This window comes from Martes martes (genome assembly GCF_963455335.1).
Source record: "Martes martes genome assembly, chromosome: 8".
In the NCBI taxonomy this organism is placed as follows: Eukaryota; Metazoa; Chordata; class Mammalia; order Carnivora; family Mustelidae; genus Martes; species Martes martes.
The window spans coordinates 56,366,915-56,943,630 of NC_137895.1; the positions used below are offsets into that span (position 1 = coordinate 56,366,915).

Sequence of the window (576,716 nt, forward strand, 5' to 3'; positions counted from 1 at the left end):
CACATTGGTTGATTTGCAGATGTTGAACCAAACTTGCAGCCCAGGAATAAGTCTCATTTGGTTGTGGTGAATAATCCTTTCAAGATACCATTGGATCCTATTGGCTAGTATTTTGGTGAGAATTTTTGCATCCATGTTCATCAAGGATATTGGTCTGTAATTCTCCTTCTTGATGAGGTCTTTGCCTGGTTTTGGGATCAAGGTAATGCTGGCCTCGTAAAATGAATTTAGAAGTTTTCCTTCCATTTATATTTTTTGGAACAGTTTTAGGAGAATAGGTATTAATTCTTTTTTAAATTCTTTTTTTTTTTTTGGTAGAATTCACCTGGGAAGCTATCTGGCCTTGGGCTCTTGTTTGTTGGGAGTTTTTTGATGACTGCTTCAATCTCCTTACTGGTTATGGGTCTGTTCAGGTTTCCTATTTCTTCCTGGTTCAGTTTTGGTAGTTTATATGTCTCTAGGAATGCATCCATTTCTTCCAGACTGTCAAATTTGCTGGTGTATAGTTGCTCATAATATGTTCTTATAATTATTTGTATTTCTTTGGTATTGGTTGTGATCTCTCCTCTTTCATTCATGATTTTATTTATTTGTGTCCTTTCTCTTTTCTTTTTGATAAGTTTGGCCAGGGATTTATCAATCTTATTCTTTCAAAGAACCAGCTCCTAATTTTGTTGATTTGCTCTGCTGTTCTTTTGGTTTCTATTTCATTGATTTCTGCTCTGATCTTTATTATTTCTCTTCTCTTTCTGGGTTTAGGCTTTCTTTGATGTTCTTTCTCCAGCTCCTTTAGGTGTAGGGTTAGGTTGTGTAATTGAGAACTTTCTTGTTTCTTGAGAAAAGCTTGCATTGCTATATACCTTCCTCTCAGGACAGCCTTTGCTGTGTCCCAAAGATTTTGAACAAGTGTGTTTTCATTTTCCTTTGTTTCCATGAATTTTTTTTTTTCAATTCTTCTTTAATTTCCTGGTTGACCCATTCATTCTTTAGTAGGATGCTCTTTGGCCTCCATGTATTTGAGTTCTTTCCAACTTTCCTCTTGTGGTTGAGTTCTAGTTTCAAAGCATTGTGGTCTGAAAATATGCAGGGAATGATCCTAATCTCTTGGTGCTGGTTGAGACCTGATTTGTGACCCAGGATATGATCTATTCTGGAGAATATTCCATGTGTACTAGAGAAGAATGTGTATTCTGTTGCTTTGGGATGGAATGTTCTGAATATATCTGTGATGTCCATCTGATCCAGTGTGTCATTTAAAGTCTTTATTTCCTTGCTGATCTTTTGCTTAGATGATCTGTCCATTTCAGAGAGGGAGGTGTTAAAGTCCCCTACAATTATTGAATTATTGTCAATGTGTTTCTTTGATTTTGTTATTAATTGGTTTATATAATTGGCTGTTCCTATGTTAGAGACATAGATATTTAAAATTGTTAGTTTTTGGACACCCTTTAAGTATGATATATTGTCCTTCCTCATCTGTTATTATAGTCTTTGGCTTAAAATCTAATTTATCTGATATAAGGACTGCCACCCCAGCTTTCTTTTGATGTCCATTAGCGTGATAAATTGTTTTCCACTCCCTCACTTTAAATCTGGAGGTGTCTTTGGGTCTAAAATGGGTTTCTTAAAGGCAGAATATTGGTGTTTTGTTTTTTTTTAATCCATTCTGATACCCTATGTCTTTTGACTGGGACATTGAGTCCATTTACATTCAGGATAACTATTGAAAGATATGAATTTAATGCCATTGAATTGCCTGTAAGGTGATTGTAACTGTATATTGTCTCTGTTCCTTTCTGGTCTGTTACTCTCAGGCTCTCTCTTTGCTTAGAGGACCCCTTTCAGTATTTCCTGTGGGGCTCATTTGGTGTTTGAAAATTCTTTTTTTTTTTTAAATTTTATTTATTTTTTTATTTTTTTAAAATTTTTTATTTCTTTTCAGCATAACAGTATTCATTGTTTTTTCACCACACCCAGTGCTCCATGCAATCTGTGCCCTCCCTAATACCCACCACCTGGTTCCCCCATCCTCCCACCCCCCGCCCCTTCAAAACCCTCAGGTTGTTTTTCAGAGTCCATAGTCTCTCATGGTTCACCTCCCCTTCCAATTTCCCTCAACTCCCTTCTCTCCATCTACCCTTGTCCTCCATATTATTTGTTATGCTCCACAAAGAAGTGAAACGATATGATTCTTGACTCTCTCTGCTTGACTTATTTCACTCAGCATAATCTCTTCCAGTCCTGTCCATGTTGCTACAAAAGTTGGGTATTCATCCTTTGTGATGGAGGCATAATACTCCATAGTGTATATGGACCACATCTTCCTTATCCATTCATCCGTTGAAGGGCATCTTGGTTCTTTCCACAGTTTGGCGACCGTCGCTATTGCTGCTATAAACATTGGGGTACAGATAGCCCTTCTTTTCACTATATCTGTATCTTTGGGGTAAATACACAGTAATGCAATTGCAGGGTCATAGGGAAGCTCTATTTTTAACTTCTTGAGGAATCTCCACACTGTTCTCCAAAGTGGCTGCACCAACTTGCATTCCTACCAACAGTGTAAGAGGGTTCCCCTTTCTCCACATCCTCTCCAACACACGTTGTTTCCTGTCTTGCTAATTTTGGCCATTCTAACTGGTGTAAGGTGGTATCTCAATGTGGTTTCTTTTAGTTTCTGTTTGTCCTGGAAGATTTTTATCTCTCCTTTTATTTTCAATGACAGCCTATAATATTCTTGACTACATATTTTTGCCATTGAGTTCTCTGAATATATCATGGCAGTCCTTTCTGGCCTGCCAGGTGTCTGTGGATAGGTCTGCTGCCAACCTAATATTTCTACCATTGTGTGTTACAGACCTCTTGTCCTGAGCCGCTTTCAGGATTTTCTTTTTGTCACTGAGACTTGTAAGTTTTACTATTAGATGATGGGGCGTTGACCTATTTTTATTGATTTTGAGGTGGGTTCTCTGTGCCCCCTGGATTTTGATGCTTGTTCCCTTCACCAAATTATGGAAATTCTTGCTATAATTTGCCCCAATATACCTTCTGTCCCCCTCTCTCTTTCTTCTTCTTCTGGGATTTCAATTATTCTAATTTTCTTTTGTCTTATGGTATCACTTATCTCTCAAATTCTCCCCTCATGGTCCAGTAGTTGTTTATCTATCTTTTTCTTAGCTCTTTATTCTCCATCATTTGGTCTTCTATATCACTGATTCTCTCTTCTGCCTCATTTATCCTAGCAGTAAGGGCCTCCATTTTTTATTGCACCTCGTTAATAGCTTTTTTGATTTCAACTTGGTTAGTTTTTAGTTCTTTTATTTCCCCAGAAAGGGATTTTATTTCTCCAGAAAGGGATTCTCTCATATCTTCCATGCTTTTTTTTGAGTCCAGCTAGCATCTTGATAATCATCATTCTGAACTCTAGTTCTGACTTCTTACTAATGTCTGTATTGATTAGGTCCCTAGCCAATGGTACTGCCTCTTATTCTTTTTTTTTTTTTTAAGTTTTTCTGCCTTGTTATTTTATCCAGATAAGAATAGATGAATAAGAGAACAAAATACTAAAAGGGTAGCAATGACCCCAGAAAAATATACACTAACCAAATCAGAAGAGACCCAAAACCAGGAAGAGAAGAAAGGAGGGGAAAAATACACACACACTCACACGCACATACATACATACATACATACACAGCCAACATTTGATTTTGGGTGTATTTTGGTCTGTTAGAAGAATCTGCCTGCCAAAAATTTATAGAAAGGAAAACATATATATACAAAAAATAAGGGTAAACACGATGAAAGGATGGAATATGACTGTAAAGATGAAAATCAAAAAAGATTCTAAAAAAGGCATTGACAAGATAAGAAGTTGGTTGAAAAAAGAAAAAAAAAGAGGAAAGAATGTGATCAGGCTGGAGATTAGAACAAAGCCATGCTCTAGATTTAGGGTATATTTTGATCTGTTAGAAGAAACTGTATTCCAAAATCTTAAAGAAAGAAAAACCTATATGTATACAAAAAAATAAGGTTAAATACAATGAAGGGATAGACTATGACTATGACAATGAAAATTAAAGAGGATTTTTTAAAAAGGTATTGATAAGATAAAAGAGTTAAAAATGGTTAAAATAGGAAAGAGGAAAAGTTAAAGAACTAGAATAATAAGAAAATAAAATTTAAGAAACTTAACTTTGAAAGACCACTTTGGAAAATAGTGTGGAGATTCTTCAAGAAGTTAAAAATAGAGCTACCCTATGACCCTGCAATTGCACTACTGTGTATTTGCCCCGAAGATACAGATGTAGTGAAAAGAAGGGCCATCTGTACCCCAATATACATAGCAGCAATGGCCACAGTCACCAAACTGTGGAAAGAACCAAGATGTCCTTCAAAGGATGAATGGATAAAGAAGATATGATTCATATATACTATGGAGTATTATGCCTCCATCTGAAAGGAGGAATATCCAACTTTTGTATCAACATGGACGGGAGTGGAAGAGATTACGCTGAGTGAAATAAGTCAAGCAGAGAGAGTCAATTATCCTATGGTTTCACTTACTTGTGGAACATAAGGATTAACATGGAGGACATTGGGAGATGGAGAGGAGAAGTGAGTTGGGGGAAATTGGAAGGCGAGATACTGTGAACTCTGAGAAACAAACTGAGGGTTTTGGAGGGGAGGGAGTTGGGAGGTTGGGTGAGCCTGGTGGTGGGTATTATGGAGGGCATGTATTGCATGGAACAATGAAAAGAAATTTTTAAAAAAATTTAAAAAAAAAGAATCATGGGAAAAAGCCATGAATTCTATATGTTGCTTTCCCTTAACTCTGGAGATCCACAGTTCTCATTGATCAGTGAATTCAGTCTTGGCTGGATGCTTTTTCTGATCTTCTGGGAGAGGAACCTGTTGCCGTGATTCTCAAATGTCCTTGCCTGAGGCGGAATTGCACCGCCCTTGCCAGGGGCCAGGCTGAGCAATCTGCCCAGGTTGCCCTCTGGAGCTTTTGTTCCCTGAGCGCTTTCCGTAGAGCACTGGAGGATGGGAATGAAGATGGCGGCCTCCCAATCTCCAGCCTGGAGGAGCCGAGAGCTCGGGGCCCCATTCTTCAGTGCGCCCTTGGAGTAAAAGTACTCAATCACTCCTGTCTCCCTGGTCACCGGCCACACTCCGAGCTCACCCAGTCTGTGACCGAGTGTTTCTGTCTCTGGAGTACAGCCCTGTTTGGAGTCTCCAAACCCAGCAGATTCCTGCACCACTCCTGCGCCACTCCTCCAAATGCAGGGAGGTGAGTCTCCCTGGTTCTGCCATTTGTGGGTTCCCTGCTCAAAGAGTAGTGACCCAACTGTGCCTGAATCACGGTTTAAGGTAACCCACGAGCTGAGAACCCCTCCTTGGCTCTGTCTCTGCAGCGGCTTCCCTGCTTTGATACCTGGGAGCTCTGTTGCACTCAGGCACCCCCGGTCTTTCTGTGACCCTTGGGGTCCTGAGGCCACATTTTCCCTGAGATGGCTCAAACCCCTCCCCCCCCCCCGCCCCAGGTTATCCTCTGGAGTGACACCCCTCAGTGGAGAAGACTTCTAATAGTTCTGATTTTGTGCTCTGCTGCTCTACTGCTTGCCAGGAGCCAGGCCCTCCCCCTGCCGTTTCTCTTCCCGTATATCACCTGGGATTCACTTCTCCGCTCGTCCTACCTTCCAGAAGGTGGTCACTCTCCTGTTCCTACAATTGCTGCTCCTCTTCTCTTTGATTGCCTGTTGAGTTTGTAGGCGTTCAGAATGGTTGATAACTATCTAGTTGAACTCCTGGGACCCGAAGGTATTTTGTCTCATTCTCCACCACCATCTTGCTCCTCCCTGACAGTGGAATTTTAAAAGGATGGATGGTGGCATGTAGAATGGATTGGATCAGGGATGGTAGTATGTAGAATGAATGCGGGCAGAGATTGTCATTAGAAGGTAATTGAAGTCATCTAGGTGAGAAGTATCAGGGCGGAAGGTCGACTAGACAATAGGATGCAAGGATGGATTCTGTGGGTTTGGTCTGTGGCCGATGAGGCTGGGGCTTGAAGGGTGGGAGAATAGTACTCCTTTCAACAGGCTATGGCTCCCGTGGAACCTAAATTACAAAGCTCAAAAGTCATTGCTTCTCCCTTATGCAGCAAGAAAATTACTTAATCCCAGGAATGTGCTAGTTATAGGCACTGTTGGTATGGTGAGCAGTGAATAGACAGAAGAACTTGCATAGAGCTGGCTCTCTAGTGGGGAGCAGAGAGGAGGCAGACATCAAAAAAATAAATACATTGGTGTTAAGTACCATAAAGAGGATTAGAATAAAGTGGAATGGTAGAGTAACTTGATGGCCTGAGGATATGGCATTTAACTTGGGACCTTAAGGATAGGAAGGAGCCAGCCCTGTGAGAATTGCTGGAAAAGCATCTCAGGCAGAGAAAACAACAAGTACAAAGGTTGTCATGACCTTGAAAAACCTGAGAAAACAAAAAGAGCTGGCACAAGAAGAGTGTAAGAGCTGGGGACAAGTGTTCTCAGATGAGGTTGGAGGGAAAGGCAGAGGCCAGGTCAGTGAGGGATCAGTTAGTCAGTCTACCGAGTTAGTTGATTTGCTAGTTCAAGTGTAGTGATACGGGAACAATTGGAGGAGTTTTTAAAAGGGAGGTAACATGATCTGATTTGTGTATTTAAAAATCATGCTCTGTAGAGAATAAACTGTAGGCAGGGTGAAAATGCCAAGGATTACCTTGGCTTATATTAGGGCAGGAGCAGTAGAGATGGAGGTGATGGGTTGATTTGCAATATATTCTAATGATGGAGTGGACAGGATTGGATGATTTAGATGTAGTGGTGAAGGGTAGAGAGAAACCAAAAATACTTGACAGATTTTTCGGCATGAGCAACTACATGCTATTTATTGAGGTCAGCAACTTTCAAGCAGTGGCAGGTGAGGGGGTAGGTAATCTGAAGTTTTCTGTCCATCATGCTAGGGTTAAGATAATTATTAAACTTTCAAATGAAGTAGCCAAATAAATAAATATAAATATTCCATATAGGCAGCTAAGTTGGGGAAAAAATTTCAAGATAGCAGTAAAGTTTAGGATAAAGTGGATATGCAGTGTAGATAATGCCATGAGATGGGGTGAAGCCACCTAGGAAGAGTATACATATAGAACAGAGAAGGGGGCCTGGGGCCAAGAGCTTGGACATAAGGATAATTTGAATTGAACACAAGAGGAAGAGTCAGCATAGCTGTCTGTAAGGAAGTGACTAGTGAAGAAGGAAAGGAATACGAAGAGAGTAAGGTATCATGGAGGCCAAACAAGAACATGTTTTCCAAATGGAGAAGATCATCAACTGTGTGGCATGCTGAGGAGAGAAATACAGAAACAGAAGCAACATGGGAGTCATGGAAACTTAGGTCAAATATAGTCTCAGTGGAGTAGTAGGATTGGAAGCCTGATAGGAGGGCTGAAGAAAGACTATGAGGACAGGAAATGGAGAAAGCGACCTTAAGAACCTCTTTCAAGAAGTTTTGCTCTATAGATGAGGAGTGCAATGAGAGTCGTTGATGAGGTGTAGTGCTTGAGAGGAAATTGTGCTTTATCTCAAAGTTAAGTGATACCAGAGCAGGTCTGTGTACAAAACAGTATGATTCAGTGGAGAGGAAAGATTAATGAATGCAGGAGAGAGGGGAAAGTGTCGCAGGGCTGAAGTCCTTGAAAGTGAGAGGAGATAGGTTCAGAGCAGGAGAGAAGTGGTGGTTCCAGAGAAGAGCAGGAAGGGAAGGTGAAGGGCAATGGTACTGATACCGGAAAGGTAGTAGACTTGGGGAAAGCGAGATAGAATTGCTGTCCAATTGCTTTTTTGTCCAAATAAAGTGTGAGGGAAGGTCACTAATTAAGAATGAATAGGAAGAGAGCTAAGGATATAGGGTCTTTAAGAAGAGAGGAGAACCATAATTATAGTAATTATTTCCATCAAACTTGTATGTGCCAGGCAGCACACAAATGCTTTGCTCATTAGCTCATTTAATTCTCCTAAAAATCCTATACGGTGGCTTCATTATTACCCTCATTGTATAGATGAGGAAACTGAGGCACACCGAGATTAACATAGTAAGTGACAAAACAATCGTGTGCACTAGTTCTACAGACAAGTATAAAACAGTAATTTGGGGGAATGTATAAGTAGCAATACTGTGGAAGGATATAAGATTACTCATTATCAGTGTTGATGCCAATTGAAATGTGTGCTCATGAATTAAGGTGAAACAGCACAATATGCTGCTTGTCTGTCTGTCTGTTTGTTTGTTTGTTTTAAAGAGATCACCAGTTAGGGAGCAGGCACGGAGTAGGCAACAGTTTGGTTTAACCAGGCTTAGGCTTTGCCTGGCAAGTTGCCAGGAGAGGGAAGAGGCCAAAGGAGTTAATGGTGTCTGCGGGGGAATGACTGTGAAGGTGTAGGACGGAGATGTGTGAGAGTCGTAGAGAGTGGGAGAAGTGGCAGGTTCAGTGGATGGGAAGACTACTCTAGGTCAAAGCCTTGCTGCAGTAGCAGTGGAAGAGAAGTTCAGCTGGGAGCATGGGACAAGGTGCTTGGATGCTGGAAAAAAGAAATCCTGAAGAAGATGCACATATTGGTGACCGCAAGGTCAAAGGCAGCAAATCCTATTTTCCCTCTGTTTCCATTCTTCTCTCCTATAGTCCTCCTGTTGACTCCAGACTCCTTCTGCAAATTAGCATTTCAACCTCCCTTCTCCATACCTTTGATCATGTCCTTTTCCTGGCCTGGGATATTTTTCTTTCTGTTTCTCTCATTTAAATAATATTCATTTTCAAAAAGAACCTTTCTTATTACTCCCCTCTTCCTCTACCCTGATGTCTTTAGCCAGGATTTTCTTCTTCATTCTCTTGAGGCACTATTTAGACCATCAATATAGTATCTAGTATATATTCCCTTTCAGTGAGGCATTTGTTCTCATGCATTTGCTTCTGCACTAGGTTTTAAGTGCTCAAGGACCAGAACTCCACAATTTGGTATTCTTGTCCACAGTTGGCCTTGTGACTTCTTTTGAGTAGGAGTAGTATGAATATAGAATCTAATCTCTGAAGTACAGGAACTATGTAGTAGATGCTCAATAAATGTCTGTTCAATTGAATTAATGACTCAACACATTAGGAACATCATTTTCTATTTCTCATATTGGATTTGTGCTCCTGTGTATCTATGAGCCAGTGTTCTGCAAATCCTTTCTCTCTTCTGTATGAGATTAATAGTTCAAACCTAGTCTAGTTCTTCATCGTAGATCATAATAATGATAATACCATTAAAATCCATATACTTCTCACTCTGTGATAAGCGCTATTCTAAGTACTTGTTTTACATGTTTTAAACACACTTAATACTCATAATAATGCTAAGAAGTGCAGGTTATTAGTCGCATTCTATAGAAGAGAAAACCAACATTTAGAGAGGTTAAGCAATTGTCCAATGTCACCCAGTGGGTTGACAACAAAGCTCATTACCAGTAATATTCAGGAAAGTTCACCCTCTTAACCAGTATTTTCTAACTTTCTGATGGTGACCCACAGGAAGAAATATTACAGTAGGACCTATCTCACACACACACACAGACGTGCACACACATGTGTGCACCCACTCACATGCACACACACACGCACCTGAAATAAAAGTTTCACATATTAATACTGATCTTTCATTCCACTGTGAAGAATGTTCTTTGGTCTTTTCTGTTTGATTTTGTTCCGTTTGAGTTCATTAAAAAGGCTAGACAGAACTCCTTAAACTGATTTCACAACTTACTACTGGGTTGAGACACAGGCTGAGGAACGGTGCCCTAAACCGATGTGTTTCGCTGATGGTCCTTGACTGGAATAGATGAATGACTCAGTCCTTCAGTTCTTCGCGACCACTGGCCCAAGGTTCATTTCTTTACAAATGAAAGTATGGTAACAGGCATACACGGGAAATGACATGTGCTGAAGCTGGTGTTTAATTACACAGTGCTGAGCATAAGTTAAATGATATATTCCCTTCTGAGGTTTACAAGTAACCCAGCTACAGCATTGCTGGAGGATTAGTTAAGACAATTTTAATTGAAAAAGAAATATAATTAAGTTTAGAGAACTCAACTGTCTCTGAGCCAAATCGTTCTCCTATCTAAGGATCTTTTCTCATTCCTATCACACTGACTAAGCAACTTCTGGGTAACCAGAGCCCTGAATCCAGTTTTCCTCAGTCATTCCTTCTCTTAGTTACTGACTCAACCAACTCATTTATCTGGAAAAGATTCATTAAATGAAAAACTAAGCAGTGTGCTGAGTTTTCATGATGGGCCCTGTTAACGCAAAGATGTCTGGTCCCGGCCTGCGTTTTAGAATTCGGTGTCACAGTGCCAGAAAGAAGTGTCGCAGCCACCGTGGGAGGATAATGGGAGGCCCTTAATTGTGCCTGAAGTGAAAGACATCAGGGAAGATCTCAACAGAGGAGATGGTGTAGGGACCCTTGGCCGGAGTCTTGCCGAGTAATAAGGATGTGATGTGGTGGGAGGAGCCGGGGAAGATGAGGGTGAGGTGGAGAGAAAGGGGAGAATGTCCCAAGGAGTAGAAGGCATCCGTGAAGGAAAGATCACGGCGTCTTTAATAAAATGCACCTCGGTGGAGTGGCCGGTGCTTGCCAGAAGTTGACAGGACACGAGGCTGGAAAGTGGGCAGGGTTTGACGATGACGTGTCCATGGGATACAAGGAGTTTAGACTCCATCTTGTAGGTGACAGGGAGTTCAAATTAATGAATGTTTGGCTCTTGAACGACACAGCACAGCGTTTGGAAGAGACAGCAGGGATGCTGTGTGGGAGTGGTGGGGAAACCGGAAGCTTCCCATTCGTAACCGGTAGCTTCCGGGGCTACACCGGAAGAAGGGTGAAGATGAGGGGCTGGCTTGAGGGCCTCGAGCCAGTCCAGTGGGCAGAAGTGGTTGACTATTCGGTGAGGGCAATCGTACCTGGATGTGCTTTGGGCCGCCAGCGGATGGTAGTGCCATCTGCTAAGGTAGGGGCTGCAGGAGAAGGAACAGGTATGGAGGAGGGACTAGTGAGTGCTACTGTAGAGAGGGCACATTTGAAGCCAGCAAGAGACCTCCGGGCATAGCATGTAACAGACAGGCAGAAATATTATCCTGGCGCTTGGACGTTGGTTTGCTCACAGCCATAGATTTGGAAACGATGGGTTGGGGTTGGCAATATAAGGATTAGGTGTAAGTGAGTGTGTGTGTGCAGTAAAAATCAGGGGGCTAAAGGCAGAGCCTCCCAATATTTAAGAGGTGGGCTGTAGAGAAGAAACAGTTTAAAAAAAAATTCCTGAAACCTGCCGGGGAGGTGGGAGGACAGTTTCAAGGGATGGCCATTACTTAACACTACCAAGGAAAGGGACTTTGAACAAGTAATTTTCCATGGTCGCATAACACAGAGGAGGCCAGGAAGGTGTTCATTGGCTTCTTCAGAGCAAGTTCAGGGGTGAGGGGGTAGGGAGGTGAGGAGGAAGTCAGGTGGCAAGAAAGGGCAGCCCAGCATTGCAGCAGTAGGAAAGGAAGCAGGGACGGCATAGCACTGTGATTAAGGGGGATGCTCCAATGGTAGATTCATCTACTCAGCTAATATTGATTGAACATCCACTCTGGGGCATTTGTCTAATCCTGGGGATATATCAGTAAACAAGAAAAAGATGAAAATCCTTTTTCATAAAACTTATATTCTCAGATGACATGAGTTTGAACCCTCATTCTGACACTCCTTGCTTATGTGGCCTTAGTAGGTTATGTCATCTTTTTTTTACCAGTCCGTAGAATGGGTATGATGAGAGGACTGGGTACTGCTGAGAAGAATAACATGAGCTGCCTGGTCCAGTGAATGGCATCTAGTTCTCTCTCTCTCTCTTCTAGTTATCTCTCAATAAACAGGGTATGGTTGCTTTTTCCAGAGACTTGTCTGTGATGGGAATTAAACAAGATTGTGGCTGAAAGTGGACCCAGAAATGGAGGAGGACATTTCTTAGTACAAGAGAGGCCTGGATTGTTTATGTACCCGGGAGAAGAGTGAGCTGAGTTGTGAAGAAAGATAATTTGTGGCCTGAGAATCTGGAGGAGAGTACAAGGCCATGTGCTGCCATCCACACCCGATTTGGCATACCACCCAGAGGCTCAGTGAAGGGAAGTAAAATGACCCAGACTTTCGAGTGAATGACCTTGCCCGTGAACTCCTGGGGTCCTTTATTTCTCATGGTCTTGCAGTGTTTCTGGATTCTGAGCTGCTTTGCCCACACCTGGAATCAGCCCCCAGTGTGCTGTTGGCACACTCCGCAGGAAGCTGCCCCGTTACCAGGGCGACCATTCACCCAGAGTTCCAGCATGCTGTTTTTCATATCAACTTGGAATTTCAGAGCTTGGTACATTGTGAGGTTTCTTCCCCTTCCAGATTCAAGAGCAGTGAGGGTTGTAGGAGCCCACGAGCTGTGGAGTCAGATGGACCTCACAGCTGTCACCAAAGCTGTGTAGCCATGGAAAACAGGGTTCCTTACCCTTAGCCAACTTTCTTTCCTTCCATGGAAGGCACGAGACCAATAATACCTACCGCACAGTGTTCCTGCCTGATTCAGCCTGAAAATGGAAAATACCTGACCCGCTGCCTGGGGTCAGATGGGGGTCAGGTAGACCCCTCAGAAAGTGCTCACAACATACTTGGTTTTCTCTTCTCAGTTAGCCCTGAAATGTACAATCACGTCATAACAATAGAAATGATCAACACAAAGACCGGAAGAAGATGACACGGTTGTTTGCTTAACAATTTCTTCCCTATAGAACAGAAATCATCGTAGCTACGCCCTGACCTCAGCATGGCGAGGACCAGCTGACACAAGTAGGTGGCGGCACACCTTCCTGCTTTGTCCAGTTATTGCTACTATAAAGGCAAACAGGAAAATGCCCAGGGCTGCTGAGAAACCTCAGTATTGAGGCAGTTGGAGCAGTGAGGTGGGAAACCGAGGTGCGTTCTCTGTTGAAGGCTGGATAAGAAAGTTACATCTAGGGGCACCTGGGTGGCTCAGTGGGTTAAAGCCTCTGCCTTCGGCTCAGGTCATGATCTCAGGGTCCTGGGATCGAGCCCCGCATCGGGCTCTCTGCTTGGCAGGGAGCCTGCTTCCCTCTCTCTCTCTCTGCCTGCCTCTCTGCCTGGTTGTGATCTCTCTCTCTGTGTCAAATAAATAAAATCTTTAAAAAAAAAAAAAAAAGAAAGAAAGTTAAATCTAAAGAACAGCATGTCACTTCAGTAGCAAGCAGGGCTGTCTGCAGACCAGCCAGCATTTCCGAGAAGGCTGATTTAGAGACCCTACACACACTGACCCCAAGACAAGAGCGATCCTCAGCTTGGTTCTCCCAGAACTTCTGAGGCAGCGATGTATGGTTGTAGCAAAACCATTAGCATGAAGGAGGGTGGGAATAAAGACACATCCAGACAAGTCAAAGGTTAAAGAAACAAGGGCAGGGCAGGCCACTTGGGATACCTTCCCTCATACTATAAAGAGGGAACACAAGAGTTAGCGCCTGGCAGATGTCGACACGACGTCCTGCAGCACATGTCCCAACAGCCCAGGGTTGCTGGGGGGGCCATGCCTCCTCTGTCGGACCCAGCTGCTCCAGGCTCTCTCGAGTGAATGGGTGTGCTCACTGCCCCTAGCTGGGCTGCCCGGCTTTCTGCCACTCCCTTTGGGTTTTCTGTTCCTATCTGATTTCTGTTTGCCTCCCCTGCACCTGGGAATCAGTCACAGGGACAGGATGCTGAAATGCCATAGCCACAGAAAGCTAGGCAGCCATCCAAATGCTATGTTAGCAATACAATTAACTGGTAAATGAGGACTTTTTTCAGAGAAAATGGGCCTCTTATTATATTATTTAGCCAGAGCTGGTATGCCTTCCACTGAGTGAGACCCAGGGAAAAGGACCCGGGGTTTGATCCCTCTAAGCCCTGGGCACTGCTAATATTGCTTCAATCTGCCATGATGGTAAGCCTGGCTTAGAAGTCAGTGAAGGTAGAAGAGAAAAAGAGACAGTAGTGCATATACTGTTCCTTCTTTCCACCCCTCTCACCCAGCTGTTTCCCCAACACACCACACATACTCCATATACTGAGACTTTGCATTGGCCATTTCTACTGCAGAAAATGCTCTTCCCTGTGTTCTTCGGGGAATGACCCTGGAATCTTCGGGGATCCTAGTGGGCTAGCTCCCACTCCGATCACATGGAACTTTCTCAGGGAGGCCTCCCTGGCCCCTTCCCCCGGACTCTCTCCCCCTTTCTCTGTTTCACTTTTCCTCACAGCATGAATCCCCATCCTGTGTCCTAGCTCTCTCACCTGTTTGCGGATCACCTCAAAGGGATTTTTGTCAGGTCTGATCATTGCTATATGTTCAGTAACAAGCATTTACCTGGCATTGAGTGGATGCTCAAATTTATTTGTTGAGAAAAGGAGCAGATGAAAGGGAAACTAAAAATGTAAAGAAAGGCAAAGTTGTGTCTTCTTGCCCCAATCTCTCCATTTCCTTTAACTAGCATTGTTTCAACTTGGCCTCTGCCCTAAGCCCCTGCTCACACCTCTGAGGGTAAAGAAGCTTAGCCATGGTGGTCTCTCTCATGGAACCTGCTGATCTAGTGTGATGTTGAGACAAGGTAGAAAAAATGGGCATGCGAGTGACATGGCATCACGTCAAGAAAAGAAGGGATCATCATCACGGAAAGAAGAGGTCACATTTGTTGGGGTGACTGGAAAAGGCTTCAAGGAGGAAGTGATGTCTGAGGGAGCATTTTATGGGGTGGAAGAGGTAAGATATTGTGATTTATAAGAAGAAACATGTATTTGGTCTTTATCTCCATACCTGGCATAGAGCTTCAGAAGCTCTTGGAATTTCCTAAGGAATAAGAGACGCAAAGGTGTATTTTGTTATTCACAACAAGCTCCTTTCAACTACACCCAAGACCCAGGATAACCACAGAGTGGGGGCCGGCTGCCAGAGGAAGCAACCCTGTGACTGGAGGGTTGTACCCTTCAGATCCACGTTACCCAGCCCCCTCCCCCCCATCTCTGGGAAGAGGAGAGGGGCCAGAGATGGACTTAATCCATCATGGCCAATAATTTAATCAGTTATGCCTCTACAATGAAGCCTCCATGAAAGCTGGAAGCAGTGGTGGGTGGAGATCTTCTGGGTTGGTGGACACATGGAGGTACCGCTGGGCAAGTGGAACTCGTGGAGAGGGTACAGGAGCTCTGCAGCCCTTCCCACAGCTTGCCCTATGCATCTCTTCCATCGGGCTGTTTCGAGTTTCATAATAAACTGGTAATAAAGTAGGTAAAATGTTGAGTTCTGTGAGCCGTTCTTGCAAAGTAATCAAACCCAAAGAAATGTCCTAGGATCCGCCGGTTCAGAGACGGCCAGTTAGAAGCACGGGTAACAACCTGGATTTGTTATTGGCGTGGCAGGGGCACTCTCATGGGACTGAGCCCCTAGCCTGTGGGATCTGATGCTCTATCCAGGTACATAGTGTCAGAACGCAGCTGAATTCTAGAACACACAGCTGGTGCTGCAAAATCGCTTGGCAAATGACGACCCACACATCTGGTCCCAGAAGTGTTCAGGGACACCTGTGTGGCTCAGTCAGTTAATCTGGGTGGCTCAGTCAGTTAAGTGTCCGCCTCCAAGTCAGGTCATGATCCCAGGGTCCTGGGATGGAGCCCTGCATTGCACTCCCTGTGTTTCTCCCTTTCTCTCTGCCCCTGCTTATGCTCATTCTCTCCTTCTCGATCAAATAAGTAAATAAAATCTTAACAAAAAAAAGAAAGAAAGAAAAAGAAGCGTTTGGTCTTGTGGTAGAGGAGAAATATAGGAGTGTTTTTCCTAAATGGGGGGTATGAATAGGACTCTGTGCCTGAAAGTGTGACCGAGGAACAGCAGATAAATCGAGTGGGCTTCGGCTCTGACTGTGTAAGGAAACACTAGACAAGTAGGCTAGGAAATGAGGCCAGACCATAATGTCAGGGAAAGCGCTCACATTTCATGTGCAGGGAGTAGGGAGCCATGGATGACTTAGGGTAGGAAATGGCCAGGGTTTTGTGACTTTGTAAGGTCAACTGAGCAGATTTGAAGGAGGGTAGGGTGAGGAGGTCTGAGGGGAGAAGATCCCTCAGGATACCATTGCCAGTGTCCTGGTGACATCAGAGGGCCTGACCAGAGGCGGGGCGGGGGCATTTAAATGTTTTTCACAAGCAGATCTGACAGGACTTGGCACCTGATTCATGTCGGGTAGGGACCCAAGGAGAGTCAAAGACGATGCAGGCTTTGAGCCTGGATGCACCGGAGAATGGAAAGGCAATCTAAGGAGTGAGGCCTCACGGTGCAAAGGGGGTACATTGTTGTCAGGGAGCCTGTTTGCAAGCTCCAGTCAGTTTCCCGGATATAAGTCCTCCCAGTTTGCCCATTCTCTCTGGGATCTTGCAGAACACCTAGTATGTAGAGCTACACAGACTGGGCTACGCAGTAAGGTGCTGGGCAGCAGAACATTCCAAGTCAAAAGACCTCATCACTGTTCCTGAATTGGGTCGCCTTGGACAAGTCCTCAAATCACTGAATGCCTCAGTTTCTCCTTTCTTTGAAACTTGAATAAGGCTGCTTTTCATCTGCCCACGTGCAGCATCAACATCTGAAGACAAAAACGTTTGTTATGTGCATTGAACCCCTGGCCTAAAAGAGACTGTGGTAGAAACAGCTAGTCTGTCCACACAAAAGCTTGTTATGTTAAAAGCCTTAGTAATGGTCTGCTGTGCTATTCATAAGGTGAGGCAGGCGGTGGGGGCGGGTGGTGGGGGGGATATCTCAGAATAAGGCTAAATTCCAGCCAATGGAATCCCACTCTCCCTATGGACGGTGCCCTGGCAGCCTTCTGTTTCCTTTGTGCACAGCTCCCCTTTGCCGTTGGCCCTCAGTGGCTCCGCTCTGTTCCTGTGCAGATGGCTCACCCCCACCAGGCTCCACCAGGGAAGGCTTGCATTTGTAAGAGGACAGAAAGGGCAGGAAGTGGGTCTGTGAGATGCAGGAGGTAAAGCTCTGGGACGCCGGGACACTGCAGGAGCCCGAGCAAGGCTAAGTTATTATTTTTCCTTTCTCAACCATCCAAATATGAAGCTACCTATGACATCTAAACTGTGAAGGCTAACTTAGCGTCTGCGCTGGACCCATTGGCTTTGGGTATTTGGGGAAAGAACAGGGACTATTATGGGTTGAATGCCACCAGCCAGGACCCAGATCCACGTGATAGGAGGCCTTCTATGGAGGCTCATGGGACAGTGCCTGTTATCTTCCCATGTGATGCAGATTAGAGCTTTTTGCTCTGTGCCTCGGAGATGGCAAAAGTCTAGGAACATCTCATGAACTGTAGCCTGAAAACCAGAGCTCTGATTTAACTGACAGAGTGGCTGAGGAAGTTCCCACAGATTGAAGGGAGCATGGGTCCAGACTGCAGGGGGAGATGCGGGTGTTAGAGGTGCTCATGGTCTTTCCAGAAGCATCCACATGGTTGAGATGCATCCAGGCCCAGGATATGGCCCTCTGTTTTTATAAGACAACAGTCCCAGGGCAAGAAGTTGGTGGAGAGAACTGGGTTGGCCTCCTGGAAGGCTCATAGGGGCAAGACAGCGTGCACTAACTTGGAAAGCATTCCCTTAAGGTCACGGTGCCTGACTGATCCTGCCACTCAGAAAACTAGGAAGGGAGAGAAAGGTTTGAATTAAAAATAGAAACCCTATCCATGTCTGACATTCACCTTCACGTGGAAAAGAAGAGGAGGATTTGACTTTCCATGTTTTTGTTTTGTTTTGTTACTGGGAAGGGCAACTTAACCCCAGGGAAGGGTGTAAATCTGGGTCTGTATTTGGTTTTATGCTACCCTCCCTTCTGCCAGTCCTCACAAAACCGTGTAGTGAAGCATTCAATACCCTTTCCAAACTCTTCTTGAGAGAGTCTCTTCCCAAGTGGGTTGTTGCTTTTGCCTTTCTCCACCCCTCAGCTGTTTTTTACAATCAGTCCTTTGAATCCTGCTTCTCTGATGTTGACCCTGGAAGGAGAAAGGCATGGTGGCTCTGAGCCCACAGGAGGGATGGTGCTGGGAGACACAAGGACCTTCATCTTCAGACAATTAGGTGCCGAGTACTTGGCGCCCTTGACAGTGTGGCACGAGAGCATCTCAATGGCCAAGGCTGGGTTTGGGGAGGGTGAGAGGAATTCCTCCGGCGGCCCGGTGGCAGCCCAGAATTTCCCTCATCTGTCTTTCCTGCTAGATAGGGACAGCCGTGCAGAATGATCGGGGAGAGAGGGGATAGCCACCCTACAGAATCTCCAGGATGGGCGGAAAGATTGTAGAGCCTGAAGTACCCAGGGTATAGGAAGGCAGTGCCTCCGCAAGCACCCGGCATGTCTTCCTGCCTGTAAGGAAGACGTCTGTACTTGTTGACTGAACAGGATGGCGAGAGAGCGACGTGGCAACCAGGGGCTCCAGAGCCGGCTCAGCGGGTGGGGAATCAGATTGCACACCGGCAGAAATGGGGCCAAAATGCAGCCCTCGCTTTGGAAGTTCCTCAGGTGCACCTGTGCAATGAGATAGCACCATCCTGACGCCATGGTGTAAGAGGAGCCAAAGCACATGCCGTGGGCCCATACGAGTCAATTCTCAGTGGTAAATGTTTAGAAAGGACCTGCCAAGTTGTTTCCTTCATGTGAAGTTTTTGTTATCGTGACTAAATCAGAGTCATAAGGAAGGCTGTGCATCTGTCTCTGTATTTGGTTCCATTTTACCTTCCCTTCTGTCACAATAGTCTCGTCGCCTTATGTTACGTTTTTCTTAACATAAATTTCTGCGATGATCCGTGCCAATCATCGCGAAGGTAGCACAGTGCCATGGAGAGAGTGCAGGGCTTGGACAACCTGGGATCCTAGTATTTACTCACTTAGTGACCTTGGACAAGTCACGTACCCCCAGTGCTCTCCTGTATAATAGGACAATACTACTATCTGCCTCCCTACTTGTAGGGAGCGGTGCAAGCCTTGAAACGACCGCTGCATGGAAGTACTTTCTCTGCCCGAGTCACTTACCTCTTTCTGTCCTCCTCTCCACTCCTCTCAATCCCCCAGTTCCAGAGTTCTCTATACTATTACATATGAGTCTATCTATTTCTCACTTTGGTTCAGGTATGGTGTTCATACTCTATTGTGGAAGGATTCTCCAAAATGAGTTGTCTGGGAGAGAACCCCTTCTCTGAAATGAATGTATTCATTGCGGACTCAAAGGCTGGTCTATGTGGGGTCAAATGCAGGGGCACCAGCAGCATCCTGCCTGGAAGTTAATCCCCATGTTCGTTGGGGCCATGGGTGACTTTTCAAGACTCCACCCAATTAAGTGCAAACACAGGAGTTCCTTGAGGGCAGGGCTTTTTTTCTGTTTTGCGAGCTCCTGTATCTTTAACTCCCAGAACAATGTCGGCCACAGAGAATACACTGAGTAAATAGTTGGATGAATGAATGAAAATAAGTAGAAGTAGCGGAAGCTCTGCTCCTCCCCTAGCACTTCACATAAGACTCTGCCCAGGAATCTTCATCACAGTCCCCACCCCATTTCTGTAATCAGCGTTAACTTGGAGCAGACCAGCTTTACCAAAATTTGCCAGTAAGTTTACCCTAAAAAAAAGAGACTCAGACAAAATAATTAAGGCTTCGTCATCTCTCCCTGCACCCACATGATCACCAGAACAAATATAACACATAAAAAGGTATAAGCATCTACTTACATAAATTATATTATTACTAAATAAGTTACATAGAAAATTCACTATAAATTATATGTTATGTAATTAATCTTATGTAAATATAATAATCTCTATAAGGTTGTCAGGAAGTGTGTCTCCTAATTATATGCAGTTTGCAAATTAATTAACTTGAATGCTCCTACCATTGTGCTATAGCAATGAAAACAAAGCAGAAGTCCAGCATTAACCGTCAGAACAAATAAGTCTAGCTCAGGGGGTCTTTTCTTAACTAAAATCGTCAGTTGAGACGGATCTCCATATTCCTACCACACTCATGAGATCTGTTTCCTGAAACATGACATCTGTTTTTGTATAACGCAGACATGCTTATCCAGACTTCACAGGGGAGCTTGTGCAAAGCTTTTTTCCATCCTCACTTTGTGATCTGTCAGCTGGGCTATGACAAGAGGGATTGGCGCTGCAAACAAGTTTTTCGGGCAACCCGATATGGTCATCAGGGTTCAGTAAGGAAACGGAAACCACAGCAATAAACCGAATAGGGAAAATTTAACTGGAAACATTGTTTGTGGAGGAATTGTTTACTGGAAAGGTGAAAGACAGCTCTGCAGAAAAGGTCTTCTACTTGTCACGAGGGAAGAGTACCCAAGAAAGGGACTTCACACATGAGAGATTTGCAAGGTTGAGAGTCAGCTGCTGTGGTGAGAACATGGCTGCTGCAGGAGCCCAAGCTGGCTGACTGGGAAGAAACTGGCTGGAGGGAGTTCTAGAATCCTGGGAACTGGCCACCGGTGTGGGACAAATTAAGGGGCCAGCTGCCCAAGCAGAGGCTGACCCACCAGCTTCCCCGTGCCCCTCTGGCGCCCTCTATTGGCAGAGCCTAGCATCAAGTGGCGGGCAAAGGAAAAAGGAAGCTTGCAGAGATGAACTCTAGTAATACAAAGCAGGACAAGCAAGAGTGTGTGGGGAACTCCGGGGCCTGACTTAATAACTGACACATCCCCAAAGGACAGATGGGGCAAAAACCATTTCTGGGTTTTCTATATTCTGGCCACGAGTCCTTTTTGCGTTCTGGGCCTCCGAAGTTTTGTTCCAGCCTCTCCCTTAGCTGGTGGTCCTGATTTTATTTTATGGCGTTATAGGAAATGACTTGTTCCTGATCTTGGCTCCATATTAGCATCATCCAATGAGCTTTTACAAAATATCGAGGATTTAGCAAATATATCTTGAAAGTCTCCTCAGGTAACTCTAAAATGCAGCCAGAGTCGAAAACCTCTGGCTAGGCATGGCAAGAAGGCAGGCTACCACAAAAATGACATGCCTTAGGGACAGCCTGGGCCTTTAAAGGCTCTACAGTGGAAACATTCTGGGGTAAGAGGTATCTGTTCACCTGTGCAACTCCAGGTGAGTTAAATAACCTCATTAACCCCCAATTCCCTTCTCTGTAAAATGGGAGACGGAGAGGGAAATATGATTTGTCCCCAGCATTGCCACAAAGAACAAATGAAATGATATATGAGAAATATTTAGCACAGGGCTGGTAATTATTAAGTATTCAATAGACAATATCTATAGTGGCAGAGGTGATGGGTATTTTCACTTGCAAGGATCATTTGTCTATGCTTTTCTCTGACGGCTACCGACTGTGACACTTTGGACAAAACAGAGTGTTACAGGGTCCAAAGGGACAAGATTTGCCAAGATTGATGCCTAAGAAAGTATGAGTAACTAATTGTTGGGTATCAGGAACAGGCAAGTGAATACCAAGCCATAACTAGAAACAATAAGATGGTGTTCCCTTCATCCAGAGTACTCTGTAGTTTCCAGAATCGCTTTTCGTTTATTGTTTGCTCCTTTCAGTAGCTCTGCAAGGCTGTTTGACTTCATGGTTAGAGTGGGGTGTCTGGGATCAGCTTTGCTGGTATTGAACTGCTGATCTTTTACTTAATAGTGTTGGTAGAAATTCTAGGCTCAAGAGGGAGCCACTCCTGTGTGGGATGCCACATCTGAAATCTAAAACTCATAAAACTTTGCGTCCCCATAAATGCTCTGCTTGACCAGGAACACAGCATATCCAATCAGTCAATCCCCAGACACCAAGCCAACCCTGGGCTCTGTACTTACCCATTATTCTTTATCCTGTACAAGACTCCTGTCTTCTGCCCATTTTGCAGGTCTCTAGACCCTTGGGACCAGAGACTGCCCAATGCATGAAGTGTTAAGTGAAGTTTGTATCACTTACATTGTCTTCTTTAATCATTTTAAATGATAGCTGTGTGGTTTTGGGTAAGTTGATGGATTTCTCAATAATATTTGTGAAATGCTTACATGAGTTCATGAATGAATAGGCCTGGAAGATAATACGTGCACATCAAATGATAGTTTGTTTTAGGTGTAACTCGAAGGAAAAATCCTCCCTCTCCTCTGATGTCTGAAGAGTTTCTTGGATAGGAGAAAACTTATAATGCCTTGTGCTTTGGAATTAGGAAAAGATATACCCAAATATTAAATTTAATCTCAAAAAAAAAAAGCAAAAGAGAGAGCGAGAGAGAAGAACTTGACATTCAAAGCTTTTGTGGGTATGTGTTCTTAAATGATATATGGTCTTAAATGGCCTACATATGTAGTGGACCACTTTATTAGTCATTGGTGGGGGTTTGGCACATAGAGGGAGAGCAGGAGGAAATATGAAACATTGTCACTGTTTTGCTCTGAAACAAGACATGCGATTTCCATGATGGAAACACAATTTTGTTGAGTATGCTGCAGCAATTAGGAGAAGGGTTCGTAATCGAATGTGTGTCAAGGAGAGGTGGTGGGGAAGGGGGAGAATGCTGCAGACTGAACTAGCTTTTAAGGTATGACAAGTAATGAGAAATGATAGGAATTGTGCTAAACTCAAGAGCTAATACTATCTAGAGACATTCAAGTTTCAATATTCAAAAATCTGTACCAGTAAAAATAATCATTTCCTGCTGGAATCAGTTGGCAGGGTTCCCAGTTTTGACCTTTATTTTAGACTCAGTTATCTGTGGGATGATACTTGCCACCTACTCTGCTGGGTGGCACCTTAAAGAAGCTTGGATTTGGAAGACTGAAACCCACCTTTGGTTGTCCTGATGAAGCCCCCTGGGATGTCAGACAGGTTGAATTATTCAGATTATGGGAATGTTCTTGGGGGGATTACAATACCCTAGGAATTGCCTGGCAGATGGGAGGAGGTTAATCCCTAGGCAAAGAACATCAGTTAGGATAACTTTCCCTGAGAGGAATGGAGAGTCAGAACTCAAGTTATGAAAGGCTGAAAAAAGAGGTGTGTTCTTAGAAGGTCATAGATCATTATAATTGTGGAGTAAATCCAGGAATTAAGGAATATTCATAATCTCTTATGATAGGTGTACATTTTTGTTTTTCCTCCTATGATCATGGGAATAGTCATATTTAATGTTCATTGAAAATTTATATGTAGAATTTCCTCTAGATAGACTAACTTTATAGTATATCTATATTTAGCCAAGTATTGTGATGGTATGCCACACTGAAGAAGTGGATTGTGACAGTAAATTGAACATTTCCTATATTCATTCTGCAAGTCAGGAAAGAGGTCCAGGAGTTCCAGAGGGTGAACGTCTGTGGAGTGGTGGTCTTTAATGAGATTGAAAATGACCACAGACAACAGATGCAGCATTGAGTTGAATGAGAAGTAAATACGAAACCTCCTTTTTCAAAAATACGCTGGCAATGGCAGTGGTTCTTCTTGTGGCTGCATATTAAAATCATCTGAAGGATGGTTTTAAAATGCCCAGTGCCCAAGTTGTACCCCAGAATAATTGAACAGAATCTTGGGAGGATGAGACCCAGGCATTAACATCTTAAAAGCATCCAGATTACTCCAATATACAACTAAAACCAAGAACTACAGTTGTAGGCAAACTTTGTCAGGGGAAAGGCAGGCAGGTTGACATCTGGGCTTAGAGTTAAAAAAAACTTAAGTCTATCAAAGTTGAAAAATCTGTTAAAGACCACAGATGAACACTTTGACATATGATTTTTGACAGGCTCCAAGACTGTATCAGAACTACCTTTCTGGTGGTCTTTCCCATTCTCTTGGTCATTCTAGAATCCTGCAAGAAGTTGCTTCCTGGGAATAACTTATATATTTTTTTTTATTAAGATTTTTTTTTTTAAATTTATTTGACAGAGATTACAAGTAGGCAGAGAGGCAGGCAGAGAGAGAGAGGAGGAAGCAGGCTCCCTGCTGAGCAGAAAGCCCGATGTGGGGCTCGATCCCAGGACCCTGGGATCATGACCTGAGCCGAAGGCAGAGGCTTTAACCCACTGAGCCACCCAGGCGCCCCTAACTTATATTTTTTAAATGACCATTTGGGGTTTATAAAAGGATGAGAACAGAAATATTTAAATCAGGTGGTCAGGGTATATATTTGAGTGACAAATGCAGAGAATGGCAATCCTGGAGCAGCCTGGGAAGCTCATCTTTCAGGGACAGTTAGTTGGCTGAGAGGGACATGACTGGGTGCCCCCTCAGCCTATCGTTAGACTCTGCTTGTTGATACAGTTCCACTGTAATGGAACTCAGGGTGGCATAGGGTTGGGAAGAGCACAGGTGCTCTGAGCTAACTAATCTGAGAGCCCCAGGTGTTGGGTGAGGCAGGTAGTATAAAGAACGGACACCTGCTACAGTCTCGAGTATTTCTACAGGGTGACCTGGTCAGTTGAGTCTATCTTTTTTGTTTTGTTGAGATGCTGTTGTCATTATCAAAGCTTGAACTATGTCCTTACTGGGGGTTCCCACCAGAATTCAGATACCTACTCTTAAGTTTCCCTTATTTAAAACTAGAGCCAAGATTTGAGTAGAAGTCCTGTTTCTCACAACTTTTTAAAAGAACAAGTATCAGGTTTTTAAATTGAACCTACTGTGCAACTTCTAGATTTTTATTAAAGCAATTCTATGGCCCAAGGACAATGTGGGCTTTAAAGAAATATTTTCATAACTGAAGAGAATTACTATGTCTGAGAATTTGGGCTTTAAGTTAATGTTTGTCTACTTTCAGGTATGTTCAGAAAAAAGGGGAACTTTTTTTTTTTTCCAGTAGAGAGGAAAATACAGGAGGAACCCTCTCAAAGAATCCCTCTGAGAAAATAACTCCAAAAAGATAATACATCCTCTTGGAATATGCCCTGAACTAGGGACTAGAAGTTCTGGCTTCCAGCTAGGACTTTGCCACACATATAGTTCATTGTGGCTCCTTAGCTATAAGATGGGGTTCTCTGTATAGTCCTTCCCAGTACTAGGATTACAGGAGGAGCCCATGACTCTTCTTAAAGTGATGTTGGAATGTGCTTTATGGGTTACATTTGAAATGTTACATGTATCTATGCTATTTTCTTTTATTATCAGAAATATCATTTAACTTGAATAATTTAGAAATCAAGGTATAGTAAGAGAAATCATCCAATACCCATATATATAGTCAGTAACAGATTTGGGACTAGAGAAGAAAAGAAGGCAATTCAGGTAAGAGTATTAACCAAAAGGACAGGTCGGAAAGCCAGACCAAGTCTTTGTTTTTTGTCTTTGCTGTGGGAAGAGCTGAGTCATCTTGTGAATAGATCCATATTGCTCTGTCCATCTGGAAGATGTATGTGACTAGCGAGTTCTTTTAAATGCACTGCACATTGGTTAAAATGAGGTCCAATTTGCTTTCTTGATACTTCTAATCAATGGAAGAAGAATGCATTAAAGAGTAAGACAATTACCAATTTATAGGAAATACAGAGGGTGGAAGAACATGTTAATCATTACCATAGGGATGCCACCAGCAAAAACCAGCTGTGGGAACCTCTATAGTATAAGACTCCATTTGTTTAACAAATACATTTCAAACTGAAAAAAGAGAGTTGAAGGGTGAACCTATAGATTTAAAATAAATTTGAGGAATAGCAACCAATTCTTTGGACCTTATTTAGCTTACAATGAAAATAAAAACAGCTATAAAACAGTATTAAATTTGAGACAATTAGAAATTTGGACAGTAATTAATTTTTTGCTATCAAGGAATTGTTGCTGAAATTTGATGTCATAATGATATTTAGGTTACTCTAGAGTCCTTAATTTTTAGGGATACATAGTGAAATATTCACAGATTAAATTAATACAATTATGGAACTTACTTCAAAATAATTTAGATGGGGAAAGGGATAGGATATGATTGTAAGAAGACTGATATAACTTGGTAATTTTTGAAGCTGGGCAATGGACCCAGGGAGTTCATTATACCATTCTGTCTAGTTTCGAATATGTTTAAAATTTTCCATGCTGAAAAGACAAAGAAAAGTAGATGAGAGTTATAATGGAGTAAAGAATCTTACAGAAACGAAAAAATGGCTTTAAGATCATAATCATTTAATCTCCCCCAACCCCTTACCAAGAGACCAAATTATCAGCTTGCAGAAACAGATTCCTAACTCAACCAGAGTCATGAGTCCAGACTACCACTGACATCCAGAAACTGACTGGGAAAGAGATTTTTCCCAAGCAACATCTTGTTATAATACACTTATCTAAGCCACAGTAAAGAAGGCACAAAGACCACCCCCCTCCAAAAAAAAAAAAACAAAAAAAAAACAATTCTAGATTTTTTTTACCCTGATAATTTGTGGTAGGTTTCTTTATTTTTTGAATATAAAGTGACAGAAATAATTTGCCATTAGAAAAGAGAAAGAATCTTTGACTATTTACAGCTTTTATACATCACAAAGTTTTTCTTGTTTTTATGTTGTGTCTTTTTCTAAATTCATTTTAATTTTTGTTCCTGCATCATTTGAACAAGTCCAAACTGGAAATCTATACAGCTCACAAAAAAGCCCTCCACCCAAAAGACCCCCCACCCCCACCCAACCCCAATGAGAAACAAGATAAATCAAAAGAATGAAATCAACTTATTTCTTTTTTTTTTTAAGGTAAGTCATTTGCTTATATATATACTTGTAATTATTTTTTTTCAAGTTCAAACACCAAAATCCAAGAGAGAAAGGAAAAAATAAAAAGACCCAGTCATCCACCCCCTCCCCCCACTCCAGAATCTCAATTGATCCCTGCACGTCCAAAATAAGAAATATATATTTACAGAAAACAAAACAAAACAAACAAACAAAAAAAGAACTTGGAGGTGGATGGGCTGGGGATCTGAGAGTCAAGAGGAAGGAGAGCCGGCCCCAGGGTGGGCGGGGGGGGATCTGGGCCTCACAGAGTCAAGGCAAGCCTGAGTCTTCTGTGTTTTCCCTGGGGAGCCTACTACACTGGGAAAATTATGAATGTTTCCCCTCTGCCGAGTGACCTTGGGAGGGGGGGCGGCTCTGAGTTTGCAACCCAACCCTACAGTGGATTTGTATTTTGTGGTTTCCATCATCATCACCCCCTCACACTCAAATACATTTGTGCACGCACACACTCACGGGCACACACGCGCCAGTCATTGTGGCTTAGAGTAATTATGACACTGATCAAGCACTGGCTCCTGTCAAGTGGAAGAAAAGAGATTTGCCCTCAGGGACAAGAGCTCATTGCCCTATTCTGTCCCTTCTCTGATCTCCACCAGAACATGCTGCCTAGCTCCCTGAAATGTTTCCACAAGCATCAAGTCTACTCTGAAGTATTACGCTGGGATGGTCATTGGGTAACAAAGCTCCTATGAAGATTTGCCCCTCACTTCCTGCAAATTCCCTTAACAAACAGGCGCACCCCATTAACCACGTGTGGCAGGCAATCTGAACTAGGGGAAATCGGAGGCAGAGGTAATGGAAGCCATGCTGTTTTCTGCTTACCTTTGAAAGGCTGCAGGCCCAGAGGTCTGAAAGCAAAGAGAAGGCATGGCAAGATGATCCCTGGCTAGTTTGACTTACTTCCTTCTTCCCTCCTAAATGGGGTCTACTAGTCTTCAGTGCATAAAGCACAGGATAACCCCTTGAGCTGGTTGCAATAGCCTTCCAACACAAGAACCAAGACATGGCATTTGACAAGCCGGGATGAACACAATTTAGTCTTTTGAGGAAAATGCGAGGCAGGAACGTGACTAAGTACACTGAGTGGTCCCTTTCCTGATGGTCAGAGATTGTTGAACAGCTTCAGTATCTTTTCAAATTGTGAGAGGTCCCCCCCTCCTCCTCCAAAGGGCATAGGAAATGAAACAGAATCAGCACACCATCTGTGTCAGAAGTATGTGGAATGTTCCTGGGGATAGACTCTAGGTTGCTCTTGCTCAATATCCAAAACCCAACACAGTGGATTTTTATTCCTGAAAAAATTTTATTTCATGAAATTTCTGATTTCTTCAGGCCATCCCTATAAGCCTTGTCCCCTTCATGCAGCCCCACTTAAATCCTTTTCCTAATTCTCTCTTGCTCTTCCAAACTTTTCTTCCAAATCTTTAAAAGACTTTTGATCATCTCCTATGCTACTGTGCCCCTGTTCCTCTCTAACAAAAGAAAATACTAAATGAAAATGATCAGCCAGAGAACACTTTCATTTAGCAAAACTGAGGAAAGCTGCTTTCCAATCCTTTTACTTTGATTTTTTCTTTTTTAAGATAAATGAGGAGAAAGGTGAACAAAGAATTCTGATTCCCTTAAGGAAACTAACTTAGTTGGGAGCCTTGAAAATATGAAGGACATGATTTACTGTGAAAATGTGCTCTGGAATTTCCAGGGCAAATAGTCAAAATGTGGCCTCAACCCATGATCCCATTTGCTGACATCTATAAAAATAGGCTATGGCCCACCAAAGAGGGCAATAGAGATTTTAGTCGAAGTTTAAAAAAAAAAACACCCAAATATCAGGATTTGAACAAGAGGCACCAAAACTCCATGCTGCTGGCAAGACTCTACCTCCAGCACTTATAACCTCACCATCTCAGTCTGACAAAGAGACCATCAGGACTGATCCAAAATGCCTTTAAATCTTGCTTGGGATAGTCACCATGAGAAGTCAGAATAGCTCTCACCACTTAGACTTTCATTACCAGATGACCAGGCATCTCCCATCTGAGCTCATTTCCCATCCTTGATGAGCTCTCCAAATCCTTCCATGAGTCAGTGGTTCATCATTGGCCACAACCCTGACAACTGCTTTCTCCTTGTTCTCACAGAAACTTGGCTTTCCTCGAAGACCTTGTATCCCTCTCAGGGGGTAGGCATTTCTTCTCCCACATTCCTCATGCCACTGGGCCTAGAGGTGGAAGGGGCACCTTCCTTATTTCTCATTGCCATGTCTGGACCACCATCCCTCTCTGTTCCTTAAAAATAAAAAGAAAACAAAACAACAAACGAGCTTTGAGGTACACCAGACTACACTAGCTGCTTCCCTTACTTGAAGCAGCTGTTTAAATATTCTTGGATCACCGCATTCCAGTCACTATCTGTAGTACCATTCCAGTCATAATCTGTGTTGCCTTCCAGAGCCACATAAACCGTTATTCCCACATCCTGGCCTCTCAGTTCCTCCGCCTCTGCTCCTTCAATAACCTTTGTCTCCACCTACCATCAGCTCACAACCCCACACCAGACCCAGACTGTGTCTCTACCAATAACCACGACCTCTCTGTAGTGGAAGCCTCAGGCACCCACTCTGACTCAGCTCCTAATTTCCAGATTAGTCTTTCTGGAACACGATTCAGTCATTTGGTGACTCTAGGCTGCATCTCGGTCCTCGTCCCTGACTACATGTCCTTATTCCTGATTGCCTAAAACCCCTCACTTTTCTCCTCACCTAGCTTAGCTTCCATGGCCAATCATAATCACTGCTTCACAGTTGCCCTTAACTGTGCCTCTTGCTCCCTTCATTGCACTTACCTCGTTAAACCCCAGACCCACTTAAATCCAACTCTCCACCCTATCTAAGCTGGATGTAGCCGAAGAAAATCTCTTAAGTTGCTTCTAAACTCATGATTTTAAGAACCTCAAGGGAGTCCTTCGGGCCACCTAGCAAGTCTACATTTTTTTTGTTGTTCTTCTTCTGCTAGATGAGCTACATAAGTCATTCATGCCTTCCCCTCTTCCAAACTCTCCAACTCTTGCTCCTGATACTCACTCTTAGCTGATGAACCTCCTTTGTATTACACTAAAAAGTTACCAATCAGAAAAGACGTACTCCCACCATCACATTTACCAACCCGCTTCCATTTGGGCCCAAATTCAGTCTCGCCCTCCTATTACCGTAACAGCCTGGTTAGGTTCCTAAAGCCATTCCCTCCACTTGTGCCCTGGATCCCGTCCCCTCTCACACCATCAAAGACATCACTCCAGCAATGAGCTTTTCCCCTTAAGCAGCAATTTCCCCCTTCTACAGGGTCATTCTGGTCAGCATAAAACAGGCTGTTATTTCTCACATCTTAAAAAAAAAATAATAAAAAAAAAATCCTTCCTTGGACCTCATACCCTTTAACACCTACTGCCATTTCTGTGTTCCCTTTACTCCTAAAAGAGATGTTAATTCATCTTGTCACTACTTCCTTTCCTCCCACTGTCTCATGAGTGCACTGCCCTCATGCCTGTGTTCCCACCAGTCCACTGATAACATCTCTTTCTCAGCTTATCAATGGATAAATGATCTTATTCAATTCATTGATTTACCCCTTGCTGGTCCTTCCAGTGCTGCTCCCTCCTCATCTCTGGGGGCTCTGGTCCAGGGACTCTCTTCTGTCTACTCATTCCCTGGATTCAGTTTCATGGCTTCAAATACCATTTAAATGCCCATGAATTCCAAATTTATATCTTCAGGCTCTACTTCTTCCCTAAACCCAGGACTCATATATGCAATAGCCTGACCAGCCTAATCTGCTCTGGTGTCTCTCAGACATCTTAAACTTACTATAAGGCTCTCTTCCCCAACCTGCTTTATCTATAGGATTTCCATTTTATTGGTGGCGACTCCAAACTTCCAGTAGCTGAGACCAAAACTTCTAGGGTCACTTTAGATTCTTTTTCTTACTTAATATCTAATACATCAGCAAATCCTTCAAAACACTTCCAGAACCCAACCATTTTTTACCACCTCTGCTAACACGATGGCCCAAGCCACTATCATCTTTCACGTGGATTAATGCAATAGCTTCTTGACTTGGCTTGCTGTTTCTCCTATTGCCTACACTCTCATTGTATATTCTCAACATAGCAGTCACAATGCTTCTTTTAAAATGGAAGTCAGGTCATATCACTCTCTACTCAGAACCTTCTAGAGACTTCTCTTCTTGCTCCTGGTAAAAGCCCTTAACATTGGCCTACAAGGCCTGTGGGCCAATGCCACCTCTCTGACCTCATCTCCCACATTCTCCTTATTCATTGGCATCCTGGCTCTTCCTGAAGAATGTTAAACATGTGGTTTGACCTCAGGATCTCTGCAATTGCTTTTTCTTTGCCTGAAAAAACCCTTCATACAGAAAGCCCCAAGGCTTACTCCCATTTGAGCCATTGCTCAAATGTTACCTATTCATAGAAACTTTCCTGTCCACCCTACAAAACACATAGCAGCCCACACCTTTCATATCATCCCCTACCCCCACCCCACCCATTCTGCCTTGTTTTTCTCCTTGACACTTTGAAGTATCTGAAATTTATTTATTGTCTATTTCCTCTCATAAATACATAAGATTTACAAGGGCATAGACTTCATGCTGTTCTATTTCATATCCCAGGTATGAGCTTCTCATTCAATAAATAGCAGTGTGTGAATAAGCCATCTTTCTAAAACATGCTCCTACACTGGAGGCCAAATCTCCCAAAAAGAAGGGTTTTAGTTAAAAAAAAAATCTGAATATTTACTTTAAACTTTAATCAAGTTCCTAAATTACAGGGTAGAGTTTACATTCTGATTTGAGAACTGTCCTTGGATTTTTTCCTTTTCTTTAATGATGAAGAAAAGAAATGACCCTGAGTCTCAATCAATGGCTCTCTGTCCCTCTCCTTCTGTTGCCTAATTCCTAAATCCAGTGTAGGTACAGTAGAATTTATTGAGATTCTGAGTATTTGGGAAGATTATCTAACATTTTAGCATTTCTGGTTTGCACAGAGCATATGATCTACTGCCCTTTAGTAATATTTGATAGCTTAAAAGATCATGTCTGAGTCAGTAAATTCCATGTTAATATGTGTAAGACTCAGGATTAAATCAATCTATAAAACGCCTATTTGTAATCTAATCTACCAATTTCCTTCCTGAAGTAAATAGTAATCAGATTAGAAACCTGGTGTTTTCACTGGGGAAGAGAAGAAATAATTTTATTTAAAAGATTTTCTCTCTCAGAGGTGACCTAACATTGTGATCCAAAATCATTCCAAAATTGAAGAAAAGGTTCAGCTAACTCTATTCCCCTGATATATTTTGTTCTTCACAGTGCCCTTTGGCTTCCCAATTTAAGTAAATGTAATCATAATGGGTCTAAGGCTTTTCTACTCAGAATATTCTTGACTGGAGAATGGAAATCGCTTGAGAGGAGCTGCCCTAAAGGTCTGTAGATGAATTTTTGAAGAGTTAAGGTGCAATGCTTATCAATGTCTTCCTGGAAAGAAGCCTATGCCTCTTTCTAAACTCATTTTGTCGCCATTTTTCTGAACAATCAACAGCAGCAAAGCTTCTCCTTCTGCCAGAGCTCATAGGGAACAGCAAACAAATCATTTATGGAATAGCCCAGAGCACCTGGATGTTGGTGTCATCATCTTTTCACCCCCAAATCATTCTACCCTAATTTCTCCCTTCATTGCCTTTAAACTTTTCTCAGCTCAGTGAGGGGCACTTTCCAGAATAAAGCTTTTTGTCTACTTGTCACTGAATCTATTTCCTATTTCACCTTCTCTCTTTCATTCCAAAGGAGACAAGACACGATATTAATGCTTAAAAAATAATGTACAACAACTCATTGGGCAAAATACTTAGAAACTCTGTGGTCTCAGGGTAGTGTTATATCACCAGCACACTCTGACTGAAATCCAAGCATCCCCCATCACATGGGACCTGTGCTTTGAAACAATAAGAAAGAGAGGAGAAGTAACAACCACAAATGCCTCTGTGCACACGACAGGCACCTCAGTCAAAGCCCTGGTGCGCATTCTCACAAAGATTGCTTAATATTCCAGAGCACACCCTTCTCCACTAGTAGAACTGCAGGCTGTCACTGGAGGGCACACACTTTCCCAGCACTTGACCTTGAATTGAAGCACCTGGTAATAAGGCCTTTCTTATTTGCTTATCATTGTCCTTTTTCTTTTTCTTTTTACCTTCTCCATCTCCTTAAGTTAAAAAATAATGAGAAAATCATGAGAAATTACCAAGATTTTCTTTAACAATCTAATAACTTAGATAATAATGCAGCTTAAGGAACACATCTCTCCTTCATAGGAGTGGAGAGGAGGGAAACTAAAATCATGACAAGGAATCAGGAGAGCTGCCAAGAAGACTTAGAGGCAAGGAAGAGTTTCCAGTAAGGAACCTGGAAGGTTCAATGCTAAAACCTACTTTGCAATTGCTAAAAACATAGGTATTTCAGTCTATTTCCTATTACAACTATTATTCTCTTTGTTCAGTGCCAACCACTAAAATTTGTTTTGGAATCATGGCTGCCAGGAAAGGAAAGAGGATATAAAGTGCCTCAAAGAAGAGGTTGCTCCGGGGGGAGAGAAGAGAACCCCCCGCCCCAAATGGTCAGGATTAAATGAAATATGCTGATTCTATTTGTTCTTCATGAACTTCCATAGCAAACTTTGCCAGTAGGTTGTGTAATTGACGATGACCAAGTAGATTTCCCTCTGATACGACAAAGAAAATGAAAAGGAAACAAAGGATATCAGAAAACAATGGTAACTGCCCCAGAAGATAGCAGTTTTGTTCTTGGTCTCATTTATCTCTCTGTCTACCAGGCCTTACCCAAAGAAGGTTATACAGATTATTCCTTCATCTCAGACACAGAAAGCAAGAGGCCAAGGAGAGGTGTGAGCTGTCCAGGTGCCAATGACCAAATGGACAAGCCTGGTTTGGGAAGAAATCAAAGCCACCATATCAGAGGAATTAAATCCTGCTCCTTGTCTCAGGGAGAAAGAGTTTAAAAAATAGAGTCTCCTGTGGAGGTCACTGCTCTGCAGGGATTCCTCGGCTCTGAAATTGACTTTACCTTGGTCTGCCTTTCCATAAAACACTGAGCATCCAGGACCGCTAAAATCTACCCCAAATGGGAAAGTACCCTCATTTTATGTAGACTGTCATCTTAGCAGCTTCAGTCTTGTGCAGACATGGATTTTGTCAAACTTTTCCTTCATAATGCTAACTGAGCTATCCTTTCAAGGTCATGCTTGAGGTTGTCTTCCTCCTTTCTATTTAATCTTAATACTAAGCACAAGATGCTCAGTTGAATAATTCTGTTATTTTATATGCTTTTAGGGTCCTCATGAATCCTCTTCTCTCTCCCCCTTCCACAAAAGGATATAGCTGTAGTATAACAGGGAATGGTCACCTCAAGGGATGAGGAAGCTCCAAAAGTTCATGGCTCCTGGCCCCATTACTTATCAATGACAAACATCATGATCCACGTATCCCTAACGGCACTCATGTGAAGGATGAAGTCACCATGGAATCTCTTGGTTTACTATGATACCATCACAATGTCATGTGGCTCATTGGGAAGCAAAAAGTAGAGAAGACATTTATAATTGGCTTCATTCTAAACTTTGAGCTTAAGGGGAGTTCTAGTACCCTCTTCTGCATCATCCGACTACATTAAAGCTTACCTCCTCTCTATGCCCATGTTCTTTCCTAAAACTAGGTTCCTGGGAATGACTACACTGTGCAATCAATGATACAGAAGATTCCCCACTCACTCATTTAAGGACTTTACCACCTTCCTACTTCCTGTCCTGTCTTTCCTCTAGGGACAAGATGATCTGATGAAATTAAAAAAAAATTTTTTTTTCTACATTAAGCTAAGACACTTAGAGCTCTTTTATTGCTCTTGGTATAAACAGAATGTCCTCCATACATGAACTAAAATCTGTTCTGTGGCAGGATTAAACTAAAGACACTATCCTCTTTGGAAAGATTGATTACTTCCTGAGCTCGATGCCATTCATCTGTGAACAGGTGGATTTCAGGAGAAGGTGGTTGCAGGATCCCCAGGCTCTGGGTGCTTAAATAATTCACCATTATAATCTTGGGGCAAGATCAAAGTTTCATAAAAATTCTGAGGAGAACTTTATTAGTTTTTATAATGCTCAAGTCTCCCCTCCTCATGTTTTAGGCAAGCAATAATGATTATGGATCTAGTGGCTATAAAGCCTTCCTTCTGGATGCATTGTATACGCGATCTTCCTTAAACTTCTACTTTTGTTTCCAGAACAAATGCATGCCTTAATATTGGAATCAGGCTTGCTGTGTTTAAACTTGACTAAATTATAGGGGTACCCAGAAGAAGAGTCTGGGAGGCTCTCCCCTGAGGTTCTCTGCTCACTGTGGGCTGACCAAAGCTTCTGATACCTTCAGAGCATCTCGATTTCCTTGTACGCATTCCTGAAAATTCCCTTCCCCATATTAACACTCTGCAAGAAAGCCTCTGCCTCAGTTTTCCTTAAGTTTTTTATTTATGTGGGTTACATGCTACATAAAATTTTTTAATAAAAAATTATTCATAGTCTTACCCTACAAAATTAAAAAAATGTTTATGTCATTTGGCCTTCAACGATTCATTACAGAAACTTTTCTACCACTCTCTGATTTTCAAGGTTCCTGTCTTATTCTTAACTCTTCTGACTCGTCTCTGTAGAGTCATGAGGACTCTGTGCATTGTGTGTGTGTGTGCGTGTGTGTGTGTGTGTGTGTGTGTGTGTGTGCGTGTTTATGGGTCTACAAAGAAGACAAAATTCCATGGGACAGGTTTGGATAAATCAGCTGCCTGGCTTTAGTGATTTTTGCCCACTAGAGAAAAATGATGTGTTAGATGATTAACAAGGGGTGAGGATGGACAATTCAGGTAGCATTACTGAGTGAGCTAGGATGAGGGTTGGAAATTCAGACAAGCTTTTGTCCTGCCAAGAATTTCCTAAATAACCTTAGTTTTGGCTAGTCATCAAATTTTGCTGTGCTTCAACTTTTTCATCTGTTAAATTAAAAGGTGATCATATTTCCATGCCAAAGGAGGCCATCTGGAGAAATGGTTATGGTAGATTATCCCATACTCACATACCGAGGACTTTGATTTACACAGGCTAAATGTGGTGATAGACTAAAGGGACTGCTGGTGACCCTAGAAATGCTATTCTCCAAGGAGGGGTAGCAGGCTGTAAAGTGCCATAGCTCAGGGCCTTTCTACATAAGAATGAAGTGAAGAATGCTCAAGGAACAACTCCTCAAATTTCTATATGCTCCATGTCTTGTGCCTACGACCAAGAAATAACCAAGGTAATTGCCCTGATCTGTGGAAGTGCCCACGAACCTCAGGAGCAGTCTAGTAATAATGGCATCTCTGCTCTGGGATCCAAGGTCCCCAGTATGCACAGCAGGTTCCGTCCTCAGTCACTGAAATACAGAGGGGCTGATGCTGCTAGGTTATTGGACTCTGGCTTGGATTCATTAAATACTATGCACATGTTCAAGCTCTGTGCACTCTTGACTTCTCATCTGCACATAGTGTGCAGTGTGTGTGATTCAGGACATAGACTACCTCCAGATCCCCAGACTGAGAAAGAGCAATAAGAAAAGGCAAGAGATGGTACATGGATGAGGGGAAACAAAGCTATAAGTGCCCAATTACATTTTCATCAAAGAAAGGGTATTTTTACTATTTTATATTTTCTCAGTAAGAAATCTACCTGGAGGCTACTCTAGGCTCCTTGCTTCCTACTGACATGAAGTCTTGAACTTTTGCCTGCTTCTGACCCTGGAAGAGGAAAAATTCTTGAATCTTTCAAGACCAGTATTACCATTCCTGTCCCCAATGGGGATAGATTTCTCCAGTCCTGTTCATGGTGTTGTCAAGAATAGATGTTGGCACATATGAATATGTATGTATCTGAGTGATAGGACTGTCTGTCCTTGCTGGGGTGGGGGGAGGGCTGGCTTCTGTTTCTCCATCTTTCCAGCATCAATGGGATCCATCAACAGGACATCAGAGTTCCATGCAAATTCCACAGGGTAAGATAGGGACAGGAAACAGGACAACTAGGTTATTCCACCTCAAATAAAATTCTCCTTTCACGTAAAGCCTAGACACTCTGTCAAATCTTGAGTAGTCAGTGATCCACAGGCTAAGCAGAACAAAAGAAAAAACACTAGCTTGATAAGGTAGAATATGTCCATCCAGCTCTAAATGAGCACTTTCTTCTACCAGGAACGTGTCCCTGTTTCTCCATAAGGTGACTGAAATTGGCAATTTCGAATCCATTAGGAGTGTATGTATTGGGGAGGTGTACAAGAATAAAAGAGCTCATGGCAAAGAGATCAAATTAGGTCCAGTTGTGCTGTCTGAGTGAATATGAGGGAGCAATGTGTGAGCTATTGAGAGCACAACTCAGGCAGAGGCAGCATTATGGCCCAGACTGTGGTTTTCAGATGGTTCTTATTGCAGCCAGAGGGAATATTAAATAGCCCTTAATTTCAAAAGAAGATGATCAATTATAATTAATGTGATAAATAAAATGTGACAGTGACATTGGGAGTTAACTACACAGAGGATTTTTTTGAATATGACTGAGGTTTCAGGCAGGCGTGTGTGTGTGTGTGTGTGTGTGTGTGTGTGTGTGTGTGTGTGTGTTTTAATGTCCCCTTTGAAAATAGGTAATATCCTTAGCCAAGGAGAAAAGGCAGTTCAGCACATTTCACCTTCCTGTGGCCACATCCCCTGAAGCTGAATTCCTGTCAGATCTCAGACATGAGTCTCTTAATGCAAGCAGGACAGACAGAAGATGGCCTGGTGGCTTAGAGTCTGTGAGGCAGGGTGGTGTGATGGGAATTCCTTCCTCTCTGCCCAGGAGCCTGTGGGACACTGTGTCCTGACACAGTGTCCTGAGGGACACTGGCTCAGGGCTGATGCATGGCCTGACCCCCTTTGGACAGGCAGGACTTCATAGATGTGTTTGGTTCCAGATCCCTCACTCATCACGGGTTAGGCACAGTTACGGCTGAAGGCAAGGTGTGATATGTTTCTTGCTTTCCTAGCGGTGCTCTGGACAGTTGTCCCCTTCCCTGCTATTTTTGGCATTGGAGCAAACAACCTCCAGTCTATACCTGAGCACAAAGGTGGTCCTCAGAAAGTGTTTTTTAATTTTCTTAAAATTATTTCCTTTTCTGCTACATCTCAGATTACAGGTGAAAATAGAAATCAGTTAGGTGTACTTCTATCCTCAGTCCAATTATCCCCTGGGAATAAGCTAAGTTTGAGTGAGCTTTCACTCCAAGGAACTAAAGGAACAGACATCTGGAAGGTCATCAGCATTGGGTCTTGCCCTTTTTCTGAAGCTATCATCAAAACGAGTAACCAAGTCTCAGGATCCAAGAGACTCAGGTACAGGCTCCTAGCTTTGTGACATGAAGGGAAACTCCATGGCAGACTTCCTAACTTTTTTCTTCCTCTTATTCTGCCTTAATGTTTCAGGTATTTACAGGAAAAAAATTGATGAATACCTCATGAAAAAAAAAAACCTTATGGATATATTACGACTTCCTAGATTTATTTTCATTCCATTGGTCCAAAAATGAATTATGAATGTCCTTCATAAGGATGGTGCCTTCCTACCCTCCCACTAGCTATTATCAGACTCTGATTCATTGGTGTGTGTGTGCTTCATCATCTAAAAAAGTTATACACAGGCACACACACAATGAGCTGGATTTTGCTCTAAAATATTAACTGCCCCATTCCCAGGAGCAGGACTGTCTATACCTGATAGGACTTTGAAGAAGAAAAATTCTCCTTCTAGACTTACATTTTAATTTTTGTTAGGGTGCCTCCCAAGTTGTCCCATTCTGTCCCATCTTGCCAATCATATTTCCTCTACCTCCCTCCTGTCTCAATGAAGAATGGACTTTGTTCGCTTTTTTGAAGAAGAGACTTGTCACAGCCTGTAACTTATTTGAGCTCAGTTCTGTATAGTACGCTTTAAATTAGCACACAGTGGCAGAAGATGGCCTCCCAAAGGAGAATAATTCATGATCAATGACATAATGAGATTTATAGACGAAGCTGGCCAGGAGAAGGGAACATTATCAGGTACCAGAGCGGCTTAAGTAAAAGGACAGTGCCAGCGCCAAGAGTTTCCTCAGGGGGACAAACAGGGACTGACACTGACTAGAAGGAACAGGGCAGACTGCTTAGTGGAGTAACATGGAGACACAAGTTGCTGGGCAGGGTTCTAGGGATAAAGGGACAGGAGAGCCATAAACTCAGAGGTGATGTTGTCAAGTCTAAGGTAATGAATCCCTTCGCATTTAGAGAAAAAGGAGTGCTTCAGAGACTAGAATTCTGAGTCAGCTCATCCAAATCCTAACCTACTTTCATTTGCAATATGGATCAGAAATGGAGTGCTTGATAAATTTCAACTTTTGACTTCGCCTGTCGGGGGGAAACAGTCCCGTAGACAAAGCCTCAGCTATGGTGAGAATCCAGAGAGCCCAGAAAAGAGGAGATAGCATCAAGACAAGGTTGTGAGCAGCACAGAGAGTTTCTTGAGTCTGGCTGAGCATAGATACAGGTGCAGAAAGTACCAAGTGTAGAGCATGATATACCAGTCCTACTGAAGCACCATTCAGGGCTCATTTGAATATGTGATTAGTGAGCCTGAACTGTGACAAGGTCCTTCTGGGGCTGCAAGTCATCGCCACCCCACACCGCCCCCCCCCCGCCCCCGCAAAAGAAAGGGGGATAAAAGGCTACAGACTGCATCAAAGCCAGATCAATCCCAGCATAGGTCAGGTTGTTACACTCAGTCCAGGAGTGAAGGGTCTGGAGACAAGCTCTACTGAAAGCATCTGAAAAGTGTGGAAACCTAACATTTGATCAATATCCTCCATGATCTCTCCCTCTGACACATACTTGGTTCGTGTACATGTAGTATTCCAAGTACTACTAACTATAAAACAGTCACAGAGTAACTTGACAGAACAAAGCTTCAAAGAATCCAAATTCCCACTGGAAATAATAATTACCATGAAAATATATATGTTCAGCATATTGCTGTGATATGGGTAGGTGCAGAAATACAGAGATAGATATGGAGGGACTCATCCTTGGGTTTTACTGCAGATTCAAGTATCCTCTGGGCAGAATAAAGTGACTTTTTTTCCATTTTAATTTATAATATCAAATATGTACAAGTGCCTTCTCTATACGAGATGCACCGATAGGCGCTACAAGAGATAAAAAAGATGAATACATGTATGGCTCCTGACCACCACAGGGAGTTTATAATCTGGTAGGTGAGATGTGATACATAAATAATCATAAAATAGAGGGGTCTGTGATAGCTACCACTAGAAAGACCTAATTAAAGTGCTATGGACATTCACAAAAGGCATAGTTATAGGTTTTTTTTTTTTTTAGGATGAAGGAAGGTGGACATGGTGGTCCATTTGTTCTGTTCTTGAAGACCTGTATAGAGGGAGATGGATATTATAGAAGAATGGAGATGGGAGAGATGGAGGAGAGAAATCTGGGCTAAGGAAGCAGTTGAAGGAAAGACCCATGGGAAAACAAGGTGGTAAGGAAAGGTAAGACACAAATGTATGATTCAGCTTGTCCTGCTGCATGGGCTTACACAGGCAAATAACAAGAAGGTATTCTTGCTGCTGAGCTGTGGCAAGTATAGCCCACTGGATTTTTTTTTTTTTTAAGTTGGAGAATGACATTTAATTTTTATTTAGGAAGTGAATACTGACAGGAGGAGAAAATTTTTGGAACCATGCTTAAAGATATTGATATCATTTAGCCTAGAGGGAAGGGCTTGAATGAAATGGGGAGACTGGGAAATCTTAGGGGTAAGAATTTACAGGCTTTCCAGAGGATTAGATGCACAGGATGAGGGAGACAGAGGTGGCGAAGTCATTGGAAGGCTTTAGTTTGGTGACAGAAGGAATGGTGGTACCTTTAACCAGAAGGGGGAATTTGGTAATCGTGTTGGTTTGCAGGGATTGTCTCAGTATTTGACTCAAAATGAAATCGTCCAGGAGGTGACTGGAAGTAGGTGCATTAAGCTGAAGCAAAAAGGAGAGGCTAGGTGTAAAGATTTGGAATTTATCCCCAGAGAGTTGTCAAGTGGTAGAAGACAAAAATATTGCTACAGAAGCATGGAGATAAGGACAAGAGGGTCAAGCTCAGAACACTATGGCAAGTCAATGCTGAGGGGATAGGAGGAAGAACAGAACCAGCAAGAGAACACAGAGAGAGAACCAGAGGGCTAGGATTAGAACCAGAATGTGCTGCTTCCCAGTGGTAAATTTAGGTTCGCCTTCATGAAGCCGAAGAGGAGGGAGAAGAAAGGGCTATTGGATTTTGTAACAAGAAGCTCATTGGAAAGCTGCCACAGAGTGATTTCAGTAGAGCGACCAAGGGTCAGCCCATGTTTAAAGGTTAAGCCATGAGTATTAGGTGACGAAGTGAAGATAGGCTACCCTTTGGGGAAGTGTCGGAAGTGAAAAGATAAACAGAGGACGGGAATTCAACAGTCTAATTGGACTGAGAGATTTGCTTTTAGAGACTGTGTAGGATTTGTTCTTAGGGATGGGAGATGTGCTGTCAGAAGTGGTGGTAGGCAGGTGTGTGAGAGAGGAAGGATGTACAAAGGAAGTACTGCTGGCTGGAGTGGACCTAGAACAGGTCAGAGGGTAGGCAGCAGAGCACAGAGATGAGGGACACTGAGCTAGGAGAGAGGGTGGAAAAGATGAATGAAGGACAGCAGGGATTTAGAGGTAGAGAGGTTATAGGAGAACCCAAAAAACCTGCTCTTAGCAATACAGTAGGAAAGTCTGCCTATTGGAAGAAAACAGATGAAAGTGAAAGGAACGTGGAAAGCAAGTTTAACAGCCACTCGAAAACATGAAGTGGACGTAACATTGGAGAAATAAAAAGATGTCTAAGCTGGATAGGGTTCAGGTAAGACTAAATGGATTGAATCTGTGCTCTTAGCATTGGTAGAAGACTCTCTGTTCTTGGAGGTGGAATGGATGACGGCAGGATGGGATGCAGAGTTAGAAAAGCAACTTCAGGGGGATGAGGGGGCTCAGTCGGTTAAGCATCTGACTTGGTTTTGGCTCAGGTCATGATCTCCAGATCGTGAGATCAAGCCCTATATCAGGCTCCATGCTCTATGTCGAGTCTGCTTGTCCCTCTCCTTCTGCTCCTACCCTAGCTCATGCGCGTGCTCTCTTTCTCTCAAATAAATAAATAAATATCTAAAAAAAAAAAAAGGCAATTAGTTGTGTTGAGAAGGCAAGAGGAAGAAGGGAGTGCTGCTGAGCGTATTGCTGATATGGGTGAAGAGAGAACAAGACCAAAGAGGCGAGTAACTGCAGTCAGAGTAGCCGATGGACCAGAACAGCAGAGAGAGCATAGAGGAAAGGAGATAAGATACAGAAAGTGCAAGGTTGTGGCCAGAGAGGGAATTTCAGAGCTTCAGACCCAGGAGGTGGCATGATTCCTCTCCCCCGCTAAAAAGGAGAGAGGTCCAGGCCTGGCTATGATGGGGAGAGCCGAATCTCTCCAATGTTTTTTAAAACAAACAATGGGTAATACCTTTTACTCACACCCTGAAATCAGAAAAAATTAAAACTTGCATGTATAAATATATTAATTTATGCATATCTATTACTACAAACATAATACATACATTTAAATATTTGAGCTTTTTGCACTCATATATTGCATGGGAGTATAATATACTCCATTTGAAAATCTTTTATATTCTTTACAGTACCAGCCCAGGGGCATAGTATGTGCTCAACAGACACTGGCTTAATTGAACCAACGTACTTAATTAGAGCTCTTATTTTTGACTCCTGCATAGTACTGGTATCTGCTTCACCCCCTAGATCATAATGCTATTAAAATAATTAAAAACAAAGAGAGTTCAGGTTTGAAGCGTGGAAACAAAATCTTGAAAAATAACATTTTTAAATTGGGCTTTAGTGTTGTGCTTTTACCCTTAATCCTGGTGCTGAATTCTATTTGTTTCCTTTGCCAAGATACAGATTCTACACACCAGAGTCCCAAGGCTATGGGGAATTCTACTCATTCACTCTGCTTGCCACCTTCAGTTCTCATCAGGAGCCCTCATCCTTGCAATCACACCAGCAATTATGTTTAAAACACAAAATAGTGCCAGCAGCTCATTGTGATGAGCTCTGAAATGGATGCAAATGGACATTCTGGCAGAGAAATGGGGATGATTTCTAACTTTTCCCACTTAATCCCAGTACTGCTGTCCCAACTCATCACTCTTTGGATAAAATTATTTTTCCTTGCTTCAATATCATAAATTAGAGTCTCCAAACTTCACTAATGTCTCTGAGGCATGGAAATAGCATTGACTTCCCTTTAAGGTTTTTTTTTTTTTTTTTTTTTAATGGGGGAAGAGTTCTTTGTATTGAGAATAGATAGCCCTAGATACTTAAAGTGATAGAATCCACAGGGCTCCCTCGTGGCTGAGTCAAGGTGGTTGGAATGGGATGGAGGTGGGATGTGTTCAGAGAGCCCATGATTTTATGCAATGTTGGAACCCTCAAACTAGAATGGAATCCTAGATCTAGGTCAGCATTAGAAGTTTTCAGACCGATGAATCTACATCTTAGTCGTGTCCCAAAAATCTGGTAGGTGTAAGAAAGAACTGCCCACTGGTTAAGTAGCACCTGGTAGTACGGGAGCTCCTTAACAGTTAGTGTATGTTGAGATCACTGGGCACCCCCTACAGAAGTGGGGACACACAGAACATAGAACAATGGCTAAATTGGAAGATTAAGTGAACTGGGATAGAGAACAGAGAAGTACAGTACCTTTTTATTATCATAACATTGATTCAGTTTGATCTTTCTAGCTGCCTACTCAGTTACCTATAAGGGAGAAGAAGCTCCAGTCTTCTATTTCCTACAGAAAGAAAGAGTCCTAATTCTTAACCCGCCCTATAAGGCATTGAATTTAGAAACTCACAAACTACACACTCATGTGACTGCTTATTAAAAATAATTCCTACCTAGAAGCCCTATCCCTGCATCCCATGAACCTTAAATAAAAGCATGTAGAGGGTGAGATGGTCTAAATGTCTTTATACTCTGGGGCCTGCATTCTTCACTCCCTTCTCTGTTACACTCAGTGTTCTTTGCTTTCTCCCTCTTCCGTATCATGACTATCTTCTCCTGTATTATTCTTCCCAGGAAAAGAAATGAGAATCTTAATGTAAACTAGGTGTTTAAATGTATAAATCCCTAATATGGCTTAATATGTCACCTTTCCTGGGATTATTTTCATCTAGATGACAGATGAGCAGCTCAGTGCTAGAGGAAAAAATGCATGTAGGAAGCCAGTAGTTGAAGTGAGGCAGGAAATGAAAAGGAAAAGGTCCTTTTAGGACCTCTGAAGTCACACCATGGATCATATACCATTTGTAAGGCCAGACCCATTCCAGTGTAACTGTCCACCTTTAGCTGCTCGTCATCCATGATCAGTTCCTTAGACAGAAAGAAGAACCTCTGACACTCAGGTGAAGAATGTAAACGCCCACCAAAGTGTCTGGCAGTCTACTGAGCACACATTTCTTATATGGCTTTGGGCTCAGAGAGCATAGGAGTTATGGCCACAAGAGCTGGAAATGCCCAACGCATTCATCGATAGCACTGCAGCTGCATCACATACACACACACGTGAACACTTCCTAACACACCAGACAGACACAAGCAACGACAGGGCTTTCGTACAAAGATGGGGATTAAAAGAATAAAGTGAGTTCTGGAATAGCATTTTTCCAAAGGCTATTGCCCAAACAATCTGGTTATTCTGTCCCTAAATCTCGGACTAACTAAAAGCCAAACAAAAAGCAAAAACAAAGAAACCCTAGTTCTTAAGTGAGATGTGCAGGTGACCAGCACGCTGCAGTTTTGGTAGTAGTTTCTTCACCTCCCGTGTGGAGAATTCCACCTTGGGCAACTCCCCATGGCCACAGAAGACTGGGCAGATGATAGTCACTTAATTGTATAGAAGACTCCTATTTTATCACATTACACATGCGTTTTGGCACTACTGACACCACCAACACTTAATGAAATCATTTGGGATTTTTTTCCCCCCCAATCACAACATGGCTGTCGCCAGTACGGGGGAATCGACATCAAGAATGTTTCCCACGTTCTGGCTGAAGATACACAGCGACATACTTTGAAATCACGAGATCCACTGCACATGCATCACTCTGAAGGGTGTGCACATTCTTGACTCAGGCAAATTCAAGGGGAACATCCTCTGAGGTTGGCGGAAACGCTGAGATTTAAACATTGCCACTGTAAGGATACAGGATCACACCCACCAACCCACTTCCTGGTGGAAGGGAATGATAGAGGACACCAAAGATAGAAAGCATGGATTCTAAAGAAAATTGGAACCGGTGCTCTCGAGGGTGTCTGTGGAATCTCAGAGTTTTGGATAGATCGGGTCTTTGTGCAGACCAATCTGTGGAGTAGAAGGGGCTTACTGCTGAATTCAACCTCATGCATTTTACTGGCTTGTTATTTTGGAATGAAGTAACATCTACAACTTGACAAGGCTTGGCCGTCCTTTCTATAAGTTTTCTTGAGCAGGCCACAAGTACCTTATTTGGTCCCAATTCAAAAATCCAGCTGAAGAGGAATGACCAAGGGGCCAAGGAAAAGGTTGAGAAAAATGAAATTATCCAGCTGACAGCTTTTGACGATGGGAGGATAGGACAAAATAGGATGTAACATCTTGCGTAAATGGATTTGGGCATTTCACCCCATGGTAGATTGAGAGAGGCTGCCACCCTTCACAAAACAAATGATCCAGTGAAAGAAACTCTGCTTGTCTGGTTAATCCAAGGTCAGGTATGGATCCCTGGCTCGAGGCAAATAGCACCTTCCTGAGCGCAGAAATGAGGACAGGGCAAAATAAAGTCACTACTGGCACGGTCCCTCAAGTACCCACCCTTCTACCTCTAAAACCAACTTCTGCAACCTTTCCAAGAGAATCATCTGGCCACTGAGTTTTGAGCAGATCTGGTCATCTTTTCTAGAAAAGCATGCACATGTGTAAGACATATATTCAGGGCGACCTCCCTGTAACCAGATATCACATGCTTCCAAGAGTAGACTTAGTGGGAATTTTCTGGGTGTGCTTGCAGTGCTGATCCCTAAGGAGTGAGGGAGGGAGTCAGGAGGGGGCCAGTACTCAGGGACTAGGAAGAAAGGGCAGGTTTGAGAAGGTTGTTCGACATCACAAGGGGGTATTTGGGAGATTTCTCAGGACTGAGCTTCCTGAAACCTCTCAGCCACATCAAGGCTGAGGGTTAATTTGACCTCAATTCTGATTTAAGCCCTTTTGGGAATCTTTCCTATCCATTTTCCCTGTGCTGACATGGAAAATATGGTGCCCCCAGCTTGGCTTTGCGTGGAATGTGGTAAGCTGGGGTCTACCTAGAAGATAGGAGTGGGACCTGGGTTTCGCTTAGAGCCAAACCGGACCCAGTGCCAAGCCCAGGCGGACGGGCATGAGCACTTCTCATGGACCAAGAAGATTGGTGAGGTGGGGAGGCATGGACAACAAATTATTTTTCCCTGGCTTTTTCACCACAGTGGCCTCCATCCACATACACTTGTCCCCAGACACCCTGAAGCAAAAGCCATACAAAACAATTCCCCCGATGGAAAATGAAAACCCATAGCAAAACACTTTCCCCCCCTCTTCATTCCCAACCCACCCCACTCCCTCCAGCCCACCACCCTGGATACTCACAAGAGAACACTTTATCTATACAAAATTAATTAGAAAACAAAATATTTACATATGAAATAAACACCATCTTGATTTCTGTCACCAGTGGAGACCGACAGAGCCCCCTTTGTTCTAGATTGCTGTTCGCTAGGTTTAGTTGGTTTGGTTTTTTATTTGAAAGGGGTGAGGTAAGAGGAAGAGTGAGGGGAGGAGCCCCTGACCCCTGGACAGAGTCAGGGCGAAGCAATGTTTGTATGGCCCTTCTCCTTCTTCCTCCTGGAGACGCCTCACGCCCTCTGTCCTCTCTCTCAAAGTCTTTTCCTTGAATCTAAGGTAAAGCACTCCACGCTCCTCTCTCCAAATCTGTGAGAGGTTCAGCCCCTTGCCCCCAGGTTCGTTTTAGAAAGGAAACATAGCTTTACAAGGCCTTCAGTTGGCTTTAAAATGAAAGATACTGAGGTAAAAATCAAGGAGGAGGGCAGGGGACAGCAGTCAAGGGTGGGGGATGAGGAAGGGTAGTGAGTCAGGGCAAACAGGAAGGCAAAGAGCAGCCCTGGAGGGGGTGACTTGAAGAGACATGGCAGCTTCCTTCCAGAGGAGGTTGAGCACCTTTCTGGTTTATGTGTCCTGTGTGCAACATGGAGATCCTGCAGTCAAGCTTCCAAACAGACCCGGGGCTCTTGGGCTGCCACCCTGGGTAAGGGGAGGAAGGCAGGACAGTGGAGCTGACCCGCAGAACACCCCCTCCCCAAGTTTCAGGACCGGCAGTGACAGATATTCATTTCCCTTCGCAAGTGTCCGACTTAGTGAAGGGGGCATTGCATCTTCCAGTACCCTCATCCCTGGAGTTTTCTCTATAGAGAGAGAGATATATATATAAATACACATATTTATATATATATTTTTATTCTCGAAATGGTACACCTGGGAGGGAAAGGAGGTGCAGCAGGAAGGTGGAAGGGCTTCTACTGAGAGTGTCCACATTGGGCTCAAGGTCACATTCTCAGGGAGCCAGACCCAGTGGGGTAGTGAGGGAGTCCCTTCCCCTGCACCCTCTCCACTTCCAAATCTCTCCCCTTCCCTCCACGTCTCCTGAGCTGTACTCACGGAGCAAGCTCATTCCCCTCAGCTGTCTGTCTGTTCCCTGTCAGTTGTGACCAGTTCTGTGGCACAAGCTCTCCTCGCTCCAGGTTAAGTAAGAAGGGATCAAAGCATTGAAAACATCCCCCTCTCTCACTTACCCTACCACACACAGCTCCCCTATTCTTCCAGCCTGACCTAGCTCCTCCCCAAACCTGGGCCAGCTGAAGGTGTAAAAAGCTCAGTAAAGCTTTAGAGGATCTTTTGCTCTCGAGTGTGGGCCAAAGGATCACGGCTGCTTCTATTTCCCTGTTGCCTTCCTGGGAGATTCTCCGTCAAAGCAGGTTGAACCACAGAGCAGTTACTCTTGCACCTTGCTCTTGGAGGACGGTTCATCCCCTTTTTGTCTGGACCGCATCATCTTCTCGGTCAAGAACTTCCATCCTCCTCGTTCAGGAAGGGCGAAGGGGAGAGACAGCCAACACTTGGGTAACATACGACCATCTCTGTTTGTATATAAGCCAAACCGAGCAACTGTTTGGGAACGTTGGAAGAAACGGCATCATGAGTCAAGGTCACCTTGTCTACACGTACAGGCCCCTGAATGCGTGGCTGTGTAGACCACAGGCATGTACAAATGTACAGGGACACTCGTGCACATGCAGTCTGTCCTCTCTTGCCTCGAATGCACCAAGGAGCACAGCTCTGATGTTCTGTCCGTCATCCACCCGTGACCTTTCTGTCCCAGTTCACCACCAATGGGTCTCAAGGAATTGAAATGAACTTTTTTTTTTTTTTTTTGGCTTATATATAAACACGCATGGCCTCCTGCCCTCTGCATGGCACGCGAGCCCCAAACAGATGTCACAGAAGTGGCAAGAATTTAGCAAAAGCCTCTTTGCCTTCACAGACAGTAGGCTAAATGGTCCCATTGGGATGCTTTCACTTTCTCACCTACACCTATAGATCCGTTTGGGAAGAGCTATCCTGTGCTCACGCGGCCTCCTTTTGTTTCTCCCGCTTCGCTCCGAGCAGGTGGCAAATAGTCCTTCTGTGCTGGGAGGAAGCCTTCGCGCAGACCCTTCTTCTCTCCACTCTGCCCTCCCGGTGCTGTGCTGAGCAAGCCCACCATACTCTTTCCCACGACCAGGAGCGACAGACAGGTGGGGAAGGAGGAGAGAGCCGGAAAGGGAGGAGAGACGGTGCTGGTCACCGGGGTTGCCCTCAGAAGGAATCAGAACTCCAGGATTCCATAAATAAAGGAAAACAAGAAAGGAGCAAATGGGAACCAAGTTCACCCCCGTCACCCTCCGTGACATGCGCACCACACGCCCACAGCCCCACCCTCCCATACCCACCTTCAACCCTCTCTCTTCCCTCACTCAGACATCAGACTCAATACTAGAAAGTTTCTCATAAACATGCCCATTGCTGGAGCCGTTGAAAGCCCTGGGGTTTTTGTTGTTAGGCACACAGGGGTTGGACTGGTTCCCTATACAGATGTCTTTCTGGAAACGGCCTGGCACAGCCCCGTGAAGGGCCGAGACCACCGGCTTGTTGGTGACAAGGGCGCGGAAGTCTGGCCTGGCTTTCGGCGCCCCCGCCCCCGTGGGCTGCCTGAAGAAGTAGGATTTGCTGCCGTGGAGCAAGCACTGGTCGTCCCCGAAAGTGGGGATGAAAGGGTTCTGCGTGACCCGGTCAGGGTAGAGCGACTTGCTGAGCATGTAGCCGCCGCCGGGGTTGTTGTGGTGGTGGTGTCCGGCGGCGGGCACTGAGGACTTGTTGTTGGCAAAGGTGCTCTCGCCGGCTGGCATCTCGAACATGTGGGCGTAGGGACTGCCGTCCAGGAAGCGGCCCTTGTCTTTCAGGCTCACGCTGCGCGGGGCCAAGGCGGCTTCTTCCTTCTGCAGGTCCACGAACGTGTCGTACGAGTGCTGCCGGCGCAGTTTGTTCCGGGTCTTCTTCTGGGCCTTGGAGTTGGTCGGGCTCTGGGGGTACTTGGCGCTGGGGGCGTTGGATGGCACCGCCACGGGGGCGGCTGGCTGGTCCAGCTCCTGCAGGGAGTTGTCCTCACTGATGTCGTACAGATTCCCTGCTTTCTTGCAAGCCTCGCACCGGATGCACGCCTGCCGGCCCGAGTTCTGCCCGCTCACCGTCGTGGGGTAGTTGTGCAGCTTGGAGGGGCAGCTGCGGCAGAAGTTGCCCCCGGAGCGGTCCTCCCAGTCCACGTTGGTCAGGTTCTTCTCCCAGGGAGCCGGGACCCCGCCAACCACGCCGTGTTTGTCGCCCGCCCCGTGCTTGAGGTGAGACCTGTTGGTGCAGGGACCGCCTCCGCTGACAGAGTCACGCTTGAAGTCGTCGCTCTGCTCCTTGTAGATATCCGTCAGGTCCACGTGCTCCCAGTGTGGGGAGTTCTCCTTGGTGCGGAACTGGTCCAGGTAGAAGTCCCGGAGCCCTTCCTTGTCCCTGAAGTAGCGCTTGTGGTCAGGGGAGCGGGGGGGCCGGCGGCGGTAGGCCAGCTCGATCTCGTCGAACTCCCGGCGGGACTTGGCCGAGGCGGGCCGCTTCTTCAGGCTGTCCTTGTATTGCTGCTTACGCCTCTTGGCGGCGTTGCCCTCGATGTTTCCGTAGGTGACCGTGTGGGTGGAGATGTCGGACACGTCTGAGCGGATCAGGTCATCGTGGCCGCTGTAGCGGTCGCTCTTGAATGAGAATTTGCCGTACAGGTCACTCAGCTGGCTGTGTTTGGAGGAGGGGAGGCCAATGTCCAGGGGCTTCTTGCTGATGGACCGTGGCTGCGTGGTGAAGGGCGGGTTGTCACAGTCGTAGAGCCCGTCAATGGAGCTGGCGCTGCCGATGCTGTGGGGCCGGTGGTGGTGGTGATAGTGGTCTTGGTACACATTGCTGTCCTTCAGCTGCAGGTTGCCGAAAGTTCTCTCTACCTCGCTGATATAGTCGCTGAAGAGGTTCTCCTCGCACGGCGGGTTGTTGTAGGACTTGCAGTCAGAATGTGTGAAGCTACGGCGGTGCTCGGAGATGTCGTAGACGGACGACTCGCGCCGGATGAAGTCCAGGGCACTCTGGGGGGAGCCGTTCACGCCGGACAGGTTGGCCATGTTCTTGGCCGTGCGGAGCAGGCGCAGGATGTTGGAGTGTGTGTTGTTCATGGTCGCGGTGGGGGAGTTCATCACGGACTGGCGCTCCTCGATCGCCACTCCATGGATGCAGCTGTAGATACCCTGGAGCGGGAAGAGGGGGAGATGGGTCGGGTCTCCGTGGACAACGCTCACCCCCCGCCCCACTACCATCTGTCTCGCTGGAGAAGAAAAGTCAGGGAGAGCATGAAACCGTCTTAGGATACTCATAGGCTGACAGGGCTAGAAGCTCGCCCAAGCTGTCATCTGAATTGAGCGAGTTTCCTATCATGAGCTGAGCTTCGTGGCCTGGCTCTCCGAGAGGGGACACGGCCACTCCAGGTGACTTGAGAAAATAGACTGGAATCAGAAGACATGACATTCTACACTGCCACCCCGCCATTGACTTGCATTGATTTTCCTTTCTAGGCCTAAGTTTCTGCATCTTAAAAATGAGGTCGTGATAGCAACAGACGGCAAAAATTACCATCAGCTGCCTGGAAATCGACAGCCATGTGCCATGGGCATCGGGGCTGTTCTGTCCTGGCTGGCCACCCCAGCTGCCTGTACAGCACAGGGGAGCTCAGAGCTCACAAAAGCCACTCTTTTCTAGCTCTGACAAATATTGAGTGCCTTTTAGGGTTTGGGTCACCAAAGAATGGCTGAGGGGTTCTCTTCTTGAGCCAAGCATGAACCAAATTCACAGAGAGTCAGAGAGCCCTGGGGTCAAAGAAGGATTTTTCTCCCGCTGTGCCCTACACTGTGGGAGGGCAGAACTGGGACAGATATCAAGTCCTGAATAGGAATAAATAATTCCCTTGTTCTCCTGAGCTCCTGGTTTCCTTCTAATACTTTCTCACTCCCTTAATCTTATCATACATAATTAATATTGTGACAAATTAGTATTGATTGAGAACTCCCTGGTGCAGCTCTGTGTACGAGGCCTTGAGGAACACCGTCCAGGAGAGGTAATGGGTTGGGGTCAAGTCCCAAGTCAAGCTAAGCTGCTAATGTCTTGCTCTCTGCCTTGACAAGCGGACACACTTGGAACTTTTCTCCCTGGCAAGGGAAATATATGACGGGGAGGTCATTTGAATTGGGTCTTTGAAACAAAGGGGATTGATCTGGAAGGGAAGTTGCCCTGGTAGATGGGGAGGAGAGCAGAGAAGATCAGAACAGAGAACTGCAGCTAAGTGGGTAAGAAGAGAGATTTAGGTGAGGTGAGCCTTGCCGTCCCAGAGGGCAGTAGTGAGACCCGAGACCTTCAAGGTGAAGTTACTCTCCTTGCTTTCTAACCCTTTTTGATTACAGCCAAGGGAAAGTACTGAGTTTTTCCTCTACAAAGGCCTTAATTGTGCTGTAGGCCTATGAATGGGATTTCTATTACAGGCCACCAACTCCCACTGCTTCTGCCAGCACCCTATCTGGGACCTTAGAAAGGACCGCACCGTGGAGCAATGTGGCTAAGGGACCACACGTCCTTCTTCCTGCTTACTTACTGAATGGCTTGAATCAGCTCACAGCCAGAGAGGAAACTGTTCTCTATCACTAAAATACTATGGGAAATGATGAAAAGATAGAACAACTTAATGAGAAATTCATTCCCTTACATAACTCCATTAGGGCCGAAGTTAGTTATATTTGAAATCTAACCTCTATTCTAAAAGGATATCTGAGGTCACATCTCATGAATGAATCCCATAACCTTATTGACGAAATTAAAAGAGGCCTGCTTCCCCCCCCCGCCCCCGCCTCCCCGTGATCCTCTGTTCATATTTAAAACTGAATTCCGGATCCTCGCTTTGGACTTGAAACTTAGAAAAGACCTAAGTAAAGAACACCTTAAGAGTTATACTCGTGTTCCAATTAAGGAAGTTTCTGGAATGTAAATTTCTCATGGATCAGTACTTACTTCTGAAGGTTCTGTAAAGCTCTTTAACCCCCTACAACTCACACGTGGTTAAAACAGCATGAATAGTGGAACTACCAATAATATATCTTTGTATGTCAGAATAAGAGAGATATATTACATTTCACTATTTGAGTAGAGACGTGATTTTTTAAAAAAAGACTAAATGATTAATACATCCCATACGGAATTAACTAATGGTGATGGAAGGCATTTGGTAGAAGGCCAAATTTTTCATTTTGATTGATCTGTCAGTTCTTATTGGGAACCAAACGCCCAAACCCCACACACAAAGCTGCTCCTTGAAGGAAAAATAATATCACCTGTTTTTTTGTTTTGTTTTGTTTTTGAGCCACCTGAAATTTTATCACCCAACCCCTAGGGGAAACGTACATGATGTAGTTTCTGACGTTAGCTGCACAAGGTTGGAGTTAGTGCTCGCCCGGGTCTCCCTGCTTCGCACAGTGCTAGACTAAGCCGTCCTTCCCAAGCTCCCAGCACCTCCATCAAAACACTTACTCTGCTGATGGAGAAGACCATGCCAGGCTTGCCAGAACAGACACCCATAAAGCAGTGCCGGAACTGCCAATAGAATAGGTGTTCGCAGATGAAGGTGATGAGACTGAGAGCCATGGCTGCCCCCAACATGTAGAAGACGCCTGCCATGTTGTCAATGTCCAGCTGGCTGCTCATGACCTCATTCTTTTCGTTGTGGCAAATGCCAGTGAGCCAGAGAGCTTCCAGCTCCTCCATCTCCCCTGGACACATGGCAGAAAGGAAAACAAAAGAGAAGACAGAAGAGCAGAGAAAGGGGACAAGAAGGGGTATTGGGGAAGAAAGAGAAAAACATGAGAGAGAAGGAGACACGGAGAAAGAAAATTAATAAAGTTCTCAGCAATTTTATTAATATCACTATATATTAACTCATCCATGTATTCGAAAAAGTATTCAGTGACAGCTCAGTGTGGGTACTGCAGTGACACAAAGATATGAGGCATTACCCCTGCTCTCCATTATCTATCCAGTGGCAACTGGTACATAAATAATTAATATGACTAGCAATATGCAGGTAACAGGGGTTCAAATTCAGGAGACTAATTTTGTGGATGGGGTGGCCAGTGGGTTTTCATGAGGAAGGTAGGACTTCAGAGGGACAGAACGAATGGGTGAATTTTAATTTAACTTGCATGAAAAGGCACTCCAAGTGGCAGAAATGGCATGATCAATGGGAAAACACAAGGTTTGTTTGGGAAAGACATGCAGAACAGCTCAGCCAGAGTGAAAGGAGGCAAAGGAACCTGAACAAAAAAGGTTGAAGCAAGATTGCTGAGGGCTTGAGTATCAGACTAAGTAAGCATTTGTATTTTATTTTTAAGATAGTAAGAAATAACTTTAATTAAACACGAGATTCAGAAAATTGCTCTTGAAAATATGCAAATCAGATGGGGCTGGGGCTGGGGCAGGAGGGACCTAAAGAGATAAGCAGGGAGACTGTCTGTCTCCCCAAGGACCCTCACACGTACTGATCTCTTGTTGCAGAGGGAAACAGAAATGTTAAGACCGAAGGGGAGGAAGCTTGAATCAAACGAGACCACCGAATTCAGACCTGCCTCCTTGTAACACCACTTAGAGAAGCTTTGATTAATTCGATTCATGCCGGGGACAATAACCTTTATCCACTTCACTGGATACAAGGAATTAGTAAGGCAGAAACCTTAGACAAAAGGAAAATGAAGGAATCCATGTGCCCTAGAATACAACCAATTTTAGGCAAACAAAATTCTGAAAATCTCATGAAGCAAACCGCCTGTTTTAATAATTCCAGTTTGGCTAAAAATTTGAACTTTGCGTAAACTGACTAGAGCTTTGGCAACTTCTCCCAGCCATCTCTAGTGCCGCCCTTCCTCACTGACAGAGGCTCTGTTAATGCCTTTGTGTGAGAGCTACATGAGAATTACAGAAGCCCTCGTACCAACATAGCCTGTTAGCACTCCAGCTAGAACTCCCTCATCTTTTCAGTGTTAACCAAATCACTTTTCACTCATTGCTTTGATCAAACCATGATTTTCCTAACTAGTGGAACAACCAACTTCACCTGGATCTGAAAATCCAGCTGTGTTCTTCTGCCTCTCATCTCATCCCTAACAGCGAAGGTTCTATAGATATAATTTAGAGAACCGCCCGGCTGATGGCCTGTGTGGCCAAGCAGAGTCAGGCTGTTCCTTCATAACTGGATTTGCTTCTGGGAGGCTAACAGGAAGGTACTCCAGCCAACAAAGTGAAGAGGGTAGCGGAAGACACGAGTATAACGAAAGTACCACCTTACACCAGTTAGAATGGCCAAAATTAGCAAGACAGGAAACAACGTGTGTTGGAGAGGATGTGGAGAAAGGGGAACCCTCTTACACTGTTGGTGGAATGCAAGTCGGTGCAGCCACTTTGGAAAACAGTGTGGAGATTCCTTAAGAAATTAAAAATAGAGCTTCCCTATGATCCTGCAATTGCACTACTGGGTATTTGCCCCAAAGATACAGATGGAGTGAGAAGAAGGGCCATCTGTACCCCAATGTTTATACCAGCAATGGCCACGGTCGCCAAACTGTGGAAAGAACCAAGATGTCCTTCAATGGACTAATAGATAAGGAAGATGTGGTCCATATACACTATGGAGTATTATGCCTCCATCAGAAAGGATGAATACCCAACTTTTGCATCAACATGGATGGGCCTGGAAGAGATTATGCTGAGTGAAATAAGTCAAGCAGAGAGAGTCAATTATCATATGGTTTCACCTATTTGTGGAACATAAGAAATAACATGGAGGACATGGGGAGATGGAGAGGAGAAGGGAGTTGAGGGAAATTGGACAGGGAGATGAACCATGAGAGACTATGGACTCTGAGAAATAATCTGAGGGTTTTGAAGGGGCGGGGGGTGGGAAGTTGGGCCAGCCTGGTGGTGGGTATTGTGGAGGGCACAGATTGCATGGAGCACTGGGTGTGGTGCATAAACAATGTACTTTTCTAGTACACTGAAAAGTAATTAAAAAAATAAAAAATTTTTTAAAAAAGAAAGTGGAGATGAGATTTTTTTCCAAAGCAAGCTGGCTGCTCAGTCTCCTCCTAAGATGACACTGGGGAGGACCTTATGAGTGTTGGCCTCAGAGGACCCTGTCCCCAATTCCTGCTTCTTCTAGATGAAAGAGCAAGATGGGAGAGAGGGACGGATGGGTAGATGGCCACAGGTATATTTCTGTGCCATTTCTCTGGACCCAGAAAAAGCAGAGACCTTTTTGAAGGCCTATCCACTGCTCTGGCACATGTGTCTATACTAGCTTCTCTTACTTTATCCCTAAAGTTTAATCATACCCCATGATCCTGACACATATCTCCTTGACCAACTACTCTAATCCTTTCTCCTAAATTTCACCCAGTTATAGGTTGAATTGTGTCCCTGTCCAACACCTCCCCTCCTCATGCCAAATTCCTCTGTTGGAAGTCCTCATCTCCAATCCCTTGAAATGTGACTTTATTTGGAAATGAGGTAACTGCAGACAGAATTAGTTAAGAGGAGGTCATCCTGGAGTAGGATGGGCCCCTAATCCAATATAATTGGCATCCTTAAAAATGGCATCAATCAGGCATACACAGGTAGAGACAGGCAGCAGGCACGTAGGGAAAATGCTATGCAGACATGAAGGCAGAGATGGGGTGATGTGTCTGCAAGTGCAGGAATGCTCACAGTTGCCAGCAAACCACCATGAGCTGGGGGAGAGGCATGGAACAGGTTCTCCCTTGAGGCCCTCAGAAGGAACCAATGCTGACGCTTAGACTTCTGCCTCTAGAACGGTGAGCCAAATTTCTATCACCGAAGTCACTCAGCTGTAGTACTTTGTTTGGCAGTCTTAGGATACTCATACCTATCCCCCACGTTACTTTTCTGGAAAGGCTGGGGTTACAGGAGTGGAGAAGAAAGAAGGGTTGGTGTTTTGGACTGGCTATCAGAAGAGCCGCCATCTTTGACTCACCATCTCCGAACAGCTGCAGAATGGCAAGGTCCACCTGGCGCTTCCAGCCAGAATCTTTCTGGATGGCAATGCCATAACCAGTGGAAGCAAAGACCTTCCCACTGCCGATGGTCACCAGCTTGCAGCCTTCATCTCTGCCGGCCATGTAGTTCAGCACTGCTGCATCGTAGATGAAGGCATCCAGTTTCCTGTGCAAAACAGAAGCAAACAAACAATCCGGTGGAGGAATTCTAGTACAAAACTACCTATGGGGCCATTAATATGAAGCAGTAGGGTTCCAGCAAGCGATGGGGAGAACCCATTCAAAGTAAGGCTTGAGTTGGGACTCAGCCAGAATCTAAAGCCTAAATCCCAGGCCGTTCTTTATGTGATTTCAGGTTGAAAGGAGGAGTTCTTTCCCTCCCACTGGGAATGATGAGAATGTAAGTTGGGCCTGAAGCCAACTCATAAGCTGTGTCTGAAAGCAGAAGGAGTAAAAAGGAATCAATAAAAATAATAACCGAAATAATGAAAAGTAACCATCACGATGGTAACAACAAATAGCATGGGTTAGATTTATATAACATTTTTCATTTCTCAGTTCATTACAGTCCAGAGTGGGGATAAGTGTAGGTGTATATGTTTCAATAGCTGTGCAATGCTATTTTTGTGGTCAGAAAGGTTTCAATATTCTGTTTTGCAGCACAAGGAAAGAAATGAGTATTCTGGGTGGTAGCAGCACAGGCTTGTTAAGAGCAAATGTGCGCAACTACAGGAGAACCCAACGTATAGAAGCATCCAGACCTCTCAAGTTCCGAAACATCTAGGAATCTCATTTTATATAGTGTACTTTCCAAGGAAGGAATATGCAAGGGAAGGGAGTATGACTAGGGGTAATGGCAAGAAGGCCTGGACCAATATTTCAAGCCAACATTTAAACACATCAAACGTAGAGAAAGAAATTCAGATACAGCCATATAGGTAGGTAACATAGAGAGGTCTGCAAGAAAGAAAAGCATGCGTCCTCCCTTTCACATTTACAAGGTAAGTTAGCTTTATCCCTCCTTGAGGAAAAATAAGCCCTTTCTGGTATGATAAGATACAAAACCTTTTCCAAAAAGCCCATAAGTACCGATAGAAAAGTGGCACACCAAAAAAACCCCCCAAAACTCTAATATGATTGACAACTGTGGATATACCAGGGGCCAGACGACATACCACGGTGGTCCCATGCCCAAGCTCAAATCCCGTCTCCCAATACCTCCTGTGATTTTATGGTGATAAGACAGAGTCTAACAGTATTTAAGTAAACAGGCATCTGGGTGCCTTTTCCAGAACTGGAGCCACTGGGAGGTCCAAGTGTGGCTAGTCATCATACAACACAGGAAATGAGTTACAAGACCCCTTTACCCCTAAGTCCCAACATCTATGATGCTCAGTTATCTTATTCCACAGCTGTGGCTTCCAGAGGCCAAATGAATAAAGGGACCAAATGAATAAATGAATAAAGGCTGGGATTATGCAAGCCCACATATCTGCAGTTTGTGAGCTCCTCTTAACAAACAAATACTTTCTAGAGTATAAAGCTGGATCAAAGAACACCAACAAAAACTGGAACTGGAGATCAGTCAACACATTCTCACTGCTTGTTGTCTAAAAACCTTCACCCTTTTCTTCTTTCACTTCTCCCTTACCCACAAGACCCCAGAATCATCATTTTCACCTTCTGGTCAACAGCTCTTTATTTCATGTGTAATACATGAACCTTAGCCTTGACTCGTCCCTTCTACTTTTATGGCCATTTCATTCCTGTTTCATGGTTACATTAAGGCAAGTAGAATATAATTTGTAAAACAAAAATACATAGAGGTGTATGATAGCATAGGAATCTTTGTGTACTGGCCTGAATTATATTGTCAAATTCAACTTGGAAATCCACAGAAAGCAAATGCAGTCTTCTTTGGTTTAACTTTGGCACCCAAGCACAATATACCTAATTCAGTGTACATTTAATAAATGTGAGAAACACATCAAAGACTCTGAGCTTGGAAGCAGTTCTTACCCTGTTTTCAGGGAGAGCAATGCATCATCTACACCCCTCTGGTTGAACTTTCCCATGTAGGCATGCATTTCTGCGTAGTTATTGCGAATATTCCTCTCTGTGCTGCCATTGGGCACAGTCCCAAAGCGAAAAGGGGGTGAGAAGTCATTAGGTCTCTGGAACTGGAGAGAGAGAAAGAGAGTGAGAGGGAGAGGGAGAGAGAGAGAGAGAGAAAGAAAGAAAATGCTTCAGAAAATGTGAGGAGATATTAAGTTAGCATTCGTGGATTTATAGGGAAGGGACCCGGCTATAGTTCACCAAATACATCCGCCCTCACTCAGGAACAGCAGATGCTAACTGAAAGAGGACTCCAACTTGATTTAATACATATCATTGAGGGCTTTCTAGTAGACCAACCCTGGATTTAATATATAACCTTTGCGTGTTCCATTTACGCATACTGCTCAATACCAGTGATGATGGGAGTATGGAGCTTAACTGCAGTGGGTTAGTCACCTTTATACCTGGAAACTGTGTAAAACATGTTTCCAGGCCTCTTCAGTTAAGGGCCTGAATACACTGTCATTGCAACATTTGAAGCTATAGGACTTCAGTGGGATGAGCTACAATGTACTCCCGAAAATAATTTGTTGGGTATCAAATATGTTTTGCTAAGAAATTTTCTCTTGACCTCCCTTGATGCATTAAAAGCCCATTATTTATTCTACAAGAGTTATAGAATAAATTGTAAAATCAAAAACAATTTTAATTATGTTACTTCCCTTAAGAACTGGGAGTGGATCTCCAGTGCCCAGCAGAACAAAGTGAAATCTCTTAGATTTTTCACCCCTATGACATCAAGCTTTATTTCTGGTATTGCCCTGCAATGAGTAAGTCTGTACATTGCTTCCTGAACAAATAATTTATTCATTTGCATCTTCATGGCCTCAAATAGTCTGTCCCTTCAGCACGAACTCACTTTTCTCTTGAGGCCAATTCATGTCCTTCATCTCAAAAAGTAACTCAAAGCAGTTTCTTCTGAGTTCTTTCCTTCTGAGTTCTTTCTTCCATCAAGTCTACCCAAAAGGACTTGATGTTTTTAGTTTCTATCACACTACAAATGCAATTACGCACTAAATGAGCTGGCTAGATTCTGAGAGCCAGTCTCTGATACAGTCATTAAGAGTTTGAGCTTAGACTGAGAAAGATGTAAGTCGAACATCAGCTCCATCACTTACTACTGTGCGACCCTGGGCAAATAACATGAACTCTCTGTGCATCATTTCCTCATTTGCAAGAGGAAGACAATAATGTCTATTTTTCAAGGCTGTTATGTGGATTAAAGGATATAATGTCTAAGAAGTGCCTGCCATAGCACCTTGCACGCCGTGAGTCCGCACTACAGACTCTTCCTATTATTTTAAACTCATGCTTGTATTGCACATTCCCCAGTAAGCTTCCCTCTCCAACCCTCCCATTCTGTTAATACAGCTGTGATCAGACAGATCAGAGTAACGCTGCCATACCTTGGCATAGGAAAGACAATGGAGACATGTAAAGTCCTCTTGGTTTCAATACTATACCATTGACTTTGGAGATGTATTTTAAACTCTAACCTGCAAACTTAAGAGTACTCTGGTCCTCTGGACTTGTGTGGGATTATAGACATTCTCCTTTCACTTTTCCTTGACCTGAAAAGCTCAGGAGCATCTCAGAATATGGGGATTCGTAAACCACAAAATGTCACAGCACCAGGAACCACAAATGCCATCTTCAGGGCTCAGAGCTGGCCATAGTCAAAAGCAGAGTCATGCAGTAGTGTTAGGCGATCTGTGATGCATCAAAGACCACTACTTTCCTGACTCAAAGGCTCCCAGTCTGACTTACCACAGTGCTTTTTTCCATTAAGAGTTTTTGCTTAATTGGTCTTGAAAGGGCTGTGATTTTTAAGTGAATTAAAGAGTCACAAAGAATTTTAGAGTTGGAATAAGTCACTCAAGGTTAACTAGTCCAAGCCTCTCATTTCACAGATGAAGACTGAGGCAAAGAGGACAAGTAATTTGCTCAATGTCACGTAGTGGTAGTAATGGCTAACATTCTCTGGGATCAATTGGCTTAATTAATAGTATTCCTTACTGTGCCCAGCAGATAGCAAGTTTAAGTAAACAGAAATATGCTTTATTGGAAGGGACAGAATGCTATGCCTATCGCTGTCAATTATAACACTGCACTTGTTTGAAAAAAGGCATTCCCCAAATCAAAAGCAGAGTACGTACTCCAGCAGGCAGCAGTACGAATAAATGGACCCCCTTTAACCAGTGATTCCCCACTTCACTAGGGCAGTGACAACCAATGTTCACAATGATCAAGATATTCTAGGGCCCAGAGTATTTTCTGAAACATCAGTGAAAGTTGAAATCATGTCCAGTTCTAGTCCAGTAAAAATTATTATATTTCTACTTTTTTAAAAATTGGCAATCCACATAAGGTATATGCAACAATTTTGATTAACCAAATGGATCGGATGCCCTGAGTGCCTCACTTCCTGAAGAAGCTAGATTATGGAAAGTTTCCGGACTCCTATTTCATAACTTCAAGTTTTAAGTTATCTTCAGATTTCCAGATGCTGTTTTATAACTATGTCCTTGAATAAATAAAAACTAAAGAAATGATCAAGGACCTAAAATAGCCAACAAGATGATTTCGCAAAAAAAGGCAAAAAGTTGAAGGTCTTAGAAGACCTGACTTTTAGACTTGTCATAAAATGATAGTGATTGTGAAGGTGTGACATGAGCATAGAGAGAATAAGGAGTTTCATCAGAAGACAGTAGAGTGCCCATCCATACACCAACAAATATGGCGCAAAGGCAGATAAAGTGGAGATGGGAGTGTCTTCAACAAATGGTGCTGGAACAATTAGATATCCATATGCAAAAAAACACAAAAAACAAAAAAAAACTTCATTTCATACCTGACGAGATACAGAGAAATTAACACAAAGTGAATCAGACACCTAAATATGAACAATAATATTTCTAGGAGAAAATATGGGGAAAAGTCTTTGTAACTCCGAGTTACACTAAGATTTCTACATATGACACCAAAAACACAATCCACCAAAAGAAAGGAAAAAAAAAATTAGACTTCATCAAAATTAAGAACTCTTCAAAAGACAGTTAAGATCATGAAGAGACAAGCCACTAGTGGAGAGAAAATATTTGAAAATCGATTAAAGCTATTAAAAATCTAAAGGAAGTAAATGAAAACAGAGCAGGGCTCTGACTGAAAGCATCTTCCAGAAGTTAAGAATCAGAGGAACCAGCCAGCACTGAAAGAATGGGAAAGCGTAGTCTTGGAAAGGACTGGTCTTGGAGGCAGATAATTTGTGTTTGGCTTCTAGCTCTTTCTCTGACCAGCTGTGTGAACATGGGCAAGTTACTTATATTTACAGAGCCCCATTTTTCTGGAAGCATTATTTTTGATCAATAATGAGATAATAAATAGGAAACCACTCAACCCAATATCTGGCATGTGGTGGATTCTAAAATTTATTAACTGCTTCTGTGAGGGCGAAACTTTAATATCTAAAATTATCTTATGTTAGCCAGTGTTTCCTAAAACTCTTGTTCTCTAATTTGTTCCTTAAACTAGGCCAGCTCTGGCGACCAGGAATGTGAGTGTGCTGCCCTAGAATTAACCAATGCAGTAACAGGAGTGAGCTTGGCTTTTTCTTTGAAACTTCTTGTCCTAGCTTGTGAGGTTTAAATAAAACTCAGTTTTTTTTTTATTTTTTTTAAACTGTCATGGGAACTTGAACTTGACTAAAATTCATGACCACTGAGAACTGCATGTTCAGTGAGGCCTGTAGGGAAGAAGGAGACAATGATCTTCCAAATACCTCGATGCTTCCACTAAATGCCATGTAATAAAACGTACTCCAAGCTGTGAGGCATTATAGAGCACTTGTTTAACCTGAATGGTAATCAATGCTCTCTGGGACTTGGGGAGGGAGTAATATTTTGGACTGTCAAGAACCAAGCATCTTAAAATCCACAGAACAGGGAGGGAGGACCCCAAGAAACAATTAAAAAAAAAAAATTAAAAACCCAAATACGGAGAAGGGAGTTGAGGGAAATTGGAAGGGGAGGTGAACCATGAGAGACTATGGACTCTGAAAAACAACCTGAGGGTTTTGAAGGGGTGGGGGGTGGGAGGTTGGGGGAACCAGGTGGTGGGTATTAAGGAGGGCACAGATTGCATGGAGCACTGGGTGTGCAAAAACAATGAATACTGTTACGCTGAAAAGAAATAAAAAATTTTAAAATAAAAAAAAAACAACCCAAATACACTAAGGAGAGCGGTATTGGACTAAAACATTCTATCTGATTTTACGGTAGTGACCTTTAACACAGTATTCCTCATGGAATGTAATGAGTAATGTAACATGTAATGGCCACCTTTGGCCATTACAGGGCTTCCTTGAACATGGAAACTTTTTCCAGAGTTCTGCCGATTAGAATTATAACAGATTTAGACAGAGAAATAAAAGTGCAGAAAGGAACCTTAAGGATCAGCCGCACTCCACAGGTGAGGAAACTGAAGCCCCGAAGAGACCAAGTAAGTTGTCCAAGGCCACATGGCGAAGCAGGAGGACAAGCTGAGGCTTGATCTCTGGGAGCTGAGCCTTCCCACTGCCGGCTCCGTTGCTGGCTGACTAGCCCTACGACTGTGTGCTGGGATGGAAGACGCTCACTCGAAGTGGGGCCCCAGGGGAGGGTATCCTTCCCTTTCTGGCACATCAAGTGCTGACTCACACTCACCCCGTGGAATCAACACATGGCTTCCAGCAATTACTGTGGGCATGCACTTGCACAAGGGCAAAACCAGGCTGAATGTACTGAGAACTGTCATCCTACTTGATCCTCCTGGACAGAGGCAGGGAAACAGAGTTCAGCCCCCTTAGCTGTTCAGACCATTGTCTCAGCCCCCATCTTAATAACCTCCAAGTGAATTAGTCTTGGCAGCCGTGCCAGGACAAAGGTGCTAGAAGGCCAGGAGTAAAGGCCCCTGCCCTCTCCCAAAGACGAAGGGACTGGAGGGTCCTGGGGCTGCCATGGCTGCCGCCTTCCCAACAGAGACCCTCTCATAGAGCCTGTTGCAGAGAGAAGGGGAAAGGTATGCGGGGATCTGCTCCATTTCGTTTTACTTATTAAATAAATATACAAACTTATTTTCATGTGTATAAGGCATTATTGATTCACTCATAGTCTTACCTGTATCCAACACCTATGTATTTGCTGGTAATAACTCACATTATCTCCTTTAACTGTAATAATTAAAATGCATCAATTCATTTGGTAAATATTTGCCGAGCATCTGTTAGTGGAGAGGGCTGTATTAAGAACTATGGATACACAGATGAAAAAAGAAAATCCAGCTCTGTTTTCAAAAGATTTAACTATTAGAGAGTCAGAGATGTAAACATTCATTCATTTTTTTTCATTCATTCCTTTATTCACCCCTTTATTCTTTCATTCATGCAGATATTCAGCAAGGATTTGCCGGCATCTGCCATGTGCACCTGTTCTTCCGGGTGCTGGGGACACGGTATGAAGAAGAAGATGCTGCTTTTAGAGAGTGCACATCGAAAGGAGGGAGGCAAATGATAAGCATCCCCTCTTTAAATGTAGTGGAATTCTAGACAACCACCAATTCTTTGTTACTTCTCCCACCGAGGGGTGAGGTCTATGTTCCCTGTCCTCCATTCCGGCCTGGCCTTGGCAACTTGCTTGGCCAGCAGAATGTGCAGAAGTAACCTTCTGGGACTTCTGAGGCTAGGTCATAAGAAGCTTTGCAATTTCCACCTGGGCCTCCTGGAACCTCCCTTCCAGGGAAGCAGTCCACTGTGCAGAAAGTCCAGGAGCACTGAGGCCACCGTACTGGAGCCATCACAGTCACATGCAGGGTCCCAGCCTAGCCCTGGCTTCCAATGACTCCAGTCAGGGTACCAGGTAGGAGACGAAAGCCATCATGGACCCTGCAGCCCAGCCCAGCTGCCCAATGACTACCGCAGTCACCTCACTTGATGCCACATGAGGTGGAAGAATCAGCAGGTCGAGCCCTGCCCAAATATATGACCCTGACTCTCCCTCACCCCCGATCAAATGGTCAAATGCCATGGAATGGTTCTTGCTTCAAGCCACTGGGTGCTGGGGTAGCTTGCTGTGTAGCAAAAGATAACTGGAACACAGACGATGTCATGGAGTGCAAATGAAGGGCTAGGAAGGAGCCGAAACAGCTGTCAGATAGGAAAGAGTGACAGGCAGAAGAACAAGTTCTGACTGGCTGTCCTGCCCAGGCCCTTCGGAGCAGCTGGCATCTGAGTGAAGACCCACGTGATGTGAAGGAAGGAGGCGTCCGAGGACTGAGGGGGAGCGTGGAGCGGTGCCAGGGAACAGCAAACACAAAGGCCTGACCAGGGGATGAGCTCGGTGTGGGGAGGGGGGCAGTGAAGCATGTGAGACATGCTGGGGCACAGGCGTGCCTACCCAGCAGTCCGGAAGCTGCAGCGTGGGGGTCAAGGCTGGAAGAGAGAGCCTTCCCCTTCAACGAGAGGGGCAAAGGGGTTTCTAGATAGTGACAAATATGCCAAGACATAGGGCAGTGAGAGGGTCTGGGCATGACTGGAGATCACGCATGCTTTGTCACTGTCAGAGCCCAACACAGCTGACAACAGTGACAGAACCTGGATCACAAAGGGACTTGAATTCTGTGCAAAGTAGTTTAGAGTTCATGCTCTAGGAGATAAGAAAGAGCAGAGCCTCTGGAGTCAAACTGTCTGCATTCAAATCCTGGCTCAGCTGCTGGAGCGCTGTGTGACCTGGAGAATCTTGCTTAACTTCTCTGTGCCCCAGTTTCCACATTTGTACAGTGGGGCTAATAGCAGAGCCCACCTCATCAGGCTTCTCAGTAGTCAAGCAGTTAATCTGGGCGCAATGTTGCATGGTGCCTGGCACGTGATCAAGACACCATACTGTTACTGCTATCATTATTGTTGGCTTCCACTGTTGTCAGAAGCAATTGAAGGACTCCGGCGGTGTGTCAAGAGTTTTTGTGTTAGAAAGAGCCTAGAGGTGTAAGCATGAAGGAAAAGTTGGAGGACAGAGATAGAGAGGGGCAGAACAGGATTTGAGCCCCCCAGATTGTCTACACACTAGGGGAAGCAAGGAGGAACAGAAGCATCTCTAGACAATGGCCCTCCCACCCAAGAATATGAAAAATGGCAGGTGCACACGAGATAAAACACAAGACCGCACAGGCATGGACAGCGCCACCAGAATTCCAAAAGAGAAAGGCTGCAACCAGCCTGGAGGGCTTCATGGAGGAGGCTGGATTTAAGCCAGCAGGCAGGATGGGCTGGATTTGGAAGCGTAGAGATGGGAAGTTAACTTCCATTTACACTGCAAAAATCCCTCTGCTTTCAGACCCGTCCCCCAACACTGCTTAGCTTCCACGGTAAGTGAGGAAACATTCTTAGAGAAGTCTTTGAGGACGTGACGCCAGGAGAAAGAGCAGGTTCTGCAAACAAAACAAAAAGCCTCCTAAATGTTGACCGTGCGCAGGCCGTTGTGCTGAGCACCAGACAAAGCCCAGCGAGGTTAATTAGAATTAGAAGTTGTGAATGATGGCAGCTCTACTAAAGTGGAGAAGGTGGCAAGGAAATGCCTTCTGGGGTAGTTGGCTGCCCTGAAAAATGGTCCTTGTCATTCAGTGGGAGTCTGGTCAGCATGCACAGATTAGGGCAAACCGGGAGCTTGACCTTGCGGGGAACAGACCCCGTATGTCCTATAGGGTCCTGTAGGGTCCATCCACATGGGACATGGAATCTGGGGGTTTTTCCTTGAAAGCCTGGCAATCCTGCACATAAATATTCATCCCATTCTGCCCGCTTTACATTTGACTCACAAAAAGGATCAATGCCCAAATGCCACTCAGCCTTCCGAGGCACCTGCGGGAAAAGGTGGGAAGACTTCAGATACAAGGGTGGCGTTTGGCCCATGTTACTAATTATGAGGCTGTGGCAGAACATCAGAATCCTGAAGGGACCACTTTTTTTTTTTCTTTACCTACCCAGCACCCCCTATTATCATTCTCATTACCATGCCTACCCTGTTTCACCACTTTTCTTAGTACTGACTTTTACTATTTTTGTGAAATTTGTTATTCTATTCATTCATTCATTTTAAAATTGTGGTAAAAGTGTTAATAACATTAAATTTAGTGCAAGATTTGGTCTCATTTTATTTTGTTGAAGATTTTATCTCTTATAGAGAGGGACAGAGAGCGTGAGCAGAGGGAGGGGCAGAGGGAGAGGGAGAGAATCTCAAGCAGACTCAGCGCTGATTGTGGAGCCCGACACAGGGCTCCATCTTACGATCCATGAGGTCATGACTTGAGCCAAAATCCTAGCCAAAATGACCTAACGACTGAGTCCCCCAGGCACCCCTTTTCATTGTATCTGTAAGTGCCCAGGATGGTGGCATGAAGCACATTCACACTTTGGTGCAAACGTTACCCCACCCACCTCCAGGGTGTTTGTCTCCCCCAACTGGAGCAACGTACCTGTGAAACACTACACCCTTGTTAGTCCTATGAATTGTAACCATATACAGAATCTTGCAACCACAAGCACAATCAGGATGCAGAACAATTCCATTCTCCGCACCCCCCAAAATTCCCTCCTGCTGCTCCTTTACGCTCTCCTCCCCTGCTTTAACCTCTGGTGACCACCGATCTCTTGTCTATTTCCATAAATGGTGTTTTTTCCAGGATGTCATCTAAATGGAATCATACAGGACGTAACCTTCTGAGATGGGTTTTTGTCCTTCTAATAATGCCATTGAGATGCAACCATGCGGTTGCGTGTATCTGTAGGTCATTCCTTTTTATTGCTGAGTGGAACTGCATTGTATGGATGTGTCAGCTTGTTTATCCACTTACCCATGTAAGGACATTTAGGCTACTCTCCGTTTGGGGTAATTACAAAAAGAGCAGCTGTAACATTCATGTGCAGGTTTCTGTGTGAACATAAATTTTCATTTCTCTAAGGTAAACACCCAGGAGTGGGAGTACTGAGTCACATCTGCATCCCCTGCTCAAAGGGCAACACTTTTTGTGTCTTTTCTCTCTTCTGTTATTTTTTTTAATTAAAAAAATTATTTCATTTATTTTTTAGAGAGGGAGAGGAGTGGGGAAGGGCAGAGGAAGAGGGAGAATCTTAAGCTCCAAAGACTGAAGTTCAAATCTCCATCACTTATTAACTGAGTTAATAAACAACTTGATAAACAAGCCAATTAATTTTGAAACTGAATTTCAACTATATTCTAAGAGGTGAAATAAGGCATATCATCTCATTATAAAACCTCTATTTCAAAAGTGGGGCGTCAGGACCCTCCCTGTGGAACAAGCTTGCTACGGATACAGTGATGGATTAGAACATTCTAGATTCCTCACTTTCATGAAAGTTATAATCTGGGGTGGAGGTGGGAGGAAAAAACAATTATTCTACATTTCATCATAAGTTATTCATTGGAGAGAACAGTGTTCAAATTCACTCAGACTAAGTGACTGAATTGCAGTTAACGATAACATTATAGAACATAGTTAGAAGACACAGGAATATAATAGAAGAGCTGAAAGTAATTCACTTCTCTTCCCGGGCCCTTGAAGAACCCGACACCATTCTGTGACTGCCAGAAAAGGAGTTAGCATATAGCGAGCACTGAAGACCCGAGTCATTTCTGTTCTCTTTCCTCTTATCACTAATATTAGCCCTGTTAATATTAGGACTGCTTGTCCATAGCAGCAAACACACGGAAGTCTGTAGATGAAGAAATCCACAGTTGGATGGGAGAAGCCTGGTAAGTATGTCTTCCTAACTCTGGAGGCTGTGCTGCTAGGGAAGGAGCCCCTCACCTCTCTGGGCTCAGCGTGGAGCTGAGGTGGGAGGAGGGGCGGGGGAAGGGAGGGAACAGAATGCTTCTGCAGTCACTGCCTTCTTGCAGTGTCCCCAGAAGAGCATCCAGAACATAAAACACACCAGCTCTTCAGATTCCTGGAATCTGGTTATTAGTATTCCTTCCAGTACCTCTTTGGCATTTTACAAAATTCGGATATAGGAACCTTAATAAGTATTTCCTAAAATACGTCATAAAATCAGATGACAGCGTTAAAGTTTGTGTGAGCTATCGGAGGTCTGGCCCTGAGCTAGAAGATCTGAGCAGACGAGTTTACTTCAATATTAGCTTTGCCATGTCATGCCTGTACTCTGAAGTCTTAAGTGTTTGGCAAAGTCTAGAGTCTGACCATAAAATATGATCAACACACATTGAGTGGCTATAACCCATGTGTAAGTCACTGGGCTCTGAAATGAATATCTGAAATGAAATGAGGCCACAGATACAATCCCTTCGTTACCGTGCATTTGGAAATTAAAATGGTAGTGTAATGAGAGAAGTAGCTAACCCTTCCACAACAACATACGTACAACTGACATACAGTCATTCACTCATCTCTCCATCAACCCTACAAGGTATATTGTTACCCCCATTTAACAGACAAGGAAACTGATGCCCAGAGAGGTAAGTAATTTGAATAAGGCTACACAGCTAGAAACGAGTGGAGCAAGGATTCAAACCCAGGGTCCTCAAAGAACCATAAAACACCTCCCAGAGTTCTATGCACAGAAAACAGATGTTCAGCTAATGCGTGTAGGGTAGAGGAATCCAACGATGAGGTGAGTGTGCCAAGTTCCAAATGAGATGTAAGGCAAGTCACGGCTCTGCGGGTTTGGAGGGAGCAGAGATCATCATGAGCGCTGGGTTAGGAGGCCAATGACAGGAGGGAGGGATGGAGCTCTTCCAGACTGGCCAAGGCTTCTACTGAGTGGGGAGGGCACTCGGAGCAAGAGGCGTGGTATGAGCCAAGGTGTGGAGGGACCCGAGCGCTGTGACTTCCCTGAAGTTGGAAAGGATGTCCGTACATGGGAACGTTGGAACACTGAGCTGGCACACAGCCAGAAGCTACACCTCAGAGCACCCTGAAGGGTCAGGCTTGGAAGGACGCCAGGTGTATACCATGGTGCATAGGTGACATTATGGAGTCACAGCAACATGGCTTGAAAAGCAGAGAGGCTGGGGCAGGGACATTTACTGGAAAATGACTAAGGGTCTGAACAAGTTTCAGGGGCAATATAATTAATGGGAGGAACACATGACAAAGCCATCAGATGGCAGCTCTGACAGGATGCCCGTCTGTATACTCAGGAGGATGAAGGAGGGAAAGTGGTAGGGTCAGCATCACCTCACCCCTCATCTGTCACCTCCCTCTTTCCCCTGTCCCTTAGTAGCCACACTGGCCTTCTAGCTCTTCCAGGAATGTGCCAGGCAAGCTCCTGCCTTCTCATGCTCTTCTCTCTGCTCGGAAAGCCCCAGATATCCATTACTCCCCCTCGCTGACTTCAGATCAGACTTGATGGTCTTCTCACCGAGCGAGCCCTTCTCCGGCCACAACATTAGAATTTCAACTCCCCTGCTGGCACTCACTATCTCCCTTCTCTGCTCTGCATTAGCAGGTAAACACCTGATATTGTCAATAACTGTTCTTTATATTTATTTTCTTCTTCCTCCTTTCAGAATGCAAGCGATGTGAGGGAGAGGATTTTGTCTGTGGTGATCTTTGCTGTATCACTAGTGCCTCAAAACATCCCTGGTATTTAGAATCTCTTGATGTGAATGAATGAATGACTAAAGGAATGAATGATCTATGGAACCACTTGTTATAGACAAAAAAAACATTCAACATATACTCCTTCCCAGCGAACGCATCCCCGTCCAACTTGAAGTTGAACATCAGGATTTCTGAGAGCTGGTTCTCTCCTCACCTATCTGGTGACTAAGGAGTTAATCCTCATGCTAGCTGAGGACATCTTTCCTGGCACCTTCTCCATCTTCCCTTCAAAAAATATGTCAGATCTGAGATCCCACAAGAGCTTGTCAAATTTAGGACTTGACAATGCATATGAGTATTTCTTTGGCACCAAAAATGTGACAGAATTGGAGATGATTATGGTAACACGCAGACGAAGTGGAACAGAGGTGTGAGGACTATGGCATTTGATTTTGGTCCCTAAGTCAGCCTGTGTGTGACAGGTGGCCTCGGCTGTGCTCGCTCGACCTACCCATAGGGGACACTTAACAAAGGGGTGTCCTGGCCATCCAATCCACCTCTCAGACCAGCCTGGGAGAGTGCACGGAATGCTGCAGATATTTTATAAAAGCTGTGGGTGCTAGCAGAGAGAAGTGGCCTTTAAAGATTTTAAGGAAAGGGTACAGATGGATTCACCATGGAAACTGGGATTCGGGAGCCTCATGAGCAGCCCTAGCAGCTCCTACAAAGTTTGGGGGAGAATACTGAAGGTTACCATTAGGATCTCCACCCGCAAGATACCCTGATGAATTCTGGGGTGCTCCCGTTGTTAGCATGATAACCCGAGGTTCCTAACATGAAGCTGGGGTTGGGGATAGGACTGCCAATGGACCGTGCCAGGCGGGGCCTAGGGCAAGTGAGGATCCAGGGAGAGGCACGTCACGAGGGACAGGCACACCTCTGCTTTCCTGGCAAATCAATCAGATCAGTCAATTCCACACCGAGAAATGGAAATGCCAGCAGGAGCACACACGGTTACATTGTGACCCATTTACAGCACAGCAGAACTTCTTGCCTTGGTCAATAAAGTCAGCCCTGTGCTGGGGGCACTCTGGCTTATAGAATGTCAGGGCTGGGAGGGAGGTTTAGTGACCCCACAGTGCCTACTGCATGCCTTACTGGGCTTCACAGAGGACCCTCTCAGGGGAGGGTTCTGAAAAGTCCTTTGGTAAAGAAACTTACTTAACCCTGACACAGAATTTTCCCAAACCGATTTTGCCATGGATTTTTGGTGGTTTTTTTTTTTTTTTTTTTTTTTTTAAAAGAAGACCCAGTGTGTTTCCCAGAACACTCAGTAAGCTGTGAAACACGGTTTGGGAAATGCCTACTGAGTGATTTCCTCACTGTACATACTTATCCTTTGCTAACCTGATCTCATTTGAAGAGAGAGATGGTAGTTATCTTGCAAGAGTAAAGTTTATACCATGAATGATGCAGGTCTAAGTCTGATGGCACTAAAAGGAGAAGACAACATTGTTGATAAAATTATAATCTGCTAGTGGCATTTGCAGAAAAGAAGCCCTTGCAAATTTCTAAATAACAGTAAACTCTGTTAGGAAATTCTAAAGTGTCTTACAGGCCAAAAAGGGAATGAAGTTAGTAAAATGCCTCAACAGAGTTTGAGTATTTATAGCTTTTTATGAACTACTGAAGACCGAATAGCCATTCCCAGCTCCTGTCCCCTCTGCACGCCCCCACCACCTTACCACACATGAACTGAGAGCCCACTGGGCCCCGTCCAGCCAAGGCAGGCCCCAGCCCGTAAAGGATAATGGGAGTTCAACGTGCCTAAGTCATCCTTAATGGTCCTCCAATGACAACGGTAACACAATTATTCTAAGGCGATGGTTACAAAAGTAAAAGATCAATAGCCATATGGGTAGAGGAATGAAATTTAATTTTGCCAACTGACTGAGGGTTAAGCCAAACAGTCCTTTTACTTCCAACCCTTTTGATGAAAATCATTCTGAACTACATTAATTCACATTCCTCTTTGGGGTTACTCTCCATGCAGACATATTCTGTGAGCTCATAGCCACCAGCTCCGTATCACGGTACCGGGATATAGAGGCTATGCAGGGATTTAGACACAGAAGATCATAGATGGTTTAAGAGGTTACGTTTAACATGTATTGCTTCCAGGAAAATCTTAGACACTGTTTCTCCTTTTAATAATACCTATTTATTTAAGCTTGTTTTGTTATCATTTATCTCTCTTCCTCTATGAAAGTGGAGAGTGGCCCCACTGCAATATGTCAGGGTTGGCCACTTCTTGTTAGAGGAGTCATGGGAGAGTGGAAACGACCAGGGGACAGCTGGCTGATTGAGAAGGCGAAGTCTTACCACTCAAAGAACTGCATACAACTGGCACGAACACGGATGGGCCACTGTAGTCCTCTCATGCAGGAGGAAGGGAGTAATCAGGGCTTCGAAGAAATCAAATATCTAGCCAAGTAAGTCCTGAAATCACTTTGTAATTTAAGATCTGACAAACCACAATAGCAGTTGGGTGGGAGACACCCTTCACTCACTACTCTTCTCCAATACTGCTTCCTCAATTGGGATGATTTAATAGTAGAAACCACAAGATGAGCAAATTCTATCTGCTACTATAAATGTCAAATATTTCTGATCTACATTACCTACCCCCAAACCATTAGTTACAAAGCTACCTTCCACTGTTTCTCAAATCCAAATGACTAAGAAAGGAAGAAAAGTATTGGCTTATACCACGAACACTCAATGAATTAGATAACTATCTTAGGCATTGATTGGCTAAAGGATTAATCTGTTCAACAAATAGTTGAGCACCTCTATTTGCAAGGTTCTGCATAGTTATGGTGGATATGCTGGTGAACAGAGACAAAAATTGTTGTCCTCATGGAGGTTACAGTATAGCAGGGAGAGACAAATATGATAAATATGGTAAATGTTATTAGTACGTTACATACCATCTAACATATAATTCTATGAATGTAAAAAAAAAAAAAGATAGAAAGCCTGAGAGAGAAATAATCTTGTTTTAGAACCTCTTCCAGATTTTAGATCAGATGCATATCTGAAGGCCCACCTATAGGATATCTTGAGCTTAGACTGCCTTTTAGGGATACAGTGTCACTGTTACCCTGAGAACTCTTGCTTCTAACAACAAACCACCTGTAAGTGCCTTCCTCTTTGAATCTAGTCTCCCCAGCTTGGTCCATGCGCATCTTCAGAGGAACACTTCAAGCTGGCATCAGATAAATATGTTAAAATATACTTCTCCACTTAAAATATAACCCAAGGTGAATTTCATTCCAGGCTTGGTGAAGAGACTTTTGGTAGAATGAGCAAATGGGTTGAAGAGATGGGATTACCGGCAGGATAGCCTGCCTATGAACTGCAATAGCTTATTTGGGAAAATAATCTAGATGAATCTATTCCACACTTAAATTTTTTAAATCCTGAGTGGATCTCGTCAAAGGAAATATGCACTAACGGAGACACTGTCTCAGCCACCCAGTAGGATCTATTCCAGTGTTCCCTTACTGAGCTCCCTTACTGAGCTTACTGATTCATTTAAGACACCAGGCCACTGGGTCCTTTGAATGGTTCCAAGGACACGTGTCATGTTCCTTTGGTCAATGGTTTACAGAGAAGCTAGCCTATTTTAAAATTATTCTATAAATTCCAAACCAGGAGCCAATTAACAGAATGGGAGAAAGTCTCTAGTCAATGCCAAAGTAGCTATAAAGAAATAGGTTTTTCTTTATCAAAAAAGAGAACCCTGGGACTAGGCGGATGGGATACTTGGTAAAAGGGGGGACACGATCAGCTTGAGTTGGGCATGTGGGGTAACTTACTCAACAGGAAAGGTCTCATTTTCCTTAGTTAAGTTCAGTGATGGGATAGAAAACTTGCTCTTTAAATCTGCTATGACACTCAATTGGATTGGATGGCTGGCCATTTGGGAAACAGAATTAAACCTCAAAACAATAAGTCTGGCATAATGAAAGAGGATATTAAAAAGATGAAGTTCAATTAGGAAACATACAAAGTAACTCTAACAGGATGTAAAACCAGAGTGCCCTCAAGTGTGAAGTGACAGGAATGGGCTTCGTCAAAAGCATGGTGAAAAAAGATTGCAGAGCCCTAGTGGACCACAAGCTGCATGAGTCGACAATTGGTGCTGCTATTTAAATAGGGATCAGGTAATAGGAATTGTGGCAGGTGGGAAGGAAGTCAGGTCCCTGATACACCACTGGGAAGGCTCTACAGTCATTGTGTGCTCTTTTCTGTAACTCACAACAGAAATTTGAGAAGGTTAAGAAAGTGAGTGAAGGACAAGAGTGCAAATTTTAAGGTAAAAGCCTAAAAGATTGGGTTTATTTAATCTTGAAAAGAGCACCCAAGGAAATTCCACTATACTTACCATCTGTTTTAAGAACTGTTTCAGTGTCTGCCTTGCTCACTGGACTATGAGACATGGGCAGTCTCAACATGTTTCTAATACCTCACATGTAGAGTTTCCACAAAATTTTGGGACATACTTATACTAAAATCATACTTGCCACTTATCAGAGTTTCAAAGTTAACTGGGTGCCCTGTATTTGTATTCGCTAAATCTGGCAATCCTACCCATAGAGTCATGGATAGCCATTCCCATAAACACTTGCTGAATTAATTGCTATCATGTACTAGGTATTACGCTAAGTGCAGAGAATAGAAAAACTGAAATAAAAAGCCAGACAGATGGTACAAACAGTCCTTTGTCAATCCAAAGAACTGTGGAAAGTATCAGGATTCTGGTAGGAGGCAGAATCCTGGTTGAACAAGGGGCTTACCAAGGGGCAGGGGGATTTTGGAGAGACCCTCTGAGATGCAGAAGCACAACTACTGGTCTTTCTTTTTCCAGGGCCTCTAGGCTTTAGCCCTGAGCAGAACTGCAGCCGCTAGGACTCCTGAGATAGACTGTGTGATTGGACTCTGAGCTCAGGGCTGACAAAAAGGTTAGCAGGAGCATGCCTGCACAGAGCTGTTCAGACCTGCCTTTATTTACCCTGTTCCAGTAAGACATGTACGGTCTGTCTCTTGAATAAATAAAGGTCAGGCAGTGAGACTGGAAAGCAAAGAGACTGATTATAGAACACTGATGTTCTGGTTGCGTTGTACACGTATGCAGGGTCAGGGGCACCAACGCAGTACATGTTAAGTGTGAATTGGCTGGTAAAGACCCAAAAGAGTTTGAGGGACAAAAGGGTTGGGAACCAAGAAGAGGAGCTTTAGGGACTGAAACCGTTGGGTCTCGGCTCTCCCAAACCCGCATCGAATCTATAATTCTGAGAATTTTCCAAATGGCAAAAGGGTCATCAGGGAGAATCAGTATTTCTGATTTCCATTACCAAATAAACTAGTCAACGTGGGTAATGATGGTAAAGTCAAGAATGTTACAAACCCCGTGGTTTCACCGATAATTGCCAAAGATACTAAGGCCCTTTTCCAAGTCTCCAAGAGAGCCTGGGGTGGGAGTAGTTGGATGTGCTTCTCCTGAAAGTCAGAAAGGACAGATGATTCTCTGCCAATACAGACCACATGAGGAGGGAAGGCTTTAAGAGAAACCCAGTTTTATAATCTGTCCACTCCTGTAAGAAACAGTTTGGGGTGGGGCCCGGTAGTCAAAGGAGATTCTTCTGAAAGTAACTGTTTTCTATCCCAGTGATGGGTGACAGACAGAGATCAGAAACACGCACTGAGTTCTTACTCTGCACCCAAAAGGATGCTAAGAAAGACCTAGAAGGCTGGCTGAAAGAGGTACAAGGCCCCTCCAGCCCATGGCAGATACCCTTTTCCAGGCAGCCTTGGATCCAGAGCTGTTTTCTGGGAATCTAAGCCCACAGGAGTGACTTGTCCATTCTGCCCTGCCTGTCCAGGGAAGAAACACCTATTTCAGCCTGTCCAGCCCTGACATTATCAGCCCCTCACTGACGCCCCCGCCCTGAGTCTCACTGAAATAGGCAAGTGCAGGGAGCCAGGAGGGTCGAGGGGGGCCACACAGTGGGCTTTAGAGTAGATCAGCAGCAGACTGTCTGTGGCTGTCAAGGCCATATATTAAATCATCTACTGGAAATAGCATGAGCTTTGTGAGATGGTTTAGGCCCAAACCCGGGGTCTGCCTTAGGATTTGAGTCCTAATGTTGACTGAGGGATTAGTATGTATGGGACACTGTTCTGAGCACTCTCCAGGTGTTCTAAGTTGTTACTAGAATAACAGTTCTAATGTAGGCAACATTTTTATCCCTATTTTATAAGTGGGAACCTGAAGCACTAAAGGGGTCTGGAAGCCCAGTCATATCCCACAGTTTGTAGAGGCTGAATCTTACTTTTCTCTTCTCTAAAGCAGAGACAGCATCTGCCTAAAAGGTTTGGGAGGATAAGGAAACGAGGCAGAGCATGTAAAGCTTCTAGCCCGGGGAACGCTACTCATGGTCACTAATGACTGGTCCATTCTCTGAGGCTGGAGCTACAGACGTGGCTTTACACGGTGACTATCACGGACGAGGGCCATGGCTGCTAACACTGCAAAGGAACACATCATACAAAGGTCAAGTTGTTTTTGGCTTCAGAAATGCAATTTTTAATAGGCTGGCTCCAACCTGTGAACATGTTGTCCCCACCGTTCATTTATAAATCAGCTGTTCAGAAACAGAAATAGATTTCCCCAGAGAAACAATACTGTAGATGGTTAGCTCACGAATGACCATTTAATCCATAAGAGGACAGACTTTTAGGGTTCATGTTACTAGCTTGTGTTCTGGGAACATTCATGCACTTAACACACTTCTAAGATGTAGCAGGCACCATCCCGGGAGCTGAAGAGAGATATGGGAAGTAGTGTCTGTTGCCTCAAGGAGCTTAGAGTGCTTCGAAGGAAAGAGTCATCTGATCACTGATTTCAGTGGATGGTAACAGACATGGCCACTGGCTGTTGTAGGAGGAAGGAGTCTAGCCTACCCGATCTGGGGACGCTGCAGGGGCAGGAGATGGGTGATGAAGCATTTGAAGAAAGGAGAAGTTATTTCCCTTGCTTGGGGCTCAGGGCTGGCCCTTGCACTATACTTTGTATGCTCAAACCCAACTTCCTGGGCCTGGCGCTTTCCTCAGCTCTCCTCCAAGCCGTCTAAAACCTGACAGTCCCTATCCTCCTACCTGACCCATGTCCACAGAATTAAAACCCTGGCTTTTTGCAGACCAAACAGATCACATCTAGGTGTTAAGGGGAAGACGATATAAAAAAAAGTCTCCCCGATCTGTGATTAAACCATCACTCAACATCCCGAAGGTATCTGCATTTTAAGAAGCAGAGAGTTTAAAACTCTTTTGTTTTTGCTATAAATGTGGAAACTAGGAGTATAAGCACATGAAACCATTTTGAAAAAAGTAGTGGTTGCACAGACCATTTGGCCCAGCTCGTGGACGGCCTTGGGAGCCATCTTTCTTTCAGGGATTCCGACTCCTTCACTGAATCACACATCCTTAGATGCTGTAAGGATGTCGTGTTGGGTTTTTATGTGTACACAACAGCTCACCTGCACTGCTGGGACCGCCAAAGGAGAGAGGACTAGTGGCAGAATGGCCACTTGTCTGGGTCATTGGGAACCTGGAGGGCCTCATCCTAGAACACGGGTATACTGAACAATGTGTGATTTCACGGTACTTGGAACCGAAAACTGAAATCACCCTAGGAAGACTCTTCCTGGGAGCTGGAAAGCCGCCCAGCTTCCCAGCACCAAACTCCTCCTAGCCCCACTCCACGTCACTGAGACCACAGCAGCCAAGCAGAGTGCCCCGCCCTGCTGCACGTGGTGTCTGGCTCTCCCAGCCCCGGCAGAGAGGACCAGAGTGACAATGACATAATTTTGTTAAAAGCCTCTCTTCCACGACTTGGGGTTGAGGGGCGAGACTGTCATTCCAATTCAAGAGATTCTGAAGTGCAGAGGCAAGGCAACCAGTGAGGCAGCTATTACAGAAGTTGCCCCATTAGCAGGGAATCAAAGATCTCTTTCTCCACACTCAGTAGCTCTGGAATGAACGACTGGCTGAACAGCTAGCCCTTTTCCCAGTAAATTAATCTCATCATGAGAGATCTCAGTGTCTGTTGATTTCTTCCTGTGTGTGTGGATGTGGACGGTTTTTGCATATTGGTGTGGTGGATCACACTTGACCTTAACCACAGGCATTCTGAGCACTGGGATATTGGGGGACACACCTGACCTCATGCTTCCAGATGCCTGCTGTGTCTTGGGAAACGTATTTATGGTTGTCAGACCATAGGGGCGATGAAGGAATCAAGGTGCTCTGTCTATACTACGTGGACTCCAAATCACCCCAAACCGTGTCAGACCTAGCAGTGACCCTCCTCATGGGGGCTTGAGCTGCAGCGGGGGCGTGGGCGCTCTGGAAGCTGGGGCTGACTTTGACTCGGCCCCATCTCCACCAGAAGCTTTCCCAGCCTTCTCCCGTCAGCATCATAGGATGAGAACAACTCCTCTGACGGCAGCCTCTTCTCATTAGCAACCTGGAACCACTGCTGTGCTGAAGGCTGCATTGTTCTTCCACGTTTGAATATCAATTTGCATAATGAAGCAGGTGAGAGCGCCTCTTGCCCGTTCAGGCAGCCCTGATTGGCAGAGAGAGAGGGATTTGTACATAATTGGCCGCAATTAATTTGACGTGCTTTTATAAGGAGAAAAGGAAAAAGCAGAAAATTGCTCAGTGCTCCAAGTCAGAGCTACATCTGCGCCCTCTGTGGGGGTGTGTGCGTGCGTGTGTTTGCAGCGATGGGTAGGTGTGTCACATACAGGCCTGTGAGTGGTAACCTTGTGTGTTCAAATGCATTTTTTTTTCCCTGGGAGCAAAAAAAAGGCTCCTTCCCCCCAAGGTTCCCATGCCCGGGAGGGCCGCGGCTGCAGCATCCTTCATAACGCAATGCTGTTAGCCATCTTGTTCAATTTGTCGTTGAGGCCACTAGGAGACATCATTAGACATCCTAGCATTCTTTCTTTAGTACCAGGATGACACCCAGCTCCACATCTCTTTTGTACTCAATCCAAAAAAGGCTGAGTCCCAGCTGTCTCGGGTCTGTTGGCAATCAGTTCTTGCAAGAAACGGAACAGGCGTGCACCTTGCTCGGATCACACAGTGGTGCTAGCGATAAGCTGAGAGGCGTGGGAGCAAGCTTTCAGGAATTAAGCATTTAACAGTTTTAATATCAAGGTGGTTTACAGACTTGAGCTACTCATGGTCTCCTTGCAATGGGGACTTCAGAAACAGCCAATACCATGATGACGACGGAGGGATACAATGGGGTACGTTTCCCTCCTCTCCAATTCTTTCCTCCCTGCCTTCCTGCCCTTTCCTCTAAGAGAAAGTTTCCTGAGAGTGGGATCTTTTCCTTTCTAGGTGGATTAAGTAAGTACATGGGTTCCTTCCCGGGAGAGAGAAAACTCAGCCCCCAGTGACTTTCTGGGTCTAATTCATTCATGCAGTCAACCCTCATTAAGTCAGTGGCTTTTAGACGTGCAAGGGACTATGAATTCAGAAACAAAGACAACAGAGCCCAGATTCGAGTGAACAGAGTCTCTTCTAAGTTCCTGCACACTAACCGCTGGGGAGACAGTGGTCTATCCGCTCTCTGTGGGGGTCCACCATCACCCCCCAACCTGGAGAAGCTGAGGAGGCAGGCCAGGCAGGATCCCCATGAGAGGGGGCTTGACTGGATTCTGATGCCTCAGGCCAACACCTCTAGGAGCGCACGGAGAGGACACACGGCTATGTTGGGGCGGTAAAATGGGGCAGCTGCAGGTTTCGGGGGCAGCACTCCCCAGATCAAATCCTGACACCCTCACTTGCTAGTTATGTGACTTCGTTGAAACTGCTTGACCCTTACAGAACTCTCCTCTTCATCTGGAAAATGGTGTCACTAATCTTTACCTTCAAGGGTGGCTATGAGGACTAAAAGTAGCCACAGATGTAATAGCAGACATCTAGCACCTGCCCATTACATAGTTCAACACATGTTCAGTAAGAAGGGCAGAGAGGATCGGGCAGATTTGGCCCCAGGAATCCCAGTGAAAGCCCAAGCGAAGGCAGCCATTACAGATCCCGTATTCGAGCTGTTTACCCCCATTCTGGGCAGAGGAGAAAGGCAGCGGAGACAGGAAAGGCCCCGGAGGCAGGAGAGCCCTCACCTGAGGGGCTCATAGTGATCTAACACTGACGGTCTCTACGCTCAGCCAGCGTTCAAAGAAGACTCTTCCCCATGTCAGACAAGTTCATGGGTCCTTCAGAGATTCTCTCAAAGGGAGAACACTGGTCTGCCACTCCCAGAAGGCACCTGGTTGCTTACATGGGTCCCTCCGGCTTCTCTGTCAAATGATGCCCTTCCCGTGTATTTCTGTTTTGGCTGCCCCATCCTGAGCAGGGGATCTCTAAAAATACCCGCCTGCACTCCTGGCCCAGCCTGACTCCCTCCTGCCCTGATCTGACTAGAGGAACCAAGGGCCACACACCAGGTGAAGGGCTGGAGCCAAGACCTGTCACCCTGTCCTCTCAGGTACAGGCCAACGTCAGCCCTTCTCCGTTCTAATTACGGGGGGTGAATGCCAAGTTCTCCGAACAATCTCTGCAAAGCCCCCCTAGGAGGTTTGAGGGGAGTGGGAGAAAAGGGGGGATGCCGGAGCCCTAATAACTTCCCCCAAAGCAGTTTACTCTCATGACCCTTCTCGTACTTGTGCTTTCCTGGCTGCCTCATGGCAGGTCCTGTTAGGTGGGCGCTTACAAACCTGTACTTCAACTTCCACCTGCATGGAGAGAGGCCCATTTATCTGAAAAGGTTCCCCAAGTGGCTCTGATATTCATACTCTGCTTTCTGCCACCCCCTCCCAGGCAGCCACTTCTCCTGCGTCCCCACAACAGAAAGATCTAGTCGAACGGACTGACCATCTCATTGTTTAAGTGAGGACCCGAGACTCCGTTCTTCCCCCACCTGACTCCCTCCCCAAAGTCCAAGCTGTGTGCACCCTGAGGGAGCTTCCTGCCGCCTTATTTTCTTCTCTCCACTAGGGCAGCTCTCAGGATCCTATTGGCGGAGGTAACACCCTTGATACTCTGAATCAAAGCCCCCCAGACAAGACTGGGTGAAATACCAGAGGAGATACAGGCCTTGGGTGGTCTCCCCATGGCTCACTGAGAGCCCTGCTGGAGAGGAAAACCCAGCGTTGAACTGTGAACAACATGGTTGGACTTCCCCAGCCTCTGGAGCCCTCAGGCCTCCGCCGGCTCGAGCATATACCCTGCTGTGCAGAAAGCTTCCAAAAACAGAACAGGCCTCACACAGTCCACTGGGCCCCTCGTCCAGTCTTGCCGTCATTAGGACAAGGAGGGGGGCACTGGAAGGGCAAAAGGTTAAAACATCCATAGAGCCCAGAGCCTGCACAGGCCACAGTGTTCACCGTGGATACAACCGTGGCATCTCTAAAACCGAATTCATTTTAGGCCTGATGCCTTTGGCCACATATAACTTTTCACAGCTATATTATTTGTCTCCAAGGACTTGAACTTAGTTGCCCAGCATGAAACACTAATGCTTAATAAATCCTCAACCCACAAGCTAAGATTTAGTGAGCATAAAAAAGTTTAGCCACCTTATACTGAAATATTTATTTTTAGTTTTTGTTTTTAATGAGAGAAAAAAAGATGTTGAGGACCTCTCTTGTTTTCCTTTGATGTAAGTCAGTTTCAGAATGAGGGACCTGCCTTCCGTAGCCAGCTAAAGGGAATAGTTGTCTTTTCTTAGGACCAGAGACTCAGCTGGAAGTAGAAGCCATCATCCCTGGGGGTCCCAGAGCCTCTAGCTCTCCCCAGCCCGAGACAGCCTGACAGAGAGAAGCCTGAGGCGGAAGCCAGGAAGATAAATGTACGATCTGACCAGCTCAAAGACATGCTCAAGCTTCTCCCACTCCCAGAGCACCTAAAACTTAAGGACAACATGCCACGCTGTATGCTCTGATTTCTCTCAACTGAAATCATTTGTTTCCTATTGCTGGCTTTTAGGTGGGGCCCAGTTCAACTCAATGGAGGTGGGGAAATTATGAATTCATACTCATGCTATTGTATTTAATTGCCTTTTAAAAAATGTTATGGCTCCAGGAAGGCTTCTATTCCTCTTATGTATTACCTAGGGACGCCTTTCTAAGAAGAGTTATACAGAGCCAAAGATTAGTTCTGATTTTTCTTTTCTTTTCTTCCTTCCCTTCTGCCTTTATTTCTATTTCTTTCCTTCTTCCTTCATCCCTGCCTTCATTTCATTTTCTTGTTTTGATTCATTTTACAGAATGATGGTTCTAATATCAACAGAATGAGATGAAACTTTCTTCTTTTTCCGTATAAGAAAGACAACCTTCCTCAGATCCATATTGTAAAGCTTATGTTCTGTGCACAGGCGAAACTGTGTTCCTAACGTAGCTCTGTGTCAAGTTCCTAGCTATCCAGATCGTTATCTTATTGTTTGTATGTATTCTTAGAGGATGGCTATACAGTTGACCTTTGAACAATACAGGTTTGAACTGCCCAGGTCCACTTAAATGAGGATTTTTTTGATCCAGTATAGTATTATAAATGCATTTTCTCTTCCTTATGATTTTTTTTCTTTTCCTTTCTTTTTTTTTTTTTTTTTTTTTTTTTTTTTGAGAGAGAGTGAGAGAGAGCGAGCGAGCTTGAGTGGAGGGGGTAGGGGCATAGTGGGAGGAAGAGAAATTCTCAAGCACACTTCCCGCTGAGCTTGGAGTCTGATTCGAAGCTTGATCCCAGGACCCTGAGGTCATGACCTAAGCCAAAGTCAAGGGCCAGAAGCTCAGCCCACTGAGCCACCCAGGCGCTCCCACCTTCCTTATGATTTTCTTAATAATATTTTTTCCTCTAGCTTTATTATAAGAATGCAGTTAATAATACCTATAAATATACAAAATATGTATTAATTGACTATTTATGTAAATAGTAAGGCTTCCAGTCAACAGTAGGTTATTAGCAGTTCAGTTTCTGGGGAGTCAAAACTTACACTCAGATTTTTTTGCTGTGCAGGGAACTGGCACCCCTACCCCTACGCTATTTAAAGGACAACTGTGTGTGCACGTATATGTATGTATACACACATGTACCTACATGAGCGTGCACACACATAGGTGTGCACACACATGCATGTATACATATACACATACGAACACACATGTACATATATGAGTGTGCATTCCTGTGTCACAAATAATCTAACAAGGAAGATCGGTTCATCCACACAAAGAGAGGACATCTGTTCACCTTTATTGAGAAAGATGTCCCCAGTACCTTAGGAGCACATAAAGTCCCTTCCAGTTCCGGGATTTGAACAATGCAACACAATCCGGAATATGAGAGGGGTGCCTTAATAATACTGTCCATAGAAAAGAGTTGTGGAAATGATAGAGCACACAAAAACCTGTCCTCAATCCCCTTTGACAATGACATTATATGAAGAGGTCTAGGAGAAGGTTGCGTGGGAAGTACACACACGCGTACCACGCTCCGTGCTGCGAGGAACTCATGCGCATCGGCCCCAAGCGCAGAGCGAACAGGAGCCCTCAAGGACACTTGGGTTTTTGACTATTTCCCTAAAAATTCAGCAGCGTGCAGAAGACTTCTGTGGTGTGGAAAACATGTCTGCAAATCTTCAGCATAACAGCGATCAATTCTTCGAAGTGAAGGAGATTCGTGAGAAGAGGGGCTGGACTGGATCCTGCTGTAAGAAACAGCCACTTTGGAAGGATGGGGTGAGATGAGTAGGAGAAACCCCGAAGTCTAACATCTGTGGGGAGCTCAGAGAGCAGGTCAGAGGAGAGTCGCAAAGGCCCGTATCTGTTTCCGGGGGCTGCCATAGCCAACTACCAAGGACATGGTGGCTTCAAACAACCCTAAGTTATTATCACACAGTTCTGGAGGCCGAGGTCTGAAATCCAAGTGCCAGTGCTGTGTTCCCTCCAGAGGCTCTAGGAGACAGTCTGTTCCTTGCCTCTTTCAGCTTCCAGATGGTTCTTGTGGTTGCAACATTCCAATCTCTGCTTCTGCCTTCTCCTGATCTTTTCTGAGTCAAATCTCTGCCTTTCTCTTATAAGGACGCTTGTCATTGGATATAGCATCAACCTGGGTAGTCCAGGATGACCTTATCTTGAGATCCTTAACTTAATCACATCTGCAAAGACCTTTCTTTTCCAAATAAAGGTAACACTCACAGGATCCAGGAGTTAGGACATGAACGTATCTTTTTTTTTGAGGGGGGGTGCATTCAACCTACGATAAACCCCAACAGTACAGAAGAGGTCAGGGGTGAGGAATCCTGTGTAGGGAGCCATGGAATGTCAGGAAGGGTCACTCAAGGAGAGAACGACACAGTGAAGCCTGATGCTGTGCATGGGTACACAGAAAGGAGAGAAAGGAGACTCTGGGCCTCCCCTTGGGAGCCCAGTAGCCAGTGCCAAGACATCTGCATCCTGGGACCGGGAGGGTGACCACTGCAAAGTCCCACCAGATGCCTCAGTCAAGGTGTCCAGGCTAGTCAAAAATGAACTCAGGAATCAGGAGAGGGCAAAAGTAGTCCCATTCTCAAATAACACTAACAAAGTGGTGAGAGTCGACCCTGAGCAACGCCACTGGGGCTGGGGAAGCCCCAGTCATTGTTCTGGGGGCACCTGGATGTAGGCCAGCCTGCAAGGAATGAGGGAGGACTCTGTGCTTGAGGTAGTGGCCCACATGTAATGTCAGATTGGTTCTGGTAATTGACAGACAAAATGTGCAGGTGTTCCTTCCCCTCTGCACGTGTGCCCTGTGCCCTGTGTTCTCCCAGGCTTGGGGGAGTTTTCTTTTCTTATCACTTCCTCCAGAATTGCTCTCGACCAGCTGCTACAAGAGGACCAGTTGCTTGACAGCTCCACAGGACTCCCACGTAAGAAATCGCACCCTAGTTTGCTCAGCTACCTGAAGGTCCAGTCCAGGCGCCCATTTCTAGCTCCCTGGCTCATTAGTCATGCCTGCCACTTTCCCTAGTAAGCTATTTTTGGCTCAGTATTCCGTGATCTGACCAAGAAGGTCTGCGCCAGGACCAAGGCATGGCGGATCAAGCTTGAGGTCAGCTGTCTCTCACTGGCTTTCTGCCTAAAATGAATAGGACAAGGAAGACACCTCTGTACAGGGGAAAGAACAGGGCCCATTTCCTCCCATGCTCAAATGCCATCCAGTCATTACATATCAGTGTACTATGGTGTGTATATGCTTCTCACCAGGCTGGTTCTCTTCCAGAATGCATACAGACTTGTTCGCATGGTGATTTAAAAGTCCTACAAGGTCTCTATTCCAAAAGGATGCGTATGAGGGGACTTCAAGATGCTATGGGACTTCACATAGAATAATCAGTATCTAGAAAAGCCATGAGTCCTCATTTAGCTGTTAGAAGGTTGTCCTGATAGTACCTTCGATGTACAGGCAAAGGGGATTGCCCTCATTAATTAGACGGGTACCTTTCGGACGTTTTAAAGTTAATAAAAATTCCTACAGTTCCTTGAGGAAAAGAGCCACAAAATACACTGTGGGTGTGTAGGACACGGGGGTAGGGATGTGTGAAGCAAGAGGCTGCCAAACACCTGGGGAACCCAATGGTCAGACATCAGCCACTGTTTCCTTCACTCCATGACTCCAGCACCTCTCCCTCTCTCCCCTGCTGCCGCCCCTCTCTCACCATCATCCCACAGTGGCTTAAAGCTCAGGGTCACGACATGTTCAGGCTAAAGTCAATGTGTGGACCATCAGCCTGTACAAGTACTAGAAATCACCGTCCTTCTCTTTTTAAAGGAATTCCTTTTTTAAAGGAATTTAAAGACTTCCTTCTTTAAAGGAAGTCTGAAAAACTTCTTAAAGAAAGTGCAAATGAGGGACACCTGGGTGACTCAGTCGGTTAGGCATCTGCCTTCTGCTCAGGTCCTGATCCCAGAGTCCCAAGATCAAGCCCTGCACCAAGGGTCCTTGCTCAGCAGGGAGTCTGCTTCTTCCTCTGCCCCTTTACCCTGCTCATGCTCTCTCTCAAATAAATAAAATCATTTTTTTTAAAGAAAAAGAAAATGTTAAAATACTATCAATTCATCAGATATCTGCTTTTTGGGAGAGGAAAAGGATCTAACTTGCTATGCTTTGACAAGGTAGATGGGAGGATAGGAAGAAAGAAGATGAATGAAAACCAAGCCCTGGGACCTGAACAGGCTGGCACAGGGCTTACGGGCTGGAGGCAGCAAGCACATAAGAAGGAAAACGACTTAACCCTTCCCAGGTTCAGTTTCCTCATCAACAAATGAAAACATTCATAGCACCATTACATAAGATTGTCTGTGTAATTCAGCTGGCCTTATGCCCGGCTTGCACAAGCTGAAAAAACGTGAGCAGAGCTATCATTGTTGAAGTTATATTAATAATAATGGGGATTGTTATTATCCTTATCCGTAGTAATGGTAGTCCTGGTAGGGGTAGTGTATGGCGACCTCAGGGTTAAGTGAAACTGACAGAGAAATCATTAAATGAGAGATTCAAAAATTCACTGAAAAGTGGGGGCAGGGGCGTCGATACCAATCTTTCCTGACATCATAACTTTGTCTGGGATGAGTTACAAGGGAGATGTCCTGATGAAGTGGTCTAAGAGCCAAACACACAGGGACGCAAACCTTTAGCTCTGTCACTTGAGACCGTGGGACTTTAGGGAAGTCCGGAAACTTCCCAGACTCTCGGGGTCTTCGTTTGTAAAATGGGAATAGTCATACCTACAAGCAGAGGACACATAAAATAGATGTAATGTGCATGACGTACATAGTAGGGCCCAGCAAATATGGCTGGACCTTCCTTCACCTGGTGGCCAAGCTCTTTCCCCTCCTTTCCATGGTTGGCAGACTACAAACTGAGAAATCCGTCTGGGTAGGGGAGACACAGGGGAATGAGCATAGGGCATTCTCTGTTAGGAGTAGAAAGATGTCACCAGCTTCCTTACACTCTGTTCCCACTGGGGGAACTGATGGACTGTACAGTAGGGCTGCTAAATGTTAGAACGTGCACCCATATTTAGTTACAGCATGTAGTGGAATAATTCCCAACTCACTGATGTAATGTGCTACTGCAAGATGGAAGCCATCCAGTGAAAGGGAGCCCCAAAATAGGTTTTCACAGAAATTTAACTCTGAACGTTCTGATTCTGTACCTTCACAAGTGAGATCTGGAAAACACTTTTCTGCCATCAAGTTGAAGACAATTTCCTAAAGATATATAAACTTAATGGCTATAAATACATTCCCATCATCACTCCAAGATATCTACCACTTGATCTCAGTTGTATGGAAGATAAGCCATCCGTGATAGTCAAAACAAGTTTAAGAACTCTTTTCCATTTTAAATGTTATTTTCCTTGATAAAAATATAATTCCATTGAAAAAAAGTCTTCAAAATCACCTCATTTCTATTCTCAATGTTGCTGTCTTGACGACTTCCTTCTTTACCTATTCTTTTTCTAAATTCACAGAATACACTTGCTGTCATGCAGAGTCAGCCCCAAGACTTTGTTTTCTTAAGGTGTTGCGAAGGGAAACTAGTATCAATTTTGACATTTTAAGTGCACTTTCAGAAAACCCTCTTTCTGATTTGTATTAGCATTCCTGACACTGATGTACGTTATATGTCATTAGTTACTTAAATGTTTGCTATAATTATGTAAATTATGTTGACACTGTCTGGTAGGATGCTTACGCTTTACGATTTTGTCATCTGCAAAGTTCTAAAATGTATTGGATAACCATTTTCAAGTATTTTCAAATTAGGCAGCTGTTAAAGGGTTCTTGCTCTCCTGTTGCTTTCTTTGGCTATAATGCTTAGCCCTCACCCCACAGACATTTTTTTTTAAGATTTTATTTATTCATTTGAGAGGGAGAGAGAGAAAGAGAGAGATAGAGAGACAGAAAGAGAGCATGAGCAGGGGAGAGAGGCAGAGGCAGAGGGAGAAGCAGGTTCCCTGCTGAGCTGGGAGCCCGATATGGGGCTCAATCCCAGGATACTGGGATCAGGACCTAAGCTGAAGACTTAACCATCTGAGCCACCCAGGTGCCCCCTCCCCACAGACTTAAAAAACAAACAAACAGGATAACCAGATTATGATCATGGTCCAGTGGAGCTCATGGTCAGACAGGGGAGATCCAGTCAGGTCCAGGTGTCCAGATTATGACAGAACAATGTGGAAGACAGGTGTTATTAATGTAGGGATGAAAGAATGCCGGGTCACAGGAGAGGATGACTCACTGTCCGGATGAGCCAAGGAAGGCTCCACAAATGAAGGGACCTCTACTCTGGGCCTTGAGAGTTCCACAGGAGTTTGGTGAGTGAAGCAGTCAGGAGAAGGACATCCAGGCAGATGCACAGACAGACAGGCATGACCCGGAAGGACGAGAAGTCAAGAAGCCTGGGATGTAGGCAGCAAGAGCGTAAGCCCTGGCCGACCACACTCAATGGGAATCACACATGAAGGCCCTCAGAGGTACATCAGGAAAAAGTCCTTATTCTCTATGCAATGGAGCCGCTGAAGTTCTCTAAGCAAAGAACGGATGGGATCTAACTTTTCAGAACGTAACCAATGTGGTGTGGAGGACAGACAGGTGCACAACCTCTCTGTGTAAGCTGCCTCGAACGATATATCCTTTCGAAACCACAAAAGGGAAAACAATCTCCTTGCATCTTACTTAGGCTGATCTCAAATAGAAGATCGTAGAGTTGTCGACCGGTGGCTCATGAATGTATGGGGGAGATAAATACAGTGTCCTAAGCAACCCTCAGAGATATCTGAAGAAAACAAAATGATAAATATGGTGGATCCCTCACTTAGTAGCCCAGAGCTCCAAGAAGGACCATGTTCCACGGCACCTCTGCCATATTACGGATGGCATGGCAATATGGTCCTGCCATATTGCATCTGGGGATGTGATCCACCAAACCTCTGCAGAGCCTGATGTGAGGACATGGTCTGCCATACCTCTGACAAATCCAAGTGTGAGGACATCGTCTACTGCCACATCCCTGTTTTAGGACGGTCACAGCCCACCTCACCAACGCCACATTCAAGTGTAGAGCCCTGAGGAGGTAGTTGTTCTTAACCCCACTACTGCCCAGGCTAGAGAAACAGGCACAAAAATTGGTGTTAAGAGGGGTGAAGGAAGGTATCTCATTCAACTTTTCTGAGCCAGCATCATAATGATGAAAGATGTTGACAAAGGAACAAAGAAAAATGTTTAAAATGAATTAAGTAATAAATGCAGGAATATATGAATACATGAATAATAAATCATACGTTAGAAGAGAGAAGTAAATAAAAACCTAAAAATAAGGGAGAAGGAAATACAAAGGGAGGCATTATTTAAAAGAAAAAAAAAGTAGAAAATAAAGGAAGATGAATTGGAAAAAGAGGTAACACAAAAAGGTAAACACAGTGAATGATCCAAATATGTACACATAGTTGTTTTTTTTTTCATTCCCTTAAAAGCTTGTTTACCTTCCTCACATGCTTTTGAGTGTTCTTGGCGAGTAGAGATGACTACATGGAGAAATCAGAACCTGGCCCTCAAAAAGATTAGCTCTTCCTTCTTACTCTTCTCAAACCATTTGTTAAGGGTTTAAAGATTTATTTGGGGGGAGACCTACCCCACGTTAGAAATCATTAACTATCTGACCTATGTGTTCTAAACACACATCTGTCCATACCTCATAGCTTCAACCTGGGGAGAGGGATGGGAAATCACATTTTCTAAATCTGAAGGAAACAAAGGGTAGGAAATTTGTTGAGTGGAAGTTTCCAGAATGATGTGGGGCATCCATGAGTTCGACTGGACACCCCATGGAGGTAGTTCCTCTCACTCCTCTTGGACCATCACGGTTTCAGGAGACAGATCACCCACAGAACCGTGATGCTTCCAGCAGACCCAGAGAGTATGGTATTTAGGACAGGTTTGGCACATTCTTGTCCAGAAATATGCAAACCAGTGGACACTTTCCTTCGTCTCACAACTACACAGCTCACCAGGGAGGCCTGCAGTTGGTATGGGGGCTACCTATTCATCAGCACCACACAGGGAAATCATCAAGTTAAATAACAGTCAGTTCTCTTTGGGAACACTGTGAACTACTCTCCTGCTCAGCCCTAGGGACACACGAGCATGCCGATGAACAAACAGAGAGCCCACAGCCAAATACCACTGGGAGGAAAATGAAGGCCACAATGGGCCAGAGCCCTCAGTGTGGGTGCAGAGGGCGGTCCCCAAATAACACCCCAAATGGGCAGCCCTGTGCTGACAGGCCACCCAAGCACATTCAGCAGGAGGTACCCCATTCTCAGGAAACAGCTAGCACGCCAAGCCCCTTATTTGCAGCCCGGGGCATACTGGGCCAACCTTTCACAAATCAGAAAGTGAATGTGAAGTACTATTATTTTGGTAGGGACACTGATGTTTGCTCCCAGGTCCCAATTTAAGGAGACATAAGAAAGAACTGCCGGTTCTAAAGATGGAGAAAATTAACAGGTACATGAGAACTTCGAGTATGGCTCAGAATGGGACTGAGGGAACGATGGGAGGTTTCAAACGGTCCTCTTACCTTTTTGTCACTCAGGCCAGAAACCTGGTCCACATACTCCTCTTGGATCATGAAGGCAGCTAAGTTGGCAGTGTAGCTGGCCAGGAAGATGACAGCAAAGAAGGCCCACACCGACACCATGATCTTGGAGGTGGTCCCCTTTGGGTTCTGCACGGGTACGGAGTTGTTAAACACCAGACCCCAGAGTAACCAAATAGCTTTGCCGATGGTAAAAGATGGGCCACCTGGCTCTGTCATGGTGAAAAGACAAGGATAGGAAGTTATCACAGAGTCACGGGCTCTAGTTAAACAGAGATACCAGCTCTGCGTAGACAAATACAGGTGGTAAGTTCCCGCTCAGAGCAGGAAACCCTCTGACTAAGACGCGGGCATTTTTAAGTTGAGAGTCTGTGCCTCTCTTCTGGGAGCACTCCCCTCCCTGGAGGAGGCAGCTTCCTACTCCTATGTAGATGAGACCCTCAAGACCACACAAAAACTGAATGACAAAGGCAGCAACCCCACTACTGCCACACTCGCATCCTCACTACTGTTGTTCCTAAAATTTCTATTTGTATCGACCAAGAAAGGACATCAACTTCAAAAAAGGTCAACAAGAATTGTGTGGAATGTTCTAGCTTCGTCATGGACCTGCTACAATTTTATTCACACGGATGCCAGATGGCTTGGAATGTCCTTTATCCTTAATTTTTCTTTGGCTTCTAGCACTTAGCACCAAATGTTTCCAGGACAACCTTGACCCCACTCCAAGGCCAATGCATCCCAACTGGGTTTCTGATCATGACAGTTTCTGTGTATGAGAATATCAGGACGCCCAGGGACGATGTCACAGACCCCTGGCTTGGCCACGGCATTGGAGGGCAGAAAGGCAGACCGTCTCTGACCTTCCTCCACCCAAACTTGACATCCACAGTGCCAAGGCTTCTGCCCAGACTTGTGGCCTCGCTGCTTTCCATGTCTGGTAATGGCAAAATCTTGCCTGATGTCTGGTTCCACCGCGGAAACAAACATCTGCACGCACAGTTTCACCGCACATTAGCGCAGGTCTTACGATGCGATCTGTGATCTTGAGAGCATCTGCTCTGACAAGTAAATCAGTGACTACACACGTCAAGCCTCGTTTCTAACTGTGCGCACACATCTGTGCATGGGGACCTGACTTCATGGAGCAGATGTGTAACTCCAAAGTTGTTCATAAATCAAAGTTCTATACACTGTAAAATGCCCCGGAGGCTTGATATTTAAAGCGGTCCCATGCTGAAATCCTTCCTGAAGACAGGTGCCCCTTGGTAAGTAAGTAACTGAAGCCCTGGCTTTGGATTTTGTGGCTGGATGATCTTTTGCCTCCTTGATTTTCTTCAAGGTGAAAGGACAGCACACCCTCACTTCCATTCTTGACACTGTCAACCTATGTATGTACTTAGGGGTTTCTCAGATGTTTCGCTTGTGACTAATCATACCCCTCAGGATGGGGGGGAGCTCATGGCTTCCGGAAGACTCTTCAGCACAGGCACAAACCCTTTGACCGCACCATATAGTGAAGACATTCAAACTTCCAGGCTAGAATGAGTGAGCCGAAGAAGAAGGTAGGTGCACACCTGGAAATGTCCCCGTGCGGCAGGGATTCAGAGCCTGGACTATGAGAAGGACTAGGGGAGTTCTGACACAACACTGCTGCCTAGCCCCGCAACCCCGGAGATTCTTATTAAACTGTGGTGGGTGGTTACTCTAATTGTGACCAAGGTAGAAAACCACTACTCTGACACATAGCAGTGGTCCAAGACCCAGCCGGAATTAGTGAGTCAGAATGTTAGAAAATGGGGCCCAAGCACCTTTGTCTTCTAAGTGCCCCAAAGATCATTCTTTGTGCAGCTGGGGTTAAAAAGGGCTTCCCTCCCAGAGGCCTGATTGCAGAAGAAAGCTCATTCTGGATGGGAGAAGATTCCGGAAAAAAGTGTAGTAGTTCCTAACTGTGGGATTCTCAAAAAGTTTCGGATGAGTTATTTACGGGGATCCCAAGTTCCCCCTTCAGGAATCTAGTAAATGTTTTGTGAAGTCTCGTAAATGGCTTGAACACAGGGGCAGCCCTCGTATCTCTGGACCCGCTGAGCCAGAAAACTGGACTGCCCCCAAAGATAGGGATGGGCGAGAAGTGCTATCTGCTGGCCATTTAATTTCCACCCCCTCCCCCCCACAATGTCTATGTTTTCTGGCAGAGGTAGATGAGCCAGGGTCACAGGTTTGGAGACCCTGCATCTTAGAGGTGGAGAACTCCTTCACCACAGCTACCCAGCATCTATCTCAGGAGCCTAATTTCCTTTAGTCCTAATATATGGCTATATCTACCTAGTTAGTCCATCTGTTCAGACAGGCTGCTCACAGCCTAAGGTTATCAAAATAGTTTCCTCTGACACATTTATGCTACACGAATCTACGGCCAGCTTTCCTCTCGTTTACCCCAGGGGTAGAACTGGGCTCACCGGGTGAGGCTTCTGCCAGCAAGGGACATACAGATCCAGACTAACCTCTTAATTGGGGGGACCTCTAATGAGCTGTCAAGCTGTTGACATAGAAGCCTGTGGGTTCATTTCCAGAAATGGGGAAGTCAGGGAGCAGGCAGACACCAAATGAGTAGAGAGACTCGGAATGGAGAACGAGAGACACCCGCGCAGAAATGCGACAGTCGTAGGCGACCTTACCTCTGCCATCAGCGAGGCACCTGTTATAACCCACAGGGCTGAAGTACTCGAAGACAAAGACAGCCACGGCTGAGACGATGAGCAGCATGACGAACATCATCACCCATACGTCAGCACTGAATGGCTCTGGGGAAGGGAAAAAAAAAAATCAGTGCTCAGAATTAACACAGGGAACAAGCAGATTCTGATTAATCTGCATACTCATTTGCTCAGGCAACACGTATTTCATGGGGGGAAACAAACCACAGGTGTGTTGCGTCTTTCCTGAGAGTCAGGGCCTGGGTCGGGGAGGAGTGATGGGCTGTGTCTGAGTGTCTCCATTGCCCTGATGGGCAGGTCAAGGTCTATTTTCTTTCAAACACATGAGGAGGAGAGCTTCTTGCCTATGAACTTTTTGACAGAGTTTCTGCTATTGCCAGGAAATGTGTATCTGCAAGAAGCATTAGAGTGGGGTACGTGAATCAGAGGGGACTGGGTCTTGGTTGATGCCGTCCCCTAGATGGCCACACCAGAGGATGGAGGCCTGGAGAAGCTTTCATCAATGCTTCCAAACCTGGCATGCCAATCCATTCTCCACAGACGGAGTCGCCATTTCAGGCTTGACTGGATTCAGTAATCACCACACCCAATGAGTAACCTTTTGCCCCCTTGCCTCACCTCTCCTAAACTTCCTAGCCTACATTTACCTTTCAATCCACTTGAATGTGGTGTATATGAGGTATCATATCATAAAAAAAAAAATCCATCCACCTTGACAGTCAGTATCTGTAACAGTGGGAAAGTGGCCCATGACCAGGGAACATGGCTTGGCTGTAATTAACAAAACAACTATAAGCTGTTCCCTCACACCAAGCGAAAGGGTTGACGGGATAAGACCAGGCAAGACAGCAAGAATGTTCTCCATGTGTTTCTTTAATTTCTTGAATCATCCCTGCTGAATCCCTTCCACAGATCTCAATCTCTCTGGCTTGGAGGTATCTAGAAATTGAACAGTGCCTTCCAAGAGCCACCTCTCCGAAGGCCTACAAAAAGGGACAATTGCTATTCTTTCCCATGGTATGATGTTCCCTCAATTGTGTCTCAAAATAGTTCTGGCCTTTTGAGCTGTCACATCACATTGTAAACTCATAACTATGTGAATTAACATACTGTTTCTTCCATTTCCCAAATCGTTAATAAAGATGAATTTGAGAAAGGGGAGAAGTTGGCTGGAAATTAGAATCTGTTTTCTTTACCTGAAACCTACTTTACTTTTTTTTGCACTTTGAATGGAATGATAAAAACCTGGTCACTTAACAATTTAAAAAGGACCCTGATAAGGTCCATAATCCACCGTGAAATGCAAAAGCTTTCAGCGGCAGCTCGAGATGCGAGGGCAGCAAGTTTAACTCAAAGTCTCTATACGGTGGAGCAGGGAAGCCCCCTGCCCCTCGGTTCTCACTGATTGCCATCCTACCCTGACTTCACTGCTGTCTAAGATTAGGGAACAATGAGTAAAAGCATCCTCTCCAGGCTTCCTTTTCCCCCCATGGAGCCCAGGGCAACTTTCTGCCCACAGAATACAAAAACATTTGTATTGGTTCTTAGGATTTAAGTACTTTGACCATATGTTTGATACAATCCTTTTAATGGCCCTTTCATTATGGTATTACCATATCTATTTCCCTGGAGTCAAGGTCCTTTCCAAGTTCATACTCAGAAAGTGGCAGGGCCAGTTTATAATCTGAGGTCTTCTGGGGCAAAATTTGTACTTCCTCATTGTATTCTATCCCTTCCTCTTCTCTGCCCATCACACCAGTGCCTGATTTGGGAGCTGCCCTCCGAAATGCCCCTGTGAGAACTGGAATGCAGGCTCTGCAGGAAGTCACATCTGGGCCTTAATCCTGGATCTGCCAGCTGTGAACTGACAGGTCATTGGGAAATTGCTTAACGGGTTTAAGATTCTGTTTCCTGAGCCATACAATGGGTATAAAAATATTACCAGTGAGTATCAATGAGATAATGTAACAACAGGATGTACAGTGAGTGATGCCTGGAACACCACCTAATAGGTGTTCAGATGTTCAATAAATGTTGGCTTCTTTGACCCCTGCAAAAACTGCTTCTCCTCTAAACACACACACACACACACACACACACACACACACGCACGCACCCCCTGCTATGTCACTGTAGGGCTATGCTGATATATCCCTGGCTCTTCCAGTTCAGAAGCTGAGGTGAGTGCTGCACTGATGGGGTAGAATTAGAATGTAGTTTCATCTGTATCTCTTAATGTTCCAATTATCCTTGCAAAGGAAAAAAGCAAATGAAATACATAAAGCTGCTATAAGGATTGATGCACATAGCGTGTGTGCTATCTAATAACACGTCACATAAAACTGGCAGGGCCAGAACCGCCTCACTGTAAGGAGGCGAGCTGAGAAACCAGAGCAATTTATGGGAACATCCTATGGGACCTATAACTCCACTTTATAGTACCTTAATTAAAAACTTCCCCCTTCCCCTGCCCACTGGATAGAGCTTCAAGAAATATCAGTCAAGGTCTATTTCAATATCCTCATCATAAAAAAAAAAAAAAAGTTGCTGTCCTTCAGGGAGTCTGTGACTTGTCCAAAGGCTTACGGCTTGTTTATGGCCAAGCCAGACCTCCTGTCTCCTAGCCCAATGTCCTGTACTCAAGGTGACATTTTATTTTCCAACCCTGTGCTCTCATGGCCCCTGCAAAAAATATGGGGTATGAGCTCACAGAGGAGCTCATCTAATTGAAATCTTGGCCTTATTTCACCGGGTCTTATATCACATCTAAAGCTTTCAACACAAAATTGATGCTGGAGAGTAGAGAAGTACAGAAAGGCACGAGGAAGGACAGGGTTGAGTGAAAGCAAACGTCGGATCTGTTGTATCTGGCAAAGCTCAGAAAAACCAGGTAAAACCAGAAAACCTCTTTTGGGAGCATGGAACTCAATTCTTGACGATCATTTAAAAGGTATTTCAATGATAACAAGAATTAGAAATTATTAAAGCAGGAAGTAGCCTCAGAGATTAGCTGGTTGAAATGGCTTCTTCTATAGGTGAGGGAAACTGAGGCCCAGGATGGAGCACATCGGCTCAGGGTCAGGTGATGAGTGAGCGGCAGGAATGGGACTAGAGGAGGAGCCCTGACTGCCAGCCCAGCACTGTTTTCTTACGGGGTCTTACGCTGTCCCACTGGTTTTGGGTGTCTTCGGTTTTCATGTTGGAGAATAACTGATTTTGAAAGTCCCCCAAATTAAGCTCCCCTAGCAAACCACCTCCTGGCTGAAAGAGCCTGGTCATGTGTTCCTCCCCTGAATGTCGGTCTGCTTCACGTGGGCCAGTGTGCCACTTACCTAAGAAGGCAGAAGGTGAGACAGTCCCATTGCTGCGTGACACCATGACACTGATGCCGGTCTCTATGAAGGGCACAGAGAAGTCGACCACCTCAGATCGCTCCTCATTGATGGTGAGCGATCCCACCGCCATGTAGGCCCTCTTCATGACCACCTGGGACAAAGGCACAATGCTCCAATTAGGAAGGCAAGGGGCCACCACAAGGAAAACAGAGCCCAGCAGGGGTTTCCTTAGTAGAGCGGGAACAGGAAGTCTATTTACTATTTTCTCTTTTCTCAAATGTATAAAGGAGCATTTTTTTACACAGACGTGAAACATAATAAATGAAAAGCGGAAATGGCTCTGACATTCTGGACACTTACCTCTCCAATCATACCATTCCAGGTTCCATTGATCTTCTTCCCGTGCTTGCCATTGGTAACCAGGTAGAGATCATAAGTGAACTTCACAGATTTAGAAATTTTCTTAAGGATGTCAATACAGAATCCCTTGCAACACTTCTTGATGTAACCTGGCTCCTCGTCTGTTTTATTCCTAACCAATGCAAGACACAAAAAAACAAAACAAGGCAGATATTATCCTTTACCATTAAAACTCCAACCCAAAAGCAGGTCTTCCCTTCACTGCTGAGCACAATGTGTATCATCCCTGAGTGAGGAAATAAGTAAGACCATAGAACTGCAGTTCCTTCATTAGCTCATCACACTGAACTGTGTTTTATCACAATTTTTAGTGCTCCTTTGAAGTATAATGTACCTCAGGAATGTGCACATACCCTCAGGTTACAGCTGGATAAATTTGCACACTCTGAACGTGCCCATTTAACCAGCGCCAAATCGAGACAGAAAAATTACCCTTTTATTTTCTCTTCCAGGCATTTCCCACCCTCACCAAAGAGAACGGTTATCTGACTTCTAATGGGATCGCAGCTTATTTTTACCTATTTCCAAAAATGTTTCTAAATCTCAAAATTTCAGGGCACAATGGCTCAAGGAAACATGGTTCAACACCAATGCAAATTTAAATTGCTCTAAATTGGACATTCCGGTTGTTGAGACCAGGCAAGGACAGAGCTATGTGAGCATAGTTCACAGTAAGGCTCTCAGGTCATGATCTGGACAGAACCACGGGGCCGCTCAGCAATTCAGTGCCCAGCAGTAACTGAAAATTCAACATGGTGCCCAATTAATTCAATGCCTCAGGGCCCCACCCAGGCAGGTGCTGACAGCTCTTATTAGATCTGCCTATCCACACCACCCAAAGAACTGGGGAAGGGGCCATACTCAGAGACTATGCGTTTTTGGCAGGGGACTGTGTTCCTCATGCAGGTTCCACTCAGAGGGTCCACGCTCTCCACAATGACAAAGGGGGCTTCCTCTAGGGTTACAATGCTCAGATGGTCATCCTCCTGTTCTTCTGTCTCAGGACACATTCGGGGCCACACGTAGTACTTCATCTGCAGGGACTTGTCTTTCCACTTGCCCACCTGCACAGGGGTAAACAAGAGACTCAGAAACCACTGGCAAGAGACCTTAGAAGCCCCTCCTGGCATTACCCAGGTAAACAGACACAGGCATCGTACATAATAGAGGGGAAATTCTTTCGTTTAACCTGTATGCTCAAAAGGAGTCTACCATGTCCGTATGTAAGAAATGGAATATATTCATTTGCTCACTCACTTACCAAACATTGGTAAGAGGATCTACCACGTGCTGGGCACCCTGCAAAACCTTGGGGCTCAATGAGGCATCCTTCCACACTTCCATCAAGCTCACATTGAGTCAAGGAGTCAGAAATATAAACAAATGTTTACAGCGATAGATGGTAAGTGCTAACACGAAAGCCCGTACAAGTGCTGGGAGGGTGCCAAAGTTTCCTGCCTTGTGTGACCGCCGGTTTTTTCCCACTTAACTGTAACAAGGAGCATGATAGTGAGAGCAGCAAATAGCTCTGGAAAGGTCAACAGAATGACTGGAGCAAATGAGCCAGAAGGATGTGTTTTGGCTTGTAACAGAGGTCCAGTGGGAAGCCATTGTGGAGAACTGGGTAGATCTGAATTGGAAGAAAATGAGAAGTCAGGGTTAAAGGAGGCTGATGCCACTTAGCTGGGGAAGAAAGCGTGGTTGGGTGGTGGTGAATGCCATGGCTCAGTGCAGATATGCATCTGCTGGCTTGGGTGGGAGCCCCAGGATGAATCACATAGGTCTTTCTGGGCACACAGGCTGCATACCCCAACTTCAGGAAGCACCATTCAAACATGCTCCAGTGTGAGAAGTGGATGTCCCCTGGAATCATTCACGTGGTAGCCCTGTGGCCAATCACCAGGAGAAATGTGTGGCTTCCATTATCTTTTTGAAGAGCCATTCATTCCTGTTGTTGTAATAGAATCTGCAGGACTTTGTTGGTGGGTTCTTGTTCTCAGTCTGCCCTGGAGTTTACACCTTTTCATTTTCTATAACCAAACATCTTCAATTACCCCAGGAATTATGTACTGTAAACTCCTGCATTTTTCCAATCTATAATTTCCTCCACATAACAAAGCAAATTAGCAGTGAAAGTGAGGCCCCAGGACTACAAAACTACTTAATTATTAAGTACATAAATCAATAAGGAGCAACAAATGGGCAGCACTTCATAAGTTTTCAAGCAAATTGGCTTAGATTTCCACATTCTTACAAAATCCAAACTCCTTCCTTTGTGTCTGGGGTTCTCCCGAGTAACTCCTTAGGTGTGGTTTGTACCTCCCTCCCACCTGCCTAGTAGACACCTATTAGGTCTGTACAGCCACAGCCCTTGTTTTACTGTATCACTGTACCATGGACAGTGGCTTGGTGTCCTGGACCGACTTGTTGGGCATTAACCTTGGTGCTAGTTTTCTTCCAAGTGTATAAGCCATATTTTACTTTTGTGTTCAGATTTAGGCACTGAACCAAATGTTTGCTTTCCTTTTTGTGTATCATCTTCTCCGAACCGAAGGTCCTATTTTGGTGCAAGTCTGTTTTTCTTCATATTGCTAAGAGTACTTATTTCCCAAGCAGAATTATCCAAATAGCTTCCCAGCCATATGGGGATATTTATGTCTTCAGCTAGCGGTTAGAAGGGAGGCAGGACTTGGGGGAAGGGAGACCCCCACCCTGGGGACCCATGATGTTGGGTCACCTCCAACTCGCCCTATTTATCCCAGTGGCCAAACTGGTATCATTTTCTGTATGTTCGAGGATGGGGAAAGGTTGGGAATCCCTCATGTACCTCTTTTTATTTATTTATTTTTTCAGTCTTATCATCTTCTCTCAATAGTCCCTATGGGTCTTTTCTTTTAAATCCAAATCTGTTCTCTTCTAGCTTTACTGCTGTTAGTCTAGTCCAGGGGTGCAGCAGCCCACTGTGGGATGACTGCAGGCAACTTTGAACTTCACACAGCGTCCCCACCCCCCGGAGCGCGCTGTGGACACTGCTGACAGATGGCTCTTCCTAAAACATCACTTGGTTATATAATCGCTATTTAAGAATTCCGACAGCCTCTCACTGCCCTCGGGATGTGTCCAAACTTCTCACCTAGATGGTCGAGGGGTATGCATGCAGCTTAATCTACCTTGACAGTGTTAACATCACTATTTTGAAATATGAACCTTTTGTTCATAGTGGAAAAGGAGATTATTGACATTGAGAGCTAATATAGGTTAATCAGGAACAGGTTTCAACAAGCCAGCAGCATTTCCTTTTCTAATGGACTGACTCTCTCTGTAAGACAAAAATGCTGCAGACATAGCATTCTGGCCAAGCTTCTCACGACACCCTTGTGAACAACATGGAACATGGTATCGATTATTGTATACTTTGATAGATTTGAGAAGAGTTTAAAATATTTACCCCAAAAAGAAAAAACAAAGATTGTTTAATGAATCAGTGCCAGCTAGGAAAGAGGTCTTTAACTGACAGGTCCAGAGACTCTGTTCTTACAAGTGGCCTGCATTGAGTTTCCTAAAACCAAACAGAAGCAACGCTTACAAAACCGCACATAGCACAAGGCTAAATGGGATGGATGACCTGCGGCACTGCAGAATCAAGGTTGGGAGTGATATGAATTAATTGGAATGGGCTAAACCAAATGGGATGAAATTTAGTAATATTTATACATGACATCGAGCACTTAGATTTTTTCTGAAAAGCAAATGCACAGTATTTAAAAGGAGACACGTCAACTAACAGCGTCTTATAAAAGCTATTGCAAAAACAAATGGTATGTTTATGGCTGTACAGTGTCTAGCACGTGGGGTGAGGGAAGGGCACAGATGATCCCATTCTGCCACTCATCCATCATACCACAGCTGGGAAACTAGCTGTTGATCCTATAATTCTATGATCAAATGATTGCTATTTACTAGATCATTCTCCTTCATCCAGCAATAACCGGCATACAGAGGCCCCACTAGCATACCTTTTCTCAGCTTCCCAGTGAGCCAGCCGTGTCATTCCTTGCTTCACTTTAGTTCAATTCAACCTAGAGCAGCTGCATGCCAATTCTGTCCCAGGCACTGGGCTATGTTACACATAACAATACCAGGTAGCATTTAGCAAGGGATTAGGATACAGTAGGCACTGAACATTCTAAAAATCTCATTAATCATTGCAGCCAGCTTGTGAGATGGGGACTATTATTTAATGTCTCATTTCACAGCTGAGAACAGAGGGGTTTGGTGACTTACCCAAACCGTCATGGTGAGTGAGTGCAATGGCAGGATTTGAAGCAGAACGCTCTGGCTCCCGACCTTGGGCTGTACCCACTACCTGCACTGCTGCTCTGACCTTGAAGGAGTAAAGCACAATCCCTGTCCTCTGAGGACAGTCTAGGGGTAAAGACACTATCTCTTGATAAGAAGATCAAATTAGGCTTTGGTAATTACCTAACAAGAGGTATAAATAAAGTACTCTGGGATTCAGAATAGAAGTGATTATTTCTGAAAGGGCTGGGGAAAAGCTTGGTGAAGATCCTTATCTTTGAGCGGGGCCTGAAATGTGGTAGAGCATGAGGTGAAGAGTAGTCTATCCACCCAGGCAGTAGCAAGAGCAAAGGATCAAAGTCCTACAGTTGTTCCAAAGAGAGACCAAGGACAGCCCTTCATAGCTGAAAGGTATGATGTTGGGGAGAATCGGCCTAGCTCACTTCTCCTCCTCCTTAAAGATCTGTTCATTCTAGTTGGGCAATCTTCATTTTCTAGAAAGCTAGCTGGATAGCACTCATCCCTTCCCAACACCTTGGTCAATGGTGTCACACCGGTAGCTTGCAATTAACTGGGGCTAATTTGAAATTGGCGAACTCCGAAATTCAGGGCTTCTCTTGCCCATCCCCCAGTTATTAAACATTTGCCAGCCCACACATGGCCCGGAGTTATCAAATCATTCATTATCTCATGCCACTCACTACTGCAGTTAGTGACTTTAATTTTTCAGGTGTCTTGTCTCCCACCCTAAATTCTGAATGTAACCCTAAGTATTTTTGTGACCATGGACAATTGTTTAAAACTCTGAGTCTCAGTGCTGTATTGGTAGAATAAGGGAATGATTTCTAAGGTGCCTTGTATAAAACCTCAGGATCCCAGAATCTTTTTAGGACGGAGGTTCCCTACCACACTTTCACCTGATTAGAATCCAGTGTAAAGTGTTTTACGTGATTATTTCCTCAAGGGAGGGAAGTGTCGGGTTTGTTTATACAAAAAGATGAGCTTGTCTTCAAGTAATGATTCTTTTTCATTGTTTCTTCAAGGATGACTGCCGTGAAGAAGAGAAGTTCACAAATTCCCCAGGACTGAAAGGAGAAACAGTTTTGGGAGGAAAAAAGGAAAAGAAAAAGAGCCCTCCGCCATAAATATCAGATTCACGATGCCAATACACAGTGCTCATGCGAAAGACCATGTTTAATCACCTCAAATGAGCTACCTCAAGGCAAGGAGCAAGCATTTAGAAACAAGTGTACAACTAAGTATAAGAGGAACTTTTTGTGTGGAAAAATAAGTATGTCTCAACAACTTGTTTAAAAGGGAGGAAGTATGGTGGAGATATTATAGATGGGAGGGTTTGTTCAGAGTGATGAAGAACGGCAAGAGGACAAAGAGAAGCCTGAGACACTAAAAGGGAAACTTCTAAATGCTTTCCTAGAATATCCGGACTGGTGTGAGTTTGTAATACCGGAAATGCAGATATTTCACAGAAAATACAGTGAGAAAAGCTGAATGAAGAATTTATAGCTGAAGTTAAAATATGATCAGAAAAAGAAAAACGTTGAGGAAATAACGAAGAAAACGTCTATAAAGTGCTCTGAATTCCTCAGAGATAAGCACTAAACAAACATCATTACCAGGCGTACATTTACCAACAACATCTGTCTATAAAAAAGGCATTTCTCCATACTAACATTTAAAAAGAGCTCTTGAGGACTGAAATCATCTTTCTCAAGAGACCAAAAAAAAAAAAAAAAAAATCTCTGATGAGTTTCCTCAGAAAAACATGGAGTCATTTTTAGGGGTTCTGGTTTGGTACGCTTGGTACAAGCTGAACACCTGTTCAGCTGGGAATTTCTCCTCAAAAGGAAGTCTACCTCACAAACCTGCCACATATTATTCCATAGCCTCCGCTCAGGAAAATTCCAGAGAACTGATCTGTGGTGATTTTAGACTTCAAAGTCTTCCTTTTTGCTAACGGATTTCCTCCATTACCACTAGTGAAACTGGTACCCATTAGCACCCTGAGAAGGCCACACGTAAAAAAGGCAGCCACAGGGACCGTGTTCCTGCTGAAAGTCCCTGAGTTTGTCCCTTTGGTGAGTGTGTCATCATGGAGAAGGGAGTGGGGCCTGGGCAGGGCACGGCTGCTGTGAAGGCTGCCGTAGTCCTTGCACAGATAGCAAAGACATTAGTCTCCCCGGGCTGCCTCTCTCATCTGCACAGAAAGTAATTTTTTAAGATCCTAGAACACTTAAGATCCTAGAGCACTTATGAGAGCCTCTTTAGGTGTCAAAGGTTGTTTTTCAAAAATCAAAGTGTTTTTGTTTCTTGTTTGAGATGGCATCTGGCTCTAACACTCAACACTTGTTTATTGTATGCATTCTGCTGACTTTAAAAATGCAAAATCTTAAAAATTTTTACATATTTTTAAAAAGATTTGTTTAATTGACAGAGGGAGTGAGAGAGCACAAGCAGGGGAGGAGCAGAGGGAGAGGGAGAAGCAAACTCCCGGCCAACCCATTGGGCTCTATCCCAGGTCCTCGAGATCATGACCTGAGCCGGAGGCAGATGCTTAACCAACTGACCCACCCAGGTGTCCTAATACAAAATTTAAAACTACATGTGATTTCCTTGACCAAGCTAAAAGAACAGGCACAGCACCTGCCAAGCAGCCTGAACACACATCCCACTCTGTCCCAAAGCCACGGCAGGCCTGAGACTCCTAGCAGAGCAGAAGTCCGAGGTTAAGAAGGCACTCCCATTTCTCTTCCCTAAAGCCACTCATTTTAGCACTGAGGACTTCTAAAGGTTGAGTGTCTGCTAGTATCCTATTTTGCTCAATCTTTATTCCTCCATATCCGCCCCTCCTCCCCATCCCTGGGAACCGGGTGGACATTTTGATGTATGGCCATCCATTCTCTATATTATACAAAATACATACACATATATATGAAAAGGGGGACATGTGTGTGTGCATGTGTGTGTTTTCCAAAATCATATCATAATATACACTTGTCTCTGCAACTTGCTTTTTCCACTTCATTATACATTATGGGCTTACTCCCAGTTAGCACTAACTCCCTTAAACAGCTGCAAGGTATCCTTAGTAATGGACATGTCCCAATGCATTTAGGTGTGCCCCTATTAGTAAATATTTAGGATATTTCCTAAAAATAAATGTAACCAAAATACATAATACATATGTTGATATTTCCAAAGCATTCATGCTCATTGACGTGAACAAGCAAAATAAAAGGATATTTATGCTTTTAAATGTTCTTGATGTTACTGGAATACCTTCCCAAAGGTGTGTAGGGACTGAACTTCCTATCAGCAAAGAACACAAGTGCTCATTGCACATGTTCTCTCTGGCACTAGATTTTTAACACTATTAACGTCTGCCAATCGAAGGAAAGAAAAACGGCATCTAATTGCTTGAATTTTCATCTCCTTAGCTCGCAGTGAGTGAGAGCACCTCTGCACATCTGTTAGCATTTAGGTTTTCCTCTTTTATCCTCTAGTCTTATCCTTCATGCATTTTCCGTTGAGCTGTTTGTCTTTCTTATCTATTTGTAGGGAGATCCTGGTGCAGCAGGATAGTAATCCCGTATCTGTCAGACATGCTTGAAATATGGTCCTCCCTCTGAGATTTGTCTTCTGTTTTTGCTATATTTTTTTTATGCACAGAATTTTACCTTTACCTTTCTTTCTTTCATAGGCTCATGTCTCTTTACAGGAACATTTGGTTTTCCTACTTTAAAGAACAAAAGATCAACCCCACTCTCATGTGTTCCTCGCTCCTCCCTTTTGCACGGAGCTTGTCCTCTACTGTCTGATGGACATGTAGCTTTGCCTCCGTGTTGTTCAGTCTTCCCTCTGTCAGTCCTCCCATCCCTCTCAAATGCTCTGCCTCCTTCTCAGCCCTTCTCAGGCCTCCTCACTTCCAAGATGCTGAGTTTGCTCGCCTTGCTCCAGGAAAAAGCTCTGTTTGATCTTCCGGAATACTTTCGTCAGTCAACCACTCCCTCTTGCTGTGATATTAAAATGCTAGCTGGAGTTTGATATACAAATCCCTGTGTCTGAATATGCCTTTAAGCCCTTTAGGGCAAAGACTGTCCCTTGTCCTGGCTTGAGCAAGTGTGTTCTTAGTAAATCACTGAGTGATGTCACCAGGGGAAAAAAAACACGGTAGCCTCCAAAGGCTCCACCAGGTTGAATTCTGGTGTTCTTCCCCAAAAAGGCCTTTGGAGGCAAAGGCTGCCACACACACTGCTTCTCTTCATTCTGTCTCTCTCCAGCATCCTGATTATAGAGTGGCCCTGGACTGACTTAGTTCTCGTGTGCACTGTTGTAAGTATAATGGCGAAATCCGGAGCACTGAGAACCTAACAAGGCCACCAGCACAGCGTGAGGCCCCTTCTCCCAATCATCTGCATACCCAGTGATATCTAGGTTTAGAACGCCAGCATCTGAAAAATGCATTAGCAAGTAATTTCCATATTCAAATTTGATCCATGACCACCTGGGCCTATTACGGCTCCTCTGGGGCTCAGGAAGCTGGGGACTGGCAGCCTGGGGACACACGGGCCACGGGGAGGTCCAGCCGGCCACTCTCACCTGGCCCTGGTGTGGGTCTCCCAGGGAGACGGAGCCAGCAGTTGTCACCCCAGGCCTCGGCTGCTCTCCCTAATGCCCGGGGCTCCGTGGGGACTGTGCATTCCTCTCACCCCGTGCCACCAGCCATCGCCCTTGGACAGATCTTTGTTCTCGACTCATTCTGCCCTCCGTGTCTCCTGCTCTGGAGAGCAGAGGAAGGGGGAAATGGCGAGCTAGAGTAAAAGGGGGTACTACAGCTGGAAGCCTCTGAGTTCCCGGGGAGCAGAGGACAGTTGTGGGCATTTCAGATAACTCCATGAACAGATGTGATGAGAAACCTGGCCTAGCGAAAGAGAAAGAAGGATGAGGCCCGTGATCGAGAATGAAGTCGGCGATAATACTGGAATCACTGCAGCTCTTCAGGGCCAGACCTTGGGCCAGGAACCTCAGAGGGAGTCGTGGCATTCCTTGGTCACTAATTCCCCAGAAGGGGGAATGTTGTGATGCCCATAATACAGACAAAACACAGACTCACTGAGGGTCCAGAGTCTTATCCCGGACCTCTTTGACTCTAGAAGTCCACGTTTCTTTCAGTCTGCCCTGTTGTCAAGAGTATATTCGAGACCTCTTTATTCCTCACCTTACTGTGATCTGAGCGGGAGGAGGCGGCTTCAACCCCATAGCCTCCCACCCCCACCCCAGCCTCCCAGAAACTGTGAATGATGGTTGTGTCTACAGGCTCTGTGGCAAGTCCGCAGTGTGGGCCTGACAGGACGGTAGCAGGTGGCAGTGGGAGGCACAGCACTGACAGGCTGTGTGACCTCTGGTGAGTTACTTCATCTCTCTGGGCCTGGTACCTCTCAGCTTTGAGCAAGTATTTGCCAATTTCCTCTTCCTTCTCCCCCTCTTCATTATCACTATTACTCCTACGACTGAAACATGGGTACAACTCTTTAACATGCTTAACTTCCTCCCAGAAACAAGTTTTTGTTTTTGTTTGGGTTTTTTTTTTTCTTTTTTTTGCTTGCAAGTGGCAATGGGGAAATACTGAACAAACTCCAACTTCTCAAACTTTAACTCAATTCATTACAACGTGTCAGGATAAACTCCGTGCAATTCTTTTGGTTTTGTGTGCTATTTTCATACAAATAAAAACAGAAACCACAAGGATTAAAAATGCTGTGACCCCTCTAGATTTAGCAAAGGCCTTGAATCCAAAGAGTCCCAAAGAGCCAGGTGTTCCCTCTTCATAAACCCTGCCCTGGGATGAGATGAAGATTTTAGAAAGGGCATTCATTCTTCTAGATCAGAGCATTTTGTTCATAGCTTGCTACAGAGGCTCAAATAGACTGAAAGGTTCAGCACATTGTCCTGAAGTGTTTGAAATCTCCCAAGCCGCTGCTCCCCTGTCCTCGGACATGAACCTCAGAGCCCCATCTGGGGACTTACGAGGGCTTAGTCACTGAGAGTTGAGCTCCACCATCTCCCGTAAGCTCCCTGTTCCCCAAAAAGGCCCTCCTCTGAAGCTCCCAAACGGAGCCCTGCGCCATCCTCTAGGACACAAGGGAGGCAGGTAGGGACGTGCAGGTCAAGTTTCAGCAGTACCCAGGCTCATCCTGCTTCCCCTGAGTCAACTCCCTCCTACATCGCCGGGCTCTGGATGTGTGCGCAACATGCTCAGAACATGGGCTCGCCCCAGAACACAGCTCAGCCAGGCTGCTGACTGCTGGATGTGGGTGGACGCCCCAGGTGCTGCTAGCATCTGCTTTTGGGGCCCGGACCACAGGCTCCAGTCATGAACACTGCTCATCATCAGGTTGGCTTCTTCTTACTCTCCTCCTTTATCCTCAAATGAGAAGCTGTGAGGGGAAAGGGAGGTGCGTAATGTCTGACCATTCCAAATGCGACTTCCTGAATTTGAGCACTGGCTTCACAAGTATTTGTGTATATACGTAATAGACGCAACGCATGCATGTGTGAATGTATTAATGTATTGATTAGTCCATTCATTCATTCACTCCACTACCTCATTCTATTTTGTCATATTAGTTGAGTACATAGGCTTTGAAGTCCGAAAGGCCTAATTTGAGTCCTGACTTGGTTTGTGTGTGACTCTGGACAAGTTACCTAACTTTTTACTTTTTACTTATTTATTTTTAAAAATCATTATTATTTTTTATTATGTTATGTTAGTCACCATGCAATCCATCATTAGTTTTTGATGTAGTGTCCCAAGATTCATTGTTTACATATAACAACACCCAGTGCTCCCTGAAATCCATGCCCTTCTTAATACCCATCACTGGGCCAACTCCCTGCCCCCCTCCAAACCCCTCAGTTTGTTTTGCAGAGTCCACACTCTCTCATGATTCGTCTCCCCCTTCAATTTCACCTCCTTCATTTTTCCCTTCCTTCTCCTAAGAGCCGAGATGCCCTTCAATAGATGAATGGATATAGAAGATGTGGTCCATATACACAATGGAATATTACGCAGCCATCAGAAAGGACAAATACCCAAATTTTGCATCAACATGGATGGGACTGGAGGAGATTACGCTGAGTGAAATAAGTCAAGCAGAGAAAGTCAATTATCATATGGTTTGACCTAACCTTTTAAACTCTGTGTACTGGATGCCTGCTGCTCTACCCACCTGCCACCTTCCGCCCGACTCTTTGTGCTCACTCTCTCCCCTGACCTCTTTTCTTAGTTCAGTCTCTCCTCCTTTTGTGCACTCTTTCTTCCGACTGCATGGTCCTGTGGAAGCCGTCATGTGACCGTCCATCCTGAGGGCAGGGGACCTGACTGCTGGGTGAAATCCCTGGGATTTGTAATCTTAGGACCAAAAGGAGTGCCAAGTCAGTGTCACCCCAGTAGCATAAGCTAGGATACAAAAAATTCAGATGCAGTGGGCAGGCATGTTTGGTACCCTAAGAAAAAACCTGGTTTTTATGGAGAGAGAGAAGAATGAAGCCAGCGGCCAGAGAAAAGTACATACAACTGGGCAAGAGTAAGATATCTGAGAGCATCGGAGTCCTGGCTTATAGCTACTCTAGAGGTCCCACCACAGTTCTGTTGTGGGTTCTGGTGAGACAGCCTGGTATCATTGTAATAAATTTGCCTTTTGCTTAAGCTAGTTCAAGTTGGGTGTCTATTCTTTATAATCAAAGCAAGTCCTCATCACACATTGTTTATCTCATCTATAAAAGGCCATAGAGAATAACTCTAACTATCTCCATGGGATTTTGATAAAAGTCAAATAAAGTAATGTACATACACTGCTTCGTGGAATGCCTGGAACACGGTGAGCCCCAAGGAAATGCCAGCAGTTGCGGTGCTCATGGTGGTGTCTATCATTAGCTTTTTGTGAACATCTCAGGAGCCACGAAGTGGGCTGGCTCGCCAGTTTGCCATTCCTGAGCAACTGCTCCCCTGCCTGGGGCCAAAGGAAGGAGAAGCAGGAGGCCTGCACTCAAGCTCAGAGCTCTGGATTTAAGCAGGGCCAATGAGCGAGAGTTTCTCTTGTCAAGTCTGACAGTGGCTTGTGACTGCATTTCCCGCCTGGCCCCCTGACCCCCAGGCCTCGAGGGGTGACTTGGACAGTCACGGGGTCTCAGTATCAGCCAATTTGGCATCTCCTTCCAACTGGCCTACATGCCAAACCTCATGGCTAAACCTCCCATGCCCTCTATCTCCCTTTTTATTCTCCATGCACCCCTTCCACAAACCCTCTTCAGCATTAGAAACCTAAGCAGAAGGTTTCTGTAAGATTCCTGTCTTGGGGCTTCCCCTGCCAAAGCAAGTGCTAGAAGTAAGATGTGAACCCAGGCGGTCTGATGTCAGAACCTTGGCTTATCCCCACTACTATGTATTGCCTCCAGTATTATTTAAGATGCATAAGAACAGGATCAGGCATGGAGTAATAATGATGCTCAGCAAATGGTACTGACTCAGAATAGCTCATCCGTCCTGCTCTCCATAGGCACACCTCGGGTCTGCCACAGCATTAAAGGCCCTAGGAATGCACAGCAGCTGGAGGATAAAATGCACGGAGTGGAAGCGGTGCCACCGCCCAGAAGGCACTGACTTCTCATGGGAGACCCCTGGGAGCCAGCGATGATTATACTGCTCTTCAAACACTTCTTACTGGACGGATCCCAGCTTGCTCGGCCCTTTGCCTCCTGGTAAGTTTCATCACATCCTCCCTCATGATCCTCCTCTGAATTTCAAATGTGTTTAAGATGTTTAAAGAAAAGGTTATTTGAAAACACACAGGAATCTATCATTGATCTTGGACACGCTGGGCCAGCGCACCTCCGAAGTACATCGCGGGATGCTGAGGAAAATGATGCAAGTAGTTTCACATTCAGTAAAGCAACCCAACAAGGAAAACTGGGTTCTCGTGCAAAATATCCAGAGCTAGAAAAGGTGGCTGGAACTGGACCAGGACCTCATCAGGTGAGAGTGTAGTGAGCTGTTTTTAGTACAGCAGGGTGTTAGTGTGCAAGGGCTGAAAAGAAAGTTAACAGGAGGGATTGTGGAAAAGGAACATATTGTGTAAGTATAATGACAATGTTTTCCAGACCACAAATCTGAATGTAAACTCTGATAATTATGAATGTGTTTTCAGGGACAATGAAGCAGCATAGTTGAGAGTGTGATCATCCAGGAAATCCACGACATAAGGCTGTGAATATATATGAAAAGAAACAAGGCATGAACGTTGAAAAGACACATAAAAATCACCGAGGCGATGAAGGAGCACAAATAGGAGAGGTCAAAGTCATTGAAAATACATTATAATTTTAAAAGACTAGATGACAGAGAAAAGAAAAAAAAAATCATGAAAGATAGGCTTCTAAGAAGATACCCTGTGGAATTCATAGAATGGCTTCCTCATACCTCACCGAGGCCAGGCCTAGAGGACTAACTCCCTAGCGATACCACTCCTTCTAAGATTGTCCCGGCTCCATCACCCTCCTGAGGCAGAATCATCCAACTTTGTGGACACGCCTACCTGCCAAGTATGTGCAAAACAGTCTTTCTGGAATATTCTGGACTATGCTATCCAAAGTCACTCCTTTTCTCCATGAAATGCCTTTCTCCAGCTTTGGAAGCTAGAAATGGCAGGAAAGGATCTCACACTAGCTTCCATTCTCATTCTACCTCTTGCCTGGATTCCGACCTTACGCCTGACTGGTTTCCCCACCCTCAGTCTTATCGTGTCCAGTCCATCCTCTACCAGGCCCCCACCATGACCTGTTGATCCTTCGGATCTGACCCCATCCTTACCCTTTTCAAAGACTGTCAGTGCCTCCTCCTTCATCTACAGAATGATTTCTACCCTCCCTGGATGAGTATATAGTTATTCTCCATGCTTTCCCCTCCTCTCCCCTTCTCTTTCTTTCCCTCCCTTCCTCTCTTCCTCTCTCTCTTCTTTCTGGCCTTTCTGCTTTCTTTTTAACTTATCTCTTCAGGGTTCCTAGCCTTAACCTTGATCTGATAATAATACACTATGCTGTTTCATATCAGAATGGATTCACCCTTCCTGGAATTCTCTATTTAAATCTTATTCTGAATGACACCACTCAACATTTAGGATTCAACGTAGGTAGTATCTACTCCAAGAAGCCTTTCCTCACCATGCCCCGAAGGCTGGGTTGAGGGGTTAGGCAGCCTTGTTTTGTTCTCTCCAAATACCCTGTATATATCTAAATCACCAAACCTGCTATAACACACATATTTGGTGGCTTATGTGTCTGGCCTCCTCTAGTAGACTATAGTTTCTCAATGGCAGGAAATGAACGTTATTATTATCTTTATTATTACTATATCTGCAATGCCTAGCATGAGGAACAGTACCACAGTGTGCACTGAGTAAATGTTAGTTGAACGAATGAGTGAGTGGGATTTTAAAAGGAGAACCTGTTCTTGGTAGCTAATAATAAATGATGGTGGTTCTGCTAATAATACTAGCTAATATTTACTGAGCATTCACTATGTATCAGGGACTATGCTAAAAGCAAGACACATGCATTATTGATTTAGCTCTCAGGATAGTCTCATAAGGTAGATATTATTTTTATAGCCATTCACATTAGGTCATTATATTAGTGGTACCCACAATGAGTCCTATATCCCAATATCCATACTTGCATATTCCCCTCTCTCATTGGCTCTAGATTTGGCCTTGTGACTTGCTTTGACCCACAGAATTGCAAAATATGTGATATATACAGATACTTGATGAGTGACAGTACAATGGGCCTTGCCTTCTTGGAATGTTGCTGGTAACTCTGAAGAAACTTGAGCCAGCCTCCTTGAGGATTGGCAAACATGCAGAATGGCCCTGGCTGACAGCCAATAGCAACAGCTAGATATGGGAGTGAGGCCATTTTGGATTATCCAGGTCAACCCAGCAGATGAGTGGTGCCATGTGAGACGAACCCAAGAACCACTCAGCTCATCCCCAACTCAAACTGCTGCCTCAAAGAATAGTGAGTAATACAATGGTAGTTGTTTTGAGCCACTAAGTTTTGGGGTGGTTCTTCCACAGCAGAGGTTAACTGAAATACATCCACCTTGGAAAAGGCTACACATATCAGGCAAAATTGAAGTTAGAAACAAGATGATGACAGAGGTAAAATTAAAAGACAAAATGGCACCAAGTTCTTTAGAGTTCTTTAATATAAGTAAGTACCTTGCTGATGTAAAAATATTTCTTAATTTTAATACTGTTGGAAGAGTGCTGAACACAGAGGTGAGTTTCGAGCCCAGCCCTACTATTGCTGAGAAGTCCTGTGACTGTGACACATCACCAAGCCTCTGGGAATCTGAGTTTCTTTGTCAGCAAAGTCGGGAGATAAGTACATTCTATTAATTTCACAGGGCTGGTGAGAGAATCAAATGTCCATCAAACTGCCCAAATGGAGATATTAATGCTATTGGAATTAGTTAATAACTTTGGATCACAACAATTACTAACAGCTCCTCCACAAACCAGCAAAAGCTGGTGGGACAGAGGAAGATGATAAGGAATGGGGAATTCAGAAGTTAAACTGTCCATATCCTTCCATGTACTGAATAATGTTTCTGTAGTAGGTATTTCAACACCTCTAGTATTGGTGCTATCTCATCATTTTCCTTATACAGTGCTCTTGAGATACCTTGTGTAACACTTTTTTCCCCCCAGTGTTTAAAATCCAGAGTCACACCCTCTCTTAAAGGTCAGAAGAATACCTGATCTCAAAGCAAACCCACTGGCCAGGAGCGTGAGGAATTGGGTCAGACTCTGCCTCCCACAAGCTATGGGACGTTGTCTCTTAACCCTGCTGAGTCTGATTCTCTGTTAAATATGAGAAATGATGAATACCCAACTCTTGTATCAACATGGACAGGACTAGAGGAGATTATGCTGAGTGAAATAAGTCAAGCAGAAAAAGTCAATTACCATATGGTTTCACCTATTTGTGGAACACAAGGAATAGCATGGAGGACATTAGGAGAAGGAAGGGAAAAATAAAGACAGAGAAATCGGAGTGGAGAGGAACCATGAGACACTATGGACTCCGGGAAACAAACTGAGGGTTTCAGAGGAGAGGGGACTGAGGGGATGGGTTGGCCTGGTGATGAGTATTAAGGAGGGCATGGACTGCATGGAGCACTAGGTGTTACATGTAAACAATGAATCACAGAACACTACATCAAAAACTAATGATGGACTGTATGGTGACTAACATAATACAATAAAGAAAATAAGTAAAAATAAATAAAATGTATGAAAGTGTATGTATTCTGGAATACCAAATATAAATATCTGGAATAAAAGATACCTGAATTTAAAAAAAAAGAAGAAGAAATGGCTGAGTTGGATAGAAATCCTTATCTGCCTCCCTCCAAAGCCTGGGATTCTTCCATAGTGCTGGGCAGCCTCCAAATGGAACCTTCTCAGTCTGCAGGAGAGCAAAATTATTGGCCAGGTAGTTTACCATTAAATGGGGTCACCAGCTTGTGGCTAAAGAAACAGATGATGAAAAAAGTGCTGGGGGAGAAAATGCCTGTTTACAAACACAGCTTAATTAATTAGTCAACTCAGATGAGGCAGAAGAGGCGGGTTTCCAGATGCTTGACATGGGGAATTAATTAGCAGAAAGGCACCAGGCTTGGACTCCTGTCCAGAGCACATAGTGGATTTAAATGACTAAATTGCCTCAGTGTCCCTCACCTCAACTAAACTGTCCCTCAACTTAACTAAAGCCATTTGATTGGGAATGAACAACAACAACAGCAACCACCACAAAGAAAACAAAACAAAGCACCTCATTGAGAATGACAACCAAACTGGAAAGGGGCCACCAACTAAAGCTACAAGTGAGGTCCAGAAAAGAAAGTCATCTCAGTGTTTCCAGTTCAATGTCACTAAGGGTCAGAATAAAATGAAAGTGAAGTAAAGTCACATCCCACTGGCACTTGGAAATTCCACATCTGTACCTAAATAAAATGGGAAACAAACCTGTAGCCCTTGAACTCCTGCTAGGCAAAGCCACTACCTTCATGTCCGCCATCTTGGTGGCTGCCAAACAAGTGTATCTGGGAAAAGCTGAAGTACCAGGCCACTACCTCCAAGTTCTATGTCATTTTGCTTATGGAAAGGGTAAAAGGTTACTTAGGAAAGAGAACTCCTTTCATCCAAGTAACTTGTTGTAAATAGAAACTAGGTGTGAAATCTGTAGAAATCACAACAAAATGGGGTTGGGTCAGCCCAGGAGAATAAACAATGGGGAGTTAACATTCAATGAAAGGTGTACTGAACTCTGTGTGACTTTACAAATCAAAGTCACTTTTTAGGAATGGTTCCCTTCCCTTCTCTGCTTCTACAGTTCACATTTCCTGGAGTTCTAAAAGGGCTCCTCATTTGTTGTTTATATTTTCATCAGTGAATTTCCATGTATTTTTCAGTTGTTTGGGACTTGTCCTCTGCCTAATTAAGCAGAGGAAGTTAATGAGGTATGAAGTGACTTTGTGCCCCACAGTAAACAGAACATCACGCACATAAAGAGAAGTAAGTGACAGGTCGGGGCAAAGAGACAGGTGAGGCTTGAGGTTTGGGGGCCTGGGCAGAGGGTGGGGGGGGGCAGACAACCATGATGGGATTCCACAGGAGGGGGGCATAAATGCAGACTCTTGGATCTGGAGGTGATCTAGAGAGAATTGATAGGTTTCAACCAGGCTCTATATTAGAGTCACCTGTAAAGCTATTAAAGTGTGTATTCCTGGGGGCTCTGGTGTGGCTCAGTGGGCTGAGCGTCAGACTCTTGGTTTCAGTTCAGGTCACGATCTCAGGGCTGTGCCCATGTCAGGCTCTGTGCTCAGTGTGGAGTCAACTTAAAGATGCTCTCCCTCTGTCCCGTCCCACATTCGCACATGTGTCCTCTCGTTTTCTCGTAAATAAATGCCAACTCCTGAACTCTGTCCCCAGGCCAGTTCTACTAGAATCTCTAAGCAGGATGAAATAGTAAATTTAAATAAAGGAGACAACAGCCTTATTTAAAAACTCCCCAGGTGATTCTAATGGGCCACAGGATTGAGAGCCACTCCTCTCCGATGACCCCTTCATTTTACTAATGGGAGAAGTGAGGGAACACATCTGGAGAGGCAAAAGAGACGGTGTGGGTCAATGGTGTTAGGTGACAGTGCCAGGAGTTGTCCCGACCAGCTTTCCTCTGCTCACAGCTTCATTTACAGCTTTAATCTCGCTTTATGGGAAAGGGAGCTGTCCCTGCTGGGCTCCTTCTCCTCGTCAGGGTGTCACACTTGGGCATGTGTGTGTGAGGCTGAAGGTGGTGAGACTAGCGGTTCAAAGTTGGTCCCCAGACCAGCAGCATCAGCATTACTCGGGAACATGTCAGGAAGGCAAATTCTTAGGCTTCTCTCCAGACCGACTGAATCAGCAGCTGTGGGCGTGGAACCCAAGAATCTGGGTTTTAAGCAGCCCGATGCATGCTGAAGTTTGTGAACCTCTGGTTAGGACTCTCATTTTCCAAGGGATCTTGAGAGGCAGGGTGCAGAGTGGAGGTCATGATAGCAGGAAATTCATGAGGACCCTGGGCCCTGCAACTGAGGTGGAAGGCTGGCAGGGTTTTCTCTGGATTAATCAAGGACCGCAGGATAAAATGTATCACCATATACGGCGAGGATTTTAATATTTACCCTGTGTCACCTGCCTGACTACAGCTAGCTGGTGAAAAGAAAATGCCTTTTGTTCCCTCAAAGAGATCTGATGCCAAACTGATCTGAAAAATTTCCGTTTTTGCCTATGACAGGGGTTTATTCAATACCCTGCCTTGTTTCAACTGCAATATTCCTATTTTCAACTCCTGATTATGTCTCACAATAGAGAATAAGAGAGAAGAATTTAATAGTAAAAAGATAATCAATGTTTTATCTGCTGGAAGAATCTATTCACAACTCATAGCCCCGTCAGTGGCAGGAGCACCCACTCCCAAACCAACCCCATCCCGTTTCTTATTCTTTCTTGGCTCAGGGCCCTTCTCAGCACCTACCGCACAGCTGTTGATATGAGGAATGTGCCAAAATGATGGAAGAGCTAGGTCATAGCTGATAATCCACTTATGGATAATAAAAAATGTGTGTCACACTTGGCTGACCGTGTCAGTTCTGAGCTGCTCTACATACATAAGAGATCCTTCAAACCCAAGACAGATTCCAAAGCAAAATGAAAAACCCATACGATCTGGCCATGTTCTGACTCATGTTTTAATTCACCCTAGAATAACAGGTCAAAATAAACTCTCTGACCAATAACTAGTTATTGATCATGTGTCCTATGCCAGGCTCTATGTGAGAAACTGCAGGGGGGTACAGAAGATAATGACACAGATTCTGTTTTCAAGGAGCTTCTAATCAAATGGGGAACAAAAAATGTACATATTAAAAAACAACTTATAATGTCCCGTATATCAGCTATGGTTGGCTAACTGGTATACCAAATAGCTTATGAAAAGGATTATAACACATTATAATGGATTATAACTAGTTCACATCAGTGTACTGAGGTTGGCACAAGGCAGCCTCCTGCATGCAGTTATTTGGGGACCCAGGCCAGCAGAGACTCTGGCATCTTCAACATGAAGCTTTCAGGCCCCCATGGAGGGGTCTCCATCTCAGCTAGCCAGAGACAAAAGGAGCAGAAATGAGCTTATGTGGGAGGATCTTATGGGGCAAGCCTGGAATGACACCCATCACTTCTGCTCGTGTTGCACTGGCTAGGCATCAGTCACATGGCCATGCCTAACTAAAAGAAGCTGAGACATAGAATCCAGCTGTATAGCCAGAAACAAGAGCAAACAAAATTTATTTGGTAAATAGCTACAGTCTCCACCATGTTAGGCATGATTGGGGAGGGTTGTGAGCCGGGGGTGGGGGGCCTTGTTTCATTGTTTCCCACTATTATGTGTTACTTTTGTAATTTCTGAAGATTCCATACTCATGACACTCCCCTTGATTTTTCCTAGAGTTCAATGGAATACTGTACATGACAGTCCACTCCAGGAAGGAGTGTTACTGGGAAGCTATGGCAAAATTCAGCAGAAGAGGGGTAGCAACTTTCAAATGATGTTACCTTGACCTCTTTCTGTGCCTCCTTTTAGCCAAAAACTCTCTGCTTACTGCCAATGCATGAAAACCACCTCAGTGTTGGCACTTCGAGCAAGTGATGGATTGCATTCAGGTCCCTGGGCCAAGAGAGGATCCAATAAGGCAGGACACCAACTGTTTTACTCAGCAAGAATGTTTGTTCTGGGGCCTGATGGGATGTCGATGCTAAAAGGAAGTCTTAAAACATAGAATGTAGAGGAGTATGGGGGAAATCTCTTCACAATGAGAATGGGATGGTCAAACAGTCAGGATACTAAACAAGGATTGGACAAGAGGAGACAGGTATTTGCCTTATTCCCCTGATATCTATAAAGAAAGGAAATCGATAGGCCCTCTTTAAGAGCTCCTTCTGGGTGAAGAAGATTACCTACCTATTTCTCTCCCTCACTACCCTGCTAGCACTTTCCCAGAGAACCTTTAGTTCAGAGCCCTGAGAGGAGCAGTGGAGGATAGAAAAGCAGCATACATCTGGGCTTCCACTTCCCCTCCTTGGTCTCACTGTTTCCTACAAAGATATGTTTCTAATTGGAATCAACAGACACAACAGCAGACAGAAGTAGGAATCAAAAGGTTGAGTGTGAGCACAGAAGATTTAGCAAATATGCCCTGAATATTTACCCTGAGAGCAAATATGCCCTCGGTGCCCTGAATCTAGCCATTTATTTGCTTTAAGGAAGACATTATGATTCATTTAGGCAATTAGCAGCTGTGAGGAAATGTGTCTGTATTTGAGTTCCTGCACATTACCCTGCACGTTTTACACCTCTGGCATTTTATGATGGAATCATGAGCCCAAGAAGAACTTTCATGTACTGATACTTAAAATGCAAATATACGTTTTTGTTCTTTAATTCATTAATTCATGCATTCAACAAATATTATTATACACCTATCAGGAAAGAGGCAATCATCTGGGTGCTAGGGATTGAGGTGAACATTCCAGTCCCTGCCCTCCAGAAGTTTACCTTGTAGGGAGGGAGAAAGACAATAAGCAGATCTATAATAAAATGGCAGCTAGAGAGAACTGCTAGTAAGAAAATAAAGCATGAAAAAGAGGATGGTGTGTGATGTGATTCAGGCAACGTGGTCAGGGAAGTCTTCTATACAGAGGTGACAGGTAGGCAGAGACTTGAACAAAGCGAGAGTCACATGACTTCAGATGAATCTTCCTCCTTCAGATGAAGGAGGAAGATTTCAGGCAGAAAAGTCCATGAGGGCAAAGATCTCGTGATGGGATGTTCCTTGGAGTATGTTAGAAATAGCAAGTCAGCCAGTTCAGCTGGAGATGGGGACCCAGAGTAAGGGTGGCAGGAAAGGAGTCTGGCAGGGTTGGGAGGAGACAGCCCACATAGGGAGGCTTTGGATCATCAGTGTTTGATGGAAACCCATTGCAGGGTTTTGAACAAGTAACTGGTATGAACAGTTATGTTCTAAAAGGACCCCTTTGTCTGAGACCTAGAGAACTGACTATGGGAGGCAAGAGTAGATGCAGAAGGCAAGTAAGGAGATGAGGGTGACTCTGACTGTGGTGGTGGCAACAGAGGAAGTATGAATTGGTTAGTTTCAAGTTATGTTTATAAGGCGGAGACAACCAGATTATTGGCGAATTGGGTATTAGGTGGAGATAAAGAGAGGAATCCAAAATGACTCTGAGGTTTTGGGTCTCAGCAATGGGTGATATGGTCTACAGGGACCCTATGAGGAACAGTGATTAGGCTGAGGCCAGGATGGACACGGATGCCACACAGCCTGAGAATGACATGGATCTACTGCTTACAAGCCCTATGACTTCAGGCAAATTGTCTCTGTATGTCGGTTTCATCTTCTGTAAGATGGGGATGTTAATAATACCCACCTCGTAGGGTTGTTATGTAGACAAAATAAGTTAAGGCACTTAAGGCACTCAGAACAGGGTCTGGGGTTGAGAAAGCTCTCAGTAAATACTGGCTAAAGTGAATATGGAGGGCAGGACGTAGACATGCAGAGAATATCAAGAGTTTGATTTGGGACAGGGGCAACTGAGTCACTGGTCAGAGGTCCCGGCAGAAACGTCAATAGGGTAAGCACAAGAGTCTGCATCCAGATGAGAGTTCCAGACTGGAGATACATTTGAAAGACATTCACATGCAGAAGACTTTGCAGGTCAAGGGACTGGAGAGTATAATCTTGCCTTCATCCAGGAAACATAGGTGATAGAGAAGCAATGATTATATTCTGGAAGCTAACAGAAAAAGGGAGGGTGGTAGAGTAATGTACAAGAGGAGGAGCTAACTTAGACTTGGGGGACAGGCAAGATTTCCCTGAGCAAGTGAGGTTGACGTTGAACCCAGAGGTAGAACTCCCATTCATAATTATGCTCACAGCTCTCTTTGTATATTTTTAGTCATAACACTCATGGCCTACACCAAGTAGCTTAAAAAACAAAAGTACAGAAAAGGACAATGAGAAAATCAGCTGTGTACCTATATACATTTCCTTAAGAAAAACATCAACTGGTCTTCCTAACCGAGATGTTCGGTCTTCAGTAAAGTGTTGGCATCTACCAGAGAATGGAAATGTCAGAATTTCCATACATTTTGCATTTGTTGCAAGAAATAGTTCATGGCTTAGTCAGCATTTTCTCAAAATGAGAACAATAATCACGACACAGGGCTTTACCTAAGCTAACAAATCATTATCCCTTATGACCTATGTGTAAACAGGACCCGGATGAAAAGGTTTGCTAGTTTTCTTCCCTGCTCAGGACATTAGGCCCTTAATACCTACATAGAAGCTATATATACAAAGAAGCCTTCACAAATAGTCCACCAAACATTCCCACACTCTTTTCCCTTTCCCTTCCACCTTGTGTACCAAATAAGCAAAATTCCTTCTGCACCAGTAAATTGTTTCACTAACTCCAACCGAGTTCTGTTAAGAGTCTAGGCCAAAATGATGTCACCGGGCTGTAAATAAGTGTGCAGGTCTGTCTGGCAAAGGGGATTTAAAAGACATGAGATTAGATTTCCCACTGAAGTGGAAAGAAAGGTTTCTACTCTTCAGAAAGACCTGCTGTCATCTTTCTGCTGTCCCAGATGGTGAAAGTTATGCACTCCTTGACCTGAGCCAAAGCCGATATAAGAGAAAACAGACAAGCAAGACCTGCTCAAAGAAACTGAGCAAGAGCCCATCTGCGATGACTTTAAGTACACAAGATATGACAAGGACATCTTTCCTGACCCTATTTTCTACACGGCGGTTTACAAGGTAACTTAAAAAAGTCTTAAGAGACTAGTCCAAGGTGTCCCACAATTCCTAGAAATGGCAATAACACATTTAAAGGACTCGGAACTTGTTGGGTTTTTTTTTTTTTTTTTTGCTTTGTTTTGTTTGTTTGTTTTTGCAAGTAGTAAACCAAGGCCAAGGTATGTCCATATGCAAAAGTAAGTACTACATGCTGAATGAATGGGGATGGACATGCATTCACCGGCAAAAGGAGGATATCGGCAGAGGCTATCACAGGGCACTGATCGCTGAAAATAATATTTGGGAAAGGCCATGCTTTCTAAACAGAGTCAGAGCTGGGGTTTGTGGTTTTCAGCCTGCCGCACCTCGCTTCCCCATCAAAAGCACGAGAAAGAATCTTTTTAACTTGTGAGTTAAACATACCTCCCGAGTGTAGGAGTCCCTCTCCACTTATGGGAGGGCACTTGAGCTCTCATTTCAAAATGGTTTGGTCTTAAAAATGCAAGAACCAGAGCACAGATGTCAGCCTTTAACAGTGAAGAACCACTTGGCAAATGGGGGTGGAGGGAGTGTCTAGTAAGTAATGTTACCCAGAGAATGTGTACTCATGGTGACTCCAGTACAGCAAGCCTCATCCTGCCCCTCTCTATGGTAATGGAATGGACCTGAATTTTCTAGACATAGGACATAACCCGTCCTCTTACCCCAATTAACCTAATTCTGGCTCCCCTATATAGGAGAGTCCAGGATGAAGATAAGCCCCTCTCTTCATCTTTGTTGTACCCCTGGGAAAAGAAAAGGAAACAAAAGATGACATTTATGGAATACCTCCCATCTCCCAAGCCCTGAAGTAGGTAGGTGTATATATTGTGTGTGGCACACACACACACACACACACACACTGAGGTTAAGTTATATTTTCTCCCTTTTATTTTATTTTATTTTTTTTAATTTTTTATTTATTTTCAGCGTAACAGTATTCATTGTTTTTTCACCACACCCAGTGCTCCATGCAATCTGTGCCCTCCCTAATACCCACCACCTGGTTCATTCCTGAACTTCATCAAATCTATCTATGAAAAACCCATAGCAAATATCATCCTCAATGGGAAAAAGCTTGCAGCCTTCCCATTGAGATCAGGAACACGACAAGGATGCCCACTCTCACCACTCTTGTTCAACATAGTATTAGAAGTCCTAGCAACAGCAATCAGACAACAAAGAGAAATAAAAGGTATCCAAATTGGCAAGGAAGAAGTCAAACTCTCTCTCTTCGCAGATGACATGATTCTTTATATGGAAAACCCGAAAGACTCCACCTCCAAACTACTAGAACTCATACAGCAATTCAGTAATGTAGCAGGATACAAAGTCAATGTCCAGAAATCAGTGGCTTTCTTATTTTCTCCCTTTTATTAAGAAGGGAACTGATATTCAAGCAAATTGAGTACCTTGCCCAAAGTCACCAGCCAATACATTTCAGTGCCAAGGAGGTAAACCCAGTTGTTTCCCACAAAGCCACATTTTTTCCAGAGGTCTGGTTCTGAGCATCCCCATCCTACTAAAGGCCCCAGTAAAATTTCAGGAACAGTGCTGCCGGATTTACATACTGTGGCAACCAGTCAGAGCAGACCCTAGTTTCTGACGTGCCTTGGACAGATCATAAAAATAAAAAGATTCTGCAGGGGTAAATGTAGTAAAAGCTGTCACAGTGTTCACAGACACTGAGGTCTGCTCTAAAACCAGATAAATTCTGCAGTTCTTAGCAGTCACAATGTTGATAGCTTTTTCATACCTGAAGACTGTTAATGGGTCACTTCAACGTCCCATTTCCTTTAAAGTTTCCACACGTGTTCCACTTACTGCCCTTTTAATCATCCTCCTGTTTTCCACCAAGTTCTCTTTTAACTCCTATAAATTCCGCAGTTTTCAATAGGACCCAGTCCTCCAGGAAGACTGGAAAAGCACAGTGTGTCTTGGGAGAAGAATGTCTCCATCAACACTCAGAATGCTCTTATCAGAAGACTACTGTCCTCTTCACTTCCCTACAGACATTCACTTCCTGTCTCTTGTCTGTTTCTATCACTGCGCCTTCTTTCTTTTCCTCTTCTCCTTTGTCTAGTCCTTCTCTCTTCATTTTTCATTCTCCCTTTCACTGCTTGACTCTCCCATGCTCTTTTCCTTCACATTCTTCATCTCATCCTTCACCCTCTCTTCCCCCATTTTTATAGTCAGTTCAGTTAAATTGAAAACCAAAAAACCAAAAACAACAGATGCTGGAGTCACACAAAACCCAAGTCAAAGGCTACTTCTTCTACTTAGCACACCCTTGGATGAATAACCACCCTGCCCCTTCCTTCTGTCTTCCTACCTGTAACATGCAGATATCAAATGCATGTATCGTAAATGACAGACTGTGTGTAAATCCAGTTCAGGCCTCTGAATGCGAATAGGACATTTAAAAATTGTAGGCAAAACCCCTATTTCTGTCCTGTCTCCTGTCCCACTGTTGTTAATCCAACCTTCTCTCCCACAATCCCACCTTCTCTCTGTTCCTCCCCATAGCTGTTGCCCCTGGTTATTGCTCATCACTCCAGCTCATTCCCCTTCACTATGTGATGGGTTCTCTTTGGCTGACTTCTCCTGATGGTCTATGTTCCTCTAGTCTGAGTCCACTTTCAAGTGGAAATAATTAGACACTATAGAATGCTGCATGTAGACAAAATGTTCAGGCATCTCAGTGACATGCTGCTTTTAAGGAATGATAGTAACAACAACATTAAACACTCCTGAACCATTATTAATAATGACCAAAATTAACAGGACAGGAAACAACAAGTGTTGGAGAGGATGTGGAGAAAGGGGAACGCTCTTACACTGTTAGTGGGAATGCAGTTGGGGCAGCCACTTTGGAAAATAGTGTGGAGATTCCCCAAAAAATAAAAAAATAGAGCTACCCTATGACCCTGCAATTGCACTACTGAGTATTTACTCCAAAGATACAGATGTAGTGAAAAGAAGGGCCATATGCACCCCAATGTTCCTAACATCAATGTCCACAATAGCCAAACTATGGAAAGAGCCAAGATGCCCTTCAACAGACGAATGGATAAAGAAGATGTGGTCCATATATACAATGGAATATTACTCAGCCATCAGAAAAGATGAATACCCAACTTTTGCATCAGCAAGAATGGGACTATGGGACATTATGCAGAGTGAAATAAGTCAAGCAGAGAAAGTCAATTATCATACAGTTTCACTTACTTGTGGAACATAAGGAATAGCATGGAGGGTACTAGGAGAAGGAAGGGAAAAATGAAGGGGGGAAGTCAGAGGGGGAGATGAACCATGAGAGACTGTGGACTCGGAGAAACAAACTGAGGGTTTTGGAGCGGAGGGGAGTGGGGGGTGGGTGAGCCTGGTGGCGGGTATTAAGGAGGGCACATATTGCATGGAGCACTGGGTGTGATACATATACAATGAATCTTGGAACACTGAAAAAATAATAAAGAAATAGAATAAGGAGCTCAGAGCCAAGGAATGGCCAGGTTGCCCTGTACCTCCAGGAATGAAATGTATGAAAAGAAGGGCCACCTGTACCCCAATGTTTATAGCAGCAATGGCCATGGTCGCCAAACTGTGGAAAGAACCAAGATGCCCTTCAACGGACAAATGGATAAGGAAGATGTGGTCCATACACACTATGGAGTATTATGCCTCCATCACAAAGGATGAATACCCAACTTTTGTAGCAACATGGACAGGACTGGAAGAGATTATGCTGAGTGAAATAAGTCAAGCAGAGAGAGTCAATTATCATCTGGTTTCACTTATTTGTGGAGCATAACAAATAACATGGAGGACAAGGGGAGATGGAGAGGAGAAGGAGGTTGAGGGAAATTGGAAGGGGAGGTGAACCATGAGAGACTACGGACTCTGAAAAACAACCTGAGGGTTTTGAAGGGGCGGGGGGTGGGAGGTTGGGGGAACCAGGTGGTGGGTATTAGGGAGGGCACGGATTGCATGGAGCACTAGGTGTGGTGCAAAAATAATGAATATTGTTACGCTGAAAAGAAATAAAAAATTAAAAAAAAAAAGAAATGTATGACTGAGAAGGAGCCTACCCACTTAGTAGGTTGAATAGGTAACGACCATACTCATTACCTACCTGAGAGCCAGGAGATAAGAGTTGTTCTTTTCCTCGGAAGTTTTTAAGATTTGGGACCAATATTAACCACGAGTTCTTATACCAGGTTACTTTCCAATGGACATAATTCTATCGTAAGAGGCAGCACTTAGGAGGTAAACTTTCCACCCAAACTTCAGAACCATAGTTCTCCTTTCCATAAAATGGGGGACCCCAAACACACACACTTGATGGGCATCCTAGTCACCCCACCACATAACCCTCATGTCTTTTGGGAGTCCTTAGCCTGACCTGGCCATTTCCATGTCTCAGGCTTTTTTTGCCTTTATTTTGAATTCCCGGCTTCCTTTTGCCCTTGTCTTTACTGAGTTGCATCCTGTTAGTTTCTGATTACTTGTCCAATTTGTTGAGGTCATTTCCAATTCTAATCGCATCCCCCAAGGCTTTTAGCCTCCACTTTAAATTCAGTCTCATCTGTGAACTTAATGAGTGTGCTGTTGCCGCATCCAAGTCACTGATGACAATCTTAACTAGAAGTGGATCCAGGACTGAGCCCTGTGCGACACCACATTTATGTGTTTACTTGTCAAAAGAAATGTATGTGCATGGGCTTTAAGGAGTTCAGTTTAGAAAACAGAAGCCTTCCTCTTCAGAATCTGGGATCACTCAGGTACAATTTGTGACATTTCTGGCAATTCAAGGCTGGAGCTCCACGCCAGTGAAATGAAATTAACCAAAGTCACCGCTCAAAATGTAACTTTCTTTCTTTAAAACAACAACAACAACAACAACAACAAAACCTCATTGTTTTGAACATAAAAGTCACTACCTATTTTCGCCATTCTTCCCTGGGAATCATTCATATGCATGCACACTCTGCCCTCCTGAGGGAGGAGCTGGACAGGGAGAGCAAGGCCTTGGCTTTTTGTTCCATATCTGCCATTCGGCAGATGACCTTGGGTGGACCACCCAACCTTGCAGCCTGGACCCTATCCTCATCGGTAAATGAGGGGCTCCAATCAGATGACCGCAAATGTGTGTTCCAGATCTGAGAGGCTGGGACTCTCTCTTGATTAAGGGCCTAATTATTCTCAGTGGCATATTACTATACACATTCTTTGCTTTCCCATGACATTCATATATAACTTTGAACACATTTAAGAAGGGTTAGACTAACTCTGTGAATAGTCTAGGATTTGCTAAAATCCATATTTATTTGCTTCTATATTCCTTCTTTATATAGTTCCAAATACTTGAATGCTAGCTATGTGTGAGATGCTCTGATGCTTGTCAATTTCCTCGTGAATATTCTAACAACCAATATTCTACTTCAGATTTCTCACTTGAAAAAGGAGGAAACTGAGCTTCATGATTGTGTGGAGTCACAGAGCTTGCTTGTGGGTTTGTAGGACTTGAACTTAGGTTCCTGGCCATGGAGTTCTATACCTTTTCTATATGTCATGCTCCCCTGGCCTCTTGACTTAGTGTTCATTCAGTATAGTATATACTATGAAAGAAATATTATCAATTATATCACCAATCAACTAAAATTCCTCAATGCACTATGTAAGGGTATCTGTTTTTCAATGGTGAATGATAATTAACTCTACTCCTGGAGACAAAAGTCAATTTTCTTACACTGGGGATATGTAAATAATTCTCTTTAAGAACAATATAAAGCTATTTTCTAAATATACTTGGCCCTAAGTCTGGAAAAAAACAATAATTTTTTAAAAAGTCAGCCTGGAGGGAGAGGTTCTGCCCCTCGCCTTGAAGAAGCAGTCATGCTGTCAACTGCCTACGGAGAAGGGCGACATGGCCAGGAGCTCCATGTGGCTTCTAAAAGCTGAATGCAGCCTCTAGCCAATACTCGGTAAGAACTTCAGTTGAAGAGCCACAAGCAAGTGAACTCTGCCAACAAAACAGAATAAGCTTGGAAGCAGAGTAGTCCTCACTCGAGCTTCCAGATGAGAACACAGCATGGCTAGCCCTTTGACTGCAGTGTTCGAAGACCCTGAGTAGAAAACTTAAAGACATGCCTGGCCTCCTAACCCCCCAAAACTGAGATAATAAGTGTGCTGTTAAAGTCACCAGGTTTGTGGAAACAGCAACAGGAAACCAATATAATTGTTATCTCTATTTCATGCAGTAGGAAAACAATTTTGGAGAACTTAGGCCTGTGAGCTTTTGAGAACGTCAGTAACTTTGTTCAAGTTTACATAACCAGTAAGCAACAGAACTCATATTTAAACTCAAGTTTCCCTAAAGCTCAGGGGTCAAATGCTTCTCGATACATCATGTTGCCTTTCATTGCTTTTCTTTTCATTGAGTGGCATTACGACTGATGGGATATTAACACATACAGGGTTATAATGTGACTTCTTGCAGTTATAAATCAATAATGTACATGGTCTTGAAGTTACAAATTAAATAACTGAAATATTTATTCCTTTCCCTGTGCACCCCTCCTGGCCATCATGTTTAGGAATGTTTCCCACTCTTCACTTCTGAGAGAGAGAAGAGGAGACAAAAGAGGTAGAGTAGGATGGAGGGGGTTGCCTTACTAGTATTGGAGAGAGGTTCTCATCCACTCAAAGAGGGGATTAAAGGAATGTCTTCCAAAAAAGAACTGTTCCAACTAGAATAAAGCTCTGAGGGTCACAGTAATGAGCCTCCCACCAGGAATACTCCAGAGGCAGGAGCCTAGAGCTATGAATAAGGTTTCATACTTTGGGTTAATGCTGGGTAACAATGAAACCTGCAGCTTTGCTTCAATACAATTGGTTTGGGTTGGATGAAAGAATGCTAGCAGAGGGCTGACTGAGCTTGACAAGTCAAGGAGCACTGGTTCAGATATCTTAGGGGCTGTTTGTTTGATGTAGATCATAAAGGCTGAAATTTCATTGGTGAGGCTTGGCTGGGCCTGTCTGCTGTTGGGCAGACTTGGACTGTATTTTTTACATGCCTTGGTTAAATTACTGGAACAGTAGTAAAATAGGTGTATCAAAATTTTGACATGCCAAAATTACACGGGAGCATATAGGGAGTAGGATAAACCTTAGCTCTATCTAGCCCATCGTAATGCTCAATTTCTAAAGCACAGCATCAGAAAGAGCTCAACAAACAGTTGAGAACCTATACCATGCCAGGCCCAGGGCCAAGTGCTATGAGGAAAGAAGGGATGAGACAGAAACAGTTCTCACTCTCCCAGAGTCTATAATCTGGTAAGATAGAGGAGCATGCACATCAATAACTAAACAACCTTCTAGACACTTGGAATTTGCCATCTTTAGAGCAAGCAATGGTGAAAGGCACAGCCTGCCCCAGATTTAATGCAGTCAATTAGATGACATTAAGTCATGAAAGACCAGGCGGCAGGTGTGAAAGACCTAAGGGGACAGACTGTCATTTGCTATAAGGATTTCTAGAATTTCAAATTCCCTCCCACTGTCACAAAGAAAACAACTTGTCCTTTGATGAAAGAACTTATTGCAGTTACCTCCTATGATAAAAGGGAGGGTCTAGTCGAAAAGGGGTATGACATCAATGAATATTTCTGGACTTTATCACCTTCACCTTCCAAGTAAAAGGCATGCACAGGCAATGTGGAATGAGGACTTTAGAATATGCCTAACAAATCCCTGCCCTGGAGGATCTTGTGATCTAGTTAAGGAAAACTAAATTACATGCTAAACTGAATACCTAAGAGGCATAACAGATACAGAAGCCTCATTGTTGAATCTCCTTGAGAGTCCAGTATCTTCTTTCGCTTGTTAGGAGATTGGTTTTACCATTTTTGCATTGTGTGGTTGACATCAGAATGGAGAGTAGAAACAGAGAGAGGGATGAGAAGACGAGCACAACAGACAAAAATACTAGCTTTAATTAAATACTGGTTTGAACTTGGGCTCTGCTACTAATTTATATTGTATGAGGATGGGCATATTACCTACTATCTTTGAGCTTGCTTTCCTCATTTGGAGAGCCTGTTACTAACTTTGCCAGAGGGTTATTGAACAGGCAAGATAATATATGCATAGCTTGGTAGCATGATAGTTCACTGAGAGTAGACACTCAAAAGTTATTATTTTTTTTTTTTTTGAAGGAAGGAATTATGGCAGGCAGACAGGCAGAGAAGACAGAAAACAGAAGGAGGAGCACTGGCTTTTTCTCAATTGGCTAATTTTCCTTGATTATTTTAAGGCTTTCCCCTTCTGGGATTTATCTACCTTCCTCTTTCACTATAGAGGCTCTTTTAGTGAGAGGCCAGCTGGTGCTGAGGACTGATTGCTCATGATTCCTTGGAGAGTTCCAGAGGATTATAGGTACTTAGTGACAAAAAGCCATGGTAAAATATGTTTGGAGAAATGCTACAGCAAAATTAAACAATTTTCTTTATTACAGGAACTTTAAAGCCTATATTTTTCCCATGCGCATTTTAATTTTTCAAGATGATGATATATAGTGGACAACCTCTCCCAAGTGAACTTAATAGGAAAGTTTTTCATAGTGGATCATGTGAGGCTAGGGTTCCATGGACTACCCATCAGAAATACTGACATAGATCAAGAGAGCACAATGACTGTATGGGGAAGAGATAGAACTGTCTGGTGGGGAAAAGTCCCCAAAAGAGGTGGTTGGAAAAATAATCCTGAACAACCCCATCTTCCCCATCAACCAAGCAGAACTAATCATTCAAAGCTCTAGCTCTCTCTTTTCTCATTTGAAAAATGAGGGGCTGGAGAAGCATATCTTAAAGTCCTCTTTTAGCTCTAACAGTTTAATATTTCCATGTGGATGTGAACTACATGATTAGGCCCTCAAAAATTATACACATTATTTACAATGCCCTTCTTAGATAACCGGCAATTCACTTCAATGAAGCCTTCACCGAGCACCCACCACCACATGCCATGCTCCGTGAGAGAAGCTCTAACTCTGGTTCTCTCAACGGAATGTTAATGCAAGGACTCTCCTTATGAACAAAGTGGAAATGAAAAGAAATCACTTTGGCCTGGCATTCAAGGCCCTCCAAAGTCTAGCTATTTGTAGTCTTCATCTCTCAGTAATCCCACGCCAACCTCATGCGCTCACTCCTTCCCACTGCTTTGTGTGGAAGGTCCCCTCCTGTTCCATCACTCTGCTTGTCTTCCCATCACACTGTCCCTGTGCTTTTTCTCCTTCTTTCACAGTGTTACCTTGCCTGCAAACCCGTCCTTCCTCTTCTGTCAACATAAATTCTGTTCTTCCTTCAAATCATAAGAAGTCTCCCTTGACCCCAGAGGAGGGACTCTCTCTCTCACACACACACTTAAAATTCAACAGAACTTAATGTGTGCACTCTTATGAAGATGACAGAAGATCCCCTTTACAGGCATGTTGACTTGTCTTCCCAACAAAATCTTAAGGGTTGGAGATTCCATTCTTTCCTCTGGAGTTCCGAACAAGGAAATACATCCCATTGCCATCAGTTGGCAAAGAGAAAAAAAGTCCTGCTTCATTCAGTTCAGTAACTTCCAATCCATCCCCTCTGTGCCTCAAGTGTGCTTCAGTCCCCTTTCTCAATGAGGTCTTCTTTGGCTATTTACCTAAAATTATAACACCCTCCCTGCTATATTTCATACTTCCTTCCTTGCTTTATCTCTTTGGGCATTTATCTCTATCGGTCATACTGTATAATTTACTTAGTTTCAATGTTTTCTGTTTCTCCAGTTAGAATGAATACTGTATAAAAGCAGAGATTTTTGTCTTTTTTTTTTTTTTAACTGAATCTTAGTGTTAGAATACTACATAACTGCCTGGTGCACAGTAGATGCGCTCTCTCTCTCTCTCTCTATATATATATATATATATATATAGTTAATGAATAAATGAATGCAGGAAATGTCATTTAATGTAACAGGCTTAACATGGTCTCTTATGCTCCGCTCTTTTGTCTCCTAGATCTTTCCATTAGAAGCCATGCATATAATGGTAGCTCAGTGAATATCAGCTGATTGGCGTGGGCTGGTATTGATTTTACTGGCCTTACAAGAAACTCTGGGACTAAATTAGAGGCCAGTATAAAGTTTATCTGTTTCACTGGGCTTCAGGGCCCAGTGATGATTTTTCTCACTCAGCCTAACTCTGACATTAGATCCTTAGTATGTACTCTTCCCCTTCCTCCTCTCCTAACCAAGCTTAGAAACATTCTGCCTTGAAAACTGTTTCGGAGTCCTAGTAGATAGAAACCAGTCCACTGGCCTATGCAAAATATCTACAAGCTCTGGACAGACTCACACTGCTCCATGCCTTGGTATTTGTGGGATCCTGAAAAAGTGACCAACTTCCTGCAGATCTCGGTTTTCTCGTCTGTAAGACCGGGATAATATTTAGCTGGAAGGAAGTTGTGAGATTAAATAAGCATTTAGGATCTTATCTATTCTTTCAGTTAACATGTACTGAGCCTTCACTATGTTCTAGGCTGCATTATGCACTAAGGATATAGAGATCAAAGACTCCACTTCTGCTCTTCAGAAACCTGTGGTCTGGAGAGAAGAGATATTTACAAATAAGTGAGTACAGTACAGTGTGTAAGTGTAGGGATGAAGTCTGCGTCAGTTCATTCAAGAACGCACATGTGGGGCACCTGGGTGGCTCAGTGGGTTAAGCCTCTGCCATCGGCACAGGTCATGATCTCAGGGTCCAGGATTGAGCCCCACATCCAGCTCTCTGATCAGCAGGGAACCTGCTTCCCCCTCTCTCTCTGCCTGCCTCTCTGCCCACTTGTGATCTCTGTCTCTCAAATAAATAAATGAAATCTTAAAAAAAAAAAGAGAGAATGCTTATGTTCAGCTTTCCAATCATGCCTGCAGAGAGTTCAGGAAAAGCTTGCCAATGGAGGCAACAAATGAACTGAGCTTTGAAGATTCATTACGAGTTAGCCAAGTGGAAAAGGTCGGAGGCAGAAGAGGAAAAGCCCACCTTCCTCGATAAAGGGAAAAGCACGTGTGGGCAGATGAGAGTATGGTGCACTCAAAGAACTGCCATCAGTTTCTTATGGATAGAACTTTGGGTTTAAGTTGAGTAATCACATAAAATGAAAATGAAGCGGTCTGCAGGAGTCTGGAGCCAGAAAGTGAAAGTTAAAGCTTCCCAGCGTGGCTTTTTGAGTTTTTATCTTGATGTCACCAGAGAGCTATTGCTGAGTTTTAGTCAGGAAACCCACATGAATAATTTTATGTTTTAGAAGGATCCTTCTGACAGTGTGTGAAGGATACATTAGAATAGGACCAGATCAGAGTCAGGGAAAGAGGCAATTGTAGTGATTCACGCAATAAATGACAAAGGCAATAAGGGAAGAAATGAAGAAAAGCAGGTAGATAGGGGACAGATAGATAAGAAAGAGGAATCACCTAGGATTCCCAGGTTTCTGCCTTGGATAATTGGGGGGATTGTGGCACCAAGGTTAATATTAGAAGAGAAGCACACTGGAAAGAGAGGAACAAGATGGGGAACTTAGTTTTGAGTTTGGTGAACCTAGGGTCTCTGTGGGACATAAAAGTAAAGGTTTTAAGAATGTGGTTGAAGGCTCAGGAGAAAAATCTGGGTGTAGGATTTGGAAGTCATCGCTTTTAGGGATGGGTTGAGAGAGGTCTGTGAGAAGACGAAAGGACCAAAAGTGGAGCCCCAGGGGACCCCAACAAACAAGGGTAGGCAAGGGAAGAGTGAGGATGAAAGGCGAGGAAGGAAAACCTGTGAGGGAAGGAGAGAAACCAGAGAGGAAACCATAAGAAGGGAAGGGTGGGGGGTGGTAGTCAGCAGTGTCAATTACCAAAGACAGGTCAGAAGGGTAGTAGGTCCACTTATTGGACTGAGTGCTAGGAAGTCTCAGTGGTATTAGGAAGGACAATTACAATAGAAGCACACAGTACAGTGTTAGCCCAATAGACAACTTCCATTCTGTTCATCAGGTATACACAGGGGGAACTCACAACACCGTGACTTTATATGAACCACGTGAAATAAGTTTGCCTCAAATTTGTTTTAATTTTATTTTTAAACTTCTAGCAATTTTATTTCACTATGGTAAGAACACTTACCATGATATCTACCCTTTTAATAATTTTTTATGTGCACAGTATAGTACTGTTGACTACAGGCAGAAGGTTGAACAGCAGACCTGTAGTGCTTATGATCCAGCATAATGGACATTTTATGCCCATTGATTAGCAACTCCCATTTCCTCCTACCCCTACTCCACTCTATGATTCTATGAATTTGACTATTTTATATACCTCATATAAAAGGAATCTGCAATGTCTGTCTCTCTGTGATTGGCTCATTTCACTTACCACATAGCTTCAAGGTTCATCCATATCTTCAAATACTGCAGAATTTCCTTCCTTTTTTAACACTGAATAATATTCCACAGTTTCAAATAAGTATGTCACCATCCACTTTCAGTAGGCATATTTTGCCTGTAGTCATTGATTGGTCACATTAATGGTTCCTCTTTCCTCTCTCCTGCAGTAGAGACCTATGGTTCCTATATGGCTACACTATGTGGAACTATATGTTAAGCCAGATGCTGAGCAGAATATATGATTTTTGTCAAGAACCATCACAAAAACTCTGTTCCCAACTTCCTGCACTTCCCCTAACTTTCAAAAGTAAAAAAAGAGCTGTACCCATGCTTCCAGTACTTTCCCTCTGTGACCCAAAAGCAGAGGGATGGCACAGCCAATGAGGGCTGAGAGTGGCTCACAGGAACCCTGGGTTAAAAGGCATGAGAGGAGAGGTAGAGGTTATTTCTGATATCACCATGATAAGAGACGTAATGAGAAGCCTACTGCAGGGCTTGCTAGAAAGAAAAAGGGAAGAGGTGGCAAGGGAAAAGAAAAGCTTCCCTCGTGTTCTTGCGAAGAAGCTGCAGGGAAAAATCTGAAGATGTGGGCAAGTTGGGAAGCAGGACGCTGGAGAACAGGAGCTCTCATCTGCAGGGAACTCCTCCCATTTTCATGTTTGTGTATGAAAGACCAAAGCGAGAATCTGGATGGGAAGTCCATCTCAAGACACCTGCAGCTGATGGGCTGTATCTTGCAGTGTCTGCATAAACCATCAGGTAGGAGCCCTGCAGGGCAACGCAGCACAGAGGTGTACCAGGTGTTCTCGGCATCGGCCCTCCCAACCGCTCGTTACCCGGGAGTCCCCTGGCCCTGTTGCGGACACTCGTATCATTTTTGGCAAGTTGTGGTGCCTGAGTGCTGACTCTATTCTCTCTTGTAACTGGAAGTGCTGAGAGCTCTGGGGTCCAGTTCTGGCCATTCTGCTGGTGAGTGTTGCTCTTCTGGCCTGATACTGGCCAGATAATGAAGGTCCAGGCATCCCTGCCCACCCATTATAATAGCATTGACAATGCAATAAAGCTAGACTGCCCTCCAGGTCTACAGAGCACAGTCTGAGGCCCTAGAACAGCTCCTAGCAGGTGCCTGGGTGGCTCAGTGGGTTAAGCATCTGCCTTCGGCTCAGGTCATGGTCTCAGGGTCCTGGGACTGAGCCCTGCATCAGGCTCCCTGCTCAGCAGGGAGCCTGGCTTCTCCCTCTCTCACTCCCCACTCTTGAGCTCTTTGTCAAATAAATAAATAAAATCTTTTAAAAAAATAGCTCTTAGGTTGAGGATGACATTCTGTCCCAACTTCTGGCTACCCCTCCACTCCAAAGGTCTACAAACAAGAGAAACAGAGGCTCCCAGCTGTCCAAGAGGAGAGGAACAACAAGAAACAACATTTCAATGGGAAGAAACAGAACGGAATACGCCAGGCTTCCACAGCTTTCTCCTTCTGAGTCGGACAAAAAAAGCCAGCGATTACCTAAGCCGGGGCAGTTGTTTTACTTGCATAGTTGTACTAAGCTTTTGAGAAAACTGGGGAGGCTAGAAATGAGTGAGGTGCTAGTTGCATATCATCTTGGGGGAATCACCATTCAGACAAGAAAAACCATCAAGCGCGAGACATTCAGGGTAGTGAAAAGCCACGTAACTTGCATGGCTCTGTGTACCACGAATCCTGTGGGCCAAAACGTCACGTCTTTTCCCAGGCTTGTTCTGCTAACCTGGCTCTGCCCAGAAGAGAACCACGCTGCCAGACCAAAACCAGTGCTAATCATACTCAAGCCATGCCTGAGGCTAAAAAGCACAAATGCTGGATACCTTTGGCAACCACAGAGCAAGAGGCTTGAATTTTAGAGCAGTAAGAATTGATGGGGAAGGGACACAGGCATCAGGACACTTAGAAGTTAGTGTGCACTGACCCATACTGGACCCCTAACAGAATGTGAATGGGACCATATTTTTTCCTATGCTACATTCAGTGGTACGTGGTGTTTGGTACAGCCTCTGGAGTCTAACTGCATGGTCCAAATCCTAGGGCCTCCACCCACTAGCTGTGTGACCTCCAGAAAGCCGCTAAACCTCTCTGGGCCTTCATGATTTTTTTGGTGTTTTTTTCATCATAAATACCGATTCCATAGGGATGATGTGAGGATTAATGAATTAATAAGTAACCTGCTTAGCACAGTGCCTAGTTTATAAATACAGATGTAATACAGAAGGGTTAGCTATTACTAATAGTTTACTGCCCGTCAGTCAGGGTGCCTTGCACTTGAGAGAATCTTCTTTAGAAGGGATGGCACCCATTAGAATTTTGACTTGCTCAATCTTTTGACTCCTTTCCCTTCATTTCCCTGGCTTCCTGCCCTGGCTGGAGTCTACACTGTTCCTTGTTTTCTACCTTCTCCTGTAATGCCTTCCCTTTTCCTCACGGTCTCTGGCTTTTTCCACCTACATGTCAATCTTCTCATCTCGCTCAAACTCTTTTCTTGGGGGACAGCATTCATCACACTGCTGGCACGGATTAAAAATCTGTTGAATGAACAGTAACCTAAAGCATAAACATGCAATTTGGTCCCAGAATAAAATGATGACTTTAAAATATCAAAAGGAAAAAAGAAAGTACTACCCTACCCTATAAATTATTTCAAATTTTAAAGAAAAGGATCAGAAAGAGAGAGAGAGAGAGAGAGAAAGAGAGAGAGGTCGTTACTTATAAAACAATATCGAGAAACACAGAATTTAAAAAAAAGAAAAGAAGAAGAGGTAGAGCCTGCTTTCCGGTGGGGCTGGGAACTCTGGCGGTCTGTGTGTGCAGCTGGGACACAGGACAGGTAGGTGGCTCTGCTTGACTCTTAGCACCAATGTCTCTTTCGTGAAGGAGACACAGACGGTTCTGCATAAGGCAAAGATGGTCAAAGGCTATTCCCTGATTGCCTGCCAGCAAAGTTCCAAAGAAGGCTGCTCTAGCTTATAACTATTGCAGATTACTACAAAGGCAAGAGAAGCAGGAAAAATTCAGCCTCCCTTCTTAGTCCCCTTCCCAGAAGGTAGATGTTAATAAAGCTCATGATGCTGAAGGACTGGCTGCCCAAGGTAGGGAATGAAGTTTAAAAATAAAAAATTTCTTATAATCAATGAACAAACAGTTGTCACTGAACATATGTCATAGTCAGAGAACCGTAGGAAATCTAAATACGAGCTTGAAACCAGATTGTCTGAACTAAAAGGGACCTGAGGGATTTAACACGACCCTCTTGTTTCACAGATGTGGGAAGAGAAGCCAGAAACATTAAGTGACTTGCCCAAGGTCACCCACTAATTGGTGGCAGAGCCAAGACTTCATAGGCCGAAGGAAATGGATGCCACCTGTTTCTGGGATACTAGGGCCGAGTCAAGCAGTAGACACTGGCTTGAGTCATGTGGCAGTGGGGAGAGAAAGAGCGGAGGAAGAAATCGGGGATGGGGATTGGGAACATCCATGCCAAACAACTGGTTACAAGGATTCAGTGAAACTTGAGTCCAGGATTAAAAAACTAATTCAAAGAACAAATAGAGCAACAAAACCCACCAGGCAAACCACTTGCTGTCCTGGAGCGAGTAGTTATTAAATGGTATCCTGGGGAACTGGGGATGTTCCAAGAATCTGCTCGAAAGGGCCAAATGGCTTTTTCATGTTCTAAAAACTGCCCGAGCTCTCCTTTGTGAAGAAGGGCCCAGGTGCTCATCTATTATTGAGCATGTTTAAAAAGGCATTTAGGGAAAAGCACCAAGAGACAGATTTGCAACTCCAACGTCAGTCCCAGGAGGGCTGTGCTTGCTTAGAGAAGCAGGGTTCATGTTCAGCAATAAGGGAAGGGCCAACACAGGTAGGTGTTCTGGCATTCTCCGAAACACCTGTTGGTGTTCTCTCCTCCAGCAGTTCACCAGGAAGTGAGTGATTTGGGGCAAACACCAACAATGAAGGGATCTCGCTACTGTCAACACACTCGGACCAATGAGCCATGGCCATGATTTTGCTCCTTGTGTGTGGGGGGTGGGGGCACAAAGAGATGCAGGGATTTTGTCACATGTGTACAGCGTTTCTAAAGAATGGAATAATATACAGCACTAAAAATTACATGATAAACAGATAAACATAAATAGATAATAGATAAATGGATAAATACTCAATGACATAGTTTATATCATATTTTTAGGTTTTTAATAATATTTGACACACTATTCACAAAACATCTTTAACAAGGTAGATTACAAAACAGGATATATATTATTATCCCAATTTTATAAAAATATGCACTTATATTTCTTTTTTTTTTTTTAAAGGGAGGAAGGGGCAGTGGGAAAGGGTGAGTAGGAATCTTAAGCAGGCTCCACACCCTGTGCAGAGTCTGATGCAGAGCTCGATCTCATGACCTTGAGATCATGACTTGAGCTGAAATCTAGAGTTGGACACTTAACTGACTGAGGCACCCAGGCACCCCGTATGCACTTATAGTTCTAAAGCACATTTATAATATATAAGAACATAGAAGAAAAAAGACCAGGCTGATCGAAACCAAAAGGTAAACAGAAATTATCTTTGGATGGTAGAATTCGAGGTGAACTTTCCTTTCTTTTCCAGGCTTTTCTCTATTTTTATTAGGTTTTCCTTAATGAACAATTATTATACTTTTGGAATAAGACACAAATAAACACTGTTGCCTAAAAGAGAGGTTATCACTCAAGATGGAACAGGATTCCTCCCATTCTGAAAAAGAAATTCCAGCTTTGAGTACAACAGGTTTATATCCACAGTATCAGGTATTTTCCTCCTTTAATCTTTAAGTGGCCAATGATTCATTTGGAGAATAAAAATATGAATGGGGAGGGAGGAGGGTAAGGAGAGGGTGGTGGGGTTATGGACATTGGGGAGGGTATGTGCTATGGTGAATGCTGTGAAGTGTGTAAACCTGGCAATTCACAGACCTGAACCCCTGGGGCTAATAATACATTATATGGTTATAAAAAAATAAAAAAAAATTAAAAAATACGGATGGGGATCATTGGGGGTTATCTTCATGGCTGCCTCTACAATCATATTCTTCCTTGTATTATACCCACGTAGCTTTCTTAAGAGGGTACATTTCAGGAGAACAGGGCATCTTGTTTACCTTTCTCTCCTTTTAGCATCTGGCACAGGGTCCTTCATAGAGAAGCCCTTCAGTATGTTTGTTGAATTGAACTGAATCTGCCTGAAAAAAGAAGTGAGGATTCTAAATACAGGAAGGAAAAGCAATACCTTCTTCCAGGGACTTTGAGCTTCTGATCTCACAAGGAAAGCAGAAATGCCAATGGAGATCAAAGAGGAACAGTTTATCCGAAATTTGCAGAGTAGGAGAAAATGCTATACACTGACTGTAGTTCTTTGGATACTAGAAAGTTCCATCTGGAGACAGAGTGTCTCTAACTTTGGGGCTGGGGTAGGGAAATCTGCAGAGTCTCCAAGATAGAAAGAGACCAAGTACTCCCCTTATATCCATAGGCAGCAGGCACACGTAAAGATACATGTGTTACTACTTCTATGATTAACGCTCTTTGCCTTCTATTCTGAATGCTCAAAATCTCATCTGAGTGGGGACCTTCTGCTGGGACCATTTCAACCTCTTTTCTTGATTCTGCTTTTTTTGTTTGTTTTTCCTTTGTTTCCCTACTTCCGTTTCTTCAGAAGAGCATCTCTAAAGCCCCCTTGTTCTCTCACTACACTCAGACTCCATCGCTCTTTCATCTGTCAGTTTTCTGTTCCTATGTTAAGATGCGACATTTGTCCCCTCTTTCATTTCTAATTTCAGTTTTTCCTATCCCACATTTCTTTCATTTGCCGACCCCGTTCCTTCATTTTCCTGGTCTCCTGGCTGAGTCTTTCCTCTGCCTGAACCCTTCACCTCTCTGCCAGGAAATGCCCTTGGGTCATTCAAATTCCTCTTGAAAGCTCACCCCTATGAAGCCTTTCCAGGATGTCTGTCCAGTTAGGATTACCTGTTACTTTGCCAGGAAAAAAAAAAAAAAGCCAGATTCACAAACTTTATATGCCTAAAACTTTTTAAGGCATCAACAGTTTGTATTTCTGTATTTCATTGATCACCAGAAATCCCTTTAGATAGGTAATGTCTTTTTCCTTCTACAATAATTTGGAAAATCAGTGCAATATAGAACTGTATTTGCCCTGGACACAGATGCCTTTTTAAAGACTGTACTCGGAATTCTCAGCTGCCCCCTAGAGACTCCGAGGTGAACTGCAGTAAGCTATCAAAAGACCCTGTCTGCTCCATAAATACCTGGTTCCTTAAACCTGAATGTACCCATTCTCAAGGAAGACATTCTAGATCTTAAGGAAGGACTGAATCTTTTCTGAATTCACTTCAGTTCTGTGAGTTTCAAACTTCTATAAGAACTAGGGAGATCATTAATAAAAGGGAGAAGACATTGGCTGGAGGCAGGGTGGGGGCGGGGAGTGGGAGAGGGGAGTGACTGTATTGAACTGGAGAGCGTGCATTCCATCCAAAGAAGGTTACATCTCTTGGGTCCAGCAGAATGTGAGCCCGGTGTTGCCACTCCCCCAATTTCTTAAGGAAATCCAGAGATCTGGAGTTCTAAGGGGAAATCTCTAAATTCTTGAATGCCAAAAACCAATTTAATCTTAAATACACCTCTCTTGAGCCACACAGAACATGTCTATGATCCCAAAGCAGTCTGTGGACTGCAGTTTATCACCTTTCCTAAACATCCTCACTAAGGCCTCCTGTAGTGTCACATCATGACCTCCAGGGTCATATGGAGACAATGGAGAAAGTCATTACCACAACAGCTGCAAAAACAGTGTCCTGCTCACCTGCTTCTGGTTAAGGTAGGCAACTTACTAAGCAGTGGGGCCTAATGCATCTTGATTCTTTGGAAAAATCAGTCAATACTGGGATGTTTATAGCCTAATGTGTCAAGTTCCAAATTCTCTGAAACCTAGGGAAAAAATGGAAGATTAAATACTATCCACATTTCCCCCGCAGCTCAGAGGTGGGTCTATAGTCTCAACACAGTAACAATATAAAGTTTAAGCAAAGGTCTTATAAATACACTGTGAAAAGTTTTTACTTTATATTGTCAGTTCATTTCAAACAACAGCCACTGGACATATTCCTTATGAATGAAACTGGCAACTTACTTAAAATAATAAAGCCATTTCCAAAATTCCCTCTGGGGGATGATGTCATGTGGCTGAGAGCCAAGGCACGCTATCTCTCACGGCCCTAATAGCACCTTGGTGCCCTCTGAAATCCCATTTATTTACTTCTTGATGTGTTCATTGTCTGACCTTCCTTAACAAGACATAAACTCCCTGAGGGCAGGGAACCTGTTGGTCTTATTACTGTTTACCCTGCACCCAGAACCGTGCCTGGCATTTGGCAGTGGTTCTGGAGAAATCTGCTGAATGAATAAACCCAGACTACCAGCCTAGTAGCGGGGACTTTCTGTAGCCCCTACCCCAGGGGATGGGTAATTCCGAATCTCTTGGAGTGAGTGGGACAGGCCTTAACTCTTTCTTGCCAGGCTTCTGGGTCTGTCCTCCACTTTATGGAAGGACAGAGACTCAGTTTTATTTCACAGTTAATGGCTGGAAAATAAAATGAGAACGGAGGACAGTGACAGAGTGGCCATCTTAAATATCCATTAAACAAATACTTCTCTTGTCCTTGTGAAAAGGAATTGTCTGTGATAAACTATCCCTGCATTTTCTAGGTCAAAATTCAGATCATCGGGCCTCGCTTTTGGAGCTTCTGGGGTACAGCCGGAGGATGTGCATTTCGGATAAGGTACTAGGCTTGCCAAAGCTACTGGTCCAGGCACCACACTGAGGACCAGTGGGGCAAACTGTGGAACACTATTCGGACATCAATTGCTAACTATCGTCCCCTTTATATTCGACCCTGACTAGGACTGTCTTTTGACATAAACCACTTTCCTTTATGGAAGGAATTCCTTTAATGGTTGTGGGCCAATCTCCTCACCACACAACAGGGAGGCCATGAAGAGGAGCCTGGCGGTTCTTTATCACCAACCACAAAGTGGCGGTTTATTACAATGAAACAAAATCCAAGGAGATCAAATGGCACAAGACACACTACAAGGTTTCAGAAACTGTCATTATTGTTTAATGTGTTTTGGTTGTTATTCAAAGGCTACCCGCAACCCACAAATATGATAAATCTAATAAAGGAGGTTTTTAGTTCCCTGATGCCTGGTTGATGGGCCAGCATGGACTGCCATGCTAAGTCATGGACTTTGCCACTATTTTAAGATTCAATGTTTTAAAAATCCTTGTGTAGGGCGCCTGGGTGGCTCAGTCGGTTAAGTATCTGCCTTTGGCTTGGGTCATGATCCCAGGGTCCTCGGATCAAGTCCCATGTCAGGTTCCTGGCTCAGTGGGGAGTCTGCTTCAACCTGTGTTCCTCCCCCCACAACTTGTGTGCACTCTCTCTCCCAAAAAGATAAAATCTTTAAAAAAAAATCCTTGTGCAAAAAGTTTAACAAAGGAGGAAAGCTTGCTCATTACGAATTTATCACTGAGCATGTCAAGAAGTCTGTTATTTCCCAGTGCCTTTCTTTCAGTGACTAAGCTCAAAATTCAGCTTCATTCTCTGTGTACGCCATTGTTGTTTCTCTTCCCTTTCTTGTTGTCTAGAACCCAATTTCAGTTGTGTTATCATCGGTTTACAATACGTTCAGCAAAGCAACTGAACATCTGCAAAGCACTTGATACAAACCAGATACTGTACTAAGAATCTGACATGAATTAAAATTTACTTGATCCTCACGGCTATTCTTCCCATTTTATAGATGAAATTGAGGAAAAGAAAGGTGGAACAACATTTATTTATGCTTCTGTAGACAAACCACTGTGCTATGCAGAGTGAGCTATGATGCCTCTTGGCCTTTAAACTACGCCTGAAAGGACACGTTTAATAGTCCAAGGTTAAGGGGAGAGCATAAGCAAAGGCACATAGGCATAAAAGTACAAGAGGTGTTGGGGAAGGGCTAGTGGTAATTATGTTGGCGTGGAGACTAAATGCAGGGAGGTAAAGGGCAAAGAAGATGGGAAGGTGGGTCAGTCTTGAATGCTGTGACCTGTGGGCTGGGGTAGAGAATACACTTTGTCCTGTGGAACCATTTCCCAAATTTCCCTCATTCAATCACCACTGTAGCAATTTTGTCCACATCTGTGTATCACCTACGCTGTTTTTAATATATGCAAAAGTCTTCCTTTTAAAAATGCATTTAAAAATTTCATATTACTGTAACTGTAAGACAAGTGTCACTTGCTAAAGACAGAACTATAAACATAAATAGATGATTATTTAAATAAAAAATACTCCTCCCTCTTAAATTAACTCATGTACTGCAGTGAGACCCACAACTGCATTTGGGGACACATTTAAGCAGCTGTGATGAATCACAGAAGATGAGTGTTCTTATTCATTGAATTTGGCTTTTTGTCTTTCATCTATATATATGAAAGATATATATATTTAATGAAAGATATATGTAATCTTAATGAACCTTCCTCTTGTTTTACATGAGATCCCCAAACTCCTCTCTCTTAGTGAGTTGAGTTCATAAAATATTTGGTTGATTGTGTTTTATGTAAAGCTAAGTTAAAATTTCATGTCAGTCTCCTAAGATTTAAGGGCTGTTTTGTAGGTCAGCTATTTTAAATTCCCCTTGGTGTTTCACCATTTCTCTACACCTCCAGCTGCTGTCTGATCAAGGGGGCTGCATGGCCCCAGCACCGCCAGCATGGCGGCTGCCTTTTAGAAGAGCCTGGCATGCAGAAGATAACGGTTTCCTAGAAAATCCCCTCGATGAGATCAGGACCTGGACAGCTGTTTCTGTAGGTGGCTGTGCCTTTATTAGTGAAAGATACGTGTTTGTCCTCACAGTTTTGAGGAGATAGGTTCTTGCTCTCCACTGAAAAGAGGATATGTGTGTGTGTGTGTGTGTGTGTGTGTGTGTGTGTGTGTGTAATAGGCAGTGAGGAGGTACAGGGATACAGAAATGCAGAAAAGCTTTTTTTTGTGTGTTATTGTTCTTTTCTTTCTTGCCCCTGTCCTCCCCTCTCTCTCTTCCTTCTTCCTTTTTGTTGATCTCAGGAAAATGTTACTATGAAATAGCCAGTCACAGTCCGGGCTAACGGCTACTACTCCCCTGTCTCAAGCGTTTCCATGGTGTGATTTGTCCTCTGGTCTACACAACTGTTCCCACTAATGTTGCTACACTTTGGTCCTATCAGTCTAGTTGTATTCTTCTAGCCTTTGCCTGTTAAGGCACAATGTATACGGGACGTAAGTGGAGCTGGATATAAATGTCTACACCCAGCTCTGGCCCTCATCTGTGTGCCTTTGGGCAAATCATGTGACCTGAGTCTCAGTTTAACTATCTGTACAAGCATATGCCAAAGGTTTAATAGGAATCAAAATGAGATCATATACACTAAAGTTCCTAATAAACCACCTTGCTAATAAAGTGTTCTATCAATGTCAGGTGCCTCAATGGCCAAGCCTCAATTCTAGGCTAGACTGTTCTAGAATTGCACATCTTTCCCTTCTCCTAGAGGGAAAATAAAGGTCTTGTTTGTTTTACTATTCTATAAAGAGAATGCTGAGTTGGCTTAACTACCAACCAGAAATTCTACTTGCGAGGTACTATTCTGTTCCTTTGCCAGCAAGTTCCTTTCCCTAGAGGATGAATGAAGAAAAATCGTACATAATACAGGAATAGCCAAAGACAATGATTTTAGAAGATATCCTACACCAAACTCTTGAAATAGAAAAATGCGAAAGGCTATCTAGAGCAGTTTGGCATAAACATAGAATGTCGTGTCCCCTGGAAAATATAGCAAAGGGGAATGGTTTTCCTCTACTAGATGCCCATCAGTCTCTTTATTTGCCTCCCCAAGATCACACTTTTCCTCTCGCCTTTCCCCTAGCACAGATTTGCTTTAAGTTTAAACCTTTAGAACATTTAACTGACAGAGCCAAGTCCTAGAATACCTGTTAAACCAGCAGTGGGCAGCCATTATGACAGCGGAGAACACCTGGATTATACCGGATGAGAACTTCCAAGCCATCTCAAACCCTCCCTCTCTCCTCCCAACCCTCTGTCTCTATGTAGATATAGAATAGATCTATGAATACATACAGATAGATGGACATGCATACATGTACATATAACCAAATGTTCCCCATACAATGAACCAAGTGTTCGCCAAATTATGAATAGAGACAATTCTAATAGAGAAAATAATAAAATCGGTCCAAATGATTGGAGTTCAGTGGCTATTGTGAGAGATTTGTATCCAGGCTTTTTGTTAATAGCTTTCATTCTTAAAGACCATTTATTTTCTTCATTGGCCAATACTTCCTTTCAAAGCTTTGTATTGCAGGCCGATTGGCAGAGTTAACATGCCAAGGTCAGAGCTTTTCTCCCTGTGTACATGGATTCTGTTTACCCTGCTCCAGGCCAGCTCTCATAAATAAGTATTACAGAGAGTGAGGTTGTGTACGAACTAGTACAAATCCATCATCACTGCAGAAAAAACCCAAAGCAGATGATCTTGTCATGCTAGGTCAATAGAGCTTGTTTGTATATGAAGGACATCCAGATATTATAGTTTTAATGTCAGACTTCAGATCTCAGCTCAAGTCGACATGCCATGAATGTATGCAGAAAGTGTACGTAAAAGTATAAAAAGAATAGCACCCTATTATAGAGGCCTGGACAATGTGGCAGGCTCATCAGCCTATAGATCACATGAGTTAGCCAAGGGCTGCACCCACAGGTGCAAGAAGGGGACTGAGCTCCCTTCCTCCTCGTCTCTTGTGCCATGGAGAACAAAATACCTCAAGAAGGGTTGACACACCAAGCATGAGGCCTACAAGTTCCTTGGGAAAATGGGTCTGAATTTTCCAAGCCTCCAACTCTCGAGACAATGATCCCAATGATGAAAACTCTAGACAGATAACTACATGGCCAACCCCATTCTCTGTTTGTTCCAACTATTAAACGTAAGAAATATTCTTATCAGCAAAGTTAGAGGGCAACACACTCAACCAGAAGATCAAAAGGGGGGAAAAAAACCCTCAGAAGACCCTGCAGACCAGGAATCACAAAGGAGAACCTTCCATTCCAACTACATATATGTCCGTTGGCTGTTAGTGAATTAATATTACCCAAGCAATTCTCAGCTTAAGGACTCTGATTTTTAGCATTTAGGGACATTAGATAACAGGAAAAGTGGTCAAACTTGTTACTCTGAAAAACAGTCTTATGGCATCAAAGTTGGACCATCAAAAACTCTGTAATTACTTTCATGAGTATTAGTCTTTATTTAATACACAAACATCTGGTCATGAAGGACCAGTCTAAAGATAAAGGATACATTCTCATGATGGGATATTAGACAGCCATCAAGTTTCATGCTTTGGATAATATCAACAAAATAGAAAAACATCCACAATATTATAGTAAGAGAAGAAAGTAGATTATAGGCTGCTCATAATTTGTCTTCTCAGGGCACCTGGGTGCCTCAGTGGGTTAAGCCTCTGCTTTTGGCTCAGGTCATGATCTCAGGGTCCTAGGATCGAGCCCCACATTGGGCTCTCTGCTCAGCAGGGAGCCTGCTTCCCCCTCTCTCTCTGTCTACCCCTCTGCCTACTTGTGACATCTCTCTGTCAAAAAAATAAATAAAATCTTAAAGAAAAAATTTGTACTCTCAATTCTACTGTATTTCCCTGTGTTACACACACACAACATACACAGAAAAGAGCATCAGTAAGAAGTGGAAGAAATGTAAATACTAAGTCTCTGTATGTATATAGGGAAATTTTACCTTATCTCCCCAAATGTCTTTAATAGACATCAATGACCTTTACGATAAGAAAATCCTACATGTTTTTGACCTGCATATAAACACAAGAGTCTTCTAACCTGTATACCACTGTCTCTTCTTCAATACCACTAGTGGAAGAAGTATTATAACCTGGAAATTAAAAAGAGAGTTCAGAGGATTCAAGAGCCAACCACTGATAACTGTCATGAAATGAGAATCTCCATAAAACTTAAACAAGATGGATGAAAGCCACCTTTTACTTTGGGGGATGCTTTCCTCTTTACTGTGTTTTGTTACACCAGAGCTTCACTCTCCACGTTCAAGTCTGTTTTTCCTCTTCCATCAGCACGTATAGGTTTCAAAACTAAAGTCAACCAAGGTTATCTTGTTCTTTCATCCCTTTCGTTCAGCGGCTGACGACCAACATGAAGACAACTAGCCTTTCTGAAATGACACTTCTGAAGTCTCTTCCCTCAATACATCCTGCTCTTCTCTTCAAATTTATTTTAGATTCGATGCTGTGGACCAAGTGTAATAACAGCAGTGTTGAGACACTGGGGGTTAAGGGTGTACTTTCTCCTCCCAGGGCCTGGTCCCCAGTGGAATCTTTCTGGAACCCCAGGAAAGGGGTTAATGAACAGGGTGTTTCATGGCTCTGGGAGCTCAGGGAATAAGAGGGGAACACTTGGATAGGAGAGGCTGTGATAACCACAACTCAGAAAGACAGCCAAAACCATGTCATCCAGCCACTCTGTTTGTAAGCCACGGTCATGAATAAGTAGGAGCAGAGTCTCTACTAACCAAGAAACATGAAACATCCACTCAACTATTGGACCATGTCAAAGAGTAAGATTGAAACACCACCGGGGCACCTGGGTGGCTCAGTGGGTTAAAGCCTCTGCCTTCGGCTCAGGTCATGATCCCAGGGTCCTGGGATCGAGCCCCGCATCGGGCTCTCTGCTCAGCACGGAGCCTGCTTCCCCCTCTCTCTGCCTGCCTCTCTGCCTACTTGTGATCTCTCTGTCAAATAAATAAATAAAATCTTAAAAAAAAAAGATTGAAACACCACCTTAAGTTATAGACATTTTAAGTGTCACAGTAAGCACCTCTCCCCTTGCAATACTTTTTTTTTTTTTTAAAGATTTTACTTATTTGAGAGATAGATAGAGCATGAGAAGGGGAGAGGGAGAGGGAGAAGCAAGCTTCCCTACCGAGCAGGGAGCCTGATGCAGGACTCCATCCCAGGACCCTGGGATCATGACCTGAGCTGAAGTCAGACGCTTCACCAACTGAGCCACCCAGGCTCCCCTCTCGTTGAAATACTTTTGTAGGTATATATAATGGTAAATTTTATCTTATCCCCCTCCAAGTGTTTTTAGTAAGCAAAATGTCTACAATGAGTCTTTTAATAAATTATCTTTATAAGAAAATCATAAATGTTGTTTCTCCTTTTCCTCCCCAGCCACTAGGAAAGCTACAACACTAATTTGGTGGGGGCAATGTTTGGTTCATGGTTGGTGCTCAATAAATTCTTTGTGGAAAGGAAGGGCAGGAAAGCACAGGGAAGAAGGGGGAGAGAGGGAGGGAGGGAGGGAGGAAGAATGGAAGGAAAAATTAAAGCCACATACTTCGTGCACGGTTGTTTGGGCTGGGCTGTATACTGCAGAGCAAGGAGGACATATCCCATTTTTAGGACTTCCGAAGTCATCCCCTGGTGGTGGTAACAGTTCCACTACTCAAAACTTCTCTCTATTAAGAAGTCCTCCTTATAGCTAACATAAATCCTCTCTGCTTGATCTTAAGCCCACTTATCTGATTCTGTCTCAGAGGAGAAAGTGAACAGCTGATCTCAACACTTGGTATACTAAGTCTTCATACATTTAAAGAGAGTAAGTCATCACTTCGTTGCCTTTTCTTCTTCCCCTTAACAAACCCAATTCCCATAGCCTTCCTCCACGGATCCTGTTTTCTAATCCCTTAATCCAATGATGCACATTAGTTCTCAGTTCCAAGTTGCTAAAAATAGCATGTTGTCCAATGGCAGTATCAGGAGACCCAGAACAAACACCCCCAACATGAGAAGCTTCTGTTTCACCTCCTTGGACAACCTCTGTGGAGTCTGAAGAGAGCTCGGATTACTCCCTGGCCCCTCCTCCAAGGGTGTGAGGTGGAACACAGTTTGTACAGGTGTGTTCAGGCTGTCACAGAGTATTTACTCGGTAATGTCTCACACTGGGCTGCGCATAGACACACCACGGATAACTGAACAGACGGGTTCCTACTCATGAGCAGTCTGTCAGTTTGGACGTGAGTGACTGAGTATGTGTGTGTCTGTGTGTGTGTTTGTGTGTGTATATGCGTCTGTGTCTGTGTGTCTGTGTATATGTGTATATATGTTTGTGTCTCTGTGTCTTGTGTGTGTATATGTGTATCTGTGTGTGTCTGTGTGTGGTGTGTCTGCGTGTATGTGTGTGCGTTTATGTGTGTCTCTGTGTTTATGTGTGTGTGCGTGTGTGTGCACACGTGCACGCGTGCCCGGGAGGAGATGGAGTGGCTGTTTATTTTATCAGTTAACAGCTTTCAAGCAGCACCTGCTGCAGTAGCAATCAACCTCTGTCGTATCATCACCAAACGTATCATTCTGGAATACGACCCCGTCACCCTCAGGTGCTCGCATCACAGAGTACCCCCAGCCTGGAGATGCCGCTGTCTCCTGGCTACGAGGCGTTGGAGGCATAGAGCATCTCATAACCTGCCTCCTGCATCCCAGGCTCCAGATGCTGGGAGGGCATTTGGTCTTATTAAGTTGTTGCTATTGCCACTCTTGGGGACCTTCCTTCTACCAGTTTAGTACCCTTCCTCTCTCCCCCCGATCGATCCATTAATTCATAAATACTGTTATAGGCCCAGCAGCGGGTGCTAAGTACTTCTATTCCTAGCCCTTCTTTCAGGGGTAGAGGGAGTTGTAATATTTCAGCAGTGCAAGCCGTGGATGATAACTGGGATCTGGGGAGCCAAAAAATGACCAGATAAAGTGAGACTGTTTTAATCTACATAAAGAAGGGCATTTCCCAATAGGTGGAGGCAGAGAAGAGGAAGTGGGCTTAAAAAATCCGCCTCCTATCCTTGGGGAAAGGCAAGCAGAGAGGCAACCCATACATACCCTCCTGCGATTCGGACCCGGACAGTCCCTCCAAAGACTGTTTACCTCTTACAGTCTGAAAATGCACCATCATCATTTCTTGAAGTCATTACTCAGAACACACCCCCACTGCATTTCATTTTTATTATCCCCATTTTAGGAACGATTAAATGGAAGCAGAGAGCAGTAGCAATGAAGCAAATCATGAGAGGCTCTGATAAAGACAGAAGCCTGAATGCTCGTTGGAACTGCTTCTCCCAGCCAGACTATTTTTAATGCAAGTCGATGCAGCTGTCCCCCACTTAGAGACAAGACTTACAAATGAACCCACTCTGCACACATTTTTTCACCATCCCCTGCCCTTTCCAACTCCCCCATGCTACCCCTGCACACATGTATGTGTGCACTCCCTGTGAAACGGTCTTTTCCGCGTCCCTACATACCAAAGAGATTACTCAGCTTTCTGTGAATGTGATTCTGATCCAAAGAGCTCTCCGCTAGGCTAGCCCCCGCCCCATGCCTCCTTAGTAGCTACTTACATAGGATACCATTAAGAGTTCATAAGAGCAAGAGCTGTTTATTTTTTTAAAGGAGGTTGAGTAAATATATACAATTTTTATATGCTTTAAGTGTTTTCAGAGAAAATACATAAGACCCCAGAAACAATGATTTCTCGGGGGAGGGGCATGGGGGAACCAAGGATCTCAGATAAGAGGATGTTCTTTTCACTGGATCCCCTTCTGTACCATTTGATTTAGAACTGAGCGCAATGTTATCTCGGTGAAGGAGGAGGGCACCGACCGACATTTGTTGAATACTGACTATGTTTCAGTCACTATTAACTGGCGTTTTACTATAAAATCTTCTTTGATCTTTATAACAGCATAAAACCCTATTTTACAAAAGGGAAATAGAGTCAGGTGGTATGGTCACCTGGTTTATGCAGCTGATAAATGGCAATGGGGGACATTCAACTCAGCTTTTTTTTTTTTTTAATCATTTAAATTCCATCAGCCAATGTGTAGTACCTGATTAGTTTCATCTTGGCTCTTTCTGATTTCCAGAACCATGCTCAGTCCCAGATTATGCTGCATGGACTTCAAGTCTTTCAGAGGGAGCCAGATTTATAAGACAACGGCCGTGAGACTACTTTTTAAAGCCTGACAGAATATAGCGATGGCCCATCACATGGTTGACACCAGCATCTGAGGGAGTCTTCCTCAGCCCGAGGCTTCTGGTCGAAAGCCGCTGAGGCTTGCCACTCCTGGGAAGTTGGGCCTCGCTAAAATGGCCCCCCACCCTGTACCCCAAAGCTGCGCTGCTCACACCCACCGAGGGGCCTGCCCCTGCTCTCACGTGCTCTTCAGTAAACCAATCTGTCTACCTGGGAGACTTTCAGGCAGAAGTGAACTAACACCCCTAAGCATATGGGTTCTTCACTTATTTAATAGTTATCCTCTGAGTGGTCGCTCTGGGCCAGGCGCTCTTCATAAGTGTTAGGATTACAGGGGTGAACAAGGTCCTTGCTTCCAGGAAGCATCTGTCCCGGTGTGAAGAGATGGGCAATAAACAATCAGGCAAACAGACAAAACATCAGGTAGAAAATACACTGAAGAAAATTAAAATCAGCTGTTCTGAGTGACTGAGTGGCAACATTAGCTCGAGTCATCAAGGAAGGCCTTCTTAGGAGATGGTATTTATCTAAATGACAAGAGTGACAAATATTCCTGGGAGCTACTGTTCTTAGAAACAAACTCAGGTTCCTTTCATATGCTTCAGCTTACACCCCAACTCCATTCCAAGCCCTTACTTATTTACAATGTAGAATTTGCAATCCCAGAAGCTAGAGCCAGAGAGGACTCTAGAAGTCTTCTTAATCTCATGCCATGATTTTAGATGTGAGAAAAGAAAGATCCAGAGAGGTGAAAAGAGCAGGTCACCTAGCTAGTTAGGGGCATGACCAGAAGCTGTGGGTCCTGTCTTTTAGCCCTCATTTCCTCCACAAATCCAGATTCCTTCTCCATTGATTTTCCCAGTGTCCATCTCCTCACTGAAGACTCTTTGCCCTGTGTCTACCTCTATGGAGTCCACAGCCACTAAATCTTCCCTGACTACATGGAACCTTCTAGAATGGCATCAGAAATCCTGAGAACACAGAGCATCCTGGGGGCCAGGATAATGGGGAAAAAAACTTCCCACGTATACTTCCCAAAGCATAATTTCAGCATATCCCAGATATGTTCTAGGTCTGTGCCTGGTTCCTGCCACCCTTCCTGCCCACATGTGAGCCCTAACAAGGGGTTCCACACTGGGGAGCCTCCTGGCTCTGCAAACTCAATGAACAGTAAAGACCCCCTCCTCTCTTTAGCAATGTTTCCTGATTTAACCAAGTCGGCATGAAAATTTTCTCTGATCCCACTGCCTCCCAAAAGCCCTTGTAAAAAGATTAACCACAGAATTTCTTTAAATAACAAGCTCCCCTAGTAAGTTTAAAGTATGATCTATGAAAACTCTATCTACATAAAGATTTTATCTCTCCTCTGCCCCAAAAAAAGAGGTATTGCATCAAGGGCAATAGCATAAACTTGGATTCTTAATGATAGATTTTAGACTCTTGTATTATGCAATGGTTCTCATTCATCTAACACATACTTACTGAATTGCTCTATGCAATACGCTTGTCAAGTTGCTGGGAGGACACAGCGATATAAACACACAGCCTCTGCCGTCTGGAAGCACACACACACGCAACTCTAACACCGACAGATGTGACAGTGCTACAACAGAGGTAGGAACAAAAGCTACAGGGGACAAGGGAATGTGAGAGATTATATCTCAGTCAAAGATCAGAGAAGACAATAATATTTTAATTGGGTTTCAAAGGATGGTTATGATTTATATAATTGGACAACCCATTCCAGAAAAAGGAAACGTCATGCCATGCTGTAGGAAGCAAGATATACAGAGAGAGCCCAGTGTAGCTTGATGGTGACACAAGAAATAGCAAGGGAGAGAAGATAGACCTTGAAAGGTAGATCAGAGTCCTAAGTGCAAGAAAAAAGCCTGGACCTGATGCATAAACCACAGAAACTCCAAGCAAGTTTTGGGCAGAGATGGAACGTAATCAGAGTTGTGCCTTAGGACACTCATTCTAGTAGCCATGTCCGGGACTGATCTGAATGGATAAAGGTTGGCATCAAGGACAGGGTGGCCCATTTAAAAAATTATCACATGGTTCCTGGCTCATATAAGGAGGAATAAATTCAAGGGCTACTGTAAAGGTAGAATTTTTAAGAAGGGAAGGGATCCATATCCCGGGGAGGTGTGTCTAGTTTTGTAAAGTGGGGGCTGGTCACAGGCCTCAGATTCTAGCCTAGAGGAGTCAGCATGAGTGACAGGAAGTGGTGTCTCTTTACGGAAGGACAGGTGTGAGATGCCCCACACTTGAGGCAGTCGTCATGAGTCTACCGCATCAAAGCTACCCCAGCTGGACATCTCTGATCCACGTATGAAGCCTCAGTTAGTAATAACCCTTCTCCTGGAGACACACAGAAGTACCTGTTTTACATGAGGTCCCAGAACACTTCTTAAATTATTATGTCTCTATAGCAGCAGTGAAAGCGGCTTGATTGGGTTGAAGAGCGGGAGCCCAGGGGAAAGCACTTCTGAACAAATGATAACTCAGCAGAGGGAGCGCAACGTTAATCAAGAACGCAAGGGATGTTCTCCACCTTGTAGCTGTGCCCTGAGGTAAGGAACTACAGGACAGATGGAGTTCTTTCAACTTGAAGAATAAGGCCCCAGGTTTCCACTACGTGAGCCACACGTGCTGTTTCCCAGGTGAGCATTCACACAACTACCTGTCCAGGGCTCTCTTGACGAGATGGTGAATTTCAGGAAATTTATCCCTGGTCTCTTTTCCTGACTATTCCTTCTAGAAATATATAGTCTGGTCCCCATTCCAGTCAGAACCATGCTGACATCCTGACGTTTGTTCTCAGCCAACTGACCCACAGAGTCTATAGAAATTGCCTTAAATCAGTGTTTCCCAGCATGTTTTACAGAACAGGAATTTCATGAACAAAAGGGTCTCAGAGTAAAACAAATTTGGGAAATACCAGATTAAGTAAAATTAAAGATGGTTCTTTGCTATTGATAGGACTCCTCTGAACTTTCTAAAGTTGACATGTTTTGGGAAGCTCCCAGAATGAGAAACCAGGGGGTAGCATCCCCAACCTTATTTATCCATAGAACCATTTCTCAGGAAAGCACCTCAAAGAACAAATGACCTGAAGAACATACAAAAGAAACACCAAAGACATTACTCTCGGGAACTTCTATATTTAAGTAGGAATCAGGGATAACAATAAAAGCAAATACCTATTAAGTGCTTACTATGTGCCAGGCACCTTTCTAAGTCGTTTATGTATATTAACGTATTTAATCCTCATAACAACCCTGTGATCTTGGTACTACTGTTTTTTTTTAAGATTTCTAATTTTTATTTATTTATTTGGCAGAGAGAGAAAGAGAGAGAGTGCACAAGCAGGCAGAGCAGCAGGCAGAGGCAGAGAGAGAAGCAGGCATCCCGCTGAGCAAGGAGCCCGACGTGGGACTCGATCCCAGCACCCTGGGATCATGACCTGAGCCGAAGGCACCACTTAACCGACTGAGCCACCCAGGCATCCTGGTACTATTGTTCTTTAATCCCATTTTTTTTAAAAGATTTATTTATTTGACAGACAGAGATCACAATCAGGCAGAGAGGCAGGCAGAGAGAGAGGGGGAAGCAGGCTCCCCGCCGAGCAGAGAGCCCCGATGTGGGGCTCGATCCCAGGACCCCGAGACCACGACCCGAGCCGAAAGCAGAGGCCCAACCCACTGAACCACTCAGGCACCCCCTTTAATCCCATTTTATAGATGAGGAAACTCGAGGCAGAGTAGTTAAGAGATTTGCCCAAGGTCCTAAGTAGACAAATTTGTGAGTAGAGGAGCTAGATATTGAGCCTAGGTAGTCCAGCACCCACAGAAATTAATTTCCAATTGGTAGAGTTTCAGACACTGGGATCAGCTGGCAGTGGGAGAGATCCCGAAAGGAGCCTTGCACGGCAAGCCTGTAATCACAGTAAATTCAAACCTGCGTGCTTGTAAATTAGGTTTCATCGACTTCCCCAGGATACTATGTAGGATACAACTTCTGAATCGTATCACTGATTTGACTTCTTCACCAAATTATGTTATATTATACACGTATACTCTCTTCCATTAGGACAAAGTCATGATTCAGACAGCACCATAACCAATAAAAATGGTAATGCATAAAGAAAGTAGTCTCTTGATTAACTAAAGGAGCAAGAAAATAAAGATGCAAGTTTGAGAAATGGCTTCTCCTATGTTCTCCAAAATACTGCCCTCTTACTTCCCAGCTCAGAAACCAAAACCAAGGTTTGGTTTGATTTTCCTTGAACGTGTTGCAAAATCTTATAGCCCTATCCCATCTACTTTGCTCGAGAATTGCCAAAAGACATGTCCTACCCTCTCCCACTTCCTCTCCTTGTTCAGAAGGATTATCACCAGTTTTGGGTGCATCTGGTAGCCGTCTTCACTGAAGGACAGATTTCTTCCCTCAAAGGTGACATTGATCAGATACCTGTAAAGACAGAATAAAAGAAAAGGTTACTGGTATGAAGAAGGTACGCCAGCAACAAGATAGTTAGGAAGACAGAGAGAAAGGTAAATGGAGACAGACACATAGATATACAAATATCACTGAGAAACCTGGTATCCCTCCAGCTCCCATTTGGTTATGCACAGAGTTCCAAGCTTTCACATAATAGGAATAATAGGAAAAGATAAAAAGAAACCTACTTGATTAGGTCTGTAAGGCTCGAATGAGATAACTTACCATGAGGCCTGGTCCATAGTCAACCCTCCTTAACCGATAACAATTATTCACTTCTAGAAGGACTCCATTAAAGGGTGAAGGTTGTAGAAGAAAAGAAAGTGGGAATGTACCAAGAAAATGTTCTTCTAAGAAAGGTGGCATATTGAGCACTAGGTCTCTCTGCCTCCCAGAGATATGCACATATTTTTGAACTCTTATTAAGATGCAGCCCAGCCCATATTTCTAAGAGCTGTGAGATGAGTCCAGCAGTCAGGGTTGCACTGGTTGCACAAGGTGTATCTGGAAACCAGAGCTATTGCATTTGTGTAGAGTGAACAGAAAATACCAGGGGTTTGTGGGGAGAGAGGGGAGGTATTTCAGAAAGTATTCCAGGCACAGGCACATAAATGATCAGGAACTCCGGAAGTAACTAGAGTCAGACCAATGAAATGGTCTTCCTCCTCACACCTGCACCTACAGCTCACCCCATTCCCCTGTTGGCTGCTCTGATTTGAGGAAGAGTTCCCTTGCTAGGAATTCCCACAGGCGTGCTCATTACAACCACATTAGTGCAACTGTGGGGATGGTAATTAATGTCCCTTTACCATAATGGCCCAAGGAGTCAATAGCGATTAGCCCAGTTTTCACATGACGTGCTACTCTAGAGCCTTGGGCCTGACGCTGCTATGAGACATGTCTCTGCTGAGAAGCAAAAGAGATATTCTGTAATTGCCACAAGGTTTCCAAGGGGCTTCAGACTTGTCATGACAACAGTTCCTAACACACTGAAGGGAAGAAGAATGCATCAGAAGGCAGCCGAAATGTTCCCCTTCTAAGTCTTCTCATTCAGTGAAATTGTGAGACTTTTCATTCATCCAGGTAACCTTTGGTTAAGCAACAAGGATTCTAAGATGCATATCCTTCAGGCAATTTTAAAGATGACTAGATAGCACGAACCAAACCCTCATGGACCACCTTCTTACTTCTAGAGCCGCCTGGGCTTTCTCAGCCTGTCATTCTCTGGTCTTACGGCCTTCACGAATGCAATCAAGAACACCGAGGACCTCAAAAGAAGAGAGATACTCAGACTCTCAGAATTGAAAGAGACCTTCCTGATCAACTAGTTCACCACTTGTTACAGCTTATGCTTTCCCTCTACAGCGTAAGATTGGCTCTCTTAGCTCTTCTTGCTATCACAGCACCTCCCACCTCAACGTACCTATCTCACTGTTGGGCAAAGGCTTTTGGTTTTGTTCTTACTTCAAGTTGAAATTTGCTCCCCTGGAACCCCTAGATCCTGGTCTCCTCCTTAGATATTATACAGTCTTAGTCTAATCCTTCTTCCACACGAAAGCTCTTCAAGTATTCAAAGATATTTATCATGGCTACCGTATACATTTTAATCTTTGAAGAAAACTTAAGCTCATTTAGTTCTAGAATTTTGCCTTGAGAGGTAAACCAAAGCACAGAGAAGTCAAATTAAATTTGCCCAATGTCCCACAGCTAACTGGGAACAGAGATAACATGTTAAGCCACATTCCCAGTCCCATGATCTCTTCACCACCCCACCCTGATGGTCATATGCCACATCAGGTTTAACGTTTCCTGTTCCTTAGTGTAGTTATCACATGCCATGACTTCAAGTCCCCTCCTCTTATCCCCTGGCTGCTCTTTCTGGACACCTCTCATTGGTAAAAGGGTAGCACTCCTAATTCAACTCGATGTTCCACGTAGCATCTTCCCCGTTCTCTGCACTGCCCCTCATTTCTTAGCTCCACGCCGCTTGCTCAAGCCCATCACCAGTTGGAAAATAATACTCAGGTCTCCTGTAGTTTATAGTCTCAACACTCCAGGCAAAGCCGTAAATAATTTGTTCCAAGAAAGAATTACAAAGACACAAAACAAAATATTTTAAACTAATAAACCAGAATTTAAGCACCCAATGTAATTAACTTGGAAAGTATGTTCTTATTACAATAATACTGCATTGCTTCGAATAATTTCTGGAACTCTTCACAGAGAAGGTTAATGAGACATGCAAACAAATTTTAGTTCTCTCTCTCTCTCTCTCTCTCTCTCTCTTTTTTTTTGGGGGGGGGGAGGAAGAGGAGGAGGAGAAAGGAAGGAAAGGGAAGAGAGGAAGGGAAAGAGAGAGAAATAAGTCACCTGGCTTAAGTACCTTCCTTTTTACTGGAAATGGTTCAGAATAATTCTGACTTTACCTGAATTAAGATATGGGATTTTTTTAGTGTCTATTTCAAAAGCAATTATAAGAGAAGTTCCAAAAATAATTTAAGTAATAAGTGGCATGAATGGTGTCTCACGATGACTTCTTTGAAGCGGACAGCATCGAATCGGGTGTACAAGTTTTAAAATTCAAACTTTCAGAAAATAAACCACACTTATGGGCAAGGTAGCTGCTCTACAGTTAAATTTTCCTAGTTACTCCTTTCTGATTTTTCTTTTAAACTCTTTCTGGGATGTCCTTTCTCTTCCAACTCTACAGGATCATTTTATTCTACCTAGGCCCTTCTCACAAAGTTTACACTTACCAAATATTGATAAATTTTATGACAACAAAAAAATATTCTTTTCTAAAGTATACTTTAACCACTCATATCCTTCAGCAGAATACAGATTACTCATTCACATTGTGTTTTTTAGCAGTGAGGACCTTGCAAATACTCACCTGCCCTGAACAAGGATGCCCTTTGAATAGCAGAACAAGGCAATCCATTCACTACTAACAAAACAGTGAAAAAGATAACTGGACTGTGGTCACTTCTAGGTGTGGGACTTCGGCACTTGAACCTCGATTTTTCCTCTTTAAAATGGAAACACCACTCTACCCTCCAGTTTATCAGGTAAGCCTGAAGTGCTCATCAAATGAAATAATGGATAGGAAGACCACAGAAAATAGGATACAAATATAAGGTTATATAAGAGGAAAAATTCAGAAAAAGAATATATTAGCATGATTTGAATATCTAAAGTAAGAAACCTGCCTCATTTTGGACCTCACCGAGTGAAAGTATGATAACTACATTTTAACGAGACCCAATTACCAATGGAATACACTGGAGGAGTGGAGACTGCATTCCACATAGGGAGGAAAAACTAGGTCAAATGGTCATAGTAGCCAATTTAACTTTCCACAGGCCTGAAAATATCCAACTACCTCTGGATCTGGCTGCACTTTGCCAATTCTGAACATTAATTAAAACCTCAAAGCTTCCATGTGTAAATCCTTGGTAAAAGATTAAACTATAATTAGGAGATGCCACAGCTCTTCTGTTTTTCTCTAAACATGCCATCCTCAAGTATACAGTCAGAAAGCCTAGCTCAAGTGGCAGCCAAATTGAGAAGCTCTTCCTAGAAGACTCGAGACTCCTGGAAGCCCCAGCAAGGCTTGGTATATAAATATACATATATTGTTTAATTAGTCTCTAGGATGTAGACAGACCCATAAGAAACCTTACTGTGTCTCATCAAGTTCTAATATTACACAGAATCCCAAATTGTTAGAACCAGAAGAAAATTTAGAAGCTATCCATCGGGAACTCGCAGTTTAGAAAGGGGCCAACAGGCTCCAAGATGCTACCCTCTTTTCCAAGGTGACCTGCCTATTCAGGCCTGGAGTTTAAGTCTTCTGGTTTCCAGTTTGGCCTTCTTTTCCTGATTATCACCAAGGGAAGTGAAAACAGTTTTGCAAGCCCCAGATGTGCATTTTAGCATTCTCATGTCACGTGTCATGCCCTGGACCCCGCAGATCCCCAACACAGACTGCGTAAGATAAAATGCATCTCATTTCCTGCTTGACTCCTCATTGAGAAAGAGCCTCGGAACCCCGATGGGCTCCGAGCCAATACATTTGCTTTACATGGCCAAAGTCATAGTCCAGTGGGTTTAATGAGGTCAAGCTGAAGTAAGAAAGCCCTTGCGCCTCTTTGACTTTGACCATGCCTCTCAGAGCTCATCCACTGCACCGCAGTGGTACCTAAAGCAATGATTTAGCAGTATGTCCTGTGGGGGAGGCATCCCAAAGAGCTCTGCCTGAATCTTCCCAGCGAACCAAGAGCCTCGGCACTGCAATACTCATTCTGCCCTCCAGATTTTTACAAGGCACTGGATTTCTTAATTAGTATCTGTTAACACGGTAGTAAGAAAGATAAGTCTCTCATTTCATCCAATTCTTTCATTGCTAGATGAAGCAGATGAAGTCCAGAGGATTCATGGCTTTTACCAAGATCAGATGACAGGGCTGGAAACAGGATGCAGGTATCCTCACCCTGGGTCCAGCACACTTCCCGCTCACACTGCCACATCCCAGAAACAGTGGCTTTTTTCCTACTCTCAGTTTCTATCCTCTAGATGTTAAGAGCAAAGCAATAAAGGAAAAACAATTTCAGACAGAAGACCGGAATCCTTGACCCCTTGTTTGCAATTTCTAACTCCAAAATTTTGTAACTCTATAACTGAGTTACAAAGTTTTGACTCACCTGCGAAGGCCTTCAAGTCCCTCATCCATAAAATGGGCTGGTTTGTACCACCAGACACACCTGACGAGGGGAGCACAGGGATGTTCCTCTGATGTGCTCTCTAGTTCGTCTGTGGTTGTTATATTACAACACTCCATTAGCCGGATAGCAAAACCACACATCTTTCAGTCTTTCTCTTGTCTCTCTTAACCATTTTACTATGTCACTTAGCACTACTTCATATACACATTTTTTTCTTGAAATAGCAGAAACAATTTCTCACAGGATTAGAAACCATGGACTTGAAAACACTTAAAAGCTACCTACTTAGACACTAGTACTGGGGGAAAGAGGCAAAGATGTGTAACAATTAGACAACTGGTGTTACGGTTTGATAAACAAAGTAGAAATTTCTGACTTGCCCAACTTAGAAATTCATGCTTATCAAAGGGAATCCACAATGAACCATCCAATAGAATGCTGTCAACATGGCAGCCCATGGCTAGGGAACGATTCTCCACTGCTCAGTGGGCTCCTGTGGGATTAAACTCAGAAGAGGTAACTCATTGGTAAGACATCCTACATGCAAATGATGATCTGGGTGATGCCCCAAAATGCTGGTAGAAAAGACATAAAGGGGAACAAAAAAATAACTGAAGAGGAAAGGACTGCACTGTGTACCCTGCCCCACACACTCCACCACCACCATCACCGCCACCCAAGCTGTGTAATGTGGTATTTTAGAGCAAGGATGTTGCAGTCACAACCTCTGTTCAAATCTTAGACCCACCGGTTCCTACACTGTGTGGCAATATTTTCAAGACACATGAATTATTTTATTCTTGCCAGCCATGGTTTTCTTTTCAAGGAAAAAGGATTTCAAGAAGTTTTAAAGGTTTCCTTCAACCTATAATGTCATAAACAAAAATATTAAACCATGCTGTTGAACAAAAGAATTAGAAATACCAGTTTCCTAAGCTGTTGAATGCAGTTCTTTTCCCTTATTTCTGTATAATGATACTTAATAGAGAACCTCAGGGAAAACTAATTTAAAGAGCACATTGTAATATTAATTTATAATTACTTGAAGAAGATTAAAAGTAGTTTGACTTCCAGTAAATTAAACGTTTGCTCTGAAATGGTGTTTATATCATTAATTTATTTTGCAAACCATTCTTCACAACTCATAAAAGTTTCAAGTTTAGGCTAGTCCCTATTTAGTTATTTAAATTCTAAATCCATGGTGTTAAATTAATGAGATAGTAAAGTATCTTGAGGACTGACTGATATAAATTTAATATACTTCCTCTTGCCTGCTGGTGGTGAGGACTATGCTTTGGGCCCTGAGCAGTCTGGGTTGAGCTGCATTTGTGTAAGGGGTAAATGGTGATACATCAACTCGCCATCTACTGCAATGAAAAGGCTTCTCAGGCCCTTAGGTCTAAGAGAAAAAAAAATAAATTCTGCTTCATGACTGAATATCATGAATTATTTTCATGTGAAATGAAAGAAAACAGAAGAGCACTGTTGGAAGTTGCCCAACAATCCCTGCTTGAATGTAAGAGGGCAGAGAACATTAACTTTCCTCTAGAAAGATATTAAATCAGTGGGCATTGGGAATGGCTTGGCCACGAACTGAAATGACCTCATTCCTGCCCACCTGCAGCACCCTTTCACCGAGTGAGGTCAATGTGACAGGCCATAGCCAGGGGACAGTCCTCCTCTGGACTGACTGATGGGTCGCTCTGGATCAAACCCAGAAACTGGTCCTCATTCATAAAATATCCTACACCCAAATGAATGACAAAGCCTGGACAATGCTTAGTAGTGAGGAATAGAAAGCAAATAAGAGGAAGAAACAGAAGAGGTTAAGCAAAGAGGAAAGGAACGTAATATGTAATGAACACACACACACACACACACCACCACCACCACCACCAGAGCTTGCAGTGTGGTGTGTAAGAGCAAGGACACTGGAGTCAGATGAGCTCTGCACTAGTCCCTGACCTGCCAGTTCTGAAGTTGTATGATCTCACAAATCATTTAATTTCTGTCCCCATTTCTTCACCATAAAAAATGTGCATAAAAATAGTACTTACCTCATAGGACAGTTGTGAGGATTAAGTAATTCAATACATATATAGGACTTAGAACTGCACCTATCACCTAGTGAACCTTATGTGTTAGCTTCTTCTGTTATGATTGTCTTTTTTTTTTTTTTTTTTAAGGTAGCTTGGCTTCTGAGAATGCTAGTTTGCAGAGACTTTTGGATCAGTCTAACTTTTCCTAGTTAGAACCAAATACCCTGGAGCCTGGGGAAATGCTGCTTCTCTTTGGCACGTTAAATCCAGAGTCTGAGTCTCCCAATTCCTGGATCTCTGCTTTTCCATTATACCACCAATCCAGGATACTTCCTCTCATTCCCACAATAACCCAAACCCTAAAGGCTCAGGAACGTTTGTCTTTGAACTAGGATTGGTAACCCCTGTGAGGTTTTGTGTAGTTCTTCAATATAAAGTTCACTCCCTGAGAAAGGAAAAGGTGAGCTCATGTCCTCATAGTTTTACGCTAGAATAAATGACACCTCAAAATGACCCTCATCCTGACCTCCCAGAGCCCTGCTTTGAATGCTATGTAATACTTTTTAAAATTCCCTTGTAAGAGGCCCACTCTTGCTTGTGTATTCCTTAGGGAACTAGTGAGGTCACCTTTTAAAAACAAAAAACAAGAAAAACTTTTGTTGCTACTCTACTTTATTTGATGCTTAGATTGGATACCTAATAGGGAATACAGATATACCCAATCACAACACTGAGGTTTACATTATATTTTTTAAGTTTTTATTTAAATTCCAGTATAGTTAATATACACAGTGTACTATTAGTTTCAAGTGTACAATACAGTGAATCATCCTTTTGATGTCAGTGAAGTGTGCTGAACAGTAAAGCTGTTTCTCATTTAGGGAACTGTGGATAGAACTCAGTAATAATGGAGAGGGAATTCTTTCTTGTCCTCATGCCCACAGCCTTTAGTCACCTCTGCTAGGGGTGAGATGTGCTACACTGCTACAGAAAATCCAGAGTTACTAGAGGCGGTAAGAAAAGTAAAACTCCCCAGTGGGAAGGAGTCAAGAACTTATGGATGATGTTATTGCCACTGGATTTTTTTTTCCTTTTGAATTCATACTGCCATGATGCACATCAATTAAACTCACTTTCATTTAAAAAAAAAAAACAACACTGAACAAAAAATCCCTTTCCTCTTCCGCAGATTAGGTGCTCAATCTGTTGGACTATAGACCTACAGGCTATCAAAGCTAAGTGGTGGGACCTTCCCAGAGAAAACACCAAGAAAGGTCAAAGGCTGGCTGATCCCTGAGTACACTGATGTTCTTCTTTATGTTTACTAATGATTTTAAGGTGAAGGCTTGCCTTTCTGACATCCATTTTAGCTCATGAGCTGGCAACGCTACTCAGGGGCTATGCCAAGACCAGTCAAACAATGACTGGCAAAGATTTCTCTAGGACATTCAACTTTGACCGGGAGCTTTTTACTTCTTGTGAACTTTCAAGACTTATTATAAGAAAACTTGGGCATACATACTCAAGAAACTCTTGGTCAAGAATCCAGAGTGACCTGGGAATGATATCAAGGGAAAAGAACAAGGAGGATTTTTCTCCTCCTTTTCGATCTTTCTCTATTTCCTCCATTTGTTCTTCTCTGTTCCAGGGTCCTTCTCTATTCTCTCTTACATTTGAGGTGGTCAACAAAATCTACACTTTGGGAGTACCTCCATATACACAGTTCCTACCCCCTCTGTGGCTACCATAGGCTTAATTTCACAACTTTCTCCAGCAGCTCTACTGAAGTGTAGCAAAAGGGTGAACAAATGAATTAGCGAGATGGCTTCAGTTATGGGAATTGGGAGTGGAGGTTATGAGGAGCTGTCACCCATGGACAAAGGAGTTGTAATTTAGTCTCCCTGTAATGATTGGCATATGTCTTCAAATGGAGATTTCTAGAAGCAATTGTATTGAATGGGAGGGAAAGAGGGTCAAAAGAGTGAGGATATTCCAGGGTCAGGCAACAGTTTCAAACAGACATAGGAGTCAAGATGCCTGGGTGATGATTATGTCTTTAGGGGAGACAGGCACTTCATAATCACATCACGTTACAGATGTGATATGGAAACAGTAGTGGAGGCTGCTGACACATTCAAAAACTTATCTCTATTTTCAGAAAACCCAATCAGGAACCACATCTACCCCTTTCTCATAGAAAATAAAGTAGGTTTTTGAGTCTAGGGTCCAGGGAAAGACCAGGGGGACAAAAGAGATGCAAAGTTCAATCTAAAATGGGGGTGGAGAAAATGAACCATCAGGAAAGTTGGTTAGCAACTTTGTTAATGTTGCTCCTGTAGCACCGTCTGGAAGAATGGCTTTCTGGGACTACAGCTGAGTGGGAAGACCCATCCCTGAAAGTACGGTTGAATTCAAAGATGCAGGAAATGCATACCGGGCAGTAGTGAAAGGGATTTCATAGACTTGAAAACTGTGAGATGAAATGCATATATAATCAAGGAGAATATACCAAGATGGAAACCCCAATGCAAAGATGCTGGTCCAAGGCTACTGGCCAAACACAGCCTATGTTTCTAGAGTGTTTTCAAGTGTTGCTCTAAATCACAATACTTTTTGGCACTGTTTCTAGACCAGGTGAGGACAGAGAGGTCAGGGGAAGATCAGAGTTACTTGTTTATTTAGTTTTAGCTAGTTACTTGAAGACACCCGTTGATCTTTTCCAATATTCTAAAATGAGCTTAACCCTTGAGTCAGAATTTGAAGCAAGGTAAGGGCAAGAGTTTATTTAAAATGAACTCTATTTCCCTGTTTCTTGTCCTCAAAAGGACAGCATCATGAACCCCAAATGCATCCTTCACAGGGAAGCAAAAAGAAACGTGTAATCATTTCTCCCCGCTGTACTGTGTGGGGGCTAGAACTCTGCTGTTCCTTCTTTGTCAGGGGATCCTAGCTCTTTCTCTCCCTCTGTAGGTTGATGTTTCCATGGAAACATGCTCTTTAACGCTTCTGAAATTACTGTGCATTTATACCATTAACTCTTTGATGACCAGGGCAGGTCACAAAGTGATTTATTTTCCAACCTCTGAAAAGTAATTCCATTTTCTACCTCTTTTTACTTCAAACTGCTTTTAAAAAGTAATTGACACCTGCTGTCCCTTTTTCCCCACCAGACCTCACTCCCTAACTCTTGCTATCTTGGCTTTTGCCTCTATCATTCTACTGGAACCATTCTTACAAGGTCATCAATAATCCAAGCAAGGTCAACAAAAATAAAATCAGTGGGCTTTGCTTCACGTCATTCTTGACACTGTACAGTTTTTAATGGTTGACACTCTCAAATTTTCAGCAACTCTCCTTTCCCTTATTTGCTGTTTAAAACAAAATAAGTTCTTGACTCTCCTTATACTTCTCAGGCTAGTTCTCTCTCCTTTTCTGTCCATTTTCACTTGAAACTCCTGAACTTGGGTGCACCCCAAGACTGTTTTTCACCTCTGCTCTCTCCCTCTGAGACTCATTCATAGCCATCGCATTAGCAAATCCCCTCTATACCAAGGCATCCAAAATCTCTGTCAGAGGTCCCATCTCTTTACTGACCTTCAGTTGACTGGACCATTCTAACTGAAAGTTCTGATATCAGCTCAAACATAACACAGCCAAGTCCAAGCTAAGTTCCTCTGTCTTTTAGCAATGAGACCATTATTCCTCATAGTGTTCAAATTCCAGCACAGAAAGTAAAGAATTTCATCTTCACAACATGAATGAAGAAAAGACTGCGCTGGCCACTCGTATTAGCTGCATTCTCAGAACCAGTCAGATCAGTTAAAATGTCAGCTGTAGTTCACCATTATGTGCAAAATACACTGATTGAGACTGTCCCCTTCTCAGACTTTTTTTCTCCCCAAGGTAAATGAATCTCATGGCTGTCTAGCCTATAAGTGAAATTGCTTGGAAGTTGTATTTTCTGTTCTGGTCATTCAATTAAATTCAATTTAAAAAAAAAAAAAAACCTCTAACAATGCTACTATTTATTGAGTACATGCCAAGCTCCATTCTGGAGGCTTTGCATTATTTTAAATTCTCACAGCAATGCTATAAAATAATAGATCACATTATAATGGAGGTCCAAGGTTGGTGGCACTGACATTTGATTCCACTTAATTCTGAGTGATTCTAAAACCCATATTCCTTCCACTGCCTCATACTAAGAAAAATGTTGTCAAGAGAAGCAATGACCAGGAGAAAGAGAACCAACGAAGTCCTAAACTTCCAACGTGCTAGAACTAAAATCCAAACCCAAATATTAATGGCTCCACAGCCTGGGCTCTTCATCATTATTTACACCACCACATAAAGCATCAGTTGCCTTTAATTCTCCCTTGTGCCAGCCTCGTAAGGGAGGTTTTACAGAGAAGAGGATGAAGCATACTGCCTCTCCATAGCCGTAAGAAAGAGTGGAGGACATACATTCACAGAATAACAGGAGAACTTCAGACTCCAGCGGCTGTCCATCTGTCATATTTCACCAGCACTAACCCAAAAAAGTGAAGAAATGGAATTAATTTGCCTTATAGGAAAACAGGAGACAAACCACAAAGCAGTGAGCTTGCCTGGACTTACGGAGGAATTAGTCCTCAGATCACACTCCGGGAGGAAATCAGTTATGAAAGTTCAGGACCATATTTTTGGAGTTCTTGTTAGAGACAGACGACAAGAGCTAGAATATTTATTTGGCTCGGTTAAGATCGGAAAAAGTTGATTCTGGTTTGGCACAGAATATCCAACCTCTCTCTGGACTTAAAATACTTTTTTGAGTTATAATCGACGCTCAGCTATCTTCAGTAGAGGAGGCAGAACAATAGTTATGATCTGAACAATCAAATACACAGAGTTTTCTCAGCACTTAGTTCACTTGCTCCTTCTTTACCTTCTTTCCAGTATGTTTTTGCTTATCTTTTTCCTTATTGGAGGTTTTTTTTTTGGAAATTCATTTAAGGGTCTCTGTTCATTTCAGCCATTCTCAGGACATGAACTTTTCTCTAAGTGGGTAAGTCCCGATTCTATGCCTGTGGTCCTGACCTCTTTCACATCCCCCATTTCTATCTCTCGCTGGCCATTTCCACTTCATTCCTGATGTTACAAATTCTTAGTGCTAGAGATGGATTAGTTTTCCCTTTCCCCTCAAAACAGTTGACGTTCTAATTCCCTTCTCTCATTGGTATTTACCAAGCACTTGGAATGGTGCCTGACACATAGTAGGCACTCAGTAAATATTAATTATTAATATATAAATATTCCTTTAGTCTTGAAACCTCCCAGGTGTTTTTGATTGCTTCCTTTTCTTAGTTTCCCATGCCCAATGAGTACCTCAACACATTCCTGTTTTTACAAAAATAATTCTTGCACTTGTCCCCTCCTTTCTACCCCACAATTTCTATCCTAGACCAGGGCTTTGTCATATCATACCCAGACCCCTCCCGGGCTCTCTACCTTGTATCAATCCCCCCCGCACCACCACATACCACTTGAACTTAATCTTGCTAGACTTCTTAGTGCTATGTCACTACCTACTCGAAACTCTCCAATGGCTCCCCATTACCAAGAGCAAAATCCACCTTCAGTCAAGACTCTCTACAGCCTGGCCCCATCTATCGGTTTGGAGTTCTCTCATCCTCTATATGAACCCTTGCTGAAGCCAAGCAGCAACTTCACTGTCCCATGAACATTACATGCATTTTCCTCCTCTCTTCTGTTTTCACTCAATTGAGTAATCCAAATCTTGCTCTGTTTACGGACTCAGGTCAAATCTTACCCTCTCTCTACACATTCCTGAAATTCAAGGTACCTCTTTCCTCTTCTCTCTTCCTTGCCCTTTCAAGCTGCCAGTTTACATTTCAGTATTTCATTCATTACCAACCTCCTGTTTTGTTGCTTTTTGTTACTTAACTTTTTATGTGTATCTTCTTTCCCATAATAAACAATACACTAGTCGAAGTAAGAATCAAATATTGTCCTTTTATTATCCTTTGCAGAATCCAAATTAGTGTCTTGCTTGTGTTAAGTATTCAATAAGTACTTATTGATTTGTTTTGAACTTCCAAAAGACTAGTCTTGGAAGTTTCCCCTGCTATGTTCTCACTTCCCAGCCCCCCAACATCCACCCCTTCTATGTCATAGACATACACACACACACACCATTTAGTATAAATCCATGTGGAAGAAAGGGACTCTCTAAATATTGATTTTTTTTTAATTTCTAAAGAGAGTATACCTGTAAACTTTCTTTTCTGAAAACAATAAGACAAAAGCAGAGCTGACTTCATTCTTGCAAGGGCCCTTTAAAAATTTCCCTCCTTTAAATGTTCTCCCCATTATACTGTCCATGAGAACATCTCTCTGCCCATGAGAATCATATAACCCACCCAAATCTTATTCCATAAGAAAAAAAAAGAAATACTAATTTTTTTTATTATTGTGGCTTCTGGCAATGATTTCTTTTAGTCTAAACTAAAACCATTGGGGAAACCTGAAACATATGTCTAAAATAATATTTGCAAGTTCTTTACCAATGTACATTCATTTCATTAGTTTAGGGACAGAGAAAAAATAATACTCAGGCACCTGAGTGGGTCAGTTGGTTAAGCTTCTGACTCTTGGTTTTGGCTCAGGTCATGATCTCAGGGTTGTGGGATCAAGCCCCATGCCAGGCTCTGTGCTCAGTGTGGAGTCTGCTGGAGATATCTCCTTCTCCCCCTGTTTACTCTCTCTCTCTCTAAAATAAATAAATAAAATCCTTTTTAAAAAGTAGAAGAGAAAGTGAGGGTGAATTTTCAAATATTCACACTAAGATCTTCTCTATATTTGGCTCAAGTCTTGATTGATATCCAGGATGTCAGTATCTGCAGAGATGTCTATGGGTCAATACAGAAAATACACAAAGTGAATGTTTCACAGATGGGAAATTAAGAGCTGAGGATAGTTCAGACTTTCTCCTTTGTAGATAACACCAGGACATGAAGTAGTAGTCCAGGTGGAAATCAGAAAGTTATTATTAATAAGTCTCTCTGAACCTCAGCAAAGGTTTAATCCCTGTGAAAGCAGAGGGAAGTTAATTTGATTAACACTCGCCTGAATTCCCTCATATTTGGGCATCCTAGCATAACCTAGAGGAATTTAGCATTTTGAGTCACTTTCCTTCTACCTCTTCCAATCACTACCAGGTCACTTTGATTATATAAAATTAAAACACATTCAATGTGATTGAGGGAGAGGAGCAAAATGGCCTGAAGAAATGCCGTGTTTGATGTGCTCAATTACAAAGGGGGTTAGGGGTGGGTGTACAAGAGGGAGAGAATGTGAGGGCGCAAGCACACGCTGGAGAGAAATGAAGAGAGGGAGAGAAGACGAAGCAGCAAGCAACATGCTGGATAACATTTCCATGGCAACCACATCAGATCCACAGAGAACTGCCAAAATAAGTCAAGATCCAAGTAAGTAGGTGTTGGTGGAAAGAGGAGATTAGAACTCAGCAATGGACAAAAACTACCAGAGGAGATAAATGATCTTTGTGAGTTGAACCCTTCTTCCCATTTCTTTTTCTAACCATCCCCAAAGCTCCAGTTTCAGTGAGAAGACAATGAAATGTAGCTGCTTCCCAATCAAAATTTCATCCAGGAAGGTCTCAGGATGGTAGAGAAGAGGCTTAAGAGTCCTCAATAAAGCCAAAAGTGAGGTAAATCATTTCCCTATAGTCATTAGCTTTCTTTCACAACTTTTTTTTTCTTTAGCCATTTGCACAAGAGGAATAGATTTATTTTCATTTTTCAGGTGGCTTAAGGAAGGGAAATAACATTAATGAAAATATTACTGGGCATGTAAAGACAGCTGCAAATTTCCTACGTCAATGGTCTAGGCTCCTTGCCGGTTGGTGAAATCTATCCCTGTAACATATGGGGAAGCCCACCGCAAAAATATAGTCAAGACAGCCCTGTGGAAATTAGGTGCTTGGAAAGATCTTTTTCTTGAGACACTTACAATTATCCAGCAAAAACTTTAGGGCATCACATAAAAGAACCATCAAGACTTCCAGGGTTTTTGTGCTTTCCCATAGCATTCATGGAGAGCCCCGAGATAGCATGGCGCTCCTCCACACAGCTTTATACTCAGAGGCCATGCTGGGTCTCTGATGCTCACCTGGGAAGTCTGTTAAATATATGAATTTGGAGGGCAACCCAGGGACAGGGATTCAATATACCTGGAATAGAGCCCAAGAACATGCACTTTAAAGCTCCCTGGTGGTTCTCTTGTATAGATAGGTATGGAAAGCATCCAATGAAGCACACTTCTTTCCCCTCCTACTCCCTTGGGAACTCTCCTACTCTTTGCAAAGAGTAGGGAAGCCTTTCCTCACCCCTGGGAGTAGTAGATTAATCGAACCTAGCAGAGTTGCCCTCATGCATTCACCAGGCCAGAAAAACACCATTCGGCATTAAAAAATGAACCTGAGACCAGCACCAGATCTCTAACTACTCTTGGAATCACTCTTGTATAAATGTTGGTGGGAGATGGGGAAGGGGTGAACTAGGGAGAAAGAGAACATAGTTTACACCAAAGGGCTTAGACAGAAAGCAAGAATAGTTAGGTCCTAAAGGAAAATAAACAGCTAAATTTTGAATGCGAAATAAAAGCACTCTTTATTCTCTATCAATCCACAGAGGTACTTCCCTGCATCATATGGCCTTGCCATTAAAATCCCAAAGAATTCAAAAGATCCCTTGATATCCCTTATCTCAAAACTTAGTTCTTGTACCTCTTAATAACACCATCCTTCTGATTCAGATTTATACAATCCAACATTTGAGGAATCTCTTCCCAAGCTAATACCAACAAAATAGAAATTTACTGAGTGTCAGAAATTTACTGACAAGAGCAATGTCAAGTTTATGCAACAAATGATTGCTGGGCCCTAAAATACATCAGATACTATGAATACAGAGAAAAGTAAAAGATGTTAATCGCATCTCTCAAGCACTTACTCTGTTACAGATATTTTGCATGTGTTACCCATGTAATCCCACATCACAGATGAAGAAACTAAAGCTCAGAAAGGTGACTCATTTTGTCAAAGTCATACAGCTATTTAATGACAGAAGGGAATTAAAATTGACATTTCTCTGATCCCCAAATTATACTTTTTTAGCCTACTGCAGTAGCTCTTTCCTACCATTAGGGTACAAACAGAAATGCATATATGAAAATTAATATTGCTGGCCTCATGTCCACTTTTCCCCTCTATTTCAACCCCCAAAGTAGTACCAAGAATGCATGGACTGCATGGACTTATCATGGGGAAAAAAAAAAGAATGCCTTTTTCTGAGCACCTGGGTGGCTCAATTAAGCCTCTGACTCTTCGTTTTGACTCAGGTCACAATCCCAGGGTCATGGGGTCAAGCCCTGAGTCAGGCTCTGCACTCAGTGGGGGGGTCTCTTAGAGACTCTCTTTCTCTCTCCCTCTGCAACTCCCCCTCCACATGCACATGCACACACACATGTGCACGTGCACACACTCATGCCCTCGCTCTCAAATAAATAAATAAATCTTAAAAAGAAAAAAAAAAAAAGAATGTCTTCTTCTGAGAAGATATAAACTTTTATTCCTTTATCCAGGGCTAGGGAAAGTGAAGAAGCCTTTCCATGAGTGCATCTCTCTTTGCCCATCTTCATTTTCCCCTTTGTTCAAGCTTGAGGCTTTGCATTCCTTCTACTTGAGAGGTGATGGACTCTGAAGAATAATGAGGATTTGATGGGATGTCAAAGACAAAGAACAAGGAGCTTAGTGTTTTATGAAAAGTTGCAATGAGATTCCTAAGGGATGCCCCAGTCAATTCTCCAAAGAGAAAACAGACAAGAAGCAGCATTTATCAAATAAATAAAATAATTTGTATTTTGGGTATGTCCCAAAAGCTTTATATATACGTATTTCAGAATGGAAAACTATTGCATGAAATGTGCATCATCACTTCCACTCACCTGTCCTTTCCCTCCTCCTCATCTTCTAAATACTGGCTTGCCACTGCCCCCTCTTACATGAACAAAGCATAGAAATAAGTGACCTCTGGGTGTTACACACAACTAAGGAATCACTGAACACTAAATCTAAAACTAATAATGTCCTATATGCTGCTGAATTGAACATAATGAAAAAAAACTTTTTTAATAAATAAAAATTAAAAAATTAAAGCACATGAATTAAAAAAAAAAAAGAAAGAAAGAAAGAAGTGACCCCACAAGTACAACATGCCAAGTACAGTAACACCAGGAAGTGAGAACATAGGGGAGGACACACAGAAGATGTGTGGGGAAGGAGATTATGGCTTCACAAGGCAGGAGCTAGTTTAGCTGGGTCTTAAAGAATGAGTTCACCTGGAAGAGAAGAGAGAGACGTGCAAAAACATGCGCAAAGGCAAATATCTGCAGAAATGATGACACTTTGGCTTCAGGATAGGATGGAGGAAAGGGAATAAGGTCACTGTAGTCAGGAAAAGCAGTGGCAAGGTTTAAGCCTAAGAGACTGAGGTCATTTATGAAGGTCTTGCACATGATGCTCTATTTGGATAAGTAAGTAACCAAGAAAAGTTTTCAAACAAGGCAGATAAGTGCATCCAATTAGTTTTTCTAATTAATTTTGTTGTTGTTGTTGTTAAGAAAGATACCCTTGGCGTGAAGAAAAGTTAAGGGGCTCAGGGCCTAGAAAGGAGAAACAATGTGAATTTGAAACATAGTAGTGGCAATAGTGATTAAATGCCGAAAGACAATCTAAGAGACTATTGTGAACCAAGTAGATGGATGTGGAATGTGAAATGTAATGGATTTAACTGCATCCATTGTTCCTGCTCATTACAGGGAGAAGCAGCACAGCTCTGAGCTCTGCTGGCCACTCTCAAGGTACGACACCTTGCATTTATGACCTCTCTTATTGTAACTATCACCTCTTTAGGACTTCAGAGTGAGCGAAGAGCTGACTGGTTCTTACTCAAATTGGAAGAGGAAAGACAAGGAAGGTTGGGAGAGTCAAGAAGGAAAGAGAGATTGGGGTATTAGACAAAGACCTAGAAAGGGGGCAACATAAGCATTGTCAGGTTGAAAGAGCATGCTGGCAGAAGTATGGAGAATGATCTGAAGGACCAGTACCCCATCTTTGGTATGTCTGATAAAAGTAATTTAACTATTTCAGAAGCCCTTCTTTCTTCAGATTTGAAAATTCTGCTTTCTTTCACCTTTTTGGAGACTCCTTAACTATTTTCATTCTTCTAACTCAGGCCCTTTCAAAATCACTGGCATCTCTTTTACATGGTGAGCGACAAGATTGTATGATTACCTCAACAATTTTTCCAAAGTCTATACCCTGACCTCCCCTCAAATGTTAGCATGCAGAGATGCCAGCACAAATAATTTGCAAAAGTTGCCCCAGGTGATTCTAGAATCTGCCTCCACCATACAGCCTCACCCCCAACTGAAAACTTCTACTTTAATGTGTGGCTGACCTATGCTGAGTGAGAAGAAAGACTGCACACCAATTTGATACTTCAATGAACTCATATGGACTCAGGCTCCCTCTCATTACAGCGTCGTATTATAGGACCATGTTTAAGTCATGGCTCACTGCGATTCTGGCTGTATTTTGCAGTCCCCTTCAATTCTGTCTTTCTGCAAGTCAACTCTTCATTACTGGCACTAAATGGAGGACAGGGAGGGCATACGTAACCCAAATCGATAGATAACTCCAGCCCTTATTGTAGGCAAAGGGTTCAAAATTCTCTCGCACCAAGCCTTTTACAGAACTGCTATCATGAAGCAAACTTAATGGTGCTTTCGCTGTTCTCTTTGCTCCTCCACACCCGCTGGTGGATGTCCTAACAAGCAGCAAAATGACCGAATCCCAGCAGGAGGGATAAGGGTGAAAAGCAAAAGACCTAGAAACTTCACAAAGTGGATAATAAGTGCCTAAATGATGGGCTCTTAGAAAATCAAGACCTGGTTGATGAGGCTTATTTTTTTTCCCCCTACATGCAATGAAGACAAACCATCAAGCAAGTTTGCTCCAAGATGTAAATTCTGAGTTGCCGTGAATTACTCCCACAACTCAGGAGAGAGGCAAAGAATGGGAAAAGCCTCAATTTTCACTTTTTAAATGTGTAACCATAACCTTAAAATTCATCCAATTCAGGAAGCAGCTTGTCTCTGAATGTGACGAAAAAAAAGTCTATTGAGTCTATCAGGGCTTCTGACACACTCACAGATGGTGCAATTAACATCTAGCTCTGCCTGTACTCCTAGCCTACCCCTTTCCCCCTTGTCACTGTACTAGTTTTGAGCAACACCTGATTTCATCTTCCCTTTTGTTCTAGCCCTTGTTTTCTCTTCTGTGGGTGCTGTAGGCACTGGGGGTGGGGAACTTCATTTCTTTTGGCAGCGACATTCTGAGAGCAGCGCCTAGAATGGAAAGGCTGGAATGCTGGCCCCACCTCCATGCTCCTCATCCCCGAAGGTTTTTTTTTTTTTTTTTTCCGTTCCCCCAAGATTGTGCTTAGGGAGGAAATAACCACCAATGAAGCATCGCTTTTTAAAGAGATCTGAAGCAAATATGGCCCACGTGGACATGATGTCTGTGCGGTGAAAACACGGTATCTGAGATAGGATTTTCTGTACTTCCCTGTGCATTTCAGGAAATTCCCATTTTAAAAATGTTTCACTGTATGGAACAAAGACAGCAAACCTATGCCCGTTCTATTGTTCCACAGTTAATTAAAGCAGAGAACGTTGATCCTAAGAAACACATTTTGCTGTTACATGGTATTTACTCTGGCTGGAAATGAGGCTTCTGTATCCAATTCAACAGGTGCCTCTGAAACACGCACCAAAGTAACAGATAAGGTTCACTTTCCCATCTCACATGTAGGATGATAAATAGACCATTCCCAATCAGGTAGGTAGTGTTCCTAACTGAGAGGCTGGGACCTTATTCAGATGTAACCACCATTGCCCAGAATAGGACAGTGTCTCCCAGCTTTCGCGTTTAGCCAGAGGTCACCTCTCCACATCATTATCAGCCTCGCTCCATGGTTTATGAGGCAATGAATGCATAACACACACCGCTAATGGAGGCATGTGCGCTCTGTCCGATACTGACACTGCCTGATGTGGAGGACATGATTTCACATTTAGGGATGTATCCAATTCCCAACAAATCCCGGCCTGGTGAAAACAACACAACCCTCCAAAGGAGGGTCCCTATACAAGAACAAAGCATCAGGAAAACAAATGCCTTTTGTGGAGGCGTGAAAACATGAACTGCAGTTGCTCGGATAGCATAATATCACTTTTGTACACAATAAAATGATGTGTGTGTGTCTGGATAAAAAAAAAAAAATTGTAGGGGCGCCTGGGTGGCTCAATGGGTTAAAGCCTCTGCCTTCGGCTCTGGTCATGATCCCAGGGTCCTGGGATCAAGCCCCGAATCGGGCTCTCTGCTCAGCAAGGAGCCTGCTTCCTCCTCTCTCTCTCACTGCCTGCTTCTCTGCCTACTTGTGATCTCTGTCTGTCAAATAAATAAATAAAATCTTTAAAAAAAATTATAACATTTTAAAAAAATTTATAAACTTTTTAAAGCCTGGAAGAAAACAAAACAGTATTAGCTATGTGTATGATAAAAAAATCTTTGCATTCTTCTCATACTTACGTGAAATTTCAAGTGTGAGTGTGTGTGCGTATAAATTTTATTTTATAAACAAAAAAAAAAGGATCTACTCCAGTCATCTGCACAGCATATAACACAATAAATGAAAATTATTACTGTAATATGTAGAAGCTTGGGGAAAAGTTCATCCATCACAACATCATCTGAAAAGCATAGTGAAAAACTGGATGTACATTGTGATGGCAATTGTATAAAAATAGATATTCATGTCAAAGGCTAGAAGAAAATTAAAATACTTATGTTACAGTGGTGGGATTTTAGGTGAATTTTCTCTTGCCTCCAATTTCCCTATTGCTTCTATCAATCTTTCAATCTATGCATCATCTTAAAAATAATGTAATCATTGTCCATCAACAGATGACTTGATAAAGAAGATGTGGATTATACAATGGAATAGTACTCAGCCATCAAAAAGAATGAAATCTTGCCATTTGCGACAGCGTGAATGGAACCAGAGGGTATTAAGCTAAGCGAATAAGTCAATTAGAGAAAGACAAATATTGTACGATTTCACTTGTATGTGGAATTTAAGAAACAAAACAGATGAACATAAGGGAAAGGAGTGAAAAATAAAATAAGATGAAAATAGGGAGGCAAACCATAAGAGAGGCTCTAGGAAATAAACTGCGGGTTGCTAGAGGGGAGTTGGGTGGGAGGATGGGGTAACTGGGCAATGGACATTAAGGAGGGCATATAATGAACACTTGGTATTATACACAACTGATGATTCACTAAATTCTACTCCTGCAACTAACAATAGAGTACATGTTTACTCAGTTGAATTTAAATAAAGAATAAAAAAAATATGCAATCACTACCATAACTTGTTAAGTCAGTTTATTATGGGTTGGGACCAAATCCCTCAAGAAATGGAGATAAGCTGGCTCTGAGAGTAAACTAGTAAAATTTAACCCATTGTGGCTGATAGGGGTTTACATACAATATCACGAAGGCTGGGGAATTAGGAAGACCTGAGCTCACGTCCCACCTGTGATGGCACTGTGATACAGGCCTTGGATGAGCTGGCCTCTTGGAGGCCTCCTTTCCCAAATATCCAAGGTGCACTGATGTTTATGGGGGGGGGGGTGTTGGTGGGGAGACTAACTGTACTGCCTAACACTAATAGGTAATTAATAGATGATTGCTACTTGGGTCTCCTAAGTCAAAGTAGACTAAGCAGAGCCTGGATCTTTTTCCAAGTCATTCTAAAGGTATAAGAAAACTGCAAAAGAATCAAAGGAATTAACATATGCAATTTGTTTAACAGGAATCTCTGAAGAAAGATTGAACTGACAAAGGAAACTTGCCATTTGAAATTTATAAAAGAACCAACGCCAATGACTTTTCTAGCACTGTAGAGGACTACACCTGGAAAGACATTAAAATGTTTTTTTCTTGTCCAAATACCTTTGCAGGTAAGACTGGGATTGAGATAGGTACATCATAACTTTAGTGACGCCAGCCCCTCAGACCAGGTAATTTGCTTCTTTTCCTGTGGTCTAGACCAGGGAATCTGGTCTACCAGGGAATCTTCTTATAACTCAGCATGGCAACTCCAGCATTTCAATAGAAGAGGAGTTCTTTGAAGAGCAGCAACATGTAGTCTGTGTGGGGGGGGAGGATGGGGTGGGAGATGTTAGCACACTGGGACTCTTAAAAATGCCACCTGCAGTGACATTTTTCACATACAACCTAAGTAAAACAGTGGATTTATTTGCCAGAGCTCAGAAGGGGCAATTGGCAGGAATTTTAAGAAAGCCAAGTACTAACCCCCTCCTCTTGGCCTCTGTGATCTAGTTAACTGTGGAACTTCCCTACAAGGAAGAGAGTATAATGAGCAATCAACCAGTAGAAAAATCTTCCTAATAGATTTTTAAAAAATTTTTTTTATACACATAAAATGTATTTTTATCCCCAGGGGTACAGGTCTGTGAATCGCCAGGTTTACATACTTCACAGCACTCACCATAGCACATACCCTCCCCAATGTCCATAACCCCACCCCTCTCTCCCGACCCCCCTCCCCCCAGCAACCCTCAGTTTGTTTTGTAAGATTAAGAGTCACTTATGGTTTGTCTCCCTCCCGATCCCATCTTGTTTCATTTATTCTTTTCCTACCCCCCAAATCTCCCATGTTGCATCTCTACTTCTTCATATCAGGGAGATCATATGATAGTTGTCTTTCTCTGACTGACTTATTTCGCTAAGCATGATACCCTCTAGTTCCATCCACGTCGTCGCAAATGGCAAGATTTCATTTCTTTTGATGGCTGCATAGTATTCCATTGTGTATATATACCACATCTTCTTTATCCATTCATCCGTTGATGGACTAATATATTTTTAGTGAATACTGGAAGTTCATTAAAAATAGCTACAAATTCTTTATCACTTCCTCTTTCAAGAGGTAGTCTATTTCTTCTGTCCTCCCCCAAGCTGGGTGGAGCCTGCTTTGACCAAGACAAGATAGAAGTAACACTGTGCCAGGTGGAACTAGCCACCAAGCCTTGAGGAAGCCCAAATAGCAAATGGAGAGGTCTATGTGGAGGAAAATTGAGTCCAATGTAAGAGCCATCCCTGGTTTGCTATCGGCATGCGCCATCTTGAAATTAGATCCTCCAGCTCTGGTCATTCTAACTGATGCCACCTGGAACTAAAATAAGCTCTCCCTGTTAGTCCTTCCCAAACTGTCAAACCATTAGCCAAATGATTGTTGTTACTGTAAACTAGTAAGTTTGAAGGTGACTGGTTATGAAGAATTGATAATGAAACTATTACTAATAGGCACCTGGTTAATACCTACGTCTGTTATGTTTTGGTTAGGACAGATTATTGCCCTGACACTTACTGACTCAGAGAATAAAATCCAGATTGGGGGACTAGAAATTCAGTCAATATAATTTTATCGAAGTAAAAACTTCTGTTTAGTTTCTGCTCAGGGACCCCACTAACCTCCCTCTGCAATACTTATTTATTCATTTATTATTGTCTTAACTAATGTTTGCTTAACTAATATCAAACAACTAGTACATGCTGGGCTCTGGGGATTCAGTAGCAAACAAGACAGACATGGTCCCTGCCTTCTCGGGGTTCTTGTTCTAGAAGACAACAAAGTTCATCTCACCAACTGCAACAGCAGTATCTGCTCTAAGTGAATTCACTACCACTGCACAATCCAGGCCAGATCCCAGTGGAGGGTCTGCTCTGCTGGTGAAGGCTGGCCTAGACCACAGGAAGCCCAGAATGGCTCCACTGAAATCTGCATGTTGAACTGCTGTTACCAGATCCTATTGCTTCTTCTCCAGACTAACACTCAAAGATCCAGGGGAGAATGGTACCCACCCTCCTGAACACAACCTCAGTTCAGAGTTCTCTGGAGAAAAGACAAATGTAAAGTAAGGTAGAGGTTTAGATTTGCCATGAGAAGAGTCCTTGAAGGCCTCTTGAAAAATCCATATGCAACTCCTTTACCAAAGAAGGGTAGCGTCTTTGCTATACAAATCAATATTGGTCAATTAAAACTCTGAGAAGGTTTTATGTTTGTTTGTTTTTTTAATTTGAATAATTTCAGCAATACAGAACCTTAGCAATTTGCCAACTAATAATCACTTTAATTAAGATTTGTATAATGAATGTCTTATGACTCATGGATCTCTTTCATGTACCTCACAGTTCTTTCATTATCATTCCCAGGAACTGTTTTCCATGGGTCCTTAGATAAATCCTCTGCAGCATCTACGATCATTCCCGCAGTAAGAGAATTAGAACTGTTAGAAATGTCTAATTTAGGGGCACCTGGGTGGCTCAGTGGTTAAGCTCCTGCCTTCGGCTCAGGTCATGATCCCAGAGTCCTGGGATCGAGCCCCGCATCAGGCTCTCTGCTCAGCAGGGAGCCTGCTTCCCTCTCTTATTCTGCCCACTGTTCCTCCTGCATGTGCGCGCACTCTCTCTCCTGCGAATGGATTTCTAAAAACCTAAAAATAAATAAATAAATAACACAAAAATGTCTGATTTGACCAGTTCAAAAATACGCTTGCCAGGATCTTTCCCTTGAAGAGGGAATCTCAAGTATTTACTTTTTAGTTGATTACTTTATGTACCAATCAATCAAAACTGCTTCAACCCAAGGAGCACTTCATCATATGACAACACAGCCAGAGCACGCACACGGCATCTGTTTGCTCAGAGATCTATGGGTTTCCTGGTCTGCTCTTGGGCTCCTGACTTTGGTGGATCAGGGATAGACGGGAACAGCTAGAATGAAAATTGTCCTAAGAGGCTATGGGCTAAACCAAGAAGCACAGCTGTTACATGAGCATCAGGATTTCAACACAGCCATAGACCCCATTAATCTGCCCTCCACAGGCATAGACCCCATTAATTTGCCCTCCACAGGCATAAAGACCATTAATCTGCCCTCCACACCCCAATAGCTCAAGTGTCTCCATCCCTGGGAGGCAATTCTGATTATAAACTGGGGCTTCAGCTCACTTCCGATGGAGAGCAAAGGAAGATACGGGAGAGCACAGACCAGCGCTGAGAACTGGAAGTACAGTGTTGGATTCCCATCTCCTCCCTCTCTATTCTCTTAGACCCTGGCCACCCAGGTCCCTCTTCTTCCTTAGTTTGATGCCCCACGTTGTTTCAGGCTGTCCAAAGTTTCCAGATTCAGAGATCTCTCACACATCTTGGGTAAGATGTTCCACATTTGCTGCTTATTCCTCCTTTCCCTTCATACGATGTGTTCCACTCCCATGCCTTAGAGCTAAGGTGTCAGCCAGACCCGGAGGAAAGCAAACTACACATTACATTCACACCACGGGGAAGGACTGTTGCTTACAAGTGTGCAGCCAGGTCCCTGCACAGACGCGGGCGGGTCACCAGGACACAAACATGGTCAATTCGTGTTTTCATCATCATGGTTTTCCAGCGCATGGCAGGAAAGGGTTTTGAGGAACGAATACCTTTTTCTAATTTGCACCAATGTGACTCGTGGCTAAACAGTTCTGCAAATCCCTGATAAATGCTTGCCCTCCCAGGAGTACTGATGTACTCAAAACAAATTTCTAATTGGGCAGAAGCTTTGGGAAGAGATTTTGTGCAGTGGGTGGGCTTCCTTTAAGTGATTCCCCTCTTATCAGGTGAGCTGGAGGAGGGGAAGAAAGGCTAATGGGCCTTATTTGGCTGGAACAGTGGACCTTTTCCTGTGCTCCCACTCTTCGTGTTTCTATTGCTCCTAAAACATTGCTGTTGTCTTGCAACCTTGTAATTTTTTATTTTTCACTGTAACAAATCAGAATATGCAGTTAAGAGAAATAATGTCACCTTCCAGAGGTAACCACATTATTATGCTGGCAATTTTCTCAGACATTTTCCAAGAATATATAAATGCAATAGAAATATAGATTACATTATACACAACTGCTCTAACCTTGTGTTTTCACTTAAGACCTTCATCTCTTCCCTACACACACACACACACACACACGTAAGAATATGTAATATTTTTTAAAACTCATAATATTTCATTGAATGATTAACCAAAATTTGATCAAGGTCATAATGGAAATTTAACATGTTTCCAATTTATAAAACCTAGGTAATCACCCTCCTCAGCATGCCTTTGTGCAGTTAACCTTTTCTTTATTTTAAGTAAGGCTGACCACAAACTCCAGCGGTTTACTCCCAACTGCCTCTTCTCACCCAAAGAACACATACACACATTTATGAAGGGTCCTAATTACACATTTAATTGTGTACACACCTCTACACAGTCACTCCTGTTCACAATCACATTCAGATTCAGACTTAAACTCACATAGAAGCCCACCCAGAGTACAGATTCAGGCATTTACTTGCCTCTGTCATCCAAAGTGAGAGACAGGCTGCGGTGAGACTAGGGGTGAGCAAGAATGGAGACAGGGTGGGACAGGAGTTCTGAAGGTGTGGGAGAAATGAAGTCAGGCAGGGATTTGTCAGAGACATGAGAAATAATGGGGTCACGCCAGTGGCATCTGCAGTTATGTGAAGAGAAGGCAGCATAGTGGGTCCCAGCTAGGAAAGGTGTGATGGCGGACACTGGGAGGCCAGCATGAGGTCTACGCTCCAAGGGCACAATGGAGTGAGGAAGACCTCGCCAGATAGCTAACCACTCGGCAGCCATGCAGGGCCAGGGGAAAATGGTCCCCGAGGGGTCTCAGAGGAGAACAGAACCACAGGTGAGAAAAGAGAAAGAATGGAGAAGGGCTGATAAAGAGAAGGATGCCATCCCTATGGAACATAGTGTTCAACCGGTCAATCCCTACACGTGCAGTTGCACAGTATTGCTCGAGGACCCGAACCAAATCCTGACACAACCTACAGACAATCTCTTATTCTGCTTTCACCTGTGTTCAGAAATATGCTGAAGTAACGCCGGCAGCATTACAGTCCTTCTTGGTCACCCCACCATCCCTCGGTGCCATGCCAACCGGAGAAGGACCCACATACCCACCTAATGTGGGGCCCCTCATCCCTAAATCCTATTAGCACCATCTCCAAGTAAACTCTTTGCCTCACACTCAGACCCCCCAACTCCAGCCATTCCCATGAGACTTCTTCTTTCCCTATTAATTGCCATGTCTTTCTCTATCAAATGGAGATAAAGCAGTGTGCGTGTCATAGCTCTGCTGTGAGGGTTAAATGAATTATTATTATTATTTTTTAAATATTTTATTTATTTAACAGACAGAGATCACAAGTAGGCAGAGAGGCAGGCAGAGAGAGAGGAGGAAGCAGGCTCCCCGCTGAGCAGAGAGCCCGATGCGGGGCTCGATCCCAGAACCCTGGGATCACGACCTGAGCTGAAGGCAGAGGCTTTAACCCACTGAGCCACCCAGGCGCCCCGGGTTAAATGAATTATTACATGTAGAAAAACTGAGAACTTTGCCTGGGGTCTTATAAAAGCTCAAAGAATTTAATTATTGTTATTATTGTTTCCTTGTGTATAAATAAAATGCATGTCACTGACACTTGACATTCCTCATCTTTTACTTAGCTCCAAATTTTGAGGAGCCAGTTTCCTCTTATCTGACAAATCAGTGCCAAATGAATGATCTCAGTGGAACATTCCCACGACTGATATTTCCTTAGATTCTCCTTCTCTGATGCTGATGTGTCATCACACCGGCATACCTTGAGTGGACCATCCTATCTAATTATTTTCCCTTTTCCTCTGATGGTAATATGCCATCTCTACCCATCTTTGCATATCCACAGTACCACACACAGTGCTTTACACATAAGAAGTATCTAATGAATGTTGAATTTTATCCCCTGCTCTCCCACATTGGCTAATCCCCATTACCCACTATCTTCTTAACCTCTCCATAAACCACAAAGCCATTTCATGAGCAAATAAGTATCATACATTCTTACAGTTATTTGCAGTAATCATTATGTCTGTTATTTCAGATTCTTTGCACGAAGTACTCTAAAATACACTAGAGGAGGGGCACCTGGGTGGCTCAGTGGGTTAAGCCTCTGCCTTCAGCTCAGGTCATGATCTCAGGGTCCCAGGATCGAGCCCCGCATCGGGCTCTCTGCTCAGCAGGGAGCCTGCTTCCTCCTCCTCTCTCTCTCTCTCTCTCTCTGCCTGCCTCCCTGCCTACTTGTGATCTCTGTCTGTCACATGAATAAATAAAATAAAATAAAATAAAGAAATAATGTTATAAAAAATAAATAAATAAAAATTTAAAAAATAAAATACACTAGAGGAAACATTCCCAAACTGATCAGACAAAAAGGGAGTGGACAATATAAGGCATAGTGCCTTGTCTTCTCTAGGTCTGTAATTCAGAAGTCATTTCATAACAGCAAGGCACATGACTATGTCTACAAGGATTCCAAAGAAACGTAGTTATGCCACAGTGAGATTAAGTCTGTAAAAAAAATAAATAAAAAAAAATGCATTGTGTTACCAATGTCCCTACCTAAAACCTGGTCCTATCACCAGTCATTTTTACTTCCATTGAAAATGGCCTGTGAACTTCTTCACATGGAAAGTCACCAATGAGATTTCCCAAATAGTTATTTTGTGCTCAACCAAATTCCTGCTCACTACAGGAATTATATTCAAATAATGTAGAGAAACTCAACAGTTCAGAGAACTTCAATAAAGATAGCTAAAGACATGGAAATAAACCCTTTGATGAACAATGTAAGAAACTGGAGTTGTTTAATATAGAGAATAGGGGTAGAAAGGTGATGAGATTTTGTCTTCAAGTTCATGAAGGGTTATTACTAGCACTGTAGTAATCATTGGCTATCCATGCCCAGAGTGGACAAAATAGGAGAAAATAAATTAAGTTACATCAGGAAAGATTTCAATTAGACATAAGGAAGAACATTCCAGCTGATTAATTACTAGAATGAACCACTTGAGGGAGACTGTCAGTCTCTATCTCCAGAGGGCTCCAAGGAGAGAATTAAAAATCTCCATCTTGGGAGGCTTTGGAAATCATCTACCTATAGGCACAATGATGTCTAGAGGTCCTCTCCAATTTGATTTGTTGACTCTCACAGTGTTTACTGATCACAGAAATATATTGGAACTGGCAAAAGGCTGAGGATCAATAAAGCTGAGGAAAAGCGGGGATTAGCGGGAGAATTAAGTTCTGATTAGACATCAGAAGTGCCATCCTCCAGTATGATCATATTTGAGTCCTGTCAAGATCAAAAGAAAAATGCATAAGCCCATATTTTCCCAGTGGGAGACTACATGGTCAGAAATGAAATAAAGTTTCTTCCAGTGACCTAAGCAGAGCTCAATCAGTAGAGAGCATAAAAAAGCCAAGGCAGACTCATTATTTAACCATATTTTCCAGTACACCAACATGCCTCTTACAGATCTAAAGTCCAGCTTTATGCTGTACCACTCAATGGACAACAGTATGCCCCAAGTGAGTCTCACATGTTTCCTCCTCTAGCCTGCGCTTATAAATTCACCCCTCCTGCCTCCAGCTGCGTCTGACCAAAGTCCTAACAGCCTTTAAAATCCCAACACAGATGCCACCTTCTCTGTAAAGATATTTGCCAAAATCCCCAAGCTGGAGTATATATTTCCTTCACTTTATCACTGTGTTTGGACCTTGTCACTGCACCCAACAGAGCTCTACAATCCCTGACTGCCTTGGATTAGCATAGCTATAGATGTAGACAATAGGCAGTCAGCTATAGCAGGAGAAATGTTGACCTGCCTCATCACAGACCTAGACAGTAGCTCACATGGCTGTCTTCCTTCCCTTTGACACAGGCTCTCTGGACACGGTCTCATTTCCCCTCCACTCAGGAACTTGCACCACATTCACTATGCCTTGCCAAACCTCTTGTTGAGCCTGGCTATGGAATGGAAATCAGCCTCTCCAACCCATTGCTTCTTGCTGCCCATAAAGACATACATAAGTCCCTTTCTGTTCAAAAATATTTTTATTAATCACAATGGGCTTGTACATAAGTGGGAATGAATTTTTAGAACACAGATTATGATAAAAATGAAGACTCCCTATGATTTTGGTTTGGCTTCTTGGCTTGTTCCCTCCTGAGATGGTAAACGGATGCCTCGTTTTGCTTTCATTCCTGAAGGAACTACCAATTATCAAGCTGGTCACCTCACACCCCATTAATGAAGGTCTTATAGTTCCTTTTACATCCTAGAGATTTATTCAAAGGAGAACAGATCTACCCTAGCATCAGGTGGCATCTTGGAAAATCTCCAGATTGGACAATAGCCAGTTAAGCAGGGCTTCTTATACTTTGTGAAGGACATATTTTAAATCATTTCTGTGACTCTGGAGAAGCTTCTGACCCCCTTTACATATTCAATCCCTATATCTCCCTGAATTCAACAGCTATGACACCAAAGAATCATAAACAGAACTGAAGATACTCTGAGATGTCCGTTGGCAACATATTTATAGTTTCCAAGACATTAATAGCATCTTCCCACAGTGTTTAGAATGTTGCCATTATCTAAAGAAAAGTTAAGTAGTGTCGTATCAGTGAGTAATTAAATCAAGGCACTTTTTTTGGAACACTTACCAGATCTCTTGCATGAGCGTGTGGCAGTCTTAAAGTCTGAAATTTTTACTTAGCACCTATTTGGTGCTGTTTGGTGCAGGGCGTGGGCTATGTGGAAAATGTGAAAATACATAAAATATGAATGCTTAGTGGACAGCAGAATGAAAAAATTTGATTTAGGTTTTTGGAAATTTATGGGGGGTGATATTTCTATCAAATGCCTAAAAGAAAAGAAGGAATGAAAAAGGTAAAACTCTTTGTCTGAGAAATGATGCCCTGAGAACTAGTAACAAGTACTGAACAAGGTTACTGGGTGAGAGGAACAGGCTTCTAGAGCTCTTACAGAGCTCTGGTAGAGAGTTTCTCTGGTGTGGATCCAAGCTGAGTCCCCAGGCAAAGCTGGAAGACCGATGGATGTGGTGTTTTGATCTGTAGGCACCAAGGAGGTAGGAGTAAGTCAAGAGTAGGTGGAGATTCAGCAGACAGAGAGTCGTGCCAAACTTAACCCAGCCATACCAGACCAAAAGGTCAACAGCAACTAAACTAATAAGGTTGCCAATTTACCACTGCCCATCAAAGTTCGTTTTGGAACTGAGCTAGCAATTATAAGATTCACTTTGACAGGTTGGGGAATGAGGAGAGTCTATGCCCTCCCATTACCCCAACCCCCCATGATTTTTATCCTGTCCCACTTAAAACAAATCTGTGGGAGTTGTATTACCCCCACTTTACAGAGAGAACTGGGCTTAACCTGGGGGAGGTTAAGAACAGTCACCTGTGAAGCCCATCTCACTTCTAAGTCTATGATATTATTCTTTCCCATTTGAAGATCATTTTCCTTAATAGGGAAGATGGAAGAAAAACAGGAATGGAGTATTTCTGCTTTCATTTGTCATCCACTTACACAAAATCAACAGCCCTATGAAATGATCCCTTCTTTTGGTTGTTCTTTTTTCTTCAAAGCTTAAGTTATCTTTATTGTCTCTGCATCTGAAGAGGAGGGGAGAGAAAATACTGAATCTATGTTTTTGAGCACCTACAATGTGATAAACACTTTCTACATTTTCCCCTATAAAATAAATATTATTTATTTTCCCATTATATAAAAGAAGACACTGATACACAACAGAAAGGTTAATCAACTTATATAATGTCACAAGTATTGGTCATTCAAATTATCTTCTTGCAATACTGCTATTATTCCTTGTTAATCAGCTTATTTTACAATTCATTCCAAAATATTTGAGTGCCTTTGATATGTATTTAGTTCCAGACACTGTTCTGAGTACTTGACATAACAAAGATCCTCATTCTTGTGAAGACAATAAATAATAAACCTAGATACAATGAGTAAGTGGGTTTTCTTTAATCTTATGAATGTATATTTTTGAAAATCAAGCTTACTGGTTCTGGTTCCAGGGAAAACGTAACAAATGCCAACTTTTCCCTCCCATTAAACACAACTACAAAACCTAGACAGAAGGCATGACACAGCTACTGGAGGTTTCTGAAAATCAGATATCAACATGTATATTGGGAAGAGAACACCAGAATTCAAAGTAACACCAAACTTGATGGCTCTAAGCAAGGCTCAGAATCTTATGATATTCCAAATACCTAAAATACAATCTAAAGTTACTCAAAATACACAAAACCATGAAGAGCTCAACTTGTAAGGGAAAGGACAACAGGTACCAACAATGTGATGACGACACAGATGTTGAAAGATTTCAGAGCAGCTGTTATAAAAATTCTCAAACAGGCAATCACAAACACTCTTGAAACAAAAGTTAAAATAGAAGTCAAAGGGAAATTTTAGAAGCCAAAATAAAACATCCCCACCAAATGGAAGCAGTGACTAGAATGTCAGTGGCAGAAGAAAAAAGAGTCAGTGACTTAAAGGTAACAAGAACAGTTGGGCAGTACTTTCTCCTTGGAGCTCTAAGTACCATATCAGATTTAGGTGAGACCATGACTATGTACATATCCTATAAGCTTCTAAGTTCTGATAACCACAACCCTAGCTCCAGGAACAATAGCTATTCTTAAAGGTATTACTTCCCACTATTCTTTATGTTCCTTCAGCCCTCCAGTTTTCTGTATCATATTCCCTCTGCTGACTGAAACACTTGTACATTTATGGTGGGAATGTAAAATTACATAACCACCTTGAAAAATGGCCTGGCTGTATCTTACAAAGGTAGACATATACCTATTCTATGACCCAAAAATTCTACCCCTGGGTATTTACCCAAGAGAAATGAAAACATATGTCCACAAAAGGACCTGACCAAAAATGTTGACAGCATTTTTATTCATGAGCACCAAAACTAGAAGCAACTCAAATGTTCATCAATGGGAAACAACATACTCTAATATACTTATACAATGGAATATTAGCTTAAAAAAAAACAGAGCTACTGATAAATGCAACATCAAGTTTGAATCTCAAAATATTATATTGAAAGGATGCCAGACACAAAATAGCCTGTATTGCATGACTGCATTTATATGAAGTTCTGAGACAGGCTAAATTAATTTATAGTGCAATAAATCAGATAATGGTAGCCTTTGTGTGTTGCGGGTGGGGGTGGTAGTGGTAGGTAGGAAATTGACTAGGAAGGGGCATGAGGTCAATCTGAAATGAAAATACTCTATATTTTGATAGAGGTATGGGTCCCACCTATGAAAGCATTTGTCCAAAGTCACTGAATATACATCTAAGATATATGTTGAAATATCTAGTGAGCTTTGTTTCCATTAGAATCTTATCTTTAGATGATATTTTAGTCTCTGAACATCAAGTAAAGCCAGTCCTTTCTATCGGCTTTTGAAATTATCTTCCATAAAGTATAGGGCATGTGCTTTCTAACTTCAAAAAAATTTTTTTATTTAAATTCAATTACCCAATGTATAGTACAGCACTGGTTTTTGATATAGTGTTCAATGATTCATTTTCAAAATTTTATGTTACATTAATATGATCATTATCTTCCAAGGTTCTAGCCACCTTACATCTTCAAACTATTCCTGGACATAACTTCTTTCTCTCGGTGCTTAATTTCTATTCAGGTTATGTTATAGTATAAATATTTCTTCATTCCAATTTATTTCACTTCAGTAAGTATTTAGTGACCATATCTGTGTGCAAGGTAAGGTTTTAAAGAATGTGAGAAATCCAAAATAGCATATAGTCTTCTCTTCAAGATGCTGACCCCCTAGAGTAAGGTAGAATATAATTTTTAAAAGTTTAACAGGGAATCAACAAGATAGAAAACATTCACAATAAATTTGAGAAATGTTAGGTACTTCTTTTAACATCCTTGGTCGAAAGGCATTCTACATTTATAACATGATTTTTCACTCCTACTCCCAGTCCATTTGATGTGTTACTTTTATGCTTGTAGCAAACATAATTAGCAGACATTGATGATTTCATTCCACCAAATCTCCGTTCCTATTAGTTCTAATAATTTTAGCAAGTGATCTTCAAAGAACATTGACCTTAATGGTTTAGACTGCACATATTTAAGAGATCCCCAGCTTACACAAGACAACCAGTATGATCTCCCCCACTAAAGTGGCACCAGATTCTTTCCAAAAGAATCATAGAATCTAATTATCCTGAAAATTATCTAAGCAGAATTCAATATTCATATTCTTCCAATGAAAAGGCAGCCAAGAATTACTTCTTTCCTAGGAATGAGCCATCAGTGTTTGTAACATACCCTTAATAGAACAAGAAGTCACATGTATCCATCTCTCATTCCACGTGTAAAATGAAAATTCTGTAAGTGAACAACTTAGCATCTGGCTGTAATTTCTGCTACTTTTTCCTTTAAAAAAAAAATCAATGTCACCAATGTTTAAGAAAGAAAAATATGCAGAGGATGGGACAAAAGTTGGCGCTATAAAGCTTACATATTTGGAAATCTGGGTTTACAAGACCTTTCTTCCTTCTGAACAAAAGCTTGACATCATTACCAACCACACAGAGCTGTTAGGCTGCCTGGCTAGAGACAATGCAGCGTTTAAGATGCTCTGTTCACTGGAGTTTTGTAAGGATTTTTTCCTTCCTCCAATAGGACTCATCTTATTGCTCCTTTGTGACCTAAAGGGTATGTAATTTTCAGCTCTTGTTCAGCACTGACAAGGTGGGTATTGTTTCTAGCCCTATAGTCCATAAACAAAATCTCTAAAACTCCCAACTCAGAAATTAAATAGATTTCTAAAAATGGGCCCTATATCAGTCAACCAAAGTCCGTCTCTCAGAAAGTAGGTGGGAGTAAGATTCTCTCTTTCCTGTCGTCCCTCCTCCACCCATCACCGCTGACGGATAAGAGATGTCAGCTTGTCAAGTCTTATTGGGTGCTACCTGATGTAAGTCCACACTCGGGCAGTAAAAATCTGTTTGCAGTCAGCTCTTTTAATAACTCCCAGCAAACAGGAGGTAAGCAGATCTATTCAGTAAGATGCTTCCTCTGATATGGTGGGGAAAAAAAGTAGTCCATGACAGAGGCTTGATAGGGAGAAGATTTTTAAACAAAGAACAATTCTTTCTTTAGAGACACTGGAGAGAAATAGTTTCTCTAGGGACCTGCGAATTCTAAGAAATATTATGTTTCTATGCTTATGACTTAAGGTCACCTAGACTTGAAGCTCTTCGAAAAGGAGGTCATTTCTTCTCCATGAAATGTCCCCACTCCACAGAGTCCTGCTGAGTCCTAAGCATTGTGTGGGTTTTGAACTTTGATGAAAAGTATTGATGCTCCCCCCTTAATCTCAAGCCTAACAGGAAACTCTGGGAGGGTGCCCAGCCTTCCATCTACCCCCAAATGGATAAGAAAGCCTAGAAGATCAAATGTTCTGGGAATAGATTTTATGACATAAAGCACCTAAGTCTTTGGAGAACCAAATTAAGGAGTTTTCTCCAAGAGCTTTCAAAATTCTAAGAAATATGTCTCTATGCACTATAGCCACATTATTAAGGTTAAATGAGGTGCCAAGCTCCTGAAGATGGTGACATAATCATTTTGGTAAATATTCTCATTCATAGTGCTTGGAGCATTGCTGGTATCCTGCGGGTCTTACGGTACTCAATTCCAGATAGTGATGGAGCTTATAAGGGTAAAAGTAATGAACACATTCGTGCTCACTACAAAGACTAAGTCAAACAAAATTTTAAGTGACCAGACAGAATGAACTGAGAGTTATTCTGAGAATAATTACTATGTATGTATCCATTCATTCATTTTTCTGAAGCCTCTCAGCTATCATCAGGTAATACTCACTTATAGAATAATACAGATGTGGCAGAAAGTGAACTCCCAAAATTCTAGCTAACAGCATTCAAGTTAAACTTACTGCAATTATTTCACTGACAAATATTTTTCTTTCTGGTTAGAATTAACAAAATGACTACCAAAGCTATTAATACTATCAGACTGTTCAGAAATAGTCGTGCATGGAAGGTTAAAGAATTGTCTTTGTTCCTCATCCTCAAAGACAAGAAACATGCAATCAACACTTAGTAAAGGTTCTGAACGAATGCATGCGTGATTGTAAAATGAATGAATATATGCATAAGTGAGCAAATGAATGAGTGGCTCCTTGAACTGTGTTTCTCTGCTTATTAGAATACTTATTATACAGGTAAAGTCGCATTTTAAGAAGTCTAGTGTTTATGTTCTAAAAGAATGGTCTCAGGGAAAACTGAACACTGATCTTTCAAGTCAGCAATACAAGATTATCTGTGCTCCAGAAGCATATTGCAAAAATGACCTCTTGATGACAAAGCAATAACAAATTGGCCATAATGATATAAGAGCAAGTTTTTTTAGGATGTTATAATTTTTCATGTCTATTTTAGCCTGAAGATTTGTGGAAGTAGAGGAATTTGATCCCTATGCAAAGCAGTGTTCTTCCAGTGTTCACTTACTTCCCCTACAACATCAATTCCCAGATCATTAACCTGTAGCTGATGTAGCTAACAGCCCCAAAATCCTCTCTGTAGGGTTGAAAAACACAAAAAAGAAAACTAAACTATCAATGGACAGCAGGTAACCTAGGCCATTGCCAGGCTGAAAACTCCCGGGAATACGAATATTTAGTTTACTGTTGTATCCACAGCAAACCTAAGATAAAGTTTTGAATAAAACAACCTCTTAATAGGGACGCCTGGGTGGCTCAGTTGGTTAAGCAGCTGCCTTCGACTCAGGTCATGATCCCAGCGTCCTGGGATCGAGTCCCACATCGGGCTCCTTGCTCGGCAGGGAGCCTGCTTCTCCCTCTGCCTGCCACTCTGTCTGCTTGTGCTCACTCTCACTCCTCTCTCTCTCTCTGACAAATAAATAAATAAATAAATCTTTAAAAAAAAAAAAAAAAAAAAAAAAAAAAAAAAAAACAACCTCTTAATAAACATCCCTTGATTAAATGAAGACATAGGACTAGGATGATGCAACAGGCAATAAATACTGCATAAATTTAGAGACAAGAGAGCACAGTGTGGGGAGGTGAAGTCAAAGAAGACTTCATGGAGGACACGGGACTTAGATAATATGGACACTGGGGAGGGTACGTGCTATGGTGAGTGCTGCAAATTGTGTAAGACAGATGATTCCCAGACCTGTACCCCTGAAGCAAACAATATATTATATGTTAATAATATAAAAAAATTAAAAATATGATTTCACTCATGTGGAATTTAAGAAATAAAACAAATGAACAAAGGGGAAAAAAAGGAGACAAACCAAAAAAAAAAAAAAAAAAGGAAAAAGAAAAAAAAAGACTCTTAACTATAGAGAACAAACTGATGGTCACCAGAAAGGAGAGGGGGGTGAAACGAAGGGTAATATGGGTGATGGGGATTATGAGTACAATTATCTTGACGCGTACTGATAGATGGAATTGTTGAATCACTCCATGGTATACCTGAAACTAATATAGCACTGTATGTTAACTACACTGGGATTACAAAATTAATAATATGTTGAAAGAAATGGTCACGCTATGAGCCAAAAGTAATGTAAATGCCTAATATGAAAATGTCCTAAGCTCTCAGGGTCCACAGCAATCACACAGCAGCATCTTACCCAAGGTTTTTCTAACGTTCAATATCTTACTCTTTCAGAGGGACCGTGGCTGAACAGGCCACATGCTTTATTGTCACAGCGGATGAAGGCAGATGAAACAGGACATGCTTTGGAAGACAATGCAGTGAGAAACAACACCGCATAAGAGATCAATGCGGAAATCTCAAGGATGAAAGACAAGGGGATGGAATGAGGGTGAAAAAGGAAGATAGAAAGAATGAAATGTTTTCAATGAAAGAAACTCTCTGTTCTCCCAGTTTCGGGTGAAGGATTAATCCATCCTGTGGGAATGAATGCTGTATCATATTCTTTAAGACAACACAAAATAGAGGCAGGATTTAGAGCTGTCGCGCCTCCCTATCATTCTACTCCTGTTCTGTCTACACACAGTGGTGTTAGTTTTTCCATCTTTGGTCTTTATGCCTGAGACAGTCCTTGGAGTACCATCCTACCCTAATGGGACTAAATACTCAAGGGCTTGGGTCTTTGATCATGAGAATAAAAAACTACAGAAAATGACTAAATTTTGTGCAAGCACAGAAAAGGAGAGTGAATTCTCATCGGAAGGGGGAGTGAGGGAAACAGAACTAGCATTTCTTAATCTAAGAACTGTATTATGGATTATGTGAGGCTATACAGAATACATTTACGCATAACGATAATAGGTATATCTGTATATATGAGTATATGTGCATAAAAATTCAAACATCATAGACATCCTTAAAATAAGGAACTAATATCTCTTTTTTACATTTGTTAAATCTGAAGCACAGAGAATTTTATACAAGTTAAATAGGTAGTAGGTAGAACCGGGATTTGTTATGAGGTCTGGCTGACTCTAACATACACTGTGGCTCAGGAAACAGGTAGAGCGTGGCAATTCTGATTTAAAATAAAATTCTGATTTAAAATAAAAGCAAAGCAGAAAAGATCACTCGAATTAAACTCAGAGAGCCCTGCTTGGGATGCTATCGCCATCGCCAGCCCTTGGGCAAGTTAGAGAGGAAGCCTCGGTTTTCTCATCCGGAAAATGGTAGAAAAACTGCCGGACAACATAGCACCACAAAATAAATCTGGTATCTTTATAAATGTGCCCGAGACTGTAGCTGGTACAGTAGTGCTCCTGGCACATCATCTGAACCCAGCAGGCATTCCATAAATATGTGTTGGATGATAATGAAGTGGAAGTGAGAAAACCCACAAGAACCACTCCTTTTTTTTTTTTTTTTTTTCAAAACTGTGACAGATGGTCAACTTCTTCAGGATTTCCGATCTCTCTGAAACCACTCTACCTATGCCTTCACTGTCCTAAATCAAAAGTAAAAAATACAAAAAACACAGGAGGTGAGCTGAAAGCACAGCCCAGCAGTGGGTGGGGGGTCCAAAATGGAAAACAAACTTGTCCTTTTTCTACAAATCACAATCTCTTTATGCCTGGAGGTAGCTTCCCCGATGGCCACAGTTTCCACTCAGAGTAAAAACCAAGTTGGCAAATCCCAGATGGAGCACAGGGGCAGACACTGAGGCACAGTCCTTAATCAGGAAAGACACTCTTTGGGGCCCTTCCTTCCCATGTTTTCTGTCACATCTTTCCTCTTCTCTCTCCTCCATGACCTGCTTTGTCTCTTGAATCTACAATGATGATTTCATGCTTCTCCTTATGGAAGGAAGTTTTGGCTTTCATGGGCAACCATTTTCTCTTTAAGCTTGACAGGGTCTACACACACACACACACACACACACACACACACTTCTATCTCCCTCCAGTGGGGATTCAGCTGTGGCTGTTCCTGTGTACTTCTCTGTAGAAGAGCTGGGGTGGGGAGTGGGACTTCAGTTCCCAGAACAACATCTCTGTCACCTACAGGCCATATAGGCTGTTCTTCTTCCTCCTTTTTACTCTTAAGGTGAGGAAACAAAGCCTCTCAGACTGATCATTCAAGAAACTCAAAGAAGAGTTTTATTTCATTTTATTTTTTTAATTTGCCAGAGACAGAACACAAGCACAGGTAGGGGGAGCAGTAGGCAGAGGGGGAGCAGTAGGCAGAGGGAGAAACAGGCTCCCCGCTGAGCAATAAGCCCGATGTGGCGGGGGGGGGGGGGGGGGGGGGGGGGGGGGGGGCTCGATCCCAGGCCTCTGGGATCAGGATCTGAGCCACAGGCAGACACTTAACTGACCTAGCCACCCAGGCGTCTCTCAGCGAAGAGTATTTTAAGGAGAGAACCACAGCTGTGAAAGTCCACACAAGCCTTCAAGTGCCAAGCAGGAAGTCCCCAGGAAAAAGGGCAAACACCTGGACCAAGGCAGTTTCACAGATGAATGGGTGAGGTGAGGGGAAGAAGCAGGAGCTGTTGCTGGCTTATACCCAAGTGTAAATTGCTTGCTTTGCCCTACAGCATTGTATGGTGTTGGGAAGCTTCTCTAGGAATCTCCTGCGGGACTAGAGATGGTAAAAAATGTAAAGAAGAGAAACTACAATGCTGCCTTGCACGAAGATTTGGAAGCCCCTTTAGTCAACCACGTGACACTCCGGGTAGTCACACTCTGTCACATGAGCTTAAGTGTGGTAGAGAGGAGAAAGTTAACGCGACACAGGGCTATCACTGACTACGTGGCTTTGCTGTATTTAATTTTAAAAGGGGTACACTCACTGGTTCCCTTCATGCCGTAAATGGCAACAGAGAAACCAGGCTTCAGTGCATATCCACCTCTCTCCAACCCAGGCTCATGCAAAATGACTAAAGAAGCCCTTATCTACCAAGCCTCCCACTCTAAAATATACAAGAGTCCTGCCCTGGCTACTTGGCTCAGACATGTGCCCAGGCTCAACTACTCATGGAGCTAGAGGCCACCATCCACCCACACGCCTGCTCTCATGCACGAATCCTCCCCAACGAGTCTCTCACACACTGGAATCACTTCTAGATGCACTCTCGCCCATCATCACTTATCTTCTTCCATTTCCAGAGCCAGAAGCTGACCTATCCCCATCATCCAACAGAGGAGATTGTCATTCCTGTGTACAACCCATCACTCCTAGCCCTCCTCCGCACACTGATCGTCTTGCTTCTGGAAGCAATGCCCTGTAGAAGTAGTGTGCATAGGGCATCCTGTCACTCCCACATGGTATTCATGTTTGCTTTTCCCCATTTGAATGAAGACTCAGGTGTAGACCTATTCCTTAGTTCACTTGTCCATGCTAATCAGACAAGCATCAAGGGGCCCCAGGGTGGCTCAGTGAGTTAAGTGTCTGCCTTCAGCTCAGGTCATAATCCCAGGGTCCTGAGATCGAGGCCCACATCAGGATCACTGCTCAGCAGGGAGCCTGCTTCTCCCTCTCCCCCTGCTTGTGTTCCCTCTCTCACTATTTCTGTCACTATCTCTCTCTCTCTCAAATAAATAAAATCTTTAAATAAAAAAAAGACAAGCATCAATAAATCACCTTGGTAATCTGTTGTAAATTCCAAAGCTTGGACATAGCTCCTTTTCAGGAAAAGTACCTAAATTCTCCAATAAATTTTAAAAATATTTGTTTTCATGTGGCATTTCAGCCTAGAAAACCTTTGTAACAACCAAGTGACAGTAACACTCTGGTTTACCACCTCATTACTATAAGAAGCAACACAGAGTAAGAGAAATATCATCTGATCTCACTCATATGTAGAATTTAGGAGACAAAACAAGTGAGCAAAGAAGAGAAAAGAGACACACCAAGAAACAGACTCTTAACTACAGAGAACAACCTCATGGCTATCAGAGGGAAGACATGTGGGGGAAATAGGGAATGGGGATTAAAGAGTACATTCATCATGATGAAAAAAATAAAACAATGGAAAAAGAAAAGGGAGGCAGTGGCCCTGGAATAGGAGACCAACACACTACCAAGTTCAGGGCTTCTGACAAAGCCAAAGCCACGCCGGCCTTTCTGGTCATCGTCTGAAGGCTACTGATGGCAGGCAGGCTGGTAGACTTGGTAGTATAAAAATGAAGACGTTCCTGGAAAAAAAATAATTCCATTTTCTCAATGAATTAGAAGGCAGATTTACCAGAGGAGAGTGCTAGTTAGAGAAGAGGAAGAGCCTTAGGTCTGAAGTGAGAAGAGAGAGTGTGAAGTCATTTTGGAGTGGGAGAAAGTGAACATAGTAGGAAATGTAGCAGGAGCTGGGCGGGACCAACTGGAGACGCACGGCTTTGTCCTCACGGTTGTGCTCCCAGGGGCTGGAGAGGAAACTGAGTTGCTGGACCGCTTGGAGGCAGATGTGAAGGAGGAGGCTGGTCTCACAGAAGATGGGCATCGGCACCACGGGGTGTCCCCCTTCGGTCCCTCCCCCACCAGCTCTGCCAGTCATGGACCAGGGGACCGTGTGTGCACAGGCTACAGCCAGCTTGGCGTGGCACCTCCTCTCAGGCACAGCCTGTCCAGAGCTGGCTTCTTGCCCTGGGGCTTCCCTGCTGCCATGAGGCCACGCTACATCCAAACTAGATGCCACCTAGAAGTGTGGGGGAGTAAATGGGAGCAGAAAAACCAACGCTCCCCCCTGTCATCTTTCAGGACACAGCTCTCGGACACATTTTTAAAGACTCCTTGGAGGATTCTGGCAGGATGAAGGATCGCTTGCCCTCAGCAATGCTCAACCCAGTAACATAACCTTGTATCAATTTTCTCTCCTGCCCTGTCGCACTCTTCTGGGCCCCAGCTCCTGTTTCCTTTCGAATCATTTTCAGAAAAACCAAACCAAAACAGAAAGAAAACCTACCTATCTCGAAGTCTTTACCCGAGGCTCTGCCTTCAAGAGGACTCAGGGTAAGATCATATGCTACAGGAGTGGCTACAGTTGGGATTGTGGTGTTCAACGAAGACCCCACAGCTGGGGGTGAGCGCAACAGCAATAACTCCTGGCATGGACCAGCACCACAAAGACTGAGAGTGTCCCCTGCGGTGGCCTGGGGTGACGTGGAGGCAGGGGGGGATGGATCAGGTTGTGTGGTGGCTCAGTCAAATAGCTGCAAGTCTTGAAAGAAGGACCTGGAAGGGTTGGAGCAACCAACTATCAAGGCAAGGTATTCTGTGACATCCAGAAAGGTTCCCAGGCCCCTGTTTAAGGAGACCTGCCTCACCTGTGGCCTCAGGGCAGACTGCAGAAAACCAGACCCAGGAAAGAACTACAACACTGACAATACCACAAAAGGGACTCAAGGCGCAACCCTCGAAGGTCTCCTACGTGAAAATCCTAATGGGAAAAGAATGGGACCCTGAGCCCCACAGGGGGACGTGTAGGTACCCAGCGAGGGAAGATTTTTCCTAAAACTTCCAAGGTGTTAAGAGAAGCTCCTCTCGCATTGTCAGAGGAAACACACCTGACCTTAGAGAGGGTGCAAAGACCTTATCTGAAGCAGGAGCCTTTCCACAGGACTCCTGCCCTTCCAGATATACGCCCTGTCTCCCTTCATTCCCTCCAGGCCAATCACTAGAGTCATGCACAAGTACAGCAAGAAAACACAACTCCTAGCATGAGGCAAATAGCAAGGAAGAAATAGCTTATATACCGAAGGAATTGCATAGGAAAGACCTGGCCTATATAGAGCTTGCAGAAAGCAGGGAGCATGCATGGAAGGGGATTTTGAGGCAGTGAAAGCAGGATATAGAATTTACTGGCAGGGGAGCACTTTCTTGTGAATTAAGGATCAAGGTCTGGCAAGGACTCCTAGAGGCACTCCTGACGTGCTAATGGTTTGGTGGCCTAGTGAATGACACAGTGGACAATGGAACAACTTTGGCAAAATATTGCGAATGGGGCCCCAAGATTAGGGAGGTAGCAGTGTTGGACCAGAAGGACTATGTGAGGCTGAGAACTGGTTACCTGACTGGTCTGCCCTCCTAGAAAGGCCTGGGCTCAAGCACCAGCCACCAACACAGCTACCAGCTCAATGAAGCACCTTGCCTTGGCCTCCCTTTGCCCACCTCAGGCCCCTTGTCCCTATTTTTCGCTCCCAAAGGTTGTATCCCACATAAATTTCTTGCGCTGAGGCTAAGACAAGCTATTTCTGAGGAACAGAAATTATAAGCAAGCTAAAAAATCCTGAGACTGATCCCGGCCCTATCAGGGACTCCAGAAATCACTGCCCAAACTAATGCATTCTACTGTAGTGTCTAAGTGGGTTCTCAAGAGATAGGAAGTTTCTCCTTTCATCTTCTCCCTTCACCTTCAGTAAGTGAAGATGGCAGTTAAGGGCAAACAACTCCTTACGACAGAACACTAACACAAATTCAGCCACTGCCACCTCTCTGGCTCTGGGCCTACCAGAAGCCCCTCTGAGGACACCCTTCCCTGGGCGTGACTCCGCTTCTCATTTCCATTTCCCAGGGCACTGTTTTCCTCCATTGTCACTGTCTAGCCCCAGGACAACAGTGTCCCCTGGAGGGATTGGATCCCTTTCTGGGGAAATCAAAGAGAAGATCAGGAATTAGTCACCAAACTGTGTCATTTTAAATACAAGGAAGAAAGGAAGAAGGAGAGGAAAGGAGCTGGCAGGGGAGGGGAGTGGAGGGTGGGCAGGTGACAGTGAAGAGAAGGAGGGAGGGAGAAGGGGGACAGTGCTGTAGTTGACGAGTTCTGACTTTTCATTTTATTTCATCATCACACTACATTTGCAAGTGTTCTCCTGTCACACAGATGAGGAGGCCAAGGCTTAGGGGCCCTGTTTGAAACAACCGTTTCTTAAGCTGAAGGACAGCTAAGAGCTACAAGTTGGGCCCCAGCATAAGCAAGACACAGGACTTGATCAAGAATGAGGGAAGCCGGGCGCCTGGGTGGCTCAGTGGGTTAAAGCCGCTGCCTTCGGCTCAGGTCATGATCCCAGCGTCCTGGGATCGAGCCCCGCATCGGGCTCTCTGCTCAGCAGGGAGCCTGCTTCCTCCCTTCTCTCTCTGCTTGCCTCTCTGCCTACTTGTGATCTGTCTGTCAAATAAATAAAATTAAAAAAAAAAAAAAAAAAAGATTTAAAAAAAAAAAAAAAAAAAAAAAAGAATGAGGGAAGCCGATCAGATTGGATACACAGATGCACAGGCTTCTGTCTTCTTATTGCTGGGATTTATTTCGATAGACAAGTCTACCGGGAAACATCATAGAACTGGAACGCAGACAATTAGAATATTTTCATTTTCCCTCTGTTTAAAAAGTAATGGTGCTAAGCATTTGTATGTGAAACAATATCCAGGGAAGAGGACCCAAAGGCTGGAGGAGAAACTCCAACTTCACTGGACCCTGAGTTCTGAAAGCGCCAGGAGGAAGGGACCCCTGAACCAGGGTGGCCTTCAAGAATGGGAGTGGGTAGATAAGCAAGCCAGTTGTATTAACTAAAAAATGAACTTAATGACACCCCAGACCACAGGACCAGGCCTAAGTTCCTTGCAGATCTTCAATTGTTCTGCTTTGTGTCTGGAACGCACAAAGCATGACACCACCTCCCTCTGCTTCCCTAAGATCTTTGGCATGAATATCCACCTAGGCTAGTAAAATAGCGAATTTTCTTATTACACTCTATTCCTTTCTTGAGTTTCCTGCTGAAGTCATCGTAACACTCTGCCATCTCAGCATTCCCCTTCTAAACGAGTCCTTTGTAAACTGTACTTTCTCTACTCCCAGTATAACTAAGCTTCAAAGACCTATAATACCTTGGAACTGAAGGGACCAATTTTTTAATTCAAGAAACAATTATATAGCATTTACCCTAAGCCACACACTGTTTAACCAGTTAAAATTATGAACTTCTTGGGGCACTTGGGTGGCTCAGTCAGTTAAAAGCATCTGTTTTCAGCTTAGGTCATGATCTCAGAGTCCTGGGACCGAGCCCCACATCAGGCTTCTTACTCAGTGGGGAGCCTGCTTCTCCCAATCCCTCTGCCTGCTGCTCTCCCTGCTTGCATGTGGTCTGTCAAATAAATAGATAAAATCTTTTAAAAAATTATAAACTTCTTTAATATTCCTAACAATTCTATAAGTTAGATATTCTATAAGTACAGTTAATATCCCTATTTTCTGGGAAGAGAAAACGGAGGCTCGAAAACAATGCAGTAACTCGCGTCAGGTCACACTACTAGAAAGTAGCAGAGCCAGGATTTGAACCAGGCAACCTGGCTCCAAAGTCTGGGCTCTTAACCTTAGGGATCATTTAACTCATTCTCTTCATTTTACCGAAGAGGAGAAACTGAGACACAAAGCAGCTAAGTGTATTGTGCTGGGAGAAGGCAGAATAAAATCTGGCATGTAGGTCTTCTGATTTCCAGATCAGCGCTTTTGTGTGCTATATCCCATGGCCGAGGGTCCAGCAGTACTCACCTCGAGCCTACGTTTCACCAGAGGTTCCCCGTGAGTTCTTCAATTGATCTGTACTGTAGGTTTACAACATGGCGCTGGAGCTTCAGGTCACCAAGGGCGCAAAGAAAACCATTTGGAATTGTGAGGATTTGCACCTAGCCCTTTGGGGCTTTAGAATCGGGTGATCCATGTTCTCGAGTGTCCTTGTTAACTGTGAGACCACAGCATGTTCCTTCACCTTTCTGGAAAGTCTAGCTGGTAAATGGGACGGAATGCTAAAAACTGTAAGAAGCAAATAGCTGCTGTTATTGCGATAATAATGGTGATCAGTCCTGCTAAAAGCATAATGTTTTAGCCATTGTTCTACAGTGTATGAAATGGTGAAAAGGATACAGACGCAGATGGTCATTGTTTGTAGAGGAGGGAGGGTCCAGCGCTGAGATTACTACTGGGAACAGGGGGAATTGTGGGTAAAAGCTAGGAAAGGCAAACCATGTTCCTATTAACAGCTCTGAGTAACAGTGTTGGGGGGCAATATGTAAAGCTGTTCATAAGGGAAAAACCGGGGGTCCACAGAAACATACCTCTGCATGTCCCCCTTCCCCTGGGCAGGGGGGTGGCATGGCTTCACCTGCTCTATGTGTCAGCCCTCACTGTCACATCACAGGCAAAACTCCTATAAAACTGATTGCATTTGGCATTTCAGCTGTTTTCTTAGCCACGCCTGTCCCTGGAGATTGTGAGCCCTTTATCTCTACCTACAAAGCAAGTAGCAACGTTGGCCCTCAGTAAACAGTGGCTGAAGAGTGAATGAATGAATGACTTCTCAACCTGATTTAAATGCAATCAGTTTGGGACGCCTGGGTGGCTCAGTTGGTTAAACGGCTGCCTTCGGCTCAGGTCATGATCCCAGCGTCCTGGGATCGAGTCCCACATCGGGCTCCTTGCTCAGCAGGGAGCCTGCTTCTCCCTCTGCCTCTGCCTGCCACTCTGTCTGCCTGTGCTCGCTCGCTCTCTCTCCCTCTCTCTCTCTATGACAAATAAATAAAATATTAAAAAAAAAAAACCTTAAAAAAAAATAAATGCAATCAGTTTGCTTCCATTCAACAGCCCAGGATTCAGGTTGTTCTCAAAGAACAATATACTAAGTAGTGCCCCCCCCTTTCCACCACCCCAACGCAGGGCTGTATGTTGGGTAGGGTAATATTGGAGTAGGAGAGTCAGTGCACTTTTCAGAAGAGTGGGAAGGCATATAGAGAGGGCTGGGAAATTTTTTAGACCCAATTTTTGAGAACCACTGACAGATAGTTCTCCAATATTTCATCAACCAGCCACCAAAGGGTGCCTGTAACTCCCCATGCATCAGAATGTTTCCTGTACACATTAAAAAATAAAAACATCAAATTAAAAAAAAAAAATCTCAAGCCAACATTTTGTCTTGTTGGCACTTTAATCCCTAAGGAGACAGAGCTATATTTTTTGGGTTCAGAGATAATTTTAAGAAAGGAAATGTGGAGAAAAGGCCCAGACAGGGAGGATGCCAATTTATACATTCTTTATGTGGGTGCTTCAATATTGAGAATATGGAGAATTCTTTAATCATAGGAATCAAGTGTAAACTTGGTAGATCTCCCACAGCACCTAGAACTGGCTAAGCACATGGCCAATGCTCAGTAAAAATTGAATGGATGAATGGATACATGGACAGAATATAATTCTCTATTGCTACCATTACCAACAGTCACCTGGAAACTAGCATAACTCTTGTCAGTATATCCAAATAACCTCGCAATTTCTTACCCATCAATTCTTTTTCTGGATTTTTCTTTGCATAGCACTGATACTCTATTTTCAGTTCTTTATTCAAGCATTCAGAAACAAAACAAAACAAAACGAAACCTGTCTCCCTCACTGTCCAACAGTAAAACCTCTATATGCATAAGTGTCTTCTCACACAAATCAAACAACATAATGTAATGGTATTTTCATTGGGGTACTGCATCTCCGTCTGAGTAAGAGGTAATATCAGCGATGAGGTTAAAGTCTAAGACTGATGTTCTGGTTTTTTTCTGTCATTTATTTGGCACTACCCTGTGCTTCAAACAAGAAAACAAAACATGCTAACAATAACCTAACATTCTCCCCTGCATGGGAGTGAGGGGCAATGTAAACTATTCCCAGGGAGTCATGTCATCTATCATAACTCTTTGTCCCAAATAATTCACTGCCATCCCTCCAGCGGTATCAAGTTGCTCAGGTCACCTTTACCTATGTCTGAACTCATTCTCAGAAACCTTCCTTCCTTCTGTCCCTCCCATTTCTGTGTGGTTCTCTGTCTGTCTTCACTTTTGAATGATGAAGATTCCCAAGGCCAGATCATTCTTGGGCTGGAACTAGCCAGTTCATGGGGAGACAGTCTCAGAGGAGGAGGAAAGGAAGAGCTTTTAGGGAAGACACTTGGGGAAGACAGGGAGAGAGAACAATGCCAAGTGAATCATCGGAGGAGAAAGAAACATGGGAGAAGTAAAACAGAATATGGAGAAAGGACTCTTTTTTCCAGATCTCTTGCCCATTCCAGAACTTTCAGAAAAGAAATAGCTGAAGACGGGGAGAACAGGTTTGGGGAAAGTAACCCTATCTTCTATGACAGGATTCATTTTGTTACTGAAGGGAAATAACCTATGAGAAGAGAGAGATAGAAAGAAACCAGGAGTAGGGTGGGCGAGACAAAGAGGAAGACATATGGGTAGGGGGGTGGGAGGAGGAGAGAACATGGTATGCAGTGGGAACACTGTTGGAAACATAAGAACCGCCCCCAGAAAGAAAATGCCAGCATCTCTGGGCAAAAATCTAAATTGTCAGCACATGCATCCTTGCTCTCAGAAATATACACTTTTTTTTTTTCCTTTCAGGATGATTCCCTGTTCCGACATCAGTAGAACACACTGAGAGATTAAGATCACTTCATTTCTCCTATCAAGTAGCATTTCCAGGCCTGTTCCTCAGCATTCCTCACAAATGTGCTTTCTCCATGCTTTAGACTAATCAATGCTGGGAGCCCATGGCAAGGAAGATTCAGGAGGAGCACATAGCTGCCCAGATTTCTTAGAGATTTTGGTCTTAGGAAATGTGAGTGGAAGAAATCTGTCCCTGTTGGAAAAAAAATGACGAAGGAAAATACAATCTTCAATGTGTACACTTAATAAACACAGTTTTCTATTTAATTCTCTGTTGTTAATGTCAGTATGAGCAGGGATAGTCCAGAAAAAAACCAACCAAACAAACAAACAAACATAACTAACAATGAGCACTTTCTTTGTATCAGGCCTCTGCTAAAAACCTTGCATTCATTCTCATTTGACCAGCGTGAAAATAACAGGTAGCCTTTAGAGTTACCTCTGTTAATACAGCTGAAGAGGCTCAGAGGGTTTAAGCAACTTGGCCAAAGCCACTAAGCAAACAGGTCTAGGAGCCAGGATACCAAGAAACCCATCTGGCTTCCGATATTGTGCAAAGGGACCCAATTTCATTTTACCTACAGTGAGTATTAAGCGACTTCCCCACCAACATTTTCTTATACCTGGTAATAGGGGAGAATACTTAAATCCTTCCCTTCCCTTTAATTCTTTCCCTACACTGTTTAAAAAATAATAAAGTGATAAAAGAAATTAGGCAATGGGCCGGAATAAAAAAAAATCAATCTCTAATTAGTGGTCATTAATGGTATCAAAGAGGAAATAAAAGATATGTATAGTCCACAAATGTCTGCCCTCTCTGCACATTTGACACTACTGACCCCTTTTCTTTTCTTTAAAGTCATTTCTTTGGACTTCAATAACCTGCCCCTTACAGAGCTGACCACAATCCTCCCTCCACCTCCACCAGGCCTGTGACCTTTGCTGAATGTTCCGCCTCCTCCTTCCCTCCAACTGTTCTGGGTGGCTTAGTAGGAATCTCAGTTTACTTTCTCTATATACTCCTCTCCTGAGAGAATTGATCTTTTCTCAGCTGGCCATTGACGGTTGTATCAACACTATGCTGATGAATTCCAAAGCTATAACTTCACATTCCACACTGTATAGCTATAGGCACTTCAAGATATCCCCACTAACATGCCCAGCCCTCAGCTCAGAATTTAACACAACTTCTTTGAAAAACAGGTTCCCACTTCAACTGATCAATTTCCATTGATCCATCACCATCCTTTCAATCTCAAAACTGAAAAGCCAACTCTGATATCACATCTCCTGTATTATCTCTATATGGGATACTACCAGATCCTAAAGAAGTGAACTTCAACAATATTCTGGCCCTTTCACCTTGCATTTGGAGTAGGTCTGACTTGTCTCCTCACCTTTGGGTCACTTTTCCCATTCCCTCATATAGTCATACAAGATTAATCTTAAAATAACCACACAATCAAGTTTTTCCTATGGTTACCTCCCAGTATAAGATTAAATGACATTAATCTAACTTTCAGGGTTTTCCATGACTTACCAGTTAGTAGTGACCCTCATTCAGCCCAAGCCAGGGATTCGAGAACTAAATAGGTTGTTTCATAGCAGATTGTAAAGCAGACAGATATGTCAGCGGTGTCTAACTCAAATCCTTTACAAAAATATAACACAGAATAACTAAAAGTTGATGTAATCCTACCTTTTGCTGATGCATGCTCTTTATCATACTTTGTTTTTTTATTTTGGAGGAGATGCAGACAGAGTAAATGACTTGATTAAGGTCACATACAAAATGCCAACTCCCAATATGGTACTTTTTCCTACTATAGCATGTTGTCTTTCAAAAAACCAACTCTGTCCCACTGCTACCCCCACACTTATTCCCTATTACTTGTCTATAATTCCACGCAGGTTAAGTTGATCCCAACATAACCTTCACATGAACAATCATTGTCAAGTGTTAGGTCCAAATCTCTGTTCATGCTACCATTCCCAACTAGAGAAATGTCACCTCACTTGGACCTCTACATCCTACATTTCTCAAAGGCTAAGTCAAGTTCCACTGCCTCCAAATCCTCCACAATGTTTCAAGGCTGCAACTTCAGCCTACATAGACAACATTCCTTGACTATAGTATATTAACTGTACTATATATTTGAAGCATTTCATCATATTCTGTCTTGTACTTTCACTCAACATTTTTGTGTGTGCAGGCTTTGCTTCAACTAAATTTAAAATATGAAAAGAATCGGAACATGTCTTTTCTGTTGTTGTCCTTCACAATGAGTACACCTCTGTGCACAGAGTAGGTGCTGCACTATTTGTTGAAAATATAAGGAGTCTAAGAATAGAACTTGAAATAAAGTCTTTAATAGAACTTAAATAAAGTCTTTAATAAAGTCTTTTAATACAAACCTTAATTTTAAAATTAGCTTAAGTGAATTTGCTCATTCAACGAATATTTAATGAGTATCTGCTCTGAGCCAATTAAAGTGCCAAGCATTAAAATTCAGTGGTGTGGGAGACCAATGCATTGCTGCCAACATAGAGCTAATAGTCTAGTCTGAGGAAGACACAAACATTAAGAAATCGTGTGTGTGTGTGTGTGTGAGAGAGAGAGAGATTGATTTAACTAGGGCTTTAGGGAAATGGGGGAAATCTGAAATATATTTTACCATAGAACCAGTAAGATTAGAAAATTGGTTAGATTAAGGGGTGAGGGAAAGGAAAGAAGTAAAGATGACTTGCAAATTTCTAACACATGCAACTGGAAGGATGCACGTGTCATTCCCCTGAGATGGAGCAAAGTGGTGCAGGGCAGAATTGATGTGGTTATACCACAAAAATTCAACTCTGGCACGGGAGCAATTCCATTAGTAGAACCCCATCAAATAAGAAAAGCTGACAAGAAGTGGTTTGAGGCCCATATCCTGACCTTGACCTCATTCATCCTTAGGCGGGTTTCCTAAAACGTAAATGCTCTACCAAAAATTAGACCGGAGAAGAGGAAGAGGCAGATTCAAGAAACTCAGACAGCCCAGAATTGGGTAACTAGACTGTGAATACATGCAGGCTAGTGTCTGCTGAGGCAGGAAGAAGAGAAAATAAATCTTTTCAATCAAAGAAAATCAAATCTGGCCCATTTATTTTTCTTTATCAAGTGAATCAAAAGCTTGGCTGAACAAAAAACTAAAACTAATATGAAAAAGGACTGCTCCCAGTATTTTGTGGATCTATGCAAAAGGCAGGCTAAAACAGAGGCCCATACCCTCCATTCCCATTCTAGTGCAGTTAGCTGATGGAAAACAGCGTGCTGGGGATGAAGCCAAGGTTCTGGATTCAAAACCTATTCAAGCTACTTCGTTGATCATAAGGTTGGAAGGAAACACAGAAGTTTAATACCTCGTAAAATCAAAGAATCAAAGGACTGGAGAATCACAGGGAACATAGATAGGGCTCAACTCTTCCGAATTCTTTCCAAGCAAGCACCTCTCCTAAGACCTTATTTTACAAATGAGAGAACCATAGTCTGTAAAGGCAAAATGACTTGTAACACAGCTAATTAGTAGCGAAGCTGGGAACAGAACCATGTTCTCCTGCCTCCCAGCAGATTATCTCCTCCACTATATGGACCACGTTGTCTGGGTGGGAAAGAGAAGGTTTTGCCTAGAAAAGTCATGCCTTTTGGAAAGGTAATATGAGATCAGGTTTTGAAATCAGTAATTTGCCATCCAGAGAGGAGGACTGCCATGCTAAATTTCAATTTGGCTAAGAGAAGTCCCCACAGGTTCTTAATCACATGAGCAAAATGATCCAAATGATATTTGAAAATTATAAATCTGATAGTGGGTAAAATAATTTGTGTGATGTTAAACAGACATGGAGTAGCTTGTTCTAGGAATCCAGGCACAAGTCAATGAGGACAGGGACTATGGAAGTGGAGAAAAGACTGACATAACTTAGAGGCCATGCAGGAGTTACTGGGGTTTGACTGACGGCATATAGAAAAGGAGCAAAGGGCAGGGAGGAATCATGTCGAAGGATGTCACTGATTATAGGGCAAAAGACCCATGACCCCTCTCTGCACATAAAGCAGAGGCTGAAAACTAGTTCAGAGCCTATGTTTTTCTGCCAATGAATCAGAAAACTTCCCTTCACACATGAAGGATAGCATACTTAATTTTTAAAATGAATAATCACTTTTTCACTCCCCATGCATAAGCCCCGCCTTCCATCTTTATTGATTCATTCACATTTTCATTCAATAAAACATGTATGAGTCTTCTGTACAAGGAGTCCTGGGGTAGCTACAAAAGACATTCCCAGCCTTAGACACTCCCAGACATACTTTTAATTTGAACTGCTTTGCACCTCTAAGTGTTATAATAGAGGTATGGACACTGGGCTTTTGGAGTACAAAGGAAGGAATGACTAATTCTGCCTAGAATTGTTAAAGAAGGCATCATGATGAGAAGACGACACTTGAGTCAGATCTTAAAGGACATTCATGTATTCACCAGAGGAACTCAAAGAGGAACGTTAGTGAGAACACGGGTTAGTGAGAACAAATCATGCAGATATATGAAGTAGTAAAAAACTGGTCACATTTAGAGAATAGCCAGTCATGTGGTCCAGTCATTGAAAGTTGCTGGATCCCAAGCAGTGTACGTTGAGGCACAGTGGAGGGATGGAAGAGGGACGCAGATAAGCCCAATCATGAATGTTGGACCCAGACATTTAAGAGTCTTACGGCTTGCTAGGGAATATAGAGTCCATCCAATGTATAAAAAGGAACCATCAGAGATTTATGGAAAAGTGATCCTTTTGCTCTAGATATCCAATTCTTTATTATTTACAGCATACTAAAAGCTATGTAATTCAGTAAGTCATGGGCAATGACTTCTTCCTCATCCCCATCTTGATTTGAGAAAGTCTATGCTAGGCACTTTCAGGTCTTCAATGACAATGTCTCCATCCAACAAAATAAAATAAAACAAAGCAAAACAAAACAAAACAAAAAACACAGATGCCCAGGTGATGGGCTTTTCATCATCCAATGCAACTGCCAGCCATCACCTTCCCGGAGGACACTTAGTGGGGTTTTTGTCATACTTTTGGAATTGAAGTCTGATCAGGCCCTTGTTCTTCCTCCTTGGTAAAGGAAAGCCCAATATACTGGAGAAATTTTGAGCATGCACCCCTCCTTAGCCCTGAATTAAATTCACAAAAGCAGGGTTTTCATTTTCTTATCAAAGCACAATGCTACGTTAGGCAGACCACTCTCCTCCTGTAACACTGCTCCTCCTTCCATAGCATTTTCCCTCTGTCAGGGTGGACCCTCCCTCCCCTGCATGTTCTGGGGCTCTGACCAGGGTCCCTGGCACCTAGGCATTCCAGGATCACACCCTGCTCTTATTCATTTCTGAAGTGTCTCCTTCCCCTCAGATAGGTTCTGTTCCTTCTTTTTGTCTCCTGTCAATTGCTTTTTTTATAGACACATTTTCCTGCTGCTTACTAATAACCAGAGTGACTGATTCGACAGCTGGTACAACCAAGTGTGGAGAAGTAGGAACCTTTCCCAGGGCTCAGAAGGAATGGAAGAGACAGGCATTGGGGGGGCGGGTAAGCTCACAATGTGAAGCAACGTGTCACTGCCAGGGCTGACGGACTTAGCATGTGTGTCCTTTACACAGGACCCAAAAGATTTCAAAGACTGAATCAAATGCTGCACTTGCTTTCTCTTTTCCCACTTCACAATTTTACCTTTGCAATGGAAAAAGAAATACTATCTCAGTCTTCCTGACAACACTGAGTTATGAACTATCATCTCCCACAGAAAAGTGGGGGGGGGGGGAACCCCCACCAATCACTCAACTCTGGGATGTCCCCTTGGCTCCTCCAGGAGATACATGGATTTTCTAGGTCACCCCTCTGACTTAACACAGAAGCATGGTGGGCAGCGCAGTGAGGTCCTCTGGGGAGATTAAACACCATGACCCTTCTCCACTTCTCCACACTGTCGAGTTCTTAAGACTACACCAAACAGCCAGGATGAAATGAAGATGATGTCACTTGAGGCAAGATGGAAACAATGCCAGGAAGGGAAAGGAAATCCCTGTAAAAAGAAGGAAACTAAGAATGTCCGTGGCACCCAGGCACTAAGATTCACAGCTCCAAAACTTTCTGAGGACCACAGTGGAATAGGGCTAACTCCTTCCACCCACCCTTCACCTCCGATGCAAAACCAGTATGGTCTGGTGTGCCCCTTCTAGGAAATCTGGAAAAACCTCTATATGCCTGGAAACAAACAGCTACACACATAATCCTACTTATGGTACCAGTCATTGGGCATATACAAAATAAAGATTTGACTGCCTGCATGAGACTTTTTCAATTTAACCTTGAGGAGACGTTCCTGGTTGAGACCCAAAGAGGGAAAATGCACTCTGGAGCAATTAATAAATGTTTCTTAATAAGTCTTTCATTCCTCCCTCATGTTATGCTATTGGTGAAAAGATGACAGAAAACTCCACAGAACAGCTCAGATCTGGAATCTGGAGCTCAGGGAAGAACAAGTGTTTCAGACTCATTCCCTCCTGCTCATTCAAGGAAATCCAAGTCTGATGGCCTTAAGGACAGGATGCAAAACGCCGTCTGTTTAGCCAGGCACCTTCGTGATAAATGTGGGAGAGATGGCTAGGTGGGTAGAAGCCAGGGGTTAAAGGCAATGAGAACCGTCACCTAACCATCACCTACTTGGTGACTGTGTCTAGAGACAGTCATGATTCTCTTACAAATCACAAAGGGCTTTAACAACAATAGGGGATATTTCTCTTCCTTCTTTGGACAAACATAGTCTCCTATGCCTTACAAAGTCTTTAGTCAGACAGATGGCATTGCTCTGTTATACAAAATTATGTCCTTCCTTAATACAATTCCAAAGCTATACCATGGCCTCCCTCTCTTGCTTGTTCACAGCAGTCAAAATCCCAACAATGCCACACATTATGAGACCACCTGCAACCCCCTGCCAGACCATTATCAAGGCCAATTCAACTGGTCCCTGTGAAGGAGGGCTGTCCCCAGCTCCAGAGAAGGGTGGAGAGATTGGGGTGGCCCACCATTTCCTTTCTCACTTTGGCCCTCATCCTGTGTCTTCCTCATTCTAAATTGTTTTCCCTTTGATTTCATTCTGTGGCACTTTAGGGAGCAATTCCATTAAATGGAATAACAGCATAGTAATACAAAGAACATCATTTTCTAGTGCTAATAACTTTCATTTGAAAACCACTTGTACACTCCAAAATCTAGCAAAGCATAAATTTCTCAAGACCAGCAGACATCAAATTTGAAGCTTTAAAGTTCTGTTTCTTTGGGGTTTGTAATCAAAGTATGTACAGAAGAACTGAAACGCCATTTAAAGTCAGATTTGGTTGATGCAGATGCTGCTAGCTTTACTGGTGGTAACTTGCCTCTCTGCATAAAATAGACACATGGGGCATTAGCCAAAGGACCAAAAACCATATCAGGAAATCATGGGCCACCTGCAAGGGGATCATCACTGATGAGATGTCCAAATCCTCTACCCTTCCCAGAACTTGAATTTCACAGCACTAATAGGGAATCCCAATTTTTAGACTGGTCATCAGGAAAGAATGAAAGAAAGGACGCTTTTATTAATGCCAACCTCAAATTTATGCAAAACTATCACTGCCTTTCACCCCATTCTGGTCATTGGGGCCACAAAAAGGACCATGAAGATGAAAACAGCCATTTACAACCCTGGCTGCCCTTTAGAATCAACTTAGGAGCTCTTAATAGATGGTCATTCCCAGGGCCTCTACTCCCTCCCCATCCAACTAAATTGGAATTTTGTAGGGTGGGCCCTTGAGATCATACAGTTTCTTAAAGCTCCCCAGGAAATTCTAACCCCACAGGGTGAGGACTGAGATGCACTGACACAGGGAACTCAAAACACAGGGAACTGAAGACAGCATGGGAGCAAGTCAGCACATTAACACATCCCTGAGCTTGTTGGATCAGACATCTCAGAAGGCTCCCTGAGCTGAAAAAGGGAAATGTTAACTCCTGATGATCAGAGCAAACATACTTTATTTGAATTACCTCATTTGTCATCACTACCTCTCCCACCAGCTTCCCTGCTGCTGCTGAGCATGTGTGGGATGCAGATCTTGGTTCCCCTACAAGACACTGAACGCCTAGACCGCACCCCACAGTTCTGAGCACACGGGAGGTGCCAACTGGTTTGTCACTGGTCGCCGATGAGAAAATTTCTGCAAAAAGCTGACCACAGGGAGGATGTTTCAGAACACGCAAGTGTTCAACTCGTCTCGTGTGGGTTAATTCAGGAACTGGGCTGCGTGACCCAGGAAGGAAGCACTTCCCTGAGGATGACGCCGCTAGAGGCCGCTCTGAGCCAGACCCTGGCTAACCGGGATTCTGAAGTTCAAGCACATCCACGGGAGAGGAAGCCTTCTCAGTAGCACTGGGAGTCATGGCAACACGGGGGTTCCTATTTTTAAACTTGTAGGTGAGCCAGCACTCAAAGTGCGTGTGGGTACCTGTGGGGAAGGGGACTCTGGTATATATTTCAAAAGACTCTCCTTTGCAGGTTTTGAGCTTGCAGGTGGCTAATCATTTGTGACTATAGGATCAAAGAATTACACTAGAATCCGCTCTATTAAAATGGTTCTTTTCTCCTCCTTAACTCCATTATCTTGTTCTCTGTCGGAAGCGATCCTTGATGGCCTGGTGTCCAGAGGTATTGGGAAAATCCTGATACTTTTAACCACAATATTCGGAAATTCTGTTCTTCATTTCTTAGGCTTGTTCTGTTAGCCTCTTGGGCAAGTCATGTTATGTTATAAGAAAAATAGGCCCTGGTCAGCTAATTAAAAGAACTTTCTCTGGATGCCCCATTCCTTACGGGCCAATGAAATGGAGGCTGCATATTGTCTGTATACCCACCATCTCACAAAGGGTTCAGCACATTCATAGCAAATGTGTCACTAAGTCAGTCATCAGCGGACGTAACAGTGCGAGGCACAGAGGAGTGGCCCCCAGGCATCGCATTTCTTTCACTCCTGATAGGATCATTTGTACTTTTCTCCAATCGCTGGCCAAGTTTCAGCCTTAAACAAATCTGAACTTATCCCACCTGTCAAAAATGAAGAGTGGCCCTGGAGGACATTTGTAAATCATGACAGAGGCCAAGGGCTTGTTTTGTTTTATTACACGTCCTTGACAGGATTTCCAATGGGTCTGTCACCTCCAGGAGTTTCTGCAGATTTTAGAACAGAAAGCCTGCTCCCGCTTCCGTTCCGAGGACTCTCAGGTCCACAAAAACTACAAGTTCTTGTTGTCCCAGGAAGGGCCTGAAGGACTTTGGAATATACAGGAAGAAGAAAAAAATATTTATATATCATCCTTTCCAATCAGAAAAGGCAGGCAGGAGCAAGATCACAGCAAGGCCAGTAAACAGAACTACGACATGCTTCGGGACAGGGAGAGAAACAAGGCTCAGACCAGGACAACCCTAGTGTGTGGACACGGGCTGCTGTTTTTGGACTGATTCTGGATTTATCCTGACGTTAGGACAGGATTTCCACAGAGGCCAAGAAAGGAAACGTGTTAGTACAAAACCACCCTGTGCCTCAGGTTAACGATGTGTTCACGTGTGTCCCAGTCCTAACTGACTCTGCTCAGCAGTGAGATGGCCCTCAGAATGGACCCTCAGAATGGACCCTCAGATGGACAACAAAGGACAAAGTACACCTGAAATCCATAAAGACTTGGGTCTGAAACCCAAGTAAAGTAGGCAAGTGACTTAACCTTTTGGGATCTCAGTTTCTTTCTCTGAAAAATGGAAGTAATAATGCCTCCGTGCAGTACTTTTAAGATTAAATGAGGCCTTATACAGCACTTGGCACATAGTACTCACTCAATAACCTTTTTTAAAGTAAATTTTCTAAATTGCTGAAGCTTAGTATTTCTAAGTACCAAGCTTTTTCTTGATTATAGGAAGCCTTTTAAATGGAAAATTTTAGAAAGATATTATAGAGTTCTCTGACTTCTTAAACCAAAGATAATCAATATAACTTAATCTCTTAATAATGACCTAACAATGACTAGGCTATTCTTTCCACAGGGATGTTTTAAAGGGGGTATATGCTTCCTGGGGAGTATAGGACAGTTTGCCCCAGATGGTCTTAGACAGGGGCTCCTTTCAAGGTCTCCTGCTTGGTTTTTCTAATATTTTAAGCACTTTACCATTCTGTGAGTTCTTTCTTAATGCTGTCAGTTGCCCTGCCTGATTCCCATGATGTTCATGGTTTCTAAGCTGTAAGACCTGGGAAATCAGATAAGCAAGTATCTCCGATACAGCAGGTCACCTACCAAAGATAGGTCCCTGACCATCTGATTTTTACCTGGGTCTCTTACTGCCCAGGTCAAAACCTAAACTTGTCCGTTTCCCTTGCAGCTAGCCATGACCACTGACTGATTTCTGACCATGAGCTCTAAGCAAAGTATGGGACTTCTGGGTAACCTCCTTAGATGAGATCGTTCTCCTTCCTTTCACCTGCTGCTTGAAACTGGAGTTGCAGCGGTATGGGCATGGGGATGAAGGCCAGATCCTATAAAGGGAAAAACAGAAAGCTAGCAGGAATCTGGGTCCTGACAATCATGCAGCTACTGTATCAGCTCTGGACAGACTGCCTAATTATGTTGATGTACCCTTTTTTTTTTTTTAATGTTGAGTTAGCCAACATATAGTACAACATTAGATTTTGATGTAGCGTTCAGTGATTCATTAGTTGCATATATATGTTTACATATCCTGTTTAAACTGGGATACTGACCCTGCAGGCCATATCTAACACAACTGCCCCACAAGCTTCTTACGGGTACATATAAAATTAGAGTAAATGAACTCTAAGTTAAAATAAACCACATTTCCTTTAGGACAAGAATTTGTCCCAGTGATTTAGAGTCCAAAACCCTTTGCTGCTTTCTTCATGGTTCTGGGTTATGCCCTAGATATATCAGGTTGTTACACATATCACCTGTGCTCTCCCAGGTAACAGGGGGTAAGTCTGTATGGACACACGTGCAGTGTGCTAACAGAACAATGAGAATAATGACCCTGGGCAGCCTGTGGGATCACTATTTTAAGTCATACTCTATCACACACACACACATATACACACACATGTGCAGCTTTTTCTCTAGTCAATAATGAGATGAATCTGACACATTAAAATCTATGTAATGATAAACTACATTATAATGACATTCTACTGTGTTTGGTTTTGTTTTTTTTGTTTTTTTTTTTTTTTGCCTAAAGTCCCCGATAACTGTGGTTCAAGGTGGGGGCGGGGGTAGTGGGTGAGAGTGTCTGGACATGCCGGTGGGAAAATGAAGAGTAAGTACCTGAGTTTTCTTTGTTGATATCCCTAGGTAATCTACACAGCAGATCCAAGGTTCGTAGTGATGATTCAGTGAGATTACATATATGAAGATGCTATGTCTGAAAATGGTCATTTTTATCATCCTCATTATTAGCAAGATTGTGAGCTTGAGGTCTATGATCATCAGCCCTGATGTCAAACACTGAATGTATTCTGACACATAATCCTCGTCTGGACTCCTGTGATCTCTCCCAGGGAACTGTGAAAAGGACTGTTTTGCATGACTATAATAGTGTCACAGTGTGGCTTCCATGGCTTTTTCTGTTGCGTTGTCAGGAGAAAATCTGTCCTTTGAAAAAGACGACCTTTATGGGTTTCTTAGAAGCATGTAGAACCACTCGACTCCTGAGCCCACCTCCTTTGCCCAAACAGTGAATGTGCTAGGTATACTCAGCAACCATCCTTACACTCATCGTGACATTGAAAATGGAATTAAGACTGGAAGGAAAGAGCTAGTCAATATTCACAGAACTAACTCCAGGCAAGCCGTGTGAAAGGATCCCTCCCAACTTCTGGCCCACAGACAAGCCTTCTCAGGTGATCAACTAAACAGAATTTAATAGAAGAATGGGAGAATTTAATATGCAAAAGTGTTTCTATCTAGCTCTTTTAACAAAAGACTCTACCGGACAGACACAAACGGACACATGTAAATATGTGCTCTGTGAATGTGAAACACACACCCGCGTGAATATATACACGTGCACGCAAGAATTCTACATATGGTCATCTGGGAACACCGGAAGCAAAAGGCAGGAAAGACATGAAGGCTTTTAAATGAAAGCAGGTGAGAAGAGAGAGACAGCCAAAGATCAATGAACAGAACAATCCCAGCAAGAAAGAGATGGAAACGAGGAAAGAAAGGTGGTGGGGTGGAGCAAAGCAGTGATGAATGAGGAAGAGAGAAAAGCCCAGGCAGTGAGAGAGGCAGCAGGCAGCCCCCGGCCGGCTGCTGCTGCTGGAAGCCGGACAAGGGGGAACAGATTTCAGTAGCGGGGAGCTCTAATCTGTCAGCAGCAGCTCCTTCATGTGTGACCAGCCGGCCCAGCTTGGGGACTGGTGCCAGTCTGGGCAGGCTAACCCCGCCAGGCCCTCCCGGAAGAGAAGGAGCCACCGACAAAACCCTGAGAGAGTGGAGGGAAGGTCCCTTTGCACCCAGCGCCCACTGCCAGCCGGCTCCGGGCTTCTCCCCCCAGCCCTGTCTGCAGGGCAGGCTCAGACCCCGCCGTCTGCTGACCGGCAGTCACTCTGACCAGCCTGCTCCTCCCAAATCCTCATCAGCCACATCGGGCCCCGGAGAACTCTTTCCAGGAGAGAGTCGCCTATGTATTCCTAACAGCTCCGCTGGAGAGAGGCAAGAGAAAGCCTCAACCCGTTATGTGTTTGAGATGGGTGAGGTCATACATAGAGGCAAAAGCCATGGAACTCTCTCTGCTCTCCAGATGCTCACAGGAGGCTGACCTCGGCCGGCTGCAGTCCAGCCTTCACTCAGGCTTCTAGCCCATGTCTGTAACCATAAGTGACAGCGCTCAAGCTTTCTGGCAACTCGCCTCCAACCTTACCTCCACCCAGCCAGCCTTTATTCTCTGGTGGGAAGAGAGCAGATGGAGGCAGGACTCCCACTCAATCCCTAAATAACGCCAGCTTCAATTCCCATTAACTGTGAATTTGCACCCTTGTCTGGGTAAGAACCAAGGGAGCAAGAATCATGGGGCTATGATCAGCCCAGGGCAAAGGTTAACAGGTCAGACCCAGCTGCCGGCCAGCCCTGCTGAGGACACGGTCAAGCAGTGTGCACGCTCTCTGAAGAGTGCCACTCCTGCCATCAGGACACCTGGGCGATGCCCACAACCCCCCTACCCACGTCTAACAGCTCAGTAACCACCCTGAGACTCCGACCCCACATTTGTACCATCACTCATCCTCTCACCGTCTATTCCCTGAGAATACATGTATTGAAAGGGTTGGATTAGACCCTCAGTCAAGGACTCTTCTGATTTTTGATTTTCAGGGATGGGGGTATCCTTTAAGTTTGGCTAATGCACAGCCGAGTGAGGGGCTGAAACCAGATGCCTGAGGCACCGCCTAAGCTGGGTGGCCCTGTACCTCAAGTCTCTTAAAAACAAAATGGGGCATTGATTCCCACCTTCATTCATGCTTTTATCTGCCAAATATTTATCAAGTACCATCAGGCACTGTGCTGGTATCACAGAGGTTAAAAAAAAAAAATCCTGTTCTCGTGAAGTCTGAATTCAACTAAGAGGAGGAAGACAACAAAAATACTTAAGAATAAAATGCACATGGTAGGTCAGGTGAGGGCTACCAAGAGCAATGAAGCAAGAGATGGGGGTAATGAGTTCTTGGGAGGGGGGCATCCAAGTTGTCCTGCTACGAGAGCGATCAAGAACGCCTCCCAGAGATCTGTGCGTGGGTCAGGATTTTTGCAAGGATCATCTTCGGTGACTGCATGATGCCTGGTGTGCCATATGGAGTCAGAAAGACAACCAACGATGGACTTCCCAACCTCCACAGGCTGGCTGCTTCTCAGCACAGACCTTATGACTCTCTTCTTAACCCTCACCATTGCCACCAAGGCCCATGTCCTTCCTGAGGCAGAATCTGCTGTTCTCCACTGGCAGCCACTGCCATACTCTGCTCTCGCTTCCATCCTCTTCGAGACCATTCTGTTCCTTCCCACCGACAACGGACCACTCGTGTCTTCGCTCCCAGCACAATGTGCGCATCGCCTCCCACCTCAAACTTGTCCCCCCGTGAGATGGAAGTCTTTTCCCGTTCACTCCTTCTTTATCTCCTGCCCTTTCCTCCAACTGAAAATAGCTCTGTGTTTGTTTTTTAACAAGGAAGAAGAAGAAGTAGAAGAGCAGGGAGGAAGAGGAGGAGGAGGAAAATGGAAAAGAAGAAACAGGAAAGAAACACCAACGATGTCACAGGTGCATTTTAAATTTTACAAGTCAGCCAGAGAATTAGGTAGTTATTGTGGAAAGAATCATGGAGGCGTCTCGGTGCTAAACATTCATGAATGCTCTTCCCAGAATTGAATTGAAGGGAAGGAAGCTAAGATCACTTGCTGAAATGACCACACATCTGGTAGGAGAATGCGGAAGATGAGAAGAAAACACAAGAATCTGAGTAACCCTCAATGGAGTCATTTTTCCAAAGACAATGAAAGCGCTGAACAGGTCTTTCAGGACGGTTATGAAATTCCCGAGTTATTTGTTCCCCCAATTTGTATCTCCTACACCACTGAGCAGATAACATCTCTCTCTACACACACAGGTGTGTCCTGCTGTACTAGGGATTTCATATGAAAATGTAGCTTTCCTTAGACTCCAGAGGATTTCTTTAATCAGTTGAAGGGCCACCAAGCTCACTAATCCATTGATAACTATGCCTTCACAGAACCTTTTCGCTAATCACAGGTAGATTACATTAAGTGAACCTGCAATACGTATTTGCCTTCCCAGAAATCTGCCTATGCATGGCCCTCTGTGAACATTTACTAACGAAAAGATGGGTAATGACCAAGCAGATCTTGTCCGTGGGGTCTGAAAATGAATGGACTCAAATCCTCATTTATTTCTTAACCTCTCAGCACTTTTCGGCCAAGAGAGTCAAGTGGACATCCCCTGGGAACAATCCAGCTACTACAATGGGTCTGAGGTTAGGGAGCCTGCCTCAAGGTTAGAGGAGAATGGAGTTCATCACAGTTCTTCTAGGAAAAGCTTAACAGCTCTTCACACCAACTGTCCTCGGCTCTCAAACACTGGGCCAGGAGGAGGATTCTGGCCTTTTAGATAGCAAACTTATGGCTACAAAACACATGTTGAGCGGGAACACTGGAACACGCCAGGGGGAATAATTCGGCAAGATCTGAAAGAGGTTTGTGCTGTTGAGATCCAGCCATCTCAAAGAGCACCTGCTTTTTTCTAAAAGTTGGGAGCACTGGGCGGGTGCTCAGGGCAGACAGTGAGCCTGGAGGTCAATGGCCAGTGTGCCATCACCTGAGCGACAGAAATAGACCAGCAGAGTACTGGAGCGCACATAGAAAAGGAAAATAACTATTAGCTTCTCCCCCGAGGAAGCGATAAAGGAAAAATATAGACACGTGCCTACTAATAGCTAACAGTTGTTCCCTAGCTCAGGGGAATAAAGACAGGTTTAGATGATGGGCCTAATCACTTTCTAAACACTTTCAGATCGTCTGGTATCAAAACATTAGGATTTTTCTCAGGAACTAAGAAGATCCTTCACTTAGAGAACACATGACAGAAGAAATTATTCAACTCCTTCAATCAAATAAAGTTCCCAGTTGGAAAACAACTCTATCTCAGCACGTCTTGGGCAACAGTATGGGGCATGGGACCACATTTACTAATAAGGCATAAATGAATGCTACAAAGTTCCAACAGAAAATTAATCCTTATTAGTATACAAAATAGGGTTGTCACATTTAACATAAACAAAACAAAACGGGAGCCCTGTTAAATCTGAATTTCAGGTAAACAAGTTATCTTTTAGTATCAGTATGTCCCTATGCAATATTGGGGACAGATTTGTGCTAACAGAATTAGCTATTGTTGCCCTAAAATTCCAATTTAACTGGATTTCTATATTTTTCTTGAAACCTTGCCAGCCTTGTCCAGCAACCTAGAGCCTATCTGGAAATAGTCACCAAAACCATATCTGGCTGGCCAAGCTTCAAGGAGCTAAGAAGTTATCAGTAGGGAATGTGGACTGATACCTTGATAAATAATGTTTATTTCAAGGATCCTCTTTGAGAATGCCTATGTGTCATTAAAAGAAACAAACACCCTTCCTTTGGTAACTAACAGGTGAATCACTTCAAATGTGTGTCTCTCTTTGGGATTCAGCAATAACAGGGAGTCACCAATCCCTGTTCCCTAAGTCTAGATTTAGGAAGCTTCCTTACCCAGAAAGAAAGGCACAGTTTGGCCAGGTAGAAATGGGAGCTTTACCTCCCCCTTACAAAGCTTCCAGAAAGGACTGGGCCGTTCTTGGTTTTTCAGAAGGGGAGAGGAGAAACCACTTCCTGACTCTATATTTCTGGTGTCACCCAGGGCTGGGTCAGTCCCAGATACCCCCTAAGGAGGATTCTTCCCGCTGCTGTTGCAAAGAGCAGCAAGCCAAAGAAAAAGTCATCCTCATAAAACAACCAACCATTTGCAACAATTTTATTTGCAAAGATCTCCTGCTGTGGCTAAATGGTGTGACTGCTTGGTTTGTTATTTAAAAGAGTGACCCTAGTGAGACCAGAGCTCTTGAAGGGGGAGGAAGGTTGGGGGGGAGGCTGCTTTCAGACCACAATAAGTAAGAGGAGCTGGGACTGAGTGTGCCTAATTGAATTCCACTGATGATTCCGCGTGCTGTGCCACGCGGTAATAGCTCAGACTTTGAGGCTAGCTCCTTACAGTCCCTGTTAGTCAACCCCAATCCTTTCTGGGCCTTGATAGAAAAGGATATTAAAATATTCTCAAGAGAGGCTAGAGATTGGATTCAAGAGCCCTGAGGAGCCGCACTTGAGAGGAGGGAAGGAGGAGATGGGGGTGCGTGAGGGATAAGTTATGGAGACAGCAGACAGGGCCGAGAGGAGAAGTCTCGAGACAGTTAGACACAGAAGCCCCCCCCCCCCGCCCCCGCCAACAAAATAATATCAGGGAACTGGGGCAGAAAAAGGAAAGAGGAAAGCCCTTCATGGAAAGTGTTTTGACGCATCTGAAGACACTTCTTATGCAGTCCATGTGGGAAATCAAAGTGGACTCTCAGCTCTACCCTGCTACTCAAGGAATTTATGAATCATGTGGACTGGGTAATCCCTGCTCTTTTTAGGACTGCTGCGCTGGCAAAGATGGCGGTGGGTACTTGTGGCCATCTTGATGACAATGTCTGAGGAGGGCTCCCTTTCTGGGTGACCACGAGACAGGGTCACAAAAGTTAGAACCAACTGCGATTTTAAAGGTAGAGTGGCCAGAGACCAGGCTTCAGAGAGAACACTTGCATTCTAACAGAAAGTAAGCCAAATGGCAAATGAGAATATCTACAGGTTGACAGTTTACCTGGACAAAGTTTTAGGATAAAGGCAGGTATTGCTGGACCAAAACTGATGGACTTGAAGTTAACACTCATTTCATTTCCTCGCATCGTCTGGCAGACATTTTGGTCTAGAGAGTCTTCACTGTTAGTATTGGTTTTAATGAACTACTATTTGGCAGAGTGATCGGCATCAGATTTTAATTTAACACTAAAGACCATGGGAGAAAACCTGAATGTACAGAATCAAATAAACAGTAAGTTTTTCCAAGGAAATCTCTACTATCTTGCAAAGAGCAGCAAAACAAGAAAGACCCTGCAGGGGAGGTAAATGCACTGGGCAGCTCAGCATCTTGGAGGAGGTCATTCAATCACTCCAGGTGTCTTTCTTCCTTTTGTCACATGGGGCACTAGAGGGGGGGTGGGACATGGAAATAAGTAGGACAGAGAGGTCACTGTTTCCCCAGAGCTTACAGGGACAAGCCATAACACAGCACAGAATGACAACCACCTCAAAAGTGGCTTTACTAGGAAAGCAGAAGATGCGGCAAAAGCACATAACAGAGTCCTGTTAGTCCAGGGTCTGGAACAGCTTCCTCAGTGTAAGTGAGGCTGGGACCGAAGCCTGAAGAATGGAAAGGAGGCAGGTGAAGGAGCATCAGCATTTACCTACTGGTAGGAAGGGGTTCCTGGGGAATATATTCAAGGCAGAGAAAAGAGCTAGAAGCGAGAAAGAACATGGTATTTTCAAAGAACTAAAGCAGGTTCAGTATTGCAAGGATACAGTGTCCGAGGGAGATTGCAGCAGGACAGTTGGAAAGACAGGCTGACCTATGCAGTGGAGGACTTTATAAACCACATCAAGGAGATGGGACTTCTTCATTACAGAACCAACGAAAAGCCACTGAAAGGCATTAAGCAGGAGAGTGATGAAATCACATTTTCATTTTTGATCCCTCTGACTGCGATGTAGATTGGAAGGAAGCAGGACGGGGAGCCATAAGATATTTACAAGGCCCTGCAGCAACACAGGTAAGAAGAGCCGACCAGGGACACGGTGTGGAAATGTAGCCGGTGAGAGCACTCCAGAATCCATAGGAAACGGCAGCAGGAGATGGTCTGCTAGGAGATACGGGGTGGGGGGCAGTGAAAGCAAGGATACCTGGGCAATTTTACCTGAGGCCACTGGGTAATAGGATGTAGCCTTTACTGGTAGTATAGATCTGCCTGGAAGAGGGAGGGGAATGGGAGAGAAAGCAGTTCAGCTTCGGATATGGTGTGTTCTAAGGCCCTGTGGCATCCAGAGGAGCCTATCTCCTCATAGTTGGTGATACAGACTGGGGCTCAAGGGAGAAGTCAATTCACAAACATCAGTTATAGCTCTGGCAATGGAGGGGTCTAGGACAAAACCCTGAGTTTTATGCCAATATTTAAGAGAGATCTAAAGGAAGAAGAACATGCCAAGGACTTTGAGACAGAATGACTAGAGAAGGAGAAAGAAACCAAGAATGTAGTAATAACTGGCATGGCAAAAAGCAGAGTTCAAGATGGGATAATATTAGGATTGGATCACAGAGAGAGCTACATTAAAAGGAGCTCTGGGGGGCGCATGGGTGGTGTCCGACTCTTGGTTTTGGCGCTGGTCAGGATCTCAGGGTCCTGGGATCAAGGCCCTTGTCTGGCTCTGAGCTGGGCAGGGGGTCTGTTTAGAGTCTCCCTCTCCCTCTGCCCCTCCCCCACTCACACTCAGGCTCACTCATTCTCTCTAAAATAAACCTTAAAAAAAAAGGAAGCTTTAGTTGCAACTCTGAATTAAGAGTTGCTGAGAGGCTTTAGTCCAACTCCCTCCCAGAGGTTAAACAAGTATAAGTAGGTACACCTTCAGCCTCCACTAATTGTATTTCAACCTCCCCAGACTACGCTCTGATATTTTATTTAAGCTGGATGGTACCAGAGTAATGTGCTTTCTGTGCAGTTTTCTATTTGTCAGATATAATTCAGAAAGAATTTAAAATGGAGGCCCAAAACATATTGTAGAGTCAAAGAAAGTCAGGTTATTATAGTCATGTTTCCATTTATGTAAAATTATAGATATATGCATATAGGTACACATGCATCAGAGAATAGCTGGAAAGATGTTCTCTAATTATTTCCACAATGACTATCTATGGTTCACTGGCTTTAAGGCCATTTTCCCCTTCTCCTCCTCCTTTGCAGTCTTCTGCATTATCTGAGTTTTTACAGTGTTCGCGTGTGGTGGTTTTCTACAAATCACAGAACCACAGAAGCCTCATAGAGAATCTTCTGTCCTACACAGTCACATAACACCCGCAAGAGGATACTTGGGAGTCATGGCTGGATTCGGAGGTGAGGTCAGGGGAGCAGAACTCCACCCATGTCCCCTTCCTACTGAGAAATCAGACTCAGAGCAACCACAGAAGCTGCTTCCATGGCGGCACTCTCACACTTACACTTAAAAGGCAGAAGGAAGGGGCACCTGGGTGGCTCAGTGGGTTAAAGCCTTCGGCTCGGGTCATGATCTCAGGGTTCTGGGATCGAGGCCCGCATCGGGCTCTCTGCTCGGCTGGGAGCCTGCTTCCCTTTCTCTGCCTGCCTCTCTGCCTACCTGTGATTTCTGTCTGTCAAATAAATAAATAAAATCTTAAAAAAAAAAAAAAAGGCAGAAGGAAGCGAAGGAGACAAAAACCAAGGGAAGGATCCTCTTCATGTGCCTCCAGACCCACGTAACCTATTGTCCATTCCCTCCCAGTACAGCAGCGGTCCTAAGTAAAGGGACCAGCAGGTCCTCCCTCATGTCAATGTCCATTGTGTCTTCCGTGGCGGTCAAGTATGTGAAACTGAGCCTCTTCCTTGGAGACTGACTATGGACCGTTCACATCCACGACCCTTATTCTCTTGGATCATAAAGTGGAAACAACTCTTAAACCCCTAACAGAATGTTGCTTTGAGGGTTAAATGAGGTCAAACCTGCAAAACCCTTGAGTAACACCTCGTGCGGAGGAAACGATCAATAAGCGGGTGCTGTTGAGTATTTCTCAGAACGGGAACCCAGCACAGCAAGCTTTGAACCTGAAGCACTCCCACCATCACCAAGAACTGCCATCTCAGTGGCCGGCTTCACCCTCTGACATCTTGAACTGCTCTTCACAGCGCTTCCGAATCTCCACCCCCAGTCCTGAAGGCCCTCCCCCGACCCTCTGCCATCAGGACACCCTGGGTCCCTCGCTCACCTATTCAGCATGTTGGACTGGTAGATTCTCTTCTCGTGGGTGTTGTAACAACTGCTCTTGGGCTCGGGGATGAAGCTGTGTTCGGACAGCATGTCGGAAGCAGCGGTGGTGATTATGGCAATTCCATCCCTCACTCTGGCAGGGAGGCCATAGTCCCATTCATCATAGGACACAGAGATCAGCCCGGTGGGGAACTCTGAGGGCACTGTGTCCGTGTCCCCTGCCACCAGACTAGGCACAATCCATGTGTAGCCGTAGCCAGTCAGCCCTACGGAGTTAGCAACTTCAAAGATGTAGGTGGCTTCTTCCTTAGTGCAATAAAGAAGAATGATGGGGCTTTGAAGTTTCTTGAGCTGGTTCTGGATCTTGGAATCGCCATCATCCAGGGACATGTCCAGCAGGAGGACCTCCTCTAACTCCCAGCCCACGAAGCTGTTCTCGATGGTGCTGCGAATCTTGTTTACAAAGTCCTGGTAGCCGGGGAAGTAGGTGGTGACAATAGAAAAGATGTACCAGTCGTACTCTTCCATGATGTTGAGCATTACAGAAGCTTGCTGTTCAATTGATGGGCCAAACTGGAAGAACATGGAGGATTCATCCTAGAATAGTAAAAAGGTAAAAAAAAAAAAAACACACACAAAAAAACAAAGATGGTAAGGGAGAGTCTGAATCAACTGCGTACAAAGGTTTGTGTTCATTATTTACTTTTTCACACGCCTTTTAAAGTGCGATGTTTGAATTGCAAACATTTCTAATACCTTTCTTCCTAAAACCACCTCCTAGACTCTAGGGGGAGAATCAACACAGGTCTACATCCGTGTTGTCTGAAATCCCTGGAGCACAGGGGAGCTTCCTACAATCAAATATATTAATATTTCTATTGCAAGACATGTAAAGAGTTGCATTAAGGGGGATAAAGACTCTAAATGGCCTCACATCAGTTCGGGTCAGGTTTCACTGTCAAATGAGCTCTAGGGTTACACACGCTTTTCATTTTCTGAACCTTCTGAACTGATCACAACCATGGGAGTGTATCACTCAGAGTGAATAAATGGGAAGGCCATCCATCTACCCTGAAACCTACAGACGGAGGTGGTGTAAGCACCCTGGCCTGGTAGGTGGGCGGTCCTCTGGTATGGATATCAGGGAGAAGAAGGTTTGGCCAGTGTATTTTCTATAAAGAAATAACTGTTGGATTAATAGCACATTGAGTTTTTCATCTTCCACCGTGATAAGGAGATACACAAGTTAGAGGAAGGTGCAGACTGTGTACCTAAGCTACAGGTGAAAAGGACTTGGATTCAAGCTTGTGTATAATAAGAGTTTAGAGCCGCACACAGATGATTATTCTTCCTCCTACCTGTGTAACGCCACGGGTCTCGGTCTGACCTGTGTATTACACACATAGCCTTCTGTCAACCCTGAGTATGTGTAGGTTTTCTCCCTCCTTTTGAGGGAGAAGCCATTTTAAATTTCTCCCATTTTAAGCCGTATTTCACCTGCTGTTCTGAGATGTCAAGCCCTGCATTTTAGCTCTGCCTTCCAGCTAGAAGCATCTGCAACCACAGATGAAGACCCTCTTGGCCTTGGCCTTCTTTCTCAATCCATTTCCCCCGACTTCCTCCTGGGTAATGGCATCTCTCTTCTTGTCAGTGCCCCTATCTTTCATCTGATGGTTCATCCCCATTTTATAACAATCCAGGAGAACAAAATTGTGTCTAAAAGGGGCAGTTCTAGTCCCCCCAGACTAGAGCTTCACAGTACAGTCACAAGAGACCAGGCTTTTAAACAAAATTATACAGCGATTTCTTCGTTCAGGAACATATTCTTGTACAACTGAGAAATTGCTGAGTGTTTGGGGGGCACCCACGATTGAAAAAAATACAGGTTGGGAAAGATCCAGCTGCAATCCACAGACCCTGATTTGGCAATGAAAGCTGCCAGCCCCTTGGCTCTGCCGAGCTATGATTGCTTCATGTGGCTTGAACTTTTCACATTTCCCACAGGCAATCCAGAAGGAAACAGGAGATGCTTAGTCGTTTGAGGGCAATTCTTTCTGCTAGGGGTAAAATGGTGCTTATCCTAGCTCCCTCCTCTGGCTTAAACACACAGTCCGGGAGAATTCAGAGAAGTAGAGCAGATACGGCAGGAAGAACGGTGGGAGGAGTGGGAATCCACTCAGAATAAAATACGGACTTCATGTGTACTTATTCCAAACTGTGACCAGCCCCTGCCCCCTGACACATCTGCCCTGGTCTCCTACTACAACACAAGTACTATTCTTCAGGTAATGGTGACTTTGTCCTTAGGTTGTAGGATTATAGTGGGATTCCAGGACAACAAAGTTTAATTATTCCAAGACTTGTCATGGGTCTACAGAGAACCACAGAAGGAAAGGGAGGTCTGTGACAGAACCACCCACCCAGAAAGGCTTTAGAGAAAAAACTATTTGTTTCACTACCATGTTTCACTTGAGGATTCCCTTTTTCCACTTGGGTTTTCGCAAAACCTAGTGGATATAACAAAATGACAAAAGCTTCCAAATATACCTTAAAATGTACAGGCTAAGGATGATAGCATTCCAATTGTGAACAAAGGAATTCAACCCATTCTATGATAAGGGAAATATCTTATCACAAGGAGGTTCTTGAATACCCACAATTCTCCATCTATTGGAAGATGACAGCTGGTTCAAATACACAGGGAAAGATAGCCCTGAGAGATAATCCATGAGGGTCCATAGTAAATGAGTCCATGCTAATGAAAAAAACCTAATCTAGTATATACCAACCTTACCCTCTTCTCTCTTGGTCTTAAAACTCTCTCGCAATTTTAAATGAGCTCCTAAAGAAATAGCCAGCTACTATGTGAAGAAATCCAATAAAATAAGGTGAAAGTAAGAAGAGAAAAACTAATATGGCTCCAGCTCATTCCCACCATAACCTCCTCTCACCTAATTCTATCATCCTCCACCATCATCCTTTCTGACTCCTCTCTCCCACCAATGCCCCCTTCAACTTTTTATCTCGTCAATCCTTCATTAAATAGAGGATACCTTACATGCCCATTTTGTCTGTGGCACCAAGAAGAGGTTAATGAAGCCAAACAGAAATCAAGAGACAGAGTTACAGCTTGGGCAAGTGTTTTGCGGTATAATGACCAGCCAGTGTTATTAATTTAGTTGACACATCAATCTGGTATACAGCAGCCGGGAATGGGACAGCTCTTTTTCAACAAAGCTTTGGGCGAACTATAAGTCGCAGGCAGTGACAGGCTCTGCAAATTATGGCTGAAGCCACAAATCAAAGAACAATCTTCACATGTGCACAGAGTGGAAAGGACTGGTGGTCACACACCGGTCTTTGCAGGCACCCAACCTGCATTGCGATCACAAGAACTGTCATCTTCCAGGACGAAGGACAGGAATATAATTCAGTTGGCAGCTGACTATGCTTCCCCCACTCACATTTTTATCTCCTAATGATTCCCAAGCACCTCTATTGCATGCATGTACTTCTTCACCTTGCCTCATGAGCATCCATAAAGCATTCATGTAAAAAGGGCCACCAAAACAGAGATAATTAACACAGGGAAAACACAATTGCACAGTAGACCCCATCAGTCTAGAACCATTAGGCTGAACCCCCATCGCTTAGATGTTCATGGTATTTATTTGCTAATAAGAAACAAAAACAAGCCCTTTTTCATTCTGCTCTCGGTCTCCAAAACAGAGTTAGCAGCAGGTGAGATTTCTCTTCTCCATCCCCCAGATCCCCTACAGACCCACTTCCGAAATAAGGGATAAACCACCGCAGCTGCTGCCAATGCCCCTGGCGATAGATTGTAGCTGTCAGACCACTTTGGGAATAGCATCAACTGGAGAGAACCGCCTTGCCCAAAGTCACGCCCCCCCCCCCCCCCCACTTGCCAGGATAAATTGCCCTGAATGACTGCTGGTCAGGGAGTATAAAGACCTTGTCCTCTTGCCCTGACTCTAGACACCTCTGAAGGGTCAGTTCATTCTCAGAACTTCCCAACAGGGCTGGTGGGAGCCTCCGTTAAGACCGCATCACATCTTTACTTCTCCCTCCACCTGCTCCTGCCCGATCTTCCCTTTTCACGGTGATGATCTCAAGAGCACTCCCTAATAATCTCCTGTGTGCTCACCTTGGTCTCAGGGTCCGCTTCCTCGGGAACCCAACATGAGACTATTCGGTTCCCTTTATTCAAAAGAGAAAAGAAGTGGCCTTAAAAGAAAACATAACATCTATTTTCAAACACAGAAACGACCTCTATGTTAGAAAGACAAGTCTCTGCCCATTAGTTCCAGTGGAGAAAACTGGAACTAATCAGTAGGAATATTAAACATCACTATTCGGTTCAACAGAAGAAACAGGTGCGCAAAAATTATAGCTATTTAGAATAGAATGAAACTCTAAGTAGTGAGCTCTCTGTTGCTATAAGCATTCAAACGGGAGTTGGATTATTATTTGATAAAGAGATGCTCCTCAGCACTCTGCCTGGAAAACGTCATGCTCACCTTTAAGGTCTAGTTCAAGTGTCAGCTTTTCACGTATATCCTCTTTCTGAACTTCCCCCAGGTAAGTTAGTTCTCTTCGCCCTGTACTTTCACAATAGTTTGCATGTGCCTCTATCCTAATATTTATCACATAGGAAGCGTATAGTCTGCCCTATACGAAACATGAAAACATGTTTCTCAAGAGCAGGGGCTGTGCCTTATTCATCTCTGGATCCCTAGGTGGCATATGAAAAAAAAGTGGTTTTGAATTAATATTTAAAAAGAAGGTTCCTTTATTGGGTAGAGATTACTGAAATAACTGATGGTCTCATCTGCTTCCAAATTTCTGTGCTGATGACACATACTGACCTCACAGAAATCAGCTATGAATAGTTACATACATATAAACCATGCTTTCATAAAATGTGAGGGGCTACCCCGTGGAGCCAGGCAGACAGGCAGAAAATACTAGTGGCCGCTTCTTTACTCCTCCACCACAATTTCTTGAAAACATCATCTATACTCACTTCCTCCAATTGCTCCTCTCCCATTCTCTATTCCACTAACTCCAACCAGACTTTCAACTTCACTGAAACTCCTCCTGTCGAACGAAGGAGAGGTGACCTTGATACTGCCAACTTCAATGTCCACCTGCAATCACTGTTAGGGTCACTAAGGTACCCTCCAGACTGAGAAGACACATTAATGCCAAAAAACAAAGCAAAGCATTCCATGCCCTTTACCCAGAGTTCTGATCAGAGCAATTTACTGAGGAATGGGCAGATGGATGATCCCCAGCACTCCACAGCTCTTCTCAATCCCGCTCCAGACCTCAATCTCCAGCTTTTGTGGAGTGAGGAGTGTGGAGGTGAGGTCATAGGGTAATTATCTAAAGTGGGTCTCTCATCTGTGCGCCAGAGCATCTCTACCAGTTATCTCAAGTGGCAACACCTGTGCACCAGAAGGGAGCCTCTACTAGTTATCTCAAGTGGTACCACCTGGGCATAAGCACGGGCCAAAGATGGAGCCAGTGTTGCCAGCACTCCTGCACTCATCCTTACCTATGAGGAGCATTTGACATGGCTGACCACTTGGATCCTAGCTAGGCTTTCTTCCCTTGGTTTCCAGGGCTTCATAATCTCTTGGCCTTCCTCCTAGCTTACTGGCTGCTAGTCCTCTGTCTCCTTTGCTGGTTCCTCCTCTTCTTCCTGACCTTTTAAAGCTGAGTCCTCCAGGGTTAATCCTTGGGGGGCCTCAGGTTGTTTCTATCAACATTCACCTCTTCAGAGATCTCATCCAATCTCCTGATTGAAACCCTATTTATATGCCAATTCCTCTCACAGTTTTTTCTCCAAAACTTCAAACTTACGTATCAGACTACTCATCCTGCATGTCCACTTGGGTATCTTACAAACATGGCCGGGGCGCCTGGGTGGCTCAGTGGGTTAAGCCTCTGCCTTTGGCTCAGGTCATGATCTCAGGGTCCTGGGATTGAGCCCCCACATCAGGCTTTCTGCTTAGCGGGAAGCCTGCTCCCCGCCCCCCGCCCTTCTCTGCCTGCCTCTCTGCCTACTTGTGATTTCTCTCTCTCTCTCTCTGTCAAATAAATAAATAAGTAAATAAATCTTAAAAAAAAAAAAAAAGAAGAAGAAACATGGCCAACATTTCCAAGATTGGACTCTGCCTTTACCATTTCTGTTAAAGCAAGTCAATCCCTCCAGTTCCAACTCCTCTCTTTCTCTGGAACCCTATATCCAATCAACCAACCTTGACTGCTGACCTTCAAAATATATCTAGAACACCACCGATTTTCACCAGCTCCATCAGAGCCACCATCATCCTTCAGCCAGTCACTGTAAGAATCTGCTAACTGCTCTCCCACCTCCTACAGACCGTGCTCAACAAAGAAGCGGGACAATCCTTTTAAAACTTAAATCATAAGATGGTATTCTCTGCCCGAAACCCTCGATGGCTTCCCAATCCACTAAAAAGAAAAAGCCAACACCCTTGATTTGGACTGCCACGGTCCCACGGGTCCCACCCTGCCAATGGTTCTCTCACTCCGTCTAGGCATCCAGACCTCTCTTGCAAGGCATTGCACAGTCCTTCTTCAGACTTCTATTCTAGCTATTTTCTCTACCTGGAACCCTCTTCTTCCAGCTCTCCAGGTATTCACACACACTTGTTTCAAGTCTTTGCTAAAACCTCAAGTTCTCAATAAAGCCCAATCCTGACCCTACAAGGGAATACCAACTCCTGCTTGACCCCCTTATCCTGCTCCACTTTTTCTTTTTGCCTTAACATTTATCACCATCTGACAGACTATATGAGTAGTTTGATATGTTTATTATGAACTTACTGCCTCTTCCCAACTAGAGTATAAACACCAGGACAGGGATCACTGTTTGCTGCCACAATTCAGTACCTGAAATGGGGCCACAGTAGATGTCTGTTGAATTTAAAAATGTAGTAACTGATGTTGCAACCAGATAATCCTCAAATCTACTTTATCTATGTTGGCTTTCCCACTGAGATTATGTTTTTCTAGTATCACAAAGTCTTTCACATTATTATAATCTGAGCACTTCATAACATCATAGGGATTAGGAACCTGCTAGAACATTAATATAGAATCAGATTAAATAAATCTGATTTTCCTTCTAGTCCCTCCTTCTAGTATATGAGTAAAGAAAATCCTGTTCTCCTTCTAAATTCAGTTCTTTAGGAGGACCTATGTTTGATAAAAGGCTAGAACTGCTAGATGATCTGAAAAGTTTCTCTACTACCACCAGATTTAGGAAACAAGTATGGGAGGTTGTCCATCTTCCCCAAGATGGGGTGAGAGGTCAAGGTTGCCCACTGTCCACCTACTCCTAGCTATTTCTTCTTTCCTTCTTTCACACCAAGCAGAGTAGAAACAGAATATGGAGGATAAAACCTTTTCTCTCCCAAAATAAAGAAAGGATTTTTCTCTCCCCACCTAACTCCAAGAAGCCCCCTCCTTTGGAGACTAGAAATTCTGATTCTACACTATTAGTTTTTCAGGTGACTAAGGCTGCAGGTGTTAGCTACTTCGGGTGGCTTTGAGTAGTGTCAGAGTTTTGTGAGCAATGCCTTGCAAGATAGAGAAAATGCCTGATGTTCTCCAGCCCTGCCATTACTCAGAAATATCATGACTGAAACACAAGACGGAAGCTCACTGGTGGAGAATCAGGATCTTTCCTGCCTGCTAAATGCCAGATCCATTCTTTTTTAAACCTTTGCACACCAAGAACACTCTGGGTTTTCAAAAGCCCAGGAACAAAAATTCAAGCAGATCAGTCTAGTTTAAGAGCCATTCTGGATAACTAAACAACTCTTGCAAAAGCCAGCATTCTTTTTCTTATTTGCTTTTTCAGAAGATCATTTGGCTTTCTCCTTGAATTTTGCCCCATTTTGCTCACTGACTGAGTCTCCTTCTTGGATGTGCTTCGATTGCTAAGCGTAAGTCACAGTTGAGAAGCAAACTAAAGGTATTCCCTTTGAGAATGCCTACAAGGTTCTTCCTATTGCAGAACTCAGAGACAAAATAATAGCAAGAAGAAATCTTATAAGACAGGCAGAGGGGGCAATAAGAGGAGAAGAATAAAAAGGCAGAGTTCCTCTCACTAGCATACCCAAATGAATTACAGAATTAAGGAAGGGAGCAAAGGGCTTGGCTAGTACTAAGAGAACTTCTAGAATGTGCTTGTGTTTCCCTGTAAGGTATCAGGACTGCCAAAGTCTTAACAAGCCTATTTCATTTCATCTTAAATTAAAATTCCTCTCTATGGCCTACTCCATTATGCACATCAAAACAACTCTCAGATGGATTGGCCTGTATTTTTATTAAGAGGTTCTTTTCTATAAAAGAGCAAGCTGACAAGTTCAACAACAATCAAGTTCAGTGGTTGAATAAAAGTACTTTTAAATAAATGCAAGGGAAGAAGGTGGGGGGAAAGGAGAAGTTGGAAAAGAAAGTGAAATGGAAAGAGAAAAAATAATATAAATATTAAACAAGCAGTATTCATTAGGCAGTAGAATTATCAATATCAGACTACATTTTTTAGGCAAATTTATAAGATCAATTGTGGGGGCACCTGGCTGGCTCAGTCAGTAGCACATGTGACTCTTGATCTCAGGGTTGTGAGTTGAAGCCCCAGACTGGGTGTGGAGCCTACTTAAAAAAAAAAAAAAAATAGTGTGGCCAACACTATTACCGATCTGGGCATTTCACAGGATAAAAAGAAAGGCAACATAAAACTAAACAATATAACCAAAAGGGAAAACAAAAGAAGTATTAGGCATGAAATACTACCTTTCAAACTGCCTATGCCTTTGAGGTCTTTCCACTTAACGTGAGCCAAGGGGGTAGAGTTTATAGAAGAACTGTGGTTATTAATGAAAGGACAGGGTTAAATACATGCTGTGGATGGTATTTGACTTACTAGCAGCATTTTTCAGAATAAAGATGTTGACATTTGTCTCAAATAAATTAACATTCCCATCTCTTCATACATATTTGATCAGAACATCACATTCACATACCAATGGGAGTACAGAAGAGGGAAGGTGCTCACAGGAGGGGAAGAATAGAAAAGGCTTTTGTATTTGATCAAGCGATGAGTGTCAGCACCTTATTTGTTGCTGAAAATAACAAAAGCACTGGTTCTAGACATAGTGATTATGTCCATACACATGGGTCTTTTAAGAGATCTCTGGAAAACAGGGAGTTCTCGTGCTTCTATCCCTTCTCCATACAGAAAGACAAAGCATCCCTGACTTTAGAATTTGGACCAGTCATACTCATTTGGCACAGGTTAACAAGCCAATATCTCCAATGGTAGAAAGAAGTTTTCTGAGAAGGTTTTTTGTTTTATCGTTTGTTTTTTTTGTTGTTGTTGTTGTTGTTTTGTTTTTTTGCACTAAACATCCAGTGATCAGTATTCCTAAGTCTCTGGATTGGAAAACTGATCACTGCTTCCTCACATCAGCAAAGCACGGCTGTTCACAATCAACGCGGCTTTGAATTTATACACATCTCCCAAACCAATTTGGTCCTCCATCTAAAAGAGGCAACGCATTTCAAAGGGCTCCAGAAATGAAAATAAAATTGCATACAGGCATTTTAAAAATATATATACATGTCTTCAACAGCTCGTCAGCACCTGCCTATCTTGGCCTCTCTTAATTGTAGGACTTAGAACTTGAACCACCGGGCATGCCTTCCAATCTTTCAACTGGGACTGGCCAAGGACTCTCCCTACCCACATATTCTAGAGCTGATGGGGCTCCTCTAAGCCCAGAATTTGGTGCACCTGATGTGAGCCTGGCTGAGTACAGACCTGTCCAGCCAGAAGAAGCCTTCCTTCCTAACAGCCTTACCATGGGTCCAATCCAAAGGACTAAGTGTCTTTCTCATGATCTTGAGTTTTCTTCCATCACTTTTGGATGAGGCTGCCCACTCAGAAGTTCCAACTATTGTACACAGTCCCTGACAAACTGCCAACAGCCCTGATGTTGGCCCCTGTTCCCTATTTCTGCAGATTGCCAGCCGAGGTCTGACACCCTTGCCTGACTTTAACAGGGAGATGATTAGCACGTGAGTAGTGCCAACAGTTTGCTGCTTTGTACATTATTATATCAAATCCCTGTGCAGCCACGCTGATCTGAATTGTACCAGGTTTCTCAGAGCTTGCTGGCCCTCACACTGTGGCAGGCAGCCCCCTGGCAGGATTTAGTCCAGGCTTCCCAGCTCTCTGACCTTCCCTAGACTTACCGTTCAGATTCTGGTATGCATGGCATCAACAGAGTGAAACTGGTGTCCTGTATTTCACTGGCTGCATCCAAGATGACTTGAGACTTTCTTCATTTCATATGGAAAACTTCTCTCCTTTTCCAGAATTATTCAACTCTTACTTTTGCTATGCCTCTTTTATGCCTGCTGGTTATTAGCACTAAAAATGGATCCTTAAGGGTTCAGAGTTCCTAACTGCTTACTCTTCGTTTTATTGTCCTCATGCTCTGGATGGTGTGGGGATATAAGTCTCACTGAGAGTACGACACAGTCTATTAGAACCAATACCCAGCTCCTCAACTGCTACAGAGAGAAGCATACCAAAACTATTCTTTCTAACCACACGAGCTTGTCCAAGATTCCTTGAAAACAACCTATGCATTTTTTTTTAACCCACACAAAGAAGGAATACTTGGTTTAGAAGGTAGAATAGGGCAGATCTAGCTTCTAACTCACTCAAGGGTCACTCCCTCTGGCCCAGCCTGTGCCTTCTGACTCAGTTGTACCAACTCTGCCAACATTTCCAGAAACCACCTTGTCACTGCTACAGTCCACACTGTAGTCCCACCTGAGGATCTTTCCTTCTTTGCCTTCTTTTCCCACAGTCCTATAGTTCAATGGATAAAGACTCCATTGGAATGTCCCCAGTGGCCTATACCCTGAGCCCAACCAGTGTTTCCATTCTTCTCTCTCGGGTCTTGGGGAGGTGAAATGCTGTCAGTATCTCAACTTGACTCTGGAAGATGAGCCAAGTGAGGACAAGCAGTAGCCTTCCTTCAAGAGAGAGATCAAAGCTGGCGAGATCCTTCCTGCAAATAAGAACTTGGGAAGTAAACAAATGGCCCACTTACTCATTCTTATTTTGAAGTTTGTTTATTTGTTTTTAAACCACATTTAGTGGTCTTCAACATTTCTGTAGTGCAAAGCATTTCACCTGAATACCTTTCCTCTGATGGGGAAGCATGCAAGCAGGGGGGAAAAAAGTTCCTTAAAAGAAAATGCCGACTGGCATTTCAAACAGAAAGAAGCTCAGAGCTCTCTGGAGAAGAGTCATTGTTACAATCAGATGCAGCATTTATTAATCTCTAATCTGGATCCTTCACAGTTGGGCTTCTGCCTGTGGATGAATCATCCCAGACAAGTATGAGTCTTACATACACAGTCTCATTATCTTTAGAACTGGCAGGAGAGAAATTCACCTGAAGCTATCAGGTTCACATTAGCTGGCTGTTGAATCCTGATCCATGCTAACAAAACAAAATGGGGCATCTTTATGGCTCAGCAACAACATTTTGATATTAATTCAGTATTGCTAAAAGGTGCCAATATGTTAATCTTTTATAAGCACGGCTTATTTAACTCTGTTAAATAATGCCAGCCCAAGATCTCAAAGAACAGATATTAACCACAGTGGCTTGAGAAGACACTAGTCCTACTTCAAAAAGGTCTACGATTAAATCACTTTGGGAGAATATGAGATAGAACTAGATGATTTACCAATTCTTCAAAGAAAATGCCTTAATTCTCCTCTGTTACTTAGGCCAGTGGCAATCTTGACTTTCAGAAATTCTTCCCTACGTCTATCTTGATTCCATCATGCTGCAGAGTAAGCCCTTTGGCTTTCATGCTTTCCTTGATGAAAGGCATGTGATGGGCCTTCAAAATTCTTATGGAGCTAAATCAAACTGATTTCAAGATAGATGATGGCTTGCTTCAAGAAGGATACAGTTCCCATTACAATATTTACTGAGTTGCTTATAGAGTACTAGATGCTATACATGTATTATGTCAATTAATTCTCACATACCTGTGAAGTAAACCCTATGACCTCCATTTCACCAACAGAAAGTGAGCTTTAGAGACATTAAGTAACTCACCCGAGGTTACCGTTGGTTTGAGAATCTGGCTAGGTCTGACTTCAGAATGCACACATTCAACTAGCGCCCCATACATCTCCAAGCTTCCTTTAATCATCTCTGTAGCTCCATCTGAACCATCTACACCTCCTATTTTGTGAACCCACAGAATGAATGATCACAGTCATCTAGTTAAATTCTACCTCTTCCCTAGTAATACAGATTATTTTCATGAGTTCCTTAAGCCTCACTCCCATACACCCATTCTCTAGCACATGGGTACTACTAATGAGTGATAGAGTTGGTGCATGTTATTACCCTGCAATATTCTTCTACTGGACATCATAAAACCTGTTCTTTATGACCTTATTGTTTGTTAATCAATCAAACATTTATTAAATACCTATCATGTGCTGTGGGAGGTCGAGATGAAGTATAAGTCATCATCCTCATCCTTAGGGTGAGCTGATTGGAAGAAAAAATCAAAATATACCAAATAATTGATGACTTTCCTAAGTTAAGTGATGACATGAGTTTTAGAATATGTCATAGGAATGATGAGAACAGAGGGCAGTATGGTTGAACGGTTACATTTCCTAAGCTTCTTTATACTTACCTCTCTCCTTGCCAATCCTCCCACTAGCTCTGTGCAGTCAGAAAATTAAGCACCCATGCATTTCAATTCAAATATGACTGTGGATAGAAACATAAGTAACACTGGCCTTGAACTCAGCCTTAGATTTGTCCTCAGGTGGATTACGAGTGTCTGGTGTCCACTATCTCAGGTGCAATGTAGGGGTTGATGGACATACCATACAGTATCATATCCACAGCACTCTACAGTCTAAATGAATTATATATAAATCTGTCTGCTTGATTTATCCAGTCTTTCATTTTCATCTCAGAACATTGGATTAGGATGACAGGACTTGTCCTTTATGAAGTCAAGCTATCCAGTTTAAAAACTTTCTTCTCTCCAAATAACTGCAAACTGATTTTGTTAAGATTTCTGTTCAGTGTTCCTTCAGAAAAGCTAGGGGAATGTTAATTCCTAGTCTTTCCCTTCTCTCAGTGTATTTGTGTTCTTGACGTTTTGGCTCTCTAATATCTTTCAGTAATTCTGCACCTTGGTCAAGAGGTCAATCATTTAAGCATTCCTTCCATTGAGATGACCTAGGATTGCAAATTTAAATCCAAGCAACTCACAAAAGTAGCCTGATACCAAATTTTCTCAAGTTCAGTTTGTAAGTCCCTGAGCCCTAGTCACTTAAAAAATACACAGATGACTACTAAATGCTATCAGTTCTCAAAACTGCCTCCAAGTCTATTAAGAAAGCATGATATTTTTTTTCTTACTTTCTTACTAACAAAGCAAGTGTATATTCTAAGATCTTTTATTTTTGGCGTCATGAAATTGAATGGCTCTATAGTACCAACAGCATCCCTGAGTAATAACATAGTAACACAGTTCTCACCATTTCTCAAAAAAAAAAAAAAAAAAAAGAGGACACAAGCTGAACCAGAGGTGATTCCAGGTATAAACGGGGTGGGACACAATGTCCTCAGGAGCTCAGTTAGTGCAGTTCAGTAAGGAACTTTAGTGATGAAGGATAAACTCATCTCTCTTTAACTCTCTCAACTTCCTAATCCTGAGAGTAATTTCCAGGTTCTCCCATCTTTTCCTTCCCATAAAGACACAGATCTCTTGCACTGGTCACAGCAAAACATTTCAGATACTTAATTGGCTTTATTTATTAAATATATTCTAGAAGAGGGTTTTCATGTTGCTCAGTGAGTCACTTCTAGAGGCACAATCAGTTAAGCTTCCTCCTTTGATATGTCAAGGAGTATATCAATCACGCTTAATTTTTCTTTCAGATTAACCTCCCTTGCCCACAGGCTCAGCTTCTCTTCGCACAGCACAAGTACTACTCACCAGAAGTGGATGCCTGGCTGAAGCAGCCTGGCCTTCAGCACTCTGGGCCTGATCTGAAAAGAAGAGCCCCAGCTCATCAGACGGCTGTCTCTCTCAGGAATCAGCCAAAACCCAGAAAAGAATGGGCGGGTCTTTTATCTATAACATGAACTAGATTAGGGCCCATGACAGAGCAAGGTCATGCGCACTGTGGAACAATGAGAAAACAGAAGCTATGGAATGGCAGAAGAGGCCTGAAGTAGAAGTCTTCAGATCCATGTGAGAATCAGAAAGACTTTAAAATACAGACCACAATGTTGAGAGACCCAGCAGGTCACCAGCCTGGTATGGTCTTAGTTCCTCACAGCTTTCTAGCTCTTTCCAGGTACAGCTCACGATAAATTACCCAGTATTTTGTTTTTGTTTTTGTTTGTGTGTGTGGTTTTTTTCTTTTTTCTGAAATAACTTAGCTGGTCTTTGCCTCTGCCAATCAAAAGAGCCTAACTAAAAATAAAAAGGCTACCACAAGTTACTATGTTCTTGCTTTATATCTTTCTTGCTTGAAATCTATTCTACAGTTTTCCACTTTCATGGGAAAAATATCTTCCTAGATGACCTTCACCTTGGTGAGAATCATTGCTGAGCCTGAGACTGCTGGAGCAGAAAGGGTGGCTAGACAGAGTCCCCTCTAGTAATCCAAGGTCATTCATATAACACCCTGCCCCCAAGGCCCTGCTTATTGGTGTTTGTTCAGTACGTAACCCATGGCTAACAGAACTGGGCACAGCAAGTTGGTACAACTCACTTGGAGATAAAGTCAAATGATGTACTTGATGGTTTAGAGCATCCTTGGAGATAAATACTATTTAAGATGCTTAGCAAAACTATATCCCTTTGACACATATCGAAAGGGTTAAGAAGTTGCTTGTAAATGTGCCTGCAAAATAAAGAAAAAAGTCTAGCAAATGATGTCGGGTACCAAAGATTACAGGCAGATTGTACATGTACACTGAAAAGAGCAGAGGCACCTAAGTGATGTGACAGCTGGCTCCAAGGCCACCAGGACCCACACACAGCTCTACTGGGCTTTGAGGAAGGCTGTTGCTGCAACTTGAGGTGAACTCATAACAGTTCAGAAAAGGAGCTATTATTTTTACCTGATCTTCTATTTTGTTTGGATTTCTGCTAATCTGCATATGGCTCCCACTTTACTAGCTATAATATTTTATTAACCATATTTTATTGAATCATTAATTATTAATGTTAATTAGTAATTATTATATTATTAATGTTATTGTTAAACAAAAATTTATTAAATTATTTTTATGATACTTTAATAACTCCTACAATATTAATTACGTCTCATTCTCCACAGTTGCAAGAAATGAAATTTCCCCCACCTTGGCCTTCTTTCTCCAATACCATTTTCAATATACCCTGAACAAAACTAAATTCACCCCAATCTTTGACTTTTTCCTCACTGTACCTACAATTGCTCTGCACTCAGTTCAAATCAATTAATTTCCCACTTCCTTTTGAGTTTAGGATGGAAGACCTGGCTTTAGCCATCAAACTTGGAGTTCTGTCTTCTGAACTCCTGGGCGAGATCTCATATGGACCTGTCTGCCCATGATCACTTCAAAAGGACTGAATGTTCATTGGCTTTGACCAAATTTGGCTCATTCTGAGGGTATCAGGAAATGACAAGGTGAAATACTAAGTTTATCCTCTGTACAATGGTGATTGAGTAATTGTGAGAAAGACTCATTTCTGAAGTATTTAATAGGTTTCACAGAAATGTGTTGTGTAGAAGGAGGTTACACTGTTTTTTAGCATGGAGATTAAAGGTGAAATAAACTTTAATTGAGCCCTTGGGATTAGTATTTCAACACAAAGCTTGCAACCAGAGCTTTCTGCACAGCTGCCAAGTTGTCAGGCACATCCCTGAAAGGGCAACAGTATACACTGACAGCATTCTCCCATCTTCCTTTCCTTTATCCAGCCACCATTTGTTTAGTATGTAACACACGGCTAACATAGAATGTGGCAAGTCGGTACAATTCACTTGGAGGGAAAGTCAAATCATGTACTTGATGGTTTAGAGTCTACTCAGAGATTAAAAACTCTTTCCTTTAGCAAGCTATGCAATAGATGCAAATAAAAACACATCCCTTTCTCAGGCATAAACTTGCATGGATTTAAAAGGAAGACTTACTAGGGCACCTGGGTAGTCAGTTAAACGTCTACCTTTGGCTCAGGTTATGATCCTGGGGTCCTGGAATTGAGTTCCCACAGTGGGTTTCCTGCTCAGTGGGGAGTCTGCTGCCCACCCTCCTGTCCCTGCTTGTGTTCTCTTTCTCTCTCTCTTATTCAAATAAATAAAATCTTCTAAAAAATAAATAAATAAAAAGATTTACTAAGAAGTCAAGGGCAAAAAAAAAAAAACAGTAAGAGAAGAAGCATAACTTGGCTATGGAAAGAGAACTGGATTTGGAATTAAAAAATTCATATTCAAATCTGGATACTTTTTATAGGTGTGTGATCTAGACCATTATTTCATTTACCCAAGCATTATTTCCTCCTATAAAATAAAAGTGCTAATTCTTCATCTATAGAGTTGTAAAGAGGATCAACTGAGACAACACACAGGAAGCTGCCTAGCACAGTGCCTGACACACAGTCAATTTTCAGACAAATAAAGCGTGACTCTACTCCCACATATGATGGCCAAAAGTATAAGCAAGGAAAAGTTTTATTTTGTGCATATTCACAAACTGGTTGACAAATTCTTCATCATTTTCAGGGTCCTTATGGACTAAGCATCCGTTCTATTTGATTAAATACAGCTTCTGAGTTTGACTGGACCTTTGGTACAACTCAGAACAGCATGGGCTCCTAAGTTGTCACTTTCTAAATATGTGAGGACACTCAACACCCAGAATACTTGAACTAAGAGTAAGAGGAGACAGGCAGAAACAATAAGTTTAAATTCTAAATATCCAGATCCCTTAAGACAGTACATTTCTATCACAGGCAACATAGCAGCCTTGCAACAGATTTGTTTTTTCTTTTACAAATCAACTCATTTCTAAATATCTTCACAGGTCTACAAAAATAATCACACTCACCAACACTATTCCTCCTCATCAAAACCACCCCCAGCTCTGTACCTAATGTATTCTCATTTAGCAAAATCTCAACCTCTATTCTTACCAACCCTCAATGGTAAAATAAATGATCTGAGGCCCATTCTCTGGAAGAACTCAGTGATGTCATCGATTATAGTCGTGAGGAAATCTCACACTCAAAGACGAGAATAGTAGGAACCCTTGAACAGCTGGACTCCAGTGGGGGTGTTGGGTTGGAATTGGATGGTCAGATCTGCAGAACTGACCATTGTTCCTATATACCCAAACCTCAGGCAGAGACTCTCAGGCACGAACTTCACAAATTCCTTCCCATCTAAGCCATATTAAAACCACAAGGCTCTATTAAAGAATCAAAATATTTTCTATTCAGAAGCCTGAATTTTCCTTGTTTTTTCCCCACATTCAATTTTATGTGATCTGAAAGAGCCAATGCTCTCAGTTGTGAGTTCGTGCATGCATATACCTGCACAGTGTGTACACATGCAAAAAAGGCAGAAGGGAGTCAACACTGAAAGATCTATACATAGAGAATACACATCTGTTAAATACATGAGGCAGGTCATGGTGAGATAGACCCGTAACATTAGTAAAAGTTGTTGGCTGATTCTTCATCAAACAGGCACAGAGAATCGCTTTGGAAAAGAAGTCTGCATCTTCCCAGAAGCACTCACAGAGCAACAAACACATTCTCTCCTTGGGGAGAAGTGAAAGACTTTGAAGCATAACAAAACTATCATTCTTGTTATGGCCAACACTGATCTCTGGAGAAGAGGTCGGGGAAGTAATAAGGGGTCAAAGATCCTATTGGGAGAAAAGAGACCTCCAACCTTCCAACTTCTTTGAAATTACTGGAAACTCTTCTGTACATTGTTATAGTCCAGACTGAGACCACTGACAGAAAGGGAAAATGAGGGAATCCTCCAGGAGAAAATGGAGAATCTGCAATATGAACCCAGCTCTATGTAAAGAATTGGAAGTTCACGAAGGAGGACCAGTTTTAACACTGATAGGGCTGATTCTGGAAGTCCTTCCAGACATAAACATCCCAGAAGATTGGACCTATCTTGGGATCAGTGAAGGAGAAAATGAATACACTTGAAATATTGCAAGCCAAAGACAAACTAGGAGGGGAAAAAAAAAAAAAGGTCAAGGTCTACCAGTAGATTGCTCTACTGCAGTTCTCTTTCCATCCGAGGTCTAGAATCAGGCTAAACCGTAGCATTAGTAAACTCTTGGTGTTCTTGAGAAATCTGGCATGGATATTAAGGAGATCTTCAAAGGTAAAATTTGCTTTTCCTGTTAATTTAGGAGAGATTTTTAACAGCAAATCAAAAACCAAAAGATGTGACCCTTCTTTTTCACCCAAGTTGATGACTGGTACAAATGAGTACCAAACCAGTTACACACATTAGATAAAGATAGAACCATTTTGGGCCCAATTTAGTTAATTTTGCAAGTGAGTTTTTATCAAAAAGTGAAAAAACAGAAGTGTAATGAGATGAAAGGTAAACATGCAGGTGGATTAATTATGGCTCATTAGCTCAATGTGGGTTCAAGACAACTGATCAGAGAATACTCATCCCTGGGATAGAAATCAGGAGTAATATGGATGGGAATAATGAAACTGTTGAGTCTAGAACAGGCATTTAGTCTGATCTTACAGGCCTTAATTGGGGGACAAGGGCCTAGCAGAAGGGATTAACACCCACTGGGTTATTAATCTTGCAAGGTCACTTGTACAAAGTAAGAGTACATATAATTGAGAAATTATAAATTTATACAATGGTGCCAAAAACACAATGCTTTGCTTAAGTCTTTTTATCAAGAGCTCTAGTTGGGGAACGTGTTTTATGATTAGTCTAATCTTACATACTTCCTTCTAAAGCCATAACATGCATTTAATTATTCCTGAACAAACACTACTTGAAAGACCCCTTCCTAAGCACTGAGGAGGATGCAAGATGCATGGGAAGCTATCCTTTACAGAAAAGAGTTTGCAGTTCTGACACCTGGAACATTAAACAATAATGCAAAGTGTAACGTCATTATAAGGAAGTGAATGAACGTAAGCGTCACGGGGCTTAGAAAATAAAAGGATCACACATAAGCAGGAAGGAGGAACATTTTCATGGAGGACAGGTAAGATGACGACGGTGGTGGTGGTGATGATTCCGTTATTCAGAGGGTGAGAAGCCAATTCTTGTAGTGGGAACAGTTTAAGCATGAGTGAGGAGTTGGCTCTAAGGACAATAAAGGTTCTGTTAGGTTGTTCCTCCAGCAGATTAATTATCAAGGACCTCATAAGCACCAGACACTCGTTTAAAGGCTGGAGACGGAGATAGAAGCTTCTAGAGGAGCTCTAGAGGAACAAAAAGTATATGGTAAAATAATATAATAGGTAAGCACTCGACTGCATTATAGCCTCAGGGTTAAGAGCAGGAGCTCTGTGGTACATTGTCTAGGTTGGAACAGAACTCTACCTCTGACAGGCTAGTGGTTGACTTACACAAGTTACTTAGCCATTCTTGCCATGGCTTCCTGGCCTGTAAAACGGGTCAGCAATGCACCTGACTCACAGGGCAAACCATATGATACCATGAAGTACTTAGTGTAGTGGTGGACACAGTAAATGCTTAGTAAACAGTATTGAGAGGGATATATTTGCTTCTGCTTCTCTGTCTGCACATCTGATGTCACGAAGACAGTCTCATAGAATTAGGCAAGAATCAGTCAGGGATATTAACTTTTTAAAAGCCATTAATACATCTTTACACATTGTTTTCCAAAAATGTCATATTGTTTCACACTCTTGTAAGCACCATCTGAAAAGTGCTGATCTCACCATACGCCAGAGTTCATACCGTCTTTAAAATTTTTGCCAATTTGTTTGGCGAAAAATGATCTGTCATTGTTGTTTTAATTTCTGTATTTTTCATTAGAGTGAGGCTAAACATTTTTCACATCTATCAGCCACATGTATTTTTCTTCCCATAAGTGGTATTCCCATTTTATAAGCAGGAAACTGGGAATTCTGCTTGCAGCATTTAGACTTGGAGGTAGGCAATGGGGAGTACTTGAAAATTAAATAGGAGAAGGGGCGACATCATCTGGTGCCTTTCCATCATGGGGACCTGGGGGAGATTTCTCCTCCCAAGTCTTGCTCGCCTTTCTCCTTTGTCCCCCTTCCTCAAAGAACACTGATACTCAGAAGACAGATTATATGCAACAGATATTTGAGGAGCTAAGTATGTGCTTGTAGCCCACATGTCAGGTGGTGCCTCCTACTCTTGGGCGGTCTTACTGACTTTGGTCCAAATATCAATTCTTTAGGCCAGAATAGTCAAAAAAAATCTCTCATAACTTCATACTTCCAACTCCACTGGCTTACTTTCTCTGTCTCTCTCCAGGTTGCCATGTCTCTCCTGATTGTCTGCTTCTGTCCCACCCAGCGAGTTGAAATACCAAGTCCAGACTTAACTGGTTTCTAAATAAAGGGGGAAAGAATCTACCTCTTTCATCCATCCTGTGAGCCTAGCGCTCTCATGTAAGATCTGGACAGAGCTAAGGACAGGCCATACTGATTACCAGAGTGGACTTACACACTCATGCTCTCCAGCCTCTTCCTCTACCATCCTCCTATTCTTGGAGCTTTTGTATACAGGTTTTTATTTATACCTTGCTCATGAATCTCTTACTAAATCAAGGAGAACCCTTTCTTTCACTCTGAAATCCCTGAAACTCAACTTCCACTCTAGGTGGAATTTCCAAGTTGTTTCTTGTGAAGAATATATTATTCTCTCTGAAAAATGTTCTGGAGAATACAAACTTCCTCTGAATATATTACAGGATGGTGCAAACTATATGAAATTAGAGAAGTTACAGGTCACAGTTTTCCTTAAGCATGGATAATATTCAAAATATTTAACAATCGGTACCTTCACCAGCCAACCAGAACTAAAGGTGGCCTTAGGGACAGAGCAGGGCTGTGGGCCCCAGGTCTGTCAGGCATTAACCCTTTATGCAGACTGTGGGAAACCCTAGAAGAAGGACTGGTATACTCACAGGCTTCAGAGCAACCATACTATTTTCATGTATCATCTGTTACGAAGTAGTATAAAAGTAGGTCCATAGCTTAATTACTATTCAAACACACTGTGGCTCACCAGCTAAAACTTAGTCCAGCAGCTCATTAAGAATCATCTTACTTGATCCCATTTTATTTAACTGAAATGTTGCTCCATCTCTCTCCTGTCTTTCTTGTTATAAAATCATCTCAAACCCACTGTTTTAGGTGGTCCTGCCCTTGACTTGCTTATTTACTTTGGTTTCATATACTTTAATCCAAGACCAATGTTCTGAGATTTTCTGGCTTCTAGGAAACCAATTCATTCTTGACCAAATAGTTTCTTTTAATTGCAGGAAGAAATAACACCCTTCCCAGTTACCCCAAATTGACTCTGTGTCCTTTTCAGTTTCCAGGTATAATATATCCTCCCATTCTTACAGGACCCAATACAACTTACAAACTGCTCTGCTCTCACTTTCTTCATTCCTTGTTAACTTCATGGATATTACAATATTTGGGTTTGTTTGCTTATCTGTTTGTTGCTAAATAGCAGTCCTTGAGAGTTAAGCTCTAGAATGGCACTGTCCAACAGAAGTACAACTTGAGCCAATACAGTTTTAAATTGCTGAATAAACATAATAAAATAAGTAACCAGAAGCAGGTAAATTTCATTTCCATATTTAATTTAATTTAATATATTCAAAGTAATATTTTAATGTGTAATCAATATCAAAATTATTATTGGGGTAACTCACAACCTTTTGTTCATATACAGCCTTCAGTTCCCAGTGTACCTTTTGCACCTACAATACATCTCTATTCAGACCACCCACATTTGAAGTGGTCAGTTGACCCAGGAAGCTAGTGGGCTACTATGAGACAGTGCAACTCTACAGAGCCAGACTGCCTGACTCAGCTACTGAGAGCGCCACCACTTCTTTGCTGCTTCATCTTGGGAAAATAACAACTCTGTGTCTCAGTTTTCCACCTGTCAAAAGGCAATAATAATAGTACACATCTCATAAGATTGTTATGGGAATTCAGTGGGAAGGGACAATTCCTGGAACATAGCAAGACTTCCATAAATGTTAGCCATTGTGATCACCAGCATAGCTTGGCTATTGCGTCTCCCAATATTACTATCCGCATCCCAATTTTGTATTCAATATCCAAGAGAACCGGTGTCACCACATCAAGAAACTTCTCTAAGAACTTGTTGCCCAGCCACTGCCTTTTTCCAGTTGGAGGAATAATGACTTAGAACAGTCCCCTATCTTTAACAGATTAAGTGATGACTCCCCTGGCCTAGACATACCAACGGTAACACAAAAGTGGATTTAGCCCAGTTCAGCGCAAGCACAGAAACAGGGAGAGGTACAATTTTTATTTATCTAGCGTCTGAATCCTTATTCACCACAGAGCTACTCTTTAAATGAGTCTCCTCATTTATATAAGCAGCTTCTATCTCTATACCTGAATTCCAGCCAGTATTTCATGGCGGTTTAGCCAAAGAAAAGCATTTACCATGATTTACCCTCCCAAATATTATGGAATGTTATTTATGTGGCCTTTGAGCAGGTGCTGTATCCATCCCCAGTCAAGGCTTCATTTCAACAATAAATGGCAGATACACCAGGTTTCCCAAAACTCTTTAAAAAAAGAAAAAAAAAACCCTGTAGATGCCAGGGGAAATGGGAATATTAATGACTGGAAAATTGGGATTTAAGGGATGTACACAGAATGGAGGGAAGGGAAACTAAAGAACTCACTTTTATTAAGGGTAAAATTGTAAACAGAGAGCAGGAGTTTATAAAATTACAGGGCAGGAAAATTTATAGAGGAGAAAGTCAAAGCCAAGAGTCAGAAACAATCTAAGAGCAAGAATATTTGCAGATCTAGGTTATATGTTATTATTTATAGAGAAAAATGGATATTTCTTTAAGGCTCAGAAAAGGTGTTGTAAGAGCAACTTTGCCAAGAAATATAAAAGATGTTTTGCATGGGTAAGTGGTATGGTTTATGAAACTTGCACAAGGAGGAAAAACCACAGAAGCCATTTTGTACACATGGTATGCATTTATATTTTATTTTTCTCAAGAAGAAATATGTCCTGATCACAGATGTGGCCAAATATTTCCACACAACACTCAACAAAGACCCTTATGAAATCCTGGTGGAAAGATGGAGAAATAGTTTAAAGGGATATCTCTAATGGATAACCAAGGGATCCTTACTGAGTCTCGTGTTAGTTAGTATGCTGGGAGAAGACTGCTTCAACAAATTTATAAAATATGCACATGACAACAAGATGGAGGTGTCAGAGAAGAATCAAACTTCAAAAATATATGGCAGGCTAAAAAGATGAGATCAACTTCAGCCAATGGTACTGAATTGGGTTAAATTTAAAAGCAACTGCACAAAGAGAGCATGGGAAGTCTTGGCTTACTTTGGATCTCAGCTAATTGTGAACTTGGGAAATCAGGCTGTCAAAGCAACTAATACTATCTTAAGCTTTTTTAACATTAGAACAGTGTACCAAACAAGGGAGAAGATCATTCCATTGGATTTAACAATAAACAGAACACAAGGAACTGATCACTGTACTTGGATCCAATATCCAGCATGAAACATATGACAACCATTGAATTTGCGAACCAGGTGAAGAAATTAGGCTTTTTAGTTTGAAGGAAAAAAAAAACACAGGGACTGCCTGAGAGTCATCATAATGTACCTAAAGGCGGCCAGATGGACAAAATGGTGGAAAGTAACTCCAGAGGTGAGAATACAACCCTCAAAATGGCTGTTACAGTGCAGGAAATTTTGTCTCAATATAAAGAAAATCTTTCACATCTGAATGAAATGGATTCTCTTGGTCATCCAGGCAAGTTCCCTGCCACGAAAAATGTTCCAATGTTTTCCAAACAAAAAGAGCTCAGGGCCACTTGTCAGGGACTCCTACATTAAGTGAGATGTTGAACTACATGACCTTTAAGTTTCCTTCAGAGAGTCTATTAATATGGTATCTACGTAGTAAAATGTGAACAAACTGAGTCAGTTCTGTCTGACACTATAACATAAATGTGAGGTAATTACACATATATACCTCCATCACAGAGTATGTGTTATTACTAGAGTCACACCTTAGCTCTTCAGTGTCTGTGGATCAATTATGTCAACAGAGTTATGTGTTGGACTTTGAGCTAGTGAGGCTAAACCTAAAACAGGGTCAGAATTTATTTGAGTTGATAAAATAGGCTTCACTTTTCCATAATTAGAAAGCATAGGCCAGTCAGCAGGTCTGTTGAAGGAAAGAAACAGGCTGCAGAGAAAAATGAATCATTTTTATATTTCCTACTTATGTTGGTGACACAGAGGAAAGGAAGGGAGGGGGGAGCTTGAGGTACACACACACACACACACACACACCACTCACTCTCACTCACTCTCCTGGTAGCAACCAGACACTAGGCTTCCGCAACTGTCAACATTTCTAAGTAGTTTGCAAGAAAATGTTCCTCTTCTATATTCAGATGATCTTTGCCATTAAGGTTATGAACAGAATTATGCTTTTCCTCTTCTCAAGGGATAAATTTGTCAGACTTTAAGATATCATTTTTGTCTTCGAGTTGAGGCTACACTAAAATACAAAAAGAATTCTAGATTATCTCTCAGCATCTCCAGTTTTAAAATAGGTGATTCAATGTGGCTCCCTTCCTGACAATAATGTAATGAGACTCATTTCTTACAGATTCGAGGAAAAAATACCCTCACTACTTTGTTGTTCCACTTTGTACACCATTCTTGAACTATCTTTCACTTTGGTGAATCCAACCTCAGAGGCTCTTTGCTCTAGACCTGTCAGCCACATATTTTTATTCCCCCACCACACACCTAGCCTCATCATATCTCCCCACTAAAGATCAAACTGCAGCTCACCAGCAAGCCAGAAACTCTGAAGGTAGAGACAAGGAAGGTGTCCAGCCTCTAGTCTAGGGAGATGGAGAAAATGGACCTGTGCAGTCCATTTTCTCTGTGTGACACTCAGAGCTCTCCCACATTCAGAGAATACCAATGACTTCATCCAGGGACACTGTGGTTCCCAAAAGAAACCAAACTTTCCCAAGGACCAGGTGAGAAAGTTTAAAAATATGATTAATATAAGAAACTATTATTTGTCTAATTGATGTCTAACTTAAATAATACAGAAATCAAAGTTTATAATATGCCACCAAAAATTAGGAAGAGCTTCACTTTACTCAATGTCTTTACTGAAAATTCATTCGGATCCCCCAGGGCAGCTCATCCTTCTCCCACTCTAGTAATCAAAGAGCAGGAATGCAAAAAAATGGAAGGACTCATGCACCAGGATTAAAGAAGAGAATAAATTAATGATTCCATGTACAATGCCTACTTTCTGCTAATAGGCAACAGGATTCCCCATGTAATGAGTTGCAGACATTCTATTGATCTCTAAAATATAAGACAAGAGGAACATCAACATGAACGGATTTTTAGAGAACCACAGAGAGACAGAAGGGTGAAATGCAGCCCTTTATTCCAAGCAACAGGCAGAGTGAGGTAGGTGTTAACAGAGAAACATTTCAGAAGCTAAAACACCATGGTAATTAAGACACCATGATCTAGGCACACAGCTCTGGGGCCAAGGTGGCTGACTGAGGTCTGCAAAAGTCTGGAGAGACTGGTGAAGGTCTTGGGGCTCTTCCATGAAACAAAGTATGTTTTACTGTAATGAAGCAAATGATCATGGGGGATAAAATGAAATAAAATTACTATAAATAAACAAAGCAGCTCCCTTCAGGCAACAAAACTCTAGAACTGCTGGTCAGACCTGATTTAGATTAGCTCAAGAACTTGGAGAGTCTGAGCCTGAGGGTTCAGTATCTTCAGAATTTGCCCCTTAGCAGGTAAGGGGAAGGCAGGACTGAATGTATAACTAATAGAGAATATACATATCCCTTTGTGTCCTAACTGGGAACATAGATGTCTCTCTCCCTGCTCAAAAGGAAGCTTCCTGAAGGCAGGAAAGGTCTGGAGTAGTGACTAGAATATAATAAATGCTCAACAAACATTTGTGATGTAAACACACACAGTTCTTTCTGAGCTGTTCCCATGTGAAAGAAAGAATGTACCAATGGCTTTGACTGATGGCCCCCCTGGATAGTCACTTCTTTACAGGACTGTCCAGTTCCTCCCATCAAGAGGTAGAATCTATTTCCTTACCCAAGTGAACTTGCCTCATGACTCAGGTTGGTCAATACGAAGTGGAAGAAATGTCACTGTGGTAGTTCTCAGCTTCGACCTCAAGAGGCTTGGCATGTTTTGCTCTCTTTCTTGGAAGCCCACTGTGATTTGAGACTCAGCCTGGACCAGCCCGATGGAGAATGGGAAACTAAATGGGGAAGAGTGCCATCCGTCCCAGCTGCGGTCATCTCAGACCAGCCTGTTTCCAGCTAACACTCAGACATGAGAGAACTCAGCCCAATCCAAAGCCCACGGACAGCTGTCCAGCTGACTCCTAGGCTCTTGAGAAATAGTAAAGGATTTGCTGTTTTAAGCCACTAAAGTTTTGGATGGTGTATTACACACAAAATAATAGCAGACTAACCCATCTCACTAAATGCTGTTTTTATGTTCTTTATGACTGATGCTATTTTTAAATATTCGTGCTCTATTTCAGTTTCTAATAATTTAATTCAAAAGAAAAAGTGAAAAGATTCTAATTCAATAATAACTTAATGTCTGTGTCCTTCCTCTTTTCCCACAACCTTCTTTAAGCTCTCATTTATCTCTCAATTTTTCTATTAAAATCAGTCTCTAGCTGGCCCCCTAGCATCCATCCTTATTCTAAGCCCATCTGAATAATATGTACAGTAATAAATGTAATATGTACATAATAAACATAATACACATGTAATAAAACATAGGTATGATCATGTCACTCCCCTTCTCACAAAGTTTCAACCGGTCACATCATGTACAGAACAGAATAAAGTGTGAGCTACCTGAATGGCCAATCACATTCCTCCCACTTTCACCCCAACACCACTTTCCGGTCTGGTCTCACAATAAAACGCCCGCACGCCTTCTGTCCCAGCCGCACTGGTCTGCCTCCACCATTCACGGACATGTCTTCTATGCTCCCACCTTCACATTTCTGGCCAACTTGTTTCATACTCTTGCAATTTCCCACTAATCAAAATCCCACTCAAAGCCACCCACTCTGAAAAGCGATCCTAATCCTCCACTATACCTTTATGTAATAAAAACGATATAATAATAGGAACAGCACCACTAATAATAATATTTATCAAGTATGCAGCATGAGCTGGCACTGCGTTAGGCGTTCTCTACGCATTCTCTTAATCATCACGGCCATCCTATGGCATTGCTATCGTTACTACTATTCACGTGTTCTAGCTGAGCAAATTGAGATTCAGAGGGTTACCCTGACCAGTCCAGGGTCAAATATTACTAAGAAACAGAGCTACAGTGTGAATCTAGGACTCCGGGAGTAGATACTCTATGCCACATCACGTTTCCATTTCAACCTCCCATATTTATCGTAATAAATGAAGCTAAAGCACGAAGTAATTAAATGACACGCCCAAAGCCACGGAGTCATCAGCAGCGTTAGAGCATGCATCAGATATTTCGAATCCCCCAATTTTATGCTCATTTTCCATCGCCCAGGAAAATATAATTGCTGACTGGCCTCCCCAGCAGAGCCTGAGAGTTTTTGCCTTTTGCCCACTTTTTTCAGTTCAAGTGCCTGAAGGAAACTCAGCAGGCGGATTTCACTTTCTCCTGCTACTGTCACCATCCATCGCTCTTCAGCCAGGATTCCCAAGCTCGAGGGAAAAATTAAGTCTAAAACCAAATTCAGAGAATTTCGGGCTTCTCTGATTCAAGCGTCAGGAGAAGTGCACCGGTAACCCTGTTAACGTACAACCGAATGGAAGCTCCCATATTCCCAACAGCGCGCAGCTCCGTGGGAACCACATACATAGCATGGATGCCCACAGCATGGCAATCTCCCTCTTTCCTACTTGATACCCTGGCCTCCCAAAGAGCGGCCATAGCTGAGCTCACTTGCTTTTCAAAACCCCACTCCCTTTTAATTACCTCAATGGTCAACCCGGCTACTTCGCAGCGCTGGTGCCCACATGTACACGGTGAGGACAGCAGGCTTGCGGCTGCTCTATGTGTCTTAGTGTCCAGAGGCTGGGGACCAACGAAAGGCCTGGGGAACCAGGAATGGGCCTGATTTTGTTCCCAAAGTATCAGAGTTGGGGGGAAAAAAAAGTCCTGATTGAATGCAAGCCCAGGTGAACCATGTAAGCTTGGAAATGGCTCTTTCAGTAACGCAGAAGGGAAGAAAGGGAAAGTGGCCTGGCTTGTTTTTGCAGCTGTGCCTGTTGTCCGGTCCCTTTCTTTATCAATGCAGCGGCACAGAGGGCCGGGGCTGCCACTGAGAGCAGCAGGGGCTGTGGAGGGAGCGGAGAAAGGACCTATTCGAGAGCACTTAGTGCCCCCTGTTTGAGACTCTCCACAAAAGCGAGGCAACAAATGCAGATTTCAAAGGAGAAAGAAAAAATCTGCCGGTCAGCGGCCTCCTCCAAGGAAACTTTGATGGACAGTTTTTCCCTGCTACTTTATGTTCATCCTCTACCTCCCCAAATTCCGATCCGACTAGGAGGGGTGTGTGTGTGTCTGTGTGTTGCTTAAGACCCATAAGAACAGGTGTAACAAGGCGTAACTATGACTGCATAGAACACAGTCAGGCTCACTGAGGCCCGCCAAAGTATCCATGGATTGTTACGTGGAGAACTTTCGTAAGTTCACCAGCAGCCTCCATAGGAAAGAAGGTAGACTACAGTGGTGCTCCTCCTCTCTTCAGCCACTGATCCCTTTGCTCACATGTATCACCAGAAAAGGCGAAGATTCTATTTTAGACAATTGAGGACTGAGGGAGATAATGGCAGGTAAGTTGGGTCTTTGCTTTCAGGAATGCCCTTACATAGATAGAAGTCTTCAAATTCTAGTGCTGTGTATCTACCTGTCACGAACATCGGCTCGATTTCGAATATTCTCTCCTCGAAGGCTGACATAACAGAGCCTCTGCTTCTTCCCCAGCCCCCTCCCGCTGCGGGATGGGTAGAGCTTAGGATAAGCACTGCTGCCAAAGGGCGGCAGAACGGGAGAAATGAAACACAAGCAATAGCCAATTCAGCTAGAAAATGGTCTTGTGGGGAAGACAGCGAAAAATACGAGCTTTCATAAAATTTGCAAATCATCTAAAGATTCCATATATCCTAGTACTCTCCAAAGGCCTGTAAACTAAGATTACTAGCTCATGTAACAGACTCATCAACATGTTTGAAGATACAATTTAGGCGGGTGGGAGCAACTTCTGTAAATAAGCTGCCAGACCTCCTCCTAGTCACTCAATACAGAAGAGAAAAGGGAAAGGTAGACAGTTGGTGTAAACATGGAACCCACACGTCTAAGAATAAAGGTCTCAGCTTTATCTCACCAACTAGACTGGTCAGCACCCAATCTACAATTGCGTCACAATTCGCATCGTGGATGCCCATGAAGTCCCTTTGGGACTAATATCCTGACGTCTAAGAGCTAAGGGAGGTGGGTAGAAGGAAAGGAAAAAATACGAGGTTCCATCTGGGCCATAACTATGTGTGTGGCAGCTGGAGAGAGGCTTAGGTGGGAGAGGTGGAAAGGTGTAAGATCACTCCCAAAGACAGGAGACATCAGAGAAAGGGAGACGGTGTGTGACAAAGTTTTCCACTTTGATCCCAAGAAGAGATGCTGAGATTTGAGGACAGAGCTGAGCTCTTGGTACATCAGAGGGGCCACCACAGAATTCAATAGAATGTTAACGGCAAATATACTATTTTCAGCAAATGTAACTATTAAAATGATAACATTTCTGTTATTTCTACTGATCATAACCATTATATACTAATTATAGAAAGGTATCAGTTAAAAATCTCAATATAAAGACCTTATCAATACACTCAATTCTTGCCAAGAATTTGCTAGAATCGTAGAATTTTTGCACTTAAGGGAGCCTTGGAGGTCATCTACCCCAATGCCTTCATTTTAAAAATGAGGTCACCAAGGGATGGAAAGATTGAGTGATTTCCAAAAGGTACTCCAGTTACTTAGACACAGAAATCACCTGGTGCCCACTGAGAAGACTATGTCATATGCCTCTTATATAAACTTTGGTTCCCCTTCTTTGGGGAGCCTTTAATTTCTCTGTATGGATGCTTCCCATGGGAGTTAAACCCTGCTCCCAGCCAGGAAGGCTGTTTATCTGAGGGAAGGTATTAATAGCTGCAGCCCAGGCATCTCCCTTTGAACTCAGAGGACTCTGTTGGAACCACCTTTGTTGCCAGGAGAAACCATTTCTGTTTTCTCCAATGACGGCCATCCTGGGCTCTGCCCATCAGCCTTCTGCCTGAGCTGCCTCCAAGCAAATGGAAGACAAAACCAGCGATGGAGCAATAAACCTCCTAGAGATGTCGAACTCACTTAATTTGCTGACCGTCTGATTAATAGCTCATCTCCACATTTCAAGTCGGCCCCAGCTAAACCTCTGGAGCTTCTTGCCAAAGGCCTCTTAAGGAGTCTTGGTTTTCTTTGCCTATATACACTTAAAAACCTCATTAAACAAGAGAGAATGTTTTTAAAACAGCCAAGGAGTGTTTTATCCATAGCCCTTGCATGCCGGAGGTTATAAACTCATAGATTCAACCACAGCTTCTATAGGACCCACGCCAGGGTAGCCGAATGATAAACCACGGACAATAGTGCACTAATGATATCCTGTCACCAATTGAGATCTTAAGTGGCAATAACTGCAAAGGGATGTTGCTATTAAACTAAATGTGTGTGCCCTCCATATTCCAGCAGGAAGATTTCGGAAGATAGCTTAAGTTTACACTCAGGGAATGGGAATAAAGGGTACTACAGCTCGGGGGGGGGGGGGTCCCTGGTCTAAGTCCCCTGGGCTAGTCCGTCTCACATCTCAAGAGACCCTAAAATGAAGAATATCTGGGCGGTAAATACCTTGGTGTCACACCTGAGTGTCAGGCCCAGATCGCTTCCTAGTGACTCTGAATATTCAGAGAAATTGACCTTGATGGTAGATGGGGGCTCATAACGAGACCCGAGTACAAAGAGTGTTGGAAGGATTCAATGATTCCTTGATTCCATGCCTTAGAATTTGATAAGGCAATGAGTACAACAAATAAATGTCCCATAAATGTTCGCTATTGCTTTATCTGATTAAATAGGACGTCTTTCAGCATTTCCTGTTGCTGCTCATATCAGCTGAAATCCACCTGCTAGTACCGTCGCCCAAGAGAGAAACTAGGGGGAAGGATTGGGGTGGAGGCTAGAGACGCAGTAGGCACTAGAAGCAACTTTCCCTTCTCCCTCCACACCCACACACACAACCTCTTCAGGCCATAGAGCTTCTGATGCAATCATTTATGGGCATGACTAGTTTTTACCAAAATGTGGAAGGGCACCAGGACATACATGACCACAAAGGTGAAGCAAATCGGAAGTAGAGTTTCTTATTAGCGAAGCTCGGCGTGAACTTCAGGCAGGACACATCCTCATCGCTATCGGCCTGCAGCCCCTGAAATACCTGATACTTGAGGTTATCAGCTGCGGACGGCTCCTCTCCGGGGATGTCTGTCCAGCTTTCAAACTTCAGAGCGCCTATGGAACTAGGGGATGCATGGCCTCCCTAGTCCAGGTACAAATCTGTCCTCAGCTTTCCTGGCCTCTACGTGCCTGTCCATCACGGACATGGTCCCTCTGAGTCAATCTCTCTAATCTTCAGCCTGCAGGGTCTTTGGGCCCTTGTACAATAACCCGGCAGGGACCTGGCTCCACAGCCCCATGTTTCTGTACCAACCTTTGCCCCTCCCACGCCCTCCTGCCTCCTCTTGTCCTGCCCCTCAGACCTCCCACCCCCTCATCCCCAACCCCTTCTGATCTCAATCACCTTTCTCTGAGCTCATTATCTCTGTTTTCCTTAGATACATAGATTCACTTTTAAAAGCAAAAACAAAAAAAGATCTTAATTTTTTTCCACTGTTCCCTAAATCGTAAGACCACCTGACCCGGATGAAATGTCTTTATTTCTCCTTTTGAGAGATCCAAATAGTTAAAGACAAAAGCAACAAGTCCCCAGAAGGATCTCATTATGTTTTCCATAACTTGTGGGGTAATTACATCTCATGATAGTCATCTCCCATGAACCCTCTGTGGAAAATCGTCTCTTTTCTATTTTGGTGGGGGGGAGGAGGTGCGGGGGAGTTTGGAAGTGTGGGGGTGGTACACTGGGCAGTGATTTTATAAAATATGTAATAGGAACCTCAAACATAGCTAAGATGCCCGTTCCTGTTGTTGAAGCTGTTACTGTGAAATTAGGACCATTCTTAGGACCCAACCCAGTGCTGAAAGCAGGACCCAAGGTGAGCAGGTTGCTTTGGGCAAGACTAGGGCTAAAATAAGACCCCAGAGAGTGGGGCCAGGAGTGAAAGGCAGAGCGAGGCCAGGGGCTGGCGTTGGTGCAGTAGTGACAAGGCTGGGGCTCTGCCCCAGAGATACGGCAGGTTGTCCAAAGAGACACGGGGCTTCGAGCTGGGGTCCCCCATCAGGGAAAGGAGAAGATGGCTCAGGGGAGCCCTCTGCATGGTACTTCCTTATTTTAGCACAGGTCACCATATAATAGCTACAGAATAAAATAAATAAATAAATAAATGGCGGCACAGACAGAACTGAAAGGACTTAACCAGACTCTGTTCATGACAACAGAGCTAACATTCTACCTCTCATGAAAAAGAGTCACAAAACTTGAAGTGACAAAAAGAATCAAAAGATGGTACCATAGATAATATACTACGCTCTGGTTCGTATTAGGGTGCTTGTGTGTGTGTGTGTGTGTGTGTGTGTGTATTACAATTTCTGAGTTAACCATAAGAATACCATTCTATTAGCTCTGCCATTTTCTCAGCAGCCTGGTGAGCTAGGAATTTTTAACTCAAATGTACAGACAAGGAAGCTGAAGGTCAGAGATACTAAGGACTTGCCCAAGGTTATAGAGCTGGAAGTTGCCAGAGCCATGATTATAACATGCATTCTGACTCAATGTCCAGTGCTCTTGTCAATAGCCTTGGGTGCCTACCACAACTGAAAGCAGGGCCCCTCACTTCCTAGAGGGCAGCCACTGGCCCAGGACCAGTAAAGAAGGTCATGTCCCAGCTGAGCCAGCACCGTCATTTTCAGTGTCCAGGCATGCCTTGGAAACTGGAGGAGTGGGCTCTGCACTGGTCTATTTTCATGAGAAATGAAGAAGCAGCCTGGGAAGCCTAAGAAAAGAAGGAATCAAAGATGTTCAGTCTAGGGGTGCCTGGGTGGCTCAGTGGGTTAAGCCTCTGCCTTTGGCTGAGGTCATGATCTCGGGGTCCTGGGATCGAGCCCTGCATCGGGCTCTCTGCTCACCAGGGAGCCTGCTACCCCACCCCACCCCCTCTCTCTCTCTCTGCCTCTCTGCCTACTTGTGATCTCTGTCTGTCAAATAAATAAATAAAATCTTTTAAAAAATATGTTCGATCTGTTAACAATGCAGTAGTCACAGGATGGGACGAATGGCTTAGAAACCACCTTGATAGCTATCACTTGACCCTGTCTCCCAGCCCAAGCCGTGTGTGTCCTCAGGGGACAAGGAAGGAAGTGGTATAAGTAAAAACCTGGAAGTTGTTTCATTAAAACCTTTAGAGGAAATACATCACAAGCATCCAGCTTTGGTAACGGTATGTAACACACTTCGTCCCAGACAGCGCGGAAGCTTTGGCATGACGAAGGCCCCAGTGCACGTGAGGCAGGTGCTTAGTGGGAAACCGTACTATCTGCAGGGAGATGTGGTCTCAATGGGAAAAGACAGCAAGGTCTGGGAGAGGCCAAGGTGCCAGGTAGAGGTGAATTCATCAGAAGGAGAAGCCATGCAAATAAAACAAGAGGAAATCGCAGGAGTAACACAAGGCAGGGGGAGAAGGAAACCCACAGAAAATGGCCATTCCCAATAAAGACAGCACCAGAAGTGTTTGGGAAACATGTGCCATACCTTCCTGAGCACTCCCCAAAGCACCTGCAGATGTTGGCTTTGTGGGGGACCCTGGTCTCGAATGAGGAGGAGGAAGCTAGAACCAATGTGATTTGGACTGTTAACCAATATTAAGCACGCACAACGTGGTGAGGCTCGGGGAAACTGGTGTTACATGCAATATTCCTAACAGCATTTGTGGTGTCTATAATTCAAAGTCATCCCAAAGTGGACCTGAATATTTTGGATCAAATTATAAAACTCACCAATCTTTGGTCCCCCCCAAATTTCAGGCCACACTTACCCTCTGGCCAAACACGTTCAGAACCTTCCCTCCTTTGCAAACAGAGTGAACTGAGCACTAACGACCTTGCCAAATGTGGTTTGCAAATGTGGTTCCCACCCTTCTTTGGCCTACATTGCCTTGTTTGAATCCACTTCCTGCCGATTCCCAAAGAGCTCCAAAACCAGAGTCGCCGTGCAGTGCCTCACTGACAACTACATGCTGGAGAAGCCCTTGCTGGGCCTGACTTTCTCCATGGTTTGGCCCGTGTGTTTGAATTATGTGAATGGCGGGTTCCAACGGTGCTCCTCAAAATCTTCCTCAGCACTGGACATAATCAGTAACGTCCTCCTGCCGTCAGACTTTTTAGGAACTAAAAATGGAGGAGAGTAGGTTTTTGATTCCTCAGAAATCTATTTCTTCCACACCTTCATGAAAGTGGAAGAAAGTTAAAGCAAAGGAAAGGAGACTAGCTTACATACTTCCATGTTCCTGAGTAAGGACCCCCCCACCTTGTTTCTATGTCAATAGCCCCCTAGATGCTTCTCTAGGACCAGGTGCATTTCACTGCAGCTGCAAAAACACCTCTCCACTAAATTAAACACTCCACTAGGATGATGAGTAATCACCAGGATAAACTTCCACACCTCAGCTAACTCCATTACCATGACACCGCCCCTCCCCCACCCAAGAGGTCACAGAGACATCCAAGAAAATAAAATATTTTCACGCCAGTACATCTCCGGCAAGAAATTCCTCTCCAGTAGTCTGACAGAGATATCACAAAGTTGCTCTAGACAGTTCAGTCACCAGAAGAAATGAGGCTCCAAATAAACAATGTTAGCCACAGAGCGGAAAGATAAAACTCCACCAAATACTGGCAACTGTTTCTCTCCTCGCCAAGCCTCAGAATACACAAATGCCCTTTTCTGTTCAGCCGTGACAATCTAATTCAGCTTTTGGCCTCCCAGAAGGTGATCACAGAGTCCAGATGGACACCAGGCCACCTCGTCTTCCTGGGCACAGAAGCCAGACTGCACTGCAGGTAGGTGCTGAAATTCAGCCCCATTTCTCTACTGCCAGGTAGCCTGGCCAAGAGAGGCGCCGCCCCGTGCTTAGAGCCGGCTCCTGGGATGGCTGTGGAAGGCCACAGAGCTGTAGGATTTCTTGGGCCACTCTGATGTTTCAGGACTTAGAGGAGCCACCAGAATGCTGCTCAGCTCATCGAGCCGAATTCCAAATGACTGGAGGCCATCACTGAGACAGGAGCAGAACCCAGCAGGCAAAATTAACTAGAACAAGTGCTGCTTCATGCAGAGAACCTGAGCCAATCTGTACTGAGTAGAGGGGGGAAAAAATCTAGGAATATTTAGCAGACAATAAGCTAACTGAGTTTGGTCATGTAACAAGGTAAGAAAAAGTGTTATCAGGGTATCTAAAGTCAAGAGTACAAGGTAACACAAGAAGGGGATTATCACCCTTAAAATATGGGTTAGGCCTTCTCTAGAGGAAAACATAAGGTTAGTGCAGTGGCAAATAATAATAATAATAATAATAATTTTTAAAAGTAGGTTTCACATTTGGAGGAATTAGATTTGACCTTGTCATGCACTTTACTATGCTACCTAGCACAAATTCTCTGAGCCTCGGTTTCCCCACCTGTAAAATGGGACATAATAACAACATACAATTCGCTACGTTGTACAAATTCAATGAGGTAATATATATAAAGTACTTTACAGTACATGACAAGGAGTAAGAGTCCAATAAATGTTAGCTATTAATGGAACATCTATTTCTGATATTGCCAGAGAAAGATGAGTGAAAATATAAAATGGTCTCGGGGAACAATATGTATCTTAAATATTGTAGAATATGTCCTTGCCTGAAAACTTGACCAAGTACAGACCCATAAAACGAAGGCCTAGACCCTCAGACTTTGAGCCTGTACCCCATTCTATAAGGCTGAGCTGGGGGAATCAGCCAGACTCCTCAGCGATCATCCTTCCCTTTAATCTCACTTGATTAGTGGAGGAAAGAGGACCAAAGGGGAGCATAACTGTGACTATAGGGCACAGGCAAGGATCAACAGCAGCTGGGTTTGCAAATGACCAGACAAGCCCTTCCCCAATTCCGAAAAGCTTTTAGAACCATTTGAAATGGAAATGTCCATTAACCTTGAAAGCAGGCAATTAGTAATGCAAGTAGTAAGTCACCTTATAAGAAAAAAGAAAAAGATCAACTCATTTGAAAAACCGTTGTGAGATAAACAGGCTTTCTGTAGCACCTCTAGTCCCTTCCTTCTGGCCAGGCAAACTTCATCCATGACTCTGCCCCCTGAGTTGCCATTCTCCTGCAGGCTTAGGAGCGTGATCAGGAAAAGACCTTAGAGTCCACCCAGCCCCAACTTCCCATTTTAACAGAGAGAAGAATTGAAACCTGAAGGAATTAAGGTGTTTTCCAAAAACCCAAACTTAGTGGCAAAACAGTACAAGACACTAGTTTTCCTAATTACCTGTCATACCTCCCTTGTTCATTCTCACCTCAAAGATTTTATTACGACGAGAGCTCTGACACCTCTGCTTCTCTGCATTTAGACAGCAAGCGTCTTAAAAGAAGACAAAGCATTCGGCCTTTGTATTTCTCACTCACTGCCATAAACAGATGATTAAAAATACGCATCAATTGTACCTTTCCGACCGCGACAGCGGAAAGTAGAGAAATCAGTTCCCATCTGGGCCAGGGACTGGTTCATTCTGCTTCACTCACTTCAGACATGACTGTGCTAATAATTTGGAAAAATCCCTAACGTGCTTCTCAAAATATGAGTAGACAGCAGGACCTGTCTAGCCGTTTTCAAATAAGTCCAGCTTCACGCAAGTGGATAGAAAACTATATATTTTGAGTCAAGTGACAACTGGTTTCAATCTCAATAGAGAATTAAAAGTTATTAATGTCCTTATTGAGTGGATATAAAACTAAAAAAAAATTGCTTGGTATTATCTTTATTCTTAGAAATCTTATAAAACAGCACTGGTCAACTTGAAGGGTCCAGCTGTTCTCCCACAGGAAGATACAAGCCAGCTAGCTACCCTCCTGTGATTCTTTCTGCCCTTTCTGCTGGTTCACTTCAGTGATATTCTAGTAGTGCTTAATGCCTCACCAGCATTTTCTCTCCTACCTCCAATAATTTCCAGGTGCTACTCTGTAAAAAGCCTCCCTCCTTACTCAGTCTCGTCCAAGCCCATCTTTTAAGTCACAGCTGTGATTCAGAAGGTCGGAAGCGAAGACAAGACTGTATTTCTCAGAAGGTCCCGGAATATACTGATGCCTCTGGTCCTCAGGCTATATTTCCGATAGCAAAACTCCAGAATGCATTCTGCAATCAATCACACCCAGCCTTGTCCTGGGATAGCTCCCTGATTCCTCAGATGGGTCTACCCTGACCTGAATGTCACCCTAAAACTCCAAGAGGGTCTACCTTGACCAGGGGTGTCTCCCTAATTCCCCAGGTGTGACTACTGTGACATGGAATGTCCCTCTAATTACCAAGGTGTGTCTACTGTGACCTGGGATGTCTCCTTAATAGCCCATAGGTATGACCATAACCTGTTATGGCCTAATAACCCGGGTTATTCCTGACCCATCCCCTTTCCTCAGTAACCGTTTTACTGAAATGTTTAAAATGGTTTTTATGGGCTTATTCTGAAATGAATATATGATTGTAGTGTTATAAAGAAGATCACATGGTGTCATCATTCAATCACTCAGTTAAAAAAAGAGTGTGAATTTTGTAATTTCATATACATCATACCAGCCCCTTAGGGACAAGAAGATGAACAGCACACAATCTTAGATGGAGACAGATGCCTTGGTCCCACAGCTTCCTAGCTGGCTGACCTTGGGGAAACTAATCTGTTTGTATTCATTTTTTCTTTCTATGCAAAGTGAAGACAACGATGTTCACCTCACAGTATAAAATAGAGCTATATATATATAAATTCTCCACATACTCAAAAATATACCATAACAAAGTTTGATGGGCTTATCATGATATGTTCAGCCTCCCCTCTTACACTGGAAACTGCCTTAAGATGAGAAATACTCCCCTACCTCTTCTACCAAAACTAAGAGTTTAGCATAGTTCTTTACACTTTATGGAACTAAAACTCTTTTTTTTCCCCCATGAAATTTCTTCTCTCTTTTATTCCTTTCCTTGGATAAGCAGCACATCCTAGAACATTTCTACATGAAGCAACAGAACCAAATGGATATTAGGACACATCCTCCAGAAAATCTCTGTTCTGAACAGTTTATTATTCCAACATCAAGATCTTCCTTGAATTTAACAAGGTATTTCATTTCCCTGTAGCCGCTTTCTTCCACTGATCTCAGAACAGTCCCCATCATCACCGGTACTCAATAAATAGTCACTGAACAACTGAATTAATATTAGGGGTTGACATCTGTTAAGTCTAAGAAAACATTGACAGGTTTGGGAACTGGGGCCAGAATCTGCAGCCTTTCTTCTCTTCCTGAACAACTTCATGGCCCTGGGTCAGGGCTGTCCGGAAGCCATCTGAGGCCCTTAGACTATGCACTGAAAGTGCTTAGGATGTATGCACCTGTTCCGTAAGAATCCGGGCCACTCCTGCAATTGACACCAACCCACCCTTCCCACTCCAGGCGGCCATACAGGGCCAAAGGCTCAATAAGACCAAACACACTCTGCCTCTGGGGCGGGAGAAGGCGGGTGTTAAGGTGGATAGAGGGGTGAGTGACACTTCGGCAGAAGGTAGGGAGGAGTTTCAGGCCTTCCCCCTTGTCCAGGGTTCTCTTTTCCATCATGCTTACATTTCTAGGGACTATCAATCTAATACCAAATGCACTTCAACTGAGGCAGAGCCCCGACCATGAGGTTGGGTCCAAATGTTGTCGGATCCCAGGACACCTGAGAGACTGCTAAACCATGATCTCGGGGTAGAACCCCAAGGGCCTCTCTTGTCCATCGCCTTCTTCTCCAGGTGCTGTTCCTGCTGCCGCCACAGACAAGATTAACAAGAAGGTTATATTTAAACTTCCAAGAGGCGCTGCTGTGCCATTATGGGTCTATTTAAAATCCTCCGGGCAGCTGCAGTACATAATAACAAATCAGCAGGAGGGAGGGAGGAAAGGGAGGAAAAGGGAAGGAGGAGGGGAGGTGGTCAGGAGCATCAGAGATTGTTTCTGTGAGAAACTGACTGCCAGAGATGGCAGGGGGTGCAGGCAAGTTAAAGATGCCCCCCCCCCATGGTGAGAGAGAGGGAGACAGAATGCATGCTTCAGGAGAGTGTGCTAAGCAGGGAGATGGAGGGCACTTAGGATCCTACTATGAAAATCTGCCAGACCTGAAACTTGCAGCCTTCCTGGAAGATGTCAGAGCTCCAGAATACTCTATTTCTCCCAGGGGACCTTCCTGAACAACATGAGCCATCCGTATGGTGTTGACGAAAGATCAGCCCCAGAATATAAAGAGCTCTGATAACGGGAATACAAAGCAGCTCCCTCAAATCCAACTAAAGCATGCCATTCTGCTCCTTGATCGGCATCCAATACTTCACCAGTGGGAGGTCCAACTCATGTTCCCTTAAAGAACGTCTCCTACTGCACCACACTTAGAACCGAATGACAGCTGGGCTCAATGTCGACCTTGAAGCCCACCCCACTTCTTGCTGCCTTTGCTACATTTGGGCATAAATCCTTTTTTTTTTTTTTTTTTTTAAGCCTCTACTTGCCTTCTCCCATCAAAGGCTTGTGGGTACAGTGGACTATTCTCTGTGTTCCCTGATCTGTGGAGCACCATCGTATTGACCTCCTCTCCTGCCCTCCCTTCACTGATGGTACTTGTCCTCCTTAGTTTGACTCCCATTATCCAAACTCCTGACCGTTGTTTTTTTATCACTCTTGCCTAAAGTTTCTTCAAAGTTATTAATATTTTCTTGGTTTTTCTTCATGTACAAATTTACTTAAATCTCCACTAGTTGTCTAAACTATCATTCTTTGCCCACCTCTCAGGCTTCCATGGGGCATTAACAGCTCTAGTCTCAAAACCACAGAAATTACAAGAGGAAACCAACATGCATTCCTGGGCAGAAGATTCTTGAAACTAAAAAAAAAAAGTTATAAACTTTACTTCTATGAAGGGCCAAATTGGATGTCACATGTTCAAAAACCATTTATCATGAACTTAAGTTACAAGGCTTGGAAATCCACAATGATCCAATAAACCAAGTAAATGTCAAAAATTCATTTTCTACTGCATATGCATATCTTAAATGTCATGTAATATTCTGATTTAAATATATAAGCAAATGACGTAAGATGCAGGGCCTAGATACGTTATTTATTTCAAAGAGAATATTCTAGTAGATCAACAAATGTTAACAGTTTATACAAATTAAAAATACATTCCTCAAGGAGCTTTATCTTCTTTTTCTTTTTTATATATGGTTGAAAGCCTAATAAGTGGGAGATTTATTAAACAACTGTCCCTACTAAAATAGCAATCAACAAACAACATATTTCATGATTTTGTAACCAATACACAATTTGTCATAAAACAAAATTTGCCATACCAATATGTACTTAATGACAATGGACACAGATTTAGAATTGAGTCAATATAAGCAGTAAATATTCATTAAGTGTATCATATGAAATATACTGTGCAAATATTACCAACATGCCTAGACTGTGTAAGACACTCTGTCCTCTATCATGACATGTTTCATTCACAATCTATGACTCCCAGATAACAAAACGTTCTAAGAATCCATACATGACTTATTATCTAATATCAATGTCCTTCCTTTTTTTTTTCATTTCTGTATCTTACCCTATAAATATGAGGAGTTCATAAGCTAGGACTTCCAGAGAGAAAGAGCAAGAAAGCAAGAGAGTACCACCAGGATAGGCCACACACCAGCTCCAACCTCCAAATGACTGAGGAGACAGACAACTTGTGACAACATCCCAGTCAGCCTGCAGAAATGGCCCCACTGTCCAACATGAAAAAACAATTGGTCTTAGCTCAGTAAAAATGACCTTCTCAAAAAAAAAAAATACAGCAAGAATTCTTTATACTCCAAAGAGCTCCTTCTGGGTGAGATGATCGATGGGGAAATCAGATAGAACAATTCCAAGGTGTCAGACAGGAAAAAAACTTGATGAAACAAAAGAAATGCTGCCCTGTCACAGAGCTGTCCCCCATTTGGCCTCCGCCTGGTCCTGTACTGACCACCAGGCTCAGTACCACAGTTCCTGGCCTCCTTGCGCACTGTCTTACAGTCTTCCCCTTTTCATCAGACTAAGCCTTCTTCTTGCCTGGTCCCTGAGAATAGCTCTGAGCTCAGCTCATAAGCATGGCTAAGAAGAGCCCTGCTACCCCCAGTCACTGACAGCGTGGATTCTGGGTGAGCAGAAAAGGGGAGCTCACCCCAGCTTAACTTCACGCAGTGACACCCATCCATTCACACACCTACCAGATGCTTACTGCATCCTTACTTATCCTGGCTGCTCAGGATACAGAAAACGACTAAGATGATGCTTCCCTGAAGAGGAAAGTCACGCCAAAGTAACAAATATGTAAGCAAAAATTAATAATTTACTAAGTCAAATCCTGAAGACAAACACAGGGGGAAAGAAGAGCTGCCATTTTAAAGTACCTTCCAGAATCACAGAAACGGAACAAAGGCAAAATAAAAATCAAGTGGCTAGTGAGTATATTTTAAAAGTTCCCTGTAATTAACTAAAATAGAAATTTAAACAATAACATTTAACCTTCCTAAATATGCAAGACATTTTTTCCTTATGGCAAAGGTGGGGAAATAGATACCCTCATAAACAACTGATAAACATGCAAACTAGTTTAAAATTTCTGGAGATCAGTTTGATAAGATATAGCCAAAGCCTTAATGTTGATAGTATTTGACCAGGCATATCCAGTTCTGCAAATTTATACTGAAGAAATAATTAAGGCTAGACAAAAAAAAAAAAAAAAAAAAAAAAAGAATTTCTCTGCAAGGATGTCCCATCATTGTATTATTTGTAAAACCCCTCCATTTGGAAATTTGGTTAAATTGCATAGCTTTACGCATTCATTAAAAATGATGCAGAAGGATGTTTCTGACAGGAAAGAATGACCGTTATATATTGATAAATAGAAAAAGGCTGGATCCAAAACAATATGCATAGTATGACCTCATTTTGATTTTATATAACACACACTGAGAGATGTTTAGATTGCTAACTACTATCTGGTGAGATGATGTCTGCTTTAATTTTTCCCTTCTCTTCCAATTTTTCCCCAATGTGCATGTACTGCTTTTGTAATAAGAAAAATAATAAAGTTACACTTAATTTTAAAAGAAAGTAAAGCTCATGTCCTGTGCCGGGCAGTGGGCTGGCATGCACGTTCCATCACACATTTTCATGGCTTTGCAGAGGATGGCCACTATCCAGTCACTCGTCTAGTTCAGACAACTAGTAACTATCAGAGCTGAGATTAGACATCATGTTTCAAACTCCCCCCCCTCTTTTACTCCCAAATGGACATTCCTCAATACCTGTTCCCTGGAATTAGATTATTTTTCATTGATATTACTATGATGTTTTTAAAGAGTTTTCCATATAAACTGAACCAAAACATTTTTTTAAAAAAATGCAAAAACAGGGGCACCTGGGTGGTTCAGTCGGTTAAGCATCTGACTTCAGCTCAGGTCATGATCTCAGGGTCCTGGGATCGTGCCCCATATGGGGCTCCCTGCTCAACAGAGTCTGCTCATCCCTCTGCCCTTCCCTTCCCACTCGTGGCATGCTCGCTTGCCCTCTCTCTCAAATAAAATCTTTAAAAAATGCAAAAACAAAAATAAATGCTGGGGACTGTGAACAAGCACAAAAATTCTTTTAAAAGACTTCTTTTGGGGCACCAGGGAGGCTTAGTCCCTTAAGCTTCCCACTTTTGATTTCAGCTCAGGTCATGATCTCAGGGTCATGAGATTGAGCCCTCCGTGGGGCTCTGCGCTCAGCAGGGAGTCTGCTTGGGATTCTTTCCCTCTCCCTTAGCTGCTCTCCCTCTCTATGGAAAAAAAAAAATTAAAAAACTTCTTTCACTTTCTATCTGAGGCAAAGCACCCTAAAGCCTACAGTGAGTGGGGAAGGGGTAGGACCAGACTCCTGGCTCTCCCAGGAGCCAGAAAGGAAGACACACTCCTGCAGAACAGCAATTCACACAAGATTACCCACAGCCAAGTCTCAGCTGATGGAGAATCAACTCCAAATGGGCATTTGCGTTTCTGCCTGTGAACCTGAAGCTATGTTTGTTCCAACCAGTCATTTTATGTCCCTCTGGTCTAGATAAAGTACACTACATGGAATTAGATTGTGCTCAATGCAAGCTGTCATCTCACCAAGTGCTTTATTCATTATTTACCCATTTCCCTCTTTCCCTGAACCTGCCAAATTACATCTTTGCACTGGAATGTGCATTCCGAGGTAGTCAAGTATGCACCTGTCAAACTTCTTTGTCTCTTCTTCCTGGTATCACTGTGTCTTGTGGTTTCTGCAGATTCTTTTTTGTTAGTGAGCTATTATATTTAGATGAGAAATCTTTTGAATGCTACTTTAATCCTCTATGGCTTGTTTTGTCCACCCTACACTGTGCATTACTTGGGTTTTATTAAATTGATTTTCACTCTCTACTCTTATCGCATCTCAGAAAGATCAGTGTGCTCTGTCCGTGTTTTAAGTTGCTATTCCTACAATTTGTACTTTCATACATTCTTATGCCTTTCAGGCTCTCCACAGTCCGTTAGGGCTCTCCATAATCTCTCCCCACCTAGGTTTTAGTCCTAACTCTTCAAAAGAAATACAAGAGCAAGATATCTAAACTCCTCATTCTTGAAAATTAATACATTTTCATATTTGGCCATGCTGGTCCTCGACTCCACCTAGATGCTCTACTCTTTGCCCTTGTCCTCACCCATGGCAATCCTTGGAATTCAAATTTTCCCGAAAGGCGCTTTCTCTGATCACACTAATTAAAACTCCCCTCTGCATTCGTATATAACACTTAGTTTTACAGTTCCTAGAGTGTTTCTCATGGAGATTTATATTATATACCCTTGGTTATGTTTTATCTTCTCCAATAAATTCTAAACTCCATGTGGTCTGGAAGAGTGTCTTGAAGCAATAGCGCCTTGCCCATAATGGGTACTCACTAAATACCTTTTAAATGAAAAAATAGATTGGCCCAGCCCTACTTCTCTAAGATCCCGGTCGTGAAGGCTAGGGCTAATGGGCACAGTGGTCAGTGGTGTCTCAGTCCACACAGACCTCTCTGTGCTAACCTAGAGTTCATATGGATTTATGGAGGATTAACTTGCCCTGTCTCTCATACCCAACATAACACACAGCCTGGCTGCTCAGCTACTAATTTCAGTCCAGTTCGGTCTTGATTGAATTTTCCCTAAACACATTTTATTTAGGAGGCCATTTTTTCCACCATTTTTTAATTATTATTATTTGGGAAAGACTGAGTGAGAGAGAGCAGGAGCAAGGGGAGGGGTAGAGGAAGAGGGAGAAGCCCAGATGACGGGTTCCATCCCAGGACTCCAAGATCATGACCGCAACTGGAGGCAGATGCTTAACCGACTGAGCCACCCAGGTGTCCTATTTCATCTTTTGGTATTTATTTGGTTACTCTACACTTGGGAAGAGCTTTGAAATAATTTATTAGTTATTCTTCCGTGAGGCAGATCAGAATTAGCATGCCTATTTTACAATTAAGAAACTGAAGCCCAGAAATGTCCCATGACTCATGGAGAATCAAAGACAATGTCAGTGTTAAACCCTATAGCTATTTGGCTTCTTGCCCACAAATGCACCCACCCCACCACATTTCCCACCAGGGCTCACAGATAAGCATAAAATAACCTCATAAGCTCAACAAGGTTGGACCAAGGAAAACCTGAAGCTCAAAATTCCGAAGAGTTAATGCTAAACTACAAGGTCAGTAAGACTTGATGTTCTCTTGAAAGTAATATTCTCCGATGCTAACTAAGAACAGCACAAGAGAAAGGAAGATGCTTGCACCCCCATTGGGAGGTGTTTGCTTTTGTAAGACACAAGAAGCATGCAGGTTGTTATCATTTGTATTATTAGAGATCCAAAAATATTCAGTTCAAACTCTAATTTGAGCAGCATGCTCTGCCATTTAAATATGCTGAAAGTGCCTTGTAAATTATAATACTTTATACAAACACAAGGTCTATCACCATGTTACAGTTTCTTTTCCTGCAAATCCCATAGGATTGCTCAAGCATCTTGACTTTTTGGCCTGAAATTATGCCAGGACACGAGTTCCTTAACATTTGTGGGGCTACTTTATGAAAAGAGGCAGGTGGATGAGAAGATCTCTCTGGGATTCTTCTGCCCAAGCACGCTATGGCTGTATGAATCTCCATGACAACTGTGATGTTATTTCTGATGGAAACATTCCAGGTCGGTGAGTGGTCAACCGTGGGGACAACCACATGAAAGACTCACACCACTTCTAACAAGAGGTCCTAGAAAAATCCCAGTCACTTTCTTGCATTCTTTCACATTTCATTTCATGTGACGTCCTTCCCCTCACACTTCCCTCCCCTTATCTTCCCTGACCACGTCACCTTGCCTCCCCCCTCTTCTAGTCCCAGTAAGTACGCTTTACTAGGCCAGGACAGAATCTCACCACTGCGAAATTTGCCTCAATTTCAATCAGCAACAGAGAGGGGGGAAAATGTCCAAATTAAGCTGCTTGATTACGGAAATTAATCTTGTCATTTAGCGTCCCTGTTCTGCAGAACAGGGCCTTTGATTAGCCTCCTTGTTTCAGAATATTACAAGCAGACATTTATTAAGCAGAAGGTTGGTTTTTTTTTTCTTTCTTTCTTTTTTTTTTTTTTCTGCCATCAGGCAAGTCGGAGGGAAAGTAAAAGTGTCAACAGGCTTCTTAAAGCAGGGCACCACATCAAGGGCCCTCTGCCTGCTTCCATATCCATGCTCTTGCAGAGAGAGGCTGTCATGGAATTGGGGCCTCACCCAAGGCACCCAGCTATGGACAAGTCCTCTGATGGGACATTTAAAAAGCAAAAACATAACACATCATCTTTTATCCTTTTAAGTAATGGGATGAGCCTCCTGACCTAGAGAGACAAATGATGACCACGGATGACCTTATATGCTATAAAGTTAAATACAAATGGACGGAGAAGTTGCTACCTTTATAGGGCCCTCTGCGCTAGCAGCTCTGATTTATGGTAATGCCTAGATTAAGAAAGCCATAAAGACTGTATTGTACACTTTTTTGTTTTTTTGGCAGGGAGGCAGGGGTCATCCTGTCTGTCCCATCAGTGTGCATCAGCATTTTAAAGCTTGAAGGGGTGCTATCTGGTAGAGGACAATTTGCTTACTAGACTGTGTTCCAAATCTCGCAGCTAGGATCACTTTGAGTTTGGTAATGGGAGGGAGTTAGCGTTGACCTGTTCCCAATTCACACAATTTCCTTGTAGAAGGGCTATTTCCAGTGCTGACAGCCTGACCTAAGCCACCCCAGAGGAAGACCAGCATGAAGCAATGGGAAAGTTCAGGGCAGAAACTTTAGGACTTCGAATCCCAGAATGACTCAGAATGCCTGAGGGACTCCTGAGCCCTAGAATCAGAGCCCAGGCTATCATCAATGATAGAGAAAATGGTGCTAGGAGACAACCACTTATTGACAAAAACAAAACCAAATACAGCTTGGCAACAGTCTCCCTTTTCTAGCTGAACCTTAACTTCTCCTAGAACAAGAGCAAAGAAATATAAACAGGGTGATAACTGATGATATATGTTAATTAAAGTTATGAACAGATCAGAAATGCAGAAAAATAACTCTGAAACAGGATTTCTGAACCTTGGCACTACAGACATTTTGGGCAAGACAATTATTTGATAAAGGGGTCATCCTGTATCCTGTAGGATATTTAGCAATATCCTTGGCCTCTACCCACTAGATGCCAGTAGCACTCTCTACCCCAACCTGTGACAACCAAAAGTATCACCAGATACTGCCAAATCTCTCCTGGGGACAAAGTCACCTTTCATTGAGAGCCACTAGCTCTAGTATACCAGTCTCAGAAAAGCCAATTTCCTAACTTTCCAAATCAGCTCACCCTGCTCTTCAACTCCGAGACAGGGTGGTGTGGTAGAAAAGCCAAGTCGTTTGGACGCCAAGAGGCCTGTGATCAAGTCCTCACTACCATGTACTAGCATGTGGCCATGACATCATCTCTCTGAGCTTTCATGTCCTCCTTTGTCGAATGAGAATAACAATAACTTCATTGCAGAGTATTTGTGAGGATTAAAAGAGATGATAATATACGCCTGGCATCTGTAACGTTGGAAATAAAAAACAGTGGCAATTAGTATTACTCAAAATCTGAAAATCCTGATCTAAGGCAAGGAACTGCATGCCAAAGAGAGAGAGAGAAAACTCATAAAGTGGAGTTTGGCCACTCCCGCCGGTCATCTTGAGGGTTCGTTTCAAAAAAGTTCACCGAGGGAAAAGAAGAGAGAAATCAGCAAGGTGCACTACAAGATGGGCTCCTCAAAGGCAGGGATAAGTTAGGATGGAGTAGAACTATGGAAAATACTGAATGAATCAGTCGATCTCTCTAAATTGGCCCCCATTCCACTGGTGTGCCCCCACCCACCACCTAATCTCCATCCAGCACTCAGTACTCTTCTGGAAACATACAGCCCTCTGACTCCTTCTCTGCATGTGCAGAACGAGGTTCAGACAACTTGACATCGTCTGTGGGGCCCAGCTTGTCTCTCTGACCTCATCTCCTGCTCCTCCCCAGTCTGCTCTGCTCCAGCCAGGAGGGCTTCTCCATCTTTCTCCAACTGCCAAACTCATTCCCGCTTCAGAGCTTCTCTGCTTGCTGCTCTCTTAACCTGGAAAGCTCCTCATTCCTTCCCACCCTCATGTCTTTGCTTAAATGCCACCTCTTCAGAATACCTTCCTTACCCATTTTCTCTATATGAACCCCCTCCCCATTCTCCATTTTTCTTTATCCCCTTACCTTGCTTTACTTTCTTCATAGTACTTAATTCTGTCTCATATTATATTTTTGTGTTATCTAGTTTCTGTTTCCCTCATGAAAATTTAAGTTTCATCAAAGCAGGGATTATCTTTGTCCATACAGTATTCCCAAGGTCTAGACTACAATGGGTACTCAGTACATGTTTGTTGAATAAATGTAGTTGAATAAACACATCATCATTCTAAAAGATTTTCTTATGGTGAGTGAGCCTGTATACTTTGTCAGCATCCTGCCTCCCTTACTACAGGCCCCAGAAAAGGAGAACAATTCCAGTTACTACCGAATGAACACTTTGTATGTCTATATCCCATTCTGGACTACAACAACCATGAAGGCAGATTTTGTGTTCTTCTTAACACTTGTTGTGTTCTAATGCTCAGTATGGGGTCTGGCACACAGTAGGTATTCAAAAATATTGATTGCTCCTAACTGTCAAGTGAATCAGGGAACAAGAAATAATACCCCTTCTCTGCTTCGATCCATATATCCAAATCCTGGGCCAGTTACCCACACTCTACAACAAGAGGGTTGTGGAAAGCCTGTCTTTTCCTCCTTTCCAATACCCATAAATTACCTCCAAAAACAATGGTTTACCATCGTGTAGGGAAGTCCAACTGTATGAATTGGATTAAGGTACCAGTGGGCAATAAAACATTAGCTCCTTGTCACATTGAGTAGGATGAATTTATTGAATCCAGCAGCAAGAATCATTTGTCTCATCATTAACCATTGACACCTATGGTAACCGGCCAAGACCAGGGGCCTAACTGCCATAAATGGGCATTGGACATGTGTAACTGTGGAAGGAGATAATGAGGGAGATGCAAAATAAAACAGAGCTGTCAGGATGAAAACCAAACTCTCCATGCTGGCCCATTCCCATTCTGTAGGTTACAGGCCCTATTAACAGATGACCCAGTGTTGTAAAAAGTATGGCCATTTTTGTCAGAAAGAGGCACCCTCCCTATGTCTGCACAATGACATTCAGGACATGATGACTTATGTGAGCACTACAAAAGGCATTTTCCTTCATTAAACAGAATCATTTACTTAATATATGAAGCTACAGGATCTGGCAACTAATACAAGTAGTCTGACTAGAGGGCAGAAAGTAGAGGATGACACTCACTAAGACTTCTGGTTTGGAACAGGGCACAGGGGTCATCTTTTAATGGAGATAAGGAATGAGGAAGATGTCACGGGAATTCTATGAATATAGAGCAGGGATCTAAGCCTGGGCTCCATGAATAGCCTCAGGGAATCTATGAATCCCCTGAAACCATATGCAGAATTTGGCATGTGGCTACCTTTTTGGAAAAGGGATCTCTAGCTTTCTCCAGATCCTTCAAAGGCTCCATGACCCATGGCCACTGTTTTACAGAAGTCACTAAAGAAAAAAAGAAGTACATCCTATCCTCTTAAGATACAGTGGTGTTCATAGGCAGGGTTAAATTTCTCAGTCAATCAGTCTACCCGACCATAAAAAATCAATTCAACAAATATTTGCCAAGCCCCTCTCTATGCTCAAGACACTGTAACACCACTTTCGATGTTGTACCCTGCCGAAGAAACCACAAGAAAATGCAAGAATTCTTTTCTTCTACATGGGAATAACAGTCTTAGCAAAATGATGGCTGAAACCACTTTGGGGATGAGGCATTTGGACAGAATTTGATTCCCCTCTTCTATTTGCATTTCCCACTATTTAAGCTCTCCCCTGCCCTCTATTTTCATCTGTACATTTCCCCCTCCTCCCCCGTTTTCCTCTTCTCCTCCGCTACTAAACCTATTTCAACTTTGAACATTGTCTATTAGCAAGATTCCGTTCCAGTGCTTGGCATTCAATAGACGAAGAAGAGTACGAAATCCAACAAATAAAAAGTGCAAATGAAATAAAGAGTTCAGTGTTTTACTCTATTAAATCTGAAGTATCTGCAAGAGATTAAATCACAACAGGAAGAAATGGAAGTGGAAGAAAAAATTAATAGTAAGACAGATACGCTGATCAGGCTGTCCATCACAGAGACATGATATTTAAAACCATGAAGTCATTTGCATTGGGAATGGAAAGCTAATGGCCCTGCCCTCAAAGTGACCGCTGTGGAGATCAGCAAAGGCATTTCGTGAAGCATGGTAAACTGGGATCCCGACTCCAATGCGGTAAGCAATTGAGAAGTTTGGGGAAATTTTATGGAAAACTGTAAATCAAGCAAAGTAAAGACCAAGCAATAAAGCTATTTAAAGAGTCATCCATTTGAATACTGAATATCAGAATTATGATATAAGGAAAGAATAAGAGTGGGCAAAAATGAGAACCAGATGGCAAAGCAAGCATGTGAGAATGCCGTAGATTCCAAACATTACTCCACTCTGGGACTCTGGGTACCGGGAGTTGGAAACAGGGTGAGGATTAAAAATTTTGCTGGCAGCAGTAACAGCCGCTACTGCAAAATAAGAGTAACCAGAACAGCCAAAATTCACAAGCACCTACTATGCACCGGTGCTGTAAACATATTCTCATTTCACCCTAATGAGCACTCTACACAAACAAGGAAACCGGAGGTCAGGAGGATTACGGCACCTGCCAGAGGTCACGTATACGGACTTAGACCGAGGCCTGCCTCACCCCAAAGTGCTAATTCATTCACTAAGGTGTGGAGTAAAAGTAGTGACAAATTTAGGATGCGTTCCCTTTTAGAAGTGAGTACATCCAAACCAGGAAAGGTACGTCCAATCTAACAATGCAGGCGACAAAATTACCCTTCTCAGAGGTCTTCAGTTTTCTCTCAGCCTTGCTTTAATTAAGCTGTGCAGCTTCACCTTTGGGGCGATTTGAAAAGCACAAGGCTGACAGTGTTTATGTTTCTGAGTACGTGTGCTCTCAGGCGCCACCGGTGGCGTCTTCCGATCAACGTGGGCAATGACTCAGAGGCAAAAATGATGAAATGTGTCACCTCTCCAGGATTTCCCCAAATGGATCCTTTTGGATAAAACAAGAAAGTTGCCATAGATTAAAAAGTCATCCCAATCTATTTCAGACAATAGAGAGTTACAGTTGGGATCAAACATCCGAGTTTTCAGGTAACCTGGAAAGTGTTGGGATTTAGGAACTTAGGGCCTCAAGTACAAAACTCTTTCAAAAGAGGGGAAGGCGGGCAAATGATAGCTTCCCGCTTCTGTGTATTCCTCCGTGTACACTTAAGTCTCAGCCAGAGGGATGGTAAAGAGAAATAAGGGCCAGGTCAGACTTGAGATGTGACCCTCAGCCATGAGGGTGGGCTGAGACGGCCAGCCAAGGAGAGCATCGTCACATTGGGGGTGTCTTCGTAATATGATGCTGATTTTATCTGTTAGGATTTGCGACCAAATTCACCTGGGCCACTGTTCGGAAACAGCTAACAGACTTAAGAAGAGAACTAATAAATTTCAGGGGAATAACCAGAGCCTCCTCCAAGTCACCAAACCTCTTCTCTGCCATTACAGATACTCACAAGGAAGTTTCAGTTCTCTTGCCCTATTCTGCTCTTCAGGGATCGGGCTTTTCTATGGCAGAACTTGCTATGGCGACAGAAATGTCTTCATCTGTGCTGTCCAATCCAATACCACCCACCCCATGTGACCACTGAGCACTTGAACTGGGGCTCAAACTACTGACGAAGGGATTTTTTAATTTTACTGAATCTTAACTAATTTAAATTGAAACCGAAGTGGCCACATGTGGCTAGTGACGACGGCACGGTCACCACAGAAACCTGCATGCGGAGAGGGCTTGGATTCCCATTTTCTAGTTCCTCCTGTCATAGCTCCTTCCTGAACTTTCATCTCTTCAGTTTTTAAAACACTATCGTCCACTGTCAATCTTGTTTTTCTAGGTCTTTTTATTCTGTACCTTTATCTTAGGTTAAAGCATATAAAATTGTCCCTTTATAGGTCAATAGCAGTGGAGTGTCAGCAATCCCGTAGGGTTCAACTGGGTATCTTGGGTTTCTTTGGCATGACGGATACATGGCACATTGCTACGCATCTGGGACCCATCTGTGGTTGAATGAATGGAAGGATGAATGCATGAACAAACGAATGCTGAATCAACGAATGAAAAAGTTAGGTGGGCAGCAGATATATAAGCATTACTTAAGGTACCTTTTCTCAGACCAGTGGGCAAATACAGCGGTACTGAGGTTAAACCACGAAAACCTCTCAAATAAAAAAACATGACAGGAATATGTTTCAGGACTTCCATCCAGTATCAGGCACCCCTGAGAACAGACAGTAGAAAATATATCTACAGGAGCTTCTGACACCATCAGAATAAAGCAATCACTGAGTATCCAGGGATTCACAAATTCTTTGAGCAGAAAATGATTAAAAATAATTAAGGGTGGGTTGTTTATTGAGGAGGGAAATGGAGTCACTGGAGAAGCGAGATCTGGGGACATGTGTAGAGACATTTGAAGAGACTGTAGGAAAGATGTATTCACAGTCTAACAATGGGCTTAGGGGAATGTTTCTGTGTAATATGAGAACCAGAGAAGTAAAAAAAAAAAAAAGAAGAAGAAGAAGAAGAAGACGAAGAAGAAGAAAAAAAAAGTCTGACCGTTTTTAAAGTCTAAAAAAATAAGCGCTCACTGCAAACAATACCGCCTGGTGGTATTTATTCAAGCCCACTACGTCTGTCTCTGAAGTGGAAAGGTGGGCTAAACTACTTATGTATTTTCTATCTCCCTTCTAAAAATGTGCTATAGACTTTTGCCTTTTTTTCTTCCAGAACTGTCTTCATGAGTTTGCTCTGACATCATTCCCTAAACAGTAATTTTCCCATTAAAAGACCACAAGTAGGTGATCATTGCAAATATAAATCAATACCCTATCTCAGGAGACCCAACACACACACACACACACACACACACACACACACACACACACACACACGCTGTTCTCCAAGTATGAAATGATACCACAAACTCTGCCAGCAGTGCATACCCTCGAGAGACATTTACAAAGTGAAGAACAATCCTCCACGGTCCTTCATCTGGTCCCCATGTGTGAAAATCAGCACACATGTACAGGTCATATGAAGGATAAGATCACCACGTATGGCTAGACAGGAGACGACAGATCTCTAAAGATACACATCCCGTACACTTAGTTCAACAAATTATTTTTTTTTAAAAAGGCATAAGGAGTTGACATCTGTAATACAGTCGGATTTGACAATGCCATAAAATGGAACCCAGAAGAGTGGATACACATGGAAATGACAACCGATACACAGTAAAACTAATTTTTCTCTCCATCCTACTGGAAAATGCACAGAAGATTTAAGGTTTAGAGTTCATACCAGTGATTTGGACCAGGTTCTTTTTTTTTTTTTTCTCTGATTTACCCCTATTTTAAAGAAGTCAGAACATAGGTTACGATGAGGTCACAATGATAAAGTCACAGTTGGGATGAGATGCCAGCAGGGTTTTTCAGAGCCCAAGCTATACGAAGCATGGAAATTCTACTCTGGGAAGGAGTGAGCGGCAGAAACTGGTTTCCATAGCACTGCCATGGAAACCGCTCTCTGGGACTCTGCCTCCAGGCCCTCTGAAACTGAAGCATCTCTCCCTTTTTTGCTCCAACACCCACCTCCATATCACATGCCCCCAACCCCTCACAAATGATTAAAGGGTAGGTTGAGAAAGTGGGGCCCCAACCAGGCTTTAACCTAGTTATATTAATACACGTTACTGTCCCTGAAAGAAAAGGAAAAAAAAATCTGATGATCCTTTCTTTCTCTTTTATTGAGGGTGGGAGGGAGGTGATGGATGAAGAGAGAAAAATAAAAACCTAAAGGCCAAAACCCTGAAAGCTAACATTGCAAAATTAAAAACCTTACCAAGTAGTATATTAAAGAGATGGGCCCACTAAGCCCATGCATCGGGTGATTCTATCCTCTTTTGTCTGCCTGGGAGGCCAGCACACAAACATGAAAGATTTAATTAACTATTAGAATGTACAAAGAGGCTCTCCCCTAATCTTTATCAGTGGTGGTCAAATGGAGGTTTGGTAGGGTTTTCTTTTTTTTCTGTTTCCATCCCTTGGTCATGACTTTGAAAGTAGAGCAAAAGTTTAAAAATCGTCTTCTAGAAGCAGGGAGAAAATTCCAACAGAAGGAAGCATGGATTATTTAGCAAGCTGTGTAACCCTCGTGCCTCTTTCTCCAGTCCCTCCAAGGGGGTGACAGCCAGCCAGCAGTGTGATGGTCTGGAGCCTGGCTCTGTGATGTGCACCCTCGCCAAGCTGGTGACCATTGACTGGGATGGGGGGGCAAGCAAAAGGTCGGGAAGCCTGTTAACCAGCAGATGCTTGGGAAGCTGACAGGCCAGAGACAAGCTCCTGGCCCAGCCAGGGTACTGCAGCAAGGACCCTCGGCCTCCCACTTCCATTTTCAGTTCCTTCTCCTCCTCATGCAAGGGCCACTGACTTGGGCCACTGACCCAACCACATGTGTAATGGACAAACGCACAAAAGCTTCCCATCTGAGAAGAACCTGCGGCCAGTGGCTGGTAAAATTGTTGAGAAGGAATACAAAAGGGCTTCAAACATTGCTGGCCAAGAAAAGGTGCTGATGTTTTAACCTCTTTAGGATAACCTGATGATGGGTAGAGGGTAGGTAGGGGGAGCCCACACATAGGAACTGAGAGGATTAAAGTCAGGCCATGACTTGCCAGCAGTTCAGGAATGGTTCTTCTGGGGAAAACAATTAAAATGCTCTATGTCTTTATCTCCAAACCTGAAAATTCTCCTCTACCTGTCGTGCCGAGTACCACGAAATGGAAAGCAAAGCCGGCATCAGTCAGAGTTAGACAAGGGGGAGTAAAAGAAGACAGGAGTTCTGAATTATTCATTTTTATTTATGTATTGTAGCGGCAATTGTTACAGTTTTTTGTTTCTCCTGGATGTTGAAATTGTAAAAAGAGGACTGAATTAATTCAGCATGACTCAAGAAAACACAAATGAAGTACAGTCTGGGCAGCACAGGCCCACGAAATAGATTCCCTTCACTGTCATTCTAACATTCGTTATGATGCACTGGTTGATAATTTAATTAACGATGTATAATGGCTCTAATGAATGTGACAATATTTGTAAAGCACTGCAGGGTTCCAAACGTGCAAGGGACCAAAGGGCAGGCAGGAGCAAGGGATCCAGTGGGAAAGAAAAGGGACACACCGGAAGCAAAGGCCATTCTAGAAGGATGTCGGGGCCCACACCTGCCAGAGGCACATTTCTGGGTCCTAATTCGTGCCCTGGCCATCTGAGCACTTGTGCTAAGCATTGCATGGAATTTTATTTCATAGCACCGTAAGCCTAGAGGCAAGGTAGGATTTATTTTTAAAAAGGGCTGTTATTTTAGTCTAAGAGTCACGAATAAGTTGAGGAAACATAAAAAGTGTAAAATCCTCATTATTCCTAGAGACTGAGGGGCCAACTCTGATCTCAACTTCATAGAGCGGAATCCATTTGTGCTTTATTTCTCCTTCACAAAGTCCAGATTGTTGCTTAATGGAACCAAGTAAAAAGTAAGTAAAGAGGGGACGGTGGAAATCAGTTTCAAGATGAGGACATTTGTTCCTTTAAGATCGCCAGGCTTCAACTTCCCATCAAAGACAGAACCATCTGACAGACCACATCCCAGGGACGGATCCACACCTTTCTTTCAATCCTCCCTGAGTGTTTCACACTAGAGGGGTTGCTGGCCTTTTGGATAGACACTTCATCATGTGGGGCTCTCTCTTACACCACAAGCTGTTTAGCCGTCTTGGCCCGTCTCCATTATGTGAGGCTAACACTCAACTGTCATTGCAATCTCCAAAAAAATACATTCATGCATTTTCAAACACCCCATGGGAGTGTGAGAGGCTGAACTCTTGTCCCTCTAAAATTTATACACCGAACTCCTAGTCCTCGGCACTTCAGAAAATGATGTATTTGGAAATAAGTTCTTTAAAGAGGCAATAAAGTTAAAGCAAGGCCATCAGAGCGGGCCCTAATCTAATCTGACCAGGGTCTTTATAAGGAGAGGATTTGACACACAGAGACATGAAGGACTGGCACATACAGAGGAAAGACTGTGGGAGGACAAAGGAAGAAGGTGGCCATCCGCAAGGCAAGGAGAGAGGCCTCAGGAGAGACAAAACCCGCTGACACCTTGATCTTGGGGACCTCCAGCCTCCAGAACTTTGATAAAATAAGTTTCTGTTGTTTAAGTCACCCAGTCTGTGGCATTTGTCATAGCAGTCCTAGCAAACTCATACAGGGTATAATACTACCTTCAGCTGAGAAGCAAAACAAGGTTTCTGTGCATCTTCAAAATTCAGCTCTGGGATGGACAGACAGGTGAACAGGATTAAGAGGTACAACCTTCTAGTTATAAAGTAAGGACATGGAGATATAATGTACAGTATAGGAAATATAGTGAATAATATTGTAACAACTCGGTGTGGTGACGGAGGGTAACTAGACTTATTGTGGTGACCATTTCATCCTGTATATAAATACCGAATCACTACCTTGTACACCTGAAACACAATATTGTTATGTTATGATGAAGAATAATATGACAATTATTCTTCAATTAAAAACACTCTCAGCTCCCATTCTTTAAGTCCAAAAGCCTTTACTAATCTCTGAAAGGAAATATAAATCCACAATCCTTTATCCAAAACACCAGGAGCAGGAGGTAGCTTGATATTTTTAAATTTTCAGAATTTAAAAAGTAATACAGTAAGTAGCCCATTTACTGAATATCAACCAACATCACCTTACAGAAATTGAGGGCAAGACCCTGTAATCAAATACATAAATGTTTCTCCCAAAAAACATAAAAACATAGACACTTTTAAGATTCAATTAAGCCATAAATAGCTTCACATCACTTTAGGTCATATTTTGCTGCCAAATGAATTCACATTGGGTTAGTTTTTAACAATAAATGAATTACAGAAATGCTTTATTTTGCAGAATTTGCTGGATTTCTTAGTTGCCATTAAGAGGCCATTGACTCAATCCATCTTCCGTAATAAAATGAAATACAGAACTTGCAGAGTTGAGAATTAAATGGAGATTCTCCTGGTGAATAGGAGCAATGAACAATCAATGTAAACTTCCTGTCCCGGGGTTTCACCTCCCTCACAGGATTCTCCTACTCTGGTTCCTTGGCCCTGAGTGGTTATGTCTCTCCTTAAATCTCTGGCCTGAGTTTGCACAAAGCTTCTCCTTTAGTTTCCCTTATCTCTGACGGAGTAATCTAGCACTTTCTAAAAGACCTTACTAAATCCCAAAGGATAATAACAAAGGGTAGACAAACAGCTATTCTGGACCCTACTCTCTGGCTCGCCAGCAGTCAGAGGCCTTAGGCCCCAAAATAATCTACATGAGTCCTAAGAGAAAAGAGGAGACGAGGTCTAGAACCCAGTATCTAGTGCCATCCTAAGCCCCACCACCAAGGGGCACAGTCTGATACATCTTCCATTTTCAAAACCAAGAGAAAGTTGTCTTCTCTATTCTACAATACAGAGGAAAAGGAGTTGTCATTCTTTTGCCCATATACATCCTCATCCAAGCTCAAATGTTTATTCAATATATTTATTAAGCGCCTAGTAGGTACCCCAACTCAAACCAAGTGGTAAGGATGCAACAGTGGGTAAAACACTGAATTTACACTCATGGGCTTCTTAGAAACCTTTCTGCTCTGTCTTCTACAGTACTCACTGCATTGCATTTTAATTGTTAAATGTCAACCTTACTTACCGAACTTTGAGCTCATTAGGGGAAGAAGCCATGTCCTATTTGCTTCTCAAGTATTTTGCACAGTGTTTGGCCTACATTAGGGGGCCAGATAAATGTTGATGGAATTAATGAATAAATGAACTGGGATAAGGGAGAATTTGGTCACTAAATGCTATCAATTCTATCTTCTAATTATCTAAAAGGCAATCCTTCTTTCTCTTCTTCCCCACTGCTGCACCTTTACCGTGTCTTGACTGATTACTGCAATGACCTTATAACTGGTCTCACTACCAGGAGGGCTTGCTAAAATAGAAATTTGATCATTCCCTTTTTCCATTTTTCTGAAATAGAAATTTAATCATTCCACTGCCTACAGGTCAAACTCCTTTGAATCATATACATGGCCCTTTACAATCCAGCCCAGTCTGTTTTTTTGTTTTGCTTTCTTTGCTTTTTTGTTTTTTCCGGTCTCCTTCCACTTCCTACCATGCAACATTTGCCCCATTTACCCAGGACTACTCCATGCTCCTAAAATATACCCCGCGCTTTCATCTCTGTACCTCTGCCCAGGCAGTTGTTCCACTTTTCTGTAATGTTTTATTACTGCTCCTCTTTCCCACCTCCGTCCCTTACCCCAAATCACCTCCCTACTGGAAAAAATTCACTGCTCATTGTTCATGGTCCAGCTCAAATATCATTTCTTACATGAAGCTTCTCGAGCTCCTCAGGCAAAGTCATTCTCTTCCTCTGAAACCAAGCAATACAGTAAAGAAGGGTCCCAGGATGGAGGGCTCTGTTTACCCCTTACACATACCATATACTTGGCAGAGGTCATTCCTGACCCCAAACTTAAACTGTGAAACGCATCCCTCTGCCTTTAAGAAAATGTAATAAAATGCTGAAGCTACTGTGAGCATTGCTGTTATGAACATTGGGATGCATGTGCCCCTTCTTTTTACTACATCTGTTATCTTTGGGGCAAATACCCAGTAGTGTGATGGCTGAGTCATAGGGTGGCTCTATCTTTAACTTCTTGAGGAAACTCCATACTGTTTTCCAGAGTGGCTGCACCAACTTGCATTCCCACCAAGAGTGTAAGAGGGTTCCCTTTTCTCCACATCCTCACCAACACTTGTTTCCAGTCTTGTTAATTTTTGCCATTCTATCTGATGTAAGGTGGTATCTATTGTGGTTTCTATCTGTATTTCCCTGATGGCTAGTGATGCTGAACATTTTTTCATATGCCTGTTAGCCATGTGTTTGTCTTCTTTGGAGAAGTGTCTGATCATGTCTTCTGCCCATTTATCGACTGGATCATTTGTTTTTTGGTGTTGAGTTTGAGAAGTTCTTTACAGATCTTGGATACCAGGCCCACAGTACATCAAAAACTAATGATGTACTGTATGTTGGCTAATGGAACATAATAAAAAAGAAACCTTCAGAAAAAAAAAATTCCTAAATGAAGTGACCAGATGACCCATACAAAAAATGCTAAGGCTGATCTAATGACCAGTTCATTGTTACCAGGGAGTAGTTAATGGCCAATTGAGTAATAGACAGGGACTGGTGTCAGGGAAGAAGACAGAAGTGAGAAAGGTTAAAAAAAGAAGGTTAAAAAAGAAGAAGAAGAAAAGGAAAAGGAAAGGAAAGAAATAAAAGGGAAAAAAAGGAAGAGAAGAGAGGAGAGGAGAAGAGAAGAGAAGCAAAGTGAAGAAAGAAGCTACATAAAAACAGGTGGGAAGGAGTATAAAACAAACTTTCCCTGCATTACTGTTTGCCTAGGATCAATCCTGGCCCAGGTAGTAACCAGAGACCCTTGATCATTTCATCTTCTAGAAAAAAAATTAATACCACCCACTGTGAAAAGTTACTTTGAAGCCATATAGGATTAAGTAAGATATGACCATTATCTTCAAGCAGCTTACAATTAAGTGAACCATTGAGTTCATAAGAACTGCAAGCCCGCTATCCTATCCAGAGCCAGCTTTGTTTCTACCAACCAAACTGAAAATGAAGGAAATACATTCCTTGGAGTTTCTAAGGCTTTTAAACATTACTAACTTTCTCCATTATAAGAATAAATATGGGAGGTAATGAAGCAATAAGGAACTGCCCATAAATATTCTAAATCCTAACCATGGAATACGCGTCCTAACTCTAACATATATAACAAACCAAACGAAAATCAGGGAATGAGATTCAAAGCAATTTACTTTGCTGCATCTCTCCATTCTTCTTTCTGTACTGTTATTTCCTAAAGGGCTGGGCCTGAAGCCTTATGAACTGGTAACAAAGGAGCTTCAAAATGGAATCTTAATGTGCAAAAAGAGAGAATTCCATGAAAAAATTATGGAACCATACTTGTAACATACTCAGTTCAAAATAATGGTACCACCCTTCTCATAATTCGGTCAAATAGAACCAAACAATCTAACAGATTCTGAAAGGCATTTGAAGTATATTTCCACGCTGTACGTTGGTCAAGCAGTAGCCGAAGACCTAAAGACCTAGAGCCGAAGACCTCTAGGGCCTCATACAGGCCCTAAGGATGGTCATAGGGGCTACAAAGAAGTACACAGTTCATGCACTTACAACCTATTTGGTCTAACAAACCATGCTCATGAGGAAAAGTAACTAAAACATAACAGAATGAGATAAAGGTTGATGAGATTACTAGCTAAGAAGTAAAAGTATGCGGTAATTTTTAAAACCTTCCATGCCAATTAAATATCATGAGAACTACACAAGGTCACTATGATAGAAGTCCTCTTGTTTGATAAGGACCAGACACAAAACTGTGGTTAAAGCAAGCAGTATTTATTCCTTATACATCTTACTTTAATCTAAAATATAGAAATGTGCATCCATTTGCTAATCTTTTGATATAGAAAAAGAGCCTTTTCTTTGTTGATTTGATGACTATAGCTCCAATCCTTCTTACATAAAAGACACCCAGGGACGCCTGGGTGGCTCAGTTGGTTAAGCGGCTGCCTTCGGCTCAGGTCATGATACCAGCGTCCTGGGATCGAGTCCCACATCGGGGTCCTTGCTCCGCGGGGGGCCTGCTTCTCCCTCTGCCACTCTGTCTGCCTGTGCTCACTCTCAATCTCTCTCTCTCTGACAAATAAATAAATAAAATCTTTAAAAAAAAAAAAAAGACACCCAAAGTACATAATCTATGATTTCAAGTTTCAGTTCCTTAGCGATACCTGAAAAGGATGATCATTTCTTTTTCCAAATGAATATACAATTGTTCCAACCTTTTTCTGAATAGTCTTTTTCTCCATCAAATTACCCTAGCATCTTTAATGAAAATCAACTTATATGAAGTATTGGTCCATTTATAAACCCCATGAGGTTCCACTGATCTATATATCATCCCTATGCTAACAGCACACTATCTTTATTCCTGTAGCTTTATAGTAAGTTTTGAAATCAAATAGTCTAAGTCCTCCAACTGCATTCTTTTCCTAAATTTTACTGGCTAGTCTAGGTCCTTTGTATTCTCATAAACCTTTTTTTTCTTAAGATCTTATTTATTTGACAGAGAGAGATCACAAGTAGGCAGGAAGGCAGTCACAGGGGTTGGGGGGAAGCAGGGGCTTGGGCAGAGAGCTTGATGCGGGGCTTGATCCCAGGACCCTGAGATCATGACCTGAGCCAAAGGCTGAGACTTAACCCACCGAGCCACCCAGGTGCCCCTCTCATAAACTTTTTATAATAAATTGTCAATTTATATAAAAAATTTCCCAATTACATTTTGATTGAGAGTTAGTTGATTCTAAAGACTATAGTAAAAAGAACTGAATCTTAAAATATTGAATCTTTTGATCCATGTGCACAATATATCCTTCCATTTACTTGGTCTTCAATCGTTCTGAGCAGTGCTTCTTAGTTACATTTTCCATATTTTACATTTCTAATCCCATTGTAAACAGCATTTTACTTACATTTCTTAAATTTCCAATTGTTCTCTGGTAGTACATAAAAATACAACTGATTGTTCTATATCAATTTTAAATTCTGTGGCCTGGCTAAATTCATTTGTTTGTTCTAGAGATTTTATGTATCTTCCCTACAATTGACTAAACAAATTAAAAAAAATCATGTCATGTGGGAAGAATACTACTTTTACTTCTTCGTTTCCTTTTGCATGACTTATTGAGTATGCTACAACCCTCAGTATAATGCTAAGTAGAAACAGTTAAGAGCAGACATCCTTGCCTTATCGCCACCATTTCCTGTGAAGTTAACTGCAGGTTTTTCATAGATAAGTTCATCGGGTTGAGGAAGTTTCCTTCTATTCTCAGTTTGTTGACAATTTTTATCATGAATGACTGTTGAGTTTTGTCAAAATGATTTTCTGCATCTACCGAGATGATCATATGGTTTCTCTCTATATATATCGCTTTTTTTTTTCCTGCCAGTATGGTGAATTACATTGACTGATTTTCAAATGTTGACCCAATATAGCATTCCTGGAACACTTTTTGAACATGATGCATTATCTTTTTATACCTTGCTAGATTTGTATTTGTTCACATTTTATTGGAAATGTTTGCTTCTATGTTCATGAGGAATATTACTTTACAGTATCCATATAATATGTTGTCTCATTTTGGTACCACATGTTGTCTCATTTGGTATGAGTTTTAAAATGTTCCTTCTTCTTTTTCCTAGAGGAACTTGTATTGAATTTATATTATTCTTTCCTTAAATATTTGGTGGAATTCAACAGTGAAGTCACCTGGACTTAGTTATCTTTGTAAGAAAGATTTTACGTAGGAATTCCATTTCTTTAAAATATATAAAGTTATTCAGGTTATCTTTTCTCCTTAAATGAGCTTTGATAGTTTTGTGTCTTTCAGGGAATTTGTCCACTTACCTAAGTTGTCATATTTACTGGCATAAAGTTAGTTATAATACTACTTTTTTGTCTTTTCATTTCTGTAGGATCCATAATGAAGTCCTTCTTTCATGCCTGAAATTGGCAATTTATGTTTAATCTCTTTAATATGTAGTCAGTCTTGCTAGAGGTTTATCAATATTATTGATCTTTTCAAAGATCTAGTTTTGGGTTTCACTGCTTATTTTTTCATTTGTCCATTTTCCATTTCATTGATTCCTTCTCTTTATAACGTCTTTTCTTCTATTTATTATGGATTAATATGTTTTTTCTTTTCCTAGATTCTTAACACAGAAGCTTAGATCATTGATTGCAGACCTTTTCTAATTGCAGACCTGCTTCTTTTCTAATTTAAGCATTTAATTCTATAAATTTCTCTTTAAGCACTGCATTAGTTATTGCTGCATAAACATTGTTTTTATTGTAATTCACTTTAAAATAGTTCCTAATTATCTTTGTGATTTCTTTTTTGACTCATGTATTATTTAGAAGTATATTGTTTAATTTCCAAATTGTTAGTATTTTCCAGGTATGGTTCTGTTAATTCTGATGTAGTCATAGAACACATTTCATAAGCTTTCAATCAGTTTAAGATGATTGAGACTCATGCCATGGCCCAGAATGTTGCCTAATCTTGGTAAATATTATGTATGTACTAGAAAAGAACATATATTCTCCTGTTGTTGAATGAAGTATTCTACAAAACTCAACTAGTTCAAGAGGGTAGATAATGTTCTTCAAGTCATCTATAGCCTTAAAATATTTTGGCATACTTGTTTTGTAAATAGCTGAAAAAAGTGTTGAAATCTCAAACTACAAATGTAGTTTTGTTTATTTTTCTTTTCCAACAGTGACCCATCAGTGTTTGCTCCACATATTTTGTAGTGGGTGGCTGTACACATATTTAATATTATTACATCTTCTGGGAAAAAAAGGGACCCTGTTTTTCATTATGAAATGTTCTTTTTCATACCTGTCAATATTGTCTGTCCAAAAGTCTATTTTTATCTGATTATCAATATAACCTATTCAGATTTCTTTTGATTAGCACTTGTATAATATATCTTGTTTTACCTCTTAACCTTTAACTTATCTATGTCTATATTTAATATCAGTTTCTTGATTTTCATAAAATTTGACAATCTATGCCTTTCAATGGAGTATTTAGAACATTTACATTAGTATAATTATTAATATGTCTAGCTCTAAATCTAGAGCTAGACATAAATTTTGCTGCTCGTTTGTTCTCTATTTTCACATCTATCCTTTGTATCTTTTTTTTCTGTTTTTTTTTTTTTTTTTTTTTGGCCTTGTTTTAGATTGACTGGTTTTTATAATACTTTGTTATTTCCACCACTGGCTTATTAGCTGTATATCCTTTGTCATTGTTTTGATGATTTCTTTAGGATTTAAAATATACATCTTTAAATTATTACACTCTTTCCTCAAATAATGCTATGCCTCTACACAGACAGTATAAGAGACTTACAAGAGCAAATTTCATCCCTCCATTATTAGGACTATTATTATCATACATTTTACTTTAATATATAATCTAAAATCCACAATACATTTTTATTATCTTTGCTTTAGACAATCTATTATCTTTCTAAAATATTTTAAAATGTTTATAAATTCCCACATATTTTCTATTTAGGATGATCTTCATTCCTTTGTCTAGATCCAAATTTCCATCTGGTACCATATTTCTTGGGCTAAAAACTTTCTTTAAGATCTCTTAAGTACAAATGTATCACTGATTAATTTATTTTGTTCCCATGAAAGTCATTATTTTACCTTCATATTTAAGATCTTTTAGCTGGGTAGAGAATGATTGGTTGAAGTCTTTTCTTTCAGTATTTTAAAGACATTGGTCTATTTCTCCTGACTTGCATACCTTCTGATGAGAAGTATGCTACTATTCTTATCTTTCCTCTGAATGTAATATGCTTTTTTTCTCTGGCTGTTTTCAAGAGTTTTCTCTATATCAATAGTCTTCAGCAATTTCATTATCATGTGCCTTAATTGTAATTTTCTTCATTTTTTTATGCTTGGGATTTACTAAAATTCTTGAATCTGTAGATTTATAAGTTTTATAAATTATATTTATTAAATAATTTCATAGTTTTCGCCAAATGTGGAATTCTATTATAGGCATTAATTAAGTATTTTTTTCTTTGCCTCTCCCATGTAGGCCTCCAATCATATATAAGTTAGACTGAGTGATATTATCCTACTAGTCACTGAAACTGTTCCTATTTTATATTTTTTCTCTTTGCGCTTCATTTTGAATAGTTTCTATTGCTATGTCTTCTAGCTCCTTTTTATTGTACTACAATGCCTATCTGTTAATACCATCGTTTACTTTTTAAATTCAAATATTGAGGGTTTTATTTTCCCTTTGTTTAAATTCCACTGAGCGTTTTAAAAAATATATTCCATTTTTTCCTCCCCATCATGTTCATGTCCTCCTTTACATCCTTGAACATATTTATAATAGCTCTTTTAGCATCTTTTACTTATATTTTAACATCTTATTTCTGCATCTGTTTCTATGTTTTGCTGGGGTTCTTTTTCCTGTTTACAGGTTATATTTCCTGCTGTGTGTATGTAGTAATTTTTTAAATTACTACTAATTTTCTGCCAGAGTTACTTCCAGGTTAGTTTGTTCCTTTCTATAGCATTCTTGAATAGCTTTTATTTCAGCACAAATTTAGCCTGATCTCTAAGGCTAGGCCCTTCTGAGATCTCTACTGATTGCCCACATATTCAGTGGAGTCTTTCTTCTCTAGCTTTAGGGAACTAGAATCATTCCTGGCCCCGTGGGAGCTCTTGGAATTGTTCTTCTTATGGCTCTTTGATAATCGTTATTTCCTCAGAAACTGCCCTTGTCCAATTTGATAGAATTTCACCAAAAATATGCACAGATTGATATTTGGACAAAGACTCAAGAGGAATTCTATACATATTTCTGGACCTCTTTCTCATTTGGGGTGTTGTGTCTCACAAAAATATTGCCCAGCCTCCCAAGTCTAATCTCGGTTTCATCAACTTGGTGAGATTGCTGAACTCTGCTTGGGTTATCAGTCTTATGCCTTAGTCCTCAAATTATCTCCAGGTAAACAACCTTGGATAACCTTGTTTCCCTTTTCTCAGGAATAATATTCCTATAACACTTTTTCCCAATGTCAAAAATCAGCTATTTCTTTGTCTTCCCCTCTACTTTTCTTATTTATGGTGGAAGGGTAATTCCAGATTGCCTTACTCCTTCATGGCTGGAAGTGAAAGTCTCATACATTTTTTTAATATTATCGGATCATACTATCTGCACTTACAAACCCCCAATGGCTTCACATTACATGTAGAATTAAATTCAAAGTCTTTATCATGGTCTATAAGAATATACATGATCTGCTGCCTGCCCCCCCCTTTTTAAACTCAAGTCCCACCAATCGTCCTTTGCTCACTATATTCCACCCACATTTGCTTGCTTTCTTCTCTGTGATTCCACTTCAGATTCCTTACCCTCGCTGTTAACCTCCTAGGTTCTGTCTACCATAGATCTTCACATAGGTGCCTCTTATAATTTAATGTCAGTTAAAATTTTACCTCCTTAGTATATCTTCCCTGAATACACAACCTAAACTAGCTACTCTCCCAGTCACTCTGCATTAAGATTCCCTTTTATTTTATTCTCAGAACTTAACCACTATGTGAAATTACTGTCTTTATTATCTAGACATCCCTAAGAGCAGAGGATTCAAATTCCACTAGACCTGAGCCATGTCTACTCATCCCTGAAGAGCCACCACCTAGGAGAGTACCTGCATATACTAGGTGCTCAGTAAATATCTGTTGAATTAAATAAAACTGTTCATTTTTAATAAGATTCTGAACACATGGAGAGAAGACTGTGATCTAGATTGAAGAGCAAAGGCAGCGAGGTAACTAAGCTCTGAAGGATGCGGACACCCTTTCTTTCCAATTGTTCTTTCAACGCTCCCACCCCTGGTTCATTATCTGCAGTCCTGGCCTACCAGATGAATTTGAGAAGACCTAATGGTAATGTGGATTTTGCTGAGACTTGGTTGAGTATTTGAGATTTATCTTTGTTGAAATTAAATTTGGAATCGTAGGTGATGAAAATCTCTAAGAGGGAGATGTGGGCGGTAAGGGAACACCAGCCCTGGTGGGTGAACCTGTCCAGATTTCAGAAAACCTCCCTCTTTGTTTCTCAGGTGAGGATATCCCTGAATTCAGAGGCAAGAATAGGAGGAATCCCCTTACAGAAGCAGTTGTTCCGTGCTTACACTATGGAACTTCTGTGACAGAGCCCTGTCTTAAAGAAAGGAGCTACCTTGAAGAAAACGTCCTCTCCTCCCTCTTCCCAATATGAGACAAGAATAGGTGTGGCAGTTCTAATCTACTCTGCAAAGCACCTGAGACCCACTGTCTAGCAGTCAGAGATGGTGAATCTGTCACTGTGTCTTCAGAAAATGTTTCAGGTCTGCTGGGGTGCCTTGGTGGCTCAGTCAGTTAAGCGTCTTCCTTCGGCTCAGGTCATGATCCCAGGATGCTGGGATTGAGCCCTGCATAGGCTCCCTGAGCAGGGAGCCTGCTTCTCCCTCTGCCTGCTGCTCCCCCTGTTCATGCTTTCTCTCTCCCCTTCCCCCCGCCCTCTCTCTCAAATAAATAGATGAAATCTTTAAAAAAATGGAAAAGAAAATGTTTGAGGTCTGTCAACAAGCCAGAGTCCCTTTAAACTCCCACATAAAACATACTCCACAAAAGCAAGGGCTCTTATAGAGGGAAGCATCTAAGGTAAGGGATTTTAACTCAGAAAGAGGTCCAAAACCAAAGCAGAACAAAGTCAGTAAATCCATTTTTATACCTTGTGTTATGACTGAATTGCATTATTTTCCTGACTTATTCACACCTAGACTCATTTAACTCATTAACATATAGACTCTTTCAGATAAGAAAACCATCAGTATTGCAAAAAATCAAACAAATAAGGTCAACGTATTCATGCTTGTACCTTAAGGAATACATTTGTTGTTCTGTTTTGTTTTGACATATGACTTCTAGCTTTATGATGCTATAACAAACATGCAGAGATAACACTTCTCTCATTTCTTAATGAAAATGAGAGTTGTCGAGAAACTACAGAGAATATAATTGGAGGAAAAAAACGAATGCTGTAATCTTCTCTGGAGCCAACACAAGCATTAGCTTATCTGTAGGATACTTCATAACATCTGTGTAGTGAAAAACGCAGGTAAGTTGACTTTCTGGTTCCCTATCAAACCAGTGCAGGTAAATTCTAAATTGCCCCCCAATGACAGTGTCCGCAGTGAGAGAAGTCTGTGTGTTTACTAATTGCCAGTGATCTTCTCTTTTAGATGGGGAGTTACCAGCCTTTCTGGCCCCTCGAAATGCCAGCTCTGGACCTAACAGGCAGGAAGGCACAGGACTGGTGAGTAAAGCCAAGGACAGAAAGAGTAAGACTAACATAATGTCCACCGCTGGTCAGCAACACTCTGTAAATGTGATGGACTGACAGGGACGGAAACTGACCAGGAGAACGGCAACAAACCGGGCAAGGACAGGAGAAAGGAGAAACAAAAGCCTCATGTGGGGGAACCTGGTGACTGCTCCATAATTTTATCCTCCAGACCCAGTCAGCAGACCAGATGCCCCATCTCTGCGCCAGGTCAGGCCAGACCAGGCTGCCTTCCTTGGTTATATATTTTTAGTCTCTTTTCTTACTCCACCTTGTAAAGCCTGTGCTGACTTACTTAGAAACAAAAAGTAATCTGACTGGCTTTTAAGAGAAACAAGTCGGCTGGCCCGGAATAAATTCAATAAGCAGCACTCTGCTTTTCATTGGTTTCCTATAAGGTTTTTGGGGCCATCTGCCTGTGTAACAGAAGCCTTTCATGCCTCTGCTGCCAAATACATACATGCTTCTACAGGTAGAGGTGGGTTTTTCCCCCTGGTGAGGGGACATGTTTTGTATTTATTGGCACTGGCCGATACTACAACACAACACAAAAGAAAGGTAGTGTTAGCAAATGAAAATGGAATCCATGAAAATTTAGCGCCTTTCCTAAGACCTCTCTTTTTATAAACATTACTTGTTTATAAATATCCTTACTGTAAGAATATTAGAATATCTAGTACTTGTGGGAAACTGGGAATTGCAAAGAACACACAGAATATTACATAATCTACACTACCTCCTTTCAGAGATAAGAACTTATTCCTCTGGTGTCTGTAGATCAACCTTTTATAAATGCCCATATGGTCACAGTATATTCATTTTCACATACATGGGCTCCTCCTGTGCTCATTCTCCATCCCCAGAAAAACACATACCACACAGGATATACTCTTCCACTGTTCCCCAGTGTACTCCAGTATACACCTCACCACTCTACTACTGGGTAAAACCTTCAGAGTGTACACATCCTCCATCCCAATGGCTACGAGCTTCTGGAGTTTTACACCCCATCCCCAGGATCTAATACAGTGTCCTGAACCTAGACAGGACTCAGTAAGTATTTGTTGACGTACAACCTCTTTTATTCATGTACTTATAGAATGCGATGTTTTCCCATTTCATTAAATATTCCTTTCTCCTGTAATGTGATTTTTAATGACTATTTATCCTTCATACCATGACTTAATTTAAGCGGTCCATCACAGAACATGTAAAATGTTTCAAATTCCTCACAGTGATAAATAATGCTAATGACCATTTTTCAAATAAATATTTATGACAAAAAGGACTTTTGTCAAAGGATCAGTTTCTAGGAGTTGAACAACCATAATGGGTATACATATTTCTGAGGAATTTATTGCTAAACTGTCTTCCACAAAGGTCATTTCAATTTACATTCTTACCTTGAATTTATGAGAGTGTCTATTTTCCCACATTGTCAGCAATACAAAGTATTTTAATTAAAAAAAAATTATCACCCCGATAGATAAAATATAGTTTCTCACTATTGTCTGAATTTGAATTTTTTGATGTCAGTGAAATGGAGTTTTCTGTATCTTCTGCCAGGGTTCAAAAATGTGTTGCTTCCTAAAGAATAAAGTCAGTTCTCCTTATCATCCTTATTTTCTGTTACTCCCCTGATGTCTACCTTTCAGAAAAGCCAAAACAGGTATTTGCGGTCCTTCCCAGGCACGCCAGGTTTCGTAGACCCTCGTCCTCCTTCTGCCTCATTTCCCACCGCTCCATCTCCACCTCTAGGGAGCCGGCCCATCTCTCAAGGCCCCTCTTGAAAAACAACACTCACATTCCTTCGAGTAGCATTCGTGAAGAGGTTCTTTGCTGTTCCCTATCCGATGTGGTCTCTCCACCACGAAACTCCGAAAGCAAACTATGTGTAGTGATGGTCTCCCATCTTGTATTTTCCTTACTTCTCTCCCTGATTTCCTGGCTCTAGCCCCAAGAGCCTTCTTCTGACTCTCCTATCTGACCACACACCCTCTCCTGACATGATCACTGTACCTCCTCTTTCCCAGCTGGCATTCTTGACTGCAGTGACTAAGTGAAGTCCTGATCACACCACCCCGTATGTCACATTCCTAATACTTATTACAGTTGGGATTTTAGGTTCACTTAGGATTCTTTCATGAACCGCTCAGCTGCAAACTACATGATGAAAGTGACCATGTTCATGTTTGTATCCCCAGTGCCTAAAATGTACACAGTAGACGCTCAATAGATAATTACTGAATAAACGAATGAATGAGGAAGTGGCTTGAGGAACAAAGGAGGTCCTATGAACATGACTTGTATTCCATACAGTAGACAAATGGTCACTGTTAAAGTTTCAGTTGTTGCTGTGGTCGCAAAGCTTCTTGCAAACAGTATCTAGAACAATACTTGGCATGGGGTACGGTATAAAAAACAACTATCTCTTGAATTGGAAGTAGATAGCAGAAGTGGATCTGCCTTGAATTTGCAAGGTGGCTGACCTCTAAGACATCGCACAGCTTGAATTAATCCATCCAGAGACTTGCAGCCACTCAAATATAAGAATTGTGAGGACAACAGAACCTGCCTTGGGACAGTCATGATGGACATCAGCACCTTCTTCCTGTTTGCCTCCCCAGAACCTTGGCCTTATTCTGATTTTACTCCATAGCTTTTCCCTAACTCCTGAGTCCAGTTCTTTAAGTAACTAAAGACATGTTCTGTTATAAATTCAGTTGTTTCCTCATTGATTTTCCTGAGTGATCCCTGAGCCCAAGTTACTCAAAATTTGTAATTCCTCTCATCTGCCTTATCTGTGACGCTGGTCTAAAATGGGGCTGTCACCATGTTGCCACCAAACAGGTAAGTTTTAAGAAATGGCAGGTGCCCACAGGAGACTGATGGAAACAACATCCTTACAACTGAAGAGACCCTGGCAGTCCCCCTCACTCTCATTCCCACTCCATAACCTAGAGGAGAAAACAAGCTCCCCAGAGGATAAGGGACTTCTCCACAGGACCGCAGCTTGCTATTGACAAAGCAGGTATCAGGCCCTTCCTACAACCCCAGGATCCCTCCCTAATGAATATCACAGAGGAAACAACAAAACAAAACTGATGGTTATTCTAGTGATGTTTCCTGACTGTGATCAAAATTCTGTCCTTTGAAGGCTCCCTACATTTGCTCTACTTAATGCCCATTGCCCACAGGCAGAGGCAAGAAAAAGGTGAAAGCACAGCTTTTCTATCTGAGAACATCTAGAACTGGACTATACCCTCCACAGGAAGCTCCCTCAGCAGCTTTCAGTCAAGCTCCAGAAGTAAATCAAAATACCAAGTCATGTTTGTCTCAGGCTTATCGCTAAGGGCACCATCTTTTGACCCATGAGTGACCACAACGGCACATTATGTCCCTCTCCTTGCCCTCAGATTAGTAAGCCCTGACATTGCCTAGGTTCCCTTCTTGCCCCCCACCATCTGCTGGGAACCCTTGGCCCTGGGACCGCTCCTGCCTGCTTACCCAGGTAATTGTGTTGGTGTTCTCCCTGAACCCCTTTAATAGGTCAGAGAATGGTCATGTTCCATGAGGACCTCACATTTTCTAAAAGTGATATGTAGCGGGGAGGGAGGGGGTTGAGAAGGATGTGCCTTTTTCTCCCAAGGATTTCAGAGACGGCTACTTGCAGCCAAGTTTTTGGAAACCATGATTTCTATGTTCCAAAGACAATCACCATCTCAGCCAGTAGATCTCAAATTCTGTTATACATTAGAATCACCTAGAGCACTCCTCTTTAAAATTACCTTTGGGTGCATCCCAGAACAATTACATCAGACTCCCTGTGGGAGGGACCCAGACATCTGTATATTTTTGATCTACCCAGATGATTCCAAAGTGCAGCTGACTTTGTGCACCTCTGCTCTAGGGACCAAAGGAACCTTTTCAAACTGACCTTTCGTGCCAAGGATGGAGCACCAGGAGGGAAAGTGAGAAGAAAGAGAGTTAAATCTGTCTCACTTTTCTTCTTGGTTTTCTTCCCCCATTTTCACCACAGACAGTAACTCAAGTGGCTCAAAGAACTATCTACAATCTACGAAGCAGAAATAATCCCCAAGGAATGAAACACTTATATTCATTGTCCCCCCCCCCCCCGCCATTTAAAGCATTGACCAATTTCTGTCCTTGCTCTCAGATTACAGAGCATGCTTGATTTGAAGTCCCTATTGCCCTCGGATCCCAAAATGACTTACAAGGGAAAAGTCAAGGTGTATGCACCCTCATTTATCCAAAGCCCCATTTCTCACAGGAAACACTCTCCTAAACAATCACGTTTATTAGGAAGACACTTCTGTGGAATAGTATTTAACATTCAAGCTGCCGCTGTCTTTTCCTTACCTCTTTTCATTCACAACTGGTTTTTATAGAAAACAGAAACGCCTTCGCTATCAGCCCAGCCTGGAGCAAACAGGAGTCAGGAGCAAAGCTCCAGGAAGGACTTTCTGAAGGCCACTGAACCGGCATCTCCACCAACACAGCCCCACATGGAGTGGGACGAGGGGAGGTGGGAGAACCTCAGGGAGGCACCTCCTTAGGTTGAGGACCTATCCAGTCCTGGGGACAGGTACTTAAATTAGCATTCTGGGGGAGAAGGAGAGGGAAGGATTTAATGTAGCAAAGAGTTGTGTGAGAGAGCAAACATACCACATTAAAAAAAAAAAAAAAAGGAGACAGCAGGAATATGTCCTAATTTGGAAAAACAGGCCACATTGCCATGGCAACTCTGAATCTCCACAAGGCAGCCAGGCATGCCTTTAAACATTGTGTTAAATAGTTCAACTATGAAGAAGAAGAAGAAAGAGAAGAGTATAGGGGGTTTGGAAGAGAAATCAGCGGCCCCAAGCCTGCCAGGGGCCAGAGGGATACGCTTCCCAAGCCCAGCCCTTCTTCAAGGGAGATTTCAGACACGTTGGGGACCGGAGCCTTCCTCTCGGATTTGGGCAGGCTGGGGACTGTATTTGCATAGAGTTAACCTGGATCTTAAGGAAGATTCTCCCAAAGGCATATAGATGCTAACCCAGGACTTTTCAACCTTCCTCTGGAGAACTGTCGCCACAGCATCAACCCTGCTGGGCTGTGCCCAGGCCGCCTCCCAGGACCCTGAAGGGACTGTGGTCTTGTGCCATAGGGAAAGGTGATTCGGCAGCCGCAGCCCCGCAGGGCTGAGCAGAGGAAAAATCTGGCCACACCTGGAACCCATTCATGGCACCACGGTGGGGGCCATGGTGAATTCTGGCCTCGGGATGCACAAAAAAAGGGATTTCATGGATGAAAAAATTAAAAAGCCACCTGGAAGCCATGCCGAAATGTAGTCCTGCCATGTGCGGAACTTTGGGATCAAGCCAGAGACGACAGGAATTCAGGAAACAGTATACTGGGTGGCTCTGAACCTTTAGAAAATATGAATAAGAATATAAAACTGTTCTCCCATCTGGAACATTAATTACTCAAACCATGCTCTTTAGGTTCGGCATTTATTTTACCTTGCAACTAATTCTCAACCATATTGCCTTCCGCATTCGTTTGCAGCCCTCCCTTCTACAAAAGATCCTTTCTGGCCCGGCCTTCCGTCCTGACGTGCCTTTCTCAATTTTCTCCTATTAGGGCCCCAGGCTTTTCTCAAGACAGAGCAGAGTGAACACAGCGGCTCCAGCAGGTGAGGGTCAAGCCAGAAACCAGGAAGAAAAGGCCCACACCCCACGGCCCACCCAGATGCCCAAGGGTAGAAAGTGTGCCTCATAGTAACCTTGGAGAAGAAGACGTCCTCCTCTTAGTCTGACAACAGCAGTAATGAAAACAGGTGTATATTGTTATCCCACGCTTCCTTCTCTCCCTTTTATGTTCATTGGGTTATAGCAATTCATTCTCTGTATAGATTTAGTCTTAGCATATAGGAAGCTGAAATTTCCACTTGCTCTGCTGCGCTCCACCAGCAAGTTTCCTGGTCCATACACATTCTAGCCCAGAATGGGCCTTTCTGGTCCAGGAGGGCCATGCCTCACGGCAAAGGCCTCACTAGGTCCCAGACTCTAGGAAACCACACCTCTGCCACCATAAACACCCTCTGCACCCCCTGACCCCCGCCCCTCTGACATCCCCTCCCACCTAGCACGTTTCTCTCCCTGGGATATCTCCTTCTGCATCACATCACACATGCATGGCCTGGATCACATCATAATCCCCAAAGCCCTCAATTTCCTCACTTGTATAAGTACCTTCACCTCACGTGGGACGGTTGGGAGGCCTGAATGAGGCATCTGGGGAGGAGAAGGCATAGTGCCTAGCCCACGGGCAGCCTCCAAACAAAGAGGGTTCCCATCCGGGCCAAGCACTGTAAGGCCTCCTTTCTTTGACTGTTGACCCCACAAGCTTGGTGTTATCACCCTGATTTAAGAGGAAGAGCCTGAGGTTCTAAGTGGTGAAGTGATTGCCTAAATTCAAGCAGCTGGGAGTGGGCAGAACCCGACTTGACTTTCATAGTCACTGCTCTTCACCACCACCTTATTCTTCCTGGTGGCTCAGGATTTCCACACAGAGGTTTCTGGGCTTGGCAGTCTGATTGAGGAGTTGTGCTGAGGGTGCCCTTCATAGCAAACCATGTCAGCATTCATTATGTATGCTTATTTGGGTAAGTCACATGGTGGGAGGAATGTGTGTGTGGGGGGGCTGATTAAAATCTGTGAAGGGGCTAAAGACCACCTCCCCTAGCCTCCCTTGGTGCTGCCATGAATGCACTGCCTTTCCTACAAGTAAGAATAAACATCTGTTTAATAGAAAACATAATATTGTTCCTTGATTGCAATTCTCCTTTTCCCCCAGAGGGATCTCTATAAATTACCAAAGAACTTAAAAATGTAGGAGGGAGATGGGACACCTGGGGGGCATAGTCAGTTAAGCGCCCGACTCTCAGTTTCAGCTCGGGTTATGGTCTCAGGGTCCTGGGGACAAGCCCTGCGTCAGGCTCCACATTCAGCTAGCAGTCTCCTTGAGATTCTCTCTCTCTCTCCCTCTCCCTCTGCCCCTCACACTCATGCTCTCTCTCTCTCTCTCTCTCTCTCAAATAAATTAATAAATAAGATCTTTTTAAAAAAATTTAGGAGGGAGATACAAGTGGAAAACTGAAACCAATCATTGTTACAAAAAATAAAGGAGCATATGGCTGTGTGTCAGAGGGGTGAGAATGGAAAAAAAAAAAGGAGCCAAATGGGGAAAAGGAGAGGAAAATCAAGTGTTTAATAAACTCACTTCTTAAAACCCCTCTTACAACCAGGCCTGGAACAAAACCGGCCAGCCATGGCCCAAAGCACCCATGTGGTCCATTTCCCACCCTGAAGCCCTTGAAATTCCCTCCGATGCCTCATTCTCAGAGGAAAAAAACTCCTAGTCCAAATTCATCTGGTCCAGAGAAACTTCCACGTCTGGAGCACCCCTGACCCCCAGAACCCAGACTCTGGCACTGTTTTTCTTGCCAAACTCTCATCCCTCTCATCTTACCTTCTTAGTTCACCCTCCATCCATCCGTTGAAATAACATGCACTCTAACATGTCTGAACGGTATGTGCTTGTTCTGTCACGTTACTGAAATGGGCTCCTGTGATCGCAGTGCCCACCCATTGGGCCTCCACCTCCCACAAGGTCAGGGTCTTCTTCCCTCCCCCTACCCCACCTATTCCCTCTCCTGTCCCCTCCTGAAGGATTAACAGGGTCAAAACCCTCATTCAACCAGTTGTCACATGATCAGGCATGACACAGGGGATCTCTAACATGGCTGCCAAGACATAGGGAGGGAAAAGCCAAACGTTTTGCTCAGGAGGCATGTGTATTTCGGGGGCTTCGCAGACAGGGAACTACTAGCTCATTCCTGGTGTCCTGCTTAGGCAAGGTGGCATAAAGCCCATCTCCTCTCTCCCTTTCGATGTCATTGCAGGCACTCTGGCACTCACGCGCTCACCTTCATTGGCAGGCTGACTTGCTCAGCGGCATTCCTCTGGGGAGGTCACGGGATCTGCATTCACTTAGTGGGGCCCCCAGTGCCTGCACTACTCTAGGCCAGCCCTTTCACCTGCTCGCTCTGCCAACACGTGGCAGAAAAGGTGCCATCAAGGACTCTGTTTATAACATCAACTGTTCACACTCTGGGGTGAAGTCGGCTCGGGCATGTGAAGCATGCATGTGCAGAGAAAGGTGAATGAATCTACAAGAGAAACAGCAAAGAATCTGGTGGTTTTGACAGCAGCCTGGCAGGCTGATTTTCCATCACTTTAAATTAATTACATGGCATAATGAGCACAGACGTCCACAAAACAAGGGATACAGATTGGGTAACGTCTATGAAGTCACTGAATGAGAGTGATGGAGCCCAGGAGAAGCTTTACCATGATTTATTTACACAGGAGGTAGGTTTGGGCCAGAACCTTTTCCAGATGACGGCAACCTGAAAGTGGTTCAACCAGATGAAATGTAACCCCAGATCCAGGCATCGTTGTGAAAATCCCCGGGTTCTTTTCAATTCTTCTAACCTGAGTAGTAACAACACCTAATGCATGCATGGTGCTTAAAGCGCTCTCACGGCTATTATCTCATTTTAATCATTACGTCATCCGTTAGCATTTCATGGACAAAGAAACTTTGGCTCAGAGAGGTTCAGCCATCTGCCCAAGGTCATGCAGCCTCCAAGAAGCAGAGCCAACTGGAAGACCCACGTGTCAGACAAAGGTCTTGTGACTACATGCCTCAGATTTATGCCAATGTGGTCCACACTCCTCAGAGATGCAAGGACAGGCGCAAGAAAATCCCAGAACCAATAATAATGTGCCTAAGAAAAGCCACCCGACAGCATTATTAACTGGCTATTGAAAATTCAGCTGTAGCGAGCAAGAACCAGGTCAAAAGCTCTGACTTGATGAAATGGACCAAAACAGCTAATTCAAAGAACGTCAAACATCTCCACAGTGGAAAATCTACACACGTGTGTGTTTACATTATATAGAAATCATGGAATGTTTTTACACTTGAATCCTTCAGAATACAATGGAATGTTTCTCCCCACCTAGCCAAAGGAAGAAGTATAACCTGGAATGAAGGCCCAAACACCTGTAATTCAAATGGTGAGGTATGTTTCACTTCTTCACTACCATGGTCTGTGAGGCACTGCTCTGTTTCATTCTGGAGCCTCCATTTTGCCCCATGGTGCCCCTCCATACCACTGGGGCCAGCTCTACTCCCTCCGGAAAATGTTCATTTGGTAAGAATTCCAGGCAATCTAGAAACATATGGCTGGAAAGGAATTCAGGGTCATCTCATTAGACAGGAAAAAAGGAAACACAGCAGAATAAGATAGGAAACAAGATTCCAGGGCTGAGAAGAGCACCTTGGACCCTTACTCTGCATTAGGAAGTGACTATGAATGAATGTATCGGTGCAGGGGGAATCTCATGATTTAGAGCCAAAGATGCCCAGTTTAAATCCTGGCTGTAACTCTCACCTGCTGTGCAATCTTGACAACCACTTAGGTCGTCATTGCCCCAGTTTTCTCCTATATAAAATGGGACTAATGACATCTACCTCATAGGGTTATAGTAACGTCAGAATAATATCATTAAGATAATACAGTTATATGCAATAACCAGATGTAATAAAACATAAAGCACTCAGCAAAGTACCTATTCAGTTTGAGTTAAATCATTTTCCACCTTTTGTATGTCCAAAAATCAATGGGTATTTCTTTGTTGATTGAATTTAAAAATAATATTACATGGCTGATTTTTATATTTGATATACTAAATCTCCTTTTTTCCTTCCACTCTGAGCTTTGAGTCGTTTGTCCTATCATTTTTTTTTATACATTTCTAAAAAGTAAACGTATGAACAGCTCCTTCAACTTGATTCTCCTGGAGGCAGAAGCAAGAAGTAGTAAAGGAAAATCAGCCCTCACTATGGGCAGGACATAATATCCCATCTGTTTATTTAGTGCCCATGGTATTAGAACAGCATAACCGCACACCAAAAAAAAAAAAAAAAAAAAAAGTGTTAACTCAAAGCCAAGAAACATACACTCATCTTAGCCTAAGCAGCCTTGCTGGAGGTAAACATGAAGTTACTTCTGGGTTTTTGGAAAACTGAAGGTAATTTGGTGAGTGCCTGGGGACATGATTCTCCTCTTCTACACAAGGAAACGGAGATCCAATGAATGGCCCGCCTTGTCCAGCATCATGCAACCAGCCATGACCGAGGCAGAACTCTCACCCAGGCTGTTCTTTCTCCTCCACACCACAATTTTGAAATCACCTTCCAACCAGAAAGTTGGATCTGTATTTTATTTTCTCAGATTACGGATGAAGATGTCCTGCAGGACAGAAATAAAGGCTTGCTAAAGTGAAGACAGAGTACATCGCTCACTCCCCCTCAACCCCTGAGCCTCATCAGTCAGCCACTGAGCGTGATGACATGCCCAAGAAGCTCAGTGCCACATTCTTGGCTGCGCTGCAATTTCTGTCAGAGACGCAGGATATGAGCAGGGCCCCCAACCTGTCAGGCTTCAGAGCAACTGTTCAGGGGACACATCTGGAACTATAGCTCGTAGAAGTAATTTCCTTGCCAATGTTGCCTCTAGCAATAATATCTACACCAGTGCTTCCTGAACACCGGTCCATGGATCAATGACAATCCATGACAAAGTTATCACTGGCCCACAGAGAAATGAGAAAAATAAGAACAATGCGGTGTTGATATGACTGAAGGTATTCAATTTAAAAGAACTGTCCTTTATACTGAGATTATGTACCTCTTAGTTTTATTTTTAATACCCATTCCCTACCCCCTACTTTTTTTTAATGTGGTAGAAAGTTTTTTAAAATAAAATACCTTTAATGGGGAAAATAAAGACATCTTGCTAGATCATTCCACCACGGCCTTCTTCATTACCAAGTAATTAGAATCAAGTAACCAGGAAACCTCTCCTTAAGGAATGGGCAGCAGAGACTGTGAGCCAGAAGCACTAAATTCTCCCCTGAGACTGGAGCACTCCCAGGAGAAGTGGGAAGTAGTGGCTTGGGAAAGGCGCTGTCAACAGTAATGGTCAAGGGACTTCTGGGAACATTCTAGAACCACACTCTCCAACGCCACACTCACCACTCCACATCTTCTGCACTCAGTCACACGGGGTTCTCACTGTGTTATATGCAGGACTTTTGTTTTAATTTATTTGTTTCTATTTTCCACATCAGTGAACACTCATGAGTGCTCTTCCTAAGTGCCTGCCAAGCGCCAGTATCTGTATCTCAGGGTTTCACGTGCATCAGTTCACGAAGCCCTATGGCAGGTCTCTAAAGGGTTAAAGGTGACCTCACCATTTTTGGTAGATGACTGCTGCAAACTTTCTGTGACAGCCTCCCTGATCTTAGTTTCTCAAATTTGGTCTTTCTCATCTGGCCTCCGTGCCATTCTACTCCTTTATTGATGCATTCTGCATGTTAGCATGGATCAAAATCCTACTTCTGTCCGTCTGTTTCTCCAACTTCACTGCGAAGTCTCAGTGATTTGCTCCATGTCAACATGTGCTGGGTGCTCACTCGCATTCACTGAGCGAATAAACGAAACTCAGACCACTTTTCAAGGAGCTAATCATCCAATAATTCAATGGTATTATTTAATGTTGACATTTTTTGTGAAAACGTCCATGAAAAGAAAGCTAACGCCTATAGTTCATTAAGGAAATCAGGTGAAAGTTAGGTCTGGGGAAGAGATGGCTTTTCACCAGCAAAACAATTAAGTGAATTACAATGAGATAACACACATAATGCTGTTACACAGAGCCAGTATTCCATAAATGTCAACCTTCTCCCCTTCCCAAACTCATTTACGATTAGTTGCCCTTTGGAATATTGGAGTGGTTTACTTTGCTGTTTTTAAGGAAATCTGCTTTATCATAGTCACAACACTGCTTAAAAAACAAACAAACTACAGTATCAACACTGGACCAAGGAAAAACACCTTGAAAACACATTATATATACAGACATGTGTGTATGCACACATGTTCTCCGGAATATACAGACATGTGTGTATGCACACACACCCCAATTTTGTTTGACATCAGGTTGCTGATTATTCTGAATATAATCTTCCAGTCAACTGTGTCCACACTGACTATTTCTGGGGCCATTCATTTAATCCAGTTTTAAATTTTTTCCAATTTTTCGTGGATGATCAAATCAAAGGCTTCTTCAAAGATTACACTTACTTTTCTTTCTCTTAAAACGTCTGCACCTTCAGACTTTCGCAGTATATTAAATCAGTGAGAGGGGATTTTTAGAAACACCAGAAAAGCTACTGGAAGGCAAACACTACTTAATTCTAAAAAACCCGGTAATTAATAAATTTTAAATAGCCAGAAGACATCGATTAGGGCTAGAAGCACCAACATTTCAAGAGTCACTCAAGATTATTATGTCTATTTTTGAAAGACACATTTCTAAAACCATAATAGATACCATTTGTAAATCTATCAAGATCCTATCATTGCTAAATGCAAACGACTCAGGTTTTTATCATTTGCTTGCAACAAATCACCAAATCACCGAAATGTGTCATGTTGTGTTGGCATGCATCTCTCTGTTTGTGCCTATGGATTCTATTTACACTGCCCAGTGTAAAATGGTGTTTAATATCCATCTTAAAGCCAATGTTATCAAAATACATTTCAGTCTACATTCAACAACTCCAGAGTAGGCCAAGAACCTAGTACATTTTCTCCTCATTATCACCTCGGTAAGAGTCCCTTGCCAGGATCTGGCTAGGAGGCTTCTATCTGACAAAGCTTAATGAAGTGTTAATGAAGGGAAAATGTCCCAGCCCATTCTGGGTTTTGTTCAGAACAGGTTTAAGTGTATCCTGGTGAAAAGCTTTAATAGTGGCTCTTTTTCCCCCCACCCGAAGAGAGGATAGAGAAGGTGAGACGTTGTACACTTGGGTTTGCCATCTTTTGCTGGAATGCTGCTGTCTTTTGCTCATGAATGCTGAAGTTTAATCCTTGCCTTTATCTTTAAATTCCTGTGCATGGGCCTTCACCCACGAATCCCCATCCTAGATAGCTGTGCAACATTTCTAATAGTCTAGGTTCTTCAGCATGCAGACTTACTATAGACATAGCTTCTTTTTCTTCCCTATAAAGAACTTCGTGATCTTTTCCGGTCCTATCTGAACTCTATTCAACTTTCATCTCCTCAGCCAAGGTCCGCAAAGACTTCCCAGGCCAGACCCTCTGCATCCTGTTTGCCCTCCCCTGTCCTGATCAGACACCAGCTTGCTCACAGCCACTGAACACACTTCAGTGTGATTTACATGGTTCTCTTCTCCTGTAGCCATTAAATTGGGGGCCAGAAGGCTTAGGTTCTAGTCCCAGACCTGCCACTTAAAATTTCTCAGTCTTTGATGTATCATTTACCTTCTTGGAGTCTTAGTTTTCTTCTCTGGAGAATGCGGGTGGTGATAGTGGCTATCATTTCAGAGAGAAACAGTCTAACGCTCTATTCCCCATCTTATACAACTATCGTATCGAATTAAGACAAAGCACATAAATTCACTGTGAAAACTGTAAAACATAGAACATAAGATTGAGGTATATTTTTTAATCTCCAGCCACACACACTGTGGAGTCTTCTTCTGATCTCTCTCTGGTTTTCCCTCTTCTTTCCTCCTGGAAGCCTCCTTGCTCTTCCAGTATGAATCCCCCAGTTGCACACAAATTTCCGTGCACTCTTGAGTCCCTCTTTCCTAAGGATTTTAAAGGGATGCTTCAAGATGAGGAGTGAAGGGGTCATCTCGGGGCTCCATTTTTGGATGAAAGGGAAGGCCTGTCTATAGCCTGTAGGTAGTTACTTTGATCACAGGAGAGTCCCAACCAGACAGAGCTGACTTCATCTAAATCTGCTTGCTATGGTTATCATAAATTCATGCAACCCCCAACATACAGGTCTTCCATCATAGAGAGTCCAAAAATTAATTCAATGATATTCAGTTTTATTACTATCTGACAGTTCATTAATACACTTTTAATCAATCATCTTAGACCACTTCTCTTGTGCAGACACAAGAGAACCAGGTTAAAAAAAAAAAAAGTCATTCTCTCCCTCCCCACCCTAATTTCAGTTTGCTTTTATCCCTCACCTCGAGCCCAAGTGGAGGGACAGCAATTCATTATGTCACAATATCTGCTAGACTGTGTACTACTAGACAGGACTGGCACTTTCCTGAGGTCAAAGTCCTACCATAGGCCAACCTGATAATCTGGGAAATTAGGTCAACTCTAGGAAAGAACTGAGGTGTGGCCTCAAGCAAGTCACTAAATCTTTCCTGGCCTCAGTGTCATCTACCATGAAATAAGGGCACCACACTAGTCCCTAAGATCCCTTCCAGGCTGAATGGTGTGTGACTTGGTACAGCATAATGATACATTCATCCAGACTTCTGTGAAGGGATACGGACCAGGGTGGGGTGAGGATGAGGACACCACACTCCTCCTCAGGAAGCCCCTCTCCCTTCCTCCCTGCATGCAAAGAACTGTAGCTTTCTCTTTGCAGCTCTCCGTATGCGAAACCTCGGCACCTATCAAAAAGGACACAGTCTGAAAACTTACAACGTGACAATATAGGTTCGCATTTTGTCACTGTTCCTCATTTCCTCTGCTTATCTTTAATCTACTCATGCTGACTCCTTTTTTGAGTCTTCCCCCATTCAGCTGCTCCCCTCTCCTTCATTCAACATTTTCTTCTCTTAGACATCATATCAGAAACTTCTAGAAAGGATTTTCTGCCTGGCTTTTATAGCTGACTGCAGCAAACTTCTCATAATGGCCTCCCAGATCTTAGTTTATCAAAATCAGTCTTCCTCATCAAATTTCTATGCCATTTTCTCCTTTAGTGAAGCATTCTACATGTTATAAATCTCAATTCCTTCATTTGATAGAAGAAAAACCTAAGACTATGAGAGATTAAGGGACTTGATCAGTCAAACAGCTATTGCTGGTTATGAGCAAGGATGAGAACCAGGCTTCCAGACTGAGTTCCGTCTAGGCTCTTTCCACTGTAGCCCCAATGCCACTAAATGAACATCCCATTCAGCCCCACAGAAAAGCCGGAAGGAGCTCCTCCCCGCACCCGAAATGAGCAATAGTATTCCATCTGCCATACTACCTACCCGATCCAAGGTGAATTTTTAAAACAATAGCCCCAGTCCCTCTCCCCTCAATTAAGTGACATGTACCTCCCATTTTACATAATCCTAGCTGTGCATAACTGCGTATTGTGGGATTCTTTTTTCAGTTCTTTGCCATATGATATTAAATCTTCTACAGACACTTTACAGCCGCACCCGTACCTCAAACCCACTTAAACCAATGCTTTCCTCCTATCAAGTGTGCCTGCTGATATGCTCCAACTCCACCATCACCTAGCCCAGCAGCCGCTATTAGGATCTATGTGAAAAAGTAATTAAATCATTTCTGTAATTATCCTCTCATGCTTATAAATAATTAAGGGTTGCACATTCTCCCAGAAGCCAAAAAGGGCCCAGAAACAGTGAATGACAGAGGAAATGGATCGAGAAACGTGCCTTGGGGAGGAAATTCAATGAGGGGTGATGATGGAGGAAGGAAAAATGGAGGCGGAGCGATGGGCCAGGAGTCGGGAAAATGGAAAGAGATGCACAAAACAGGGATAAAAGAAGAATGGGAGGGAGGAAGTGTTCTAGAGACACTGGTAAAATGAAAGAACAAGAAAGAAGGAAAACAGTGTACCAGAATAGATTTAGTAACAAAAGAGGAAGAAGAAGTGCAGGCAGAGGGAGACTGAAAGAGGCCAGTTCTTTTTTATCATTATTTCACAGTGAAGGAAAGTGAGGCAGAGAAAAGTTAAGTAACCAGGCTACGGTCACAGAATTAATGAGGAAGAGAGCCAGAATCTGAGTCCAGGTCTGCCTGGGCCTGAGTCCTAGAGCTAATCTGTGTACATACCTGTAGGCCTTAAAAAACATAAAATGTAAATCTACAATTACCTCAAAATAAACATATTAATTAAAAATATGTAATGTTATCACCGATGTCTGTTACCAATAAATGAGGCACTGATCCAGCCGCAGCCCCTTAGCCACACCCCCTCTGGGACCAAGGGCGTGAAAATGAAAGCTGGTGGCTGGAGGTCATCTCTGCCAGGAGGGAGAGAGCTCGCAGGGTTCTACAGAGACAGGGCACACATCCTTGCTTGGCCTCATTACGTGCCAAGCTCTGAGCAACTGAACCAACTTGCCACAGAATGTAAAACCAACACTTGTCAGCTCCAAAAGTCAAGACCAGACCGCCTGGGAACTTCTAACTATGCCAGGTCTTAAGGTAGGCCATTGAGGGACCTCAACGCTGACAGGATGAAGCATGAAGACGGCTTTCATGCACCACATAAAGTCCAAGTCACGTGCAAGAGTGGGTCACAGGAGACAGGGGAGAGGACAACGGGAGAGAAGGACAGAGAAACACAAACCAGAAATGAGATGATGCGGGGGGCAGGGAGCAGGGAGGGGAGGGAAAGGAGGACAGAGAGAAGAATCAAAGAATCTAAGAGAAGGACAAACAAAGAAGGACCCAGGGTTAGAAGGTGACTCTCAGGGGGCAGTAAAAGGCAGCGAAGAATTCTTAGTGCAAAGTCAGATTTGAGCCCTCTCTGTGTGGTGTGCAAAATTGAAATGGCTTGGGGGCACCTGAGTGGCTCAGTCGGTTAAGCACCAGCCTTCAGTTCAGGTCATGATCCCAGGGTCCCAGGACTGAGTTCAGCATCGGGCTCTTTGCTCAGAGGGGAGCCTGCTTCGCTCTCTCTGCCTACTGCAACTCTACTTCCCCTTGGGCACAGAAACTGAAGGGCTCAAAGAAACAACTTCCAGGGGCACCTGGGTGGCTCAGTGGGTTAAAGCCTCTGCCTTCAGCTCAGGTCATGATCCCAGGGTCCTGGGATCGAGCCCCACATCGGGCTTTCTGCTCAACAGGGAGCCTGCTTCCTCCTCTCTCTCTCTGCCTGCCTCTCTGCCTGCTTGTGATCTCTGTCTGTCAAATAAATAAATAAAATCTTTAAAAAAAAAAAAAAAAAAAAAGAAACAACTTCCAGAACCCAAAGGCCACAATGCTTTCCTTGGTGAAATTCATCACCAATCTAGTCTCAGAGAACAACAGTGATCAGAGACCGGGGCATTCACAACAGTATTCCTATCTCTTGGGGCACCTGGGTGGCTTAGTAGGTTGAGCATCTGACTCTTGGTTTTGGCTGGAGTCATGATCTCGGGGTTGTGGGATCTAGCCCATGCCCAGCTCCACACTCAGCCCAGAGTCTGCTTGTTCCTCTCACTCCCTCCTGTGCACCCCCCAAAACCACAAGCTCTCTTTCTCTCTCTTTTTCAAATAAATAAATAAATCTCTAAAAAAAAAAAAAAAAAAAAACCCAACAAGTAGCATTCCTGTCTTTCAGCTTCTCTGCATACAGATACTAGCTGTCCTTGGGGAAATAGTTTGGTGGGAGGGTGGTATGAGAACTGGGACTCTGGTCACCCATCCTTGCTCTCTGCCCTGCAGAGCCCTGTCATGGGTCCTGCTGCTCAGACTGAGAAAAGCTTCCACGGGCAACATGTATGTAGCCAGAGCTGCTACTGTTGCTGCTGCTGACAAGTTCAGCTGAAGTTCCCCACCCCTCTCCTGCCTGGTTCTAGGAAATGGGCACTCATACTTCCTGTCCAAACTCCTCTCTCCCTGGGCTCTGACCCAGGGATACATACCTTCTTTCCTACTTCCAGTAGCAACTTCAGCTTCCAGAACCATCCACCCGGAGTGGGAGACCCTCTATGATCTCTATGCAGGGGGGCTGCTGGGGAGGGCTCTGGCAGGGATCCCAGGCAAACAGCCAGCAGGGGCCAAGGGGAAGAGAATTATTCACAGGATCACAGATGTTAGAGATGAAAAGAACTTGCAAAAACACATTTCACTCATCCATCCCACCTTGCAATGTAGGCCCTTTTCCAAGAGCATATGGCCTGTTCCCATCTGATTTCAAAGGATCTATCATTACCCACAAATACGTACCGAGTACGCTGTGTGTGCCGTGTGTTGTCCCAATCAGAAGAGGAGGAGACAAATGGACTCTCCCCCTTTGGAATGGGCTGCCATACTGAGAGATAAATCTGCCTCTCACACGTGTTGCCTGAGCCCACCTAGATATCTGTCCCTCTACCCTGACACCAGATACCATTCAGACACCTGACTATCACTCTGGCACAGAAACAGGCCTTTGATCATTGGGGAAACTAAAAGGGAGAGTACATGCAGAAGGGAAAAGGGGGGTCTCAGAGGAAGGGGATGATGAGGCGTCCATTGAAACAGCCTTTGGGTACCCCCTCTAGGAACTGGTAAGGATTTTGGTCCAAGGCAACAGTAGTTACTGTGGATTCTCTAAGGCCATTCAGGAAGTAGGAGGATCTAGTCTGCTCTGAGACCCACAGCCATCCAGGACCGTGAGACAGAGATACTCTTACTCTTTGTCCGATTCCTCAACTGCTTAGATGAGTCTTAGACTGATATACATCTGATTTCAATTTCTCCTGACACACAGCAAAAGCTAGGGAAAAAAATCCACCCCCACAATCCCAGAAATATCGTGAAGAGTCTGATCTGACCCCGGAGTCAAATTCTGGGGCAAACCCTTCACAGTGTCCTGGGCTTCAGGATCTAGGCCCACTCCTGAGAGTCCAGAGTTTAGAAAGAACCAGGGCCCCTAAGCAGCTTCTGTCCCAGGCCCCATCAGACTGGGCCTGACCTGACAGGTTTGCTCAGCCCCAAGTCCTTTTCTCGCCCAACGTTCCTTCCCTTTCTGCTTCTTATCTCTCGTCCTACTCTCCTCCTACCTTCAGAGCTGACCTCTTGTTCTGAATGTTTGGATCCTAATCAAGAAGGACTGGGAGAGGAGGGAACCACCTTTGCCTAAGTCCAGTCAACCACTGTCTGGACAGCTGGGCTATTCCCTTCCTAGGTTAAGCTAGATGTCCCAGGAAGACCAAGCAAAGGAAAGTGTTCAAGAGGAAGTGCAACACACTGCTGATTCCACGGGCTTTACTGTCACTCAGGCAAGGGGTCCCATTTCCACACTGCCATGACCAGTGTGTTACCTCGGGCCACTTAACCTTCTTTTCCTACCCTCAGTTTCTTCAGTCTGCAAAAGAAGGAGAATAATCCTCCTACCAAAATCCTAGGGCTCCTTTGAGGGTTAAATCTGCTCAATGTAGGTAAAACCCTGTCTGCTATAAAGTGTGGCACTAACATGTAGTAGGCACTTAGTTTTTTTAAAGGAGGGAACAGGAGGAAGCTGATTTCTTCTGAAACCCCAGATCTAGCCCCCACCTAGGTCTCTTACTAATCAAGGAAAATCCAGGAGTCCCAACATACCCCCAAAGAGCATGTGAAGTGAGCCGAGACCAAGACACTTCACAGCCTGCATTCTAGCCAAAACTCAGAGACAAAAAGGTCCTTGAACCTGACATCAAGGTCAAAATCAACCTGATGGTTGATTTTCCCCCATTCCCAATTCCATGGCTTCTCCTTATAATTTCCAATTGCTCCTCCCTTCCCTTCTCCTCTTCCTCATTAGTTTCTTCTCATCTTTCTCCAACTCCTCTTCCTGCTTTTTAACAATTATTAAGCAGCCACATGAATGCATTGTACTGGGGACCATAAACAGAAAAGCTCAACAGGTAGACACTGATATTGAGAAAACTTTATTGGAACAATATGCTGTGTTCTACTCACCAGTGGTCCCCAAACCTGGCAGTATCGCAGAATCCCTTAACAGAAATTTCTGAGAACAGCAGTTAGTGGGATTTACCCCCAAAGAATACTTGGGTATGGAACCAGAAAATTCATATTAAAAATAATAATAATATAATAATAATAATAAAATAAAACCCTCTGTTAATTCTCAGGTCCAGTCAATGTAAGAACCACTTCAACACATTGTACAATTGGACTAAAGAAATTCTATCAAGTTCCTTTCTCCTGTTTCTGGATGTTTTTTAACTCCTTTGTTCCCACCATCCCCTCAGCTTCTTAAGTCATGCAGCTTTATTGTTTGAGAATTGACAATATTTCCTTTTATATAAGTAGTGGGAACACTACATTCAGTGGCAAGTGAATAAAGGCTGAGAGGCTGGAGGGAGCTGGAAGGACCATGCAGACAGTTGATCTGTGAAGGCAGAAGAAGTGAGAGTACAGATGGAAGGCCGTAGACATACGGGCAGGCAGAACAAGGAGGAGAGAGGATCGGGTGGCAGAAGCATGCAGGAACTCCAGTGGAGCCTGGCTTTCCATGAAGTCTGTTGTCCTAGCAACACGATGACGCTCTGACATTGAAGGCTGCTGTGCCTTACAACTCTGGACGACATGTTGTCATGGTAACAGAATACATTCAAGACACATGGTGGCAGGCCAGAAGGACTTGGGGGTGGAGGGGTGGTGCCAGAAGTCCTCAGGTCAAGGCAAGCTGCACTGAATGGCTGAGCCATCACACTAACTCCCATTCTCAATGGCCACACCTCTCAGCCCAACATCTTACCCCAGTTGCACCATCCCCAATGCCACTCTTCTCAGTGCCATCACTTCCATTCGGGAAAAGGGGAAATTATATCAGATAGCAACTATGTAGACACAAGCCCAGGAACTGGCCACAGGACAGTGGTGCCTGGGAACTCCAACAACTGGAAACAACGGGCGGCTAGTGCTTCTGACTGCCTATGATACTCTGCTAATTTGTTTGCAGGTCTGGAAGGAAACTTTGTAAAAACAATGAAACAAAACAGAAAGTTGTGTAATCTATAGATATATCAAAAGAAAATCATTCCTGATTCATGAGGAATTTGTATTTCAGTGCTACTAAAAATGACAGTACCAGCCATTTATTCAAAACCAGGTGTGTACCTGGCAAAGTAATGAGTCCTTTACAGGTTATTTCATTTCATCTCATAATAACTCTTTGAAGTTGATGAATATTACCACCCTCATAACAATGAAAAAAAAACCAAACAAACCAAGATCACAGAAGTCACACAACATAGCAAGAGGTTACCGAGCTTCTGAAATGTGGAGACATGCCTTAAAATGGCTCCAATCCACTATACTATTTATCTCCAAACGGAAAAGAGGCTAAGTCAAGTTACATCACTTCCTTCTTAAACCTTCTGGACTGAACTGAAAAATAACCAACTCCACTCCAAGACTCTCATGCCCTATATGATCTGGCCCCATGGTACCTTTCGGCCTTATTTTCTACCATTGTCCCCCACTGCCTACCACCCTTCAGTTAATTTTCCTGACCATCTGATACTCATCAAAAAACAAACAAACAAACAACAAAAACGTGCCTTTTCAAGGCCTTCACACCTGCTCTTCTCTCTGCCAAAATGCTGCTCCTGACATTTTCATGTATCTAGATCCTTCTCATCATACATATCTCAAGGGCTACCTCCCCTGAGACCTACCCTGACTACCCTAAAATAGCCCTACATGATACCCCTTCCTGCTATTTTCATTAAAAAAAATTACCTCTAACATAATATTGTTGAATTTATATCTTTGTTTATTGTCAGTCAGTAATGCACCATGAGAATGTGTCTCTTTTGCGGGCCATAGCTCCAGAACCTTGGACAGTTCCTGACATCCAGTAGATGCCTAATAAATTTTTTTAAAAGATTTATGTATTTATTTATTTATCTGAGAGAGAGGGAAAGAGAGAGAACACAGATAGGGCAGGCAGAAGGAGAGGGAGAAGCATACCCCTTGCTGAGCAGGGAACCTGATGAGGGGCTCCATCCCAGGACCCCGGGATCATGACCTGAGCCAAAGGCATTAGTCAGGCTTAACTGACTGAGCCACCCAGGCACCCCCTTATAAATATTTTTTGAATGAATGAATAAATAAAGGAGAAAGGATGCTGTTTGCTAAAAGTTTCAAAATCTCTTGCTACTACCTTTGGAAACTTAATTGCATTGATTAAATTTAGTTAGTGATATTTTGCTGATTAGTATGTCATGTGAATCGCATACATTTATCTTCCAGAACTTTAAAAAAAAATGCTATTTCTTTCTGCTTCCTCCTTTGAAAGTAGGCTAATAAAGTAAAGATTATCACTGGCCCCGAACTGTTTGGCATGGAAGTTTTGCTCTGCTACCTCAGAATGCACCCCTAACTTGAGGCGGCCCTTTTGCCATGTCTGGGAGCTAGAAATAACATGGACATAGGTGTTAAAACTCTCAAAGTGAGTGCCGAGTTGATGACTGCCAGCATCTGACGGATGTGAGAAGGAGAGGGGGGATGGCCATGCCAGCCTAGAGAGAGACAGAAATGTATTTTCCAGCTACCAGAGATTAATTCTTTCATCCATTTTCATTTGGGTTTAAAATACTTTTCTCTTAATTGCAACTGACATCTGCTGCACTGAAATAATTAATTCATCCATATGTTTAATAAATGTATTAAAGGCTTACTGTGTGCCAAGCTACATGTGAGGTTCTGGGGATATAAAAATGAAAAAGCCATAGTTCCTGCCCTTATGAAGCTTGTAGTCTAGCAGGACAGGCAGCTAAAAAAAAAAAAAAAAAACAAACCTAGGATGATTAATTATAGCCATGATAAGGGCTACAGAAATTACAGAATGAAAGAGAATAAAAAGAAAAGCGGCAGGAATTTTGACCCGAGAGTACAGAAGAAGAAAAATCTAAAAGCAGGACTTAGGATTGGGAGGGCAGCCCTGGATGAGATGCAACATCCTGGGCACTGGAAAGGATTAAGAGAGCAGCAACCGGGGCGCCTGGGTGGCTCAGTGTGTTAAGCCTCTGCCTTCGGCTCAGGTCATGATCTCAGGGTCCTGAGATCGAGCCCCACATTGGGCTCTCTGCTCAGTGGGGAGCCTGCTTCCCCCCCCCTCTCTGCCTGCCTCTCTGCCTACTTGGGCGCTCTCTCTCTCTGTGTTACATAAATAAATAAAATCTTTAAAAAAAAAGAGAGAGAGAGAGCAGCAACCACATTTGCAAAGACACAAACATGCACTCGCACACATGCGAGCACACGCATGCACATGCACACAAAACAAAGAAGCGAGAACAAAAACCAGGAGAGGGGTATGTAAAGGGAAGTCCCAGGGCTAAAAGACAGTCCTCACTGCCCCAAAGTTCCACCGAAGGCCCCAGTAGTGAAGCAGCTGCCCAGAATGCTGCCACCTCACCCTTTCAGCATTGGCCCAGGCCCTGGGGTGGGGGTGGGGGGTTCCAGAACGTCAGAGCACTTTGGACAGAGCTCCCAAAGTTCATGCCCAAGCAGCACAGAACTAGGTGAGTTCAGATCACTATGACGGCTTGGGTTTCTATTTACATCACTCTCTTCACTCACTCATTTACTCAATGGAGACTTAACCGAAAACCTCTCATAGACCCACACTCACTGTCTTTTCGAAGCACTTTCAATAACCATACTTAATACCCTTAAGAAATAGGATCTATTTATATGACCATTTTATAAGGAGGAATCGAAGGCTCAGAGAAGTTAAGTACTTTGCCAGAGATCACACAGTAAATGCCAAAGCCAGGAAACAACCTCAGCAGTGAGATCCCAGAGATCCTTAACTTAATGATATCTGCAAAGGCTCTTCTTCCAGATCAGGTCACATTTCCTGGTTACCGGAGTTAGGACACAGACACATCTTTTTGGGGGGCCATGATTCAATCCATTACAGTGTGTATAGAGCACAGAGTTTAATCACTGTTAACTCTTTCATCAAAGTTAGCTACTACTGGGGCACCTGGGTGGCTCAGTGGGTTAAGCCTCTGCCTTCGGCTCAGGTCATGATCCCAGGGTCCTGGGATCGAGCCCCACATCGGGCTCTCTGCTCAGCAGGGAGCCTGCTTCTCCCTTCCTATCTGCCTGCCTCTCTGCCTACTTGTGATTTCTCTCTCTGTCAAAAAAAAAAAAAAAAAAAGTTAGCTACTACTATTGCATCAGACACGATGGCACGTGTTAGGAATACAAAAATTAGTAAAGTATAGCCCTGATCTACAATGAGCTCATCGTAGAACGAGTGGGACAGATGGGTAAATAAGACAGGGTATGATAAAAGCATAAATAGGGCACACGTGGAATGGGGGGGAAAAAAGTAAATCCTACAAAGGTAAGTGTCAGAAGAGAGTTCACAGAAGTACCACAACTTCTCTTGGAAAGTGAGTGGGTGTTTCTGGATGGACAGGGCAGAGGAGATTCTAAGGCAAGGAGGCAGCACAAACAAAGGCACAGAGATGCGAAACAGCAAGGACCAGTCAGGGAGTGATAAATAATTTAATGTGGCTTGACACTACTCTTCAAGGGCAGGGAGGTTAAGAGAAAATCCTGGAGAGGTAGCCTGGGACCAGATCAAAGAGGATGTCTTATTCCAAGCTGTGGAGAACCAGGGCAGAGTTTTAAGCAGAAGTGTTTAACAATCAGATTTAAGTTTCTGAAGGATCACAGAGGGACCCACCCTACCACGCAGCAGTGTAGACAAAGGTGGAGGAGGGCCAGCAGCGACGTCATCAGTCATTGCAGAGCCCGGAGGGAAGAAGACCATCACAGGGTTTCCTCACTGTTTGCACAACCATCCTGAGGTGGAAGGGAGTGTCCTGGGTTGATTTCCAGACTGGGTAACTACCCTGCTTAGAACTCTTTCTTGGTTTCTATAATGTCTCTCTTTCCTCGTTTTTCTTCTTCTCATCTTACCTCCAATATAAATATCTCAGCTCCTTTATCACCCCCACCCCCTCTGGCTGTCCCTCAAACCATGGTGCACCCCAAGGTGGTTCTGTCCTTGACTCACTCACCTCTCTCCTCATTCCACTTGTTTGTTCTGAGCCATCTCATACACCTTTCTGGTTTCCACTACCCTCTGCTCACTAATGAGACTCATATCTATATTTCCAACCCAAATCACTCCCTCTACTTCCAAGTCCAAATCCAGCAGCTTACTAGAACATTTCCACTTATATGACCTACCCATGTTCTAAATTCTAGTCATTCTCCTTCCCACTGTCACCAAATGTATGACAAACCTAATTACTCTTGTCATCATAATTTTTGGAATAGCACTAAAAGGGTCATCAGTGTTCAATGCTGCAGAAGGTCAAGAATGACAGAAAGTCCATTGGATTTGGCGTTTTGTAGAAAGTGAGAGACAAGGAAGTGAAAACAGCAATCTAACTACTTTTTAAGGAGCCGAACTGTCAAAAGAAAAGAAAGAGGGAGGGAGAACTAGGGTCAAGGAAGGCTTTTATGTTTATTAATATGAGAGTGATCTGAAAATGTTTAGGGGGGAAAAGACCTGGGTTTTGGGTAGACCTATTCTTTCCTGTTGGGTACCATCACACATACTGCAGGACACTCAACATGCCTCATTTCCAGGTTCTAAGGGCCAAAGGCACACAGACACATGCGCACACACACACACACTTTACAAAGGTAGTCATTATGAAACCTCAAACCTCCCACCCCCTATCCCCACTGCCGAACATTTCCAAGTATCTCCTGAGGAACATTAAGCTAGGGGGAAAAAATGCCAGCAGAAAGGAATAAATTGATACTTAAGGGAAAAAAGGAAATAACGGATGAGCCAAGGTCCCAGTTCTGGAGGAAATATGAGGAGATGAGACAAAGGGCACAAAAGCAGCATTTAATGTGAACCAAGAGAAATGACATGAGAGGTGTTCGAGCTTTAAAACCACAGAGACATTGGTTGACATCCCAGACTATCAGTTACTTCCTCTGAGAGATGCTTCTGACTAACCCCAAAAGTCATTCCCAAGCTTTGCCCCTTTGCCACCTCCACCAGAAAGCCTCACGATGCCCACAGAGTTGGCCATGTGACCTCATTTGAGCTTATGAGGTTAGGGACATGGAGAAGATTCCTCCTGATCTAATATCCACACCCCGCCTTCTCCTTCTTTGAGTATGGGCACGATGCCTAGAGCTAGGACAGCATCCTTGTAACCACGACAAAAATACCAAGGGAATCCCAGAAGTCAGCCCTGACTTCACCGTATCACTGAATCACCCCCAGCAGTTCCCATCTCCAGGTGCCTTGTTCTGAGACCCCAGTAAGCACCTATTGGTTCAAGCCAATATGAGCAAATCACCACCTAAAGGTCTGGGCAAAGCAGTTAACCTCTCTGATCTACAATTTCCTTATCTGTGAAAAAGGACATAATACTTGCCTCATAAATGCAGTGAAAGAATTAAATAGAGTAACATCTTTAAGCTCACGTAAGGTGACTAGCCCAGAGCTTGACAAAAGTCAATGACCAATCAATGTTAGTTCTTTGCTCATTGCAACCGGCTAACAACACACAGTAATTTGGGTGTTCTTGGTCATTGTAAAAGAGAATTGTAGCCACAATTTTTTTTTGTCCTCAAAAAAATGGAATCAAACTGTCCTTTAACATGATTCTCATGCATGCTGGACCCTGAGATCACAGAATCAAAATATAATTTTGAATAAAACATAGATCTATTGTCTAAGAATAAGGCAAAAAGAATTAAAGAAGCCTCAGAAAGGGGAATAAAAATATATTCTTCCTGTAGAAATCATAAACCAAGGGGTTTTCTAGGGGTATCAGTATGATCAATTAAAAGCTGGCTGGTGACAGTGAATTAACTGTACCCCTGCCCCTATATATATAACAAGTCACTACTTCCTACCGAGTACCTTTAATATGTCCCTCATCTAAGAACTCCCTCTTCCTTATAAATCAACACTTCCAAATCTATGAGCGACCCTAAGCTCAAACACTATTTTATTCTGCTAGGCTTTCTTTTTTAATGTTCTTGACTTATCTTCATTGCTTATGCCCTGTGTGTATCAGTTTATTGAAATCACTATATGTCCCAGCTTTTAACATCTTGATAAGTCCTGATCGTGTCCCGTGTCACAATCAATAAATGCATCACTGCAGAGGCAGAGCCCACCAAGCTGCTGCTTATCCACCAGGTCTAAATGAAGGGTATGAACAACACAAGCGTTTCTCTTTCGGTTAACAGGAAAACATGAGGATCCCACAGCCTTCAAAGCGTTAAATGGTCTCGTACACGAAGATACAAGAAAGGGCCTCCGGTTTATCAAGCTACCGTGCTTCGTAAAGCTCACTACCCACTGAGAACTAGGTGTTATTTTGTCCCCGTCTTGCAAAAGGAAATGTCGAGGCTCAGAGAGCTTCAAAAGCATCACTAAGCTCACGTAGCTGGTGAAGGCACAGCGCTCCAGACTAACGGCGCCAAAGCCTGCCTTCTCTCCGTGTCCCACCCCCGCCTTCCTATAGATATGTCATCACCTTCCTGGAGGATGGAGGAGAAACACAGGATGGCTCATGCGTTACTTTCTAGCACCAGGTGCTTCCAGGTCTATAAATGCCTAAAGTAATTCCCCTTCTCCAAGTTTCTCCAAGCATTAAAACTGCACCTGGACTTCAACTGGCCAGTCTCTTGAAAGCAAACCCTGGCTCCAATTTTAAAAGGGAGGGTATGTTGGCCAACAAGATACCCACCCCACCGACACAGGTGGAAAGGCCTGGAATCCACACAGATGTGAGGGCCGCACCACTGCCATGTGTATGGGGCCTTAGAAAGAACGGCCCACCCACCTTTCCCCCAAGTATAGTACAAGGCAGGAGGGAAGATGGGAGAGGAGTAACAGACCTCCAGGCAGGGAATACTATCCCAGCCTTCTTCTGACTCCTCAGTGTGTGGACTGCGAGTTTCAAAATCAGCCAAAAAAAACTTCTGAAGTCAAACATACTTGGATCTGGATCCCAGTCCCACTGTTCTTCCAGCTGTGTTACTTTGGCCTTGGTACGCACTTGAATCTAGGTTCCACATCAACTAAAAACTAATACTACTACTATTTATCTCACAGGATCACATTAGAATTAAAATGCTCTTTAACATCGCACCTGGCACAAAGTTGGCATGCTCTATCAAGAGTTTTTACTCTCTTGTCCTCTTTACCATGTCTTAACTCTCCTCGTCCGTACGGTAACACCACAGTATGCTCTTGAAGTATTCAGTCCCCAGGAAGACCACAGGACAGACAACTACAAGCAAGGTAAACAACTGAAAGACACCAAAATTCAGGAAGAAGCACAGAGTACAATGTGAGTAGCATAGCCATCTTGGTTTCCAAATTATGCTGGATATAGAGACCCACATGAGCAACTGGAGGGCAATAAACAGTCTATTTACAGTGTCACACAACACTGCTGGCTCAACCACTCTCTCCAAACACATGGCCATGAGATGCGTGTTGGGGGAGGCACAGCCAGTAAGGAGGAGAGCAAGAAAAGATAGGGCCAATGAAGAGTAGAAGCCATGTTCCTAGCCCCACTTAGATTCAAAATGTAGCACTCTGTGCAAAAAATTACAGTGCTATTCAAAGCATCATCCCTCAACCAAACAAGTTAGAAAGGAAAGGATCATAACAACACACACCAGAGTGAGAATATTTTCACATGCCCTTGTATTAGGAATGAGATACAGAGTACGGTACCTGTTTTAGCTACCCTACTGCGCTCTGGTCAACACAACTACTTTCAGACCCTGACCGTCTCCTTGGCATGCCCTTTTCCATTCTTGCAGCATTAAAGAGCAGATCTTATGTCCTCTTGCCTGATCCTACTGTAACTTCCACTTCCTGTTTCCCCTGCTACCTCCTACCTAAACCATTTTCCCTGGTCCTAATGCCAATGTCAGTAAATCTGTCATTCCCTATCACACTGCTCTTTATTCTCTCACCTAAAGCAACTGTTTGTACAGTACCTTTTCAGGGTTTTCCACATATTTTATTTCACTGTATCTTCAAAGTGTTGTAAAGTGGGTAGGGCAGAAAACAAAATTAAAATCTCATAAACTGTAAGCTGGGTATCATATAATTTACGTTATTTGTTCATTCAAGTTTCCAAAGCTCATGAGAATGGAGACTAAAACTCGGGACTTAGAATTCTTACTTTAGGGTTCTGTGAGGCAGAATTGTATCAACAGGAAGCATGAGCTTCAAGAGAGCTACTTTTGGGATTTGAATCCCATTCCCACTATTCACAAGCTGTGGTTTCCTGGATGGGTTTTTCAACCTCTCTGAGCTAAAATCTGAAAACCCAAGAAAGATTTCAGCAAAGCAGGAGAGAAACCTCCTGAAAAGAAACATAAGGACATCTAGCTTTAGTTCATTATTTAGACTGAGATAGGCATCCTAGATCCAGGATCTCAGGGAGAATAAAAGCATTTATAACAAGACAAAATAAAAGAGACTCTTTATACTCAGGGAGGGAACTGCCAAAAAATCACCTCATACACTTTTTTAAGACTTTTTATTAATTATTTTTATTAACATATAATGTATTATTTGCCCCAGTGGTCCAGGTCTGTGAATCATCAGTCTTACACATTTCACAGCATGCACCATAGCACATACCCCCCCACCAGTGTCTATCACTCAGCCACCCCAACCTTCCCACCCACCCCCCAGCAACCCTCAGTTTGTTTTCTGAGATTAAGAGTATCTTATGGTTTGTCTCCCTCCCAATCCTCATATACTTTTTTTCTTTTAAGATTTTATTTATTTATTTGACAGAGATCACAGGTAGGCAGAGAGGCAGGCAGAGAGAGAGAGGGAAGCAGGCTCCCCGCTGAGCAGAGAGCCCGATGCGGGACTGGATCCCAGGATCCTGAGATCATGACCTGAGCCGAAGGCAGCGGCTTAACCCACTGAGCCACCCAGGCGCCCCCTCATATACTTTTAAAATGGTCTCTGTTACTATTCTAACAGTTTGTGTTATAGGCACCTAGCTGTACTCTCTTATTGAGAGCAGTTCCATACCTGAATGTGCCTTTTTTGGCTATGGCACAGCTTTACCATCAATGAGCTTTGGCTTCATGGTGGGGAAAGACCAAGGGTCCTACCTCACATATCAGAGCCCTTCCCCTGATTTTCACCTGACCTCTCTTCTTGGTCGGCCTCTAGTTCAGAAGTATTTCTACAATTGGCCAGGACTCTATTCAACTCCCACTCTTTTAATGTATCATCAAACTTCCCTTTCTTCAAATTGTTCCATATGACCTTCAGCTTAGCCAGGAGAATGCTGTGCTGGACACGTAGTGAAGCACTTGCTATGTATTTTCTCCCTTCAACCACCCTAGAATATATATTATGGTCCCCTCTATACAGGCAAGGAGATCAATATTTAGAGTGAGTGGCTGGTGAGTAGTCCAGATTCCCACATCTAGAGGTGATGGCTAACACAAGCTCTGATTGCAAATTCAGAACTTCTAACAGCTCTACTCTTCCAGCTCCCATGCTTTTTTCCACCATGGTACAGAGTACATTTCCTCATTGGGAAAGTAGAACACTCATTAATGTTTGTACTCATTAATTAGCATATGCAAAAAAAAAAAAAAAAAACTGAGTACAAGGCTATCTGACCAGATGCTGAATTTGTGTCTCTCTCTACTTTGGTCAAAAATCTTTTTTTTTTTTTTTAAGATTTTATTTATTTATTTGACACAGACAGAGATCACAAGTAGGCAGAGAGGCAGGCAGAGAGAGAGGGGGAAGCAGGCTCCCCGCCAAGCAGAGAGCCTGATGTGGGGCTTGATCCCAGGACCCTGAGATCATGACCCAAGCCGAAGGCAGAGGCTCTAACCCACCGAGCCACCCAGGCGCCCCGGTCAAAAATCTTTATGTCTGTGTTTTCTTCCATTACAAACTCCTTCCACTGGGGCTTTATTCCTAGAATATAACCGTCCACAAGAACACTTAGTAAATGGGCTTTACTTGGGCAAACTAACAACAACAAAACTGAGGTAAAATGGCACGGCAATTACCTGTCTTCCAGAAGAGGGAAGCAAAAGGGAAGGCTTATTTATCATCCTTCAGATGGTACCTGTACCTCAAAGACTAGGCCGTGGCAAAGCTGCATTTCTTGGATTTTCTGCATCAGTTCCATTTTCAAATGTTTTGTCCTGTGGCCGCACAGTTGATTCATAGTTGTCAAACTCTGTGTCCTCGTTCTAGGTTTGTAAAATATGTTCATGGTACTTAAAAATAAACTTCTATTTAAAAAAAAAAAAAAAGCAAAACTGGCCTTAGAACTTGAGATGTTTTATTTTTGAAACTTGCCCCAAAAGCTTATTTCTCTGAGATCTGGGGGACGCTTTTTATTTGCCTTCATGCAAATCCCTTAACCCTGCAGATGTCCCTCTGGGGGAGGGCATCCCAGGCATCTTGGCGCTGCTGCCGGCTTAGCCGGAGGGGCCGGTCCCCTGCTCACCCTCCTCAGCAGCTTCCGGCCCATTCGGGTGTCTGACCCCTCAGGGATGAGCCTTCCATCCACTCTCCAGTTTCTGTGGTATTCAGGACCTCCTTCTTTCTTCCTTTTTTTCTTTCTACCCACGTTTTGGAAATCTTTTCAGGTTAGAAGTCAGTTAGATATTTTTTAGACTATTTCAGGAAATTGCCTAAAAACCACTAAGGAGAAAAACAGAAGATGGAATATTTGGGTGTGGCTGCCATGGCAGGAGGTTTAAGGGACCAGAGAGGGATCTCCTTTCCATCACCTCACTGCTTTCAGTCCTCCCTTTTACCCCCAGAAGTAGGAACCAAAAGGTCCACTGTGGACTCGGGCTGCATCCAAGCACGACGCCATTTCATCTCTTCATTACTTCTCTCCTCAGATCCCAGTTCTGCCATTATGAATCAAGTGATGGATGAATTTCAGTCAGGTAATATCTACCACAGTGCTACATAGGGAAGGACAAAGTAAAGAATAGGAAGGTATGTGAGACCCTGACGAGCCTTGCCTTTTTCTGGAGAGGCAAGAGAGCATATGCCTTTGGAGCCAGCAACCAATGTTGATGTCTTGGCTGCCAGCTACTAGCTACATCACTTTGGCTATGGTTTTTTCATCACTCTGAACCTCAATTTCCCCATCTGTCAAAAGGAGATAAATAATATCACTTAGCTCGCTGAGTTATAAGAGTATTAAATAAGACAATACACACTGGGCGCCTGGTGGCTCAGTGGGTTAAAGCCTCTGCCTTCGGCTCAGGTCATGATCCCAGGGTCCTGGGATTGGGCCCCGCATCAGGCCCTCTGCTAGGTGAGGAGCCTGCTTCCCCCTCTCTCTCTCTGTCTGTCTCTCTGCCAACTTGTGATCTGTCAAATAAATAAATAAAATCTTAAAAATATATAAATAAATAAAACCTCTGCCTTCGGCTCAGGTCATGAGCCCAGGGTCCTGGGATCGAGCCCCGCATCAGGCTCTCCACTCAGCGGGGAGCCTGCTTCCCCCACTCTCTCTCTGCCTGTTCTCTGCCTGCTGGTGATCTCTGTCTGTCAAATAAATAAATAAATCTTTTAAAAAAATAAGACAATACACGCAAAGTGCTACGTACTTGAGCACACAGTAAACACGAAAGCACCTAGAACGAATCAATGAACAAAAGAGCTCAGTCTCTCCACACAGTCTGCAGCTTATCTCATATGATGATATTGTTATTACACATTCGTAAGAGGCACAACAGAGAAACAACTAACCAGCGTAGCCCCCCTTTCCTACGGGGGCAGGAGGGCGGGAGTGCTAAAATAACAGAAGTTGCACCATAGCCCGCATAACCGAAAAAAATATATATTATTTTCACCTGTCGTGCTCTCAACATAAGCATGCACTTCTTTATGATTCAAAAAATTTGGCTCATCCACTTTGGCCTTCTTTCAGTGCAACATCGTGCCCTCAAAATACCACTGCAAAAATATAACATCGTCAGCTGAGGACAATGATGTTAAGAAGAAAAAAAAAATCTATCTGAAGCAAAAGCTCAATGAGTTTGTCACAGTTGGTTTCTATTTTCCATTCTGGTTCAGTTTATCCCACTTCCCCCAGCATGGACTTCTAGTGCCAGAATTTCTTTTCTAACATCTTTACCTTTGCCCAGGTGAATGGAAGCATACCTTTCTCATATGCAACGGCGGCCCCTCCTTTGAAGACTTCCACTTGACCTTTCCTAGATCGAATAAAGGAAGCTCCCTAACAGAAGCGCGTCATCTCTGCCCGCGGCCAACAGATGGCGGTAGTGATCGCACGCGGTTGCTGGAGCCGGCTAAACCCTGTACTGTAGTGGTTCTCAACTGGCCAAGGAGCACCCTTGCCCTGTCCGTGCTAGCTTTTGCGGTGTTTACAAACATCAGTGACCCCACTGCATGTCCTTTAAGTACAAAACTACAGTTCTGGAAGTGATGATAAGAAGTAGAAGAGGACAGTGCAAAGATAGAGACCAAGTGATGAGAAGCAATAAATCCTGCAATTGTAGTGAAATGAATCATTCTGATATGATAACTGCAAAGGACAATGCCTAAGGGAGGAGCACTGTACCTAAGCAAGGAGTAATAATCAATTAAGGAAGGAGAAATCTCTGAATAAGTTTTAGAAAAAAAGGAAAAATAAAATAAAACCACAAACAAAACACCTTCTGCAATTCGAGAATAAGCATCACGGTCAGATGCTCATGAGCTTGTGAGAGAACATTTAGCCTAACATTAACACAGAAGACTCTACAATTTCTTTGAGGCCATAAAGCTACGGGGCTCAACCTTAACCACATACTGGAATCATGCTGGAAGTTTTTAAGAAGCCGGCCATCCAGGCTGCACGGCGGGCCAGCACTCAGAATCTCTGGGTGTGTGCCCCAGGCGTCCGCAGTGTTGAAAGCTCAAGGGACCCAATGGGTCACCAAGGGTAAAGACCACTGCCTTCAATTCTAAGCATGGAGAAAATGCAGCTGCTACTGGTTCCATGGATTAAAATCCACTCTGGTGTGTAGATCGACATGTGACATGCACAGACAACTTAGCAAGGAGTACTTCCCTATGACATCTGTATCTTCAAGGAGACAAATAACCTGCCTCAAGGGATTTTTCTTTTAATAGTCTTGGAGCCCACATGGGGCAGGGGAGTAGTAATATGTGTTTCCAGGAAAGAATAGAGCATGCCTTACTTTAAAGGTTTAAAGGAGCTACGCATGCACATATTTGAAGAAAATGTACCACACAACTATGAGCTTCAACATCTTGTCATTTCAGGGAGTCCATTTAAGAACACATGGACCCTGTTCAAGACTACAGGAGTTCTGAATACCTGTCCCTTCTCCTTACTTTCATCTCCGAAGGAAGGGACTAATTCCTGATCTACCTACCGATTCAGCGCATTCTAGTTCCGTTCCATCTCTTATCAAGTTTTACATTCAAACACAGGCGCCGTTCAGTTCTTGACACAACCCTCCCCATGCCCTGCCCCCGTCACCCTCCCTTACCTTATCTGCCATTATCATAGAGGAGCCTCCGTGGATGCCCAGGATGGGGGTGAGAGTCTGAGCTGAAATGAAGTCAAGGATCTGGGCGATGGCCTCCTGATCTGTGTCATCCGCAAACACCACCCCCTGGATCTTCCGGTCAGACATGAGATCACAGATGCGGGTGATGATGCTCTTTGGGTCAGTCTCATTCATGGCTACCAGCTCCACACGGGGGACCACGGAGAGATGGTGGAAGTCATCTTTCTCGTGGGCATCCTTGATGGCCACCTCGTCGGAAGTGCCCACGAGGATGACAGCGATGCCAATGCTGGGGGGGCTCTTCTGAGAACGAGCCCTGCTGCCTGACACGGCCAGGACAGCCAACACCAACCAGAACTTGGGAGAACAGCACTCCGCTCTGAGCTTCATCTTCAACTCGTCGACTCCCTGAAAACACAAAGAGAGAGTGGTTACATTATGACCCCACTCCATGACCTATCTTGGAAGGGGCTGGATACTGCAAGTCAAGGGCCTGATCTCCTTTCACTGATCATCATACCCCATGTCTGTCTTCAAGCCTAGTTCCCAATCTTTCATGTCTGCTGGGCAGAATGGGAGAAAGAAAATGAAACTTTCAAAAGCATCAGGAATCTTTAAGCAAGACCATGAAAGCTACTGCTATGGGCATCAGCAGCAAACAGAGGCAAAAGAGGGAAAGAGGACACAAGGGGTCCAGGCAATCATGCCAAGGGCACAAATGCAGGAGTCTCCAAGAGGGGGTCTCGCTGGTGCTGTAGGATCCCTGGCACTTCTGCAACAACCCATCCTTGAATTGCTCTTGGACCAAAGGAATGGCAGAGACCAGGCAAAGGAGCAGCAAAATGAACTCAGCAGAGGCTAGGAACAAAACATGGTCTGGATAAGCCAGCGATGGGGAGCTACAGAAACATAAGCCCCTTTACTCTGCGCTCACCTCAAAGAGGAAAAGAGCCTGAAGATTCTTCAACAACTCTAAGTAACTGACTTTTACTACTACTACAAAAAAAAAAAAAAAAAAACAAGAAACACATAAAACCAATACGTAGACAGTACTTTTAAAAACATCTCAATGGAGCCTAACAATTACCAACAAGGAAAAAAATAAGATATTATCATTCCTCTTTTACAGATGTTAAAGTTAAGGCTCAAAGAAGCTAAAAAGTCCAACGTTGTGTACCAATTAAGTGAAACAGACATGATCCAGATCTTCTGGCTTTTCAGCCAATTTGCATTCCATTGCATTATGCCACACTGCCTCTCCATTGTCATTTTTTGGGTCTAATATAGTCTATTATCACAAGGAATAGGATTTTTGTTTTTTGTTTTTAAGTAGGCTCAAATTCATGACCGTGAGATCAAGACCTGAGCTGAGAACAAGAGTCAGATGCCCAGGGACCCCTATAAGGAATAGTTTTATTGTGATTTGTTATATCAAACTATGGTGATGTGGACAAATACTACTGATATCTAGTAATGTTAGAGCCACGTTAGAATTTCCACAGCGTCCTATAGCAGCAACTTCCTTAAGATGACTGACTCCATGTTTGCACAAATTCACCACTGTTTACCTACAACACACTCCTGCCTTTTGCTTCTCCGTATGCTCCTAAATCTTACACTGTGCACCAGACTGAGGACACAGCTCCCTACAGAGCTTGGTCATTTCTCTTTACATTTCTTGCCATTCTCCAAGGGCTCTTCTTATTTAAATAGAACTCACCCCACTTACATTGTTTTGACTTGTTTTAAATAATCATTATGGCACATCTGTTATAGTCTGTGCCCTGTGTTAGGCATTTCCTTATAAGCAATCTCTTCGTTCCTCATAGAAATCCTATAAAATAGTCATCTTTATCCCCATTTCTCAAATAGAGAAACTGAAGCTCAAAACAGTTATGTAATTTCCCTAAGGTCAGTAATATTATAATACCAGCATGCCAGTACGTAAATATAGCATTTTTGTTCTCCAAGGAAATATTCCACAAACTGTACCCAAAATCAGAAGCAGGGATTCTCATTCTTCTACAAAGATCAAGGATGAAAGTGTGGCTTAATACGTCCTACTTGCTTGAAAGAAAAGGTAAGATACCAGAGATCTAAAAACTTTGAGAGTTTGAAAGTTCAACCAGCAAAAAGAAAACAATGAGGATATTGAAAAGAAAGATAAAGAAGCATTCAGTCTGAGCAGACTGACTGCAAAGGGCATTAAGGATTCAGGCGTGAGAGGCTGGGGACATTTTGTGGCTGAAGAAGCACAAAATCCAATCCAGTTCTTGGCAGAAAAGATTTTGGAACTCTCGCTGTAGTGCTCATCCTTCCACACTGCCAAGAAGGAGAGCTGTATTGATCGTCTATCGCTTCTGAACAAGACGAGTAGCTCAGTGGTTCTCACCTGAGCACAGTTCACTCCTGACAGTTCTCCAGGCTCTGTGAGCCCTGGAAACCCAGGCTGATAACTGTATCCAACCTAGCAAGAGGTCCAGGGCACGCAATCCTCATCCTGGAGCTTAAAAGCAAAGCAATGCTTTATGGGGGTGAGCAGCACTAAACACTTGGGGAAGAGAGAAGAGGCCGAGCAATTCAAAGAGCTATTCGCAAAATAATAATTATAAGAATAATCTGTTCAATTCCAGAGACTGTCTCTCAAGGACAACCAAAAGATCCTGAATTTGGCAAAACCAGCAGCTAACTTCATTCCAATAATATTCCGGCCCTACAGTGATAAGTCCCTAAATCAGATTCCCTCACATTGAAAAGTGGTCCACCCTGCCATGACAGTTTATTAACTTGAATGCACTCTACACTCTCCCACTTTGGTGTTTTATTTGCTCTTTTTGAAATATCTCTTGGGTTCCTCTATTTCTTCTCACACAATATATCAGACTTGGTTATGCAATGGCTAGATGTGATGCCCAAAGAATAGAACCTGGTTTTACAGTGCGTCTCTTTTATACTCAGGACAGAGCAGAGCACTTTACAAAGCAATACATTAAAGCAGATACCAGCAACACAGGGGCGGTGAGACAAACAGAGAAGCTGCTTTGAATACAAACTCAATTTCGCACATTAGGAGGGGGTCACTTGAGAGAAAGCATGCTGTCCATTTCTGTCCAAGGTAAGCAAATTGCTTCTGCTCCTTTCCCGAGACAGACCACAGTGAGTCTTGATGGAGTTGCTCGATGCTGCTTTGCCCCCAACCCTCCACTGGACTTCCCTCTCCCTTGGAAGAACTGAGTGCTGTCATCTCTGGGCTCTCACGATAGCCTGCATGTTTTTAAATACCTGCTTATTGTAATTATATGATTACGTGGCTGCACGTGACTGCCTATCTTAACTCGCTGATATTCTCCTTGCAGGCAGGGGCTATTAGGCTTAGTCAGCATTTATGGAGCCCTGACCACCTGGCAGACATTGGTGTGGGGGATGGAAGAGGCCCAGGCTCTACCCTCCACAGTCTAAGAGAAGATACACACAAACACCCCTCCTCATTTCTGTTGGCATGCCTGGGGTCTAGCAGGGCCTCACATACCATAGGGAAGGACTCAACAAACATAAGCCACTGAATTTCTACCATTATAAAATTGTCCACACTTGACCATTTTTATCTATAATAATAACTTACTTTATATATGATGTATTTATAGTAACATTTGACCTGTAACTTACCATATACCGGACTCTATTACTGCCAGCTAACTTTCATGTATTATTAAATCACATATAAACACCGTAAGTCATACTTTTTCCCTATATTATAAAGGAGGAACCTGATCTTCCTAGAGGTTAAGTACCTGACAAAGTCCACACCACTGATAAGGGATGGTATTAAAATGTGTCTGTCCCCAAACCCTTGCTCTTCCCTTTCTGCTACCTCTCAATATAATAAGAGTGTATGAATAAACAAATACAGGAATGAATGAATGAACAAAATCACCAGCCAGCACCCAACTGCACTGTGACACCAGGTCCGCATGAACTAAGCCCCTGAGGATGAACCGGTCACCTGATCCTGTCACCATGTCCTCGGCAGGGAAATCAGGATATATCCCTAACCTAAATACCTGGAAAAGGTTTTGTGAGGATCAAATGGCAGAACGTATATGGGAGTGCTTTGAAGAATAGAAAGTACTCTACAGATGCAAAGGATGTTACCTTTAAGTTTCTACAGAAGTTGTTCAAGGAGACTAGCTGTTTGTGAAAGCAGAAAGTCAGCATGTGGGAGGCGGGGTAAGAGAAAGGCAGGCTGAGGCTGAGAGGAATGTTAAGAAGAATGTCACAGGGGGCAAGACATATTAGCTCCTGGACAGATATAACTCCCAGAACAACATGACCCATAATGGCCTCAGGGTAGCAGCAAGCTTGGCTCGATTACTTGGCTGCACTTGGCTTACCAGTCAAGTGCAGCAGAATTCCAGAGTCATTCAGGCCAAGGTCAGTAATGGCAATCAGGGGAGCTTGTCACCCCCAGACCATGATAGCCAGAAATCAGGCACTGGGGTGCACAGGCAGAACCAACAGCAAAGGGGCAGCACTGGAGACATGACTGCCCAGTTCCAGTCCCTCTGCCTCCTTGAGGCACAAGGCGAGGGGTCACCAGATGTCTGACAAGCAGAAGACCACAGCAACTGTGGCTTGTGCCTCCAGGTGGGACACAGTAACTACAGCAGGAACCAATCCACACTTGGCCCACAGCAACTCCAAGGGAAGATAGATCTGAGAGAGGATCTGGGCCAATCCTGTCCCCAGAGAAAACTGAGTCCTGGGGCAACACCAACAGGAAGGATAAAATGTGATTTAATAGATGATTAACTCAAATTTCCAAGCACCATCCCGTAATGCAGTCAGGACCATGCTGTTTGGAGTGAACCAATTAAAGAGACTGTGATTAGAATATGACATGCAGTGAGAGAAATGAAGATTGTAAGTGCCAGAACTAGGCATCAGGTCCAGTTTCCCAAGCTACCAATAAAAACAGGCCTTAGAATTCATAACATTAGGGAGTGTGGGGAAACAAGGAGTCTCGCACGGTGTAAGTCAAGTGAAGCATAAATGAGTATAACCTTCCTGGAGGTGGGAATAGCTATCAAAATTTTAATACCAAGATAAAGTCCAAATGTGAAAATATTAGAAGGGACAATGAGAGATGTCACATACAGGTACCAAAAGGTTACAATAACCGTAATCATACCAGAATCTTAACATCTAGGCTTAACATGTGTGAGGTAGGAGCTAAAATACCTGGGGAGAAACAGATAAATCCAACAGACAAACTATAAACAATGACATAAATGCTCAAAAACACAAAGCCTGAGGGGCGCCTGGATGGCTCAGTCGGTTAAGTATCAGACTCTTGATTCTGGCTCAGGTCATGATCTTAGACTTTATGAGATCAAACTCCGAACAAGGCTCCCAGCTGAGCATAGAGCCTGCTTCAGATTCTCTCTCTCCCTCTCCCTCTACTCCTGCCCCATCTCTCGCTGTTTGTCTCAAAAAAAAAAAAAAAAAAAAGAAAGAAAGAAAGAAAAAGAAGAAAAGAAAGAAAAAGAAAACAACAACAACACAACAAAAAACAAAGCCTGCGTCATAAGCTTGTACTAGTCCAGAAATCCAGATAAACATGTACAATAGAGAATATATATTCTTTTGAAGTACATGGAAAATATTAAGTTTACAAAAATGACTCAATAAATTCTAAAGAATCAATATGAAACAACTGCCATTTTTCTATAATGTGACTAAATTACTGTGGACTCTGAGGAACTAACTGAGGGTTTTGGAGGGGAGGGGGTTGGGAGGTGAGATAAGCCTGGTGGTGGGTATTAAGGAAGACACGTATTGCATGGAGAACTGGGTGAGATGCATAAACAATGACTTCTGGAACACTGAAAAGAAATTTAAAAAAATAAATAAAAATTAAAAAATAAATTAAAAAATAAAGGTAACTAAAAAAAAAAAAAAATCACATATCCAAAAACCTTTTTAAAACTTACCACCAAGTAACTCTAAAGTGATGGAAGAAATTACAAGAAACTAAAAAGTTCTTTGAACAGAGTAACAATGGAAACATTAAATATCAAAATTTCTAGAGCATAATTAAAACAGTTGACAGAGAAGTCTATACCTTTAAATATTTAAAATAAAACATAAAATGAAAAATAATTAACAATTACCTAAATCAACCTTAGGGAGAAATTAAATAATAAAGATAAAAGCATAAATTAATGAAACACAAGGTAAATATAAGAAAAAACAAAAACAAAAGCTAATTGCTTAAAAGACTATCATAGACAAAGTTCTGACAAGACAAATCACAGAAAATAGAAAATGTAAATTAAATTGACAATGAAAAGGGGACAGTGTGTGTGTGTGTGTGTGTGTGTGTGTGTGTGTGTGTGTATGATGGAAATTTTAAAATAATAAAAGTATATTATGAAAATGAATTGCTTTTAAACTTAATGTATAAATACCTAATAAAAAAAAGCAAAACAAGGTTCAAGAAGATATAGAAAATTTGAATATACTAATAATCATTAAAGAAAATAAAATGGTTATCAAAGTCCTCCAGTTCTAATTCACCAAAACCAGTCTACCATCCGTGCACTCTACCTTTGCCAAAATAAGAACAGGCATGCATGGTTTTATAGATGAAGACTACCAAGCTTTTTTTTTTTTTTTTAATAATTATATTTATCTATTTTAGAGAGAGAGTGAACAAGGAGGGAGAGGAGCCAGGAGAGAAGGAGAGAGAGAATCCCAAACACACCACATGCTGAGCATGGAGCCTTACATGGGGCATGACCTCATGACTCTGAGATCATGACCTGAGCCACAATCAAAAGTTGGAAGCTTAACTGATGAGCCACCCAGATGCCCAGAGGCCTACCAAACTTTTAAATAAGAAGTGGAGAGCCTTGTTCTTGTAAGTTGAACAAAATAGAAAAACAAAGGAAGTTTAGTTCTAAATCCAGATAAAGTACAAGAAAAGATTATCATCTTTCACTTATAAACATAAAGGTAAAAAAAAAATCCCAAAGAAAATATTAGCTAAACAAAAAAAGTAGTATATTTTAAAAATAATAATAATCAGGGTGGCTGGGTGGCTCATTGGTTAAGTGTCTGCCTTTGACTCAGGTCATGATCCCTGGGTCCTGGAATCAAGTCCCACATCAGGCTCCCCATTCAGTGGGGTGTCTGCTACTCCCTTGCCCTTCTCCGTCCTTGTGCTCTCTCTCTCTCTCTCTCTCTCAAATAAATAAAATCTTAAAAAAATTAAAATTAAAAAATTAAAATGATCATAATCATAATCAAGGTATAAACCGGGAATGTAAGGATGGCTTAACTTCAGAATATAAACCAAAATAATTTACCACCTTAATGGATTAAGGGAGATATTTACATGACTATCTCAAAAAAAATGATGGAAACACACTTGATTAAGGGAAAAATCTATTTATGATATAAATGTCAGTGTATGTTTTTAAAAAATTCTTTGATACTAAGAATTGGAGAAGATCATCAATCTTTACCTGGTACAAGAATATACTAAAGACTTGATCATATTTGTTATGGCATTCAGGAAAAATCAAGGTTAGTGCTATCACTACTACTAGAAATTTTGGTAATAAAAGAAGTCAAGAAAACAAAAGGTTTTGTGGTGTTTTGTTTTTTTTAAGATTTATTTATTTTAGAGAGAGGGAGAGACACTGTGTGTGAGTGAGGGAAGGGACAGAAGGAGAGGGAGAGAGAATCTCAAGCAGATTCTCCATTGTGTGTGGAGCCCACCCAACCCAGGGCTCAATTTCATGACTTCAAGATCACGACCCCAGCCGAAAACAACTGAGCCACCAGGGCACCCTGAAAACAAAAGTTTTGAAGAATAAGAAGGAAAGAAAAATAAACTAGCATTATATGAAGATATGATGATTCTTTACATAGAAAATCCAACAGAATTTAAAAACTATTATTTTTAATATGGGTAGGGTATGATTGCTGGATAAACAATACTCTTAGAAAACATCAATAGCTCTCTTTTAACCAACTAGAAAACATGATAGTCATAATAGCAAAAGAAACTCTAAACTATTTAGGAATTAACAAAGAATACATAGGACCTCTGGAGAGAACATTTGAAACTCTTTTCAAGGGTATGAAAAAAAGGCTTGAACAATGTAATCCTATACCTCATTCATGGATGTGATTACAATATTACAGAGTTCTATTTTCTCCCAAATTAATCTATAACTTCAAGTCAATCCTATCAAAATTTAAAAGCAGGATTTTTAAAGGAATTTTTTAACTCATTCTAAAATGTATATGGAAGATAAAGGTATGGAAAGAACTAATTAATTATATAAGATGTCCTTATCTGAGCCAGTAATAAAAGTGTGCTATGAACAAAGAAGTATGATTAGCTCAACTCTGCAGAACAGATCCAAAATAAAATTTTTTAATTAACATAAATTAAATTTAAGTTCCAAGTCAATTTTGGTTGTATTTTCTAAATTCAAATTTAGAGGAGCAGAGAAAATGCTGAACCAGAAAGGTACTTTTGACTCAGAATGCTTAGCTCAGGAAATAAATGTGTTCACCAACCATCTGATACAGAAAGTGTGAGTATCACAGATGTCAAATATGTACTATCTAATGCTATTCTGAAATACAAAACCAATATCTACTTCTAGCAAATGAATTACAATGCCTTCTATATATTCAGGTCATTTGGAAACCCAATTTCAATCCTCCAAATGCATTTAGGGTCTGCTAACTATTATCTAAACATCATCTAAATCTGTAGAAATAACATATAAAAGGCATGAATCTTTTATTTCAGTTGACTTAAACCTAAAATTTCTCTCTGCATTATTATTCCCTCTGCATTGTTGTTTCCTTCAATCTCACACTATTACCATCAACCATTACGCTCTTAGAGCTTCTGAACTCTATTGACCCTGCTCTTTCTTCAGAAAGGAACCCAGTAAGAAATCCTGGTAGTTTGGGCAGTGGGGGCAGGTGCTAAGACTCTGTGCTCATGAATCCGGTGATAAAAGAAAAGTCTACCTAGATATCCTATGAGCATACTGAATCCATTTCTAATGTAGTGACCAGCATGCCAATAAACAGTCCCCAAATGCATTTCAACATACTGTAGCCACAATGATTATAGAAAATCAAAGAGAACAGGGACTTAGTTAACTTGCTACTGGGAAAGTGTTTTATCAGAGAAGAGCAAGACAGATGAGAGAGGGAAAACATACAGGTAAACCCGTGACCCAGCAGATGAACCATTAAGTCCTCTTATACAACGCAGGCAAGAATGTCCTTCCGAAGACCACCAGTCCTTTCAACGCCTGTGTGAAGACACCCTCATCACTGCAAAGGGCTAATGTTGCACTAAATTCCTCGGCAGAGAAATTTCCTTTCTTAGGACTTCTGCTGAATAAGAGCCTTCTTGTTCTTATTTGGTCCAAGCCGACCTACCATCTGAGCACCTTCATTGTCCTACAACACTTCCAGTGGCTAAATCTGGGCTTTTTGATCTGAGCTGTTCCTTCCTGCTTTATGTACAAAGCAGAAGGATTGCTTCTACTGTCACCCAAGTTCTTAACACAAGGGTTGTACAGATAACTAACAAAGGATTATAAATCACTTTCTGTGTGTGCATTTTAATAGAAATGTGTAATACAAACGCAGATGATTATCTGTACTCTCACCAGCAACAGTTCATTCATGGGGTTTTTTCCCCCCTTTAAGATTCTGCAAGAGCAGACACCAAAATTGTTCAAAGTTTCTCTTCTAACATCTGCACATGGTTCTTAATTATAATTAATTCATATGCCTCAAAGGACAGTGTGGGCAGCCCTGCTGAAATCCAAACCTTTTGAAACCTGATTCTGATTACTACCATTTGGCCGCTGATTAGGGCAATTGCATATATTGGTTTAACAGCAAAATAGCATTTTCAAGTGTTAATAAAAATTATTGGCTTGTCACTGACTATTACGGAGGGGGGGATAAGCAGTACAAATGGGTGATGGATGACAAAAAGAGAAGCACAGGACAGAGCAGCAGGAAAATCTCAACTGGGAAGGAGGTCAAAGAAAGATATCAGGAGGGCAACTGTGAGGCAGGGTTGGGGCCGGGCTCTAGACCTATAGACACTTACCAAGAAACACTGGTGTTCTCAGGTACAAATAAATAACCTGTGTTAAAAAAAGATCTAAGTAATGGGTGTTGAAAATGGCCATGTCCAAGTCCCCCAAGGTGACCCACTCCACTGCTTCAGTACATTCCAGCCACTATAACCATCAACAAAACCTCTACTGTAAACCCCAGAGCCGCCAAGCAACAAGAATCATGCTGTGTTGTGCTGGGCAGAAGAAAGCTGTGGAGTTAAAAACACATGCTTTACACTTACTCCTAGCTTGCTGTGCAATCTTGGGTCGGTTTTCTTGGCCTCTCTGACCCTCCGCCCACTCATCTGTAAAACGTGAGACTCGTCACTGCTTTCACAGGATTCCGGTGAAGACTGGGTGATTTGACAAATGTTTATTGAATGTTTTCTATGTGCCAGATAACATGCTACAAAGTGAATCCAACACTGAATGTGATACAATCTACAAGGAGCCTTCGGTATCATGGCCAAGACAGAAAAAAGGCAGGAAATTACAGTACGATGTGACAAGAGCTATAATAGAGCACACCCAGGGCACCACAGAAGTCCACCTAATTCTGCCTGGGATATCAGGAAGAAACAATACACCGAAATTACAAAAATAACAAAATATACGGGACACTTGGGTGGCATGGTTGGTTGAGCAACCAGCTCTTGATTTCAGCTCAGGTCTTGATCTCAGAGTCATGGGATCCAGCTTCACCTGAGTCAGTCTCTGCACTCGGGGTTTGGGGTAGGGGAGTCTGCTGGAGATTCTCTCTCCCTCTCCCTCTGCCCTTCCCTGCCTCTCTCTCTCTCAACTAAATAAATAAATACATCCTTTTAAATATATATATATATATATATATATAAATAAAACAAAATATTAGTTAGAAGGGTATTATGACACAGTGAAGAAAGCAAGCCAATGATGTTTGCCATGGAAATTTACATCCACAGAAGTGTGTTAGAATACCATGGAACTTTGCTTTAAGTGACACTATGCATACAGAGTTCATTTCTAGTGCTTCAGAGAACTGCACTAAATTCTCAGTATTATTTTTGACTTTTTAAGGGCTGTGCTATAGTGAGAGTATGTACTATCTTCCTGTTAAAATCTAATTACACATGCCTTAGAATTTTCTAAGACAGTCCCTTGGATCCTGTGAATGTGAAGTTTGGTACAATACCTGCTAATAAAATGATACTGACACAAGTGCAGGAAAAAAGATCTAGAAGTCAAAGAGATCTAGAACTGAAATCTGGATTTGACACCTTGTGGGGAGGGGAGGCAATAACTTAAATTATCCAGATCTCGTTTTCTTCATTATAAAATGGGGGTGTTTGTCCTCACCTCACAGAGTTGTTGTGAATATTAAACAATTCACTTGAAAGCATCCAGCAAATAGTAGGTACCTGACATTTATTCACTGAATGTAAATATACTCTGTTCAGAGGGAGAGAGGACTTTCTTTTGCCTCAAATTACTTAGAAAGGAGTCTCTCTCTCACACCATCCTCTTTTGCTTCCACAATTTCCACTGACCTTAGAAATGGGTTGTTTTAGAAAGTTAGCCTAGCCTCACACTTATGAGAATGTCAGGTAGATAGATGGGTGGAGGGAGGGATGGATGGACAGATAGATGGATAGATAGATGCATATTTGCATAGATGGATGGATGGATAGATAGATGGATGGATGGATGGATGGATAGATGGATAGATAGATATCTCAAGCATCAATATCAAGGGCTAGCAAAGTTGTAGAATATATGTGAGACTCTCATACATCACTGTGGTTATGAATGGTGTACACACTCTAGAAGACTGTTTTTAGAATTCAAATAATGTTGAATAAGTCTACCATGTAGACTGGCTCTCCAAGGTATTTACCTAACAAATGTGAAAACTTTTACTCTACAAAACACTGCATGCAACTGTTTAAACAATACATTTCCAGAGTTGCCAAAAACTGAAAACCATCTATATATCTTTCAGTGGATTAGTACATAAACTATGGTACAAATAGCCAGGCACTACCCAATGATAAAGAGAGCTATTGAGGCACACAACAACATGGGTGAATCTCAAAAGCAAAATGGTGACTAAATAGACTCAGATTTAAAATGTTGTATACGGCATAATACCATGTTTATAAACATTCTCAGGAAGATTAAAAACGACACCAATGGAGAACATACCAATGGTTGTCACATGTCAAAACATATTAAGGTTTGGGGAGGGTGTGGCTATAAAAGGGCAGCAAGAGGGAGTTCTGGTACCCTAATTGTGCCCATAAATCTAAACCAGTGTTTTAAAAATCACAGGCCTGTATATTTTTTAAAAAAGTCAATTTTACTGTATATTAATTTAGAAAGTCAAGTGATATTACTAAAATTGTTCTCTAAAAAGCTAATCTGTAAGTAATAACCTGATATCCAATATAAACAATATTTAAATCCTCCCACTGGGCAGCACCTACTTCCTCCTTCTCCCCACCAGCCACCAAACAGCCACCAAATTTTGTGCAAAGTAATATAACAACTTCAGCTACATCAAAACACTCACATTTTCACTCACTAACAATGATTCTCCCTGCATAGAGTACAGGAAAGGCAAACCCAAGTCTCACTACTCTGGCTAGTAACATATCTTCCTAGCAAACCCTAATGAAGTTAAGGCAAGGATTAAGTCCGTGTTCCTTGTCTACCTCCCATTCCTAGCAGAGTGCCTGGCATATGGCAGGTGCTCAATAAACATTTATTGATGACAGTTCATGAATGAACCAATGAATGAGTGCCTAAAAATACAATAATGAATTGCCTGTCTCCAGCAATACTGACATAGAAATGAAGGCACTGTTTTAGGTCTTTCACTCCCCAAGGGTTACAACATGAAGGAAAATGCTACCAACCGCAACACCATTTCCAATTTCTTGATATCATATAGGAATCATTCCTAGGTCAAAGTTGTTAGCTGATAATTGCTTAGGTACCTGAGTGTTTCTATGTATGTGTACATACCTATGTGAATCAATGCCTGTATGAATGATTTATGCATATGTACATCATCAGCCCTCTTCCTCTCGGCCTCTGAGTTCTAAGATAATTCTGCTGATGAAACACAGCAGCCATATGTGATCCCACCTTCACTTGGAGCCTACATTTAAAACAAGATGCCAAGGCCATAAAAGACTTCACAGAAAGCACAAGAGCAGGGCTGGAATCAATAGGGAACAAAAGCTACACCATTCAAGCTGGCTGGGTATTAGGCCAACTCTAGACGTACTCATATATTCCTTAATATAAAATGCCAGTTTCATTACTACCATCCATAGACGTATTTGTTGACCACACAACCAATCATAACTGAACTCCGACCTTGTTTAAATTCCTCTAACAACACATGTGGAATTGAGCATCTCCTCAGAGAATTAATCATAAGTTGAAACATGACTCTAATTTCCCTTCCCCTTCTTCCTCTCTTCCCCTTCCTCTCAGATTACTCTATAACAATGCTGTAGCAGAAGAGACACAGAACTGAGGATCAGGAATCTCAAGCCCAATAACAATTCTGCCAGCAACCAGCCACATGACTTAGAAAGAATTACTCAACCGCTCTGTGGCTCTATTTCCTTATCAAGGAAGATGGGCTTGTTGCTCTCTGAGTCTCTTCTAGCTTTAACAATCTGTAAATCTCTCCATCTTCCATTTTCCCCTCAAGCTCAATGCGCTACTCTTCTTGGCTCTGAGCCCTGGGAGGCAGAGCTGTCTGAAGCCCATCAACAGGCTTCCTCATTGTCTGGCTTCTAGTTGGGTTTGACCAATGGAGAGCACCAGCTGGAGCTCAGGGGGAACAAAAAGACCAGTCTAGGGCATTTACCATTCATTCTTCCCTCCCCGACGGTCCGCTGCGGGTTGGTTATATTACGTGACTAAAGATCACAGTTTCTCTAAAATGGCTCTCTCCACATGGCTCTCTCCACACAGCACCCTCTCCAGATTCCAGAAATTGCTCCCACTCCTCCTCCTCCGAGACTGCAGGTGGTGGGAACTACACCAAGTTGCTTCTAGCTCCAGGACACTGCATTACTTCTCGTAGTTTCTATGCACTGTCCACATCTTGGTAAACAGTCATTTTTTTAACTCACTTCAAACTAAACCGATTCAGAGTGTCATCTGTTTCCTGCTCTAATCATAAATAATACAGATTCCTCCCACATTCCACGAGAACGCCTCTCTTAGGTTCAAAACAGCAGAAGCAGAACCTGATTCGACCACCACCCACCACTAGAATAAAGTACAGCCTCTCTTGATCAAGCTTTCTGCTTATGCTCAGGCCCTGGTTAGCAGCATCATAAGCAGCAATGCTCTCCAAGTGCCTAGCCCTCTGCAAAGGATGGATAAACATCTGTAGAATATTTTAAGAGAACAGCCTTTAGAAGTGAACACTTTGAGAGCGAGGAATGTTAAAAAAAAAAAAAAAAATCAGGAATCAGAAAAACACACCAAACAATTATCAGAAGGACTACAAAGCACAGTTCAGAAAAAGGCAGAACATTTTCATGAAGGAAAATGTGGTCATTAAATGGGACTTCACACTGCTGAAGAAACAGATCGGTTAATGAAACCCTTCCTTTTTTTTTTTTTTTTCAATTTTCTCTTTGAAAAAATTGGATTTTAGAATTAATTTTCTCTGACAAATTATGAGCCAAAGCATAAACCAAGAAATACAGCAATACAAGAAAACACAAAGATGATATTTCAAGTCAATACGTCACAGTTCACTTGGCATTTTTTTTCTTAATATGCAGAAATTAAAACAGAAGAAGAATGAAAAAGTGTCTGAATCCTTGCTGTAACCTTAATAATGGAGTCGCAAGTTGGTCACCCTTCAAATATTATATTGTTTTAAAGAGCACACACAGCCACTGTCTCTGAATCTGGCATTTTTATACTTTTGGAACAGCATGTACATCTGACCCGAATTACCATGTCTGCCATCATCACAGAAATGGCAGGGACAACAGGTACGGCCTGCACTCCTTCCCATGCCCCACGAAGGCCAAACAAAGCTCCTGTCTGACCCAACTCCATTATGAGCCATGCCGGAATCCATGGGCAGAGGTCTGGACATCCACATGCAAGGAGTGTACTCAGGATATCTCTGACTTTCCAATTTTAACTTAAATTTTGATATATGAGAAGACAGATGCTTCTGTGGTGACCATTTTACAGTATATATAAGTCAAGTCATTCTGCTATCTCCCATTACATCTCTGTAAAATGGGAGAAAATTCGAATTTGAGAGCAAGATCTTGACTTAAAACCCCACACCAGAGCTCCAATCCCTTTCACCTCAAAAATCCAATGAATCAACAAATCCTTATTGAGGCCCATGGTGTGAATCACAGTGAGGTGTTCCAAGGAGTCTGGGCCTGGCGTCTGCCCACAAGGACACGCACCCGGGCACCGAGACAAGACACACCCGGCCCCCCAACCCTGGACTGACGCATGGCAGGAAGGTGAGCAGAGAGACACTGCTCTGGGCTTGATTCCTGAGAATAACTTCATCCGGAAGCAGCTCTGAGGGGATGTAAGGTGAGGAGGACATGGGCCCAAGTGAAGGCACCCAAGTGAGGTGACACTAAGGCAGAAAAGTAGGGAGGCGCAAAGCTTGTCAGGGATGGGCAACAGCGTGACCTGGCCAGCAGCTAGAGTCCACGGAATGGGCAGTCTGGGGATAAGGCTGAAAAGATATGCACAGGAATGTGGGTGCTCGGTGAAGGTGCTTAGAGACTCACTGCCAGAGTGGCAACAAAAGGAGATATAGGGACGCCTGGGTGGCTCAGTCGGTTGAGCATCTGTCTGCCTTCAGCTCAGGTCATGATCCCAGGGTCCTGGGATCGAGTCCCACGTTGGACTCCCTGCTCAGCAGGCTGTCTGCTACTCCCTCTGCCCCTGCTTGTGCTCTCTCTTTCTCTCTCAAAGAAAGTTTTTTTTGTAAAAAAAAAAAAAAAAAAAAAAAGGAGTTACAAGAACAGGAAGGAAGGGAAGGAACAGACCTCCATCACTACACCCAGTTCATTCTCAACTTCCGAGGCGAAGGAAATGGCAGCTGCCTTAGAGAGCTGTTTGGGAAATCAGCTGGGCTGACTTACCACAGCACCCAAAGTCCTTGTCTGCCACCTGGTATCAGTGCCACGGTTAGAAGTTAAGACCCCAATTTCATAATGATTAAGAAACCGAAGCACTTATGAAATGCCATTCACCTCCTGGCAACCACCTCCTGACTGCTGTCCCTATAATTTTTTCTCTTCCAAAACATAGTGTACATAGAACCACCATACTCTCTATGCAGCCTTTTTAATCAGACTTCCTTCACTTGAAATAATGGCTTTTGAGTGTCCTCAGTGTTGTTGTGAGGATCAGCACCTTCTCCTTTTAATTAGCAAGTGATATTCCTTTGTACGGATGTGCCGCAATATGTCGATCCATTCACTGTGGATGGACATTTAGGGTGTTTCCACTCTTGGTGACTACGGATAAAGCTGCTAAAGCATTCACATGTAGTTCTCACTGTAAACATATGTTTTCATTTCTCTTAAGAGGACACCTACGGTTGGGAATGCTGGGCTACATGGTAAGAATAATTTTAACTTTTAAATTGCCAGACTTTTCCAAAGTGGCTACACCATTTGGTACTCCCACCAGTAGTTCTTCCATATTTTTGCCAACACTTGGTCTTTTGGCTTCCTTCCTTTCCCTTCCTTCCTTCCCTTCCTTTCCTTTCCTTTTCCCTCTCCCTTTCTTCCTTCCTTCTCTTTTTTTTTTTTTTTTGCAAATGTCATCCATCCTACAGGATGGTTAGTATATCTCATTGTGATTTTGATATGAATTTCCTGCCAGCTAATGATGATGAGGATGTTTTCAAGTGCTTGTTTACTATTGTTGTCTCTGTTCTGGCTAAGTGTCTTTTGCCCATTTTTTAATTGGGTTGTTTGTCTTACTGTTGAGTTGTGAGGTTTCTTTATATATTCTAGAAACAATATCTTTATGTATGTATTTTGTACATATTTTCTCCTGCTCTGTGGCTTATCTTATCATTTCCTTAACAATGCCTTTCAAAGAACAGAAGTTTTTATTGTTACTGAGCCCAATTTATTAACTTTTTCTTTTATGGTCATGCTCTTTGAGTATCTAGTTAATCCTTCCCTAAACGAAAGACACAAAATTTTTTCTCCCAAAGACATAATTTTTTTTTTTTTTTTGACAGACAGATCACAAGCAGGCAGAGAGGCTGGCAGAGAGAGAGGAGGAAGCAGGCTCCCTGCTGAGCAGAGAGCCCGATGCAGGGCTCGATCCCAGGACCCTGAGATCATGAACTAAGCCGAAGGCAGAGGCTTAACCCACTGAGCTACCCAGGCACCCCAAGACATAAACATTTTTAAAGATTTTATTTATTTATTTATTTATTTGAGAGAGTGAGAGAGCACAAGTGGAGGGGGAGGGGCAGAGGAAGAGGAGTAAGCAGAATACCTGCTGAGCAGTACTCAATCCCGGGATCCTGGGGTCAGGACCTGAGCAGGCAGATGCTTAACCGACTGAGCCACCCAGGCACCCCAGTTTTATATTTTCTAGTGATAGTTCTGACACATTCTAAGTTAATTTTTCACATAGCATACAGTTCTCTCTTTTTTCGTCAGAATAAATTGACTATATATGTGTGGGTCTACCTATGAGCTCTCTTCAGCCTGACTGATCTTTATGTCTATTCTTATGACAATACCATGTTCTCCTGATTACTGTTGCTTTGTAGTAAGTCTTATAATCAGACAATATCTGTCTTTTATTCAAATTGTCCTGACTTCTTTTGCTTTTCAGGATAAATATTACAATCAGCTGTCAATTTCTACAAAAAATATCTTGCTGGGATTTTTATTGTGCTTGTGCTGGGTCTATACAAAAATTTGAGAGCTAATACCTCAATACTAAGTCAGATATTTTATAAAATTTACCCCTAAAAATCTCCCTTTTTTTTTTTTTGGATTGAAATAGGCTTATTGTAGGAGGAGCAACCAAAAGAAATTGGGGATTTCTTTTCCCTTTTTTTTTTTTTTTTGAGGTATAATTGACATGTAACATTAGTTTTAGGTATACAACATAGTGATTCAGTATTTGTATATGAATGTTTTTGATGTCATAATTTATTTTTATATTGTAATTCCTAATTATTTATTGATAGCCTATATAACTAAAATTAATTTTTGTATATTGACATTGTATCTTGTGACCTCAATAAACTTCCTTATTTTTTCATAGTGGGTTTTTTGGTATATTCTTTGCCACCTTCTACCTAAATGATCACAAATAAAGAGTTTTATTTTTTTTTCCTTTCACTTCTTTTTCTAGTTTTATTAAACTAGGACCTCCAATACAATTTTTCACAGGAAAGGTACACGGAACATCCTGTTTTGTTCGTAATCTTAGAGGTAGAGCATTCAGTCTTTCAGCATGAAGTAGGATATTACTTGCAGGGCTTTTATGGATGTCTTTTTTCAGGTTAAGGAAGTTCCTTTCTATTTCTAGTGTAATGAAATCTTTTAATTGTGAATATGTATATATAATCAGGGTTTTTATTTTTGTTGTTGTTGTTATTGGTTTCCTTTACTGAAAATATTTTTTCCACCTTTGCTTCAAGAGTCCTTCTATGAACTTGGCTGCTCATAGAGACTTGAGAGAAGGGAGCAGTGCATTTAAATTAGCACCTGTGGTGGGTGACTTTGGTTAGAGTCTATGAGACTGACTAAAAGAAAGTAAGCAGGCACCCAAGGAGGTAACAGCTATTCACGTAGGAGAGAATCAGGCCATAAAAAAAAATTGCTGGAGAGGAGATAATAGATCCGAAATTGGTGAAAAGTAAAATGCCATAAGATACGGAGAAGGTGGGAGTCTAAAATTGTATTGAAATTGTACTCTACACCAACATTTGGGGACAAAGTCAGTGATGGGAGATAATTTTGGAAGTAAGTTCTGTGTGTTTTATACCAATTTCCAAGGGTCAGCACTACAGAGTTGTAGAAAATCTGGTAGACAATGGAAGATAAACACTAAACCACAGAAAAAGGGCCAGTCAGGGCCAAACAAAACAAAACTGAGTTAAGTGTCAACTACAGGAAGATGAAATCTCTCTCTAAATTGAAAACACAGGGAGCCTGGGTGGCTCAGATGGTTAGGCGTCTGCCTTCGCCTCGGGTCATGATCCCGGGGTCCTGTGATTGAGTCCCGCATGGGGTTCCTTGCTCAGTGGGGAGCCTGCTTCTCCCTCTGCCTCTCTCTCTCTGTGTCTCTCATGAATAAATAAATAAAATCGTAAAAAAATAAAATAAAATAAATTGAAAACACATAAAAGAAAGGATCTTTCTGACTACCCGGATGTGGTTAGAAACTCCCAAACTTTTTCTCCCCACTCATGTGAGAATTTTCACTCTTTCTTCCTTCCTGTCTACTTCACTGTCTACTGCCTTGGTCGAGGGCCCACCACTGCCCCCTGCCTATGAACCACATCCAGATCCCCACATCATTCACACCAGCATGGTTGCCGCCTAAGGAGTCTGGGAAATGCTGGCAAAAAAATCCAAAGGAAGGCTTAACTAGACTTTAGGTGGCCTCGGGAATCCACCAAACTTCCTCAAGTTTAAGCAAGAGTCTCAGAAATGGATTTTCGAAATACAATTTGTTCATAAGACAGTCTTCATGCCCAGAGGGGAAAAAAGTGGGGGCAAAGTAGACAGTTGATTAGAGAACTCATCTGGAACATAGGGGTCCTCCAGACACAATCTGCAGGCAACTCGCCTCAGAAGCACTTGGGCACCTTGGCAACCTCTGCAGATCCGCAGGCCTAACCCCAGAAAAAGTGATGCGGAATCTCTGGAGACAGAACTCTAAGGACACGCACCTTTCACAAGTGCCGCAAGGGCTACTGTGGGGCACCACAGGTACAGACCTGCTGAACCGAGGAGGGCTGCAAAACCAGAGGCTCCCCAATCCAATCCACCAGTACACAGAAGCCTCAGACCAGCGTTTCTCGAACTGTGGCCACAATCGACATTATTTCGTGGAACTGACCGGAACGGATCAGTTCACCTTATGCAGAACTCTTACAACAGCTCATCCCATGATGAACTCTCCTTTGAAAAGCCATGGAGACCTTCAGGTCAGATGCTGCCTCTGAAGAAGCACGCGTTTTTTGTTTTTTGGTGTTTTTTTCTTTTTTTTTTAATTTCTTTTCAGCGTAATAGAATTCATTGTTTATGCACCACACCCAGTGCTCCATACAATACATGCCCTCCTTAATACCCACCACCTGGCTTCCCCAACCTCCCACCCCCTGCCCCTTCAAAACCCTCAGGTTGTTTTTCAGAGTCCATAGTCTCTCATGGTTCACCTCTCCTTCCAATTTCCCTCAACTCCCTTCTCCTCTCCATCTCCCCATGTCCTCCATGTTACTTGTTATGCTCCACAAATAAGTGAAACCATACGATACTTGACTCTCTCTGCTTGACTTATTTCACTCAGCATAATCTCTTCCAGTCCCGTCCATGTTGGTACAAAAGTTGGGTATTCATCCTTTCTGATGGAGGCATAATACTCCATAGTGTATATGGACCACATCTTCCTTATCCATTCGTCCATTGAAGGGCATCTTGGTTCTTTCCACAGTTTGGCGACCGTGGCCATTGCTGAGAAGCATGCGTTTTATCATCTGTTCCCACACAGCATCATGGGAACTTGCTTGCTCCAGGGCTGGGCCCTGAGGAAGTTTTTAGGAAAACTGCAATCTGAATTCAGAAAAGCTAATGTTATCTGCAGGCAATGGACGTGTGAGGCTGAACAGCCCGGTGGGCTGGGTGAGGTCTGATTTGTAGTGAGTGAGCTGAGGAGCACTGACGAGCACGCAGGAAGGGCCAGCTGGCAAGGGGACTGGCACAGACAAAGAAACAGTGACAAGACGTCAGCCAGTGACGGAAGGAGACATGCCCATGAGCAGCTGCCTTGGTTCCAGCAGGGGGTCCAATACTCACCCCTCCCCAACCTCCCTAACCCAAGCCAGTTCCAGGGACTTCAGGGCTTCTCAACAAAATAATTTCGGGAATGCTGATACCATAATATAGAAGTGCACAGAATCAACCCTCACTCCTAAACACTTACTTCCTGTATCATAACCATGCTCCAAACACTTTCTATGCGATCCTCTAGTAATTCAATCCAGTAATTCACTTCATCCTCACACAGCCCTATGAGGCAGATGCAATTTTTAGCCCATTTAACAGATGAATAAACTGAGGGATACAAAACTTAAGCATAAATTTTAAGCTACACTTTTTTAGTTCTACCACTGGTGATACATTTTCAAGTTAAGTAACCACAGGTTACACTGCTTCTGAATGGAGAAGCTGGGATATGAAGTTAGGCATGTATTTCTAGTGTCTGTGCACTTAATCGCTGCCCTATATATCCTTTCAAAATGCCAGGGCAAAAAAACAAACAAAACAAAACAAAACAAAACAAAAAAGCCAGGGCATAAAAACATTCCAAGCTGGAAAATCATTACAAAAATAAGCTGAAATGCTTCTGAAGAAACATTCAATGATACAGATGAAACAAAAACATGGATCAAGATGAAAATAGATTATAAGAATTTAATAACAAAAGTGACTTCTTAAAGAGTTTTTAATAGGTACCATTTACACAGACAAAAACATACACTATAAGTGTATATGCAGCTCTATGAATATAAAATAAACCATCACTGATGTTTTGAAATGCTCTCTTTAAGTATGTATAGAGAAATAGTCATGGGGGAAAAAAGGAGTCCTTGCTCTATCCCTGAAACTAAATTAAAAAAAAAGTAATATAAAAACGAATATATAAAATTATACATAAGGTGAGGGGGATAAGGAACAGAATTCAATAGAATGCTTACAAAAAGATCAGCGAGAGATAGCATGAATGGAAGCAGAAAAAAATAAAAGAAACGAAATCAAAACTCCTAAAAGACTAATTCAATTCTTAGTCAAAGCAACCTGCTTCCAGAACACTTTGGGGATTTATTGCAGTCTTACTTACACTTACCCACTCATCTAGGACAAGTAATAATTATGCAAAGTGAGTAATGAAGACTGAGGGTTTGTGAATCTCATGTATTTTATTTCTTTGGAGCAGTAGTGAAGAGGTAAGAGTAATAAATGTTTCTCTGTGCCAATAAGCCCCTAGGTATTTACTTCTGAGGTCTGTGGCCAGGGATTACATTTACTAGCACCTTCCCTCTCAAAGAGAGAGGATACCATGTCACTTCCTCCAATGTACGGTGACTTTGGCTCTGTGTGAGTGGCTGTGGACTTGGCCCCAGGGCTGGTGAAGTCCCCATCCACCTTCATCCGCCTCTACAAGCCTGTTGGCTCCTTTGTCCCAGTTCCAAGTCAGTTGGGCAAACAATGAAATAGCTGAACTGGCATTAGAAAGAGAAGGCGAAGAAATGAAAAAGGAAGAGGGAACAAGTGAAATGAGTATGAAAGGAGACAGAGACAAGGGTGCCTGGGTGGATCAGTCCATTGAGCATCTGAGTCTTGATTTTGGTTCAGGTCATGATCTCAGGGTCATGAGACCAAGCCCTGGGTCAGGCTCTGTGTTGGGCATGGAGCCTGCTTAAGATTCTCTCTCTCGCTCTCTTTCTCTCCCTCTCTCTCTCCCTCTGCCCCTTCCCACTCATGCTCACACTCTCTCTTAAAAAGGAAGGAAAAAAAGGGGGAGACAGACACTTAATTTTAACCCCAAAATCAATCTATATAACACCTCTAGGCAAAGAAAACAATTTTGCCACCTACTAGCTTGGCGTAGGGCATAAAGAAGCTTTTGTATCTGAGTCTGCTAAGGGAATTTTAGGTAAGCACAGTATAATTACCTAACTTAATAACATTTAGAGCTCCATCTTCTAACTACTTTCTAACCTTTACTTAATTAATTTTCACAAAACCTCTGCAAGGTAGGCATGCATTAAACACCCGGTTTGTAAATGGACAAACCAAGAGCAAGAGGTTAAGTGACTTACCTAAAACTAAAAAGAGCGGCTGGCATGTGAAATCAGAGTGTGAACAGCAGCAAAGTATTTCTGTTCCCCAAGACCATGCCAAACCCATATTTTTCCAAACTGCTTGTGTTCTCAAGCTCCTAGGGCTTACAGAATGGCACCAAGGGTGGATTTTTGCGCTGGTAAAATGGGCATGCACCTGGCTGTCATTCAAGTGGCAAAGAGAAGTGCATTTCCCACAAGTAGATATGAGCCCAGAAAACTAAAATACACTGTGATAACAGGTACAATGATATGTAATCAGAGGAACAAAGCTCCCATCAGTCAGTCATTCTTCAGCCTTGCTGATCAGCAGACTTTATGTTTTGTGGGCTTCTAAGCGAAGTCTGATCAAGGCAATAGTCTTAGTCTCTGGGACCAGTGGGGACTGACATAGTCTACCTTAACTCTGTCCTCACCACGCCTGGGAGGAATCGAGACCCTGCTGCCCACCAGCAGCCCCTGCCACGCCAGCCCTGAGTATGTAGCTAGCTTCCTCGATTGCTCTACAATCCCCTGCTACAGCTGGAGGCTTGCCTTGAACTCTAGCTCGCCAACCAGAGCCCTGAACTTCTGCTTGACTCTTGCATTTTATGCCTTCTAGGTGAACACAAAGCTCTCCAGATTCCCAGGAAGACCCTGAGTTCCTCGTGTCTGTTTGGACACCACCACTTGGTGTATCCTCCCACCCATCTCTCTTTGAAGCTAACTCAACTGCTGGGTCAGTCCTACTTTCCCTGATGTCACCTGCTGTCTTCATCCCCTGATTTCCCCAGTGAGGACTGCTAAGATCCCATGACATCCTAAAGTCAAATCTTTCTGGACTGTGGACTTTAAACATTAGGGATATTATTTCAACGCTGATGAGGAATGGGTGTTTTCTCAGTCCTTCCTGGATATTCTGCCACTTCTTATTATCTGCATTATTACTAACCCCCTCTAGGAATTTCCTCTTGCCCCAAATGTCTGTTCTCCCAGATCTTCTTGGTTTTAACATCCTGCGAGGTCTGCCCATCTACCTATCACCCCTGGAAAGCAAACTATTTCAGGATGGTTGTCCTTAGACTCTCCTATGGACCATTTCTACAGCTTCTGAAAGCCACACTGGGGATTTATAAACAGCAGAGCCTAACCTGGATGTTGACATCTGACTGTCGGCAGGTGACGGGTGGGTCGGTCCCACCACCACTCCATGGGCACAGTGGCAGCACTAGACGGTCTATTTAGGAGAGGCTTAGGGGCAGCAATCCAGTTGGGAAAAGCAGCTAAGGGACTATCATAAAGCAGCATTTGCACAGCCAGCACTATTTTTACTGGGTGTATCTATTTGTTGAGACGAGCGAGTACCACAGGAAGGCTGTCAATATTATGGAATTATGCTTCCCCAACACCACTTTTTATGTCATTGCTGTCTCCCAAACCAACTCAAGTATTTAGGTCTCTAAAACCAAACTGGAAGAGCCAGTGAAACAGACTGGATGGTGGCTGTCAAGTCCAGAGTCCTGCTCACCAATATCCTGGGCCCATCGTGACTTCTGCCCAGCCCAGGGAGGATTTAAAGGGAAATCCTGCCCTTCGGGCGCCATGCAGACTTCCCACTCTGGGAGAGAAGCACAACCCTGGGCACCATGGTCTGGAAAGCTGCAAACTCCAGGGGGTCCAGCACCCATCCAAGCACATTTCCTCTGCAGGTGAGGCCACCTGAGGACAGTGCCTTCTTCAATCCTGTACTCTGGCCACGCCCCATTACCTCTGCTCCCTGTCGAAATCACTGATGTGTTAGTTGACTGCCATCTTTCATCTTCTGGAATGTGATTTTTAAATGTGTTATGTATTTCATTTGTGCAATGCCCTGGATACTGGATTGGAACACAATTGCACCAGATTACACTATTTATTTTACATAGTTGAAGATAGAGCCTCTTGAACTCAATATGCAAATGCAAGTGAATAATATGCAAATCTATGTTTTCTGCCAAGACTCTGGCATTTTTCTTTTAATGGGACTGTGATTCCTATTCAAGAAGGAAGAGCATCTTCCTTGCATCCCCCTACATCAGTGCTTCCCCCTCCTTCCTTCAAGGTCCTGACCAGGTTGTAACTTCACTAAGCTCCAAAGCCCTGAGAAAATTACAGGCTCCACTGAATTACATTTAAACCTATAATGGTCATTCCAAGACATTATTTAGTGCCTTTCGATAGGTGTGCTACAAATGCAATGAGGGTCACAGTACTTCACTGCCAAACTGGAATTTTATTCTTAACTTCATGAAATCTGACAGTCTCCTTAGTAATTCTAAATTTAAATGTTCTCACCTACTATACAGATGCAGCCACACAACCTTTCTTTAAAAAAAAAAAAAGGAATGCAGTTTACAAAGCTTTTTAAAAAGTGAAATTTACAATGGTGCTGGTAAAAGGTGTCAGACTGGCACCTGCAAAGCTGAATCCTCTATTTAGCCTCAGAATAGTAAATTACATGTATCTTACACATGCTGCCACAACCACCACTACCCTCATTACCACCACCACCACCACCAAAGCTACCAGGAGAGAAGGATGCACTCAGACCCAAGAGAAGCTACTGAAGACAAATTCAACAGTTATTTGCCTACAACCTACAAGGCACTCTATTAAGTTGTCAAAAATATAAAGATAAAACAAGCCTTGCACTTTAGAATTATAAAATCCAATAAATATAAAGATAATAACTAATATTCACTTATACTTCTTTTCACCAGGCACCATGCTCAGCACTTAACATGGGTAGGTACATCATTGGTTCCTCATGACAACCACACCTGCCCAGTTAAAAAATGACAGAAACCAGATTTCAACCCAAAGAAGTCATCCTTGTGATTCATATACAAATAATCACTGAAAGGAACTGAACTGAAATTTCACAGGCTAAACACAACTGTCCCAAAGAACCAAAGTGAGATCCTTAAATTAACTCTCAGAAAAGGTTTTCATTCAGGGCTATAATAACATAAGGGAAGAAAGAAATCAGAAGCTCCATCTCCCAATGGCCCAGTTCTAATTTGTATTTTATGCTTATCTGTCAAATTCAATAAAATGTCCTCATGGTTCTCTAGTCCTAGTCCTTTTACAAAGAATATTATTTTTTAAAAACTATTTCAAATTCTCATAATGAAATGTCACATAGGCTAGATTTATCCCTCCTATGCTGGGAATGGAATAAATGAGATCCCCTAAGTGACCCGAGGGCCTGTGAGGCCCCAAGATTCCCAGGCACTATAAGCCAAAAGAGTACAAAGGCCACTGTATTCTCTACTGTATACAATACTCAACTGTATACAATACTCAACTGTATTCTCTACTCTACTCCCATTCTCCCTGTTCTTCCACAACTTACTTATCCCATTTGGTTGTGCAGAAGGGCTAGAGGCAAGGCATGTCACCTTGTATAAAAACCTTCAATCTGTAAATACAAAACATCTCAAAAACCTGGTGGCATATGAGAAAATAGTGAAGCACCAAGACTTCAAACGAGAACCCCAAGTGCTAGCTGTGTCCTCCCCCACTTAATCATATGGTTCTGTTGAAGACTTTAGAGGAATGGAAGTTATGTCTTCCCCAAGGAAGACAAAATGTTACTGAGGTTTTAGAAGAGAATCCTCTAGCTTGCTCCAAACTGATTCACTGGACATCTTTAAAGTACCTTCTCAATATGAAACTAGTGTACACAAAGCTCAGAGCAACAGTCATCAGGGATAAGAACCTACAGTCAGAGTTGAGTTGTGACATGACCAAAAACATCCTCTGAGAATCAACCAGATGGCTCTGGGTTTGTTCCATATTCAAACAACTTGATCGGCATTGACCAATGACTAGCACTTGGTGCCTGTCAAAGTGCTTTTGTACAAATATATTTGATTGAATTGTTTCAAACAACTTTTGAACATCTGAGCAGCCATATTTTAAAATAGCTAATGCACTCTATTTCACTGCCATTATCAGTAAAATATTCACGGACCCTGTACACACATTGATTTCTAATCATATGGCCAATGACTGAAGAAGTGTGTGTCCCTGTTTATCCTGTACTGGTGAAGAGTATAATATAGAAGACAGATGCTGGAAATGAGGCATGGGTAGCAGGAACCACTAAAAATTCTATTTCTAAAGGAGTTTTAGTAACATAGGATAGTCCTTAAGCTGTGATATCAAATGAAAGGAGCAATGTCAAAAAGTTTTGACTTTTGACTCTGATAATCCACAGAAATAAAGGAAGAAATATACTGAAACAGTTGATAAAAAACATTCATTAAGTTCTTTGTTTAATCATTACTAACTAATGCCAAACTGCAAAGAACGTAAGAAGGTTACAGACTGTACACATCAACTACCTGGAAATCTATGAAAAGACATACATGAGCGTATCTCACTTTACTTAACAGATGTGTGCCTGAAAATCTATACATAAAACTCAGATATCTGAAAGCCATCTACCCAGAGGTACAGCATGACAGCTTGCTATTTAAAACTATGATTTTGAGAAACTAATGGCCGAGAGGGGGAAAAAAATCAACCAATAACAACCAAACAAGCAACTTAACACATTTTTAAAGGAAGAGGCAAGTCTGCACTCATCTGATATATATACTGATGACACAAAATTATGTTCATATATATAATCAGGAATGTAAAATATACTGCAGGTATAAGCAGAAAATTCGCAAAAGAGAAACTACAAATGATTAACAAACACAGAAACTTGTTCAATATCACTGGTAATTATAGAAATCAAAGTTAACTTAGCAGTAGAGTATAATTTTTACCTACCAAATCATAAATATTATTTATTTAGTTTTCAGAGGGAAGTCAACAGGATATGGTGGGAAAAGGCACTCTCACATATTACTATAAAGAGTATAAATTGATAAAAAAAAAATTCTGGAAAAACCATTTTGCATTATGGACCAAAAGCCTTAAAAATGTTCCTACCTTTGACCCTGTAAATTCAATTTCTGGGAATCTATCCTAAGGAAATAATGTAAAATATAGAAAGAAAAGCTCTATACACCAAAATGCTCACTGCAGCTTCATTTACAATAGTGAAAAATGGAAAGTAATTAAATGGCCGAGAGTAAGAAGGTGATTAAGTAAATTATGCTATAGATATATAAGACAGAATGCTAAATAAACTTAAAAATTATGTTTACTAAGAGTTTTAAATACCATAAAAAACCCTTATGTTGTGGTATTACATTAAAAAGTAGCACAAAAAATGGCATGATACAATCTATACAAAAATGAGTAGAAAAATGCTGGTAGGAAATACACCAAAATGTCAACAACAATTATCTTTGTTAGAATTTGAGTGGTTTTTTTTTCTTCTTTCTACCAATTTTTCCATTTTTTCCAAATATTACACAATGAGCATATGTTACTTTCAATCAGAAAAAATGTTATTAAAGTTCTATTTTACATACATTTCAAGTATTTGTACCAGTCATTTAATAAGAAAAGACAAAGAAGGAAAGAAGAATAAAACTGAAATGAGGCAGAGAAACAAATCAATGGAGTATCGGGCTCTTCCTGTCCCCTTTTAGGTACTGCCACTGAATTTTTTAAAGCCATGGTGGGATTTAGCAATTACAAGCATATGAAATACTTACCCCATTAGCTGAATAAAGATAAGTTAAGTGCATAAATATGTCTAGGGTCAGATAGTTCCTACTTCTGACTTAAAGGAATCACATAATGAATCATTCCGGAAAGAACCATTTCTATAAAGTGAGTGATCTAATTCTGAGTTACCAAGTTTAAAGGGCTGCACCTCTTTGGTGTGTATATAAAGGCCCGTGTACATTGTGTAAATTTTGTGAATGTGTGTGCATCCCGTAAACACATAATAAAGAATATAACAACAACTAAGTGTTGTATGGGTTGGTTTAGATCAATCCTCTCTCTTGCCAAAGGAAGAAACTGAGGCCCAAAGAAATTATGAGTCTAAGAAATTTTCTCAGGGTCTCATGGCCAGCTCATAACAAAGCCAGTATGGTTGGACTACCAGTTTTTAATTTACTAATTTATAAACTAATTTACATGGCCAAGTTCACATACCAGTGCTGGGAGTGTAAAAAACCGGAAAGCTGAAATAAAGTTGCAGTAACTCCTAGCTCTTCTCCTACCCAGGAAATGAACACTTGCACTTGAACCATTCTGTGTAAGGAAGAGACTTCAAAAGCTGTTGGGAGTGGGTGGCTGAGCTCTTTGATCTGTGAATGACTGTCCTGGGTGGTCGCTAATGGCTCAATTAGCAGAATAAACGGAAAGTAGAGGCTAAAACAGTATTTGTTTTGTTGGTGTGCTATGGTCAAAACAGCTTTTTCCAAAATTTGAAAGGCCAAGAATCTCAGAAGTTCTTGAGAAATGATAGAAAAGTGAATTAATAATGTAAACTGAACTCCTCAGACTATAAATATTTTACAGTCCTTGTACAACATTAGGCTAGGTATCCCTGCTTTGTGATTCTTGGTGGCTGTGATTAGCCTGTGTAAAGTATTTCAAGGTGACTTATTAAGCTTATTATCTGAGGGCTTCAGAAAAAGTTTTTAAATGTAGATCTTCAGATCCTTTTCATGCTACGTCAGTTCCTCTAACTTTGGGATCTTAAGAGGTATCTTCTGGCCTAAGATCCTTGTGCCTATTAATTAGAGCAATATTATATGTAGCACAGATTGATGAAATCAAGACTTAAACCACTTGGGCAGAACACCTTAACTCCCTTTCATTCTGCCAAATGTATGTGTATCGATTAGAATATGTATGTTTTATATTTCACCAATACTATTTAGGCAATTCCATAATCAAGTATTTTCTACATACAGAAACTTAATGGGTGATAATAAAGTAGAAAATAATGTATGCAAATGAGATTACAGTGTGATTTCGGCGGAGAGATGGCGTGCAACAGAGGGCTCTACCGCTGCTGAGTCTCCTTTAACTGGCAATGAACTCAGAGCTGAGAACAGCAGGATCATGCCAAGGGAAATGAGTAATAGTGAAGAAGATTGGGACAGGAGTGCAGAGCTGACAAAGCTAAGGTGCAGGATAAGCTTGGCTGTGACGAGTCCACCGGAGGATTGTAATTAAAGATCAAGGCAGACATTTGGAAAAGGACCAAGCAGTGGATAGGGTGTCCGGTGAGAAGAGCAAAGCAATGGGGTTAGTCCTTTTAAAGGCCTGTGGCATCACCACTGGCCAGCAAGGGCACGCAAAGAATCCAATAAAGTGACGAGACTAGAAATTGTTTAAGCAAACGATCACTAAGGCCACAGTGGTGTTTGTAACATCTGAAATATATCTCCAAAATGAACATGAGTTACAACTACATGGCAATAATTTCCCTAAGTCGTATTTAAGAAGTCCACTCCATTTCTTCAGTTACCCTCCCACGGTGATCTCATGGCTCTGTGGACAAGTCAAATCCTTGAAAAAGAAAAGTCCAGAACACAAAATGTATTTGAGGGGGCCTTCAGGACGCCATACATAAAGACGATTATCACTTTATGGGCCAAGTAGGAGACAGACTACAAATTTCACTATCTAGCAAGGACTAGACAGAGCGCGCCTGGCTTGGACATACACTTGCCAAGTGACCTTGAATAAACGTTTTAACTTTCTTATCCACAGGTTTCTCCTCTGTAAAGTGGAGATAATACCTACCTTGCAGAAGAACTCTTGTGAAAATTAAATGACATAATGTATGTAAAGTACCAAGAGAAATGCCCGGCATCTTTACCCCCGTAAGAGATGCTATTTGTGATAATGATTACAATGAGGAGGGTGCTGCTTATTCAAACTATTGCAAACATTTCAATTTCTCCATCCCTTGCTCTTTTCGATTGCCCTAAAAAGAAGTATCCTCCCTTGGCCTCCCACCTCCCTGGCAACTCCCTGAGAAACGGACAGGAACTAGGGGAAAGCCCGATATATCAGAGAAGCTGCTTATCGACAGAACATATTTCCTCAGATCTTTCTCAGGTTAGTCAGCCTAACTCATGCCTTTTCATAAGAGGAAATCAGAGCCCCAGACCAGCCAGAGCCTCGCTGCAGAGACTCTCCAAATCGCTCCACCACCTTCTCTGTTAGCATACTCTAAATAAATGATCTCCTCTGGGAGCCTGGGAGGCTCAGCTGGTTAAGCATCCAACTCTTGATCTCATCTCGGCAGAGGTCTAGATCTTAGGGTGTGAATTTAAGTGCCAGGTTGGGCTCCACACTGGACATGGAGCCTACTTTAAAAAAAAAAAAAAAATTTTTTTTCTTATCCCCACTTCCCCAATGCACTGAGAAAGCCCAAAGTTACAAACAGGCACAGAGGAGAGAAACACCACTGTGGAATGAAGAGTACAGAAAAACGACCAGCTAAGACACTCCCAAATCTTTAATATTTGACAAGAGAACAAATTAAAATATTAACCTCCTTACTTATCATTTCCCAAGAAAGGTCTACTGAAGCCTGCTGAGTTTTAACTCTGTTTTCAGTCCATAGCAAGAATAGGCTCTCCCACTGAGTCGGGAGCCCTTGGACCCTTGGAAGTAAGTGGCTAGATCTCGGGCAAGACACTTATCTCTCTGGGCCTGTGTCTCCCTTCTGGGAAATAAGGATGTGGCATTAGGTAATCTTGAAAGTCCATTCCAGAAACAGATTGATAGATATTAGAGAAATGATTGACAAATGATAGATACATAAAAAGCACAATTTTTATTGGGAAAATAACAATACTTAAGTATGGCTTAATCATTTAGTTCTACTGAAAAATTATGTCCTGGGCCCACGTTATTTTAATAACTGCGTTCTTACTGAAAATAAATCACAACATGCCAAAACTTACAAGATGCATTAAGGCAGTATGAAGATGGAAGTTTATTATGCTACACACTTACATTAAAAAGGAAGAAAAGATCTCAAATCAATAACCTAAATTTATACTTCAAGGAACTAGGAAAAAAAAAATAAGGTAAACCCAAAACTAGCAGATGAAAGGATATAATAAAGATTAAAGCAGAAACAAACAAAATAGAGTAAATAAAAATAGAAAAAATGTCAATGAAATTATGAGTTATTTTTTTGAAAAGATCAATGAAATTGAAAACCCTCAGGTAGACTACCTAACTCCAATAACAAAAATTAGAAATAAAAGAGGAGACATTTTAACTGATGTCACAGAAATAAAAATTATCATTAGAGACTACTCTGAATAATTAACACTAACAAATTGGGAAATCTAAGAGAGATGGATAAATTCTTAGAAAGATACAAACCATCAAGACTTTATCATGAAGACATAAAAAATCTGAACAGTACTGTAAATAAGGAGACCAAATCAATAGTCAAAAACGTCTAAACAGGGGCACCTGGGTGGCTCAGAGGGTTAAGCCACTGCATTCAGCTCAGGTCATGATCTCAGGGTCCTGGGATCGAGCCCCACATCAGTCTCTCTGCTCAGCAAGGAGCCTGCATTCCCCTCTCTCTCTGCCTGCCTCTCTGCCTACTTGTGATCTCTCTCTCTCTGTAAAAAAAAAACAAAAAAAAACAAAAACAAAAAAAACCCTCTAAACAAAGAAAAGCCACATGGCTTCACTGGGGGAATTCTACCAAACATTTAAAGAAGAATTAACACGAATCCTTCTTGAACTCTTTCAAAAAAACCAAAGAGGAAATACTTCCAAACTCATTTGGGAAGGCCAGCATTATCTTGTTACCAAGACCAGACAAAAACTGCAAGAAAGCTACAGGCCAATATTCCTAATGAATCAAATGATGTAAAAATCCTTAACTATACTAACATACCAAACTAGCATGTTAACAGAATTATATGCCATGACAAAATGGGATTTATTCCTTAATGCAAAAATGGTTCAACATATGAAAATCAATCCCTATAATAAACCACATTAATAGAATGAAAGACAAAAATCACATAAACCACATGATCATCTCAATTAATGCAAAAAACACTTATCAAAATTCAACACTATTTCATGATAAAAAGAGAAAACAGGAGGTAGGAAAAAAAAAAAAAAAAACCTACCTCAACATAAATACCAAACCCACAGCTAACATCGTACTGAACAGTAAAAAACTGAGTTTTTGGGGTGCCTAGCTGGCTCAGTCAGTTAAGTGTCTGACTTTTGGTTTTGGCTCAGGTCATGATCTTGAGTCATGAGATCAAGCCTTATGTCAGACTCTATGCTCAGCACAGAGTCAGCTTGGGATTCTCTACCTTTCTCCCCCTCTGCCCTCCCCCCACCCAGGCACACACACGTACTCTCTCTATATATATAAAATAAATAAATCTTAAGAAAAACAAAACTGAGAGGTTTTCCTCTAAGATCAAAAACAAGGCAACGATGCCTACTCTCACCATTTCTATTCAATATAGAATTTATAACCAGAGTAATTAGGCAAGAAAAATACATAAAAGGCATCCAAATTGGGAAAGAAGTAAAAATATCTGTGTTCACAGACAGCATGATTTTACACATGGAAAACCCTAAAGACTCCATAGAAAAAACTGTTATAACTAATAAATGAATTCAGCAAGTTGCAGGATATAAAATCAATCCACAAAAATCATCTGTGTTTCCATATACCAACAATGAATAATCTGAAAAGAAAATTAAAATTTAAAAAAAATACCATTTACAGTAGCATCAAAAATAATAAAATACTTAGGAATAAACTTAATCAGGAGGTAAAAGACCTGTACACTGAAAACTACAAAATATTCCTGAAGGAATTTAAAGAAAACACAAATAAATAGAAAGAGATATCATGTTCATGATTTGGAAGACTTAATATTGTTATGATATCCATACTATACAAAGTGATCTATAGACTCAATGCAATCTCCATCAAAATCTCCGTGGCATTTTTTTTGCAGAAATAAAAAACCATCCTAAAATTTGGTATGGAATCTCAAAAGATTCCAAAGAGCCAAATAATCTTGAGAAAGAAAAAACAAAGCCAGGGGCCTCATACTTCCTGATTTTTAAATATATTATAAATGTATTTCAAATACATCGCAAAGCTACAGTAACCAAAACAGTATGGTACTGGTATAAAGACAGACATATGGAACAGAATAGAGAGCCTAGAGGTAAATCCTCATGTATAGAGCCAAATAATCTTTGATAACAGTGTCAAGGCTCCAAAATGAGGAAAGGATACTCTCTTCAACGAACGGTGTTAGAAAAACTGGATATCCACATTCAAAAGAAAGAAGATGGACTTTTACCTTACACCATATACAAAAGTTAACTCAAAATAGATTAAAGACCTAAACTCTAGACCTGAAACCACAAAACTCCTAGAAAAAAAATTGGGGAAATGCTTCATGACATTAGATTTAGAAATGATTCCTTGGATAGGACACCAAAAGCACAGGCAACAAAAGCAAAAATAGACAAATGGGACTACATCAAACTGAAAAACTTCTGTGCAGCAAAGGAAACAATCAACAGAGTTAAAGGCAACCTATGGAATAGGAGAACATATTTACAAATATATGCATGCTAGAGGGAATAATACCCACAATATATAAAGAACCTCTGGAACTCAACAACAACAACAAAAATAACCCCATTAAAAAATGGACAAAGGACTTGAGTAGATGTTTCTCAAAGAAGATACAAAAATGACCTACAAAGATATGAAAAGACATTCAACATCGCTAATCATCAGGTAAATACAAATCAAAACCACAATGAGGGATGACCTTATACCCATTATGATGACCATTATAAAATAACAGTAGTAAGTAGTGTTGGCAAGGATATGGAGAAATTGGTACCCATGTCTGCTATTTTGCACTCTTGGTGAGAATGCAAAATGGTGCAGCTCTATGGAAAACAGTACAGTAGTTCCTTAAAAAAAAAACTGCAAATAGACTTACCAAACAATGGAAATCTTATTATATACTACAATATGGACACAACTTGAGGACATTATGCTACACAAAATAAGTCAGTTTCAAAAAGAAAAACACTTATGATTCCACTTATAAGAGATATTTAAAGGAGTCAAACTCTTAGAACGGTAGTTGCTGGGGGCAGTGAAGAAAGGAGAGCTGTCATTCAATGCGTCTAGGGTTTCGATTCCACAGGACGAAAAAGTCCTAGAGATCTTTTGCACAACTATGTGGATACAGTTAAAACTACTATACTGCATACTTTAAAATAATTAAGAGGATAAATTTTATGTTATGTGCTTTTTACCACAATAAAAATCAGTAAATATATGGTCTTTATTCATCTTTCCACCTCCCACTGCCATCGTCTTCATAATAAAAAAAGAGCTATCTTAAACAGCCACCACCTCAGCCAATAAGGCTCGTTTTTAATGAGGAGAAGAGAGATGAAAAAGAAACAATGATAGGAAATACTCTGTCTCTCCTTTCCCAGCTAACCAAATCTGCAGGCTGCAAATGGGACCCAATTAGGGTCAGATCCTGAGATAAAGGGATTTTCCCTGTTCATCATTCCCAGCTCCTTATGGTCTTGATTACTAGAACTAGACCTAGGGAAACAATAGTAATAAATACTGATTTATTGAATAATTCTGCATCAGCCACTCTGCTGTGCCATTTATACATGTAATTATATTTAATATTCAATATTTTAGAGATATTTAGAGATAGATTAAGTTGCTAGCCAGAAGTCACACAGTAATAAATGGTAGAACAAGGATTTGCACCCAGGCCTGCCTGATCTCCAGGCTGGTGCTTTTAACCACAGGGGAAAGAACTCTTTGTTGCCACTACATGGCCACTACGTGGCTAGATCACCCTGCTTTCTGGGTGTGGGTAGAATTCAAAAGGCAGAGCACAAATCTAGACATCCCACAAATTCCCTTCCTTATCCGCCTATTGCATTTCCTGGCATATCCCCTTCTGCAAATAAGAACTACTACTATCACTACTCTTTACTATACCACTACTTACTGAGAATTAGGTTTTGTTAGATACCGTGCTAGGCTTCTGTAAGAATTATTTTCCTCATTTTATAGATGAGGGAAGTTAAAATTCAGAGAAGCCAATCATTTGCCTCAGATCATGTTAGCTTAGAAGGTGAAGCAAATTTAGAGTCCAACACTGACTCAATGCAAAATGTTATTAAAGAATTATATTCTAGATCAAGACCATATTAGACACATGACACTAACTTGTGCATGGCCCCTAACTCTTTCAAAGTTAGAAAGAAAAAAAGAGTGGATAATGTTCAGTAGAAATAAGACAAGACACTATGATATGACCTGGCAGAAGTGAGTGGGTCAGTGCCAAGTTCAAGAGTGTTTGGTCTCAGGGCAATTGGAGAGGTGACTTACATAAGCCAATGTTCAATCCAAATGAAAATGAAAACAGGCAGGAACGTCCAGACGGGTGTCTCCTTTTGCCCCAAGAAGCTCTTCTAGGCAACATAGCATAGTTGTTAAAAGTGCCAAATATATATTAAAAAGTCTATAAATATTAGATATGATTATTTTCTACGTCAAAATAGTAAGTTAAACCAAATGATTCATCTGTAATTAAATAAATCAAATGGGGAAACTGCCAATTATCCACATCCTGTTAGGTGACATAAACAAAGAATAGCATGTTAATATGTTGAAGATTTTTCTTACTCGATTTGATGCTCATGGGGACTTAAGCAGGGTTATGCTCTCTTTCAAGAAATCTGCAGATGTGCCTTGTAGAAGGTGATGTATCTAAGAAGAGTTTTTTCTTTTTTAATTGAAGAATAATTTCAAAAAACTTCCCAGACTAGGAAACTCTCATATATGTAACCTGCAACAGCCTTATTTCCCATCTATTTCCCACCTCTCCCCAAAGGATACAGGTTCCATTTCATACTGTTTTCACAATGTTCCAATCCTAGAATGATCTTTCCCCGGTTTTATTTGTTGAATGCATTCATATAACTCTTAAATATCCCTCTTCGATAATTCCTTTTCAAATATACTCAAAAAAAATAAGCAGCTCAGGGCTTCCTTTTTTTTTATTATTGTGGAATATTCATATAAGAAGTTCATAAAATATTCATGTATTCACTCTTCCAAATATTCATTCTTCCAAATAATTCTAGAGCAAACACTCCTATATAACTACCACCCAGCATAAAAAATAACCTATTAGAATATCCCAAAAGACCCATGTGCCCTTCCTTTGTTACAACCCTCTCCCTTACCAGCAGAAGAAACCACCAGCCCTACTGAGTATTATAATAATCATTTTCTTCCTTGCTTTATAATTTTCACCTAATGACATAAACCTAAGTAGCATGGTAGAGTTTTATAACAGTACATAAATAGAATCATACCGTATGTACTATTTCACATTTTGCTTCCTTTACTCTATATCACACTTGTGAGATCTAGCCATGGTGTTGGGTAGAGCTGTGATTTATTTCCCTCAATTGCTATACACTGTTCCATTCTACGAGTGTACTTCAATTTCTTTGTCTACACAGGAATATAGATAAGACTTTTGGGTCAATTTCAGTTTGGAGCTAGTCTCCCATGTCAACGCTTATCCAAGACCTAGAACAATAATTCATGACATTCTGTAAGATTTTTAACCTCTATGTAGTATTCGCAGGAGATATATGTAGGTATGTATACATATACAAATATAGATCCTGCCTTTGAATTTCAAACTTATCCTCTATATATTTCAAACTTAATACACAAAGTCAAACTACTTTTCCAAATTGGGCCAATTTCACTCCCACAAGCAGTGGACTTCCTCTTAATCTATGTTCTCACAAACAGTTGGTATTGTTAATTTGTACAAATATTTCAGCCAATCAGTTGAACATATTGTGGTAACATGTAATGGTTTCAATTTGTATTCCTCTACTTCCTAATGAGGTTGACATTTTTTTGTATGTTTATTGCCCATTTAGATATCCTCTTCTGGGAAAGGCCTTTTGAAGCCTTTTTACTAACCCATTTTACTACAGAGTTCTCTACTTTATTCTTATTAATTTATACAAGAATATTCATTTCTTTATAAATTATGAACACTTTATATAGACATAGAGATACTATATTTTGCATATGCTGGATATATATTTCTTTTTTTAATTATTTATTAAGAGAGAGAACACACACACGAGCAGGAAGGGCAGAGGAGAGGGAGAGAGAATCTCAAGCAGACTTCACACTAAGCACAGAGCCTGATGAGGGGCACGATCACAGGACCCTGAGATGGGACCTGACTGAAACCAAGAGTCAGACGCTTAACCAACTGTACCACCAGGCACCCGTGGATATATATTTCATTAAAAAATCTAAATCAGAAAGGCATGTGATGTGATGAGTACTGGGTATTATATGCAACTGACAAGTCACTGAACACTACATCTGAAACTACACCTGTGTACTATATGGTGGCTGGCTGAATTTAAATTAAAAAAGAAATCTAAACCAGTGCTATACAGTATGGTAGCCGGTAGGCACATATGGCTATTGAGCACTTGAAATGTGGCTAAGGAAGGTAAAGAATGGCTTGGTAAATTTAATCTAATCTAATCTAATCTAATCTAATTTAAATAGCCACATGTGGCTACTGGCTACCATACTGAACAGTGCAATCAATCCTGAATATGAGTCTTTTGTCAGCTATATCTTATAAATACATCTACCCACTCTCTGTCTTTTCTTTATCTTTATGGTATAATGATACAAAAATTGTAAATGTAATGTAGTTGAACATATCAAACTTGCTTTTTATTATTAGGAATATTTTGTTTTATATTAAAAAAAATTTCCTACTCCAAGTTCAGGAGATACTATTCTAGCTGTTATCCATAGTTTTAACTCCTATATTTACATCTCAAATCCATATAGAATTGGTTTTTGTATGCGCTAAGAAGTGAGGAAACTTTTACATTTTTTTATACAGATGCCCAATATATCCAGTATTTATTAATAATTAAAAAGTCTCTCTTTTCTCAACCAATCTGCCATGCTGAGTTTTGGTACTGAGACTATGTAAGCCTCATTTTAAAAACATAAAAACACCAAAACAAACAAGAAAATAAAAACTAGGGACTGTCATCTCTTTTTATATTCTCTGGAAGAGTTTATGTAAAAGTTTTCTTCCTTTAATGGTTGACAAAACTTGCCAATGAAGTCCTCTGAGCCTGGCATTTTCCTTTTAGGAAGATTTCTTTTACTACCAATTAAATGTTTTATTTTTTATTTTTTATTTTTTTTAAGATTTTATTTATTTATTTATTTGAGAGAGAGAGTGAGTGAGAGAGAGCATAGAGGGGAGAAGGTCAGAGACAGAAGCAGACTCCCCACGGAGCTGGGAGCCCAATGATGCAGGACTCAATCCCGGGACTCTGGGATCATGACCTGAGCCGAAGGCAGTGGCTCAACTAACTGAGCAACCCAGGTGCCCCTGATTAAATGTTTTAAAGATTATCATAATTCTTAGGTTGTCTACTCACTTGTGAGTCAGTTTTGGTGAGTTCTATTTTCTAAGCATATTTCTATTCAACTACATTTTCAAAGCCATCAGCATACAGTTTTTCTAACAATTTATCTTTTTCTTTTATGTAGCATTTCTAATGTTACCCTCTTTTTCATTCCACAGAGTGATTATATGTGCCTTTTATCATTCTTTCATGACCAGTCCTGCCAGACATTTTAAGCACATAAGATTCTTTTTTTCAAAAAAACTTCAGATTTTGTGAATATGTTTATTATCCTTTTTTTTTTATTTATACTGTTATCTTGTGTCCTTCCTTCTGTCCATGGTCTTCTAGATTATCTTATTTGCCTTTACCTAACTTCATGAGACAAATGTCTATTAACTTTCAGCCTTTTTTGAAAAATGTAAGCAATAAAGACCACAAATCTTTCTCTAAAGGCTGCTTCTTCTGCATCTGCATGTGTTAATTTGTTATTGTTCAAATCAAAATGGTTCCTGAACTTTTATGATGATTTCTGCCTTAACACATAAGTGATTTATCCCAAATATATCAGATTTTCTAGTTATCCTTTTGCTACTGATTTCTGGCTTAATTACTACACAGCGATCAGAAAGAATAAGGTCTTCTGACCTTGATTTCACTCCGTTGAAATTCAATGAGATGTGACTTAAATTCTAATAAATGATTAATTTCTTAAATGTTTCATATACACTTGATAAGGTTTGTATTCTGCCCCATTTTACGGCAGTGTTCTGCATAGATCCGATAGGTCAAGTTTATTGATCATATTCCTCAAATCTTGTATATCTATATTAATTATTGTTAGCTTGTTTTATCTGTGACTGATTTTGTTAAATTTCCTACCATAATTGTGAATGTTTTTATTTTTCCTTCAGCAACTTAATTGTTAATTATATCATGTATTTTGAGGTCATGTTACTAGGTTCAGATAATCTAAAAGTTTTAGATCTTCCCAGTACACTAAAATTTTCACCACTGAAGTGAGCCATCTGTCTATTAACATCTGATATTAATACAGCCAAATCAGCATTCTTTTGGTTAATATTGGATGGCTTATATTTTTCCAACCTTTTATACTCAGTTTTTCAGTGTCCTTACGTTTTAGATATGTCACTTGTAACATATCATTAACAGTGTATCATTAGATTTTTTAAACCCAGTCTGAGAATTATTTACTTAAGTAGAGCATTTTTAGTTTCTGCAATTAATGGACTTAAATTGATTATCTTGTGTTTCCTATTCATACTGCCTGTCATGTGTTTCTTTTCATTCTCTCTTTCTTTTCCTTCTTTTGGATGACTGGATATTTTTGTCACTTCTATTTCCCATCTACTAATTGTAAGTTATACTCAGTTTCTACATTATAGTTGAAACTAAAACATATCTATTTAATTTACCAAATTTTAAAGTTAAAATTTTTGCCCTTCCCTCAGAAAATAGAAAAGCTGTCTTTTTTTTTTTTTAAGGTTTTATTTATTTATTTGACAGACAGAGATCACAAGTAGGCAGAGAGGCAGGCAGAGAGAGAGGAGGAAACAGGCTCCCTGCTGAGCAGAGAGCCAGACACGGGGCTTGATCCCAGGACCCTGAGATCATGACCTGAGCTAAAGGCAGAGGCTTTAACCCACTGAGCCACCCAGGTACCCCTAGAAAAACTGTCTTAAGAGAGTTTAGTCCCATTGACCTCCACACTTAATTTATACATTTTTGTTATGTACTTTTCCCATTTTTAATTCTATCGGTATTATTCATTCTTATTTTTGTTATAAAGGGTTAATACTCAATTAGATTCAATATTTGTTCTTCATCCTATATCTCAGACCTTTCATCTTAAGCTCATGTTCTTTCTGCTTAAAATATAACCTTCAGAATGTCCTTCAGTATTGATGGCTAAAATTCAAGTTTTTATTTTCCTTTATTTTTTGAACTTTTACCTCATTCTTAAAAAGATATTTTTACTGTTATGAAATTCTAAAGTACTAGTTATTTTCTTTCAGCACATAAAGTTTCTACTATCTTCTGGATTCTGCTGTTGCTCTTGATCATTTCTTTATACTAATCTTCATTTTTATGACTTCTTTTAAAATATTCTTTATGTAGTTGATTTTCTGCTGTAATATTATGATATATTTTAAGGCAGAAATCATCTGAAAATCAAAAGTAAAAATACATTTATTTGTGTTTCTTAGTATTCATTATAACTCTTGAATCCTTACATTTCATCTTTTCTTCTTCTAAATCTAATTCATAATGTAGGTAAATATAAATATTGATAAATACAGCTACGTTATCATGTTTTCAGGTATATGCAAATTTAAAACTGTTACATAACTCTAGTAAACTAAAAATTTTACCCTTGGGGCGCCTGGGTGGCTCAGTGGGTTAAAGCCTCTGCCTTCGGCTCAGGTCATAATCCCAGGGTTCTGGGATCGAGCCCTGAGTCAGGCTCTCTGCTCAGCAGGGAGCCTGCTTCCCTTCCTCTCTCTCTACCTGCCTCTCTGCCTACTTGCGATCTCTGTCAAATAAATAAATAAAATCTTTTAAAAAAATAAAAAATAAAAATAAAAATTTTACCCTATGATGTGATCATGGGATCTGTGTGTGTGGCATTATTTCTTCAAATATACTCCTTCTACCCTATTTTCTCTCACTACTCCTAGAACTCTGATCATATGCAGAGAAGCTCTTTACCTTCACTTCTCACTCTACTCTTCATGCATTTTAACCTCTCTTCTACATTTTCTTTTATCAAGGAGGCACTGGGAACAGTCTCTCCCGGCTGCCTTCTAGATGATTCTTCTGATTTATCTTCTAGTCCACTAATTCTCTCTTCAGTTGTATATAAATCTGTTGCAAAATCAATCATATGGTTCTTCCAATTATTTTTTGCTCCTAGAAGGTCTAGTTGGTGCTTTATCAACCCCAGGTAAAAATGGTCTCTACTTTTAAAAAGTGAGTAGTTGAGAGGCGCCTTGATGGCACAGTCACTTAAGTGTCTGCCTTCAGCTCAGGTCGTGATCCCAGGGTCCTGGGATGGAGCCTGCATTGGGCTCCCTGCTCAGTGGGGAGCCTGCTTCTCCTTCTGCCTCTGCTGCATGGCCTGCTTGTGCACTTGCTCACTCTGTCAAATAAATAAAATCTTTAAAACAAAAAAAAGTGGTTGAGCTCATAAGTCAATCACACAGTGCTTTTCTGCAAGATAAACATGATTCTTCAGACAGCTTTATGCATATGACCCACTGCATCACAGAAGTTTAGTTTAAAAGCACACATACTCAAGGGTAGAGAGCTAACATCAATAACATTTTCATGCTTCATTAAGGAAATGGAGTATGACTACAGTATTTTTTACTGTGAGTACAAAGTAGTGACTAATGGAAAACTGCTAGTATGGCTGGTACCACTGTCTTGAATCAACTTGAGTTGATTCAGACTGAGGCACCAGCACTTTCCCCACCACTGCTTTCGCATCCTCAGTGCAAGTATCAACACGGTGAAAAAGCCAAACAGTATCTTTGTATTATTATGACAGTCTCCCAAACCCACGAGAGAGTCTTGGGGGATCCCCAGGAAGATCAAAGACTACACTGTGAAAACTGTTGCCCTAAGGTAAGCTTCCATTTAAAAAAAAAATACACATTGAAACAGAACATCTGCATACTTATGTAGCATACACACACAAACTGTGTATGAGTCTGTACTGATATTCCAGATCTACCATTTGCTAGCTGTGTGACCTTCAGTGAATTACTGAAGCTCTGTGAGCCTCAGTTTCCTTGACTATAAAGTAAGAATAATGGAATATGTGGGTGGCTCAGTCAACTGAGCATCCAACTGTTGGTTTCAGCTCAGGTCATGATCTCAGGGTCATGCACTCTCCGCGTGGAGTCTGCTTGAGATTCTCTCTCTCCCTTTCCCTCTGCCCCTCCCCCCATTCACCCGCATGCAAGCACGTGCTCTCTCTCTCTCTCTCTCAAATAAATAAATAAATCTTTAAAAAATTTTTAAAAACAAAATAAAACAAGAACAAGAGCACCTGTTTCATAGACATTAAAAGAGATTAATTTACGTATAGCATGTAGCACAAAGCCTTACAAATATTAACAGCTCAATAAAAACTGTTACTATTAACAATTACTTTGAGTTTTTTAAACTAATGAAACTATGAAGGTATGTCTTCAGAATAAAATGCTACAATAGCCTCTCGACAATTTTCTAAATTAAGAACTAAGACTACTTGGCCCAGTTTACAATCTTAAGTAGCTTGTTATTATGCAATTTTCATTCCTGATTATACTTTCATTCATATTTTGATAGCACAGTTTTCAATTCCGTACATATTTAATTTAAGTATATTTCCTGACTTCTGAACAGGTTAGGCTCTTAGTTCCCGGCTGAGCTATCATAAAAGTGATGACATTGTCTAATGTCACTTATGCTTCCTGAACCAATCATATTGGACGACTACCCATGACAGTCCAGAAATTACTGATATTGATAAGTAATATGCAATGTATCCCTGGGATGACCGTGTACTTTCAGAAACACAGGTCTAGGCAAAGCCTGAATAACAGAACTATCCAAAGATCTAGATTCAGGAGGAAAATTCACTGGTGAGGCAGCCACTGGATCTGATGTTGGGCTCACGAGGACTGACCTGTGAGCTGGCATGCAGCAGTAATATCTGAGTGTGTCATTCTTCAGTCCCCTTGAAGATGAGCTGAGGTCTACCCTGTTTAAAATGTTTGCCCCTGCTGCTTCTGAACTTGGGATCTCTGCAACACAGATCAGCAAGTGCTCATCCTCCCCCTCCTCCTCAACCTCTGAATTTCTTCTTCCGTGCTTCTGGCTCTTCTTCACATTCCATAAACACTTCTGCCATTTTTGAATAATTTTTTCCCTGAAAAGGATCATGGCCCATCAATTTGCAGAGCTGGTACGTGTCACCTAAGTACATGTGACTCCAGGCAAGGCACTGAGTTATACTTTAGTTTTTCTTCCTCTTCTCCCCTCAATCTGTCTTGCATTGGTTTAATTTGCAGGTACCAGGCACTGGACCTGGAGCAGAGCTGATCCCTGAAGAGAAGAAGGTGGAGGAGAAAGACGTGCATGAAAACCCACTGAAAATTCGGCCACAACAGTGACTCCCGCTATGGCATAAGCTGCTGAACGGTAGGTAAGGCAGGGTTCCTGCGGATCCAGCTCTGCCTCCTACAGAGGCTGAGTGTCAGCCTCCTTGTCTCAGGGGCAACGTGGGAGGCATGCATCACTCACGCCCTGGATGGCTGCAACTTGATCCCCGCCATTGGGGGGGACGCCCACCTGCTCCCCTCCAGCCCCCCAGCAGCAATCCCTAAATTCCTAGTTGGCTTTTTTGTTTCTTGTTTGTTTGTTTACAAGTATTTTAGAATATATTCTATACTTTCCTAGTTCCTGGATATATTTTTAAGATTGCCTTTTACTTCTTTAAATACCATAAGAATATTATTTATAATATAGGTCTGATATTTCCAAAGTCTGGAGGGTTTGCCGATCTGTCTCTGCACTCTGGTGTTTCTTCTGGTTCTTGTTGGTTTTGTTGTGTGCTACTTACCTCTGAGGGTACTGCTCACTGCCCTTGAAAATGGATGGGGGAGGTAGGTCCCAGGAGTCTAGGACGAAGGTATCTTCCTCCAAAGAAGTTTGCATTTGCTTCTGCCAGGTCCCTAAGACTACCAGGAACCCAGAACCACCTCAAACTAAATTCCCTGCCAGATTGGTTCTGGACCATCCATTTATGCAAATATGGGTGTAAGTACTCTGATGCCTGCTGTCCTTAACCACTTCTCAGAGACAGGTTTTCTTTCGCTTCCGCACCTTCCCTTCTGCTCAGTCTGGAGACAGCTCTCTGTGTGCACTTGCTTGGGGATGTGATGTGGGCATTCACAGCCTAGAGATTCCAGCATAACAGGGGAGGTCTTCCCTAGGTTTCCCATCTGGACTGCGTTCCAAGTTTTATTTTCTGCCCTCTCTTACCAGGCCATCAAAATCGCTGCTCAGTTTTGAGGATCAGCAAATTCCAGGGGGCAAACAGAGCTCCCAGTGCTTTTCCCGGCCTTGGGATTTCAGCCTCCCAATTCCTTACTCTCTTTTAGTAATTCGATGCTTTTAAGAGATCCTTTAAACCCAGTATTTTAATTTGTTTTTACCCAGAGGGTCAGGCTGATTAGCCAGATTGCCATATTCCTGGAGAAGAAATGGCATCTTTTTATCGTCTATACATTCTAGCTTGTGCCTGGCCTCCTAACTCCAACAAATCCACAGGTACTCCAGGCCTTACCTCTTGTCTTTCGGTAGCAAAATGTGAAGTGCAAGCTGACTGAAGGGCAATGCTTTATACCTTTCCATCTACTCCCACTTTATTATACGGCTTTGCTACATTGAGTCAATCTCAAGAACAATATTTTGAGTTTCAGGAGCAACAGGACGTAGAGAGACAACCAGCCATTTGATGATAGAGAGATGAGTGGTTATATTCTGGAAAATGTGCCGTCTTGTTACATGGTCTGTTGTAGGTGGTGTATGTGTGCTTGTGAGTGTGTGCGCTTGTGATTGCACATGTGCACGCCGACACAGAAGACAGAGAAAAGGAAATGTGTGTATTTAGAATTTATTCTAGCAGAAGCAATTCCAGTTTGTCATCTATAGGGCTTTATGACTTGTGTGAATGGGCACAATGACAATGACTTCCTTGTCTGGATAATCACAATAAACTGTTCTAAAAATGTCATTGTCACAATGTGTATACAACCCAAAAGCCCATCCCATGGTGAACAGGATGAATTTGTATCATAATAATTTGTAATTTTAAATAATTCACATTTTCTATGTATAATTTAGACACTGTGTGCATGACTCTCACTGAGAATAATGTTTGCAATAGATCTATCTCTGCGAAGATACAGCATACCCTATTACTTGGCCATTAGTTATCTATGCAAATTACTTAATATCTTTAATTCAGAGGCTTCATTTGTAAATCAAAGGACATGGACATGAAGTTGCATAAGACTCCTTCCAGCCTCACATTTCTTCCAAAGATTTATTTGTAATATGGAAAGCCATTTAGAAATAAGCTTTTTGCATTAACGAGTTATGTGCAACAATAGGAGAGAATCTCACCCATAAGATATGAAAGAAAATAATGATGTATTGTATGGTGAATAATATAAGATAATTTTAAAAAAGATATGAAGCCTAAGCCACCAGACACAAGAGTACATACTCCTGGACTGTGTTCATACTAAGTTCAAGAACAAGCAAAACTTATCTAAGGTTGACAGAAGTCTGAGTAGACTTGGAAAGGGCAGGAGGGAACCCTCTGGCTTGTTGGAAATGATTTCTATCTTCATCTGTGAGGCAGTTGCACAGATAAATACATATGTAAAAACTCACCCAACTGTACACTTGATACAGTTCATTTTACTGTGTGTATGTTATCCCTCGATTTTTTAAGTGCATAAGCAAGAAGTCAAGAAATTTAAAATGATATTTTATCATCTCATCTCAATGTTTCTTAAATTCAGGATAAAGTAATTCATCTTTTTTTTTTTTAAATAAATGTCATTTTACTTATTACTGCCCATGAATGCCTTACTTGGATATGTGTACAGTATATTTTAAAATCTTAAAATTTCATTTCTTTATTTTAAAAAAATCTTTTTTTAAAGATTTTATTTATTTATTTGTCAGAGAAAGAGAGAGAGAGCACAAGCAGGGGGAGCAACAGGCAGAGGGAGAAGCAGGCTCTCTACTAAGGAAGGAGCCCGATGTGGGACTAGATCTCAGGACTTTGGGATCATGACTTGAGCCCAAGGCATATACTTAACTGTCTGAGCCACCCAGCCATCCCCCAAAAGAGAAAATCTTAATCCAACTTTTGCCAAATTCAAAATGGCATCCTCGACCATTCTACCCTATTCTCCAGTTCTTTTGAATTCATGACACTGTATACTTTACTCTTCCTAAAGTTCACAGGAATATCTATGCGATTTAAATTACTCTGGAAGGTAGATAGTTCTCTATCAATTTCTCTCAGCCAAGGAAAACATAAGAACACCACACATAAATATGCAGAAGAATTCCAAATTTGAAAGAAAAAAAAGTGACGATGCTCAGTTGTAGGAAATGCTGGGAACTGGTGTTAGGCCCCTGTACTATCGTGAGAGGGCCCAGCACTATCCAAGACTCACCAGGAATTATGATAAGGAGCATTTAACTGACATCATGTCAGCAGATAACAGCAATTCATAAGATGGATGCTAATATTATCCCCATTCTATGGATGAGGAAACTAAAGATTAGAAGGGTTTAAAAATTAACCCAATTTTATATGGCTAGTTACAGGCAGATGGTGGATTTAAACTCAAGATCTTGATTCCACCCCTGAAAATTCTTAAATATCACACTCTAAAGTCCTCCCCTACGATGAACTTAACATCTCCCTTTGCCTTGCACCGAGTTTTGCTCCCTGGGGAGACACAGGGCAAGTTTAATCCCCTGCCAGATGACAACATTTCACATACTTGAAGAAAACTCATGCCCTGCCCTGCCCTTCTTCTCTCCTACAGGTTAAAAACACCTCTTATTTCTACTGTTTTTTATATGACTTATTTCAAGTCATGTCCCCTTTGCTTGAGACTTCTCACAAAATGGACCCCCAGTGCAGTCACTGATTGCCTGGACCTGCAGAAAGGCCCTTCAAACTGGTCTGAGAAGAGCACGACACAAAGCACACTGCTGGACTGCTCCAAGAAAAGGACCACCTTAATGGACTCTAGAATGCTCCGTAAACGGAGGAAGTGATCAGGAGAAGGAGCCCAGGATTATGTGCACATGCTGTGCAGAGCAGAAACGGGCAGTGGCTCATACTCTGTAACGTGGGCAGGTTCCAGGAAAGCAGCCTAAGAATACTTCCTTCTCTCCTTCTACCTTCCTTAAGCTAGGTCAAATTCATTGATCCTTCGGCGGCTCAAAGCGCCAGTTTTGGAGCTCCAGAGTCCACGGCACAGGCAAGCCATGTTACACACATCTTCATGAAAGTTGACTTGTGATTCTTTCTATGTGTAGAAGTCTCCATAAAAACCCAAGGCCAGCTGTGAAACAGCCCAAGTAGATAGAGGAGAGCACCACCCACTCATGAGAGCTCCTCTTTGATAAGGACTACCTGGGTTCACACAAGGAGCTCAAAAGTCTAAGGTTCCTATTGTAAGAGTTAGTGATAATAGTACCCTCAGGATGGGGCCATTGGGTATGTGCTGCAGCTCCTGGGATCTGGAGGCCAAATGTAGGAGGAGGGCCAAAAGTAGTGACTTTTGTTCTTAAATCCACCAAAACTTTCTGATCAGGCTTATGGAAGTCTCCGGGAAAAAAATGAACAGGATGTATCATAACGGACAGGGGCACAGTGCGGTCTGGCGCCCAGCACTGATGCATTGTGAAAATACAACATATGCGGAGGCCTGGTGGCTGATGGCCTCCTGGTCATTAAGTTGCAACAAAGACTAGAAAAGACTCAGGAAGAAAGAGAAAAGGCAGAGAGGGTCTTAAAGTAGTAATGTTCCAGAGTAATAAAGACAACCGTGACAAGGAAGTGAACACAAGAGAAAAAAATGAGTGTTGCAAACAAGACTAATGGTAGCTCTTCTGATTTATACAAAGATCAGAAAAGAGAATAGGGACCTAAATTAGAAAATATTAACCATCTTGGTAACAAAACAAAACAAAACAAAAAACAAAACTCTGTTTTTAAGACAGGTTGATCGATCGTCCAAGATTACTGAACAACAAAGAAATAACCCCTCCTGTATTTTAGGACACAATCACCCAATTTAGCCAATGAAAAATACTTACCTAAGAAAACCAAGAGCAGAAGTTATTCAGATTATGTTTCAGGAATGGGTTTCAAGAGGTTCCACAGTTCAAATAATTGAGGTTTTTCTTATAAAACTAAACTTAGCCAAACTGCTTCCAAACCTACTTATTCCTTCACTGACAAATACAATAACGCTCCTGGGGCTCAGATCTTATTATTATTAAAGACTTACTAAGTATCCTGGTGTGCTGAATGCCACACATAATGGACGGATAAATACACTGTGTGCCCTCCCTTGAGGAGCTTAGAGTCTCACAACACTGACAGGACACGCAAATAAACACTCCCAAATTTCTTCCAGAGAGCATGTTCAAGAGCCGATGCCTTCATCATGCTTTGTTTGGTGTTAGGTGCAAGGATGAAAAATGAACTGAACTTGTTTGATGATGGATGCGCTCATTCCAGCGACAGGCAGCCTCCTCTCTCCCATCTCTCCAGCCCCAGGGAAGGTGCAGTCCCTAGGCCGCTAATCCCTTTACCCCACTCCTCCCTCCACCTCATTTCCTGCCACCACTCTGGCCCAGGGTCACCGGGAGCCTCTCCTCCATGAGCTCTGCGCCAGATCACCCCACTCTGAGCCACCCAGTATACCACTTCCCAAAGAATTTTTTTTTAATAAAATGTAAATTTCACTGTGTCACTCCTCTGTTTAAAGATTCTTCAGTGGATTCCCACAGCTCTCAGGATAGAGTTCAAAGTAATCCCTTACCGTGACATAAAATGATCTTTGCAGTTTGCATTTCCATAAATTTTCATTCTCCTCTAATGGCATGACTCCTCAGGAACCCGTCTACTCCAAACCTACTGCCCTTTACTTGAAGATTTCCAAATCTGTCGTGCGTTCTCCCATTTCCATGCCTCAACTTCTGCTGAAGGGGGCCTGGGGCAGCCTGTCCTTCCCTCTGTAGCTAGCCAGCCCAAGCATCACCTTCACTTAGAAGGCATTTCCAACCCCTCTCCCCCTGCATATCTGTGGGCTGGGCCTCCTCCTCCGGGCCCTGATCTGCCCTCACATGAGACCATACAGTACCTGTACTGGGACACTAGGCTGAGTCTTATCTATCTCCTCAAGGAGACCAGGAATTCTTCTAGAAAATAACTGGACCCCATATATTTTTATATCTCTAACAGCTGGCACAGAATTTATAAGAAAAAAAAATGTGAGAGATAATGAGCCTAAAGCAGAATAAAATGATATTTTCAAATAAAGGAATGAATGAGTGATCACAGAGTTGGTTCAGCCTCTAGACATCGGATTGGACTCCCAACCTCAACACCAATATTGGTAGAAGCTGGAGGTGCAAGTGGGGGAGGGGAGAAGCCCCAGAAGTGAGCTGAAAGGGAGCCATCCCAGCTATCCGGGAAAGTGAATTAGTCTCAGAAATCTGCTCTGACCTCATAGCCTGGGAACCAGGAACCAACTCACAACCTTTGTACGGTTTGTGTCAATATTTATTACACTTTACACAATTCTTCTTGGCTACGTGCTCACCTCAGGCAATAAATCAAAAGCCTATCTTCTGGCTTTCTGGAAGGTCCCTTCCCTTCCATGGCTGGGAGGGAGGATGATCTCCGCTCTCTCCCTTTGTCCTGACTCCTAATCTAGGCCTGAGGCCTCCCCCCATCCCAGGGCACACACAGGCACCCCCCACAATGACGGGATGAGGGCAAAGATTTGGCACAGGCCACTGGGGGTTCAGTGGCGGGGTCTCTGCCTTGCCAGAAGTGGAGGAGCTGTGAAAGTCCGTCCAGAAGAACGCATTCTAGTCTCTGTTCCTTTGGGCTCTTTCATTCTCCTCCTTCTTGGGTTTTTTCCACCTCCTCACAAAGAAAGCTTTTAGCTGGGAAAAGGCAGGCTTGACTGCCCATGCCGTCAGGACCACGAAGCTCTGCCACATCGTGCAGGGCTGCAGACAGAGAGGAAATGGGTGCCTGACAGGCAGGGCCAGGGTGGGGCACAGGCAATGGGGGGTGGGAACAAGGGGGCAGGGACTCACCAGGCCCCATGTGACCCACCGCCCACCTCTCCCTTCGGGGACTGCACCTGACACAGGGAGGGGACTGGCCGCAGTTGGCCGCTCGGCGAGAGGGGTGGTCATTAAGATGGAGCTGATGTCGCAGCCATTCCATCACTGGCTGACATCCACGCAGTGTACAGTTCAGCAACCGTACACAGTGCATAATAACCACCTGGGGTCTCTTGGCACTCACAGAGAAACAGGAGAAAGAAAAGCAAGAGAGAAGGGAGACCATCAGGTTAGAGAAGGAAGGAGAAGAGGGAGACATTAAGTAAGAGGTGAGAGCGAATGACTTTTCATAGGTTTAGTGATTAAAGGAAATGAGGTGTGAACGACACTGTGAGGAATACATACTCCTGAGCAAGGTAGGTATTTAATATGATTGGCGGGAAGCCACCTTTAAAGTGTCAGAGAGCGTTATCAAGTCTGCAAGGAAAAGCTCCCGTGAGCCTCCCACCCCGTGCTTCGAGCTTGAGGGTACAGGGTCAGGATGTGTGTGATCCTGGACAGTACACCCTCTCTCTCCAAGCCTCAGTTTTCTCATCCACAAAATCGAGATCATGACAGCATCGACCTCACAGGGTAGTTCTACGGATTAAATGAGTTACTTCTGCAAAAACCCTTCGGAACGGTATCTGGCACACACCGAACAGTACCGGTACCTAACAAATATTAAGTTTCCATCTTTGACTCTTGATTCAGCAGACCCTCGTTCCATTCTTTAAGGTTCCCACGGAAGAAAAATCCACAACAGCAGCAACCTCTGACACCCTGAGCACGAGGCCAAGCACTAACCAGGCTCTAAGGGTTATGACTGGATGGAGCAAACAGTTTGATTTCTTCAAATTAACGTCTCCCCTTCTCACTCATGGTCCTTTGCCCATCTCCACCCTCTCTCTCCCCACGCCTAAAGCCAGAAAAGCACTGAACTTGACTTAGAAGCAGTGGGTTCCAACTCAGACCCCACTATCGTGCGGCCTTTGACACCTGACTGGATCCTCCGGGTCTCGGTTTCCTCATCTGTAAAAAGTAGGCAGGTAGCCAGTACGCAGGGGCTGAAGTAACGTAACAGAAGTGAAAGCAACCAGCGTAACTTCCAGCACGCGTCAGCCACACAGTAAGTTAGACGGCGGTCTGAGTCTCAACCACTCCACCTCCTCACTCTCCACTAGCTGTTTTTCAGACCTACTAGCTGCACCCAAAGGCATCACCCAAACCCTGGCCACAGGCGAAAGAACACTATTCACTGACCTCCCTCTCTATTTTAAGCTGCACCTCCCCGGACTGCTCCTGGCCATTCTGGAAAAGTCAGGCATCTTGCAGATGTAACCATTACAGGCTTCCAGCTCCTTGGAGCAGCACTGCCCAGTAGCACTTTCTGCAGTGACGACAATTTATATCTGCAGTGTCCAACACAGCAGCAACCTGTGGTCAATGAGCCCTTGAGATGCAGCTCAGTGACAGAAAAACTGAATTTTTATTTCATTTCATTTTAATGAATTTAAATGCAAGTAGCCACACAGGGCCAGCAGCTACTGTATTCTGCACTGGACAACAGAGCCTTGGAGCCACTGCCATTGTTGCCAAAGTGCTAACTCCAGCCACTCTTCCAGGGAACAAGACATCTGAACCTTCCAACCACCCAGCTGGTGTCTCCATTTGGCCACTGCTACCTCCATCAAGGGCAGTTTGGTAGAACAGGAGAATGAGGTCACTCCAAGGCTATTTCCAGCGCCCTTCCATCATAAGGCAACTAGAAAGCTTGTTTTTAGAATGCAGGTTAAAACCAACATTTCCCCCGATTCACTGCCTTTGGGGGAAATGTATGTAAGTTGCAAGTCTCCTTTTAACAATCCCTAAGAGTTTCCCCTGCTACCAGGGGATTACTCTGTGGGGTGTCTCACCAAGGGACAGAGATTTCAGGCCAGCAAGGAAAAACCCATGCACAGACTGAAGATGAGGGGCAAAACTCTGGGGACCTTTCTGAAAATGAGATCCCTGGCATTTCCATTCCATGGAGTCAAAATTCCACAAGAATTACTTCACAGTATTTTTTACATTAATCTTGCCAAGATCAGATTCCAAGAAGCAATAAAGAATATTAAGTTAGCTTTTACTTTCAATCGGAAAGTCTGTTAGGTTTGAAATCATCCACAAATTATCATCTTTGCCAAACTGAGACTGGCCCTAAGGGACTGAGAGAGAAAACATCCTCTTGTTTGGAATGCGTGAGCCTTGCACTGTTTCGTGACCTTCATTCCAAGGTGCTAAATGTGTTGTGTGGACTGTTCTCAGCCACTTGCCCTAGACAAAAAAAATAATAAAATAAAATAAAACAAAACCAAAGAACAACCCTGGGCCGAGTAAGAGGAGTGGGCACAGGAGGAAAAGCCTATCTGCTCACTTGATAAATATCTATCTAGCCTTTACTACATGCCAGAAAGTCACAAATGACAAGGGAGCTCCAAGCTCAGTCACAGGCAAATCTACAAATATTTACAACACACAAGGTACATTGTCCACACAAGCTGTTTGGGAACACAGAGAATAGAGCAGCACGTGCCACAGGAAAGTCAAGGCAGGCTTTACCAAGAGGTAGCTTTTGAGCTGGGACTGAAGAATGGATAGAAACATGCCAGGTAAGGTTGGGAATGGGGCAGCTACGTTTAAGGGAGTGGATGTGAGAGATAGTCAAAAACACCAGGGGTGAAATGAGCCTTCTAAACCGGGGGCAAGCCCCAAAACTGGCCCCATTTCATTTTGGAGACTCTCAGTCTTCCCAGTCTTTCCCAGCCCCCTTGGCCTTCTTCCAAATCCATGTGGCCAGTCCAAGAACATCATGTTCCTTTGGGTCACACCACATTATAAAAAGGCTCCTGCCTATTTGGGGCCTGCAAACAAAATCCCATGATCCTACTAATTGTAGGGGCAAAGGGCAGAAGACCCCCAAATGTGCTGATTTGCCATGCAGATTATTTTGAGCTAAAATCAAAGCCCAAAAGGCTCAGGAAGAATTCCACCTAACTGCTTAAAAGGAATTTAGATAAGAGAACCTGCTCCAGGAAGACGGCTCTCACCATAAGTAACTACAACATAGTATGAACTAGGGGTGATAGACAGGAAGGAAGTTAACAAAGTCAGCTTGTTAAAATTCCTTTGTACATCCCATTCTTTCTGAGGCCCCGCAAACATTTGTTTATCAGACAGTCACTCTTTTTCATCTTCCTGTGAATTGCTTCCCTTCCCTTCAAAGTCCCAAACGCCTACCCTCTTCTCCTTAGTTCAGCATGACAAACCTATCTCATTTTGCCTGACTGTCTTTGAAGTCTCACATCTGTGTGAATTCCCCATATGTACAGTATTAAATTTGATTTTCTCCTATTGATCTCATTGTCTCATGTCAATTTAATTCTTAGACCAGCTAGAAGAATCTTGAAGGGTAGAGAAAAATGTCTCCTCCCCAACATAATCAAGGCTCCTGCTGCTTTTACAAAGCCCCAGCAATCTACCATCCACCATATATGTTAACAGTGTTTGCTGTTTCTTGGAAGAGACACCCCAAAACCACTACTGCAGGTAGCCAGCTCACCACAGGATGATAATCCAGTGATTTTAAAGAGAGCTGGTGATCATCAGAGTGGACTGATTATGTTGGGAAGTGTTGCAGTACTTTAAAAAGAGAAGAGATGCTACATGACAGTGAATTTAACGAGAGGAATGTCAGAAGGCTAAAAGTGGCTATAAAGTACAGTACAATAGAATGATGCAGAGTGAAAGGAAGGAGACAGCAATGACCAAGGTAAATGTGGGCATGTTGGAAATTTTTCCGACATGCCATTAGAGTCTTAAAACTGATCTTCTAAGCCACATTTAGGAGGCCAAGTTATAAGAAGGTAAATTAACCCCCAAGTTCAGAAGGAAGTTAGATATTCTCAGGAAACTATCTAATAATATAACTGAATATATATTCAAAACCTGCCTATAATGGTTGGATGAAAAACATATGTTCCATTCTGTAAGAATATCTCATTTTAAGTGACAATTCCAGAATATACAAAAAATGCTTCTTTCTGCTTATTATTCTATATGCTAGAAAACATCCAATGTTTGTTTGTTTGTTTGTTTTGTAGGATTTTTTGTATCTCTTATAAATTAGGTCACTTCACCAGGCTTTTTGGATCTGCTGGGTGGATTTTCCCAAATAAAGACATCACAGTGGTCAGCTGGCAATATCAATGATAGAATTCAGGTCCCGAGAAACTGGAACCAAGTAGGCCACTGGACTGGCCATCAGATATCTATAAGATGTAGCTTTTGAGACGAGGTCTCCCCTTTTCTCTTTGTGTGTATTTAAACAGACATGTCTCTTAACTCCTCTGGACCTTACTTTTCTAATCAGTAAAAGGGGAATAGTAATTAACTTCATGAGATTGCTGGGAAGATTAAATACAATGATATAAGATAAAGCATATGAAAAAGAGAAGTTTGCAAATTTTAGTTCAGTTGAATCTAAGAAATGCCATTCATTTATCCATTAATAAGAGTCTGAGGGTGTGAAATCTAAAGATGTTGAGTGAAATGTCCACAAAACTCCTGGCTTCTTACCCCTCACCTAATTATCAGTCACAAACAGAGTTGACCAACCCAGTTCCTTTTCATTTTCTATTCATTTCACATTCTGCAATGAGACACTGATTAAGGGAAAAGAAACCATATTAAAGGGATTACTTGTTCCCTCCCCTAAAATCATCTGGATAATTGATTCACAGACCACCCACTATGAAGTCGGGATCTTCTCCTATAGGATCTGTAGTTCCAAGATGAATGACTTTATCAAAATAAAGCTGGAAAAGGATTCCTTAGTCCCTCCCAACTGTGATGTCTTTTGGAACCAATGACTTGAAAGTCAGCTTTCTTTCTCCAGAATCCTTCTCAATCTTTCCACCCACTCAAAACTACTGGGAATCCAACCAACCTATTTTTATTTATTTTACTTATTTACTACCTCACTTGTTCTCAAAGAGAATAAAGACTTCTAATACCACCTAATAACAGAGATGCACCTGCTTCCAAATCCCCCTTCTGGGGAATTCCCACAATGAGCCAAGCTCCTTTTCTTCCACAGGCAGAACCCAAAAGCTCTATATTTACCTGCTTGATTTCAATGCATTAACATGCACATAACCAAACCTTCCCATAAATAGGCATGCAGACCTGGCCATCCTTAAGTCCAATCTTATGAGTCACAGTGTCTAACTTTGGTACTTGGTGACCTTCTGAATGTACCTAACAGTTTAGAGTTCTAGGAGTCCCAATATGCAACCGATACCCAAAGCAAACTAAACCACGTTTAAGATTACAAACTCCCATTCTTCATAGATTTTATTCCAACTATTTCAATAAAATATGCATATAAATTAAATCATTTGTTTCTCTCACAACTTTTCTAAAATTCATACTCCTTTCTAAACTAACAATCCCTAATACACACTTATGGAATGGTCCCAACATTTTGGAAATAATATCCTTTTCTGACATGAAAGATGCCAGGTAGAGGCCATATGGCATTTTTTTTTTTCTTACAGGTTTAATGACAAAATAGCAGCAACGATAACAACAACAACAAAATACATAATACCATCTTTTAAGATGGTCTATTACCTTAAACTAATTAATTTGTATTAAAAAATGGTGATATCCATTTGCAAAAATGTAGGGAAACATCAAAATGAGCCAAAGAAAACTTCTGACCAAGATCTTGCTTGAAAGTTGAGAGGTAAAAAAGAGAAATCTTCTTGAAAAGGAATGGAAAGCTCCCTCTCCCCCAATTCAGAGCGCCAATGGGAGCTCACTGACTAAGAAAAACAAATCTTCTTCTCTGGGTCCGTATCAGAAGCATCTTGAAAATGAGATCAGTGATGTTGCAGATGAACTGGCTGGAGCATTTAACTCCTTTCACCAAAAGAGAAAGATCACATCCCCCCCAGAGGAATACACTACAAATCCTTTCAATCAATTCAGCTTTTCACCCTGTGTCTCCCCTAAAGAGCTTATCTCTGGAGAGGCCTAGGCTGATAAAAAAGCCCCCAAAGGAATTCAAACACAATCCTGAGACTAAAAGCTCTTCTCCTCCCTTAAAGAAGGGAGTGGGAGAACCAAGAAGGTGAAGAGCAGGACAGTGAAATAAAGGAGGAGAGTCCATAAAACGAAATTTCCCCAACTCTGTTATGCCTGTAATTCAAACATCATTCCTTGATTCAGTAGCTTCTCAAGGACAAAGTTTAAAGGGATAGGGCTGCAGCAGGGAAAACAAGGAAGGAGATGATATTGCTTTATCCTAGGCCAAAATGCCATATTTAATTGCATAGGATTTGTTTGTTGGTCCCCAGCATTACTCTCATCTCTAAGCTCCCTCTTACATGCCAGGTCTCTAAAGCCCAGAAACTACCTTTTCTAAATGCCCTTGCTGCCAAGTTTCTGATTAGACTCCACCAGGAAGGGACACTAGAGTAAGATGGGGAAGGCAGAAGGGCAGAAGCCACTACACGCCGGGGACAAGTGGAGGCAAGCAGCCGGGCATTGGCACGTCCCCGTGACATCAGGCATCTCCTGAGAATCACCCCCTTGTCCACTGCAGACCTCACACTTAAATTTTTCCTGAATGGGGCTTCCCTGGCCTCCCCTCCCCCAACCTTCCAATGGTTTCCGGAGCCTTGAATTCCCGGTGTTGAACTACTTCCTATTCAAAATACCCATGGTGGCTTCTGAGAATCCTGACTGATACATTGGTCTATTCCATGCTTCATGAACTGGAGTACCCATACCAACCCTAATGGCACCAGATATATGTAAAAGCCTGGGGAAATATGGCACATGTTCTTGAGTCTTACTTCCATTGTGTCTATTTTCAGGAACCGATTTTTGTATTAAAATAATCACAGAAATATTATGAAGGCACTTTACAATAAAATTAAAGGGCACTTTAAAGCAAAATTTCAGGATAAAATAGGGAGCTTAAGAGAAAATAACTCTTAGAGAAGGCTACTTTGTACTCTCAGTACCTGAAGGACGTACTTCCACCCCTTACAATGATGACTATCTTGGTGCAAGACTTAGAGACACAATGAACATCTATTCTAGCCTTCCTACCTACATACCCACCTGCCTGAGCTTCTCCTGAGTTCTGTTCCAGAAAGATTCTAGATGGTACAGCAGCATCAGGCAGGTTGAGTCTATACACTCCCCGTGAACTGCACAATCAGAGCATGCCGCACTCAATTAATTGAGTTTCTATATATATCTTAGCTTACCTACCATAATGCAAGATACCTCGTGGCAGGAAAGGCACCATGTTTAAGCTATGTGTTCTGTACTGTGTGCCTCCAACAGGGCCTGGCCCATAGTAAGCAGTCAATGCAGATCTCACTCACTGCACTGAGCAATCAGTGAATAGACCGACAGGGAACTAAATTCTTAGCCAGTACAAGCAGCAACACGCCCCAGAGGTGAAAGTCTGTAAGATATATATTATTCAATGTGTAACCTTACACAAGTTATTTCGCCACCAGGTTCTGCATCAGGAAAATGAGGATAATAATTGTACCTGTGTCACAGGGTTGTTAGGATCAGGGTGAAGGTTCAAGAGAGAGATGATACGGGCAAAGCATAAGGTGTCTGGCACGGAGTAATGTCCCCCATACACATTAGCAGTGATCATTACCTATTTTCCCAGGATTTGAATACCCTAAAATAAGCTTAGATTATACACCTGTACTGAGGCTAATTCAATCTTTCCTCAATAGTTCAGAGAGCACTAAAGTGCTTCAGCAGGTCGTTCGAAATCGAAATTGTGTCTCCAGTTCATTAGCCAGAACGGCAGATCGCGGGGTGCCCCTGGGCACCCCAGCCCAGGCCCTCACTCACACAACCAAAGCTTGGCTATGAGAGGCTGATGTTTTGGCCACATGGCAGTCTTCCAGATTGAACTGTTATTTGGGGTAGGATTACAAAATGAGTAGCGAGGAGCACACAGTCAATGAAGTAATACATTTTGACTCTAAAAGCAGCTCGTGAAAGTTTATTCCTTACATGAAATTCGAGCTGGCAGTTGTGTGAAGCTCATCACAGAGGCTAAAACCTGACTAAAGGCAAATGAACAATTATCAGTGATAATGCACATAGTCAGAGGAATGCCTGGTGGGGAGCCTATGGCACCCATGGTAAGTCTGGTTTTATTTAACATCTTAGTTAATGATCTGGAAGAAAGATAAACAAAAGACTGAAGAGAGATGCTGAAGTGGACATCTGCTGGCTTTGCCTGCCTGGCACCCGCTCTCCTGCTGATGATAACACTCAAGTGGTATGTTGAGAAATCCCCTCCCCCAGTGAAGAAAATCTCCAAGGGATTGTCAAATGAGATGGCCCATGCTGGGCCAAAAAAATGCCCTCTCCCTGGACTTTGAATCTTAAGCAGAGTATCACAAAAACTTCAGACACCATAGAACCACCAAGAATCATTTGTTCCAACGGTACATCTCTGGGAGAAAAGAAATGTATTCATTTCTGCCATCTTGATCCTTGGACTCTATGGCTTTTTTCCCTTTTCTTTTCCCCTCAAGTCTAATATATGTTTTCCTCCACCTTATATTAGCCAATATCATTTCCTGTGGACAACAACCAAAAAGCCCAGCAACTAGAGACGCAGATTCTACTAAGTTTAGATGGAGTACACATTCTATTTATCTGGCCCTTCAGCGATTCTCAAGATCCTTTTGAGGCACTAGTGTAAGAAATACCACTAGAGACAAAGCAAATGATTTAAAAATTACCGTGTTTTGATTGAACTTGAAAAAAAAAATTCACATCGACATTTTTTTCTGGGAGAAAGAAATGATTCTAATATTCACGCAACAGAACAAATCGCCTAACCTTAGAACTAAGGTGAGAGCAGAGAATCAGACAGGAGATTGCATTGAGATGAGGCACTTTTAAATGCCATTAAAGTCCTATATTGCACACAGTACAAAGCATCAGACATTAGCAAAGTACAACCATGGTAAGTGACCTCTATGGTACATTGTCTGAATTATTAGGTACATGCCTTCTTTTAAAGAGAAAGAATAGGGACAGAATAAACCCAGTGGAGTTTAGAGAAGTGTAATAAAAATGAATCAGGCTATCCCGGGTAAAGGGATGAATGCTAAGATAATACTGACCTTCTTTTCCAGGAGCCCTGCTCTCCTGGGTGGAGAGCATGTAAGGAGGCCACCACCATCTTTGCTTGAGGCTAAGAACTGCTCCATGTAATACTAAGTGCCATACTTGCTGATTACCAAAAGCATTCAGCCACCCAGGCTCCACAGGGGAGATGAAGACCAAGGGTGAGGCCAGCCTAACTTCAGCCCAACTGGATGTTCACTGTCACCCAACAAACCCCACACTGTCTCCACAACAATTCACCTACACTGTTTTTGGGCCAGGAGACGAAGCTGTCCCATCAACAACTAAAAAGTCTACTTACTTGCAAGGAGAATTTGGAAGGAAAGAGGCATTTTCTTCTCATTCTTGGAAAAAATCAAGACCATGCTTTAGTCTACAAGGAACAGGGATTCCTACCCCTGTTGCTCCTCCCAGAATCAATAAGCAATGCTTCTGAGGGAACTAACCAGCACAACGTCCTGGCTGGTGCTGAGAAAGACCTAAGGTACACACTGCATACAGCATATAAAAGGAGAACATGGTAGTAGGTATAATATGTAGCTATAAGAGATCTAGTATTGTACGAGCAGGGTCACAAAGGAAACAGATGGCAATCCCAAATAGGGAGACTGAGGCAAATTTAACAAAGAGACTATCTATAAATGTGTGAGCAGAGTCAAGGGAAAACAAAAAGGTGGTTGGCTGAAACACCCCGGGTCTAGCAACAGTGGGAGCTGTTACAACCCCTGGATGCCTACAGAGGCAAGGTAAGGCTGCTAATAATGAAACCTTGTGGAGCTGGCCCTGGGAGAGGGGTCACCCTAGGGCATCTGTGGCCTTTGGGAGAAGGAGGCAGCCATTACCACCCCCACAACATGGTACAGACACAGTAATAGGGACGAAACTGGGGGAGTGGACCTCAAGCCTCATTGTGCTGATGCTCTCTCTTCCCTTGCATCCCATTGGTCAATCCTAATCTGATCAGGATTAGGGAACAGTGGGGGTGGGGGAACAGTGATTACCAGGTTCAGCCTCACAGTGGTTAAAGCAGAGTGAAAAGACAGAAAGATCTGGAATGTATATCCACACTGACATCTCTATCTATACCTTCTCATGTCATAATGATTTGCAGATATTCCTCAAAGTACACGATCCTCATATGCTAACTCTTCTATTTCTGTGTAAGATATTGCACTCTCAAAGTGCTAATCTACAGTTTCTTTAATTTCCTCAGTTATAAAATTAGAGATTAGTGTGCAAAGGTGGTATTTTCTTCTTCTCCCCCATAGGTACCCAGGCATAGATGTGGACAAAACCTTCCCGAAGACTACAGTCATAAAGGAAAAATTAAGATAATGATAAAAATGCTAACTTCCCCCTAATAGCTCAAAGGAAAAAGGAAACATATATTAACAACATATAAAAGGCAGAATCCACGTATCGAATAACGTATGTCTGAAGCAAAAACCACCCCTACACTAAGAGGGACAGGAAGTGGCTGAAAGAGCAGCCTCGACTTTGTGTCACGCTGCCCACCTTGTCTGCCACGCTCCACCTTGGGAAGAGCTCTCAGCACCGCCCAGGCCCTGATGGTAGACTCAGTTCAAGGCCTCCTGTGTGACTTGACCCATCCGGGACCCCAGTTTCTGCAACATCCTCTTACACAGCCCATGACCGAGCAGGAGTAACAGGAAGAAATTAAGGGGTAATTCAGGAGTACCGTGTTAGAAAAGGCTCGAACAAAATGAGATCTGTTATGTCATAAAAGGACTGCAAAAGAAAGTAGGACAGCTGTCATTTTTGAGATGGCTGCTGACAGCATCTTCAAAGCACGGCTTCTTCTCCCAAGTTCCACCATTTTGAAAAGGAAGGTCTGCCTAGCTTGGCAGGTCAGACCAGTAGGTCGCCCACTGTATCTCTGTTCACTCTAGAAGATGTTTTATAAGAGAACTCAATTCCCTGCCCTCCACAACAATCTCACATTTTTGGAAAGGACCCCAAATGTCCTGCATTTCCCTTGGGACCTTAAAACCAAAGGAGCCCAACAGTCATTTTGCTCCACCTTTAATTCCTGACTGTTAAAATTCAAGCTTTCTAAAACAGTTTCCAAAGCTATTAAGGCTATTAATAGTGAGATTTTGATGAGCTAGTTCAAAGTCAGCATTAATGACCTGTTGATGATTTTAATGGTTCTTGCAATAAGTACTGTGAATGACCTATTGTTAGAATACAGAGCGCTGGCTCTTCCATTAATCCATTAACTCTTCTTTTCTCATAATTCTTTCCCTACTAAAATATTTTCTTCCTTTTAATTTGAAGGGTTCATGGGGGAAAAAAAAAAAAAGAAAAACCTGAGGTACACAAAGAATAGACTTCATAACTGAGAATCGGAGGAGGCAAAGAAAAAAAGAGGCAAGAAGGAGCAAGATTCTGAATTCCTGTTTGTATGAAGCCGTAATTTAGAGAGGAAATAAATCCAGCAGGGGCACACCCAGACCAGGGGAGAGGGCAGGGGAGGACTGCAAATTCAGAAGGCAGAACCTTTGAAGGTGATGGAGGTGAGATGATGGGGTCAGGGAATGTCTAGAATCCAGCATTTTTAAGGAACTGTCCCTAGTTCAGTCCCACACTGAACTACGAAAAGCAACATCCAAACCCGGTTTGTAAGCCTAACTTCAGTTCATCTCTCTTGTTCCGGACCTTGCTTAATGCCTGCGTCACTGAGCCCCGGGTAATCTCAAGCCACCATCCACGCCTAAGCAATGTATGCAACCTTTCTTCCCAGGCAGCTACTCTTCTGGCTAGTTTTTCTCTAGTTGATAGCACACACTCAGAGACCACCCTGGACCATGACCCTCTTGCCCCACCTCTTGCCCAGTACCGTCCTGGTCCTGTCGGTTGGTAGGTGGAACCTGGATGAGAGCAGGAAAGGGTGTCCAACAATTGAACCATAAGGAGCAGAGCAAGTCTGCAGCAGATGAACAAAGTCAAGGATTTTATCTCCTATCTGGCTCTGCCTATATTTTTAAAAAAGACAAACTTAGGGGTGCCTGGGTGGCTCAGTCGGTTAAGTGTCTGCCTTCAGCTCGGGTCATGAACCAGGAATCCCAGGCTCAGTATCTCAACATCAGGCTCCCTGCTCAGTGGGGAGTCTGCTTCTCCCTCTGCCCCTCCCTCTGCTTGTGCACGCACGCTCTCTCTCTCTCTCACCCTCTCTCTCTCTCAAATAAATACAATCTTTAAGGGGAAAAAAAAAAAAGACAAACTTGTATAGAAAGCATTTAAAGAGGAACAGACTTGTATGAAAATCCACGAAGCAGGATACATGGCTGAGAGTATTTGGATGAGAGATAAAATAAGACAGAAAATAATATCACAGTTAAGAGTAGACCACCAGGCATCTTAGCCTGACAGAGGATATTGAAAATATTTCCTGAAAGAGATCACAAAACTGGCAGACAGGCAAGATATGTTAGCGATATGAGACTTCAATTGTTTAGACACGCTAGAAGCTTAATTCTTTTAAAACAGGGCATCTGATTTTTCCTTCTGACAGCAGTGTTTCTCAGAAGGTTAAGAAATCTTTTGAGGGCAGCTGCTACAGGGGGCTTAATCATCCTCCTCAAGAAAGCCCTAGGAAGGAGCCAGCCAATATTTTTCTATAAAGTAGCAGTAAATATTTTACACATTGTGGGCCATGTAGTCTCTGTCAGAGCTATTCAATTTTGCCCTTGGAGTGCAAAAGTACCATAGATGACGTGTAAACAAATGGGTGTGACTGTGTTCTAATAAAACTTTATTTGCAAAGACAAATAACAGACCAAATGTGGCCTGTAGGTAGTAGTTTATCTATCCTTACCCTAGATGGTTATGTAGAACTAATAATACTCCTATGAGTGATAATTACATCCTACTGGAATTTGTGCTAAGAAAGGGATAATGTAGAAAATAATATATGTAATTTAGTAAGATGTGTACTCTAGTAAGATGATTTCTGACGGAAAATTAGAATTTGGAAATAATGAATTTGAGCTTATGACCATTTCTAAGAAGGGAATGTAATTTAAAAGAGATGCAATGCTTTACATGATTTTATTCTGGGGATCCTGGGTGGATCAGTCATTAACTGTCTGCCTTCAGCTCAGGTCATGATACCAGGGTCCTGGGATCGAGCCTGGCATTGGGCTCCCTGCTCAAAGGGAAATCTGCTTTCCCTCTCCCACTCCCCCTGCTTGTTCCCTTTCTCGCTGTCTCTGTCAAATAAATAAATAAAATCTTAATAAATAAATAAATAAATGATTTTATTCCAGTAGTATAACAGCTGATAATCCCAATGCAAAAGATACTTAAGAGAGACAATATAGATACCCACAAAGTTCTGTGATTAAATCAGAATATATAACAAAATGCATAACAGGATATATTCATAATATATAAAAACAGGGCAGTTATAAAAACAAGGATTAAACTTGTAAGAAAAGTGGCTAAAGCTTAGAAAAAATGGTTTAAAAAAAAAAAGAAACCACAAACCTAGTTAAAGCTGTGTTCAAAAGAAAATGATCCAGGAAGTGATAGAAACAGCTTTGTATGATGGCAGGAAGTTAAAAGATGACAGAGAGAAGGCAGAGGTGCTCAACTTTTATCTTGCTTTTCATCTCTTCTACCAAGGAGAATGATCTTCAAACTGAAAAGGGTAGGGCAAACATGGGTAAGATAAAACTGAAAACCTATGTGGGAAAAAGAAACAGTGAAAAGCAATACATCTGGTACTGACCAGAACAACAGCAAAGCAACACTAGCTAGTGTTTACTGACTTCTTAGGAATCATCAGACTTCATACGCATTAACTAATTTAGTCCCCAAGACAATACTATATGTAGTATGTACTATCATTTTTCCCATTTTATCGATGAATATATAAGAGCTTAAAAACTTGTCCAAGTTTTCAGTTAGTTAGTACAGAGCTAAATATTGAACTCAGTCTAGTTCAACTGAGCCAGGTCTGATTAGTAGCAAAGTCTTGTTTTTAAGGACATTTATATAACTGAAGATTTATTCAAGAATCACTATCACTAATCCTTCAGAGGACTGGACCTCTAAACTAGAGAGTGGTATATATATATATGACCAGCTCTAAGTTGCACAGATTCTTTAAAAAGCTCTGTTTAAAGAAAACCACAGGCCCAAAATGGAGTCACTTATCCTAGGCCAAGTGAGTAAAACAGGGCTTAATATCTAACCTAATTACAGCTTAAACTTCCTCCAGAAATATCATCCTAACCAGTCAGGAATTTTCTGGTGAGCACCAATAAGATATTAGTCACATGGGCCCTTCTCCAACCCCCAAAGGAAGATGAGACAATCCACCCAGTAAGACCCACTGCCTTACCCACTACGAGAAGCTGACCTTGCCTGAAACACTCCTTTCTTCTCTTTGGCTAATAACTTCCTTGTACCATCTCCCCCCTATAAAGACCTTCCATATTGTCCAACTCCTTGGAGCTCTCTACTTGCTAGATGAGATACTGACTGATTCATGAATTGCTTAGTAAAACCAATCAGATCTTGAAATTTATTCAGTTGAATTTTGTTTTTTAACAGCTATAAAACAGAGCTATTAAACAAGTGGTTGCTAGAAAGAAAGAAAGAAAGAAAGAGAGAGAGAGAGAGATGTGACCACCAGGAATCAGCGCAAGTTCACCATTGGTCCATTTCCGCCCTAGCCATCTGCCAGGAATCACAGAGTCTTAACAACATAGTCTCTGCCCACCTCTACTCCCATATCTGGGAAAGCCAGGCCCCATGATATGCCAAAGAAGAGCTTCCCCACAAGTGATGGATATCTGAAAACCGTCTTCTGTCACATACCTGAGCAAAGCCCTGAGTGTCCACAGAAGTGTTAAGCTTCAGCCATCCTCTGTCTCCTATCTCCTGGAAATACCAGACTACCTCAGTAACCTGCCCAGATACCCATTTCCAGGCTCCCATGTGAATGCTTTGAATCCTGGTTCTGCCATTTAGAAGCAGTCATGAAACCTATGGTAAGCTACTTAACTTCTTCAATGACCAGCTTCCTCACCTACAAAATGGAGCATCCTAGGTAACACAGATTATTGTGATGGTTAAGTGAGAAAATATATAATAAAATACTCTGAACACCACAGTACAATAAATAAATGTTAATTATTACAAGTTATTATTAACCTTATTTTTAAATAAAAGCTTATTATAAATTTCATTGATCAGACTGCCATACTGGTGACACAGAGAAATGTAAATATATGGAATCTTAATTTCAGTGGGGCACCTGTCCAAGTTTCCCATGAGATCTTTGAGGCCATGACAGATGGTAGTGGACAGAATAATGCTGCAGTCAGCAAGGTTCCGAACTGGATGAGATGAATGGACCAACCCAGCTTGGAAAGAGATTTGGAGAACGGGTCTAGACACACGCAGGTGACAACAACAGCTACCCAACTGGCTCTGATCTGGGGCAAGTAAGAACCAAACCCTCTGACTTGATGTGGCCTCCCTCATGGCTGAATTGTGCTTTCAAAAAGCCTTTGGCCTGTCTACAGCTATATTTATGTATCAATAACTTATAATTTATATCTGCCGACTTCGACAAAATATGTGAAGGCAAGTAACATGTTTATTAATGACTTGAAGGCATAGGAACCTGCCTATAAAAAGATGAGTTCAATCCCTAAGTGACAGAATTTGGACCCCAAAGAGACCTTGGCAAGCCAAATCAAACAAGATGAAGTACAACAGTGACAACCATCAGGTCTAGCACTTGGATTTAAAAAAAAAAAAAAAAAAGTCTATAAAATAACAGGAAGGAGTCGCTTTGAAAGAGTATGTGTGTTAAAGATTTAGAGCTCTTAGATAAGTTGATATCAATCAAAAGTTCAATGGGGTTGTCAAAAAGAAAAAGAATGCCATCTATCTTTAGCTGCAATAATAGACATAGAATACTTAGAATGAAGGAAATCATTTTCCTGATATATTCTACATGGGACAGATCACACATGGATTACTATATTCAGTTCTGGATTGGATGTGGCTAGAAACATTTGGGCTCATTTAGAAGCAGTCTGACGAAAGATTGAAAAAAATCGAAAAATCTAAAAAGTAGATCATGTTAGGAACAGTGGAAAAAACCAGTATGTATAATGTGTACAAAAGAAGACAAGGACTGTGATATTCATCTCCTAGTACTTGCAGAACACTATTCACTCATGTTCCATTGTCCTTTTAACCCTCTCCTGAAACTGCTTATATAAAGGTCACTCATGACCCCTCCTTCATACCAGAAAACCAATAGCCAATTTACCATCTTATCTTTCTCTTGCATCTACAATCAACAATGTTGACTACCCCTTACTTGTGAAATACTTTCATTGGTGTCTTTAATAATGCTGCAGTATCCTGGTTCTCTTTAGTGGTCAGTCTTTGATGTCTCCTTCCTACCTCCCTCTCTTTTCATAAATTCTAAAACTAGAATGCCATAGGACTCTCTGACCTTTCTTTCCCCTCAGCTACCTAGGCCATCACATCTAAATTCATAGCTCTTAATACCATCTCTATGCTGGTGGCTCCCAAATTTGTATCTCCAGTCCTGACCTCTTCCAACCTGAAGGCTCAAGTAGATGATATCAAAAATACTTCAAAATAATTCACACACGCACAAAAAAATACTGTATTTTTTTTCTGCACCAAAATTACTACCCTTCAAATCTTCCATATCTCAGTTAATAGCAACACCATTTACCCAACTGCATAGTCACCCAGGATTCCTCTTTCCTCTAATCCCTTCCTTTTGCAATCCATCTGCAAGTTAAGTCAGCACTACACTACAATAAACTTGTATCTAGAATCCAACACTGCCCACCACCTCCACCAGCCTTAATCCCCATCATTTCCCACCCGAACTATAAACAGCCACTTGAATGTCTCTTGCCCCTTACACACTGTTCACACTGTTGCTAGACTAAAATATAAATCAAAGCATGTCTTCCAACAACTTCCTATCACACAAAATAAAAATCCAAGCCTCTTACGATAACCTAAAAGGCTCCAGTGATTTGGTCTCTATCTACCTCTCCAATCTCTTTTTTTTTTTTTAAGATTTTATTTATTTGACAGACAGAGATCACAATTAGGCAGAGAGGCAGGCAGACAGTGAGAGGAGGAAGCAGGCTCCTCGTGGAGCAGAGAGCCCAATGTGGGGCTCGATCCCCGGACCCTGGGATCATGACCCGAGCCAAAGTCAGAGGCTTTAACCCACTCAGCCACCCAGGCACCCCTACAATCTCATCTTTTAATATTCTTATGTTCACTACACTGCAATCACATTGACCTTCTTGCTACTACCCAGACATATTACTACCCAGACATGCCAATCACACTGACCTCCTTGCTACTTGTTCCTGTCTTTGGGCATTTGCCCTTGCTGTTGGCTCCCCCAACTACCCGCTTTGATTCAACAGGTATCTACACCAATGCCACCTCCTCCAAGGTGTTCTATGACTAGAAGAGCCCTGAAGCTCCTTTATTTTAGTTAAGGAATTTAACACTATCCAAAATTATATCATGCTTATCATACATGTTTTAAAAGACGATTTATTTATTTATTTATTTGAGAGAGAAAGAGCGCACATGCAAGCAAGGGGAGGACTAGAGGGAGAAGAAAAAGTAGTCTCCATGCTGAGCTCAGAGCCAGATGTGGGGCTCAATCTCACAACCCTGAGATCATGACCTGAGCCAAAATCAAGAGTTGGATGTTAAACCAACTGAGCCACCCAGGTGTCCCTAAAATTATATAATGCTTTTACATTATTAATATTTGTGCCCTCCACTAGCAAGTTAGTTATACAGGGCAGAGCTTTTGTCTGTTTTCTTTATCACTCTATCTCCAGTACCTAGAACAATACCTACCACATAGCCAGCAGTAGTTAATGTCTGATTAATGAATGATTGACCTATAAAAGGGAAATCAGACTAGCTCATAAACTCAAGACCCAATTCATTCATCTGCTAACTTTTTATCATCTTACCCAAACTCTGAACCAAGTCCTTCTTTATTTGCTTTAGTTTTGGAAAAACTGAGAAAGTCCTTTTGAAATCTTACTGTTCATGCTTACCAAGTACATAGCACACTGTACAGAATAGGCACTCAGATAATGTTTGTTAAAGTGAACTGAATTGTACTGAATAATTCAATTAATAATAACTCTAAGAAAGAGAGGGAATAAAGAGAATTAAGGAATAGAGAAATTGGAAGGAGGTGCCTTTATGCTCCATATAAGAACGTTCAGGGTTACCTAAGTGGTTCAGTCGGTTAAGCATTCAACTCTTGATTTCAGCTCAGGTCATGATGTCAGGGTTGTGAGATCGAGCCCAGCATCAGGCTCCTTGCTGAGTGTGGAGCCTGCTCAGGATTCTCTCTCTCCCTTTCCCTCTGCCCCTCCCCCCCAACTTAGGCACATGCTCTCTCAAAAAAAAAAAAAAAAAAGGAATATTCAAACAGTTACTATTACCTCATCAAGCAGTGATCATCCTTAGAAGCCTTCAAATAGAGGCCAAATGGCTATCCATGAGAGGTGTATACAAACAGCTCCTGCATCAGGAGAAAGAGGGGAGTAGATGATGTCTAATAACCGAGTTGACCACTGCTTAATTCTCTGCAGGATGGAGAAAGAGGGAAGAGAAGAACTAACGAAGTGCCAATTAGATCTGGAGACAAGAACAACAACAGAGTTCAGTTTCAGTAAACTGATAGCAACAATAGCTGGGATGTGAGTGATTAAAGGATGAGAAGATACTGAGGAAATAATTTGAGACAAATGATGGTTGTTAGTGTAAGTAGAGATGATGATGGCTCAAAAGGCAAGGTCAGGTTTCAGGGAGGTTTCTGTTTTTTTATTTATTTTTTTAAAGATTTTATTCATTTATTTGACAGAGAGAGATACAGCAAGAGAGGGAACACAAGCAGGAGTGTGGGAGAGAGAGAAGTAGGCTTCCCACTGAGCAAGGGAGCCCAACATGGGGCTCGATCCCAGGACCCTGGGATTATGACCTGAGCCAAAGGCAGACACTTAATGACTCAGCCACCCAGGTGCCCCTCGGGGGGGGGGGGGGTGTTTAAAAGGAAATTAAAACATGCTCAGAAACAGCAGGATAGAAGAAACTGGTAAAAAAAAAAAAAAAAAAAAAAAAACCACCAACCTATAAGATAGCTAGGAAAAACCTAACCAAAAACTTAAAGATCTGTACTCTGAAATGATAGAACACTTATGATGAAAGAAATAGAGGAAAACAAAAAGAAATGGGAAACATTCCATGCTCGTGGATTGAAAGAATATTGTTAAAATGTCTATGCTGTGCAAAGCAATTTACACATTCAATGCAATCCCTAACAAAATTCCACAAGCATTATTCACATAGCTGGAACAAACAATCCTAAAATTTATGGACCCAGAAAAGACCCCAAATTGCCAAAGTAATGGTGAAAAAAGAAACCAAAGCTGGAGGCATTACAATTCCAGACTTTAAGCTGTATTACAAAGCTGTAATCATCAAGACAGTATGGTACTGGCACAAAAACAGACACATAGATCAATGGAACAGAACAGAGAATCCAGAAATTGATCCTCAACTCTATGGTCAACTAATCTTCGACAAAGCAGGCAAGAGTATTCAATGGAAAAAAGACAGTCTCTCTCAAATGGTATTAGGAAAATTGGACAGCCACATGCAGAAGAATGAAACTGGTCCACGTTCTTACACCACACACAAAAATAAATCCAAAATGGATGAAAGACCTAAATGTGAGACAGAAATCCATCAAAATCCTAGAGGAGAACACAGGCAGCAACCTCTCTGACCTTAGCTGCAGCAACTTCTTGCTGGACACGTCTCCAAGGGCAAGGGAAACAAAAGCAAAAATGAACTATTGGGACTTCATCAGAAAAAAAGCTTTTGCACAGGACAGGAAACAATCAACAAAACTAAAAGGCAAAGGAGAAAATATTTGCAAATGACCTATCAGATAAAGGGCTAGTATCCAAAATCCATAAGGAACTTATCCAAAATCCATAAGGAACTTATCAAACTTATCAAACCCAAAAATCAAAAAGTCCAGTCAAGAAATGGGCAGAAGACATGAACAGACATTTCTCCAAAGAAGACACACAAATGGTGGACTTGAAAAAATGCTCAACGTCAGTGGACCTCAGGGAAATACAGATTGAAACCACAATGATATATCACCTCACACCAGTCAGAATGGTTAAAATTAACAACACAGGAAACAAGAGATGTTGGTAGAGATGTGAAGAAAGAGGAACACTCCTACACTGTTGGTGGGAAGGCAAACTGGTGCAGACACTCTGAAAACAGTACAGAGATTCTTCAAAAAGTTAAAAATAGAGCTACCCTATGACCCAGCAATTGCACTACTACATATCTATCCAAAGGATACAAACATAGTGATTCAAAGGGGCACATGCACCCCAACGTTCACAGCAGCAATGTCCACAATAGCCAAACTATGGGAAAAGCCCAGATGTCCATCAACAGGTGAATGGATAAAGAAGAGGTGGTATGCGCATGTGTGTGTGTGTGTGTGTCTGTGTCTGTGTGTGTGTGTCTATGTATATACATATATATGTATATATATAATATGTATGTATATACACACATACATATACATGTATAAACACACACACATATATAAAGGAATATTATTCAGCCATCAAAAAGAATGAATTCTTGCTATTTGCAATGACATGGATGGAACTAGAAGGTAACATGCTAAGTGAAATAAGTCGGTCAGAAAAAGATAAATACCATATGATTTCACTCATGTGGAATGTAAGAGACAAAACAGATGAACACAGGAGAAGGGAAGGAAAAATAGAATAAGATAAAAATGGACAGGGAAGCAAACTATAAGAGACTCTTAGCTATAGAGAACAAACTGCGGGTTGCTGGAGGGGAGGTGGGTAAGGGGATGGGATAACTGGGTGATGGGCATTAAGGAAGGTACTTGTTATAATGAGCACTGGGTGTTACACGCAACTGATGAATCACTAAATTCTACCCCTGAAACTAATCATATACTATATATTAGCTAAATTGATTAGAAATGAAAAAAAATTTTTTTAAAGAAGCTGGTAGAAAGAGACAGTCTAAAGGTACAAGGATGGAACATGGCCCCAGAAGTCCCTGCCACAACAGGATTACCCCAAAGGAGCCTGGACTCTGAGGCTAGGGTTTCCAGAGAGGAGATGTGTTGAACTGAGAAGGAAAGAGAAAGCCCTAGTCTCGAATCTCTGCAAAGGTTTCATTTTTATTTCATTCATTCATTCATTCAGGTGTATTTGTTTTCATGCAAAGCCCTCTTTCAGAAGTATCATGCATTCAAAAGCCGGACGGTATCATGGAAGAGAACTCCTGACACAGGGTAGGCAGGAAAGTCTTTCTCGGATACCTATCCTAACCTCCTACCAGAAAGAGTAAGACTAGCTAAGAGCAATTTCCAGAACTGAAAAAGATTCAGAGAAATGCTGAGTCAAGAACAAAAGGGTTGGGGGGATCTTTGGTGTTAGACTTAGCGGTCAAAATCAGGATCAAGTAGAAAATAGTCTGGCCTTAGATTATTAAAGTCTCATTTCTGTGCTATCCTGATCCTGGTTAAAGTGAGTATAAAGATGCATTTAAAACTAGGGATGTGTGTGCTGGCACTCCGAGATGATAGTAAAGTGGTATTTGAACTCGAGGGGGCTGTGTGTGTGTGTGTGTGTGTGCGCGCATGCACGTATGTGCGTGTGACAACAGCTCCTCCTGGGAAGCCCTTCTCCCACAACTGCAGCTCTTCTACCAGTTTCCCTCCCCTTCTTCCTTCAGCCAGTGGTCATAACAGCTTCCGGTCCCTGGATTGTTACTCATCCGTGCAGCCTGACTCCTTATTTCTTCCCATACCTCCTTAAATAGTCCCTTTATCAAACTCTCTTCAACCAAACCTTCTGAGCTCGCCACCGTCTTCCTGCCAGGACCCTAACTGAGACGTGAAGGCCTGGAAGATGGCTCCCTTCCCTGGGGCAGCACCTTCCATCCTGCCAATTTCATGTGACAGCCATTTATCTCCTTTATTGGTCACTACTTGAACTCCAAGAGCAGCAGATTAATTGAACACCAATCTGTTTTTGTTTTGCTAATTACCCACTGAATCACCATTTCCCCAGGCATCTACCTGATACAGTCCCACCCAAATACCCTCTCATTTATAATTCTAGCCTAAAATTTCACCCTCTACCAGCTCTGGCTCCCCCGAGGCAACCATATCCATGGCATAGCTCAGGTATTGCTCATACCTCTGCAGAGAGGGCATCACCCTCCCCAGATAGCTATGGCTCACAGGCAGGCTCCTGCCCTTCTGAGGAACTGGAAGTTAAACCAAGAAAGCAAAGCAGAAGCCCCATGGTGGAAGGGGACGGTAAGTGCTGAAGGAAAGGCTATAGGTGTGCGGGCCCGAGTCTACTCAGTCTGTCAGACGCTGAGCCTGGATCTGCCTCATCTGTGCCAGAGCCTATCAGTTGAAGGGTTTAGAAGTACCTGCCCTGGAAAAGCCCCACTTGGGAGAGGAACTGATGAAAGCTGACAGAATGAGGTTCATCCTGCCTGAAGGTGAAGAGGACTGGTCAAAGTAACAGGGGATATTTACCTCCTCCTCAAAACTTCCCCCTACCCCTCAGTATCTCCTGGTCACCAACCTACTCAAATTGCCGAGTTTTCTGAAGCATGTGTTACCATCACCCTGTTTTACCCTGTGAGGAGACTACATGCCCAAAAGGGATAGAACTCCACCCCCCGGTCCTGCTTATGTTCTCCACAGCATCTGGCACAGCGCTGAGCACCAGGACTTTAGAAAATGTCCACTAACTCACCACCTCATCTCAGCAAACCATTTCGGTTACTCTCAAAGACTCAGACCCTAATACTCCTTGATAACCCAAGCCTGTCTGCGCTCCTTCTCTGTGAATGTCCAAATCTCCCAGCCAAACGGTTCCACTTACATTTTTTCCAAAAATCAGAACATGCGCAATAACCGAATTGCCAGAAGTTGCATACCATTGACCCTCTTACTCTCAGAAAATCATTTAGACACTAGGTTAGATAATAGAGTTTTTATACACATTATTTCATTCTCTCACAATAGTCCTTAAGTTTGGATACAACAGGTATCACGATTCCCATTTCAGAATCAATGAAACCAAGGCTCAGAACAGTTAAGTGATTTACCCAAGATTATGGTACTTGTAAATGATTTTAAAATCAGATTAGAACCCAGATCTGTTATCTGCCACCCTATTCAGCTTCTTTGTTAGCACATCTCTTCCCCTAGGTTAACCCTGTGTCCTCCAGAGGCTATTAAATGATTATAACATGATGGGGAGACATATGGGGGCAACTAACCAAAATTCATAGCTCTATCACTGGTGAGGAGCCAAGACCCCAATACACATGGCTGAGTGCTAAATGCTGGCTTCCCCTTGCTTGCTGCACACACTTGAGAGTAATGGCATTTTATAGGGAAAGCATGGCTCTCGATTCTGATATAACCAAAGTCCTATGTGCTCACACATCCATATCCCCTGGTCATCCATCAAGGCAGCTGTGAACAGCAGTCAGAAAACAGTGTCTGCTTCAGTTTTCTCTTTAGTCTCCAGATAAAAACCCCAACCATAAGGCAACAGCTTGACATCTTATTTCTCATGTTCTTGCCTCACCTGAAAAGATGAAATGCTTATTCCCATTTACCCTCTAAAGAAAACCCCAAGTATCTACGAATGGACAGCCAAGAAGGCCTGGGACTTTAAGACAAAGATGATGGGAGGAAAAGGTGGTCCAAAGATGAGAAAAGCATATGAAAACAAAAGATAAAGTTTGGGGTTTTCCAGGGCCATGGCTGAGTGAGTTTGGCTCTGCCTCAGCTATTCAAAAGACTAGTATGTGCGGCCAGTAAGAAATTAGAAGCCCTCTGTCTCATATGAATCCTGAATATAAGCAACAGTTGGTAATTGTTATACTAATAGGACTTACAAAACTACTTGTACACCAACCCCAGAATATAACATGGCCACACCTTCTCTTGGGGGTTCCCGTGTGAAGGATCATACTTGCATTTATGAAGTACTTCACCTTATCATTAGAGGAGGGAAAATATATTTTATGTGATAAAAACAGAGACACTGCATGATATTCCCAGAGGGAGTAGATGGTTTAAAAGCATGAACTCTCAAGTCAGATTGCCAGTTTGAATCCAGGCTCTTGGACACTTGCTAGCTGGATGTCTTGCCAAAAGTTCCTTAACCCCCTGCACATCAGCTTCCTCAGTTATAAAACTATGGTAACAATAGTCCCAATTTCATGGTACTATAGTGAGAATTAAAAGCGATAACACACATAAAATAAATAAATAGATGAGTATCCAGCACAAGGCACATAGTCAATAAATGCTAGCCATTATTAAAGATCAAAGTAAGTAAAGGGCTTCTGCTTCTCACAATGATGGAATACCCGGTATCAGACCAGCCCTCCTCCTGGAAACAAGTATGAAACTGGACAAAATATACAAGGCAACAGTTTCCAGGCAATGGACAGAAAACAGCACAGGACTTCAATTCCTGCAAAGACGGATTCATGAGATCAGCCTGCGATCACCCTGGCTTTTTGCCTAGAAACAATTTTCTGACTGGAGTACAGAGAGCTAAGCTCCCAGCACAGCACGGTGGTCACACTATGCTACAGAGGCAGAGGTGAGAGCTGTGAGCAGCTAACGCAGGAATCTGCAGAGTGGAATAGCAGAGAGAAATGTACAGGGAGGGTCCCCATAAGCTCAAGATGAGATTCCCTATGAGTCCGTGGCCGAGGGCTGGAAATACATCTCAGGTCAAGACACCCATGATTTTTCTAGATAGCGGCTACTACAGGGTTGAAAGTAAAACACAGATAGATACTAGAGGTTGAACACTGGCAGGAAAGGGTAGTGCTGGAGTCTGTCGGAGTTCCAGCCCTGCCAGAGTAGATTCCAGAAATGCCACCCCTAAGGATAGGAACCACACCCTAAAATAAGACTTCCTCTAATCTCACCCTAATAAAGGTTAAATCCAAACCCCAACAAGAGTCACAAAAAAAGCAGAATTCAGACTGAGTTCCCCCAAGTTAGAGGAACTTGGGAAATGCCATAGGGTTTCTATAGGTATGCAATAACCAAGCAAAAAACCAAGCTTGCATGTGTTCAAGGTGATCAGCCAGCATTCAAACTGCAAGATAAGAATTAATACTTTTTCAAGGAAAATAACAGAATCCAGAGTCTCTATAACAAATTATCCACAATGTCCAGCATTCATTAATAAAATTACAGACACAAATAAAGAAAATGGAAAATGTGATCCGGATTACAGACTTGGCAAGCAAAATCTTAAAGCAGCTACTAGCAGCTATTATAAATGTTTTAAAACAAGGGAAAATATGTTCAAATAATTAAAGGAAAATGTAATCTTAATGATAGAACAAATAGAAAATCTCAGGAGAAAAACAGAAACCACAAAAAGATGCAAATAAAACTTAAAATGAAAAACCAAAAAGTACAATAACTGAAATAAGAACAAAAATCACTGTATGGACCTAACAGAAGACTGGAGGTAGCAGAGAGTTGGTGAACTTGATGACAGATTAATAATATCATTGATTTATTCTTTCCTTTTTTTCACCCTGGCTCTCTGCCTACAGACAATTTCCTGACTGCAGTAAGGAGAACTAGAGTCCAAGCACAGCACAAAAATAAAGAATAGGGGGTGGGGAACTGAATAAAAATGCGTATTGATACTTGGCACAATATCAAACGATCCAGCACACATATAATTGGAGTCGCAAAAGCTAAAAGCATGAGATTGAAGCAGGAAAAAAAATCTCAAGAAATGACAATCAAATCTTCCCAAATACAATGAAAAACACTGATTTATCAGTCCAAGAAGCTCAGCAAACCCCAAACAGGATTCATATAAACCAGAAGCAGAATCCCATGTAGGTACATCATAATCAAACTTTCGAAGCTAAAGAAAATGACTGCTAACCAGAGACAATGGAACAGTATTTCTAAAGAGCTAAAAAGAAGAGGGAAAAACTGTCAACTCAGAAGTTTATTACTAGAAAAAATATCCCTCAAGAATAACGGTAAGATAAAGACATTTTTGATAAATAAAAGCTAAGGGAAAGGATAGAAGGGAATTAATACCAGATTTTAAAAACTTAGATCTATGGGAAGAAGTGAAGAGCACTGAAAGTAGAAAATAAATGAGTAGGGGCACCTGGGTGGCTCAGTGGGTTAAAGCCTCTGCTTTCGGCTCAGGTCATGATCCTGGGGTCCTGGGATCGAGCCCGGCATCGGGCTCTCTGCTCAACAGGGAGCCTGCTTCTCCCTCTCTCTCTGCCTGCCTTTCTGCCTACTTGTGATCTCCGTCTGTCAAATAAATAAATAAAATCCTTTAAAAAAAAAAAAAAAGAAAAGAAATGAGTAAATATAAATGACTGGGTGGTCATCCTTCTCATAATCTACATAAAAATAACATTGTTTATTAAGGCAAAAATGATTGCTATCCAACAAGGTTTACAATATGTGTAGAAGTAAAAAATAGGATAAGAGTCTTACAATGAACAAAGTGAACAGTTAAATGAAATTTCGCTGCTGTGAGATGACATCTGTGACATGGAAAGCAGGAATCGGAAAATGGGAAGTGGGATCTGGGGAAGTCACTGGTGTGAGGTAGGAAGGGCAAAGAGGGAAATAGGAAATATGCAATGCCATATGTGAAGTATGAAGAGATACAATATTGATTCTAAATAAACCACCATAATTAAGAATGCATTCTGTTAGCCCTAGAGAAACTATTAAATAATATAATAAGCAGAGGTATAAATAAAAACTCAATAGAAAAAATAAAATAGAAAACACTAAACAATATTTTATTAACCTTAAATAAGGCAGCAAAGAAGCAACACAGAAAGGAAAGCAGAAGAGACAAATGAAATCCAAGTTATATGACAGTACACAAACTCAACCACATCGATAATTACATTACATATAAATATATATATTAGAGGGCAATTAAAGGGCAGAGATTTTCATGCTAGATAGAAAAGCAACATCCAACTAGACTATTTATAAGGGACACATTTTAAACATAAAGGTGTATTCAGGTTGAAAGTAAAAGAACAAACAAACAAAAAAATTCTATCATGCAACAATATTACCCAGCATTTCTATTCCTAGACATATGTCCACAAAAAGATTTGGACATTGAATATTCTTCACAGATTTATTCATGGTAACCCAAATGGGAAACAAATCCATACATACATAAACATGTGAATAAACAAATTATGGTCTACTTATAACTAAAATACAATAAAAAGGAAGGAACTAGTCATAGAGCAATATCATGGACAAATATCACAGATACTTTGCTGAGCAAATGAAGCTGGATTCAAAAGATGACATAATGTCTAATTCCATTTATGTGAAATTCTAGAACAGGAAGAACTAATCTGTAGGGATTACAGATTATACTGATGGTGGACTTGGGTAGGGAGTTGTAGAGTAAAATGGGGTTAAGAGGGAACTTTCTAAGACTGAAATGTTCTTTCTTGATTTGAGCAGTGGTAATGTGGTTGTGTATATCTGTCAAATGTCACTGACCTGTACATTTTAAATAAGGTAATTTTATTTTATGTAAATTTTATGTAAATTGTAATTCAACAAAGTTGATTTACATCTTCTTTTAAAAAAAAGGTAATTAAATGTTTCTTTTCTTTTCTTTTTTTTTTTTTTCCCTTGCCATCAACACCAAACATGACCATCTAATATCCATTCAGGAAAGAAGAAATTTCCAAGTAAAGAATTAGAATAAAATAAAAACCATCTCAAAACAATTGGGACTATTCCTTACCCCCTGTCTATTCTGCATGTAGTCTTTTTGGGGGGTTTTTTGGTTAAGTTTATTTATTTAAGTAATCTCTACAACACCTAACGTGGGGCTTAAAACTCACGACCCCAAGATCAAGACTCTCTGGCTTTTCCGACAGAGCCAGCCAGGCGCCCTGATTCCACGCATAGCCTTTGAAATGTCGCCTATTAATACGATCCTTACTGATCGACTTTATTGATCTGTAGCAGAGTAGAGGCCTAAAATCTTGTTTCTAAAATTTTCTGGTGGATCCAGGGCAAGTTCAAAACCACAAAATGTGTTCTCAATCCCAGAAATAGTTCCACCCCACAGAATATAAAATGAGAAGTGGGTGTTTCTGGGTTAGCAGCAGCCTCGAGGTAGCAGAGCTCGAGGTAGAGCTGGGAAGCAGCCACAGTGACCCGAGCACCCAGGAACCCAGGCTCCTGACCCACCCGCCAAATATGCACTGCAAGCTCACGAAGCTGTGCAGAGAAAGAGCTTAAAACCCGCAGATCATATCACTAAATTTCACCAGTCCCCTGAGATATTTACAGCTTCACTGTTAGAAATGACACCAAGATTCAAATCATTTGCAATAGGGCCTGCCTTTCCGAGCCCTTCCCCTCTGCTCCCCTCTGAACGCCCCGTGCCATTCACACCCACCGCATCGGCTGCGAGAGTGACACAGTCACTCAGGCCCACTGTGACGAGGTTTACCTCAGACTGCCTTATGATTTATGGAAGAGCAGAACAAGGAAACCTCCTCACCTTGAAAGAACTCCATGTGGCACAGCCCAAAGGCATTTTCCCACAGTGGTTTTATGTTTTTCTCATCTTCTCATTGGCCCTCCGGTCCACCTCTCTCTCCCACACCACACACACACACACACACACACACACACATAGAGGAACAGATGAGACTCCAAACTACCAAAACGATGAAGTGGCAAAAGAGATTGATTTATGAGGACGGTACAAGGGGTATAACTAGGAGATAATGGGGTGAAATTGAGCAAAGGGAAGTGTAGGCTGAGTATCAAGAAACATTTGAAACTCACCAGAGTGTGAAGCGAACTCCCAGGAGAAGCCACAGAAGCCCAATGGCTGGAAATCATTAAACACTCAACAATGGGAAGTAATGGGTTGTGGCCTGGCAAGGTGGGCAGGAGGGAGCAGAAGTGAAATTCGCATTTCACTAATATCTGAGAACTGCTCTGCTAAGTAAGTCATTCTGTGATTAGTGAACGTTCCATTTCTATATTCATCTTCCCTCTCTCTCATTCTCCCTCTCTCTCACGCAAGTGCACCTTACAAACATCCATACTCTACACACCTTCCAACATCGTACCTGCAACAGAGTGACTATGTACCTTATGCTGCCTGCAAGGTTCAAGTCCACACTCACCCTTCCTCTCCTCACCTCCCAGCACTCATGCCGTATATCCTCTCTCACAGGTTCCCTGGGCTCCTTACCGCTGCTTTCATTAACCACTGTATTTATGCTGGTGTCCCCTGTGGGATCCCCTGGCCCCAGAGAAGGCAGCCGTACCCACAAGTAGGTGGATGAGAGAGAGTTGAGTTAGGGGCCGAGTCACACTTTTCTGTGGCTTTCAGATAAAGCTAAGCCAAATGCCCAGAATGATCATAAGATTTTTGCTAGCTATTGAGGATAATTTTATATTCCAATGCCTCCTCCTGTTTTTAGTATTCTGAGACTATGTTATACACCTATATTAAGCCTGATCAAAAGCTAAAAATGCCCACAACTAGCACACAACTTCGCCCACAGACCTTGAGGTCAAAAAGTTCTCCAAGAGAAAAGCCAACAATCCTAGCTGTATGCATGACAAGGCTGAGGGAGACCACCAACTCTTCCTGCTGGGAAGATAGAGGAAGGGGAAAACAAAAGAAAAATACTGCTCTCATTTCAAACCCTATGTAAGGCAAAGGACAGGGTGTGACCTTTTGTTTTTAAAGTCTAGAGCTCTGTAGCAGGATGGAGGATATAAACTGGACAGCATGATTTGCTAGTCTAGAAAAATCGGGGACAAGACAGCTATCTCAACAGCTGAGATAGAGTGGTAAAATCTGCCCTTAAACTTGATCCACCAAGAAGTGGTAACCCAGGCTTGCCGCACTCACAGCATTAAACATAGGAAAACATCACTGCAGACTTCCAGCCTGTTCCTATCCTGTGAACAGGTGCAAAATGCCACTTCTGGGTCTGTATGTGCGCAGACCATGGGAGCCAAAGGTTGAAACAACTCAATGTAAAACTGAATGTTGATGAGGGAAGAACGAAAATGAGGCTCAGCTGTGACTAATTCTGTACAGGCTCTCACAGTGTCTAGTAAGGACAACTGGAAAAGCTTCAATGTTAGCATGTTACTGCCCTCTCCTGGGCAAAAGGTCAAAGACGGTACACATGTGTGAGTCACAACTGGTTCAAGTCTGTGTGCCCCAAGGCAGTCAATCTTTAATCCTCCAGTCTATAAACCTTTGAAAGAGGGACTGCCTTTGACCATCTTCCACCTGTAAATCCAAATCTGTCTCCCCAACTGCCACCATTTTACCTTTCCCAGAGGAACCAAAGGATTCTGAGACCGCAGACTCCATTAGTGGGTTATAGGTGGATGTGGGGAGAGGACTAGAATTGTCCACTGGAACAGGGATGTGATTGGGGGTGGGGAGGGCAGCCCTGAACTTCAGAACATCCTACTGATCCACTTGGTAAGCAGCAACCCCTATCACTGTTTAGTGCCCTGGAAATTGCTTTAAAGGGCCTGAGAAAAATTTTTCTTCCAATCCCCACCACCCCCTACATACCCTGTCAGCTCATCAGCCATATGCCAGAGCACTGACTGTTTTGAGCCTAAACTCATACCCCTGAATAATGTAATTAAATCTAAATCACCTGCAATTTTTAAGGGCTAGAATATCTTATCAAAATTAATGAAAACTCAAATCCTTTGGAAATGATTATTTTATGACTTTTAATGACTGTCCAAATAATATTTTAAATGAAGATACATCTGAATAATAAGTAAAATAAAATGAGGCAAATTAATTAAGAATGTCCTGATAGGCCTAAATTAGGTAATCATCTATTTTTTATAAAGTCTCGATTAAGTCACTTATACCCAACTCTTCACTTCATACGAAGTATAAAGATCAGATCTGAATTCATATACCATAAAGGAATCCAAATTAATGGGAATTTACAATACAGTATCCTTCAACAGAGACGATAATCACTTTAAAGGATTCTCATCTCCAACAAATATTTATCCAGGGCCTGCTGCGCACACAGCGCTATACTCGGGGATACAGCACAATCTCATTACCATGTTTCCGCGTGAGGACAAATCACAGAGAATCCTGAGAGCTGCTGTCGTAGTCACCTTGCTTGGCTGGCACTTTGATCATGTCCCTGACCCCTCGGGTCCCTGCAGAGGCCCTTCCCATCTCCATTCATGGGAAAAGCTGCCTCCCCAGCGGCAGGCAGTATGGGGTGGGGTGGAGCAAGGAATACCCAAGGGGATGAGGGGGCCTGACTCTTCCTCTCAGAGGACAAGGGCAGTGGCCCCCCATGCATGGGACACTGCTCCATGCTGTGCCTGGCCCTTTGCCATCATTTCAGGGCTATTATTTCATCCCATCCTCAAAACAGCCCTGTTGGTAGCTCTTATTATTATTCCAACATTTTAAGGATGAGAACAGAGAAATGTACCAAATTTAAGCAATTTTTCCAAAGTCATAAAATCTTAAGAAGCAGGGTCAAGATTCAAATGTGAGTCTGTCTGAGCCTACAGTCCAAGCCAGTAACTGCGAGACTATCCTACTTTCTTTATATCCAAAGTGGAAGGAATCCATCAGGCTCGCTGTACAAATCAAATGGCAATTTATAAGACTGGTTTCTGGATGATAATTTGCTTGCATAAGGATCCGTGAGTCAGATGACGTTACATCCTTACCCAAGATTCTCAACCGGTTCCCTACCGAATTCGGAATAAAATCCCAAGTTCTTACCACAGCGTGCAAGTCCTACATGAGCCGGCCCTTGACTCTCTCGTGACCTGCCTCCCGTTTCTGCCCCACTCACTGTCCTCCCAGCTTCCTTGCTTCGTCTTAAACAAAAATGTATATTCCTGCCTCAGGGTCTTTGCATGTGTGCTCCCTCCGCTTGAGACACTCTCAGCCCGGATAGCTACATGACCCCCGTCATTTGGCTCCTGACTCCACTCCATGTCACCTTACCCAAAAGGCTTGTCCTGACAGATCTATCTAAAATAGAACCTTGTCTCCTTATGTGTCTTCAGTTTTATTGACAGCACTCATCACTTTCTGGCATTATATTCACGTCTGTGTATTATCTCTGTCCCTGCCGCAAGGCTTCGCCAGGGCAGGGATCTGGCCTCGCCTGCTCACTGTGGGGCTGCTGGCACTTTAACAGTTGAGGGCGCATAGGAGACGCTCGATAAACATCCACCAAATTAATGAATCAGTGAATGAACATAAAGTCCTTTATCAATATATGCAGATGTGCCTGCTTGAATTTTCATCTGTAAAACAAATCTAGGAAGGACAACCCCCATTTTATGCAGCGACGCCTGTTCATGACCCACCTCAGCTGATTTTATACATTCTCTCTCTCCTCTCTTTCCTCAAGTCTCAAACATCCTCTGAACTTCCACACACCCCTTTCCCATAAATACCTTCAGTCAGCTCCTAAAACCCTTCTCTAACCACATGCTGCCCAGGAGAGGTGACAACAACGGCAAGGCCACTCTCCTGCTCACACCACCCACCATAACACAGGTACAAAGCTTGCCCCTGGGCCCAATATGGCTTCCCAACAGCAGGAGGGCTGAGCCCAGCAGAGTGATAGCTGGGTGTGCCACTGTGCCCTCTGCAGGCCGGGTTCTAGCAGGGCGCCCTCTGCGTTGCAGCGGTGGCGGGGATGGGCGGCGGGGGTGGGGGGCGGATTTCAGTACCACCATGTCTCTGAGAGACCTGGTGTAACTGCTCAGCCCCTACTGGGCATTTCACAGTCATTCAGAGATAACTATGAAGACTTTTACCCTATGGTTTGAGAATTTTTCATGCGGATGCTATGCGTCTCGGACAGAGAGAGAGGCTATGTGTTGCTTCACAGAACCGAACGGGGCTTCACTTACCTATTTTCTTGTAAGCCTGGAGCTTTCATTTTTCCAAGCTCTGGACTGTGGAGTGGGGTAATTTGTGCGGTTCTTCTAACACGGGAGCTGTTTATGATTCAGCACTTCACTTCTCAGAGGGCTATGGCTAGAAAAATAATCTGTGTTTCCAGTCTTATGTACTTTTCTAGAATAGAGAGATTCGATACAAATTCCTAAACTAGCACTAATAATGAGGGGCTTGGAGGTCTAAGGCCTGAAGCAAATTGGGGCAGGGCAAAAAAAAAAAAAAAAAAAAAAAATTCTACAAGCCCACCAAATAGTTTCCGCCACCTAATCCACTGAATGCATCATCGTCATGACATTAGAAAGAGTGAGAAGGGGCAAAGTAAGCATTTTTAGGAGGTGTTACGAGTTTGTAACTAACCTGCCCTTCCTTCCTAAGACTGTGTTTTCTGCATCCCTAGAGTCTTGATGCTTTTCTGGGTGTTACTGCTTCCGTCTGGCTCTGCCTGTGTGACAGTGCAGAAAGCTCCTGCAGGAACTGACTACAGCTGCAAACACCTGAGCTTTGATCTTACCTGTTAGAACAGCGCTAAGTTCCCGGGAACCCAGTGACAGCAGCTGCGTACACCCCCTCTGCTTCTCCCTCTCCAGAGCTTGCCTTTGCACTGAGCACAGTAGACAGCACCAGTACGTACGGGTACAACCAGCACCTACAGGTGCCTAGAGGCGTGGCAGTGCCACAGAGAGGCAGGCTGCCCGGGAGTCAGGAGGGTAAGGGCTCAGACCCCAGGAGCGCCGCCAGAGCCGATCCTGCCAAAAGAATGGAATGGACGATATAACCATGGCGGGAAAACAGGTCCGTCCCACCGCAGCTGAAGTCTATGAGATCAGGTCACACGAGCAACCGGTGCTTCACCTAACTTTGATTTCAGAAGCAGAGTAGGAAGCCTTCAAAGTTGGAGGTAAACCATCTATTACAGACTTAATTCCAAGGAATGACTGCACAGCGAGGCCCAACAGGGTAACCTTGGACTCCAAAATACTGCCCATATTATAAGAATGCAGGATTGCAAAGCAGTGGACAAACAAGCCTAATTGGGGAACTGAGCTGGGCAGCTCTGTGGAACATTCCAGAAGATGATTCAGACCTCTCCATGGAGATACTGAGCTAAGAGATTGGTGGGTCAAAGCAGGAAACAAGGAAGGTCAGGTTTTGAAGTTAGTATAATATATAAAAGGTTAGTATAAACTGAATAGAACATATAAAATATGTAAAATATATAAAAGCACAAGTTTAACTTAATATAAATATATAAAAACTCCAGCTGGAGGAATATGAATAGTATCTTCAAACTTTTTTGTTCGGTTACCCACTAAAAGGATTCTTAAAATTATGTACCCCTGTGCCCATTTTTAAACGGACAATAAAATTTTTCTCTTGGTCATCTAAATGGCTGCAAAGGATGGAATTTCTAGCATATAGTAAATACTAACACTTTTAAATAAACTGTTACATCACTGATTTTAATGTATTTAATGGAATATAAATACCATAATATCTTGTTATCTACCACTATCCACTTTTAAAATACAAGATTAAGGGGCACCTGGGTGGCTCAGCGGGTTGAGCCTCTGCCTTTAGCTCAGGTTATGATCTTGGGGTCCTGGGATTGAGCCCTGCATTGGGCTCTCTGCTCAGCGGGGAGCCTGCTGCCCCCCCATCTCTTCCTGCCTCTCTGCCTACTTGTGATCTCTGTCTGTCAAATAAATAAATAAAATCTTAAAAAAACTAATAAAATACAAGATTAAGCTCTTCTTGAGGTGTCATAAATTTCACATCATTCCTTTTTTTTCCCTAACACTGTATTTCTCTCTCTTATCTCCCCCACAAGATTTTGTAGTAATGCTTGAAAGTACTTTAAGGACAACTCTCTATCATACCACTTTGCAACCAAAATATGTACATAAAGTGAAGTTTATGATTATTTTCTATTACCTGTAATCACAGGCTCTATGTGTTTAACTGTTCTTTTCTGGACTGAGATGTTATGACAAGTATTAATTGTAAGCCTTTGGTGAAAATAACATATATATGTTATAAATTTTGTTAGAGGAGCATTAAACAGTAAAATCTTACTAAATCTTACTTTATGTGTATTTTACCACAGTTTTTAAAATAAATGTAAAAGCTCTTACTAGAAATCTATCTCTCAATAAGCTGGTTATAAGGGTGGTTTATGGTATCTTCAATAAAAGAAGTTCCCCCTAACATGACTATTTCAAATTACTCCTTTATGCAGCCCCACTAGAAAGTCTTTCACCTTAGGGCAATGTATATAGTAAAATTCTGGGAAAATGAGAGATAGGCTTTTCTTTTGCAAAGTGAAGAAAGAATGATCATGAAGGGTTGGGGGATGGCATTTTCTTATGCTGATTGGTTTTAGGAAAGAATACAGCAGAAAACTGAAGATCTGGAAACTAAATCCCTTGAAATTCTCCATGCTTTCATATTCCCTGAAAGTTTTTACGTATTCAGGAAAGTATCTGCTCTCCAGTGTGAAGGCTGCGGAGTTTGAGAACTTCTGGAATACTGCAGGCCCGCTGCTTTTCCCACCGACTGTGGTCTGGTCAGCGTAACTAAAAAATCATGAATTTGGGGGCACATACCCCCTCTATCTGTATCCCCATGGCGTAGGCAAAGACTGAGGCTCACTACGTGAATGTCCTAGGATTATGCCAACCCTGGCTGCTTTCTGCTTTCTTCTCTTCATTATCTCCCCACAGGGGAGAGTCAACAGCTTGGCCCAAGAAGTTGCTAAGCTCGTGAATCAACTTTGGCCAGGGCAGTTTTAACACAGATCAGAAACCATGCCTCCCCCTCGCTGAAGGGCTGTGGTCCGTGACGGGAGCAGCGACAGCCACAACCCCACACAGGTCTTCCCCGAGCACCCAACAGCAATCCTAGCCCCCTTCCTGCAACAGAGGATCTCCACGGGGAGTCTCCATCCTGTATCTCGTATTTTTCAATAACCCGTTTATCCTCTCCTTTTCAACTTGAAACCCTAACATAAAAAGTGATCCTACAGGACTCCACCTGTGGCTGTGGCTCATTTCCCAGATGCAGCCCAAAGCCTCTGCTGATGACACCAAAAGCATCACCATGGCAACCATCACTGACATAGAGTGCAAAGCCGAGGATGAAGCATGAATTCTTCTCCAAATCACTTCCAAAATGTTAAACTCATGTCATTTATCACCCTCTAGGTTTACTGGCCTGTCTCGGAACCAAGGAAGTGGCAGATTTTTTTTTTATATTCAGTGATGGTTTTTAATAACAGCTGTTTTCATTAAAAAGTAAAATTAAACGCATATTAAGCCTTTAGGAAAGACGAAAGAAAAAGGTTATCTATAATCCCACCACACTGGAATATTTACTCTTAGCATTGCGGTCTTTGGGGCATCCCATTTTAAACTGAAGTGGTTTTTTTTTTTTTTTCACTCTCCTTAGGACACCTCTGTGAGAAAACTGTGACAAAAGTTACCACAGTGCCATCCAGACCTGAAAGTACAGCCTCTGTGCATTCGAAAAAGCCAATGATCTTTCAGTTCCATGTAGACCCCAGGCTGGGAGGAAGGAGATGATACCCAGAACTAGTGCATGGGCAAATACAATACAAAACGCCAAGTGTGCTTGAACGGAGACAAAAAAGAAGGTTCTGGGACAAATATAGCCACATTGCCTCATAGCAAGAGCCTAAAGAAAGTCCCTGCCAGGGGGGCTCCTTCGGGTAAACGCTTTCTTCTCATAAGGATCAATCCAACCCTGCCCCATATGCTTTAACACTAAATTCAAAAATGGACCACGATGAAAAAACGGCAACCTTTGTCAGTCCTCCGGGGGCACTAAAGATGCGGAAATGTGTGCCTTGCTGAGACAGCACTGTAAATAGCAAAGAAGGCCTATTTTTTTCTTTGTTCACAGACAAAGCACAACCCTACCTATTTGGGCCTTAGATTTTATATATATATACACACCTCATCTCAAAATCATTTTTGCCAGAGTCATCCGGCTCTGCTCTGATGCCGAAGCCTGTAACACAGCTGCTGGCGGCACGGCCAGCACTGGTGACTTAACAAAGACTGCTCATTCAAAAGCCATGTCTCTGAAGCAAAGAGGAGCTCAGACTTAAGGGACCTGGATTCTGCAAGAAGCCACTGTACCCCTAGCCAGAAAAGTCGAAATCCCTCTGAATGTCGGTTCCATCAATCCCCTCCGCAGACCAGAAACATCACGTCTTGATCCACAGGGTGGATCGGGACTTGTGGTCCTCAGAGAGGCAGACTGAATGTCAGGAAGGCAATCAGTGAACACTGGGAAGTCCGTGGACACGTGGACCATTTGGAGTTGCCAGCACTTTGAGTCTTCTAAACTGATGGGCAGCTACTCAAGAAACCCTGGGACCACAAACTCACCATCCGACTCCTTTTTCTTTGGAAAGAACGAAGTGTTTGCAAAAAAGGAGTTTGGCTAAATCAGCATTTAACTGGTGCTCCCAGAGGTCTTCCCGCTTTCCCCGTATCTCTGGTCCCCAAGAGGGCAGGCCGTGAGTCCTTGCAGCAGGTGACAGCAGAAATATGTGTGGCTGCTGGACATCGGGGAATCCTTGCTTCAATCCCTAGAGCACTTGGGGCTACAGATCAGGGTTGAGTCTACTGGTTGAAGAACCCAGAACTCAGAAATCAGGGGGGAAGGTAGATGTGGACCTGCATTTTCAGCCTGTACAGCTCACAAATCTCAGCTGGGTCAAAGAATTATCAGAGACATCTCAAAAGTTCTTCATTGCTATAGACAAATCCCAAAAAGAGAGTTCCTAATGGCTCTAACTCCAAAGTTCTTCCATATCGTACAGGGCCTCTGAGATCAATGGCAGGAAATGTCCTCACCCTTTTTCCTGATTCTTTTTCTCAGGGCTGCCACAGGTTTCCAAGACCCTCAAACTGAACACTCAGCCCGAGGGACAATAGGGCTTCCTGTAGTCTTCTAAGGACTGAAACATAAAAGCTGCAGGGGAACTCTGCAATCCACTCAGAGCCACTGACATGGGGATCCCTCCAGCTGTGAAGAGCTCTATGGTCTCATGATCACACCACGTGTGAGATCTCTACGGTCCTCGGCCTCCATACCAGGGTGTCAGACATTCCCTAGTGGACCCAGGATTCTTAACAAACCCTTTTATTTGTGTGCATGTTCAGGAATTGTTGAATAAGATCACAAACCACCGTATCAAGAAGAATGTAGTACACATTGGTGAACAAGGAAACAAGAGAGGGGTACAGCTCAAAGGAAACCCACAAAGCACTCCACACCTATTGATAGGCACCCGGCAGTGCCATATTTGCAGTAGAGAAGGCTGCAAGATCCAAACCAATCAAATTCGTATTTACTATGCACTTACTACATGTAATTGAGAAGAAATTCAAAAGAGAGAGCCACAAAGAGTACGAAACTTTAGGAAATAGGCACTTGAATGATCTTTGATGGTGATGTTAATTACAGAAACTAAAAGACCGTCTAGAGATGGCTGAAGGAAAAAGAAAAGTTACCACATTATACAGAAGATACTGATCAGTTCGCTATTTCCACTGAGGCTAAGGAATGGTTTTTACTTCAAAGGAAGAACATTATATTCTTATATGGAAAAACAACCTGTCAAAATGGGGCATCGCACAGAGGTGGAACTCATTGAAGAGGTTGTAAGAGACCCCTTCTTGTTAGAAATCATTAAAACAGAATAGACAGATCAACCTCCAAGTGTTTACTGAGACACCCCTCCACCCCACCCAAGCCCAGCCTAATCCCACGCAGTGTAAGGTTATAGTTCAAAGTGGGAGCTCTATCATCAAATCAACCTAAGTTCAAATCCCAGCATGGCCACTGACTATGGGACCTTGGGCAAGTTATTTAACCGCTTTAAGCCTGGTTCGTCTCTTGGAAGATGAGGGTGTAAGAGTACTAAGGTCCATTTAGTTGTCATCAAGGTTCAATGTGAACATGCATGGAAAGCATTTAGCATGGTGTCCGGCACGAACAAAAGCATGCTCATTCAATTACTGCCATTGCCTTTGTTTGACTCCTGGTCTATCTAGAAGTTACTTGCCCAGAGTTTTAGTTCACCAGATCACAGTCTACAATGAAGAAATAAACAAAAAGGGTTTCAGATTTGTCAGATTAGATGTCTCACATCCCTGCCCCACAGTGAGTGATGCCTTTCGCTCCCTGAGCCTACACTCCTGCCTCTGACTCGTGCTTTGGACACCATTCCTTACAAAGAGTTTTCCACTCCAAGTTTATGGAGCAAAATAAGTTTTAGGTACAATATCACTTTGGTAGAAACAGTTCAATGAAAGGCCAGATTTTTAATATCACCAGAGTCCATATCAGAAGTAAGCTCAGCGCAGTTGCTCTGACTGACAGGCCTAGTCACATACAACATAAAAAAAAAAAAAAAAAAAAAAGAAGAAAAGCTAAGCTTGACCAGGAAAGAGGAAAACAAAGGACAAAATCTCCACCCCAGAGTGGTACTTCTAGAGATAAAAGTTGCAAACACTTCCCACTCCCTTGGGAACCTTCCAAAAAGAGTGGAGCCAGGGACAGTGGTGATAGGGCTTTCCAGATAATACACAGGGCACCCAGTTAAATTTGAATTTCAGTAATAAAAATATATATATTTTTAATGTAAGTATGCAAATATGGCAATATCTGGAACATATTTTACTAAAAATTTGTTGTTCATCTGAAATTCCAATTCAACTGAGTGTCCTATGTTTCCGTTTGCTAAATCTGCCAACTCCAGACATGGTCAAAGAGCCTCCCATATATGGAGTTCCAAGGCCAGAAATGAGGCAGCAATATTGAAAAACCAGAGTAATCCCCAAACGGTCTCTCTACTTGGTAGACAGGCTAGAGAAAATGTATTCCAGCAGTAGACAGGAACCCAGAATAAGAAAATCCAATGTGAAAAGCATTCGGCCTAAATGCAAGGGGTGAAGAGGTCCCCTTGGGCAAATTAGCTTGTCTCGTTAACAAGATATTCAAGTCAAATAATCCGGTCTGTTTGTAGAGAGCACACTGATTCCAAAAGCCAAGCACATGCAGTTCATGGTTGGTAGAGCTGGATAATTGCCCCATTTGTCAAGACTCTAGGAAGACCTCATGGAAACCAAGTGTCCATCCCACCTGCTCCCACACATACTGTACCTACTTCCATCACAGCACTCATCAGACAGAATGTTATTATCCACTCATCTATCTGTCTCTCCCTCCAGACAGTGAGCTCCTCCAGGGCCAGGACAGAGTCTACTTTATCTGTGAAGCCCACAACCTTAATAGTGGCTGGCCACCACACAAAGCAGTTGGTTGACCTGCATGATTCCCATAAGGGAATTGAGAGTAAGAAGATTCGCACTGGGAATACATCATTAAAGAGAGGAAAAAGAAACCCATTTTTCTAAATACTTCTCAATACTCTTAATAGAACAGATACGTTATTTGTATGGGTTTTACATACAAGTACACTCTATGTTAACAGTAAACTCTGTATGTATAACAATAAGAAAAAAGAATTCCAAAGGTATTTGTTGAGTTTTTTTCGAAGACGAAGAATGGTGAAGAAAGAAGTCTACATGTATGTAGACTGAGCCCAGTTCAATGGAACTATTTGGGGACATTCAAAAACCACATGAAAAAAATAACTTGTTCTTCTGTGAAGGGGGCAAAAAAAAAAAATCTTAGGACATAAAGAAAGCATAGCTTGTTTCAAAAGTGAAGAAAACCCGAGCCCACCAATTACCCCATCATGGGAGAAAGTGTCCACTTAAGATAAAATGCCACCATGATAGAGCTGATACAGGGACAAATTCAGGCTGGTCTCCTTTTTTCCCTCTTAGGGTACACGTATAAATGATTCTTCTTCTCAGCTCACCTATCCTGGTCTCTTTTCCATCCTGGGAGAAGAGGATTTAACAAAATTGATTATAGAGTTAACAAAATATCTTCAAAATATTTGAAGGAAATGAAATACTGCAATAAACTATAAATAATTTGACCAGAAGTTTTAAATCCAAAAATCCTATTCAATTGAATGTTACATGAAACAAACGAACCACGTGTTTTAAACCTGGCATTCTTTGGTACAGAGAGATTTTCATTTTCAAGCTACTTCCTGTAGTAGGATTTGACCCGTAAATACATGTAAATACCATTGGAGAAAATGCACATTCAAAACCAATGCCCTGAAGGAACGTTCAAGACGCGGGAAGGCTAGCAACAAAAACCGAGGTGTCGCCACACGTCTATGGCGGGCTTACGGTCTGGCCTAAATTGCTACCCTGGTTCTGTCCAACAGAGTAGAACCTGGGAGGCATTCAAATCCGCAACCTTACTTCGATGATTTGAAAGAGTGAGAAACAAGCTGAACCAGTTCTAACTGAACCAAACTGCATTTATCCTCCTACACTAAAACCCATTCTGCATCCAAATGACTTTGAGATGAACTGAGGAGAATTCGTCATGTACGTCATGTACGTCATGTACTGGCGGGGGCTGGGTGGGAGGGCGCAAGTTTCTTCCTTAGCTCGATTTCAGGAGTGGGCCCAAACTTACTGTCCAATACTTACAAAGGATGAACCAGGCATATAAAAAGCAAATGAACAGGGAAAGCTAAGCAGCCAGCAGTTTCGGTTGAGCAACAGAGAACACTTCCGTTTAACGGGCCTACTGTATGCAGTGTACTTTTCTAGATTCCGTGCGGAACGTGAAGATGAACAAGACGCAGCCTGGCCCTCCAGGGGCCTACCATCAGGCGGTAGAGTCAGACACAGATATTAATAACCAAAATCAGACACGGTGGTGACAAGCGCCATTGAGAATAGAGAGTGATACATCAAAATGTGGGAGGGAGAAACGTCCGCCTGACTGAAGGATATGGAAAGGCTTCTCAGAGGAAGTGGGATTCCAGTGGGACCTTGAGGAACAGATGGAATTCTGAAAAGGCTGGGGTGGAAGGCAGGGTTGCTGGACCTCACTGAAGGGACCTGGGATAGCTTGAGCAAAGCCAAGTCTGTCTGTCAAGGGCACAGGCTGAACACACAGATGACGAGAGCGGAGGAGAGAGGAGAAGCCGCGCAGTGGGCAGGAGGCCCACAGGCCTGCAAGAGCCAGACGTCACGCACGTGCCTGTGAACGCTGGCGGAGGACAGCAAAGACTTCATTCTGCATGCAATAATGAGCCATTAAAGGTTTCAGAGAAGGCAGATGAGATCAGATCTCTGATTTAAAAGGCAACTCATGGCAATTTGAGTTATGCTCTTGAAATCTATATTCCTCAGAGAAAATTTCTGCAAAACTCTCTTATCAGGGCCATAACTCTTTCTCTCTGTCACCACTCTCCTGAATGCTCATACCCTAACTCTCTTTTAAAAGCCTCAGTCTGAAAACAAGCAGTTGTTCTCCAAGTCACTGTCCCTAAATGTTCATTCCATATGGACTCTGGATGTCCTGTGTGGTGTCACATCTGGGTACCCAGTGATGAGCTGTGACATCATGAGCAAAACCCGAGTATCCCCTGAGGGCTCACCAGTAGGCCCATGATTTGCAGAGCATCCCACTTCTACTTTCCTATAAACATACATGGCGATGAACAGCAAAGGATAAAGTTTTACATGGATAAGGAGCAACTGTGTCCCTTACACAGTTAATGTCAAGGTCATGTTATCCCACATTTCTCTGGACTCAGAGAATCAGAGTTCAAAACCCTCCCTCTAGTATTGTAATTAAAGGCTGAATTTTTTTTTTAAGATTTTATTTATTTATTTCAGAGAGAGAGAGAGACAGAGAGAGCAAGCATGAGCCAGGGGAGGGGCAAAGAGAGAAGCAGACAACCCGCTGAACACAGAGTCCAACGAAGGCCTCAATCCCAGGACCCAGGAGTCACATCTGAGCGGAAGGCAGAACCTTAGCCCACTGAGCCACCCAGATGACCCGAAAGGCTGAATTTCTAAGGAAAGTTCTTTCTTCTTCTATCTTTCATTTCCATGTGTCAACAGACTCAATTTACCTAGCGTGAAACTCCAATACTTATGTCCCCTGGGTTAAAAAAGAGTTTAGTCTTTTTTTTTCTTGTAGGCATAAATAATGAACTAGATTAAAATCAAAGCTGCACAGAATATAAGAACAAGAATGGGTAAAAAAAATCGGCAAAGAGAGGGTCAGGCCCTCCCATGCCTATTATCGACCTATAGTTTCCATTAAGTATTCTCTTGGGTTTCTCATTTTTGGGTGCTTCCGCTGGACTCAGCAGTAACAAGTATGCCACTGGGTGCCTCTTCTGGTTGGGGGCAGGGGTCCCAGCCTCAGTAAATACAGTAACTAGTACCTCTTCAGCAATGCAAGATATGGGAAGAAAGATGTGGGTACACACACTGACACACACAAACACACAACAGACAGAGAAAGGGGGGCTGTGAAGAGAGGCTTCAGCCACTAGGTACTTCTCAGCTGTTTTTCAGTGGAAATTAAAGACAGAAGCACCAAATGAATTCATTTACATCTATCTTCTTTTTTTTTTATTGTTTTATAGATTTTATTTACTTATTTGATAGAGAGAGCACAGCAAGGAGAGTGGCAGGCAGAGGGAGAGGGAGAAGCAGGCTCCCTGCAGGGAGCCTGATGCAGGGCTGGATCCTAGGACCCTAAGATCATGACCTGAGCAGAAGGCAGGCACTTAACCAACTGAGCCACTCAGGCGCCCCACATCTATCTCCTTAGTAACCTTTTGCTGGACCATCCAGAGAAGGCTGGCTAGCTGCCCCTGCACCCTCTCCCAGCCCCCTCCACCAGCCTCTGAGTAACAGCTCAGCTGCCTTCCTCAGCCTGTCTCCCCCAAGAGGTCCAACCAAGGCTCCCCAGGTGTGAGTCCTGAGCTCGCAGTATCCGGAGATGGAAGAATCTCGTCCACAAATACTCCCCACCCAAGACAGCAGTCGGCTTTCCCAGACAAGAAACTCTCTCCTCTCTCTTGCTGATCATCCAGACTCCCACATCCTGGTTCCTCATGCTTTAGGGTGACCTCCCAGCAGTTGAAAGGGGAAGGCAGAAGAGGTGAAAACCCAGATTAGGCAAACCGTTAATTCTGACAAATATAAGAAAACAATGAGTCCAGCACTGTAGTTGTCCAAAGTGGAAACTAACAGCCTGTGGTGACTGCTCTCAGTTCTCCAGTCTCCCCGGCCACACATGGCTAGAGGCCATCACATGGGAACACAAAGATACAGAACACTCGGGGTGCCTGGGTGGCTCAGTGGGTTAAAGCCTCTGCCTTTGGCACAGGTCATGATCCCAGGGTCCTGGGATCGAGACCCGCATCAGAGCCTGCATCAGGCTCTCTGCTCAGCAGGGAGCCTGCTTCCCCTCCTTCTCTCTCTGCCTGCCTCTCTGCCTACTTGTGATCTCTGTCAAATAAATAAATAAAAATATTTTTTAAAAAAAGATACAGAACACTTCCATCATGGCAGAAAGTTCTGTTGGACAATGTCGGCCTCGAGGCTATCCTAAAGAGATCTATCTGTACCACGGATCAAGAATGAAATGTAGCATTGGCAATAAAGTTAAAAGAGCACTAATGAGGAGTTAATCCGAGGTCCAGCTTTACCTGTCCAGAGTTCTGGTGCAATCAGGGAATCACTTCTAGCAGCCCAATCTGTAATATCAGGAAACAGAACTGGAGGTGACCAGGTGACCCTAAAGCCTTACCCTCACAGGGAAGGGAGTGAGGTACAATGGGAAGAAACCAGAATTTCCAAGAGTCACAAATCCCTGGGGCAAGTCACCTAATCTTTCCTGCCCTTAGTTTCCTCAGCTGCAGAGTGGAATATCATCATCTCCCTCATAAATCCAAGGGGAGCATATATTTAAGATATATATTTGCTGGAAAATGCTGCACAGCTAGGTGTTACCTCGTAAGTGATGGCAACCAGAGCGCTTGGTGTTTGAAGATTCCTGCTTGTCTCCTTTATCCCTAAGAAGGCTCTCCATTAGCAAGTATCCAAGGTGTGGCCCCTGCGTGTTTTTCTCGCACCACATCCTTGTTCCCACTGGCAGGCCCCTGAGCAGCCATTTCATGGTGTGTGTTGGGTAAACCCAGATTTTCCTCCCCTCGCCCTCCTTCCACACACCACCAGCACAAGCAGCAAGGGAAGAGCTGGTTATTTTAAAGTCACCCATAAAATATGCCCTTGGAGTTCCTCCTGAGCTTTGAAGGAAAAAAAAAAAATGACAGTTATAGAGACATCATTTATTGAAGTCCTGCTATATCCAGTACACTTTATTTGGGCTGTGGGAATTCACTTAAAAAAAAAAGGTACTTAAAAAAAAAGGTACTAGCAAAAAAAGGGGGGGGATGAAACATACATATTTGGAAAAGCTTTAAAAATACTTAGGATTCTTTATACACACCAGCAGGTGCAAATTAATGTAGGCTGAGTCTAATAAGTACTTAAGACCAAAATGAAATATTGAGTAATAGGACAAGGAGAATCTGGTGGGTTATTCGGGAAGGTTTCCTAGGGGAGTTCCAAATTGAGCCAGCTTTTGAAAGAGGTGACAGACGTAGTTTGGCAAAAAAAGAGAGAAGAAGGCATTGCAGGGAGGGAAATTATAATACACCAAGGCACACAGACCGGGACAAGAGGGGCTCAGACAGGTGAGCGCCCAGCGAGCTGGAGGGAGTAACACAAAGGCTGTGGCCTGCTTGGGCGAGGGGTGGGGGGCCGAGCCGAGAGGGAGGTCAGACCATAAAGGGCTTCGTGGGGAATTTCCTTTTGCTAATAAGTGGTAATGGAGAGCCACTGTGGATTCTTGAGCAGAGGAAAACAGTGTTTAATGAAGACAATTCCAGCAGCTGTGTGGAGGATGGCAGCAAGGAGGGGAGGCAGGGAAGCCAGCCAGAGTCCTGCACTAAGCAGTAGCCATGGAAATGGAAATGAGGGTCAGAGGAAACAATGCAGAGAAAGAACTGGCAGAAATTGGTGTAGACGAGAAGCGAGAAGCGAGAAGCGGGGGCTTTCAGAGACGCAGCCAGTGAGAACCAATGCCAGGACTGTGTGCCATTGGCAACGGTGGAAATATTGGGAAAGGACGGCCATTTGAATGGAGAAGGGAGAAGAACACGAGGTCTTTTTTCCACCTTTAACATCTTCCAATATGGAGAGAAGGTGATTGGGAGATTGTTCTAGAAAACCCCTGGAGACATAATCAGGATACTGGAAACGTAGATTTCAGAACCATGGAAATCAGTTTGTAACTGAAACCATGTCATAAAGAGAGCCTTCCAAAGAACTGAGGACAAAGGAAAAAAAAAAACAGAAATGGGCACTAGATTACACCCTGAGAAGATGGTGGCAGCTTCTGAGGCCAAGATGCAGAACACTGCTTCTCAGCCTCAACACTCCTGAGATTTGGGCTGGACAGCTGTGAGCAGGGGCTGTCCTGGGCACTGTAGGGCACTTAGTGGCATCACTGGCCTCTACCCACTAAATGACAACAGCCTCCAGTTACCCTGGTCATGAAATTCAAAGAGGTCACCAGACATTGCCAAATGTCCCCTGAGAGACAAAACGATCCCCAGAGAACCCCTCATGTTGAGGCAATAATAACATCCAACATTTGTTTGCTGAACACTCACAATGTGCCAGACACTATTCTAAGTGTTTCACAGCAATTAATTTATTTAAACCTCAAAACAACATTGTGAAACAGCTGTGCAATTATTATCTCCATTATATAAATGAGGAAACCAAGAGTCAGAGAGGTATGTGATTTTTCAAAGGTCCCACCACTAGGAACTGACATCAGGTCCGTGATTTTTACCACAAGGCTCTACTGCCTTTCTGTGGAAAGGAGTCCCATGCAGATTCCATAGCATCCATCAGGGATTAGGGAGAGGGTCTGAGGGAGAGGTACAAGATCCCTGCAGGGCCAGGACTGAGGCTCTGTGAGAACGCTAGCTCTCAGCCAAGAAACAGGGACAGAGAAAGATGAGTTAGGTTGGGGAAAAAATGAATTTTGTTTTGAACAGATAAGGGTTGTTAAGGCAACCACACTGGAAACAGCAATAAAGGATCAGTGGGAAGACAGAGTTTCATGATGTCGGGAAACCCGGGGGTCCCGAGCGTGACGTGAGACCTCCAAATGACACCATGAACCACGTCAGAAACAAAGGACATCCAAGTTGTGAAAGATGCAGCGAAGGGCACCTCCTGAGTTTCCAGCACACAAAAGATAAGCGTAAACTCTTACATCAAAAGAGAATGATTATGGACATTTATACCAGGGAGTGCGGTTTTCCTCAGCCACGTGAGATGAGGCAATCCACTAAGCAGGAGTGTAGAGGAAAAGATGTTTCAGAACTGGGTGAGCATGCCATTCTGGGGCTCGTAAGAAAAGGCTAGGCACCCCATCTTTCGGTAACAGTGGAGCTCTAGAAGGAAGGAGTCTGAAGCAGGCCAGGTGACCTCACCTCAGGGACTGTCTCCAACCACCCTCTATAGCATGAATGACAAGACAGCAAAAGCAGATATGACTGCAGGTGAATGGCTCCAGAGTGGAGAAATTAGAGTGTGATGAGACACAAAGTGGCAGAATGGGGAGGGAAGGAAGCTACAAGCAATTCCACATGGACGGTCAAGGGTCCATGATTCAAGTGAAATAGAGGAAGCAAAGCCTGAAGGTCACGAGGAGGGTGAACCCAGGTCTTCAGGGGACTGGGTAGGAAAGACACACTGCAAGTTAGGGAAGGAATGTTCTTGAGATCTGAATGGAGATGCTGCGGAGATGACACGGAGGATCGTCGGAGCTGGTAAGTGGCTGAGGTTCAGCGGAAAAGGGCAAGAACTCACAAATCCAACATACACACTCTTTAGTGCCTATTTTGAAATATAGCAGAAAATGGAATAAAGAGTGAAAATGTTGACTATTTTAACTGAGTAGCTAAATAAACACTTGTTTTATGAAAATTAGAGACAGTTCTTTCCCTCTGGGCAATCTCAACAACCCACTTACAATGAAAAATCTAAGAACAGTGATTTCCACAGCATGAGGAGCTGTGTGCATACAATTACAAGGTTAAGAACACTTACTTAATCAATCTGCCATGTCTTCTAGAAACACGGGTACATTGGACGGGCAGACAAGAACAGCCAGGAATTTCAGGGAATCGGGACCGTCTTGCTCCCTCAGAGTGGACGCTGTGAGCACTTCACTGTTGGAGGTGAAGCCTAACCATACACACACGAGACAAAGGAGCAGGTGTGGGCGAACTGGGGCAGAAGGTCTGCAAGGGCAATTCTCAAGCCTGGCTGTACATTAGAAGCGCCTGGGCATCATTTCAAATATACTGGTGCCCGGGTAGCAAATCAGGATTGGTGCCCTTGCGAATGCTCTCTAAAGTTTCTCGTACCCTGCGAAGGAATCACTGCTCATTCATATTCTCACATTCTCTGGGGGTCCCTCTCTTACACACACACACACACACACACACACATGCATGCATGCACACGCACACACGTGCACTAAGCTGGCTCTTGCACACAGCAAGCGGCAGGGAGCACGGCTTTACTTGGCAGCAGCTCCGTCCTCCAGCTGCATCTGGGCTGGAGCCCAACTGCACCGAGGAACGAGGCAGGAGCAAAGGGAGGCTCTTCTCGCCTGCACACCCCGCCTCGTTCCCACCCAATTCCGATACCAAGGGGAGACCAGGACCCAGCCCTTTGAACAGACACCGTCCCTCTTCCTCCTGGAAACAAAAGGGTTTCACCGAAACCAGTAACAGCCCACCAGCCTGCGGTTACGAAACTCCGATTTCCACAAACCGCGTTCATTTTGTGGGTGAGTCTCCCCGAACTGCCGATGCTCCTGGGAGGCACCACGGCACAAATCACCTCAACCTAAGAAAAATTCAAAATTGGTGTCTATGTGCCGTTTGAACGCTTGACATTCTGTAAACTCGTAAGGCTTGATTCCTTCCCAAAATGTCTGTCTGCCACCATTCAGAGGCAGGAGTAAGACAAAGAAATGTACACGGAGTGAGTTACCCAGGGCACAGATCTGCTCCACGGCCTGCTGGATCATCCCAGAGCCTGGAACGCCCAGCAGAGCCTGCGGAGGGGCTGGTGGGCAGGCGGGCTGGCTGACCTCCACGAAGAGGTCACGAACACTCCCCGGAGTCCAGACAGAACTTCCCAGGCTGGCAGAGCAGCTGTCACTCTCTGACTCTCCTCCGGAAGCGTGCCAAAGCTGCTGCCGACTCCCTCATCGGCCAGGGTGGAAGGTGGCCGGGGCAGCAGGGACCACCCCTCTCTGGGGACCACAGGGAGACAAGCACTCTACACTAGACACGTCCCCGCTGGCGGGGGAGTGGAAACCCCCGCGTGGGCCCGTCGTCCTCTACACCCCCCCTGCTTTCCACCTTTCCTCTTTGATTTCTCCCCTCCTGGTCTTTTTCCTCTTCCACACACAAAGTGGAGGAAAAGCCAAGTAACTTGATTGAAGTTCAGGTCCTGGATGTGAGGCTTTCCTCTCTTTCCTTTGGTCGACCTCTCTTTTTTTCTCTGTCTCCCTCTCTCCTCGCGACTACCATTGTCTCTAATAACTCAAGGATCTCAGCCCTCAGGTCTCCCCAGATTGTACCCACTAGACATAATTTAATTTTCAAGATTTATTTCAAAACACTCCCCATTGCCTGGGCCACTGGATCCCTTATGCTTCACTCTGTCCCCCTCGTAAGCAGAAAGGAACACATCTGGCTTCTGTATTTCTTCTTCTCTTTACACTAGAGCCATAGCGGAGGATCGCTGAGAAATTGGGGTAGACATTTGTGTGGGAGAAACAGAAGACGGGAAAGGCCAGCAAGGACCATTATTCTTTCTTTCTCCTGCCCTCCTGCGAACTCCCAGCCCCGCTCACTTGGGAGCTGGGAGAGGTAAGGGAGCTAAGTTCGAGGCACTTTATACACCTTGCCGCACCCAACCTTCATATAACTTACATTTTACAGGAGAGGGAAGCTGAGGACCAAAATACAAAGTGCCTCACCCAAGATCACCTGGTGGCAAGTGGCAAATTTGAGATTCTGAACTGAAGTCGCTTTAACATCAAAGACCTGGCTCTGGAGTCCCATGGGCTGCTTCTCTGAGCAGTGGTCACGGGGCTTCAGTCTACCTCTGGACTTACATTATTCAAAATCTAGGTCTGCCTTGGCTGAAAAGCCACAGCAGTACCATCTTAGAGATGCTGAGGACACTGGTACCTGAGGTGTCCTGAAAAGAGACTACCAGGCACCTAGGAGAAAACAAGAAACAAGGCTCCAATCATGAGAAGGCAAGAAGGAAATCTAAAAATGTTATCTCCACTGAATCTCAACTCCATTGGGAAGTGAGGGGGATTCTAGAAGAAATCAAGAAGTCGTCACTCTGGGGTCCCAAAGGAGAATTCATCTCTGGCTAGAATCTGTTCTCAGGGCCTTCGACAAGAGTCAGGAGGCGGTTGGGGTAGATGAGGAGACGGTCGTCGCAGTAGGGAGAGTCATGAAGTTACTGTTCCTTTACATCAGTTCCATCTGAATTACATTCCTTCCAGAGCACTTCAGCCCAGCTCCCAAGTGGCCACACTGGCTCCCTCAAGTCTAAGCCAGATGGCCAGATGGCCAGTGCTCCTACCTCACTTGGTATAGACCACCTTAAAGACACTTCAGTTCTGCCTCCTAGCTCTGCCCAAATCTCAGTTCCTGGTCTGTCAGCTCTTAGAGGACAGGCATTATGCCTGATTCTACAGCAAAAAAATAAAAAAAAAAAAGAGCCCAGAGCCCTGCACTTAGCCCAAGGCCTCATAAACATTCTGGAAATAACTTCATGAGGCTGGGTAATTCTGGCAGAACAAAGGAGTGGGGCTCCAAAGGAAAATTCTTCCCCGAGGTCCCCACCTTCCAGAGACAAATAACTGGAGGAACATCTGCCAGGGCGGGCCCAGGACACGTGATCTAGAGCAAGGGTTCTGAAGCTGGCGCCCATGGATGGGCCTCGGCGGTCCTCAACGCCCTCACGCTTTGTGTGGAATACTGGGAGTGTTTCCATCAAGGTGGGTTTTTCTGAAAAGAGGATCCGGAGCGGACATTTTGGGCACTGCTGATCACACGCAGCATGCGGATGGGCAGCGGGAGGGGAGGCAGAGACACAGCAGCGAATGGGCCTGGTAGCATGGCGCCCAGGGGACCCTAAACAGGGTTGTTCTGACAGCTGTGACGCCAACCCTGACACGACACGGCTCGCCCCTCAGCCAGGAGCACAGCCCCTCTTCCGTTCGGATGTGGAGGGCAGGCACGGCACTTCACGGTCCCCATCTCAACCCAAGGGCCCCCCAGCTGTGAACAAGCCACGGGGCTACGGCGTCACCTCTGTGGGCAGCCATTCTCCATGGGGCTCTGCTCTGAGCACCAACTACTTAGCCTACCCCATATTTCCTGTTTAAAAGACAGAGTCTCAGGGGAAGTTGGATCTAAAACTTTCATTACTTTTTCTTTCTCTTAATTACCTAAGTCAGTTTCTTACAGCCTTCCAAGCCTGTCCTCCTCATAAAACCACAGACCCTAAAGGGTTTGTTCTTTCAAAAACCATTTGGATAGTTACTGTGCCCTGGTCTCCTCAAGGTTTTGGTTACTAACTATTATGTTTGATATTTTTTCCAGTCTAACACTTATAATTTCCAGACATCATCTCTTCTTTTTTTAATGTTATAAGCTGGCCCTCAGGTATCTTTCCAGGCCTCTGTGATTTTCTCAAACGGCAGCCTTTGGCCCTGCAGTGGCCTTAGGTTGGAGGCATTTTAGAATGTGCCATCAAAACCTGAGGTTATTTATTACACTCTTAACTGGTGTTTTGAAATCCTCTCCAACTTTACAAAGACATACAAATGGCCAATAAACACATGAAAAAATGCTCAACATTACTCAGCATCAGGGAAATACCAATCAACACCACAATGAGATACCACCTCACACAGGTCAGAATGGCTAAAATTCACAACTCAGGAAACAATAGGTGTTGGTAAGGATGTGGAGAAGTGGGAACCCTCTTGCCCTGTTGGTAGGAATGCAAGCTGGTGCAGCTACTGCAGAAAACAATATAGAGGTTCCTCAAAAAGTTAAAAATAACTACCCTATGATCCAGCAATTGCACTACTAGGTATTTATCCAAAAGATGCAAAAAAAAAAATGCTGATTCAAAGGGGCACGTGCACCCCAATGTTCATAGCAGCAGTGTCCACAATAGCCAAACAATGGAAAGAGCCCAGATGTCCATCAACAGATAAATGGATAAAGAAAATATGGTATACATATACCATGGAATATTACAGAGCCATCAAAAAGAATGTAATCTTGCCATTGGCAATGACGTGGATGGAATTAGAGGGTATTGTGCTAAGTGAAATAAGTCAGTCAGAGAAAGACAAATACCATATGATTTCACTCATATGAAATTTAAGAAACAGATGAACACAGGGGAAGGGAAGGAAAAATAAAATAAGGTTAAAAAAAGAGAGAGAGAGGGAGGTAAAGCATAAGAGACTCTTAACTACAGAGAACAAACTGAGGGTTGCTGGGGGATGGGGTGGAGGACGGACTAAATGGGTGATGGGCATTATGGAGGGCACTTGTTGTGATGAGCACTGGGTGTTGTATTTAAGTGATGAATCATTAAATTCTACTCCTGAAACCAGTACTACACCATATGTTAACTAACTTGAATTTAAATTACAAAATATAATAAAGGAGCACCTGGGTGGTTCAGTCAGTTAAGTGTCCCATTCTTGATTTCAGGTCAGGTCCTAATCTCAAGGTTGTGAGATCAAGCCCGAGATGGGCTGCCCACCGGGGGTGGAGCCAGCTTAAGATTCTCTCTCTCTCTATCTGCCCCTCTCCCCTTCTTGTGTGTGTGTGTGCACTCTCCTTCTCAAAAAAATAATAAATAAAATAAATAAAAATTAAAAATTAAGAAATAAAATCCTCTCCAATTTTCACTGGGTTTTAGGTTCCCTAACCCATGACAGAATCCAGATTATACACACACACACACACAAACACACAGACATGTGACTGTATTAGTAACCAGTTCCCTATTCTAAGAATGTAAGAATGCAACCCCTGCCGGTATGCAGATGACTTTTCCCCATTTCCTTCTATCTAATTCTTGATATAATTAAAGTTCTTGCTTTTGTTTCCTAGCTCATCTTTTCTGAATATGAAAATAATGTGCTGTATTGTAGAAATCCTGGAACACAAAGAAAAATATAAAGAAGTGAAATAATAATTCTCATGTTCCAAACCCTTTTATCTTTTGTATAATACGTGACCTTGCCATTTCAGGTTTCACAACTTTTACTATTTCTAAACATCTTCACCTGCCCGTGAAAGTCATTTTTTTTTCTTCTTAGAATAAATTCTTTGTTTATCCAATTAAATCAAGCTTCTCAACCACGATAACAAGCTGCTCCCTCCAGCTCTCTCAAGGTGGAGGCAGAGAAGGAAGGGATTGAGGACTCAGAAAAGCTGAAGCTGAGTTCCACCTCTTTTTCTTCCCGACAGTGCAATTTTGGACAATTGCTAGAGTACTTCATACCTCTATTTCTTCATCTGTAAAATGGAGATAAGACTTCCTGCCCAGAATTCTTCCTAGTGGGTTCTTGGGAAGACCAAAAAAATGTGTCATGAAGAAAGACATGTGTCGTGAAGGAAGACATATGAGAAAGCCCTTAAAAAACTGTAAAGCACTCTAGAAATGCAAATAATTGTCATTATTACATCCAAGCTGGTTTGTCTTTGCCTCTGTTACCTTATTTCATTAAAACCATTCCTTTCTTTCTCAAAATTTACATTTGTTTGCATACTTCCTTTTAGCTTTTCCTTTTGTCCTATGTTTGATCAGTTCGTGGTCACTTTGCCCAGAGCTCATTTCAATCCTCAAATCCTTGATTAACTGGTTCCCATCCATGGGTACCTTCTGCATTTTTTGCACTAAGAAGTCATGTCCTCTCAACATTCTAGGAACATGTCAGCTCATGGCCCTATATTCTTCTCTTGCCTGTTATGATTTGATGAGATACTCAAAGAAGTCAATGCCGGTCTTGATCTGGAAGCCTCTAATTCAGACACAACCACCACCTACATTACACTCTGGTCACCCAAACTGGCTCTGCCTTGGTTGGGACCAGGGACCATCAAAGTAGTTAACACTTACTGAATGCTTACTCTGTAACAAGTACTGTTCAAAATGAAACAACTTGCTTAACTCTCCCAGTAACTGAAAAGCCAGAATGATTAACACCTCATCTTATGACAAAGAATCTGGGCACAGAGAGAACTGAAGACATTCGCCCACGAAACTAACAGCGGCAACAACAGAAACCCTGACTGTCTGACTCGTGCGTTCTTGGTCTCGGTCACTGTTTCCTACACCTATCACCATACTGGGCTGCAGTAAGAATGGATGGAGAAGTACAGATCCCAGCACCCTTAACATGCTCCTGGAGGAGCCAGTGGCCAGGAAAATGGAAGAAACCAAAAGGAAACAGCAAGCAGGTCAGAAGCATAAGTTCTATAAACACAACATGCTTCATTCAAAACTCAACAATAACTATACTAACCAGATTCCCATGCGTTTCTGGAAGACCTGGGTATTTTTTAATTTATATATTAGTATTTTATATTATTATATTTAATTAGCCCATCAGGAGAATGAGGTCCACAAATATTCCTACAGATCCAAGTCCTAACCATTCTTCAAGTCCCACTGTGCCCTGTCTTCTCTTCCTTCTACTGTCATCATTATGTAAAACTAGACACACAATATGTTTCTTCTAAATCTCTGATCATTCAGAGCAACAATAAAAACTTACTATAAAGCTGTAGAGCATAAAGTTGAAGAATGTGAGCTCAAGCCAGCCAGCTGGGTTCAAATCCTGGCTCTGCCACTCAAGCTAAGCAAGTCTTAACTTCTCCGTGCCTTAGAATCCTCATGCATAAAATGTAGGTGATAATTATGCCTACCTTCAAGGGTAGTTGTAACTGCTAAATTCGCAAATGCATGGAAAGCACGGAGCACAGAGCCTGTAGGCCCTCATGCCATGTAAGCAGCTGGTTATTACATGTCCACCAGGGGCCAGCACTCTAGGCATGCATAGGGCAGGGAGGGGAGGCTGTTTCTGCCCTTGAGAAATTCACATCAGAGGAGGCAAAGCAGGGTGGGACAGAGACGCAGCGGGCATCATCTCAAACTGGGGATCTATGGGAGCACGAAGACAGCAGCGTCCCCGGCCTGGAGGGACCAGAAAGACCTGGAGCAGAGGATCCCCGAGCTGACTCTTGAAGGCAGAACAGGACTGAAGCCTGGGACGGAAGCTGCGGAGGGCACTGCTGACAAAGTGAGAGGCAGGAGCAAAGGCCTGAGTGTACAATGGCCTTTCGTGGCTAAGCTTTCCTTAGCTTGTGTCACCATCTCCATCACTAGCTACTCTTCTTGGGTCATGTAAAGATAAAAGATAAGCCCGGAAAAAAAAGTTCTATACATAAAGCTAGAAAGAATCCTCTTGCTCTCCTTTTTGACAAGCTTTTCTCTCGTTTTCTAGATAAATGCGGTGGCAGAGAACCTGTGGAGACATGGACCAAAGATTAACAACCACAGGTCACAACACCTTGGAGCTGCTCTGCACTGGGAATACTGGTGACTTGACCCCCACTTGCCTATCTTCTCCAACAAATATTTCCTCTTCTCTTGCCCACCGGGAGCAGGTGCACTGCACAAAAGGCCACTGTAGGCTGTTATTGCAAGCAGGATGGAGTTAGGGATAACAACATTGTAGGTACATAGATTAAACTTGTACTTTGAGGGGATTCTTGATGTTTCCTCATTTGACCCACAAGGTAATAACTGTCCCCCCTGAAGACCTCATTTTGCAGATGAGGAAGTAAACTCAGCAGGGTTATGAATCTGCCGGAATCACACAGAGCGGAGCCAAGGCTGAGAAGGGGCCTGGTTTCCTGGCCCATGGGCCACACTGTTCCTTCCTCAATACCACTATACTTGGAGTCACTGGAAAGCAGTGTAAAAACATGCACGTGGTAGGACTAAGGTACCAGAACTCTTTGTGGCACCAAGAGAGGCTGTTGCCTTGGCTAGAAAAATAAAGACATGGAATTTAACCTTCATATCATATGTTTATATATAAACTGCCCTCTGAGTCAAAAGTTAATGCAAGTATTTGAAATAAAACTAGCTCCCTCATATTTGTTTTGGAATGGGGGGGGGGGAGTCTTACCCACAGAGCAATAATGATTCCTGTTAATAATCAAACCCTGACAACAAAGCCGTATTCTTGGCTGCCATTCTCTTACTCCAGCCATTTGTTTCCACCCAAAGTAGTAGTCAAGTGCCTGAGAAAGAAATGGGGACCAGAAAATGAGCAATCTTCGTAAGGTCCACAATCAAATGAGTAGGAAAGGACTGTTTCCTCTTAAAGGGAGAAGAGTTCAAGTTTGGAGGTGGTGTGTATGTAAAGATGGATAGAACTGGGCTCAGAAGATGGTGCCCCAGCCTTAATCGCCATGTGAAATGAAAGAGATGCTGATTGCCAGTGCCACGAATCCCTCACCTTGGCCCTCACTGAATTAAAGTAAGGTCTAGAGCTTGACTATTTTGTAGGGTTCCATATTTTTCATTTGAAAACAACTTTGCTTTTTGCCAAAAGCAAGATGCAAAGAGACGTGATCGAGAAGTCACCTCAGCTGAGGTTTCAACGTACATGCTACTTACAGGTTCCTCTACATACAACATAAACCCTCAACATTCTTTTTTTTTTTTTTTAAATTTTCAGCGTAACAGTATTCATTGTTTTTTCACCACACCCAGTGCTCCATGCAATCCGTCCCCTCCCTAATACCCACCACCTGGTTCCCCCAACCTCCCACCCCCACCCCCGCCCCTTCAAAACCCTCAGGTTGTTTTTCAGAGTCCATAGTCTCTCATGGTTCACCTCCCCTTCCAATTTCTCTCAGTGTTCTTTTGAATAGAGGCGGCTCCTTATAATTTAAAGAGCAAGGGGTGGGGTGCCTGGGTGTCTCAGTTGGTTGCGCATCTGCCTTCAGCTCAGGTCATGATCCCGGGGTCCTGGGGTCAAGTCCTGCATTGGGCTCCTTGCTGAGCAGGGAGCCTGCTTCTCCCTCTCTCCCCCCTCCCCCCTCCCTCTGCCCCCCACCCACCACTTTTGTGTCTCTCTCAAATAAATGAATAAAAATCTTTAAAAAAAATAAAGAGCAAATAGTTATGATCAAGGATGTAGTTGGAAGCCTGGTTTGCTACTCACAGCTGTGTGACCTTGAATTCTTTAATTCTCACTCTGTTCACTCAAGAAACAAAATAACGTCAGCCTTGTAGTAAGGATTAAATGTGATAACATATGTTAACATAACCCAGGCTATCATGGGCACACCATAAATATCTACTGCCAATTCCAGGCCCAAGTTCAACAGAAGATTGTCTTAAGCAAAGGCAAGACAACGTCTTTCGGATTACTATTATGTCTGGACCAACGACAATAACTCTTAATATTTTCATTCCACCGTTTATCTCTAAAATGGTCTACAGATTCTGACTATCTCATCCCAGGACCTTCTCACGCCTTTCCCCCACCTCTGTCTCAGTTGCATGAATGTAGATTTATCAATAAACTAGATTCCTCACCACGGCAACTGAAAGATCATTCATACGCTTCAGAGACAACCTTGAATTTTATGTTAAAATCAAAGCATCTTTGCACATAGTGCAGAACAGAAAGGAGAGGTGGAGAAGGTGAACAACCATGATCCTATTCGTTCCAGAAAGCCCAGTGCAGTGAAGGTGATTGGGGGATAGAGATGAAGAGGCCTTCAAGGGATCTGCCCCAAAGCCAGCATAAGAAAAGGGCTACAAGCAAAGGGAAAATAAAAATAGTATGTGAACCAGCAACTTGGGAGAGCTTATTTCAAGCTGGGAAGATCAAGCAAGACCTCATGGGTGAGAGAGCCTTTGGGACGGACTGGAGGAATGGACAGTATTGACAAGGAATTGGAAGGAAGGGGGAAAAATATAATTGGTGATGAGTCAGAGCTTTTTGAAGAAACACCCTCTTTGAACACAATGTAAAATAAAGGTCAAAGTGGGGAGACACTAAGAAATGGGTATATTTTCATTCTGTCAGCCTAGCCTAGAGCTAGCATAAAAGATACTCTCATCCATTCAACTTCAGTAGAACTCACCCAAAGCATCGAGAGACGTGCTTGGATGGCAAGGAAATGGAAACATAAAAGGTATAAATATGTCAACTTCATCCTCAATGCACATTCATTTTCATCATCATCTTTATCGACAACCAGCATTTTCTGAGCACTGCCCACGTGCGGAGAGCATTCTGCTAAGCACTGAGGACATAAAGTGACATAAAGCATGAATCTTGTTCTCATAGAAAAATGACAAATTCATCAACAAACAAAAGTGATTTCTCTTCCGTATGCAGGCTCTAAGAAAACCCATTCAGTACTTTTTCTTCAAATATCCAAGGGACCAACATTCTCTGACCCAAGAAAGACCTTCCGTATCTGAGCACCCATATTTGGCCAGGGTAGGATTTCTTCTGTAGTCCTTCTTCCTATGGGAGTTGCAGGAAAAACCAGGAAACTGACATAAAAAAAAACGAGATAAGGACTGAAATTCTTCCCTTTCCCCCTTTAAGCCTGGAAACAATTCTGGAATTTCTAACGAGGTGATAAAAAGGAGAGCCATGCATGCTAACGCTATCAATTCTGGCCCCCTGCACCCCAGAACTCACTGATAAAGCTGATCTGCGTAAGAAACACAAAGGGGACCGGCTGCAGTATCTCAGTGATTGGGATGTTTTCCGTCCACAGAGCTAACTAGTATTTGTCTAAAAATTCAGATCAGTGAGTACACTTCTTGGGTTTCTCCTAAATATTTAATGCCTCCCACCTCTGCATATCCCACCAAACACCAATGAGAGTCCAAACCACACTCCTGACCTTTCTCTCGCATTTCCAACCACTATTTACAGATGTCCAAAAAAGAACTAGTGTTTTTACTCTCTTCGGGTCTGTCTCTTTTAAAGGAACACAGATCCGTAAATCTGTTCTTTTCTTACCTCTACATTTAGGCTCACATTTATTTTAAAACGGGCAGGGAGGGAGCCCGAAAGGAAGGATGCGAGAAAACTATTAACCCAGCTAAGCCTGATAAGCAGTGATTAAAGTTACAGTCAGAGAAGAATGAAGCTCAATGCCTCCTACCCTCTTCCTCCTCTTTGTGCCTTTAATATTCTACTTCAGGCACTGAGAGGGAGGGTGACGCGGCTAGCGAATTCCAACCAGCACTAAGATAATTGTACCATTCACACCCCTCACCAGTCAATCAGGGTCTGCTTACCCAGCCCCATTTATTAATAGTTTTCCTACACTGGCAGTGTCAGAAAGGAGTGCAATGAGGCTTTCTCCCTGAAACAAGAAACAGGGCGCCCTCACTAAGGACTAAGGGGAACGAAGGAGGTTTGCAGAACCCAGGGCCACTAGCCCCAGTTCACAGCCACTCGTTTCAAGGGTGTCGGGGAAAGCATCTCCCTAACTTTCCTAACTTTGCAACCAGGCCTCCGTCGAGGGTGAGAGAGCTCAGGAATAAATACAGCCCTGGTCTTACTGAATTCCACGCCAGGCCACACCCCTTGTGTGCACTCTGCATGCTAAGCCCCCTCGTGGGCAGCCCCTTCTTCTCCCTCCACCTCAGCGACCCTCCACGAGGCATGCATCTGCTTGACGGCGATGGGGTCTCCCTCTGGAGGTTAAAGCACTAGCACGGCGAGATGTTTAGAGAGAACAGGTGCCTCGTCAATCAACTTGCCAGGTGGTTCTCAGCCATGACCGCACAGGAGAATCCCCTGGGGAATATTTTTAAATGACCCCTGCCTGGATCCCCTGTTGATAGATGTTAATTTCACAGTGTGGGGTCTGGCCTGGGCATGGACATCACTGTTTTGCTTGTGTTGTTGTTGTTGAGCTGCTTCTGTGTCTGTGCGAGCTCTCCAGGTGATTCTGTTATTGAGCTGGGGTTCAGGAGGCCTGCATAGCCTGTCCCACTGATTCAGAAATGAGAAAATCGAGGCCCCGAGGCAATGGCTCGCACACTGTGAAATAACACACATGGAAACGAAAAGAAGCTTTTGACCCTCAAGGCCACCACTACCTCCGTTATCATTCAGGCAGCCCCCAGACACCCTGGAAATCCCTAACACTGTTGAAGACACCCCAAGGAGAACCCTGGGTTCTGAAGATACATGGATGAGCAAATGCCCACCACCGGCTAACAGAAGAGACATGCATTCCGAAGGGACTCGAGGGGCAGGGCGGTGAACGGGAAAGCACTGAAAAGGAAGTCAGGGGATACGGCTCTGCCCCAGGTGTGTGTCTTCTTTACACCTTGGAGCTATTTGCACAGCTTCAAAGTGGGGGTTGTGGAGGACAGATCATCTTCAAGGTGCCTCAGAGCATTAATATTCTTATTATCGCATGTTAGACACACACACACACACACACACACACACACACACATTACTGTACCTAAGCTCCGCAGACACATTTAATGCATTTCAGATTATTTTTTACTATTGCTATTTGGTGGGTAAGACACTATGCAAATATACCAACACACGTGCAAGCTAGCGTGTATGGGTACGTGGGGTGTGTGCACATTGGGACACATATGGAACACAGTGGTTTCTAACCCAAAGACACCAGCCGCCATGGCAGTTGAGTGATCAGAATGAGGTCCCTAGAAGGTGGGGGGATTGCTTCGCAATGTCTACGCATTTTCCCAGAGTCCAGTTAGCTTGGAGTAGAGGATAAAAGCCATCACCTCAGCTTTCAGTTTCTTCGACGCCTCTCGTCCCCCCTATCCAAACAATGTCACGCTTTATCCCACCGTTGTTCTGAAGTCCCACCTCTCACAAAGAAATGAGATCTGATTTCCTCAGAAATTCAAACCAGCTGAAACCCTGATAGGCTCTATATAAAGATTAATGAGAAATGGAAACTTGACATTTCTTTCTCAAGAAGGAACTTCACCGTCTTCTCAAGGCCGGGAACAAAGACATGGAGGAGGGCGTGTGTGAAGCACAGCCTGGTTTTTAGGAGTTGAGTGAGTTAATTAGCCAAAACCTTAAATTATTCTAATCTAGGAAGCTCTCTACTCCAAATGCTCCCCTCCCTGTAGAGCCGGACTCCAAGCAGGGTCAAAGCCTTTACTTCTCTTTCCTTCCACGTGTGCCGATCCCTCGGGGCGGCCTGGCATCTCCTCCTCTCCCCTCTCCTGGTCCCTCTTGTCACGCAGCCTTGTCACTGTTCCTCCACGGCCCCGCCCCTCAGGGTACCTGGGAACAAATGTCCCTCAAATCAGCCAGGGCTGAGACTGGCTCATCCAGATACCTTCAGACTCAGAATACTCTTCTGAAAAAGTCTTCAAGGGGAGCCTAGGATCCTCTTGCTAATGAAAGGAATACAAACCACAGTACACAGAAAACTGCTGCAACTTGGGTGGGGTGAAAGGGTAGAGGGATGGGCAGCAGAAAAAGGTGCAAATACAATTCAGAGGACCACGCGTGTCAAACCCATCCTCCCTGAGGCACCCATCCTATGGTTCAATCAAATGCTAGAGGTGTCTTTGCATCCACTCTACACTAAGACATCTCCATGAAGAAGGCTTCTAAAATACCAGGCCAGCTAAAAGGGCTACCAAAAAGCATTCTGTGAATTCCCTGGGAATAACTGAGCCCCTTATCTTCCATCACTTCCTTCTGCCATTAAAGGAAGTAGCTGGGGTCTGAATAGCATGGCAACTTTCAGCCTCACTAGTTGGAAACACATGGGGCTAGGCTGGTCCTTCATTTCGAGTAGCCTGGCCTGGGCTAGGATCCAGCTCTCTCCTTGGCCACAAACCAACGAACAGCTGTCCCTTTCTTTATAATGGCCATCAACAAAGTTAGTTGTAATCCAGTGGTCTAAGAGTAAAATTGTATCATTTGCTCATTCCAAAGGCGAGCCTAATAAACAGGGGTGGGATTCATTAACTGTAGAATCACTAAAGCAGAAATGAGAGCCTCTGCCTTATCCTTTTCAGAAGACCCTGACTTTATTCTCTGGCTTCCTCATTTGGAATCCAAAATTCCTAATCCAAGAACCAGTGCATTTCTGTTTTCTCTCCTCCCCAGGTTAAGGGACATGAGGAAAAGCAGAAGGCTTGCCCCCCCTTTTTTTTTTTAATATTTTATTTATTTGACAGACAAATCACAACTAGGCAGAAAGGCAGGCAGAGAGAGAAGAGGAAGCAGGCTCCCCACAGAGCAGAGAGCCCGATGCAGGGCTCAATCCCAGGACACTGGGATCACGACCTGAGCCTAAGGCAGAGGCTTTAACCCACTGAACCACCCAGGCGCCCCAAAGGCTTGCGCTTTTATACCAATTTGCCTCTCCATCTGCTCTCCATCCTCCTAAACTGACAATTCTCCCCTTCTACAATCCTAATTATTCTTAAAGACAGAATTTAACTGTCAACCCCTCCGTGAAGCCCACCTCATTCTTCCAGGCTTCCTTCCTCATAAAGCTTAACTAAGTAGATAATAATCTCTTTACACATGTCTCCCCCATTGAAGTATGAGCTACTGGAAGGTACAAACCAGAGCTAATTCTTTGTTGTGACACCTCGTTCGATAATACTGGTTCCTAACAAACGTTTGTTGAATGACGTGGAGCAAAAGACACAAAAATGAAGTTAAAAGAAGAAAGCATGAAAGAGAAGAGACTAAGAGACACTAATAAATACATAAACTCTATCTAGAAAAGAAGAATATAAAGAGAAAGAGAAGAATCAAGGACGAAAAGGGCCAGAACAAGAACGCACAGAGGATAAAAGAAGAGGCAAAAAGACACACATGGTGGGAGACACTCAGAAGAGAAGAGGTGGGTGAACTGGAATACACAGGCTCCTCTCTGATCTTTTCTGATCGAAAAAAAAAAAAAAGCAGCAATTCTGAAAGTTACAAAAGTAGAACACATCTGCAGAGCTGCCCACGTGAACCATGACAGAAAATTCGGTTCGGGAATATTGTAGACCCAGGCCCACAGCTGTGGCATCCCTGGAGAGTGTCAGGAATGCAGAATCGTAGGCCCCACCCCACACCTACTGAATCATAGTGTTCATTTTTAACAAGATCCCCAGGCAATTCCCATAGACGAGAAAGTTCGACGAATGCTGAGGTAGCCATCTGACATCCACAGATAACCTTGGCATCTCGTTTGGCGGTGCGGGACATGAAGCATGACCACGGAGGAGCGGCACGACCTAAGCCAATCACCTCACGTCCCTGGATTTCAGTTCCTTCACCTATCAAATGAGAAGGTCAGAGTAAACGCGTTCTGAACCGTCACGAAGCTCTGACCTTCTTGATCTCACCTGACATCGTAACTTCAAACCCTTCCCACGCCCACCCGAACCAACAACAGATAGCCTTATTTGCTAATTAATATTTCCCTTTCTCTCTCCTCTCACCTAATATCTTTCTCAAGTGTCTGTCATGTGCCAGGCACTGTGTTCAGAACAAATGATTTCAGGATGGATAAATATCTCTCCCTGTCCTCGAGGAGCTCACAAACTTCTTAGGGAAACAGAGCATTAAAAACAAAATTAGGATCGAAGTATGGTAATGATCATGAACCAGCCCTGGTGAGGTCCAGAAGGCAGAGCAGCCATTCTGCTCAGGGCAGTCACGCAGGACTTCAGCAGAGGGCCAACATATGCACCGTGCCAATCTTCTCTGCCAACCTCAGCTGCAAACACTAGAAGTGCAAAGACAGAAACAAGGTAGATGGAGAACATCAACGAACCAACCAAAGGTTCCCGAACACACCTCTCTGGGTTCACAAAACTCCACAAGCACATCCACACAATGGATCTGGTGTAAGGGCCACAGACAGACCATTAAATACAGCCATAGGCGCACCCCCAGAAGCCCACCTCCTCAGAGCTATGCCCCCTCCCTCATCCCGACTGCACTGGGTTCTTCTAGCTTCAGCATCCTTCTGAAATATCCTATCAATTCAACCACTAATCTACTCTCCCTAGAGACTGCTTCTGTGGTTTCAAAGAGGGGATGCACTTTAATAAATGTGAACAATTCATTAGATCAGTAACTCTTTTTGATCTATATTTATTTATAGAGATGACACTCGTATCCGATTGCATGCACACTAGCAGAGACTGAAAATGTAATTTACTGAAAGGAAGAAATTTCTAGAATTTCTAAGGAGGCTGGAGAATGGCAGTGGGGAAAAGGAACCTCACTTGCCAGCATAACCACTCCTGACCCTAACAAGTTACATGAGATGAGAGGCTTTATCAGCCCTTGCCTTCCTTATTAAGGAGAAAAGGCTATCGCTCAGAACAACAGTTTGCCAACCCTTAGAATGGTGAGCTCCACCCTGACCTCCCTCCTGCCCCTGCCTTCTATAGGCTGATTTTTTTTGCTACGGTTTCTTCACATACAACCTGTCCTTTCCCCTGCCCGCTATATCCTATACCATAAATATTCATGACATTTTTGCTTTAACTTGTTAGCACAGTGAACGTGTCACCTTCATCTTCATACTGTTGAACAAGAAAATAGGGGGGCAAAACTCTGCATCCCGGGTTCACCACATTCATGGAGGAGATGGGAGAATGTTCTACAAGGCAATGATGGTGTGGTCAAGGGCTGAATCAGCTCAGTCCCGTTTCTCCCTGTCCAGCGCCACTCATCCCCCCAACCAAGTTCAGTCCGTGTTTTCGCCGCCCAGGTGCCCCACTGCCCCTCCTTGCACAGGCTAGTACATGTGCATGAAGGTCAAAGAAGAGGGTCCAGGTTCTGAAGCCATTCTTCTGGAGAGGAAGAGGAATACAAAATCCAGCTACCTGCCGTTCACCCCTTCACCAGAAGGAGTCGCTCTTCTTCGCATTCAGCCTACAAGAAAGGCACTTGGTGTGCAAAGTAGTGACTAGAGAATGTGTTGGTCCTCCTCCTTTCCCTTAATTTTGCCTCGTTACTTCTTTGCTTTCTCTGCATCTATCCCTGCCAGAAACAACACACACGCAGTAGCAAAGCAAGACTCTTGAGACAGATACCCTTCCTAGGAATGGAACCAATGCTGAGAAGAAGTGAGACAACGGAGGGGCACACCCTGCTCCTCTCCTTGCATGTGAACAGGTATCTCTGGGTGGCCACATGGCTCTGTTATCCCAGACCCATCATGCTTTGCTACACCTGAAACACACAGGGACAGAAGGCAACCATGTTGTTCTGCTTCCTTTCAAATCACCAATCTAAACTCCTTAGCCGGGCTTGCCTGAGAAGTCTTTATTTCCCGTTAGTTTTGGGTTTGTTTGTTTGGTTTTTTTTCTTAATTGTACATCACAGAGGCTCCTCAGCTGAAATTAAATTTGCTCTTCCTCCCCCCCAAGAGGCACATGTCTTCCTCAGGTAACCCAAACTGTATGGGGGGTGCAGAAGGAGAGAAGACAAAATAGAACCCAGTCAGCTCTTTGTGCCATGAGGGGAAAAATAAAGAGAGAGAGAACAGTGGCCCAGAGACAGCCTTGCCAAGACAGTTCACAGGCACGCAACACACCTGTCTCCTCAGGGCTCCAAAATGGCTTTGGTTGTGGTAAAGGTACAGACCACCTGTGGTGATTCCACCTTGAATCCTAATAAGCCACTAACAGTTGGAATGGCTCCCCCTCTCTTTATACCTTTCCTACCACCCAGTCGTCTTCTTCCTCAGCACCCTCCCCTTTTAACCTCTTACCCTTTGTCTAGCTTTAGAGCCAACTAAGGATGGCCTAGAACCTGGCTTAATCCCATGAGCATTCTAGGAGACTGTGGCTGAGACTCTGTCCAAAGGCCTGCTGTCAACCTGGACGCCAACCAACAGGAGGAAGGGTCTAGTCCCTGTAGGGCATCGTCGCAGACACCAGGAGAGAGAAAAGGGGCCTACGCCCTAGGGACACCCACCTCACCTTGCTCATCTGTACGTAGGAAACCACCGCACATGGAGTTGCTGTTCTCACCCATACCTCTGTTCTATTTTGAAGGAAAATTAAGAATACATCCTCCCACTTGAAGGAGTAGAAGCAGATGGAGAACCAGCTCAGGTGTCTGTAAGGTGAGCACACACCAGATAACCTCAGCTATTTGTAGACACGGTGAGAACATGGTTCAAAGTGGGATCCCACCCTCCCATTCTGCTGACAGTACAGATGGGCACAGATTACCAGTCAAACGCTCAAAAGAAGGAAACCTGGGGGGAGGGGAGTAGTGAATGTGGATGACATCCATCCTTTCTGGACAATGAAGAACTATCTTCTGGTCTGATGTTGAAGGACAAGGATCTTCTCCTTCCCCCAATCCCTTTAGTATTTTAGATTGTTTCTAAGTATAGTCATTAAAATGCCAGAGAAAAAAGATTCTAGGGGAGAATACTTTCAGAAAGACTACTGATGCCCCTGATTCTGCTACAGGATTTTGAAGATCACTATCTCAACCTGATTTCTGCATCTGGGCACCCTCAGAGTTTGGGGGTGGACGGTCAGTGGACCAAGGAGAAGAGCACACCAGCTCACCATCATGGCCCTCCAGCCTGTGGATGGTCTGACGGCCTCAGGAGTTGTCTTGCCTTGCATGAGTGCCTAGCTGAAGAGTCATTAGCTAAGTCTTTTCCGTTTCTCCTGCTATTCCAAGTACATAAAAAATACTGCCTAGCCACATTTCACATACTGTAAAAATTAATGGGGGGAGGGTTAAAGTCTTCATTCTCATTTTAAGGTAAGAGACGAACACATGCAAACGGCACATCTCTTTGTCTAACACAAAGACTCACGTGTCGAATTCTGCACCCCTTCCTCATGCACAGCATTTTAGAACTCTGCAAGATAGCCATTTTGCAAGAGTGTGGAAGTAACAGTTTGCTTGGAGGATGTGTGGGTATAAATAGATGTGTAGACAGAAGGAGAAATTTACAGCTCAAAGATAATAGCACAGGGAAAAAATATCAATTAAAAGAATATTGAAAGAATTCCTTCTTTGCAAGCTTAAGACTGAAGTCCTTTTAAACTGCAGCATCCTTCAATTCCAGGTGTTCCTAGACCAGCCAGATTCCCCACCTAGACCTTTTCCTCTGCAGTAGGCCTCCCGGGATCTCTGGGCCCCATGTCAATGCTTTAGACAGCAAGTGGACTTCAAGGCAACAACCACGGTAATCATTATTTTCATTTTTTTTAAAAGGGCATTAAAAAAAAAAAAGGCTAGGAAGGTAGAGACAGGACACAGGCATGGAATTGGCAAGGGGAAAAAGCTAGCCTGAAAAAAATTTTTTTTTTAGATTCCCATAAAAATCAGAGCTGTAGCCCTGGGTGAATAAAATGCTATTTAACTCAAAAATCACACAGGTCTCCCATGCATGTCTACATACACAGACCCTTATGTCACCCAGCATCTTCCGTCCCTACATACATCCACCCCCACTGCCTCCCAAAAACCCAAAACCTGTTAGATGAGAAAAGCAAAGCTATAACATGGGAGATTTCCCCCCTTTGTAAAAAGCCTTTTTTCCCAAAACAGCATTATTTCATTATCTTATCGCCTTTTCTTCCAAAAATTCCACTTGAGGGATTAGAAGAGAGAGATAAACAAGGAATCCCTACCCCAGGTGAGACGAAAATAAAACAGAATTTGCCCTACCTTGGTTTGTAGAAGCCAAACCTCTAGACGGACAGATTAAGGGAGTGAGCATGTTGGGAATGTCCAGTCTCCTCTTCTCGCTGGCATATCCACATGAGAAAGACGAAGGATAAATGAAAGGAAGGTAATTGAAAATCCAATTTAGCGTGAATTTTGTTTTAATCTTGTGTCTTGAAGAGATGCAAATTCAAAGGAAAAAAAAAAGACTGAATTCAAAGGTAATTCAGGATATGGAGAGCAGCTCACAATGCAGAATCCAGAGTAATTATTCCATTTGCATGTGAGGTTAGTGGCTGGGCTATTTTTTAAATGATTCTTCTGGCAATTACGGTTTTTGCTTTTTGGAGCTTTAGAGGAGGAGGTTCTGTGTAGAGAAGCTGGGGGCCGGCTCTGTCCCTCCGTGGAGCATGGTCATTCCCAAAGCGTCCCCTTCCTAAGGGGGAAAAAGAGGCGGTCAGGGTTCGATTTGAGTGTCCCCGGAGGGTGAGAAAAATGCATTCCGAAAAAGATATCAATTCGTTTTAAGGAAAAGGGGGAGGAAACCCCGCATTTCCCACAGAGTGCACACGAGAGGAATTGAAAACAGCTGGCACCGGTCTATAAATAATTCAGAAAAGGTCTGGCTATACCATTCCTGGGACAGGCATGGATGAGAGGTGGGAATGCCAACCTGAATGGAAGAGGAGAGAGGGAGCGAGCGAAGGAGGGAAGCGGTAAGGAAGGAGGAAGGGAGAGAGAAGCGGCACCAGGGAGCAACACACACTCACACACACGCAGAAACACAATCCCCACTTAACTCGCCAGCAAGTGCAGCCCCCAGCCCCATCTGCATTGCTGCTGACATGTCTGTCTCGCTCTCCCCATCGCCTCCAGCGGCAGCGCCTCCTCCCACCCCGGGCTTGTGCTCAATGGGTTCTGATTGTGCACTGGGTGCACACTGGGCATTTCTTGGAAGGGGCACACTGACACGCGCGCACACACACACGCCCCCGACGCGCACGCGCCCCCGCGCGCGCACTCACACTCACCCCCCGCGCACACTCACCCCCGCGCACACTCACGCCGCCGCCGCGCTGATGTGCAGCGCACGGGGCTTCACCTGCAACGTGTCGATTGGACGGATGGTCGCGACGCGTGGCTCTGGCCCGGGGCACGGACGCCCAACCTCTCTGTTCGGTAAGGGGATTAACACCCCTCCCAAAAAAAGACCAGAGAGAGCCGTCCCCTTTCACCCTAAAATATATATATATATATATTTTTTAAAGCCACGTCCAAATTAGCAAGTGCCGGGTTCTGCTGGATTCAAGAGCTTCACCCAACACCAGGTTAGTTAACGGTTCCACCGCTTCGACCCTTTATCTCCCTGACACCCCCAAGCCCCAACACTGAGACAGGAGACTCCGAAGCGAGTATTTACGTACCGACTCCGAGCGCCTGGGCGATTGCAGAATCTCCGGAGAGGGGTGGCGGGTGGCCGGGGATGGAGGGTTTTCCTTTCCTGCAAAGCAGGATTGATAATCCGTGTCGGGGTTTTGAAGTTCACGACTCTTCGTGGCGAAGCCAAAGAAAATGCATTCGGACGCCAGCACTTCTGGACTGTGGTCATCAAAAATCACCCTGACGAGCACTTTCGATAAGAGCAAAGCCCGGAGATTTCCTAGAGGTGAAGAAGCCGAAGGAAGTGGTTTTTGAAAAGGATTGGGGGGGGGGGACCTTCCTTTCTCAAAAAAAAAGGGGGGGTGGGGGGGTGGAGAGGCAGGAGCCCAGATTCCAGTTGGTGATGATCGGAGCCGGGGGAGGGGAAGCGGGCGGGGGCACGTTGTGCAAGTCAACCGCGCGGCAGCGGGAGAGGAAGACGAGGAGGGGGAGGAGGGGGAGAGTAAGAAAAATGGGTATTAATCACCGGGGACGGGGGTTGGGCGGGAGATCACAAGTTGCCTGGTCTGCATTTGGGTCTCACACCCAAAAACGTGCCCCCCACCCCCCGCACACACACCTACCTCTCACACACTGGCTCGGGTGGGAGGAGAAACCCACGAAGCTGGGGAAGATGTTTCTGCTCCCAGGGTGTGTGTGTGTGTGAGTGCGCGTCCTCTTTCTCCACACCCCCCACCCCACCCCACCCCCAAACCCCGTCACCCCCTCACTCCTATTGCTAAGACTCCGGCAGAGGCAGCTTCCCATGTCACGTGCCGGGGGAAGTGGGGTAGGAAGGGGGAAAAGCCTTAACCCGAGTCCGTGGCGCCTCCTGCTGGCCGCATTGGGGCACAGCAAAGAGGAAGGGCCGCGAAGGGGTGTGGGGAGCAAAACAGTGCCCCCGGTGGGCGGCCGCACCGGGCTGCGGAAAGCATCTCAAAGGCGGAGCTGCAGTTTGAAATATAAGACCTCTTGCTCTCTTTCCCACAAATCAGCCTCTGCTTCCTACGGGCGGCGCGAGTGCTGGATGCAGTTTAAAGCCGGGTTCTTGCCTTCAAGAAGCTTAAGATCTATTCTGAGTACACGAGGCTGCCGGGAAAACAATGGGAAACAAAGGAAGGCAAATGAAATTAAGGGCTAAATGGTGTAGTAAGATAATACATGTGCTTTACTGACAACTAGTGAAGGTTCGAGGAGTTGGGCATTTCTTATTAAAGTGGATCCTGTTATTGAAAGACCTTGAGGAGAGAAAATGATGAGACAGGTGAATAATCCTTACATGAAACTACAGTTCATGGCATTTGCAAACCCACCCTCTTGTAAAATGCAAACATCCCTTCTTTTGTCTCCCTCTTAACCTGTTTTCTGTTTTGATAGCACTTACCACCACCTGTTTTATTATTTTTAATATTAATATCATCATGTATGCACCATTTTTATTCTGATCCGTTGTGTCTTCGAAGATCTAGAATATTATAGCGCTGGAGCATTTTCATATTGGTTATATCATGAACTTCTCACCAACGTTCCCGAGAAGCAGCCATATAAACACACAGGAAATACTCCTGTGTGAAGCAGTTACACCTAGTCATTTGGAGCTTTGATCTATGTAGATTACATCAGATGTATATTCGGTCCTATAGACCAAACGGTAGTCATAATAATCTGAACCTAATTCTTTCATGTTTCCTAGGTTTTTTAGGTTTAATGGTCACATCTAAGATTTTTGAAGGCACATATAAACACATAAGCATTATATGGAAACACAAATAGTGAAATTACTCTTTCTCAGTAACGGTATTGCTGGGTGTTTTTTTTTTTTTTCTTAAAGATTTTATTTATTTATTTGACAGGGAGAGAGAGAGATCCCAAGTAGGCAATTGCCGTTTCTCTAAGACAGGGTAGGGCTGATCTTCCACCTCTTTGGAGAACTAAGACCCACTCCAGAGTTGCTGTGTCCCTTGATACACAGCAGCCAACCCAAACCCCTCTATGTGCAGATTTCCTGTTGTTAGAACATGGATTCCAGAAGGGGTATAAGTTGCAGAGCAAGGACCCCATGGAGCTTTCCGGAAACACTTCCCTGAGTCTTCCAGGGAATGCCATTACCTTCAGAATAAGACTCAAACTTACATGAAACCTTTAAGCTTTAACCTACTTGAAAAAGCAACAACAACAAAAACAGAAAACAAAAAACAAAACCAAAAAACCCCACAGAGCCCACCTTCCCTTTCCTATTCCAAACCCCTTCACCAAAATTGGGTGGTTCTTCTCTATTTTCTTTTCATCCCTTTCTGGACCCAGTAATTCCATTCCAGCCCATTCACTTTTGCAAGTGTGGAGGAAAGAATGAATTCTCCAACTCCTTAATTACATCTACACTTCCCTTCAATTTCTAGATCAAGTCCCACCTCATCTGAGGATATTTTCAGTCCACCAGGCCTGAAATGATTTCTGTAACAACTGCAAGAGTCTTTCAATGAGGTATGAGCCCTCATCACCATGCCCCTGCCTCCCACCCCCTGCACGTGGAAATGTGTAGAGGAATTTGTATGGTCAGTTATCAGGTGACTAGGGGATGGTACTAACATGCATGATGTGGGCACCAGAGATATGACACACACCAAGTTGGTCATTTGGCCTTGCCTTAGGAAGAACTGGTCCAAAAGGAAAAGAATACTGCCACAAGCTATTCACATTCAACCATATTGGTTCAACCATATTGAAACTATCGGTATTCAATCATATGAAATTGCCAATCACAGGAAATAACCATCATTGCCCTATAATAAAAAGGCAATTTCATAAGGCTAAACTTAAAATTGTATACTTATTTATATCTCGTCCTTCCAATTACTTATCTAACTACTTAAGGAGCTAGACCAGCATCTACACTATCTATTCCGAGCACCTGACAGTTGGTTAGCAATCTTAGGAGTTCCCCTGGTGAAATTCTAAATTGGTCCCTGTACACAGAGAACGAGGAAGGACTGAAGAAAGAGAGAGACCACTCCGGATTGTTGGGTGGCAGTTTTAATCAGCAAGACCACTTGCCTACGAGGCTTGTCTTGGGCAGCTGCAAGATAAATGGATCTCAGCACCTCCCTACCAGAAACGTAAGACTTTATATAGAGGTCTTCACGGGGCTCAGTCATGCATATAGCCCAGCCGATCTCAAAGCTGTATCCTTGATGTGGCTCCTAAGGTGAGAACAATGGGTAGAACGGACATTCCAAGGACAGGGCAGGGGGTAAGAACCTTCCAATTACCCAGATCCAGCTTGTGACTCAACTGGCTGTCACCTCCTCTCAATGACCTCCTCTAACAGTGGCATGATTCCAGGCATGCAGTGGGGCCTCAATACATATGAAGTTTGGGGTTTGTCTGGGGTTTTTTGTTGTGTGTGTGTGTGGGGGGGGGGTTTTTTTTTTTTTTTTTTTTTTAAATGACTATTAGAAACCACTTTCCCGAGCAGTCTTGCTGACTCTGGCTTGGAAGTGCTAATCCTAGGGACCATGCAGCTTGTAAGTGGAAGGTGGCATCTCTTCTCCATTGTATTTATTGCCCATTGTCCATTCAATGGGAAAAGATCTCTCTCCTTATTCCTCAGACTCCCTGACACTCCCAGGCACTTCTCATGAATGACCTTTGCCTCCAGGGACCACAAGCCTTTCAATAAAACCATTTTCAAGGATCATCCAGATTCATAAAATTCAGAACGTTATTTCATAACATTGCAAATATGCATTTCCTAACTCCTAGTCAGGAAGCACAAAAAGCAATGCTCTAAAAAGACAAGATGTTGGATTATATTTCACAGCATCATTTATCGAGGGAAAAGCTCTTACCTGAGGCTGCTGATGACACTGGTGGAGGTATTCTGCTAGCTCTCTTGACCAAAGGAGAGGATCCCAAGAGATGCAAACACTCTTGTCCATGGCCCAGTCAACACATGCAAAGCCCATGAATTGCCCAGCAATTAATCAGTCAGTCAATAGAAGCAGGAGGTGTGGGGGAGTATATTTATCTCACAACATCTTTCATATCAAGCACTGATACCACAGGGTAAGGCCAGAAGTTTACGATTTGGGGTTCCTCTTCAAGGAAAAGAGTTGAGTTTTTTTTTAAGATTTTATTTATTTATTTGACAGAGAGAGAGAGTCAGCAAGAGAGGGAACACAAGCAAGAGGAGTGGGAGAGGGAGAAGCAGGCTTCCCACCCAGCTAGAAGCCCAATGCGGGGCTCGATCCCAGGACCCTGGGATCATGACCTGAGCCGAAGGCAGACAACTTAACAACGGAGCCACCCAGGTGCCCCAAGAGTAGAAATTTTGATGTGAAAGTAAATATTTACTTAAAATGAGAGAATAAATCAAAAGAAATAAAAAATTCTTTGATATTGGGGCGCCTGGGTGGCTCAGTGGGTTAAGACTCTGCCTTCAGCTCAGGTCATGATCTCAGGATCCTGGGATCGAGCCCCGCATTAGGATCCCTGCTCAGCAGGGAGCCTCCTTCCCCCTCTCTCTGCCTGCTGCTCCACCTACTTGTGATCTCTCTCTGTGTCAAATAAATAAAATCTTAAAAAAAAATTCTTTGATATTTATTAATGCCACAAAAGAAAAATTTCTTATTGGTAGTAGTGCAATGTTTGTTTTTTAGAATTGCTGTCAAATTAGGGAAAATCTCAAATTTCTTTTATTTTTTTTTTACAGATTTTATTTATTTGTTTGACAGAGATCACAAGTAGGGAGAGAAGCAGGCAGAGAGAGGGGGAAGCAGGCTCCCTGCTGAGCAGAGAGCCTGATGCAGGCCTCAATCCCAGGACCCTGAGATCATGACCTGAGCCAAAGACAGAGGCTTAACCCTCTGAGCCACCCAGGTGCCCCTCAAATTTCTTTTATAGATAAGCCATAAGGCTTCAAGGATTTCAAGTTTTTGTGTACAGTGGTTAATATTAAATACCCCTTGAACTGATGACACTCCTTAACCAGTTTGCAATGTATTACAAGTTTTGTATTATCTTCATCGATGTTAGTATTTTTGTCTCAAACCAGCCAGAAATTTAAATCTTTTTCCAGTGTGTTCATTTGGTTCACTCCTCTTCTATTACTGGATTATCAAATAATCCAGGAGCCTATTCATTCCTTAAAGTTTCTCCTTTTTCTTAAAGAATTACAGTTTTGGTATGATCTGAAAAAAAAAAATGTTGCAATTTGCCTCTTAATGTCAGGTTGATTTCTATTGATGTCAGTGCTAACCTTTTTGTCATTTTTTATTTCATATGTGTAAATTATTATATGAATTTTCTCTTGGTTCTTCAACAAATAAATGTATATAATAAAGAACTCTTCAACTATGGCTCAAACAGCAGTCTGTAATTTCTCACATGTTTTACTTAAAATGTCCAAAAATCCTTTCCAAACTGCAGATAAAGTGGCAAACTCAAGCTTTATCAACTCTTAAAGAAACTTTTAAAAATCTATGTTTGGGTTTCCCTTCCCAGCCTATGGAAAATTCTAGAAGCTTCACGTTGATGTATTCATGGTACAAAACTTGAGCAGCTTTCCAATGGGAAGCATTACACTTTGATTCTTTAAAAAAAATTCTAAGTTGTCAAATATTCTATTTGTGAGACAAATTGGAAATGGGGAAAAAAAAAAAAAAAGCATTACAGAATACAAAAGCAGTCTGCAACTTCAGGTAAGCTGGAGGCATCTTTTGCCCCGGCTTGAATAAGGAGATGTTGCACTGAGCACATGGTCTCTGAGACTTCCATGTCACAGTGCTGCAGAGTTCCTTCATTGAGAAAGCTGGCAACAACTTAACTCTATAGGAAACTGATGGCAAGCTGCACAAATATATCTCACTGAACCCAAATTAAATTATTCCCAACTCAACCTCCACTTAGCTTCATCTCAGAAATGCTCACTGCCACTCCAATGACACCCAGTGTGAGAGGAAATCAGACAGAGAAAGTTAGAGTGGAAAGAGACAGCAATCTTAAATGATTGCAATTAAAATATGCTACTTTTGCAAATTTTACTAAAACATTCGGACACATTATTAGGGCCTCTCCCACAGCCTTAGAAGAAAGGGAGGGCCCCAAGTGAAGGGCTGGGAATCTGAAGCTGCATTAGCTTCAAAGTCAGTCTGCCTCTGCTCGTTACCTAATGTAAAACAGGCTTCCTAGTTTCTAGAGAAAATATTCGAATTTTATCTTTGAAAAAATAATTCGTTAAAGGCTCAGTTGACAACATGCATATTAATGCCTTTTGCTGAATCCAATCCATCTTCTTTTGCTTGCAATTCCTGGAGTGTACAGGAAACACAGAGCATTCAATTTTAATAACTCTCACAAGCATACTAAGATCCTGATTCCACCATCATTACTCTTTTAAAAGAATCTATTTTGTTCTTATCATAATGATATTAATTATTCAACCCAGGCAGTCTTTTTTTCAAAGGGATAAACAACCTTCACCCCCTCCCCACTGGCCTGAAGACCCGCCCGACCTCCAACAATTACAAAACTCTTCATTATCCACTGCATTTTCTTGAGCCTGTTGTGTACATTGTAACAATACACATCAACACACTTGCATTGTATATGCAGAGAAACATTTCTTTAATCCTTCCCTACATAGTCTCTTTTCTTTTCCAAAATATACCATAGGGGTGGAGGGGAGGAAAGAAGAGAGGAATAAACAAGACTTGCAGAGAAAAGAATAAGTGAACCTAGAAAGTGGATGGAAGTTGTGATGTGATAGTAAGTTCTCTGTGATAAAGAGAAGAATTTGCATGGTGTTATTTCCAGCATCACTCAACTTCTGCAAGAACACACCCTGAGTGGAAATAACCCCCAATTAAACACAGTTAGAGTTGGCACTGCCTTGCTGGGTTTTTCCTCCTCCTCCAATATAGCAAAGATATGACAACCCTTTTTCCGAACTAGCTGTTGTTTTTTGGTTTCTTGTTTGTTTTTTTAAAGAAATCCTTTAGAATCTTGATTTTATCTACCTGAATATGTTTTGTTTTCTTTTCTTTTCTGACTTTTTTTTTCCCCATCGAAATACTTTTAAGGGGAAAAAATGGCCTCTAGTCTCACCATTATGATGCAGAGAAGATGCAATCCTGGTGTTTCATGATATCTGATCAAGCTTCTTGAGAAATGCGCCCTAATTTCTTTTACTACAGACAATATGGATGAAAGATCCCATCTCTATCTGAAGGCATTTTCAAACATCTTATTACCAGAGGCAGTCTGATAATGATGCAAATGTAAAACAAAAGAGATAAATTCTTTATCTCTCCTCTCACAGGTTCCCTTCTCTCTCATCACTTCACATCCTTCTCTGAAGTTTTCTAAGGGTTTTCTTTGTGAGCCAGGTATCCATTCCCCCAATATTGGCTTTCCATTTTAGAATCTGCCTCCTTCTGTGCGAGCCTTTATTCCTGGAGCAGGCACTGCCCTCCTCCTCTGGGGAGGCAGCCCCTCTTTTTCATACCCCCATCATCGTCCTTTTAGCTTCCAGAGTAGCTTTTATTGACGTGACCTCTGCCCACTTCTGATGGTCTCTGGGCTCCCATCACCTGGCACCCTTCCCATTCACAGCCAAGCGATCCTGCGTAGAGCCCGGTTCAAGGAAATAGGGACAAAGCATAGGGACCTCCCGCCTTAAGTACCAGAAAGAAGAGCCAACTGGGAGACTTGGACAGGCTGTTGAGAGAACGCAGTCACAGAGGTGTTTGACGATCACTTGTGCTGGATTCCATTGGAAAGCACGTGCACGTGTGCACGCACGCACTCTCTCTCTCTCTCTCTCTCTCTCTCTCTCACACACACACACACACACACACACGTAGCAACATTTTGAAAGAATTCTGAAGTGCCAATCTGAGGCAAGGTGTGATTATTCCTCACAAGCCCCAAGTCTATACATCAGCCTGAGCCGTACATAAAGTAGCTCCACCAGGGCAACGGGCTGGAACATTTTGTTCACTACAACCCTGACGAAACCCAGCACGGTGTCTGAATGAATAAATGAATGAATAACTTCTAAGCAGACCCTAAGAATGCTTCTCCATCCTTATTGGAGTGGTAGCACCATGACCCTGCTTGAACACTCAACAGGCTCCCCGCTAGTGCAGTTTAGTTCAAACTGCCCTTTTCACACGCTGGTTCCTTCACAGTCTGGCCCCAACATCCCTCTCCCCTGTAGCTCTTCATCACGTGCACTCATTTTTTCACTCTGTTTTTTTTTTTTTTTAAAGACTTTATTTATTTGTCAGAGAGAAAGAGCACAAGCAGGCAGAATGGCAGGCAGAAGCAGAGAGAGAAGCTGACTCCCCACTGAGCAAGGAGCCCTATGTGGGACTAGATCCCAGGACTCTGGGATCATGACCAGAGCCAAAGGAAGCAGCTTAACCAACTGAGCCACCCAAGTGTCCCTTTCATTCTGTTTTTTTTTTTTTTTTTTTTTTTTTTTTTTTTTTTAATTTTTTTTTTTTTTTTTTTTTAAGATTTTATTTATTTTATTTGACAGAGAGAGAGAGATCACAAGCAGGCAGAGAGGCAGGCAGAGAGAGTGAGAGAGGGAAGCAGGCTCCCTGCCAAGCAGAGAGCCCGATGTGGGACTCGATCCCAGGACCCTGAGATCATGACCTGAGCCGAAGGCAGCGGCTTAAACCACTGAGCCACCCAGGTGCCCCTTTCATTCTGTTTTTAAATTGAGACTGGTTTTCTTTTTAAATTGAGATTTTAGTTTTGTCAAAGTTGTGTGAGCAAAGGTTAAAATAATCAAGTTGTTCAACACCAGTCCTCTGGCCTCCCACCACCCTTTCCCCCTCCCTAAAGGCCACCACTTTCAGTTTAAAAAAAAAAAAAAAAGTGGGCTTCTTACCCAGCATGGAGCCTAACATAGTGCCATGACCTGAGCTGAGATCAAGGATCTGACCCTTAACCACTAAGCCACCCAGGTGCCCCTCAGTGATTTTCATTCAAACTGGTGGCACTAACCCTCACAGCTCAAAATGAGACACTTACATTACTACTCTCCATTGTCCATTGACATCCTACTATGGAACATAAGAGTTTGTTTCTCTTTCACAAATAAAAACAAAAACAAATGTACCACATAAATGCACATTTCCTTCCTTCATAATCTCTAATATGCATAGATTATAATTACACTTAAATCAGTATTCAGTGTCTACAGTTGTCCCATGTATGTCCCTTATTGAACTTAATTATCCTTTCTCTTAAGTCTCCTTTAATCTAGAATAGTTCCTCCATCTTATTTTGTCTTTTGTGACACTGACGTTTTTGGAGAGACTGGGCCAAAATTACCTTACAGAATACTTCACAATCAAGAATTGTTTGATTCTTTTCCTCATGAATAAATTAAGGACAAACATTTCTGGCAAGGTAATTTTGTGAACTTCTCCAATGCATTAAATTATCAGGAGGTACAAAATGCCAGTGTGTACCATTATTGATAACGGCAAATTTGATCATTGATTTGGGGGTATCTACCAGATCAATTGTAAAGGTATATTATCTCTTTGTAATTACTAAGTAATCTGCTGGGATAATTTGAGATTGTGCTCCCACATTCCTGTTTCCTACTAATTTGACAAAGAGTATTAAAAAGAAATCTTGAACTCTGAATACGTTATTTGTTGTTGGTAATGGTATTAGTGCAGCAATTATAGACAGAAATAAAAAATTTTATATATAAGTCCACTAAAAGGACCTACAAGTAATGGCTTCACAGTAACAATGAACACACCCACAGCCAGATCTTGGTTTCTAAGCACCATTCTCCAGGAAAAGGAACCAGGAATTTTTGGAGAAATGGCTGATTCTTGGTGGAGTCAGGGAAAATACAAGGTGATTCCAGAATATCTTGTTTGGCCTGAAGGCAAGGAAGTGCTCTAAAACTAATGGGGATGTATCAAAAGAACATATGATCCAGATTAAAGGATCTCCCACTGGCCAAATTTGGGGCTCTTTTAGCTTAAAAAAGAATAATGACCATATTGATTATGAGATATTGAATAAAGAAGACTCCATTAGTCCACAAGGACACTTGAAGGAAATGGTGGTGGGGAGAGGGAAGAAAAGCTCTTCTTTACAAATATCTTGGTTAATAAATGAGTAAGGAATAATAGAATTAGAGGATCACCATTTTACCATCTCCAATGTAATAACGGATCATCGGTGAACACTAATAAATGCTTTTTTGATGATGATTTTTGGCAAGCCACAGTACACAATGTGCTTATTCTTAACCTGTAAAAATTATTAGGCCCATTTTTAAAAACTTCAAAGTGTATGTTCTCTCACATCTTACAAACCCCTCTTCCTCTGCATCCATGTTTACTAATACATTTAATAAACCCTTCCAAATTTCCTTCTTTGCAAATTCTTTTCTTTTACCCATTGGTAGATTGCTATAAGCACCAATTCATATATAATTTAGTGATTCTGTAGAGAAAAATTCTTTTGCCTCTATTTAGGAGCAATATCTGAATTTCTTCCTTTCTGAACAAAAACCCTTCATAAATTTCTCTTTACAAAACGCTAAAGCACATCTCTTAGTTAGCTAGTTCAGTTCAAATTTTAAAATACTAACTTGAGGGGCACCTGGGTGGCTCAGTTGGTTAAGTATCCGCCTTCCATTCAGGTAATGATTGCAGGGTCCTGGGATCGAGCCCCGCATCAGGCTCCCTGCTCAGTAGGGGGCCTGCTTCTTCCCTCTTCCTCTGCCCCCTCCCCTGGGGGCAGGGGTAAAGTAAAGATTTTACTTATTTATTTGAGAGAGAGGGAGAGAGGGAGAGCATGAGCAGGGAGAGAAGGCGAAGGATATGGCATTAGTTCTGAACTTAGAAGGAGTGGCTGTTTTTTAGGTGTAATTGACATGTATTATTATACGAATTTCAAATGTATAACTGGACTTGATATTTGTATATATTGCAAAACGGTCACCACAGTAAGTTGAGTTGACACCCATCCCCACACATAGTTATGATCTTTTTCTAGTAATGAGAACTTTGAAGATCTACTGTCTTAGTGACTTTCAAGGGAACAACACAGTATTATTAACTATAATCACCAAGGAACTAGACCATTCTATGCTGAAGGGAAAGCACAGGCAGAATCTCAGAGTCATGTTCAAGGACTAGCAAGCCATGGAACGCAGAGTCAAAGAGGAATGTAGTAAAAGTATGGAGGCAGGTTCTGGAGGCTCTTGAATCCCGTATTAAGGAATCTGCATTTTATTTTACTCTCTATGATTCTGAGGAAGGAAGGAATTAGATCTGGTCTAGACTTTTGGAAAATAATATTGGCAACAATTTGGGCTAAATGCAAGGGAGAAAAAAGAATCAGATTAAGAATGATTGATCCCCTACTTTGAACTGAATGCTTTACCTTAATTATTTCATATAATCTCTCAATAATCCTATAAAGTAATTACTGGTACCCCTTTATATAGATGAAGAAAAAGACATTAAGTAACTTTCCCCAAATCCCACAGCTGGCAAGAGATAGAGCTGGGCTTCAAGGTCAGGTCGTATGACAAGAAGGTCAGATTGTATTGTCTCTCTACTATAATCATTCTGCTTCCCAAATATGGGATGCGGGCGGACAAATTAGAAGGCTATTGCCATAATCTAGGCAGTGCTAATGAATTATGATGGTGGCCCTGAGAAAAGAGAAGAGTGGATGTATTTTAAAGAGAATATACAGTTGTATTTATTTATTTATATTGTCAAAATAAAACTGCTAGCAACTGGCTGAATATGGCTGGTGACAGAGCATGATAAGAAGGTACCACATTTTTTAGCATGACTAACCATGATGCCACTATGATAGGAGACAGAGAAAAAGCAGATTTAGTGGTAAGAAACCAGACACTAGAGTTATCATCTTGGGCAGCTTTCTGACTAGTGATAATATTAATAATAACTCTCACTGAGCATGGTTCATAGTGTTTTGCCTTAAGCAATTCACTCATCCATACCACAACCCCATGAACTAGGTGCTATTATTATCCCAAATGATCGCTAAGAAACCTGAGGAACTGAGAAGTTCAAGAACTGGCAATGATTCTTGGATAGAAACACAGGCAACTGGGCTCTGGGTCCACACTCTTGACAACCACACTCTGGAATCAATCAGTAACAGTTCCTCCAACGTGCCTGACCCCAGTCCCAAGAACTGTTCATCAGGACCGTCAAGGCTATGCTGCAGTGAAGAGCCCCAAAACAACAGATGCTTAATACAAGAAAAGATCACTTCTCGCACTCTCCAAATCCTGCAAATTCTAGCCAATCGCCAAGGCATAGTTCTCCCTGTGTCAAGAGAACATTCTCAATTGCCTCAGTCGTAAGTCACATCCACAGCAACATGTGCTATCAAGATAGCAGCCGTAGGAAGGAGAGGATTGCATTTTTTGAACCGGCACTCCAACGTTCTGTCCTAAGAAAAAAGATGTATCTCATTTCTGCCTGCAACCCACCCGTCGGAACTAGTCCCATGGCCAAGTCCAACTCCATGGGGCAGGGACAATTCCACCTACTGCAATTCTATCTAGAGAAGAGTGGGGCCATAAACACTGTGGCATAGTAGCAATATCTATTTCTTCAACTGTGCAGTTTCTTATAACACAGCAGTAATTAGACATTTGGGTCTTAAAACTCAAAGTCAGGGTGAAAGCGCTACCTTGAAATGTATTTGAATAAGCATATGTATCGATCTCAACTTCCAACTCCCTTCTCAGAATCTAGGGTGTTCATGCCCTATTCCCCATCACCACTCCCATTCCTGTCAAAGGAGATGGGAAATATCAAAGGACACAATCCATGTGCTTTGCAAGCTTTAAAGGACAACACGAATAGAATTCTATCTGCTGTTAGGCTCTTTATTTATCCTCAATTATCTCTCTCATTCAGTAGTCACAGAGCACCTAGACTAAAAGGCATTCTACTAGGCATGGTGACAGATACAAAACTATTTAATACCTATTCCTGCCCTCAAGCAGTTACAACTGAATGAAGAACCCAGGCTGTGTCCATAAAATGTTAATAAACATAAGCAAAGCAGCAGAAAATACATGGTGGCAATGAGCACCTCTGATAGGAAACACTATTCTAAAGAACAGTGAAAAAAGAAATGTGGAATGTTTTGAGATGGTTTTCTGAGAGTCTCTTCACAGCTAAAGTGGTAAACGCAAATGCATGAAGTCACCAGGCGTAAGGACGATGGGAACAACGGTGAAAGGAAAAGTGTATGTCCTATTAAAAGGCCTTCAGATTCTGAGAAGAAACACAAAACACCATCATGGATTGAACAAAACCCAACTTCTTGGCAGGATCTAGACTGTGACCTCTGGTTTAGAGTGCTTCCCCCAGGGATTTTTGTGTTGGTTGATAGCAAATCCTTAGGTAAAACAGGTAAATTTCAGACAGAGACAGTTCATGAGGACAGACAAGAGACAGGGAAGATTGAAGAAGAGTTGTTCCCAGAATCTCTCTGTTGTCCCTGAGAAATCTTGCCACAGGAGAGTTTGCCTGATCTAGTAAGACTAGTCAGTATGATGCTGATGCACAGAGAACTAAAACACATCTTGCCTAAATTATCACAAATTTCAACTTAGTAAGGTCAAAATTAATAAGGTTTTCCTCTAACTTGAAATCGTTGTGATGGCACGATAAATGTTAGAACCAAAACCTTAACAACAATCCAATGATGTCAACGTCTAAAGAAAGAACAGGGAAGAACAATTAACTAACATGATTGCATAAGGAACAATAGGTTGGCTTAATTAAGACCTTCCAAAGACGCATGCTACCCACTACAGATTTTCTGAGTTTTTTTAAGAGTGTACGTTTATCCCTGACACTAAGACTCTCAGAATTTTGTTAAACATAACATTTATTTTTATGTCTTATCTTGTCCTCTGGCCCCTGAAAATGATTGAACATCCCATTTAATTGAAAGGAACTTAAACTTAAAACAACTAATAAAGATTAAAAAATCTTTTCTTCGGCGTTAGCATTTTTTAATTAATTTTATATTTAAAGAACTCTTTGGCCTGTACCTTAATTTTAAAACACTAGCTATTTGTGTCATCTTTTCCAATCTTTTATCTTTTATACGTCTATTTTTAAATTTTATGTAGTTGTAAATATGTGATGTTACTTGTGTGTTTCATTTATTTAAATCTACTTTTTATGTAATTTCCTAAGTATCCACATAGGTCACACATTTATCAAGATAAAGGTTGTAATTTGCTAATCCAGCCCTTAAATTTTGTTTCCAATTTTTTAATATGATGAATAATTTGCCATGAGCATCTGGAAAACAGATACTTTTTTTTCTCTTAGAAATATTTACTTGGGCTGCATCCCCAAAAGTGGGACTATTGATCACTCAGTACTATCATATTTATTGTTTTTGTTTCCAATTTTTTTCTAGGAGGTTTTATAAGTTTGTAAAATCTTACTTGTACTTCTTTCTCTACTGCCCTGAATACTTGGTTTTTATTATTTTTATTTATCTTTGTTTATGTAACATATAAGAAGGATAATCTCCTATGGTCTTTAATGTATTTATATGTAGCTATGATCAAGCTTATTGATTTATTGTTCATTCTTTCTTGTATGCAAATGGTTTGTTCTTCTCCTTTGGCCAATTATTCTGTGGAAAAGAAATATTAGTTTTATTCATCTATAATTTTTCCTTTACATTTGTATACTCACATTATGTTATTCCTCACACTTATTTTGTACATTTCCCCAGCACAAATCTTAATTTTGAAGATTTGTCTGATAAAGTTATTTTAAAATATTTATTACCGAAGCACTTACAGAAATTCCGAACTACCACACTCTAAACTCCTGAGAAACTGATTCACACTGGCCTAAGTTAGTCTTGATTCAGTGCCTAAATTTTGACTAATCCCAACTTTCCTTCCAATGTGGCGTTAGCATCTTGATTTTGTGAATTACCCAAGCAGACTGGATTATAGATGTTGAGTAAGGTTGGGCCTGATACACAGCTGGGTTCATGCTTCCGTGAAGTTGGCAAATATAATGTAGAAAGGCATGTCTCTGGTAGCTGTTCAGAGAGCAGATCCTATGATTTACAGTATCACACAGCAGTCTAAATCCACACTACTATTCCTAGAATACATTAGTGGGCAATACTTCTAGAAGCTATTCCAGGAGCATGGAGGCCAAGATCTCAGCAGAAAGAGAAATAAACAAACATTCACAGTAAATGAGCCCTGATGAGGAAAGGGCCACCTGTTCTTTTTTTTGCAACAATGCTAACTATCATTACTGGGAACAGTAGTCATCTACCTCTCCAAAGCTATAGGGCCAGAATCCTCATGTTGAGACTCCCTGCGCTTTCTGAAGCTTCATTTTTATTATGGAAAAGAACACTGCATCAGGAAGTTCACTGAAGCAATACCATCACCTTTGTGCTGATTTATTTCCTACTGAGCTCATCTACTCCCAAGATTCCAAACACCAACTGTGTGATTTCCAAATCGGTATGCCAGACGAAACCTTTCTTCTGGACTTGAGATCCACATTTCCAAATGTGCTAGAGACTGCTGCTCTGTGGTACTTAGGCCTTTCAGGCGCTGGACACTGAACCAGTCCCACACTTAGCCATATTCTTTCTTCTCTTGCCAAACCTGCTTCTTCTACTATATTCCCAGTAGGGTGGGTAACATCAACATTTACCCAGTGGTCCAAGCCAAAGATTTGGGGAAGAACCTGACTTGTCTCTCTCACACCTCTCAGAGTAATTCAGTCTTCCTTGTAATTGCCTCTTGAACCCATCTCACCCTTTGCTTCCTTACCCTCGGTATTGCACTCCAAGCTTTCCGTAGCTTTTGCACTAAACTCTTGAGAGTTCTTCCAACTTCCAGACTCAGTTCCCTCTCATCCCTCTAGCACACCATACCAGACGGCTCTTTAAAGAATCTACCTTGGTCAAGGGACCTCCCACTTAAAAATTCTTTAATATCTCTCATCCCTTACAGGACAAACCACTTAGCACAGCATCAACTTTGTAGGATGTTTGTTACTTGCAAGGTCCTACCAGAGGGCAGATAAAGATTTGTATTGTTGATTCTACAATAGTGATGAAATATATTGTATCACTCACATCCTGACATATTCCCAGCCCTATATTAATAACACATCTTACACAGCTAGGTGGAAATAGGAATGAAGTTGAGAACTGCATCTCAAGTGTCTTTGTGGTCTCACCTTAGGATTAGTTATCTCTAACAATCTCTTTATGTTTTGGAGTGGAAGCTTATAAAATATTACATATATTATAATGATCTTTATTAACTCAATAGTGGATGTATTTATGAACACACTGAACTTAAATGTTGTGGCCACTTAATGTGTTATAGATACTAATAAATGCACCAACTATGCCATGGTGATATATGGATTTTATCCAAATCACATAACACAAAAATTCCACTAACTGCAATGACAAAGCAAAATCAGCAGGTCTTTAGATGACAGTTTAAGCCCACAAAGAATAAGAAAAAAGTCTTTTAAAACTGGTACCTACCATTTGCATCACATGGATGGAACTGGAGGGTATTATGCTAAGTGAAGTAAGTCAATCAGAAAAAGACAATTATCATAAAGTTTCACTCATACGTGGAATATAAGGAATGGTGCAGAGGACAGTAGAGGGAAGGACAGAAAACTGAATGGGAAGAAATCAGAGAGGGAGACAAACCATGAGAGACTACTCACTCTGGAAAACAAACTGAGGGTTGTGGAAAGGGCCGTGGGTGGGGGTATGGGATAACTAGGTGACAGCATTAAGGAGGGCACGTGTTGTGATGAGCACTGGGTGTTATATACAACTAATGAATCACTGAACATTACATCAAAAACTAAAGAGGTACTGCGATGTGTTGACTAACTGAATTTAAATTTAAAAATGTTTTTTGAAAAATTTGGCCAAGTGTTTTGTCAACTCCTCTGGACTTAAATAATCAGTTCTCTGAAATGTATTGCCAGTTACACATGCACAATTTTTCTTTTAAGATATTAACTTCTGAAAAGCAAAGCTGCCTTTACCCTCATCAAATTTTATTCTAAGATCATTTCCAAGGCTTAACTCTGCCCCACTTAAATAATTTTCCATCTTCGTATTTATTTTCTTAAATAAAACATATGCAGAGAGCTATCCCATTCAAAGAGCAGAATATGATAAAGTTCTCATTGTGCCCAAAATAAAAATTGGTATTTTGGATATCCAGAGGCATCTTTCAGATGATTTGTCTCTGCATACACCACAGAAAGACATGTAATGGAGGCCTATTCTATATTTTCCAGGGTTTTCTTTATTCTTGCCACTTTGCCTTTCTTTCTTGGGCTTACTTTAACAAGGCAGGTGGCATACAGGAAGATCGGAAAGAGATAAAAATTCAGGAAAAGCTCAGTGATCCTGCCAGTGATGATTCCTTTGCTCACTCACCTTCTGGATTCTCCTGTCCCTGCTTGTATTTGAGGATGGTTTCCCTGCCTATGTTGAAGAAGGAGACCTCTTCATTCCACTGCAGAGGCCTGCTCTCCCCCTTTGTGGAGTCATGTGTCCTAAAGTCCAGGCATTTGCAGCAAAATCTTTCCACAGTATTTTCTCTAAATTTCAACTCTTCTTTTACTCTCCAGTTGGTGGCTTGAAGCTCAATTTTTTGTAAAGATTTAATTTTACATTGTATCCGGTGCTGAAGCTATCTTTGAGACTCAAGGTCATATTTTCATTAAAAAGGATGTAAATACGCATGTAGAGTGTTAGAACTATCCCTTGATCCTGAACATTACTCTCTGTTATTGAGAGAGTTTTCAGAGTTTTTGTCTCAGGTCTGAGGATATCATCTTTATTATTTTCCTGGTAATTCTTACCCACTACATACATGCAATGTGAAGAATAACCAATAAAGGATGTTATAAAGTCTCCTAGGAGCATTGCACATTTTATAGACACTTAACCATTTCAGCATCAATAATTCCTGAGTGAAAATTTATAGGGAGAATGGAACCCACATGCTTTGGTGCCATCCCACAAATTTTGAAAGCCAATGGGAACTTCAACATAACCAAGCCCAACAGAAATATTAATTTACATAATAAATTTTATACATCTACTCATCATAACATTTCCCCTTTTTAATTTCTATGTTTAATAAGTAAATGTTGATCTGATATTAACGTTTAAAAGACAGAATGAAAAAACGAAAGTGACAAAAATAAAACAGCAAAAAAGATAGCTCTGGGCTTGTAAATGAAATTACAAGGTTTTGACAGGGCCACAATTTAGGAGCATTACTTATCTTCCATTACTAAGGTTGTGTTTAAAAAACAGAAAATCATTTTTAATCACGGTGTGTGCAATTTTTCTGAACCAGTTGATAGAAAATCTGGTTCTGGCACTATCTTAGTTAATGGCTTGGGCAAAGCCTTTTGGCCTACTTTTACTTAGAGCATGTTTTCAAAAGAAAAATGAGGGCCATTGGATCTTCTTCACTCTAGAAAAGTGGGGTGCCAGCAGAATTCTTTCTCTCACTTTTTTGCTGCTATCTTCTGAGCCCCCAAATTATTCAAACTCCAGAAAAGGAAAAGAAGACAAAAAGGAGACTTTTTTTCACATCAGCTTGAAGGTCTTCCTCCCTTCCTGAGCTAACTTCATTTTCATTCACGCTTCTAAGTCCTCTCATGCACTTTTCTCTTTTCCTTCCACCTTCAAAAAAGTTCCAGATGTAAGGATACCATACACTGACCAAGAGAGACACCTGAAAGAAAAGAGCCAGCAAACCCATGTTTGTGTTTGTTGTTTTATCTAGCTCACTAGAAACACTAGGTACTTGCTGTGTTTCTTGCTCTGCTGAGAGAAGTATGAAAACAGTTATCAAACAGTTCCAATGTGGATTTGGGAGTTTCAAATTCCCTCCCAATGGCTAGATGTGTCTCACTAGCCTATTGTTGGCATTCCTAACTGGAGACCCAAGTAGACTGAATCGGCTCCATCTGCTCTAGATAAGAAATCAGTTGCCGGGGCACCTGGGTGGCTCAGTGGGTTAAGCCTCTGCCTTCAGCTCAAATCATGGTCTCAGGATCCTGGGATCGAGCCCCACATCGAGCCCCACATCGGGCTCTCTGCTCAGCAGGGAGCCTGTTTCCCTCTCTCTCTGCCCGCCTCTCTGCCTACTTGTGATCTCTCTCTCTCTCTGTCAAATAAATAAATCTTAAAAAAGGGGGGGGGCGGAAATGAGTTGCTTTCAGCCAAATGAATGGCTTCCTAATTTTGTTTAAGATTTTATTTATTTATTTGACGGAAAGAAAGCAAGAGAGCACAAACGGGGGAGCAGCAGAAGGAGAGGGAGAAAGAGGCTCCCCGCTGAGCAAGGAGCCTGATGCGGGACTAGATCCCAGGACTGGGATCATGGGATCATGGCCTGAGCTGAGGGTAGACTCTTATCAACCCAGTCACCCAGGTGCCCCTGGCTCCCCAGTTCTTGCACTTCAGGCTAACTCTCCCAGGCATTCATCCTACCTAGAAAACATGCCTCCGGTTTGCTTCCTCTCTATTCCTTAGAGAAGTGGAATTAATAACAATTCTTAGAAGAATTCTTAGGTTAAAAACACATAAAACTCAGTATGAGCTCATCTAAAATAGTCTTTCCTAATACTTTGTTTCTCCCTTTAGCAGAATAAATAAAGATTTTTTTATTATATTTAATCCTGAAAGCTGTAAGGAGGGCTAGATTTTGTTTCTCTCTGATTTATTTCTGTCTTACTTGTATCAGACTGGTCACATTAGGTTTGGGGAAGACAAAGGAAACATAAAATTGGGTGAATCAGGGAAATTCCTTTAAATAATTGATTGCCCTAAATAGTATGTTTACCCACTCCCCCTCCAAAAAAATAAAAACCCACCTATTTATTACAATCAAATATAAATGAAATTCTGACCTATAAATATACATTTCACAAAAATATTTATTGGATCTTTTTCTTTTAGCTGAAAAAGCACCACTCTTGCTCAGTAGCATGGACTTTAAAATGTTATGATTTAAGAAATGGGGGTGTTCAATGGGCTGTTATCACGCCCCAGTACGTGTAAGTTACTCCTGAGTCATTAAATAGATGCTCTCGGACAGGAACCCCATCAGCAATGGCAGCAATCACAGCAAGCTACTAGTTTAGAGTGGGCAGTAGGAAAGTGGGGGCAGCAGAGAGGTCGTTTCATTCTAATATCATTTCATAAGAGTAAAAGGGAAGCTTCAATAGCTTTATGGTACCAAATATGTTCTAATGATCTCCCTGAGCCAAGAAAAAGCTTGAAGAATATTCAAATGAGATGAGAAGGCTAAGACTATTTTCATCGAAAGGAGTTTGAGAATAAGGTATTCGGGGGTCACAGGAAGCAGATTTGAACATGGAGATCCCCTTACCTAATGTATATAGCAGTTGCTTCTCATCCTCTTTCTAGGGAGATGAGTGGATGCATGGGTGTTCTTACAGCTGTTTGCTAAACACATGTCCTTACATCACCTCTTAGATACACATCCCGTCTTTTTAGCAAGGTCTCCATACAGGCGGTGTGAGGACAGCTTACTGTGGTTGATCCGGAAATGTGAACACCCACAATTGTTCCTCCCTCTCTTGCTCCTCCTCTGCTCCCAAGGCCTGCAGAGACATCTCAGTCCTCTGGCAGGCATAAGGAAAGGAAGGGCAATGTCTTCCCCTCCTCCCCAACTGGGACCTGGGATGCAGGCTATGTGGCCAATGTGATATTAAGGTATTTCTCTTCAGGCCACTCTGCCCTTATTACATATGCACAGAGAAAAATTCATATGTATAAGTCACAGACTAATTCTTGGCAATTCCCACCAGTATAGCCAGTCCTTCTTCCCACTTTCTGGTATACAGTAACCGTGCAGAGCTGAAGTTGTAGCCTGCTCATTTCAACACAGATTTGAGGGGACCTTATCATTTGGCATTTTTGAGTAAATACTACTGTAACTAAAATCTTTGTGGAGAGTAAAGTATTCTTAATATTACAACTAGTCAAAGATATAAAATCACCAAAGTTCATTTGTATAATGAAAAACGTACTTATGCAATAACTGGAATGTAATCTTATGGGATAATAAGTGCTTCACTCTGGCTCGCTTATCAGTGAATGCCACAGCCTGTAACACTGTGGAAGCCAGGGGCCACTTTCCACTTCAGAAAAAAATGCCAAGATTTTAAGAACTTTTAGGTTTGCAGTTTTCTGAAGTGCAAAGCAAACAGATCCCCTTGTTCTGTTCAAAAAATTGCTAAGTGTTTTTAAATTCTTCGAATGACACCTGGCACACGAAATGGTGTTATGACTGCTGCAATCATTTGAATATTTGGATAAATAAAAGTATCTCCTAGAAAACCCTGGGGAAGAATCATTCTCCTACCCTACTGAAACTTTCAGTGTTATTTCTTGAAATAGGGAACCCCATTTTTGTACCTTTAAAGCCTGCCATGAATGTCAATTTCTAAATGGAAATAGTTCACAATTGGGAAATAGAAAGAAGACAAATGAGAAGAACTAGATAATTTTTGAACAGTGAATAAGCTAAGAGATGGCTTAGTAACAGCAGTCAAGGGTAAAAACGTTTAAGAAAGATGAGGACAAGCTTAACTTCATTCCACTCAGGGCAAGGTGGGAGAAAACAGACTTAAAACTACACCAGAAAAATCTGTTGTGTATGCATAAATATTTACATGTACACACAAATGTTGGACATCCACATATACACACATAAATACAGCAGAGTCTTCATAAAGCCCTTGTGTATTCTCTTTTCTTTCCCCTGGACATTGTAAAGTCTAATAACTTACCTTGGGGTTATGATATAAATGTCCTGTGCAGAAGTTCAGAGGTGAATTTATTAAATTGTAGGACAACCATGTAGTTATTACAATATATACTCATTGCAGGTCCTATGACACATAACACAAATGGCTGCCATAAACAAGAAGATAATGGATAACGTTGGCTATAGAATTAAAGTCCACATCACTCTTTAGAGGAAAATGTCTTTTGACTTTATAGGATACATACACATTGCTTCTGTCATACCTACAATGCAAGCTATTAAACTTTTAAAAAGCTATACGAAGTCATTGTGAAGTAACTTTGTGTATAAAAAAAATTCTCTTAGAAAGGTTGAATATAAAAAAAAGTAAAAGTCTGTCAACTTCTTAGAGTCCCAAGTAAATATTTTGTTTGGATGTTTTATAATTTCAATCTTTTTTGAGTAACCATGTTATTTCCTAAAACTATTCCTGGCGAAGTACTTTCTTGTATATCTTCTCATATATAATTCTTCCTCAACCATCTCTGAAGAGTCTTCCTTCCCACCATGTCCTTTAGATATTGAGTCTTAAAAGATAAGTAGGTGCTATCCTGAATGTGTGAAGGTGGAAAAGCTCAGTAGGCAGAAAAAGCATTCGGAAAAGATGGAAGAACCAGAATAAAAAGTAAATGGATAGGAAGACTCTACCAAAAAATTGCTAGAACTGATAAAGGAATTCAGCAAAGTTGCAGGACATAAAATCAATGCACAGAAGTCTGCTGGTTTCTGTACACTAACAACGAAGCAATGGAAAGAGAAACCAAGGAATAGATCCTGTTTACAGTTGCACCAATAACCATAAGATACCTAGGAATAAACCTAACCAAAGAGATAAAGGATCTGTATTCTGAAAACTATAGAACATTTACGAAAGAAATTGAGGAAGACACAAAGAAATGGAAAAACATTCCATGCTCATGGATTGGAAGAACAAGTATTGTTAAAATGTCCATGCTACCAAGAGCAATCTATACATTCAATGCAATCCCTATCGAAATACCATCAACAATTTTCAGAGAGCTGGAACAAACAATCCTAAATTTTATGGAACCAGAAAAAAACCCAAATAGCCAAAGTAATGGTGAAAAAGAAAAACCAAAGCTGGAGACATCACAATTCCAGGCTTTAAGCTCTATTACAAAGCTGTCATCAAGACAGTATGGTACTGGCACAAAAAATGACACATAAATCAATGGAACAGAACAGAGAACCCAGAAAGAGACCCTCAACTCTATGATTAATTAATCTTGGACAAAGCAGGCAAGAGTATCCAATGGAAAAAAGACAGTCTTTTCAACAAATTGTTTTGGAAAAACTGGATGGCCACATACAGAATGAAACTGGACCACTTTCATACACAATATACAAAAATAAATTCAAAATGGATGAAAGAACTGAAAGTAAGATAGGAATCCATCAAAATCCTAGAGGAGAACTCAGGCAACAACCTCTATGGCCTTGATCAAAGCAACTTCTTACAGGACACATCTCTAAGGGCAAGGGGAACAGAAGCAAAAGTGAACTATTGGGAAAAAAATGAACTATTGGGACTTCACCAGAATAAAAAGTTTTTGCATAGCACAGGAAACAATAAACAAAATTAAAAGGCAATGGAGAAGATATTTGCAAACAACATATCAAATAAAGGGCTAGTATCCAAAATTCATAAAGAACTTATCAAACTGAACACCCAAAAATCAAAAAATCCAGTCAAGAAATGGACAGAAGACATGAACACACATTTCTCCAAAGAAGACATACAAATGGTTACTTGAGAAAGTGTTCAACATCACTCAGCATCAGGGAAATACAAATCAAATCAGAATGACATACCACATTACACTGGTCAGAATGGCTAAAATTATAAAGGGAAAAATAAAAAAAACATGGTAAGAACTAAAAAAAAAAAAAAAGAATGGCTAAAATTAACAACTCGGGAAAAAACAGATGTTGGCAAGGATGTGGAGAAAGGGAAGCCCACTTACACTGTTGGTGGGAATGCAAACTGGTTCAGTCATTCTAGAAAACAGTATGGGGGTTCCTCAAGAAGTTAAAAATAGAACTACCCTATGATCCAGCAAATGCACTACTAGACATTTATCCAAAGGATACAAAACTAGTGATTCAAAGGGGCACATGCACCCAATGTTTATAGCAGCAATGTTGACAATAGCCAAAATAGGGAAAGAGCTCAGATGCCCATCAACAGATGAATGGATAAAAAAGATGTGGTATATATATAATGGAATATTAGTCATCAAAAAGAATGAACTTGCTGTTTGCAATGACGTGGATGGAATTAGAGGGTATTGTGCTAAATGAAATAGTCACAGAAAAGACAAATACCACTATTATTTCATTCATGTGGAATTTAAGAAACAAAACTGATAAACATAGGGGAAGGTAAGGAAAAATACAATAAGATAAAAACAGAGAGGGAGACAAAGAATAAAAGTCTCTTAACTGTAGGGAACAAACTGAGGGTTGCTGGAGGGAAGGAGAAGGGGTTGCTGGAGGGGAGATGAGGTTATTGGGGGCTGGGCATTAACAGGGCATTTGATATAATGAATATTGGGTGTTATATGTAACTGGTAAATCACTAAATTCTACCCTGAAACTAGTAATACATTATTTGTTAACTAAATTGAATTTAAATGTGAAAAAAACAAGTACAGAGCAGCATAACATATTTAAGAAAATGCAAGTACTTGGGTTATGGCTGGAGCTTTGATGCTTGTTTGGTGGGGGTCAGATAGTAAAGCTGAGGACATGCTACTGAGTAACAAACAAGGCTACAGGTAAACAGGCTATGGAGGCCCTACTAACCACATTCTGAGGTTTAGAGTTTTTTTCTCTCAGTAACGGTTTTAAGCAGAGCATTTGGGTCATCAGATTTAGGTTTTAGAAAAATCACTTTTGTAATGGTGTGGAGGATTCAGTGAAGGGTAAACATGACCACAGGCAGAAAGGACCATTTGGGGACTGACCTATGGTAGTAATGGAGGGACTAGAGAAGGAGGTAGTCTGAAAGAAACTGAGAGGAAAGAATTTATAGGATTTAGTATTAATTGAATGAGAAGTTAAGTGAGAGAGTAGAAACTAGGATGACTCTGAGGGTTCTGAATTAAGAGATCATGTATTTAATGATACCACACATTGAGGCGGGGACTAGAACAGAAGCAAAAATAGAGGAGATAAAGAAAGCATGGGAGGGAGAAATTAGTTCTATTTTGATATTTTAGATTTGAGGTGTTTGTGGGATGCTCATCAAGTTGAAGCTCAAGGAAAAAGTAGATTTTAGGAAACTGCCTAGAAAATCTGATGTCAGTGAAACCAAAACAGTGATGCTGCACTTCAGAGCTGAAGTCCCTGACAACCCTCTTGTGAAAAAGGGAGTGCTTCTCTTTTTCAGTCCTCATAGGGCTCGATACCAGGGGGCTCTAACGCATTATGGACTTCACTATCATACCTCTTTTATACCACATAGATAGCCACTTGTTCTCAGAGTACACCCACCTTTTAAAGAACCTGGATGTCACAGTTAATGTGTCAATCTGGCTAAGCTATACTCCCCAGTTATTCAATTAAACACTAATCTAGGTATTGCTGTCAAGTTATTTTATACATGTAGTTAACATCTACAATTAGTTGACTTTAAGTAAAGGAGATTATTCCCAGTATTCTGGGGGGGGGGGAGGTAGGGGCAGTTATTCAGTCAGTTGAAAGACCTTGAAATCAAAGCTAAACCCACAACTAACATCATACTTTATGGTGGAAGACAAGATGCTTCCCCTTAATATCAACAAGACAGGATGTCTGATCTCCTTGTGCATAGCCAATGTATTAGTTCAAATTCTAGCTATCACAATTAGGCAAGAAAAAGAAATAAATGTTATCCAAATTGGAAAGGAAGAAATAAAACTATGTCTATCTGCAGGTGACATGTCTTATATATAGAAAAATCCTAAAGAATCCACTAAAAAACTATTAGAACTAATAAATGAGTTCAGCAAGGTTGTAGGATTCAAGGTCAATATACAAAAATAAACTTTATGTCTGTACACTTGCAATGAGCAATATAACTTAAAATTAAGAAAATAGTTCCACACAGGATAGCACCAAAAAGAATACTACAAATCAACTTAACAAAATAATTGGAAAACATCTGAAAACTACAACACATTGTGAAGAGAAATTAAAGATTAAATAAATGAAAAAGCATCCCACATTTGTGGATTGAAAGATCTAACATTGTTAAAATGGGAGTACTCCCCAAATTGAACTACGGAGTCAATGCAATCTTTATCAAAATCCCAGCTGATTCTAAAATTGATATGTAATTGCAAGGGATTCTAATTAGAAAAACCAATCTTAAAAAAAAAACAAGAATAAAGGAGGACTCATATGTCCCAATTTCAAAACATATTTACAAATCAGTGGTATAGCAAACTGTATGGGCAAAAGTAAACATACAGATAAATGGAAGGGAAATGGAATAGAAGTGAGAGTTCAGCAATAAACTCATATATCTATGATCAACTGATTTTTAACAAGGATACCAAAACCATTCCATAGGAAAGGATAGTTTTCTCAACAACTGGTGATAGATTAACTGATCGTCACATGCAAAGAACTAAGCTAGTGCCTCATCTCACACAATATACAAAAATTCAAAATGTATCAAAGACCTAAATAAAAGGGCAAAAATATTTTCTTAGAAGAAAATGTAGGGGAAAATTTTCATGACCTTGCATTTATCAAATAATTCCTAGATATGACACCCAAAGCAGAGGCAACAAAAGAAAAAATAAATTAGACTTCATCAGAATAAAAAAAATTTGTGTTTCAAAGAACACTATCAAAAAAGGGAAAAGATAGCCTACATAATGGGAGAAATATTTGCAAGTTATATATCTGATAAGATATCTTATATAATATAAAGAGCTCTTACCACTCAATAATAAGACAAATAACTCAAAAACAAATGAAAAAAGTATCCAAATAATTAATTCTCCAAAGAAGATATATTGCAGCTGTTGAGCACATGGAAAGATACCCAACATCATTACTAAATTCAAATCATAATGAGACACCATTTCACACCCACTAAAATGGCTGAAAAAAAAAAAAAGTCAGATAATCAACAAATGGGGAGAATATGAAGAAACTGGGATCCTCAAAAATGCTGATGAGAATGTAAAATGATCCACCCATTTTGGAATACAGTCTTGCAGTTCTTCAAATGATTGAACACAAGTTATTATATGATCCAACAATTCTGCTCCTAGATGTATACCCAAGAGAAATAAAAACACATATCCACACAGAAAATTATACACAAATGTTTATAGCAATATGATTCATATTACCCAAAAGGTGGAAATAACTCAAATATCCATCAATGGATGACTGAATAATTCATCCTATAATCCATTTGGTGGAATATTACTCAGCTATGAAAAGGAGTGAAGTATTTATACATGCTATAACAAAGATGAACCTTAAAAATATTACGGTAAGTTGGGGTATCTGAGTGGCTCAGTGGGTTAAAGCCTTTGCCTTTGGCTCAGGTCATGATCTCAGGGTCCTGGGATCAAGCACCACATCGGGCTCTCTGCTCAGAGGGGAGACTGCTTCCCCCCCGCCCCTGGCCCGCCTCTCTGCCTACTTGTGATCTCTGTCTGTCAAATAAATAAATAAACTCTTAAAAAAATATTACGGTAAGTGAAAGACCTCAGCTACAAGACCACATACTATATAATTCCAATTATATAGAAGTCCAAAACATATAGATCTATAGAGATAGAAAACAGATTAGTGGTTCTTTAGGGCTGTTGGGGTGGAGCAAGTAGATGTAGGGAAGGAGGAATGGGAAAGGATATAGAATTTCTTTCTGAGGTAATAAAAATATTCTAAAACTGACCATGGTGATATTTGTACATACCTCTGAATATTCTAAAAACCATTGAATTGTATACTTTGAGTGAATTTTATCTCAATAAATCTGTTTCTTTAAAAAGAGCAAAACTGGTAATTCCCTGAGAAAGAAGTAAATCTGTCTGGGGACAGCAGCTCCAGCTCCTGTCAGAGAGTTTCCAGCCTGCTGACATGTCCCACAGTTTTTGGACTAGCCGGCCAGCACAATCACATAAGCCAATTCGTTGAGACAGAGAGATAACTAGATAGAAAGAATGAGATTTCTATATTTCCTTCATTTCTGTTTCTCTAGTAGAACACTGATTGATACAGATTTTGACATTCAGAAATGGGGTGCTGCTGTAAAAAAAATACCTAAAAATGTGGCAGTGGCTTTGGAATTGGGTTATCTAGGTAGAGGCTGAAATCATTCTGAGGTGCTTGACAGAAAAATCCTAGATTGCTCTGCAGAGATGATTGGTAGAAATATGGATGTTAGAGGTACTTCTGGTGAGATCTCAGAAGGAAATGAGGAATGTGTTATCGGACACTGGAGGAAAGACAAATCTTGTTTAAAAGCCACGGAACTTGGCTGAACTGTGTTCTACTTTGGAAAAGCAGAACTTGGAAGAGATGAACTTGAATATTTAGCTGAGGACATTCCCAAAGTGTTGAAGGTGCTGCTTGATTTTTCCTTGCTGCTTATAGTAAAATGCAAAAGGAAGGAGATAAATTAAGGAAGTACTGTTAAGCAAAAAGGAACCAGCACTTCATGATTTGAGAGGTTCTCAGTCTATCCATATTGCAAAGGATGCTAAATTGGGAAATTCGCGGTTGAGAAAACCTGTTCTGTAGAAAAAGCCAAGAGTGTAGCTGGACAACCTTTTGCTAAAGAGGTTTGGTGTGTGACTCATTTTCCAATGAAGCATCTCAAAAGAAGCCAAGAATAGAGATGAGGTCATCCAGGAAGAATCTGTGGAGAACCCTCTTGTCTAGTGATGTGGACCCCCTTGGGATACACAGGAGACCCATAAGGATTTGATGATATTATACCAGCACAAACATTGCCAGTTTGGATTGAAGGGACAGAGACTGGACAACATGAAAGAAGGTTGTCTACTTCTAGAATTCTATAAGCAGGAAATAGGTTTATAGAGCTACCCAGCAGCAAACATATGGTACTCTTCAAGAAAAAGTTAGATAGATTGTCTTAAGGTGAGACTGCCATGGACCCTGAGGCCAAAGACAATGAAGCTGCCACTGAGGATGCAGGGGATGATGGAGCCATACAGGCACAAAGAAAGGAAACCCAAGCCACAAAGGATTACTCTCAAGTCTTGAAACCTAATGAAAGCCGCCCTGTCAGATTCCAAACTTACTTGGTACCAGTGACCCCTTCATTTCTTTTAACTTCTCCCTTTTATAATGTAGATGCCTATACTACACCTGTCCCACTATTGTCTTTTGGATGCAAATAACTTGCTATCTATGTTCATAGGCTCACAGATGGTGGGGAATTCTGTCCCAAGATAGATGATACCCACAGTTTCACCCATACCTGATTTAGATGATCAGACTTGGGGGTCTCTGAGCTAATGATAATAACATGAGATTTTTAGTCTAAGGGTTGATGCTGTTATGGGTTGAGACTTGGGGCAATGTTGTATTGGGGTGAATATATTTTGCATATGTAATGGACATAAATTTTGGAGAGCCACCACATCACTCGGCATCAAGGAAATACAAATCAAAACCGCAATCTGATACCACCTCACACCAGTCAGAATGACTAAAATTAACAACTCAGGAAATGACAGATGGCTGGCAAGAAAGCGGAGAAAGGGGAACCCTCCTATACTGTTGGTGGGAATGCAAGCTGGTGCAACCATTCTGGAAAACAGCATGGAGGTTCCTCAAAAAGTTGAAAGTAGACCTACCCTACGACCCAGCAATTTCACTACTGGTATTCGCCCTAAAGATACAAACATAGTGATCCAAAGGGGCACATGCACCCGAATGTTTATAGCAGCAATGTCCACAATAGCCAAACTGTGGATAGAACCTAGATTTCCATCAAGAGATGAATAGATAAAGAAGATGTGCTATATTGGGGCACCTGGGTGGCTCAGTGGGTTAAAGCCTCTGCCTTCGGCTCAGGTCATGACCCCAGGGTCCTGGGATCGAGCCCCGCATCAGGAGAGCCCGCTTCCCCCTCTCTCTCTGCCTGCTTCTCTGCCTACTTGTGATCTCTCTCTCTCTGTCAAGTAAATAAATAAAATCTAAAAAAAATAAATAAATAAAAGAAGATGTAGTATATATATACAATGGAATACTAAGCAAACATCAAAAGAAATGAAATCTTGCCATTTTCAACGACGTGAATGGAACTAGAGGGTATCATGTTGAGCAAAACAAATCAATCAGAGAAAGAAAATTATCATATGATCTCCCTGATATGAAGAATTTGAGAGGCAATATGGGGGGGCTTGGGAGATAGGAAAGGAATAAATGAAACAAGATGGGATCAGGAGGGAGACAAGCCATAAGAGACTCTAAATCTCACAAAACAAACTGAGGGCTGCTGGTGGGAGGGGGGTAGGAAGAGGGTGGTTGGGTTATGGACACTGGGGAAGGTATGTGCTATGGTGAGTGCTGTGAAGTGTATAAACCTGGCGATTCACAGACCTGTACCCTGGGACTAATAATACATTATACGTTAATGAAAAATAAATAAAATTTTTTTAACTTAAATAAATAAATAAAATTTTTGGAGAGCCAGAGGGTGGACCCCAGCAGGTTGAAGAGTGGCCCCTCAAAAGATATGACCACCCAGAACCTATATATGTGAACTTATTTAGAAAACGGTCTTGGGCCCCTGGGTGGCTCAGTGGGTTAAAGCCTCTGCCTTCGGTTCAGGTCATGATCCCAGGGTCCTGGGATCGAGTCCCGCATCGGGCTCTCTGCTTGGTGGGGAGCCTGCTTCCCCCTCTCCCTCTCTGCCTGCCTCTGACTACTTGTGATCTCTGTCTGTCAAATAAATAAATAAAATCTTTGAAAAAAAAAAAAAGAAAAGAAAAAGAAAACGGTCTTTGTGGAGTACTTAAGTCAAGATCTTGAGACAATCACCCTGGATTAAAATGGGCCTTAAGTTCAATGACCAGTTCTTACAAGAGAAGAGAAAGAGTCATGGACACAGAAATATGAAAACAGAGGCATAGACTGGAGTGGTACCACCATGGGCCATGGAATTCCAGGAGCCCCCAGAAGCTGGGGGAGTGGAGCAAGAGAGCAATCTTTCCCAGGGCCTTCAGATGGAGGATGTTCCTGCCAACACACTGTTCAGAATCTTGGCCTCCAAAGTTGCATGAGAATAAATTTCTATTGTTTTAAGGTACAAAGTTTGTGGTATTTTGTTACAGGAGACCCCGGAAACAAATACACTGAGCAAGGGTGAATTCTGTTGCCAGTCCACGCTCCCAGAACCATCACTCCCCTCTGATAACTTATGTCTAGAGACTGAGCCCAATTCTCTGCCACAGGCTTACCTCTACATTATGGAAACTGTATTCCCAAATGTCCCATTGTCTTGTCCCACCACCAGCTTCAGCTAAAGGCACCCCCATACAACAGGCAGATTTTATTTATTGGGGCCTTAGTTGGAAAATGGAACGGTCAGGGCCCAGCTGATTTTCTCCTAAGAGAATCCTCCACGTCGTAAATTTGCAAATATAAAAGAGAGCTATTGGGTAGAAGGTACCATTTTCAGACGAAGGGGTACCCAAATCTAGATAAATGGATGTTACTCAACCTATTACAGCATCTGGATCCCAAAATGTCCTATGAAATTATTATGAGGGTTTTTCATTTTAATTGTATTTTATCTTTGACATATTATGATTATGAAAATTATTACCACCTTAATAATTTTTAATCAATAAGTAGACTAAAATATACTAAGCACTGTGGTAAGCACAAAAAAATTCTTTGAACAAGGTCTGAGGATCTAATGCATAACATGGTGACTATACATAATAATGTATACTTAAAATTTACTAAGGCAGTAAAACTTAAATGTTCTCACTAAAAACAAGAAAAAGTAACTATGTGAGGCGATGAATGTGTTAACTCAAGGAGAGGAGTCCTTTCACAATGGATACATGTATCAAATCACCATTGTTTACTTTAAATATCTTATAACTTTGTCACTTACACCTCAATAAAGTGGAGAAAAATTCTTAGTTAAGATCTATAGAACAGAATAGATGGGAGGTTTTAGGAGGTTAAAAGACACCTTCTATTGTGTTGTACTGTTTGAATTTCTTATTACATGGATGCATTACTTTTTTTTTTCTCATTAAACTTTTGTTTTAACGGGTCTCAAAATTCTGTGACAGATTTTTGGTCAAGTTCTTTCCATTAAAAAGTACTGATTTTAAAAACTAATAACTTAAAACTGCCACACACACACACACACACACACAAATGGTCCACAAAACATTCTCCTTTCCTTCTGAAGGTTTTACGATGCATTGTTACCATTAACCAGTCTTTTACTATTAAACTGAAATGGCCAATTGACACAAACAGTTCTGAGACCGTTCTTCCACCACTGATTAAGACTGGGGTGTCATACAGGTATTGGGGGTAATATTCATTTAGCCTTCTGAGCTTTCTGGGCAGACTTGGTGACCTTGCCAGCTCCAGCTGCCTTCTTGTCCACTGCTTTGATGACACCCACAGCAACCGTCTGTCTCATGTCACGAACAGCAAAACGGCCCAGAGGAGGATAGTCAGAGAAGCTCTCAACACACATAGGCTTGCCAGGAACCATATCAACAATGGCAGCGTCACCAGATTTCAAGAACTTGGGATGCATTACTTTTTAACAAGTAGTCCTCCCTTAGAGGCAGAAGAACCAAGACACTTGACATAGGGCAATGTGGGATCCATCATGTGGCTCAGAATGGGGATTTATTTAGCATTGTTTTTAACAAAATCCCCAGGAGACACAGCATGGGAAACAGAATTGTCCTCTCTTGACTTCAATTTCAGAAGTTTAGCATTTAGACCAGCTTCACTTCAGAGACATTTATGACTTTGTGATTCATAAACATAAGCATTTGTTTTTTTTAACTAATATTTAAAATGCATAGGATAAACTGGGCACTCTAACAGCTGCTCCATTGAGATGTTGTTTTGTAATAACAACCACTCCTGAATCGGGGGCTTTATTCTTCTGATATCAGGGACATTTCATCTTTCTCTTGTGCTTAGCAGATGGGATAATTTAGGAATCACACTCCACTGTATATTCCAGGAAAAAAAAAAAAGAATCTTAACAATACAGAACTAAATAGTTTCTCCCTTAGATCTAAAAGAAGGTGGATGTATCAGTGGGTTAAAGCCTCTGCCTTCAGCTCAGGTCATGATTCCAGGGTCCTGGAATCGAGCCCTGCATCGGGCTCTCTGCTCGGCAGGGAGCCTGCCTCCCCCTCTCTCTGTGCCTACCTCTCTGCCTACTTGTGATTTCTGTCTGTCAAATAAATAAATAAAATCTTTTTTAAAAAGGGGGGAGGGGGCACCTGGGTGGCTCAGTGGGTTAAAAGAAGGTGGATGTAGGCTGACCAGAGCCACCACCACGACTTTCCAGTCTTTAGACGCCCAGGTTGACTGTATCTTTCTTCTCAACCCTCCCATCACATAGCTTCCATCCTCAAGACTTACTCACAATCTGGCTGATAAATTCTAGCTATCAGATCCCCCTGAAGAAGCGAAAGGAGAAAGAATGCTCATCCCCTTATTCCTAAGGAGCGTTCCTAAAAATCTTCCTCTATTTATATCCCATTAGCCACATCGATGTGCATGGGAGGCTAGGAAGTAAAGCTTGCAGTTGGGTCCACTGCAAGGATTTGGTTACTAAGGAGTAAGAGGATAATCCACTTGTAGAAGCAGTTACTAGCCTGTGATATGGCAGCATTTCAGCATATGCGATAGGTCAAGTTCTGAAACCCAGACTTAATGATCGTGCAAGATGTACCTCTCACTGTGACACTTACCACTTATGTTCTATTCATCGTCTTGCTTCAGCTGCCACAATCCAGAAAAAGAGAAGAAACCCTTCCATTATCAAAACTGTAAACAATACATTACAAATTAATTTTATATTTTAAATTTCTGGGTTTTAAATAAAGATAACCTTCATAAGGTAGAAAGAAATGGTCGGTCCAGTTTTAAAAAAAAAGAAGCCCATTGTCCCGGGTGTTGTACCAGGGCCTTCTTAATAATGATGGTTGAGATTCCAAATGCAGTCAGTAATAATCATTACTGAACCATCATCCATTGCTATGTTTTCAGGCATATCTGAATGTGTCTGTCAACTTGAGGGTATAGCCTGATAGGAGTCTATTTTCGGGGGTCCTAAAGAACTCAGTGGCAGGGAAGAATACAAACATGGCAAGACTGACCTCTCAAGTCAGAGGAGAATAGGGATTCTAAGAATAGTATTGTTGAAACGACACAAATCTGGTCCTAATATGACTCCCCTGGTACAGGTCTGAAGCCTAAGGAGAAAGGAGGCTGTAAGTAAAACTAAAAGTCTAACACTTTGGGGCCCAAGCATCACTGCCTTAAGGCACTTCTATCATGATATGACCCTAAAGGTAGGAAGGCATATTCTCCAGTTCCACAGTAGGGCACCCCAAAGCTTCGTCATGCTGAGAGCTTAGGGCAGCAGCCACTGGTGTACCCCTGATACGGCCCAAACCCAATGGCGGAGAAGCACAGCACAGACACGTTGCTGCCTCTCTGCCTGGCCCAGTTGTTTGCTGGTCTTTATGGTGCTTGCTCACAGTGTGGCAGAGACCAGCAGACAAGCAGCACTGTATCCCAGATCTAGAAGAGTGAGAACAGCGACAAGCTAGGAAATTACTCTTTCCAGAAGTACAGCGAGAATGTCAGGGGGACAAATTGCGTTTGAACACACAGGAAACGTACCCTGGGCTGCTGGGACTTTATAGGGAGTGAGAGAGGCTTCAGGGCTTCATAAGACGCTAAACAGTTGCACAGTTAGTGGTCCATAACTAGGATACTCTGAGTTACATATGTATTTCTCCTGGCAAGAATAGTCAAACCATCAAACTGAAACGAAATCATAAGAGAATATTTTAAAATTACAATGCAATTTTAGATGTTACTGGAAAATGGAGAGTGGTTTTTTGCTGCATAGTAGATACCAAAAATTATAGTTTCAAGACATCTTGATGTTATTCAAAAAATATTTATAAAGCACCTACTATATGCCCCATGCTAACTGCTAGCGATGTAAAGGTGAACCACAGACATGTGGATGTCTAGTCTAATTGAAGTCAATGTTAGGTATGGGCTGTAGAAGCCACCAATTCAAGTTGGACCACCCCAGAATATTCGCCAACATATTTTATGGATTTGAAAAAAGTATATTTGGTTACGGTGACAGGTTGAATTATTGTTCCAGTTTTTTCTCTTCCTTCTTATTACATATTTATACATTATATACTTGTTACCATGTGACTTCTTATCAGATTTACTGAAGTCGAAGTTATATGTCATAACATTCACCCACTGTAAGCTCATAGTTCAATTTTTGGTAAATTGATACAGTAATGAAGCCATCACTACAGTGCAATTTTAGGACATTTCTCTCACCTTCATGCTATATGGAATTGATCCCATCTCCTGTCCCCAATCCCAAGCTATCATCTCCTATACTGTTTTCCCTTTTTCAGAAACACCATATACAGTTTTTTGTGTCTGGTTTCTTTCATTTAATATAATGGTTTTGAAAGTCATTCATATTGTTGTCTGTATCAAACTTCATTCCTTTTTATTGCTAAATAGTATTCCATTGTATGGATGCACCACATTTGCTTATCCTTTCCTGAGTTGATTAACGTTCAGATCATTTCCAAATTTTGGCTATTAAAAATAATACTGGTATGAATGCTCACATCCAAGTATTTTTGTGACTTCATTTCTCTTGAGCAAAGACAGAGAAGTGGAAATGCTGGGCAACACACTAAGCATCTGTCTAATTTGTCAAGAAATTGCCAAACTTTTCCAAAGTGGATGCAACATTTTACATCCTCACGAGCATTATATAAGGAATTCCGTTTGTCCACATCCTTGACAAGAGTCACTATTATTGGACTTTTTGATAATAGTTGGGTCTGCCAGTCCATAGTGATATTTCATTTTAGTTTTAATTTACCTTTCCCAAGTATTTTTATCTTTTCATGTGCTTATTAGCCATCTGTATGTCATCAAATCGTCTGTCCATTTTTCTAAGTATTTTTCATTTAAAGTCAATCAATTATCATATAATGTATTATTGGTTTCAGAGGTAGAGGTCAGTGATTCATCAGTCTTATATAATACCCAGTGCTCATTACATCACATGCCCTCCTTGATGCCCATCACCCAGTTGCCCCATCCCCCACCCACTTCCCTCCAGCAACCCTCAGTTTGTTTCCTATGATTAAGAGTCTCTTATGGTTTGTCTCCCTCTCTGGTTTCGTCTTGTTTTATTTTTTCTTCTTTTCCCCTAGGATCCTCTGTTTTGTTTCTTAAATTCCACCTATTAATGAGCTCATATGATAACTGCCTTTCTCTGGTTGACTTGGGTTTTTTTAAATTTTTTTTAAATTTTTTATTTCTTTTCAGAGTAACAGTATTCATTGTTTTTGCACCACACCCAGTGCTCCATGCAATCCGTGCCCTCCCTAAGACCCACCACCTGGTTCCCCCAACCTCCCACCCCCGCCCCTTCAAAACCCTCAGGTTGTTTCTCTGATTGACTTGTTTTGCTCAGCTCTTCTGTCCTTTTTTAAATTGGGTTGTTTGTCTTTTTATTATTGAGTTGTAAGAGCTATACATTCTGAATATGTCTTTTATCAGATACATGATTTTCAAATATTTTCTCCAAGTCTGTGGTTTGTCTTTTCATTTTCTTGATGGTATCTTTTGAAGAGTAAAATATTTTAATTTTGGTAAAGTCCAATTTATCCATTTTGTCATTTACAGATTGTTTTCACATCAGATCTAAAAAAGAGTTGCCTAGGGCACCTGGGTGGCTCTGTCTGTTAAGTGTCTGTCTCATTTTAACTTTTAGGTCTTTGATCCATTTTGAAATAATTTTTTTTTGTATGCAGTGTAAAGTAAGGATCTAAGTTCATTTAAAAATTTTTTGCATATAGATATCCAATTGTCTCAGCACAATTTGTTAATAGAGTATTATTTCCCTGATTCAAATGTGCTTGCATCTTTTTTGAAAATCAATTCAGCATAAATCTTAGATATTATTTATAAAATATTCTGTTCCATTGACCTATATGTTTATTCTAATACCACACTGATGACTATAGCCTCAGTAAATTTGAAATCAGACAGTGTAAATCCTCCAACTTTATTTTATTTTTCAAAATTGTTTTGCTAATCAAGTTCTTTGCATTTCTATATAAATTGTAAGATCAGTTTATATATATAAACTCTGCAAGAAAAAAGCCTGCTGGAATTTTGATAGGAATTATATTAAATCTGTAGATAATTTGGGGGAGAACTGCCATCTTAAGAAGTCTTATAATCCATGAACACAGTGTATCGCTCCATGAATTTAGATCTTCTGTAATTTCACTCAGCAATGTTTCATACTATTTTAGTATATAGCTCCTGCACTTCTTTTGTTATATTTATTCTTTTGAATTTTTTTCTTTTTGAAATTTTTGACTGGAATTCCTTTCTTCAATGTATTCTTAGGTGGTTCATTGCTAATAGAAACAGATAAAATTGATTTTTATTTATTTCTTTAAAGATTTTATTTATTTGAGAGAGAGAGAGTGCAAGTGAGAGAGCACAAGCACAAGAGGACAAGAAGCAGAGCCCCTGCTGAACGGGGACCCTGTGACAGGGTTCAATCCCAAGACCCTGGGATTGTGACCTGAGCCAAAGGCACATGTTTAACTGACCGAGCCACCCATGCACCCCCAAAACTGGTTTTCATATACTGCTTTTGTATCTTGCAGCCTTGTTAAATTCATTTATTGGTTCTAACATATACGTACATATAATTTTAGGCTTTTGCACATACAAAAGCATAAGACCTTTATTTTCCTTCCTTTATCACACTGGCTTAAATGTTCAGTAAAACATTCAATAGAGTTGTGAAAATGGATATTCTTGCCCTATTCCCAATCTCAGTGGGAAAGACTGTAGTTACTCACAATTACAGTCAAAAGACTGCAGTTATTCACAATTAAGTATAATGTGAGCTGTAGATTTTTCATACATGCCCTTTATCAGGTACAGGAAGCCCCTTTCTATTCATAATTTATTAAGAATTGTTATCATAAATAGATACTGACTTTATCAAAAGCTTTATCTGTGACTGTTTAAAAAATTATGCAACTTTTGTCATTCATTCTATTAATATGGTGTATTATAGTTTTTGATTTTCAGATGTAAAATCATTCTTGCATTCCAGGGATGAATCTTACTTGACTGTGGTATATAATCTTTACATATGTTGCTGATTTCAATTTACTAATATTTTGTTAAGGATTTCTACATTTATGTTCACTAGAAATAATTGCTTTATAGTTTTCTTGTGCTATCTTTATCTGGCTTTGATTTTACACTAATACTGGCCTTCTAGGACAAACTGGGAGGTTTTCCCTCCTTGTTTTTCTCCTGAAAACATTTGTAAAGGATTGGTATTGTGTCTTCCCTAAATACTTAATAAAATCCAGTGGTGACGTCACCTGGGTGTGGGAAGATTCTTAGTAATTCGAAGTCAATGCATTTCAGGTCTATTCAGAGTTCATTTTTTCTTGAGATGGTTTTGGTAATGTGTATCTTTCCAAGATATTAACTATCTCATCTTAAATTGTCTAATTTCTTTATATAAAGTGATTCATAATATTCCCTTTTAATACTTTTATTTTCTGTAAAGTTTGTGGTGATGTTCTCACTTTCATTCCTAATTTTACTAATTTGTCTTTTCTCATTTTTTTCTCTTTGTTATTCCAGCTGAAGTTTTATTAATTTTGTTGATCACTTATATGAACCAACTTTCATTTTCACAGATTTTTCTCTACTGTTTTTCTAGTTTTTACGTCACTTATTTCTTCTCTGGTCTTTATTATTTCTTTCCTTCCTTTTACTTAAGGTTTGATATGCTCCTTTTTATCTAGCTTCTTGCAGTGGCAGCTTAACTTGTTGATATGCGATCTCTTTCTTTTCTAATATAATAACAGAGAGTTTTAAGTACACCTCTCTGCACTCTGTTAGCTATATCTCATAAATTTTTATATGTTAGTTTTCATTTTCATCCAACTCAGTGTATTTTCTAATTTACCTTGTGATTTCACCTCTCACTCATTGTTTTTCTTAAAGTATACTGTGAAATTCAAAATATTTGGGAACTCCAAAATTACTTCCTGTTGTTGATTTCTTATTTAATGTTGTGGGAGTCAGAAAACATAAGTCTCATTTTATGTCCTGTTATATGGTTCATTATGAGAGTTCTGTGTGTACTTGAAAAGGATGTGTATTCTGCGGTTGCTGGATGGAGTCAGCTATGTTATTTATGTCAAGTTGGTTGTACTATTGTTCAAGTCTTGAATATCCTTATTGATATTCTAGCTCATTCTTTTATCAATTACAAAGAGAGGAATATTGACATTTTCAAGCACTACAATATTGAATTATCTATTTTCCTTTAATTCTGTCAGTCTTTGCTAGATGTACTGTGGGGTTCTGGTGTTAGGCATTTCTACATTTGTAATTGCTATTTCTTCCTGATGTATCAAATATTTTATCGTTATGAAATGTTTTCTTTTGTCTCTAGAATTTTTTCTTGTCTTAAAGTCTATTTTTGTATTTTAATTTTTTTTAAGTATTTATTTGACAGAGGGAGACACAGCAAGAGAGGGGACACAAGCAGAGGTGGTGGGAGAGGGAGAAGCAGGCTTCCTGCTGAGCAGGGAGCCTAATCCAGGGCTTGATCCCAGGACCCTGGGATCATGACCTGAGCTGAAGGCAGACGCCTATCGACTGAGGCACCGAGGCGCCCCTATTTTTGTATATTAATAAAGCCACTCCAGTTCTTCAATGGTTACTATTTGCTTTTCCAGCCTTTTACTTCGCAACTACTTGTGTCTCTGAATACAAAGTGTGTCTTGTATAGATAGCATATAGCTGGATCTTGCTCTTTCCTCTAATAGCTATATTTTAAAAATTATTTTCTTAATAGTCCGTCTAAGGGTTACAATATATATTTTCAATTTATCACATTCTGCTTCAGGATGATAATAATAATAATAATAATAACAACTTTCCTCTCATTTTAGTACTAGTATTGTCATACATATTACATCTGTACATGTAGCCCCCCAATACAGCATCATAATTGTGGCTCCAAATGGTCCTTGCTTAGAGGGGAAAAAATAAAACAATAAATAGTCTTCTATATTACCTCACACATGTAACATTTTTAGAAGCCCTCATTCTTTCCTCTGGAGTGGAGTCACCATCTACTATCTGGTCCTTTCAGCCTGAAAGTCATTAGAATTTCTTATAGGGCAGGACTGTTTTTGTTTATCTGGGGAGGTCTTTATTTTGCCTTCATTTTTGAAAAATGGTTTTCTTGGATAGAAAAATTCTTAGTTAATGAGACTTTATTTTCCCTATTAATAATTTGGATATATTCTTCCACTGTTTTCTAAATCCCCTATTTTTATGAGAAGTCAGCCATTAATTGTATTGTTATTCTCCAGACACGGCAAATCATTTTTCTCTTGCAGCTTTAAGACTTTCTCTTTGCCTTGGTTTTTTGTAGTTTTTATGATCATGCATCTAGGTGTGAATCTCTTCATGTTTATTCTACTTGCTGTTCATTGAACTTCTTGGGCTATAAATTAAGTTTTTTTTTATCAAACTTAGCAGTTTATGGTTATTATTTTTTCAAAAACAAAACAAACCCAACAACAGTTCCCCTTTCTCTCTTTCCAATCCTCCTGGACTACCACTACAAGTAGATTGATAGGCTTGGCATTGATCTACAGGTCTTTGAGTCTCTGTTCACTGTTCTTCGATCTTATTTTCTTTTTGTCCTTTAGACTGGATAACTCCTATTGCTCTACCTTCAAATACACTAGTTGTTTCTCCTAGCTTCTCAAATCTTCTGTTGACCCATCTAGTAAACTTCCTATGTCAGTTACTGTATTTTTCAAATCTGGAATATCTATTTTTTATAGATTATAGCTCTATTCAGATTTCCTATTTTTTAGTCATTTTCACCCTATTTTCCTTTACTTCTTTGTACCTCGTTTCTTTTAATTCTTCAAGCATCCTTACAATAGCTGCTTTGAGATGTCTTTATCTGTTAAATTCAAACTTTTGGCCCACTCAGATTCAGTTTCTATTGACTCCTTGTTGTCCTGTGTATGAATTTCACTTTCCTGTTTCCTTGCATTGCTCATATTTTTTTTGTTGTTGTTGAAAACTGGACATTTTAGATAAGATAATGTAGCAATTCTGAAATTGCTTTATCTATTGAGTGATTTTTCCGAAGGATTTTTTAAAGTAATGTGAATGAACTTAACCTGCAGAATCTGTCTCCCACCATGTATATAGCTCCTAATGTTTCTACTTGGGTTTTGAAATTGTGTTTTTAAAATTATTTTCAGCTTACCTTATTAGGGCTCACCCCTGCATTACTAGTAGCTTAGTGATCAGTTAATGATTTTTGTTGAAGTCTGCTTAAACACGCCAAGTCCAAAAGCACTTCCAATGTCTGCCAGTCATTTTGTATGTAGATCGGGGAACACATTCATAGTTAAGACAGTTCTTAAGTATGCCTGGGCTTTTACTCACCACTAGGATCTTTTTGGTCTCCTCTGGCCATGTGCATAGTTCACCGTCCCAAATACTCCAGGAATGTGTGGAAAGTGTATTAAGCCTTTTTATGGCTCTCTCACCTCCCAAATCTCTCCATTAAATTACTAGCTGGTCTGCTACTTGCCCCAAATAGAATCAGAGCCTCAGGCCAACAAAGCTATAGACTTTCCCATTTGTTTCCTACAGAGCTTGGCACTTTTAAATGACAAGGCCATGGGTTTTTGTCTCCAGTCCCAAACTGAGTCCTCCCACTCAGGAACAAAACTGCTGACGTTCATGGCCACCAGGACACTCATTAAACTATAGCTTTCACCAACCAGCCTGGGCTAGGGGAGGCATGGAAGCAGCTCCAACCCCCCCAAAACTGCATATTCCTACAGTTTCTTACACAAAATTCTTTAGTTATTTTTTGTAATCAATACTTCCCAACTATTATCTGCCTTTGTTCAATATCCATAATCCTGAAATCACTGTTACTGAAATTTTTATAGCACCTTATATTTGATTTTGTTTCGCAGAAAGGTTTCATTAACCTCTTTACACAACAATAGCTGGAAATATCTGTGTTGTGTCGCTCTGTAGTACCTCTCACGAGTAGCAAAAGTAGATTTCTTTGCCCCATCAATGTTGGGGTTGGCCATGCGTCTTACTTTATCCAGGGACATATTGGCAGGGGCTTTAAAGGTACGCCCATGATTTCACTTGGTTCTTGCCCTCCTGGTATCCATCATCAGCAGAGCATACCTCAGATAGTCACTGGTCCTAAACTAAAGAATCATGAAGTAGATCTATGTCCAATCTTGAGCCTTAAGCCAAGTCCAGCTGAGCTCAGTTAAGTTCAGCCAAACCCCAGCTTAAACCCTGCTCACCTTCAAATGCATAAATGAGAGAATAAATATTTATTAGTATAGACAACTGAGATTTTTGGCATTGTTTATTATGCAGCAGTGTTGACTTCTGTAGTCACCTGATAATGGAGGTATCTTATCTAACCTGTTCCACATCAACAGTAAAAGAAAGAAAGTAGTCTCAAGCTCTGCTTTGCACATCCTCTTAGATGGATCCAGGCTGAAGGGTAATGTCTAGGTCACAAGCATCATCAAATGCCATGGAGAGATAATGAAACAAGTGGCATGGATTTATCATGAAATTCTCTACAGAGTCAAGCAAGAACAATGGGCCAGGTGTTAGCCTGGAAGAGCCATTTGCTCTAAGAGTTATTGACAAAGAAGTAGAGAGTACATGAAAAATGTCACCATGCTGTGCTTTTTATGAGCCTGACAGACCAAGTTTAGAGCTGACTCAGCATTACTCTCTCACTCTGCATTACAGACTGAGGAGCGATAGAATGCAAGAATGCCTTCTAAACTTCCATTTTGCTGAAAGGATCTTTTGCACACAGCACATGGAGCTTCTTGAGCAGATTTTTCAGTTCGGATGAATTCCATGATATCTCTAACAGAATACCTACAGCATTACAGGGCCAGCACAAGGCATCCTGCTGTTATGTCATAACATAATGTGATACGGGTCATAACAGGCGTCTGTGTGTTAGGGAACAATGCCACTTCCCCCATCGAAGAATGTTAACTTAAAAATCAGATGTCTCACTGGCATCATAAAGAATATTGTCAGTCCTGGCACTGAAGTAGTCCTCATATCGATGTACCCCTGGAATGTGTGTCTGCAGAGAATAGAAGACAGCAGGACACTCCGAGAGCTATTGTATAAGAGAGCTGATGTCGGGAAAATCACAAGCAAGGAGAGCAGGATAAATGCTCTAAGAACATATCAAAGCACAGCATCAAGCAATGCAGCAGAGCTGTGGACTGCTGGGAAATAGCAGCAGTACACAAAACAGCCCGAGCTACAACTCTAAGGAATGTGAAGAAAGCCTTCAGGTGAATAGCTAGCCAACAATAGGCTACAACTGCTAACCCAGGTTCAAATCTCACATGTGCATAGCTCATTCTCCATTAGCCTGTGCAGCCCCACTTGAACACAGCAATTGTGGCTTGGACCCCCGCACTCTCTGAAAAAAACAAAAGTTCTCAGATTAATTCTAGTTACTCCCTACCAATCCCTTATATATTTTATGTATTCTTTCCAAAAATTGTATACATAAACTCTGATGTCACTTGAAAAGACCACACTGTAGGTAACAGATTACTCAGAAGACTTCCGGTAACAGCAAATATCTCATTCATAATCACTAATCCAGAAGCCGAAAAGATCTCCGCCTTACAAGAAAACCAGGCATAATAAAACCTACGAACTTTATCTATAGAAGAAGCAGAATCTACCATGGGCCTAAGACCTGCAATTCTGTCAAAGCTACAGACCTTATAAGCTACTTGTCTACTTTCTCTAGAAAACTGTTAGGTTTTCTTAAATGATCAGGGACATACAGGTTGAACTGGAAAGGGCAAAAAGGTATGCCTAAGAAGCAATTACAAGCTTTAGGAAAAACACAGCTGAATTCCCAACTATAATCACACATCAACCAGCAGTCATTCTATATATGACAGTAATAGCCCTATAAGCTTTACTTCCTAACTCACTCATGAGGCCATTGATAAAACACAATATTAAAAAATGTTAAGTTTCATAATGATGACATTAACTTATCAAGAAAATGTTATATTAAATTACTTCTCTGATTAAGAAGATGCAGTAGTATATTTAGGAAGACTTTCACAAAAATTACTGATACAGTGAACATTTTAATGTTTAAATATAGCTGGAAAATATAAACATGCAAAATGTTTTATTGCACGATGGCTCTAGATCACCACTGTTCAGTAGAAATCTAAATGTGAGACACAAATGGAAGCCATACACGTAATTTTAGGTTTTTCTAGCAGACAGATTTAAAAACTTTTTTAAAAAAGTAATTTTCAATAGTAAATGTAATTTAACCCAATAGAGTCAATATATTATCATTTCAATATGTAATCAACATAAAATTTATTAATGAAATTTTTACAGATTTTATCTGTACTAAGTCTTTGAAATCTGGTATGTATTTGCACTATGGCACATCTCAGTTCATACTAGCCACATTTCTTTTTTCTTTTTTTTTTTTCTTATTTGACAGAGAGACAGCGAGAGAAGGAACATAAGCAGGGGGAGTGGGAGAGGGAGAAGCCGGCTCCCCGCTGAGCAGAGAGCCCAATGCCATGTGCGATGCGGGGCTTGATCCCAGACCCTGAGATCTTGACCTGAGCTGAAGGCAGACACTTAAGGACTGAGCCACCCAGGTGCCCCCTAGCCACATTTCAATTGCCTAATAGACACATTTGGCTGATGACTACCCTATTGGAAAGTATAGCTGTCAATAAATGAAGCTTTATTGAAAAACTGAAATGAAGGCAAATGTAGCCAAGCTATTTCAATCCCATATTCAGGACTACTAGAAGAAATGCAGGTATCAAGTCATATGAATTTCCAGAGTTTCCCCAAAAGCTCTGTAAAATCTTTATTGAGCACTCAGAAATTAAGTATAGCTTTCTGGTGGCCATAGCCTAATGTATACAGATTTTGCATCACTACACTGCACACTGAAACTAATGTAACATTGTGTGTCAACTGTACTCAATCAAAAAATAAAATAACTTTTTAAAAAAGAAATTAAGTGTAGCCTTTATGCCACAGTCCTCTTCCAATTTGGAGGGGAGGAAGGAGAACCGTAAGCACTAAAACCATTTATATAGTCATTTCTGAAATTAATAAGAGAAGTTCAATATTCAAAGCTGTACCTCTAAAATAACAGAATTTTCAAAGATTAAATCTCAATCTATGTCTAGATCACAGTAAAAAATACTCTACTAAATAAATCTAATAAAAAATATTTTAAAGTACAGCATGTTTCAACCAAATGTGTATTGATTTAGAATCATTTGACTGTATAATTTTGAAATTTTGTGAAAACTTGATATTAATATTTAATACTTACATTATAACTTGGGATTATTAAAATCACATTAGAATTCTTTTGTTTAATTGCACTTTTCCTAAAATAAAAATAATGCAATTTTAAAACTAAAGCTTCTTATGCACAAAAGACAAGAAATGTTAACAAAATGTTTCTTAGGGAAGTATGCTTTCTCGCTGATCTAATTCAGATCTTGAATCATTCCATCTCTTTCCTACAAGTCCTGGTCTTACTGAGAACTGTGCCCTGTGGGATTCCCTGCTCAACCTCCTCTTTCACCAAAAATGCAGGAGGTAGGAACTCCCTTCCTTCTCATTAGAGGAGAGCTAGGACAAAATTTAGCTAAGAATTAGACAAAAAGGAAATGTAAACCTAGGCCAGGACAGACTGGTAAGAAGGAAAATTCCCAAACATCAAGTCTTAAGAAGCAGATGAAGAACGAATCCGTTAACTTACTTACCCTCATGAGGTGGTAACTAAGACCCATGGGAAGATGGAGAGGCTTGGGGAGTCAGAATCTGGACTCACAGTACTGTGGAGAGGGAAAGTCTCTGCTTGAGTAAATTCAGAACTCAAAGGAAGAATGATGGCAAGAATGAAGACTGCAAGGCTATTCCAAGGTTTTATTTACCATGAACTTAGTTCATTTAAATGTCTTCGTTTGGGGGGCTCCTGAGTGGCTCAGTTGGTTGGGCATCCAAAACAAGATATTAAATGTCTTAATTTTTAATGAATTATGGATATATATTATTTATTTCTATGACACTAATTATCTTATTTTCTAAAAAGAGCTAAATGACTATGGATTTTTCATCTTTCTCCAGGACTCTCGTAGTCTAATACTTGATTACACTTATCTGAACTTTCTCAAAGCTTTCTTTCTTTTCTGAGTTGTTGAGGATTTTAGTACAAATCACAATATCTATTAGAGTCTAGCTACAGCTGAGTGCATTAACAGGAAAACCTAATGGTCCTAACATTAACCTGCTCTTACAAAAATCTTTGTGTCACAGGCTGAGTTTTAAAATAAAACTACCTGCTATTTTTGATCTACTTTTGGCCCTCCATAACCCTGTATCCTTCAAGATTTGGAGGATCCTTTTATGATCAGTAGTATGAATACACTCTATAGTAACCCTGTATGGTAGATTAATGCTATCATCCTATTAGTTAATAGGAAGAAAAAAAATAAACTGATTGCCTGAAGACAGAAATATGTGGCAATCTTAGGCCTTCATTTTCATATTCCACTCATCTCCCAAAGCAGTCCAGGCAATTCCCATGATGTCAGGCCACCAGGACAAGTATTTGTGGAGTCCAGAACTCATTATTATTTCCCACCCTTCACTCTAGTAGTAGATAACGTTCTGGTTACCCTTCGTCTTGCAGATACTGGTGAGTAGACAGCCATTTCAAAGTAAATGGAAGTTTCAATGTAAAAGCCATCAACTCACACTAACCAACTAAAAGGCACATGAGACAGAAGTAAACATTAAATGCTGATGTGTTGATTTACAGTGAGAAGGACAACACCACATGCACAATAAATATCACACTGGCCTGATCAAACTTTTTTTTTTTTCCTAGTGGTCCAACCACACAGAAATCAAAGGTGGTTCTATAAGCGTGGACTCAAAATGACAGGAAGTAGATTAATCAAATCTTTAATGCATCTTTTCCCAAAATGAGTTATGTGCTGTGAGATACTTTAAGAGATCTTTCAACAACAGAAGTTTCAGTAATCAAGTGAAGTTGAGAAACTCTAGATTAAACCAAGTAGAGCGGCTTTCATAACTTTACATTTCCTATGGTTGGAAGATGTCAATTATGAATCTGCAAGGGTTCATAAAGGCAACTTTTCTAGAATAATTTGACTTTTGTTTTTATAGAATAATTATCAGTACCTCATGAAACAATATTTCCTACAGATGCAGTTTAGGATTCACTGACCAAGTCCTTAGCCTGATATACAATCTTACCATAGGAATGGACTTGCCCAAGGGCCTCGTGTACTTAAAATATAAAAACTGAAGTCCTGTTTCATTCTCCCTTTAGGGACTTACCACAGAACTGAAACAATCAAAATACAATATCCGAGTCTCTTTTTCTTTTTGTTTGTTTAGTCAGCACTACCAATATGTACCTAAGTTATTTTCCTGTTTCTTCAACTTGATTTAATTCTACATTAAATTCTTACGTTAAGGAGATTACAGTGAAGGCTTGCTTGCCTACAAGTAACCCCATCCATTTCAGATGATTTTCCATACCTTTATCGTAAGTTATGTATTGATTTTATATGTAACTTGAAATGACTCTATTTTATTTTCATTTTTTAGAGTCCAGCCACACTAAATGCTTATTAAAAATATGTAACCAGAAAATGATGTAACTGGTAGACAGAAAAATGCCTGAAACCAAAAGTTTACATTTTAATCTCAAGAACCTGCTAATGTATTATGTTATATACAAAAGGAACCTTGCAAATGTGATGAAGTTAAGGATCTTGAGATGGAGCGATTATTCTGGATAGGCCAATGTAATGACCAAGGTCCTTATAGGTGATGTAAGAGTCACCTGTAAGAGGTGACTGTAAGAGGGAGGCTGGAGAGTCAGAATCAGAGGAGGAAATGTGACAACGCAAGCATAGGTCTTAGTGATCCAATTGCTAGCTAGAAAGAGGCCGTGAGCTGAGGAACATGGGCAGCTTCTGGAAGCTGGAAAAGACAAGGCAAGGGATTCTCCTCTAGAGGCTCTAGAAGGAATGAAGCTCTGCTGACATGAGACCCATTTGATTTTAGACCCATGAGACCCATTTCAGGCTTCTGACCTTCAGAACTGTAAGATTATAAAATTGTGTTTTTCTAAGCCACTAACAACAGGAAAGGAAGAGAATAACCAAAATTTTAGAGACGTCAGTCCCCTGCCCACCTGGTCTTTTGCCACCCATTTCCAATACATAATAACCTTCTGGGTTCAAACTTGACTAACCCAGAGCCAGGATGTCCATCAGTCCCTTAAAATCTATTTGGGGATTCGTGTGAATCTCCCTTTACAATGTTATGGAAACTTAAATCTAAGAATCTCAAGAAATTTCAATAAGCATTAAATAAATCATTGAATGCCTCAGAAAGAGATGAATTTAGTTAGAGAGCAAAAAGATGAAAACTATTAACTAAAGATGACAACTACTTGAGAAATTGAGTAATGAACTTAGGAGAACTGACCCATGCTAAATAAACTCACAAGAGACTTGACATAAACTATATTAATAAGAGTTCTCCAGAGAAACTGAACCCAGAAGATGTGTATCTAAATAGAGAGCTATTGTAAGGAATTGGCTTATGTGATTACGGGTGCTATCTGCAGAGTGTGTTGTCAGTCTGGAGACCCAGGGAAGAGCCAATATTGCAGTTCAAGTCCAAAGGCTATGTGCTTCAAGAACTCCTTCCTTGGGGAAAGGTCAGTCTTTTGTTCTAGTCAGGACTTCATCTAATTAGATGAGGCCCACCCACATTATGAGGGCAATCCACTTCACTCGAAGTCCACCGATGTACATCTCATCCAAAACACCACTGCAGAAACATCCAGAACAATATTTGACCAAATATCTGGGCACCAAGGCCCACCCAAGTTGACACATAAAATTAACTATCACATACACCAAAAAGTTAATTAATTAATTTAAATTTGGGACCTTTCTGGGACACCTGGGTGGCTCAGTGGATTAAGTGTTCAACTCTTGATTTCAGCTCAGGTCATGATCTCAGGGTCATGAGATCAAGCCCCATATCAGACTCCATGCTGGGTGTGGTATCTGCTTAAGATTCTCTCTTTCCCTCTCCCTCTGGAAGTCTAGGAGATGACCCTGTATCAGATGGCAACTAAGCTAATTTTTCTTTGAGATTTTAAACATAACACATATGGAAAGAGAGAAAAAATAAGGAAAAGTCTTAGGACATAAGAAACAATGTTTTACCAGAACCAAGGATATAGAAAAAATTGGAGATTTTGTTAGTTTGCAAGTATATAACATGTATCGAAGTACCAAGCTATTACACCTGGAAAACTACTGAAGTGAGAGGCCTCCAGCCATTGAGAGTCATTTTGGTGTCCTGAGTATAAACCACCTACCAGTTCTCCCAAAATCTTATGACAAACCCCACTGGTTGAAGTAAACCATGATTGTTTCCTCTTTACCTTATAGCCAAAAAGTCAAACACATTCACCTAGGCTCTCAGAAAGCCAGATAAACTTTTACTACCGATCCAGAGGGTCCACCTCTCTCAATTCCTAAAATGTTTCTATGCCCTGGAGATCCAGTGTCTAGATTCCAGATTCTTAGGACAGTGTCAGAGACTTAAAATACTTCTGTAGGTTTTTATCCCCCTCCCAACGTACAAAATATATACCCAACCAGGGCAGCCATTGGTCAGCTTAGAGCTCTGACCTTGTCATTACTGTAAAATATAATTCAGTTGTGCATCTGTCTCCTGGAATTATTTGGGTTGCATTTTTGAAAATGGTGGTACTACCAAGACCAAACCAGGAAGAAATAAAAAATCTAAATAAACCAATTTTTATTTTTTTAAAGATTTTATTTATTTATTTGACAGAAAGAGATCACAAGTAGGCAGAGAGGCAGGCAGAGAGAGAGGGGGAAGCAGGCTCCCTGCTGAGCAGAGAGCCCGTTGTAGGACTCGATCCCAGGACCCTGAGTTCATGACCTGAGCCGAAGGCAGCAGCTTAACCCAATGAGCCACCCAGGTGCCCTAAATAAACCAATTTTTAGATCTCTACTCTGAAAATGGTAAAATGTTGGTTTAAAAAAAAAATCAAAAAAGACACAAATAAATGGAAAGGTATCCTATATTCATGCACTGGAAAAATAAATATTGTTAAAATGTCAATAATACCAAGAGCCATTTATAGATTTAATGAAATCTCTAACAAAATTCCAATGGCATTTTTTTTTACAAAAACAGAACAAAACTTTCTAAAATTTATACGGAACCATAAAAGACCCCAAATAGCCAAAGAAATTCTGAAAAAAGAACAAAGCAGGAGGCATCACACTTCCAGATTTCAAACTTTACTATAAAACCATAGTCATCAAAACAGTATAGTGCTGACAAACAAAAACATACAAATAGACCAATGGAACAGAAGCAAAAAATCAGAAATAAACCCAAGCATAAACAGTCAACTAATATTTGACAAGAGAACCAGGAATATTCAATGAAGAAAGAACAGTCTTTTCAATAAACAGAGCTGGGATGTTTGGGTATTCACATGTAAAAGAATGCAACTGGACCCATATCTTCTACCATTCACAAAAATTAACTCAAAATGGATTAAAAACTTAAATATAAGATCTGACACCATAAAACTCATAGAAGAAAACAGAGAAACAAAGCTCCTTGACATGGGCCATGGTAATGATTTTTTGGCTATGACTACTTAAGCGCAAGCAACAAAAGAAAAAATAAACAAGTGGGACTATGCCAAACTAAAAAGTTTCTACACAGCAAAAGAAGCCATCAATAGAGTGAAAAGACAACCTACAGAATGGGAAAAAATATTTTCAAATCCTAAATCTGATAAGGGGTTGGTACCCAAAATGTGTAAAGAACTCATATAACTCAAGAACGAAAAAGCAACCCAGTTAAAAATGGGCCAAGACCTGAATAGACATTTCTCCAAAGTAATACAAAAAGACCAACAGGCACATGAAAATATGATCAACATCACCAGTCATCAGGGAAATGCAAATTAAAACCATAATGAGATATCACCACTTGCCTGTTAGAATGGCCATCACCGAAAAGACAAGAGTTGACAAATGCTGACATGGGTGTGCACTGTTCGCGAGAATGTAAACTGATACAGCCACCATGGAAAACAGTATGGAGGAACCTCAAAAAATTAAAAACAAAAATACCATATTATACAGCAATCCCATTCTAGGGAATACATGCCAAGCAATTGAAAACATTAACTTGAAAAGCCACCTGCATCCCCCATGCTCACAGTAACATTACTTTCAATAGCCAGAACATGGATATAATCTAAGTGTTCATTGATGGGTAAGTGGAAAAAGAAGTTCCAGTCTGGGAACACTTGGGTGGCTCAGTCGGTTAAGCCTCTGCCTTCAGCTCAAGTCATGATCCCAGGGTCCTGGGATTGAGTTCCGCATCGGGCTACTTGCTTGGCAGGGAGCCTGCTTCTCTCTCTGCCTCTGCCTGCCACTCTGCCTGCTTGTGCGCTCGCTCTCTCTCTCTCCTCGCTGACAAATAAATAAATAAATAAAATTTTCTAAAAAAAGGAAGTTATAGTCTGTATATACATACAATGAAATATTACTTACCTATTAAAAAACAAGAAAATTTTATCAGTTGTGACAACACGGATGGACCTTGAGGACATTATGCTGAGTGAATTAAGTCAGACAGAGACATACAAATATAGCATAAGCTCACTCATATGTGGAATTTTTAAAAAAGAGGAAAAAAAAAAACACAGAAAGAGTGGTCAGACTTGTGGTTACCAGAGGCAGAGAGTGGGGGAGGGGGAAGGGAGGCGGGTGCACAAAAGGCAGAAATATCCAGTTATAAGATTTAGAAAGTACTGGAAATGAGTACGGCATGAGGACTATAGCTAACACTGCTGTATGGTACACAGGAAAAGTTGTGAAGACAGTAAATCCTAAGAGTTTGCATCACAAGGAGAATTTTTTCCCTTTTTTCTTCCTTTTTCTTTTTCTTATTTTATCTATATGAGAAGATGGACGTTAGCTGAACCATACTGTGGTAATCATTTCATAATATATGCATATCCAACCTTCATGCTGTATGCCTTAAAGTTATACAGTTTGACACATCAATTATTTCTCCATAAAACTGGAAGAAAGGTTGTGGTACCATCTCATCTTGCTGAAACCTTGCCTTCATCATCTTGCTCTCTATACCACAGTGTTACCACACTGGTATGGCCCTGTAAGCCCCGATTTCTTGATTATTCCTCAAGGTGTATCAATTTCAAAAATGACTGATCTCATCCACTCTATTGGATTTTTTTTTTTACTTTTACTGTCACAAGTTATATTTTGCAGTTCCCACAGGACACACCTCATTTTCCCTTTTTTGTGCTGACAACAGCATCATGCTTATTCAGATCTATCAGTGAAAAAATTAAGAGCTTTCAGATTAATTATAGCATAAACCTTAGGCAGGGACAGAATTATAATGTAAAAATCCAGGCTTAGTCAATCCATTTTAGTGTATTCACATTCAAGGGAGGGACAAGGAATCCAAAAGCTGCTGTCAGGGAATTCTCTGACCTGACCTTCTAGAAAGTTCCTGGCTTTCCAAATAGATGAGCAGCAATGGAATCCAGCAGGCATGATAAGGCCCAGACTGGTGGTCTCTGAGGTGAAGCAGTCTGGCTGCTAATTCTGGCTCAGGTCAACAAGCTCTTAGGATCGAGTGTCAAGGGACAGAGGGAGGGTATGGCAGGTGCTGTGACCCTAGGCGGTGAGGAGGAGTCCTACCTGAGAAGACAATGAGAGCCAAGTGGCAGAAGAAGACAATAGGGCAGCTCTGTCAAATGACAGGCTCTCTGGTCCCTACACAGTGGCCCTCTGTCCCCTATCCGGCCTGACATCTGGCTCCATAGGGTGTAGGCGACTCTGAACTTCTAGGGGTTGTTTGTAGCTAGAAAGAAAGTGTTGGTCTACAGATGAATCCTGTTCCTGGATGATGCCTGGGCAGAGAGTTCAGCTTGCCCCACTTTCTTGTCACAGGAAGCAAGCTGGCACAAAAATCCTTTAGAACAGTGATTCTTTTTCTAATCGTTAGCAAAAGGAACCTTTTTCAAGTGAAATTTTTTTGTAGAATGTCAAATATATAAAAATAGTTGAAAGCATCTCAGCCCCGAACAGCCTAGAGCCCAAACCCAAGGCCTCCCCACTGAGCCCCACCCCCATGGCAGCCTCTGCAGCCCCTCCGTGAAACTATTGGAACTGGGGGGACATGGTGTGAAAGCTGGGAAGTCTGTCTATGAAAGCCTGAAAGCATGGATTCAGGCAAATGTGAACAATAAAAACCAAGCATCATGCCAACAACCTAACAAACCTATCAAAGTTCAATCAACTGGTCCCTGGGAAGCCCTCAGTGCCAAAAGCATCCTTGAACCCTACCACATCAGCAGTCTGCTGCTGGAAATACACTTATTAAAAAGGCACTAGGCCATGCAATGGCACGGAATGTCATTTAGAGTCATAAACCTCGAATCTGACTCACAATTCTGCCACTTGTTAGCAGGGTGATTCTGAGTCAAGGTCTTAAACTCTCTGAGCCCAGGGGCGCTTGGATGGCTCAGTCAATTAAGCATCTGGCTCTTGATCTCAATTCAGGTCCCAATCTCAGGACCATGAGTTCAAGCCCCATGTTGGGCTCTATTCTGGGCATGGAGCCTACCTAAGAAACAAACAAACAAAAAAACTTCTTTGAGCCTTGACTCTTTCTCATCATCAAAAGAAGGATAATGGTTTTCTTAACTAATTTTAAATGGATATAAGGATCAAATGAAAGAATGTATTAACGAGGTATATAAACTGTAAATCTCTGTATACATAAAAGTTGTTAAAATTATAAAAAACCTTATATTTTATAAAAATATAAAAAAAATATAAAAATTATAAAATTATAAAAAAGCCACCTGGGTGGCTCAGTGGGTTAAAGCCTCTGCCTTGGGCTCAGGTCATGATCTCAGCGTCCTGGGATCAAGCCCCACATCGGGCTCTCTGCTCAGCAGGGAGCCTGCTTCCCCCTCTCTCTCTGCCTGCCTCTCTGCCTACTTGTGATCTCTGTCTGTCAAATAAATAAATAAAAAATCTTTAAAAATAAAATAAAATTATAAAAACCTACTGTCTATTATGTCATTCATTCACTCTGCAAAATTTTTACTGAACAATACTCCAACCACTGTAAAACCAAGAAATTGAGCTAATTTGGTTGTCCTCTGTATCCCACAAACAGAATAGAGCAACGTGCCCCCAGGAGCAGTGATGGGTACCACATGGCCTGCGATAGCTCCTCCCCACTTCCTGCATGAGCTCCCTGACCTGCTACTACAGCTTTCTCAAGGGACAATCTATTCCTTCCAGTCACAGCTATACTCACCACCTTCCCCCTACAGCAGGAGCACTGAGGTTCCCCGATTCCTGCCTCTGTGCAGAAAATTCAGAGCCAGCTGACCTAGTCATTCCAGGAGAGATAAACCACCAAAGTTAGATGGACTAACTCTCACCACCACCAAGATTCTGGCCATATGCCCAAGAGAACTCTCTACGCTGATGGAAATGTTCTGTATGTTCACTGTTTAGTAACTAGCCACCAGCCACATATGGCTACCCACCTCTCGAAAGGTGTATACCAAAGGAATTGATTTAATTAATTTAATTTAAATAGCCATATGTGGCTAGTGGACAGTGTAGCCCTAGAGGAATGGAATGGGGGTCAAGCCCGATCTTTTCAATGAAATCTAGGAGAGCATATAGTAATCATACCCATATCATTTTGAAATACAGCAACATTGTTAAATAAATAAATAGAGGTTTCACCATATCCACATGATCTGTCCTAATTCAGTCTCCAATAGTGCTTCTAATTATTGAAAGTTTTAAGCAAAAGCCAATGTCATGTGCAAAGACTGAGCGTGCATGTGAGGGATTATGCTCTGTGATCAAATAAAACTTAAAACTAATCTGACACCTATTAATGATGTGCATAATAGTTATAAGAGTTACAGTAATGCAGTAATTAGTTATAAAGGGTAAGTCATTCTCATAAATTACTAAAATTAGCATAACTTTTACTCTGTTTGTTCTCTGGAATTAACAAATTACACCAACATTCTTAGCTTTCTTGAATTCTTTGTCAATGCCCATCCCCAGCATCATTAAAAGACCAGAATCGGGGGTGCCTGGGTGGCTCAGTGGGTTAAAACCTCTGCCTCCGGCTCGGGTCATGATCCCAGGGTCCTGGGATCAAGCCCCACGCCGGGGCTCTCTGCTTAGGAGGAAGCCTGCTTCCTCCTCTCTCTCTGCCTGCCTCTCTGCCTACTTGTGATCTCTCTCTGTCAAATAAATAAAATCTTTAAAAAAAAAAAAAAAAAGACCAGAATCGTGGTCTTTTGACCATGATTGCTACATGTTTTTCTGTCTCAGTATTCTTTCCATACCTAATACAACCCATAGTTGAGGTCTTTGGTGCTCCTGGTCATACTGTCAAGTTCTGCTACCATCTGTTGCACCCCGAGATGTCACTGAGCAGGGCATCGACTATACTGCTCCCCCATGGGGTTCCTGCTCTGGAGGAGGCAAACTGTGGACAGACAGCTGTCCCTGATCATCATGCATCCAGGAAAAGGGAAAAAGAGAAGAGAGGGGAAAGTAAGAAGGCCAGGAAGGAAGCTGGATGCTAGGCAAAGGCAACCAAAGGGAATACTGACTATGGACTCAGGATGGCAGACTGGAGGCAGAGAGAACCAGCATGAAGGAAAAGACAGTGCAGCAGTCAGAAGAGAAGGGCTACATACACCCTTGAGCCATGGGATCCTGGTCCAGGGGTCACGCCTGATAGAAGCCTCCAGGCACATATAGGAAGGCGGACTCTGGGCATACATGCTTTGCTGAGTAGTCCTTGATAATATGCTTCTGGTGGCTCCAGATTGGACACAGCTTCCGTGGTGAAGAACAAAAATAACTAACCTTGCCGTCTTGATCTCCTGGGGACCCAGAGGAAGCAGAGGGGACAGTAAGTACTTGAAGCAAGCAGAGAGGATAGGGCGAGGCGGGGCTTGGAAAGCACAGGAAGAAAGTTCATCGTTCCTCTCGGCTGGGGAAACTGCAGAAATCGGCCATATTTGCAGGAAATAGTCATTTCCAAGGCAAGTGTTGCTCTAGAAATACCTCCACATGAACCTGAGCAGACCCTGCAGGCAGACTACATGCTGGCTGGGTTAAGGAAGTCAAAGCTCGGAGGGTAACTAAATGGGGAGCTTACTCACAAAATTTTCTACCCAAGAGCTCCAGACACCATCCAGCTCTCCTGCTCAAGCTGTGCTTTTTCTAAAGTGGAAACTGCCAAGTTCTGCTTTCTTCTTCCAAGATCCAAATAATGAAGGAAGAGGAAGAGTTGGTCAATGCTTGCACTGACCACAATCCTTTTCACTTCAAGACCCTCTCTGTCTTCACAGTTTCAGTGTGACTCTGAAACAAAACCCCAGTGACCGTAACAACAAACTACAATCACTGAGGGATCTGTAGAAGCTGCACTGAATGTTCTCACCTCTCTTCAGCCCCTCTCTTTCTCTGTCAGTCTGTCTGTCTCTGTCTCCCCCAACCTCCTGCATGGCTGCTATACAATGCTTGATTTGACTTTTTCTCCAGCCACAGAGCCAGCACAGCTAGAAACTAGCATTTCTTGGTCTCAGACTCATGGGGAGGGAGAATTACCTAGCTCAGCTCAAGTTAGACATCTACCTTGACTGAATCAAGAGATACCAGGAGCTCGGGTACTTTCAGAACACAGGTGAGTGGTGGGGCCCCACCTGAGGGAGAAAGAGAGTGACAGTCCTCAGAGAAGAGAGATGTGAGCTAAACAAGAACTTAGAAACATGTTGACTGCAGTGCAGTCCTTTACCGGAGTCCATATAGTCTTTCTCTGACCTTGCAGAAGAGTAGTTATCACTGAAGGTGGGGAAAATGCTAAAATAGGGGCTGGGGGAGATTCTAGTGTCTGCATGGCTTTACCTAAGACTCAGTTACCTCTAACTAACTAAGACAAAAGGATTGTACAAAGGAATTTGGCTCTGCCTGATCACAGGTACACAGGAAAGTAGAGTCACAATCTCTTTTTATTAAATGATTCCTTTCAAAAAAAAGGATGATTCCTTTCAATTCCTCTGAAGCCAAGAGATTCCTTGGAAGGGAGAGTCTACTGTTATTAAAGTCCTTGAGCTAACAGTTTATTTTATGTCCTTCCTTTCAGGAACTATGAGAAAACCTGGTGGGGAAATGTGGCTCAGAACACAGTGTGTGGAGCAACTGTTCTAGAAATTATATGGAGGGGGAATGAGGTTGTGATCTACCAGCAGATTTAATGTTAAAGTTTCCTGTCCTAGTTAAGTAACTCAAGTGTCCATCGCAATTAGTATTCTTAGTTGCCTTTATTAGTCTCCTGTAGAGAAAGTAAAGACCAAGAAGGTTAAGCTCACCTTTGGCAGCTGCTGACTGAAAGCAATTCTGAGCTGTATCTCTGATGGTGAACTCCTTATGACTAAGGAGAAGACACCAGTACAGCAATCGTTCTGTAGAAAAACTTCAAATAAAGAAAAGCCTTATCTCCTAGGAAACCAATTCACTCCTCTTCATTCTCTGTTCAGAAAGATGGCCAGCTTTCCCTTTTCCCATCTCCAACCCCATAATCATTTCCTTCTTCAAAAGCTCAGAGTCTAACAAAGTGAGAAGGCATTCTAGATGAGCACATGTATTTTTTAAGCTGAGTTCTATCCAGCCAAGGTCCAACACCATTTCCAAATCCAGAATCCATTTGAAAATATATTTGGGATGTAGAAATACAGGCCGCTGCCAAATAATCACTTAGATATGACAAGGAATACAGGCTGTGAATTGGAACACAGCTGGAATCTACCTATTTAACCATTTTCCGTAGGGTAGAATTTAGCACATGTTATAAGGGGTCTGGTTCCTCATATCTCTTGTAAGCAAATTCGCAAATACTATGGCCTTCAGGCACAGTGCCTTATAGAAGCTTTCATCTACCCAGTTGTTCCATGGGATTTGAGCACCTATTATAAGCCAAACACTAGGCAGAGCACTGGGGGGATAAAAGGAAAAAAGAATTAAGGAGTTCAAAATGTAGCAGAGAAGACAGACACATAGATGAATATTGTAGCTACTAAACAAAGAAGTGAGTTCAAAGCACAGTGCTGGTGCAAGAGGGTCAACTCTACTGGGGATAATCAAAAAACTTCACAGAGGAGGAAATCTTTGTATGGGGGTCTTAAGAATAAATAGAAGTTTGTCAAGAAGACCACTATGGGAAGACCACTTCCAGACCTGGAAAACAGCATATTCAAAGGCACTGAGGTATGAAACTGTGAAGTTCAGTCATGGAACTACAAGTCAGTAATTCAACAGGGACAGCACCGAGGAAGAAACAGGAGTGGAGAGAGATGACGGGAGAAGTAGAAAGATACCAGCTCGTGAAGGATGTTCACTCAACTGCCATGGTTGAGCAGTTCAGATTTTATTCTACCAGCGAAGAAGAGTATACTGGATTACCTGTAGTCCTCAGAGCCATTCTGACACCTTCTATGCTTTCTCCTGTATCACAGGAGTTGAAAGTCAGGAAAAACATTTCCCAGATCTCTTGTCAGCAGTATATCAGTTTAAAGCCCACTGATTCAGTATCCTGACAGGTTTTCAGAAAGTAGAAGGAAATCAAAGGCCACCATGACTCCTCTAATGGTGGTAGGCAAAAGTGTGACTTCAAGAGACTTTAGGTTGTTACCAGTATTTGGCCGTGTGTGAAACACCCACTGTGGAGTTACAGACAGCTATGAACATTAGCCGATTTCTAAGGTTCTTAACCAGAGCAACAATAGCTGCTTCCTCTTCCCCAGAAAGTTCGCTACCACATTGTAGGCCTGCGGGCAAGCTTCAAAGCCACCGATAACCTTCTCCGACCTACAATCCTACAACTTTTTCAATATTTTATAAGTATCATTTAGCAGTATTAAATCTATCCCTGCTCAAAATACTTCACGTGGTTTCTGTTTCCCTGATCTAAACCCTGGCTGGCGCATCTCAGAAGATGACGCTTTGGGCTTTGTGAAGAAAGAATTGAATGGGGAGAGACTAGGGGTGGGGATAAAAAGAGATGGATTATTTCAATAATACAAAGGAGAGACAATGCTCAAAACTAGGAAAAGATCAAGAGAAATAGAGGATAATAACTTTAAAAATATTTAGGACACACGACCATTCGGATAGAGGAGAAAAATAAAAGGAGTTAAGGCAGGTTCTAGACTTCTTATCTAGGTAATTGTACCAATGGTGGAAAAGACAGATCACAAGACATGGTACATCATTACAAAGATGGGAAGAAGACATGGTAGACATTACAAATTAGAGTTTATTTTGGAATGTATTAAATTTGGTGTAGACACTAAGTAGGGAGTCGGGTAAATAAATCTGGGGGTGAGGAGATTTAGGCCAAAGGTATTTATTTTGTAGACCAGGAGCACAGAAATGGTCATTAAACTATGAGAGTAGGTGAAGTTGATGAAGGAAAGTATGCGGCATGAAAAAAACAAAAACCAAAACCAGAAAGTTAAGAAAGGAACCCCAGAACACATCAGCAGTTAAGAGCAAACACTAGAAGAGAATCCAACAAAACAGATCAAGAAGGAGTCATCAGAGAGGTAGGAAGAATCCACACAGTGTGGTATTAAGCAGGAAGAGGTCATCTGAAATCATGGGTAAAGACATCAAGATGACATAAATTGTAACTAATGAAAAACATCAATTTTTAAATATAGGAAGGATTCAATTGATTACTTATGTTCACTCAAGTGTTATTATTTGTTGCTTTTATGCATGGGTACAGTTTCATGCAACGTGAAAATGAAAGGATGATTTGTATTTCCTGGCAGCTTTACATTTCCACTGGGTTTTATCTCTTCCTCAGGCTTCCTCCAACATGCTTAGGGCATTTTTACTGTTCCTCACTACTTCATCCCCTCAACCCTCTCCCCTTGTTTTTCTTAGGATGGAGCCAAAGCATTTCTGCCCTTATTGGGAGAAATTTCCCAGATTTCTCCCAGATACATGATCTGCATTTCTTTAGCAGAAACATTAGACAATCTGAATTGTAGCCTTGTGGACCCCATGCCAACGCAAGTTTGGCTTGTGACCACTCACTGACCTATTGGTTCAAAAACTGGTAAATGGATCACTAGGTGGTTGAAATCTATTTAAATGGTCATGCCCAGAATATTTTTAAAATGAAATATAACAGAGTAAAATGGAATGGGAAATCCGTGTGTGTGTTTCAGTTACATGTATGTTATGTGTGATGAGTCACAAAATAAAATATTTGAGCAAAGTCTCCTAAGTATAATATGGAAAAGAATTACCAGAGTTTTGAGTTCTGTCTTCATTTATATTTACAAAGGGATAAGGACTCACGTGCAAATAGTTTACTTGGAAAGTGATCCTAGAAAACAAAAGTGAAGGAGTAGGGAAAGAGAGATAAGAAAGGGCACAAAGCCAATAAAGTGTGCATTAGTGCTGGTCACTGCTATGGATGACTGGGTCTGCAGCTTGCTGGGGACACACCAAGAACCCATGTAGAATGTGCCTCAGCATTGTCCCACGAGAGCAGAGGTCAGCTAGTATTTTCTATAAAGGGTCAGATATTAATCATTTTTCTCTTTGTAGGACATGCAGTACCCATTGTAACTACTCATTTCTGCTGCTGCAGCATAAAAGTAGCCACAGACAATATGTAAATGAATGGGCATGGCTGTATTCCAATAAAGCTTTATTTATAAAAACAGATGAGCTGGAGTTGGTCAAAGTTTGTCAATGCTGCACTAGAATACAGGGAGGCTAAAACATTCCTTTTCCACCAATTCCTATGCCCAATGATTGAAGAATGCTCTAGAGAATGATAAGCACCCCCGATTTCTGGGTGTGCAGACACCCAGAGAAAATAGCACAAATGGATGGCCAGTGTGTTTTATGCAGAACACTGGCTGCCAAGGAAACATGAAAGTGTGCTGGAGTAAAGTGTAAAAAGGGGGTGTAGAGAAGTCCATCACAAATGCAATAAGAGACAAATGGAGGTTATGAAACACTCAAGAATATATTCACCTTCTCCCATACTTAATGAAACGACCTTTCAAGACTCTTCCAAGTGCTCACTGATCTTGCTCATACCACCCTTTCCCCTAGAAACACTAAAACCTGGTGTTTTTATATTCATCAGAACCCATTCCCTAAGGAAATTCGTTGTTGCATTGTAGAGAAGTTTTTTCTTTTACTTCCTCAAAGTTAACTGTGTGTTCAGCTCTCATACCTAGCTTGGCACACACACTACGATTTCAAATCATTTTCTCTTAAAACTGTCCACACAGAGGAATCTCACCTAATTATTCTTACACAGTCTAAAAGACATGGTTTCTCTTATGCTTTTAAGCTCATTTTCTTTACCACACAATTTCCTTTTTTCCCCAAATGGCTACATCCAATTATTCTCTTCTTGGGTGTTTTAATTTCACACATTTTTATGCACTTAGAAAGACCATAGATTGCACTACATTCATTGGCAAATCATCAAAAAGCATTTAAATGAAAGAAAATTTTTGTAAAAACATCTTTTGTAGCAACATAAGCCTGAGATCATTCCTTGTTTTAAACCACATAACTAGAGGAGAGGAGAAAGACAAGATTTCACGATTTGATTTTTTAATGACTTTTCATTTATATAGCATTTTTACAGCTCAAGGAGCTCTTCTTCATGATATTTGTGTGGTTTATACATTTCCTTATGCAAACCATGTGGAAACTGAGGCTTGGGGGTTAAGAGTTTTATAAAATTCACAAAGAAAGTTGGTAACAAGTCTGGATCTACAATCTAATCTCCCTTTGTCTCAATCCAGTATGCTTTTTTAAAAAAATTATTATTATGTTGTATTAGTCACCATACAGTACTTCATTAGTTTTTGATGTAGTGTTCCATGATTCATTGTTTGCATATAACACCCAGTGCTCCATGCAATATGTCCCCTCCTTAATACCCATCACTTGGCTAACCCACCTCCCCACCTGTCTAAAACCCTCAGTTTGTCTCCCGGAATCCATAGTCTCTCATCGTTCATCTCCCCCTCCAATTTCCTCCCCGCTCCTTTATCCCTTCCTTCTCCTTATGTTCACTTAGCATAATCCCCCCCAGTCCGATCCATGTAGAAGTAAATAGTGGCTTTCCATCCTTTCTGATGGCTAAGTAATATCCCATTGTATATACGAACCACATCTTTATTCATTTGTCTGTCAAAGGGCATCTTGGCTCCTTCCACGGTTTGGCTGAAAGCTACCGCCAAATGGCAGATAAGTGAGTGAAGCCACTTTGGGCTATCCAGCCCCATTCGAACCTCTAGACAACTAAGCCACATGAGTGACTCTAGATGATGCCAGTAGAAGAACCACCCACCTAAGCTCCTCCCAAATTACTGACCCACAAAAAAGATGAGCTAATACAAAGAGATGTTGTTTTAGGCCACTAAGTTTTGGCATGATTTGTTATGCAGCAATACGTAACTGATACACTGGCAGTAAGGGATTTGATGGCCCATTATTTTGTGGAAATAGTGGAGACTGCCTAAAGATCTGAAGCCAACTTTAATGCCTCAGAAAATGATGAGTTTTCTTCCATTTTTAAGGAATGCTATCTTGACAACCCAGGTTTGTTACAAGAAGTGATGTCAATAGATACATAGCATAAGCTTAAGATATTAACTTCTCACAGCCATCTTTTTGTCACTTGATTCTGTGCCAGTTGCCGTAATTGGTCCACAATGGATACTAGCACAGGTTAGGGAATTAGTCTCTCCATGGTGAATATGAAATATGGAATAGAGACCCAGAGACTGGAAATCTTTGAGAACTGTCTGTATAACAGTAGGTCTCTGGAAGGAAGGCTGTCACTACTCTGAGGTCCCCAGAACTGCACTGGTCCCCATCCTTCCTGAAAAGTGGCTGTTCAGCTCTTCATTAGAATCTGTGACATATTCTAGTACTCATCCAGTAAGTCCTCTTTCCACATAAACCACTTTAGTTGATTTTGATTCCTCACTGCTACAGAAATCTCCGTTAATGCTGGTCCCATTCCCACCTTTGGTGACAGAGAAGTCCAAGACTGGCTCCTATGGGTTCTTCGGAGGGTTACTGGCCCCTGTCTGCTCTTTTACAGTTTGGGGGCCAGGGGGAAGCTGGTGCCCAGGAAGATAATCTTATTTTACAGTGGGATCAGGAAAGCTGGTCTCTTAAATTTCTTCATAGTTCCATCTACTGCACAAATCAGTGCTAACATCAGATATAAGCAGGTCTATGTTGATAATAATTTCACTAATGAAAGCTCTCCCTGTTCCTACTGCCCCATGCTCTTATCACATGGACACCAACTCCATACTGCCAAGACCAGCCTTGGTAGTGAAGGTAGGAGGAAGAAAGTGAGGATACCTATCATAACTGATTACTCAGGAAACTGGGTATTTATTTGGTGGTTGGTGGCACCAAGTAAAAGGTCTTATGCCCACTGCCTGCCAGGGCATCTTTGGCCATTATTTAACCTTGTTCCCTGTGACACCAAAAATCTATATTCCTCTACAAATTACTATAACATCCTAATTTCAAGTTAAAGTTTGTTAGAAGAGCTGGAATCTTACATAATTACCACCCCCAAAAAAGACTGCAGGTAACAACATCATTTCCTATTATATTTGTACAGGGAAAGGTGAATGTGCTGAACAGCTCCTGAGGGCATCTTGTTTTCAGTAAGAGCTCACACAGTCACATGGCTAACTTCTACCTATTTCATTCAGGACAAGTCTGGAACTTGATTCAGTTTTGTTACTGAAAAGGGAAAACGGTCTTAGTAAATGTCCATCAGTGAGGGTTCTGGAACTCTCTAAGTGTCATGATAATTTTCACAAAGGATGAATCAAAGATAAAAGGAAAGTGTCCCCACGGCCACATGTCATAGTGCCTGCATAGATTCTTGGTTCCGTAAAAAATATGAACAAGGAAGGCATGTGAGCGAGTTTAAATCTAAGGAAGTTGGTGTCTTTTAGTAAACAATTTCAGATTGATAGTGAATATTTACCTTTGAATAAGAGCAAAACCCCTGGTTTGGCTTATACTAGAATCTCTTTCTCCATTTTCAGGAACCAAAGGAGTGAGTTTTCCACAAAAGTTACTGGTCTAAAGAAACAAAGCAATTTATTCCAATTTCTTGTGAAACAGAAAAAGGAAAAGAGGGGCAGAATTATAAAAAATGTAAAAATGGAAATGGCCTCTTAATCTCATTCCATATTCAAAGCTTACAAGAAATTTCTTGAAACTGAATAAAAACTTGCACAGGTTTTAGTTTTAGTAATCCGAGCCAAGGGGCGCCTGGGTGGCTCAGTTGGCTAAGTGTTTGACTCTTGGTCTCAGCGGAGGTCTCAATCTCAGGGTTGTGAGTTCAGGCCCCATGTTAGACTCCCCTTATACATAAAATAATAAATAAATAAATAAATGAACAAGCTTCTAAAGAGAACACACTATAGATGTAAAATCTCTAATCAAGTTAAAAAGCAAAATCAAACTAAAATCCCTAAACTGAAACTCTCCCTTTAGCCACACTCATTAAAATTAGAACCATTTCCTTGAAAGGAAGCAATTGCATACTGATCTCAGACCCTGATGTAGATCTTTTGTGAATACCAATGTGTAAATATGGACAAAGAGTACACAGGCACCAAAAATATCCCAAGAAAAGAGTGGATTTGGTTGCTGGTTACTGTCATTCTTTCAACAACTTACATTCATGACCTAGAAGTCATTTTTCATTCATTCACTCACTCCTTTACGCTCACACCTTTAAGCACTCATTCATTCAAATACATTACTGAAGGCTGCAGTACACCAAGCAATGTGCTAAGCGCTGGGGATGGACAGAATTAGAACACAGCTCCTGTCCTCAAGAAGCTTACACTCTGGGTCACCTGGGTGGCTCAGTGGGTTAAAGCCTCTGCCTTCGGCACGGGTCATGGTCCCAGGGTCATGGTCCCAGGGTCCTGGGATCGAGCCCCACATCAGACTCTCTGCTCCGCGGGGAACCTGCTTCCTCCTCTCTCTCTCTGCCTGCCTCTCTGCCTACTTGTGATCTCTCTGTCAAATAAATAAATAAAATCTTAAAAAAAAAAAAAAAAGAAGAAGAAGAAGAAGCTTACACTCTGATCCCGGAAATCTTTCATTATTTTATCCCCTACATGCAGTCATGAAAATTATGTAATGCTTTTTCTTTCCATCTCTTCTTTGTCTCTGCCACAAATAAAGTCATTAATTGGTGGCTGAGTGATGAAAGTTGCTTTCTAGTTGGAATCACTACGCCTAGTCTCTTCTCCTTCCACAAACTCTTTATACCACTCTCTCATTACCTTCTAAAAAGATGGCTCTGGTCATGCCATACCCCTCTACAAATACTTTCAGTAGCTTCCCATTTTCTACAGAAAAAAAAAAAAAAAGATAAATTCCACAACTCAGCTGTTGTCATTGGGAATACCAATAATTGCTACCATTTCTTTGGGGCTTACTAGGTGCTAGCCACTATGCTAAAGACATTACATGCATTATCTTTTATTCCTCATGCCAACCTTTCAAGACAAGAACTATTATCTTCATTTTACAAAAGAGAAAATGATGTAAAGAGGTGATCACTAACTTTCCCAAGGTCACACAGACAGTAAGTGCCAGGGTGACTTCAGAGCCCACGCTCTTACCCACTGGACTGGACTACCATTCTGCTCTTGCATGAGTCTCGACCCTGTGCAAGCATGCCTCTGTACCTTCACTCCCACTGGGTCTCCCATGTGATATGTCCTTCACTTTGTCCATGCCTTCCACGTATAAGCCAAATTTAAGTCCCCTCTTCCCATGGACTCTTCCTAGACTGTGGTAGTATGCATGGACCTCCTCATCCTCTGAGCTCCTATAGTGCTTCTCTTTTCTACCACTCATTTGGCACTGAGAGATGTCCTGTACCACATTTTTAGAGAAATATCTCATATGTCTCAGGCACAGCACTGAAAATACCTTGAGAGAATGCAGTCCTCAAGATACTTAATAAATATTGTTGGTTTTGTGGTATGATGCATTTAATTAGACACTCAAATTAATGTCGTGTGAGTAAATGAAGAGTTTAGACATTAAAACAATGAGGGAGGGCACCTGGGTGGCTTAGTCAGTTAAGCCTCTGCCTTCAGCTCAGTCACAATCCCAAAGTCCTGGGATCGAGCCCCACATCGGCTCCCTGCTCTGCAGGGAGTTTGCTTCTCCCTCTACTCCTCCTCCCACTTGTTCTCTCGATCTCCCTCTCAAATAAATAAATAAAAACCTTTTTTAAAAAATAAGACAATGAGGGAAGTCCGTCACTAACTTCTAAATGATTATGACACATATACCATTCTCTTATCAAGATGGATGAAGAAGGATCTTGTCGAAAGTACTATATTTCTCTGTCCGGCATGCCACAAAGAACAGACACCCCCAGGGAGTTACAGGGGTTCCAAAATTTTTCTAAGTCATCAGACCAAGGAACATCATGAAAATCCTTGCTCAGATCCTCAGTTCAAACAAGAGCTATGTGGAACTTGAGCCCCAGGTTGAAAATGGTGGGCTTTCCAAGCAAACATCTGGCAGCAGTATAGGCTAAAACTGGGTGGAATGGACGCTGAGAATTCCCACCTCCTCCCCAAACTGCAAGAGCTGGTTTTAATTACTGCTCCAACCTAAACCACGCAGAGGCCTCTAGGGGCCACAGAGCTCCACAGCACGTTGGCTGTGTCCTTCTACCACTGACCCCCACCCCCACCCAATACATGGCAGGACGTGATGACCCCCTTACACGTCACACCTGGAGAGACTGCCAATTGGAGAGTGATCTCCAGTGGAGAAGCCCCGCTGGGTGCAAAAGGTGACCAAGAGCCTATACCCTTTTCATCTCTGCAAACTGGTGGCAGACCAGGGTCCGTGCCTTTACTCCTCTGCAAAAAGTAAAATGGCATGTGGCTTGACAAAGAAAGGTTCTGAGCATAGCCTCAGATGCCTTAAAGTAAGCATTATGTTTTCTGAGGAATGAAAGAAACAGAGAAGCTCGAGGCCTTTGGATATACACTCTGAAAAGGAACTGATCATATGTTCCATTTGCTAGTAGCCTTTTCCATTTTTAAAGTGGTTTTATAGATGTCCGTATGACTGCGGCCTCTCGTCCACCCTAGCGGAGGGCTTGGGCGGCGCTAAGTATCCTCTGCTTTGTACATGTGGTGAGAAGAGCCCCAGGCTGGCGAGAAACCCCACAGTGAGTGACTGGCAGGGCTGGGGAGAGAGCCTGGCTGTCTCTCGCCCCTCCTCTAGAACCAGGGCCCCTCCTGCACACGCTTCTTTCCCAAGACGGAAGGAACTGGAATAGAAAATCGCTTGGTTTGATTTGGTTGGCTTTTCTTTTTTCTTTCTTTTCTTTTTTTTTTGCTTCCATTCCTGTTTTGAATGCATTCATTTTCTATCCCTTCCTTCCACCTTCTTATATTCCCTGTCCCTCCCCATCCCACACTCTCCCTCAGCGTGTCTCCGATGCTGCTTTGCTGGCTGGGTGGCTGCAAACCACCTTGTGCCACGGCGGGTATGTGGAGCTCACAGGTTACTACGCAGCTGTGTCCTCAGCCTGCCTGTTGCTTCTTCTCAGGGTTGGATGAATTATTATTATTATTATTGTTATTACTACTACTACTACTATTACTATTACTATTACTATTACTATTACTATTATTAAGTGGAGGAAGGGTGTTAAGCACTGAGTAACTACAGAATTAACAGCAATTGGTGCTCACTTCATATCCCCCCTAGTGGGACTGTGAGCCATCTCATTTTAACTCTTCAGGTTTGTGATGGACAAGTTAGGGACATTTCCAGGGTAGTAAATACCCCAGGGTGAAATGCTTCCAATGTTACCGTATCTTCATGGGCCTGACTGGTCAATATCTTGACATGCAATCATCAGACAGATGACAAGCAGAGTTCTCAAGTCAGTCCCCTCATTCACCGCTGAGTTATGAGTGGGAGGGACGTCAGAGAGGGCCAGGTGTGCTGGGGGGCTGTCAGCCTGGCCTCCCCGTCCTGCACTGAGATCCCGCGGGCGCACAAGGCGCAGAGGAGCACAGAAAGGGAATAAGGGAAGATCTGAGGGTTACACTGTCATTCTACTCAGAGGGGGAAGAACTCTGAAATTGTCAAAGGTGAGGTCCTACCCTGGGCCTCTCTGTTTTCCCCAGCAAAATTGCTCACGCAGCTCCTGTTCGGAGACACACTTGCCCCGAGTTTCTCAAGGGGAAGCAGTGACGTGGGCCTCGCGTGCCTCACCGGTAATAAAGATTTTCACCAGCTGCACTGCGCGTTGCTGTGGAATCCAGCTATTGCTGTCAGGCTACTAAGAAGAAAGATTCACTGTGGTGAATCAAGTAAATAAACATGCCCGGGAAACACTGTGGCAGCAGATAACACTGAGAGAAAAAATGAGAATTGGTACTATTTTTAGTGCTAGCTCTCTGATTATAATTGTACTTGAAGAGCAACTAGCATGAACAATATAAAGGCAAAGTTAATTTCAGACCCTGAGCTCGCTGCACCGTTCTTAGATTATTCAAAATGCAATGTGATCTACAGTCATTTTTCAGCCGTGTGACAAGGAAACTTGGAGCCATCTGAGTAGCTGCTGGGAGGATCGTGGACAAAGGGAAGTTAAGGGAAGTTGATCATGGAAAGATTTTTTTATTTTAAAAAAATCATATATATATATTTTTTTTAAAATCTTATGTAGTGTACCCCACTCTCCCTCTCAAGTTAGCATTTACTGAAGATGTACAATGTGCCAGGTACTGTATTAAATGTTCTCAGTTAATTATCACATCAGTCTGTGAAGTAGGTTGTGTTACTGTTTTCATCTTATAGAAGCCATGTAGCTTGTAAAGAGGGAACTAGAATTTGAACCCTGTCTCCCTGACTCTAGAGCCAAACTGTTGTGCTGTTGTCGATGAAGACAGGACATAACTCACATTTCCACTTTCTGTACTTGGATGAAAAAAGGAATTGTTAGTACTTGCACCAACTACCTACACATCCATCACCAAGAAAAGGGCCCTAGGGTTGCTGATGGGAGCAGAGCTTCCCTAGTGAGGCAGAAAACCAAACGGAACAGAAACAGTGGCTCCAGCCTTCTGAACACACCTCACGTGCCTTCCCCCGTGGAACCACATTGCTCAGGACCCTCTCCCGTGCTGAATCCCAGCCTGGAAACTCTGCTGAGCCTCACATCTCATCTCTCTTTCCAGATCAGAATACTGAGAAGCAGACACTCAGGTCCAGCATTTAACCACTACTCTTGCCATTGTCCAAGGAAGCCGATGGCTCTGAGAGTTACTCTCACGGCTCTCCTCTCCTTCCTTCTCCTGCTTTTGAAATACAAAGTGGCCAAGCTCCGACTCACAAGATGTGTGTATGAAAACAAACAACTTTCATTCATATAAACCACACTGAAGGCTGAGCATACAGGATCATTGAGGCAAGGAACAAATTTGCTCTACGTTATGTGTCGCTCTGGGCACTAAAGTACTCGGTGCCCATGTGCATGGCACGATCTGCGAAGAGAGCTCCACTGTTAATCACTGTTAAGTTTTCAGACTTAAAAAAAAAAAAAAAAAAGATGAGGATCAAAGCAAACTGCAAGCACAGAACTAAGGGGAAAACACACCATTCTAACAAGGACCGACGATGAGGTCCTATGATACAGTGTTGCTGATCTCATTTCCAACAGCCTGTGGAAACACTTTTTTTTAGAAAGAACTTTCTAAGTTTGTAATGGAAGTTAGTGGGACTATAGTTTTGCCTTTAAGGAAAAGTCTTATGCAGATAATTAGACTGGAATACATTTGTATCCGTTTAAGAGCTTTTCAGTTCCAAGTGACAGAGGATCTAACTCAAACCAGCTTTAGTACAAAGGGAACATATTAGCTTATGTAACAGGCATAGATCTGGCTTCTGGCACAGACTAATCCAGGGGCTCAAACTCTGTCAGCAGAGTCTGCTCTCTCTCCACACCTGAGTTCAGCTCTCCTTCACATTGCTTCACTGTCCACCTGGCGGCAGAAATGATTAGCAGCCGCTCCTGTCCTTCACTCTCCAGGGTTCAAAGGGAGTTTGAAGAAAAAGCACTCTTCGTTCTACCCTGACTGGCTTACCTTGTTTCAGGCGCTCATCCTAGATCACATCCCTGTGGTCAGGAGGACTGAGTGAGCTCTTTGGCAAAGACCAAATCACGTGTCCACCCCTCCACAAGGGCTGAGAGGAAGAGCGAGTCGTCACTGAAGTTCAAGGAATTATTTCCAAACGAAGGGGGAAAGGAGGCCTAAAACCAACAGACGTCCTCTAATGCATCTCTTCATAAAACAGAAGGACTTGTATTCACTTATTAAAATTATTCAGTGCCTAGATATAAAACATCTAACTATGAGTATGCATAAGCTTTTCCCGCTAATGTAGCATTCTTAGACGAACCTAAAATATTGCCACATACTTTGGGTACCTGCTGGCATGAATACGCTTCCAAAAATCACACAGATCTAAAAAAAAATTTTTTTTAGCCTCACAGATATAAAGTTAAAAATTTAAATCAATGATCAAGACCAAAGAACCTTATATTTTTATCTCAGATAATTTTTATCTCTTAACTCATAAACTGTTATCCTGATAAATCTATGTAAACTTTCAGTGCTCGTATTCCTTATTTCCAGTTTGCCTTCCTTTCACAAAGAGTATGCCTGTGTGTCATATCTCTTCCGTGTGCCCCTCCAAATCCCCTCTATGCTTCTCCAACCTCATATCTGCCCTGAGAAACTAACTTCTGTGAAGTGCATTCACAGGCTCCTCTATCCTCCATATTCTGGTTGGGTTCAACCAGTGAGGAGACCTGGTGGGAGATCAGGAGAGAAAAGGAGAGTGGGAGGCAAGCTGTGTCTCTCAACCAAAGGTCACAAAGGTCACAATTCCTATCAAAGATGTCCTCTCTTCATGACTCCCTCCCTCAAATTTCCCACAGGCCTGGGGCTTGTAAGAGAGGCCACAGCTCCTGCACCTCCATGTGGTTCCCCCATTCCTTCCTTTTACTAAAGTCTCCACAGCATTCCAAATTTGAGGGTGTCATCTATTTTCTACTGGGACCCTGATAAAGACAGTCTATAAAATTTTGATGGCGAGGGGAGCAAAGAGAAATAGAAAGGGTGACCAGGGACTACAGATGAAGAAGTAGACCTAATTATCTGATAACAAAGTACTACAAATGGCGCCAACCAATTTGATGTTTGTGTTAATTTACTTTTTCATTTCAATAGATCCTTTAAAACTCCCACATTAGATATGGAAACTACTAGATTAATATCAATAGTCAATGAAAATTTTCCACTTCAGAGGGAGTTTAAACGCATGCCTTAGCTACATTTTTGGTGAACGAGAGAGGTGAAAGGAATGAGAGCAGTCCAGGAAAAACAGAAGACAATCCTTTTGAATTCTTCCCTGCTAGGTGCTTCTTTCATAACAAATCCCATTCACAACTCCCCACATTCACTCCCAGCTCAGAGGAACCAGCTATTTCTATCAGAATCATTGATGTTTTTCAGAGCATTTGTTCCCTTTGCCAAAGTTCAGATGATTACAATGGCAAGAAGAGGAGCAGTGAGGGAGAGAGAAAGTTCTAGAGGGATGATAGAAGGGTGAACTGAAGTGACAGAATGAGAAGATGGGGAGTGAGACCATGCATGAGAGGTGAGCACTGAGAGAACCTGACTGCAGAGGAGAGGGAGGCACTAAGAAGATGGAACAGACAAGAGAGAGGAGCAGGGGGACCAGATGGTTGGATCACTGAATATTATGCAGAGCGATTAAATTGTGGGGGAGGGGACTGGCAAAAACTACATGGTTGCTCAGTAACCACAGAACAATAACCTGGAAGCATTTAGCCTACATTCTACAGAAAAAAAGAGCCACCGTCCTGTACAGTTCTGCAAACACACTCTAAAATGGGCTGACTTATCCATACTTGACATGACATACCCTGTTCTTTGCCAGACCAAAAGATTTTCTCCTTACAAATAGAGAGAGTTGGGCTGTCACCTTAGATGATCCAGCGAACAACAAAAATGGGGTGAGGGAGAAAACATGAGATTGGCATTAAAACTCCCATGCCCTTAATTTGCATCAGTTTTCCTATCAGCAGCTCACTCTTCCTCTGCTTAGAGAGGGGGAAACTGCTTAGAAAGTGGAATAGGTTGTGCTCTCTCTGGTCTGTAAATCCCTGTTGTTGCCGCTGTTTGTTTGTTTGCTTTTAATTACATTTTAAAGATGTTGGCAAGAAAACCAAGGAGTGGTCCTGGCTATTGGCCTTTCTCAAGTCTTGGATTTTTTTCCTTTTTTTTTTTTTTTTTGGTCTGCCCCTATCCATGGCAGCTTCTTTCAGTTGCCCAACTGATTCTGCATTTTAATGAAAAGTGTTATCCTCTTCCTATTCAGTTTAAGATAATTATTGCCCAGGCAAATCATTATAATTAAATTCAATTTAAAAGTGAGAACCCACCTGCAACCATATGTTAGACCTGCCTCTGGATAAGGAAGTTAGTATTTTCACTTTGTATTAAAGCAAAAGTGTGTAATGGTAGATTTTCAATGGAGATGGTTGAAGAGATTCGCTTCTTCTTTTAAATGATTAATCACAACTCACCTGTCTCTGAAAGGAAATTACTTGACTCTTAGAAAAACATTTTCATTAAATAGAACTACCATTGAGTAGGCTTCTATCAAGCAGGTCTGGTACTGATGCAGAGAAATAAATTAATCGAGATAAGAAAAAAATAAGGTGCTTTCAGTAGATATATGAAATGGAACTGAAACATGCATAGAAGGTTCCTATAGAAAATATCTGGCATTGGGGTGCCTGGGTGGCTCAGTGGGTTAAAGCCTCTGCCTTCGGCTCAGGTCATGGTCTCAGGGTCCTGGGATGGAGCCCCACATCGGCCTCTCTGCTCAGCAGGGAGCCTGCTTCCTCCTCTCTCTCTGTCTGCCTCTCTGCCTACTTGTGATCTCTCTCTGTCAAATAAATAAAATCTTCAAAAAAAAAAAAAAAGAATTAGATCCTCTCAAACCAAGGGCTGATGTGACTAAAAGCCAATCAGACTTAAGCCAATCATCATGTCTCATGCCCCTGGCAATACTGATCTGATTAGGAATCAGAGCCAATAAGATGTTGTTGGAACTTCGGGATGAAGAAAATTCCTCTCTCTTCAAGAGCCACTTGAAGAGACTTTTTTCTCCTAGAATACATAGTTTGAAGATGAAAGATCTAGAACTCCTGCAGCCATTTTGCAATCTGGAAGGAAAAGTGTCAGAGGTCCCCAGGGCATGAAGCTTGTAACTAGAAAGGCAGAGGAATGTGACATCATTTGAGCCATCAGATCAAGGGAGTGTTACCTCCAGATTTTGCAGCCATGTGTACCCACTTTCACAGCTTAAGGTAATTTGAGTTTTCTGTCACTGGCAACCACAAGAATCCAGGAGGAGTGAATTCTGTACCCAGATTGAGGCAGTCAGATGACCTCCCAGTCTGTGGTAAAAAGGGGGGGGGGGCAAAAAAAAAAGTCAATGCCTACATGATTGGGACAGTGTATTATATTGGGGTTGCTGGGCCTACTGATCATCTAAGTCATCAGGAAACTTGGCAAAAATACATGTAAAAACTTGACGACCAGAGTGCCTGGGTGGCTCAGTGGGTTAAAGCCTCTGCCTTCAGCTCGGGTCATGACCCCAGGGTCCTGGGATCGAGTCCCCCATAGGGCTCTCTGCCCAGTGGGGAGCCTGCTTCTCCATCTCTCTCTGCCTGCCTCTCTGCCTACTTGTCATCTCTGTCTGTCAAATAAATAAATAAAATCTTTAAAAAAAAAACTTGATGACCAATGATTTTAAGAAATTACTTTTTAAAAATCGGTGAATTGAGAAAGAGAACTAAGATAAACACAATTTCCCTCTAAAAGATGAGGGAAAGAATGTTAGAAGATACAGGCAAATTTAATTCTCTTATCCAAGTATTATTTCTTTAGAGTCATTTAAGAACAAGGAACTATGCTAGAACTTAATAGAGGTGATCACAAAGCTGTGTAAGACAAAATCTGTCCACTAAAGGCATTTTTTTAATCATATAGGGAAGCTAAACATGTATGCTTATAGCATCTAATTGCAACTCAGTACAAGCCAAGTGCTGAGAAATTATTCCATAATCTTTAACAGCTTACTAAGCATATTCACACTCATTATATCATTTGATTCTCACAACAGCCCTTTGAGATAGGCAGTTACACTTCCCTATTTGGCACAGATAAAGAAACTGAGACTCAAAGTGTGTAAAAATAAATATCAGTGAATGTCACTGGGGCATTATTTAAAAGAAAAGAAAACTAAAAACTGCCTAAATAGGGTGCCTTGGTGTCTCAGACGGTGGAGCATCTGCCTTCGGCTTGGGTCATGATCCCCGGGTCCTGTAATCAAGTCCCGCATCCGGCTCTCTGCTCGGCGGGGAGCCTGCTTCTCCATCTCCCTCTACTGCTCCCCCTGCTTGTGCTCTTTCACTCTCTCTTTCTCAAATAAATAAATAAAATCTTAGGGAAAAAAACTGCCTAAATATCCATCAACAGTGGAGTAGCTAAACACATGATCCTCCATACAAGGGAATGGGAGGCAGCTGTTAAAAAAAAAAGGAGGTGAATGAAGTCCTTTCCTGGGTAGAATGGAGTAAGCACACTCCACCCTATCTCCTACTGGGTTAGGATTGCCAGATCCAACAAACCAAAATATAGAATATTCATTTATATTTGATTTTCAGATACACAAATTTTTTAGTGTAATATTTGATGAAGTTATACTAAAAAGTGATGCAGAATGTCTCGTATTTTATCTGGTGAGCCTAGACTGAAGGCAACTAAAAATCTAGACAAAATGCATAGAGAAGTTATCTGAAGACTCTGAAAAGTTAATGGTAGCAGAAAGTTTGAGGAACAAGAACTTGAATTATGAACAATCCGGTGGTGAATTTCTGGGGTACGTTTGTTTTCTTCCTCACCTCCCTGCCTGGACTGAAAAGCAAACCAAATCCCAGAGCGGTGGATCCAGCACAGACAGCAAGAGCTCCAAGAGAAGCTCTCTCTTTCTGGTCTGAGGAGGGAGAAATGGGGCCCTTAGTAGTACAGAAAGATTGAGAAAGATCCTCTGGTTTCTTTCCTTCCTTCTTTCCATCCCCCTCTCCTTCCTTCCCTCCCTTTCTTCCTCCTTCCTTCTTCCTTAACTTCCTTCCCTTCCTTTCTTCCTCCCGCCTTTCTCGTCCAGTTTAAGATCTCAAGAAATCCAGTCTCAAACCAGCTGGGTGGTGGCTAGACAGAGATGCAGCAGTGGCCAGGCAGGCACCTAAAACTCTGAGAAGAATTCTTTCTCTCTCACAAGAGGAACTGCAATCTGTAGCATGTAGGGGGAAACCCCGCTGGTTTTTCCTCTATTTATCTCCTCCTCCTGCTTAGATAGAAGGGTGGACCAAACTACAGGAAGTGTGTCACTTGGTGGAGAGATCAAATACTTTGCTTTCTAGCCAAAGGACCAGAAAGAGGTACCTTTGGATGCCAGAGAGTATTGGGAGATTGAGAAGAGGAGGCTCAAAAAAGGATCCCACATAATGATGATGAAATCCTGAGTCCACCCTTGATGTATGAAATGATGTAAACCAGTACACAAAAGCTTGAGGACTGAACTATCAGGTAGACTACCACCCAGGATCCAGTTTGCCCACTGAGTGGTGCACATATAGGACAGATTTGTAAAGCATTGCAAAGGCTTTGAAAATTAAGCTGAGTTAGAAACACAGTCCACAGAAAACAAGTAGGAACCTATAGCCTAAATATAACTGGGTTGAATGCCTCATGTGGTACCTAGTTTCCAAGGTGGTCCCATGACCCCACATCCTGGTATTCACACCCTCGGGTTGTTCCCCCCCACACTGTACCAAAATTGGTCTGTGTGACCAACAGAATATAGCAGGAGTGATTATTTGTCTCTTTTGAGGTTATAAGTACTGTGGCTTTAATCTTGGGTTCACTCTGTCTTGGATCCCTCTATCTGAGGGAAGCTATGATATGAACAGCTCTATGGAGTGGCAAGGAACTGAAATTTCCTGTCCATATCTACATGAATGATCTTGGAAGTGGATCCTCAAGACTCAATCAAGCCTCCAATGACTATAGACCAGGCTAACACTTTGTTTGCCGCATCATGACAGCCCCTAAACCAGATCCACTCAACTAAGTCATTCCCAGAATTCTGACACCCAGAAATTGTGTAATAATACATGGTTTCCTGTTTTAAACTACTGGGTTTGGGGTAATTTGTTATGTAGCAGCATATAATATGCCTCCCAAAACGAACAAGCAAAGGGGCACCTGGGTGGCTCAGTCAGGATCATGAGATCAAGGCCCATGTCAGGCTCCTTAAGATTCTCTCTCCCTCTCCCTCTGCCTGTCCCCACCTCTCTAAAAACAAACAAACAAAAAAAGCAAAAATGCTACATTCTCCATAGCATTCAAAGAAGATACTGTTTCTCATAACATAACACTCAAATGACGCAATATCAGTGAGGCAATCCAAATTACCTGACATATGAAGAACTGAGTAAAACCTCAACAATTTGCAAGGAAAAAGACAATCGGCAATAAAGAAACAAACAACTCAATTTTAAAGTGTTGGCAAGGATCTTAGACTTACACCTAAGTACTTCATTTTTAATAAAACAATTATAAAGTGTATTTTTATTTCACTTTCTAATTGTTCATTGCTAGTATATAAAATATAATTTTTACATTGAGCTTGTATTGTGTAATTTTGCTGAATTCACATGTTAGTTCTAGAAGCCGTTTAGTAGATTCCTTAAGATTTTCTTTGTAGACTCAATCATGCTGAGTAAAAGAATCTAGTCACAAAATGCCTGCATGACTCCACTTATAAGACGGTCTGGAAAATGCAAAATTATGGGGATAGTTCCAAGGTGGGGAGAGGGTTTAACTACAAATGAGCAAAGGGAGGGAATTTCTGGAGTGATGTAAATGCTCTCTCTTCTAAATATGATGTCGGTTATACAAATCAATATATGTGTTTAAGACTCATAGAACCATACACCAAAAAATTAAGCGCATGAATTATTTAAAATGCAAAGCAATAAAAACTATTTAAAATGAGGGAAGATGTATGAAACATATATTACTTATAAAAAGTTACGAAAGTTTTATATAGTAAGAATTCATTATTCTAGGGACAATGTATGAATGTGTATGCATGCGTATCATATGTGTCTGCATGTATGTACTACTTGAATATAGAAATATTTTTTCTATTTTTAATAAAAATGGATACAGAAGTATCTTTAGGGTTCTCAAGTAAACTCTTTAGTAGAATTGGGAAGGAGTAGGAAATTTTACTTACACAGAGTGAATTTTTAAATGGTATTTGTTACAACAAACTTGTACAAATTTGTAACATTGCTTAAATTAACATTTGTGTAATGAGAGAAACTGAGGCTCAGATAAATTTCTTATTCAAGGTCATACAGTGACAGAATCAAAAGAATTCTAATATATGCCTAATATGGTATTCAATAGATGACAAAAAATGAATTCTAAAAAAAGTCAGAAAGGGGAGTGAGACTGGGTGTTTGTGAAAGACTCTATGGAGGAAGAGGCATTTGGGATCACTCCTTAAAGGATAAAAAAAATTTTCAAAGGTGGAGATAATGGAAAATCTTTTTTATAAAGATCTTCTCTTTTTGATATAGAGAAGCTCTTCAGTATAAGAGCAGGGGCGGAAAAAAAATAAAGCTTGTTTAGAATATTCCTAGTTAATTAGATCAATTATATAGGTATACATATGGTATTAGTATAAAATGATGCAGAAATGTTACAGGGCACAGAACTTTGGAAAGACTGTGTGGGGTTTGGTAATTAGGATACATTTATAGCCTCTGGCAAAATTTCAGGGGAAAGAAGCCAGAATGCAAAACGTTAAAAGATGAGTGAACAATATGTAAGTAAGACACAGGAATATGTTTGGAATGAGAAAGAAAATGACAGGAAAGTAAGTAAAGAGAAAATGGCATCAGAGAAAGAATTTGGGGCAGGATGAGGTTTATGCTAAAGGACAATAGGCATTTATAAGACAATCTGGAAAAGACAAAATTATAAGGATGGTTACATGGCGGGGAGAGGGTTTAACTACAAATGGGCAAAAGGAGGGACTTTTTGGAGTGATGTAAATGTTCTCTATTTCTCTCATTGAAACGTGGGGTCTATGGTCCTTCTCCCTTTGAGTATGGGAGAGATTTATGGTTATTTCAACTAATAGAGTGTAACACATATGAATGCTACAGTAGACGTCAAGATGAGTGGACATGCAGCGTCCATCTTGCTCACTGGAATACTCACACTCTGAGCTTCAAATCACCTTTGTTCCAGAAGCCTGACAATTTTGAGTCCACCATGCCAAGAGAGAGCCAAGCTAAATGGAGAAGCCACTAAGTGCACCATTTGGCAGTATTTTTGTTTGACCCTCCTACACCGTACCTCAAACATGTTAGTAAATGAGTCTTCCATGACCCCAGTCTCCATCCTCTGAGTCTTCTCAGATAAGGCCCCCAGCTATCATGGAGCAGTGATAAATCACACTGATTGTAACTGTGGCCAAATTCCTGACTCACGGGTAATGAGATGGTGGTTGTGTTACAAACTTTGTGTTGTATTGTTATGCCACAATAATGAGAAGAGATGACCTCCAATAAGTGGAAAACCCTGTCATGTGTTTAATGGGCTATGATGCAGGTTGAGGGAGCTGGTATGTAAAAGGTGAATCCTGGCCTCAAGAAATTTATAATCAGGAGGCAAAATAAGATATGTATATAACCACCCAACTGCATGTAACCATACATAACCACCAAGAAGGTAGAAAGTTGGTAATGCCGCTAGTGACAGTTTTTTTCAAAAAGTTTGCTGCAGAGAGTAAAAAAAGTTCAGGGTGGGGCTAGAGTTTTGAGGATTTAAAGTGCTTGGAATTACTAAAGTGAATGTTTTAGGAAGGCAACAAGACACGCCTAAAAAGATTGTTCAACAGCAATGAGAACCCAGCCAGTTTTAATAGCACGGATTGGAAAGGGGCGTATCAGCCCAGCTGGATGTCTTCTAGCTATATTTAACAGTTTAGAGGAAAAAGTTGAAAATTCAACAGGGGGGGGAGATCTGCTTTTGATGTGGCATGACAATTACTTGCATAGTCTTTAATTCATTTAGCAAACATTTATTGAACATCAACTATATGCCAGACTCAATGTGCAAAAGAATAAAAAACTATGTGTGGTTGGGGGTGATGTAACAGAGTATAGAAGTATACTAAAATATGGAGGCTTTGAGGACACTGGAAGAGTGAAAGAATTTTTTTCCAGTGGAAATGAGATAGACCTGCCTTTTAGTATTTGTACTAAAATGAGCACAAATATCACAATTAAGAGAAAGTTAAGCTTCATATAAATTAAGGCCCCCTGTATTCTTGAGATTGTGTAGTTAAGTAGGACCTGAAATGAGATCTGAGGGATGGTAAGGGTTGCAAGGAGGTCATAACTAAACAATACCTGAAGTTTGTTCAATCTTGGTCTGACTTAATCTCTTCTGAACCATTTAATATCTTGTTAGTTTGAGAATGGACAATGGCTAGTTTTGAGAATGGACAGTGTATTTCAAGAATAGGTAGTTATTTCCCCAAAAATGCATTTCAAAGTTTGGCTGGGTTTATTTGCAGGGAAGTTTAAGGACCGATGTTTCCCATGTTTAGGGTTGAAAAGAATCTTTGGTGCTCTGAAAACTGAGAAGCGTCCTGACATCCTTCTCAACAGTTACTGAACAGTAATTTCAGCTGTTTTGGGATGCTTATTTTCAGAACTTCCCAATGCCTAATAGTACTCTTTGGCCCATATTTTTTAATACACTCACTAAAGATAAATGATGTTCTGTAGCCATGGGTCTATGAGTTATTTCAGGGAAGGATGCACAAGCCTAGCAGCATTTTTTTTTTTTTACCAATTATAATTGGATTTATTATTCATACTTGGTTTTAGTGGAGCCAGGTAGATTTGACAGTTAAGTCTGATCACATAAATGTTATGTTCCTATGTGATCAGCTCACTACAAGAGACCCGGATAAAGAGCAGTCTTTGGGCTTCCTAGTAATAAATAACACGCTTTGTTCATACCTGGTGGTGGTTTGAGACCTAGAGACAAAGCATGCCTTATTCCACCCAGTAATGGGTAAACAAAGAAACCTAAACATCAAATCTCCAGACACTTTAGGTATATATCTTCTTTTTTATATTGTACTGAATTCTTTGCCTATAATAAAACTGCTCCTTGAGTATAAATGATTAGAGTCCTGTGAGCCTTTTCAGCAATCAGTACTGAAACTCATGAGGTGATTAATGAACAGAGCAAGGGGGATAGGAAGGCACAAAGATCTCTAAGGGGAAAACTCATTTATTTATTCAGCCTTTATTGAATGTTTATGGTTCCAAAAATCTCACTAGGCAACTGGCAGACAAAAATGACTCAAGCATGACCTTTGAACATAAGATGTTCACATTGTGAAGAAAAATATAGACATTCAAGCAAAATATCACAACCAATTGTAATAACTGCTGAAATAGGAGTGTACAAAAGCAACAAGGGAAAGAGTAAATCTTTTTGAGAGTTTGTTAGGGTTTTGTATTTAAGCGTAATCATAAAGAATGGTCATGAGTTGTCAAAAAGTAAAAAAAAAAAAAGAGAGAGAGAAAGGCAAAGGAGAATATATTCAAAGAAATAGAGGTATGATATTATTTATAAATTTTCATCAATTGAGATCTATTTAAGTAAATTGTAGTAATGTTTATGCAAGTGAATACTGTATAGTCATTAAAAATAATAGGAAAATTCTCTATATGTTAATAAAGAAATATATCCACAACCATGTAGATACTTTTAATCCTAGAAGAAGACTGTCCAATACATAAGTCTTGGTTTTTATAACTGAAACAATGAGGCAGAGAAATAGTTGAAAAAACATTAGTGGTAATTTTCCAAAATAGATTAAAGATATTAAGCCACAAATTAAGTCTTATGAATACCAAGCAGAATAAATAAAAAGAAAACCACACTCAGTGGTATAACAAAATTGATAAAAGCAAGACCAAACAAAAAAAATAAAGAAAAATCTTGAAAACAGCCAAAGAAATAAGACTACCTTCAAAGGAGTAACAATTTGACTTCTGCATTATATCCCAACAGAGATACTAAGAGCCAGAATATAATGGAGTTACATCTTCAAAGTGTTGAAAGAAATAAACAACATCTTCAAAGCGTTAAAAGAAATAATATCCAAAAATTATACAGCCAGAAAAATTATCAAAAATTTAGATGCAATAAACTCATTAATAATTACTCTGAAATACCAAGCTAATAGAGGGAAGGAGGCAGAATAGTAAAAAGTGTTCAATAAAAAATAAGTCAAGAAAGGTGAATATAGGATAGGTGAAATAAATAGAAAAGAAGTAGTAAAATGGAATATTAAAACATAACATACATGCATTATTAAATTAAATATAAATGGCTTAAATGTTTAAATTTTTCCAAAAGCACATTTTTTAGGATTTTAAAAACAGTGACTGTATACTACTTATAATTATACTACTTATAACTGTATACTACTTATAATGTAAAATACAAGGTCATGTTTTAGCTAGCCACAAAAAATATCTCCCCCTCAAATGATTCCTAATTCCCAGTATTCATGCCCTTTTGTAGTCCCCTTCCCTCGAATCTAGGGTAGATTTGTGGCTTGCTTTGGACCAAGAAAATGTAATGTAAATGATGCTTTGTGACTTTCAAGTGTAGGTCAAAAGAAGCCTATATTACTCACCTTAATTTCTTGGAAAATGTGCTCTGAGGAAAGATAGTCACCATGTATGAGGTACAAATACTCTAAAATTGCCATGCTTTCATAGGGCAAAATGAAAAAAAAAGAGAAAGAGCAAGAGAAACAAACCAATAAACAGACTGTAAACTATTAAAAAAATTAAAATTAAAATTAAAAAATTAAAAAAAAAAACTATAGAGAACACACTGATGGTTACCAGAGGGGAGGGGGGGGGGGAAGGGAATGCGTCAAACAGGTGAAGGGAATTAAGAGTACACTTATCATGACGAACACTGAGTAATATGTGAAATTGTTGAATCACTACATATTACAGCTGAATTTAATGTAACGCTGTATGTGAACTATACTGGAATTGAAATTTAAAACTTCAAAAAAATCACCATGCTTTCAGAAATACAGATTGAGAGGAATTGTACCCAAGTAATGCACCCAACAAACCTAATTTATACCTGGAAATAATTTAGATAATGAGATCCTGGATTTTAAGACAGAGCTTAATGCCACAATGGAATGAAACTTTGGGGGCCCTGGTGGAGGAGTACGTGTGGGAGGAATAGGAATCATTGCAGACCAGGGAGCAAACTGTAGTAACTAGGTCTTCAAAAATAGCTTTCTAGTAAATCATACCTCTAATATTTATACTCCTGTGTAGCCCCTTCCTCCTTGAATCTGAGCCAGCCCTCTAATTCATTCTGGACTAACAAAATATGGCAAAGTGGTGTTATGTGACCTCCACAGCCATATCACTAGAAGCCTGTGACTTCTGTCTTAGTCTCCTCAAAGATGCATCCTGGGGGAAGCCAGTCACATCCAGCCAAATCAAACCCTCACAAATTTCAGGTACCATATGATTGCAACTGCATGATGGAACCCCTTCCCAAATGAGAGCTCTGAGCTATGCCAAACCAACCCACAGAACCATGAGAGATAATGACATATTGTTACCTTCAGCCACTATGTTTTGGAACGTTCTGTCATGCACTGATAGATAACTGAAATAGGATTAAAAGGCTTAAAATAAAGGGATGAAAAATAAATATACTAGACAAACGTTAAAAGAAAATTGTTGTAGCAATATTATTAACAAACGAAGTAGACAAAATGTAAACAACATTATTATAGATTGAGGCAAATTTCACAATGATAAATGATTTAATTCACTAGGAAGATAAAAATTAAAAATATGTATATACTTGGGGAGTATATATACTTGGGTGGCTCAGTGGGTTAAGCCTCTGCCTTCGGCTCACGTCATGATCTCAGGGTCCTGGGATCGAGTCCTGCATCATGCTCTCTGCTCGGCAGGGAGCCTCCTTCCTCCTCCTCTCTCTCTCTGCCTGCCTCTCTGCCTACTTGTGATCTCTTTCTGTCAAATAAATAAATAAAATCTTAAAAAAAATATATATATATACCTGATAACAAATCCTCAAAATATATAAAGCTTAAAAAAGTGATAAAACTCCAAGAGGGAATAGACAAATCCACAATCACATCGGGCAATTTTAACAATCTCTTTAATTTACTGGTAGATTAAGTTGAAGAAAGAAATCATTACAGACAGAAGAGCTGAACAACAAAACTAACAAATATGAATACTATATATGTATATATAGAACACTGCACTCAACAACTATAGAATACATATACCTTTTAACAGTGCATAAAACATTTGCAAAAAAATAGATTATAAACTGGGCCAGAAAAGAAATAACAAATTCCAAAAGAATGATAAGATACAGAGAGAGGCAATTATCATATGGTTTCACTCATATGTGGAATATAAGAATTAGCACAGAGGATCATAGGGGAAGGGAGGAAAAAACAGAATGGGAAGAAATCAGAGAGGGAGACAAACCATGAGAGACTCTTGACTCTGGGAAACAAACTGAGGGTTGCGGAAGGGGAGGTAGGTAGGAGAATGGAGTAACTGGGTGATGGGCATTAAGGAGGGTATGTGATGTAATGAGCACTGGGTGTGGTATGCAACTGATGAATCATTGAACACTACATCTGAAACTAATGATGTACTATGTGTTGGATAATTGAATTTAAATTAAAAAAAAGAATGATAAGGTATAAAATATGTCCAATACCACAAGGCAATTAAGCTAAAAATTAACAAGAGAAAGATAACTAAAGATCATATCTTTGGAATTTAAGAAACACACTATAAATAAGATATGTGTTTTTAAAAATACCATGATAGAAAATATTTGAACTAAATAACAAAATATTTCACTTTGAAACTTGTAAGATGCAGTTAAACCATGTTTTAAGAGATAGTCATAGTTTTAAATGTATATAAAAAAGGAAAAACACAATCAATTAAGCATTTTAAGAATTAGCTTTTCTTAAAAAAATAATAATAATAATAATAACATTTCTGAAGTGACATTACCAAAATGGCAAGATAGAAGACCCTAACTTCCATCTCCCAACAAAGATCAGCAATCAGACAAAAATAGCTCTGGGGGAGCTCTAGAGTCCATTTTAGAATTTTTTTTTTTAAGATTTTATTTATTTGACAGACAGATCACAAGTAGGCAGAGAGGAAGGCAGAGAGAGAGGAAGGGAAGCAGGCTCCCCAATGAGCAGAGAGCCCAACACGGGGCTCAATCTCAGGACCCTGGGACCATGACCTGAGCCAAAGGCAGAGGCCTTGACCCACTGAGCCACCCAGGCGCCCCCCATTTTAGAAATTTTAACAACATAGTAGAACAAAAAACTTGAGATTCACTGCAAAAAAAGAGAAGGAACAGAGCTTCATTTTGTCTGAGTCATCCCATCCCCCCAGCAGGCATTGCTCAGCGCCAAGAGGGAACTTCCCAGTTAGAGAGACATACCTTTGCCAGGAAAGAGAGAGTGGGTGAGTGAGCAGCTTCTCCAAACTTTCAGAGTACCACACAAACCTCCCACTTTTTTACCCCTTCCAGACCAGCAAAGTGGAGATGTTGAGAGACAGCTAGAAATAAAGAAAAGCAGGAACTATCAATAGCAACCATGCATGGGAGCCATTGTGGTTCACAGCAACCTGCTTTACAGACAAGTCTCAAAGCTCTCACCACTGAAGAAGGAACCAATGGCCCAACGATCAGCATAACAGCCACCTATTTCCCCACTGTAGATTTCACCAGCTTCTGCTCCACAAGTATTCACGTTCCCATGAGTCCCTTCCACTCCCTACACCCCTGCCCCCAGGGGGGCCCAGGAACCACACTGGCAACCAGCTCAGGCCTCTCTGTCTATATGAGTGCACAGTGCCAGGCCACAGCCTTGTGGCTGATCCTCACCACCATGCACACCCAGGGCTAACACCTCCAGCTGTGCAACAGCATGCCGCAAGCCCACCACCCATCACAAGCCTCCACTGCAGTGTGCATGGGAGGGAACTGGGAAAGCATGCCAACAGTCACAGCTGCTTGGGAGCCTGAAACAGGCCTTGTCTCCTTTGTCACTTGCCTGCACTATCATGCTCACCTCCAGCAGGCCTCTCCCATCTTATGTCTGCATGCTGTTAGCCTAACTCCCACCACCAGCCTCCACTGCAGTGTGCACGAATAGGAAATAAGAGAGCACACCCATAGCCAGGGCCCCTGCAGAAACCAGAGCCTGTAGGTGGCCCTGGCCCTTGCTACTGGACCTGACCATGATGTTTGACTGTCACCAATTAGAGACCCATAGCTGGCCCCCACATTTACATGTGTGTACATCACCAGCTCCATTTACCACCACTGCCTGCACTGGTCCCTAGCTACCTGGAGGGATCACTGAGGACCCCAACAGCCCTTACAGCCACTGAAGACCTCCCACAGTGCTTGCCAAGAACCACACACGATATTGTGGACCCCAGAGTTGAAGAGACATCATACCCCCCAATGACAGTGCTACCAAATGCCCCACACTTGGTGCCCTGCGCAGCTAAACCCAGGATCATAACACACTCCCAGGTGCCTCCACCCACAGGTGAAAGTCTTCCCTTGCCAAAGCCAGTCTATAAAGTCTAGAAGGGTGACTGTTGTTTCAAATGCACCTACACAAGGCTACAAAATCACAAAGAATCAGGGAAACATGACTGCCCCATAGGAATGCAGTAAACCACCACTAACTAGTCTCAGAGAAACTGAGATCCAGGAATTGCCCAACAGATCATTAAAAATAATTGTTTTGAAAATCTCAGAACTACAGGATAACACAGATAATTTAATTAAATCAAGAGAGCAATAAAAGAACAAAATAAGAATTAAACAGGAGACAGAATACATAGAAAAGAACAAAATAGAAATTTTGGAGCTGAAGGATACAAGGACTAAAATGAAGAATTTATTTTTGTGTGAACCTTTTTTTTTAATTTAAATTCAATTAACTATCATACAGAACATCATTAGTTTCAGATGTAGAGTTTAGTGATTCATCAGTTGCAAGTAACAGCCAGTGCTCATCACATCATGTGCCCTCCTTAATGCCTATCACCCAGTTATCCCATCCCCCCACCTACCTCCTCTCCAGCAACCTTGTTTCTTTCCCATAGTTAAGAGTCTTTCATGATTTATCTCCCTCTCTGATTTCTTCCCATTCTTTTTTTTTTTTTTTTTTAGATTTTGTTTCTTTATTTGACAGACAGAGATCACAAGTAGGCAGAGAGGCAGGCAGAGAGAGAGAAGGAAGCAGATTCCCTGCTAAGCAGAGAGCCCAATTCAGGGCTCGATCCCAGGAGCCTGGGATCATGACCTGAGCCAAAGGCAGAGGTTTTAACCCACTGAGCCACCCAGGCACCCTTCCCATTTCTTTTCCTCCTTTCCATTATGATCCTCTGTGCTGTTTCTTATATTCCTCATATGAGTGAAGCCATATGATAATTGTCTTTCTGTAACTGACTTATTAGACTCAGTGTAATACCCTCCAGTTCCATCCACATCAATGTAAATGGTAAGATGAAATGAATTTTTTTTCTATTGAAATGAAGAATTTAATATGGAACATCAACTAAAGATTCCCTAAGCAGAAGAAAGAATCAGTGAGCTAGAAGACAGAAGAACTGAAATTATCTTATCAGAGAAGGGAGGGGGAGGGGGGAAATGAAGAAAGCCTCCAAGATTTATGCAATACCATCAGTAAAACTAATGTATGTATCATTGGATTCTCAGAAGGAAAAGAAAGGGAGAAAGGGATAGAAAACTTATTTAAAGAAATAATGACTGAAAACTTTCCAATTCTAGGGAGAGATTTAGATATTCAAGTTCATGAAGCTAATAAGTAACCTCTAAATTTCAATCCAAAAAAATCTTCTCCAAGATAATTTATGTCTAAAATAAAATCAAAGAAATTTTTAAGCAGCAAGAGAAAACTTCTCACACACAAGGGAACCCTCTGATAAATTCACAATGCTGAAAGGAAAAAACTGCCAACTAAGAATGCTTTACCCAGAAAACCTGTCCCTCAGGAATGAAGGCAAGATAAAGACTTTCTCTAACAAATAAAAACTGAAGAAATTCATCACCACTAAACCTGCCTTATAAAAAATGCTGAAAGGAGTTCCACAAGCTGAAACAATGAAACAAAAGAATGCTAACTAGTTAAAGAGAGAGGGAAAGAATCAAATAAACAAAATCCAAAGTTAAACAAAAGACATTACTTCTGCTAACACAGGAATGCAAAGGACTACAGAAGACGATTAAGAATAATTACATCACAAAAAATTGGATAATCTAGAAGAAAATCAACAAATTTCTACAAACATACAAACTACCAAGACTGAATTATAAAGAAATAGAAAATCCAAACTGACCTATAATGACTAAGGAGATTAAATGGTAATCAAAAACCTCCCAATGCAAAAATGTCCAATACCGGATGGTTTCTCTAGTGAATTCCACCAAACATTTGAAGAATAATTAATGCCAAACCTCAAACTCTTCCAAAAAATTGAAAAGGAGGGAACACTCCCCAAATTCATTTTACAAGGCTGGCATTATCCTAATATCAAAGCCAGATAATGACACTATGAGAAAAGAAAACTACAGACCAATATCCCTGATGAATATAGATACAAAAATTATCAGCACAATATTAGCAAACCAAATTAACAAGACATTAATAGAAACATACACAATGACCAAATGGAATTTATCCCTGGGATGCAAGGATGGTTGAACATATGGCAATCAATTAATCTGATAAACCATATTTATTAAATGAAAGATAATAATCATACAGTTATCTTAGATGCAAAAAACGCATTTGACAAAAAACATTCATGATAAAAATGCCCAACAAACTGGGTATAAAAGAAAGTAAAAGGCCATATATGACAATCCCATATCATACAGAATAACAAATGATTGAAAGCTTTTCCTCTAAGATCAGGAATAAGACAAGGGTGCCCACTCTCACCATTCCTATTTCATATAGTACTAGAAGTCCTAGCCAGAGCAATATGCAAGAAAAATAAGTAAATTCAACCCAAATTATAAAGAAAGAAATAAAACTGTCTTTGTTTGCAGATGACATTATCTTACATATAAAAAAATCCTAATGACTCAACCAAAAACTTGTTAGAATAAACTAATTCAGCATGGTTGCAGGATACAAAATGAACATACAGAAATCAATTGTGTTTCTATAAATGAACATCTGAAAAAGAAATAAAACAACCTCATTCATAGTAGCATCAAAAGAACAAAATATTGGGGTGCCTGGGTGTCTCAGCTGGTTAAGTGTCTGCCTTTGGCTCAAGTCATGATCACAAGGTCCTGGGATCAAGCCCCATGTCAGGGTCTCTGTTCAGCAAGGAGTCTGCTTCTCCCTTGCCCTCTGCCCCTCTCCCCGCTCGTGTTCTCACTCTCAATCTCTCTCTCTCTCTCTCACTCTCGCTCTCGCTCTTAAATAAATAAAATCTTTTAAAAAAACACAATAAAATACTTAGGGAAGAATTTGATCAAGGAGGTAAAAGATCTGTACACTGAAAACTATAAAACTTTCATTAAAGAAATTGAAGAAGATACAAACAAATAGATATCCCATGTTCATGGATCAGAAGAATTAATATTGTTAAAATAAGCATTCTATCCAAAGCCATTTACAGATACAATGCATTGCCTACCAAAACTCACAGAACTAGAAAAATAACCCAAAATTTGTATGGAATTATCAAATATTCTGAAAAGCCAAAGCAATCCAAAGAAAGAATAAAGCTGGACACATGATACTTCCTGATTTCAAACTGTATTACAAAGCTGTAATAGTCAAAACCGTATGGTACTGGTATATAAAGTTAACTCAAAATGGATTAAAGACTTAAACATAAGACTGAAACCAGAATACTCCTAGAAAAAAAAAAAAAACACAGGAGAAAAGCTCCTTGGCACAGGTCTTGGCAGTGACTTTCTAGATATGACACCAAAAGCACAAGCAACAAAGGCAAAATTAAATAACCAAAGCTACATCAAACCGAAAAGCTTCTGTACAGCAAAATAAACAACTAAGAAAATAAAAAGGCAACCTATGGAATGACAGAAAATACGCAAATCATAAATCTGAGAAGAACTAAATATCCAAAATATATAAATAACTCATACAACTCAAGCAAAAAACCTCCAAATCCAATTTAAAAATGAGCAGAGGAGGGGCGTCTAGGTGGCTCAGTTGGTTAAGCATCTGACTTTGGCTCAGGTCATGATCTCAGGGACCTGGGATCAAGTCCCAAATGGGGCTCCCTGCTCTTATAGCTTCTAGTTATAAGATGAATATGTTCTGGGGAGCTAATGTATAGCATGATGATTAGAGTTAATTATACAGTTGTTGAACTGTATTGAACAACATGGGCTTGAACTGCATGGATCCACTTATATGTGGATTTTTTTTTGTAAGTACAGTACAGTACTGTAAATGTGTTTTCCTTATAATTTTCTTAATAAACTTTCTTTTCTCTAGCTTACTTTATCATGAGACTACAGTATATATTTTATATAGCATAGAAAATTGTGTTAATCAACTATATAATCGATTAGGTTTCTGGTCAACAATAGGCTATTAGTAGTTAAATCTGGGGGGAGCCAAAAGTTGTATGTGGATTTTCTATTGCACGAGGGGCCAGAGCTCTGATCTCTCATTGTTCAAGAGTCAACTGAACTATATTATAGACTTGTAATTTGTTATGAGAATAGATCCTAAATGTTCTCACCACAAAAACACAATGGTAATTATGTGATATTAGGGAGGTTTAACCAAAGCTATACTAGTAATCATTTTTCAACATGTAAGTATATCAAATAAATACACTGTACACCTTAAACTTACACAATGTTATATGTGAGTTATAACTCAATAAAAATAGAAAAAATAAAATCATTTCTAAAAGATATTTTTAAAAGTCTATATAAATGGAACAATATTCCATATTCATAGTCTTGAAGATACAAAATTATAAAGATAATCAACTCTCCCCAAACTGATTTACAGATTCAAAGAAATCCCAATAGGGCACCTGGGTGGCTTGGTTGGTTAAGCAGCCAACTTTTGGTTTCAGCTCAGGTGATGATCCCAGGGTCATGAGATTAAGTCCCAGGTCAGGCTCTGTACTCAGCGAGGAGTCTACTTCTCTCCCTCTCCTGACCCCTCAGACCCTCTCCCCACTCTCTCTCTCTCTCTCAAGTAAATAAATAAATCTTAAAAAAAAAAAAAAGACAGAAAAAAGAAAGAGAAAGGAAATACCAATAAAAACCCTGGTATTGTATGTGTGTTTGTGTGTTAGTTGGGGAGGGAAGGTTGGCAAACCAATTTTAAGACTTCATGGCACTAGCCATCAGGGAGATTCAAATTAAAACCACATTGAGATATCACCTTACACCAGTTAGAATGGTCAAGATTAACAAGACAGGAAACAACATGTGTTGGAGAGGATGTGGAGAAAGGGGAACCCTCTTACACTGTTGGTGGGAATGCGAGTTGGTGCAGCCACTTTGGAGAACAGTGTGGAGATTCCTCAAGAAATTAAAAATAGAGCTTCCCTATGACCCTGCAATTACACTACTGGGTATTTACCCCAAAGATACAGATGGAGTGAAAAGAAGGGCCATCTGTACCCCAACGTTTATAGCAGCAATGGCCATGGTCGCCAAACTGTGGAAAGAACCAAGATGCCCTTCAATGGACGAATGGATAAGGAAGATGTGGTCCATATACACTATGGAGTATTATGCCTCCATCAGAAAGGATGAATACCCAACTTTTGTACCAACATGGACGGGACTGGAAGAGATTATGCTGAGTGAAATAAGTCAAGCAGAGAGAGTCAATTATCATATGGTTTCACTTATTTGTGGAGCATAACAAATAACATGGAGGACATGGGGAGATGGAGAGGAGAAGGGAGTTGAGGGAAATTGGAAGGGGAGGTGAACCATGAGAGACTATGGACTCTGAAAAACAACCTGAGGGTTTTGAAGGGGCGGGGGGTGGGGGGTTGGGGGAACCAGGTGGTGGGTATTAGGGAGGGCACGGATTGCATGGAGCACTGGGTGTGGTGCAAAAACAATGAATACTGTTGCGCTGAAAAGAAATAAAAAATTAAAAAAAAAAAAGACTTCTATGGAAATGCAAATTGCTAAGAATCACCAAGATGTTCTTCAAGAAGAATCAGGTTCTAGAACTTGCTCTGATAGATATCAAGACTTTACAAATTTACTCTAATTAGTAGTGTAAATATTAGGGCAGGAGATAGGAAGAAAAAAAAAAGACCAATAGAAAAAAAAAATGCAAAAAACAGAAATGGATCCATAACAGAAATGGATCCATATATGGACACTTGTTTTAAAACAAAGGTAGTACTGCTGAGCAATGAGGACAAGACAGTTTTCAAAAATTGCAGTAGAATAACTGAATATTTATACAGAAAACAATTAAATCTGATCTTGACCCCATACCACATAAAAAATAAATAAACAGGGTGTTCGTCACTAATAAGTTTTGGAGTGGTTTGTATTAGAACCATACCTAACCACTACAATTCCTTTTCTCAGCACCACTTCCTAAATCTTGAGTCTCTCTGAAAAGTTATATTGAGAGTGGGTACAAATTTCAACATCATATCATTCTGACTTGTAAAACTGCCTTGGACCAGACTAGGGGGAGGTAAGTGAGGCATCTGCCAGGGGTGCAAAATTTGAGGGGATACCTCAAGTTCAGTGATCAAGATAAATAGTATTTTAAGGTAACCTTTTAAGAAAATCAACGTGAAAACAATCCATAATTTTAAAAAATCAAAATTTAAAATAAAGATGAGACAATACCACAACAATACTGCAATTTCTATTTAACATCTGAGAGAAATATAGGAGTCGGGGGAGGCGGGGGTTAGGATTCAAGAAATTTTTAAATGGGATTACAGGGACAATGGAAGGAATCAATCCTTTTTTTTTTTTTTTAGAATATTTAACATGAAACACTTGATTATAAACTGACTTGCTCTATAACACTAAACATGTTTCACTTAAAACTATGAATTACAGGGGCACCTGGGTGGCTCAGTGGGTTGAAGCCTCTGCCTTCGGCTCAGGTCATGATCCCAGGGTGCTGGAATTGAGCCCCGCATGGGGATCTCTGCTCAACGGGGAGTCTGCTTCCCCCTCCCCTGCCTGCCTCTCTGCCTGCTTGCGATCTCTCTCTGTGTCAAATAAATAAAATCTTTTAAAAAAATATGACTTACAGTAATAATACATAACCCTCTACACCATCTGATTGATGGCCCACAAGAGTATATCAGTAAAGGAAAAGAGGGGCCAGCCGCTGAGACTCCTTATAGATGTAGTTTGCAATGCTAGTAAAAACCAACTTAAATTGAGACAGTGCTTCCAGCTTCAAAATTACCTGGATAAGGCTACATTAAAGAACCTGTTATAAGAAGCTGATAAAATACATCTGTCGTTAAGCTCTATAATCAAATATTTTTAATGGTCCCCCTATACTTTTGCAAACATTAAAATAAAATCTCAAAAAAAACTATCCCCAATTATTTTTCCTAAGTGGATTTCCAGCAAAGTATTAGGGAAAATGTATTTACTAATTATATGACACATTTGTTCTTAATGTAGCTTCTTACATATTTGGGCAATTAACAGAGTTTAAATTTCTCCAATTATTAGTTTTGAGCCCTGCCTATAGCCATGAAGTAAAAGGATTTTAACATCTGTGTCCTTCATGGGTACCCTAACTAATGAATAAGGATGTTCACGCCTCCACTCAGTTGGAGTGAACTATACCATAATAGTATAAAGAAAGAAATGAATTATAAATCTTTTAGATTGGAAAAAAAAGCTTAACTCGTAAATACTGTGTTTTTGCAGGGAACTGAAATAACTATAATGTTAGATGCTCTATGATATAAAACCTACTGTTCCTGAGTTATCCTTCACCCATGTTGTAAATATGGCATATACACCCATATTGCAATGACCGTGCCACCCATCTGGTTAAAACAGGGAGTATTTTCCTCTTACTAATAAAATGCAAAAGCAAAAGAGAAGTTCTACTATGTGTATACGTGAGAGAGTAGCCAATCTTTGGCCTAAGAAAAATGCTTATTGCACTGACACTACACCAAACACAAACAAATACATAATCTCTTCACCAAATTTGATCTTCACAATGCCGTGGGACAGGCAACATTAACCACCTTTTACAGATGGGCTTTATGGAGGGAAAGCCAGTTGAGCAAAATCACAAACACGTGGGAGAGTCTGGATTCCAACCCAATCTTCTGGTTTCAGTTCCATGATCTTCCCTCCCCATGGCATAGGATCCCTGAGAGGACCAAGGAGAATCGTTTCCATTCCTCTACAGTAGAACCCAGCCAAGGTTCTGATTCACTTTTTTTCATACAGTGTGAGGGATATGATAGTGACTGAGAGGGTTCAGTAAATTAATTGCATCAGTGGTCCCCATGCTTTACGTACCCTGTATCTCTGCCACTCTGCTGGGTGGCTGCATTTCTCAAGGTTCAGTCATGTGACTTGCTTAGGCTAATGGGATGTTAACAGATGTGACACACCTAGAGATGTGCAAAAGTGCTTCTGCCGTGGCCACAAGAATGTGCCAAGCCTGCCCTAGCATGCAGGAGCACTGGATCCTGACAGTCTAGTGCCCCAGGGGCTCCAGCAGTCCCCAGTCAGCTGATGGCTCAACAGGGAGGGGAACCAGCTGAAATCAGAATTGTCCAGACATGCAGTCTCTGACCTGGAGGCTCATGAGTTAAAATGAATGATTGTTTGTTTGGTTTGTTTGCTTTTTTAAACATGAGTTTGGGGGTAGTTTGTTACTGTGACAATAGTTAACACAGAAAGACTCTCCTACGGAGAAGAAACAAACACTAACTCTGAGGGAAGGGTCCAGTTAATCAGTATTCAAGGACTTCAGAACACAAAATGAATCTCCAACCACATTTGGAAACAATCAGAAAACGTCAACCTCTAAACTTGAAGCAAATTAGAACAACAAGAAATACATGAAAAATACCTATAATTATATCACTTCCCCACTCCCTAACATTCTCTTAATTAACAAGGAAGGTATAAGGACCAGTCTCTGCTCTTACCACCAAAACTGACCCCTTGATTTAGATTCCCACCCCATTTTAAAACACTGAAAAGAAATTATCCCTTGCACAAAACTTTATTTAATTGTTTTACCATAGTTATATGTGGAGTTATCAGTAGCTTTGCGAAGAAAAGACGTGGGAGCATTATCTATTTTGGTGACAACCGCTACTTTTGATAACAGCCAGAGTGCACACAGAACATACTTTTCTTCTTTCATAATAATAATGACAAGAATCACAAAGTGTTCAAAAGGTGTCTTGAGGAAAAGAAAACACAGTACACATGTTTTAATTAATGGTGAGTGGAAGGCTGCCATGGGTCAAGCATGAGGAAGACAGAATGTGGAATGAAGGGGCACAATAATTAGCTGTTATTCTGAAGCACAGAAATGTACAGTCTATGGGAGAAGACAGACATGAAAACCACCAACTGTAGTACAAAATCAAATATTTTATCAGGTTTCAAGCTGTGGAAGATACAGAACATCAAAGCAAATGTATACAGATATTGGAAGGAGAAGAGAATTATTTTAAATTTTTTATATAAAAATTAAATTTTTATTAAACAACACCTGATTCTTCATTGCATGTGTATATCCAGATTTTTACATAAAACATAAAACATTATAAAGACATAAAACATTAGCATAACATAAAGACATAAACATTAAGCATAACTCAAAATTACTATTATTTTCATGTCCAAATCTCCCCACAATGAATTTACTAAAAGGTGTGAGGAAGGGGAGAAATCTTCTTAATTTTTCAGGAGGAGGATGACCAATCTAAGCCCTTCTCTCCACCTAGATCACATATTCCTCAAGGGAGGAAATGTGTCTTTTATTCTGTATTTCCCAATTACCAAAAACGTCTTGCACATGAACAATTCTTGAGCTTCTAATGAGAGATTTATAACATATCAACAGGCCCTAACTTATAAATTAGCTGATTTAAAGGTACTATGTAGAGTCTGTGGTTTTAAACTCAGAATGCATTTTCTCACAGAAACACAACTATAATTAATAATAAGCTTGCTAGGTTTGAGTTCCTCAACCCCACAAAAATTCTTAATGTAGCTGTAGCATAGCCTTGTGTTGGAGCTAGCCTTTTATTAGACCATAGACAATGGTACTATGAAAACTATTCACTTGCGTACCAGTATCTTTCTCTGCTAGCATTTGGATCAGATGCCTCCCTAGCCACTTCCCCCGCCCCCAAGTTTCCCCCGAAAACAAGACTGCTAAATCCAAACCACTCTTAACAGGTCTGGGGATACAGGACAAGGAGCTGCCATGAGAGCTAGGCATCCTGTTTGTTCATTTATGCACTGAACACATATTCTTGAGCACATTCTATGTGTGATTCATTCCCATGGTTGGGGATAAAATAGTTCAGAGTTAAAATAGATAAAATAGTTCTATTGACATGGTTCTTGATTCACAGAGCTTGCATTCTATTAGAGACTTCTTTTTAAGTAAATAAAAAATTGCAAGTCATGGTAAGAGCTATAAAGGATCCTAGTAAAGGACTAGATCTGAGACTAAAATTGGGGATTTGCTTGAGCCCCACTGTCCAAGAAAGGCCCTAGTGAGGTGATATTTTAATGAGTCTTACAAAATTATCTCCCAAATCAGTGTCACCTGTATGGTGACCATAGGAGACTAAAGGGTGTATTATCAAATAAGTCCCCACCCTGCTCAAATTAGTAGACCCTGGTTCTTCCTGCCCCTTGGGGAAGTTTAGGACACACCCCCATTACTTTTTCAATCTCTTCCAGATAATTAAAATTTCTTCAGTCTCTTAAATTATTTCAAGTTATATTATACACCCATCTCAGTAATTAAAATTACTATTGCTACCATTTATTGCATACTTATTTTGTGCCAAGCCCTAAAGGATGCTAGAAGTACTAAAATGAATAAGAAATGATCCCTTCATCCAAAAAGATCCTATTCTGGTCAACAAACAACTAATAGGCAATTGCAATTAATGTGAGATATTTACAGATCCACATACTTGGCTAAGTGATTTCATCTCTCTGTGCCTTATTTGTCCTCATCTGGAAAATGGGAATATTAATAGCGTCTACACTTCACAAGCTTGTGAAGATTTAAAAAAGAAAATATTTGGAAAAAGCCATGTAACATAGAAAGTGCTCAGAAAACAATTTTTAAAAAACTAGTCCTGTGTGATCATCAAAATTCTGTCTCTCACTCGACATCACAGAAACACAAATCAAAACCACAATGAGATACCCCTTCTCACCAGTCAGAATGGCTAAAATTAGTAAGTCATGAAATGACAAATATGGGCAAAGATGCTGAGAAAGGGGAACCCTCCTACGCTGTTGGTGGGAATGCAAGGTGGTGCAGCTACTCTGGAAAACAGCATGGAGGTTCCTCAAAACGTTGAAAACAGAGCTACCCTATGACCCAGCAATTGCACTACTAGGTATTTACCCCAAAGATACTAACGTAGTGATCTGAAGTGGCACCTGCACCACCTTTGATTGACTTATTTCGCTGAGCATAATACCCTCTAGTTCCATCCACATCACTGCAAATGGCAAGATTTCTTTCTTTCTTTCTTTTTTTTTTTTTTTGATGTCTGAACATTCCATTGCATGCATATATATGGATACCACATCTTCTTTATCCATTCATTAAGTTGATGATATCTCAGCTCTTTCCACACTTTGGTTATTGTGAACATTGCTTCTATAAACATTGGGGTGCAGGTGCCCCTTTGGGTCAATACATCTGTATCTTTGGGGTAAATACCCAGTAGTGTAATTGCTGGGTCATAGGGTAGCTCTGTTTTTAACTTCTTGAGGAACCTCCATCCTGTTTTCCAGAGTGGCTGCGTCAGCTTGCATTCCCACCAAGAGTGTAAGAAGGTTCCCTTTTTCTGCATCCTTGCAACATTTGTTGTTTCCTATCTTGTTAATTTTGGCCATTCTGACTGGTATAAGGTGGTATCTCATCATGGTGTTGGTTTGTATTTCCCTGATGGCTAGTGATGTTGAACATTTTTTCATATGTCTGTTAGCCATTTGTATGTCTTCTTTGGAAAAATGTCTGCTCCTGTCTTCTGCCCATTTCTTGGCTGTATTACTTGTTTTTTGGGTGTTGAGTTTGATAAGTTCTTTTATAGATCTTGGATATTAGCCCTTTATCTGATATGTCATTTGCAAATATCCTCTCCCATTCCATAGTTTGCCTTTTAGTTTTGTTGACTGTTTCCTGTGCTGTGCAGAAGCCTTTGATGAAGTCTTGATGAAGTCCCAACAGTTCATTTTTGCTTTTGTTTCCCTTGCTTTTGGAGACGTGTCTAGCAAGATGTTCCTGTGGCCCAGGTTGAAGAGGTTGCTGCCTGTATTCTCCTCTAGGATTTTGATGAATTCCTGTCTCACATTGAGGTCTTTCATCAATTTTGAGTTTATCTTTTTGTATGGTGTAAGAAAATGGTCCAGTTTCATTCTTCTACATGTGACTGTCCAATTTTCCCATCATTTATTAAAGATACTATTCTTCCATTGGATAGTCCTTCCTGCTTCATCAAAGATTAGCTGACCACAGGGGTTGAGGGTCCATTTTTGGGTTCTCTATTCTGTTCTATTGATCTATGTGTCTGTGTTTGTGCCAGTACCATACCGTCTTGTTGATTACAGCTTTGTAATAGAGCTTCAAGTCCAGAATTGTGATGCCACCAGCTTTGGTTTCCTTTCTCAACATTCCTCTGGCTATTCAGGGTCTCTTCTGGTTCCATACAAATTTTAGGATTGTTCCAGTTCTGCAAAAAATGTTGATGATATTTTGATAGGGATCGCACTGAATGTGTAGATTGCTCTGGGTAGCATAGACCTCTTAACAATATTTATTCGTCCAATCCATGAGCATTCCAGAATGTTTTTCCATTTCTTTGTGTCTTCCCCAATTTCTTTCATAAGTGTTCTATAGTTTTTAGAACACAGATCCTTTACCTTTTTGGTTAGATTTATTCCTAGATATTGTATAGTTTTTGGTGAAATTGGAACTGGGGTTAATTTCTTAATTCTCTTTCTTCTGTCTCATTATTAGTGTATAGAAATGTAACTGATTTATGTGCATAGATTTTATATCCTGCCACATTCCTGAATTCCTGTATGAGTTCTAGCAATTTGGGGGTGGAGTCTTTTGGGTTTTCTACATAAAGTATCATGTCATCTGCGAAGAGTGAGAGTTTGGCTTCTTCTTGGCCAGTTTGACTGTCTTTTATTTCTTTTCATTGTCTGATTGCTGAAGCTAGGAGTTCTAGTACTATACTGAACAACAGTGGTGAGAGTGGGCATCTCTGTCTTGTTCCTGACCTTCAGGGAAAACCTCTCAGGTTTTCCTCATTGAGAATGATATTCACTGTGGGTTTTCATAGATGGTTTTTAGGATAATAAGGTATTTTCCCTCTATCCATACACTGTGAAGAGTTTTAATCAAGAAAGAATGCTGTACTTTGTCAAATGTTTTTTCTGCATCTATTGAGAGGGTCATATGGTTCTTGTCCTTTCTTTTATTAACGTGGTGTTGATTGAGTTGCAAAAGTTGAACCACCCTTGCAGCTCTGGAATAAAACTCACTTGGTCATTGTGAATAATCCTTTTAGTGTACTGCTGGATCCTATTGGCTAGCGTATTGGTGAGAATTTTGACATCCATGTTCATCAGGACTATTGGTCTGTAATTCTACTTTTTGGTGGGTCTTTGTCTGGTTGTAGGATCAAGATAATGCTGGCCTCATAAAATGAGTCTGGAAGTTTTCCTTCCCTTTCTATTTTTTTGAAATAGCTTCAGAAAAAAAGGTATTCGTTCTTTAAATGTTTGGTAGAATTCCCCTGGGAAGCCATCTGGCCCTGGACTTTGTTTGTTGGGAGATTTTTTATTACAGCTTCAATTTCTTTGCTGGTTATGGGTCTGTTTAGGCTTCTATTTCTTCCTGTTTCAGTTTTGGTAGTTTATAAGTTTCTAGGAATGTATCTATTTCTTCCAGATTGCCTAATATGTTGCCATATAGTAACTCATAATATATTCTTAGGACTGTTTGCATTTCCTTGGTGTTGGTCATGATCTCTCCGCTTTCACTCATGATTTTATTAATTTGGGTCTTTTCTCTTTTCTTTTTGATAAGTCTGGACAGGGGTTTATCAAAATTATTAATTCTTTCAAAGAACCAGCTTTTCGTTTCATTGATCTGTTCTACTGTTCTTTTGGTTTCTGTTTCATTGATACCTTCTTTCCCTCTCTCTCACTTTCTTCTTCCTTGGGGACTTCAATAAATCTAATATTTTGCTTTATGGTGTCACTGATTTCTTGAAACCTCCCCTCATGGTTCATTCATTCTTTTTTCCTCAGCTTCCTCCCTTTCCACCATCTTGTCTTCTATGTCACTGACTCTTCTGCCTCATTTACCCTAACTGTTAGAGCATCCATTTCAGACTGCATCTCAGTTAAAGCATTTTTTAATTTCAACCTGATCAGATTTTATTTCTGCACTAAGAGATTCTCTAGTATCGTTCATTATTTTTTCAAGCTCAGCTAGTAATTTTATAATCATTATCGTGAATTCCAACTCTGACATTTTGCTTATATCCATATCAATGAGATCTGTGCAGAGCATCTTACCTCTGGTTCTTTCTTTTGTTGTAAATTCCTCCTTCTGATCATTTTGCCCAGAGAGGAATGGATGAACGAGAAAGCAAAATCAGAAATATTAACCATGACCCAAGCAAAATACACATTAGACAAAACCAAAGAGGTCAGAAACCACAAAAGAAAAGAAAAAGAAAAAGGGAAAAAAGAGAGAATATAATCTCCCAGGCTGACAAAACAGAGTGATCCTCTCAGTCCTGGGTATATTTTGGTCTGTTTGTTAGAAGACACTAAATCCCAAAATTATAAAGAAAGCAAAACACACACACAAAAATAAAATTGAATAAAGTGAAAGGAAGCCAAAAATGCAGAATATATCTATAAAATGTAAATGTAAAAATGAAAGATTTAAAAAGACTTAAAAACAAAGAGTTGATAAAATAAGAAACTAGTTGGGAAGGGAAAAAAAAGAGAAGGAAATTTTTAAACTGAAAGATAAAAGAATCATGAGAAAAAAGCCTCAAATTCTATATACACTATTTTCGCCCTAGTGCTGGAGTTTTGCGGTTCTGTGAGCTCTGTAAACTTGGTGTTCTCCTGATGTTCCAGCTGCTCTTCTGGGAGAGGGGCCTGTTGCACTGATTGTCAGGCGTCTTTCCCTGGGTGGAGTGGCACCACAGCTCGCCAGGGGACCAGGCTCAGTGTAAGCTGCTTCAGGTTGCTCTATGGGCTTTTGTTCCCTGAAGGCCTTCTGCATCACTTTAGAGGATGAAAGTTAAAATGGCGGCCTCCCAATCTCCAGCCCTGGAGTCCCCTCTCTTCAGGAAACCCTAGGGATACGTGGTCTTCACTTTTGTGTGCGCCAAACTCTGCAGTCTCTTGTGGTCCACAGCTGCGCCGATCCTCCCAGGTGGAGAAGGGTTGCTGTGTTTCTGCCCTTTGCAGGGTCCCTGCACAGACAGTGTTTGCCAGATCCTGCTGTGGTTCGTGGTTTCTGGCAAACTGAGCTGAGAGCCGGCTCCCGGGCTCACTGACCATAGCCTGCTCCAGTGGTTGGGAACTCTGTCAGCTCAGGCACCCCAGGTCTTTCTGTGAACCCACGGGATACTGAGACCACACTGTCTTAGTTAGGATTCCGCTCAGCTTCCCTGAATGAGCACCTTTCAGGCAGGGATAATTCTCACTGGAGCAGACTTCTAAAAGTTCCAATTTTGTGCTGGGGGCTATATTACTTTCCATTGGCCAGCTTACGAAGGCTCTCTCCCCATACTGTTTATCTTCCGATATATCCCCTCAGATTCATGTCTCCACACTTCCTACCTTGCAAAGTGTGGTCGCTTTTATACTTGTAAAATTCTAGCAATTCTTTTCTTACATCTTAGGTTGAATTCCTAGTCATTCAGAATGATTTGACAGGTATCTAGCCAAATTCAAGGGACCAGATGAAATGAGGTCCCCTACTCTTCTACCAACTTGCCTCCCTAAGAGACTCTTAATCACAGGAAGCAAACTGAGGGTTGCTGGAGGGGAGATGAGGGGGGAAGGGGTAACTGGGTGATGGACATTAAGGAGGGCACATGATATAATGAGCACTGGTGTTACATAAGATTGAAAAATCACTGAACTCAACCTCTGAAACTAATAATACACTCTATGTTAACTGGATTTAAATAATTTTTTTTTTAGATTTTATTTATTTATTAGAGAGAGAGACAGCTAGAGAGGGAACACAAGCAGGGGGAGTGGGAGAGAGACAAGCAGGCTTCCTTTGAGCAGGGAGCCCAATGAGGGGCTCGATCCCAGGACCCCGGGATCATGACCTGAGCTGAAGGCAGATGCTTAACGACTGAGCCACCCAGGCACCCCTGGATTTAAATAAATTTTAAAAATAAAATAAAATTTAATTTAAAAATTCTATGTTTCAAGCATATATAAAAGTAGAAAAAAATAATATAATGACCACTTTATAACCATCACCTAGATTTTAAAGAATTTAAAAACCAATGCGGGGGACCTGGGTTGGCTCAGTGGGTTAAAGCCTCTGCCTTCAGCTCAGGTCATGATCCCAGGGTCCTGGGATCGAGCCCCACAACGGGCTCTCTGCTCAGCAGGGAGCCTGCTTCCTCCTCTGTGTTTCTGCCTGCCTCTCTGCCTACTTGTGATCTCTGTCTGTCAAATAAATAAATAAAATCTTTTAAAAACCAATATGGCTACACTGGTGCATTTCAGCTGAATAACTGGTTCTGTATTTAGATTGAAGGGTGAGGAGTGGGAGAAAAGGGGGAGGAGGACAGTGGAGCAGAGGCTGTGCTCATCAAACATTCCATGTCCTCCCTTCCTTCATTTCCAGCCTCCCTGACAGTTACAGTTGAGTCATGTGACTTACTCTGGCCAGTGAACTATCCATGGAAGTGACACCACTCCTGGATCAAGGCAGTTAAGTGACTTTGTGACTCCTCCATCCCTATGATCCCAAATAAACCATTACTATATTAAGCTATTGAGGTTTAGGGATAAACCTATTGCCAGGGCTAGCCAAGCTGCACCACAGACAGACAGGGAAGGTGTGATCTCACTGGCAGGGGCTGTAAGCCAGTGGTGATGCTCTCTGGGACTGGCAGGCATTTTCATGAGCACTTCAGAGATGCTGCCACATGCCACTGGAAATAGCCTATCTGCAGTTCCCTTGAAACAACAAAAGAATTTCTTGGGGCACCTGGGTGGCCTTCAGCTCAGGTTGTGATCCCGGGGTCCTGGGATTGAGTCCCACATTGGGCTCCCTGCTCAGTGAGGAGTCTGCTTGTCCCTCTCCCTCCCCCCAACTCATGCTTTCTCGCTCTCTCTCAAATAAATAAATAAAATCTTTAAGAAAGAAAGAAAGAAAGAGAAAAGAAGAGAAGAAAAGCAAAGCAAAGCATCTCTTCAGATAAGCCACTAATGTTTCCTCCTTTGGCATTTAGACACCTGATGTTATACTTTCCGCTATGGTTTCCTGACCCTTGCAGGCAGCCCTCTCAGGTGGTATAAACAAAATACCTCAGCCAGCCTTCTCTCTCAGCAAGTCCATTTTTGGTACGCATAGGATCCACAGAAAACACTCTCTCATCCTGTTACTCTGACGAACTCTGCTTCCCTCTTCTTCCAGCCAGCCCCTCAGGAGCCACCGCTCCCTGTTCTACCATCCCAGCAAGCAATTCCCGCCACACCCTTCTCCTTCATGTTTCCCAAACAGGAGGCAGTCACTGTCTATAGTGTTTCCACTGAAGTTCCCTAAAAAGGACTGAATGAAGAGGAAGCACACTTGCTCCTCCCCTCTGGCCAGCTGGGTGGCCTGCTAACTTCTTAAACCCCTTGGGTGGTTGAACACTTCATATTAGAATGTAGAGATACCTCAGGTTTATTATCAAATTACTTTTTCAGGCCTTAGGTAACACGGGCATTAAAAGAGTCCCATTTTTATATCCCGTTAAACTAGGACAGACAAGAATATACCTCTGTGGGCTGGTACTGGGTAAGGTAGGAAAAAGAGACCAGACCTTGTAGGGAAGAAGGCAAAGCAGCATTCATCTATCCTCAAACTGTGTAACCCAAAGAAACCCACACCAAGATATGTTATGGTCAAACTTGTGAAAATGAAAGGAAAAAATCTTGAAGGTAGCTAAAGAAAAATAACACCTTATCTATGGGGGGAAACAATTTGATAGACACCAAATTTCTCACGGAAACCACAGAGTCCAGAAGAAAATGACACAACATTTCAAAATGCTAAATGAAAAATTTGTAAATCTAGAATCCTATATCCAGCAAAAACATCTTTCAAGAGTAAGGTGAAATGTAGATGTTCCCAGATGAAGAAAAACTAAGAGAATTTGTTGCAAGCAAAGCTATCTTGAAGGAAGTTAGTTAGTTAGTCAGTCGTTGTCACAAAAGTGTTTGGTTTTTCTCCTCATCAGTGCCAGTGACATTCTCATGGTTCACATTTCCCATGGGGCTCCTCTCCTTAGAGTAGCTAATGTGTAATCTCACTTACAGGCCCAGGAAGTGGGGGGCCATCCCAGGGTGGGGAGGGCACCGGCATTTCCCATGGACAGGACAGGGGTCTGTCTGAAGGGCCTGGGACTAGGGGCTGCCTCTCCTGAAGGAATTATTTAAACCAAATGGAAATTATTAAAAATATAAACCTGGGAACATCAGGAAGAACAAAAAAAACACAGAAAGAAAAAAATGGGTAAATGCAATAAACTTCATCCTTTTGAGTTTTGTAAATTATGCTTGATGGCCAAAGCAAAAAATATAACGTGGCCTGATGTAGTTCTGAATATATATGGGAAATATTTAAGAAAATATTATAAATGGGAAAAGATAAAAAAATGAGAGATTAGGCTTCCACACTTCACTCAAACTGATAATATGATGATAGCGGTAGATAGTGATAAGTATGTACGTACAATGTAATACTTGGAGCAACCACTTAAAAAGCTATGTGAAGAGATCACTCAAAAACATTATGAATAAACCAAGCTTAAATTGTAAAAGGTGTCCAGTTAATCCATGGGAAAGCAGAAAAAAGAAAACAGAGAAACCAAAAACAACAAAGGAAACAAACAGAAAACAAAATTTAAAAAAAAAACATTAAATACCAAACTTATGCCCCAATTTATCAGCAATTATCAGCAATTAGTTTAAATTTAAATAGTCTAGATACACAAAATAAAAGACAGAGATGAGCAGAGTGGATTAAAAAAGTGACTTAACTCTATGCTGTCTAAAAGAAACTAATTTCAAATGAAGTTATACAGGCAGGTAGAAAGTAAAAGGATGGAAAAAGATGTATCATGCAAACATTAATCAAAGGAAAGCTGGAGCACCTCCATGAAAATCAGGTAATGTAGACTTTAAAACAAAGAAAATTAAAATGGACAGAGAAGGATACTGTTTAATGATAAAAAGGTCAGTCTACCAAGAAGATATAGCAATCCTAAATATACATGCACAGAAAAACAGAACTGAAAAATGTGTGAAGCAAAAACTAATAGAACTGAAAAAGTAAATGGGCAATCCACAGTAATCATTGGAGACTTCAACACTCCTCTCTCAATTACATAGAAACACAGCAAGAATGCAGAAGAACTCAGTAACGCCATCATCTAACAGGATCAATAAACATTTATAGAACACCCCACCCAACAAAAGCATAATATATATTCCTTTCAAGTGCTCATGGAAGAAACACAAAGATAGAACAAATCCTGGGGCATAAAACAAACCTCAGCAAATTTAAAAGAACTGAAATCAGAGTGTTCTTCAACCACAATGAAATTAAACTAGAAATCAATAACAGAAAGATTTTTTAAAAATTTCCAAACACTTAGAACACAAACAACACAATTCTAAATAATATATGGATGAAAGAAAAAATCTGAAGGAAAATTTATTTTAAAATACACTGGACTGAAAGAAAATGAAAACAGAACATACCAACATTTGTAGGACACAGCTAAAGCAGGGCCAGGAGAGAAATTTATAGCATTAAATGCACATGTTAGAAAAGAGGGAAGTCTCAAATCAATAACCCAAGCTCTTGCCTTAAGAACTTAGAAAATGAAGAGAAAAATAAATTCAAAGCAAGTAGAAGGAGACAATAAAATAAAAGCAGAAATCAATGAAATTGAAAACAGAAAGACAATATAGAAAATCAATGAATAAAAGAATTTTTTTTCGTTCAAAAATCAATAAAACTGATAAACCTCTAACAAGACTGACAAAGGGAAAAAAAAGAAGACATAAATTACCAGAATTAGGAGTGAAACTGGAGACATTACTATAGACTATAGACAAAAGGATAATCAAGGAATACTACAAACAACTCTAGATGCATAAATTTGACAACTTGGATGAAATGGACCAATTCCTTAAAAAAAAAAAAAAAAGCCACAGACTACCACAACTCATGCAAAGTAAATAAATAATTTGAATAGTCCTACAAGCATTGAGAAGTTTAAAATCATAATTTGAAAAATTTCCAAAATATGAATCTCCAGACCCAATGGTTTCAGTTGAGAATTCTACTGAACATTTAAAGGACAATTAACACCAATTTCACACAATCTTTTCCAGAAAATACAAGAGAAGGAAACACTTCCCAATTCATTAACAAACATTGACAAGGATGTGGAGAAAAAGGAACCCTCATGCACTGTTGGTGTGAATGTAAATTGGCATAGCCACAGTGGAAAACAATACAGAGGTTCCTCAAAAAAAACTAAAAATAGAAATACCATATGATCCAATAATTCCAATACTGGGTATTTATCCAAAGAAAACAGAAACACTAATTCAAAAAGACATATGTGCCCTGTGTTTATTGCAGCATTCTTTACGGTAGCCAAGATATGGAAGTAACCTAAGTGTCCACTGATAGATGAATGGATAAAAATGATGTGATATATATATACACAATGCAACATTACTCAGTCATAAAAAGAATGAGGTTTTATCACTGCAACAACATGAATGAATAAAGAGGGTATTGTGTTAAGTGAAATAAGTCAAACAGAGAAAGACAAATACCATACGATTTCACTTGTATGTGGAATTAAGAAACAAACTAAAGAACAGACTCTTAAATAGAGAAGAAACTGATGGTTGCCAGCAGGGAAGTTGGTGGGGGGGATGGGTGAAATAGATAAAGGGGATTAAGATGTGCAAACTTCCAGTTGTAAAATAAATAAGTTATGGAGAAGAAAAATACAACATAGGGAAAATAGTCATTAATACTGTTATAATATTGTTCATTGACAGATGGTGACTACACTTATTATGGTAAGCACAGAGTAATGTACAGTATTGTTGGATTGATACATTGTACACCTGAAACTAATATAGCATTGTACATTAATTTTATTTCAATTAAATAAGTAAATAAATAAGAAAATAAGGTAAATAAATAAATAAGAAAAAAATACAATTAATAACCCTCATGAATACAGACCAAAAAATCCTTAACAGAATATTACCAAATGGAATCCAGCAATATATTAAAAGAATTATACATCATAATCAAGTGGGGTTTATTCCAGAGGTATAAGACTGGCTCAATATTTGAAAATCAATAAATGTAATTCAATAAATTTAGCTAGAGAAGAAAACTCACATGATATATCAATGAATGCATTAAAAGCATCTGACAAAATCCAACACCCATTCATGATAAAAACGCTCAGAAATATGGAATGTAGGGGATCTTTCTCAACTGAATAAAGAACATCTCAAAAATAAGCTTCAAAATTACATGGTGAAAGACTGAATGTTTTACACAAAAATTGGTAATAAGGCAAGGATGCCCACTCTCACTGCTCTTATTCAACACAGTGTTTGAAGTCCTAGTCAGTATGATAAGACAAGAAGAAATAAAAGCCACACAAATTAGAAATAAATAAGTAAAACTGTTCTATTTGCGATTGTGTACATAGAAAATTCCAAGGAATTTACAAAACATCCACCTAGAACTAATAAATGAATACAGCAAGGTCATGTGATAAAGGTAAACATACAAAATTCAACTGTATGTGTGTATATATATGTGTGTGTGTGTATATGTATATACACACACACACATAAACAAACAATGGACACGGATACCAAAATTAAAATGCAGTATCATTTATAATTGCTTAAAAAATAAATACTTAGATATAGATCTAACAAAACATGTATAGGTTTATATGCTGAAACTAAAAAACACTGATGAATGAAATCAAAGAAGACCTAAATAAATGGAGAGGCATATTGTTTTCCTGGATGGAAAGACTCAACAAAGCAAAGATTTCAATTCTTCCCCAAATTAATATAACAGTTTAACAAAATTCCTACCAAAATCTCTGCAATATTTTTTAAGTATATACAAGATTATTAAGTATATACAAGATTATTCTAAGATGTATATGGAAAAGCAAAAGAACTAGAATAAATAGTTAAAATTTTTTGAAAAAAAAAAAGAGTAGAGCACCTGGGTGGTTCAGTCGCTATGATTCTGCCTTCAGCTCAGGTCATAATCCTGGAGTCTTGGGATCGAGGTCCACATCAGGCTCTCTGCTCAGTGGGGAGTCTGCTTCTCCCTCTACCTCTCTCCCCCATTCGTGATCTCTATCTCTCTCAAATAAATAAGTAGAATCTTAAAAAAAAAGAAAAGAAAAGGGAAGATCTTTAAAAAAAAAAAAAAGGAAGAAAGTAAAGGAAGATTAAAGTGGATATATGAGACTGCTAAGCTCCCCATAACAAAATAGTGCAAACTGGTGGCTTAAACAACAGAAATTTATGTTTTCACCACCTTAGAGGCCTAAAAGTCCAAGATCAAGATTCTGGCAGGATTGATGGAGGAAGGTAGGTAGGGGATGGACTGAATGGATGATGGGCATTAATGGATGATGGGTTATGATGAGCACTGGATGTTATATGTAACTGATGAATCACTAAATTATACACCTTTTTTAAAAAAAATATTTATTTATTTATTTATTTATTTGACAGAGAGAGAGAGAGATCACAAGCAGGGGGGAGCGGTAGAGGGAAAAGCAGGTTCCCCACTGAGTAGGGAGACTGATGCAGGACTCGATCCCAGGGCCCCAGGACCGGATCCCAGGATCCCAGGACCATGACCTGAGCCAAAGGCAGACCTTTAATCTACTGAACCACCCAGGTGCCCATTAAATTCTACTCCTGAAACCTAAATTATACTGCACGTTAACTAACTAAAAAAAAAAAAAAAAAAAAAAAAGAGGCAACCCACGGAATGGGAGAAGATATTTGCAAATGACAGTACAGACAAAAGGTTGATATCCAGGATCTATAAAGAACTCCTCAAACTCAACACACACAAAACAGACAATCATATTAAAAAATGGGCAGAAGATATGAACAGACACTTCTCCAATGAAGAAATACAAATGGCTACCAGACACATGAAAAAATGTTCATCATCACTAGCCATCAGGGAGATTCAAATTAAAACCACATTGAGATACCACCTTACACCAGTTAGAATGGCCAAAATTAGCAAGACAGGAAACAATGTGTGTTGGAGAGAATGTGGAGAAAGGGGAACCCTCTTACACTGTTGGTGGGAATGCAAACTGGTGCAGCCACTTTGGAGAACAGTGTGGAGATTCCTCAGGAAATTAAAAATAGAGCTTCCCTATGACCCTGCAATTGCACTACTGGGTATTTACCCCAAAGATACAGATGGAGTGAAAAGAAGGGCCATCTGTACCCCAATGTTTATAGCAGCAATGGCCACGGTCGCCAAACTGTGGAAAGAACCAAGATGCCCTTCAACGGATGAATGGATAAGGAAGATGTGGTCCATATACACTATGGAGTATTATGCCTCCATCAGAAAGGACGAATACCCAACTTTTGTAGCAACATGGACAGGACTGGAAGAGATTATGCTGAGTGAAATAAGTCAAACAGAGAGAGTCAAGTATCATATGGTTTCACTTATTTGTGGAGCATAACAAATAATATAGAGGACAAGGGGAGATGGAGAGGAGAAGGGAGTTGAGGGAAATTGGAAGGGGAGGTGAACCATAAGAGACTACAGACTCTGAAAAACAACCTGAGGGTTTTGAAGGGGCGGGGGGTGGGAGGTTGGGGGAACCAGGTGGTGGGTATTAGGGAGGGCACAGATTGCATGGAGCACTGGGTGTGGTGAAAAAACAATGAATACTGTTATGCTGAAAATAAATTTTAAAAAATAATAATTTTAAAAAAAATTTTGGAAAAAAAAAAAAAGGATTCTGACAGGGTTCAGTTTCCAGTGAGAGCTCTCTTCCTGGCTTGCAGATAGCCAGCTTCTCTCAGTACCTTTACCTCACATAGTCCTCTGAGTGTGCCTGTGGTAGGGGGTGGGGAGACAAACTCTAGTGTCTCCTCTTACATGGACACTAATCCTAACGGATCAGAGCCCCACCCTAATAACCTCATTTAACTTGAATTACCTCCTTAAAGGCCCTATCTGCAAATACAGACACACTGGGGATTAGAGCTTCAACATATAAATTTAGGGAGTGGGGGGACAAAAGCATTCAGTCCCAAATACTGGGAGAAATCAGTTTACTTGGTTTCAGTATTTATCACATAGTGACAGTAATCAAGACCATGTGGTATTTATTAGTAGACACATAGATCAGTGGGACAGAATAGAGAACCCAGAAATAGAGCCACATAAAAATTCTCAACCAATTTTTGACAAAAGTGCAAAAGCAACGCAATCAGGAAAGACAACTTCTCGACAAATGGTGCTGGAACAACTGGACATACATAGACCAAAAAAATCACAATAATAAAACTCAACCTCAGTCTCTGTCCTTATACAAAACTTAACTCAAATAGATCACAAACTAAAGTGTAAAACATAAAACTACAGAATTTTATAGATGCTAATAAGTGGTCTATGCTTACAGAGATTGGTTCTATGATCATGTAAGTGTAGAATGCGCATTAACATAATAAAGAAAGCAAAAAAATTTCAAAGCTTAATTAACTCTGAGCCATAATTTTCAAACACGGCCACAGAGTCCTTTTCCTCCCCCTTTCTTTTTCATTCCCATTCTTTTTCTTTCCTCTCTTTTCTTTTTTCTTGGGTGCACCTAGCAGCACCTACTGGAATAGTGGGGTCCACAGAATCCAGTGTGACAGGTAATGTTATTTACAAGCAATCAGTTCCTTTAACATACGGTGCAATTTTGAGTTTTCATTTGCATTCCTCTCCCAGTTCCTCTCTGGCTGGGTATGGGCATTTTGGCCAATTCCTGCAACCCTACCTGTCTTTCTCCATGTGTTCTTAGTCATTTTTCCTACACGGAAAATGTGTAGGCAGAGCCTCAGGGCTCGCTGAGGGCAAGAACATTGTCTTCCTCAAAGTCAATGGAGCGTTTGCTTTGTACCTACCTCTGCCCATGCCACCCCCACCCCCCGGCCGCCAGGTACTCTTCTGAGTTACAGGCAATACCATTCTCAGTTACTCTTCTCTGTTGAAGAACCTCTTGCTCTTTCTGCCTTCCAACAGCATTCTGCCCGCCTTTGGGGAACCGATCATCCCTGCTACATTTGAATCATGTCATTCTGGTGACCACCCATTATAGACAGTCACCTTCCTGACATGAGAACCAACATGGTCAATGACAGTACCCCATCCTCCCAGCCAAAGTGATTGGTTCAGAGGGTGCATAAGACCCAAACCAAGCTAGGGGCATTGGGTGGCTCAATCAGTTAAGCATCTGACTCTTGATCTCAGGGTCATGAGTTTAAGCCCGGCATTGGGCTCCACCGTGGGTATGGATCCTACTTAAAAAAAAAAAAAAAAAAAAAGGACCCAAAGCCTTTCCCTGTAATTATCCAATTTCCAATTGAGAAAGGAGTCTTGCCTCTTGGGTCACAGAAGGTGGGAAGATATAAATCTGAGGCCACGTTACTAATTTTGAGAAAGCCTGTCTGTGGTAAGCAGAGGATAAAGCAACTCAGAGACATGCAGAATTGGGGAACACAGAGATTTCTGAAGCTAGTCTTCGACTCTCTGGTAATGCCCGTGGATGACTCCAATCCTGGAACCCCCGCACCTTGTTTCAACTAACATATTCTTTTTGCTTAGGTGAATTCAGGCTGGGATTTCCAGCACTGCAACTAAAAACAAACAAACAAACAAAACAATTTCTAACTACTATACTCCCATTCAGCTTATCAATCATTCCTGACGACCCTAATAAGCAGTAAAGATTGGAGCTTTTCATATGCCATTTTAACACATTTGGATACACTGAACACAGTTCTACGCTTTGCTTTAAACCTTGATTAGCTATCCAGGTACCTACCGAGCTCTTCATGAATGGGGTAGAGAACAGATGTGTTTTAATGAAAAGGCGTCAGGAAAGGTCTGAAGCATTAAAGGATGTCATGTAAGGATAGGGGCAGCCAGGGAGGAGAATGAGGACTGTGGAAAGTTGGGTAGAAAGGGGTCTTTTAAAAGAGATACAGAAGAAGGTGCCCCTTCAAATATATGTTAACTCTCCCCAAACACTATACAGGAGGGAGCCTGCAATGGTCAGTCGGGGTCCTACAAGAGTGGAAGGGGAGAAGGAGGCACGGGTTGACAGGGAAACCGGGGAAGGAGTACAAGAGATGGACATTTATTCAGTGCCAAGTGCATGCCAGGCAGTGAGCGGGCTGCTCGAGGTGTATTACCTCTTGTAACTTCGAAAGGCTCAAAAATGTCAAACAGTTATTGATCCAAGGTGGTGTGTGTAGGATTCCAAGCTTCCTTTTGGAGGAAGCTCCAAAGCCAGTACTCTCTCTACTCTGATGTGGTCTATATCCGGATTCCAGGATCTGTTCATTGGGAGAAGGCAGAGCTTATCATTCAGGGCGGCGCAAGCAGGTCAGCTCCATAGTGACTTCACTGACTCGACCCGCACCCAGGGCGGCCTCGCCCTGCTGCAGAACAGAAGCGAGCCCCAGCAGTCTCCTGGTGGATTGCTGGAACCTGGGGCATTTGAGGACTGGATAGGATTCGGGATAAGAGATGGCGTGGGGGGGGAGGGGTAACATTTCTACGGAGTCAGGTTGTCAAAACCTGGGGAAGTGTTCCAAGAAAGGCACTACTGAACCTGGGATGGGTGTGGTCATAAGCTTTTCTCTTGGTCCCCACGAAGCCAATGGACGGTAGGCTATTTGCAGTGAGGGGTAAAGCAAAAAGGAATAGCACTTTCTTGAAGACTGGTTGACTCCGGAAGTCAGGAATCTGGATCCTATTATATAATCTAAAAATGCCCCCACCACCTACCCCCACCCCCACGCACAGGAGAAGGAAGGGGGAAAAAACCTCCCAGCAATCACACAGTCAAGGCAAATGCAGCGAAATGGCTCATTGGTTACTGTGGCAACCGACTCTTCCCTGCTCCGGCTGCTTATCCCACGATCCCTCTGTCACCCTATTTTTAGACTGAAGACAACGAATGAAAACGGCTTTAAAATATTTTTTTTTCTTTTCTGTATGTTTCAGACATGCATAACCTTTTAAAAAAGACTCAGAAGCCCAAGCTCCAGTGTGGGAGCAAGTTCCCAAGTGCTGATACGAGGTGACCCCTCATTCTCTGAGACTCAGACCACTAAATGAGGAGGGCGCTAGCTTTCTTAGGAGTTAAGGGTCAACAAATAGGGAGGAGAAACCCGAAAAGATGCCACCAGACATGAAGAGTGCAGCCATACATGCAAAGTAAGGTGGAGAACCAAGGTCACTGAAAATAGTAATAAAATAACAATTTCTGAGGAATAAGAGGAGTTTTGAATTATCTGGCTGAGAATGACTATGTAAGTCACCTCGCCTCCACATTCATTTTATTCATCTATAAAATAAAGAGCATGATGCTCTTGCACACTTTTGATGACCGCCAAGACCCTCTAATGTTCCAAATTCTATGATCATATCATTTTAAATGTTGGTCTCCTCAACCCTGCAAAGCAGCCGCAGTGTAAGGATCTACTAGAGTTTTCCTGAGAAACAGCCCCAAATCTTGTTACAATTTTGGTTTTGTTTCAGTCGTGATATTTGGGAAATGTTATTGTGGGCTCTCTCTCTTTTTCTGAAGGGAAGATCATATTTTTTCAAAAAAAAGCTTCTTGTGCTGATGAAGATGAGAAATGAAAAGATGTAAATGCCTTTTCTTCCCATAAAATACTGAATGAGCACAACACACACTTCAGATGTTTTCAAAAGTGGCCTTCTACAATTCAATGGCAAACAAGTTATCAACTAAAATGCAAAGCAATAGACTTGCTATGTGGCAGAAAATAGAGCAGGGTTGGAGGAAGGGAAAAGTTGGAGAATGCTCACTGAAGGAGAAGAACAATCTAAATGAGATAAAAATCACGTTTTATTTAGTTGGCTTTTGCACAGGGGTGGAAAGGGGGCTCACGTGTCTGGATGGGTAGGGAGGCTCAGTAACAAGGGGGCTCCCCAGCCTTTCCCAGTGCAGGGCTGAGTGGAAAAGCAGTGAGAGTCTTCCCCCACAGGTTGGGGAATATACATTTTGGGTTAGCTGAGGCTCCAGAGCAGGGGTTCTCAAAGTCCATCATACATGAGCATCACAGAAGTGCTAGTTGTAAGTGCGAATTGTCACCCACAGCACCTTGTAGTAACTTAGCCTTTAGACCACTAACCCGGCTAATACCTATTTGCTGTTTGGGTTTGGCTTAGATGTCCCTGCCACAGGGAGGCCTTTTTAATCATCCCCACCCCGTTTCATATGGTTCAGATGCCTTCTCATGCGATATCATTGCACACAATATTTTTCTTTTTGTAATTTTTATTATACTTGCAGCCATTTGTTTAATGTTTGTCCTCTATCCTAGACTGTAAGGACTGAAGGTTCCCATAGGACATGTGCCATATCCATCCTATTCATTACTTCAGCCCTAATAACTAACACAGTCCCAGCACATAGTAGGCACTCAATGAGTGTCTGTCGAATGAATAAACACTATAAAGCATGGTAGTGCCATGTTGAACAGTGTCCTCCTAAAATTCATGTCTGTCTGGACCCTCAGAATGTGACCTTCCTAAATCCAATGACTGGCAGGAGACCTTGTAAGAAGGCCATATGATGACAGAGGGAGAGGCTGGAAGGCTGTGTCCACAAGCTAAGGAACACCAAGGATTGCTGGCAACCACCAGCAGCTAGGTGTGAGGCATGGAACAGCTTCTCTCTCAGACTTTCCAGAAGGGACCAACATGGCTGACATCTCGATTTTGGACTTGTAGCTTCCAGACTGTGAAAGTATAAATTGCTGTTATTTTAAGTCACCCAGTTTGCGGCAGTTTGTGATGGGAGCCCTGGGAAACCAATTCAAGAGTCTTTCCACGCGCTTACTACTCCTTGTGTCTATACTCGTACTCCCTCCTACCACCAAAATTCTCATACTTCCTACCCCAGTCAGGCAGTTAGAAGTAACAGAAATCCAAATTGGCTTTAACAACAAAATACTTGTTGTTCCTGACCTGCACAGTACAGAGCAAGATGAGCTTCAGTGATGACAATGAAGAATCAATTTCTTTCCAGTTCTTCTGTCTCGCCTTCCAAAATGTAAGCTTCACCTCAAGTTGGCTCTCTCCCATGGTCATAAGATGCCTACTTATGACTCTCTGGAATGCAGTTTTTTCATCTAGTATATTCATTACTTATTTCTGTGCAACAAATTACATCAAACCTGGTTCTTTAAAACAACACTAATCACTTATCTGTCAAAGTTAACCTAGATACAGAATTTGGAGGTTATTTGTTGGGATCCTGGTTAGGTGTCTCTGGTGAAGTCAGACGTGAGGTGAAGTTGAAGACACTGGAGACCTGTCCGGAACTGGAGGGTCCCCTTTCCAGGTGGTTTGCTCCCATGACTGATAGACTGAGAGCAGCTGACAAGTTGGTTCCTTTCTGTGTGGGCTTCTCCATGGGATTTCAAGGGTCTTCGTGACATAATGGATGGATTTCCTCAGAGCAAGAAATCAAAGAGAGCAGGAAGAAAGCTGCAAACTCTTCAGTCTACAAAGTCACATACCATTACCTCCACAGTATTCTGTTGTTCCCACAGGTCAGCCATAATTCAGTGTGAGAGGAGTACACATGGCCATGGATACCTCTGAGGGACTGGACACCACAGCAGTGTCCTGGAGAAGCAAGTTTGATTTGCTTCTTGGAGTTTGCTCAGAAAAACAAACTTCTTTCCCAGAAAACTTCTTCCTGACTAATTGGCCCCACCTCAAACTAGAAAGTATAGCAAGGACTTGAGATTAAGCTAAATTGAGCCTGAGCTGCACGCCCCACTATTTGGACTATGCAGGGTAGAGAGGTAGGAACACTCAGATGAAAATTTGGGTAGACATTAGGAGAAGGGGGAATGTGTTGGGGAAACACCATAATGTTCACTAAATCCAGTGGCTTGACCCAGAGACTTCTTTTTCAATAAATAGTATATATGTCTGAAGAAATAAGGAGTTTCTAGGAAAAAAACATAACACCATTATCATAACTTTAAAAATTAACATTAATTCCTTATTAACATCAAATGTCCAGTCAGCATTAATGTTCCTAAATATCTGATTGTTTTATGCAATGCTTATGTTGTTTTGTTTGGTTTTTAAAATTTTATTTTAATCAGGATGCAAAGTCCAAACACAGCATTTGGTTGATATCCTCAAATCTCATTTAACTTATACATTGCTCCTTCCTATCTTTTTTCAGTGCAGTTTATTTGGTGAAGAAATCAGGTCATTAATCCTGTAGAATTTCACACAGTTTGTATTTTGCTGATTATATTCCCATGGCATCTTCCAACATGTTTCTCTGTCCCCCATTTTCCCCACAAACTAACAGAGCTAGAGGCTCATCAGAATCGGGTTCTGGATTTTTTTGCCAAAAACACTTTAGAAATGGTACTGTGTACAACAACCTGCATTTTAACAAATTCATATTTAACAAATATGCCTTTTTAAAGGGAGTTATTTCTCATTATCAATACTAGATACTTGTACGGAGAGGAAAAATCTTTACAGTGTGACTATAAAACTAGCATACATCAGAATCAACTGGGAAGACTTATTTAAACAGATTGCCGGGCCCCATTCATAGAGCTCTTTATTCAGTAGATGCGAAATAAGGTCTGAGAATCTGCCTTAGTAACAGCTCCCGGATGATGGTGACGCAACTGTTCTTAGAACCGCACTTTGTGAATCTTTAGAACATAATGGTTTAGAGAGAGGCTCTGACATTCGAGCACCTGAGATGGAATTCTAGTTCTGCCACATGCTGGTTGAACAGTATTGAAAAACTACTTCAGGGGCACCTGGGTGGCTCAGTCAGTTAAGCATCTGCCTTCAGCTTGGGTCATGAGGCGGGGTCCTGGGATCAAGCCAGCCTCAGGCTCCCTGCTCCGTGGGAAGTCCGCTTCTCCCTCTCCCTCTGCATTCCCCTCACTTGTGTTCTCTGGCTTTCTCTATCTCTCTGTCAAACAAATAAATAAAATGTTAAAAAAAAAAAAAAAAGGAAGAAGAAGAAGAAGAATATTTTCTCTACTTCACTGGTCATTGTAAGTAAATGCTGAGGATTCCCTGGGTCAGTGTAACCCCTTTGGTTCTACCATTATTTGATAAGACCACCAGCCCAAAGCAAACTGAAGGGAACTCTGGCCAATTTAGGTGAGGTCAACACTGAGGAAGGAGGAAGACAACATAGGAATAGTCACGAGACTTGAGCAAAAACCAGAAGAGAACTAATCCTTAGCAAGGAGGAATAAGACGTCAAAGTAAGAACCATGTATATACCTGTATACTCATACGTATATGCATTTGAAACCGAACCAGAAACTACTGTTGGGGATGTAGAGTAACGGCAAACAGCAGGCCCAGGTTTTCATTCTGTTTCTGCTGCTTAGGGGCTGTGTGGCCTTGGAGAAGCTAGACAGTCTCTCTGAGCCTCAATTTCTTCATATATAATGATGAAAATAATACTAATTGTTGTTATTATTACTATTGTCATTTTGACAGGAATAATCATGGATTATAATTCCCACCCAGGGTCTCTTATGCTGCTAGAATTTTCATTCAAATTGAAGAATATAACTCCCAGTCACTGTAGTTGTAAACAAAGCAAAGGGAAAATAAGCTTGCCAGTTGCAGGAAACACTCTTTAGAAGTGATGATGATAATGAATCTGCCTTAAAGAGGCAATCGAAAGAGGCAGGAAGATTAAGGCATGATGACTTACAGAAGGGCTGTCAGAAGCTGTAGTCTGAGACTCCCCCTCTGTGCAAGCAAACTGGGAAGTTCATCAGTTTCATGGACAGAAGACAAAAGATTTCCCGTGGAAATGAAGGACTTCATCGCCTACACCCATGGGCAACCTGAGCACCAGCATAGCTCCATCAGTTCCCTTTGCCCTCAAACCCAACAGGGGTGACGTGATGGGGCAAGATGGTACCTGCATGCACAAGGGGTCACTTTACAGGGCGGAACCCAAGGGCCAAAGCCTGGAACTTCCTGATCAAGCTGCAAACACTGCAGCAAGCATAAAACAAAGATATTGAAAAGTTGTGTAGGGGCGCCTGGGTGGCTCAGTGGGTTAAGTCTCTGCCTTCGGCTCAGGTCATGATCCCAGGGTCCTGGGATAGAGCCCCGCATCGGGCTCTCTGCTCGGCAGGGAGCGCTTCCTCCTCTCTCTCTGCCTGCCTCTCTGCCTGCTTGTGATCTCTGTCTGTCAAATAAATAAATAAAAATCTTTAAAAATGAAATAAATAAAAAGTAAAATCTTCATAAGTAGTGTAAAATAAAAGGGGCAATAATGAGTATTTTGAAATTAGTTAGCTAGTCCCCTTCCACCAGGGGAGCAAGTCATTACAAGGTAGTCACACTTTGGTCACCTAGACCTACCTAGTTGTTTAGTATCAGGAGATGGGTAAGCCTTGCAATCTGACATACTCAGCAAGAACGTAGAGAAATGCACAAGGCCCATGCGGACTGCCTCTACCAGCTGAGCACTCCCACTAACCAAGTGCCTCCTAAGTCCCAATCAGTCAGCTAGGTGCTTTGTTAGCATTTTTGCAGGTCTTTTTTTATTCATGCAGAACTGGAGTGGTCCATCAGCAGGATAGGAAGACAAGTCAGAGTCTTCAATACATATAATAAAACATCAACTCCAACTCGTCACATAGCTGAAGAATACAGATACTGTTTCAAACAACACAGGGTACCCACAAGTAACTTCAGTTATAGTTCCCCCCCAGTAACGTCAATTCTAAAGTATCTTTTATAAGTTCTTAACAAAAACCCAATGAAGATCACTGATGCTTCAGAAAGACAGATAGAATATGACTATCTTGTCATTCTCCTTGTATTTCTTTTAATTAATTGTCCTTTTTTTTAAAAGATTTTTATTTATTTGACAGAAAGAGATCACAAGTAGGCAGAGAGGCAGGCAGAGAGAGAGGGGGAAGCAGGCTCCCCACTGAGCAGAGAGCCCGATGTGGGACTCAATCCCAGGACCCCGAGATCATGACCTGAGCCGAAGGCAGAGGCTTAACCCACTGAGCCACCCAGGTGTCCTTCTCCTTTTATTTATTTTAGAATTTCTAAGCTCTATCACATTATCTTAACAGAAAGTTGTATACCTGAATATTGCTCTAACTCTTTATAGGAATGGTTTCACAACTATGACTTAATACCGAGCCCTCCTTTTATAAACTGAAACTTTGTATAGATAATACTAAATAAAGAACATCTTATTTAGTTAAAGACATGCCAGCTATCTTGATCAACATCCCCGAAGATTCACAACATAATTTTTTCTTTTAGAATTTAGCTCCAGGAAGACATTCATCCAATATGCTTATTCATATTAGATATGAGACATATGTAACACAATGTGCTTTTCTTTTTGCCTTGGCTATGGGAAAACCTGGAATTAAGTCTTGGACTTCAAAGTAGACATTTTCCTCAGTCCAAGTTTTCTGGGATAATTATTCAATGCCCATCATTGTTTTGTTTTCATCCTTGTATTTTTATTTCAGTGGTTTTAACAAATTATGGTACGTTTTCTCGAATTATTTTTTTTGAAAGTAGGCAAAGTCATGAATGAATGAACAAAACTATCCAAGTTTTTTAATTTTTAAAAAATTTGTTATTGTTAATATTTTGCCAAAGTACCCATGAAGCTTTTTCAGTTTAAGACCTAATCCTTAAATTAGTTTAAGACTTACAAAATGTAAATTGAGCTTCCAAGAGTTAGTTAGCATGCCTTATATTATGAATTTTCCTGACTGTGCTTTTATTGGGGTTTAATCAGAGACCATTGTAAGAAATTCTAATCTGAGTTCTAAGCATTTGACATTATTAAACAGCTGAATGAAAGAGAACATAAGAGTTGCAAAGTAGAAAATACATTTATTTTTAAATTGAATAACATTATAAATTTAACAACACTGAAACACTAAGAAACATTAAGCGTTTCCATCAGTTCCTGCTTCATGAGGTCTAAATGAACCTGGAGAGCAATTTCTCAGAAGCCAAGGGGTTAAGGGACTGGTGTCCATCTGGGGCAATTCCCAGGAATAACAGGGTAGAAGTTCCAAGGTGTGAGTGAAAGAGTATCTGAAGTTCATGATACTGGGCTGCCAGGTTTGCCCAAGGCACATCAGTGATGATAGGTTAGTCATGGGCCAGTCACTGTGCAAACACTCTCCTCACCATGCCAAGGCCGAGAAGGTGCTAGAACTACTGAGGTGGGCCATGGAGGCCGTCTGGGGAGACCACATCCAGGCCAGCACTTCTCACCTAGACTCTACCTTGAGTAGGCTCTTCCTGAAGCCCAAAGGTATGACTGTCCTTGGTAGGCTCAGCCAGAGAAGACCCAACTCCTCAAAGACAAGACAGCTTGTGTGAGACCCCAGATCTACCCCTGCTCTATGGGTAGCCTACGTGAGAGAGAACACTCGGCCCTCACCTGAAGGGCAGTGAACACACCTACCACATACAAAAGGAGGACGGTCAACATCCGATCCTGTCTCCTGACATCACCTGAGCCTTGAACTCCATCTGAGCACTGAGCAGGGAAGAATGAAATTCTTAAAAATAATTTTAATGATTTTAATCTTTAATTTAAAAAGGAAACACTTGTCATCCAGTAACCGGGTTACATTGTGTGTGTGTGTGTGTGTGTGTGTGTGTGTGTGGAAAAAAACAAAAGGAAACCTTAAAACTAGCAGCCAACTAGAACGGTGGAGAAAGAACCATCCTTTGCAGCGAGGGAGGCCGCCAGGAGCACCCTCTGCCAAGCAAAGGGGTCCCTACAACCTTTCTGGCGCTGCTAGAGCAGCAGGCAATGGAGTGACCCCCACCCCCCCAAAGGCTGCTTGGGCTAGCCGAAGCCTGGGAACTGCGGCAGCCTCATGGCTAACTCTCCAGTTTGGAATGTGACTTCAAGAAATATACAGGAGAAAAAGAGAAGACCACGACGCCAGAGCCAGTGCAAGAGGACAGAAGGCATCCTTCTGCTTCCTTCCCCTCCATGCACCAAGGGCAGGAGTACAGAGCTGCAGGAGTGAGGAGGGCAGGCCTGCAGCCTGTGTGTGCCCGCTGGCCTCCCCTCTTGCCAGCCCCTCCCCACCAGCACTCCAGACCAAGGGCTTCATTCCGACAGGAATCTGCTGGCTCCTCTGGTTCTTTCTACTGAAACGTTAATCCTGCCAGGATGCCAGCAGATAACGGACAAGTTAGGAAATGTGTGGATTTCAAAAGGAGGCTCTGGTCAACTAAGTCTTCAATCTCCAGTTGAGAGAGGGTTTGCACTTATCTGGGAAAAGGACCGTCCCCTTGGGAGAGAGGTTACACAGCCTTAGGCAGGAGGGCGTCGTGTGGGTCAGATATGGGGCTCCAGAATACTCCAGGGAGATCGCAGGATGGGCTGAAGCAGTAATAGTGTCTGTCTCTCACTCAGAGAGGGACTAAAAGGTCTCAGGTAAGAGCGATCACTTCTGGGAGGAAAACACTTTTACCTGATATTCGAAATGATGTGAAGAAGTGCTTGGTTCAACGTGACAAGTAAGTACGGAGATCCTCTTAGGAACTGTACTGTGAGATACTAGAGCGAACAGAGAATTAGTAAGACATAACGTCTGCTCTCAAGGTGCCCAGTCTCACAGGAGACACAGGCGTGTAAAGAAAGCAGTGTGGGGACCACTCTCCTAGCTTTACGTACAACATGCCGTCATCAAAAGGGAAAGAGTAAAGGAGTCAGCATCCTATACTGTAAGTGAGAAAAAAAGTCTTCACTCTGGAAATGCTGAGATCTCAAATTAAAAAAAAAAAATTAATGAGGCTAGTACCAGATAAGGGGGGTAAAAGGAAAAAGGAAGCAAAAATGAGGGCTGTAATTTAAATAGGACCTATTGCAAAAGGATTTTTGCTTTTTGCCTTTTAAACTAGAAGGCATTTCAGACACATAATTATGGACTGTATTACAAGAATAAAAAATAAACAGAGCATGGAAGATGATCGTGCAAGTTAATATGAGAACTTAATATCCATGAAACCTTGGCCATTCAGTGCACTTAGGGTTAGGCCCAGGAAACCAGAAGGTGAACAGAAAGAGAAGATTACAAAATCAGATGAAAGCATTACTGAATATTTCAATAGAAGAAGAACTCAGGCAATGGCACAAAAGGCAGAATCGCAGAGGCAGATGATTTATTAACAGAGCTACTCAATTCTGTGTCAAGGATAATTCCAAGTCACAAAGACTGAAGTTAAGAGAGAGTGAAGTGGAAAGTACAGAGAATGGAGAGTTTAAAGACCAGATTTTAGAGTCAGCTTCACTGCTAACAAATAGGGAGACCTTTATGGACTTGGTTTCCACATCTGTAAAGGGATGAGGTACAGCAGAGACTCTCTGTTTCCTTCCATCTTATTAAAAAAAAAAAAAATGGTAGGGCTGAAACATGGATAAAGCATAGTACTCATTCATACATTTCATTCCAACAAATGTGGAGCACACAGCATGCACCAGGCACATGGAGACAGAGTGGAAAGTAAGATTCTCCTCTGGCAGGGAGGACAGTCAAAGAAGATGAGAAATGGTAGGCAGAGTACTTGAAAATACTGTTTATCCTGTGTTGAGCGCTGCGATGGCCAGCCTCTGAAATGGCCCCCAATGATCCCGGTTTTTCATAGTCAGACTCTTAGGGAATTTGTCCCCACAGTGTACCAGGGTGGGTCTAGGTGACAACAGAAACGATGGTGGGTCATTTCCAAGATTATTAGTTTATAAAAGACTGCAGCCTCAGTCTTGGGTACTTCCCTTCCTCCTCCTGTCTGTAACTCGAGCTCCAGCTCTAACTTTCTTAGATCTCTTGCTCTGGGAGAATCCGGGTGCCATGATGTGAGCAACCCTCCAGCCTTCGGCCCCACGGGGACTGACGCCTGCTGATAACCACATGAATGAGCAGGGAAGCTCTAGTGTTTCCAGCCCCAGTGGAACCTTGGGAGGACTCTAGCCCCAGCCCAGCTGCCTGACTGCAGCCTTGTGGGAGACTCAGTCAGAACCTCCCAGAAACTGAGGAGTGAGATTAAGAAACTTTTGCTTTTAAGCTGTTAAATTTGGCGGTAACCAGTTATCCAGAAATAGATAACTAATCCAAGTATCCCCCCACACACACACATACATACATGCTTGGTTTTAGTTTGAGTTATTTAAGAGTTAATACACACAGAATGGAGGTTTATGGAGGTGAAGAGGTTACTGCTAACAACAGGCCAGGGAGTAGAACCAATGTCTTTTGATTTATGCTCGATGTTCCTTTCACTGTACCATGCTGACTCTCCATAATAGATTAATTTCATAGATAAAGAAATAAGGTCCCTGTGGATTAAGTAATTTGCTCAAGATTCTACAACAAGCAAGTAGCCGAGCCTCGGTGCTAACCTATTGAACACGATTCCATTCTTTATAATAATCTCCTTCCCACGCTCAAGCTTCACTGACCTTGAGATAATTAGCTAAATGAAGATTAAAAGAAACCAGCGCTCTCCTTAAAGAGTAAGCTGGGGTGCCTGCCTCAGGCCTTTTGATCGAGATGAGCTCTAACTTGGTGATCTGTATTTAGCAATATATTCATCCTTGTCATCAACAAGTACTTTTTTCTGACACCTGCTTTAAGCATATTATGATCTACAGGGTGTAAGGAATATAAAACACTGGGACTTAAAAGTCTAACTAGGGAGAAAACCCAAATACAACGAAAAATTACAATAAAATCAGTATATGTTTGCATACTGAATGAACAAGGGGAAACAATGTGTGCCATAGCATTTAAAAAGACTTGCAGACAAAAAAAAAAAAAAAAAAAGAAAGAAAGAGAGAAAAAAAAAGTAAAGGAAATCCATTGGTTCCTGGTTAAATCGCACCCTAATCTTGGGCAATAGAATCTTGACCAAGAAATCCCCCTTTAATCCCTGTAAGTCTCTTTCTCCCCTGGGGAGGTTCCGTTAGTTATCATTGCAAATACCACTGGGCCTCTGAAGACTGCGGCTTCCTCCTCCTTCATTGTTTTGGGTGTGACTTGATTGTCAGAGTAAGGAATTTGAACTCCATTTCTTTAATGATTTAAAGTTTTTGAGCTAAAATTGCATCAGGAATGAGAATTGAGGGGGTGTCAGAAGCAGGAAGAGTAATGTCAACACCCCACCCACAGGTTCACACCAGGTCGGCTGGGCAGGAGTGCCACCTTGTGACAGGCATGGGCAGTGTGCCCTAAGAAGTGGAGGCTGGAGACTAGGAGGGTTTGGCGTGGGGTGGGGGGGGTGCCTAAGCATGCTTAGCTGGAGGGGAGCCCAAAGCTTTTTCGTGCCTGGCTTAAAGGGACCTTGTTTTAACTTGAGAGAGCGAGAGAGCCTAGAGACAAATGTGGGCCTTTTCAGAAGATCAATATGACCCTAGGTTCTCAATATTTTTAGCTGTCTCTCCTGTTACAAGTCACAGTAAACATCCGGAAACTATGTATTTCCTCATCCAAGCGTATGTTTATTTTCAAAGAGGATTGTCAGAAAAGGACTGGCAAAAGTAAATAAGACAAATTCCGAGCAGCAATGAACATAATTTTTGAGGTAGGCACATTCTTCAAGTCAGTAGACGAGAAGGAGCCTCTCTCTACTCCTAAGGGCCCCACAGACACCTTGAATTTATGTCCCAGCGTATACTAATTATAGTCTCCTTAGTACTGGTCCATCCTGTATTCTGTGATTTGGTAGATGATGTGACTCAACTGAGTCCAAAGCCATCCATGAAGCCATCCTCGACTCTTCCGCTTCTTCTTCCCTATCTCCGGGGCCTT

The 576,716-nt window shown here is 42.1% G+C and overlaps 1 protein-coding gene across 1 annotated transcript; it reads right to left on the reverse strand.

Moving 5' to 3' along the window:
- Nucleotides 1-49,326: 49,326 nt before the first annotated feature.
- On the reverse strand, nucleotides 49,327-329,815 carry GRIN2B (glutamate ionotropic receptor NMDA type subunit 2B; the record flags this gene model as incomplete). Its single annotated transcript, XM_080811797.1, has 12 exons — nucleotides 49,327-51,183; nucleotides 53,507-53,745; nucleotides 57,015-57,202; nucleotides 59,056-59,216; nucleotides 91,525-91,754; nucleotides 94,221-94,346; nucleotides 97,592-97,745; nucleotides 97,955-98,126; nucleotides 98,876-99,078; nucleotides 155,923-156,037; nucleotides 225,816-226,414; nucleotides 329,405-329,815. The coding sequence occupies 12 exons, from the start codon at nucleotides 329,813-329,815 to the stop codon at nucleotides 49,327-49,329; spliced, it is 4,455 nt and encodes a 1,484-aa protein (XP_080667923.1).
- Between the last annotated feature and the right edge of the window lie 246,901 nt (nucleotides 329,816-576,716).